Source organism: Gopherus flavomarginatus, chromosome 3, assembly GCF_025201925.1.
Source record: "Gopherus flavomarginatus isolate rGopFla2 chromosome 3, rGopFla2.mat.asm, whole genome shotgun sequence".
NCBI lineage: Eukaryota > Metazoa > Chordata > Testudines > Testudinidae > Gopherus > Gopherus flavomarginatus.
In genome coordinates this window covers 186,053,581-186,475,128 of record NC_066619.1, presented here as the reverse complement: position 1 = coordinate 186,475,128, position 421,548 = coordinate 186,053,581, and the positions used below count along the sequence as shown (strand labels likewise).

General features: G+C 39.9%; 1 long non-coding RNA gene across 1 annotated transcript; it reads left to right on the top strand.

Annotated features, from left to right (window-relative positions):
• The first annotated feature begins 27,110 nt into the window (after window positions 1–27,110).
• On the top strand, window positions 27,111–366,229 carry LOC127047881 (uncharacterized). The gene is made up of 3 exons (XR_007773509.1): window positions 27,111–27,277; window positions 246,391–246,454; window positions 366,170–366,229. It is a non-coding gene; the product is annotated as an uncharacterized LOC127047881 (long non-coding RNA).
• Window positions 366,230–421,548: the final 55,319 nt, after the last annotated feature.

Sequence of the window (421,548 nt, the reverse complement as noted above, 5' to 3'; positions counted from 1 at the left end):
CAGTGTAGACCAGCCCTTAGGGTATGTCTACTCTTGAGCTGGAGGTCTGATTTCCAGCTTGGTTAGACATACATTCATTACCTTTGATGGAGCTAGCACATTACAAATTTCAGTGCAGCTGCAGGACCAAGGACATTGGGACAGACTAACCATCCTAAATACAATCCTGTCTGAAACTCTAGATATGTATAATCCTGTCTGAAAGTCCTTCCCATCACCTGCATCCCTCAGGTTACACTGCTATTTTTAACATGCTAGCTCAATCAAAACTAGCACAGGTATGTCTAAACAAGCTGGAAATTACATTTGCAGCTGCGGTGCAGACATACCACATGGTATTTCATTTTGTTGCAAATGGAAATAATGTCCTATAAAAGGTAATTGCAAAATACAGTTGGAAAGTGAGGCTTCATATTTGATTTGTGTGTATTCTGACATTAAAGCAACTTCAGCTACTAGTCTCTAGTTTGAGCTTGTTTGGGGCTTTCAATGACATGGAGGGGCTCTGATGCAATAGCAGGTCCCAGAGACACTGTATGGTAGAATAGCCACTAATACACTCTTACAGAGTGTTCAGCATGAACTCCCTCTTCTGTTGGCTGGTGCAAAAGGGAGCAGAGTCATAGGCCATGGCCTTGCTGTGTTTGAGGAGTCTGCTGGAGGCCCGGTGACTCTTGCATTCTGGGAGCACAGAAGATGTGATTGTGTTCTCTCTTTGCACAGCAGAATGGACCAAGGCGACTTGTGGCTCTCAGCACCCCCTCTGTACAAATTGTTCCAGCACCTGTGCTACCCATATCTATCTATAAGGGGGGACAGCCAGAATCTGTCCTTTAGTTTGGTGTTTTACGGACTATTGTTTACAATGCTCTCTTAGAAGTCTGAAAAGATCCCTTATATATTTTTGTCATTGCTTTTTAGTAAACACACATTTCTTCCCTTTTCTCCTAATGGAAATTACCTACTATGCCCTGTTTAAAACATTCTTTGTTTTTTGTTTTTTTTTAAATGGTGAAAAAAAATTAAATGGTGTTACAGTGCATTTGTTGGGTTGTGTATTTGTGTTTGTCTGACAGAAGGAATGTTCAAAAAACTGGAAATTAAAAATTAGAAACACACAGAACAGAAAAATGACAGCAAGTAGAGAATGATGAATATGTCCAAAGCAAGATAATTTAACAACTTACCATGATTTCTAAGGGAAAAGAGCAAGAGGCAGTGGCAGATATGGCAGCTGTACACATTCATCTTTCACTATGCAGCCTTTATTACTAGATGGAAAATACTGTTTTGGTTCTTAGCATTTTTTGAATCAGCCAAGATTTGGGGCTGGGAGGCTGCTGAGGAAAGGAATGGGCAAAGCAGAATATAAATACTTTTTTCCAGAATTCTAAATCATTAAATTTACATAAGCTGGTTTATTCTTGATTTTGTGAATGTTAAATTAGCTCTTTCCAACTACACTTACAAAAATAAATGGCAAATCAGAAACAAAATTTTGCTCTGTCTCTCAAAACCTTCCCCACAGAAACTTAACCAAAACATATACATCTCAGCAAAACATCTCAACTTTGACAAAACAGCATATTTCAACAAACATTTATTTAATCTAAACTGTTCCAACCAGTGTTATGTATTATTGACCCAAGAGGGTACCAAGTGTTCTTGCTCTCAAACTCATTCTCGCGCACGCATATAAAGACACAGTCCTTGACCCAGACGTGTTACAGTCTAGGGCCTTGATGGTTCTGGTCCTTTTCATTCCAGGATCAGGGCCCACGTGCAGAATGAAATAACAAGTGAGAAATGTCAACAGACAAAAGGAGAGGCGGGACAAGGGTTGCAATAATATCATATCTTAGTCTGTACATGTCTTGGTGGCTAAGTTATATTTGCTTTGGAGTTTTTGTTTGTTTGTTTGTTTGTTTTTGTTTTACCATCTCATTTTTTGTAGACAAGGCAACAGGCATGATTTCTAGGAAGAATTAGAAGGGGAGTGAAGGTGGCTTGGGAAATTAGGTTTAGGGAGGGCAACATTTGAGGCAACATGGAAGAATACTTCAGAAATATTAAGTAATTATGCTTACCATTGCTTTAGTTATATTTTTCCAATCTCATCCAACTTTTAAAGCATTTAGGGTTTCATATGATATCCTTGTGACCTAAAACTTCTGTTGCACTCCTTGGCAGTTTTGGGTGTGAAATGAATATGTGTTTGGGCTGGTATTAAGCAATCGAGAGCAGGATCAAGGGTGCTACAATGAGAAAGAGGCAAAGATATGATGCATTTTGAATGGCATTGTTTTATTTATGTCACATGTGACTTCTATTAACTCATCTTGTAGTGTTAAGCATCACATCAGTTTTTGATCCATATCTGCTGCAGCATGTGTACAAGCCCTCTTTGTGCTTCAATTGCTTCTTGCTACTAAACATTGCTTTCATTATGTTATCTGATCTGAATTAATTTGTACAAGTATTGGGTCTTGATCACACGATAAAAGTGTTTTCCATTGAGAGAACTTCAGTTAAGCTTTTTAACAAGAGCTCATGCTGTAACCAGACATTCCCTCCTAGTTTGTTTGATTTGGACTAGAAATGTTCTAGACTGAGTGACATGCTTCATTCCAGTGCCTCAGTTGATGACTGAATTAAGATGTGTTGATAAATATTAATTTATTCTACAAAAAAGCTCTGACACTTAGACATTCTTGTTGTCTGCTTGTTCCATCAAATAATGGAAGATTCTGGTGGTTTCCTTCAAAGTGTGTATATTGGCACTTGGACCTGACAGGCATATTTCACACAGCATGTGGTAAAAACCCTTTTTGTTTTGTCATTTCTGGCCTGCAAAAAAGAGGCCTTAGCTATTTTGACTACACATTTTGATACAATAAACTCCTTTTGAGACTATCTTATTGCTTATTTGTAATAAGCTGATGTTACCTTATTAGTAGCTGCAGTTTTCTCCACTGAAGCATGACGTTTGTTGACACTTGTTTTACTGCTGACATTTCTTTCAGTGTTCAATAAACTGCTATGGAATTTCACTAGTGAAATGTTATGGCAGCTTGACTGAAAAGTCCTCCTGTCTTCATTTCCCTGCAGATTTCATGGGTTTACCTCAATAAGCTTTTGAAACTTGTCAGATAATGTAATTTCACAATGTTATTACTTTCATGTTTCAACAGGCACTTGACGTCACAAACTTTGGGGTTGCTTGCCTTTTTGGGACCATTTAGAAAATAGGTAAAAACTTTAACATAAACACAAGTTTATGGGAGGTAGAATTAAGTTATTTTTGCTAACTAATTTTGGACCAGAATTGCTTTGGCTAACAAGTATTTTTCCAGTCTCAGTTTACATTCTAGTGATTTACTTATGTGAAAAAATAGCATCTGATGAAAATGCTCGGTATCTATCCACTCTGCAGACAGATGCCCTATTCACAACATCTCTTATTAATGGTTTTTAAGTAAGTTAATCTTTTGCTGGCTAGTGTTCACTTGTTTTCTTCTCCCATTGGGCATTCTCCATGGAATGCTCGTCCAACCTGAGGGCCTTGCCTTATTTAAATAACATATGCAAAGTAATTCTTAATTGAAAATACCTTGTGAGGCCCAAAGCTTAACAATATTGTATTTCCATCCTTTGATGTAAGCTGTGTTATTTAATTAAAATGTTCCCTATAAAAATGCATTCAAGGCTGTTTTATACTTTACCCCATTTTAATTATACTGTCTGAAATCAGAGAAAAATGATTCTGTATTCAGACTATTACCAAGTGATTTTTACGTAAATAGAGGACATAAGGGTTGATATACTGTGATAAAAAGGAAGCAAGATGTGGTTTGTATATAACATTACTGTATGAGAACTAATCTGAAAAAAATACTGGATGAAATAACAGAAATAGGACCAAAAAGTGAAAGCAACTGACTGATGGCATTACCTAATGAACCTGGAAAGAGTGGAGGCCATCTTAATTTACTAAAAGGTTACAAAGCCTGTGGATAGTAACAGTATGCAGTGACACAGAAGCAGCTCCTTCCAGACGAAGTGTGGTTTATTTTACCAAAAGGTATATAGTGCTTAGAGAAGTGGATTTAAAATAACAAAAAGAACAACAAGCATATTGTCATACCCACATTTGGCATTCCCCTTGAGCCCTTGGGTAGACCTGACTGAGCCTCCAATGCTTCTTCATTCTCTCAGGGCACCAAATTACCACTTGCTTGCTGCAGACCTCTCGCTCCCAGTCAATCTCTGTGTCAGCCTGCAGCTGCTTACAGTTTCCTTCTCCCCCTTTGTAGGGCAGATCCTTTAGCCAATTAGTGTCTTTTCATCTTCAGATTCTCAGCCTAGTCAAACAGCCTTGTCACCAGCGTTGTGGCTGAGTCATCCCACTTCACAGCTATAAACCTGGCTATTGTGTTTTGAGGAGATACTTCTTACCTAGGACATGATTGTACTTTTCCTGCCTGGTTTCTTTAACTACCTCCTTTCCATTAACTAGGCATTCAGGCAGGGTAATAACACAGATATGCCATGGGGCATATGATATTTAGAAAAATAATACAAATAATTCACAGTTTTCCACAAACATCTCACTACTGTGCCATCTGAAGCTGTATATATGCTGGCAAAAATGGACCTGTAATTCGCCATCAGTGTAACCCCACTTGTGGCAGCAATGGTGAAAGCTGTTGTGTAGATAAGGCTCGGGTGCTTTGTACCAAGTCAGCTAACCATTGGGCAGGGTTCTGCTACAGTTCTCACTGGTGTTGCTGTACCAGTGGTGAATTATGAGTCTAGTTTTCCATCTGGAAATTGTAGACAAGTCATATTGGCATCATGCAACTCAATGTTCCTGTGGCCACTGAACACAACGTATTTAGGTGAAATGTGCCTGTGAGGAGCTGAATTATCCTCATGCAGCATCAGGGTCCTTATTAGAAGAAAAAGATGGGAGGTAAACATTCTTTTATTATTTGGAAGGCTTCATACTTTCCAGCTTTGTTTAAAAAAGAAAAAGGAAATTCTCTTCTTCCTGCTTATACTATTTCCAAGCATCCACAACAGCTGCCTTTTCACCTTTTGTTACTGTTCATTGCAGGGATGGCAGAATATTAGAAGGTTCTAGGCACTTAGGGAAAAAACTATTATTTTAAAAGTATATTGTTTTAATTGAATATTAATACAATGAAACCTATTTAGTCTGAATTATTTATACTTTAAAATATGAATCTTTCTTAAAGAAGCTCATATTTGCCTATTACAGTAGGGTCTCAATGTGATTGCTCCTCTAGGCACTACTATAATACAAATAATAATAATACATCCATGGCATCAGCTTGGGGCTTAAAGTTGAATCCCCAAGATGACCTTTGGTCATGGCAGTTTTATTTCACTTTTTAACACTTTTTTTTTTTACTTCCAGCTCTCTCGGTATGTTGATAGTGCAGACTTTCATTCAAATCTGATAAAGTATGATATGTATCTGCCTCTGTTCTGCTAGTATGTAAGCCCTTTTCCCTAGGCTTTCTTCCCTCTAGGTCCACTTTTCTGTTTCTTTGAGCATTCTCATCAAGGCAATATCCTCTCAGTTGTCTTCTCTCTATTCCTGTATAATCTTATATTTTAATTTGGGCCCTTTCTCCACAATTTAACCTATTTTTTTCCTTCAGGTTCTCTCATTTCTCTTGAGCCCATTCCCCTGTTTACTTATTCTCCCTTTCAGGACATCCCTTACTTCTTTCCTTCCTCTCTTTTTCCTTTTTCTCTGTCTCTTACTTCCTTCTGCCTCTTTAAGTGTTTCTTCTTCCCCCTTCAGCTCCCAGTTTCTGCTCAGAGACCACTCGCTACCATTCTAAACTTGTTCTTTTGCTTAACTTACCCCTTTGTATGGTGCATTTCTGCATCAAATTCAACCTTCACTCAACAGAAGATACTTCCTGGAAACTTTGGAATGATGCTCATGTTACTTCTTATGTATTTGAGAAGGCTTGAAATTTGCTTTTCAAATGCTACCCGCCATTTCAAATTCATTGTTCAGAACTGTCATGTGCACATTTTGTCGAGCATGCCAACTCTTTCATTGCGTTCTTCCATGGTAACTGTTGTGCTACTGATGTTCCACTGGGATTGTCCTTTTACATTATTAATATGTTTGGATATGTAGGCCCAAATTTGCAAACCTGTTTGCTGAAAGTTAGACACCTAAATACATAATTAGGCACCCTAATAAAACTTGCCTGATTTTCAGAGGTGCTAGGCACCCATATTTCCCCCAAAGTTAACGGGAGCTGCTAAGTACCTTAAAAAAACTAGGTCACTTATTTAGATGACTAAATATCAGGAGACATGCCTAACATTTAGAATATTTGACCCATATTTGAATATTTGACCATAGCACATGCAGCACACTGGATGTATTTCACTACAACCATAGATGATAAGGTCAGAAGTAACTACAATTATCATCCAGCCTGACCCTCCTGTAAAACACAGGCCACAGAATGTCCCTGACTTAGTTCTTGTTTGATCTAGAACATATCTTTTAGAAAAAAAAATCTAATTTTGATTTAAAAATTTCCAGGGCTGGAGAATCCATGGCAGCCCTTGGGTAATTACCTTTACTGTTAAGAATTTGCACCTTATTTCCAATCTGATTTTGTGTAACTTCAACTACCAGCCACTGGATCTTGTTAGACCTTTGCTTCTAGAATGAAGATCCCATTATAGACTTATAGACTCTAGGACTGGAAGGGACCTCGAGAGGTCATCGAGTCCAGTCCTCTGCCATCATGGCAGGACCAAATACTGTCTAGACCATCCCTAACTGACATTTATCTAACCTACTCTTAAATATCTCTAGAGATGGAGATTCCACAACTTCCCTAGGCAATATATTCCAGTGTTTAACTACCCTGACAGTTAGGAACTTTTTCCTAATGTCCAACCTAAATCTCCCTTGCTGCAGTTTAAGCCCATTGCTTCTTGTTCTATCATTGGAGGCTAAGGTGAACAAGTTTTCTCCCTCCTCCTGATGACACCCTTTTAGATACCTGAAAACTGCTATCATGTCCCCTCTCAGTCTTCTCTTTTCCAAACTAAACAAACCCAATTCCTTCAGCCTTCCTTCATAGGTCATGTTCTCAAGACCTTTAATCATTCTCGTTGCTCTTCTCTGGACCCTCTCCAGTTTCTCCACATCTTTCTTGAAATGCGGTGCCCAGAACTGGACACAATACTCCAGTTGAGGCCTAACCAGCACAGAGTAAAGCGGAAGAATGACTTCTCGTGTCTTGTTTACAACACACCTGTTAATGCATCCCAGAATCACATTTGCTTTTTTTGCAACAGTATCACACTGTTGACTCATATTAAGCTTGTGGTCCACTATGACCCCTAGATCTCTTTCTGCCATACTCCTTCCTAGACAGTCTCTTCCCATTCTGTATGTGTGAAACTGATTGTTCCTTCCTAAGTGGAGCACTTTGCATTTATCTTTATTGAACTTCATCCTGTTTACCTCAGACCATTTCTCCAATTTGTCCAGATCGTTTTGAATTTTGACCCTGTCCTCCAAAGCAGTTGCAATCCCTCCCAGTTTGGTATCGTCCGCAAACTTAATAAGCGTACTTTCTATGCCAACATCTAAATCGTTGATGAAGATATTGAACAGAGCCAGTCCCAAAACAGACCCCTGCAGAACCCCACTTGTTATACCTTTCCAGCAGGATTGGGAGCCATTAATAACTACTCTCTGAGTACGGTTATCCAGCCAGTTATGCACCCACCTTATAGTAGCCCCATCTAAATTGTACTTTCCTAGTTTATCTATAAGAATATCATGTGAGACAGTATCAAATGCCTTACTAAAGTCTAGGTATATCACATCCACCGCTTCTCCCTTATCTACAAGGCTCGTTATCCTATCAAAGAATGCTATCAGATTAGTTTGACACGATTTGTTCTTTACAAATCCATGCTGGCTATTCCCTATCACCTTACCACCTTCCAAGTGTTTGCAGATGATTTCTTTAATTATCTGCTCCATTATCTTCCCTGGCACAGAAGTTAAACTAACTGGTCTGTAGTTTCCTGGGTAGTTTTTATTTCCCTTTTTATAGATGGGCACTATATTTGCCCCCTTCCAGTCTTCTGGAATCTCCCCCGTCTCCCATGATTTCCCAAAGATAATAGCTAGAGGCTCAGATACCTCCTCTATTAACTCCTTGAGTATTCTAGGATGCATTTCATCAGGCCCTGGTGACTTGCAGGCATCTAACTTTTCTATGTGATTTTTTACTTGCTCTTTTTTTATTTTATCTTCTAAACCTACCCTCTTCCCGTAAGCATTCACTATATTTGACATTCCTTCAGACTTCTCAGTGAAGACCGAAACTAAGAAGTCATTAAGCATCTCTGCCATTTCCAAGTCTCCTGTTACTGTTTCCCCCTCCTCACTGAGCAGTGGGCCTACCCTGTCCTTGGTCTTCCTCTTGCTTCTAATGTATTGATAAAAAGTCTTCTTGTTTCCCTTTATTCCCGTAGCTAGTTTGAGCTCATGTTGTGCCTTTGCCTTTCTAATCTTGCCTCTGCATTCCTGTGTTATTTGCCTATATTCGTCCTTTGTAATCTGACCTAGTTTCCATTTTTTATATGACGCCTTTTTATTATCAAACTTTTGTTCCCATGTAGATACTTATAAAATGTGATCAAGTCCTGCCTTAACGTTCTCTTTGTTAATCTGAAAAGACTGAACTCTTTGAGTCTATCAGTATGGGGCATGTTTTCCAATTCTCCTGGCTCTTCTCTAAACCTTTTCCAGTTTACCAACATGCTGCCTGAACTGTGAACAGACAATTCCAGTATCAGTCACACCAGTGCCAAATACATACCTCCCTACTCTTACTTGAGATTCCCTTGTTTATACATAAAAGGATCACATTAGCCCTTTTGGCCACAGTGTTGCACTGGTTCAGTTGATTATTTACTATGATCCCCGAACTATTTTCAGCATCACTGCTTCCCAAGATAAAGTATGGCCTTCATTCTTTGTTCCTAGAAGTATAACTTTGCATTTGGCTGTATTAAAATACATATTTGTTTGGTTGTGCCCAGCTTGCAAATCTGTCCAGATCATTCTGTATCATTCCCCCAATCTTTGTGTCATCTGTAAACTTACCAGTGACGATTTTGTTTTCTTCCAGGTCATTCATAGATGTTAAATAGCCTAGTATGAAGAACTAGAAACAACGAATCCACATTTACAATTATATTTTGAGACCCTGTCAGTTAGCCGGTTTTTAATCAACTTAATGGGTATCAAGTTAATTTTATATTAGTCTAGTACTTAATGAAAATATGTGGTAGCAAGTCAAATGCCTTACAGAAGTCTTAGTATATTACATCTGCACTATTACTTTTATCAGCCAAACTTATCTCATCAAAAAATATATCAAGTTAGTTGGACAAGATCCAATTCTTTATTATCATGTCGCATTCAGCTGCTCCATTATCTTGCCCAGGACTGATGTCAGACTGACAGGCCTATAACTATCTGAGTCATCCTCTTTACCCTTTTTAAATGTTGTCAGAACATTAGCTTTCTTCCCGTCCTCTGAAATTTCCCCAGTATTCCAAGATTGATTGAAAATCAACCTCAGCGGTCTTGTGAGTTCTTTGGCTAGCTGTTTTAAAACTCTTAGATGCAAATTATCTGGACCTGCTGATTTAAAAAAATGTCTAATTTTAGTAGCTGCTATTTAACATCCTCCTAAGTTAGTATAAGAATGGAAAGTGTTTCATCATCATATGATATGATTACAGCATCTGGCTTTTCCAGAACAGAAATATTTATTGAACTACTGCCTTTTATTATGGACAAATCCACCATTTCTAGCTGCCAGTGGATTAATACCATTGTTATCTTTCTCTTTGCTTCTAATATATGCAAAAATATTCTTATTTTTCTTAATTCTACTGCCATAGATTTCTTCGAGACCTTTTCTTTTCCTTGTAAAATTTCTATAATTCATAGCTTCTCATTTATATTCATTATTATAAATGTCTCCTCTCTTCAACTTGTTCTATATTATTTTTATAGCAGTCTTCACTTCCTTCTAAGCCATGTTGATTTTTTTAACCAGCACAAATTTCTTTCTCAAACATGGGATTGTGACTATTTGGCCATCCAGTAAAATGTTCTTAAACAATTCCCAATAATCTTTCACATTTTTCTGTTTAAATTCTTTCTGCCAATCAATCTGAGTCATAATTGTTTTCAGCTTTGTGAAATTGGGCCTTTTAAAGCACATAACAAGTGTGATAAAGTTACAATCACTGGTACCTAAGCCACCACTAATTTTTAGGTCTGTGATCAATTCCTCTTTAAATGTCAAGATGAGGTCTAATATAAAATTCTCCATGTCAGATGCGATAATTTTTGAGTTGGGAAATTATCCTCTATAGCATTTTGAAATTCCGAGGATGTTTTAGAACTGGCAGCATGAGACCTCCAGCATATGCCATTCAGATTGAAGTTCCCCATGATCACACAGCTTTTTTTCCTACACATTTTATATACAGGATTCAGGATCGAGTCATCCTGCTCTCTTGTGTGATTTGGTAGTACCCAACTAGTACTCCATCATTTGCTTTATCTGTTAAGACATTGATCCATATGCATTCAAGATCATTTTCTTATGAATTATTAGTGACTTGGAACAGGTAATGCCATTTTTGACATAAAGTGCCACTACCCTCCTCCCCCACCTCTTTTGCCCACCTCAGTCCTTCCTAAGTAAGCTATAGCCATTGATTTTAACAGTCCAATCATGAAAGTCAGCCCTCCAGGTTTCAGCAATACCAAATATATTGAATTTATGCTCATAAATGAACAGTTCTGTTTCTTGTTCTTTGTTACCCTAGCTAATGTTTGTTTGTAGGAATTTCTTCTTTTCACATCCTTTAGTTTCTTGATACATTTTGGTTTTAACATTTCAATTTTGTGCTAAATGAATGCTTGTTTGTTCCCTCTTTTTACCCTCCCTTTTTATTAGTTTGATGCCTTCCTGACTGCTCTAGCCAGTCTGTCTCTGAGAAGATTAGTTCCCCTTCTGCTGAAATGGAGGCTATATAAATTATGCAAACCCTTTGCCCCATAGAAAGGTCTCCAATGTTTCACAAAACCAAAGCCCTTTATGTTATCCCACACACGTAGGTAGCAGTACACTTCCAGAGTCTTCTGCCTTCTGTCTGTCTTCAATTGTGGGACAGGAAGAATCTCTGAGAAGATCACTCGGACCCACCTGGATCACTTCAGCACCCTTCCAGGTTCCCTGAAGTCATATATCATCTGTGAGATGTTCCCTGTACGTATAGCATAAGTCAGAGACTTAATGATGATGGTTAGTGAAATGATATTCAAGATGTGGACATTTTCAGATGACCAACAGCGCATAAGAATAGCTATTGTTTTGCCAATTTTTTCATGATCTACCCTTTGTGAACTTATTTGATATAGTAGTTTTGTAACATTATCCCTAACGTATGCTATAATCTTGAGATTTTTTTTTAATAAATGCTTTCTGACATTGCATAATGTGCTTGTATTTTTCATGGTTCTAACGAGTCCTCAGAGCTAAGTTAGCTTACCTCAAAATACCTAACTGTCCAAGTATTTGAACATGCTTATGTTTCTGATTTTCTCTTCTACTGATTTGTGCCTCAAGCTTTAAACAAATCTTTATCCTAATATTCACAGTTTTCTTATGATTTTGATTGATTGAAGCTTGTCAGCATCATCTGCTGTATTACAATATTTTTGCAGACCTGTACTAATAGAGTTCTTGATAATACATGTTTGTGGTTTCTTCTTAGTGTCACACTTAGCACTTTAGTAAGAGAAAAGATATGAGGTCTAATGTGACTTCAATTTGTTATGCAATCTACTAGATTAGCATTATGCTTGTTCATAAAATGATATGCCAGTTTTAAGATGGCAGAAGCACAACTAAATAAAAAATGTTAAAGTATAGTTTGCAGAATGTCAAATGTGACAGAAGGGGGGGGACTCTGTTACTCTGAACCAATCACTTTACAGAGAGGCAGCAACCATCTTGGCTGCCTTCAATCCAAGTTTTCTACCAGAGGATAAGCCAGAACTAAATGTAGGTTAACTGTACTGTTTGTCTGACCAACCTCCATCTTAAACCAACCCATAAGTAGTGATTGAAGGTAAACAAGGCATCCTTAGAACCTAGCCCCACCCCATATCACTATTTTGTATGTTACATTTCAGAAGTTAGTTGTTTGGGTTGAAACGGAATTTTCAGTTAGTGCCTGATTCAAAGCTCACTGACTTGGAAAGACTCTTGACCCCAATGGGCTTTGGATCAACGTTTTTACGATCAAGCTGAACACTTAGAGGGCCAGAATTATATCAACAGAACACTGTTAACTTCAGTGAGCAGAGTCCCATTGACTTTAGTGCTCTGGCAGGGCCAAAATACTCAGGCTAAGAACAACAAAGCATGCTTTAGCTTTTTTCTTCATATTTAAAGAGAAAAACTATGAGCATCAAGAGCTTTATGGGGCTTACATACATGAGAGATTGCTGGTAAGGATCTCTTGGTGTTGGTGGGGTGGAGCAGGAGAAACTAGTGCCTCTAATCAATTCTCGCACTTTGTTTTAACAAAAACTGGTGTTGCATTACTGTAGATGAAGGCAAAAATTGGCCCAGCATATGAATCCTTGATCATTTATCTTATAAGATTATATAGAAGGGTAATTCCTTGAATTGTGGTACAGTTTAGCTATGAATATCAGATTCAGCCTTGTCTCCGAAGGATATCTTGATGCAGAGGGAGTGAGGCTATGCTGCTGATGCCTGACAATGCTCAGTTTCAAACTTTCCTGTAATCTGTGATTGCAGGATGCTTTGACATTAGAAAACAAGGGCATAACTATGGACTGTAGTTTAGACAAAGGATTCAGAGTTCTTTACCTGATGCATGGTACTGTACAGGATGTTGTGCTAGCAGTAACTGGAGAATTTTTGTTGCTAAATGAGTCACTGGAGACTTTTGAGATCTACAACCATATTAATAGTATTAGACCTTGCTAAACATTGATATTTTAGTGATGTTTATCTGTATAGAATGCTTATGACCAAAAACTCAGTCATCATTGCATTGGTGTACCCATACAAATACATATATGTGTGTGGACTGTTTCAATAAGCAAAGAAAAACGTCTATATATAAAATGTCCAAATCTCTTAAAGGCATCATTTCCTGGAGTGATATAAAAGTGTGGCGGCCCTAGTATTCATCTTGCTCACAGCTAACTCATTTGTTAAACATTTACATGAAGGTGGTCCTGGTGGTTAATATGGATCTTACCACTTGTCCGAGGAAGAAAAAAAGTTATATTCATAAATCAAGAATGGACACTCTGCTCCCTTTGTGCATCTGACGAAGTGGGTATTCACCCATGAAAGCTTATGCTCCAAAATGTCTGTTAGTCTATAAGGTGCCACAGGATTCTTTGCTGCTTTTACCGATCCAGACTAACACGGCTACCCCTCTGATCCTCTTCTCCCTTTGTGAAATAGCTTTGTTCCATACACACCACAGGCCTGGTATATCCTTTCTTATAAATGACTGGTCATTCCTGAGGATGTGATCCTGGTTCAGATCATCCTCTTCTGTAGTAAAACCCTTGGGATCCCCATCAGTATCCCCTTGCCTTCACAGTCATCACTGCATTCTGCACAGATCCCTGGACTTTGAAGAGAGGCCTCCAAGTAAGATTCTTCCATGTGCAGATTGGGGGCATTATCTGTGCACCTGCTAGGCAGTAAGCTTCCTGAGCATCCTGAAATATCTTAGAAACCCAGACCCAGAGTTTGTAAACCCTACCAGAAGCCAAGGAATAAAACTCTAGGATAATGCTTCTAAGCTTTTACCTCTGTAGACACCTCAAGGTCAAAGGTTGAAAAACTACTACTATAAGGGAGTCACTGTTTTATTATTTTGACTAATACACTACAAACTACATACAAAAATAGAAATTGTGAAATATCTGCCAATGTTTCTTGTTAACATGACTCCCCTTTAAAGAAAATGTTTGGTTGACTATAAAAAACATTACCTGATTAGGTAGCAATTTGGTGAAAAACATCTGGAAAGTACATGAGAATCTTTGAGATCGATATCAGTTTGCAAGAAGTGTGGATGCCATCAATTTTACTGAATGGTGGGAGTCTTAGAACCTCAAAGAGGAAGAAAGATTAAGTATATGGGAAATAAACCAGCTCAGGAAAAATCATAAAAGTGTCGTGAGTTAGGTCTGATCAAAAACACGCTGATGAGAATATTGGCAAAAGAAAAGAAAGAGCAAGATTTATAGTGTCTATCGAGCAACTGAGTTTGTTCTGTATCATTTAGCTTTCCATGAGTTGAGAATTATCGGAATAAAACATTTACTTGCTATGCAGAAACAGAAGGAGGCTTACAGTCATTATGCTGATTTTGAATTGTACATAGTCAAGAGAAGAGAAACATCAAATGTTTTGAGGGAAAGCATAGCTTATTGGAATGGACTACATAATTGATTGCTTTTATCACTGAGCATTGGCAATGTTGGATATATGAAATAAACTTTTGTTATGGAACACCAATCATGACATCAGTTGGTTTCAGATCCAAAGAGTCACTATGTGTCTGAAAGGTATAGCCAACATAAACCCTGAGAAACTTGTCTCTCAATGAAGAGTCTAGGCACTAGTCTGATTATTATCATACCAAGACAGGAAAAACATTTATAAGTAACCAGTTTCACTGAAAAAGGCTGGAACTATAATGACTAAACAGTAGACCAGGTAGGCCTTTTACATACACAGGCTGCACCTGGAAGGAGAGCCAGAGAGCAGGAACTGATTGCAAGCGGGTTCTGCTGGGCAGGAATAGGTGAGGCCAAGAAACTGGCAACAGACCAGGGCTGCTGCTAGGAATGGGTAGTCATTCCTTGGGAAGATGAAGTAGTGTTTGGAAGCTTCAGAGGCATCCAGGCTGCAGTCACTCACTGGAAAGAGGAAATGGAGTTTGGATCTGGTATACTCAGAGAGGAGGAGAACTAGAGTGGTAGGAAGCAGTGTGATGATATGCAAACCATGGAATGGGGTATCACACTTGAGAGCTAATTCCTGGAGTGAACATGAGGAGGCACCAGACAAGCAATGAGTGGTGCATGCTGTGACATTCATTGCTGATTATTTGTAAAGAAACATCTATCTTATGCACTTTATCCAGTGTGGTAGGGTTTATTTGTCATTCACAAGAATAAAACTGCAAATTTTATAGATACAAATAATGTAATATGCTATCCACTATTTTCCCTTAAATATTTTACTCCAAGAGTGAAAGGAAGTGAGAAGACTGAAGAGTTGGAAGATCTCCAAGAGAATGGGGAGTAATGGAAAAATCTCCATGCAATATAAAATCATAGGACATGTTTTGAGATACCTTTTTATTTAGAGCAACAGGGGGCATCATCAAGTACTTTAGGTCTAAAAATGATTATTATAATTGTTTAACGTTTTTAAATCTATCACTTTGTTACCAAAATGTATTTTTATAAAAACCAGTGGAACTGTTTATATGTAAACAACCTTACAATATTTTTGCTAGTGTGCTCTAAAGACAATCAGTCATCAGAGGAACCATAAAATAAGCCTGATTTTAAGAATTGTAATAATATCACTGATGGAGTCATCAAGGTTTCTGCTGATAAGGAAGCAAAAGTGCATGGGTTGGTTGGTGTGATATAAAGAGACAAAAGGAAAAGGAAAAACAGTTAAGAAAGAAATATTATTGTCAAATATTTGAATGCATAATAGAAAATAATGTATAAGAAAAGTTTACAAAAATAAGATTATTGAAATATTTAGGGCCTGATCCATTGTTGACTTCAGTGATCTTTGGATCAGGCTCTTAGTCTGAATCAATAAAAATGTTTTAATTTTTTTTAAGTTAAAGATTATTTTGAAAAATGCATTTTTTTTAAGCGAACAGAGCCATTTGTGGGTTTTGGATTTGTGGTTCACAGTGATAAGAACATAGAATACTTCTTGTTTTCTGAGATTTTGCTGCTTATTGTGAATTTTGAGATTCTCAAACTTAAACAAATCTCTTATTGATCCCTTCAAGTGGTGCTTGTTCACTTTACTACCACTTAAAAGGCTGGAGGTGGGTGGGAGGGGGCACTCCAAAAGCATATGTACAAGTAAGAAGGACACCAGCTTCAACATTGCTAAGGCACATAAAACAGTGTGCAGAAAATATAGCATCAGCACTGCAAAAACATTACACATGTACAATATTAAAAAACAAACCAAAATCCAGATGCTATTCATGTTGCCTTATGCACAAATGGAAGGTTTTCAGATCGAGAAAACTCTGAATGTTCAAGTTTAGTTTTGATTATCATCCAATCACTCCCACTTTTTTTTAAAGATATCTAAGATATTGAATAAGCCCTATAGATACAATCCCCACACAATCATCCTACCCAAGCCAGCTCTACTACTAAGTCATAGAGGCTAAAATAAGGTAGCAGCCGTGGTGAAAAGATGCTAGAGAATATAATAAAAACAATCTGTTGTGATCTAAATTTAGTATTATCGGAATCTGGGGAAAATTATGACTGAGAAGCTATTAGGGCAAGAACAAAGTCTGGTGCTACAGAGAAAATAACTGATGCCAAGCTAAAAGCATATTTATCTACAGATGATTCAAATCTGAATAATAGTTCAGAAAATGACTTTCTAAAAATGGAAACCATTACAATATTAAAAATCACATGGAAGTTAGAAAACTGTAGGTTCCCGCAGAGATCTGTTCTTGGCATTATGCTATTAACATTTTTATCAATGAGCTAGAAGAAAATATGAAATCATCACGGATAAAGTTTGCAGATGACACAAATTAGGGGAAGGTGGTAAATAATCAGGAGGCTAAGTCACTGACACAGAGCGATCTGGACTGCTTGGTAAGTTGGGTGCAAGCAAACAATATGTGCTTTAATATGGCTAAATGTATGCATCTAGGAACAAAGAATGTAGGCCAGACTTACAGAATGGGGGATTCTATGCTGGGAAGCAGTGACTCTGGAGGGGAGAAAAAAAAAGATTTGGAGGTGGTAGTGGATAATTAGCTGAACAAGAGCTCCCAGAGTGATGCTGTGGCCAAAAAATATAATGTGAGCCTGGGATACATAACCAAGGGAATCTCCAGTAGGAGTAGAGAAGTTATTTTTTCTTGTATTTGGCATTGATGCACCCATTACTAGAATAGCTTATCCATTTCTTGTGTCCACAGTTCAGTCAAGAAGGTTGTTGGTATATTGGAGGGCATTGAGAGAATGATTAAAAGTTACAGAACATGCCTTATAGGGTATGTCTACACTGTAATTTGAAAACCTGCAGCTGGCCTGTGTCAGCTGACCTGGGCTTGCGGGACTTGAGCAAAATGGCTGTTTAACTGTAATTTAGCCATTTGGACTTGGGCTGGAGCCCAGACTCTTAAGACCCTGTGTGGTGGGAGTGTCCCAGAGCTCTGGCTGCAACCCAAGCCTGAGTGTTTACAGCACAGTTAAACAAACCCTTAGCCTGAGCCCCATAAACCCGAGTTAGCTAGTACAGGCCAGTCAGGATGTATAATTGCAGTGTGGATGTATACATAGAGAGAGAGCTCACTTTATATGGTCTAACAAAGAGAAAGTTAAGGTGTGACTTGATTGTAGTCTATAAGTACCTACATAGGAAATGAATATTTGGGCTATTCAATGTATCAGAGAAAGGTATAACACAATCCAATGGCTGGAAGTTGAAAGCTAGATACATTCAGACTGGAAATAAAACATACATTTTTAACCATAATTAACCATTGGCACAATTTGGTGGTGGTACAGATGATGGATTCTCCACCCCTGGCATTTTTTATATCAAAATTGGATGTTTTTCTAAAAGATATGTTCTAGGAACAATTTTGGAGAAGTTCTATGGCCTGTGCTATGCAGGAGGTCAGACTAGATGATCACAGTGGTCCCTTCTGGCCTTGGAGCAGCAAACCATCTCCATACTGCAAAACAAATCCATGTGGATTAGGCTGTATGGTGAAACCATTAAAAAAAGAAATCCACCAGAAAAGAATTGGGGAGGAGGGAACCATAGAGAGACAATTAAAAGGGGAAAAACAAAATCACAAAATATAACAATAGATGCATATGATTTAAACAATAAAATATAATTTTAAAATAATAATGGAAAACTCCCATGATTTCAGGAAGAGTTAAAATTTTTAACACAAAATAGCTTTTTATTACAGATTATTGAAGTTAAATGATGTGTGGCTGAACAAAAGCCCCAAAACTCATGAATACTGAGAAGGTTTGGGATTTGAACCTGGATCTGGAGCCAAATTTTACATCTAGCCTTGCTCACTATAATGGATCAAACCAAAAGCCCAGCTTCACATACCCTCAAGATTAGTATTGTTCAAAATCTTATTCTGAATTTCACTTCTCAGGCCCATTTGTAATGTACAAGAACACATCTGTCACTTCGACCTTGCTGCATCAAAGTGAGTAATTAAGCTTTTTTTTTAAAATCAAATGCAGCTTTTCAGTGTTTCATAAATTTCCAGCAATAAATCATTTTAAAAATATTGAATTATCCTGCATATATTCAGTACACTGGGATTTTTCTTCAAGTCACATTTGTTTAAAATAATTACAATAAAATAACATGAAAAATTATGAAAATACAAATAGCAGAAATATCCTGAAAAACTGGTTTTTTTAATCATCAAATTAGGTTTATAAAACTTCATAACTTGTCTGACTCTACGGTATTTAAGACAACAAATGACTAATACAGCTGAATCTTTACTCCTCTAAAACTTCAGTAGGTTTCAATAAGTGTTTTCTCCCTGTGATTATAGGACTGGGTTTTACAGAAATTAGAGCTATAGCCATTATCATCATCATAATTGCACTATATTTTGAGAATGTTTGAGTGATTGCAGTTTTCTTTGGATTTTTCCCCATTAGGAGTTAATTCTGGCATGAATGCACCACCAGGGAACTAACTTGAATTCCTTGCATGCTCAGAATTCTCTTTCACCAGAAACCATGGGCCAAATTCAGATATGGTGTAAGAGGGCACAACCCTTTCAAAGTCACTTGACTTACTTTTGGTTACATTAAGGCTATATGTGTCTCCCTAATGCTTATTAATGTTAGGGAGTTACACAGAATCATAGAATGCCAGGGTTAGAAGGGACCTCAGAAGGTCATCTAGTCCAACCCCCTGCTCAAAGCAGGACCAATCTCCAGACAGATTTTTGCCCCAGATCTCTAAATGGCCCCCTCAAGGATTGAATTCACAACTTTGGGTTTAGCAGGCCAATGCTTAAACCATTGAGCTATCCCTCCCCCTGTACACAACATGTACATGTACACAATTATAGGCAATGAAGAGATTCCCTCATTAAGAATAAAGCCCAAGATTATTCCTATAAAGGTGATTAGAAACTATGAATCGCTCAAAGTCCAGTGAAGTGAAACTTGCTTAGGGAAAAACCTCATCTTGAATTTTCATGTCTCATCTTTTTGTGGTTTCTCCTCTATGTGCAGTTTAATGGATGTTGTAGTCAAAATATGCGTTTTCCTTGTTACCCTACATATTTCCCTAAGTTTAGAAATGTTAGTTGTTTTTCTGTTTAATATTTCCTATTTATGGTTCACATGCAAAACAATCATTGGGGATTTGGAACGTTTCCTATTATCTGGCTGTTGTCTGTGATGTATGAAAACAGAAAACATCTTGAATTTTAAAACTAAGGTAATTGTGTAGGACTGATGATAAAATCTTATTTTGATTAGTAATGGTATGGCATGAAATTGATCAGGATATTATCATATAATCAGGATTACTCTATCTTTTCTGGGAAGGAATATTTTTTCATCTAAGAACTGTATTCTACAATTCTTTTCCCCACAGGATCTGTTTTGTCACAAATAGACAAGCCTTTTCCCATTTCTAAGTAGCTTATTTCTGAATTTAGGTCCCTAAACAAAGTTCAAGTTTCCAGTTAGTTTGAAGATCTTTCTGCATAGGAAAAACTAATAACCATGAGCTGAATTTCCTTTCTTTTTCTTTCAAGAAATATGTATTACATTAAAGTCTAATAGTATGGTTACTGAGTGTCCCTTGATCCAGTAATTCTCCTCTCATTCCCTTCATTTGGTAGACTTTTAATTGTGTTTGTAATCTCTGAAAGTTAAGACCTCTTGAGGCAGTTAAGACTTGAAGATCTGAGAAGTAGATGAAGGGAGTGGTCTTTCTAGCTCTCACTTGGAGACTTAAATAGTTCACTTTCCTGGAAGTTCTTAGTCTGAATACCTATGCACTTTAGTACCATGATATCAGCCATCAGTACTATCCCAATAATTCTGTTATGGCAGAAGTCACTAGATGGTGCTGTTACACACAGTCTTGAAAGTTATTTTCCTTAATATGAAAGCAAGTTTTTAGTTGTTGAAGAAATGCTGTATTGTTAGTTTTGTTATGCAATGGTCTTTTGAAAGAAGCTGTGTCAGATAGCAGAGGCAGAGAGTTTGCTCTTTGTTTAGTCTCAACATTTGGAGGCATTTCTCTGGCAGTATAGCTTCCTGGGAACTATGACTGGTGCGTGGGCTGAGATTTCTGGAAGAAGAGCCTGCCTGTATGCTGTTTGTCAGTGCCTATGCTCCAGGAGTAATATATATGTGTAAATAAAGCAATTACACTCAGACTCCTATTCACTGATTTTTTTCTTTACTGGGAAGCTGACCTATAAGGTGACAAAATTCTGTGTCTGCTTAGCAGAGTGTGACACTGGTATCTGAAGAAGGGGAAAAATACCATAATTTTAGATACAGCCTATCATAATATTTTTTCCCAGATCTGGACCTTAGCGTCCAAAATATGGGTGTTAGCATGAAAACCTCCAAGCTTAGTTACCAGCTTGGACCTGATAACACTGCCACCAGCCAGGGATTTATACAGTGCCTACCTCACTGTGGTCTCCCCAAAACCTTCCCTGGGGGACCCCAAGACTCAGATTCCTTGAGTCTCACAACAAAGGGGAATAAACCATTTCCCTTCCCCCTCCTCCCCTCCAGGTGTTCCCTCCCTGGGTTCCTGGAGAGATATACAGAAGCAAGCTCCGTGAATCTAAACAGAGGGACTCCACCCTCCCTGTTTCCAGTCCTGGAAAACACAAGTATCGAGAGGGCTAATCTCTCTTCCCCCCTCTTCACCCAGAGGGTATGCAAAGTCAGGCCAGTAAATCTAACACAAAGAGATTTTCCCCCTTACTTCTTCCTCCCACCAATTCCCTGGTGAGCTGCAGACTCAATTCCCTGGAGTCCCCACTAAAGAAAAACTCCAACGGGTCTTAAAAAGAAAACTTTATATAAAAAGAAAGAAAAGGACATAAAAATGGTCTCTCTGTATTAAGGTGACAAATACAGGGTCATTTGCTTAAAAGAAAAAAATGAATAAACAGCCTTATCCAAAAAGAATACAATTTAACACATTCCAGCAACTACACACATGTAAATACAAAAGAAAACAATATAAACCTATGGTCTTACTATCTTTGTACTTACAACTTGGGAAACAGAAGATTAGAAAGCCAGGAGATAGAAAAATCACTCTCATAGCTGAGAGGGCACAGACACAAGACAAAGAACAAAGAACTCACACCCAAAACTTCCCTCCACCCAGATTTGAAAAAGTCTTGTTTCCTGATTGGTCCTCTGGTCAGGTGTTTCAGGTTACTCCTTTCCAGGTGAAAGAGACATTAACCCTTAGCTATCTGTTTATGACACAGCCTTTTAAAAAATTGATCAGTAAAAATCAGCTTTCATATTTTTGTTTGTCAAAAATAGTCAAGCTAACCTGATATCTGAAGATATTACCTTTTTAGTTTGCATTTTGGAGAGGCTAGGGTATCTTTGTATTTTTTGTTCAGTTTCTTTGTGCTGATTTTGCTATTTTATTTGTTTCTGAGGCCTTGTTAGCTTTTAATTTTTTTTGGTTTTTGTACAGAGCTCAGAGTCCACAAGTTTATATCTTAAATCACTTTTATAAATAAAAAATATACATTTTTATTAATTTAGATGCCAAGTTTCAGGCTGGAATAACTTTTTTCAAATGAATTATACTTTATTTAAAAAGTTTGAAATATAGTAATACATTGACACTAGGCACCCTGTATTAAACATATACAAGTCATTAAAGGAATAGTATTTTTTTTTTTACTTGAAGTGAATAATGCTACACTACTTTTCTACTATTGGACCATCACCTATGCTTTACTATACCAGTGGTCAGGGCTGAGTGCCCCTTGCACTTCAAATTCAAATGTCCTTTCAGTAAAGAAGGACTTATTTTCAATTTTCAGACAGTCTTAAACTGGATACAGGTACTTGAAACTTGTTTTTTCACCTGTAGAGCTAGATAAAATTTATATCCCCAACTCTGTGTGCCTGAGAGTCGGGGGGCGGGGAGGGGGGAGATCTGATGAGGTGGCAGCAGCGAAACCTTGTAAGAAATGTAACCTTTGAAGCAAAACATTGTAAAGGGAAGCTAAAGTATTTATTTCCTTCTATACATTTAAAATGTAGCTAAAATGTGTATTTCTGAGAAACGTGGGAACAACAGGCAAAATAGTCACTGAAAACAGTTGACTGAAATTCAAGTCTTAAATAAGTCCACAGCAGGTGACATTGAATTAGATTTTATAGAACTAGAACAGACTTCCTGACACTTCACACCTTAGTCCTGGGCAGCTTTGTGAAGATATCTTCCTGCTGCAGGACTACTGTTATGTCCCAAATCTAATCAATTGATCTTGCCTTTTAATTTAACTACAATGACTTTAAGGGGATGAGATCAGAGAGGAAGGATGGTCCAGTGGTTTGGATTCTTTCCTAGCAGTCAGGAGACTTGGGAGACCTGTCATAGATTCCTGCTGTGACCTTGGGCTCATCATTTAGTGCCTCAGTTCCTCATCTGTAAAATGGGGAAAATAGTACTTTCCTATCTTTCAGGGGTTTGTCAGGATAGGCTCTTTAAAGATTGTGAGATGCTCAGACGCAAGGGGAATAGGATCCATGTAAGTACCATAAACAGATAAAAAGATAATCTATTATTGAGAGGAGGGACTCTTGAAGTCACTGTGACTGACTTCCCACCAATGTGCCTCAACCTTTATTTGAAGGATTGAGGGAATAGTTTAATCTCCATGCCCATTCAGTCATTAGCTTTCTTGTGGAGACAGCCATCAAGGGTACAAGCTAGTGGCAATTGTACTGATGGGATGTTTTGTTATATGTGGACACAGGCCTCTTAAATTGGACTGAGACTATACTATCAAGTTCACTTCACATAGACTATCAAACATCAGCAACTGGTAAAAAAATAAACCAAATAAACCGAAGAGCTTTCAGTCATTATCAGATGGGGCAGAGACTTGAACTTGGATCACACCTGACCAGGATTTAACTGGCTTGACCAGGTTTTTTATAGATTTGCCAGTTGCCAGAAAAATAATTTAATCTGCCATTTTTTTCCACGTGAATCTGAAGATTTGCATTATTATCACAGTACAAAGGGATATCTAATGTTAAATGTTTCTGTGTCCAGCTAAAGATGCTACAGTATTCCCACTTCTGCAGTTTAAGTAAGAAAATAATATTATCAGTCTTATCGATATGTGTTCCCTCTCTGGATATTTTTGAAGTTAATTGTGTTGCTGAACTTTCACCATGTTTGAATAAAATGGTTGGTTCCCTGAACAAGTGAACTGCTTCCTTACTACATCTATACATTTCCAAATGTTTCAATTAACTCCCAGTGAGTGATTCTTTTCTGTCATTTTTGTCAGAATTATGGTTGAGTTCTGTAGTTGATTTTGACACAAATGGAATATTTATCTTTCTCTTTTAATTCTTGTAACACAGGAATTTGTTAAACTGATTTTGTGTGTGTGTGCGTTTCAGTTTAGCAGTACCCTTTAGTTCAATTATCCAGTGCATAAACTAATTTAAAACTGTTCTGCCTAATCCATAAGTGCATTGTGAGTAATAGCTTAGAGATACAAGTTTTAAAATTTTTAAAAATCATGTTCCTAACACCCCTCCAAACACATGACCTATGGTAAGTTGATACCAAAGCAATACAAAATATTTGAGAGAAAACAGAAAACTACTTTAGATTTAAGTTTTCTCATTTTATTGTGGGCTAAAAAACTTGAAATGATGTAAGGTGGGGGGATTTTTTTGGTGGGGGAAAAAGAGCCAATGTTACTACTGAAAATGAGAGTGCATGAACCAAAGCAAGGCACTATATTCTTGATTTTACAATTTTAGAGGCATTCTAATGACATCTGTACCACAAGGCCATAAATTCACTGTCATCAGTGGCAGCAGATATCCTTGACAGTAATGAATTATACATTTACATCATGTTTGTCTCTTTGTGGAATTAAGGGAGAGCATCTGAATTGGCACAATATGAACTTTGTATGATTGCCTACACTAGTGTTTCTCAACTGGTGGGTCACGATACCCTCAGGAGTATGGAAAGGCCATTGAGGGGTTGTGAGGCATTGACAATTATATTTCAATCTAAGGCTATGTCTACACTACAGGATTATTCCGATTTTACAGAAACCAGTTTTTTAAAACAGATTGTATAAAGTCGAGTGCACGCTGCCACAGTAATTCTGCGGTGTGCGTCCATGTACCGACGCTAGTGTCGATTTCCGGAGCTTTGCACTATGGATAGCTATCCCATAGCTATCCCATAGTTCCGGCAGTCTCCCCCGGCCCTTGGAATTCTGGGTTGACAGCCCAGTGCCTGATGGGGCAAAAAACATTGTCGCGGGTGGTTCTGGGTACAGCCTCACCCCTCCCTCCGTGAAAGCAGCAGACAACCGTTTTGCGCCTTTTTTCCTGGGTGAACTGTGCAAACGCCATAGCACAGCAAGCATGGACGCTGCTCAGATCAAGATCGCAATCGTGGACGTTGTAAACACCTTGCGCATTCTCGGGCAGTCTATGCTGAACCAGGACCTGCAAAACCAGGCAAGGAGGAGGCAGCTACGGCAGCGCGGCAATGAGAGTGATGAGGACATGGACACAGAATTCTCTCAAACCGTGGGCCCCTGAGCTTTGGAGATCCTGCTGATTACGGGGCAGGTTCTAGCCGTTGAACGCCAATTTTGGGCCCGGGAAACAAACACAGACTGGTGGGACCGCATAGTTTTGCAGGTTTGGGATGATTTCCAGTGACTGTGAAACTTTCATAGAACTTTGTGACTTGCTTTACCCTGCCCTGAAATGCCAGAATACCAAGATGAGAGCAGCCCTCACAGTTGAGAAGCGAGTGGCAATAGCCCTCTGGAAGCTTGCAACGCCAGACACCTACCGGTCAGTCGGGAATCAATTTGGAGTGGGAAAATCTACTGTGGGGGCTGCTGTGATCCAAGTAGCCAACACAATTAAAGAGCTACTTATATCAAGGTAGTGACTCTGGGAAATGTGCAGGTCATAGTGGATGGCTTTGCTGCAATGGGATTAGGGAATAGTGGGAATAACCTAACTGTGGTGGGGCGATAGATGGAACCCATATCCCTATCTTGGCACCAGAGCACCAGGGCACTCAGTACATAAACTGCAAAGGGTACTTTTCAATGATGCTGCAAGCACTGGCGGATCACAAGGGATGTTTCACCAACATCCACATGGGATGGCCGGGAAGGGTTCATGATGCTCGCGTCTTCAGGAACACTACTCTGTTTAAACGGCTCCAGCAAGGGAATTACTTCCCAGACCAGAAAATAACAGTTGGGGATGTTGAAATGCCTGTAGTTATCCTGGGTGACCCAGCCTACCCCTTGATGCCATGGCTCATGAAGCCATACACAGGCAGCCTGGACAGTAGTCAGGAGTTGTTCAACTACAGGCTGAGCAAGTGCAGAATGGTGGTAGAATGTGCATTTGGTATTTTAAAGGCGCGCTGGCGCACATTACTAACTTGCTCTGACCTCAGCCAAATCAATGTCCCTATTGTTATTGCTGCTTGCTGTGTGCTCCACAATCTCTGTGAGAGTAAGGGGGAGACCTTTATGGCGGGTTGGGAAGCTGAGGCAAATCACCTGGCCGCTGATTATGCGCAGCCAGATACAAGGGTGATTAGAAGAGCACATGAGGAAGTGGTGCGCATCAGAGAAGCTTTGAAAACGAGTTTCATCACAGATCAGGGTCAGTGTGACTGCTGTGTTTATTTCCCCTTGATGACCCTCCCCCCCCTTGATTGCCTCATTCCCTGTAAGCAACCCACCTTCCCGCTTCGATTACAGCTTGCTTTCTAAGGAAATAAAGTCACTATCGTTTAAAAATCATGTATTCTTTATTAATTCATTATAAAAAGGGGGAGAGAACTGACAAGGTAGTCTGGGTGCGGTTTGGGAGGAGGATAGGAGGGAAGGAAAAGGCCACTAAAAATATTTCAAAGTAATGACAGCCTTTTGGTTGGGCTATCCACGGGGGTGGAGTGGGCGGGTGCCCGAAGCCTTCCCCCACACGTTCTTACACGTCTGGGTGAGGAAGACATGGAACATAGTGAGGGGTGAGGGTGGTTACACAGGGGCTGCAGTGGCACTCTGTGACCCTGCTGCTGTTCCTGAAGCTCCACCAGACGTCGTAGGATGTCAGTTTGATCACGCAGCAGCTCCAGTGTTGTATCCCGCCACCGCTGATCTTCCTGCCTACACCTCTGATCTTCCTGCCGCCACCTCTCATCTCAAGCGTCCCTCCTGTCCTCACGTTGGTCCCTCCTGTCCTCACATTCCCTGGCATCTTTCCTGTAATTTGATACCACGTCCTTCCACTCATTCAGATGAGCTCTTTCATTGTGGGTCACTTCCATGATTTCCGAGAACATTTCGTCTCGAGTCTTTTTTTTCCACTGCATTATCTGAGATAGCCTTCGGGATGGAGTAAGGAGGCTTGAAAAATTTGCAGCTGCATGAGGGAGGGAAAAAAGGGAGAGAAGTATTTAAAAAGATACATTTTACAGAACAATGCTTATACTCTTTCACGGTGAACAACACTATTCACCTTACATAGCACATGTGATTTCACTGCAAGGTCGCATTTTGCATCTTAATATTGAGTGCCTGCGGCTCTGGTATTAGAGATCTCACAGATGCAGGTCTGGACAGCAGAATTCAGCTTGCATGCATGCATGGTAAGCCATTGTCTTTCAGCTTCTGCATCCTTCATATACACAGTGCCCTCCTTTCCCAAATACCAAGCAAATCCCATTCAGTGCTGCTTCTTTCCTGTTAACATGCAGCAGCAGAAACCACCCCCCCCATCCAATTCTCTGGAGTGATCGCTTTACCCCTCCCCCACACGTGGCTGGTATCATGGAAGATCACTGCTAGCCAAATGCAAAAAAGCTCAGCACCAATCCCCCACACTTTCCACTGCTTGGCTACCTGCAAGGAAGGATTTCTTTTAAGCAACAGGCAAACAGCTCAGTAGGAATGGCCATCTCTGTCCCCTTAATTAAATTCCTGAATTTCAATTAGGTTATAATGAACGATATCACTCTCCTGAGGATAAGACAGCGAGATAAAGAACAGATGTTGCTTGAATGCTAGCAATCACTGGGACCATACGTAGCTAGGCTTTGTCATGCAATGATACCAGATTACTTGCTACATGCTTGGAGTGGTCAAGTGTCCTACCATGGAGGACGGAATAAGGCTGCCCTGCCCAGAAACCTTCTGCAAAGGCTTTTGGAGTACCTCTAGGATAGCTTCATGGAGATGTCCCTGGAGGATTTCCGCTCCATACCCAGACATGTTAACAGACTTTTCCAATAACTGTACTGGCCGTGAATGCATCCAAAGTCCTCAGGGAAAATTAATAATTAAAAAACGCTTGCTTTTAAACCATGTTTTATATTTACAAAGGTACACTCACCAGAGGTAGCTTCCATGGCTTCATTGTCTGGGCTAGTGTCTTGGTAGGGCTGGGAGTGTAATTCCGTCTGGGTGAGAAAAAGCTCCTGGCTGTTGGGGAGACTGGAGTGCTGTGTGCTCTCTGCAAGCTCGTCCTCTTCTTCCTCCTCCTCATCTTCCCAGTCCACAGAATCGTGAGGCATGGCTGAGATTACCAACCCCACCTCGGAATCCACGGACAGGGGTGGGGAACTGATGGCGGACCCCCCTAGAATTGCATGCAGCTCAGCATAGAAGCGGCATGTTTTCGGCCCTGCCCCGGACCTTCCGTTTGCTTCTTTGGTTTTCTGGTAGGTTTGTCCGAGCTCCTTAACTTTCACACGGCACTGTACTAAGTCCCTGCTGTGGCCTCTCTGCATCATGGCCATGGAAATTTTTTCAAATGTTTTTTCATTTCATCTTTTCTTTTCATCAAGATTCATCTTCTGTTAGCACGGAATCCTCTCCACATATAATGATCAGATCCAGTACCTCCTGTGCGGTCCATGCTGGAGCTCTTTTTTGATTCCTAGGAGACTGCATTGTTACCTGTGCTAATGAGCTCTGCATGGTCACTTGTACTGGTGAGTTCTCCACGCTGGCCAAACAGGAAATGCAATTCAAAAGTTCGTGGGGCTTTTCCTGTCTACCTGGCCAGTGCATCCAAGTTCAGATGGCTTTCCAGAGCGGTCACAATGGTGCACTGTGGGATACTGCCTGGAGGCCGATACCGTTGATTTGCGGCCACACTAACCCTCATCCGATATGGCAATACTGATTTCAGCGCTACTCCTCTCATCGGGGAGAAGTACAGAAACCGGTTTAAAGAGCCCTTTATATAGATATAAAGGGCCTCGTTGTGTGGATGGGTGCAGGCTTAAATTGGTTTAAAGCTGCTAAATTCGGTATAAATGCATAGTATAGACCAGGCTTAAAGCAAAGGAAATCTCACTCGTTACTACCATACCCTTCAAAGGCAAGTATTCCCTGTCAACTCTCAAAACATGCACACAAATTGAGCTACCTCACTCTGAATATATGAAGATCTTTTAGTTCTGATTTGTGCAATATCCCTGTACCTGAGAACAAATAAGCAAGCCCTGAAAATTCTCTGATTCAGAAAGTGGCAGCTCAGCTGCTAAAATAGGAGACAGAATTACGTCACTCTGTTACTTTGATGTCTATGATGGCTCTCCTTTGAAGAGCTTCAGCCCCATGAAGTTTGCATTAATGGTAGTAATCTTCAAGCTCTCAGTGTGTTGGATCTGAGCTATCTAGGAGCACTTGCCTCCCTTTTGACAACCAGGATCTTCCACATCCGCTGTGTTTCCCAGGAAGACTGGTGTGATTCATGACAAGATTCAGACCTATGAAAGCTAAGGACTAATGCTTTTGGCAGTTGGAATACAGCAATGGGATTCTCTTCCTCAAGAGATCAGAATGACTTCAAATCTCACTATCATCAGGTCTACCCACAAGCCCATTTCTTTGGCTCAGCTCTCTGTAAGAGGAAGGATTATAATTTTTTTAATCAGTGGTTCAAGTGATCACAACATTTCCTTCTCATTTTCCACATTCCATTCCAGTGACTACAAAGCATTCATCCTCGTCTAATTTCTCCTCTCAGGAGCAGTGTAACTGAGAAGATAATTTGTCAGTTTGTGTTTGGAGTGACATAGATGGAACCCATTTCAAGCATTCTCAGAAAAATCCAGTTTGGCACCTTTCTGTTGTTGTTGGTAAAAAGTTAATGAAGTCTACACTGGGCACTCATACTGTGATGGTGGGCTTGGGATGAATGACAGAGAGGTAAAACTAATGCTAGGCAGGTACTGGAGGGCAATTACAAGAAGTCTTAAATGTTTTTGCATTAGTCCTTGCCAAAAGTATGCTAGAGGCTTTAGCTAAATCATATCTCTTTGTCTTTCATCTGTTTAAAATGAATGTGCAACCTGCAAAATACACTCAGTAAGTCTCTTATAAGTAAGTTTATTTCTAATTGAAAATTAATTTGTTGGCTCAGATGGTCCATTATAATTTAGAGCTAGCTTGTAGTTTACAGGCAGCCCCGCGAAAGGGTGTGTGTGTAGCTGCACTGCCCTTGGAGCACACCCGGGAACAAATTGTGATGTAGAGAATCATAGTTCAGTCTCTGGTTCCCCTCTTGCTCCAGACTGAGTCCCCTTCCATGCTCAGCTCACTGTGGAATAGAGCCAAGGCTCTGCCCCCATGCTTCCTCTCTGCCCCATGCATTGAGGGGGACATACACTCCTCTCCTCCTCCTGTGCTGTGAACACATTTAAAGGTAGCCCACACAAGACAGTAAGGGTACATCTTAATCCTTTACTTGGGCAGTGTAGGACAAGCCATGATCTTACCCTTATTTCTATAACCATTAAGAACTCTAGGACATGCTATGGAGCCAATATTAATAATCTCAAATGAATATGTATATTCTCTCTCTCTGTTGCAAGATTTACAAGGCATGAATCACAAAGTAACATTGAACAGAATTAGTAAAAGCACTTCAACAGTATGTTTTTCATAAAACAATTACACTCCTGAAATATTTGCATCCTTTTGCTCAAAATTCTTTCACTGCTGCTAAAACATACACTGTTTTGCTTTAACACTTGACACTGCCTTTCATGCACTCCTTATGTTCCCACTAGGGATGAAAAACAGCTTTTTGTCCAAGAATTTTGCTTACTCCTCATTTCCATGTTCAAATTTAATTAGGCCCAAAGAGCCTGAGACTTCAAAAAGAAGCCTGAGACTTCAAAAAGAAAACATCAACTTGTTTTCAGAAAAAGTAGAATATGTGCCCCCTCCTTATCTTTTCCTACATCCAGTTCTCCTCTGCCACATTATCTCAGCTGATGCTGGTTCCTTGGCCTATTAGTAGTAGATGGTTCTAGCTACATATGGACCCAAACGCACAGCCCGTGCTCAATCGCTTTGAATTTGCCTGCAGCTAGCACTGACAATCCTGTCCTGGGGGGCCATTTTATCTAGCATGTCTATATGCAGACATACTGCACTCAGTTGGCTGTAGCATTTTAGCATTGACTTGCAAAGCTATTTCAAACCTTCCTTTTTCAACCACCTGTTTGTTAGATGTTTGAATTTAAAATAAAAAAGGACAAAAATCAAAGGGCTGGTCTGCTTTGTGCTACTTCAAACTTGGAAGCAAACTTAAACCTGCTTTAAGCATTCCCTTGGTGTGGGGCTGCTATAGCAGGTGCCAGTGTAGCGGCCATGGGCTAAAGGGGATGTGGTTGGAATGCCCCTGCCCATGTGGAATCTCTGCCTGGCAGAAAAGTTCCTGCAGGCATGTGAAGTAATGTAGAATAGCCACAAGGCTGCTGTACTTTGCCCTGGGGACTATAGCCAGCATAGAATGTCCCTGAGATCACTGAGCCAGAAAAGCACATTAAAATCACTTTATCACCCCTAAACACAACAAGGAGTCCTTGTGTCACCTTAGAGACTAATAGATTTATTTGGGCATAAGCTTTCGTGGTCTATAATGCACTTTATCAGATGCATGGAGTGAAAAATACACTAGGCAGGTATAAATATACAGCACATGAAAAGATGGGAATTGCCTTACCAAGTGGGGGGGGTCAGTGCTAAGGAGGCCAATCCAATCAGGGCGGATTTGGCCCATTCCCAACAGTTTACATCTCCCAGTAATGGCCCCTTTATTCTCTTAGCTGCTTTGAAGGTGTGTACCCATCAAGCTATTTGATCACTTAGTCCTTCTTTTGTTTCCTGCTTAGGCCAATCCTCAAGGCCATTTTGACTTAACTCTTTGAGTTCAAATAGGCAGCAATGCAAAATGGAATAGGGAAACCCAGTCACACAAAATATTCATACAAATAATAGATATCTCCCAGTTCACAATACTTAACTCTTCACATACATGAAAGTTCTCCAGTTGCTTATAGTTTTCCAGGAGAAATGTGATACAAACTGCTTTTAAACAAAACTCAATAAAACTATTCTGGCCTTTTCATTTATAATAAGGAGCAAAATAGGCTACACACATTTCAGACATACAGTAGTGTAATCTTTAAATCCTTATCTTCTAGGTTCAATAGCTGCTAACACATCTGTTCTTTGGGATCTTAATCTCTTATTTATTTCTCAGAGGAAGGTAATTGCTCAGTATGAGCACAAGGTGATTGGTATATTTTAATTAGTGACTATATAATGTGTTATATAGTAAACCACAAGAAAACCCAGAGAGGTAAAATCAAGCTTAAGTAAGACCTCAGGGGAAACAGAGGTAGGGCTGGCCCCTTATGGTCATGATACTGAGGATTCAATATATATGGTCTTGGTAGCATATAGCTACTAGCGGACAACCAGGCTTTGATGTCTGGATAAGGATTTCTTGGGCAGCTAGGGCTTAGCTCTAGGTAACCAAGATACATAGATTCTATGGTGGGAGGCTACCAATTTTCATTACCAAGGTCAGGAACCTGAATGCTGGAAGATCGCTCACCTAAGGACTCATTTTATAGAATGTATAAGTTGCAGGCTGGTGGGAGGAACTTTTATGAATGCAGAATTTGATCCAGTAGTTTAACGCTGGCCATGTTTGTGTGAGTTAATTTTTCCATCCCAAGTGTTTTATCTGGCACCAACTAGGAGCTTATTGAAAGTCAAAATAATGCCACAGATGTACAATATACAGAACTACCATCAGAGAAGAAGTACGGACACTGGGGGTGTGCTTGTAAGGGAAAGGGAAAATAATGCTGACAGAGCCAACTGGCTTGCCTGGTAAAAAAAAACAGTAGTATGACAAGGAGCTCTGGTCTTTCTCTACAAACTAAGGCTTTTTTTCCTTAAAGGCCCAAGGCAGGAGCCCATGGGATGCCTGGATATGGCTCAAACCAGCTGCCTACTATTTTCAGTTTCACTGGTGTTCAGTAACTTCTCTCATCCCAACAATACAGTACCTCACACAGCTCCAACTTTGGCCTTACTTGGCTCCATGCACTGAGAGCTGTGCTTATTTTTCAGAGGGTGAAGAGCTGGAAATGAGAAAACACAGAAGGATGAGGACAGCCACTTACTGTGTAATTTTGGTTAAAAGAAAGCTTTGCTTTTTCCACAGTTTTTTTTTTAAAAGAATAGCATGAAACACAAAGATGAGTATCAACTGAATAAATGTGAGGCTGTTTGAACCTTCTGCAACAAAAAGTAACCAAAATGTCCTCTCTAATTTAAATATCACCTTGGTATAAAGAAAAATTTTCCAGGGCATTTTAGCAGGTAGCACAACTGCAAAGCTGCTCTAGCAGCCACACTTCCCCAGAGAGTGAGAAGGAATGGCTTTTGGAACCAGGCACCCCTTGATAAATTACATGTGAACCTCATCAGTGATTTTTACTGCCAGCGGAAAGATTTTAAGTATCCACTGATTGAAACTCTACGACAATAAAGAGTGCCATATGTATCAGATTTGGGTTTCAAAAGTGCTGATATCCACATTTAACCCAAACAGCTTAATCCAATCTTGAAAAATTAATATAGTGCACAAATTTTTCTTGTGATGTAATGTCTTTTCAGAGGTTATTTTTTACATGCAGATCATCATATACTAATGCATCCTGCCGCAATAGCAGAATGAATGTCTATGCCCTAAAGAAATATGGTCTGTGCCAGGTACAGTATGATATCTGTCCTGTGTGTTTTACTTTTTTGGGGAGGTGGGGTGGGAAGGTGCAAGTTATTCCTCTCCCTTTCCAGACATGGGAAATGAATGAGCGGAAAAGAAGAGGTGGTGCTTAGTAAGCATAGAAGATTCTGGTCTATGGCATTTGTAGCCAAAGTAAACAAAGTAGAATAATTGCCACCACAGGCATCTAACAGATCTGCCTCTTATTGATGTTGTTATTAAACTGCTATAAATGTTTTAGACTGCTGCTGGATATGAACCTCCCCACCCTAAGCTCCTCAGCTGCTGTCTGTCACTAACGGCTATTAAGTTTATCATTGAGCAAAATCAGACAGTGCAGGAAGCAGGCTGAACACTAATGTCAACCTCTAATATAGGTCTTAAATAGCTATTAAAAATATAGACTGCAGTGAGACAGGAAAGCTAGTTTACCTTAAATAAAATAATGACGACATGTTGACTTAATTTACTTAACTGTAGCTATTATGTGCTCTTCAGGGAGGAAGTCGGTGCACCAAAGTTTATGCCAGCAGGGAAAATGTAATTTACCTTTCCTGGTACAAATGGTGTAAAACTTCTCGCTTCATTTAGGAAGCAAACCTCTAGGTGCTTTACTTTGTCATAGGTGTTAATGTAAATGACACTATGGCTACTAGTTATGCAGATTACTTCTAGAATGACAATAGAACTATATAAAAAAAGCAATCCCAAGCATATTATATCTCTGAGTTGTTTGCTTCCGCATTTATATTTGGTGTATTTTTAAAATGGAGGCAAAAGAAATGTGAGGATAATGAAAATAGATCTCCCATCTTGGAAATTTCCCATATTGCTTGGGTTTACTCGAGGTTTTACAGGGCACTATATGAAGAAACATGCATTGCCCATTCGTGCTTCTATGAGCTTACTTCATGTTTCTCTACAAATTTCTCCCAGCACACTCTTCATGGCAGATTTCATGGTGGATCTAGCTACTGAAGCTTATTTTTTTTTAAAAAAGGTATAGTGTTTACCCAATGTGGAGGGGTCTTATAGAAAGTGGGTTCTATAAAGGGATGCAAGAAAGTCAGGAAAAGGTCAGGTGACCAGATGTCCAGATTTTATAGGGACAGTCCCGATTTTTGGGTCTTTTTCTTATATAGGCTCCTATTACCTCTCACCACCTCTCCCGATTTTTTACACTTGCTGTCTGGTCACCCTAGGAAAAGGTCAGGGGAGTGTATTGAAAGTACTGAATCATTCAAAGTGCTGAAGGAGGGCCTGTTTCAGTTTATTATGGCTGGCCCATACAGTGTAGCAAAGTATGTTGATTTGAAGACACAGATATATAAAACACTGATGTGAATTGAATGTTTATGAAAATTGCTGGAATGATAACTGTGGAGACTCGATTTCTCTGCTTAATCATTAAAAAGGGCTGTTGAGCAAAAACAGTGCAAACTCCCTGTGGTGCCCCATTGTCATGTCTGAATTCTGAACTTGGAGGCCCCTGTGGGATTTGTGAGGATAGATCACTGGTTTGGCTCCTCTGATGAGACTGCCAGAAAGGGAGCTAATTGGGGGGCAATTTTTTGGTGTACATTTTTCCACTGGGAACTGGACTGAAGCCACATAGTTCATTCATTGAATAGACATTAGATGGTAACTACTTTCAGTCACGAACCTGGACTAGATTTGATCTTGTGAGCTAGAGATTAAAGGCTTTACAGTATGCATCTGATTACCAAGTGCCTCAAGCTATGCCCTATTTAGATAGCTTTAATAGCTTTTAAGCATTCAAAGGGCTTCATTTTCTGTGATTGCATTTTTACCTGCAAAGTTTGTCTGCATTGTATGGGCACAAAAATTTTCCTCTTTAAGTTTTGCACCTTCTGAAAACCAAAGGCTACTTTGAGGGAGCTGGTCAGGCTTTTAGACTGACTGGCTGATAACCACACAAGTCATCAAAGTTTCTGAACTCACATTGATTATTGAAAGAAATATAACTCATTATCACATTTATAAATGTTATTAACTCATTAAACAAACAAAAATAAAATCAAGAAAACGTCACCAAAGGACGTTTTAACAATACCAAATTAAGAATAGAGTATTACAACTATCAAATTGATATCAAATCAAGGTCAAATCAATATGATAGTCTCAACACTAGATTAGAATTAAATAATAACATGAGTTAAATCATCAAATAAATACTAAAAATAACCAATTCTTATAGATTCTAAAGAAGATTCTATTTACTCCTTCACATAGTACAAGAACCAGGGGCCACCCAATGAAATTAGTAGACAGCAGGTTTAGAATAAATAAAAGGAAGTACTTTACACAAAACACAACCAACCTGTGGAACTTATTGCCAAGGGATGTTGTGAAGGCCAAAACTATAATGGGGTTCAAAAAAGAATTAGGTAGGTTCATGGAGGATAAGTCTATCAAATGGCTATTAGCCAAGATACTCAGGGATACAGCCCCATGATCTCGGTGTTCTAGGTTCCGACTGCTAGAAGCTGGGAGCGGACATCAGGATATAGATCACCTGATTGCATGTTCTGATTTTTTTCCTCGGAAGCACCTGGCACTGGTCACTGTTGAAAGACGGGATACTGGGCAAGATGAACCATAGTCTCACCTAGTATATCCATTCTTATGTTCTTAAGGTAGCTGTCCATTTGGTTATAAATCCCAACTAAAGAATGTTACCAAAGTCAACCAGATCTATAACTAAAACCAAATTATCATCTCAGGACTGAACTCAGAGCTAGTTATAAAGCTTCCCTTTAAGAATGCTATACTTGAGTTGTGGGTAAACCTTTTCTTCCCCTCCTCAACAGAGATATTCTAATATAGACTTACAGGAGACTTTTTAAATGTTCTTGATAAGCAGAATTTTGTACATTTTGCTTATCAGAAATTATAAGTGATAATTTCAAGTCTTTTGGGACTTTTAAGCATAGATTACAAAACTCATTCAAATTAATAGTTTTATGGAACAATATTTAGACTGAGTGAACTTTCTTTCTGGTGCTTTTCCCAGGTGGGCTTTATGGGTGCTCATACACACATTCAAGCACACAATCACACTTTCACATCCCAAAATTAGAAAATAATAAAGAACTTCACTTATTTCAGCTTGGAATACTTCAGTGCAAGGTCTTTGGACAAATCAGGCGTGAGGTCTACCTTGGAACCATGCAGCTTAGTCCAATCGGGTTCAAATGAGGTCATCCTTAACTAGGGTCAGTTTGGGGGGAAAAAACATTTAAATCAGCACTTAAAAAAATATTCAGTGTTTTTCATACCACAGAGACTTTAAGACTGTGGGCCCCCAAAATATAAAAAATCTGACTACATGAGAAAACTTTTGAAGATGCCGGCATGATCTTCTCTAGTTGAATAAGTCTTGAGATGACATAGTGTCACTTGTTTATGAAAAGTTAGACAAAAAAACTCATAAAAGTAGTTGATTGTCATGATTCTTTTTCAACAACCAGGCAATCAACATTCATCTATTTGGAAAATTAAAAATACATAGGAGCATCTTATGACCAATATCATCATTCCTCTTCAAATAAGACAATTTACAGTAACCTTTCTATTTTGGAACTGAGCTATTAGTCAAAGAGCTTATCTTCTGGCTTCTTTGTCTTGATAGAGCAAAGTTTCTTAAAAAACCATAAAGATGAAACTCACTGAAAACATATTTTTTAAAGTTTATGTAAGGTCTATATTTCAATATATGCTATTTCTTTCAGAACCTGCAAAAAAATCATAGACAAAGATTTTACAGTTGGAGTCCCATGTAAATCAAGTTGTTGTCCAGCAAAGAGGTAACATTTGCACCACAGTTAGTTGACAGGCTCAAAAAATGTGGTACCAAATACACCAACAAAAGAGAAGTGATTTGAAGTCCAGCTGAAAATATACCACTAAAGTTGATTATATTCATCTGTACCTACAAAAGGCTAGAAATAGGGGGTGGGAAAGGGGAAGAGGGATTTTGAAAGTGAATGGGATTTGTACTCCTAGATCTTAGGCACTTTTGAAAAATTCCCCATAAGAAGCTATGAGATGGCACAAAAAAGATTAATAAGAAACAGTCTTTTAATATTACTGAGACTTTGCTGGCTGCAAATAGCAAATGCAGATGGTACGTTTATTGGCAGTGACAAGAGCCACAGAAAGTTCAGTTCATTTAAAAACAGCCCTCCAAAGAACTCCATTAAAGCCAACAGAGATGTAAAGCCAGTAAAACTGAGATCACACCAAACTCTGCTCTCACTTATACTCATGCAAACTGAATGGTTTTTCACTGGTGTAGCTCACCAGTGAAAGTTTGGTACTTGGTGTGACAGAGTGCTGAGAGACGGAGCTTTAGTCAGCACTTTGGTCACTATTAGCACCAATTAACTTCCCCTGAGACAACCTAGTTGATCAGGGGTATGACTGATTACGAAGTCAGACTGAGGTTAGGAAGTTAAAAAGCCAATTAGCCCTTTACCAGGAAAGTACACAGGAAGGAAGTACTTAAGGAGGAAGGGAGGAGAGAGAAAGACAAATCAAGGAGAGCCTAAGAAAGGGAGTTCCCAGAGCAGAGACACCTCTACCCCACCCTCTGCTCCCCATTACCTCCACCTCTACTCCCAGCTCCGTGATGGGAGAAGAGACTTGAAAGCTGGAAAACAGTGGAAAGGTTTAGATGCACTGATATGTGTTGGCGTAGGGGTTGAGACACTGTAACTAAAGTACACACTGGTGTTTACAAGCAAAAAAGTCTTAGAGTGGTCTCTGTTTGTGGAAGAGGTGGGGGGTCTGGTAGCTGAATCCCCTTCACACTTGACTTAAACTAAGGATGATTGGGGTGATGGGCATGAGAGAGAGAGAGAGAATGTGGCTCAAGGTCTTTAAGTAAAAGTTGTCTATATTTAAAAACAACAACAACAAGAACAACAAAACCCTATTTCATTTCACAAAAACGAAAATGTCACTAAGTTATTGACACAAATTACTGCTAAAACTTGGGAAGTTTCTGGAGTTATAACAATTCCAAAAAAAAGTTTATTGTGAGTAAAAATATTATGAAATAAACTCCAAGCAATTTAAATAATTCAGCTTTCGATGATATCTCTATATCCAGTTGCTGGATATTTACAGCACTCTATAGAAATTGATCTACCATGACATACTGTAAAAGTACTATAATTATTAGATATTTTTATTAAATGTACCATGTGGCTTAAATATTTCATAAAATATCAGATGTCTAGTACAGTCCTACTTGACACAGGTTTATTTGTTAAGTCAAATGATTATCAAAAAGCAGCATTTATCTTTTTGGTGACTTTCAAAAAATGTTTTTAGGCAGTGCTAATTGTTATCAAGTTCCTATGAGGGTTGAGATTTTTCCACTGTTTTCTTTGGCAGTTATTCAAGCATCCTGAAAATTATCTGTTTTGGAAAGGCAAGGAGAGAAAGAGATTTTTCATAGATATTTTAGGGGAGGATGATGAAATAGAGTAGAACTACATCTTTTGAATGACTTCTGAAGTTTGTGAAATCTACAGTCACAAGGGGACTTAGTTGACTTTGGGCCATTTAGGTACTAAGTCCAACCATTTAGGCACCACAGGCCTTCACAAAACCACTACTTAGCTATTGCCTAACCTTGTAGGTACTTGAAGTGCCTATGGCCCGGTCTTCACTACAAAATTAGGTTGACATAAGCACCTTGCACTGACCTAGTTGTGCATGTGTCTACCTTTAAATGTTTATTAGAGCCCCGAACTAACAAAACAGTTAAACAAATGCTGAACTTAAAGCATGTGAGTGTTTGCTTTCAATAAAATTAACTATTCATGTGCTTAAAGTTATATGCACACTTAAGTATTTTGTTGGATTGGGGACTGAAAGGAACCTGTGAAAAGCAAAACTTCACTAGTTCCATATCAACATTAAATACGAAAGTTTTTTACCCAATACAAAATTCTGAAAACACATATGACACTTCAAATGTTCCACATTTAAATTCAGTGTCAGGTCTTTCAGCAGCACACATAATCTAAACATTCTTTGAAAAAAAAAAGGCAGCATAAAATTCGATTAGGTACACATCTATTTCGCAAGAATCACTTCAGCACAGTCCTCTTCCTGGAGTCCATTTTCAGACTGAAGTAAGTTAAAGGTCAATCAAGATCCTCTGTGGATCCTTTAGGTCACATTATTTATTTCAGAGGCCAAGCTTTTACTGACAGTGGATGGAGAAAGCCAGGATTATAATTCTCTATGTTGCTATTTCTGCATTCATGGCTGATCAATTCACATTAGTGTCTTTGATACACAACTCATTCACTCAAACACAAATGGTAAAATAGAAAACCCAGAAAAAAATCAACCTATTTCTTTCACAAGCTGTGAAGGAAGAAAAAGAAAGAAATTATTTTTGTTTTTAAATACATACTACAGCAATTTAGTAGAGGGGGACATACAAATATCTAGATAGATTGTGATCTGACAGAAATTATTCTATAGTTAAGGTTGCAACAACCTTTACAGTCTAACCCCAAATTTGGTCCCTTCTAAAATCTATTAAAAGTGTCATATTGTTTCAGTTTTGGTAGGTTAGATTTGAGACCAAGGTACAATTTGTCCATAAAATGTGAAGTGAATTGGACAAGAGGTTCATGGTTGAGTGAGTGATTCATGACACCTTAAATAGAGAGCTGTTTATCAGAGTTAAGAGCTCTATTGGTGTGTGTGTGTGTTTTAATTTGTAGCAACATGAGAATCAGGAAGAATCAGAGTAGAAAAATATTTGTTGTTTAACTCCTCTGGCTGAGGTCTAGTGCACAAAGCATAAAAGTTTATTTGACTAAATTTTAATTTCAAAAGTTGCTAACTTTTGAATGTAGAATAAAGCTACCATCTACAACAATCAGTGTAATATAGCATATGAGAGAAATGTTGGATCAGGCATCCTTTCTTGTGGACCTCCTCTAGTTTGTAGGAACAGTACTGCTTTCTAGCATGCTATTTTAAAAAAAAGCAATGCTGCGGTAATCCCCTTCCCCCCCCACAAATATTGCTAAGGTGAAATTAGGGCTGGTGACACCTGTAGGGCATACTATCCTTCAAGAACTTTAAAGTTTAAAATTTAAAAAATCTAAACAAATATTAAGAACATAGGTAATGCAGAGTTAACTTTGACTTCTTAAGCAAGGTACTCAAACTAACTTCACTTTGCCCTATACCTATGCCCTGAGAAAATTAAAAACTCAGACTAGTTTCTTTACCCATTACAGTTTTATTTGATCAGTGACCACAAAAACTGGAATCCCTGTCCTAATCATTCAGGATCCACTCTGTTTTCTACATAGAGGCCAGTTCACTCCCATTATTGTCACTGCTTGTTTATCTCTAGCTTTGTAAAGAATTTATTTTGGGTCAGGATATCCCATTCCCTCTCTCTCTGTGTTAATATTGCCAGCTTTTCCTTCTAAGAAACAGTTAATAATGGACTAGCATCTTTTGTTGTTAACCTGGAACTGTACAATGGGTTGCCCCGCTTCAAGGTGCCACTTGATGTACTGAGATACCACTGAGCCTTCCTGTTCTGCCAGCCTGGGTCCCCTTTAACTGTCTTGCTGAGCCAGGCTTTTAAGCCTACTCTAGTACACACACAGGCAGGGCCACACCCGGCTGCAGCAAGACAGATATACTGATCAGCTCTGGCGGGGCTCAGCTTAAGGGACTTGCCCCAGCACTCAGGTACCCACCTCCCCTGGAGTGCTGTATAGAAAAATTGGTACTGCACAAGCTCATAGAAATTCACCCTTTCCCTTAATGTGAACAGAGAGATGCACAACTACTTGCCCCCCGATAGAAATTGCAAAAACGGGATTTAATAATAAACAGAACAAATTTATTAACTATAAAAGGCAGATCTGAAGTGAATATAAGGGATAGCAAACAGAACAAAGCACATTACTGAGCAAATAAAACAAAACACACAGACTAAACTAAATATATTAAAGAAATTGGCTAAAAATAGTAATTTCTCACCCTAAAATTTGTTTCAGGCAGATTGTAAGGATTCTTGAAAGCCAGCTGCACTGGCTTGCACCTTGAAACTTCAGGTATTATTACTCACAGGCTAGACGTCCTTCCAACTTGGACTCAGCTCTTCTCCCACAGTTCAGTTCTTGTTTCCAGGTGTTTCCTTGGACGGGGAGGCAGAGGAGAGCCACGCTGATGTCATTCCCCTGCCTTATATAGCATTTGTGTATGGTGGGAACCCTTTGTCTTCCAGTGGAAAAATACTGGCATTCCAAGGTGGAGTCCAGTACCAGGTAACTCAGTCACATGTCTCTGCAGGGTCGTAGCAGCCGTTACTCCCAGGCTGTCTCTAGCATTCACAGGAAGACTAAGCTCTTTCACAGTCCATTGTTCTTGCTGATGGGCCATCAGCCCTGTCTGACTCTTTCATTGTTGTAACTGAAGGGCTAGTAATGGGTGTCACCCAAAGTAGCACATTTGAAATACAGATACATGGTCAATATTCCTAGCTTCATATACAAAAATTATACATTCGTACAAATTGGATAAACACATTCAATAGATCATAATCTTTCCAATGATACCCCACATAACCCCCTTGCATAAAACATATCTTAGTTATGCCATAGTCATATCATAACAATATTTCTATGAAAAATATGGGGTATAATGTCACAGTGACTACTTCTGGATCTTCTGCAGGGTTCTAAAAAGGCATAAAAGATCTGTTCTCATCAGTGCAGTTTTTGGAAAAATCTATAATGAAGTATAATAAAGGGAAGGAGGATATACAGATTTCAAGCCTCTTTTCACTTTTGTCGTCACTTTTGTTGCTGAAATGTTTCAATGATTTTCCTAACAGGATTTGATGGGTGCCCTTTCATGAAAGATACACATAGCTGACAGAATGAACAATTTCTATCACTCATAAGTCTGCTAAATGCTGAGCAGGGCCATCCTTAGGATTTATGGGGCCCTACGCAGTATTATTAAACTGGTGCCCCTATGCCGGATGGCAGCCCAAGCTCACAGCCTGGTGGGGGAGGGGGAGGAGGGACTTGACAGCAAAGGATAATGAGATGCCCGGCCTGCCTCATGGTGGCGGAGAGTCACAGTTCCCCGCAGAGACTTCCATGCCCTCTCCCTCATGCAGAATGGACATGAAGAAAGTACCTAATTAAAAGCACTAAAATTTGGGAATAAAAAATGTCAGTCACAGGTTTTTTGATATGCCCTGAAGTTTGTCAGAGATTTATTTGCAAAAACTTCATAGTAAGGGTGAGTCAGCTGTCCTGCTGAATACAACATTACATATAATGGAATACATGATGCAGCTCTTCTCTGTTTTACATTTTCTTAATCAGTATTTCTAAACTGAATTTATATTTTAAATGTACTCAAATCTTAAGCCAGCATTCCAGATTACTACATATTTAACTCACTGAATCAAAGACATTCTTTTAAATTAATCAGAGAGGTTTAGTGTGTTCATAACAATGTTCATTGCTTTTAGAAAAAGGGAACAGTAATTTACTTTGTGTGATCTCCATAACAAGAGACACGGTTATGAAATTTCACCAACTTTAAAAAAATATGTTTCCAAAGATTTTAGGTATAACAAGGATTTTGTCTTACTAAGGTACTGATTTTGCTGGAGGGTTCTTTTAAAACTAGTTTGTCGGATAGTCAGAAGTAAAGAAAGGGAAACTCTTTGTCCAGCTGTCTGGAAGGGAAGGACTGTTGTCCCTTTAAGGGCTCTCTTCAGTGGGGAGTCGGGGGAGAGGTGGTGAAGGGATGGACAGAAAGGACACAGGAAGACTTGGAAGCACTTTTTTTTTTTAACTGTAGTAATTAAAATGTGTATTTTAGATAAGGGAGGTCTTTTGAAGGATTTATTTAAAAAACTGTATGTCTGAAGATCCACACATTTAAGGCTAAAGATGATTGTGCATCTAAAACTCTATGCAAGCATTTTTTAGAAATGTGATTTTATAATCTTCACCAGCTCACTAATGAAATATTTTTAAAGCAAATTTTAAACTAAGGTCCTGTAGACTGACATGTTCTGTGTAAATATTACATTAATGCACAACTGTTTTTGTCAGTAAAGTCAGAAACTGACAGTATAAAAATTTATTTGGGCATAAGCTTTCGTGGACATCTGATGAAATGGGTTCTAGTCCACAAAAGCTTATGCCCAAATAATTTGTTAGTCTTTGAGGTGACACAAGGACTCGTCCTTGTTTTTGCTGATACAGACTAACAGGACTACCACTCTGAAACCTGTCAGTATATAGCTTGGGGTTGGCAAATGCCTGTTAAATGGCCTTATTACCCCTTGAATGCCTCTTTAACAGTTTCAATGTTGTGCTAATAGGTCTGGCAGACTGGAGGTTTTTTCACTTTTAACTACTAGATTCCCTCCCAAGGAAGACTTACCAGGCTAGAGCAGCCATCTGTGGGAGCCTGCAGGAAGGGTCAGAACAGGGATAGGAAAACAAGAGGGTGGACACTAAGACCCAGTGGTGCCCCAAATTTTCAGGTGCCCTATGCAGCTGTCTATGTTGCCTATGCCTAAGGACGGCCCTGATGCTGAGGGTTCTAAGTGTCCTTCACTGTCAAAACAGTTTTAATCTATATGATCTATAGTCTTTTATGAAAGGGAACTATAGATAGTATTCATTAAAATAGTTCCATTTCATCAAAGAACATTATCCCCCAAATAGCTGTTGATAGCAGGTGTCCATCATTAGTGAAACAACAACAACAATAATCATATTTAATAATATCTTTTTCATTGTTTATTAAGGACTGGTGAGTGCATAATTTTCCTTGTGCTATACAAGCTAAACATATAAACAAACTAAAAGCATGTTTTCTCAGGTTTGTATTTACATTTCAGACAAAGCTGCATTGCTTACATGTATTTTACCCCCCAATCTATTTGCTATATCTAATATATAATTAATGTCTTTGTAAATTCTAAGAACATGCACTTTTAAGTAATCCATGAATGGTTTATGGGAAAAACCATATAAGTATTTATGTTTTATATCCTTGAAAGGTAAATTGCAAAGAGAAAAACAATAATAGCGTTAATCCCAGAAATATGTATTGTGTTCCTATTAATCAGGTTAGGAAAGATATTCATGTTCATCTTAAATTACCTTTCTAAAATGATTTTGCCCCTCTAAAATCTTCTGGCACTTGATACAATAGAGGCATCCTAGATACTAATAATACCAGTTTTACAGTGGGATGCATGGGTTACTGAATCTCTATATGTTAATGGGGTCAAAATTCTGTTGGCAGATATGCACATGTCCTGCCAACACGAAGCTGCCAGTCAGAGAGGAGAGCTTGAATCTTTCCTCCAGCCTCCCTGAAAGAGCCCCATTTTTTATGTGTAGGCTGAAGGATCCTAAATTTGGATTCTGCAAATCTGTCAGATGTAGTGGTCAATTCAAACTTCTTCAAATTGACAGATTATGGAAAGGCTATCCATAGACTGATAGACTCTAAGGTCAGAAAGGATCATCATGATCATCTAGTCTGCACATTGCATGCCACAGAACCTCACCCACCCACTCCTATAATCGACCCATAACCCCTGGCTGAGTTACAGAAGTCCTCAAATCATGATTAAAGTCTTCAGGTTACAGAGAATCTGCCAGTTAGAGTTTAAACTACTCCTATAAATCCTTCCACAGGCTAGATTTCTCTTTTCTCTTTTTGAATATTGTTGTGGAATCCTGAGGAGAAACTGGTGGGTAGTTGACATCCTTGAACCTACCTGGCTGCAAAAACCACCAGAGTCCTTTTTACAATTTCCCCAAAAGTAAATAACTCTTACTCACCTACATTACAAGAGTGTTGTGAGGATTAACGGTTAATGTCTATGCAGTGTTTTGAACATTTAAAGGACCATATAAATAACTATTCTTATTAAGTTGTTATGCAGATCATCTAGTCGTTTAACCTGATCTTACTCTTTATCTAGCTATTCTTTAACTTGAATAATAAGAATAAGAACATAAGAATGGCCATACTGGGTCAGACCAAAGGTCCATCCAGCCCAGTATCCTGTCTGCCAACAGTGGCCAATGCCAGGTGCCCCAGAGGGAGTGAACCTACAGGTAATGGTCAAGCGATCTGTCTCCTGCCATCCATCTCCACCTTCTGACAAACAGAGGCTAGGGACGCCATTCCTTACCCATCCTGGCTAATAGCCATTAATGGACTTAACCTCCATGAATTTATTTAGTTCTCCTTTAAACCCTGTTATAGTCCTAGCCTTCACAATCTCCTGAGGCAAGGAGTTCCACAGGTTGACTGTGCGCTGTGTGAAGAACTTCCTTTTATTTGTTTTAAACCTGCTGCCCATTAATTTCATTTGATGGCCTCCAGTTCTTATGTTATAGGAACAAGTAAATAATTTTTCCATATTCACTTTCTCCACACCACTCATGATTTTATATACCTCTATCATATGCCCCCTTGGTCTCCTCTTTTCCAAGCTGAAAAGTCCTAGTCTCTTTAATCTCTCCTCATATGGAACCCGTTCCAAACCCCTGATCATTTTAGTTGCCGTTCTCTGAACCTTTTCTAATGCCAGTATATCTTTTTTGAGCTGAGGAGATCACTTCTGCACGCAGTATTTAAGATGTGGGCGTACCATGGATTTATATAAGATCAATAAGATATTTTCCATCTTATTCTCTAACCTCCTTTAATGATTCCTAACATCCTGTTTGCTTTTTTGACTGTGACTGCACACTGTGTGGACGTCTTCAGAGAACTATCCCATGATGACTCCAAGATCTCTTTCCTGATTCATTGTAGCTAAATTAGCCCCCATCATATTGTATGTATAGTTGGGGTTATTTTTTCCAATATGCATTACATTTATCCATATTAAATTTCATTTGCCATTTTGTTGCCCAATCACTTAGTTTTGTGAGAACTTTTTGAAAATTTTCACAGTCTGCTTTGGTCTTGAAGGGTTAAAATCCATGTGCATTTTATATAACAACCTGGTATATGGATTGTGCCAGTTCTTTCTTAGATTCAAAGTCCAGAGTTTGGTCAAGAGACCAGAGGCCTAGCAAATAGTGATTAGTTAAGAGAAAGCTGGGGTAAACAAATAATCTTGTTTTGCTAAAATAGGCCTGGTCAGCAAATTGCCAGATGTTGGATCTAAGAAGTAAATAATTGTGTCTTATTCAGAGTTGCAAATTGAACAAAGGATCCCTGTTCCTATTGTGTCAGTCTCTTCTGTAGGAAACGTTCTTCCCACAGATCCAACCTTGAGTTTATGAAAAGTTGGCACATGTCAGTATAAGATACGAGATCCTTCTACCTCCTTCCCAGGGACCAGTGCCTGCCTTAAGACATAAAAGGGACAATCTTTATTGCCATATACTTTCACTGTTTCTTTGCTTTAACCTCTAGGAATGTACCTGTTGGACAATCAAAGGAGTTGCTATGGACCCCAAATCAGAATTCAACATATATATTTTATACTAATAACATTTTATCAAAGTATTAATTAAACGTTAACTTGCGAACTTGAGCCCATGGGTGGAGACATTATGTAACCGTTTAACCACTGGGTAATGTGCTATCTTGTCTTGCTGCAAAACCTATCCTGGGGTGTGGAACTGCCTACCCCATCAGTTTCCCCCGCTCATGGAAAAATCTATATATTCTATTGTAATCAATTGATTGACAGTGTCTCTGAGCCTAATAAGCCAGGTGACACTCCGTCAGCACTGCATGTAATAAACTCCTATGCTTGGCCTCTACACACTGTGGATTTATGTCCTTCAGTCTTAACTATCTTGAGCAGTTTAGTATCATTTGCAAACTTTGCCACCTCACTGTTTACCCCTTTCTCCAGATCATTTATAAATAAGTGGAATAGGATTGGTCCTAGGACTGACCTTTGGGGAACACCACTAGTTACCCCTCTCCATTCTGAAAATTTCCCATTTATTCCTACACTTTGTTCCCTGTCTTTTAACCAGTTCTCAGTCCATGAAAGGATCTTCCCTGTTATCCCATGACAACTTATTTTATGTAAGAGCCTTTGGTGAGGGACCTTGTCAAAGGCTTTCTGGAAAACTAAGTGCATATATCCACTGGACCCCTCTTGTACACATGTTTGTTGACCCCTTCAAATAGATTAGTAAGACATGATTTCCCTTTACAGAAACCATATTGATTTTTGCCCCAAAATGTATGTTCTTCTGTGTGTCTGACAATTTAATTCTTTACAATTGTTTCAACTAATTTGCCTGGTACTGACATTAGACTTACTGGTCTGTAATTGCCGGGATCACCTCTAGAGCCCTTTTTAAATATTGGCATTACATTAGCTACCTTCCAGTCATTGGATACAGAAGCTGATTTAAAGGACAGGTTACAAATCATAGTTAATAGAGTCAGAGAAAATGTATCTTTCTTTCACATATAATCTGTAAAGCAATGGACACTGGAATTGCACAAGTATCAGGTTGTTTCACTGGTGAGGTTCTGTATATCACTAGCCCGTAAACCTAAAAATTATGATGCCTGGAAGTGGCAGTTTATTCCATTCCAGTTACACATAACTTTGTAACTTAATATCTCCAAAGGACCGCTGTCCCTCCCCCCCCCCCCCAAAAAAAAAAAAAAGGCTGTTAAAGGCAGATTTACTGAAGAATAGCAAATAAGAAGTTGTGAAAGGTGCCTGAAACTTGAGATTCTGGCTAGACACTAGAAAAGATGCTGGAACTTTGTTTGGTAAATTTCCAGCCACTCTGAGAAAGGAAGCTCATTTAGACATTAGGGTTGTTATGGTTGTACAAATAAAAACATGGAAGTTAGTGATGGGAAAAACAGTTTTGTATAATTAATTAACTAAATGCTAGGGCTGTTAAAACCAAGAAATATTTATGAAAAGAGGGACTGTTATTTTCTGTTACCTCATATACTCTGCCTGTATTTGTTAAAATGGTCATTAAATCTGGATGTGTTGCTCCAATATTCTCGCCAGATATAAGAGCACTGTAAGCCTTTCTCCAGATCAGAACAACTGAAGCCAAAAGTTCGATTTAGTGTAAAAAGGCTTCTTCCTTTGGGCAACATGGTGTCAGAACTTAATTCAGTGCATACCAGCAAAAATGCAATACTGAAGTGCTATCTTTTTTCAGTGTGTGTAGATATGCAAATGAGTGACCAAAATTCTCTTTCATTCAAACTAATATAGAAAGATCTAGCATTTGCCAAAAAAGCAGTTTACTAATTTATGACTAGTTGGCTGAAAATGAGAATTTTCATCTCATGGGATATTCTGCTATTTCAACATTTGTTTTTGTCCTGAAGTGGAATCAGAAGTCAAAATATTGATATTTTTTCTTGGAACAAAGAGTTCTGACATTTCAATGTTCCCAAATCAAAACATTTCATTGTGGCTCAGTTTGATGTTGACCTATTATCATAGTGTCTTGTGGGATTTGTATTTTTGTTACCTAATGCTCTCATTCTCCTATATGTGCTGGGCTCCCCAGCTGCACTACCTTACCGATGATGGACCACAAGCCATGGGACTTATATGGTACATCATGGTGATTCAGACAGAGGGCAGACAGCCATGCATCATGGATTGATGTAGTGCAGTCACGGAGCCTGCACTTAGGGCAGGAGGGGGACAGAAGGTGTCTGAACTACAATTCCCATATGGCACTGTGGCATCTCAAACCGTTCTTCACCTTGCAATGAGAAGTTGTCAAAAATCAGTGGCCCCAAGTTTTTACAAGTACACAGGTGTAAGCATGTATTTGTGGTAGGGCTACACTAACTTTTTCTTTCTTTCTTTCTTTCTTTCTTTCTTTCTTTCTTTCTTTCTTTCTTTCTTTCTTTCTTTCTTTCTTTCTTTCTTTCTTTCTTTCTTTCTTTCTTTCTTTCTTTCTTTCTTTCTTTCTTTCGACTGTATTCTAAAATTAGCCTCTGGATTTGGAGCTCTGTGATCTCTAGCCAAAAAATATGTTTTGCAGTCTGGATAAGATAATCCAAACCTGAAATGTCATATAGAAATAGTGCACGTGCCTTTCCTATGCTATCTGTTGAATCAAATTTTGGCTTACTTAGCACTTTTAAAATGAATTTGGTTTTATTCACACTTCTCACATAATCTAACATGATTATAGATTGCTGCTCAAAGAAAACCTTGCAATGGAAGAGGACTGAATGACTTGCACTACTAGATCTGCAAGGGGACCACTCTTCTGGTTCCAGAACTATTAGTTTTTAATGAGTATTGAAGTCAATGGATATGTGCCAATTTATACCAGCTGAAGATCTTCCCTGTAGATTTTTTAATTTGCTTAGAAAGGAAGCAGATATACTGGGGTTCATAGGTTCTGGAAATAGGGTGCTTGGGGGAGGGAGGGCTGCTGCACCCCCTGCTTGAAGTGATTTCCATCATATATAGGGTTTACAGTTTGGCTTAATGGCTCTCAGCACCCCCACTATACAAATTGTTCCAGCTCCCCTGTTGGGGATGGGAGAACTTGTTTTGTTATATTTAGTATCTACTAAAAAATGTGGGTTTTGGATTTGAAATAATTGGCTTATACTGGCAATGCAGTAATTATAGCTCAGCATAAGCCTGTATTGGTTTGCATCAAAAACATTTACTGAAAATATTTAGGATGTACAAGAATGCAGGATCAGGCCTACTATATCTTCAGCAGTTTGAAGATCAGTCTTTTGCAATATGAGGGACTAATTAGGATATCTGTTGAGACCATGGATGGCTTGTGACTCCTCCATTTGGCCTCGCCCCTGCTCGGCCTCCTCCACTGAAGCCCTGCCCACACTCCACAGCCCAGTTTGACCCCCTCTGCTGAGGTTCCCCCTCCCTGCCACCTTTGTGTCTCTTTTTCCAAGGCATTCCCTGTGCACCTCTCATGCTCTTCCCCTGAGGCGCCCACCTGCCTGCCACTCATGCCTCTTCACCCTCTCCCCCAAAACCTCCCCTTCCCTCCCCACCCACCCACCTGGTTGGCCACTCACATGCATGTCTTCACCCCCCCCCACAAAGCCCCCATGCAGGCAGAGTGGGGATGGTGGTCTCAGGGGGAAGAGGACTAGCAGGACTGGGACTTTGGGGCAGAGCATGGGCAGGGCCGCAGCCCAGGCACCTTTCAGCAGTGATGCACTCCAAAGATGGTGTGCTGGCTTTTTGGGGAGGCTTAGCCATTCCTGGCCTCTTATACCCACCACTCATGGTTGAGACATAAATTTTATATATACACATACATATGTGTGTTTATATAGACGTGTGTTTTATATATAGATACATTTATGTATGTGATACAAAATATATATAACTTACACACAGAAATTAATGCTGAGGTGCAGAAGTGACATAACAGTATTTTTACCAGAGGCAGCTTTATCACATCACTGTACATCAGATTTCAAAAACAAGTGTTAATGTTGAAACTGGCTATTAACCAAAGCTGTCAAATTAAGTGTTCCCATCTGAGGTGATAAATGGAGAGTACATAACTGTAAATCATGGCTTATGAAAAATAATTCATTGACATCTGGTAATAACATCTGGCTTTGTATTTGATGCTCCAAAGCAAATGGAGTTTGTACTTTTTTTAAAAAAAATCATTTTCAAGATCATTTATTTCTGAATCATGTAACTAATTCATATAATACAGGTATAGCAACTTAGACCAAAATATTTAATTTCATTGTGATCATCTAAGGTGCATTAATGTCAATGGTTTACTCCTGCATATTAGACAGTGATAAATGAGTTCCAGCCAGAATCACTGGGATGGTTTATATTATTGCTTGTCCTGTTTTCACCAGAACAGTACAGTATTCTCACTTGGTGCTGAGTTCTGTATGGGGAAGAGAATGTTAAGCCTCGTATTTTTATCACCTTCATTGCTACTTCAGTTCTGTACAATAAGTTAATCAAGTAATCAGGATTGTTTGCTTTGGGAGATTTCTCAGATCAGAGGTACTGGAACAATTTTTATAGTGGAGGTGCTGATGATAGAAACCATGGATACCACATATTTGGTCTTTGTTATTACTATTTCACATCAGGGGGTGAGACAGCACCCCCAGCACACGTAGTTCCAGCAACACTGTCTCAGATAACAATACTCTTCAGGACTCTTTATTTTTCTGCTCTCTACTGTCAAGCAACTTTGAATTACAAGTGGGGAAAAAGCAGTTTCACTTCTAATTAATGTTAGCAATGTTTCATGGGTGAAAATTTCTCTCTTCCCATTTATGGAAATTTGCTGTTTACTGATTTCACTTAAGATTCAGAAATTGGGCCCTGATTCTGCAAAAACCTGCATATATAGACTAACAGATGTGCCACAGGACTCTTAGCTGATTTCACATAGAAATGTTTTTTCATGTGCATAAGTGTTTGCAATTATTCAAAGTGGTTTACAAATACTACCTAGTCTATGCAGACTACCTGTGACACTGGTAAATTTATTCATATCCATTTTAAAGATGGAGAAACTGAGACCCAGAGAGTTGCTAATATTAGTTTTCACAGAATATGATTATTGGTATTACAATAATGCTCAAAGGCGCCATTCAGGATCTGTACCCTAAAGTGCTGGGTATTGTACAAATTCATAGTGAGAGAGAGTCTCTACCCTGAGGAGCTTACCAACTAATAAAACAAGAAACAGCAAAGGCAGCGGGAAGGGGGAAGATAAAATACACAAGCAAAGTGCTTAGGATGATGAAAGGCACATGTGTTTTCAGTTCCATTTCCTTCCCCCCCCGGATCATCAGCAAGTAAAGGGGTGCATGGAAGAATCAAAATGTAAGCAATGCCAATATATATCAGTTAGCTATACAATTTAAAAACAGAACAAAACTACAAATCAAGTATACACAATATCCCTTTAATCTAACCATTCGTAGTTGTCTGCTTTCTTGTAGGTGTCTGATAAGAAGAGGGTCTTAGAAATTTAAAGGAGGAGAGAAAGGTAGCTTTATGTCAATTCAGGGAGGGTGTTCGAATAAGGGGTAGTACAGATGAAAGAAAGAGAACGAAATAGCGCTTTAAAAACATTTCTTTCCACATGATCTTAAATTCTTTGATTCTTGTTCTACAAAATACTCCTACTTTAAAAGAGGGGGAAGTGAGGGAGGGAAATAGTGGAGTGCTGCTAAAATGTAGATTAAAAGAGTGGAATTAATGTGGTCTGCTACAGAGAAGAAGTCTGTGAAAGGAGGTCTCTCTACCGCTGTGCTTAGGATGCAGAACAATGCTTGAATCTCATAGCCATGGGAATTGGTTTGCGGGTGGAAGTAGGATAGGGGCAGGAGAGGATATGGCCAGTGATTCAATGCCTAAACAGATGCACAGGCTAAAACTTCCCAGACTTCAATGGGATTATTCACAGTAGTAAATACTATACTTGGCAATAAGTGGTTGCAAAGAGTACAAAGATTTTAGTGGTGAGAGTATATGGGCTCCATGAAAATCCTGTGTTCAGTACTGTTCCCCTCTTGTAACCTTTAAACATTTTTCTAAGTTTCTTTCTTTGAATATGCTCCATATATCTAGCATGTTCCAATATCTACCAATAGAAGACCATATATTGGTAGTTGGTGCCACTTTGATAAGTAAATGAGTTGACTGTTGCATTGAGTGGGAAAGTGTTGTGAATTATGGATGAAGCATGTTTATTTAGGATATTTTTTCCATATAGTTCCCTCGATGTTTGGGTATATATTTGATAATATAAATAGATTGTGATATGAACAGGGTCTTGGGTGGTAGGGAAGTTTATATTACAGATCAATTTAGCAAGTCCTTTTGATCTCTTGTTACTAGCCTTGTGGATGAATGCAGAGAAGAAATTCTGAGAAAAATCTAAAAGCTAAGAAAAAAAGGGGATTTGTATCTAAGTCTTAGTTCAGTTAGATTGGTTAGTGCCTGGTTTAAAAAAAAAGTCCAAATCTGACAGGTTAGCAATATTTCCACTCAACGTTACACTTCTGCTAAGAATGATTTATGTCTTTATAGTTTTCCAGTGATTATGTTCCCCTCTTGTTTACTTTTATATTTTTGGCTTCTTCAGTGCACCCAAATGCAGGACTGGAAAAAAAAGGGATGGTTTCATGGGGTTTAACAAGACAAATGCTCTGTTGTGCTGCCAGCAGCCCTGAATAGCAGATATTCTGTTTCCCAGCTGTATGAAATATATACATTTTATTTTACAGTACACAAGGAGAAATTTTTCATAGCTCTGCAGACAGACCAATTAAAACACAGTTTAGACTTACAGGGTCAAGGACAGAGGTTACATGTTACTGTCAAAGACTTACTTGGACTGACAAAGACACTTCCTGAAGTTTCATTTCTATTTACAAAGTAAAACCTTCCCTCCTCCACAAGTTTAAATTGTTTTTTTTCCCATTTACCATGCTAATTACTTAAGATGAATTTTTTTAAATATCTCAGAACATAGGAATTGACATATTATGCCAGGCAAGTGGATGGTCTAGTCCAGTGTCCTGTCTTAAATGGGATAGATGCTTCGGAAAAAAAGTGCAGGAAATCTCTTAATGGAATAAGCTGCCATACAGAGATATTTCTTAATCCCCTTCAATCAGAGGTTAGTTTATGCCTTGTGACAGGTGAGTTTATTGCCCTTCCAGTTTAAAAAGAAATTTATCTAATGTAGCTGGATGTTCTCATTTTTAGTTCGTTTTGAAAGATCAACTCTGCTCGGTAAAGGAGAATCTCAAAGCAAGCATATGGTTAAATTGTTCTGCTTCCCTGAAATATATCTTTATTTCCGCTAGAGATCAACTCCTTTCCAGGAAATTCTTGAAGAGGTACAAGTATATCTGTGGTTGTCAATGTTACTTCTGTTTTCAGTGGAGTGTTTTTACCTTCAAGCCTAGAAATACAATATAGCAACTGATCAGTAGCTACTTTCTCTTCTTCCCATCTTGCGAGGAAAAATCTATTCCACCTAACCAAAGACAAAATCCATCTTGATTGATATCAACCATTTAGAAATGCCATACTTTGTTTTAGTGCTGGTTACAAGAATAGCCTGGATTTGAAATCCTGACTTACATCTGAAGTATAGAACTGATGCCACTAGACAAATTGTTTTCTACGAGAGGAATTATATTTCAGATACACGTCAGGAACTTCCTAAAACTCCCTCCATCTCAATTTTTGGTCAGATTTTCATTCCCTATTTACCCCAACCATCCCTTCTTCACACTTTCTTCTTTAATCCTAAAGTATAATTGGCAATAAAACCCTAGCAACCTTATTTGTTACTAAACCAATGTACAGCCGATACAAATGGAAATAAATTATTTTCAGTAGTAATCTATCCTTCCCCTCCTCCTCATTTAATCCAATAGACCATATGTTATAGTTCTCTTTTAAGCCAGTCCAAGTATATTTCAGAATAAAAGAAAAGGAGGTTGTAATATACAGGATCATGATTTTATTTTCAAATTGGAATAGTACAAAAATAATGATAACCATGATTTATTTAATCTGTCTTCAGAGGAATTTATGCTGGAGGAATAAAAGATTGGAATGAGTTTTGGTGGGCTTTTTAGATTTTATTTTAAAACTCTTGTGGAGATGTGCATAGTTGGAATATATTGGAATATAGTGGATGTGCGTAGTGGATATATTGAAATAAGTACTATTCAGGTTTTCGAAGGGGTAAGGTATTACAATCCATTTATTGTTTTCATTAAATGTTGCATATTTGTTTTATTGTCATAATGATTGCCTTTAATGAAAGTCTGTGAGAATCTTAATTATTTCTAGAGTTGTGTGTGGGAGGGGAACCATTGCAGTTGTTTATAGCCACAGATTGACCTGATAGCTGTTGAGTCCCAGTCCAGTGACTTAAATGTAACACTCATCCTTCATAAAATAGGGGAGGGTTTAGTCATGTATCTCAGTAATTCAGATGCTCATGTTGTTTAAAGGGTCGGGGAGGAGGAAAGCATTATGGCATGTATATGCCTCCAGACTGTGATGTATTCCACATATGCTAGTTGGAATAATCAACATAAGCTATTTTAGCTGAAAAATTACACTCTGACCAAGTGTGATTTTTACATAGCAAATAAATAGATCCAGAAAGTCATGCAAAATCCAGATCTCATTGTTTTAGAGAAGTAAAAGTAATTAATAATGGGGATATAAGGTTAAGTTTCAAAGTACAATTATGAGAGTGACTATGCTAGTTATAGGACTTAGTGTCTGGTATGGAAATAACATGGTAATGCTGTACTTGTGGAAAGCCTCTGAGCAAGCTAATGTGAACTGGATTTTTCCAAAAACCTGACCAGATTCTGACTGAGCTGAACATGATTGTACAATATGAAAGGTGCCATACTTTCTCTCCAGTCAGCCTGGCACCTTAGTACCTGTTAAGCATTACAGAAACTTCCTCAAAATTAGGGTATGTGGCATCAATTGTTCTTCAAATCTATTTCTATATTTTTAAACACAATATCAAGACTCAGGCTGACATTTTCTGTGCTGTATGTCAAAAATAGGGAATCCAGATGTTAATGGGACAGGGCAGGTTCTCAGCACCTCTGAAAATGCAGTCACTTTCATGGAGGTGCCACTTTGGAAAATGGTGGCCATGTTATCTTTTTCAGTGTTAAATATTAGGCTTCAAAGGCACTTCTAAATATATTCAATATCTTTTTAAATGGCTAAAAAAATGGCAGTTAAGGTATCAACATTTATTATTAGCTCAGCGATTATCTGAGTGCACATCAAACTCATTGGTCCTGAAGGGAACTAACAGTATTTTGATGTGAGTGAAAATAATATAATACATTCATTATATGATATGTGCGATTTGTATAGGATACTAATTTTAATTGAGAGGCTGTTAGGTAGCGTTTTCCATTAGACAGTAAATTTTTCATTGTTAGGACTATGTCTTCCTTTGTGTTTCAAAGGCACCTAACACAATGGGGCTCTAGTTCTAACTGAGGACATTAGACATGCCCACAATGACAAAACAAACAAACCTCTCCGTGTATTTTACTTTATTTTTTTACTTTAGGTTTAATGTGTTTATTTCAGTCATCTTTTATACCACCCATCTTATTTACATCTCTATCCTATTCTAAATATTCTGGGCCAGATTTTCTCTTTTGCCAAGATACACTCAGCAGTGGAGAGAAGAGAGAGCTGTCAGGGAGAGAGTTCCATTCCTAATGCTCAAACTGTGCAAGCTCTGGCAGCAACATAAGTTAGAGCAGCCTAGCGCCTACTTTAAATTACCACAGCTGGCTATGGCCACAAAGGGTCAATATACGAGCTGAGAATTAGTGGCTGTATCTCTACCCCATTCCCACCACTCCCAGAGTTTGGCATGCTCCCTATACCAGAAGAGTAGGAAACTGGCATACCTGGTGTTGATAAAGCTGGCTGTAAATTTTTCAAAAAATATTTTTTTAATCAGAAAATGCCAGTTCTTCTGTACAGAAACTGTTTGCAGAAAAGTGTCGGTATGGACAAATTTCCCATTTTGATTTTTTTTTTTGAAAAAAAGATTTAAAATTATTGAAATGTCCTGTTTATACATTTTGAAATGAAAAAAACCACCTTTTTTTTGTTTGGGTCAAAATGACTAGATTTTGAAATTTAAGCTAATGTATAGTTTAAAAAATATAAAATTTTGAAATATGTTTTAAAATTATTAGAACAAAACATTTCAATTGATCCTAACAAAATTTCTTCTCTTATTTTCTGTTTGCAAACATTTTTGAGATTTTGACTTTTTGTTCCAATTTAGGATGGGACAAATTTTCAAAATCTCAAAAATTCTTGTGAGACAAAACCTTTCCCCCATCCTGCTCTATTTGGGATTTTGGCTTTATGCCAATGAAACCGGATTCCCTGTTCTACCACTTGTGCAGAGCAAAAGGGATCGAACTACGGCTAAGAGTCTGGGATGTGCTATTCGAAAATCCATCTTACATGCTGATTGTTTTCTGTTTTTCACCTGGCTGTGGGTACCTCACCTCCTAATCCTTAACATTTGAAATATAGAGTGTTTATATTAATAATTCTCCCTGGAACATACAGTCATGTGTGTTGAAAAGTGAATCTGCTTAAGTGCTGCAAAAAACAAACAAACACAAACTCAGAACACCTCCTGAAAAAAACAAAAAAACAAATCTTGAAAATTTCCCTTTAGCAATTGGAAAGTTGCAGTTTTCACTCTAACTAAAAATACTCTGTAAGGAAGAATCCTGTACCTTCAGGGGTAGACAATATGCTTTAATGTAGGTCTTTTCCCTCCCCAGCTTCCACTGTTCTATGCTTCCAGTTTGTTTGGTAAAAATGTAAGGCTGAAAAGACCTAACAAGAGAGGACATATTTATGAAAATAATAAATTATTATAAAAAGCATAAATTTCAGTGAGACTGTGTCCCTTATCCTTTGTTGTAGAAAGTTATTATTATTATTTCTATTGCTCCAGCCTCAAATCTCTAACTGAGATTGTGTCCCCATTGTGCTAGACATTGTACAAATACTTAGTAAGAGATGGTCCCTGCCCAGAAGAACTTACAATCAAAATAGACCAGGTAAAGGCTGTGTGGGGAAACAGAGGCACAAAGTGATGAAATGACTTGCTCAATGTCACCCCCAGGATAGTGGCAGAACCAGGAATAGTAACCTGATCTCATGACTCCCAGTCCAGTGCTATAACCTCTAGGTCAGTGGTTCTCAAACTTTCGTACTGGTGACCCTTTACATATAGCAAGCCTCTGAGGGTGACCCCCCTAATAAATTAAAAATACATTTTTATATATTTAACACCATTATAAATGCTGGAGGCAAAGCAGGATTTGGGGTGGAGGCTGACGGCTCACAAACCCCCTCAGGTAATAACCTCGCGACCCCCTGAGGGGTCCCAACCCCTGCTCTAGGCTATGCTGCCTTTCTGTATTCAACATGTTGTGGAAATGTGCCATGAATGCTTAAGAATATAGGCCAGTAACTTTGACTTTTCAATCAGCAACAGAGTACAGAGAGCAAGATGTGCGCATACTCAAAGCGGGCTGAGTAGGAGTTAATTGCTGAGTGTGCAAACTGAAATAATAGAGGTTAGCTGTGGACAGAATGTATAATCTTAGAACATCCAAAAAATTATCCTAATAGTGAATGGGTGACTGCAGACAGGGATGCTCTCAGAACAGCAGAGGGCTCAAAAGAAGAAGCAACAACTGCTCTAAAGTATGGTTACTGAAAGATCCAACGTAATCAGAATTACACCATATAGGTTGCAAAGAGTCTTGTGGCACCTTATAGACTAACAGACGTATTGGAGCATGAGCTTTCCTGGGTGAATACCCACTTCATCAGATGCATGTACTCACCCATGAAAGCTCATGCTCCAATACATCTGTTAGTCTATAAGGTGCCACAGGACTCTATGTTGCTTTTACAGATCCAGACTAACACGGCTACTCCTCTGATACTTGACACCATATAAGTTAATATATATGATAGGAGCATGTTGATTTCTGTGTCAGAAGAAAGGGTGAAGGTTTTGGTTTTGCATGGCAGCTGAAATCACTGCAAGAAGGTACAGGAAGCTGTGGCTTATGGAGCTTTAAGTAGTGTGGTGACTCTGTGGGATTATTGGGCTTCTACCATCTGGAATATTCAGTTAGAAACAAAACCTAAAATGACACGGAATTGGATATAGCTTGGAAATAGAGATGGTTGAAAACCTAAAAATAAATTTCACAACACTTTTTGGAACTTCTAAAACCGTTTTCATTTTGAAGTTTTCAAAAATTACCAAGCTCTAAAATTGAGAACTTTTTACCAAAAATGCTTAAGGTAGCTTTGTTCCTAAATTTCAACTCTTTGTTGCCTCTTTTCCTCATTTTTCCATATTACCACACTGAAAAGGGGGAAAAAAACCTAAAAATGATTCCTTCCCCCTCTCCAGTTTTTGTAAAAACACACAAAGAATCCATGCTGGAAATTTTCCAAACCAATTCTTTTCTTTGAGAATTTTTTGAAAACAGGCCATTTTTTGATTGAAAAAATATCATTTGAAGAATTTTGAGCAGCTCTGCCTTTCAGTAATGATTCACACCATGTGCAACTTGATTCATTCTTTCTGGCTGTTGTTTGTTTGTTTACTTGTTGTTTTCAGCCACTTGATGTAGTTATTTCTAAATACAAGACTGGCTAATTTGGATCTAGAGACATAACATAATTCCAGCTGCATAGGACTTAACTTCAGGTGAGACTATGGGCTAGATATGGAAAATTGAAGGAAAATGGAGATTAGGATACGCACTATGGAACCATTTCATCTTTATAGCAACAATAACTGTGCTACCTTCAAGAAGACAGAGGAGGAAAAGATTAAGACGAACCCAAAGCAGGTTAATAGCCCAGCTAACAATCATGAACTGAGCATTTACAGAAAGGAACCAGAAAGAAAAGAGTGCAATTAATCCTGGATCTCTTTGTAGTGAGAAACTAGCAGATAGATGTCAGGGTCCCTGCAGATATTGTGCCTTTGAAAGGCTTAGTTATCTTCAGAAGCTAGACCTAGCATGCATCCCAGTGCGAAAGGATGTGGGGCTTTGGCCTTTCTTCACCCAACGCAGAAACATATCACTGGCTGCCAACCTGACATTGATCACTACTAAAATCCATATTATACAGGAGATTTTCAAAAGCACGAGTAGGAGCTAGTCACCTAACATTGACTTCCAATGGGAGTTGGGCACCCAATGGTCATTTGTGCCTTTGAAAATCTGTCCCAATTTCTGGGCTCTTGAATATGTGTACCTGTGGAGAAAGGTTCCCTATGCTTTTTGCTACAAAGTATATCTACAAAGGGGGAAACATAATATAGCCCTAGTTAATTCTGTTAAAGATAAAAATCAATATCACAGAAGTCAATAAATCTATTATTTTTAATATTCTACAACACACAATATTGTCAAAGAGTTAGGCTGTGGTTTTGCCTTTGGAATTCTCTCATTACAATTAAGAAAATAAATAGAAGGGGAAAATGTTCAAAGCAGTGTTGGAGATATAGCTGCTTGAATCTCTGATGCAAATGGAAGCAACATAGCTAACTACATTCTGGCATGCACTTTTAAAAACGTAAGAGTAAGAATCTAGTAACCCTCTGCCTAGAATGTACAGGAATGGCTGCTGGAAAACAAACTAGCCTCATTAGTGCACACAATTCCTTTTTGGACTCATTTGGAATTGTAATTTTCCTTTGTTGAATCAAAGGGGCACCGTGCTATTCAGTCATCGGCACTCTGCTTCTCATAGGAAATGCTAGAAACAATGCTCATATGGTGTTTCAAAGTCAGACAATGACCATGCAACTTCTTTTTTCCACTTAAGGTGCCTAAAATAATATAGCAAACACCAAATGTAACCCTCAGGCTGGCTCTGCTTTAATTCACTCCCATTCTAACATTCCTGTTTATCAGCCTGATATCACTTGCGTATACACAATTTGAAATGAAAGCTTAAATTAAAATGTTGACTTTCTACACAGACATACTTTCCTTTTAATCTTTCTCAAATCAGAAATCTGATAGATATTTTAAATTAATCTCAAAGAGAAGAATTTGTACAAGCTTGAGGAATAATGATCCATCTGGAAGATTTCTCAAGCTGAATTCAGTTTAATAAACCTTTATCTTTTCCTCAATCCTATTTGAGTAGTGAAACATTCATGTGTGAATTAAAAATTCTGAAATAAAAATAGATAGCCACGCACACACACAAAACCAAAACAAAAAACAACCAGAAGAAAATACAGCTCAAAGGACTACTTAAATACAGTGGGTTTATATATAGGTGTTTCCTCAGAAAAATATAATCCTAGTACTATGTGCATATGTGACAAAACCTCTGAGTTACATAAAATAAAGAACATGGTAATTATACATGATTTGGTTTGGATTTCAGTGTTACTTATGTAGTAGTGGGAGTGCTTTCTAGTGGTTAGAGTAAAGGACTTCTGGTTTCCACTCCTAGTTAAGCAAATGTGTACAGAGGGGTAGTCTTTTAATTTGTGTCTGTTAATCCAGATACCCATTGGTAAAATGGATAAAATACTCAAATAATTTACAGCGACATTTTTGTTCAGAGGCAAAATAATTGTTGCTAAATATGTTGAGATTCTTGGAACTAAGGTGCTAAATAACTACTGAGATTCATTTAAAAATTAGATGTTTTAGTGTTCTCATTTTAGATTCATTTCTTACCTTCTCCATGGAAAAATGTATATTGTTGGTAGCACATTCTGCCCTTCACAAGAGATTATCATAATAATAATAGGAGATATACCAACCTCCTAGAACTGGAAGGGACTGTGAAAGGTCATTGAGTCCAGCCCCCTGCCTTTGCTAGCAGGACCAAGTACTGATTTTTACCCCAGATCCCTAAGTGGCCCCCTCAACGATTGAACTCACAACTGTGGGTTTAGCAGGCCAATGCTCAAACCACTGAGCTATCCCTCCTCCCCAATGAGCCACAATGTGAATCCTTGAGCCTTTAATTAAAGCCTGTAGATAAAAATGACATTTTAAAAAGTGTACTGGATTTTTATTTGAAGATCCAGTTTACATTGGTACAGAACCGACAAAACTAGAAAAACAAAATGGTTGTGAAGCATCCACCTCAAATCTCAAGACTATTTGCATTTATGTGGTAAGCTAAAGTGAGGACAGCTACATTCTGTATGTATAATGAAAAGTCCCTGTTTTGTGCCATAGTTGTCGTGGTGCAGTGCAATGATTAACCAAAGAAAATTCTAATGCCATGACTGAAAAAAACAAAGTATTTAGGAAATAGGCTCTATAAAAACATGAAATTGAGGTTGATGTTTTCACTCTTTAAAGTGAACACTGGATTGCCCACTGGCTTTTTTGTTGATATTTTAATTTAAAAAAAATAGATGGTTTTCAAAGTAATGAAATATTTGTGTTTTTGTATAAAAGGGTTCATGGTCAGAGACAGCCTAAAGAGCACAGTGGAAGACTCCTTTCTTCAACATTTCCCCTCCCCCCCAAGAATAAAACTAAATTTCTACAAACAAAATTGAATTAATTTGACGTTAGTGTTCTGAAGCTCTAATCATGATTGTGTATTTTACAGCATTATTCATAAGGATTATACAGCATACAATTAACACTAATAATAATTTGTTCTTTATAATGTCTTTAAAAGGGTTTTATATCCTTTTAAAAAATAATACATTAAGATCCACACTACCTTCATGAGGTTGGAGTATTGTAATCCCACTTTACAGCCAAGAGAGGCCTTTGTGCATTTTTGAAAGTACATAAGAACACAAGAATGGCCATACCAAGTCACTTGCCCCATAACCTCAGCCGGGCTGAACACAATGCCATCAACAGCCTCAGGAACAATTCTGACATCATAATCAAAAAGACTGACAAAGGAGGTGTTGTCATCATCATGAATAAGTTGGAATATGAACAAGAGGCCGCTAGGCAGCTCTCTAACTCCACATTTTAGAGGTCATTATTATTGCCTGTATCATTATCCTCTGATTCCACTGAGGGTTACCAAAAGAAACTACACCATCTGCTCAAGAAACTCCCTGAAAAAGCACAGGAACAGATCCGTACAGACACATGCTTAGAACCCTGACCAGGGATATTCTATTTGCTATTCAAGATCCATAAACCTGGAAATCCTGGACACCCCATCATCTCAGGCACTGGCACCCTAAAAGCAGGACTGTCTGGCTACTTGGACCCTCTCCTCAGGCCCCACGCTACCAGCACTCCAGCTATCTTCGAGACACCACTGACTTCCTGAGGAAACTACAATCCTCCGTTGATCTTCCAGAAAACATCATCCTGGCCACTATGGGTGTAGAAGCCCTCTACACCAACATTCTACACAAAGATGGACTACAAGCCATCAGGAACAGTATCGCCAATAATGTCACGGCTAACATGGTGGCTGAACTTTGCGACTTTGTCCTCACCCAGAACTATTTCACATTTGGGGACAATATATACCTTCAAGTCAGTGGCACTGCTATGGGTACCTGCATGGCCCCACAGTATGCCAACATTTTCATGGCTGACTTAGAACAATGCTTCCTTAGCTCTCGTCCCCTAATGTCCCTACTCTGTTTGCGCTACATTGATGACATCTTCATCATCTGGATTCATGGAAAAGAAGACCTTGAGGAATTCCACCATGATTTCAACAATTTCCATCCCACCATCAACCTCAGCTTAGACCAATCCACAGAAGCGGTCCATTTCTTTGATACTACTGTGCTAATAAGCAATGGTCTCATAAACACCACCCTATACCAGAAACCTACTGACCGCTATACTTACCTGCATGCCTCCAGCTTCCATCCAGGACACACCACATAATCCATTGTCTACAGCCAAGCTCTAAGATACGACCACATTTGCTCCAATCCCTCAGAGAGAGACAAACACCTACAAGATCTCTATCAAGCATTCTTAAAACTACAATACCCACCTGCTAAAGTGAAAAAACAGATTGACAGAGCCAGAAGAGTACCTAGAAGTCACCTACTACAAGACAGGACCAACTAAGAAAATAACAGAATGCCACTAGCTGTTACCTTCAGCCTCCAGCTAAAACCTCTCCAGCACATCATCAAAGATCTACAACCTATCCTGAAAGATGATCCCTCACTCTCCCAGATCTTGGGAGGCAGACCTGTCCTCGGTTACAGACAGCCCCCACAACCTAAAGCAAATGCTCACCAGTAACCGCACACCACAGAACAAAAACACTAACTCAGGAACCTATCCTTGCAACAAAGCCCGATGCCAACTCTGTCCACATATCTATTCAAGTGACACCATCATAGGACCTAATCACATCAGCCATACCATCAGTGGCTCATTTACCTGCACATCTACCAATGTGATATATGCCATCATGTGCCAGTAATGCCCCTCTGCCATGCACATTGGCCAGATTGGACAGACTCTATGCAAAAGAATAAATGGATACAAATCTGACATCAGGAATCATAACATTCAAAAACCAAGTAGGAGAACACTTCAACCTCTCTGGCCATTCAGTAACAAATTTAAAGATGGCAATTTTGCAACAGAAAAGCTTCAAAAACAGACTCCAGCGAGAAACTGCTGAACTTGAATTGATATGCAAACTAGATACTATCAGTTTAGGCTTAAATAGAGACTGGGAATGGCTGAGCCATTATACACATTGAATCTATTTCCCCCATGTTAAGTATCCTCACGGCTTCTTGTCAAACTGTATTAAATCGGCTATCTTATCACTACAAAAGTTTTTTTTTCTCTTGCTGACAACAGTTCATCTTAATTAATTAGCATCTTAGAGTTGGTTGGGCAACTCCCACCTTTTCATGTTCTCTGTATGTGTATATATCTCCTCACTATATGTTCCATTCTATGCGTTCGATGAAGTGGGCTGTAGCCAATGAAAGCTTATTCTCAAATAAATGTGTTAGTCTCTAAGGTGCCACAAGTACTCCTGTTCTTTTTGCTGATACAGACTAATATGGCTGCTACTCTGAAACCATACTGGTCAGACCATCTCTGTCCATCCTGGCTAATAGCCATTGATGGATCTATCCTATCTTAACTCATCTAGTTGTTTTTGTTTAACCTGATTATAGTCTTGGCCTTCACAACATTCTCTGGTAAAGAGTTCAACAGGTTGACTGTGCATGGCATGAAGAAATACTTCTTTTGGTTTGTTTTAAACCTGCTGCCTATTAATTTCATTTGGTGACCCCTAGTTCTTGTGTTCCTTGTTTACTTTCTTCATACCAGTTATGATTCTATAGAACCCTATCATATCTCCCCTTAGTCAGCTCTTTTCCAAGCTGAAAAGTCACAATCTTATTTATCTCTCCTCATATGGAAGCTGTTCCATACCCTTAATCATTTTTGTTGCTCTTTTCTGTACCTTTTCCAATTCAAATATACCTTTTTTGAGATGGGGTGACCACATCTGCATGCAGTGTTCAAGATGTGGGCGTACCTTGGATTTATATAGAGGAAATATATTTTCTGTCTTATTATCTATCCCTTTCTTAATGATTCCGAATGTTCTGTTAATTTTTTGGACTGTCGCTGCACATTAAGTGGATGTTTTCATAGAACTATCCACAATGACTCCAAGATCTCTTTCTAAAGTGATAACAGCTAATTTAGACCTGATATTTTCTATATATAATTGGGATTATGTTTTCCAAAGTGCATTACTTTCTATTTATCAATATTGAATTTCATCTGCCATTTTGTTGCCCAGTCACCCTGTTTTGTGAGACCTCACTGTAACTCTTCTCAGTCTTCTTTGAACTTAACTATCTTGAGTAGTTATGTATTATCTGCAAATGTTGCCACTTTACTATTTATCTCTTTTTCCAGATAATTTAGGAATATGTTGAACAGTACTAGTCCCAGTACAGATACCTCTTTTTACCTCTCTCCATTCTGAAAATTGAAATTTATTCCTTTCTTTGTTTCCTATCTTTTAACCAGTTACTGATCTGTAAGGATAAGACCTTTGTCTGCAGCCATATTAAGAGAGCAGCAGCCATTAGCTAAGAAGCACGAAGTCACATCCTCACATTCCATCTAAATTTCATCAAAACAAAGTAATATCAGGTTGTTAAGAAGGAGATCCTGTCCTAATAGCACTCACTATCACCAGATAAATAAACAGACCTTAAGATGGTTAAAGAAAACTTAGTTCGATAGCATTCTATCTGGTAAGAAACCACTTATCAATAGCTGTGGTTGTGAAATCCTCATTTCTTTATTGTTTTATCTTTATGGTCCCCACTTCCCTATGGTTTCTCTGTATGATCTCTGTCTGGTTCTTTGATTGTTTCTGTCTGTTACATAATTAACTTCGCTAGGTGTAAATTAATCAAGGTGGTGGGGTATGATTGGTTAGAGAATTTTGTTACTATATGTTAGGATTGGTTAGTAAAATTTTGGTAAAATGATTGGTTAAGAAATAGCTAAGCAGGACTCACGTTTCACTATATAAACTGGGGTCCAAAAGAAAGTTCTTTGGAAACCAATTCTAGTACACAGCCCCAAGAACAGAGCTGCCAGACCTCAACATTCTGCCAATGACATTGTGCAGAAACTAGAATCCCCCAGATGACCTGATCCTGCTGGTCATCAAGAAAAGTTCATCTGTCTAATTGGGAGTGGTGAGTATTGTATGCGTACTGTGTGCATTCTGCTTTGGTGATTGTTAATAAATTAATATTACTGTGTAAGGCTCTTTCACTGGTAAAAGACCCCAGAAACTCACAAAGGTTTAAGCCCATCTAGATGGAATAAGTGTTTACCTGGAGCCCAGAGGAGCAGAGGGATAAAGTTAGGGTTATGTCTAGAGCCCTAAGAACTAGGTAGAGGTGGGTGACCTGGAGTGTGCAAGCGACAGAGAATTTTGTAAAGGTAGCAGATCTATGAGAGGACCTTATCTCTTATCCCATGAGAGCTTACTTTGATTGGTGATGGACCTTGTCGAAGGCTTTCTGAAAATCTAAGTACACTATATCCCCTGGATCACCTTTGCCCACATGCTTGTTGATCCCCTCAAAGAATTCTAGTAGATTTGTAGGGCATGATTTCCCTTTACAAAACATATGTTGCCTCTTTCCCGACAAATCATATTCACGTATGTGTCTGATAATTCTGTTCTTTACTATAGTTTCAATCACTTTGCCTTGTACTGAAGTTAGGTTTATCAGCCTGTAATTGCCAGGATTACCTCTGGAGCCATTTAAAAAAATTGCTATCCTCCAGTCATCTGGCACAGAAGCTGACTTAAATGGTAGGTTACATACCAGAGTTAGTAGTTCTGAAATTTCACATTTAAGTTCTTTCAGAACTCTTTGGTGAATACCATCTAGTCCTGGTCACCTCTAATTTTCAATGTCTCCATTTTTGGATGCCCATTTGAAACAAAGGGAGCCTGATTTTCAGTGATGCTAAGGCACCGCTGGGCAAACTATGGCCCACATCCTCTTTTCTGCATGCTGCCCTCACCCCAAGTGCCACAGCTCCCTTTGGCTGGAAACTGTGGCCAATGGGAGCTCAAGAGGCAGTGCCTGTGGGTGGGACAGTGCGCAGCAGAGCTGTTTGGCCACACCTCTGATTAGAAGCTGGGGAGGGGGACATGCCACTGCTTCTGGGAGCTGCTTGAGGTAAGCGCCGTCTGGAACCTGCACCCCTGAACCACCCTCCCATCCCCTGTGCCTCAACTCCTTGCCCTAGACCTGATCCCCCTCTCACCCTCTGAAGCCCTCGGTCCCAGCCCGAAGCACCCTTCTGCACCCCACACCCCAGAGCCTGCTCTCCCAGGGAGAGCCCTCACCCCACCCTGCATCCCATCCCTGCTGCCCCAGCCCAGAGTCCCCTCCCACACCCTAAATCCTCATTTCTGGCCCCATCCTAGAGCCTGCATCCCCAGCCAGAACCCTTGCCCCCTCCTGCACCCCAACCCCAATTTTGTGAGCATTCATGGCCCACTATACAATTTGTATACCCAGATGTGGCCCTCGGGCCAAAAAGTTTGCCCACCCCTGCGCTAAGGACTGTCAGCCAATAGGAGCTCGGGGTGCTCACCTGTTCAGAAAGAAGTCTCTAGGGGACAGGTTTTAAAAGGTGTTCAGCTCTCATTTAGGCACCTTAAGTATATGGCCAAGTTTCCAAAAGAGCTCAGCACAATGATTTCAGTGAGAACTTCCAGATTCTGAGAGTGACTGAAAATCTGACCTAAATTTAGGTGTCTAAGTGCTTGACTCTTTTGTATATCTGGATCCATATATCTAAATGTTGGCATCCAAAGTTAGAGGTTGTATTTAAAAATTTGTCCCTATGTGACTCATTCAAGGTCACTATGCATTAGTTGAAAACTGAAAATAGAAGACAGAGCTCTGATCCCATGCACTAACCATGATATCACACTTTCCCTTGGAAGCCAACTAAAGCTCAGAAAGATCCAAAAATATTCAGCAAATGTAGATTTTTAAATGGTGGTTTAAAGATTTTCAAATGATGGCTCAAAGTAAAAGGAGGGAAGTTCCCTGAATTAAATTCTTTGAGAAATGATAATGAAATAGAAATAAAATGAGGGTATAATAATGTCTAATCCCACAAAGAAACGGCATGTCCAGAATTTGCTCCAATTTTCTCTCTAGAAGTTCCAGCTAGTTGATATCCTTTCCCCACCATTCATGCTTTTCTAATATTGCATTTCCATCATTTGTTGTATGATGTAGTACTCAATTTCCAGCCCTTTTCCCCCTAAAAAACTCCAACTATCTGTCACGAGGGTAGAGGCTAGTGTAGGGAAAGTAAATTTTATTGCAGACTTCTACTCTTCCCTCTTTTTTTGGTGTTTACACCTTTCAGTCATCTTCACCCACTAGTCATCATTTACCTACATTCTGCATTTTTGGTTTGAAAAAATCTTTCTTCATAAATTAGTCTCTTCAGCACCAAAATTATTATGGTTGATCTTCTCTGATTTCTCTCTCTTTCTGCTACTGAGGGTCCCAGGAAACAAACATGGCATTCCTGATGCCATTGAACTAAAGCTGAATAAAAAGGGAGTATGACCTTCCTATTGACCAACCTACTGATGTAACTGGTTTGGGGTCCCATTGTGCTAGGTGATGTACAACCATATAGAAAAATGTCAGCCTCTGCCTTTATCCAGAGGTCGTTTTAAACACTACTGATTTTTGTGTGCCCCCTTTTGGGTTAATTTACCACCACTATATTTACTTGCATTTGTCTAGAGTGAATACATTTTATTATATCCTGCCCTTATTTTTAGCTTCTTCAAACCCATTCTGACTTTTGCCTCACCCAAGGTCTACATTATATTCAGGGAAAATAATGTGACATCACTTGCACAATACAATTTACAAATAATACAATATTTGTAAATTTCCAAAGACTGTTGGCTCAAAATATGAATGGTAACAGCTACAAGGTGCTGCTTTAATTTGCAAATATAATAAATTCACATTCTTTAAAGGTTATACTTAAATAATTTCTTATTTTTAAGAAGGAAAATAATAATGCTGATCCAAAACCATTCACACATAAAAATGCGCAGTCAGGAGAGAAAATATCATTGCTATAAAGATGTTTTTATATTTGAAAAAAATCTTAGAAAAGGTTGGCCATTTAAATGAAATAATTCACATTAAGTTAGCTGTTTAGAGCTAATTTGTCACATCCCTCTAGGATTTGTAACCTCAGATGTGATAACTTTCAACTAGTGAGCAAGAACTAAGACAACTCTAATTGGGTCTAATTTAAATTGACTGCTTAAATGGTTAACCCTTTTCTAATGTGAATGTTTTTATAGTTATCACTTCTTTCAAACACTTGGCTTTCTGTACAGTAGGCATACTCAGAATATTCCATTTGCTAGAGATATTAACAATTCTAGCAGTATTCCCCATTCTAAATATAGGGAATGACACAGGAAGTGGAATGACTTTTAAAATGTGCCCATTATAAATATTTTAATTAATTAGATAGCCCTCTACAAGTGCTGAACTGTTCATCTCTTAACTTGTTGACAGTTTACATGGTCATGTTGGTCCTAGTATATTAAAGAGACAAGGTGGGTGAGATAATATCTTTTATTGGACCAACTTCTGTTGGTGAAAGAAACAAGCTTTTGAGCTACACAGAGCTCTTGAAGAGCTCAAGAGCTTGTCTCTTTCACCAACAGAAGTTGGTCCAATAAAAGATTACCTCACCGACTATGTTTCTTAGTTTATTTTACCAATTAATATATGTGAGGTGCTCAGATATTGCAGATTGGAGGCCAGTTAAACAGACCAATGGGACGCTTCTGGTTTTGAATTTTTTGCTTAGCAGTGCTCCATTATGGGGTGTCAAGGTTTTTCCCCCACTTTGAACTTTAGGGTACAAAAAGTAGGGACCTGCATGAACACTTTTAAGCTTAATTACTAGCTTAAATCTGGTACGCTGCCACCAGCCAGAATTTAGTGTCTGGCACACTTTCTGTTCCCCCAAAACCTTCCCTGGGGAACCCAGACTCAAACCCTTTGGGTCTTAAAACAAGGAGAAATTAACCATCCCCCTCCTTTTCCCCCCAGACTTTCTCCTCCCTGGGTTGCCTTGAGAGGCTTTACACCAATCCAAACTCCTTGGATCTTAAAACAAGGAGGAATTAACCATCCCCCCCTTTTTTCCCCCCACCAATCCCTGGTAAATTCAGACTCAATCCCTTGGATTTTAAAACAAGGAAAATCAATCAAGTTCTTAAAAAGAAAGCTTTTAATTAAAGAAAGAAAAAAAGTAAAAATTATCTCTGTAAAATCAAGATGGAAAATGCTTTACAGGGTACTCAGATTCATATAGACTAGAGAGACGCCCCTCCCCCAGCCTTAGATTCAAAGTTACAGCAAACAGAGGTAAAAATCCTTCCAGAAAAAAGACATATTCATAAGTTAAGAAAACAAACATAAGACTAATCCTCTTTGCCTGGCTATTACTTTCAATTTTGAAACATGAAAGACTGATTCAGAAAGATTGGGAAAGCCTGGGTGTACGTCTGGTCCTTCTAACCCCCAAGAGCCAACAAAGAACAAAACAAAAAGCACAAACAAAGGCTTTCCTCCACCAATATTTGAAAGTATCTTGTCCCCCTATTGGTTCTCTGGTCAGGTGTTAGCCAGGTTCACTGAGCTTCTTAATCCTTTACAGGTAAAAGAGACTTTAACCCTTAACTATATGTTTGTGACAACAGTGTTTACATGGTCATGTTGGTCCTAGTATATTAAAGAGAAAAGGTGGGTGAGATAATATCTTTTATTGGACCAACTTCTGTTGGTGAAAGAAACAAGCTTTTGAGCTACACAGAGCTCTTGAAGAGCTCAAGAACTTGTCTCTCTCACCAACAGAAGTTGGTCCAATAAAAGATTACCTCACCGACCATATCTCTTAGTTTGTTATTTTACCAATTAATATATATGAGGTGCTCAGATATTGCAGATTGGAGGCCAGTTAAACAGACCAATGGGACGCTTCTGGTTTTGAATTTTTTGCTTAGCAGTGCTCCATTATGGGGCTTAGGAGACATTTACTAAATTCAAATTCAAAAGCAACTTTTGTACCTCTCCAGTGGAGTCAATATGATAATGTTGGCCTCATTGTGTTAGCAATATCTGAAAAACAAAAACAACTTCTTCAAAATTGTTCATATATTGTCAGATTGTGCTCAGGACAGGTCACACAACTCAACTCACAGTGAGGGATTCACTTCCGTTTACTCCCAGATGTAATTTCTGTCTACATACATCATTGTTTTTACTTTTAATATTGTAAATAGTTTACATCACAAGTACTATATCAAGAAACTTGAGGTTATACACTGTATCATGTGTACTGAAGTCATTAACCTATTGATTTTTTTAGATGCCTCTGCAACTATTTGTCTGTGTCACTTATGTAGGGTCCTAATCCAGCATTTGTCCTTGTCAGGTTCAGAGATATGGGGAAAGGCAGCATGGAAAATTGTTTCACTTTTGTGCCCTAAAAGATAGTTTTGGTGAGCTCATTTGTGGAGTGTTGTGAAGGAACTCCTTTGTGCTGGTAGTGGTTGCACTTTGTGTTATCTGGCATTAGCTTTTGTTAGTATAAATACTGTACCCCATGGACATTAATATCCTTGTACGGACATGGTAAATGAGCCATAGAGAATGGTGAAACAATCAGATCAAGTGAAATAATCTCAGTGGCTGCTGTGAACTCCAAACAGGGATGTATACAAAAAATAGTTTGAATGAGCTCTCATGTGGAGGTGTAAATGTCTTATCTCTATATGCTGGCTATGACTGAGGTTCTTGATGTTTAAGCTGAAACAGTTCCCTGTTGGTTTGCTTTGTCATGGAACTGAGATCATTTTATTATTTCATCTTATTTCTGTTTTTTTTTAAAGGAAATGTTTAGAAATACTCATTTCACTTCATGTAGGGGAGCTTTAACCACTCTTCAAAGTTTATAATGTTCTGAGACACAAGCTTAGCTCCTGGTTGAGAGGCCTGAGGTATTTTCATTGTCATGGAGATGGAAAGAGTACAAGGGGTTATACTGAAAGCTATCAAATAATCTGTGAATTTTTCAGCCCTCCAACTGTTCTCTGTCCCCTCCCTTTGCCTCCCCCAGTGATGCCACAACAATTGTATCAGTCTTTTTTGTTTATAATAAAAATAGTGAAAATAAACCCTTGATCTCTGCATTCCAAGGGTGTCAGTGTAACTTCCTGAGGTTACTTCTCATTCCTCACAAATATTTTTCTAGGAGATTTTTTGAGTCCTTAATTTATAGTATTTCTCCATAACCTGAGGAGAGCATGACTGTACTGTGCATGGAAACACATAAAACCTTCATTTTGTTAAACTGGAAAAAATAAAGCTAATGTAAACAAGCTTATTTTTAATTATTGCCATTATTTTGGTGTGTCATGCATGTGTATTTGTGTGTATGTGTGTGAATATATATGTATATACAGTTCTGTGAAATGCATAGAATAGATTAAAAACCATCTTTTATTTTCCACAAGCCTCAGCATGTTAAATAAAGTGAGATAGTATTTGGCAAGAAGAAAGCATTTTTTCATGCCCTGGTTATTTAAAAATTTGCATGATCCCTTTGGCAGATGACGATATCCTGTGGTTAGTGGTTTAAAACATGATATAATTTTTTCACAATTTTTCCAGTGTCCCAAACATAGATTTGCCTTCTGCAGTCACCTGCCAAGAGGAAGTTTACCCCTCCCTGCTCTGATTTCAATGGTTGGATTAAAGGGAAGTAGTGAAAAATGAAGCTGAATTTTAATTGATCCAGGAGACCATTCAGACCACTAATATATTTATCAGCTGCACACTCTGTTGCATGAGTTTTGAAAAGAAAGTTTTATTCATATACCCTACTTCAATAGGTGTTCTTAGGTGTGGGCAGTCTTCAACAGGAGTTTCACCTGACAGCTAAATTTAACAGAAACAAGGTGGGTGAATTATCTTTTATTAGATGAATTTCTGTTGTCTCTCTAATATCCTGGGCCTAATTCAGCTACAACAACACTACATACAACAGCTAAATTTAAGAGTGAGGCAAAACCTTCTTCAATATCCCTGTACTTTACTCTTAGCAGGGAGTACTTGGACTAGCAGACCATGTGTTCATCGTGTGGGTGGGGAGAACATGGTCCTCATACTGGTCCCCATGGTAGAGGTGAGACAAAATACATCTGCAATGACTATAAAGGGAAATTTTTGATTGAGGCTTGTGATAGAGTGTTCATCCCACACCAGCTCTGTCAGGATTAAGGAAGCTGAGAAAGGGCCAGTTTACCAGTTTAGGCTGGAGAAGTCCTCACTGAAGGATGAGTCTCAGCTGAGCCAGGCATGGGCTGGGCTAGTATAAAGCCAAGAAGCTGGCAACAGAAATGGCTGCAGTGAGGAAGTCTGTAGCCACCCTCTGTGCATTAGAAAGGGAAGGAGGAAACCCAGGGGAAGAGTAGTAACCTGAGAGCCTGGCACTGAGGGAAGGACATATTCAGAGAGAGAAGGGTGGAGAAGAAAGCCTGTGTGAAATGAGTAGGGAGCAGCCCAGGGAGAGAGCAGCCAGGTTGGAGACAGAGCAGACCTTGGCTGTGTGTTGTATGGTCTCTGGGCTGGAACTGGAGAAGCGGCTAGGCCTTTGTGCTCCTACCAGTCACCGATGGAGTGGCAGTGCCTGGACAGTGGGTCCAGTGGGACTCTATACGCTGGAGGAGAAACCACCTACTGATTCAGCCCTCCAGTTGAGAAGAAACTGCAGCTCCTGGAGTAAGAGAGGACAATGGGTTGGGAGACTGTGAGGGGTGTCTTTGGACCTGGAAGAAAGCTAATCCCCAGAACAGCCAGGAGGAGGCACCACCTGAGGTGAGTGAGTACCCTGTGACAAGGCTGCTGCTGGTTACAGAATCCCTGAAGTTCTCCTTGGCTCTCTACCTTTCAGGTTAATTAACCATAGTGTACCAGTTCCTCAGATGGTGTATGTTGGTGTAGGTAGCTCCACTGAAGTTGATGGAGCTTTGCTGGTTTACATCAGCTGAGGATCTGACCCAGCATGTTGTGCTGACTGATTACACTACAGACAGTTGAATAAAGATGGTTAAGCCTCTGAATGGGGGTCTGTCTGAAAACAACCATATATACAGTATGAATCGTATAGAGAACTGGAATCTAGCTGGGGCAGAAAAGAGCATACTGAATTGCATGTGACATAATATAAATGATTTGTTATGGATCATGTGAGTTGTTCATTAATTTTGAGTCTCTGGAGAGTGACTTGCTATAGCTCTCTCTCGCTCTCTTTTTTTTCTTTCAATTCCTTTCCAGTCTTTCCCAGCCCAGAGATGAATTTTTACATCCCCACCTATGTGCATCACTTGCTCTCTCTATTGCTTGTTTTCTCTGGATCCAAATCCTGCTTCACACTGGGACTTCTCTAAGATGCTTACATGAGGATATTCATAAACAGGCACTCTACTTCTTGAAGATTTTTCCATTTTTAGAAGAGTGGTCTTGCCCATTCATGCTACACTACTTTAAATTTAAAAACAAACCTTCTCTTTTACCACATAAGATTTATTTCTTTTCACTTCCACTGGACTAAAATTTTCCCTTCTCTACATTTCAGAGTCTGCTTTTCCATGGAGGAAGTTAATACTATTTCACTTTATCAAATAAAGATGGGCTACATAGATCTGTTATAATATGGATATGTCCATTCAAGTGAAGCCATTCTTAATTTGGCATGTACGACAGATCAAATGGGATAGGTAAAATGTTAATTATAAGAGAGAATGAAAACTTGGAATAAAAACTTGGAATGAGTTTGAACTTCCCCTGTCAGCTACAAAAATAATGGAGGATTATTCCACATTAAAGTGGGAGAAGTGTTATTTTAAAAATCTGAACTGGAGCCTGCCTCTCACGTGGATCATTTCTTACTGAAAGGAAGTAGCAGCAGCAGCTTTGTAAAAAAGAAAGTAGTCACTAAAGCCAATTACCCTCTGCACAGTTTTGGGATGAAGAAAAATAAGGCTTTCAAAAATAATGGGTGCTAATGAAGATTAGTGTTAAAAAGGAATGGTAGACATTCTATCGTTCCAGAGCTCAGTAGCAGCGGAACCCAGCACTGGAATAGGTTTCCATATCATTATTCTTATTTTTAGAGCATGGAAAAGTGTGTTAGGTGTTTAGCCCAACAAATATACAGACATAGGGAAAACTCCCGGTCCTGTTGAAGTCAATGGGCATTTTGCCACTACTTCAATGGGACTATTTCACCCATAGTCCTTGCCACAAAGATTTTACAATGTTATTTTAGATACAACTTCATAACTGAAAGAATGAAATAAAAAAACTGGGAGTAGGGTAACAAGATGTCACAGCTATTCAGTGTAGACATATGCACATTTCGATTACACCGTTAAATTATATGACCAGAATGAGTATATCCCTTAATCATGCTGGGGAGCAGTTACATGTAGGAATAGGAAGAATAGTCCTGTTGGCTTAATAGAAAGAGAGTATCAAGAAAGGTGAAGTTCAAATCTGAGATGGGCCAAGCAGTTTATGCTTGGTTTTTCTGTCACAGAAATGTCTAAATTTTAGACTCCTACTAAACTCTTTGTTTCAGTAATACTGTTGCAGCAGGTTAACTATATTGTTATATCCTTGGGGGCAGCCAGTTTAGGAAGAAATCACTTGAGGCCAGACAGCAGACAGCTAACAAAACTACCATTTATTTACAGACACAGAGCTCGCCTAACCGGCTGAAGCTGGCTGGGCTATCCCCTAATAATCTAACTCAGTTGCAATAGGAACAAAAACCATGAAAACCAAATACACAACATATTCCTCCCCTCCTAATAAGAACATCCCCTAAATAAAACACACACTAGACTAGAGAAGGAGGGTAGACTGCCTCCATTCCCGGCTAAACCCTGGGGATTATTTTGCCCCATAACCGTGGGTTCGCCCTAGCTAAAGATCCAGCTGATGAGGAGGCCTTCTGTCTCTAGGTGGATTACAGCGAACTTCTGGTGTTGTTGCACCCGAAAGTACCATGGACTCAGGGTCCGCAGCACAAACAGGTGAGGAGGTGGTATCAGCTCATGCTGGACAAAGGGGTATCTCAGCAGCCGGCAGTAATGGAGAAGAACAGTCAGGAACAGGTGATTCGGTGTCTCACCGGAAGAGGTGAAGTCAGACCACTCAACTGCAGATGTGTCCTGAGGACTGGCATGACCTGGCAACAGCTGATCTATATGTCGCCGCCAGGTAAGATTCTCTGCAGTCCGGACTGTGTAGGAAACAGGTCCTGTTTGAGTGATGATCGTGGTAGGGACCCATTTAGCTCCGGAAGTATAATTCCGAGCCAAAACTGGCTGTCCTGGGCTAAAGGTTCGGTCTTTTGCTCTGGGTGCCCATCTGATTACTTGATATTGCTGCTGCTATTGCACAATTTGTCAGGGTTCAGAAGGTTTCAGCAGATCAAAGTAAGTACGCAGCTGTCGTTCCATCATTAGAAAGGCTGGGGATGCCTGAGTCGTAGCATGAGGTGTGTTTCTGTAGGAAAGTAAGAAGGTATCCAGACGCTTTTGAATGGAGTGTTGTCCCTTTCCTGATTTCAAAGCGTGTTTCACTGTCTGCACAAATCTTTCAGCTAATCCGTTGGTGGATGGATGATATGGTGCTGACGTGATGTCGTGTATCCCATTTGCCTTCATAAAATTTTGAAACTCCTGAGAGATAAACTGTGGTGCGTTGTCGCTCACAAGTTCTGGCAGACCGAAACAACTAAAGAGTCCCCGTAGTTTTTGGATAGTACTCTCTGCGGTAGTGGACTGCATTATAGAGACTTCTGGCCATTTAGAATGGGCATCTACTGCCACCAAGAACATGCTTCCTTCAAGAGGGCCAGTGAAGTCAATGTGAATACATTGCCACGGGTTTTCAGGCCAGTCTCATGGGTATAAGGGTGCCCACTGGGGTGCATTCCTCACGCCCTGACATGACATACAAGCTTTTGCCTTCTCTTCAATAGCACTGTCCATCCAGGCCACCAAAAATAGCTTCGTGCAATTTCCTTCATGCGCACTATTCCACAGTGACCGGAATGTAGCTATTCTAACATCTGTGATCTCAGTGGTGGTGGAATAATGACACGTCTCCTTCACAACAAACAACCAGAATGGACCGATAACTCCGTCCTCCTGGATATGCAGGTAACAAGGCTGGGTGAGACTGGAGAGGTTTGTCAAGATTTTCCATGCATCACCAGGGCCATAACTTGGGACAATACTGGGTCAACGCAGTTGCTTTCTTTATCTGAGTGGCAGTGATGGGTGTATTCTCTACCTGTTCAAAGTAGAAGATTTCCTTTTGGGCACTATCTTGATGTTTGACCGGCAAAGGCAACCTTGAGAGGCCATCTGCATTGCCGTGCAGAGTGGATTTCCAATATTTGATTTCATATGTGTGTGCTGAAAGTAACAATGCCCAGCGCTGCATACAACTAGCAGCTAATGAGGGAATGCCTGTGTAGGGTCCAAAAATTGACATCAGAGGTCGATGGTCTGTGAGAAGAGTAACCTTTCGCCCAAACAGGTACTGATGAAACTTCTGAATTCCAAAAACAATTCCTAATGCCTCACGTTCGATTTGGGCGTAGTTAGTTTCTGCTTTGCTTAGAGTGCGTGAAGCAAAAGCAATAGGTCTCTCTTCTCCCAAAGGTATAATGTGTGACACGACTCTCCCACTCCATAAAGGGAGGCATCACAGGCCAACTGTAGGGGTAAGGATGGATCAAAGTGCGTTAGAGCTTCAGAATTTAGCAGTGCATCCTTAGCTTTCTTAAATGCAACATCACAGGCTTCAGTCCACTTCCAGGCCTTGTTCTGCCCAAGGAGCTCATGAAATGGTTTTAGCAGTGTGGCTAACTGTGAGATGAACTTTCCATAATAGTTCAGTAGTCCTAGAAATGAGCGCAGCTGGCTTACATTTCGAGGTGGGGGAGCCTCCACAATAGCTTTAACTTTTGCAGGGGCCTTATGAAGACCTGCAGAATCAATGATGTGTCCCAAATATTCAACAGAGGGCTTGAAGAATTCACACTTGTCTTTGCGAACTCGTAGGCCATACTCTTCCAGTCTTTGTAGGGTAGCCTCTAAATTCTTTAAGTGATCCTCTTCATTCCTTCCAGTGACCAGGATATCATCCAGATAGCACTGAACTCCTGACAAGCCACACAAGATCTGGTCCGTAGCCCTCTGGAACAGGGTGGGAGCAGACCTTATTCCGAAGGGTAGATGACAGTATCAATAAAGCCCCTTATGAAAGTGATCATGAAATCATAGAGTTTGCCATTCTAAGGAGGGGTAGAAGGGAGTACAGCAAAATAGAGACAATGGATTTCAGGAAGGCGGATTTTGGTAAGCTCAGAGAGCTGATAGGTAAGGTCCCATGGAAATCAAGACTGAGGAGAAAAACAACTGAGGAGAGTTGGCAGCTTTTCAAAGGGACACTATTAAGGGCCCAAAAGCAAGCTATTCCGCTGGGTAGGAAAGATAGAAAATGTGGCAAAAGACCACCTTGGCTTAACCACGAGATCTTGCATGACCTACAAAATAAAAAGGAGTCATATAAAAAATGGAAACTAGGTCAGATTACAAAGGATGAATATAGGCAAACAACACAGGAATGCAGGGGCAAGATTAGAAAGGCAAAGGCACAAAATGAGCTCAAACTAGCTATGGGAATAAAGGGAAACAAGAAGACTTTTTATCAATACATTAGAAGCAAGAGGAAGACCAAGGACAGGGTAGGCCCACTGCTCAGTGAGGAGGGAGAAACAGTAACAGGAAACTTGGAAATGGCAGAGATGCTTAACGACTTCTTTTTTTCGGTCTTCACTGAGAAGTCTGAAGGAATGTCTAACATAGTGAATGCTTATGGGAAGGGGGTAGGTTTAGAAGATAAAATAAAAAAAAAGCAAGTTAAAAATCACATAGAAAAGTTAGATGCCTGCAAGTCACCAGGGCTTGATGAAATGCATCCTAGAATACTCAAGGAGTTAATAGAGGAGGTATCTGAGCCTCTAGCTATTATCTTTGGAAAGTCATGGGAGACGGGACAGATTCCAGAAGACTGGAAAAGGGCAAATATAGTGCCCATCTATAAAAAGGGAAATAAAAACAACCCAGGAAACTACAGACCAGTTAGTTTAACTTCTGTGCCAGGGAAGATAATGGAGCAAGTAATTAAAGAAATCATCTGCAAACACTTGGAAGGTGGTAAGGTAATAGGGAATAGCCAGCATGGAATTGTAAAGAACAAATCGTGTCAAACCAATCTGATAGCTTTCTTTGATAGGATAACGAGTCTTGTGGATAAGGGAGAAGCGGTGGATGTGGTATACCTAGACTTTAGTAAGGCATTTGATACGGTCTTGCATGATATCCTTATCGATAAACTAGGCAAATACAGTTTAGATGGGGCTACCATAAGGTGGGTGCATAACTGGCTGGATAACCGTACTCAGAGAGTAGTTATTAATGGCTCCCAATCCTGCTGGAAAGGTATAACAAGTGGGGTTCTGCAGGGGTCTGTTTTGGGACCGGTTCTGTTCAATATCTTCATCAATGACTTAGATGTTGGCATAGAAAGTATGCTTATTAAGTTTGCGGACGATGCCAAACTGGGAGGGATTACAACTGCTTTGGAGGACAGGGTCAAAATTCAAAATGATCTGGACAAATTGGAGAAATGGTCTGAGGTAAACCAGATGAAGTTCAATAAAGACAAATGCAAAGTGCTCCACTTAGGAAGGAACAATCAGTTTCACACATACAAAATGGGAAGAGACTGTCTAGGAAGGAGTATGGCAGAAAGAGATCTAGGGGTCATAGTGGACCACAAGCTAAATATGAGTCAACAGTGTGATACTGTTGCAAAAAAAGCAAACGTGATTCTGGGATGCATTAACAGGTGTGTTGTAAACAAGACATGAGAAGTCATTCTTCCGCTCTACTCTGCACTGGTTAGGCCTCAACTGGAGTATTGTGTCCAGTTCTGAGCACCGCATTTCAAGAAAGATGTCAAGAAATTGGAGAGAGTCCAGAGAAGAGCAACAAGAATGATTAAAGGTCTTGAGAACATGACCTATGAAGGAAGGTTGAAAGAATTGGGTTTATTTAGTTTGGAAAAGAGAAGACTGAGAGGGGACGTGATAGCAATTTTCAGGTATCTAAAAGGTGTCATCAGGAGGAGGAAGAAAACTTGTTCACCTTAGCCTCTAATGAAAGAACAAGAAGCAATGGGCTTAAACTGCAGCAAGGGAGATTTAGGTTGGACATTAGGAAAAAGTTCCTAACTGTTAGGGTAGTTAAACACTGGAATAAATTGCCTAGGGAGGTTGTGGAATCTCCATCTCTGGAGATATTTAAGAGTAGGTTAGATAAATGTCTATCAGGGATAGTCTAGAAAGTATTTGGTCCTGCCATGAGGGCAGGGGACTGGACTCGATGATCTCTTGAGGTCCCTTCCAGTCCTAGAGTCTATGAATCTGAGTCACAATAGTCAACAGCTCTTGGGACTTTTCATCGACGTGCATCTGTAAATATGCTTAACTCAGATCAATCTTACTGAACTTTTGTCCCCCAGCCAGGCCTGCGAAGAGGTCATCGATGCGGGGAAGTGGGTATTGCTCTGCACACAACACTGGGTTGACAGTGACTTTAAAATCACCGCAAATCTGGAGAAAGCCATCTTTCTTCACTATTGGAACGATAGGAGTGGCCCATGAGCTATGGGTAATTGGTATTAGGACTCCATTGGTGACCAGGTGCTCCAGGTGTGCTTCAACTTTTGGCCTGATGGCATATAGCACAGTTCAGGCTTTCAGATATTTTGGTGGACTGTCAGGTTTAATGTTCAATGTCACAGTGATTCCCTTCATACTTCCCAAATCATCTCCAAAAACAGCAGCATGTTTCCTTAGTATAGGGGTTAGACTGGTTTCTTCTTTAGTCATCTGGTGCACTTCAGCCCAGTTCAGCTGAATCTTCCCAAGCCAAGACCTACCCATTAAGGCTGGATAGTTACCTCTCACCACAAGCAGTGGCAATTTAGCAGCCTGTCCATGGAGCTCCACCTTAACATCAATAGTGCCCAACATGGGCACAGCTTCTCCTGTATACATCTTCAGAACAGTTTTTGTTGCCTTAAGCAGAAGATGCTGTAGCTTTTCTTTATACACAGTCTTGGAGACCAGCGAGACGGCTGCACCGGTGTCCAGTTCCATGCCTATAGGTTTGCCATCCAACAACGGGGTTACCCAGTATAAATGTGAGCCCACTGCCAAAGACAAAACATGCAGGGGCACTTCCTCTTGTGATGAGGTGTCACCTTGATCATCCTGGGTCTGCTCTAGGGTATGCAGGGTTCCTCTTTTTGTCGGCCAGACCACAGGCCTCTTTTTCTTTTGTTTACAGGCACACTCAATGTGTCCCTTTTTGCCACAGTGTTGACACACCAGGTCCTTACACCAGCATTCTGATGCCTGGTGACCTGGCTTACCACAGCGGTAACATTCCTGACTCTGTACAGTTTTGTGGGTAGGTTCTTGTGACACTTTTGGCACCCTAGGGGATGCACCAATGTATTGCGCCTCCCTTGTAGCCAGTTCCATGGAGACAGCAATATCAACAGCCTTCTGTAATGTAAGCTGAGCCTCTGTCAGTAGGCGCTTCCGTATAGCTTCACTGTACAGGCCACACACTAACCTGTCACACAGGGCATCATTTAACATCTCCTTAAATTCACAGTGTTCTGCTAGCTTTTTTAAAATTGCTACAAATTGTACAACTGTTTCATCTTCTCTTTGGTCTGTTTTGTGGAACCGATGTCTTTCAGCAATTACCAGTGGTTTTGGGGAAAAATGGGACCCCAGGATTTCCACAATGTCACTGTAAGATTTAGTCTCAGGCTTAACAGGGTGTAGTAAGCTGCGTAGCAGAGAGTAGGTTTTAGCCCCTACAACACTTAAGAATATTGGCACCTTCTTCTCTTCTGTAATGTAAGTTGCAATAACAAAAAACTCAAAAAGCTCAGTATACACATGCCACTGCACTATATTCTCATCAAAAGGTTCCAGTGGCCCAGTCAGAGTAGCCATGATTTTTAGTTTCACTTTCATAGTCAGTGCAAACAAGCAGTTTTTTTGTTTGTTTGTTCTTTACCTTGACTTCTACTTCCTTCTGTTACTGGAGCAGCACCGGAATCCCACCCTCATCTCCAACTGTTATATCCTTGGGGGCATCTGGTTTAGGAAGAAATCACTTGAGACCAGACAGCAGACAGCTAACAAAACTACCATTTATTTATAGACACAGAGCTCACCTAACCGGCCGAAGCTGGCTGGGCTATCCCCTAATAATCTAACTCAGTTGCCATAGGAACAAAAACCGTGACAACCAAATACACAACATATATATTATGTAACATAAAGAGTGTTTTGTTTTAACAATGTTAAATGAACACATTAGTTGCCTTTCAATTTCATTGAATGTCCCCCTGTTCTCTAGTGTGTATGTATATATGGTTGCCTCCTCAGTCCATTCATTATTTTATACACCACTTTTAGCCATCATGTAGCTAGTGAGGCTCATAGATTACTTTCCTTACCAGAGCAAGGGGGAAACAGACCAGACTGTGTCTCTGAAGAAGTCCCATGCCCTGCTTCTGCCTTTACACCTGCATGAAAGGGAAAGTAGTGGCTTATGGAATCACAGTCTGGTTATTGGTTTGTCCCGCCTGCTCAGGGCTTCTGGAAAAGTCACCATTAGGCCCATAATTAGAGGACTGAAGGTGTTGATTAAAAAGAACTAAGTATCTATAAATGACATAATGACAAATGTATAGAACAGAACAGTTTACAGCTATCTGAAGACTCTAAACGCCACTGAGTGAGATGACATTATTTAAGGTGTTATGGGGGTAAGTTGAAGAATAGGAAAATGTGGCTGGCATATGATGAAGATAACATTAAGAGTTGGCCCTAGCAGCTCAGGAGTAATCTCCCATAGGAAGGGGCAGCATCCCCATCACTATACAAAGCTACATTGAACTTAACACCAAAATGCATGTAACAATCAATCTGTTGTAGGGAATAATCTTACATTAGCAGAGATGGACTGTGCAACTTAATGGCTCTTCTCCATTTCTTTTTTCTATAAATTTCACTGAAGGAGTGAAAGCTGTATCAGTGCTTTTTAAGCAATGTTCATGCCTGAGGGTTCTTCCTTTACTGAGATGTTTGCAAAATATAAATACATTATGAGGGCAGAATTTCACCTTGTACTAACATCCTGGATCTGCTTAGTCAAAACCATTGAACAATGACAAGAATGACCAACATTTGTCTTGGCAGCTGAGATGCCTTGCTACATCTGTCATTCATCTCCCAGAAACCCACAAACTACAAAATTGAGACAATGTGTAAAAAAAGTGATGTGCGCAAACCTACTGTCCTTGCAGTATTTTATTAGTAAAACAACATTATTAATGACTTTTCACCTGGCTCTAAGTCTGTGTGGGAAAAGAAAGTCACTTGTTTCAGCTGGGATCACTTTTCCTCCCAAAAGCCTATAGTCAGGGAAGCTCAGAAGTCTATCTGGGAAGTAGTCCTGAAGGCAGGGACTAAATTGATTCCTTGCCTTGGAAACTCATTGTTGAAGCAGAGAACATGAGGCTAGGTAGCTGCTTGTTTCTTGGGAAGTTTGCACTGCAAATAGATACCTGTGGCTGGCCTGTGCCAGCTGACTTGGTCTTGGGCTCAGAGGCTATTCAATGCTGTGTATATGCTTAGGTTGGAGCCCAACCTCTTGGACCCTCCCTCCACACAGGGCCTTAGAAACCAGGCTCCAGCCTAAGTCTGAATGTCTACATTGCCCTGTGAGCCTGAGCCCCATGAGCCTGAGTCGTTGGTTTTTAATTGCATTGCAGACATACTCATAGTTTCCTCTTGGAAGTACTCCCAAGGTAGGGATTTGTATGGTGGTTGGTAAACTAAATGCAGATTGGCCCACTTAATGGCCAATATGATTGCCAGAGTTGGCTTGTTAAATACTGTATGGCAGATATTTGAGCTATTTTACCAAATTTTGTATTTGGCTAATCCATCCCTAGAACATGATCTTACAGTGGATGATGGTACTAAAAATGCCAGAGACTAGTGTTGGTCGAGTGTCTGCTTGCTGTGCTAACAGCTATTAAGAGTTAAGTGAAAGACAGTTAAAGGTGGCCAACCTTTCAGAAACAGCAATTATGAGTGGTGTGTTAAGACATTTGTTCATGTAGGGCCAGTCTTGATCCCACTAAAGTCAATGGTCCATGGACTTGAAACTGATCAGGTTCATTTCTTTACATTGATGTCTAGGCCAATTGCTTAATAAAAGCTTAACTTTGAAGGCATGTTAAACATCTCTATAAAGGCACAATTAGATGCCATCCACGTCCAGGAACTGGAATGCCCTGTGATTTGTTTAATCATGAATTCCTTGAGAATGGATGGAGTACTCCAAAAAAGAAAATAAGCTGAAGTAGCTCCCACTGCATTTTGCACAATAGTACTCTGTCACAGCACAGTTTTTGATAACATATGAGGGAGGTTTTGGGACCCTCAATGTACGTACTAAGAACTTTCTCCACTGGTAATATAAGACCCTAGCCAGTAATAACAGTCCTTAGCACTTTACTTACAAAGACCTGTACAAACAATGATTAACTGATCCTCACAACACCCCTGAATTGCAGGCTTGGGGGAGTATTAACTCAATTTTAAAATTAGGAAACTGAGGCAGTGAGAAATTATGTGAATCATAATTAGTAATGTGAATTAGTAAATCTACAGAGGGAACCAATTCCAGAAATAGTATAAATTCAGGAATTTCAGGCTCCCAGTCCCCTGCCAATCCAGAGAATATGTGCTGACAGGAGTTTTAGAGCTGATGTTTCTTCTATTCTTTTCTCTCTCAGCTTTGGGGAGTGCATTGAATATGAGACTGAATAACACGACCTTTAATCTACAATTGGTTCAAGGCAGACACAGTGAAAATTTCCTTCAAATAGCTCTTACAGTGCACCTCAACTACAATGTGTATTCTCTAGAGTATATTTTTATTTTCCCTTACTACAAACAAATGTCAGAGTTTCCTCTTGAGCTTTATTTTCTCCCAAGAATAGTCAGATGAAAACAATGCTACCAACTAACTTAGCCAGAGTTTTACTGATTCTGTCTTGCTTGTCTACTCTAGCTCCTTCTCAAATCTTTTTTAAGTATAACAGTTAACTAACTAATCCAGCCATTAGGTTGCCATGCTCTGATTTAACATCGGACATATGAATGATAGCAGTATTCTCACTGGCACATAACAATGCCACTCCCTGCCCAAGCCATACATTTCAAATTTGACCTGTGATCAAAACTACAAATAAAGCTTTTGAAACATAGGTGGGGAGAAAATAGAGACTAAGACACAAAGTAAATCAGTGCACGTGGCTCATATGAGGGTGATCTTCCATACCAGGTTTGAAATTGGTTTAGAAGGTGCTTAAGTGGAGGAGGGGCAGTATTGCCTAAGGATAATTGCTAAATTTCCTGCAGCTTTTTCTTCTGGTGCCACACACTGTATGGGAGCTACGGTCATGAAACAGAACCTTTCAGAGGTTTGGTTTAGTGATTCTTGAGGCCTGCACTCCATTAAGCTCAGGGCCTAGCTGAATCAAACAGTCTGCACAGCCCCTGGCCCTAGTTTTGAAAGCGTTGGCCACCACTAATGAAAATAACATAAAAGACAGCAGAGCTAACCTTTTATTTTTCTACACTGGACTGAGTTCTATTTAGCAATGACAAGAGATTTCTATCAGGTCCCCTCCATACGGTCCTTTCAGGGCTCCATAAAGGAATGAATACAAGAGGAGAGCCTTTACCCATTCAGTTTTCAGCTCTGTTAGCTTTCAATACCAGAAATGTATTAGGTATTGGATAAGGGTTGTTAACTCTAATATAACACTGTCACTCATCCTGATCCAAAAGAATAAAACTATATATGTGATAGAATTTGCAATTCAAATGAAACCATTTTGTTTCTTGAAAATAGGCTGCTGTGGAGAGAAAAAACAGATTGTATAAAGGATCACATTTACCTACAGCAATAATATTATAGCAGCACTGTTCATGACACTATAGTTTAGAATGTGCAAGCCGTCTCATTTATAATGCTTTCCTCTCCTCTCCTCCCCTCCCTTCACCCACAGGGTTTACAGTTTTCTGGTTATTTCGGCCTTAAAATTTCACTCAAGTTAAAACTTGGAGGACTGTATAAGATCTGAGACACAAAGCACATTTGTTGTAAGGTGAAAATCTGCAGACCTCTACTTCACTGTCTGCGTCACTGCAAACAGTTGTTTTTGGAAAACATGGACAGGACTACATTAATTTTCCTTAGGGAAGAGGCTGTTGCATATGCATGCTTACAGTCCTATAGTTCTGACTAACTTAATTTTATAAGGGTGTCCATTTTGCAAACTAATTCCAATTCAGCAGTCTCTCATTGGAGTCTGGTTTTGAAGTTTTTTTGTTGTAATATTGCGACTTTTAGATCACTCCCTAGTCACTCGATTACAGACCTAAAAGTAGCAATATTACAACAAAAAACCTTCAAAAACAGACTCCAACGAGAGACTGCTGAATTGGAATTAATTTGCAAAGTGGACACCCTTAAATTAGGCTTGAATAAAGACTGGGAGTGGATGGGCCACTACATAAAGTAAAACTATTTCCCCATGTTTATATCGTCCCCCCCCCCCCGCAACACACACACTGTTCCTCACACCTTCTTGTCAACTGCTGCAAATGGACCATTTTGATTACCACTACAAAAAGGTTTTTTCTCTCCTGCTGGTAATAGCTCACCTTAACTGATAACTCTCGTTAGAGTGTGTATGGTAACATCCATTGTTTCATGTTGTGTGTGTGTGTGTGTGTGTGTATACACACATATATATTCCTACTGTATTTTCCACTGCGTGCATCTGATGGAGTGGGCTGTAGCCCACGAAAGCTTATGCTCAAATAAATTTGTTAGTCTCTAAGGTGCCACAAGTATTCCTGTTCTTTTTGCAGATACAGACTAACACGGGTGCTACTCGGAAACCTAACATAATATAAGGGATCTGAAGGTGGGAGTGCAAAGTATTAGAAAATCTGTCAGCATATATTTACATATTGTGCTAATTACATTAGTCCCAAAGAAATTGTCACCGTCTACTTTGTCAAGTTAATGATAGAGGACCTGGTCCCCATTTTGTGAAGGTAATTGCTGGAACAATTCTGCTGTTATCTGTGAGTGAAACTAATAATTACTAAAGGGAAACTTTTCAAAGAAACAGCTAGGAGTTAACTGCCCTCTATGGTTTTGCAGAATTTCCCCCTATTGAGATAGAACTCAAAAGGCCCAGTCACTTGGTAATCTTAAATTCCTGGTTTGTAAGTAGGTAGTGTATACACATTTGATAAAATATCCCCTGTAAATAACGGTGAGTTCAAAATTGTTCTGACAAATCCATCTGCAGAGTATGGAGGTCCAGTTAAAAAATGAAGCCCAAAGTGTCAATTCTAACATTAAAGGTCAGTTTCAAATAGTGACATCCCTGCAAATCAGTTATAAAAATTGTAATAACAAACATCAGTCAAGAACTAAGTGCTCTTGGGAACTGAATGAGACAAGACTGTTCCCTGAACCAGCCCTTCTCAACTCTCCAACAAAGGGATGTTTCATTTGAAAAGAGGGTCATAACAAGATAAATTCAGAGTTTCATCTGCTGAATTACATAATTTTGTAGGGGAAGAAGATCTGCAGTCTTTCCAAAATGTCTTTTCCCTGTAGTGAAAGTTTTAGCAAAACTTTGTGTCTTCTTCCCCATACCTCCATGTCATGGATCTATTTTAAAGACCCATGGATGGCATTTTCCTAAACAGTGATTGCTGCATTCAAGGGAAGGAGGAGTCTCTTTTAGTATTGGTTAGGACCTCCAGTCAGGGAGTGATCTGGGAGATAGATGAGAAATCTAAGATATTTGATCTAATGACATACTTTTTACTGATGACAATCACAGGAAAACCCCAGAGTAGTAATGTTTCTATACAAAAAGATTCTCAGTGAATAGCTGAAAACATCAGCTTCAAAGCATCTGTCTCCTTGTGTGAATTTCAGTAGGAATTGTGGGCGTATAAGGAGAGGGGAATAGGCCTCACGAGCTTAGATGAGAGGGACTGGATTCTAAAACTAGCCATTCCCTTGAAGGTAGAGGACCTGTTTCAGTGTCTTTATTTCTGCAGACCAAAATACAGCATGTGACAAAGAAAATAGAATGAAAATATTATCCAATTTTAACCTGTTAATTATCTGGATATTCTTCATATATGTAAATTTAGAGATGGGGAATATATTTTAGACTAGACATATACACAAACCTATTTACTAATGAACACCAACTAAAGAGGACAAAACAAAAACTAGGGCTTGAATGTTCTGCATGCTTGCCATCCATATGTAGGGTGAGTAGACAGCAAATGTGAAAAATAAGGACAGCGGAGTGGGTAGGGAATAGGAACCTATATAAGAAAAAGACCCCAAAATTGGGGCTGTCTCTATAAAATCAGGACATCCGGTCACCCTAGCCATATCTGAATATATGATATAATTCTGGAAAGACCTTATATTCCACTTCACGGTTAAAGAGCTTTCTGTAAAAATCTACAAGAAATTAGAATAGATCTCATCATTATAGCTACGTCAGCAGGGGAAGATACTGACACAAAGTACCACAGGAAGGGAAAATGATACAAATATTTATTTTTACTTTATTGCTCATAAAGGGCCACTCTTGAATAACGTTTGCACCTAAAGCTCTGATGACATCTGTGGGAGTTTGACGGGCACAAGGATTGCGGGATCAAGCCCTAATGATGCTTTTTGCTATAAACTTCCCCCCTTCGTTTTAATCTTTAAAAAATATACTTTAGGGCCCTTTCTATACTTGCATTGCCAAGAATACTTCAGGCTGCTTTTATGAAAATAAATAGTGAATTTAGTGTATAATGTAATACTGTATGTATATTTTATGTTATAATACTGTCTGGTCTATATAACAGAATACACACACACAACTTTGTACCCTATATTAAATATAGGAGAAAACCTTTAAGGTAGCCTCAGTCTGTTAGGGACTCTGAGTGATTAACTAATGATTCCTCTTTTTTCAGTCTATTTTACTACTGTGACTGAAGTCACTGTTTATATGACCCCATTAATGTCCCCTTATAATTGCAGATGAAGGAAATCATATGCTGTGGTTTGAATCCCACCTTCTGATATCTGGATTGCATAAATAGACTTAGCAACCCATGCTTTACAAAAAACACAAGCTTTATGTAGGACTGGTAAATGTAAATTTCCTGTTAAGAACACACAATTTTTTTTATTTGAACTTCAATTTCCTTATTAGACTTTTTCCTTTTTCGAAGATAATAAAAAAAAAATCTTTTTCTAAGTTTTTCTTTTAAATTACTGTACCTGCGACTTTTACAGCATATAGAGCCATTCACTTAGGCCCCACTTCTGCCAACTCACTTTTCATAGTACCTTACTCCATAGAGCCTTTGGTACTTGGTAGTCTCTATTTTTCTTTTAAAATAGAGAAACAAAAGGGAAGTAGTCAAAAAGAGCATTTGAATAAGGAGTTGTCCCTCAACATCATCAATCTCCCCAACTGAAAGGCAAGATTTAAATATCTTAGTGTAAGGGGAGGGATAACTAAGTGGTCTGAGCATTGGCCTGCTAAACCCAGCGTTGTGAGTTCAATCCTTAAGAGGGCTAGTTGGGGATTGGTCCTGCATTAAGCAGGGGGTTGGACTAGATGACCTCCTGAGGTCCCTTCCAACCCTGATATTCTATGAGTCTATAAGTTATATGTACTACGATAGCATCTGGCATTTCCAACCTAGAGTGGGGCTTCTCTGTGCTAGGTGCTGTACAAACACAGAGTAAGAGATAGATGCTGCTCCAAAGAGGCTGCAATCTAAATACATGAGACTAACAACAGATGGAGTATCATCATTTTACTGGGGAGAATAGCGGCACAGAGGATTATGCACCTTACCCGAGATCACAGACAGTTTGGGGTAGAACGCAAAATGCCTGCAGCCTAGGCCAGTGTGTTAACCACAAGATCAGACTTTTTTTGGCCATGTTTCCTTCAGTATCTGATGAGGACAGAGGTTCCTTTGTAAGAGACATGCACAAAAGTACCTCCCCGTTTGTGTTTTCTTATGTCACCTCATTTGCTGATGCAACTAGATAAATGCACACACAAATGAATACTTCAGGAGCTGTTTGTACATGCAGTTGTAGTAAATGTGTGCAAATGGAGACCTTAGCAAGGATTACCAAAAAAATCCCAACTTTTATATGTTAATGATGCTATCAACCGTTGTACAAGAAACAGGGAGTCCTGAATTCAGAACTTAAAAAATATAATACAGAAATGCCTAGCTAAGGAGCTGCCATGTATGTAGGACATAGTGCTTACTTGTTTCCAATCCAAGCCACTAGAATAAAGGTAACATACCATGTTCAGCAGTAGTGTAGATCTACAGTTTATGGCAGCACAGCTAAAATGGCTGAAACCTTCAGTCAGGGGATCCTTTATTAGCATGCTGTTTGTGCCCCAGGCACATTAGCAAAAGGTTTTCTCACTTAGAAATACTTGTCGGCTTCACTTCCTACATTCCAAGTGTTTACACAAGGGCTTAATGGAGTTTCATTAATCCACATCAAATTCATACCTTTAGTTATTTTGGATTCATTTTCTTGGATGTCCCCATATATAAGCCCTAAGGTAAAGCAAAACAAACTGTGCCTTAAAATGATACTGGACAATCTTGACTGACAATGTGTGTCTGTTTTAAAAGATATTGATTGGCTTGCTCTACCAACTGTTCTCAGGCTATGGCTATGCTTCCTTACAGCTGGTTTTTGCCCTATGCTTTAGAATAGCGAATTCCTGCCTTTCAACACATCCTGACTAGAGGCATGTCTACACTTGCCATTTAAAGTGGAAAAAGTCCGTTTTTTGTGCAAAAATCATGGGAGTGTCTACACTTGCCAATGACTTTTTGAGGTGAAACTCAGAAGTTTCACCGGAAAAAGAAAACCATCTGCATGAGAGGCATACAGCTCTTACCGGTGATGCTTTTGCGGTGATGTGCAAGCAGGAGTGGCGCCAGGGTTTTTGGCTCCCTAGGTGGGGGTCCTTCTGCGCTCCCGGCAATTCTGCGGTGGGGGGAGGGTCCTTCCGCGCTCCAGGTCTTTGAGGCACTTCAGCGGTGGGTCCTGGAGCGAGTGAAGGACCCGCCGCAGAATTGCCACCGCCGACCCAGAGCGCGGAAGGACCTCCCGCCGCCGAATTGCTGCTGAGGGCAGCAAAATGCCACCCTCCCAAATCCTGGTGCCCTAGGTGACCACCTAGGTCGCCTAAATGGAAGCGCCGGCCCTGTGTGCAAGTGAAGACACATTCTTCCTGGTTACAGCTTTTAGCCTCCGCAAGATATCCCACAGTGCCTAGGTGACCACTCTGGCCAGCAGCTCTGCTGCTCTGATGCCAGGTAAACGGACATCCATCCCTCTCCCTGTAAAACCCGGGAAACTTTGAAACTCCCCTTACTGTTTTCTTGGCAGTGCTCACTTATCTGGCCAGGTGACAGTGCCTACTCCACGGAGCAAAGGATTCCCTTGCCTGGAGCAATGCTGAGCTGCTGGAGCTTATCAGTGTTTGGGGAAAGGAGGCTGCACAGGGACCCAGGATGCCCTGCAATCACACCTCCCCCCCCATTCCCACAAGATCCATAATCAAACTGGAGAGAGCTGCACTATGGGATAGCTGCCCTAGAGTGCTGCTCTCATTGGTGATGGAAGTGCTGTAAATGTAAACACACTCTGATGCCTGTGGAAGTAAGTGAGCACACAAACCAGCGCTTTACTTTCACCAGTTCACTATCACTGGTGAAACTTACAGTTCTAAAACTCTGCAAGTGTAGACAAAGCCTAGAAGTGCTTAAGAGTGTGACACATATTATCTTATGAAGCATCTTGGCTGCTGAACACCTAATTTAAATGGATGGAAATCACACACAAGTGGTGGGCTGCTTGCCCTTCTTGAATTCTATCCTGAATTCTGAGCAGAAATGAGTTAGAGCAGGCTGGGCTCAATATGTCAGAAGTATACCCCCGACTACACTTTGGACAGCTTCTGAGCCTCCACTATGTGTTGCTGAGCAATGGTGATCAGCAATTCTAAACCTCTCCTCCCATTGCTCACTACCTTGCAAGGTCAAGTTCATGATGAATAAGTTCTACAAGAGGTCTGGATTCCATCTAAAAGTACAAAACTTGCACATACCCTTAAAGAGATGAGAGATCCCACATGGCTCAGAGGATGTTGCCTCAATCACTATTCCGACAGGGCCAGACATCTTTTATCTATAAATATCTATTCAGTGTAGTAAATCAGTTGTAAATATAAACATGATTTACCATTTTGAATAAATCTTGGATTTTGTAAGAAACTCTATTGAAATAGTGTCTAAGAACTCTACTCTACTGTAGGAAAATACCTCTATCTAGCATATGACCCTGCAGCTGTTTTTAGGAGTTCCCTTGAGGCTGGGGTGCTTTCATCCTTTAAAATTTACTTTAAATGGTAACACAGACTGGCCATCATATTGCAAATGTCAGTATAATCTTTCAACATTTTGCTTATGGCATATGCTTGCAAAACTACAAATTCTTAAAACTGGCAAAATACCAACCATTGCTTATTTCTTTATAAAAGGTGATTTTAGGTTTAATTTTAATGTAAACAAATAGAGTACTTTTCTGTATATATTGACTGAAACACTGAATGTTTCAGAAGAGTTGGACATGGGCCATTCATCTCTCGGCGACTGGTTTAAATCCAGCTGAAGTTAACAGTGGCCAAAACTATTTGATCATTTGTCAGTCTTTTGATGATCTCTAGAATACTGTCAACCTACTAGCAATTCTGATCTTACTTACACAAGTATAATTCAGAAATAACTACAGAAATCAATGGAGATACATTGGTTTCAGGCTACCACATCACAGATAATGAGGAATACTTGTGGCACCTTAGAGACTAACAAATGTATTTGGGCATGAGTTTTCATGGGCTAAAATGGATGCATGCAGTGGAAAATACAGTAGGAAGATATACATATATACACACAGAGAACATGAAAAAAGATGTGTTGCCATACCAACTATAACGAGTTTGCAAATTAATTCCAATTCTGCAGTTTCCCATTGGAATCTGTTTTTCAAGTTTTTTTGTTGGAGAATTGAGACTTTTAGGTCTCTAATTGAGTGACCAGGAAGGCTGAAGTGTTCTCCGATGGGTTTTTGAATGTAATAATTCTTGACGTCTGATTTGTGTCCATTTATTCTTTTGCCTAGAGACTGTCTGGTTTGGCCAATGTACATGGCAGAGGGGTGTTGCTGGCACATGATGGCATATATCACATTGGTAGATGTACAAGTGAACGAGCCTCTGATGGTGTGGCTGATGTGATTAGGTCCTATGATGGTGTCCCCTTGAATAGAGATGTGGATAGAGTTGGCAATGAGCTTTGTTGCAAGGATAGGTTCCTGGGTTAGTGTTTTTGTTGTGTGGTGCATGGTTGCTGATGAGTATTTGCTTCAGGTTGAGGGGCTGTCTGTAAGTGAGGACTGGCTTGTGTCACAAGATCTGTGAGAGTGAGGGGTCTTCCTTCAGGATAGGTTGTAGATCCTTGATGATGCGCTGGAGAGGTTTTAGTTAGGGGCTGAAGGTGATGGCTAGTGGTGTTCCGTTACTATCTTTGTTGGACCTCTCCTGGGTATGCTTCTGGCTCTGTCAATCTGTTTCTTCACTTCAGCAGGTGGGTATTGTAGTTTTAAGAATGCTTGATAGAGACCTTTAGGTGTCTGTCTCTGTTTGAGGGATTGGAGAAAATGCAGTTGTATCTTAGAGCTTGGCTGTAGACAATGGTTTGTGTGATGTGGTCTGGATGAAAGCTGGAGGCCTGTATGTAAGTATAGCAGTCAGTAGGTTTCTGGTATAAGGTGGTGTTTATGTGATCATTGCTTATTAGCGCTGTTGTGTCCAGGAAGTGGATATCTTACATGGACTGGTCCAGGCTGAGGTTGATGGTGGGATGGAAATTGTTGAAATCATGGTGGAATTCCTCAAGGTCTTCTTTTCCATGGGTTCAGATGATGAAGATGTCATCAATGTAGCACAAGTAGAATATGGGTGTTAGGGGAGGAGAGCTGAGGAAGAGTTGTTCTAAGTCAGCCATAAAAATGTTGGCATACTGTGAGGCCATGCTGGTACCCACAGCAGTGCCGCTCACTTGAAGGAATACATCAGGGGTCAGCAACCTTTCCGAAGTGGTGTGCCAAGTCTTCATTTATTCCCTCTGATTTAAGGTTTCGCGTGCCAATAATACATTTTAACCTTTTTAGAAGATCTCTTTCTATAAGTCTATAATATATAACTAAACTATTGTTGTATGTAAAATAAATAAGATATTTAAAATGTTTAAGAAGCTTCATTTAAAATTAAATTAAAATACAGAGCACCCCAGACTGGTGGCCAGGAGCTGGGCAGTGTGAGTGCCACTGAAGATCAGCTCACGTGCTGCCTTTGGCACGCGTGCCATAGATTGCCTACCCCTGGAATACATTGTCCCCAAATGTGAAATCGTTGTGGGTGAGGACAAAGTAACAAAGTTCAGCCATCAGATTTGCTGTGACATTATCGGGGATATTGTTCCTAATGGCTTGTAGTCCACCTTTGTATGGAATGTTGGTGTAGAAGGCTTCTACATCCATGGTGGCCAGGATGGTGTTTTCTGGAAGATCACCAGAGGATTGTAGTTTCCTCAGGAAGTCAGTGGTGTCTTGAACATAGCTAGGAGTGCTGATAGCGTAGGACCTGAGGACAGAGTCTATGTAGCCAGATAATCCTCCTGTCAGGGTGCCAATGCCTGAGATGATGAGGCATCCAGGATTTCCAGGTTTATGGATGTTGGGTAGCAGATACAATACCCCTGGGTGGGTTACTAGGGGTGTATCTGTGTAGATTTGTTCCTGTGCTTTTTCAGGGAGTTTCATGAGCAAATGGTGTAGTTTCTTTTGGTAATCTTCAGTGGGATCAGAGGGTAACGGTCTGAAGAATGTGGTGTTAGAGAGCTGCCTAGCAGCTTCTCATTCATATTCTGACCTATTCATGATGACAACAGCACCTCCTTTGTCAGCCTTTTTTAGTATGATGTCAGAGTTGTTCCTGAGGCTGTGGATGGTGTTGTGTTCTGCACGTCTGAGGTTGTGGGGCAACTGATGCTGCTTTTCCACAATTTCAGCCCGTGCACATAGGCAGAAGCACTCTATGTAGAAGTCCAGATGTCATAAACAGATGGTTAAGGGTTAATGTCTCTTTTACCTGTAAAGGGTTAAGAAGCTCAGTAAACCTGGCTGACACCTGACCAGAGGACCAATAGGAGGACAAGATACTTTCAAATCTTGGTGGAGGGAAGTCTTTGTTTGTGCTTTTTGTGTTGTTCGTTGTTCGCTCTTGGGGCTAAGAGGGACCAGACGTACACCTAGGCTTTCCCAATCTTTCTGAATCAGTCTTTCATGTTTCAAAATTGAAAGTAATAGCCAGGCAAGACAGATTAGTCTTATGTTTGTTTTCTTAACTTGTAAATATGTCTTTTTGCTGGAAAGATTTTTACCTCTGTTTGCTGTAACTTTGAATCTAAGGCTGGGTGGGGAGTCCTTCTGGTCTATATGAATCTGAATACCCTGTAAAGCATTTTCCATCCTGATTTTACAGAGATAATTTTTACCTTTTCTTTTTTTTAATTAAAAGCTTTCTTTTTAAGAACCTGATTGATTTTTCCTTGTTTTAAAAACCAAGGGATTGAGTCTAAATTTACCAGGGATTGGTGAGGGGAAAGAAGGGGGGCGATGGTTAATTCCTCCTTGTTTTAAGATCCAAGGAGTTTGGATCGGTGTGAAGCCTCTCAAGGCAACCCAGGGAGGGGAAAGTCTGGGGGGAAAAGGAGGGGGATGGTTAATTTCTCCTTGTTTTAAGATCCAAGGGGGTTGGATCTGTGTTCCCCAGGGAAGGTTTTGGGGGAACAGAAAGTGTGCCAGACACTAAATTCTGGCTGGTGGCAGCGTACCAGATTTAAGCTAGTAATTAAGCTCAAAAGTGTTCATGCAGGTCCCCACTTCTTGTACCCTAAAGTTCAAAGTGGGGGAAAAACCTTGACACCAGACTGTTGTTTTGACTTTCAGGAGGAGTCCATGCAGAGTCCTTCTTTTTGTAGTGTTGGTAGGAAGGTTTCTGTTGATTAGTGTGCTGTTCAGAGGTGTGTTGGAAATATTCCTTGAGTCGGAGATGTCGAAAGTAGGATTTCAGGTCACCACAGAATTATATCACATTTGTAGAGGTGGCGGGGCACAAGGAGAGGTCCCGAGAAAGGACAGACTCTTCTGCTGGACAGATTAACAATATTGTTGGGTGAGTTAAGGGAACCACTGTTGTGGCTCTTTGTGGCATGTAGTAGTTTAGATAGTTTAGTGTCCTTTTCCCTTTGTAGAGAAGCAAAGTGTGTGTTATAAATGACTTGTCCAGTTTTTGTGAAGTCTGGCCACAAGGAAATTTGTGTGGAAGGTTGGCTTTTTATGACAGTATCCAGTTTTAATACTTAATCTTTCCCTGTTTGCTGTATAGGATGTTGATCAGGTGGTTCCACAGTTCTTTGAGAGTGCGTGTTACAATCTGTCAGCATAGTCTATGTGCTATGAATAAAGACTGGGAATGGATGATTGATTAGTCTCGTTATAGTTGGGATGGCAACATCCATTTTTTCATGTTCTTTGTGTGTGTGTGTGTATATATATATATATATATATATATATATATATATATATATATATATATATATATATATCTTCCTACTGTATTTTCCACTGCATGCATCTGATGAAGTGGGTTTTAGCCCACAAAAACTTATGCCCAAATAAATTTGTTAGTCTCTAAGGTGCCACAAGTACTCCTTATTCTTTTTGCTGATACAGACTAACACGGCTACCGCTCTGAAACACATCGCAGATGTGGACGGTTTCAACCAAAAGGCTAGGAAATAAAAGGATGTGGAGATTGAATTTCTCTTACCCTGGAAGATTTCAAATGCACTTCAGTTGTCATATCTGTTCAGTAGATAGTTATATGACTTCAATTTCCATTCATGTGACTCTGGGACCTTTTTCCTAAAAATAATAGAATATGTGTACTTACCATATTTTAATTGTGAAGCTATCTTGTTACTTTAAAAATATATAAAGAAAGCACAATTAATATACCTTTTCCCACTAATCAAACAGGAAAGTAAAATTAAGAAAAATGTCTCTTCTTCTTTCTTACATTTTTGACAGGTTAAACATGTGAAAATAAGTAATAATAATTTGCCTGCATAATTCCATTTAATCTGCTGATTACAATAATGTAAAACTTGCAAAAGAAAGACAAACTGATATAAATGAAGCCTGACAGCTGCTGAAAGGGTATGGCAGGCAGAGGACACAATTCTGCTAACACATATGAGTAACTTTATGCATGTGAGTAGTCCTACTAAACTTGATGGAACTACTTGTGCATAAAGTTATTCATATTTTCATCTTATTTAATGCACTCTTTCTGGTATTCATCCCGTGATATTCTCTGTTCATCGCAAGGAGGCTTATCGTGATGAGGGTCAGACAGTCCAGCTGGTATGACTAATTCTAAGCAAATCAGCTCCTTGGCTTTGGAATGCTGTCCCACTTGACATTAAAAGAGAGAGTGGTGATTGGTGGTGTTTAGGTATGAATGTTCTCTCAGAAAGGAATAGTAAGCTTTAAATTGGGGAAAACCCGATGGTAATTCCCTCCTGCGAAGCTCATTGTAACAATGAACTCACTGCAGACAAGCAGGCCTAAACCATGTTTTTGTTCCCAGAGCTAAGATGACTTTAATAGAACAGTTGTATTTTGGAACAGCATTTTGGGAATAGATGTGCAAATGAGAACAATCATCCTATTTTTCTTCAGGGCTCTATTTCTGTTCATTATTACAAGCAGTAAAAAGGAACAGATTTTACTAATGCAAGGTGTGCCACCATGGAGAGACCTGGCTTCCTTGGTTAGGGCTCAGCAGACAAAGTAGGACACTGAGGGTTAAAAATTAATGAAAGAGTAAAATGTGGTCAAAGTCAGAAGACATTATCTGAGCTAGTATGAATTTTTTTGACAACACATGAGACAGTTACTTGATGTTCCTCTATTGACCATGCAAATTGAATTAATTTTCAAAAATTAGCTTACACAAAGGCTAAATGAGAAAAAAGGTGATAGGGGAAGATTTCAATATCTGTTTGTTTAAAACCCCCCAAAAAACAAATAGCGTTTTGTGCTGATGGTTATTTTCTTTTCTGAACCTATCGCATGTGCCAAAGCAAGTTTCTATGCTAGATCACCTTGATACTTGTTTTCTTTCTCTCTCATAGGGCACTTTGCATGTGCACTGCCCAGCAGGTTATTTCAGCTGAAGAATTGATATAGTATAGGGCTATTTCGTTTGAAGGTTTATATAATAAGTTTGCCATCCATGCAGTTTTGTTATTATCTGGAAGGAAAGTTTTGACAGATGAAATTGTCCATCTACCACTGAAAAATTCAAACATGCCTTATAACTATATGGAGAAACCTGATGGGCTCAGCTGCAAAACCGATGATCCAAAGCAAATAATGGAGACTTGGCTATATACCATGCTCTCCAACCTCAACCAAGACATTAGCAGAAAGAAGGGTTTATTATTCCTTTACATACCCTTATGGAATGGTGCTATAGTATTTAGCACAAAATTATAACCCTTCTGCATGATTTTTGAACCATCCTATAAAATTCAATAAAGAATTGTCTGCCTGTTCTAGAATTCTAAAAGATGATTTTAAAAACATATAGAAAAGTTGTTGGTTGTGATGATTCTATAGATTTTCACAGTAATTACTTTATATCTCTGATAAGTGTTTAACAAGATCAGAGTCTAATGGTTTTTCCATAAGGGTTTAAAGGCCATAGGTGAAATCCTGGCTCTAGTGAAGTCAATGGCAAAACTTCATTGGCTTCAATGGAGTTAGAATTTCACCCCAACCTTCTTTATTTGCCTGTGTATGATTCTTAGGTTTCCTGTACTGAAGACTACATAACCCATTCATTGTGAAGGACCTGTGTCAGTGGGCGTGTAGCAGGGTGGTTACCCCGCTCCTGCCCCGAAGGGCTTAAAACAGTCCTGGGGGAAAGTTGTGGCTGGGAGCTGCTAAGCTGGGCTGACTGGGAAGTGGCTGCATCTGGGCCATGCCCCAATCAGGCCACAGCTGGCCTGTATAAAAAGTCTGTAGAGAAGGGCCTGGCTGCAGGGAGCTAGAGACAGGGCACCTGAGTGGAGCAGGGCTGGGGAAAGGCAGAGGAGCTGGGGAGTGCCAGCCTGGAAAGCCCCAGGATGCGGCCTCTTCAGGGCCAAAATTCTGATCTCTGTTACATCAGTGCAACTGCAACATAGGGTTATTCCAATATACTGAGGGCAGATGTTGGTCCTTATCATTAGTTTATGGCTGATTAGGTATTGGCCCCTTGTAGCATAGAAAGGGGTATACACAAAGCTTTGTGTGCTGATGTGATATCAGATTTATGTAGGTATTGATATAATGCATAGCTCCATGGCATTTGAGCACCTGATACTTTTTTTGCTAAATGCTACAACTAAGGAGTAGAGTATGAACATTTTTCTGATTTTGTCCAAATTTGGTTTGATACAAATATTCTGGTCAGCTTTACTGATGATCATGATATATCATTACTATTTATTGGTCTCAATTACATATCATTACTATTTATTAGCCTCTTTATCATACATATGAGTGATTTCAAACTTTACAAACTATATAAACTGTTCTAGCTTTTAGAGCTAGGACTTGTGCGTGTGTGTTTGTGTGTGTACTCTGAAGGGGTATACAAACTCCATACTGGAGAATAAGGGGTTAAAGAACTGCTCTGAGGTCAGCCAGTCCCATCCCAGCACACTGCCAGGCATGCATAGGCTGGAGGATGAGTTTAAAAGGGAGACAGAACAGCTTACTTGTTGGAAGACCAGAGAAGAGAACAGACCTTTAGATCCTGGGAAAAGTGTTGACTGAAGGAAGGAGCTTACCAGATGACTGCTGTCTGAAGGCCACTTCCTCAAAGAAGAGAGGCCAGAGTCTGACACACCCTGATAGGGAATCATTCCCCTCTATTTCCTGTGAATTTAGGTTTTTTTGTGTTGATCCCCTTGCTTTTTGTTCATGGACTTCCCAAGAAGGAAAGGGACTTTAAAGTGATTTCGTCAGAGAGCTAAGTTTCAGGAACGGGCAGGCAACAGCAGAGTTGGAGTGGCCATTGGTAGGGGACATCCAGTGGGGAGAGATCTACCATGCCATGCCCAGCCACAAGGAGGTGCCAGTGGTGCATATAGTGATTCTCTGACACAAAAGCAATCACTCTAGACATTCTGGTTGATTTTTTTGTTGTATGATTGAGTTCTCTGTAACTAGAAGCAATAGCCTGTAAATTGTTTTTCCTTAATCCAACACTGGCATAGCTGCATGTACTACTGTAACTAAGGAGACTAATGTAGGTAAGGAAGATGTACACATTTGCTGATGAGTTGTGGGTACATTTCTTAAGTATTAAAATACTGCTGAATAAGGGCAACATGTCCCAAGTTTGTAAACTAAATTAGCACTTATTTGGTTCCCAATCCCCCCACTGTTTTTAATAGTATGTCTCAAACAGCCTACCATGTGGTGGGAGAGAGAGGCTTCATTACGTGGGTTAGCACAACTATAGTATGAGTTTATATCCTCTTGGGTTATTTTAGCTTAGATCTGAAACATTGTTGCAAACTGAACTTTGGGGGAAAATACTCCACAAAAAATCAGATTCTTGCTGTGGTTCACAGATCACTGCCCAAGGACAAACAGCTGGCTCTCTGCATATCCCTAGGAGAGCTCTGCAACAGTCAGGCATCATCCGCACAGACAGGCCACTGAGCTTTGGTCTTGTCGTACAGTTTCCCCATCAGACTCCCCAGAGCAGCAGAGCTTCCAAAGAGGATGTTCTCACTGTTCTAATCTCTGACAAGTGGCAAACGGTTCTTTTGCAGCTCTACTCAGGACAGAAGAATGCTAAAGCACAATATACACACCAAACAGCTTACAATGAAAAATGTCAGAACTCATCTCTTCACTAGACTTCACTAGGCAGTGACTCCATACTCCCTTGCTGCAGTTTAAGCCCATTGCTTCTTGTTCTTTCATTAGAGGCTAAGGTGAACAAGTTTTCTCCCTCTTCCTGATGACACCTTTTAGATACCTGAAAATTGCTATCACGTCCCCTCTCAGTCTTCTCTTTTCCAAACTAAATAAACCCAATTCTTTCAGCCTTCCTTCATAGGTCATGTTCTCAAGACCTTTAATCATTCTTGTTGCTCTTCTCTGGACTCTCTCCAATTTCTCGACATCTTTCCAGTGCTGCTCTATACAGAAATGAATTTGGAACTTCACTGCAGGAACAGGAAACCTTTTCGTTATGGCTACTACTACTCACTCTGTCAGTCTGTTCCTATCCACACTTGAGCTGCCTCAAGCTACTCTATAGAGACTCTTCTCTGGCAAGCCAGCAAAGTTGTACCAAAGCTGTAAGCATTAACTTTAAAACTTTTTTTTTACACTTGCAATGAAGCACAAGGATGAAATTTGTGCAAAATATGATGCCAAATTGTCATTAACTTATTCTAAACATAATTCTACACATCCATGGTCCCCTCTTTTTTTTTAAAGTCAAGCATGAGAGTTGCAGCTTGTGGGTCTGAAAGAAGTTAACATGCTGAGTGAACCTCAGAAGAGCTTTCATAAAAGTTCAAGAGACAGAAAACCAGGGTTTATACTGGCATAACTGAGAGCTGAATATGTCTTATCTACCTCAAACAACTTCTTGGAAATTGGATGCTACTCTTTCCATTGGGCGGCTGGGTGTTCTGGTTAGGAGCCAGTGGTAGGAAAGGGAAAATCAGGTTTGGAGGTGTTGGGTATGGTTCCCTGTTAAATTATATGCCGCCCCTGTATTTTAAAGCATTTTTCTGTCTCACTGTATCCTCCACTAAGAAATAGAAAAGAAAGTATCAGTTCCTTACTTGCCAAATAAAGCACCTTTTTATTGTATGTTGTACTTCTTTAATAAATTGTTTAACTTCTGTGCACTTAGTTGTCATCTATGTGTAGGATTGATCAGTTCCATCTTCCCAAGGTTAAATACCAAGTGGCCTACTTTGTCAAAAGAACAGATTTGGAGAGTGATTGTAACTCTTTTGGGAAATAATTAGCCTTGGGTGGCAGCAAAAATTAGGCAAGATGAGAGTTGAATTCAGTCACAGCTTAGTTATAGTAGCTCTCTCTGGCACCAATCAGGGAGCATGAAACACTTGCATGAGATAGAACTAATACAAAAAATAAATCAGTAAGTCAACTTATCATTCAGATCCTTTAATTCCTTGTTGATATAAGTTTTCCATTTGACATGTGCATAGGTATACCTCAGCCCAGCAAGTTACTCCATGCAGCAGGACCCCACTGATGTGAATGGGACTCTGTGTGGGCATAGGTGCCTTCCCATGGGGAGTAACTTGCAGGAACCAGGCCCTATATAAAGTCTTTTAGCTTCTGCAAATGAATGATCCTGCTTGTACAAGCTACAACCTTAATTTCTCTCTCACTCTAGCAGCCCTTTATACTGGCTCTGTGAGATAGATACCTGTGCAGCACTGTGTTCATAGTGCCAATTGAAATACCTCCTATCACATCTTTCCACAACTTGCGGACAGCAGCCAGGAAAGGAAGAGTGGAAACTGAACTGAAATGTATAAAACAGTTGTTTTTTTAAAAACAACCTTCAGAGTCTTCTGAGCTGCTCTTGTAGTGTTGGTATTTTTGGCTGTACTGAATACTGTGTGTCTACGTATACTGCAAAACACAATGCAGCCATGAGCAAATAGCACTGTCTATGCTCTCTGCATGCTGGGCAATGAATTATTTCAACATTTAAATTCATTATTTTGTTTGCTCTTGTTGTTTTGGGAAAGCAGATTGAACTAAAATAGATCTGTGTTTTGGATGCTGTGTATTCTGACTGATTCTCCACACAGCATCAATGATGGTGTAGTTGTTAGAAAAAGACTTGGAGCCCTGAGACCTACACTGTATACTTGACTCTAGCATTGATATGTTGTGTGACGTTGTGGAAGTTACTTTACATATCTCCATACTTAAGTTTCCCCAGCTGTAACATCCATGAGGTCTAATAAATGTTTGAAAATTTGAGATGCTCAAAATGTTCTACAGAAATGCTAAGTATTATATTTATTGGTCTAGCCTGTTAAGTTCTTATTTTCTAAGCACATTGTACTAAGATTTCATTTCACTACACGACAAGCTACGAAAGCAACTTTGTCATTGTAATTTTTATTTTCTCCCATGTTCCATATTGTGGCAAAGGCTCCTCCTTCCTGCCTGCTCTCATGACTCTCTAGTAATGATAATGTAGTGGGGGAACTCAAACACTTGCCAGAACACCAGAGAGAGTTAGGCTATAGTTCACAGCTTCTATGGGTACATTTATACTGAAACAAAAGAACCTCAGCATGGCCGTGGCTGGCCCATATCAGCTAACTCACATTTGCGGAATCTGGGGTGTGGGGCTATAAATTTGCAGTATAGACATTTGACCTAGGCTGGGGCCCATTCTCTAAGACCCCTCAACAGGGGATGGCCCTAAGCTCCAGCCTGGGCCCAAATGTCTACAGTGCTTTTTATTTTTTTGCCCCGCAAGCGCAAGTCAGCTGACCTGGGCTCTGAGACTTGGTGCCATGGGTTTTGCTATCACAGTGTAGACATACCCCATGAGTTTTGAAAGGGCAACTCAACCTTATGAGTGTGAGGGACTCATCTGGCTCTGGATGTGGTCATGTGGGAACTCAACGAGGTTCGCTGGGTCCAATAAACTCTCATTCACCACTATCTTCCTTGATTGGAAAGAAGAGCCAGAAGATCATCAGTTAAGCCTTGTACCAAAAGCAGCAAAGTGCCTGCTCAATATGTTCAAAACCCACAGCGGTAGCAGACTTGCCTTCTATACCCTTTCTTACTCCAACCCACTCCTTTTCCAACTTCGGCCCTAGTCTGTACCTTCCTCTGAACCTTCTGTCTCTGGCTGCTGGCTAGTCTCCTGACTATGACTCCGGTTCTGTTCTGATTCTTGGCTGTGACCATTGATTTTTTTCCTGATCGCAACCCTGGTTCTGCTGCCTGGTGCTGCTCCAGCCATTAGAACTAACTCTTGTGCCAACCACTGGGTCATACCACCTACACCTGGTAAGTGGCAATGAGTGACATGATGTTGGTAATAAGTTCTTTGACAGCTCCTGCTTTTTGTGAACAATCCCCTCCCAACTCCCTTCAGATGTAAACTGAAACACGAATTGCCAGACCTGTGCAGCTGTTTAGATGTTTATATGTTCTGCCACTTGTGGAACATGCCACGTCACTTGACTTTAACAGAACTATGGTGGTAAGAATGTGGTATAAATAAAATGCCAGAGTTCTTCTTAGTTGTCATTGTTTTCCTTTTATGTGCCCTGCTTATGGCTCCATTTCTTTATTCCTCCTCTTGCTATGACAATGTTGCTGAATACTGATGAAACAATACTTTGCCAATCCATAGGGATTCTATTTTTAGGGTAAGCTGTTCAGGTTTAAACCCCACTAAGCCATACATTTTGGTAGAAGTGATGAGTGAGATTTCTCATTTTCCTGTGGGAATGCTAGTGGTGCCCTTGTGTAGCTTAACAGGTTGGCGATTTCTGTCCAATTCACTTCTAATTAAAACATAGAGCTGTAGCCCTGCTTTCTGTTTTAGTCCTGCCTTCCAATCTTTTACTACCTGAAGCTGGAGAATAGGCTGTAAAACATTAAATATGGGAAAGCTGGGAAATGTAACACATTATAAATATATGAAGGTAGGAGCTCAAATATGTGTGGACATAAAGATTTTATTTCTTTACATAAGGTTTAAATGAAGACTCTGCAGTATAAATCTCTGCTTTCATAGTGAACTACCGCTTTTCAGAGGGAAGAAGGGCAAAACTGATTATGAGTTATAACATTACACCTTAAGGAAACATCATGGAAACCCTAATAAAGTCATGCATGCAAATAAGTGCACAAAACAAAAAAATGATTGGAAAAAATTAAAACTAAAATACATTCTGTGACTTTAAATTTTGTATCTGAAGTTAACTTAAAGGAGTCATATAGTTCCATGAAATTTTTATGGGAACAAGTTGTGCAAGAGTTGTCATTATGCAATCAGACTGCCAAGTGACATCTAGGAGGTCTTCATTTAAAGTTCATTATGTCCCATCTTTGAAATCTTTATCTGGCTCCTAATGGGCTTTGTGGGGGTAATGGTGGCCTGGGCAAAACAAGAAGTGGTAGTTCATTGTAAAATGCTACAGTGGGTTGAATGCATGTAGCTACTCTATGCTGATGCATTTAAATATTCAGTGTTACTTTCAATTTAACATGTTTGAATCTAAACAATATAGGAAAACTTTGAGTAACATTTAAGAATTGCAATAATAAAAAAAGATTAGATTAAAAAACCAGAAAATTGTTGTCTCTGGGCCAATTCATGCTTAACTTACTCAAACAAATAGTCTAAGTGGGACAGATTATGCTATCAATTTTAAATAGAAATCTCTGCTAATATTTATGGAACTAGAGTCAGGGCAATATATCTCTCAAAGATATTTCACTAACTCAGATTTGCTTAGTCAGTTATCTGAAATGAATAACTACAGTGGGAGGTGTTTCTTCCCAGTATTGATTATCTGAATCGTTGCTGCTGAGGGTGAATCTAGAAGATCCTAATGGTATCAATAGAAACTTCTACTTACTGGCTAATAGTATGAAACAGCCCTTTTACTTTCATGGGCCTACTCCAATGACTTAAGGTGAGAAAGATTTGGACTTGTGTATTTCAGTAATGACCTCCTTTTTTCTAATGTATACTCAAAACAATATTATCAGGAGTTAAGTGGACTTGCAGTGAAAGTGCATTAACTGAAGAAAGTAGGTATACTATGATAACCATGAATACTCTGTTGCCAGTCCCTTAGTTTTGTGGGGCAGGTTTTTGTGTCTTGAGTAGAAAACATCTATTTCAAGGATGGGAATCAAATTAACATTAGGTATAAGATATATTGTTATGTTTTCAATATGCAACTAATTTATCTAAAGTCCACTTGCCTTCTCCTGAGCAAGATTATCAGAACGCTGTAAGTGTCCACATCATGCAGACTAATATATATCACTGCCATACTGAAGACTGCAACAACAGGCAAAGGAAGCAACCAGTGTTAAACTGAACTTAGTTAATATTCAGAGGAAATGTGACTTACTTCATTTGAAATTCTCTTGTAGGGGAGGGCAGCCTTTTCCTGCCTCCCTGCAAGTCCTAAAGCTATTTTTGGCCTGAGGTGGAGACAGAAGGTTAAGTATCTCCCAGAGACATTTGCTAACTCAGTATTGCTTAGCCAGATGTCTGAATGGTTGACTATGGTGAGGTGGGTTATTCCCCAATATTGATGCACTGAATTGCTGCCGCTGGAGTGGATCTTGAATATGGGCCTGCAAGCTATTAAAGATCCCATTCACAGAATTTTAATAAATGACCTCTGCATCTAGCTGTTTTTTAAATTCAGGGGTATATTAAAATTATTGCTTAAAAAAAACCCCATTATATATATTTGACTTCTATGACCTACTCTGCAATGTGTGGAGTAACTTTTTTCAATATACCTTTATGAGGTTCTCTGGGATGAACACTTATATAGGTTTACTTGATTTTTGGCCTTCACCAAGAGGCTTGTAAATTACCTTCAGCTATATACTGGACTGTGAAATACCTCCCAGAAGCCCAGAGCATAAAAGAAATGAAGATAGAAATTGGCGTTTTGGTTGTGGTTATTTCTTTTACTAATCATGCTCTATTAAACACATTACAAGATTAGAAAGAGCTCTGTACACTAATATACCTTTATCAGCTCGATAAGATAAAACAAAAATACCAGATCCTGATTCTCTAGTTCTGTGGTTCCACAGCCAAGCTCTGAAGAGTACATCCACTAGATGGCAATAACATATAGGAAAGCCCCTCCTGGTGGTTAGGTCCTTGGCGTATCTTGAAAAACTCAACAGTTCTAAATTGTAAAAATGGATCTGTGCTTGTGTTTAAAATGATAGACTTTAAATTGAAACCACTGTAGGGTTTTCATTAATAGTTTTGAGTAAAGTGAGGACACACTTTTACTGGAAAGCGCATCATCCAGCAGTGGTTACCAGCTTAAAGTGGTTTTATTTGAAAATCTTTAGACAGAATAAATCAAAGAACATTTCACTGTTGTCTACATGTTCTCTGATTAACTAAAATGTTTGCTGCTGCCTCTGCCATGAGTCTTGTGATCCCAAGGCTGCAATTACAGGGCACAGAAAGAAACCATGAAATCTGTGGATGGATTTTAATATGTATCATAGCCCTCTGAGAGAAATGCTGCGGTGAAGCCCTTACAGGGTGCTCTAGGCATCCCTCCATAATACACTGTGGTTTGAATAAATATTTCTTTCTGTCTCTCAATTATTTTGTGAAGAACATATCCATAATCATTTGATTTTTGACCATATATACTTACCTCAGTTTAGATTTATTGTAACAGACAAAGCACAGAGATTTCCTTACCCATGAATTCCTGTGCAATTAGTTGATTGGTGTTATGTTTTCCATACAGAAAGAGCACCCATATACTTCCTTAATTTAAAATAAGTCTCTTTAGCATCAAGAAAGAATAAAAGTAAAGTTTCCATTTGAGATGACAGTGCGGATGTCTCTTATGAATAAGCTGCAACAATTTGATCTCTCAAAATAGGTGTTTGCAGACAGCAGGGTTCTTAAAAGATTACTGCAGATTTCTCAGAAGTTTAAAGGTATGGTGTACATAAGGCATAACAATTTCATAGCTCAATACATCAGTTTCTTGCAGAAATAATCATTTATTTATAGAGCACTTTTATTCAATGTATGTAATGCCTGTCATCCTGCTGTTCATTGGCAGTCCACATTTTGTGGAAAAGCAGAGGACGGTGTCATATCTACTATTATGTACAGTCCACACTTTTTGCACAGACAAGACATCATTTTGAAGGGATAATGTACAAGATGCATATTCATAGTAAACAGCACAATTCTCAGTTTATCTAGATTAGTACTATGAAAGACTGTGGTAACCCTGCTCTGATCTGAATCTGTGGTTCATGGAAGCATAAGTATTTTGAACCAGATACCTAGGTATCTATGGGTCTGAAGCAAAGTCCACTGAAGACAGTGGGAGTCCTTCCATTTACTCTAATAGACTTTGGATCAGGCCCTAAGTCAGATACTAATTTTCTCCCTGATTTAACTGCTCTTTCACAATGTTTTTGGTTTGCCACTCATGCTTTCAGATGTAGCTTGAGCTATATTTTGTTTTAAACCCAATGTAAGTGACAAGTAGGAAAAGCGTTCATATTAACATAGTCCTTTTCAAACAGCATTACATTAATGGAAAGTAGGAACCTTTTAGTTTAGACTTGCAGCATCCACACGGGGGAGTTGCAATGTAGCACTTTGGTGCACACTATTATTCACACTCTGTAGTCTGAACTGCATGGCAGGGTGGACATGCCTTTAGACTGCAATATCATTAATTTGATGATGACACTCAGCTCTAAATCTTTTCATCAGTCCCAGATGCTGCAGTTTCATTTTCCCAGGGTAGGGTGACCAGAAAGCAAGTGTGAAAAATCGGGACAGGGGATGTGGGTAATAAGAGCCTATATAAGAAAAAGACCCCAAAATCAGGACTGTCCCTATAAAATAAGGACATCTGGTCACCCTATCCCAGGGTCAAATTCTGATCTAGTACTATACTGAATTGTACCCACCTATACTAGGGCAGAATTTTGTTTTTGGTGTCTAACAAACAAAAGGATTTAGGTGAGAGTGAGGTGTCTGACTCAGCATGGATAAGAAAGCAATGATGCTTGTTGGCAAGGGGAAAGCAGTTGGAAGAATAGATAGAGTTGGGAGTTCATTCATACCTGTTGCAACTAGAACCTGCCTTAGCAGCTTGGAGGACATGTGACTGATTTAAATTCTAAACACAAAAATTATACCTAGATTAGCTTTTACTGAGTTTAAGACTAGATAATTTGTGAATTCTATTTCTTTTAGCTAATATGATTTTCTCTGTATAGTCATAGTAATTTTTTTAATTACATCTGAAGTGCATCTGGACTGTGGTTTGGGAATGTCACAGTCAGTCTATCCCATAGTAATGAAACAACCTATGAACTCTAAGAACTAATAATGAAGAGGAAGTGTGGCTGAAACCTACACCATTCAGGATCTTTGGCCAAAAGAAGCACATCCTTTCTCATAAGATATGACCCTTAAAGAAGCACAGTTTTCAGGGATCCTGGGAAACTCCCAGTTACTTTGGACAAGAAATGAATTAAGTGCTTATGGCGACATTGCCAAAAATATATTAGCATAAGCGAGTGCATGCTAACCTCTGGAGTTCTAAGCTTTCTTATGCTGTGAGCACATTGCTGCAAAACTTTGTGGTGAAAAATTAGTTTTCTTTTCAATCAATCCCTTCTCTTGGAATTTCAAGACGCAGCGGTTAGTAATAGTGTCTTTCACCTACAGCTACTCAGGAAGCTGTGATCATGCCTTCATAATGCAGAGTTTCTGATTGGCCATCCCCGCTTGTCATGTCCAGGCTACACTTTGATTAAAGCTGATCTACTTCGAAGGTAGCTATTGCAGAACAATCTACCTCTTCTGTGAGCAGATAAAGCCTGTGCTCTAGGCTCTGCACTGGTTTCCTGTTCATATCCAGGTGCAATTCAAGCTGTTGATGATTATCTTTAAATTGTAGTGTCTGGGATGTGTTACCTAAGGTACAACTTCTTACCCCATACTCAAATAAGCAATCTGCTCCTGAAGTAAAGCCTCCAGGGTAGAGTGCAGAGTTTTCACATTTGAAGGCCTCCCATCACAGGAATTTGCTCCTCTTGGCAGTCCACCAGCATCCAGGTCTAATGAGCTTCAGACATTTTCACTGAGATTAGCTTTTTGTCTCCTTTTTTATTTTTCTGTTTTAGCTTATGCCTTTTTCATTCCCTGACAATGAGAAGAAAATAACTAGTAAATGCTTTGGGCTTTTATGGCAGCTTCCCTGTGAGTACCTCAAAGTGCTTGTTCTTTAATATTCTCCATCGCAGGCAGTTTGTATAGTGGATCCTTTCCTTCCCTGAATCCCCAGTTTTGTAAATAATCATCTAGCTGCTACAGCCACTGGTGCTGAATAGCTCCATTAATCAGTAAAAAAGTAAGTCAAATTTATATTGGAATACAATTTTTAGAAGGACTTAATAAATCAATAATGGTTTAATGGTTTAATCAATTGCTATAGAGTGTAATAGTTTACTGGGTTGCTTGTTAATCATGGCATATAACCATCTACCACACCTTCTACTTATGTTTATAGCTATTTGCAATACATACTACTCAATCTGCTCCATACTTGTAACATCTATTAATCATTAACCCTTCGTAACTAATTATTAAATATATCCTTAATACAAAGTGTGACTGAAATGGCATACAGGTTAGAGTACCTGTACACTAAGGAAATAGATGAAATATTTGAGGAAAATATAACCTCCCTAACACTTGCATAAAAAACAGACCCTAAACTGAATTTTACAGTTTTGTTGTGGGTGGTGTTTGGTAAAATCTGGATAAATGGCTCCTTCTGCTTAGAGTGGCAGATGATAAGATCTCAAAACAGCTTCTATACCTTGCTTCCCTCACAAACTTTTTATCTGTGGACAGATCTTCTGAGAAAGGCCAAGTATTGTGGTAGGTTCTCCAGTACTGGATATTCTCATAGGGCCCATTTAAGAAGCTTGCATCTTCCTTTCTTTTTTCTCTTATGGTGGGTAGCTGGCCAGTCCTCCTTTCCAACTTGTTCTTTAGGGGTTGTCTTCAATACCGGCCCTGAATCATACTGAAGGTTTGAGTTAACTAACACAGAGCTGGTCTTCATCCTAACAGGCTTTAATCACAGTGTGCAGGCCTAATGCTGGACACAACTTGTCTTGGTATACCCTGATCACAAAATAGTGATCATCATCATGCTACGTCAGTCAGTTCTCTAGGATCATGAGCAGTCACAATAGAAATTTGTAGTGAAGACTGGCCCTGAGGAATGGGAGTCAGTATCCCTCCATTTTTTTGTAGCCAGACTCAGAAACAGAAATGCCTGCTGTATCTTGCTGCTTTCTGTGTCCCGCTCCCTTAGAACTTTCACGTATGCTGGATTTGAGTGCAATGGGCCCTGTTTTCTAAGGCCTGGTCTACACTAAGCTTTTAAACTGATTTTAGCAGCGTTAAATCGATTTAACACTGCACCCGTCCACACTACGAGGCCCTTTATATCAATATAAAGAGCTCTTTAAATCGGTTTCTGTATTCCTCCCCAAAGAGAGGAGTAGCGTTTGAAAACAATCTCCAAGCTACACAGTGCTGCATGACAAGCGTAACGGAAAGCCAAAGAATGGACGCTCATGGAGGGAGGGAGGGGGTACTGAGGACTCCAGCTATCCCACAGTCCAAAGCAGTCTCCGATAAGTATTTGCATTCTTGGCTGAGCTCCCAATGCCTGTAGGTTCAAACACATTGTCCAGCATGGTTCAGGGTATAGCTCATCAAATTACTCCCTCCCCCGCCACGTGAAAGAAAAGGGGGAAAAAATCTTTTCTTGACTTTTTTTAATGTCACCCTATGTGTACTGAATGCTGCTGGTAGACGCGATGCCGCGGCAGTAAAGAGCAGTATCTGCTCCTCTTCCCTCCCTGGTGGCAGACGGTACAATATGCTTGATAGCTGCTAAGTACTCCTGGCTGGTCTCAAGTAAGGCTGGCTGGGGGCGCCTGGGTAAAAATAGGAATGATTCCTGGTCATTCCCAGTAGATGGGACAGAATGGCTGGTAACCATCTTCATCATAGCCCCCTCCATCAGCCCCCTCCCTTTCTGGTGTAAAGAAAAGATTCTGTACTGCCTGGACTATCATAGCAGCGGGATGCTGGGCTTCTCTCCCCCACACTGCTTAATGTCCTGCCTTGACTATCATAGCAGCTGGAGGCTGCCTCCCCTTCATTTTATCTCACTAACAAGTCACTGTTTCTTATTCCTGCATTCTTTATAACTTCATGACACAAATGGGGGGGACACTGCCACGGTAGCCCAGGAAGGTTGGGGGAGGAGGGAAGCAACGGGTGGGGTTGTTGCAGGGGCACCCCCCGTGAATGGAATGCAGCTCATCATTTCTGCGGGATCTGACACCGAGCAGCTGTGCTCTCTGGTTCTCTGATACACTGGTTCTCTAGTACACTTGCCCCATATTCTAGGCAGGACTGACATTATTTTTAGGTACCATAAAGGAGGGATTGACTCAGGGAGTCATTCCCAGTTTTGCCTTTGCGCACCCGGCCGACCTCAGTCAGGGGCACCCATAATAGCAGCAGACGGTACAGAACGACAGATAACGGTCATCTCATTGTCAATTTACAAGGCAGCAGATGGTACAGAACGACTGATAACCATCTCTGCTATCTTGCAAAAGCAAATGAATGCTGCTGTGTAGCGCTGGAGTATTGCCTCTGTCAGCGGCATCCAGTACACATACGGTCACAGTGACAAAAGGCAAAACAGGCTCCATGGTTGCCATGCTATGGCTTCTGCCAGGGCAATCCAAGGAAAAAAGGCGCGAAATGATTGTCTGCCGTTGCTTTCCCGGAGGAAGGAATGACTGACGACATTTACCTAGAACCACCCGCGACAATGATTTTTGCCCCATCAGGCACTGGGATCTCAACCCAGAATTCCAAGGGGCAGGGGAGACTGCGGGAACTATGGGATAGCTACAGAATAGCTACCCACAATGCAATGCTCCGGAAATCGACGCTAGCCTCGGTACATGGACGCACACCACCGAATTAATGCTTAGTGCTTAGTGTGGCTGCATGCACTTGACATTATACAATCTGTTTTACAAAACTGGTTTATGTAAAATCGGAATAATCTCGTAGTGTAGATGTACCCTAAAGGTAGTGAGGGAGCGCAACACACAAGCCCCATCTCATCCTAAATCTAAAACTTGAATGGATGCAGAATGGATCATCCAGGGAGTTTAGAAATTTTTTTAATATTCCTTCCACACCAATATTTTTCATTTTTATGTCTCTACGCTTCTGGGGTCCAGCCAGGATTAGAAGCAGAACTGCCAAAATGTGACAAGACAGACTTAAACCCCAATTTTATAGGCTCAGGGGGTTCAGATCTGTATCCTGATTTCTTAAGACATATCCAAACTGGAAGGAATCCCCAGTCAACAAGGTTAGCATGTTTCTGAATACAGAATAGATTGCTGTAAAGGGGAAGAGTCTTACTGAAGCTATCTACCAGAAAACCCAAAATGTCCACATATAGAATTTATCACTATAGAAACTGTGAATCTGTTTAAAACAAACAAAAAAACCCCCAACCAACCAAAAAAAACCACCTCTCAGTATTTGGAGAGTTTTTATCTGTGGGGCAAACAGTGCCCATTCCTTGCAGGCATGGAAGGTGCTAAACACAGTTAAAGAATGGTGGCTTCTATGCTGCAGGAATTCTATAGTTAGTTTCTCTCTGCCCATAATGTGGGGAGAGGCAGGGGTTTTGGTAAGGCAAGAATGGGTTGGGGAGGGGAGAGGGCCATACCCGGTGGATATATGACTATGCAGACCCATTAGCCAAATCAGGTTAGGGAGTGGGAGGAGTGGGGATATACAGAAAAAATTGAAGAGCCTAATACAGCCCTGAGACAGGGTATACTGGGGCTGCTTCTGTCAACCACTGCAGAAGCCCACAGGCCCTCCATGCCCATTTACTCAGGCTTGGTGGTGCAGTAATAATAAGTAATTAGTGTTTGCATAAGGCATTTACCCTACAATGGAGAATTAAGTGTGACAATCCTGTTGATGTTTGGAGTAAAGTCTGAGGATGATTGAACCATCTCTCATCTGTTGAGTTCTACTGAGAATTACATGTTTAAATAAGGGACTTGTTGCTGATTTACCCTGAAACATCATCCTTCCTCAGTTAAGCAGAGCTTAATGAAAATTGAATATATCAAATTTGCGAGCAACATCACCCTTTCTTACTGTTATGCTCATAGAAATAAAGAAAAATAGTAGAACTAGTCATAGATTTTTAAAGATATTGTGGGTCTTGAAGTCTGTCCCTGCAGGAAGGGATGTAGCAGCTTCTAGGAAAGCTCCACTGCCTCTCCTGCTGCAGTTTTGAAGCTCAGGCTATGCCTACACTTGGAGTTAGGGATGTCATTTCTAGCTTTAATAGACCTACTCGTGCTAGCTCCAATTGTGCTAGTACCCTAAAAATAATAGTGTAGCCATTGTTGTGGCACACGCTAGCCATCCTGTATAGATATCCATGGGTCTAGGCAGCTTTGTATTCAAGGGAGACTGGCCTGTGCCACCCCTCGCAGCTGCCAGTGTTACCACAGCTACTACTTTTAGAAAGCTAGCATGATTGGAGCCAGCATGAGTCTCCATGTGAGCTGGAAATCTCATCCCCAGCTCCACGTGTAGATGATACTTAAGCATGTTTTAAAATGAGAAATTGCATTCTCCTCTTTAATAATTATTTCATAGTAGAATTGAATTAATGCACGTGAAGATACAATCTCTGTCCTGAAGAGCATATTGTTACAGTAAAAATACTTTTTTTACCCTCTAAAATGCAGGAATACTATTGCATCCTTCAAGTATTCTTCTTAGATTACAAATGCTTTGGGACATGGATTGTTTCTGCATCTGTGTTTGAACAGTACCTGCCACAATGGGGCTTTGTTTCTGATTAGGGCCTTAAGGTGCTATTGCAATATAAATATTGAATAATATTTAATTGTAGTCCTTCGTGTGTTTGAAAGCACATAGCCTCTGGCCTCATTCCCTTGGCCACGTGAAGATTCTTTTTATTTCCATGACTACACAACTTGTGGGTTGTTTTTTTTAATTAACATGTATAATGAGAAAGAGAGATTGAATCTCCATTATGACCATGGGAATAAGAAAGGGCTTGTGCAATCAAACACCTGAAGTGAGATCCTTCTTATATGCTAACTGCCCTGTGGAGAAAATGTTCCTATTTCACAAATACAGTCTCCAGAAAGTTATAGTTGATTACCTGATGATACTATGGGAACTGGCCCTTTTAACCAATTGGATTCCGTTAAGTGCACAAATGAACTCAGGCCAAGTATATGTACTTCTCTGAGTTACATCGGGCACAATCTGACCACCCAAAACACTGCAAAAGGGTGGCGCAAAGGCTGACATAGAACCATGGACATTTTATGTTTTTGATTAACTCCTACTTGGAAATCTCTAATCTATCCTCCATTTTCATGCTGTTTGAAAGCAAATTGATGGACTAGGTAGATCAGCTCTTAGTTATACCAAGACAATCCACAGTAACTCTATTGACCTCAGGGAAATTACTGTGGAGTTACGTGGGTGTAACTGGGAGCAAAATTTGACCTTACATTTGAGTTATGTCACCAATGTTATTCAAAATTAAGGAAAAAAATTCTGTAGAACCCTGATTATTGAAAAATCATGAGAAACCCCAGAAACCCCAGGATAATCAGATGTTCAGATAATCAGGGAAGCTGGCCAACATTCTTTGAAGTCTGGGCTCAGGGTCTAGGGATCTTGAGCCCAGACTTCAAAGGCTACTAACTGACTCCCAAGATTATTGTCAGTCAGCTGGGATCCCCAAGGACAGCTGGGTCAACAGGAGGTGGCAGCAGCTGCACTCCAGGGCTTTTGCGCTAAAGCACATAAGTCTTTAGGCACTGGTCAGACTTCAACACATAAGCTTTCAAACTGATTTTCAGCATTCACACATCTGACTTTGACCATCAGCAGCTGTGGGAAGATCTAGAAAATGACAAGTGATTTTTTTCTAACCTGACATATTATTAACTGAGAATGTACCTCAGCCCAGACTCTTCTCAGAATGCAGCTGCAACAAATGATCCTGTAACTGGGAAACTACAAATATGTCAAAACCAAAGATAAATATCCATGAGTTTCTATAGCAGCAACAGCAACAGCACTGCAAGAAAGACCTACTAACATTCAGAACTACTTAAAGTAGAAACTTAAAGAGAGGAGTCAATAGCACTATATTTTTTCTAAGCCCTGTACTTGCCAGAGTTTGACTGAATTCTACTGCAGCCTTGTAGTTGCTGATCCAGAAAGCATTCCCATACTCACAGCAGGTAGTTACTGTCTTAAAGCTACAAGTGAGTCAAATATGACTAACTCTAATACAAAATTGGATCAAATTCGATGCTGGTCACATGCCACCTGAGGCATGTTGTGCATATGCTAAGAAGGTGATCAGTGCTCTATTCTGCAAAGCCTTATATATACAAACTTCACATATAGGGCCAGATTTGTTCCCAAGAAGTCCTCTTATATTATTTGTGGTTCCGATGCAAGGCCAGAAACAGACCAGAGGATGCAGATTGCTTGAAGGGGAAACTGGAAGGGAGGGGTAACAGTTGAAGTATCTGGGTGAGCAAGGATGGTTATACAGTTTTCACTTTTTCCCTGCATGGAAGGGCTTGTGTCTTAGCTAAACAAGTACAGTTCCTTCAAGAGCTTCTCTGGGGCAGGGTGGCTGCATCTTGCCTCCAACTTTGAGCTGTAGATAGAATTTAATATCAAGAAATATATACTCAGCTTGTAAATTGCTTGCAGTTTTTAGTGTTTTTTATGGTGCATTATGAAGACCAGTGAGCTAAGCATGGGGCTGGAGGCTCAGAACTCTTCACTTCTGATGCAAGCTCTGGAAAAGGCTCCCTTTATGTTGCATTAGGCAAGTCAGTTAGCTTCTCTCGGCATCAGTTTTCCACATCTATAAAACAGGAATAAATAGCATTTGCTCAATTTTATAGATGGGGGACTACGGCACAGACAGTAAATGACCTGCTCAACTTCACATAGGAAGTCTGAGGCAGAGCCAGGAACTGAAACCAGGTCTTCCAACTCCCAGTCTAGTGCCCTAACCATACGGCAACCCCTTGTCTTGAAATGGTTTACAAATAATAATGAATAACAACACACTGGTGGTGCAGGTAAATATTTAATAGATGAGAGAGTTGAGGAACAGAGATGTTATGTGACTTGTCCAAGGATTCACAGCAAGTCAGTAGAAGAGAATCCCAGATGCGCTTGACTATGTCCTGTCTACTGTCATTTGAATTTCTGTGCAGCTCTGAGTCTAGAAGCATATGAATACAGCAGTACAGAGAAAAGATGAGAATTACACTAGTGTCATACTGCATCCTGAAAGCAGAAACCAGGCTCTCCAAGCCATGTGTATTTATAGAGAGTGAAGGCAACTATCAGTATTATAGTGATATCTACATTTGGAGATTTTGTAAATTATAGCCAGTTTATGATATTATTTGCCTTTAAGGGAAAGGAGTCTCTCTTCTTTTTCTCCCTGTATTTGTATTATCCTTTATTCTGCATGCTACAATTTAAACTAAATATAGAAGTTGCTGTTGGTTTTGGTCTGCTCTGGACAGCCCAGCTGGAGAACTGATTTTGCCTGGATGAATAGGTGCCAGAATCAAATAATAATTAAAGCCTATTTTGTTATCATCCGAGTGGATTTTAATAACATTTGTGCTCTAAGGAGGGACCATAAACTATACTTATCACCATTTTACAGGTAGGGTACTTGAGGCAGATGGCTTAATGACTTGCAAAAGTCACACAGCAGGATAGTGACACATCTCATAATAGAAGCTACCTCAAGCTGTGTTGAATTTTCCATCACTTGAAGTCTTTAAATCAAGGCTGGATAACTTTCCAAAAGATATGATATAGCTAAAATAGAAGTTAAAGGGTTGATGCAAAAATTACAGGGTGAGGTTCTACGGTCTATGTGATGCAAGAGGTGAAAGTAGATGATCATAATGGTCCCATCTGCTTCTGGCCTATAAGTCTATGAATCTTCTGACTCCTACATCTAGTAACCACTAGGCAATTTTTCCTTTCTAAAATATATGTTCAGGGAGTTTTATGAAGCAATAAAGGAGTTGAGGTTTTGGCTAAAATAAACTATTCTGGACAGAAACGGGCAGACATGGATGGATTTTTCAGTCTGCTCCTTCAGTTCTGAATCTCCCATAGCACACAGTGAACATTAGCAGAGACTTGCAGGAAATAGTGTAAGCATTTGCAGAAACTTATGAAAACTAACAAAAATCTGCAAAAATATTTCAGAGATTCCAAGCTACTTTTTCAGCAAACAAAACCACAAGTTGATATCCTAGTGCAAATGTAGTCCTAATAAGGAAGATTCTTGGACCACACAAACCATAGTCTCTTCTGAATACAATTTGGCTAAATAATAATCCTTGCTATAGTTCTGAATGTGAAGAGGACAGTGAAATGGATACATTAGAATGTGGGAATAGGTATCTGAAAGAGGAAACTGAAAGAAAGAAGTGCTTAATGTATACTTAAGAGGCCAGATCTTCAGCTGGTGTAAATTAGCATAGCTCCTTTATAATAGTCATTGTTTTTTCCAGTGGCTGTATAGATTTACACCAGTCAGCATCTGGACCAAAAATGATAAACAAAACCCAAAGTGAAATCTATGACCTTGATATCTAAGATATATTTCCATAATAACCCAATAAGAGCCCATTCAACAGCTGTGTGACTCAGACTTTAAGAAAAACAAGACCAGGTCAGATAAACAAACCTATCACTCTCATTTAACTTGGCATTTCATGATGGTTCTCTCCTATGCTCACAAAAGCCACTGTGCAAGAACAAGAAATGGGAAACAGAGAGGAAAACGTACAACTGAAAACACTGAAATAACAGGCGAATGCCTCACCAATTACAGGACAAAAGGAAACATTTAATTAAAAAATGAATTGCCCACAACATTCCACTGACAATACATCATGCAAATGAATGGCCACAAAAGTTTGGGCTTGAGGGCTTACTTGAATAAAATGCTAAGTGAATTAAAAAGTAAAACAGCAGAAATAAATCTTGCATACTGAACTCCATAACAAACTAGCAATGATTTTCAAACTAGGAATACTACAGATATATAGTGATACTAAAGAAATACCTTTGTTAAATAAACACATCAAACTGACTAGAAACAGAGTAAACATTCCCATGAACTGTGTCTCACATTACAAGTTGTATAGGGCAATTTCTTCCTTGCTTTTAAAGGAGATTCTCCAAGGATGCATTTGACCCATAAAGCAATTTATCATATCCTTTCTGTGAACAAACTGACCAAATAAAGATTGCAGTTAGACTGCAGTTCACAGGGCAACATTTTAAAATTCAGACTCCCAAATTATGTCTATGATTTCAATAGCTCGGTTTTTGCTTGCACAAATCAGATCATTAGATATCTAACTTTGCCTGATTGCATGTGCATATGTGAGTTTGCACATGCTAAACTGTAGTTGCAAATTCAGAGACTGCCTGAAACTTAGTCCTATAGAAATTAGAGATGGGAGCTGGTTACCCCATCTCATTTCACTTTGGATATGCCACAGATAGCCCAAACCACACTACTCTCCAGAACAGAAACCAGCTTACAATTTATGTACTACTTAAATCTTCTGTATTTGTCTGCCTTGGCTCCTTCACTCATCATTTTAGGTCCTTGCTGATATTTTGAACGTTGAATAATGGCCTCTTCCCATGCTGGAGCTTGATAGGATTTAGGTGCTACACTACCTCGCCCTCTTTCAATACTATCTGTGCCATACCCAGGTCTGAAACTTGAATAAAAAAGGTCAAAGGAATGTGAAAACTACAGCAGATACAAGAATTGTCCACCCCAACCTTCTCAGGAAAAAGTAAATTGGAGAAAGGGCAGTTAGCAAAAAGGTCAACTTCAGAGATGGCTTCTTGAAAAGGTACCTAGGAAACCCTTGCTTTTCTGTAGAAAGATATTGAAAACCTCATAAAGAAAGCACAATTGAAGAGACTAAATCTAATTCTTAGCTTGTGGAACGAAGCACCCTTAGAAAATGAAACCATCTGAAACACGTCTTGAGAAGATGACACTGATCTGCTACCAAGGAGGCAGTCTCTCTGGTCCACAGCTAAGGAAACAAACTTCTTGAGTCTAATGCCAAGAGCAGTAGTTCTGAGGCAATAAAATGGGAGCAGGCCTGATAACTGCCTCATCAGTAATCAAAGGGAATTTACAAGACAAAGATGCTTATTCTGTTATCCTTCTACTGGAAGCAATGGGAAGGTGACTGTGAAAAGTAGTAAATCCAGAAGTGGAAATGATAATAAAAGAGGAAGCAGACAGCAACATTCTGTCTATGTCACCACCTGCTATGAAACCTTCAGTACCTTAAACACTCTGCTGCTGTGGCTCATCACCTGAACACCAACTGGCAAGCATAAAGTAACTTGAGTATTTTGTGCTGTTGGTTCAGTTCTTCTGACCCCAGCAGCCTCTCACAACAGCTCACTCTGGTTTCCACCAGCTTTGGTTACGCCTAACAAGATGACCCAACCAGTGCCAAATTTTCCCAAAACTATCTGCCCTGAAGCATTCAGCCCATTCCTGGACTACAAAAAAAAATGTTTGTTTGCTCCTGAAAGAGACTATATCACCTGATTTGGTGACTGGAGGTTCATCCACTGGGCCCGGCTCAACTGCATCCCACTGAATGGAACTGTCCAATCGGGACAAGCGATGCAGGAAGTATGGCTACACCATCGAGACTCTACCCCATGTCCTGTGTAGCTGCAAGCCCCATTTGAGAGCTTGGCAGCTGCAACGCAATGCCATCCAAGATTACCTGGCCAGAGCCATCTCGCTACCTTTGGGGAAGGTTGCTGTAAACTCCACCATCCCCGGAACTTACAGCCAGCTGTAACTGGACATCATCATCACCAACGAGGACTGGAAGAAGATCATCATGGTGGACATCACAGCGCCGTTCGAGAACAGAACCCCAGCCTTCCACTATGCCTGAGCTCGAAAGGTAGAGAAATATCCCCCTCTGGCCAAAACCTTGAGAGCTAAGAGTTACCAGGTCCAGATGCACATGCGCTGATCATCAGAACCTGAGGTGCATGGGAGCCCAGTAATGAGCTAGTGCTGAGAGAATGCAGAATCGATCCACACTACGCTCGGCTGATGAAGCAACTCATGGTGTTGGATGCCATGAGGGGGTCAAGGGACAGCTACGTAGAACACATCACCGAACATCGGCAATACTAGGAGGGATGAGCTGGAATGCCGATCAGAAGCGCAGTCAGGAAAGTAACAAATATTTTCATCATGGATTGTATTTTCCAAATAGACAACCATCCTAATTCTCAATTACTGAGGGACAATATTCACTCACTGATATTTTGCTTTCCACAACAAAATCTCCATACAGCTTTTCATGAGTGATGTACCTGAGTATTTGGATTCTAATATCTAAACATTATTGTTAAATCTATTCACCTAAATTTGGGTTATTGCTGATTATGTAGTCTATGTATGATATGACTTTTAAAAAATGACTTTATATTTTTTGATAATCTAAGCACTACACCCAGATGTGCAGACACTCTTTGCCCAACTTATGTATTATACCATTTTTTTAACATTAGCTTTAATAAAAAAATTAATCTATTATTGAGCAAACTTCTGTTGCTGAGAGAAGCTTTTCAGCTTTCACAGAGCTCTTCAGAGATTGCATTAGTAAGTCTCCTAGAGGAGGTAGATAGGTACAATAGCATACATAAAATTGCATTTTTAATACAACCTACCCCAAAAGTATTAACCCTAATTCAATAAGGTTAAACTTTATTGAATTAAGTTAATCCTAAACTATAACTAGCACCTCAAATCCAGGACAAACCTAGTTTTTGTTTTGTTAAGAATCTATTCCTTACCTTTTTATAGGTTTTATAATTTTTATAGGGCTATAAGGAAACTGACACTTAATAGTACAAGAATGGAAGACAGAGCCATTCAGGTTTTCTGGATCTCCATTCTATTTTACTCTTGCTGAATTTTAGTGAGCTGCTTGTCTATGACTCTACCTATGACATTTTGGGGACCACCGAGACCAGTAAGAGGCTGCTTGCCTTGTAATCCTGGGTGCCTTTATGTCATGCAATGGAACTATGGTTCAATTTGTTGACACCAGTGGCCTGTCAACAAGCACAAGGGGTCACCCGGGCTTTCCTCAGCCTAGATGGTCTTTGCAGGCATCATCAACACCACTTCCAGTCTCAAGTCTCCCCAAATATGGACAGGAGAAGCTCTTCACTGAAGTGTTATAGCAACAGTGCAGCTGCACCACTGTATATGAGCCCTACATTTCACCCCTGCCCTTTCTTTTTTGGACAGGTTGTTGGAGACTTCATTCTACAACTCCTCGCTAAATCTGAAATGACTTCCCTAAGCCCATCGATTAAGGGGCACCTTTCCCCCTCTTTGACATCTACATTCCCTCCCCTCCCACTCCTCATGGTTGCTTCATACTCCTCTGGCTTTTCCCTAACCTTTGCAGGATAACATGAATTTGTCAGCACTTTTACCCTCCAGAGTCTCTCTCATTCCAGGAGAGCTCTGATGCACATCATAGTATGGCTCTGATGCACATCATAGTATGGGTGTTACTTGATCCTCTTTTTCTGTTTGAGCTGCCAGTGTTTGTTATGGTCCGCAAGCTTCTGTTGCTTCAGCTCTGCCTGCTCAGTGTAGTGCCTGACCACCAGCTCCATCCATCTCACCTACACAGGCAGCCTATTCCACTCCATAGCTCTGGATCTCTTGCCATTGCCACTACCTCTGTTTGATCACCTAGAGAACCATCTGCATGGTCTCCTGGTTTGGAGCAGGTGCCCCATCCTGCCTCCCAACATATGAGTGTAGCATGGCCACTAGCTCTGATTTCTTCTGATCAGCAGCTGTGCACAGCCCTTTTAAGTGCTTCTTGGTGACTTAGCATATACTTCTTTTGCTCAATCTGCCTTGCTACAGAATATTTTATTCTGCCAGGATGGGGGAAAAGGAGAAGGGACAATGACACAGACCACCATGTGTGAACATGTTGGAACAAACAAGCTCCTTTTAGTACTCAGTATGTCTGTACTCTTATGGAGTACTTCTATTTTTATGGCTGTATCCTGAAGCATACCCAGAGTGAGTCAAATGTTTTGTGTTTGTATGAATGGAAAATTTATTTTTTCCCCGTCGTCCACTTTTCATTCTGACTTCTAAAGCCTCATACATTCTGGCCAAATAGAGTTGGACTGGCTGCTTATCAGTGTAGAATTTGCCCTTCCATTTTTTAACCTCCTTGTTTATAGAAGTCTATTACTGAAAAATGTTCTAATGTACTTGAAAGCACAATTTGTCCAAATGAGATTCTTTAATGGTAGAATGTTATGTGGTTGTCTCCCGCCTAGTTCCCCCTTACTCTGCAAATAGATGGTGGCAATAAGTTGAATGCTACTGAAAAGTGTGGCTTGGATTTCTCTCCACTAAACTACAGGCCAGGTGAACCTGTGATAGGCAATACACTTTCCCACACTGTTCTGCCAGTACAGTTCATTCTTTTTCCATGTGTGTTTCCCTAGACAGGCTTTATGAAGTCTGCTCATTGTAGCATAGTAGAAAATGTTTTAGTCTAGACAGTTTCATTTCTTCATAAGAGAGCATATAATAAGATTTATTTTTATTTTCTTCAGTCAGTTTCTGGAAGTATCTATTTAGAGAGAACCAAAGATAACCATTTCTTCTCTCATTTAATATTTTGTTACATGATACAGCAGAGGATTTATTAAATTGAATTCTTTCATTGCATTTTTATGAGAAGTTTATTGTAGTAGATAAGATCACAAAGCACTTGCTTAGAAATTTTTTGAATTATCTCTTTAGTTTTCAGTGCAGCTCCTTCTGTCTCCTCCAATGATACCATCTCAGTCATTGCTAACCTGCCTAATAATGATCAGACCACTTGGACACCTATTGCTCTCACGGATCTCTCCTATACATTGACCTTTGGCTGTTGCAGCTCTCTTGTGGGATCTTCCTATGTTTCATAGATTATAAGGCCAGAAAATACTATTATGATGATCCAGTCTGACCTTCTGCATAACAAAAGCCATACATTTCAATTCTAACCGTGAGAATTTTCACATCACCTGTGACATCTTGAGATTTGATATACCTGAATATGTTTCACGTAAAAAACAAAGACCCAGCCACTATTCATTGCACTGCCCCTAGTTGACCAAACTCCTTCTGTGGAGAGGACAGAATTAAATTTTGGTCTCTTGGCTGGGACTACAAAATGACCCTGATCCATAGTGGCTCATCCACTGATTACAAAGTGAAATTGGCTCAAAGAATGTGATTCTTATCTGATTGCATATTGTAGAAATAAAGCAGGTGGTGTAAGATAGTGGAGTTATGCCAATTTACAGCAGCTGAGAATCTGCCTTAGTTAATAAAGTGACTATTGCTTTCAGACTCATTCAGTGGGTGGGGGAGGGATGGAAAAGCTGCAGAGCACATTTAAGTTCACCACTATTTTGTCCCTTATTCATTTGTCAGTTTGCATGTGTGATTACCTAATTTATGTGCACAAGTGTGTCTCTAAATTATGAACATCTGGCCACTAAAATGTTGTCATTAGTTATCAACTCCGTGTCAATGTCAATGGAATATTCATATTTAATAGAGCACTTTGCAGTTTTCATAGGCCATGTCTATGTCAGGGTTTTTTGGACGAGTAGTTCTTAATGAGTGGTAGCCCTGGTGCAAGCTGTAGTTTAGACAGACCTCAGGGATTTTATCATTGTCATCTAATCCTGCTCAGAGCACAGTGGATGCCTTGGTTTAAACTAGTTTTCACTGCTACTATCGCTGCCATCGCTCTATCCATTGGGTGAAAGATCCACTCTACATAAAGCCTTATAGCTGCAAATTCTGTGTGTCTAAAAGAGCAAAATTTCATGTTTTGAAGGGTTTTCTTCATGACCGTAGAAACTTAATATTTTGTGATGGAGTTGGAAAAATCTGACTAACCCTTTTCCCCAAATAATGTGCATTCATTGGGTCAGAACTGGCTCATGGCTGGGTATTGGACATCTCTGATCTAGAAATACCTAGAAAACTAGAGTTCACTCCCCTTGTGTTTGGGTCTATATGTCTTTGTAAGCTCTCCAAAGGTTTTTCCACCTACATATCAACTGTGGACACTAACCTGCCAAATCATTACACTTGCTTCTTGCGTGTCCTTCAGAAGAGGAAGCTGTGGCGATATTCACTTCTCACAGACTGGTGGTGGACTTGCAGATCACCAACAATAACAATTAAAGAATAGAACTGCTGAAAAAAGTGGAATATTACTTATTATTTTGGTTTTAATGATTTTTAAAGTTATTTATCACAAAAGAGAAGATGTAAATAGTTCTGTGAAGTTATAGCTAATTCCTCTTGTTCATATGGTTTAAAATAAATTAATCATACCAGGGATGGTAATTAAATAATTGGACAGAAAACTTGCTAATGGTATTATAACAGAGATCAGCCTCAAGGGGATTGGGTTGGACAAAGGGTCAAGACCAAATCAGAATCCAAATCAGGTTCTGAATAACTCTGAAATGTAGGGGACACTGTGAAATCCAGATCTGAATACTGGAATAATGTAGTTTGGTAACAAGTTTGGTCCTCTGTTTTGCCCAGGAAATGATTGGGATCTTTATGAATAAGTTTATTATTTGTAATTGTTTGATGTAGTATTTTGCTCTTTTAGTATTTGTGTAAAGAATAAATTAGCAATCTGTGTAATCGATTATCTAAGTCACATGGTATAGTTTACATTTCCTGATTGGATACCTTTATAAAAAAAGCAATACTTCAAGAAGAAACTCATGTTGTAAAAATTATTTTGGGGCATAAGTAGACAGCATAGATAGAGGAGAAAAATAGGGCCTAGGAAATTTTGGGACATATAAACTCTTTTCCTGTCTCTTGTGAAATAAATAGCTTTTATACTTGGCTACATACCTGGATGCCAGATTTTAAAAATAGCTGGATTCCCTTCTGACTGAAGAAGAGAAGAAGATACAAGACAGACATGTTGGCTGTCCTGCAGACTTAACATTTAATTCAATCTTGTCGAATTTGTACTGGCCATTACTGTACATATAGGGAGGCTGTGACAGGGTGCCGGGTAAGGATTGTTTAACTAACCCCCTGCCATGCCAACCCAATTAAGGGGAGTAGATTGGAGCTCGCTGAATAGGCCTGTGCCTGCCTGGCAACTAGCAACATCTGCCTGCCTAATTAGCCAGGAGCTATAAAAGGGCTGGGAGGAAAGAAGATGGAGATGGGAAAGAAAGGGAGAGGGCGGGTGAGTGGGCGGGCGGGCTGGTGCACTCTTCTCTGCCGATTGTAAAGCCGGGATGTGAAACAAACCTGCACATAGATAGTAAGGTTGTGGTGGGAAATAGTTACAAATAAAGCGCACTGGTGATTGCATCAATCCGAGGCATCCCTAATGGGTTTGTGAGGGCAGCAGGGGCAGAAGTAAGAGGGGTGCAGCAGCACCTCCCTACAGTGGCCAAGCAAGAACTTTTAGTGTGAATATGTAAATTCACTATTTGTACACAAATCAGGGCCAGCTCCAGGTTTTTTGCCGCTCCAAGCCGCGAAGTGAAAACTAACTAATTAAATAAATAAAGCTGCTATCAGTGGCATTTCGGCAGCAGCTCAACTGCGCTGCTTCATCCTTCGGCAGCAATTTGGCTGCCAGTCCTTCCCTCTGAGAGGGAGTGAGGGACCCGCTGCCGAATTGCTGCTGAAGACCCGGACGTGCCACCCCTTTCCATTGGCCTTCGCTGGTGCCTGGAGCTGGCCCTGACGCAAATGCTTGTTTGTGTACCAATAAGGTATTCATAGCAATAAACACTCATTCCCAGTCACTTATGTGCACTGAAAAAGATTGCACAAATGTTTGTGGAAAAGCAAACAAAAAGAGATTCTTGATAAACATTACAGGTGGGATTTTTAGAAGTGCTTAGTATTGACCTGACTCTGATTCACTTGAAGTCAATGGAAGTTTTATCATGGGCTTCAGTGAGAACAGAGCAGAACAATGCTGCACACTCTGTAAAATTAGCATTACCATAGAGGTTGGTAATCCAGTCACTTTTTTTCAATCATTTTGTCTTCACCTTTTACTAATTATTTTTTAGGGGAAAGGGTAATCTTATTTCCTCTTTCCAAACAGCCCAACTTCATTTTGATTAAACTGTATAAATGAACTAACACATCTGAAATTGAGGGAAATCTTCCATCCGGAGGGGTTAAAAAAAGATGCTCAAGAACCCAATCCCCCTCCTAACTCAATGGTGCTTCATGGTGCTTGCTCCTTTACAGCTGATAAGGATTTATTCATCACTGTTTGAACTATGATCTTTTAGGAGCAAAGCTCCTTTTGAAATAATAGGTTTTGTGCCTTATGTCATTTTTGACATCCTGTCATGTGGCTTCCTTTTGCATTGCACTATGGCCTCAGACAGACAGACTCTGAGACAGTCACTCAAAACCACATTATAATAGGAAAATACATTTGTTTGAACAGAAGCATGAAGTTTCAAAGTGGAGTTGACATGTATTAATTTGTTGGAATCAGTATTTTTGAGCTAAATAAGGGGACAATAGTTCATCCTTAGGGTTGCCAACTCTGAAGCTATTCTGGGTGATTTGTTTTCCCCTACATGATGTAATGTCATTTTTCTTAAAATATCCTATTAACATCTCCTGGATTGTTTTCAATAGTCGCTGGAAGATCAGTGTTGATTCCGCGAGACTCCAGGCCATTCCTAAGAAAGGTTTCCTGAAAAGTAACTTTGACTAACTAAGACTAAACTGGGCTGTGTTTGGTATTTAAGATACTTGTATTCAGCAAGAGCTGTATATCGTAAATAAAACAGATCAGAATAATTTTCTGTTACTTTTACTTCTCCTAAAGTAAAAAATGTGTTTTTTAAATACTTGATTATATTATCCGCTATAATCTTTGACTCTGTGATCTTTGTCACTATCTAAATAGTGGTGATGGACATTAACTGAAGTTTTTGTAAAGTATTATAAAAGTGCGTGCACACTAATAATTGATGCTGACTGATAATGATGACTAACATCTGAATAATTGCTGACAAATGTAGATATTTCATCCAAGTATCCCAAAGCACATAATGAACTTTATGCAATCACTTTGTTTTCTGGGTGGAATTTTCCAAAGCACATACACGATTAAGGAGCAGAAATACCATTGGCTTCTTCTATGAAAGTCAAATGATTGTTCTCCAAGTGTCTTTGAAATATTTTCCCTCTTTATGCCACTGTCACTCAAATAATAGTCATCTCTGGTGTGAAGGACAACAGCACAGGACAGACCTACACTATACAGCATTGCTGGAAAGATGGTGAAAAATAGACAACACAACTGTAGGGGCTATTAGTTGCATAGTCCTATAATGTGACTTGAGTTACTACTGATAACTAGGCAGTTAACTCCTGTCACATTTATGCCTTAAGGCTTCAGCCCCTGCATTGGTTCCTAACTTTCCATACATGGAGCAGTATGAAATTCTGTGGCAGCTCAGCAGTTTTGTTGCATGATTTTCAATTGGCTAGTCTTCATGAACAAAACAGATGAATTTCTGGGAGTGTGTGAGCGTGCAGAGGTGTTTCCCACAGAGTATGAAGTGCATTTCTGCAGCTCTATTAGAGGTCGATTTTGATGTGGTAAGCAGAACGCTGTTTGTTTGTGTGTGTCTTTAAGCAGTTGTAAGATATTATACAGAACTGGGAGCAGTTAACTTGCAGTGAGCTAAAAGTGAGTGTGTCTGGAAGACTCTGATTGGTTCTCAAGCAGTTTGTTCCATGGAGAATAAGATTTATAATCTGAGAAAAGTGGTAAAATGAGGCCATTGACTAAACTTCCCAGTATTTAATGGACTGTCAAAGGAGGAAGGATCTACAATAGAAGTAGCAGGAGAAAAGATGCATTAAAATTGGTAGTGGTTAGCAGAGAGTAGTAGCAGTCTGGTAACGACAACACTGGCAGAGGAGGCTTTAGAAGAGCGAACTCCTACTTTTGAAGATGAATTTTCCCCAAAGACCTTGTTACACTTTTTGGGGCTATAAGTAGGAGCAAATTTGTGTGACTTCAGAACAGGTCCCTTTTTTACCTGACTCCAACTACTTTGTGCTCTGGACATCTCTGAGGTACGTAGTAAGACTAAGGAATTTGCAATCAGTGTTGAATATTTGTTTGGTTTTGCTGTAGAATTCAATCTTGTACTGGTCTGAGGGCTTTCTTTTACAGATAAGTGATTGAGACAATGCTGCTACTGCATGTTTATTTAAGTGCTCAAATCATTCCAAATTTTACTCAATGAATGACAGCGCTCTGTCAGACATTTTAAAAATTGCAGTTACATAAATTAAAATTGGCGATGAGATGACGCTTACAGTGCAAAAGAAGTTTCAGATACAAACCAGGTTAGCGACCAAGTTGTCAGAACTATAGCTTTCTGCTGCTGATTTAGGTGTTTCCGAGAATGAAACCAAATTATGACTGGAAGCCTTAAGACACAGTGTTATTAAGTCAAGGATATAAAGACATGGATCTATGAGGATCAAGGATGTGGGCAAACTAGGGGTTATTTGCTCTGTACCTTCCTTAGAGCTATTGTTAAAACATACACTCCAGTCAAAAGAGCTTAGGCGAAAGGTTTTTATGCTGCAGTTAAAGTATGTCTGTAACAAGGTTCAGTTATTGTACTAACTGTGTACTAAAGAACTGCAAAAATACCTCTGGATTTGCAGGAGAGAAATAAAATCAATGAAATCTGCTTCACACAATTGCCTGCAGTCAATAATAAAATGTCTATAATGGGGATAACTTCTTCCCATATGGAAAAAAAAAGTTTTCTGTATAGTTGTTATGTTTGCTTAAAATTTATTGCACATACATGTAAGCTATAGATATCCCTGTATAAGATATTATATATTAAAATGGTACAACATTGGCCAATTTCCATAATATAATAAAATATGTGGTACAATAAAATATTTTCTGAGTATCATTAAAAATTGAGCAGTTGTGGCACATTTTAAAAGTATTTATATATTGTCCAAAATATTTTAAAAAAACATATGTTCAATATGCTTTTGAGACACACATGCAAAAAAAAATATGGGTTTTTTCTACCCAGCTGTGGAAGCGCTGACTCAATTTGGTCCATGCTTAGCCAAATTGCTATGCTTTGCATAGAATCATTGTCTATGGGTCAACTTCTCCTTCTTGTGTTGCTGTGGTGATGCAAAGTAGCTGTATATGTAGTTTAGCCAAAATAACATGAGTTTATGGCTATTTTGCCAGATCAGTGCAAAGCAGCCAGAACTTACAGGTGAATATGGATTTATTTCTTCTTTGCACTCAAACAGATCTCATTTTATTTTTTACATAGAGCGAGTTGCTCTGAGTAACACTAAACTAGAATTCTACACAAATCAGGCTTCTTTCCTGAGATATCAAGCCAACAATGGTCAGAACTGACAACTGTTTTATGTCTGGTATAGGGCAAAATTCTCGCTGTGGAGGTAGACACTCAAGACTCATGGAAGTGAAAGAGAGCAATCCACATGCTTTGATGGAGGAATTTGATCCTTGCATTTTTGTTCATAAATAACTTCTGAGCACCAAGTCTGGCTTTCTAAAAATGTTTCTTATTCACAAAACTCACCTTCATACAAATAGGAAAAAATATAGAGGACACAGAAAATTGCTGTGTTAGAGCAGGGAATTGGGAGTTGGGAACAGAACTCAGATTTCCCAACTCTGCTACTGAATCACTGTGTGACTTTGGGTAAATCAAGGAGTGCTCTGTGCCTCAGTGTCCTCATGTCTGAAATGTGGTAATAATACTATTTAACTCATGAGAATATTGTAAAGCTGAATTCATTAATATAAGTAAAATGCTTAGCTTTTCTTCAGATGAAAGGTACAATAAATTTACAGTATATACAGTATCAACAGAATAGAAACATTTAGAGCTGGACGTAGGTTTCATTTTAGAGAAATATAAGCTGTATTTATCTGTATTGCGACCTGTGTCTTCAGATAATCTTAGAAAGGAAATCAAGAGGTCATCAAATCTACCTGCATTGAGGCAGGATTAATGAATGATGATTTGCCCTTCCTGGCCATCTATCCTCTGCAAATCTCAAAGCATTAGACACAAGCTAATGAAGTGTCATGACACCTCTGTGAAGTATGGAAGAACTATTATCCCCATTCCACAGGCACAGAGAATTTAAGTGATTTGTGTGAAGTTTGTAGGAAACTTCTGACAGAGCAGCAAATAGAACCTAGGTGTTTTGGCTCCTAGTTCTATAGCCTAACCACAAGACTAACCTTTCTGGTTTAACAAGTGAATATGGTGGATATTTGTGGTTTTATTGTTGAACTTTTTTGTGATTGAAGCATTTTGAAAGGTTATGTCACTCTTTCCCTTTTTGATTTCCCTCTGTCCCCCGAGGTAACACCCTTAAAAGGCTTTATAGGTGGGATTGTAGCAATGTCTTTTCATTTAGTTTAGTTTAAAATAAACAATTAACCACTGAGGCAGGTGGAGGAAATGAGGCTCTTGTTACTGACATGAGATTGGGGCTTCATTTCTCCACCTTGCTCTGTAGTCAAGGTAGCTCACTCTTCAACTCCCCTGCCCCTGATTATTATGAAGCTTCTTCAGCCCAGTGCCCACCCCCAATACAAGCATATTTTCCTCAAAAAGATGTATCTGTGAGATATCAAGCAGAAATTATTCTTTTTCAGCAACTGAGCCTCTTTAAGGATTTTCTGCTGGAGCAGAACTAGTTCTCAGTTGCTTACCCTGATATTATCCCCCAGAGTCTGACTGTGATTCTGTGGGACGGAGTCCTAGACTACTCCTGGGGAAAGGGAGAGACCTGAGTGACCATGTCCTGGAGGCCTTTTGGAGCTAATTCAGAAAGGCGGTTTCTGCTCAGGACACATAACAGTCTCTGTGGCTTTACAACTGTGGAGTTTCTGCGGGCTCTTGTGGCCAAGGACAGGCCTAGCTTTATTCTCTTCCTACAGATCTAATTACTGAGAGAACACTGGATCATGAAAATACTTTGAAATAGTTTCTTTGAATTTTAAATGTCCTTTCCATTAAAGTCTTTAAAAAAATCAGCCACAGAAACTCATAATCTGCTGTGACAAATACATGAAGTCCAATATTCAAAGTATGAAAGCACCTGAAGAACTCTATGAACTAAGAGGGGCAGGGATAGCTCAATGGTTTGAGCATTGGTCTGCTAAACTCAGGGTTGTGAGTTCAATCCTTGAGGGGGCCACTTAGGGAACTGGGGCAAAAATCTGTGTGGGGATTGGTCCTGCTTTGAGCAGGGGGGTTGGACTAGATGATCTCCTGAGGTCCCTTCCAACCCTGATAATCTATGATAATATAGACAAATGCATATTATATGAAAAAAAACACCTTAGTACTGTGTGAGCCACAATGTTGTCAATCAGATATCAAGGGATTCAAAATGTAAACCAGACTGCAAATATGAAACAATATTGATTTTCAACTGAGTTCCATTAGAGTGGTTTACTTTTAAGAGAGAAAAATGTGCACTTCTCTTCACTCTTTGGTTTTGGTGAGGACCAGACATTGATATCCAGCAACACTGAGGCCTTTTCTATCCATCATAATCCAAGAACGTCTAGAAGTAGCAGAGTAGGACTATTTCTCACAAGAATATTAGTTCAATTACTAGTTCAAAATGCTTCAAGATAAATTGCAGGCCAAAAGGAACCTCCAAAGGATTACATGTTCATAAAAACTTATAAGTATTTCTCATGCTTCTTCTAGGTGTCCTGGGTGACAGCTGAATTTGTCCTCTGGTCAATATTGTTTGTGACTGCCTGAGGTGGTATGCTACAATATGTCTCTGCTGATATAATACAACTACAGAATGCTGCAGTCTCCTGCAGGATGACAGTGTTATACAGAAACCTTAAATGAAATATTTTAAATCAGATTGTGACTATTCCAAGAGATGTTACAAGTTCAGACTCCAAACCTATTGTTAAAATTCATTATAGCTGGCTGAACTGAGGCATGCAGTTTTGTCTCCATATAGTTTGAGTTTTGCAACAGACAAGAAGAAACTTGAATTAAATGCTTAAGAGAAATTATTACATCTCAAATGGGCAGAGAGTTGCTATAAAACCTGTCACAACTCTACCTTTTATTTTTCTAAACTAAATATAGATTAGGCATAGTCATGTCCTATAGTAACTACTGTCTTTCTCTCATGTAAGCATCAACTAGTTTAACAGAGCTTCCTAAGAGCATGATGTATCCAAAACACACAAGTCCCCATCCAGCTTCCTGTCTGTAGGTAATGCTGCAGTCATTTTGGATTAGCGATAAACGGTCATGAAATTGGAAACAGGTTCTCCCAGCTTTACACAAGAATCTGCAAAAACATGAATACTTGTACCCAGAAAGTGTGATTCCAACTCAAACATCATAAAATAATATACAGTGCATGCTTAACTGCATGCAGGGCCTTAAGACCATATTAAATGACATTGCCAGATGCCAAAGTCAAATATGCTTTCAGCATTCAAATGCATAGAAATTTGGAGGCTGTCTTAACTTAAACTACTGACAGTGCTTTATTTTTGTAAAATTACTTTTTACTCTGGTAATTTTTTGCTCTCCACTTCCGTTAACATTTGGCAGGTACAAGTGGAGTGGTTTGCCACATTATCATCTTGTGGCTGGAAAAGTCCTGATAAGGATAGGACACTAGACCATTCTGTTTGAGTGCCTTTCACCATTTCCCTGGAGCCTGCAAGCCTTCCTTTCCCCTCCCGGAAGGGATGTTGGGGAAGCTGCCATCAGATTGAATGCAGCATGTTTTTTTTTTAACAGGCTATGCAAGGGCATTACCACCCAGAAGCACTCTGCTGAATGTTTTTGATCACTTTTGCATTGGAGATGTGTATTGTGGAGGAGGGTATACAATAGTCTTTAGTCTTTCATAGAGCTACTGTAGTTTCTATCTGGTACTACTGGGATCATAAAATTACAAACACTGAACCCCAATGCAGTACAGCTCACAAGAAAAATACAGGTATGGTAAGTGACTCATGCTATTCATTACTGTAAAGATTTGCTACATTAAATTATATTCAGATTCAAAATCTTAACTAAAGACATATGACATAATTATTTCCTTTGCTGCTTACATCATTTAATCTCAGAAATCACTTATTCTCGGTATCTCATCAGAAGCTAGGAGGTGTGAGGGGTCATTTACCAGCACATAAATCTATAACTGGAACATATTTGAATAGCCCAACTGAAAAACTGAGATCTTTTGCCCATGTTTTAGAGAGAGGTTCAGGCTGTTAAAGTTCAGTGCTAGCAAACAAGGCCTTTGCAGTCTTATAAAATAATAATGGAAGAAGTCCAGATGAAATGACAAAACTAGCTCAACAGCTGTTTTGCAATATAAATTTTCCTTGGGTTTGAAATGAATTAAGAGTTCAAAAACTCTTAATGATTTCAATAAGCTCTGGATCTGGCCCTCAATGGGGAAAATTTATTAATACCTATTGTGATGGTGGTTGTTGAGATGATTGCAAAATCCATCCCAACAGGAAATGAATTGAGACTCTTACCCCAACAACATAGGTTGTGCAATGACCTTCAGATTTAAACAAACAGCCATTGTGAATGTGGGTTGGATTGGAACTAGAGACCTAGAAATGACAGCTTCTGTATCAGCAACACTGACATTGCTGATTCTGTCTGGGAGTCTTGGCAGGATACACCCAGAAGAAGTCATTGAAGCATATCACAGTGTTCTGTGCAGATCTGCTCAAAATTCGGAAATTCTGACACTTCAACTTAAGTCTGAGTCAAAATTTTCTGCAAAATGAAATGATAAAAGTTAATTTCAGGTCAATTGAAATATGTACTTTTTAGATAAAGCAAGTGTGTTGTTTTGATTGTATTTTAAAATTGTTTTAATTTTTAAACTTTTTCAAAACGTCATAATTTACATGCTCCTGTGGATTTTCGTATCTTGATGTATCAGGATTTGATGAACCAGGAAAATTTTCATCCAGTTCTAGTTCCACATTATCTGTGGAGGTGGGCATTTGAAAAGATTACGCACCGATGCCACAGAAAACAAAAAGGAAATAACTAATTGTGACAGTTTACCAGGCCAGAAGTCATCCAGGAGATCATTTTTGCTTCTAAAATGTTGTATAATATGTTTGTTGCTTATGGGTTAACTGAACAAATTGTTTCTGATAGTAGCCCTGTTCCCTATGGCATAGAGTTGGCTATGCTGCCTTTATGCCAGGGAACTCTGCAGCTGTCCTTTAGGGCATCTTGGAGGTCACTTTGACACTCTGGATGCATAAAGTGACCTTTCTGTAGGGAAGGATCTGGCCCAAAATGAAGTGGGCCAGTCCATTTGCATATCCAGAATTCCAAACTAATGCAAATTAGATTGCTTTGGTACTTACCTCATTCCAGCTAACTTACTCCCAATGTACTACTTATGCCATCATAAACATTCCTGAAGAATTTAACCCTCTGCTTTTCAATATGAGAAACTCATTGCTTTTGCATTTGGCCAACCTCAAAAAAATTCCTTTTGAAATATGGAAGAACATCACCCTCCAAAAATATTTTTAATAAGATCATGTTGAGTAACATCTATTTTAGTTCACTCCATCTGTCATTGTTTGTTTAAGCTTGTTTCTCCTCTTGCTCACACTTCAGTATATAGCATGGCCCACTGAGAAGAAGGAAACAGGGTTAGTTTATACATGTAGGGCAACTATTATTTAAAAAAAAAATTGGCTTTATTTTGCCCTAAAACACAGAACTACCTTGCCTCCTTTTATTTTGATGGCAATCTCAGAACTATAAAACCAAGGAGTGAAAGTATTTCCCGAACCTTCTGGACAACTTCCAGGTAGTTGTGTTGGAAGCTTTGAAGTTGCTTCTTAGTTTATCATATGCTGATAGAGTCCAGACCATTTCCTTCAGCTTTATCTTTGATACTGGGGAATATATAAATGTAAAATGGCTCAAATCCCATATCATAACTTTATTCTTTGATTGAAGGGTATTAATGTCAAAATAACAAAGTTTCAACTGGTTGCATAAACTGTATATTTGTCACAGACATTGGTTTTTAGGTCATCCACAACCTGATATGCCAGTTACTTGTCTACTAAGGGACTAATTTTAATTTTGGTCACTACAAAGGACTATATCTGTGTGATGCTATCTGATTGAAATATGACCATGTAGATCATTGTTGCTGCCACTGTTATATAATTGCAACAAATCTTGGACAAAGTATGTCAAGTAAGGTGTCTATGGAAAGGTTATGACTTGCTGAATATGATTGCTATCTGTGTGTGCATGTATCATTTTTTATTTGAAGTTATGAGTATTGGCTCTATACCTCTATTTCAAATATGTTTGTTCCTGTGGTAATGCCCTTAAGGTATTTAGCCTGCACATCCTGAAGGGACTTGTGATAAATGAAGTGTGTGTGTGTGTGTGTGTGGTGGGGCGATAACTCCCTTTGATGGACACCCAGCCAGCTAGTTAGCTGTAAAATCCCTCTTGGTAGCTGTTCTTTGCTTGCTTTACCTGTAAAAGGTTAAAAGTCCCCCAGGTAAAGAAAAGAAAGTGGGCACCTGACCAAAAGAGCCAATGGGAAGGCTAGAACTTTTTAAAATTGGGAAAGAAACTTTCCCTTTGTTGGTCGGTTGTTCTCTCTGGGCTGCAGGGACCCGGGGCAGCAATGCTATAAGAAGGAATGCTGTGTAAAGTTTGAACCAGCTATGAAAATCATCAGATTATATCTAGAACTACTTTTAACAATCCAAATACGTAAGTAAATTAGAAATGTTTAGGAAGATGCGATTAGGTTTATTTCTGCTTATTTTTTAAGGCTTGTAGACTCCTTTATGCTAATCCCAGATGCTTTTGTTTGCTTGTAACCTTTAAGCTAACCTCCAAGAAAGCCATTTTGGGTGCTTAATTTTTGAAATTGCTCTTTTAAAATCTGAAAACCTAAGTTCCAGATGTATTTTCTTCCTTTTTGTTTTTAATATAGAACAGGATTGGATTTTTGGTGTCCTAAGAGGTTTGTGAATGTTTGATTAGCTAGTAGCTACAGCTAATTTCCTTTGTTTTCTTTCTCAGCTCTCCCCTGGGGCTGAGAGGTGAAAGGTCTTGAGGGTACCCCACAGGAAGGAATTCCCAAGTGCTCCTTCCTGAGTCCAAGGCAGTTTTTTGCATTTGGAGGTGGCAACGTTTACCAAGCCAAGATCAGAGAAAAACTGTAAGCTTTGGAGTTTAATAGAAGCCTGGAGTAGCAAGTATTAATTTTTAAAATCCTTGCAGGCCACCACCTTCTGTATTCAGACTGACAGACTGGGGATTCAGCCTTGACAGGACTATTCAAGTTAAATGGCTCATCAAGGAACATTTAATTCACAATGGCCCATGAAAGACGCCTGTCTATGCTTAATGTTATGGCCTTTCCTATTACTAAGCAAAATCATGCATGGACATGTGACTTGCTCATGTGACTCCAAACACCATCTTGTTACTTGTTATTTTCCACAGTGAGAACAATGGCAGAAGCTATAAAAGGCCCTGGAAACATCTCCATTTTGGCTCTTTCCTGCTCAAACTTCTGGACTATGAACTTAAACTAATGGAAACATTCTAACCAATGGACTGAGGACCTTCCAAAAATTTGGAAGCAACCAGAGACTTAACAAGCCAGCAGTTTTTAGTTTATTCCATCACTGCTGCAAGCAGGGCCTGCTTTAGGAAGTGCGGGGCCCAATTCGAACATTTTCGGCAGGGCCCTGGCAGGGATGACTTAAAAAAAAAAAGTGGAAAAAAAAAGCCTTTCATTTCTTTCATGTATTATTTACTTTCCGTAACTATATAAATAATAAAATTATATATTATATACATTGCATCATATATGCTGTTGATTGGTTATTAATGACTGCCGTTTCACATGTGTGGGTCCCAGCTGCTCTCTGCCCCCCTCATTGAAGCAGGTGTGCAGGGTTACTGCCCTGGGAACTGCAGGGCACAAGTGGACATGGGGCGGGCTGAAGGCAGGGCTGGGGCTGACTGGAGGTAGGGTCTGGCTGCTGGCAGGGCAAGGGGTGGGGGGCTGGTTGGAGATAGGGGGTGTGTGGGGCGGGCTGGCTTCAGCCAGGGCCGCGGGGGGATAAAGCAGGGGTTGGCAGGGCTGGAGACAGAGGAGTGTGAGACTGGCTGGCTTCAAGCAGGAGGGTGCAGTAGGGGTTGGCTGGAGACAGGGCAGGGTGTGCAGGGCTGGTGCGGGCAGCAGTGTGTGTGGGGCTGGCTGGCTTTGGGCAGGGCCACAGGTGTGTGGCAGGGGTTGACTGGAGACATGGCAGGGGGTTTGATAGGGACTGGCTATGGGCACAGGGTGCAGAGCTGCAGGCAGGTGGAGCGAGACTGGTGTGGGCAGGGCAGGAGGTGCAGCAGAGGCAGCTTTAGCCCCAGTCCTTTAAATAGCCCCCAAGCTCCCTGCTATCCCAGGGTTTTGGGGGCTATTTAAAGGGCCCAGGGCTCCCCAGCTTCTACCCCGCCCTGGACCTTTTAAATAGCCGTGGGAGCCCAGGGCAATGCATGGGTGTGGTGGGGCTCTGGCGGCTATTTAAAGGACTGGGGTGGCAGAGGCAGCTGAAGCCCTGACCCTTTAAATAGCCCCCAGAGCCCCTCACTACCCCAGGGCTCTGGAGGCTATTTAAAGGCCCGGAGCTCCAGCTGGGAGAGCAGGGCCATGGGGCTTGCCACGCTCCGGCCAGAGCTCCAGCTGGGGCCGCAGGGCTTGCCGCACTCCGGCCTGGGCTCCAGCCGGGGCCGCGGGGCTTGCCGCGCTCCCGCCTGTGCTTCGCTCAAGGAAGCGGGACCACGGAAGACCCCTGAGCAGATCTCAGCCACGGACCCGGGGTAAGTTTGTTAGGCGCAGGGCCTGATTCCTGGGAATCGGGCGAATCGGCCTAAAGCTGGCCCTGGCTGCAAGGTTGATCCAAACTTTGCAATTATTGTATGTTTTTTATTCTTTTAGTCAATTTTTACTCTTCCCTTTCTTTCTTTTTATAAAAAACACCTTTAGATTTTAGATACCAAAGGATTGGCAACAGCATAATTACTGGGTGAGATCTGAGTTATATATTGAGCTGGCTATGTGGCTGGTCCTCTGGGATCAGAAGAACCCTTTTGTTTGATTAAATTGGTTTTAAATAATCACTCCTCATTAAGTCTAGTGCTTTTGGTGGTGTTTCAAACACTAGAATACCTAAGGAGACTGCTTTTCTGACTTCTTGTTAGCCAGTGTGGTGAAACAGAAGTTTATTTTTGTTGCTGGTTTAGTACATCTTATGGGAGAATGACCACCTGTTTTGGGGTGTATCTGCCCTATTTTCTCAGCAGTTTGTCCTAAATTTGGTATTCTCAGTTGTGACCCACGGAGTCACGATGACAATCTGAGATCAGAATCAAATTATAAAAGCCAAAATTCTGTTGGACTTAACCAAGCCTCTGTTTATGCATCACAATCCTGAATACAGGATGCATCTGAGGAAGTGGGTATTCACCCATGAAAGCTCATGCTCCAAAACGTCTGTTAGTCTATAAGGTGCCACAGGATTCTTTGCTGCCAATCCTGAATACAAAGAATTATGGATATGAAATTGCACCCACAAAATTTTGTTCTCTCAGATAGAACCACTTGGATCTCAGATACCTAGAAATCCAAGATCTACCCTTTGTGCATACAAAATTGTGCCCACAAATCATAGTTTCTTTCAATTCATAATTTCAGGCCCAGACGAGATTTTTTTTCTGTGCAGTATGAATAGACCAATTTATTTCTGAGTCTCCAATTTCATAAGAACAAATGGTATGAGAATGATGTGGAAAGTTTATGGGTCAAATGGCAAATCCCCATGTTCAAAACATAGTTAGGTACTTCTGACACCCAACACCTTAGTATCTGAGAGCCTTAGGAGTTTCTAGACTGATCATCACAACATGTCTGTTAAATGGGGAAGTATTATTATCTTTATTTTACGGTACAGAATTGAGGCAAAGAGCCTAACAGACTTGCCTAAGGACCCTATTCCTTGCCTTAATCATTAATCCATTCTTCCTTGTACAGCAGCAGTGGCAGAAGTCCACAATGCTATTTTCAGTCATAGTTCAAAGTAGAAACACAAATAATATCTCCTACCTAAATTACTTTCGGATTCTCTTTCTGTAGAAGCAGGAAAATCTGGATTATTTCCAATGTGACTTCCTCCCAGCATCAACCTAATTCCAGGTTTTTTCTTCCAAAACAGTGGATTCAAACAGGTTGGAGATATATATATCTGTTTACCTGCCTTTCATTCTGTCTACTAGTAAAGCAATTTATCTTTTCAAGGATAATAAGAAATTCTCTTAACAGTTAGATCTCTAGATTTCGCTACCATTCAAACTCCCTTCCAAAACATCAGTTTCAATAGGTAGGTGACTTGTTTTAATGACATTTACATGTTAATTGTAATTGAAGGAATAATTTAATCTGCATCATCTTTATTACCAGTGAAATTGCATTAGAATCTGTTTTTTATTTTTTTACTGCTATCTTAGATATCAGGTTGAATTTGCAGAACTGGCACTAAAAACAATGTAAACTAAGCAAATTGATGTGGATTCAATGAGATGAAGCAGTTATGGAACCCCACAAAGCCTTTCATAAAGAGCCACTTTTTGGAGTAGAACAGCATACAGTTGACTCAACAATTACTTGGGAAATTACTTTAGCCAAAATTCTGCCCTGGCTTTGATTCCTTGCAATCCCTGTGACATTATGTAGTGCATGGTATAAGCTGCTTCATGTAGAGTAAGTCAGAGTAGAATTAAGTCCTTTGGGCCAGTCTAGTTTTCTTTACATTAGTGAAAATATGCACTTCAATGGACTTAGAACCAAATTCAGAAGTGATGCATAAGGAGGGATAGCTCAAATTCCTTGCACTCCCATCCTTTTACACTCCATTATACTTGTTCAGGTACACCAAGATATATTCACTCATTGTTCTGAGGCGTAATGGAGTCTCAATTAATGTAAGTTAATGTAGAGTGGGGCCAGAGCTATGATAGGCTACACCAGGCTCTTCAGTGTGTAAATTGCTCTAATTTAAGCTACATTACATGAAGTAGAGCAGGCATAACTAAGACTAAATTACTGTGGTCCTTATTTTGAATTTACATCAGTGTATTTGAGAGCAGATTTTGGCCCTCTGTCTTTAATGTGGAATCATTAGAGACAGTGATATGAGAGAGAGAGAGAAATCTCAAATGAATCTCTCTGCTTTGTTTGCTTACTGAAAAGGCAAGCATGGAACGCCTTTCCAGAACAGAGAAATATCAGGATCCCCAAACGCACAGGAGTGACATGGTTAAATGTATTGGGAATACTGGAGCAGAAGGGGTGCAGGATTTAATGTTTGTTAGCATCTCTCTGGAGAAGAATGTTATTCCTTAATAACACAAATTCAAACTGACTGCAGGAGTAAGAATTATTTTTGAGATCTGAACTGAGAAGAGTTTACCCTTACAGTGATTATTCTCTCAAGTCTACCTGTTACCCTGAGACTTGGCAGGAGGTCAGGGTACATCCTAGAGCATTTAAGACTCAGTTTTATACTTCTAGGCTTAACTGGATTTAACTTTATGTTTGTGAGGTCCAGATACTCAATGCTGCTTCCCAGCAGAAGCTGGTGAATGAAAGAAGACAATAAAATATTTGACTGCATGATCAGTCTAAACAAATAATAGAGAGGTTTCTTGTTTGTGCAACTTGCTGTAATTTTGTGATTCCTATAAACCAAAGTTGATTTCCTTTTTTCTGGATTATGTAATTGCTCAAGAGATTTAATCTGTGGAATTTTAACCCTCCTTTTTCTGACAACCTTTAAACTAACCTCAAACTTTCCCAAAGGGAAAAAAATAGTTTTTCCTAAACCTCTTTGGAAGAGGTTAGCTATGGGTTACTGGAAATGACCTGTTATTACTGTGCCAGTGAATAAAATGTCAAAAGTAATTCTGGCAGAGCTAAAGAGAAAATTAATTGAAGGGCCAATCAGTAGACGTTAGAAAAGCTTCATCTGTTTCTAATATGGTATATATTCTCCAATTCACATATTGTATTTCACATATAAAGATATATACTCTGAATCATATACATCTCTTTCTAGTATTACATGTGGCACTACCCTTTTATGGGCCTGCATCATACATTTTGATGAAAGCTATCAAGCTTTGCATTTAATTGGAAATTGCACTGACAATTCATGTCTGGAAGGAGCTGGGTTATTCTTAAAAAGGGTTGTATGAAGAGCTAGTAAAGAAAAATATTACAAATGCGGTTTTGCAACTGGCAATGTGTGAAGGTGTATTTATGAATCCCGAAGTGGCACACTGCATGGAGCTTCAGCAGCAACAGCATTCCCAACCCTCCGAAATGGCCATTCATAACATAAGAATGTGTAAATATGGAACACTGCCTGTATGCAGGCTGCTCTGGAAGCCAAAAAGTCTACATGATAACAATAAATTCTTGTTACTGTTATTGTATATGCTGGGTTTTAATAGAATCAAAGAGCCAAAGCACAACTGCCTTATGGCAGAAACAGCCTTACTACAATAGAGAAAAGTTGCACAGGCTGCCCTATGTCTGTAAATTGTTTACTGGCAAATGACATCATCTGCTATTTATACACCCCTCATCCTATTTTCTCTATAAAATGCCAGTGGTCTCTGACCTTTTTATTTATGTATTTATTTTTTATGATCCTCTGAAGTGACATTTCTGGCTAAGGTAGAAAGGCAGACTTTCCCGTGAAGGAAAGTTCTCACCAGTTTATTTTCATGATATGCAGAAAAAGAATAAAAAGGTATAAAGCTGCTACCTCTATCAGGAAATTCATTTTTTTTAAAGGAATCAAATATCAAGATAGAGTCTTCTCATGGTTACATCCAGCAGCAACCCCACTAGCTTTAGAAAGGCTGCATGATGTAACTGAGAAGAATTTGACCCATGCCATGTATGGGTATAATATGGAGGAAAGGAAGAATGAGCAAAGGGAAATTTTAGTCTGAATGTCAGGCATCATTTCTTAACAATGTGATCTTTTAAAATATAGAAGAATCTCTCGAGGAAAGTGGTGGGAGCTCCGATGCTTGAGTCATTAAACAGCACTGAACAAACCTCAAGAAATGCAACATGGAAAAATCTAGTGTTGGCAAAGATATGAACTACATGACCTAATGGGGCTCCTTCATCCCTAATTTCTATGAAAGACAGATGGATCAGTTGATAACTTTATGAGGCAGTATTAGTAGTGTGTTGCTAATATAGCACTTACAATTGCCAGGACAGATTTTCAAAAGAGCACAGCTCCCATTTAGATACCTAATTGTGAAGTGGCCAGTAACTTACCCCTCACTATGCCAACAAAACTTCTTGAGAAATCCAGGGCAGAATCCTTCCTGCAGAAAAGTCAGCCTGCCCTCTCTGGTTTTTGTATTTGAGGAGGCCATCTTTAACTCCTAACAGGACTCCATAGGAACAACACTGATCGGAGAGTCTCCAGTGAGTATTAGTGGACTCTTCAGTCACACTGACTGTGCTCCCTGTCCAGAAAGCACCATCCACTTTTGGTTGCCTTACCTACTCAGACCCCTCAGGACTGTGCTGAACTACAGCAGCTTGTAATATCTCCTTAGGCATTCTTAAGTCAGTCACCAGTTGCTGGTATCCTCTTCTGCTCTTAGCACACCAAAACACTTCCCTCACAAGGTTACATGATGGGAGGCATAGAGATGAACGGATGAATTGGACATGGGTCTCTGCTTTGTCGAAAAAAAATCTAAGCAAATACACAAATGAAAAAAGAGCAAACAAAAAAAGAACATTAATTGTAGTGAACTGCAGGTGAAAGGAAGAGAGAGGAGAGTTTTTGACACTATAAAGCTTCATTAGAGTTTTGAATCCTGCTGCATCTTAACCTAAATATAAAATATTCAAACTATCTTACGATATCATGGATAGAAGAGACTCACATTGCAGACTTTAGTTCACATAATGTCATAATGCCTCTTGAAATTATCTGCTGCCCTAGTGAGGCTGTCGTCTCCCCAAACAGGAGATGAGTACTGCTGTTTGAGTTTGTAGCCTGTCCTAGTGGCTATTTCAAAGATATACTCAGCTCTTTTACCAATAGTCTATTGTCACCAGAGACTTTGCTCCCCTGGGCTAAGTTTCACCACTTATGGGGTCTAACTTCTACCTTATGTCTTTCTTAACTGGTCAATCATAACCCCCCCACAAATAATGCCAACCTAGACACACTTAACCAGGCTTGACTTCATACACTTAATGTAGATGGTGGAGGAGGATGTCCTAATTTTCGGTCATATTCCTATTTAACTGTATTGGAATTATGGGCCAAAAATCCAAGCCTAAATATGAATGTCTAAACACAGTTCTAATTTCTTGTATCTTTTCATGGTGAAAATCATGTATAGATAACAGAACTGTGACTTTAGACTGTTCTATCCATAAAAGTTTTGATGGTTTGTTTGAGGGGAAGGGGAATAGAGGAAAAAGATGCAATGATCCTTTGTGCTTACATTTAGAATTTTTAAGCCACTTATGCCATAGTAATATGCACAATATTAATACAGTTGAGGGAATTTGAGGGGAGGGGTAAGAGCGGAGGTGAGAGTGCCTCATTCTATTTATAGAACTGTGACTTCTTTGTTTTAAGATGGGTTTTGTAACCATTACTGAGTTTCCGATCCTCCTGTTTTCTTTAAAGGAACCAGAATTTCCATTCTCACTCACTCTCACCAGTTAAAGGCTTCTAAGTTGACAATTTTAAGTACTATATAAACAATATGTTCTATCAGAAAAATTCCAAGTATGTCAGGTCTTCCTATTTGTTTTGTTCATTCCTGCTTTTGATAGAGAAATCATCATTGCTGTTATCCTAGCTAATGAACCCCAACCCAATGAAATGCAGCCAATGAAAGTGGGGTAGAATGTTTGTCTCCTTTGGAATACAGACTGCTCATTTTTTAGATACAAGAAAAAATATTCCTCCTTTGTTACATAGCCCCTCTGCTGTTTGCTTAAAATAACCAACTGAAATCCTGCCTCCTTCCAAAGATTTGTGTTACACCCTTCATCCCGAAGGATCTTTTTAGGTCCTCAGTATACATTGTAGCAATAATGTATCTATAATGTAGCCGCTGCTAAACCCATTTCCTTATGGTCATTAATGCTGATGTAAGGCATATTTGAGTTGTGTCAAATGTGCTAGAAATCAGAATAGTGTTATATTTATAAGGATGAAGGGAAGAAAAATATAGTAATCACTAGATGTTTTACTCAAGGTAACTATTTCAAAAGTAAGTAATTAGCTATCCCTGGAGGTAACTTCACATAACTTTAGTATAACTATTTATTAGAGGACTGAAAACCACCAGGTCCAGCAAGGCAGAAATGACGATGATTTCATTTCTCTTCATACCCTGTACTGTATGTGGAGCTTTGATTAGTAGCTGATGTCATTCTCATCAGAGATTTTTCAACCATAGCTGATCTGAAATCAGATATACTACTTGGAAGAGGTGGTAATCCCTTGTAAAGCCCCAAACTGTTTTAGTATCTAAACTGTCTTTGGCATTAGCAGTGAAGAAACTATAAACTGTTTAGTGAAACAATGTGCCAGATTCATTCTTAATGGCAAATTAATTGAAGCTGAAAGGGCTTAAGTGAAAAGTGGGAAAAAGGGAATAAAGAGATGAGGATTTTCCCAAGATATGTAGGATCAGATTTAAAAGGATGTGGTCTTTAAATTCAGATTTATTTTTCTATAGTGTAACTGGTACTCATAGTATTTGAAATGAAAATAAAAAAAAAAACAAAATAAATTTGGAAACAGCATGAAAGAAGAGACATTATTTACTATCTTTGTTTGAGAGCAGCAAGAAGCACCCAAGATTTGTCATAGGAACAATGGAAAGTTATAATTTATTATTAGCATAGAGTCAATGTAATCTAGATTTTTCTGAGAGTTACGTTTGAGATCCAAGTAAAATTCTCCCTGGATCTGCACTATTCTGTTTCACACTGAATTGAACTACAGTGAAATCTTTGTCATGCAACTACTTAAGGGACCAACACAAATTGGTCTTTTTAAAGATGGTGGCCTTTTAATAAAGGTGGTCAAGAAATTTGTTTGGATAACTGACTGGAATCTCATACAAGATGAAATTATATTGACTAGATAAAATTGTTTGTTTGTAGAACATTTATTATAAAACATTTCAATTTCAAATACTTCATATTAAGTGTCCTTCTTTTATTAACAAGATAGAAGGCCATTTGTAGATGAAACACTGATCTGACTTACAGTTATCCTAGGCACAGGTGACATACATAAGTAAAGTGTATTATATTTAACTGCTGTCTGGTATTTCATTATAAAAACATAGAGCAGGTCTCTGTAAAGTGAAGTGTCTTCAATACAAAAAAAAACAGTCTGGGTACAGTCTATATCATATATGCCTTATGACTATTTAAGTAGTTCAGCTGTTTCTTCTGGGACCAGTTGTAAATGGTTTCTGATTGCTTTGGATGGATAAAACAGATAGTGTCAGTTTAAAATGCTTGATGCTGTTATGGAATGGCTGCTTGGGGCAAGGTGCTACTTAATAAAGGATTTTTAACACAGATTTCTCTGTGCTTGAACAGTACTAAGTAATATTTATTGTTGTTGTTTATATTGTACTATGAGTCAAACAGGCTTGGGGAAAACACGGTACAAACCCACAGGATCCCTGCCTTGAAAAACTTACAACGAGTGAGTGTAACAGCCAATAGAAGGGAAGGAAGACAAGCATTTAGGTAAGCTCAGGTATATAGATTAGCCACTTGCATGACTTCAGAGTTCTGGGTTATTTACAAGTTTTTTGCAATATTCCCTGCATAAATCAGTAGTAGTCATCAGTTGGCTAATTTCTTGCAGGTGTAGGTATCACAATAAATGAGAATTTGAGACCTCCTCCAATTTGAAGGAGGAGAGCATGTGTTGGCCTTATCAGTTTCTTCAAGAAGGATGTTATATGCTTAAGGGTCTGCAGGATAGAAAACTTGGAGATGTTTGTAGGAGAAACTGATGTTTCTGGGAGAAGTTGGAAGGTGGATGTTCAAGGGTAGCATCGCTGGCAGAGCAGAGGGTGTGTGAAAGTTGTGATAAATGAAAAACAAAGGCCCCTATCATGCAAAGATTTATGCACATGCTTAACTTTACATACCGTAAGTTGTCCCCCAACTTCATTGAGACTTTCAGCAAGTAAAGTTAAGCACAATCAAAAGCTATTGCAAGATCAGAACCATAAGGTAGAACAAGGGAAGGCTTACCAGACACTGTATTAGCTCAGACTTACCCCCTATGCATTCTCTCATCTTTATTTTATTCAATTAAAAATAGCAAATTTAATGTTCTAGGGAAAGGGGAAAAACAACTCCGGAAGAGTAAGAAAAGATCTCACCAGCCATTTCATGTGAAATAATTATTCTAAATCCAAACAAATAGCAAATAATAATCATGAATAAATCTGAGATGGTATAAATTGTGCTGGGAAATCACCATGCCTGGTATGCCTTGTTAGGTAATCTGCCAAAATCTTATGATATTCCAATATGTCAAGTATCTTATTGCACTTATTTAAGGACCATGTGCAAATATTAAGGAAAAAAAACCTAGAACAAATGATTCATTAATTTTTATCCAGGAAAGTACTACTTCCAAAGTATTTGGATTTTAGAAAGGGATGGGGACAGTGGAGGTTTGGGTAACTCCAGGAATCCATTGGATTCATGGCCATAATGCTAGCTAGGAACAAGTCTGTCATTATCAGTACTGTCATAATCCTAGAGTAGGAAACTTCTGTTGGGGCAGGGTGTCTCCACATCTGGGTACTCACAGCTAAACCAATTTCCCTGAAAAGGGGGATGGAAAAGGCTAGTATATTTAAATAGGGCTGCCTCACTCTAGTCCCTGTTAACATTTTTTTCCCTAGAGCAATTGTGGTCCCAAAGCTACAGTCAATGCAATGTTGGGATGCACAAGTAGCTACCATTGTGGTTGTTATCAGGCATAAAAATCTTCAGTATATCCATGTGATATATGAGTGGGAGCAATCATGAAGTTCCCTGTCCCAACCCCAAAGATTTTATTTTTCTCTAGGAACTGAAGAAGCAGGGGATATTGTGTCCGGTAACCTGTGGCAGCCAAACAAATTATTCCTAACTCATTTTATGAGTCAGCTCTATAAAATATTACCACTCTGCTCTAAGGATGTAACATCTGAGAAATAGTAGTACTATTTGGAATTATGTCTCTCCGTGATATGGGACCGGTGTCATCCTAGAGAGGCAAAAAAGAAATCCCAGTCCTACAGCCTGGATCATCTTACTCTTTCCATTAGAGAAGTGAGTTTCCAATCAATCAGACTCAGACTAAGAATTGTGGGCCATCTTTACAATTGAATCTGGAGATTGTGAAAGCCTACTCTTGGAAGTTCAGCCTGTCTTTTTCCTTAGACAATAGGGCCTCCATTTGAGGATTAGTGTGAAAATAAATGTAGGAGTTGTCACTTACCCCTTCACAGGTGGTATTTAGGATCTGTTAGAAGACCAATAGAGAAGCACCACAAGTCAAAATTCTGCTCTTGGGCTCAGTAGACTAAACTTCATTGACTCCAGGAAAATAAATCACTAAACATATTATATAAAAATAGAGTAGGAATGATAAATAAGCATAGTGTAAATTGGATTGTTAAAGGAAATAAGGGGCCAGATTGTGATCTTAGTTATGTAAATGAAAATCCAGAATAATTTCCAGAAGTCAGATGAGCTATTCTGAATTTACTAAACAGTGTTCAGGAGATGAAAATTGTTAGTTTAGGGCTAATTTGGCAGAGCAGACTGAGCATACCAGGTGGAATATGCTGCACTTTCTGAAAGAATGTAGTGGCAAATGGCAGAATTCTTTTGGAGCTCCGAGTGAGGTAATGTGGCTCAATACCAATGTCAGGGGATGCCTGGATGGCATGAGGTAGGTTCTAATAACTGAGGGGAGTGAGGAAGCAAAGCTTAGCTTAGCAAGGTTCAGTAGTAAGGGGAGCAGCCAAGGTGCTTGGAGACCTGCATTCAAGTCCTTATTTTGTTACAGGCTTTCTGTATGATGAAGGGCAATTCACTTAGTCTTTTTGCTCCTGATCTGTAAATGGGGGATAATATCTCTTTCCTTGCCTCTTGATATGTTATGAGGATAAGTACATTAAAGATTGTGAAGCATTCAGATGGTACAGTAATAGGTACCATATAAATATCTAAGATGTTTAACTATGAAAAAAGGGGGAGTCTTTGGTTTAGCTTTTAGTGTTTAAACAGACTATTGGTTAAGGAAGGAGTAGCTTTTATTACAAACACGAGGATAAACAAACATCAGCTAGAGCAACATTTCTCAGTGGCTGCTCCATGGATCAGTGCTGGTCCCTGAGATCTCCTTGACAGTTTAGGAAGGCAGCAAGATAGGCACTGGTTGAGAAATGCTGATCTAGAAAGTTTAACTATCTCAATCTATGGGATGGGTAAAGAATTTGTTGTCTTTTAGCTGGCCAAAGTGGCCTTTTTCGAAAGTGTATATTTATGGCACGGGAGAAACAATTTATTACATTTTTCTTGTCCAGTATTTTATCTACAGCTGTCTGACCGATTGGGAACTGTTGTGTACTGAATGGGGAAGGGGCGGTGGGGGGGGAAATGATACTGCTGAAAAGAAATGTTGTAGTGAAGAGCAATGCTCTCAGCTGGAGAGCCATGCAGAGAATGACAGACCACGGAATCCTCCAGAGTCTTCAGTCAATGATATCATTACATTCCAGTGCTATAGCCCCAGCAGATATGACTACTGTATAATACAGAAAAAAAGCTAATGAACATATTACAGTTTTAAAAGTACATACACTTTTTAAAAGAGAACTACTGTATAGTCAAGCTGCACATTTAGAAATATAGTAGTGGCACAAACATTTTCATTAACGTTTTCTGGCAGGATCTCCCCTTGCTCATTACTGTTATCTTAGGGTTATGCCTCTTTCTTGTTGTCATAGGGATTGCTCTTGAGAACTAGAGATGCTATGGTGTTTTGGAGAAATAAAAGTAATTTACAGTATCATCATGCAATAATCAATTACTAAGATCCCATTCTAACTGTTTTTCAGGTGGGAAACTGAGGCACAGAGCTGAAGACATTTCCTACGCTCAAGCAATAAGATGGTTAGAGCTGGTAGGAGAACACAGGTCTCCTGGCTCTAGTTTTGTACTCATCCACGGGACCAGGGCAAATCCTTTATCACGCTCTTTCTTGACATCTTGACTGTACCACGTCACCTTCCTGCCTGTCTACAGTGAGGACTTCTACATTTTTAATGTTATGGGCTATATTACCAAAAGGGCCCAGTTTTCAAAACTAACTAATTTTCTAGTGTACAAGTTTGGAAGCTTGCAGTTATGGTCACTTGTGTTTTTGGGTGCTTCAGGACCGAGTTGAATAGAAAAACAACTGTGCATGTAAATTGAGTAGTTGGACACTTAGCTATCTTATGTGAATGTCCAAAGACTTTTTATGGGTTCAAATTCATTATATAAGGGCATCTAAGATAGCTGAAATTTATGCCTGGGTCATGGGAAAACTTAAATGCATAATTACTAGGACTGTTCACAGGTTTAAGTTTTTGAAGGACTAGGATGCTATGTGGCAAGTTCAATTCACTTTGAGAAGTTCTCGCTGAATGGAGAAGTTGTGTCTTGTCTCTGATTCAGCTGTGTTGCAGGAGAGTCAGAGGGAGGCAGGAGAAGATTCCAGTAAGAAGGACCTCAAGATGGAACTATTAACTGAGTGACATTTTTGGAACATCTGTGAAGGTAGGTTTTCAGTGTCTCACTGAAACTCAGTCCAGAATCCTTCCTATCATTCTTAGAGACATAATTTAAAATGCACAAGTCTCACTCCAAATAGGTAAATAAACAGAACATCTGCACATCATATCTTTTATGTACCAGTTTGCGGGGAGCTCTTTTAATCAATACTAGATATTGAGAAATGGCATTCAACACTGCTACCATGTCTGCCCTCCAGGGGAAATTGTAACTAGGCTACTCAAAGACTTGTCCGAACTTGCACTAGAATGAGTGTGAAATCTGGGAATGTTTCTTTGGCAGCTGTTCCAAGTCCTCTTTAAAAATCTAGATAGAATCCTCTGGGAACATTACATAGACATACCTAGATACACATCTCCAAAGCTCAGAGAGCAAGTGGTCCTGAAACCGTTACCAGGATAGGTCTCTCGGGAATGTCTCATGACATCCTGCTTCCCAACAAGATAACTAAATTGGGAGCGCCTCCCCTCTATTTTTTAAATATAAACTTACGGGCACAATATATTTGAATATGATTCAACAATGTGATGCAGTTGTGGAAAAGGCTAATATTCTCAAGTGTATTAACAGGAATATTGTATGACGGATACTCATGGTAATTGTCCCACTCTAATTGGCACCAGTGAGGCCTCAGCTGAAGTATTGTGTCTAGTGCTGGGCTCCACACTTCAAGAAAGATGTGGAGAAACTGGAGAGAGAACAAAGGAGAGCAGCATAAAGGATGACATGTTTAGTTTTGAGAAAACAAGATTGAGGGGACCTGATAAATCTTCAAATATGTAAAGGACTGTTATAAAGAGGAGGATGATCAGTTGTTCTCCATGTCCACTGATGGTAGAACAAGTTTTAATTGGTTGAACTGTGGCAAGGGAGACTCCAGGTTTGATATTAGGAAAAACTTTCTAACTATAAGGATAGTTAAGCACTGGCAGTTAAGAACTTGGAAGGGAGATTAAAAAAAATCTCCAGTAATGGAGATTGTATAAGAAGAGGCCAGACAAATACCTGTCAGGGATGGGCTAGGTATATATGGTCCTGCCTATTGCAGGGGGAGCGGAAGTTGAGCTAGATGACCTCTTCAGGTCCCTTCCAGCCTACATTTCTTTGATTTCATGACAGAAAGGTGAGCTAGAGATGAGTATGAACTTAAGACATAGTGCTGAGGAGATAGATGAGGGGTCAGCCTTGACAAAATGATAGAGGGGTGAAGAAGTTAAGACTGCATATGTGGTTAGGTGGTACATAGGAAAACCAAGCCAGGAAGGACTGATTTTTGAACAAAGATCAAATGCGTGTTAGAGTTCAGTACATGTAGTATCATTATTTGTTTTGACTGAAATAGCAATTCTTAGCCCCATTTGATAAGTCATTTATCTTGATTCAAATGATAATACATGGAACAAAATTAAAACAGAAGTTATGTACATTTTTATCTGCCAGCAAGACATACACTAAGATGTCTTCAGAAAATCCTATGCTGTGGTTAAGTGGGAGGGCACTAATATTTTTTTTTCTGAAGTAGTTCAGTGAACAGAAGTAGAATAGCTTCAACTTGTGCCATGATAGTGACAAGGATATCAGCAATATTTAAGAATTACCTAATATTAATAATAATAAATAAATAATCACCATGAAAATGTCAACATTTATCAGATTTACACAGTGGTACCTGATGAACAGCAACTGTTCATTATATGAGGCGTAAGTGGAGACTGTGGCAACTCCGGTATGACTTTGTGATAACTGTTGGCAAATAATGAGCTCATAATAATAATCCGTTTTTACATAGCACATATCTTCAGTAGATCTCAAAGTGCTTAACAAAGGAGCTCAGTATCCTTATTAGAGATGGGGAAACTGAAGTGCAGAGAGGTGAAGTGACTTGCCCCAAGTTAGCCTTCAAGCTAGTAGGACAATCAGGAATACAAGCCAGGTCTTCTGAGTCCCAGTCCAGTGCTCTAACCTTCAGGCAAGATTGCCTTTCATTGAAAGCAATTAAATCAATGGGAGCTGGTTCATATTTGCTTTTGAAAATCCAACTATGTGCCTATCTGCATTGTTAGGGCCAGATTCTTAATTATGCAACTAACTGCCTAAGTCCCTTTAGAAAATGGGACTTAGGATCTCAAGTCACTTGGAACCTTTTGAAAATGTTACCCCTGCTATAGTTTAACCAAATGTTATTGGGTTTGATGCAGAAATTATTGGATGAACCTTAAAGCCTAGCAATACTGATATTTCTTGGAAAACTTTTTCAGTCTCCAAAGCTTCCTCTTCACTTTGGACTACCATAGACTTTTTTTCTTCTTTCTCTTCTGTAGCTGTGCAGCACTACTGAATTACTTTTGAGAAAGCAAACACAAATCCACTTTGGGACTGCAGAAAAGAATGGAAGGAGGTGTGTTAATAATGACTTCTGCAGAGAGTAAGGGGAGAAGAATGACATCTATTAAGTATCTTTAACACGAAACAATGTAGCAACTAGGTCGGAAGCGAGGCTATTGGAAACCCTCTCTGGGCTTTTAACTCATATTTATAGAATGAATCAATGTCAGCATTTGACATTTGAGTTTGTAGGTTTCAATTAAACTCCTGGTTTAATGACATTATCTACTCAATTATTTAAAACAGGGTCATTAATTTCACTGGCTAAGTGAATTAAACTAGGTAATAATTAACTAGATAAATAATTTCATATGTCAACCCACATTTTTCTCATTCCTCCAAGATCTCTCTTTTCCTTCTGTCTCAGCCATGGAGATAATTTTCCATTTACAGTACTTTCAAGCAACTCCAGCTAGTACGATATATCTTGGTAATAGATTTTTTTTCCCCAGTAGCTCTAATTTAAACTGCATTTGAGCTACTAGTTGCATTTTATGTTTGATAATAAATGATCACAGTTCATAAAATTTTCTTAGAAAATGAAGAGCCTGATTCTCTTCTCAGTTAGGTGCTCACACACCATGGTAATGAGCATGGAATAAATAATGATTCGTGCTTATTACTTCTGTGGAAAAATAAATAAGCTTCTGAGCATGATTCTGCTCTCGCTTAAACTGGTGTAAATCAGAAGTTACTCCATAAAGTCAAAGGAGTTACACTATTGCAAAAGTAGTATAAGTCAGATCAAATTGAGGCCAATTTTATCACTTGTCAGAAATCTCAAATACAGTGAAGAATGGATCAAAAGTGGGTCACTAGTTGTGATGAATTATATTCAAGTTTTCACTTTTATTGTGAAAATCATTGCAAGAAAATCCAGGTGTTTCCTCTCCAAATCTTTCTAAAATGAAACATATTTGCTTCCTTTTTTTACTCAACTGCAAGATGCAGTGGTTTGGCAGAAAAAATGCAGATGAAATGGTGTAAATTCCAATTTCAATTGAAGTCAGTGGGTGTCTTTCCATTAGCTTCCTGGGAAGTTTGATTGAGCTGTTAGCCATGTGAAGGAAAAAGAATATATAAAGACTGAGTGCAACTGATCCTTGGTTTGAAATTTAACCTTTCCGAATAGATGTGGGGGGGAAAGGATAGGGAGATCACTCTCACTCCTAAGAGGTAATTCCAGGAAGACAGGTAGCTTGTAAAAGAGTGACAGGAAAAGAGAAAGGAGCAGATTATTAGTATTTTGACAATAATAGTTAGATAGAAATATGTACATTAGTATTGTACAATACTAATTACAGTATAAAAGGTTCATTCTACCCATTGTTAATTATGTATTTTATTTATTAATATTGTGGATAGCTTTAGGAAGACTATGGTATCAAATAGTGATGAAAGTATTTTATCCATACACAGATCCATTGAAAGGACGGGGATTTTGAGAAGCAACATGAATTAATGTATTAAGTATGTGTCTAGTAGTTGGAAATGCATGGTTAATTTTGGATCTTCTCCTGACATTCTGTGTGGTGGTAGAGGAGTCATTTAACTTGCCCATGTCTTTCACCATCTATAAAATGGAGGGAAAATAACCCACTTCACAAAAGCATGATGAGGTTAATTAAATACTGTTTGAAAATAGCAAGTGCTACATAAATGTCACTGCTTTGTTACTTTTAGGCTAGCTTCTGGCACCCCTTTGAGCATGTAATTCCCAGTTAAGTCAATTGGAGGTTTGCCTGCACAGGGACTTCAGAAGTGGGTTAATCACAACTTACTCACAATGACAGTTTGATGTTCCCAGTTGACATTCAACTAAGAATCAGCAATAGAAGGTGGCTTTTTCAGGAAATGGTATTACAGGTAAGATCATGTGAAGTCTGATAGTTTTCTTCGATTCATAGATTACAGGCAGAAGGGACTATTTTACGATCATGTAACCTGACAGGTATAACACAGACAATAGAGTGTCACACAGTAATTTGTCTCATGTCTTTATTTTGTGATTGAGTTGCAGAATATCTTTTAGAAAGCAATCCAAATTTAATTTAAACACTTCAAGACCATATCCCTTGGTAAATTCTTCTACCACTTAATTACCCTCTCTTTTGTGCCTTATTTCTAACCTAAATTTTTGAAGCTTCCGCTTCCAGCATTGGATCAGAGTATGCCTTTGCCTATCAGGCTAAAGAGCCCTTTACTATCAGAAAATTTCTCTCCTTACAAGTACTTATATATCATGACCAAGTCATCTCTACTATCTCTTGGATAGGCTAAATAGAGATGTTTAAGTTTCACTGTAAGGAAGTTAGCCAAACCTTGAGTCATTTTTATTGCTGCTTTCCAAGTTGTCCACATCTTTTTAAAAGTGTGGACATCCTAACTGGACATGATAGACCATTAATGGTCTGACTAATACTGTATACAAAGGTAATATCATCTCCCTGTTCCAACTGGATATTTGCCTACTTTTATGTCCAACAGTTGCATTAGCCCTCTTAGCCAGATCATTGCCCTAGAAGCGCATGTTCAATTGGTAAGTCACACTGACCCAAGTTCTTACCAGAGTTTTTGCTTTCCAAAGTAGAGTCCCTGCTCCTGTAAGTGTGACCTATATTTTTATTTCTATATGTATGACCTTGTATTTCACAATATTAAAATTTCATTGCTCAGATGTGCCCAGCTTACCAAACTGTAGCATCCTGTACGGAACGTAGAGGGAGGAGCAGAGGTTGCAGATGGGAAGAATTTAAAGACGTCACCAGTAAGCCACTTTGTGTGTACATGGCTTGAATGCTAGCTAAAGTTGCAGCATCTCTTAATAAAAAGCTCAGTTATAGGAATATGGAGCCCTCTTGTGTTATTACCCAGGATGTTGTACATGAAACACAAATGATCTAGATTGTTCTGAAGAATTAACCTGACTTTATAATTGTTAACCAGTTCACCAAGTTTTGTGTCAACTGTAAACTTTATCAGCAAAAGACCAGATTGAAATGAATTGAGTGAAAAAACTTCTCACAGAAAAATGTGTTCCAAATTTCAATTTCAACAAAAATGTAGGCTTTTCTAATCGGGAGCACTAGGGGGAAAATCATATTGACGTGTTGAATAGTACACTTTTGATTGAAAATATTGAAATTTTCCATTTTAATATTTTTGATTTGAAACTTTTCAGAAATTACCTGTTTTTGGACCAAAAATGTTATTTTGAGTAAGATTATTGAAAGTGCATCAAGGGGCAGATTTTTAAAGGCATTGCAATGTAAGTTAGATGCGTAGCTGCCTAGTGGAATTTTGCAAAGCATTTATCTACATCTATAAGTGCATGCATACCTTTGAAAATCTGGCTGTAAGTGACTTAGTAATGAAAGTTCCATTTTTAAAACTTATTTGGGAGCTTTGGTTCCTAAAGCTCATTGACTCATGCCTAAGCACCTTTTCTGAAAATGAGACTTAACCTGCTAAGTCAGTTAGGCACTCTTGAAAATGATATCCTTCAATTTATTGATCTGATTTGGAATGGGAAATTAATTTTGCACTGTTTTAATTTCCTGCTAAAGGAATATTCTGTTTTTATATGATTTCAACAGAAAACTATAAACTCCTCATTTTATATTTCACTGCAACTGTTTCCCTAGCTCTCATTAGCATGTGTAATGACAATAGGGATCTACTTTTAGCTTCTTCTTCCTGACCTCTGAATTTGCATGTTACACAAATTTAGAATACCTTGGATTTCCTTCCACTTACTTTATTTGACTCACACCCACTTATTAACATGCACTTTATAACCCCCTATGTACACATTCCTGGCCCCATTTAAGTTAATGAGAATGTTGCCATTCACCTCAGTGGAACCAAGATTTCACCTATTATATCTAAATTTGGTCCACTGAGGAAATAAATTGGATTAAACAGGTATGACTGAGGGCAAAATTTGGCTTGGAAAGACTGAGCATAAGGAAGGCCAAGGGGCCAGAAGAGAAAGGCATATCAAGAAAAAGCAATTTATATCAGTAAAATTAATTAAATGATCACTGAATAGGCATTGTAGAAGGCAGAGACATTTTTGTTTAGTAACTTATGGTGGTATTATCTCCATTTCAGTCATCCACAGGCACAATATTGGAACCCATTGCAAGTGGTGCCTCCTTAGCTGAGGTCTGGCAGTTCTTAGTGAACTGATGAAAAGTCTACCTAAGTTTTAATAGTAATGCTGAAGTCCCTTTGCCTGCCTCTGCCCCACCCATCCCAATAATTGTTGGCAGGCAAGACTACTTTTAGATGAAAGAAGAAAAAGGATTAATTTCTATCAGTGCATCACCTGGACTTGAGTCAGATCCTCAGCTGATGTTAATCTTCATAATACCATTGAAGGCAACTGCACCATTTCCCCTTGCCATTCTAACATGCCTTCTATGTTGGAGCTGCAATCCACCACTGGAGTGCAGTCAGAAGTCCAATCTTCCACAATGGTTCAGAAGCCTTAACATTATTTAGAATGCTAGTTTGCTATTTATAGAACAGGACAATGACTTTTTCAAAGGAAAATTATATTCACTTGTTTTAATCAGAACTTTCTGGAAGAACCTGCTTAGCCAAAGATTGTTACTTGCTGAAGTTAGGTTTTAGTCTCTAGAAAGTGTGTTTGTAACCTTTCAATGTCTCTCTTACTCTTACTTGAAATCACTCAAACCTATGTTCCTTGTTAAACTTATTAGTTTTGTAATAAAAAATATCTCAGTGCTGTTATACTGAAGTGAAGTGTAAGTCTTCAGCTAACCTAATAGACCATTGTCTGCTCTGTCTCTTTGGAGGCAGTGAACTTAATAACTTCTGTGAGTGTCCAGTGAGAGGGACTGGATACTACAGGAAGACATCTCTGGGGAACTTGGGAAATAAAGTTCTCTGTTACCTGCAAGGCAAACTTTGGACTGGCATAGTCCTGAAGAATTAGCTGGCAAGGCAGACAAGCTGGCATGTCAGGGCACTGACAAATAGTTTAGCAGCAGCACAGTTCTCTCATGCTGAGGCATAGTGGTAACACACTGGTTCACAGTTTTGGGTGACCTGAGCAAGACATCACAAATGGGACTCAGAGTTAAAAACAAAGACATCAAAATATCACAAGAACTCACTCAACTGCATGTAACTCTGGGCTCTATAGAGATGAAAAATGCGACCTTATTGCTGCCTGTAATCAAATACAAAACCTTGGGTCCCTAAGCCACAGTGTAGTTAAATGCTTCTCAGGATACTGTTATCTTCTTGGAGGTAAAAGTAAATCCATGTATTAATTTTAGTAATTCTTCCATATGTTTGATTACTAGATATACCCATTTCCATTTGGCTCATGAATGTTCTTTATTATTTTTCCCACTCATGGGTTTCTTTTAATGTTTTACAGGTATCTGATAAATAATCAAAGGTTTGGAGGCTCTGTGTTCCCTTAGGCAATCACCTAACCTTGAGCCTACAGGTATCATATATATTCAGTGCCTTTGGAATTTTTTTTCCAGGCATATTCATCTTGTATCCTCAATCTGGAAACAATTACTGTGTTTTGTTTCATCTCAGGGAACATCTGGAATAGTTGTACACATTTAGTCTTCTTTGTTGAAAGGATCTTTTTGATTTGCTCTCATGCCATTTTTCTTACTTCACATACCTTACTTTGCTACCTATTTTCCCTTAAACATATCAGCTTGGGAATTCGTAGAGTGGATCCTTGGCCTGCTATCAAATCATGTTTCCTTGAACAATTGCTATTTAAACTGCCTTTCATCTGTAAGTCTTCCTTAATATCCAAGAGATGTTTGACACTTCAATTCTACATCAGTAAATAAACTAAACATCCCTAATCTTTCCTCACTGTGTTGACCAGAATCTAAACATTGGGCCAAATCTGAACATTCTGCCATAGGGCTAACAAATCACATGCACTAAAAAACATAAAGCAAGCTGCTGAAAAACTGATTGGATACCATGCACTCTTTTGTTGAGATAAGGGACTTAGTCTCACTGTTACATGACTAGATTCTAGACAAGATATTCAGGGAAACAAAGGATACATTTTTCTCACTTCTTATGATCGTGTCAGCTCACTGGCTTTTCATTATTAAGAATGTAGACTTTGAAGGTTGTTTGGCCTTTTGTAATTTGACTGAGATGACATATTTCTCTTAGAACAAGATACAGATTTGCTGTTCACTAACACTTTATACGTATGTCTCTGGTATATGACTAGTAGAAGATTTCATAATTTTGGACACTTATGGAAGCAGAAAACTTACATTTTCTATCACTTTTGTCTAATTGTTTAAATATATTTTCTTTTGACCCTAATATTAAAATGTGTTCATCTGTACCAATGGCTGGATGTATTTCTGGATGGGGATTCCACTTCCCTCTAAAGCACTACTTTGGTCATTGCAGAAATGTTCTGTTACTATATGACAATTCCTCTATAAAATAGGAGTCTTAATTTGAACTGCACATCTGCAGTGAGAACAGCGGTTGGAAATCTGAGCATGCACTACCTTTAGAGGGCCAATTCTATGAAGTGTTGATCATCTCCTGTAACATGCTGTCTGCTCTCAACTCCCATTGCAGTTAACAGAAGATAAGGTCTCTTAGTGCCTGGCAGGATGAGCTGTGCTTTTTGGAAGAGTTTGCCTGTATATTCAGCTGGCTAGATGATGTGTGTAGTCAGAAAACTTCATGTATTATGTTATTGTACCACCCAGATATTTCTGCTGAAGGTAAAACAATGTCTGCATTGTCTGGACTGAAACTCTGAAAGTAGCTTACCAAAAGAAAGCTTAATGAACTGTAAATGGATTTCTCATCTTTCTTTCTAAATTAACTTTGATTTTCAAAATCCCATCCTTTTACGCACAAAACTACTTTCAAAATATTGACCTATTTTTCCCTTTTTTGTACTCTAGTAATTTTATTGCTGTAGCAATGCAATATGTAAAGGAAAAGAGACGAGTTATACAGCAGGCTTCAATCTTTGACTAGTAGCCAAATGGCAGTGCAGCATGTAGGTGACCTCCAGCTCCCTCAGATGGTAGAGACAGTGGATATATCCTTAGGGTCCAAAAGCCACCTCCAAATAGGAACAGTGAAACCTTAAGACTAGCAATGGAAAATGCAGCTGAACCAATAAGGGGGAGAGGAAAAAACCCACCTGGAACTACTGCTCTTCATGGGTTTTTAGGTTCTTTTTTTTAAAAAAAAATTGATATATGTTGAATTTAGAGTTGAAACAAAACCTCACCTTTGAACACCTTCAAGTATGTGGAAGGTAGCAAGGAATCAACAAATTTCACAGCTGTTTCCTGTCTGTATAATGGGTCAAACCGACCCCTTGGGTCAACATCCCATTCCCCTGAATTTGGATGGTTTTGACAGGTAGTTTATACTGAATATAGTAGCTCAGTCCATCTCCGAATATATGTGCTTGTACGGAAGCTTTGTCACTGAATTTCATTTAATCCCCCTCCCCATAACACTCAGATTTAATCCACAAATTTAATCCACAAAAACATACAGGTCAGTATACTGTTTGATTATTTATTAACAGAAGAGTTGAGTATATGGATTTAAAACAGCATATGGTCTTTAAAGGATAAAACATGAAGATTCATTGCCAACCCAAGTTAAAATAATTTGCAAAACTCTCACTAAATTCACATGATCTTTAACAGATTTAATTAATTATACCTAACTGCAATAACTAAAACCTTTCCAGTATTAAATCTTACAAAACCAATAGCTTCAGTTGTAGCAGTGTGCATGTGTGAGAGAAAGTTCTGATATGGAAGCAAATAGCCTATCCCTAGATCCTTCATTTCAACAGTACAGGATAAATTTTCAGAAAGATGTCAGCCATATCAAAGGCTTAGTTGGCATTTTTGCATCCACAATTTGATTACAGGAAGAAATCAGATTGTTAATGATAGAGCTACTCAGATTTGCAAACAAACAAAAACACAACAAAAATATGGACACCATAGGAGAGTAAGAGAGCAGACTTGCAGTGGAAGCGGTGGTTGGATGACAACAGGTAGCAGTCCTACTGCACTGTCAGCTGAAAGCAGTATGGCGTCTGCACGGAAAAAAGGCGCGAAATGATTGTCTGCCTTTGCTTTCATGGAGGGAGGGGTGACTGATGACGTATACCCAAAACCACCCGCAACAATGTTTTTCCCCCATCAGGAATTGGGAGCTCAACCCAGAATTCCAATGGGCAGTGGATACTGCGGGAACTGTGGGATAGCTACCACAGTGCAGCGCTCCGAAAGTCGACGCTAGCCATGGTACTGTGGACACACTCCACCTATTTCATGTGCTAAGTGGGGACACAGACAATTGACTGTATAAAATCGCTTCCTAAAAATCAACTTCTATAAATTAAACCTTAAGCATGCTGGTTGCTAAAATTGTTTCAGAACCTTTTCAGTGAGCCATCCATTTGTTAGGAATCATAGACTGGCCTACAAAAATGCTTTGAATTACCAAGCGTCCACAAGAATGCCAGAACTTGGTTTAATGTGATACCCATGGAAGAGTGAAGAGGATCCTGATGTGCTGCCAGTAGAAATGGGATGAGGCAGAAGCAATAACAAGGTTATTACAGGAAAACGTTGATCAAAAATAATCTTATTTGTTAAACTTTTTTAGAGACATTAATACCTTTAAGAACAATAGGGTCTATTCTAAATGTATATTCATTAGTCATATGCACTATAGCCTTGACAGCTGGACTGAAAAGCAGCATTCTTACAGCCTTATGTTTTCATTCTACCCAATAGAAATCTCTACAGCCAATGGAAAAAAAAATTCCAATATAATATCTGTGATCAGCTGGCCATCTGTCCATACAGTTGCAGAACCAACTTGTATAATCTTTCATTTTTTAAAATGACCAAGAAAGTCTCATTTCCCTTGTCATTTTTACCATAGAAAGACACTCTTTGCATAATAAATACAATTCTAGCATTTGTAAAGCAAAACTCGTGCTTGGGTGTTCTAAGGCCTGTTAGGGTAGCTAATTGTTTGATGATGACAAAGGTTTTGCCAATTGTACTATGTGGTATCCTAGCAGCTCCAGAAACTCTCAGAATCCTAACCACTTTCAACAGAGTAAAGATGGTGACCTTAGTATGCATATCCCACCTCTGGCATGTTCTGATTATTCATGTTATTTCCCTCCCTTCTAGCTTTATTGTGGAATGGGATAAGTTTGAATGAGAATTCAATCAAAAATGACATGATCTAGAATTGTGAGCTCTACTTTTAACTCAGCAAGTTCACAGCTAAGTTATGGCAAATTTAAATGTAATCAAATATGCTGTAAGTTACTATTCTATTATAGGTACAGTAGAGTGAAATTTTTCCATCGAGTAGTAGATTCACTGAAAAAGGGAGTTTTGGGGCCAAAACTAGAATTTGGGTCAAATTCAGGATAGTTTTGGCCAAATAAAAAATGATGGAAAAAAGGAGAAATGAGCCATTTTAACACTTATTTTTTGTTGCTTTGTAGCTAGGGCTAGTATATACTAGAAGCACTACAGCAGTACAGCTGCACTGCATAAGTTATGCCGCTATAACCTGTAGTGTAGACAAGTGCTGTTTCATTTCAAGCTGTTGTTTCTATTCAATGATACATTTCGTTTGACCCAAAATTTTTCCAGTTTTTCATTTTGACGAGAAAAACTGAAAACAATCTTTTGTGGTTCAAAATAAACCAGGGTTGGTTTTTGTTTTTGTTTTTTTGGTGGTGTTTTTATTTTGGCCATTGAATCAAAAACAAGTATTTGCTCATCTTTAATTACAGACATATTTTCTTGCTATTAACTTCATTTTTTTGATGAAAAATAATGTTTTAAATTAGACCTCTGCTATGGATAGTATCACAATCACTCAGAGTCACATTCTGCCTCTTGGTTTCCCTGGTGAGCCTTGGTTAGGATAGTGAGAAGCTCTGTTCTTTTCTGCCTACTTGTATGTATTGGGGTGTGATGGGGGTATCCAAACTCCACACCAGACAACATGGGATTAATGAGCTAATGTGAGCTCAGGTGGTTGTGAAAAATGTCAAGGGCGAAATCCTGAAGTACCAGAGTTGGAGGTAGAAGCTTTAGTGGGAGAGCCCCAGCTCAAATGATGGCAGACCGGGGAGAAGAGCAGAGGAGGCAGTCAGCACTCAGCTCCTTAAGATGGGGCAGACTGAAGAGCAGAACTCCTCAGCTGCCCTGGGGAAAGGGAGAGCCATATGCTGATGCACCCTGTGAAGGAGCCATTTCCTTCTGTTACCTGTGAACTCAAAAACAAGGGCAATTAATGCAAATAAATTGTATGTTGACTATCCTGATAGGGGAGAGATTTTTAAAGTGACTTGGCTGGTACTCTAAGTTACAGAAAGGCGCAGACCACGCAGGCCTGGAGCAACCATCAGCAGGAGGTACTTGATGGGAAGAGTGCTGTTGTGCCACACCTGGCCACAAGGCAGTGCTAGATGATGATGACGATTATTAAATATTATTATTATTATCATTATTATTATTATAGAGAAGAGTTAAATCCTTCACATGGGGACATAGCCCTATAGAGGGTGCTCCTCATCCCACCCTCTTGTTCATCTACCTTTGGTATAGGTAGCCCTCACTGAAGAAGTGGCTCATTCTACCATCTTGTTCCCCAATGAAGACACACAGAATGATCCACAAACTGACCTCAAGTTATGGGGCTTTTGCGAGATTAATATAATAATTACAACACAGCTCAAAGTGTGAGTATTGAAATTCACACTAAGACCCAGAAAAAATGTTTCAAAATATTTCTCAACTAAATTCAAATAGCAAATGCATTTGATATGCTCAAAGATATTATCATGAGCAGAAATAAGAGGTTAAATACAAATCATTCTGAATTAATTGCTCAGCTGTACACTCTACCTTGCATGCCAAAGAACAAGCTTTTGAAAGCTTCCCTATGCTCTGATTTTTTCGAAGCAGGCATAACTAAAGGCAGTTATGAAGGAACTCCCTTTCAGAAATTTTGCATGCTTTATTTATTTAAAAAATTGTTCTAGTAGCTTTATGGAAAAAACATCTTGTAAAAAGCTAATCTTGCCCTTTTTTCTTAAGGGGCATATTTGAAAATCTACATGAAAACAGGTCTCAGCAATGCATAGGTTTTTTTTTTCCAAGCAGGGGAAGTGTTTCTGCTTTTAAATAATTTTAACAGCTGTGTGGAAAGCCACACAGTGACTATGTCATCTTTGATCATTCAGTGAAATCATTTTTCATTGTTAATAAAATTTGATATCTTGGATAGAATGTTTTGGAGGTGGTTGTGAGGAAACTCTAATTTTAGATGTGTAATCAAGAGTCAATAATTTTTTGTGTTTAATAGAATCATTTAGCATACACAATTTACTCCAATACAGAGGGCTGAATGCTCACTGAATATCTTGCTACTGCTTCTATTGATGTCAATGGTAAAAATCCCATTGACTTTAATTATTCAAAATTAGTTCCTTTAAGTATTGGCCAAATCCTGGAGTACCAGATGTATCAATATGAAAAGGTTGTATTGGCTATACAAGTAGGCAAAAGAAGTAGCTCCCATATTCTGAGGGAGTATGAATCTCCTGAGTATTGTAAAGGAGATATCTGTCTGTAGGAGGAGTGTGGGTGGTTGTTACCAATCAATCTGTGAACACTATCCATAAAAGGAACTGTGCTCAGCTCTGATATATGTTGAATAAAATCACCCATCCCCACACATCTTCAGCGGTATCTAACAATACTTTAGAGAATAAGTCCTTCTCTTGTAAGAACTGGTGATCCTATATGTTATTTACTTGCTAACTTCCCTACTTAAGTGCTTTAAGTACTGAAGGGTAGATTGTGACATAAATTCATATTTCACTCCAGTTCATATTGGTGGTACAAAGCAGAGGCTGCTAATCCAATAGTCCCCTCTATAAGCTAAACGACATTCTCTAAATCATGACTCACTCTCTAGTTTGTTCCTGGGGCAGTGTAACTATGTAGAGCCCCTTAGTCTGGACAAATTGTAAAATTACAATCTAGCCCTGAATAGTTCAGCCTAAAAGGTGGTGAGATGGCAGCTGTGGTTCACCCCACACTTACCCTTAAGGAGTTAATAGGCTTAAAAAGGGGGCCAGTTAACTAGACAGGCCACAGCTATGGGGAATCAGGTGGCTTAAGTAATCTCCTGAATAATGAAGGATCCCAGTTGGGGAGGAACTGGCTGGGTTGGGTTCATAAAGGCAGGAAGCTGATAGCAGAGAGGGCTATAGGGAAGTGGTCTACAGTCACTCTCTGGAGAAGGGAGGTTGTCTTTAAGGCTATAGAGGTAAGTAGCTTACAATCCTCCCCTAGGAGGAAGAAGTTGTAAGGCTGGCAACAGGAGGATAGAACAGAGGGGAATATGGGGCCATGCTGCACCTTTTAAAGTGGGAGGGCTATGCCCTTTCACTTTTTACTAGCTTTAAGAATGAGCAATGGAGATGGGGCCCCCACTTTTAGGGTGCTACTGCTGCTCCTGGCTGGCAATCCTGGGGGGTAAGTGCCAGATGGTGAGGAAAGGGCTCAGATAAAGGCAGTAAAGTTCAGGAGAGAACAGACCTTGCTTGCTGATTAGAGGGTTCTGAGCTGAAACCTGGAGTAGAGGGAAGGCCTCAGTTATCCTGGCCAGCCACTGAGGGAGTAGTACCATGAGGAAGAGAATGGGAAGACTGCTTGAATCTGCAAGGGAGAAAAGACTTTGCATATGTCCCTGTTCTGGGCTGTCACAGTGACTTGACCTGAGGTTCAAATCAGGAACAAGGAACATGTGTGGTTGCTGACTTAGAGAGAGAGTGGCAGTAGGATGTGCAGCAAGCAGCAGAAGGGGGCCCCTGACCTAGAAGGAGCTAATTGTCATAGTAGGTAGGAAGAGGTTATTAGTGGATCCTGTGAGAGGAACATCTTAAATATGCCCCAGCATAGTGTTGCTAATATTTGGTAATATTTCATAGTGTTGCATTATTCTTAAAATGCCAACTCCTGGAGTCAGGAGAATCTCAGCTTTCATTTAAATAGGAAAATACGTTTTTACCTTATTGTTGCAGAGGAGACCTAAAAAATGAGGTCCATGTATAACATTTAGGGCCAAAAAACAGGAGGCAAATGAAAAGAATCCCAAGTTTTATTTTTAAAATCTCATAATGCTTAAAGTTTTATTCATGATCTTTAAATGTGTGGGTTTGGTAAAACTTCTGTTACTATTTATGTTCCTACTTTCAGCATGTTTGCTATGGAAAGTGGTTCTTTCCATATATATAGTGGATAAGAACAAGTAGGAAATTGAAGTAAGGTCCTATTGTCTCTTTGCCAAGTGGTAGCAGATTTCAGGGGCCTTATGTCTTTTTCCCATTGGAGGAGTAATAGGTGACACAAAGTCAATGTATATTCTAATCTTATTTGTTTATTAATAAAATGCACAGAAGTCATTTGAAAAGAAGTAATGACTATCTGGATCCAGCTATGCAGCTTTTTCCTATGGAGAGTTTCATCCTGAGTGCTTATACCTAAATGGTTTATAATACGCAGGACAGTACTTAAATTTGTAGATGATAAAATACTGGGTATCAGGTGACTCTACAAGGCAGATTATAAATAGAAAGACTGGACTAGGCTTGGGGTTTAATTGTACTATGCACTATACAAACTTAGAGGTACATGTGATGCTACCCTAAATAGCTTACAATATAATGGCCTGATTGTGTGACTACTTAAGTGAATGAGACATTTCTCTCACTAGAATAGTCTCATGATGTAATCATGGGAGTATGCATGCAGGTAAAATTACTCGCGCTTAAATCTTTTCAGGACCGGCCTTAAAGAACTGTAAGAATTCAGACAGACAAAGAAGGAGCTGAAGCACAGACAGCTTGCTTAAGCAATTCACTGCAAGGTACTGATGGCCAAAATTGTCTATTAAATGGTGCTCATAAGTATAATTGATGGGGTGGAAGATGATGGATGTAGTTTTGAAACTTCTCACACAGGGCTTGGCAGTGGTAAGAAAGAAAACAAATTTGTAATTTGTAAATGTGTCAAAGGAAATTACAGCAACATTATAGGAGAAAGTGAAGCCATATTGGGATTATCATGTGTACAGTTCTATGCACCTTATTGTAAAAAAAAATCAAGAAATTGAGACAGTACAAAGGAGACGAGTACCAGGGAGCTGCAAATAGTTATTGTAGATGTTAAATAAACTGGATCTGCAACTTTTCAGGGGAAGACAAAGAGGGAGGTCCCCAGCTGACATAGAACCAATACTCCAACTGAAGTATAGAGAAGGCTCCAGAGGGGCAACAGAAGATGTTTGTGCTTTTGAGGAAACTGATTTTGACTAAGAAGAAATTTTCAAAATAAGCCAATAACTTCCTTATCTTAAATATTTTCTGTTCTATAACCAAATGGTTAAGACTAGTCTGACCATAATGGGACACATCCTCTGCTCTGGTAATGTAAAGGGGCTATATAATGCTGGCTTAAATAGCAGCTGAAGTTTCACTTGGTTGTACTGAATCTATGCCACATCCACATCTTTTACAATCTGGTCATGGCTAGAAGTGTGGTGGTGAGCTTTAGCAATGTCTGACTGTCACTTAAGAGCCCACGAAGGCCATTTCAGGCAGACCTTACTAAAAGTTGTACTGGGGATTGAACAAATCCCGTGGTTAGCTAGAGCTGTGTGTGTGTGTGCATGTTTCTTGACCTCCTTCCCTCCCCCTGAAAATCATTTTAGAAAACTTGAAATTTCATTTAAAATTTTGTAATTTTTATGCCTCTACACTATTTCACCACATACCAGTAGTAATATCACATAGTATATTGCACTTTTTTATTGGATTTTATTTTTAAAATAAAGGGCAGCTGCTTCTTAGCACTAATTGAAACAGTTACCTTCTTTTTTAGATCAATATACTCCAGAGACACTTTGATCTAGAAAACAAGATAAACTGTTCCAATTGGTGCTAAGTAGCAGCTGCTGTTAAATACTCTAAAATCTAAAATAAAAATTCAGCTATGGTGTGACAAATAGAATATAAAATTAAACTCAATTCTGAAATTGGAATTTCTGAAATTCCATTTCACAGAATTTCTAAACCTTTTTATTCAAATTTGGAAATAAACCATTTTTTTTACCAGCTTTAGTGCTAGCCACTGATTGGAGGAGTGCTATGGTCAAAGGCACAAACTCTGTGTGCTCTGGGACTCAAGTACTCATGGAAAAAACTGGGGGTGCTCAGCACCAATGAGCCTCCTGTAGGTGGCAGACACACGTACATGGCGCACAGTGAAATCAGAAAGCACTCACTAGCAAAAACAGAAGTCAGTGCCTGTGGCTATGATAACCTCTACCCACCACATTTGCACCTCCTTACCAACCTTTGTCCCATGCTGAGCTTGGCCATACTTAAAGATTGGGGCCCATGTGCAGTTATTGAGGATCAGGGCCCAAACACTTCAGCTCTAACATTTGATAAAGCTTTAAATCAACATAAAACACCTTCTTTCTCCTCATGTACAGTATATAGTATAACCCTGCTTTCTGTCACTCACTTCCTTGACTCTTTTTACTTTTGTGTCGGTTCTTTCTTTCTAAAGAGGTCTCCATGGGTTTCCTCATCCTTTCTATTTTCATTTTAAACATTTTTATCATGAACTGAAGATAAACTTTTTACTCATCCACAATTAAACTCTTAGCAACAAACATTTCCTAATATTTCCAACATTTGGAAAAGTAGAAAGGCGATTAAAAGCCGACTTGTCCTAGTGGGGTGTGTGTGTGCGTGTGTGTGTGTGATCTTATCAGACTGGTCTTTCCTTTCCAGATGTCATGGTTTTATGTGGTGTAAATGATATTCTTGTTGCCAGATGGTATAAGAAGCAGTTTCAGGGAGGTATATGCTATTTAATTCTGCACATCCAGTGTCTACTGTAAAAAAATGGCTTTTTAATTTGGTCAGTCAAGTGTCTGGATTTTGCAATGTACACTTGGCAATGGAAGCTGTGAACTGACTAAGTACATGCTAACCAGATATGGCCCCTTTGTTATAGACAACAAATCAGACCACCAATAAAATCTTTCAAAATAATGCTCAGAGTGATGATCATACTGCGGCTATTCTCATCACAAGGCTAACTGTACTAAAACACAAAGGGTCAGATTGGGTTCTCAATCTGAGCATAGTCAGAGAAACAGTGTTGAAGGCAGAGGATTTATTCTGGATTTTCAGAGGTTCAGCTGACAGAAGACTTGGTTTTAACCTTCTCTGCACAGCAAGTACTTATGGGGAAGAACAAAGGAAATTCTGCACATGTTAAATAACCTTTAATTGGACGCTAAGGGATTAATTTTGCTTTCAGATAATGGTTTGCACTTCTCACTGAAATCAAAGGGAGTTACAGGCACATATCTGAAAACAGAATTGAACTCCAAGTATTGCCTACCTCCTAACAGCAGTCCTTGGAAATGGTCACTGAGTCAGCAAATATGGAGTAATTAAGCAAATAATTATTTCAAATTACTTAATTTTTGCAAATCCTCTGCTTTCCATAGAAATGGAAACATCAAGGCACACTACTTAGCATGGTTAACAGGGCCAAATTCAAAACTAGTATAAGTAGGTATGATTTCATTGAAATCAGGAAGTTGCATCCCCTTAAACCAGGCTTGAAGCTGATTTTCCAAATTTAGTAGGCTCCTATTCTTCAGAGCACTCTGGCTGTGTTGTGCAGCTCCATTGGTCCAAAGCTTCTTTAAAACCAGCAAATCATGCTGGGGGAAACCCATATGGTCAAGTGACTCTCCAAACCAGGGGAGTCTCCAGCAGGCCTGACAAGCAGAGCAGTTTCCTACACTTCACCTCCCAGAGCTGTCAGTGCTGTGGGGTGAGTTTGGAGTAAGGAAGAATGGGGAAAGCTATCACCAGTTAACATTTGATCCTTCAAGAACCATAACACTAGCTCAGGAGTGACAGAAGGTCCCTAAAAGTGGGAGGCCCCTATATTGCCCCTTCCCTTGAGGTCCTGCTCCCACGCCTTCTCCTTCTCCCCCAAGAAGAGAGGAGAAGGCGTGGGAGCAGGACCTTCTCCCCTGTCATTCCACCTTATGATTGTAAAAAGTGGTACTCTCATTCTGGTACCCTTGCATGTGGGGCAAGTTAAAACATCCTCTAGGCAGTCCTTACCTGTGCTGGGGATGGGGAAATATATCAAGGAGTGGTCACTGGCTCACTGAAAGACTTTCCCCGCCCCTTCTGCCTCTGCTGTACCCAGTATAAGTACTTCATTGTTAATTCCAGAATTAATATGCTCATTGCCCTCTGGTAAGAGCAGGAACCAGGGTTACGGATGTAGTGAATAATTTTAAGAATATATTCATTATGTGGAAAAATTAACTGATACAAAATCTATTGTGGAATCCACGTTAAAATACAGAAACTCACTTTTCTAAGATGACTCATGAAATGTAATTGTACAGTATTTGCACCTTTATCTTTTGGTAGAATTTGTATTTTTGATTTTCCCTATAAATCCTGCTTTTCTCAACATACACTATTAATAAAAAAACAAAAAAAACACACAATCATTTTTATTCTTACATAGTGTGAGTCAGTACTCAGGGTTAATGGCACAAAATTCTCAAATGCTTCCATGCTTTTGTTTTTCTACTAATCTGTTTCCTAACCCACTGACCTCTCTAATGTTTAGTGATGTTTCTCCTCTGGTATTTTTTCTGTTCACCATCTGAGCTTTTATTGTGGAAATGTGAGAGATGTTGGCAAGGAAGGAGCAACAGATACAAAGTTAAGCTTAATTTAAGATGCAAATAAGAGGTTGTTTTTTTTTTTCTTTTACTGATTCCTTCCAGTGAAGGAGACAAGCTGAGGTGCTTGTCTGTCACAACCCAATGGCCCCCTCCCTCAGAGGGTCTCCTGGAGAGGCAGATCAGCATTGTACGTTGCTAATGCTGTTGAAGGTATTGCAAGGTATTTTGGGAAGGGTAAAAGGTGTAAGTGTGGAGTGAAAGGTTCCCTTGCAGGTTGCAAGAGGCCGAAAAGGGAGGGAAAGAGAAGGGAATGGGTTAACTCAATGCTCCAGCTAGGTCTGAAGATAAGAGGCTGACTTCAGCCCAAGGCCACTGCACACAACCGACTCTGGGCTACCTGCCAAAAAAGATGAAAAGCCTAGATTCCAACCCCAATCAGCCATAAGAAAGGAAAACTAAGCTAAGCAGGACTGCAGAGGCTGCAAAAACTAGTGAGACGTCAAAGGCCAGTGAGGGGGAAAACAAAGTCTCGCATCCCTGAAGCCGGTGTGTTCTGGGAAACAGTGGAAGCTGCAGGAAGCTGGTTTAAATTGGGACAAAGAGCACAGGGGACAAAAGTCCCTGAACAAAATGCCCCCAAAAGAATCCAGAACTTAAAAACCTTCCTGAGAGCCAAAGCAAGTTGAAGATCAACAGTGGACCCTGTACGGCCTGTTCACAGGACAGAACTCTCATCCACCCTTCCCCCTCTTCTTCTTATGTTACACCCAGGCTTGGCCAGCCTCGGGTTGCGTGTGTGTGAGTATGAAAGGTGGGTTAGGGCTGGGGCACTAACATTTTCCTTCTTCCTCCCAGTGATGTGGGAGCATTCCCAGCATTCACCACTGTTATTTTATTAATAAAGCTTAAAAATTTAGTCACTTGATGTGCTCCTTCATCTGCTCCCCTAATGATCCTATGGCCTTAGCCTGATCACCTGATGTCTCAGGCAGATTGGTAACATAAATTTGTCATGTCTATACTCAGAGTGCTGCAGCAGCACATATATAGCACTTAGTGAAGATGCTACCTACACTGACAGGAGAGCTTCTCTGACCAGTGTAGGTATCAGCCCAAGAGGCAATACCAGTGTTGATGGGAAAAGCCCTCCCATTGTTATAGTGCTGTCTACACCAAGGCTAGGTCAGTGTAACTACATTGCACTGGGAAGATGAGGCTGTATCAACATAAGTTCCTAATGTAGACCAAGTCTAGATGACAGATACAGATTGCTAATCTAGAAAGGAATAGTTGATATAACAACCTATCTGATTGAGGACTTTACACTGATTTTAATGGGTGCTAGGTAAAGACTTCTACTGATTCTAGTAGGAGTTGGATCCAACTCTGAATTAGCAAGAGACTCTGAAGGCAGCAATTGTGCAAAATGTGGGCCAGGCAGGAAGATGAATGGACAGAAGACAGTCCATTTAATCAGCTGATCTGATGCAAAGATGCATACAAATGAGAGAGGGGGGCTGAGAGTCTTGCTACGGTGTTCTCAAAAGGATGCAGGGGAATCAGTCTACCTTCAGAAGGAAAAGATAATGTGCACTGATCTGATCTCTACACTGACAGTCAAAACTGTTGAGAGGGAAAATATGTAGGTATAGGTTTAGGCAGCTGTAATTAGTGTACTTTGGAGTTATTGAAATGCCATGGAGTAGCTACAATAAATTTAGAGTACTGAAAGCAATTACTATGGTAAAGAGACTGTTTGATCTGAAGGTTGGTAATTTTGAAGAAATACATTAATCAGACACAGAAGAAAAATGTTCCTCACTTCAGCATTGTTGTGGACTTTCATAAAAGCTGCATCCAGACATAGATGCATCTATAATATAATACAATAGTGAGCCAGGAAGGGCAAATTCTAAATCTTATTTGAAGAGTAAATATTTAGTGTGAGCAATTTATAATGTTGCTACATTTCCACAGATGTCATCTTCACCTTATTTTTGATACTCCCCATTCACCAGGTGTAACATTTATTTATGCGTTTTTTTTACATGACTAGTGTGTAGTGATCAAGTTCCCACTACCTATTGTAGAAATCTACAGAATGATATACCAAATGCTACCTTTCCTAAGAATGCACAGCTACCTTCCTCTGCTGCCTGGCTCCTGAGCTAAATGGAACTTGGCTGGCTCCAAGGGTTGTGAGCAGCAATATGTTTACACAGATACTTGATCTACTTTTAGGCTGCCTGTCAAAGACAATCAAATTTCAGTTTGGACCGAATGCAAAGATTATCTCACCTAATGGGTGGGGCCAGCCGGTGACAACAAAGTCCTCCACTGTTTTTTGGCTTCCTGTTCACTTCTGGGTCCAACACAGCATAGTCTTAAAATTAAGGCCTTCTGCAATCTGGGGTTATGCTACCTTAGACTACCTTCCAAATGTCATCTATGAAGGCAACTGCACTCATCAAGGAGGTTGCCATTTTTCCAATATATGGGAAAAATCAGGTATTGGCTAATCAAATACTAGCCTATCTCAATAACATCTTCTTAACTTTCTATGATAAAGAAATTTGGTTGTGGTGGTGGTTTATTGGATTTGCTATGTTGTGCATCACTGTAATATCTCTGTTCCTCACAAACAATTTTATCCTTGGAAGTGAAATTGGGTAACTTTTTATTAACCTCATTTTACAGTTTGTAAACATGGGTACAGGAAGAAGTGTGAGAGATCATAGATTCCAATGCGAAAAGGGACCACTGTGACCATCTAGTTTGATCTCCTGTATAATGCAGGCCATGGAACTTCTACAAAATAATTCCTAGAGCGCATATATTAGAACAATCCAATCTCAAATTTTAAAATAATCAGTGATGGACAATCTACAATGAGCCCTAACTATATTATGTCAACATCACTTCTATCTACCAAACTTGTAATCTTGTCAAAGAAAGAGATCCTGTCAAAATAAACTGATCTGTTTTCCATAGACCCATGTTGATTTGCATTCATAACATTACCCACCTTTAATTCTTTGAGTCCATATAAGCCACTCCATTATCTTGCCCAGGATTGAGGTCAGGCTGACAGCCCTATAATTACCTATGTCATCTCATTTTCCATTTTTAGAAATTTTGCTCAGCATTATCTTTCTTCCAGTTTTCTGGAACTTCCCCAGTGTTCCAATAATTATTAAAAATCAACATTAATTATCCAGGATGTTCCTCAGCCAGCTGTTTTTAAAAGTCTAGCATGTGAGTTATCTGGATCTACTGATTTTAAAAATGTCTATCTTTAGGATGTAAAACAGAAGCTGCTACAGAGATACTAGTGAAATGGAAAGTGTTATCATACATAGATGCTGTATCATTTTTTCTTCATAAAAAACAGAACATAAACAATTCTGCCTCTTCCACATTATTGATTTATTGGTCCATTATTACCTCACGTGTTTGGAATAATAAATTGCTAATCCTGAGCACAAAGATGTGTTTGTTAGGGTTGTGTTGTTAGTACCCTCTATAATTGTGAAAGCTGGGTTACATATTCTAAGCCAGGGCAGAGATTGAACAGTTTCCACCTCTGCTGTCTAGAAAAATCCTTGGAGTTACTTGGACCAATGGATCACCAGTAACAGGAAACGACCTACAGTTTAAGCAGTGTATGATGGATGTTCACAGGCTTCACTGCCTGGGACATGTGGAGCACGTGCCTCAGAGCATAGCCTTTGGGAGATGATTTTGTGGCCAACTTAGAACCATCTACGATGCAGAGGAAGACCAAAACTCTGATACAGCAGCAAGGCCTCAAGAAATTCAGCATTCCCACTGACAACTGGGAAAATTCCTGCCCATAATTGTTCAGTTTGGAGAAGCCAGGTTAAGATTGAGTCATTTTGAAGAGCCATCCAAGAGCCCAGGCTGAGGCTTGTAGGTGAGCCAGGAAGTGGAGTATGCTTCAACTTCCATCTGGCAAGTGGACCTATAGGTACTGTGGGCAGTTTTGCTCAAGCATTGAGATCTTTTCTCATACCATTACTAAGCACCAGTGACTACTGACTTTGTCACATTTCCTTTCATTTGTCAAAGTGTTGGATGGCCACAGTTTATTGACAAGATTATTGTTGTTGCTAATATATTTTTTAAAAAAATCCTCCTTGTGCTTAACCCTGCTGGCCATAGATTTTGCCTTGTGTCCCTTTGCTTCCCTTATCAATGTTCTGCAATTCCTAGCTTCTGATTTATATTCATTAATATTCATTACTATCAAATTTCCCCTTTCTTCCATTTTTTGTATATATATTTTTATTAGCTGCCTTCACTGACCTTCTAAACCAGGTAACTTTTTTTATCAAGCACAGCTATCTTCTTTTTTGGGCACCTAATAAGGTTCTTTAATAATTCACAATTAATCACTTTTTTAATTAAATTCTTCTTCAGCTGATTTTGCTCATAAAGCTGAAAATTATGAAACTATCCACATTAAAGCACCACATGTGTGTGCATATATATATATATATTACTGAGCTGAACTTTATTCTGCTTGCATATTATAGATGTGATCAAATCATGATCACTTGTACCCAAGCTATCACTAATTTTTAGGTCTATGATCCATTCCTCTAGCTGTTAGGACAAGGTCTAATAAAGAATCACCCAGTGTTAGTTGCAATGGTATTTGACATGGGAAATTATAGATGACAATGTTTAGCAAGTCCAAGGGTGTTTTAAGTACTAGCAGTATATCACTCAGATTAAAGTCTCCCATGGTCAGTTTTTTTTTTTTCCTACACATGCTGGATACAGAAGGAGAGGGTCATATTGTTCCGTATTGTGATCTGATTGTCTGTAGCAGACACCAAGTAATCTGGCATCTTATCTGTTAGGACATCCATCCCTAAGTATTTCAAGATAACTTTGAAGAACAGTATCAGTACAAATCTGTGAACGGGCTTTGACTAGAATGCTGCCTGGAAAGAGGGTTTGAATTAAACAGCACAACAGTTTCTTTGTGTACAATTCCTACTGTGTTCAGGGAAACAGGACTTTGTGCACACTCTTTGTAAATAAACAAGACTGTGTCAATGAAATAGCTCACTCCATCAATTTCTTCCCCAACAGAAAAACCCCTTAAGTCCCAGCATACTGGCTAACTGCTCCAGTCAAATGGGGTAGCTATTGTTTTAAGTTTATTAAAATGATAATACCAGTAGGGGAATTACTATTACCAAGTACTTAAAATATGTTGTGTACTTTTACTGAGCTGAGATTAATTGAAGCTCATTTCCACTCTTCCCCATTATGAATTCCAACCTATAAAATATCACTTTTCATGTTGCAATACTAATAGCCCCTTTCCTCTAAGCAATGATTTTATATTCCCTTGCCTCCTCTTCAAGTATGGTGAATGTAGTAGGCTCCTTTCCTGTGCTGCTTTGCACTTCAGAACTTATAATTATTTTAAATCACTTTATTTTTCCAGCGATAAATATATTGCAGCACATTAAATGCATAGTATAGAAAAAATGAACCCTGCAGCTGGAACTGATATGCAGTACATTCATTAGATCTTTCCTCTGATCTTATGAAAAGACAACTGAACCATTAACAAAGGAGCATTATAACTAAATAGATCTCCTTTATTAGCTCAAGGGGTGAGATTCTTGGAACACCTATTTTCAATTCTAATCCCTAATATAGTAAACTAGACAAAAAATTTAGTGTGGATATATGAAGATGCTACTGCTTATGATACTTTCTGGAGTACCTATCATGAACGTGTGGGAGGATACTGTAAAATATTAAAGTAGTACTAGCCTCTCTGGACCAAAAGATGCAGTTACTCAAACCCTAGGGGGAAGAGAAGTAATGCTTAAAAAAAAAGGCAAGCGAATGAAACACAGGGAAACAAGAGGTGAAAGATGGACCGCCTCAGCCAAAATGTTCCACAAAAGGGGGTGTGAACGAAGAGGGACCAACTCTAGTACGGAGTGTCAGGAGAGAGATGAATGTTCAAGCAAGACCAATTATGATGGTAGAAGGCAACTCAGGATCAGGCCCAGATTATAAAGGGCATTATATACCATCAGTTGCATCTGTGGGTTACAGGCAGCAAATTGTAAATTTGGAACACAGGCTGCAATGTGTCTCATCCCTATGTAAAGAATAAAAAGGCAATTGTGTTCTACAATTGCTTCTGTCCAGATAAGCATAAGATACTAAGTTAAAGGTGAAACAAGGCAAAAATGATAGATGAACACTTAGCAATTTCTGATAATCCTAATAACTGCTCTCCAAAAATATAGAAAAATAAACACACAATCTGTCTACTTAATCCTTGTGCTACACATATATAGACATCACACTGATCAGAAGAGATTACATCCATAACCCTTGGTTTATAAACTGTAGTTTGTGAACAACTGAACTAGAGAAAAACATCTTAGTTCTCAGTGGTTGTAGGACTATTTGTGGTGTAACTAGCAGATGATGAAATAATCAAACATAGAATTAGTACCTGATCCCTTGAAGTAAAAGACTTTTGCCATTGACTTAAATTAATACTTTACAGCTTGTGACACCATAGGACAGAAGCCCCCTGCACCGCGTTATATGTGCTGAGACATTCTCAAACCCAGTTTAAAAAAACAACCCACCATTACTTATTCCATACACCATAATTCTCTAGTAATGACTGCCAAATTGCATTAGGGCAACTTGATATACTACATACAGATGTAGTAAGCTTATGCATCTTTCCTTTGGACCAGATGTACCTCAACCACAGGACAGTTGTAGGACTTAGAGGGCATTGATCCATATCTGTACGGTAATTTAATAGATCATCGGTAGCAGGAGCTCTGGACACGTCCTAGGCACAAAGAGTGAATAAACAGTTTTTAATATCTGTGTGAAACAGAGTCTCTGCCAGTCCCATTGTTTGCTGCAGCTTTTAAAATCCAATATGATGGAACCAAATCTTTCTGCCACCTCTGTGGATGGAAAAGTCACTACCTGCACCACAGTGGGTGCTCACCAAGAGGTTGGGTCACTTTTAGAGTCAGACCAGGGGTTTTGCACTTGCTGGTCTTGGGATACATCTGGCTCCCTATGCAGTGTACTTTGGAGTAGGGAGAAAGGCAAGCAGAGGTAGGCAGGGAGAAAAGAGCAGGCCAGAGACTATGGATCTGTCATTATGCACATCCACTAACAAATGGCTTCTGTAGACTGGGTCCTCAGGAGCATCTGGAGCTTCAGGGCTGTACTAGCATTGATACTGTGTAGTGGAACACCTCCCTTTGCAGAACCCTGACATGGCAAGTCTGGCTACTCGGTCTTGGCATGAGGGGGAAAGAGTAGACCCTAGTTCCAAGAATGCTAATTCTGCACAACCAAAGGAAGGGCAGTGCAGTGGCAGAATCCGCAAAGACTGTATATCACATTTTCAAGGCAATAAAAGAGGATTTAGCCATACAATGAACGTCAATGAGAGTCACTTGATTTAAACCCCTCACAAGCTCTTTATAAAGGCTGAGATATGAATATGGCACCTACCATTGCCAAATGCTTAATCACACAAACCCAAACACTCTTGCTCTGCCCTCTGCCCTGCCCTTCCCCAAGGCCATGCCCCTCTCCTGCCCCTTCTCCAAGGCCCCCCCCGCTCATTCCATCCCCCCTCCCTTACTCTCCCCCACCCTAACTCACTTTCACCAGGCTCAGGCAGGTGGTTGGGGTGTGGGAGTGGGTGCGGGCTCTGGGAGGGAGTTTGGGTGCAGGCTCTGGGCTGGGGCAGGCAGTTGGGGTGCAGGAGGGAGCAAGGGGGTGGTGCTTACCTCTGGCAGCACCCAAAAGTGACCGGCATATCCCTCTGGCAGTGGCTCCTGGGGCGGGGGAGACAGGTCATCTCTGTGTGCTGCTGTCCCTGCTCACAGGCATTGCCCCCTCAGCTCCCATTGGTCACAGTTTCTGGCCAATGGGAGCTGCGGAGTCGGCACTTGGGGTGGGGGCAGCACATGGAGACCTCCTGTCCCCCACCCTGCCCAGGAGCCAGAGGGATGTGCTGTCCACTTTGCGGACTCAAGGCAGATAGGAAGCCTGCCTTAGCCTCGCTGTGCTGTCAGTGCCTAAAATTTCCCGGTTTGGCGGCAATAGCCTCAGGAAGATAGAGTATGATTCCAGTAGAATCCTGGCGAAACCGGGTGGATTGGCAACCCTAATGGTACCACTGTATATACTTGGAAGATACTGAAATGAGACTTGTAGAAACTTCAAAGAGGGAAAGTCCTTATTATGGCTGAAGTAGGGAAAACAGGATGAAGCTAATTCTGATCAAGCAATTGGAGAAGGAAAGAATGCAGAGCTCTGTGTTATTTATGTTAGTTCCCTTGAGATGACCATCTTATTCCCTTTCAAGTATTTGCAAAAATCGCCAAATGATATCTTTCTTATATGGGAAAAGGTGAAAAAACTTCAGCATCTACTGAGTCAAGGTTCGACATCTGACTGAAATCACTTGCCCTATATGGGGTTCTATGGCCTCTTATGCAGGAAGTCAGATTATCTAATCAAAATGGTCCCTTCTGGCCTTAAAATCTATTAATCTGTCCAATGAACATTTAAAAAAAAAGTTTGATGAGGCAAGTATTGGTTGCGTGGATTTCACTGATAACGGGGAAGCAATCCTAGTTGTGTTTTACATCAAAGCCAGAAAACAACAAATAAAATTCTTCACTTGAATTAAATCCTGTGATCTTGTTTATGGTATCTGACCCTGAACCAGAAGTTTAGTGTGTGTGGACAAATATATCACAAGTGGATAAAGGTACTAAGTAGGCTTGTTAAATATTTTTTTCCAGCATTTATCTTAAGTGCAATAATATATATAACTTTTAGGAGTCATGTACATCCTCAAAACCCATTTGACCTGAGCTACTTTATTGCGCCTAAACTAAACTTAAAACATACTATGCAGAGAAAATGTCATACAATATTTAATTTTTAAAATATACATATTAGGTAACTACATATGGCATATTATTTCAGCTCTGATTAAGATTCCTATGGCTAAGACCTGGAATATTCATACACATGCTTCACTTGTGAGTTGTCACTGGAATCTACACATCCAGATATTCTTAGCCAGGAATGAATGCCTGTGTTGTCTGGGGAAGTGCTACTGCTGTAGTACTAAAAAATGATATTGTTCCCTGTAAAGTTTTTTTGGTTTATGTTTTTTTGGGGTGAGAGGGGGGTAAATCTAGCATCTACATATATACTAAGTGTGTGCATGACACAAAGCTGGGGAAATGCCCCAGCTCTGTATTTCCAAACTTCTGTCTTTTAATCTAGAATTCAGATGCTGAGTTTAATGAAGGTTTTGATTTTGTTGCTGTTGAAAGATTAGCCATCTAAGTTTAAACTCTGCTGTGTGGTATCCATGGAGTAGTGTTTCCAGTCAGGTGGTTTACAGTTTTTAATTTTTTGCAGAGCTTCCAGAAATGCTTACAGGGCTCAAGCTGTCCTTGGCTGTTAAGGGTGAAGTTTATTTTTATAGTAAAATAAAAGTTTACTCTCACTAGGCAAACAGTATACTAAATAAAATGGTTAAGAAAATACACTTCTTTGTGGCCCTAGACTTTCTAACATTTCCGGGTTCTAAAAATTCAATCAGCTTTGGCAATCAACTAAAATAGCACTTTATGGGTATAGGCTTGATATTTTGTGTGTTATACAAAACATTTCTATGCTGCCAAAGCTCCTATGAAGACTAGTTCAAGCATCTTCAGACTAGACTATTTTCTGTCATAAAAGTGATTGTTTCAGGTCTCATAGCTGGCAAAACAATCTCTGTATTTAATAAAAAGGAATCACAATATATAAGGACTTCAAGTATGCATTACCTACTGTATGACATAGTCAAATGGCTGGGTACCATCAACTCTCTTTTGGCTTGCTTCTGTGAAAATCCTCTAACTAATGTAATCAAGGATAATTATTGTACCATTTGCTTGTGTTTATGCCATATGAGAGAGCTCTGGGTTTATTAAGCATTGCAAGTCATCCTGATTGCTACCAAGTAATTCTTTGCAGACTTGTAAATCAAAACTGTGGCTAAATTTCAGCAGCATGATTGTCATGTTTTTTGAAGTTTTCTAATTAAAACTTTATGAGCATGCAATTAAAGAGAGAACAGTTTTCCTGCTCTGGAAATTAAGTAAACTGTGGAGCCTCGGCAAAAATGAGACTCTTTTGTATTTGCTTTTCTTTAAAAAAGAAACTATAGTGGGTTGTTTTGGGCTTTTCAAACTGTTTACTACATTTGTCTGTGAAACCCCATCATGGTTGACTTAACAGCATCAGCTTTATGAGCAATGCTATTTGGATAGACCTTCTAAACCAGGCTGCAATTGTAGGTACATGGGTGGATGTCGCTGTTTTACACTTGGCTAAAATAAATGTTTTTAAAAAGAAAATTATATAAAGTGCTCTGTGCTACAAGTTATTGTTAAAAAAAGCCCCAAAACCCATCAATCAAGAATTTTATTTGTGAAATAAACCTTTCCAAGCTGTATAAAAGAAGTGGAGAAATTAAAGTTACATACAACTAAAGGAACAGGAAAACAAACTTAGATTACTTAAATTAGATCTCCTAAAGTGTTTCTGTAAAGGAGTTGAGACAAATATTATATAGTTCCTACTGGAGCTGCCACATTGAGGATATCTTTTGGGTCACTTGGTAAACCCTATAGACTATGATGAACCTGATTTAAATTTAAACTCTGATCACTTGCAAACACACATTAGTCCATTCACAAGTTGAGTAAATATCTGCCAATTAGTAAAGTTCACTTTCATGTTGGGCTGCTATTTAGCAGACACAGACATCTCAAAACAAAAAATAAATCATTTCAAAGTGCTCCATCAGATCTCAAAATAGCCTCCAGAGTAATAAAGAAAGGAAGAAATGCACGATATATGGCAGGGGTGGCCAAACTTACTAACCTACCAAGCCGCATTAGGAGATCTTCAAGTGTTTAAAAGCTGGGATGCACCTACCAGGGCTTGGGTCTTCAGCCCTGTGGGAAGAGGGGTCTTGGGGTTTCAGCCCCAAAGGAGGAACCTGCCCTGGCTCAGGGCTTCAGCCCTACACTTGCTGAAGCCCTGAGCCTCGGCAGGCACACCTTGCATGGCTGAAGCCCCAAGGTTCCCTTCCCAGTTGGGTAGAAAGCCCAGAAGTGGCACATGGGGGTCAAATGCTCCGATTTTTGCCAGGGTTTGCTTGACTCATTTGGTTGCATGATGGCGCCAGGCTCCCTCCCTGTATGTCAACTGCTGGAACTGGCAAACTGGGAGCTGTGGCCATGGGTAGAGGCAGCAGCAAACAGCTGGGAGCTACAGAAAGAACCTGCTTATGCTGCTTCCTCTCCACATGGAACTAACACCTGGGAGTTGCAGGGAAGGGTGGCTGAGGGTAAGAGGGAGGTGTGTGCTTTGGGGGGGGATATGCCTCAATTTAAAGGTTTGTGTCCCTCAACTCTCAGCAGGCACCAGTTGTCTCTGGCAGAAGCCCCAAGCCCCACCACTCAGCTGCAGGGCAGAAGCCCCAAGTTTCCCCCGAACCCTCATGTCTGATAGCTAGAGAACGGGCAGGGATGTGGGGGGGACTCCGCGAGCCTCACTTTAATTGTAAAAGAGCCGCATGCAGCTCGCAAGCCGAAGTTTGACCATCGCTGATATATGGGATAGCTTCCCTGCTTTCTCCTGCTGAAAGGACAATCTGAACTAGTAGATTGCTAAAGGTAAAATTCAGAGTCACAGAAAGTAGAGATGGTAAAGACTATTGTGTTTACCTCCTTGACAATGAAGGATGTCACATGACCATTTCTTTTGTGTGCAGCGGTTGGAACTCAGACAAGAGAAATTGATTTCTTAATTGCAAGCTTGATGGAAATACAAAGGAATGTGTGTGTGCGGGGAGGGGGTTACAATGAATATACAAGAGTTTGTTCACCAGGGTTCATATCATGGATGAATTAGCTTCATGCAACTCTAAATATAGCATGTGTTAACACATCAAAATAAAATTTGTTCTTAAAATAAACAAAAATCAGACCACTCATCCCTCTCTTCCCCTGCTTTGCCTCCAGCAATAATGTTGTTGCCTTTGGGTAAAATCCTGCTGTTCTCATTCATTACTCAAAAACTTCACTGATAGCATTGGCAGAATAAACATGGAGCAAGGACAACAGGATACGGCTCGGAAAAGCAGTCTCCAGTGCCTGTGTGACTGGACACAAGATCTGCAAGCTTTTCCCAGTTCTGCCATTGACTTACTCTATGATCTTGGGCAAATCAATTCCCCTTCTGTGCCTCCCACCTTTTTTTTCTATTTAGATTGTAAGCTCTTTGGGGCTCTTCTTATTCATGATTTTCACTATGCTAGCGTCTAGGAGCCCAGGTCATGATCTAGGGCCCCATTGTGATAGGCTCTGTGTACACACAACAGAAAGACTTCCTTTCCACAAAGGCACTGTGTAAACACATAGTAAGAGCCTATCGCACTGAGATCCTGATCTCAGGTGAAGCCCCTGTGTGCTACTGTATTACAGCTAATAATATTTGGCATGGAAAATTCCAGCCCACATGGCTTAATTTTGGCAGAATTGTAAACAAATGAAAACAGGTTCTAGGTGTCACTACCTGCACTGCATATAATATTCTATTTACAATATGTGGAAGGGAAAAAAGTTGAATAATTAGTGCAGGCAATTGGCACTGAGTTACGCTGAAATTGAAAAGGCATTATAAAAAAAACAACCTTCCTTTGCACTGTTAAGTACACTGTGTTCATAAGGGCAATGCAAAAAGGAATGTGATGTTTCCTTCATTTATTAATCATCTAGATCAAGTTTCAAGCCATCATTTGCAAATAGTAAAAAGAGACATCAGGAAACAATCAGATCAGGATTATCAGGAACATTTTGTAATGTCAAATTGTACAATTTTTTTTTGTATTTTTCAGAGTTTTTATAGTATATATATGTATCTTGTGATGAATAACTTGTGATCTGGTCCTTTCATTCCTTCTAGAGACGTTTGCTCATTCCTGTGTCCAGGGGTAATGAAATTGAATGAAGGTCTTTCTGATGACAGTCTGTGTAAAGCATCAAAGTTTTCCATCATACGTAAATGGCGCTGTATTATTCATAAACTGATCTGACAAATGTAATTGACTGAAAAGCACTTGATCCCAATTAAGTGCCTCTACGAGAAAGAGAATAATAGTTTGTTTGCTGATTACTTGGTCCTCTTTTTCCTGCTGCAAAAAGTCAGTGAAGAAAAGTTATGGTTCTAATTGTATTGAAAGAAATAAACTTTAAACGTGTCTACGTCATAAATATGAAATAGCTGGTTCACAGTGGTAAGTCCTGGTTTGAACCTGAATCAGAGAATATACTTGAGAAAAGAGTGTGCTTTATAGCTTTTAGATCACTTTCTGAAGTCATACTCTAAGGAATAATAAACCAGGCTATACAGATATGTCAGACTTAGGATCTTGGTAAAACTCAATTGTTCTCATGAGCTCACTAGAAAGAGGATCAAATGCACCAGGATGATTAGTGTTGCAAAATATTAGTTCAGAGATTAGTGAAAATGTTAGTGGCTTAAATTGTTGAAATATAAAAACAATGGTAATGAAAACATCTAAAGTTGGTGTAATGATCACAGAAGTTTCTAGTGTGAAGGTAAATATTTTATATTATACAACCATTTCCTTTTTTAAAAATAAAAGGTTTAACCTAAAAGGCATATATAAAAGTGCAGACTAAGTATAGCAGACAATACATTTTATCTTTAAGAGATTCAAGAGGAGATAATCAGCGGGATTTGCAGGCTGCTCTCTCCTGCTGTTGAATATTGGCAACTGGGAGATCAAGATACAAAGGTCACTTTTTAAAAACTTCCTGTTCTGCCTCATGTTGGGCTTGGGCCTGATCCCCCATGCCCACTGAAGTCATTGAAATTCTTTCAATGGGCTTTGGCTCAGACCTTTAATTAGCAACCTGTGTACCTGATAAAGTGCTAGCGTTCAGTAAAGCTCAGTCCAGAGGCATTGCACTGAGGGATACTTAGCTTGAAGAAAATGAATCTACTGGCTGATCTTTCAATACCAGCATATAATCTGAATAAGAAGTGCTGCAAAAATGAATTAGGGAATTCTTATAAAAGTTCAGTGTGAAAATTATCCTGCTGAACTTTCATGTGGAGGGGGCTGCATGGGTGTGGGTGTGTAAGGGGATAATGATGGAATTGGTTGACATATTCTCTGGTCTAATGGAAAAAAAAAGACAAGGTCTTAACAAATGTGATATTATATGCACATCTGAATAGAAGACATACACTAGATTTTTAATGTCAAGAACATGGGAGAACATATTTTTATAGACATTTTGAACAAAATTGTCAAATTTCTACAACATTTGTCCTACTGGTCTGTACAGTATGACACATTCTGCACCTGTTACACGTATGGAGCTTCCATTGACATTGGTGGGAATTCTACTTATGATATGAGGGTGCCCAGTAAAGAGGAATTGGAGCATGAATTAGAGGATAGGAGAATTGTGCCCTACAGTTATGGAAGACAAGAGATTGCTCTTGTTGTTTCAAGCACTGTGGGACACCGCAGTGGTTTCCCATACATTACATTAGTTTAATCATGTTTTATTGTATTGTTCCCATCCTGTGTTCATCTGTAGAGAGAACATGATTTACAGAATATTTATTTTTTGCTCATTTTATTGCTTTAATAATGCAGATTTGGATTGTAATTAAGATTTTTTTAAATTTAATTTTAATAGCTTGCAGATTGGGTCAGAACATAATGTGATATTGTAAAACTGTTTCAATAGATGAATTTATTTGTGCATTTTCCTTATTAAAAAGCAGATGTGGTTCATTCTTTATGAAGTTTTCTTTACGTGTAAATTATGGGTGTGGGATTAAAAAAAATCTATGCAGGCGCATGCCAGATTTGGGCCTTGATTTATTATTATTATTGTGAAACAAGGAACAAAAAAACAGAACAAAAATTAGAGATGTATGCCATTAAAATTAAAGCATTCAAATAGATAGCCAACTTGCATGTTTCATATTTAACCATAGCTGGGACTCAGAGCTGGATTGTATTCCTGGCTTTGCCGCTGGCCTACTGGCTGACCCTGGGCAAGTTTCTGTGCCTCAGTTTCCCCATCTGTAAAATGGGGATAATGATACTGACCTCTTATAAAGTTTCACTTTGGAACTCTATGACTGAAAAGTGCTAATAAGAGCTAGGCAGTTTTATGGTTGTCTTTATAATATACTGCCAACCATATTGTGTTTGTATGGAATTATGGATTCCATGTATAATACTTCTCCAACAATTCCATAGTAAAGAAATCAATATCCTTCTCACTAAAAATATGTCATTTTCCTGTTTCATTGTGTTTTTTTTCCTTTCTCCATTGGCCGAGAACTGGCATTCTCTGTCTTTGGCAAAGTCTATTACTCTCCATTGAAACAGTTGGGATAAAGGAATGCTTTTGCTTCCCTTCCATTAATTTCTTGCATACGGTGCATATTTTCTGACAATTTGCTTATTTTGGCTAGATCATCCACTGCAGAGAGATTATTTTCACTTACTGTTCCTTCACTTTACTTCTATTATAACATATGGATTTTGCACAGGGCCCGGCACTGCAGGGTGCTGAGCACTCCCTGCTAGGTGTTGAGTGCTTGCAATTCCCATTGACTTCCAATAGAGTTGAGCAGTGGAAATACATTTTTTGGGAATTCCATTGCTGGCACTGTGACACTTAAATAGCACTCCCTACTAGAAAATGACTTCAGTGTTATGATCACAGAGGAAGGGGAATCAGAGAATCATGTGATTGGTGGTCTGTTTGTTTATTTTTTTCTCATTAGTAGGGGTCTCGTGTGTGCTCTTTCCAATCCTTAGACACAGAGTTCACCTCTCTTACACTGAACTACCTTTGAAAACATTATTGGTAAGAAACCAAAGCTATGTTAGTTCCCATCACTTCAAATACACTGGTGATTTAGGCAATGGCTACACTACGCAGCTTTTGACATGGCTGTGCCGCTACAGCCATGTTGCTAGAAGGCGCACATTGTAGCTGCTGTTTGTTTGCAGGAGAGAGCTCTCCTGCTGACAAAGTGCTGTTCACACTGGCGCTTTTTGTTGGTAAAATTTACATCATTCGGGGTATGTATTTTTTAACACCCCTGAATGAAGTTTTGCTGATGAAGTTCCAGTGTAGACAAAGCCTTAGATACTGTGAACCAGATATACATCCGTATTTTCAGGATGGACCCTAGTTATGTTAGGGGCCAAACTCAAACAACCTCAGACTTCTGGGTATATGACATCAGAATCCATATCTTAAATCTTAAACTCAAAGTCCTTACTGCTTTTACCTGTGGGAGATGCTGTTCTCTACTTTTCTCTTCTACATTACTGAAAAGACCCCTTTTATAATACTTAATTTTTATGTTATAGCAGTGTGATGGGGTGTGCACCCCACAAAAGGCAGAGCCGGTTGTTAGACCAATTAACCTAATAAGCATCATCTGGGGGAGAGCCAGAGACTGAAACACTAATTGATGATAAAGTGTAGTTGGGCATGAGGAGGCTGAGATTGTATAAAGCCAGCAAGGTAAGACCAGAAGGGGGCTGCAGGGGAATTAGTCTGCAGTTGTTCCTGTGGAGAAAGGAGATGTTGGGGTGACTAAGTCTGGCAAAGAGAGAAGGAGCAGTCTGCAGGTACTACCTGAGAGGAGGGGGCTTGACCTTGTAAACTCAGGGAAGGTCCAGAAGGAGCCCAGGGAAGTAGCAACAGGACCTGGCAGCTAGTAGACAATAGCTGCCTGATAATAGGGTCCCTGGACTGGAACCCAGAGGAGTGGCAGGACCTCTGTTCCTCACCAGCCACTGGGAATGAAGCACTGGAGCTGGCATTGGACTGGAAAACTGAGTGGAACAGCAAGTGGGCTGCTGATCCAGAGAGACTTTGATACACTGGAAAGATAGGACTATAGTGACTTGGCTAGAGAGCTGAGTCAAGAGGAAGGAGTCTGAGTCCAAGAGAAAGAGAGACCATTGAATGAGAAACCAAAAGAAAGGGGTGTTGGACCTGAATGTAGCTAATCCACAGATGTGGCCACAAGGAGATGCCTCAGGTGTGACTGTGCCCTGTGACAAGCAGAAGGGTATGGAAACCTTACATGGAGAGTTCTGCAGACTAGACCTGATCCTTTGAGTGCATTTAAACAGGTCTGCTCTGTGTGTGTTTGTTCACTGTCAGAAGGTTTAAACAAATCAAAATTGTTTGCACAGTAATCCATGAGTCTGAGACATTTCACTCTCCTCTTCCTTTGGAAATGCCCTCGGTGCTAACTGGAAATCCTTCTACTAAATAAACAAGTTACCCATATGCAAACATGTTTGTAAAATTTTAGATTATTCTTAGGGAAAACTGGTTAGTATATTATATTTGTTTCCCAGCACACATAAGGTGACAGAGAATAAAACTTTCAGAAGTGTTGAAGTCCTATTTTCAAAAGTGAAATAGGAATGTAGAAGCCTAGAAGTCAACAGGAGTTAGGCTCTTAAATGCTGAGGTTACTTTTGAAAATGGAATGTAAATTTCTAAAACACTTGGGTGATCCTGAAATTTTACCCAAAAGCCTTTAAAGGCTAGATTGAAGAGTACTTGATAAGAATGGAATGAGTCGTTGAACAAACTAATGTTCAATATGAATACAGATATCAGAAGCTGGGTTGGAATTTTCAAAAGAGTTTGAGTTGAAATTCAATGAGAAACTTGAGTTGGCTGCTTTGAAAATCTTACTTTAGTGTTTAACTACCTTCTGTCTTGAAATCCCATAGATTCTTTCCTTTTTAAAAATACCTTCAAAATTTTCATTCAAAATCAAACAAATTTCTTAACACCAAACATATACCGCTTGTAGGGAATTTCCAGTTATGCGAGTCATTACCTCTATATTGGTATACATTTGTCCTTTTATAAAATCAAGAAGTGAAGCTGTCTAAGGACATTAAAGGAAACAAATTATTAACCAAACTTTAAAAAAAAGTTCAGGGTTTGGGTTTGATTTCAGCATAAAGCAAAGGTTTAGCTTTTATTTTAACCTAAGCTGTTCACACCGTCATAGTCAAATCATATTTAGAGATACACCTAAGTGATAAATTTAATATCTCAATATAGAACTAAAGCCAAATGTCCCTGGTTTGTGGGGTGGTTTGGACCTAAGGTTCTGGTTGGGCCTTAATTCTCATCTTATTCAATTTACAAGTCAAAATTCCTATTTAAATAAGTGGCTCACAACTCTGAATGTGCAGATTTTATGTTGCATTTTCTTAGGGGTGATGGGAAAGGAAGGGGGAGAAGGCCATTAATGCAGGTGAAGAGTAGAGTGACAAAGCAGCTAGAGCACTTGCGTACATCCCAAAGATTGTGTTATCACCTTGCAGGAGATACAGTACTAGCACACAATAAGGCCCCAGTTCAGGAAAGTACTTAAGCACATTTGAAGTGGTGTAGTGCTGAGTAAACTCAGTTTAGCCACCTCTCCAGATTCAAAGTGTTGGACTCAGGGAGAAAGAGAAGAGGATTACAGGATGCATCCAATCAGCAAACAATGGAGACCCAGAATTAGTTGGAGGGTAGTTAATGGTGTTTCGGAGTGGGAACGCACCACAGAATTTTAGCATAACCTGAACCATGACCCTGGAGAGTCTGCAAACTTCTTGGAAGAAAATGAAGAAGAAAATGCTATGGAGCCAACAGTCCTCAATTCTTATGCTACCTCCATTGTCCCAACCCAGGTTTGGCTCTCATTTATTTTGCTGAACATTTAGATCATCTTTGAAGCCTGAAAGGGAGTGAGAATGCATCTTGGAAATCACAGTCAAGGGCTGCTGGATGGGTTGGAGAGTAAATGGTCTGAATTGGGGCCCTCAGTTTTAAGGGAAGAGGGTTATGACTGGAGAAATCTTTCCCAAAGTCTCAGGGTGTTGCATTCTGGGCTTTTGGTTTGGGCCCATGTCTAGTCCAAATGTTGTCATCTCTAATGTATTCCCCATCTTCAGTTGTGTCACGATATAATTTAGACCTTCATGTTTTTGCAGGGTAGAGGGAAAAGAGCAAGTTTCAGTCACTGGCTATCAACTAGAATTGGTTACTGCACTAGGGAAAATTTGGAAAGCAGCAACAAATTTGAATGCTTGATGAAAATAGGAATTCTTCTGAACTATGTACAAGATATATAAAAAAGTCAATGTTGCTTTGTAGGCTTTTAGCTACAGCAGTATTCATTTGATCTTTTTATGCTTGTTTTCTAACTGTTAAGTTTTAAAGTTCCAAATATGAATTTATCCCCTTTTTTGGTTGGTTGTAGGAGAACTATGTTGTCTTTAAATTCAAGAAATAGTTTTGCCTGTTTTTCTAATAAACCATCACTTCTGGAATAACTGGCAGGATTATTTTAAGCTATTCCTTGCATTTTTTTTAAGTCTGCCAAGTGAAAAAGAATGTGAGTGCTAAAACAAAAGAACTGACCAATTACGCTGGTCTACAATTTTTGAGAAGTCGTCTGCTTCAGAGATAAAATGTGATATTTATTGTGTAATTTGATGTGCTGAATTCAAATATGACAATTAAAACAACTGATTGGCTACTGTTTCTAAGATATTTAAGTTTTTACATTTTATGTCTATGTATATTGTGTAGATAGTAGAGTTTTAATCATAAATTGTAAGCCTAGGTCTTTTCATGTGTTTATGGTTGCTTTACATGATAATATTTCACCTGTCCTGTTTATGTAACACTTTAAAAATCAGCAAAAGGGTTATATCAATAAAATTTATTATGAAACAAAAGGCAAAAAATGATTATGTACATAGTTTAGTCCTATTCAGTGTCTACCCGGCGCTTCTTGGCTTGTCTCTTGTATTCATTAAATGGAGCATCTCTTGTCACTGTCCAGCAATAGTCTGCAAGCATGGATGAGCTCCATTTGCCTGATAGCCTGCCAGGAGATTCCACTGCTGTAGTCTGGAGCCCAACAGCTCTGCCTTACTCTTAGGTAGTTCCAAATCCCTGACAAGGTCATTCAGTTCACCTTGTGTTAGGAGGTGTGGTTCAGAGGAAGAGGATGGGAGAAAATGTGGGTCCTGTGACATTGATGGTTCAGGACCAGAAGTTTCATCCTCTTCCTCTTCCTCGTCTGACTCAAGTGAGAATGATTCTGGTGCATCAGGAACCGGCAGTCCTTCTCCGTGGGGTACTGGGCGTATAGCTGATGGAATGTTTGGATAATGCACAGTCCACTTTTTCTTCTTTGACACACCTTTCCCAACTGGAGGCACCATGCAGAAGTAACAATTGCTGGTATGATCTCTTGGCTCTCTCCAAATCATTGGCACTGCAAAAGGCATAGATCTCCTTTTCCTGTTCAACCACTGGTGAAGATGTGTTGCACAAATGTTGCAGCATATGTGTGGGGCCCACCTCTTGTCCTGATCTCCAATTTTGCAGCCAAAAGAAAGGTGATAGGCTTTCTTAACCATAGTGGTTATACTGTGCTTTTGTGATGCAAAAGTCACTTCGCCACAAACATAGCAGAAGTTATCTGCACTGTTCACACAAGTACGAGGCATCTCTGCTCATTTTGGCTAAACAGAAATGTATCCCTTTGCAAAATCAAACACTAACAAATAAGAAAGCACAACAATGAATGATTTCTCGAGCTGATATAGGGCAATTTGTTCAGCAGAGTGATGTAAGCTTCTTTATATTTGCATCATCCATGACTTCTAGGAATAACATGATGCAATTCATATCATGTATGACGCAATACCAGCTTCAGATTGCATCATTCATTGTTTTGCCTAAAAAGCAAGTACTGTCCAAACCCAGTCATAGATTTATTCATAAATCCAGTCAAAGATGTATTTTAGTCATTTCTGGTTTAAATTGAGATCCCTTCCCTTTATAACTCACTTATCCTCCGCCATTCCCAAGTCAAGGGTCGTATATACTGACCCAATATCATATCTTGAAAACTAGAGCCAATCAACAATTTTAAGCATCATTTTCGTTCTCAGTGACCAGGAATTAGTCAAGTTGGACTACATTTATTTCAGAAGCATTTTGGCTATAGAGCAGTGTTATAGGGTTGTTTTTTTTAAATAAAATTAGCAAAGCTCCATGTACTTCAATGGAACTATACCAGTTTACCCAAGCTGAAAATTTGGCCCAGTAACTTTAAAAATACCTCATCTGAAAATCCTTGACTTTTCCATTGACATTACCAACATGGGTCCCAGTTAGCACTAAGTAGGGTCGTGGTTTTTGTGATGCAAACATAAAATACAGGAAGATGAATACCAATTCTGCTTAATTATGATACATTGAACAGATAATACAGCAATGTAAGGCTTTGGATCTGATTGCAAATCCACTGAGCAATCTACTCCGCTTGAGTGGAGCATTGTTAAAACAAAACACAGATCTTTAACATTCAATACCTATTTCATGAAGACCTCCCCCTAGAAACCTTAGAAAGCCCAGGTTCACATTTTCTTTTTACCTCCTTCATTGTTAGCTTAAGTTTGGTAAATATGATAGTTGAGAGAAGGAATTGTTCCCAAGTTTATAAGGTTTCATTATGGATTGCCATGAATTAGATTTATGACAGCATTAATATTTTCTGACTTGCAGAACAGACTATTCACCGCACATATAGTGTTATTTGATCACAAATAGCTGTACAGTGTTGTTGGTTTCATAAGACTGAATTCTTTCTGTTCTGGCGCCCCAAGAAATTTACCTATAGTTTCTTTCACAGCAACTTTGTTCTAGGGATAAAAGCTGAACATTAAGGAGCACAATTAAAGACCATTAACTTAAACTACATCTTATTATTGTTTTAATAGTGGAATGACTGCTCCCCCTGTGTGGCCTACAGTACATAGGTATAACACTGTAATAGCAGCTGTGAAAACAGTCTGCCTTCCCCATGTTTAGATACCTATATGTGACTAGGGGAAATCAGAGCTCCAAGAATGTAATTAGGGTAGAAAATGTACAGTAGGTGCATTTCTTCCAAATTCTGTTAAGAAAAGTTAGTTGAAGACTTTTGTTCTGCAAAGTTTATCAACCCAAACTTTCTCAGACAGATTATCTACACTCAAACTTTTTGTTTCTGGTACAGGCCTTTCCAGTGCTATAACCTTGTAATTTAAGGGTCTGATCCTGCTCCCTCTAAAATTAATGAGATTGGACCCCAATAAATAATTGGATAGCAACATCAGACATGAAGAACAAGCCCCCTCAGCACCCCAATGAGAATTTTCTGTTCTAAAGTCCATTTGTGAAGTCACTTTTGAATAGGAATCAGTTGGAAGAAATATGGCCTTATGTTTAAATCAAGAGAGAGGTTGATGTCTCAAACTAACTGGAGGCTTCCAATGGATTTAGTAGAAGGTTGTCCAGACTTGAAGAGATAAAGATAGCCATAAGTAGACTTTTGTCTGAGAAGAGGGGATGTAGTTTTCTAAATAAATATGGGAGAAAACTACATTTTAATTTTATTGCATGTGATGGTTGTTTGGCTTTCTATGTCAGCTGATGACTCTAATAGAATTCCAAGGTTGTCACAACTAGAGGACATATGTTTTTTAAAGATCAGTCATGACTTTTGCCAGTTCTTCAATGCTCTATTTATATCAGGGACTGGACTAGCTGGGTAATGTTGTTATTCACTCTTGGAGAAATCAAGACACAGGACTTGATGTCATTGTGAAAAGCCATCAATATGCCAGTTTCCCCAAGCAGTGAAATAGAAGATATCCATAACATTATGGAGCTTTTCAGCTGCCTCTGTGACTATCTGAGAAGAATGAACAGACAAACTTGCTGGGGATCTAGTCCCTGTGGTCTTTTGGGACTTACACAACACATCTGCTTTCTGGCTTCCAGCCAGTTGAAAAAAAATGCTGTTATTCCCTAATTCTCCATCATGCCTATAATGTGTTCATTGCCAGAAGGATTTATGCATTCTCTTTGATCTTAGTTTGTTAGATTTACAATGTTAGAAACAGCAGTAGTGCAGATAAAAATAATTAATTGTTAGAAAAAGGTGTTGAGCTGTGCGTAGAATCAGGATATAACACATGTAAAGGTCCCAAGCAAAAATTAAATAAAAAATCAAATAACCTGCCCCCCCCAAAGCGCTCTGCTCTATTATCTTCACTAATCCAAAATTACCACAGAACCATTGCCACTTCCCCTCCTGGGTGGCTGTCCTGGCTTCACTCCTCTCACACTCAGGTAACTTTCCTCTGCTTTCCTTCTAGCTGGCTGTACCCTAGTCATTTCCTTCCTCACTCCATCCTCTTACTTGTATTACAGTAGCACCTAGAGGCCCCAGCTAAGAGTAGGGCCCCGTTGTGCTAGACATTATGCCAATGCACTGTAAGGGTACGTCTACACTACGGAATAATTCCGATTTTACATAAACTGGTTTTATAAAACAGATTGTATAAAGTCGAGTGCACGCGGCCACACTAAGCACATTAATTCGGCGGTGTGCGTCCATGGTCCGAGGCTAGCGTCGATTTCCGGAGCGTTGCACTGTGGGTAGCTATTCTGTAGCTATCCCATAGTTTCCGCAGTCTCCCCCACCCCTTGGAATTCTGGGTTGAGAGCCCAGTGGCTGATGGGGCAAAAATCATTGTCGTGGGTGGTTCTGGGTAAATGTCGTCAGTCATTCCTTCCTCCGGGAAAGCAACGGCAGACAATCATTTCGCGCCCTTTTTCCCTGGATTGTCCTGGCAGACGCCATAGCATGGCAACCATGGAGCCCGTTCAGCTTTTTTTTTTTTACAGTCACCGTATATGTACTGGATGCTGCTGACAGAGGCGATACTCCAGCGCTGCACAGCAGCATTCATTTGCTTTTGCATGATAGCAGAGACAGTTACCAGTCGTTTTGTACCGTCTGCTGCCAGTGTAATATGGCAATGAGATGACGGTTATCTGTCCTTTTGTGCTGTCTGCTGCTATCATGGGTGCCCCTGGCTGAGGTCGGCCGGGGGTGCAAAAGCAAAACTGCGAATGACTCCCTGAGTCAATCCCTCCTTTATGGTTTCTAAAAATAGAGTCAGTCCTGCCTAGAATTTGGGGCAAGTGTACTAGAGAAGCAGTGTTTAAGAAAGCACAGCTGCTCCGTGTCAGATCCTGCAGAAATGATGAGCTACTTGCCATTCACTGGGGGTGCCCCTGCAACAACCCCACCTGTTGCTTCCCTCCTCCCCCAACCTTCCTGGGCTACCATGGCAGTGTCCCCCCATTTGTGTCATGACGTTATAAAGAATGCAGGAATAAGAAACAGTGACTTGTTAGTGAGATAAAATGAGGGGGAGGCAACCTCTGTGTTCTATGACAGTCCAGGCAGGACATTAAGTGGTGCGGGGGAGAGGAGCCCAGCATCCTGCTGCTATGATAGTCCAGGCAGTACAGAATCTTTTTTTTACACCAGAAAGGGAGGGGGCTGATGGAGCTCAGCCTCCAGTGGCTATGATGAAGACGGTTACCGGCCGTTCTGTCTCATCTACTGGGAATGACCAGGAATCATTCCTATTTTTACCCAGGCGCCCCTGAGGCCAGCCAGGGGTATTCAGCAGTTATCAAGCACGTACCGTCTGCCACCAGGGAGGGGAGAGGAGCGGATACTGCTCTTCACTGCTGCAGCATCACGTCTACCAGCAGCATTCAGTAGACATAGGGTGACATTGAAAGAAGTCAAGAAACGATTTCTTTCCCTTTTCTTTCACGTGGGGGGGTGGGAGTAAATTGACGAGCTATTCCCTGAACCACGCTGGACAATATGTTTGAACCTACAGGCACTGGGAGCTCAGCCAAGAATGCAAATACTTTTCGGAGACTGCTTTGGACTGTGGGATAGCTGGAGTCCTCAGTACCCCCTCCCTCCCTCCATGAGCGTCCATTTGAGTCTCTGGCTTCCCGTTACGCTTGTCACGCAGCACTGTGTAGCCTGCAGATTTTTTTTCAAACTCTTTGGCATTTCGTCTTCTGTAATGGAGCTCTGATAGAACAGATTTGTTTCCCCATACAGCGATCAGATCCAGTATCTCCCGTATGGTCCAGGCTGGAGCTCTTTTTGGATTTGGGACTGTATTGCCACCCGTGCTGATCAGAGCTCCATGCTGGGCAAACAGGAAATGAAATTCAAAAGTTTGCGGGGCTTTTCCTGTTTACTTGGCCACTGCATCCGTGTTGAGATTGCTTTCCAGAGCGGTCACAGTGGTGCACTGTGGGATACCGCTCAGAGGCCAATACCATCGATTTGCGGCCACACTAACCCTAATCCGATACGGTAATACCGATTTTAGTGCTACTCCTCTCTTTGGGGAGGAGTACAGAAACCGATTTAAAGAGCCTTGTAGTGTGGATGGGTACAGTCTTTTGACTCCCAGTCAACTACTCTATCCACTAGACTGCATTGCCTCTTGCTCCTTTTTTTTCCCCACCTTTTCTCCTTGTTAATATTGTGTTGCGTCAACATTCAGAGTAGTTTTATTGTAATACATTTTATAAGTATCAACTCACTGAATACCCTCTAGCATTTGACATTGCTTTTATATATATGTAGAGTTTTCAATGTAAACTATATGTCAATATACATTGTTTTAAAGAGAGTCCTAGTCTTGCTACGTTATGGCTGTGTTGTCAAATCACCTGCCTCGTCCATAACATTCCTCAAGAACTAGACCAGAAAGAATCCAAAATTGCATTTAGAGAGGTAAGCCCACCATTATCTCAGTTACAGAGTGGAAAATTGAGTGTCCTCCTGGATAGGCCCTAACATTTTATTAATCCATATGCAGAGTCTGGATACTATAGTGAAAGTGGCTTACAAATACTGATATGCTGAGACTGATTTGCTTTATAGGTGGATGGATACCTAGTATGTAAATAGGCTGATGTTTGCTTCATGTGGGGAGGATTTAAACATGCCTATATCACCAAGAACACTCAATGAGCTAATCAAAGCATCATTTGGACAATTAAAGCCTACTCTGAGCAGGTGTGCATTAGGGGAAAAGGGAGCTACTTCCTGTTACACAGACGGAAGGATCTCTTCACAATGCTGAAGGAAATGCAAGCAGGTGGGTCTGGCTAATGTGCCACCATAGCCCAGGGTGCAAAGTCTAAAATTGGTGGCATGTCTAGTCTTCAGCTGGTGACCTTATAGATTAGTTAGAAACATTGCAACATTTCAGAGCAGCAGGACAGAAAAGGAAACTCCACAATATGTCTTTATTCTGCTATAGGAATCTTACTTGCAGATAGAATCTATCAGCAGCACCTCTGCTCCTATGCTAGTCAAGGCACAGTTTGTCCAAATCCATGTTATCATAAACAGGAATCATTAAACTGAAGCATTCAGGTTTTTTAAACAGAGGAGCTGATTTCAGAGGTGGTATGCTCACAACTCCAGTATAAGTCAATGGGAACTGCAAGTACTCAGCTCTTCTGGGAATCTGGCCCACAGCTCTTGCGTTTTGAGTGTCCAGGAGTATCTAAATTATGAAATCTTTTGCATTTTGGATATGGAAAACTGGCAGAACCAAATTTCTTCATACTTGGCAAAAACAGAACTGCTCTCAATGGAGACCAAGCATGGAAAGTTCCAGTCTGAGAAAATTATTTTTGTCAAAGTTATGAAAGGTTTGAATATAGTTTTATATAGAAATCCCTTCTTGGATTGCTGTCTATAGTGACATTATAATGCAAATAGATATTTAAATAAAATGTGGAGAAGTTAGATTTATATTCATTTACAATTACTAGTAAGGGTAAAAAACAAACAAACAAAAAAACCCCTCAGAACAATATAGTGACATTTTGTCACACAAACAATTTTGATTTGGCCCAAATACACACACACACACATTTGGACTTTGTGTAACAAGTTGCCAAACATTTGTTTTCATTTAGATCTGTGTTTGAGTATGTGCACATCGACACAGGGAATTTTGAGTCCATAGGAACTGAAGAAATGTTTCAATTCCCAATGAAATTCTTTCCATTACCTTCACTGAGAGTTGGATCAGTTCCTCAGTAAGGACTTCAGAGTGATATCCAGCATTAAACTTACTGAAATAACTAATTTTTCATTCATTTGAATGCATTTTGGATCAGGCCCTGATACACCATATTCGTATATTGTGCCATACGGACGCTACTTTAAGTACACTGAACATACAAAGGCATTGAAGGAGTTTAGAGAAAAGGCTACAATCAAAGCCAATTTTTGGCAAGAAAACAGAAAAATTACTTAGATTTGAAAGAACATCATAAATCACAAGTTTTAGTTTAATTACTGATTCCTTTAAAACACTTTGAAGATTCTAAACAGATTTTTGACTATGTCTGTATTCTTATTGGACTCTGATTCAGGAAAACATTCCTATTCAGGACAGCACTGAAGCACATTCTTACTTTCAAGTGAAATCTGTAAGTCTCAAGTGCATGTTTAAATGTAATCACATGCTTAAACCTTGTCTTGCATAGGGATAGAATTAAAAATATGTTCAAAGTGATTTCCCAACATGGGGCTTTTACTTGCTTTTTGTGAGCACTATTGTTTTTTCATGCATATTCATGTAAAGCAAATTTTGAGTCTATATCCAAGATTTGAGTAATCTAATCAAGGGAGAGAATGTTATTTAGGTGATGAGCTACAAACTTTGCGAGCAATTGTCAATCACCTGCTAAAAGAAAACAATCATCTGTTCATGGATAATTCCTGAACAGAATAGAGATTAATTCATTGAATGTATTGTTGTTCACCTATGTCTATTGAGAGGGACAATGTCTACTGGAGGTAGGGTAAGAAGAACTTTCTAGTCAAAATTAGAGACAACCCTGAAAGAAGTTTGAAATATATGATATTCCCATAAAACAGAATAGAAAAAAAAAATTAAGAGAAGAAAGAGGCTTCTTTAGTTGTATTCGTTGAAACTTTTGCTTTAAAAATGAATGTGCATCATGGGTCAGATTACACTTTGGGCCACACTTTCACAAGGTAGTGCTTAAGATACACGAGAAAAAAACTACAGCATTCACAATAGAACATCTATGTACCTATTTGCATGCACTATTACTATTTTTATTTGCATGTGCATGTACAAATAGAATTTCCATAAAGCAATGAGTATTTGTACAAATTTGATGGCAACAATTTATGAGCAATTTAAAAAAAAAATCCCATATCTGCTACTTAAAAGAACATTAACCAAAGATTTTTGGGTATGAGAATTCTTCCTTCAACTTGGGTACCAAGATATTTCTGATCTGGTTCAAAGTCTTGTGGTCTGTCTTGGGTCAGATAAACTCAAGTATTTCTTGGGTTTCCTAGCATAGCTAGTCTTCATCAATAGTAAATGAGGTCACAGCCAGGCATTCCAGCATATAAAATGGAGCTAGATTAAAACATAGACACTATAGAAATAGCTGAGGGGTGAATTGCCCCATGCATCTCAATCTGGTGTTAAGGGGGCCACCTCTAAGACCCACCAACACCATCCCAACAGAGGACTGTGGCAGCTTCAGTATCTCAATCTCACTCCAAAGTGGTAAACCACTTAATCAATCCTGAATGTCTATACCCTGCATCAAAACTGAACATCAAGTGCTCCAGTGAACTATCATCCCATTTCACTGAAAAGCTCTCACATATTCACGCAGCCTTCTCAAACAATTTGTTCTGCTTATGCCCACCAACCAAAAGCTCAGTTGCATTCCCAGAGGTCAGGACAGTCAGATATCAAGAAGTTCTTGAAACCATAGAAAAACCTTGATCCAAGAATCCAGCTCATGTCCTTTCTGGCTTGTAAAAGAGTCATGGACAACAAGTGCCATTCTGACGAAAGAGCAAATGCCTCATTCAGAGAAGTAATTTCACCTTCCCTTTTCAAATATGCAATAGTCTGACCATCACTGAAGAAACCCACCGTGGCTTCATCAGTTCTAGTCAACTGCCAGCCAGTATCAAACCTCCCATTCTTGAGCAAGTTCATAGAGAAGCTAGCAAAAGGCCAACATTAAGCTCATCTAACTGAAGTTAATAACTTAAACACAGCACAGTCTGGATTTAGGCGAGGACATGGAACTAAAACTACTTTGGATGATCTCTTGTTGATATCTGCACTGTATCTATTGATTCTCATCCTTCTGATATCATCCATCCTATCTCCAGCATTCTACACTGTTGATCATGAGATACTACTGTCTCACCTGAGAGAGGTGGTAGGGATCCAGGATAATGCACTAAAATGGTCTGAATCCTCCCTAGAAGGGAGCACCCAATGAATAGACTTTTAGGTGACTTCAGGTGACTTGGTCAATTGATATGGACTCAAGTGCCAGAAATATGTAATTGATACACTGCTCCACCTATCGTTCACCACCTGTGACCACACCATAACACTAACACCAAGATGGGCCAGTGCCTGGACAGCTTCAACTCATGGATGAAGAGTAGCTGGCTGAATATAAACCAGAGAAAGAGAAATGGTGATGGTGATCAGAAGAAAGTATTTGGAAGAACTCTCACCTTTGGTGCAGTGTCTTTTGGTTAAATATGCACACCCAAACTGGTCAATTTAGTCCATAGTTTAGGAGTATTCTTGGATTTCTCACTGAAACTAAGCTCTCACATAGCAGCATCCATCATCTCTGATTGCTTGGCTAGGAGACTCCATCCCATCCTTGTGGTTGATAATCAGGCCTCAGTTATTCACTCACTCTTCAGCTCTGAGTTCAAGTACAGCAATGTCTGGGCATGAAGCCTTCAGCACTTAGGAAGTGCCAACTAGTACAGAATGTGGCAACACATCTCCTAAGTAATACAGGCTACAATGAATACATGAGACCAATTCTCCTCTGGCTTTTCCTGGATTTTCAAATCAAATTCAAGGTTTTGATCCTTCAAAGTGCTCCATGGTCTGGGCCTAGAGAATCTAAAAGACCATCTAAAGCTCTGGGATTAAGACCATGGTTGATAACTCTTCTCCTGCAGCACAATGGAATGCTCTACAATAAGATAAAAGCTCATGAGTATTGAAGCCATAACTTTCTCAAGTGCTGGTCTGAGACACTGAAATTTACTCCAACATGAACTAAGGACTGTCACAAACTTCATGAGCTTCCAGTCCAACTGCAAAAGGTGTTTCTTTGACATTCCCTTCTCTAAGATAAATACATAAACATGCATATTTAAAACAACAAAAGGTTTATCAAAACAAGATGCTCCACTGCAGATGCTTCACCTAAGGGGATGAGAGGTGACAAGTGACAAATGTTAGTACAGTTGCTTAATGCAATACAGGAAGACACTCAGATACTACATTGATGAATCTGGTATAAGGATCTATTTAGAACAGACTGCAACAGACCTAGTACAACCCCATAAATAGGTACATTCCACCTTCTTTCACTTCTGGGGAAATAAAACAGAATATGTCTCACCTTCAGATATGTTAGGGAAGGATAAGGTCACAGCTTGAGGTTGGAAATACAGGAGAATGAGAGGTGTGCTGTGATGTATTTAAAGTCCTCAGTTGCCTTAATTTCACTCTATTTAAAGATCCAAGGCAGTGTTCTCCTGCAAACTGAATCGCTAAAACTGGATCTTTATCAAATAGGATTAAATCACTCTGGTCCAGATGGGGTGTGAATCAACATTTGATCCACACAAGCATTTTCATTAAAGGCAGAAATGAAAACTCATCACAGAAAATTGAGTTTCATAGGAAGTTACTTGTTCACTTTTCAAGTTAGCTAAAGATGCAATGACATCACTATCAGTATGTATTATTTGCATTTCTCAAAAGGAAGAGTGACTAATCACTCAATCACACAATTCAGTTCAAAAATTTGATTCCAAATGGTCTTGGGTATAATTCCAGGTTCTGTTGTTGCCTCAAACTTGAGCGAACTTAAACTTCTGACTGCTAAATATCACGGCACAACTTCAGGATGTTGTGATGACAAAGACATGATACAGTTATCTAAAGTATTTACATAACTGATATATTATGGGTTCAGTTTACATAATGGTTTTGATTTCTCCCTGTCTGATTTGTTCAGCCCCTTAAGGATTTTGGACCAAATTCTCAAAAAACAGGCAGATATGTTGCCCTTCTATGCTTGGACACAGAGGTTCATGTGCTCCGCTGATGTAAATCACATGCTGAATTGTACCATCCGAGGATCTGGTCCTGAGTGTGTCCAATACAAATTTATGAGAATATTAATGGATAATTTGTTTGCAAGTACAATGACCCCTTTATGTTCCATTAGCTATTTTGTGCTCACAATTGTATATTTTATGAGCACAATTGTCTCTCTAGTCTGCCTCCACACTTTTTTAAAATCATAGTCCTTAATGTCTTATTTTTGGCTAGATTCAATATGCTGAGTTCAGCATGTTTTGTGCAGAATGGAATTCTTTTCCTTGGAGCATGAAGTGAGCACTATAAATGACCTCTGTCATTTACACATTCGTGAAATAAAACAAAGGAAAAACATGCTCTTTTTTCATTACTATGGGGAACTGAACCTTTTGTTTTTACTCACTTCTTTCAATCTGAGAATTTAACTTCATTTTTTTGTTTATGCTTCCAAGTTGTGTTAATGAAGTACTATCAACAAAATAGTGTATGGAATGCTTATGTAACAGAATTTTACTGTAGGGTTTACTTCATTATTTGGCTGGGTAAATAAAACAGTTGGCAGATGGATGGAAGAAAATAGAAAAAAAAAATCCAGTGAAAAACACTGCCATTCCAGCAGTATTTATAACTTGATACTTAAAAGCATGGTGAAAGAAAGAAATTATGAAGCTTCAAGAATCAAAGTACCTTAGGAATTCTATGCATTTTAAAGTAACGTTAGAGGCCTGACTTGCTCAAACCCCATTTGAGTAAGGAAACTCAAAGGTCCAGCTGAAATTCCACCTTCATCCCACTTGGTTAACTTTTGTAGTGGTTTTTAATTCTTATGCATCTTTGCTGTTAAGGGTTCTTGCCAAGACTGGAAATGGTAAATGTAAAATATTACAAATACTTCTAGACCTATTTGAATTCTGGGGGGCTTATCTGTTATGTACCTACTTACTTTTTAACGTTCTTCTGTCACTAGTTGAACCTGATATCTGCTTTAAGTAGCTGATGGACCTGATTTGAAACCTACGATCCAAACACCCCACATTTTGTGGGTGTTCAGACAAATCCAAATATTGCTAGTAGGCAGAATCTTAGTAAATGGGATGAGCTAAACCCCATATCCAAACGACCTGGAGTGTTTGGGTATTTTAAATCCAGAAACCAATTCTGCAGCTTGAGCCCCCCTCTGTATGAACATACTTAGCCCAGTAGCTGTTGAACGATGCTAGTATTGAAGTTAATACAAAAAAATACATTGCTTTTATTTAAATAAATGCAACTAGAAAACTAAGAAAATCATGAATGCAGAATACAATGTGTAAAGTTCATGTGACTTTTTCAAATTACAGATCATCATGAGCCACAGCAAATACATATGTATGTAACTGGATATTGAAGCTGACATAAAGAACTAATGCGGATATGGTGATGAAAGTAAGAGAGACCACTAACAAGTCAAGATGCAGTATAACTGTAACAAATTTTGTGTTATGCTTTGCACACACCCGCTATCCCCACAAAGAGAAGCTGATTTAACTTGTGAAGCAGAAGCTGGCATCCTTGCTAATGGCTAGCCTACCCAGGTTCATTATTAAACTGACCAAAGCATTGTCTGGGTTTGATGGTCTGCTGACAACACAAGCACACGTGGCTTCTGCAAAGCATCACTGGAGCATTATCCAGTTTCTGCAGTGCTCGCTCGCTCTCTCTCTGACTGCCAGGAACACTTTTATCCAATTATTTGTGATTATCAGTTAGTGTTGTTTTCTTGATTATGCACCAAAAACAAAATGGAACTCTGTCAAGTATTACATACTCTAGTGTATTCCTTAAGATACACTCTTTACCAATAAAATAAAACATCCATCAGAATAAGCTTTCCAAAGTATTGCCCATAATGAACCTTTGTGCTGCAAGATATCTTTTGCCTTGAACTGTTACTCTCTCTTTTTTTCTTTGAGGCGTCATAGAGGCTCTCTGTCATTTCCTTGAGGTGTGGTGTGCAGTATCTGTTTATTGCCATATTGTCATTTGAACACAGTTTGGACAGGTACCCTTGTACAGGCTTGGGAATGAGAGGCTCACAGCATTACGTGTATTTCCCCGAAACACACTAGAGTCTGCTAAAAGCAGCAGACTGAGGATAGATTAATCAAACTACAAAGCAACTCTGTGACTTGCAGTGAGAAAGGCCAGCTTCCTTTCTTAGGCTGCTGGTGTGATGTGATATAATTGGCAGTGAGGCAATTCTGGAGAAAACTGCTGAAATGGTGTTAAAAACCTGGCATTTTTTCCACTTTTCCCCCTCCTCAGAAAGCATGCATTGTATTTCTAAAGGCAAAACGCAGTCTGTTAACCACAATAACAGTTATTTAATCCTAACCTTGTTATGTAGGTCTGTTCCATCTTCCACTGCAGGTCCATTTGTAAAAGCAATTAAGAAAAAAGCTAGAGGTGGGCCAAGCCAGAGACTAGGAAGAGAGAATGCTGGCAAGCAAGTAAGCATCTGAATCCTGAGCTATGTTCTTTTCCATGTTAGGTTAATAACACATTTTTTTCACTTCATTTTTTGAGATATGAGAACACAAAGTATAAGGAAAAACTATAAGAAAAATAAAAACCTAAAAGGACCGTTTTCTCTGCTCTTCACTTGAAGCCTGACTGCCATTGACTTCAAAGGGCTTTTATTCAGGCTCATGATGAAGTTTAATTGAGTGGAAATAACACTATGAGGAAGTAAACTCATTAGTCAATACATCTTTTCCTCAACTGGGAGAATGGCACTGTAAAAATGTGTGCTTTGTATTGTGGTCTATTGCAATTGATTTCATTGGTAGTAAGGATGTCTTTGGAAGAGCCATGTAGGGAACTTTGAAGATGCAGAAGCATCAGTAAATAGACACAGCTTTCCTTACATTCTAATTTTAATGCTTGCTGGGGACACTCCTGTGTAAAGCAAAAACTTTATCTCAGCTCACCAAAGGTATGTTTTGTTTGTAATCTTAGGAGTTTAAAAGACCAAACAGCCAAGCTTGATACTTTACAAAAATATTCCTTTCAGACTGAGACTCTATGCCTCAACTTTCAGTCTAGAATGGATTTTTATGAGCAATTTATAATCCAAATCAAAATAAGGACTTATAAAGGAAGTGCTGACACAAACTTAGAATGGGATCCAATAAAAATGCCATCTGGCTTCTGCAGTGCTGAAACCTGTGCAAGGCCACAACGTTCTTTCTTTCCTGTCCCCCCAGCCTCCTACCTGCGGCCCATAAAAAATATTTTCTTGGGCCTTACATACATTTCTATGGTGCCAAACCTAACCAAAAAATATAGTAATAAAATTAAGCTTTTATTGACAATGTTACAAATTGTGCTACTCCATGTGTTGTGCAACCTTTAATTGTATAATATGCAACATCATATAATATTCCAAAGGGCAGGGAACAGCTTTCTGACACAGAAGGATAGGGAGAAAAATAAGATTTTATGAGTTTGGTGTCAATGAGTGACAGATGGGACGAGAGAAACAGATTTATTTAAATGCTATCTGCGCTTTAAAAAAATATCAAAACTGGGACCGATCTCCCTGCTTGTTCTCCAAGCAAACATTAGCTGTAGTGCAATGGAAATGTATGGGCAGGTGTCATAAACAGATAGCTAAGGGTTAATGTTCTTTTACCTGAAAAGGAGTAACCTGAAACACCTGACCAGAGGACCAATCAGGAAACAAGACTTTTTCAAATCTGGGTGGAGGGAAGTTTGTGTCTGAGTTCTTTGTTCTGGTCTTGTGCCGGTCTCTCTCTCGGCTATGAGAGGATTTCTGTCTCTGCTTTTCTAATCTTCTGTTTCCCAGTTGTAAGTACAAAAGATAAAATAGTGATTTATAGGGTTTTTATTTTGTATTTACATGTGTGTAGTTGCTGGAGTGTTTTGAATTGTATTCTTTTTGAATAAGGCTGTTTATTCAATATTCTTTTAAGCAATTGACCCTGTATTTGTCACTTTAATACAGAGAGACCATTTTTATGTTTTTTTCTTTCTTTTTATATAAAGCTTTCTTTTTAAGACCTGTTGGAGTTTTTCTTTAGTGGGGAACTCCAGGGAATTGAGTCTGTGCTCACCAGAGAATTGGTGGGAGGAAGAAGTCAGGGGGAAATCTGTATGTGTTAGATTTACAAGCCTGACTTTGCATTCCCTCTGGGTGAAGGCGGGGGGTGGAAGAGAGATTAGCTATCTCGGTGCTTGTGGTTTCCAGGACTGGAGACAGGGAGAGTGGATTCTCTCTGTTTAGATTCACGGAGCTTGCTTCTGTGTATCTCTCCAGGAACCCAGGGAGGGCACACCTGGAAGGAGGAGGGGGAAGGGAAATGGTTTATTCCCCTTTGTTGTGAGACTCAAGGAATTTGGGTCTTGGGGTCCCCAGGGAAGGTTTTTGGGGGGACCAGAGTGCCCCAAAACACTCTAATTTTTTGGGTGGTGGCAGCTTTACCAGGTCCAAGCTGGTAACTAAGCTTGGAGGTTTTCATGCTAACACTCATATTTTGGACACTAAGGTCCAAATCTGGGAATAGGTTATGACATGGTGTGCAGTGGTGGGATAGATAGATAGAATCCAGAAGCCAGTAGGAATATTATTTTCTTTTTCTCTGCTAGGGCTTTTAAGCAGAGAGAAACAGTTTGGTTTTAAAAGGAACCAGAGAGAATTTTTTTTTCTCTGCTCTCTCTCGCAGTTGTGGCTTGCATATTAAGCAAGGAACCATTAAGGAATTATTAAGGGTCTTTTGTGACAATAGCACTCCCATTGAGAGTCAGTATCCAGCAATACACATGCAAATGAAGTGGTTAGACTTGCCTACAGCTGAACTGCCTGTCCAGTACAAAGGCTGGTCAGGAATGCGGACTTTTGCAGTCTATGACAATTATCCTATCCCCATGCTACTGGGGGAAGACTTGGCCAACCAGGTGAAGCGGGCCAAGAGAGTGGGAATGGTTACATGTAGCCAAACCAGGCAAGCTTCCAGACCCATTCCTGTTCCTGAGCCATCCACAGGCGCCCCGTCTGTGTTATCAGAGACCCAGACAGAGGTAGTGGACCCGGATACCATGCCAACCACTGAAACAGCCACAGCACCTCCAGTCCCAGGCCCGGAACTGGAACAGCAACCATCACCAGCAAGTGCAACCACATCTTCAAACTCAATGCTAGAGGGCTCCAGCAAGCCAGAACTGGCAGAAGCAGCAGACAGCCATACCCAAAAGGCTCAGCCAGAGCCTGAAATACCCTCAGGTGCACCAGCGGAGAGCGGTTCACCAGCAACGGAAACAACCCCATCACCTACATCGCTTCCAGAGGGACCAAGCCCAAGTCCCCAGTCTGAGGAAGAACTGGTGTCCCCAGCCTCAAGGGAACAGTCCAGACTGAGCAGGAAGCAGATGACAGTCTTCAGAAAGCTTGGGCGGCAGCACGGAGCACCCCACCACCTCTCAGCTCTTCTAATCGATCCCGGTTTGTTATAGACCAAGGACTTTTATACAAGGAGATTCTTTCTGGTGGACACTGGGAAGAATGGCAGCCGCAAAAACAGTTGGTGGTTCCAACTAAGTACCGAGAGAAGCTCTTAAGCTTAGCCCATGATCATCCCGGTGGCCATGCTGGGGTGAACAGAACCAAGGACCGGTTGGGGAAGTCCTTCCACTGGGAGGGGATGGGCAAGGACGTTGCCAAGTATGTCCGGTCTTGTGAGGTATGCCAAAAAGTGGGAAAACCCCAAGACCAGGTCAAGGCCCCTCTCCAGCCACTCCCCATAATTGAGGTTCCATTTCAGCGAGTAGCTGTGGATATTCTGGGTCCTTTCCCAAAAAAGACGCCCAGAGGAAAGCAGTACGTACTGACTTTTGTGGACTTTGCTACCCGATGGCTGGAAGCAGTAGCTCTAGGCAACACCAGGGCTAACGCTGTGTGTCACGCCCTAACAGACATTTTTGCCAGGGTAGGTTGGCCTTCCGACATCCTTACAGATTCAGGATCTAACTTCCTGGCAGGGACCATGCAAAAACTGTGGGAAACTCATGGGATGAACCACTTGGTTGCCACCCCGTACTGCCATCAAACCAATGGCCTGGTGGAAAGGTTTAATGGAACTTTGGGGGCCATGATACGTAAGTTTGTCAACGAACACTCCAATAATTGGGATCTAGTGTTGCAGCAGTTACTGTTTGCCTACAGGGCTGTACCACATCCCAGTTTAGGGTTTTCACCGTTTGAACTTGTGTATGGTCACGAGGTTAAGGGGCCATTACAGTTGGTGAAGCAGCAATGGGAGGGGTTTACGCCTTCTCCAGGGACAAACATTCTGGATTTTGTAAGCAACCTACAAAGCACCCTCCGACACTCTTTAGCCCTTGCTAGAGAAAACCTAAAGGATGCTCAGGAAGAGCAAAAGGCCTGGTATGACAGACATACCAGAGAACGTTCCTTCAAAGTAGGAGACCAGGTTATGGTCTTGAAGGCGCAACAGGCCCATAAGATAGAAGCATCATGAGAAGGGCCATTCACGGTCCAAGAGCGCCTGGGAACTGTGAACTACCTCATAGCATTTCCCAATTCCTCACTAAAGCCTAGAGTGTACCATGTTAATTCTCTCAAGCCTTTCTATTCCAGAGACTTACAGGTTTGTCAGTTTACAGTCCAGGGAGATGATGCTGAGTGGCCTGACGGTGTCTACTACGAAGGGAAAAAAGACGATGGCGTGGAAGAGGTGAACCTCTCAATCACCCTGGAACATCTGCAGCGGCGACAAATCAAGGAGCTGTGCACTAGCTTCACCCCATTGTTCTCAGCCACCCCAGGACGGACTGAACGGGCATACCACTCCATTGACACAGGTAATGCTCACCCAATTAGAACCCCACCCTACCGGGTGTCTCCTCATGCCCAAGCTGCTATAGAACGGGAGATCCAGAACATGCTACAGATGGGTATAATCCGCTCATCTACCAGTGCATGGGCATCTCCAGTGGTTCAGGTACCCAAACCAGATGGGGAAATACGCTTTTGCGTGGACTACCGTAAGCTCAATGCGGTAACTCGTCCTGGACAACTATTCAATGCCACGCACCGATGAGCTATTGGAGAAGTTGGGACGTGCCCAGTTCATTTCTACAATAGACTTAACCAAGGGGTACTGGCAAGTACCGCTAGATGAACCTGCCAAGGAAAGGTCAGCATTCGTCACCCATGCGGGGGTGTATGAATTTAATGTCCTTCCTTTCAGGCTGCAAAATGCACCCGCCACCTTCCAGAGGCTGGTAGATGGTCTACTAGCAGGACTGGGAGAATATGCAGTTGCCTACCTCGATGATGTGGCCATTTTTTCAGACTCCTGGCCCGAACACCTACTACACTTGGAAAAGGTCTTTGAGTTCATCAGGCAGGCTGGACTAACTGTTAAGGCCAAAAAGTGTCAAATAGGCCAAAACAGAGTGACTTACCTGGGGCACCAGGTGGCTCGAAGAACCATAAACCCCCTACAGGCCAAGGTGGATGCTATCCAAAAGTGGCCTGTCCCAAAGTCAAAGAAACAAGTTCAATCCTTCTTAGGCTTGGCCGGGTACTACAGGCGATTTGTACCACACTACAGCCAAATCGCTGCCCCACTGACTGACCTGACCAAAAAGACCCAGCCAAATGCAGTTAAGTGGACTGATGAGTGTCAAAAGGCCTTTACCCAACTTAAGGCAATGCTCATGTCTGACCCTGTGCTCAGGGCCCTGGACTTTGACAAGCCATTCCTAGTAACCACAAATGCATCTGAGTGTGGTATAGGAGCAGTTCTCATGCAGGAAGCAACGGATCACAACTTCCATTCTGTCGTGTTTCTCAGCAAGAAACTGTCTGAGAGGGAAAGCCACTGGTCAGTCAGTGAAAAGGAATGCTATGCCATTGTGTACGCCCTGGAAAAGCTACGCCCATATGTTTGGGGACGGCGGTTCCAGCTACAAACTGACCATGCTGCACTAAAATGGCTTCATACTGCCAAGGGGAACAACAAGAAACTTCTTCGTTGGAGTTTAGCTCTCCAAGATTTTGATTTTGAAATTCAGCACATCTCAGGAGCTTCTAACAAAGTAGCTGATGCACTCTCCCGTGAGAGTTTCCCAGAATCCAGTAGTTAAAAAGTGTTCTTAAAATGTAAAAGTCTGTTAGTTATATACTTAGTGGTATATGTAAAGGTGCATGTATTGTATTAATCTGTTTATTGTAAAGTTCTAGGAGGAAATCGCCGCCAGTGAGCTTCCCCACTGTCTGCAATCTGGGGGGCGTGTCATAAACAGATAGCTAAGCGTTAATGTTCTTTTACCTGGAAAGGAGTAACCTGAAACACCTGACCAGAGGACCAATCAGGAAACAAGACTTTTTCAAATCTGGGTGGAGGGAAGTTTGTGTCTGAGTTCTTTGTTCTGGTCTTGTGCCGGTCTCTCTCTCGGCTATGAGAGGATTTCTGTCTCTGCTTTTCTAATCTTCTGTTTCCCAGTTGTAAGTACAAAAGATAAAATAGTGATTTATAGGGTTTTTATTTTGTATTTACATGTGTGTAGTTGCTGGAGTGTTTTGAATTGTATTCTTTTTGAATAAGGCTGTTTATTCAATATTCTTTTAAGCAATTGACCCTGTATTTGTCACCTTAATACAGAGAGACCATTTTTATGTATTTTTCTTTCTTTTTATATAAAGCTTTCTTTTTAAGACCTGTTGGAGTTTTCTTTAGTGGGGGCTCCAGGGAATTGGGTCTGCAACTCACCAGGGAATTGGTGGGAGGAAGAAGTCAGGGGGAAATCTGTGTGTGTTAGATTTACTAGCCTGACTTTGCATTCCCTCTGGGTGAAGGGCGGGGGGTGGAAGAGAGATTAGCTATCTCGGTGCTTGTGGTTTCCAGGACTGGAGACAGGGAGGGTGGAATCTCTCTGTTTAGATTCACGGAGCTTGCGTCTGTGTATCTCTCCAGGAACCCAGGGAGGGAATACCTGGAAGGAGGAGGGGAAAGGGAAATGGTTTATTCCCCTTTGTTGTGAGACTCAAGGAATTTGGATCTTGGGGTCCCCAGGGAAGGTTTTTGGGGGGACCAGAGTGCCCCAAAACACTCTAATTTTTTGGGTGGTGGCAGCTTTACCAGGTCCAAGCTGGTAACTAAGCTTGGAGGTTTTCATGCTAACACCCATATTTTGGACGCTAAGGTCCAAATCTGGGAATAGGTTATGACAGCAGGGACGTGTCTTTACTAATGATTTGGTCAAGGATACTAAAAAAAAGTCTTCTCTCATTAGCATCCAAAAATGAAATCTGCCAAATATCCCTAATTTGGGATATTCACTCTCTCAATTATTTTACTATTTGCCAAGAAGAGCTTTTGAAATATTTGGCAGGGTTTTCCATCAGGAGACAAGAAAAGGAAACAGAATGAAGCGGAAAACAAACCCCTCCCCCCATCAAAAAAACCCTTGAAAATAGCTGTTCAGGTTATTTGATCCATTTATGAAAAGTTGCTAACTCTCTAACTCAAGGCTGAGTGCTGCAATTGGGAGGAGGAGGTGAGAAATAAGGATAAATAAAGCAATATGCACATTAAACTAACCAGCACCTAACTTTAAACATGTTTCTTGCTAGAGGATCTGCTTAAATACCATAGCACACATGAGGAATAATGCTATTATACAGTGAATAAATTGCTAGAAGGACACTTTTGCAATCAGTTGCATAGTTGGCCAAGTATAATCCACTAAAGAATATACTTGAGAAATATGATCAACTCAGCCACGTTTAAATGACATTATCTAGAACTGGTTTAAAATGGTATTTTAAATGAGTTCATAGGCCAGTATGGAGAAAGCCCTAGACTTCTAAGAATTAATGACACATAGAACATTTTATTTTGGTATGTACTTACTTGAGAATAATGAGACAAAGAACTGGGTTCTATTTACAGTTTTATTACTGATTTCCTTTGTGACATTGGGCAAGACACAGTTCTGTACCTCAGTTTCCCCATCTATCCAATGGGAATAGCACATCTCTTGGGTACAAGAACCTGAAAAGTATGCCTGACAAGGGTGGTGGGATGAGAAATGTATTCAGGGTTGGTGTTTTGGTATTCTTAGATGGCAAGTGCTATAGAAGTGCAAATTAAGTGCTTTGCAATATTTGTCAGGTAGTGAATCTGAATCTAACAATGTACGTACTGAGATTTGATTAATCTTTGATTTCATTCTTCATTTGCTCTTCTCAAACAATTTATAAAGGAAATTACATGGGATGTGACTTAAATATAAAATTGGCATAAAGGAAGTCAAGAGAAACACAAAACTAGAGTCTCTCTTGTGCCAAACAAAACTGACAGGAAGCATTGGGTTTGCAACTGGCATAGTGTTTCCTAATGGACCCTAAACCACTGTAGGATTGTCATGGTGGAATTCCAGGGAGGCCTCTTTCTTCTTCTGACATGCATTCTCTTTCCCCCACCACACCACTGTATGTCAAAGAGGAGGTGGGAGGGGTAGCACATCTCTGTATCCAACACATCTGTGCTGGCAGAGAACTTCCCTTGCAACAGAATTATTTGCTGGCCAGTTTCCACTGACTTGCACCTCCTGAGTGGTGTAAGAGGGTGAGAAACTGATTAGTGAATCCAGCTCATGAATTCTTGAACTCAGACCTTGGCAGGGAAAATGGAAGAGGAACTGATTTTTAAGATGTGTTTTTAGAATGCATTTATTCATAGTTTTAAAAACTTCAGAGATACTGTGTTATTGAGTTGGGATTTTTAAACATATGGTTGGATTTTTAAAAAAAGAAATTGTAGTTCGCCTAAATAAAAAAAAATGTTCTCAAGACCTGACTGAATCAGACCTTTGATTTGACACATCGTGTTAGAATTCTGAAATGGAAGAAAAATGTCTTTCTAATTAGGCTAGAAAGCTAATATGCTCCATCCTTTGCTGGGGAGCTTGCAAAGGGGAAGGTAGAAGAAGGGCCTAGAATAAGGGTTATCAAACTTTTCCGTAACATGATCACAACTTACAAGAAAGATTGCATCATTGATCAGCTTCCCATTTACTTCATTCTTGCTTGGACTACCTCTCTTCCCACTTACAATCATATAACTTCCCTATTGAGGTTACCACAATAATTGCTTACGTTTGGAGGGAAGATGTTATGGAGAGGATGCAGAGTCTTTTAAAATGTCTATAAATATGATTAATAGTAAACATCTGTCTGCCATTTGGCATTATTTGCCAGATGCAGAAAAGAAACCTGTAGTGAAATACAAAAATAGAATTGTCCTCTTCTCCAGTATGGTGTTTAATTCTCTAGTGACCAGTCTTTAAATCTGATTGGTGCGCTTCAGCTAGAGATGGGTGTCAGCCACAACCCCATATCCCAACATCAGAAAATAGGAGATCCAGAGCTGAATCTTTCAGCTTGATCCCATCTGTAATATAAGCAGAGAACACATTCACTTTTTAAATGGTCCAGTGCATGTTTCTTCATTTGCCAGTGATGTGCTATAGGGAGCACTCTGTAGCTTCTGGGAGCCCCTTGTTAAATTTTTGCCTACAGGATGTTGATAAACTTCCCTGCCAGAATATTGCTATTGGTGTAGTGGCTAGCCCTGGGTTAGGGTGACTAGATGTCCCGATTTTTGGGTCTTTTTCTTGTATAGGCTCTACACCCTACCCTGGGTTGATTATATCATTTTATTTATGATTTTATATAGCTACATAGATGTTCACAATACTTTAGAAAACATAGAATAAGACAAGCTCCTTGCTCTAAAAAACTTGCAATCAAAGGCTCTGAACTTGTAGTGGGATCAGTTAGCACAGATGCCATTATCTGATACAGAATCCATTGAGCTCAGTGGGACTCTCCACAAGCAAAGGAATCTGCACTAGCAGACTGATACAGAATCAGGGCCTAATATTCTAATAATTTAACATAGATTAAGAGGTTTTTGGCAAGCTTAGCAGTATAAACCCTAAATCCTGGCCTATGACACAGTTATAACCACTGTCACTCATGGTATGGAATAACAAATCTGCTTTGTGGCATCTGGAAGGCTGTAAATCTTTCTAAAAAGAAAATAGAGCATGCAGTTATATATCTGCGCAAACAAGGCTGGTCTCATTTTGCTGGGCTTCAACATCCTGAGCTGAGTAATGAGAAAACATGTAGGACTTCAACTAAAAGGGTTTGAGAAAACGGATTTTTTTTTACACAAAATATTTTCTAATTTTCTCCTCATTCTGGCACCAATATAAATGTGTAAATGTGTCCAAGAAAAATATGAAATATCCAAATGTTAGTTAACATAAGACATGTAGGTCCCAAATTCCCAACCAGATATATCATATGCCATAGTTTGCATTTGCTGTCCATGCAATGGAAAATAGTAAGGGTTGCAAATCCTAGATTATTCTTAGTAAGGATTATTCAAGTTTTTTCAGACCTCCATCTCCACTGGGATTTGTGGATTCTCAGCACTTCTGAAAATCGGGTCACTTTTTTTTAGCAGCATAAATATGGATTTACGAGCCTGACTTCAGGTGCCCAACTCTGGAAATTTTAGCAAGTCTAAAATTTGCAATTTATAATTTTGGATGGAGTTGAGATTTCTTTTGTCCATATTCTGATGTTATAACATTTTAAAAATCATTATTCCTACTCACTTGGCAATTGTTGGCCTGAGGGCATGAATTAATGGAGTTTATAGGTAGAAAAACAATTGTAGCTGTAAAATTCAAATGAGTCAAGCGTCAATAATGGGCTACATCTGAGTTGTGTTTTAAGCCATCTTAATGCCTCTTTGATTCTGGGAATAGATGGTAATCAGTCAGAACCCCAGCTAAAGTTAGAGCAGTCACTGACTCTTTGTCTGCCTGTGGTCCCAGTAAGGAGATCTGGAAGGCTAAGGTAGCTGAAGATAGAGACTCTTGGCTGTGGTCTTTTCCCATTCCATGCCTACTCCTCCCATAGAAGGCAATTGGCATAAAACACACTACAGGAGCCCTACATCATGCATGGATTCCTGTACACAGGGGGAGTCCTTCACCAATTACACTTAAAGCTGGTATTGAGATAGCTTTGTGCCACTAGCATCACAGACACTGTCTGCCAGCTCTGAAGAGTCTGACATGGAGGGAAGTGTAGGAATCAGCTACTGGTGTGGCTACTAGATCCATATAAACCCCTGCAAAAGGGGCATAGAAGTGCAGCAACTACTGCTGTAGACCATGCTCTGGAAGAGTAGCCATAGACAGGCTGCATTGAAGCTTCATAGTTTTCCTCTTTGTGGAGGGGATGGATTTTGTCCCCTCCACCTGCTCAAATTCCTGCTTACGACACAATCCTACAAAGTCTTAGCATGTGCTTAACTTTTCCAAGTGGGAACAGTCCCATTGACTTCAGTAAAACTACTCTTTTCAGGACTGGGTCTTAGTTTCCTGCACTAAGCCTATTAGCTCAGGGTTTGTTCTGTTCTCCCTACACAAGAGTGAAAGAAATTACTTTAAATAAAAAGAGAGGTTTTTTTACTGATACATTTCTGGGGAATTATGTGCCTTTATATGCAGTCATGAATGCAGGTGTCATCCTTCAGGGTTCAAGCCAATCTCTAAAATTAGACATTTGGGGGGTTGATTAGCCTACGGATGCCTAGCCTAAGGTTATTTACATCATCTTTTGAAGCTTCTTGTGCTGGCCACTGTCAGAGACAGGGTTACTGAACTAGATGGACCACTAGTCTGATCCAGTGCAGCTGTTCCTAAAGCAGTCAATACATTTCACTTGAAAGCAATTGCTGAGAGCTTGAAAGATTTATCTGGGCTGATTTCTAACTGCCTTACCTTCTCTTTCTTGTTCTGTTTCAAGCTCCTCATAGTAGTGAACATCTAAACTTTAAAGCAATGGTGCTGAAACTTTTCCTATTGTGTTCCCTCCCCCTTCCCAGTACTGGAATCTGTCCATGCTCCTCCTCTATTACCATATAGTTGGCTCAGCAAAGGAGCTTGGGCTGAAGGTTGAACTGGGGATGGGGGTGGAGCTGGGTTGGGGTTGAAGAGGGAATGAGTGCAGAGCTGGGCTGGAGTGCAGCTCTGACTGGGGCAGAGCGGGGCTGGGTTGTACTCACTCCCTGACCCCTTGGCATGGTTGGCCCAGGCCCCTCCGCATGTCCCCCGAACCTTCCTCCACATGCCCCTAGCAGGGAATGCCCTACATTTGGTGACCATTGCTTTAAATTGTGGGCCTGATCCTGCAGTTGTTTTGCATGTGAAACATCCTTTGGTTTCAACAGGAGTTTGGTTTGGATGTGGGATTCAACCCTATTCTTGTCAGAACTAATGGTTTGGGTATGGGGTTAACCTTGAGGTTATAAAGGGAACAGGAACATAGAGTCAGGGAGGAGAGAGTGAGGCAGAGGGCAGGACAACATTGTGTTATACTGTAGTAAAAATAATTTATTTCAACTGCATATTTATTAAAATAATATTTTTAATATTGCTCCTAAATCTTAATAGAGAGATCCTCAGCTGCCATAAATCTCTATGTTAACCCATCTGAGGCTATAACCCTAAATTTTAATAGCTATGGAAACTGATTTCCAAAGAAATTGAACCACTGTTGCGCCTACTGATTTTAATGGGATTTGCAGTTGTTCAACACTTATGAAAATGATGATATACTATTGATTGTGCCATGACCAGGTTTTCTGAATTCATTTGCTTTAATTACAGTCAGGGTCCTGTTTTTAGGGAGTTTCCCTAGAGTAAGAAATTATGGCATATGTGACTGCCTGTAGCGGCTAATCTTCCCAGACAGAGTATCGGGGATATGCATTGTGAAGTTTTCTTACGCACAACTGGTTGAAATGGACACACAATAAAGAAGATTTCTTGCAAGTTTCGTAAACACAGACTGACCATAGAGAGCAGGAGTAAAAAGGATTAAGAAAATAACCCTAATGGAAGAATGGACCTGTTAAGGGGTCTCATATATGATCATCTTTTTCATAAAAAGGGTAAGTAGAACTCACTTGGGCATTTGCTAGAGTATATGTCAATGTACTATACAGTGCAATTTCTATTGCACTATATAGTTCATCATCATGTTCTGTAACTCCCGGATCTTCTCTGATTCTAGGCAAAACCTCAAAACTGTATACGTGTTTGTTGTCAGTAGGTAGTGGTGTGGTGCTCTGCTCTTGTTCAATGATGATAACAGTCGGCTGTGTGCACGTACCCTCTGTGTGCTGCCTCAGTTCTGTGCAGATAGCTGACACAGCAAACCCCGAGAGACCCCCCCCCCCAAAGATCATAGACTCTATAAGTTATGAAGGAACCCGAGCCAGGTTTATTGTCAAACAAAGCACAGTAATAGTTTCCCGTAGACTCCACAAGCCATATTATGAATTTGTGCCCCCTGGCAATGGACCGGCTCAGTCAACGGCGGGACTTTCCACTGCTCCTAGGCTAGACAAAGATATGCACTCTGGGATCTACTTTTATACAGTTACAGGACAGATTACTCATCCCTACTGACATATTGAAGTACAACCCGCTGGCTCTTTAGGGTACCGTCTCCTCTTTTGATCATGTTGTTTCAAACAGATCATGCTGTCCTTTTGACCCTGTCTTTAAGATGCACCTGCCTGTTCCTCGTTATCTCTGTGGAGTGTTCTGATGCCATCTTGGCACAAGTTCCTCTGATTAGCACTTATGTATGGATGCACCTGCTTCTAGCAATCCTCTTCTCGCCAGCTTCTGTGAGTGGGGCCTGCCTCTGGCTCACAGCCCAGCTTTTGCTTAGCAATGCCTGGAAGTACTTTGGTTCCTCAGGCCTCAGACTGGGCCTCTGACACAAGAGTTTATGTTTCAGGGTCTCATCTTACTTCTGTGTTCAGTCATGTGACAATCAGACTGGTACATCTTAGAAATGCAAACCATATTTCAAAGGAAAATGAAAGATGAGAAGACAGTATGGAGCTAAATCCAAGTCTGTATTTGAGACTTGCCCATTTTTTTTTCCTTGTTTGTTTTGTTTTTTTGGCAACCCCATTTTTTTTCCTCTTTGCTCCTTGGTTTTCTAGGTGAAGGTCTCCACATCTAGATTTCCAGCTGTGTGTGTGGTGATGTGGTCCGACAAGAATGCTTCTTTCCTTGCTTGCCTGTCTCTGGCATTGCTCTTATAGGACATCATTTTATATAGTGCAAATGCAGGAGTATAGACAGAGTTTATCCCTTTCTCTCTCTCCTGGCTGCAAGGAAGGTGCTGAATTTGTGACTGTTCAATACGGGTGAAGACTGGATTTATAATTACAACATAATGGCTGAGAATGAGAAGCATATGAAAGGTATTCAAGAGCAGTTGACATCACATGGAAAACTTCTAAAGCCATTCTGTATAGAAACAATCCTGCCTGTCATGCATCATCCATTTTTTCTCTCTCTCTACTTTTCCCCCTTCCTCTCCTTATTTTATTATCACAGACATATACAAAGGACATTTACAGGAAAACAAGATCTATCTCTCTTAAGCCTTCATGAGCTCCTGCTGCTAATGCATTTTAAGGATTATCACGCACAGTGGTGGAAAAACAGCAGGAAATTATGAACTTTTAATAAATAAATATCCTGTTTTCATGCAAATATTCTTAGTAACTCAAAACCAAACAGAAAAAGAAATCCAGCCAATATGTTATACAAGCCGAAATGTCATGAAACATGATGGATTTCAAATTTTTCCCTGACATCTAAGAAAGCTTCAAGTGTCTCCAGACTTTTCAAAGTCACTGCTTTGGATGGTTTAAGGCCCTTAGCCAGGATACAGGGCCAGATCATCCCCTCTTTTGGATATGATAGTTGGAGAAGAGTCTGGAAACTTTGCAAGATTCTTGGCAATTAGTTTGCTCCATGCTCTCTCTTTAAGAAGGAATTCTGACTGTATGGAGGTGACAAGTGATGTGGTTTGGGATCATTTAGAAGCCCTTGAATTCATGCTGTGACTAGGTATCCTTCCACAATCCTACTGTGCCTGTGTCCTACTACCCTAGAAGGGCCAAGTAGGTGCAGAGAGGGAGCCAGTGATTCTTCTAGCAATATTATTATTCAAGCAGAATTGCATGTGCTCCCCAGGAAAACATCCTATGAAAAGATGCTGCTCCGTAGCTCAGCCCGTTTCTTGCCCTCCTGACTTACTGAGCCACAGTGTGCACCCACCTGCATCCTGCAGTTCAGTTGCATCAGAAGATTCACCTCTGGGGGAGAGTAATTTCAGTACTGTGCACAGTTTGGCACATGTGTTTTACAGTCCAAGCTGTGAGAATGTTTGGCCCAGATTCAGATTTGAACTTAATGGCTGGTCTATATCTCGATAATGAGTAAAACAAAAACCTAGCTCAGGAAACAGCTTGAACTATAGGAACATTGAGATTCAGATCCAAAATTGAAGCTGGCTTCTCGTGTGGTACTTAACAAAAACCTGGCTCTGACTATCCTCATTTGGGGGGGGGGGGGTGAAGTTTGGATCTGAACTTTGTAGGTTAGAAACCGCTGTTTTCTGGTGGCTGCCCTCATGGGACATGCACCTTGCACAGAGCTTGTACCGATGCCGAAAACTGACTTTCGCAGGGAAATATTTATATCTGCTGAAGTGGTAAGCTATTAGGTTATTCTGGAACGCTAGCACTTCCCCATTAAAATTCTAAGGGATAGATTGAATTCATTAGTGATGTATCCCCATTACTCTGTGTAAATTAGAACATATGTTTATTGAAGTTCATTAAATTGACAGGAAGTTTTTCAAAAATATCCGTTCATTGGTAGGATAGAAACATACAAGTCAATTCCACTCCCTTGAGATGATCTCATGATGAGCATGTCACATATGATATCACCAAATGCGAGGAGGCATCCATGGCATCTCTGTGTTATGTTCTTCATTATGCAGTAATGTAGCTCTGGTGGTTTGTATTGTAATAGAAGATAGGAAAATCAGTTATAAATAAAATAGGAAATTGCCTGCTAGCACTTGAAACCTTCAACCATTTCTAGTATTAAACTCAAAGCAAATCTTTATAAGGTTTTGGATTTTTGGGTAGTCACTTTTCAATTTTTAGTCTAGTTCCTGTGAAAATGTGACCTAAATGCATACTGCCACTTGCCTCTTGAAAAGCTACAAGTGCACTGGGATAATCTCCTAGCTCTAGAAAAATGAGTTAATATTATTACTGTGAAGATACTTCTATGAAATGACCCTCATTCAGTCCCTTGGCTTCTAGCTTTCATCCTGCTGAGGGGAAGCCCACATTTGTTCAAATTCCTACAAATCAGTCTCTCTCTCTCTGACATGTTAATGCTAAGATTGACATTTTAAAAAGGTTTCTCAGTGTTATCCCATCTGGTAGGGTATAGTCATTTTAAAAAGCGCTTGGAAGCATTTCCTTAGCCATTTTATATCTATAAAAACATACTGATCTCTAAAGTTTCAAGACAAAATAACTTGGGACAAAGGACCCCTTTTACAATGTACATTTTCTTTTACAGCTTTTTACTTGACATTTGGATATTTTATTTAACAATTCTGATGCTGGCAGACCTTTCTCTCACTTTTTTAAAAGCTATAAAATTCAAATATTCTCCTGTAGCATTTATTTTTAAGTAGTTTGTTTAAATTCTGCAGTATAGTTTCCCACTTAGCATAAGGAGACAGCAGATTCTGATTGCTGAACACATACAGTATCTTCAGTAGAAGATGCTGACATGCAGCACACAATTTTGTTGTCTACCTCATTTGTTTGGAAAATGTTTTTTAAAGATTTTTTCTTACAGCATGCCAGTACAACAGAGTTACTGCATCTTTCAAATTTCAAATAAAACACATAACTTCAAGTTAGCTTAAATATTAGTCAAATAAACATTTAATTAGGAATGAGTAAAACATTATACTGGTGTGAAAATAAATATAAAGCATGTGTTGCATAATTCATGTACAAGAGCTACATTATATATAATTTCTGGTTTTATATATAGAGAGAAAGTTTTATGTGAAATTGAATGGTATGATTTAAAGGGACAGGATGCTCTAAAAAATAAATAGAATTTTTTGCCACTAGATATCTCCCCAGACATCATTGCATAAGCAGATCCCGCATTGTAATGCTATGGTGCCACAGGTATTTTTTTCCACCTCAGTGTGCTTCCCTGATCCATCTTAGTACTTGGTTTTCTTATGGAGAAAGAAACAACTTCCTCTGTTGCTGTTTATGTTCTTAGATAATCTCTCAGCTGAGAGTAGTCACATAATAGTATACATCACAGTAGATGGCACCTACTTCTTCCCACTCAGAGTCCAAATGTGCTACTCACATGGTCCCTAAGTCTCCACTCTGCTGATTCAATTGCAACCATTGAAGCTAGATATCTAAAGAGAGATTTTCAAAGGCACAGTTCAGAGTTAGATGCCCCTCTTTCATAGAGTTTCAACTGGAGATGGGTGTTTAATTGTCATTTGGGCTTTTGAAAATTATCCCCCTAAATTCTAGTCTTTTCACTGACAATTAATTACTGGTGAAAAATGTTATATCTTCCCCCTACCACCAGTTTTAAAACTTGGGCCCAACAATCTTCACAAATCACGAATTTGTCATGAACTTTATCACAAATGGTTATTTTCCCAAATATTTGTACTGGATGGGATTTATTAGCTATTGTTTGCTATCATTTATTATTTGTCTTCTGGTAACTGGAAAAAATATTTCTAATATCCTTCCATTTAGAGAGCAAAATGCCTTTCTGACAGCTTGGAAATTAAGACTATGGATGCTTTGGTATAAGAATCTGGAAAGAATTTGTTTGTTCTCCACTCTTACTCTGCTTGTAATACATAGATTCTTTTGAGTTCCAATTTAATTTGCATCTGCCAGCTTCTGTCTTTAGGGATAATGGTCCTGATCTTTATATTTGGGACTGACACTGATCCCACTGTCAATGGTAGAAATCAGGAATAACTCCGCTGAAGTCAAATGGATTTAGTGAGACCAGAATTAAGCTCTTGGGGAAGAGCTACCTGCTTTTGGTATTGTTTTTCACAATTGTGAGGTCTTCTACTAGCATTTAATTTCTGCTTAGAGAGCTATAACAAATTAACTTGCAGTTTTGCTTGATCTGCTCTCTAATAGTTGTTACACTGGCTTCCTAGAGCCCATTCAAGTTTTTTTAAGCACTATTGGTTCATGATTTGGGTTGTTAATATGACAGTCCTGTCTGTTTGCATGGTCTGGCAGGGATGATGTTCAGGAATGCAGAGTGGTTTGGGCAGGTTTGATTCAGGTCATCTAATATCTGCCTCTTTCTCGCTCCTGTTTTCTGAGTATCTGGGAAAGTTCCCCATTATTTGCAATCACACTGTAAGATAGGGCTTAGGTGTTCGATGCAGAGAGTGGCAGTCGCAGTGTCACCATAGCGTGTCCAACTCCAGATCTTTATTCAACACCCAGACTTCTGACTCTTGAAAATGTTAAGCCAGAACAAAAAATAAAAATTGCAGATATTTTTGAAAGAAAGGATTCTCAGAAAAATTTTATTTTGGGAGAAACAAAATGGAATTTTCATGGGTAAAAAACCTCACTTGGAGTGAGGTTTTTACCCAGGAAAGCTTATGCCCAAATAAATCTGCTAGTCTTTAAGGTGCCACCAGACTCCTTGTTTTTTTGTGCATCCAGACTAACACAGCTACCCCCTGAAAAATGGAATTTTGTTGCTTGCTTTGAAGGCTCTTTATAATTTTTCTAATTGTAGGCCAAAAAAAAAAAAAATTGACAAGAACCTTCCAGGCAGGCAGTTAGGAAGCCATCATTTTGATTTTTCTGACAGAAATTTGTGGGGATTTTTTCTGAAAAATTGAAATTTTCCTCAGGGGACATTCTTGCAAAAAGGACATTTTCTGTTGGAAAATTATTCTGACAGAAAATTCCCAACCAGTTCTGCTTTTGACCCTGCACGCAAAATGGAAACAAAAATTTAACAGTCATAAGGATTCATGTACTTGCAGCTGTTAGTTAATATCATTATCTATTTTGCTTCAGGTGATACATTAAAATTGTACAATTAATAAATAGTAAATTCTACCCTAATAAATGACATACATATGGCAGCCATAGGAAGATTGTGGCAGGACTTTCTTTCTTTTGCATTTCATCTTGTTACAGGTGAAGAGTCTGGATTTCTAACTGAACTTTCTGATCTTCTTTGGTCTGCAAAATTGGGCTGTAAACTTCTTGAGAACAGGGAGGTTTACGTGAGATTTCCAAGATTTCCTAATGACTTTCAAGGGTGGGGGACAGTAAGAAGAGAGAGAACGATCGGGGGGTGGGGAGGGGAAGAAATGTTGCATCCAGCGGTCTTCCCAAATGTTTTGTTCTGTCAGTTTTTTTATCCCAATTTTAAATGGAGAAAATAGTTTAGAAAATTCAACTGAGCTCTTTCAAACTTGAATAAAGCTTTGGTTTGGATTTTGATCAAAGGCTTACTTTGAGAACAAGGTTTGTATACATTTAAATAGCCCAGTTACTCACAAGAATAGAATAAACATACAGGCCAATTTTTTTTTTTTTTAATAAAAAGCTGCAAACCCTAGGCTCCTAAATCTACATTTAGGTACTAAAATAACTGGTGGGGATTTTCAAAAGTACTATAAGATCACATTGCTTTCAGTAGGAGCTGTTGAATAGCCACAGAAAACTGCCTAATGATAACGTAGATGAAATTCATTTACATTTCGTGTTCATTTACTGATAAATGCATAAACAAAACCCCACCTCACTAATTTCTGCAACTTCTTTTATTGTTACTCTTGTCTTCCCTTAGCCTCTCCATTGTGTTCTACATCAAAAGATACATTTAAAATTTCAATTTGCATTTGATATCAATGGGAATTTATCCAGTTCTATAATCATATGTAACACATGTTTTCATTCTGGAATGAGAGTACTTTTCACATATGATAAAGAACCTGATGGCTAACATCATTGAACAAGGTAAAAGTTAGAAGTTGGCACTATTGAACTTGAGGTCTGAGAAATATCTGGAGGAAAACCAATGTTCTTATATCCCATTAAATTACAGTCAGTATGCACAGCCTCCTGGTCTTTTTCATCATGTTCTGCTTTGCAAAAACCTGGCTTATACTTGCAGACATGCAGAAACAATAGATTGAAATGGATGTACTGTATGTTGTAAAAACTATTTCTTGGATGCCTTGAAAGTATATGTTTCCTTGGGCTTATCATTAGAAATTCCTGTTTTTTTGGTTGCATTGTCAAGCAATCGCAGAAGTTATGGATGGAAAGTTCTTTCAAGTCATATCATCCTTCTGCCACTACGGGTGCAGAATTTTTCCATACAGCATATTTGTCATGCTTTAAGTAGTTTAGTTTTAAATATCTCAGTGGATGAAGTTTCTTTCATTTCTCTTGATTTGGTTAACAATTAACAAAGACCATAACAATTTAGTGCTAAGTGAATTTTTTTCACCTCCTCTCACCAAAAAAAAATAAAATAAAAAAAATGCAGATTTGGGTTGACCGAAACATTACACAAATCATAATGAATTTGCTGAATTGTTTCAGATGGAGAAAACTAACACAATTTTTAAATATATACACATTTCATTCAACATTTTCTGTACTAAACATTTTGTTGTTTTCAAGTTGAAATGACTTATCATTTTGAATTTTACTTTTTCTTTTTTTAAAAAAAACCCTCAAATGAAATAAACATGTTCTTCAATCCAGAACAATTAAAAAAATATTCAGTTCAGCCACTAAACCAAGACATCAGTTATTTGTACAGCTCTAATTTCAAGATTAGAGCTTTTAATTTTTCGTTCATGGTGTCCCAAGTTGTAAGAAAGTGCCCTAACTCTCATGGCCTCTACACGGAGCATCTCTTTGTCAGATGTTTTCTCAAGGGACCAAAGGAGTGTGTATCCAAAAGGATACAATATAATCATAAAGGAGACATACATATTGTTAGACCCCCAAGTTTGGCCCCAGGGCCATACAACAAGTGCTTCGGCCTCCACCCCCCAACGGAATTTTCCCCCAGCCCCCAGAACTGCCACTGATCACATAGCTGCTCAGAAAGCAGAACTTGTAACAGGAAACAGCACCTTGCGGTCGGCCGACCTGAGGAGGGGAAGTTTCCCCCAGACGGTTGCTTCCTGAGTAGAGATGCTGGGGGCCGATTGCCTCCCTTGTATGGGCATGAGCCACTCGCGACCCTGCAATTGGCTTATTGTAAATTATGACGAAAAATTCGTTATATATTGTTGGCCCCCCCCCCGGGGACGGGCAGAGAGAAATCGAATTCCCGTCGAACCGTATCCAGGATTGATCACCCTGCAGTCTCTCTCTCCTGGCTCACGCGTTCCCCAGAGCCTGACTGCTTGCCGGCCGTAATGAAACTTTTGTGGTTTGTATGTGTAAGTATAATTAGTTGTTAAGGATATCTGTACATCTGTGTTGTTAGATAAGAGGCAGAGACTGGTTCCAGCCGCCCCAAGGCTCCTGCTAGGGGAAACCCGTTGACCAGGAAACCTTGAACGCAAGGGGGACCAGTTGAGCCTCGCAATTTGTGTTTAATAAGATTAGTTGCTGCATTTATGATTACTAATAGCACCAATATCACTTTTACTAACCCCTGGGACGACCTGAATAATTACTGGGACTTAGAAAAATACCAGGGCCAGCTTTTATTTGTAATTGTAGTGTTTGTGTTATTTGCTCTAGTATTATATTGTAAGCCCAAGCTGTAACTAATTGTGTTATCCCTTATCCTTATCTGTGACTCATTTAATAAATCCTTAATCTTTAACACTACGACTGATTGCTTGCGTTCTCCCCGTCACTACCCTTGGGCACTTGTCACCCCCCCCAGGGCATCCAGTGATCGAACCTCCGCCCTATTCCAACGCTCATTACCCGGTAGATAACGGGCACCTGGTGGCCATATCGGTGGAGCGAGGGGCGAGAGCAATCTGTAATCAACATGGCGTCACGAACAGGATGCCTTCGGGAGGGTCAGTGCCCGTGGTGTAGTGGGGACCGTGAACAATCTGAGCTCGAGCAATTTCAACACCTGCAATTTCACCAAGTGGCCAGCAGACAGTCTGCTAAGCCCACCCTAGATTGGATTTGTATTATAGAATCAGGGTCAGGGTCAAAAAGCTATACAACCTCATTAACCCTGCCTGCCGTAGGATGTCTCCTCCATTGCCATCCTACCTTTAAATGTCAGCCGGCCGATAGTTCCCTGCAACCCCAGTGCACGGGGGTTGCGGAGACTAGTCGGACCGAGACACCGTCTGGCATTTGGAACGAGTGTAGCCGTATCATAAAAAGATCCGGGGCCACCGTTCCCAAACTCATACTCCCGCCCTGGGTACAGCCGGGTGATCCAGCCCACGGGTTGTTAGTCCACTTAATGAAGGAATTGGAACAGACCAGGCGGACAAGGAAACTTAGACCAGACGAGTATAAGTTGGAAGACGTGTCCACGGTCTTGTTCAGCGCATTAAACAAAACGCTGGACCTTTGTGCGGTCCTTCATGGAAGCACTATGTTTGCTGCTAAACAAGCCGCTGCTAACGACACCGACAGCGCAGAGTGTGAGATAAGTGGCAAAGAGCAGGAGGATGGGAGACCACCCCCTTATGAAGCCCCCCCTTGCCCTTTAATTTATCCCGCACTCCCCTCAGCCCCACCTGCGCCTGAGAAGAAGGGGCAGATGGAGGCCATGCCTGTTGCTATCACCAAAAGTAAGGTGGATTATTATACAGGTCAGACAGTTACGACTACCGAGTACCGAACTCGCACCAAGGCGGAGATGAAGGAATTCTTAGCAGACACAAGGCGCAGGGAGGGCGAGGCACCCCTAGTGTGGCTGGGTCGTCTGGCCCTGGATCACGGGGCAGAGATGGTGGATAGGGAGGAAGCCGCTGTTCTGGCCAAAACGTCCAATTGGGCGTCGGGGTTCCCGGGTCATCATCTCTTGGGAAATGAGGTATGGCCGCTCACCACCCCGTCCGCGGCCGTCTTGGCCATGAAAGGCAGTTTTAAGGGACTGTATGTACCTCCCGGCAGCGTAAATACACCCCATGAGATCATCTGGGCTATTGCCGGAGCGTCCATCATAGTGTGGAACCCACAAGTGGTACCGTTAAATTTAGACCAGCAACAGGTTCAGTCAGGTGTCCCCTTTATTTATGTCACAGATCCCACTCAAATTCCGGTCCAACGGGACGCGGTGGACTTGGCCGTAGATGGCGCCCCACCGATTGACACAGGGGGACTCCTGCTGTTGCATGGTTGGGTTGGGCAACCCCTTATTACCTTATATGAGGCCGTGTCCCGGCTCCGAATGCCACCAGCCCCGAAGAACCCCATTTCAGCCCTTCCAGCTGAGAGCCCTGTTAACAAGGGTCAGCATAAACACCCTGAACGAACCAAGGCTGAAAAAGCACTTTTTGGGTTCCTGTTACATAAGGGGATCCCCAAGGAAGCACTGCGGAAGATGTCCGCTTCCCAGCAGCAAGATTTGGGGAAACAGTTAGGATGGAAGGACTGGGATGACTATTTGAGAACAAAAAACGAGTAGAGGCCGGGTGCGCCCCGGCCTCCACAGACACTTGGGATGATCGACCATATCACACCCTATTGGTAGCCGGTCCCAAACCCCCTTACACCCCTGTATCTTTTTTGTTGGACACCGGAGCTCAAATCTCTGTTATAAAATCCGATGTGCCCCATGTACCCACAAGTTCTACTATGTTTATTCAGGGTCTTAACAGTATTGAAGAAAAGCCTGTAGTCAGCTTTACTTTGATTCACAAGGGGTATAAGCGAAAAGTTAAGGCTTTGTTGGGAGGAACAAATTTGCTGGGGGTTGGGGATATAAAACGACTGCGATTACAAAAACAAGTCTGTCAGGCTCTGCCTGTCACCCTGTCGCCCGAAGCCCCCCCCCCTTATTGCCCCGAGCTTGTTAATAACAGTTCATGGAAATTCTCTCCCATTCCCACGAAGCCTGAAGGCATCCCCCTGATTAAGCAACTCCTCGACCAATTATTAAAAGAGGGACGGATAGCACAGGCGACCGCGTCAAATTATCTATCTCCCGGCTGGGGTATCCCCAAGCCCGGCAACCCCTCTGAATTTCGACTGGTCATTGACTATAGGCAGGCAAATAGCCGAGTCCGACACCTCCCATTCGCAGGCCCAGCCACCATTCCAGAAATACGGCAACAGCTAAGCGATGCCAGTGGGAGGTGGGCCTGCACCCTAGATTTAAAGGATATGTTCTATCAAATCCCGTTGGAGGACAAACCCCAAATCCTAAATTTTGCTTTCCAGGGCGCACAGTATCAGTGGAAGGTGTGCCCTCAAGGGTTCTGTAATTCCCCCGCCTTGGCCACGGCCGCTCTTGCAAAAACCTTAAAGGGGGTAGAAGCCACTGGGGGCACCACCATTCTAGCCTATGTGGACGATATAATTATAATTGGGCCCAACGAACACATAGTCCAACACGTAACTAACACCGTGGTAGCCGAACTAAGGGCCAATGGGTGGCGAATTAATGAGAGAAAAAGCCACCTCGTGCCCTCTCAAAGCTTTTCCTTCTTAGGCCAACATTATGACCCCTACAACTGTGGCCAACCCACCTCGGGGATTTTAGACCCTTGGGTTAAAGACCCACCCGAGAATAAAAAGCAACTGCAGAGACTTTTGGGCCTGATTAATTATCACCGACACTTCATTCCAGATAAACACCTTGTAGACCTGGAAACGATCCAGGAACCCCTCTCGTCCAAACGGAAACGGGAAATATGGAGTCCTGAGGCCCAAAAGAGCTTGGAACGAATAGCCACCTGGTTTGCCTCTAACCCACGGCTAGCGCGATATAAAAGGGATTCACCTTTTATCATTACCCTGTTCCTTACACAACATCACTATGGGTACTCGGTATCACAAGACGGGCAACCGGTCTATAACTGGGCCCGACGGCTCAAGGGTCCTCAGTATCGATATGGACCCATAGGACTTATGTTACTAGCCGCAGGCGAGGCACGCATTTGGGCCCCGCTATCTAGTAAAGGGACCCTGATCGGCCCCGAGGTACACCTCATTCCATGGCTCACGCGGCTGCCCCCTCCCAGTTTTCACGGGACCAGCCTAACTTGGCAACAGCTGTGTTATTTGGGGGAAATCACGTGGCGGGAATGGACGCTTAAATCGCTGCCAAACGATGTCCGATTCCCAGGAGTTTCGGAGCCCTTGTGTATAGAAACAAAATATGACCCCTGGATTGTGTCCGACGGGGGCACTTCCCCGACCCCCCGGGCAGGAGTTCTCTGTGCTAAATGCGACCACTTTCAGGTTGATCTCCTTCCCCCGGGTTCATCGGCCCAGCATAGCGAAGTCCATGGGGTCCTTCTCGCTGCCCAGCACGTTACCCAGGCCCATTCCGTTTCTGCTCAGGTCGTATTGGGTATAGACTCACAATTTTGTCTCAGCATCCTCACGGGAGAGGCTAATCCCACAGCGTTCATGCCACTGTGGGAGACTATTTTTGACCTCGTACGTAAGTTCTCCCGGCCCTGGTTTATAACCCATTGTCCGTCACATCGTCCTGACTCTAATCCCCTCCACTCCGAATTGGATCACAGAATGAGGGAAATTCAAGCCCCCCAAGTGTGCCTGGGGCAGCAGCCCCAGCTAAACACCGACCCATTCCTCCAATGGCTTCATGAGGATTGGGGGCATTTGCCTAGCGGCCGCCTATACAATCAGTTAGCCCTAGGTGCTCAGGGAAAACCTGAGGTACGGCGACAGGACTGTGAAAGAATCGTGCAGTCCTGCCTTAAGTGTGCACAAATCAAGTCCCAAAACCGCCCACGTTATGAGCGGTGGGCGTACGCTGCGGAGTATTTCCCTCCTGGCGCGGTGTGGCAAATAGATTTAATGGGACCCCTACCTGGAGCCCGTCGCCACCCAAAGGCTCTGGTAGTGGTAGATTTGGGCTCCCGTCAAACTCACTGCATCCCTCTGAACACCACCACGGCTGCGGCTGTGGCTGGGGCACTGCAACAGGTAGCCGCAGCATGGGGTGTGCCCTCCGAAGTTCAAGCAGATGGAGGACCCCCGTTTACCAGCAAACGTTTTGAAGCATTAGTGCTGGGATGGGGGGCTTCCCTCCATATTCACTTAAAGTATCACCCCGAAAGTAATGGTGTTGTAGAGCGGAAAATCGGGGTTCTGAAAACCATGATACGTTCAGTTAATCCCAACGCTGACTATAAGGGTTGGAGTGCACTATTACCGCAGGTTCTAATCTCTCTCAATGCAAACTATTCTCGTTGGCCTGAAATCAGCCCCAGACCTAGAGGCCCCTGGACTCCCGTATATCAGCCTGACCAACTAGTCTGGGTGGCTGAGCCACAGGCCTCAGGTCACCGAGAACCCTACGCTGCCCAAATTGTAAGTGCAGGTAAATATCCTAACACCTACACGATTGTGGATGCCCGGGGCACCCACACCTTGGTCCATCATAACTGGATAAGCAAGCGTTCCGAATCAGGAACGAACTAACGGGGGCCAATAAGGCCGCCTTCTGTTCTGTCTTACAGTTCGCCATAGCGGCGGGAGGCCAGAACAACGATCAGAGGGACCCACCTCTGCTGAACCCGAGACGGTATCGTGTGGGCGAAAATATCCATCAGCTTCTGTTCGCAGCCTATTGGATCCAGGAAGCCCTGGGAGGAAACATCGACTTATCTTCGCTGACCTCTGATAACTGTCTTGCATGTTCCAACAGGCTGTCTGTAAATAGGCCTTTGTTTGATTTATTGCCATTAGTGTTTAACTTTAGTAGTATTAATAATCCCCTCAATTGTTCTTCCCCCTTTGCTCAGTGGCTCCCCACCGTACAATGGACAGGTTGCACAAATGATCTTTTTGACCCCATTTCCCCCCTTGTTTTTCCTATTTTTAATGAAATTAGGGTACGTCGTATGGGCCCACTCCCCTTGTCACCTGGGGAAAGGCCCATGGCATCCCACTGTTGGGCCTTTTTGGGACATAATCGAACAGAAACTAGTTGGGTTGGGGCTTACCCCAATTGTTCCCAGTGGCAGCTGGTAGATGGAAATGAGACGGCCAGCAGCCCTATTTTCAATCGTACGTCCCCACCCCCCGTTTTATGCAGTAACCGCGGCCGGAAAATTGGGTCCGGCGGCAACACTTATAACGGCAAAAACTTCTATCAGCCCCTTAAACACACATATCTATCCCACAGCCACATTAAGAAGTTAGTTTTTAAGGGAGGCTCGGCCTGTCAGGACTCAACCTTTTCCCCTTGGTTCCTCAGACCCGGGCACTTTTGGCTGTGTGGCAAGGCAGCCTATGCGGTGCTTCCTCCCAATCCTAGAGGTGTATGTACCATTGGTTCTATTTTAATAAAAGGAGGTGGCATTTACGTTAAGACCTGGCAGCCCAGTTCAGTCGGGCGGGTTCGACGTTCTTGGGGATGGTGGGAGAGGGCAAAGGGTGCGTTGTCCTCTGTAGTATCTTCAGTGGTCTCATTTAACCCCGTAGGATATATGTTATTGCGTGAGCAAGTATTATTCCAATCGTTAGCTATAGAAACGTTAGCCAACACCACTGCAAAGGGCTTTAGCTTAGTTAATCAGCGATTAGGTGAATTAGCAGATTATTCTTTTCAGAATCGCTTAATGATACAATTTTTGTTGCAATCACGGGATTTTTGTGAAACCCTCATATCTATGTATCCACAGTTTAAAGATAAGTGCTGTATCTCTCTGTCTTCTATTTCTGGAAACTTAACTGAAGTGATTAATGACCTTCAGGCCTTGGGAACTGCTGTGCGTGAGTCCAGAGAGACCTTCCGCTTCTGGTCATGGCTGGAGTGGCTGGGCCTTGGAGCCTATAAGTCTTATTTTCAGGCCCTTTTTGTGTCGCTTGTGGTGGGCCTCTGCCTCCTCTGCCTCGGGTGTGCTTTTGTTAAGGCCTGTGTTCGGCGGATGGTGGGAAGTGCCCTTATTGCCTCGGCCACTGAGACGCGTCCGCTCGTAGGAGCGGACGCTGACTCGGACACTGAGGTTTAGGTATGTTGGGCGTTGTCGGCCGGAGCATGGGGGCATGTTAGACCCCCAAGTTTGGCCCCAGGGCCATACAACAAGTGCTTCGGCCTCCACCCCCCAACGGAATTTTCCCCCAGCCCCCAGAACTGCCACTGATCACATAGCTGCTCAGAAAGCAGAACTTGTAACAGGAAACAGCACCTTGCGGTCGGCCGACCTGAGGAGGGGAAGTTTCCCCCAGACGGTTGCTTCCTGAGTAGAGATGCTGGGGGCCGATTGCCTCCCTTGTATGGGCATGAGCCACTCGCGACCCTGCAATTGGCTTATTGTAAATTATGACGAAAAATTCGTTATATATTGTTGGCCCCCCCCCCGGGGACGGGCAGAGAGAAATCGAATTCCCGTCGAACCGTATCCAGGATTGATCACCCTGCAGTCTCTCTCTCCTGGCTCACGCGTTCCCCAGAGCCTGACTGCTTGCCGGCCGTAATGAAACTTTTGTGGTTTGTATGTGTAAGTATAATTAGTTGTTAAGGATATCTGTACATCTGTGTTGTTAGATAAGAGGCAGAGACTGGTTCCAGCCGCCCCAAGGCTCCTGCTAGGGGAAACCCGTTGACCAGGAAACCTTGAACGCAAGGGGGACCAGTTGAGCCTCGCAATTTGTGTTTAATAAGATTAGTTGCTGCATTTATGATTACTAATAGCACCAATATCACTTTTACTAACCCCTGGGACGACCTGAATAATTACTGGGACTTAGAAAAATACCAGGGCCAGCTTTTATTTGTAATTGTAGTGTTTGTGTTATTTGCTCTAGTATTATATTGTAAGCCCAAGCTGTAACTAATTGTGTTATCCCTTATCCTTATCTGTGACTCATTTAATAAATCCTTAATCTTTAACACTACGACTGATTGCTTGCGTTCTCCCCGTCACTACCCTTGGGCACTTGTCACCCCCCCCAGGGCATCCAGTGATCGAACCTCCGCCCTATTCCAACGCTCATTACCCGGTAGATAACGGGCACCTGGTGGCCATATCGGTGGAGCGAGGGGCGAGAGCAATCTGTAATCAACACATATTTGTTAGGATCTGGTAGAAGATCACGGGTTTGTCATCAATTGTATTAATTGTGCCCAGCATCATAACACCTAACTTCTTTTGTGTATCCAACTCTAAATAACTAAAATAAATAATTCTACTGTGTAATCTTCCATGAAAAATGGGATTTATAAATGCTAAGTAGTAGCCTCAAAAAACCCTTTGATGTATCGATGCTGCCAGCTTTGCTTTAGAGAAATATAATAGTATATGCAGTAACCCTTATGCTTCCCAATATTAATTAATGATAGGGATACTTTAATATCACAAATTCTCTTGGACTGTTACTTAGTTTTATACAGCATTATTAAAGCCACTTGCTCATTTGGGGTAAATATCCAAATTTTACAAGGAATACCTAGGAACCTCCCCCACATCCTATCCATATGTAAGTGGCATAGGATGCTTCATTAGACAAGAAGCTACAGTAGTCCTTGCAGAGGGCATCTACCTCAACTCTATATCCCTGGGGGCGGGGAGGGAGGATTCTTTCCCTCCAACATTTAGCCCAGCTATGTGGGCTGGGAACTGGATTCAAGACCTACCTTTTTCTCTAGCAGTTCTCTTCTTATCAGCATCTGCCTGGAGGAGGAGAAAAGAGAGAACATTAACAAAGCTATTAATACTATTGCTTCTACCTTTTGACTCTCTTTTGATCTTGACAAAAGGTACTGCAAAATGTGTTTTCAATTAGTACCACCCAGTCAATGTGGATTTTGGTTCAGATCCATCAGGTGTAGCCTACAGAAGAGAGGTTAAAAAGCAGACATCCTGACCTTGAAGCCCCAAACAGCTGATGTCTTTCCAGATCAGCCAGGCAAACATTTCTATTCATCAATAGAACAGAGTCATCCATATGCATGTACACTTACAGTGGATTACAGGCTCCATTCTCATACAGCAAGTGTTGGTGGCAAACTGGCAACAGAAAACTTCCACCTTCCTGATATTTGCTGTCTGTCTTCATCTTCTGACACTTAACAGAAGCATTTTCTTCACATTTTCAGGATCCAGTTCAAAGTGTTCCTACTTCTTTACCAACCACCATCACTCCAATTTCATGAAAATTCCACTGACAGCTGCAAACATTAAAGCAAAATTCAGTGGCATGAGAATGTGGAAAAAATGAAAAATAATATTTACAACAACTCTGAGGAGAAAACAAAATGGACATAAAGAAAGAGAAGCATGGATGCATACTTGTAGCTGTCTCTGAATCAATGGAATTTGTGCATATGAGCTTTATTGTTTATGAGCTTTATTGTGCTGTCAAGTTTGTATCTTTACAAAGCCATTCTGTACTGTGGAGTGCTTCCTTTCATCCATTCCCTTCAACAATGTGGCATAATTTTGTTGGTCCTTAAGATCAGTGAATTTGAAATTAGAGAGAATCTTACATGAGCTTTTTTTTCAGAAAATTAACTCACTACATTAAAACCTTCTTCTGACTTGTGTTCAGTAAGTAAAGCAATTTCTATTTGATTATTATTAGTGAAACAGTAAAACATAATGCATCATTCTGCATGTAAAATAAAGACTGCTTACAGCATTTCACTCCAAATTAACCAACTATACAATATTTCATAAGTTTCTGCAGAAGTAGATTTTTTGTAAACTATTCAATATGCCTAAAAAGAATAAATTAATAAATATAAAGATCTTTGTTCAATAGAAATTAAGTAATCTCCTTTCTATAGTTAAATACTGGAAGTTTGGAGGCAGGTTTCAGCAAAGTCATTGTTCATATCTTAATTCTCAAATGAACTAAAGCTTCAGCCAAGCAATTTTGTTCAGCTACTTGAAAATATGAGAGAACAGATGAGCTAGTGGTTAGGGCACTAACGCAGAACTGGGAGACCTGCGTTCAACTTCCTGCTCTTCCATGGAAGTAGTCACTTAGTCTATCTGAGTCTCTGATCTCCATTTGTAAAATGGGATAACATCGTTTTCCTTCTTCGTGGGGTGATGCGAGGATAAATACATTGAAGATTATGAGGTGCTCAGATACTATGTTAATGGAGGCCATATAAGTACTTTATATAGATGTGTTTTAGTCCCCAGTATTGGAGTTTGTAAATCTTTCCTGCTACCAGAGAGGATTGTGCAATAGATGGAGCTGGGTGCTTAGTTGGACTTCTGGGCTCCTCTTTTTCTGAGTTTAAGGCCAGAAGTACCACACAGAAGTCATACACTAAACCCAACAACCAAAATTAGACCATGGCTTTACAATCCATAAGATATTAGAGTCCAGAGTTATGAACACCAGAGTTATGAACTGACCAGTTAACCACACACCCCATTTGGAACGGAAGTACACAATTAAGCAGCAGTAGAGGCCAAAAAAAAAAAAAAAGCAAATACAATACATTGCTGTGTGAAATATAAATTACTCAAAAATAAAGGGAAAGCAGTATTTTCCTTCTACACAGTAAAGTTCCAAAGCTGTATAAGTTCATATTCAGTTGCAATCTTTTGAAAGAACCATCATAATATTTTGTTGAGAGTTATGAATATTCCCAATGTGCTCGTAACACTGAAATTCTACTGTATTAGGCAGAGAATAGAAGGGACTGAAGGTTCACCAATGGCCAAGGCCCCTGCAATGACAAGAAGTGAGTGAGATATACAGAGGGCTGGTCTCCACTATGGGAAGATCCACGCTGCTGCAATCAATGCAGCAGGAGTCAATTTAGCAGGTCTAGTGAAGACCTGCTAAATTGACAGCAGAGAGCTCTTCAGTTGACTCCAGTACTCCGCCTCTCTGAGAAGAGTAAAGTAAGTCACCCAGAAAGCGTCTCCCATCAACACAGTGCAGTGAAGACACTGGAGTAAGTTGACCTAAGCTATGTAGGTATTTATGTAGCTGGAGTATCATAACTTAGGTCGACTTACCCTAGTAATGAAGACATAAACTAGAAAGAATGCCCAGGGATGCAAAACACTGCTTCCCGTCAACACAAGTAACCGTGTCATACAATACTATTCATACTTTTGCTCAGCTATCTTGTTAAATTAATTGTTTTCTTCTGTAACTCCTATTGGAAAGCTATTACAAAACCTCACTCCCCTGATGGTTAAAAACTACCTCATTTCCATCCATTCCTCCTCTCATAAAAGAGGCCATCCATTCATTCTAGTAGCTCTTCTCTGAACCTTTTCCAGTTTGAATTTCTCTTTCTTGAACATGGGTGACTGGAACTATAAACACTATTCCAGATGAAGTCATTGGTAGGATTAGCTTCAGGTCTAGTCAGAGATGTCGTTTCTACTTGCCTTATTTTTGGATGCGATCATCTGAAAACTTTCCTTTTTGGGGACTCATTTTCTATAATCCTTCAAGTCAGGGATGGCACTCCTGAACCTTTTAGCAATTCACAGTCTCTCTTCCTAAAATTGTTAACTACTCTCAGACTTAGCTGCCTCTGATAGCCCACTTGCAGACAACTTTAGAGTTTCTTTCTTCAGGATCTAACTTGTAAAGGGAAATATTGGCCACTTTAAAATTGATGCTGACTATTTTTTTTACTTCAGGTTTTACCTCTGTGACTTTGTGCCTATGGATATAAACTGAATCACTCTGCAAACAGCCCTGGAAGGCTTTATACCAGAGACCCTTCTCCACTTTTCCCTTAGCCTTGAGGCTAGTAATCTGCAGCAGAACATAATGTTTACATCCATTCCCCACTATACTGGTTCAGCTGGAAGAGATGTGCAAGGGTAAAAAAAGAGAGAGATGGCAAATAAGCCTCAATTCCCTATACCTCTAACAGTGAAAACTGATTACATCTGAGTTTGGGTTTTCTGTGGGTGGTATCACTTTCATCTTAGGGTTCTCTCTCTCTGGGTATGATTTTTCAAGAGCTCAGAAGACCTATTTTCAAACTGACTTTGGCACAAAGTGTCTGGTCTTACATCAGTGAAGTCAATGAGAGCTTTGCCATCTTGTTTTATTCTTCCAAAATTCTGACTGTACGAAGGCTTTAGAAAGACATTATATATTCTATCTTGAAGGTGGTAAGATCTGGTCTTTTTATATTGTTTTATAGAAGCACACTTATCATTGACAAGAAGGTGCCTTTTAATTAGCTGTATCTGAGAAGTTAGTGGATATGAGTGCAATACAAAATTTGACTTGTTTAATGAACTCCCAGTTTTAAAATAGACTGTTTGTTCCTACCAAATACCATTTAATAGCTAGAAAATAAATAAAAAATATTTAAACACATTAATATGCTAGCAAGGAGTTTAATAAAATGCTTTAAAATTGTATCCAGGACATATTGTAACTGATTTTTTAAAAGGTGGAGGGAGAATTGGTTACAGTGACATAAATTTGCTCAGTTCGACCGCCAGAGATAAAGGAAAAATACAATGGGGTCTTATTTCTGTCCTGATCGACTTTGAAAAGGAAAAAGACATAATGCAAAAATAAACTAAGGAAAGAGCTGCTAGAGTAGAAATCTGTGAGTTTATTCACAATCAGAAAAAAATAAGATCATAACAATCAAGAAATATGATATATCCAGCTCTCTTATGATAAAGTGAGCAGACTTGTTAATGAAGGGAGTTACTCTATTGTCTGCCATTGAAACTCCTCATCAGTATCCTTCCACGTGTCATAGGTACCTACATTAATCACAGTGGAATCATTACTAGGTAAAAATTGTAACCATGGCTCCAGATGCTACACAACAGCTCTCAGTTCTGCACTTCACAGAAAATCTCAGAAAGGGCAGCTGCTTATACATGTCATCACAGCGTTCATGCCTTGATTCGTGAACTGGCTGATTAAACGTTGCTGAACATCTTCCCTCCAGTCTCTCCCTTGCTTGCTTTTTTTTCCTCTGAAGACTGGGACCTCTGTTCTTTGCATCTCCTGCCATGGCTAGAAATTCTGCTTCTTGGTTCTCTCAAGCTGCCACGTCCAATAATCACACACAGAAAATGCTTATGCAAGCCAGTTGGCTTGGTTTTCTGTCTTAAGGGAAGAGTGCATCTGTTTTTTGGATTAAATAATTCTTATAAAGTCATGCCTATTTAGTTGACAGAAAAAAATGCATAATTTAAAGCTTTCATTTGTTCTTGTGTTAAAGGATTTTAGAGCTTTAATTCACCCTGACTTTACCCTTGTCGAGAAATAAAAATTTAAAGTTCATTATGGTGATCCAATCTCTCTCCTTTTGTCTTGGTTAGATAGACAATAAGCTTTTAGACAGAGATGTTGAGTTCTCTGAACAAGACTCCAAAAGCTTGCAAGCCATCTGTTGTTTGCCCAGCAGGCTTGTTCTTCTGCATGAGACTAATAAGGTTAGATTAGCACCCATCAAATGCGCAGTGAAGACAGGCCAAAAAAAGATATACACAATGATGCCAAAAGTTCACACCTTTCTAAGGGCTGGAGCCAAGAAAGTTGCTAAGTAAGGTAGCATTCTAGAAGAGATCACAGTATCATTTCAAATGCAATTGTATTTTGGGGCAGGATTATACAGTAGGTGCGGCACATGAGTTCATGATAGAGAGACTGAGAAGAAGAGTCCATGGAATGAATAACAAAATAACTTTTTAAATTGTATTTTTAAGGGTCTTGGGCTGAAATCCTCAAAAGTATTTAGACTCCTAACTTCCATGTATTTCAATGGGCCTAAGAGATTAGTAAAGAGCTAGAGGAGAAGCCTGAACAAGGTTGAGTGGCCTAATAGACTTGAAGAGGCATCATTAACTAGTCTTAGAGCATGGGACCTGGAAGCAGAAACTCCTAGATGACGACTACCATGAGCTGTAACACCTTGAATAAGTCATTTCTACCTCTGCATTTTAATATATTCAGTTCTGAAATAGTAACTGTCATAAACATACAGCTAAGGGTAGCATAATATCCCTTTATACCCTGTAAGGGGTTAATTCTTCTTTTACCTGTAAGGGGTTAAGAAGCTCAGGTAACCTAGATGACACTTGACCAAATGGACCAATAAGGGGACAAGATAATTTCAAATCTGGAGAGGTAAGGGGAGATTGGTCTATCTGTTCTGTGTGCTTGCCGGAGACAGATCAAGAAAGCAAGCAATCCAATTCCATTAGTATTAGTAAGTACTAAAGAAGGAATGAATTAACTTACTTTTATTTTGGCTTGTGATTTCCTTTATAGGAGGAGGGAGTTTATCCCAGGTTTTGCACTTTAAGATTTTGCCTAGAGGGGAGATCCTCTGTGTTCTTGAGTCTTTTGTTATTCTGTAAAGTACTTACCATCCTGATTTTACAGAGGTGATCCTCTACCTTTTCTTTAAGTAAAATTCTTCTTTTAAGAACTTGATTGATTTTTCATTGTTTTAAGATCCAAGGGTTTGAGTCTGTGTTCACCTGTACCAATTGGTGAAGAGATTATTCTCAAACCTGCCCAGGAAAATGGGTGTTGGTGTTTGGAGGGATGTCTGGGAAGGTAGGGCTCCAAGTGGCCTTCCCTAAATGTTTGTTTAAATCACTTGGTGGTGGTAACGTTACTTAATCCAAAGTATCAGAAAGAATGTGTGCTTTGGGGAGTTTTTAACCTAAGCTGGTAAAAATAAGCTTAAGGGTTTTCATGAGGGTCCCCACATCTGTACTCTAAAGTTCAGAGTGGGGAGGGAACCCTGACAGTCACTCATAGTTACCATTACTCATAGATATTACTCATGGTAATAGCTCATAGTGGTACTATGAAGCTTAGTGACTAGGTATATAAAAATATGCTGAGACCTATAAATGATAGGATTTATATAATATTAGTAAGAGCTAGTTTTTATTCATATTAAATAATTAATATGACGATTGCAGAGAGTTTATTTTCAAAAAAGCGGCTAAGAAGAACCACTAAAACTAATTCATTGTAATTAACTTTTAATTTGCAAAATCCCATAGTGATAAATCTCATTCTTTTTTGGAGTATATAAGACTATGATAGTGCTCTCTCTGTCTGGTGGCTTGATCACTGTCTACTGGTTGGATTTCAGGGACTGTATGTATAACTATTCTCTCAGTTGTAGAGAGATTATGTTGGATGTAATGTCTCTTCAGAATTTCAGTCTTTTTTTTTCCTGAAGCAATCAATGTAATGATCCAGTGGGTGGTTTTATCCATTGCAGAATGTCCAGTCAGATGATTCTTTTTTCTGTTGGTTTGGGATGTTATAGTTCTGGAAGGTGTCATCTTTGTGGGAAAAGAAGTCCTTGAGGTGGTGTTGATGGAAGAATTCTTCTAGTTCTCCATATGTCCTGATGGCATCAGGTTCTGTGACAGGGCAGAAGTTCAGTCCCTTGGAGAGTTCAGATACTTTAGTTCTGATTAGTGGTAAACTTGATATGTTGATAATGTTGGGGTGTTGTGTACTGTCCATGTGGTGGGTCATGGTGTCTTGGTTTCTCCTGGAGGTGGTGTTCTATTGGTTGTGGAGTTGTAATTGATTCACTTTTTGTTTTTTACTGTGAACGGCTATCATCAGAGATTTTTTAAACAGCTGTTTTAGATTTCTTGGATGATCTCCAGGTAGGTTTCCTGTTTTTTTTTTTTCCTCTGTGTGTGGGAGATCATGGCAATTTTTGTTTGTTTGAAGTGTATGTACGTTGTAGGGGATGGTTCCTTGAACGCAGACATATCTCCACTACTATGATGATGAATTTCAAGATTCATGGGGCATACACCTGCCTGTCACATTACAGTATTCAAGCAACAAATACCCCAGTAACAACTATGTGGATGAAACTAGACGATCAATATGCTCTCGGATGAACTCTCACCAAAAAAAATAAAAGACAAAAACACCATATCACCCCAAGTGAACACTTTTTCACAAAGTGCTCACTTCATATCTGATCTTTCAATATTTGCCCTCAGAAGAAATCATTAGAAGACAAGTCTGGGAACTTAAATTCATAACTATGTTTGGGTTCGTCTACACTACGGGATTATTCCGATTTTACATAAACCGGTTTTGTAAAACAGATTGTATAAAGTTGAGTGCATGTGGCCACACTAAGCACATTAATTCGATGGTGTGCATCCATGTACCGAGGCTAGCGTCGATTTCTGGAGCGTTGCACTGTGGGTAGCGGTCCCTTAGCTATCCCATAGTTCCCGCAGTCTCCCCCACCCCTTGGAATTCTGGGTTGACAGCCCAGTGCCTGATGGGGCAAAAACAGTGTCGCGGGTGGTTCTGGGTACAGCCTCACCCCTCCTTCCGTGAAAGCAGCAGACAACCATTTCCTGCCTTTTTTCCTGGGTGAACTGTGCAAACGCCATAGCACAGCAAGCATGGACCCTGCTCAGATCAAGACCACAATCGTAGACATTGTAAACACCTCGCGCATTCTCATGCAGTCTATGCTGAACCGGGACCTGCAAAGACAGGCGAGGAGGAGGCGGCGGCTACGGCAGAGGGGCAACGAGAGTGATGAGGACATGGACGTAGAATTCTCTCAAACCACGGGCCCCTGCGCTTTGGAGATCCTTCTGGTAATGGGGCAGGTTCTAGCCATTGAACGCCGATTTTGGGCCCGGGAAACATGCACAGACTGGTGGGACCGCATAGTTTTGCAGGTGTGGGATGATTCTCAGTGGCTGCGAAACTTTAGCATGCGTAAGGGCACTTTCATGGAACTTTGTGACTTGCTTTCCCCTGCCCTGAAACACCATAATACCATGATGAGAGCATTCCTCACAGTGGAGAAGCGAGTGGCAATAGCCCTCTGGAAGCTTGCAATGCCAGATAGCTACCGGTCAGTTGGGAATCAATTTGGAGTGGGCAAATCTACTGTGGGGGCTGCTGTGATGCAAGTAGCCAAAGCAATCCTTAAGCTGCTGCTACGAAAGGTTGTGACTCTGGGAAACATGCAGGTCATAGTGGATAGCTTTGCTCCAATGGGATTCCCTAACTGTGGTGGGGCGATAGATGGAACCCATATCCCTATCTTGGCACCGGAGCACCAGGGCATCCAGTACATAAACCGCAAGGGGTACTTTTCAATGGTGCTGCAAGCACTGGTGGATCACAAGGGACGTTTCACCAACATCCACGTGGGATGGCCAGGAAGGGTTCATGATGCTCGCGTCTTCAGAAGCACTGCTCTGTTTAAACGGCTGCAGCAAGGGAATTACTTCCCAGACCAGAAAATAATAATTGGGGATGTTGAAATGCCTGTAGTTATCCTGGGTAACCCAGCCTACCTCTTGATGCCATGGCTCATAAAGCCATACACAGGCAGCCTGGACAGTGGTCAGGAGCTGTTCAACTACAGGCTGAGCAAGTGCAGGATGGTGGTAGAATGTACATTTGGCCATTTAAAGGCGCGCTGGCGCACATTACCGACTCGCTCAGACCTCAGCCAAACCAATGTCCTCTTTGTTATTGCTGCTTGCTGTGTGCTCCACAATCTCTGTAAGAGTAAGGGGGAGACCTTTATGGCGGGGTGGGAGGCTGAGGCAAATCAGCTGGCCGCTGATTACGCGCAGAAAGACACTAGGGCAATTAGAAGAGCACACCACGAAGCGGAGCGCATCAGAGAAGCTTTGAAAACGAGTTTCATCACGGGCCAGGGTACGGTGTGACAGCTGTGTTTGTTTCCCCTTCATAACCCCCCCCCTTTACTGACTCCTTCCCTGTAAGCAACCCACTCTCCCCATTTGATTACAGCTTGCTTAAGGAAATAAAGTCACTATCGTTTAAAAATCATGTATTCTTTATTAAAAGTCATTCCCTGTAAGCAACCCACCCTTCCCCTTCCATTACAGCTTGCTTAAGGAAATAAAGTCACTATCGTTTAAAAATCATATATTCATTATTAAAAAGTAATTATAAAAAGAGGCAGAGAACTGACAAGGTATCCTAGGTGTGGTTTGGGAGGAGGATAGGAGGGAAGGAAAAGGCCATTAAACACATTTCAATGTAATGACAGCCTTTTGGTTGGACTGTCTACTGGGGTGGAGTGGGCGGGTGCACGAAGCCTTCCCCCATGCGTTCTTACACGTCTGGGTGAGGAAGATATGGAACATGGTGAGTGGTGAGGGTGGTTACACAGGGGCTGCAGCGGTACTCTGTGACCCCGCTGCTCTTCCTGAAGATCCACCAGACATCGGAGGATATCAGTTTGATCACGCAGCAATTCCAGCGTTGCATCCTGCCACCGCTGATCTTCCTGCCTACACCTCAGATCTTCCTGCCGCCACCTCTCATCTCAAGTGTCCTTCCTGTCCTCATGTTTACTGGCATCTTTCCTGTAATTTGATACCACATCCTTCCACTCATTCAGATGAGCTCTTTCATTGTGGGTTACTTCCATGATTTCCAAGAACATTTCGTCTCTCGTCTTCTTTTTGCTCCGCCTTATCTGAGATAGCCTTCGGGATGGAGTAGGGAGGCTTGAAAAATTTGCAGCTGCTGAGGGAGGGAAAATAGGGAGAGAAGTATTTAAAAAGATACATTTTACAGAACAATGGTTATACTCTTTCACAGTGAACAACACTATTCACCTTACATAGCACATGTGATTTCACTACAAGGTCGCATTTTGCATCTTAATATTGAGTGCCTGCGGCTCTGGTGTTAGAGATCTCACAGATGCAGGTCCGGGCATCAGAATTCAGCTTGCATGCGACCATGATAAGCCATTGTCTTTCGGCTTCTCCAGCCTTCAGATACACAGTGCCTTCTGATGCTTTTTTCCTGTTAACATGCAGCAGCAGAAGCCAACCCCCCCATCCAATTCTCTAGGATGATTGCTTTACCCCTCTCCTCACCGCATGGCTGGTATCACGTAAGATCACTGCTAATCACCCCTTTTCCCCCCCACCCCGTAGCCGGTAGCTGGGAAGATTCCTGCTAGCCAAATGCAAAAAAGCTCAGTGCTATCCTTCCTCCCCTCCCCCCAATTGGCTACCTGCAAGGAAGGATTTCTTTTAAGCAACAGCCCAGGAGGAAAATGGCCAGCTCTGTCCTCTTAATTAAATTCCTGAATTTCAACCAGGTTACCATGAACGATATCACTCTGCTGAGGATAACAGAGCGAGATAAAGAACGGCTGTTTCTTGAATGCCAGCAATCACCGGGACCATACGCAGCTAGGCTTTGTCATGCAATGATACCCGATTACTTGCTACATGCATGGCGTGGTCAAGTGTCCTACCATGGTGGACGGAATAAGGCTGCCTTGCCCAGAAACCTTCTGCAAAGGCTTTTGGAGTACCTCCAGGAGCGCTTCATGGAGATGTCCCTGGAGGATTTCTGCTCCATCCGCAGACATGTTAACAAACTTTTCCAATAACTGTACTGGCCACAAATGCATCTCAAGTCCTCAGGGCAAATCAATCATTAAAAAACACTTGCTTTTAAACCATGTTTTATATTTACAAAGGTACACTCACCAGAGGTCGCTTCCATGGCTTCATTGTCTGGGCTAGTGGCTTAGGAGGGTTGGGAGGGTAATTCCGTCTGGGTTACAAAAAGCTCCTGGCTGTTGGGGCTAATGGAGTGCTGTGTGCTCGCTGCAAGGTCGTCCTCCTCTTCCTCCTCCTCCTCATCTTCCCCCTCCGCAGAATCCTTAGCCATGGTTGAGATTACAACCCCCACCTCGGAATCCATGGACAGGGGTGGGGTAGTGGTGGCGGACCCCCCCTAGAATTGCATGCAGCTCAGCGTAGAAGTGGCATGTTTTTGGACCTGACCCAGACTTTCCATTTATTGCTTTGGTTTTCTGGTAGGCTTGTCTGAGCTCCTTAACTTTCACTCTGCACTGCACTGAGTCCCTGGTGTGGACTTTTTCCATCATAGCCTTGGAAATTTTTTCAAATATTTTTTCATTTTGTCTTTTCGAACGGAGTTCTGTTAGCACTGAATCCTCTTCCCATACAGCGATCAGATCCAGTACCTCCCATGCGGTCCATGCTGGAGCTCTTTTTCTATTCTCAGAAGACTTCATTGCTACCTGGGCTGATGAGCTCTGCGTGGTCACTTGTGCTGATCAGAGCTCCACGCTGGCCAAACAGGAAATGAAATTCAAAAGTTCGCAGGGCTTTTCCTGTCTACCTGGCCAATGCATCCGAGTTTGGATTGCTGTCCAGAGCGGTCACAGTGGTGCACTGTGGGATACCGCCCAGAGGCCAATACTGTCGATTTGCGGCCACACTAACCCTAATCCGATATGGTAATATCGATTTCAGCACCACTCCTCTCATTGGGGAGGAGTACAGAAACCGATTTAAAGAGCCCTTTATATCGATATAAAGGGCCACATAGTGTGGACGGGTACAGCGTTAAATCAGTTTAATGCTGCTAAAATCGGTTTAAACGCGTAATGTAGACCAGGCCCTAGACTCTGGGACACTGGTTTAATGGCTCATTACAAACATCTGTACCACACACCTGCCTGCTAAACCTTAATGGCCCACTTCAATCCCTTCTGCATAGCAATCTAACCCTAATTGCCCGCTCCATTTCAAGTGACCACTTATAGCTTATTAACCCTTATGCTAAGCTATCTATCCCAACCTGTGTCTAGTTCGGACACACTTTCTTTCCCGAGACCTGAAGTAGAGCTCTGTGTAACTCGAATGCTTGTACCTTCCACTACCAGAAGAGAAGTTTATTACCTTACATACCTTGTCTCTCTCACATATCTTGGGACCAACAGCTAACACAACCCTACAAACAAAAAACTTCAACTCAAGTTGAAACATTTTGGTCAATTCAAAACAATTTTTTAAAATTTCAATTTAAAAAAAAAAATTAAAATCTATTTTAATTTCAATCAAACCAGAATTTCTTTCAGAAAAATCCATTACTAATTTTGTTCCATACATGAGTTTGGCCCTGAATTGCTGGGTAGCATCAGGGCTGTGGCAGCTCAGTGCATGCCCACCTGACAAAATTTAGGCACCTCAGGGACTTTATCAGTGGAAACTTAGGCACCTACAGGATTATGTGGCAGATGAGCAATGGTTTTGTGAATGCCTGTGGTTACCTAAATGTTGGACTTATTTGCTGAAAGTGGCAGGTGGCTAAGTCACTCTTGTGAGTCTATCCCACAGTGTTGTGCAAAGAATACACAAGATATAAGGTAAAGTCCATACATTTTAAACTGTTGATTGGGTTAGTAACCCTCAGACACTTTTCATGGGCTCTGAAAGTCCATTAGTAGTGAGAATAACAAGTAAAAATGTTCAGAACAGGAAAACTATTATGATTGCACCATATTTTGTATAATTGTCTAATTTTGCAACTAGGAAGAAGTTTTATATTTTCAAAATTAATTAATGTGAAGACAGGAACTGCTTTTATAAATTTCATTCCTCTCAAAACTATGTGCTATAGGAATGTATTCCTCTGTCAATTATATTTCATTATTCTTGAATATAAAAATGTATTGTTCCATTACATGGAAAATTGCCATTGAAGAATTTCTCAGCTTTAAGAAAGATTACTGTACATGGTCAAATTATGGAAAGACTTTTCATGGTTCAGTAAATGGAAATAATTTATATTTGAAATCTAGTCAGAAAATATATAAGCAGGAAGATAAGTGGATTGAACACTGTAGGGGAAAAATCAGCAGACAATTTAGATAAAGGCAGGGAGGGAAAGAACTTAAGATACACTGCCTGGAAAATAAACTCCCTTCCATAAAGGGAAAAAAGAACAAAATACCTTGCTTCACTCTGACTAGTTTAGGGTCAGTTTACAGGAGTTTTCTCATGATTTGTAGGCAATTTTCTTTAACCTGTGTGTGAGTCAGACTGTGACTTTGATTGTTTCCTGTTCAGGAGAGTTAGGACCCGCTTTGAACCCTTACATGGGTACTCATAGTATGCAGGAAAACAAGTGAGGCTAGGTGCCTGCTTACTCCAATACCAGAGTAGGAGAATGGAGACTGGGACAGGAAAGAGTGGAGACAGAGTGGAGCTTTGACTGCACGCACTGTCCTACTCTACCTTCTGGTTAGCAGAGTTCAGCCATAGTTATTTAGGCCCAAAACTTCAATGGTACTTAGACAGTGCTTCTCTCAGCATTGCAATGCCTAACCCCTAAGCAGCCTGTCACCTAGAGGTATCATTGGCCCAGAGCTATGCACCTCGGGTCCCCATACAATGCATGGGGAGAGTTTGGCACTTAAGAAAGGGATCCTCAGAAAACACAAGCTGAGTGGGGAGTCACCTAAGCTATCTAGGAATGAAATACAGAGGAGTGGGTTGGGACAGGTGAGGTGCTTAATGGCTAAATGGCTGATCTGGTGCACTTGCTGACAGGCTAGAGATAAGCTCCTTCCTCAGCTTGAGATCTTCAGCCATGAACCCTCTTCTAGAATTAGGCACCAAAATCAGTAACTGAAACCATCTCTCTTGGCCTCCTGAAGTATTTTGTCTTGAAAATGTCAAAATTAAACTTCACATTAGCTTTAGAATTTTATCTCTTAGTTTTCTTTTATTTTTTAACCACAGCAATTTGGCAAAATGGACATGAATTTGTAAAATGTTTCGATATTGCTAAATCTGCATTTTTCACTGAAAAAAAAAGTTCTATGCAAAATTTTTTACTCAGTTCTATTTTCCAGTACTTAAAAATTCTTGGCCTTGTGGCTCAAATTATTCTCTCCTTCTGAAATCAACAATAAAACAAATGTATTACTTCTCTCTCTCTCTCTCATATATCATGTTAAAAGATTAGGCACTGGAATGACATAATCACTCATTCCATCTGTCTGGAAGTTTTGCATATAACCATGTCATATTTCTGCATTGTTTCACAGGACATGGCTTTCATAGGAACCCTTTGGTTAATTCAGTCCTATTAATACTCCCGCCCTTATTACTTTCCATCATATAAAACCTGACAGTTCATTTGCTGGTATTGTATACCTGGGCTGGTTCCCTCATGCTCAATGATGCACAACTCCTTCCTGCCATGACCTTCCTTTTACATGTTCTTCTTGGATAACCACTGACTCTGGAGCATCCAAAACAATCAAAACTTTTCAGAACAGCAGCAAAGGGGAACTTAATTTTAACAATTTTTTTTATTTATGTTGGCAAATTGGCAACTTGTCATGGTCCTGCTCACAGAAGGCGTTTGAATGCGAGATAAGCCTCATAAATTGCATTTGATACTTCATTTACCAATAATGCTTCAAGCTGGGTTTTATAAAATGCATATAATTTAAAAATTGCTACTTTTGCTGCTGTTGTTTGAATGTGGCAATTTCTCAAATTATAACAAATGTGTTCAAAATTCTTCAGCAGCTGGGGGAAAATGGACCCCAAAGAAATGAATCAATTTCCAAAAAACAGAAGGAAAAAGATAAAGTCTAACATTCCACTCTGAAAGACAAATAAAACCCTCAGAAACAATGGCTATGCTTTAACTATATCTTCTTAAAAATATTAATACAACAAACTCTTAAAGGATAACAAATATATTTCAGGAAAAAAAATAGAGATCATGCTTGATTAGGAGAATCTACCATATGCATTAAATGCAAGAAACTGATCAGTATGAAAAAAAAATTGTGATCAACACCTCAGCAAACTATCATTATGTTTCCATCCTCCCTTTTCTAAGCAAGCCAAACAAGAAGTTAGCAAACCAGTCTCCTAACTCCATCTGTCAATTGCCAGTACCCTGGACTTCTCCGAGCTTGGTTTCAGGTAAGAAACAGCAGGTTCTGGTGAGTGATCATTTACTCTCATAGGTAAAGGGGAACACATCAATATGAGTAGATCTTTCTGTGGCTTTTGATACTGCTGATCACTATCCGGATGTCCCACCTTCATCATCTTCAGAGATGAATGGAAAAACTCTGAAATAGCTGACATTATTCCTCTTATCCAGATATAGTCATTATCAGCAAAGTCTTTGCCCGCAGAGTCCGACAATGCTGCTACTTTTCTCCCACATAATTTGATATCTATAAGAAGTTGTGGCGACACCTGGTGAAACAACATGAGTAGAAACACCAGTAGTATTCAGTCACCCAGTTCTGAATCCCTTTTTGGTAAATGTAAATTGTACCATCTCAAAACCCTGCCAAAATGAGCATCTGAATGAAACATGGAAGATATAGCTGAACCCCAAGCAAAACAGATGATGTTAATGAGAAGAAGAAATAGCTGTTTCCTCTGCAACATCCCTTCCCCATCCCTTCACACTTACAAGCTCATCTGCTTTCAGACTATAGTCTCGGGAAACTTTTGATTCCTATTACCCAAAATAACCATGCCACAAAAATTGCCCACTTCTATCTTGTGAATGAACTGAATATTGCACCACATCCAGTTAGCCAAAGACCTGGTTATGGCTCTCCACATATTTTGTGCTCTTCTGTCATGATTATTGCAATAGTTGATAGGTAGGAATGAAGCTACACTCTGAAAATCTTTAGCTGGCACAAAATGCAGCAGCCCATCTGCTCAGCAAGACTGGTTGAAATGAATACATCAGCTGGTGCTATGGTCTCTGTGCTGGCTCTCCATTGAATGCAGACCAGTTCAAGGTTGCTGTTCTGGTAAAGTCCTCTTAAACCATTCCCTGGTCCAGCCACATTCTACAAGCATACAGTTGTGCAGCCATTTAGGACTCCCTGTGTCAGAAGTACTTGTGAAACCTGCTCTTGAGCCGCTGAAATGGTGTTTGTCATCAAATTTATATATGAATTATTACAGGACATTAATCTGTAATAATTTTTATGACACGTTTGATGCAATAAAGCTTCCCCATCCAGATGTTACTTGTAATAAAGAAATATTGTTTTAAACTTAAATTTCTATTCTAAATTTTTTGTTTAATAGTTTGTGAGTGGTGTCAGGTGTAGTTGGTACCCTTTCAACTTACTCTATTTAAGATAAAGCAAACATGCATACGAATTTTAGCCAACATGAGTAGGCCGGTTTAGGTCAATGAGACTACTCACACGTGTGATGAGAAACATGCACATAAGAATTTGCAGGTTTAAATTTCCTTGAGTGAAACTTGAGAGATGGCGTAGTGGGTTACTATGCTATAATTTTCCTCTGTATCCTCCTGTAACTGGAGAAGAGGAAGGGCTGAAGGACAGACAAAACACCCTCATGTGCTAGCACTGCACTTTATATAAAGCAAAACACATAATAAACCAACAAGAAGACATTTCCCAAGTTGTTTGTTCAGGCTTCATTGGAATAGGGATGCTGTTGTTTCACAAGATATAGGTCTCAGGAGAACCCAGCTTTGGCCCATAGGAAAGCATGCACAGTAACTTCCAGGGGAAAAAAAGTTCTCAATTTCTTTTTTCTTGGCAGCAAGTATTTTGTCTGATTTTTCAGAACACAGCTAGAATTTTAACATATTTGTTTTCACCCAACACAAAGGGGCCACAGAAGGCCTGGTCTGCTACATGTGTGTTATAGTCACAAGATGCAGAGCCGGAAAACTCCATACTTTACCCAAGTAAGGTTTACATTAGGGGAGCACAGCTAACTTCACAGGTGGTGTAGATTGCACCCACCCTCACCTTTAATATGGATCTTGAACATAAGGAGAACCCAATCACAATATGTGATCCAGGGTATTATCCAAGTTGGCTCTTTTCAAGGCTTCTTGAATGAAGGAGCATCACATTTTGAAGATGTAAAATCTCTGTGGTGCAGATGCACATGTTGCATTAAAAGATGTTCAAAAGGTATGTCACTCCCATGAGCTACACTTATGCCAGCCATGCTGAAAAATTGCATCGTCACATATCAATGGTATCACTACATGTGACAATAGCCCTTTCTTATTTGCTTGAATTCTGACCTCGTCTACACTGGCAAAAATGAAACCAGTAATTCACCTCCAGGTCAGCTACTCCAGTAGTAGGTGATGAAAAAAGAGGGATAGACAAGGCTCTGGTGTTTGGGTTAGATCACATAGTGTTATAAATGTCTCCCAATTGCTAGCATCAGGTAATTACAGGCTTCATTTTTTTGTCAATGTAGGCACAAACTGATGACAGCTTTTATGATAGCTTTGTTTGGTGCCTTTGTAGTTGTCTGTTTGTCTCTTTCGCTCTCTCTCCACTTCTGAATATCACTGTATAAATTGTTTTAAATCTGTAATTTGCACATAAGAACTAAGACTGAAATCAGAGACCAAGGACATAAAAACAGCAACTTACGCACATGGGATTCTGTACACCAGTTTTATTTATTAAATCTCCCAGCTCAGAAAGCTAAGTGCTTGAAAATATTCTCATTCATCAGAACTATAATATGTCTCTGAACTGAGACTAATCTAGCAAGTGTGTAAATTTCTGATAGGGTTTAGGATCCCTCCTGGCACTCTAACAGGGAAAAAAAAATCCAACTTAACTACATTATGCTTTAGAGATAAAGCAATTTATATGCTGGATTCCATTTGAGAATCAATACCGGTACATGAACTTTTCCCTTTTATTTTCTATCAAGTCACTGTGTGATATTTGTTTACTATTCTTAACAGTACTAGTCAATGAAGTAGAATGGGTTTAGGAAACCATTAACTCATCAGTGCCAATTCCTGCCTTAGTATGTGTTATGCAGTAGGCAAACAAAATAGGATCATAGTCTTTTGTGATATTCTGCATTTTATGGCAATAATTTCAAATGATTACATATTCCTTTTAGAGAAAAAGTCCTACAGAATTTATTAGAAAATTATCATCTATGTACAATTAGTATGTGTTACATACATCTAAAAGAGGTTGGAAAAAGAGATTAAAGGGGAGGATCCATCCTGAATAATAATTGGCTCAGTGACAGATAATGCAAAGTGTATCTTTAGTTCCATAACGTGTGAGCATGCAATAGAATAAACAGCAGCTTTTCAGGTACTACAAGTGAGAGCATCAAAATAAATGGATTACACTGGGGCAACTTCTTCTCATAAAACTATCTAATGACTGAAAATGTTATTCTGGATAAAGAACAATAGTGGTACAATAATGGTGGTGTTCAGATCCTTGGAGAAATCCTGGCCCTACTGAAGTCAATGGCAAAACTCTCAGATGTACCTATTAACTTCTCTGCTTCTATAAAGTCAAATTATTAGAAAGGTAAGCCTGGATATCAACTGTATGCATAAACAATCCAATCGTTCACACACACATACAAATCTAATGTAACACCAATTTTGAATATCTTAGTAACTATTAAGAAAAATAATACTGCTGTAAAGTTTTTTAAATCTACATATGGAAAAATCCATCCAAATTTATAGCCACCCTTATCTCCCAATGTATTTCTAATTGCATACATTATATAAAGAAATATTATGACCTCCTTTTATTTTCCTGGCTACAAAAACTGCAGTATTAACTGCCAGATTATTCACACTGCTGTAGAATTACTCACATAAAAATATCTCCTTTTTCTGGGCAGAAGAACACAATAACCCCCTATTTAGAAAATGGTACAGGCAAATGCTGAGCTATTTCATATACATAGAATAAGGTTTCTGTGCTCAAGAAGATTCTAGTTACTGAGGTTAAATTATGACTAACCAACAACCTTGATGAATTTGTCTTTTGAGTCAGACCTACTATTTCAGTTTTATAGCATCCATATTTAGTCTGAGCTGTATGTGTCTTTGGTAAAATTTGATAACCCGTTGTTTTCTGTATTTATGGAATTAAAACACCAGCAGTATTTGATGGATGGGGTGAAGAGTGGGAATAGTATTGCATTCTAAAACCACAAAGGATTATATAGTTACTTTCATGTTCCTTATGGCTACTGACCATTTTAGCCAACAATAGATCTCATGAATAGTAAATTATTAAAAGATGAAATTTATTTCAGTTTTTACAAATATGCAAATGTTTAAAGGATATTTCCTCTCCTCCCACAACATTATGCTCTTATGGGACCCTGGCTTCTGTCTTCTGGCTCTCAATGGACCATATATGTTTCCAAACTTTGACATACTAATTGGAATCTAAAGCTGTGGCAGCCTGTCTGTTAGGCCTTAGACCACTGCACTTTCATTTCTCACATTCTGGGATTTCCCCAGTGCTTTCACACTTTCAGAAATCATTCCAGGGAAGGACAGACAAGACTGAATACAACAGCATCTAGGGTCCAGTAGAGAGATTGCTAGTCTTGCTGGATCCCACTGCAAGAGCCCCAAAAGTAGAAGAGCCTTTGGAAAGCAGCAGGGGATATGGGGAGTGAAAAGTCCAGCATCTGTGAAAAATCAAAGGGAAAGAAGGGAATCAACAGAGGAATAGTGAAGAGTGTTTTTTTTAAGTGAACAGATCTGAATGCTAAAATACTTCAGAGATTTGCCTGGTTGAGACAGAGACTCCAGAGTAGGCTCTTATTTTATAAAACTGATTCACTTAGCCCTACTGAGGCTTTCTGTGGGCTTCCGAAGCTTTTCTAGCCAGGTTCCATTTATTATCAGAACATTTTGAGGTTTCAAATAATACTGTACAGGTCTTATTTCACACTTTATATTAACAGTCTCTAAAAAGTTATGAGCTTTCTCATTCTCAGTGCTGCGAAATTTCCAACAGATGTCTTGCCAGTAGCAATGATGATTAAAGGTTTCTAAAGAACTAGTGCTGCTAAAAATAAGAGGTCCCACTGCCATACCAAAAATCTTTGGGTCCCTTCTTATTGGAAGTGAGTAAAGCCCATTTCTAGAGGAAATCTTGTCACAAAAGATCTGCCCTGTCATAACTTTACTTAGTTTTGCCTGAGATTTTTTTTTAGAACAGAAAATACAATATATTAGGTAAATATAAGTATTCTAGCTGCTACAATCTGATTTAATAAAAATTATAGTAGGATTTGGCCTTATGTCCTCAATATTTTTGTTCATTCTAACTCTCTTGGCGTGGGGGGAGCACTATGGTACTAGGGCCTCATCCAAAGTCTACTGAAGTCAGTGACTTAACTGGTGCTTAAAACATTCCCCTAAAAACATAGAACTGGGAGAGTAATGAGAAATGTTTCCAAAATATTTGAATTATATGTTGTATTCTCTGTGTCTACATTCTCTGCCCCATGCATGAATGTTTGTAAAAAGTAAATGTAAGGAAATATTCAGGTGGCAGGAAGTATTTATGAATATTCAAGATTTTTCTCAGTAGTGTTTGTGCAGCCACATTAGTTCTTTGTGGATTTAAAGCACCAGTGTTCACATTAGCAAGAGTAGCCTTTCATATAGGCAAGTGTCTTTTTTGCCATCATCCTCCACTGCTGTTCCTTGTGTGTGCTCTTGAACAATAAAGACAATCACAAATAGGGGTGGCACTTGTTAAATTTAAATTAACATATTAAAGAGATAAAGTTGTTGTAAATATTTCTCAAATTGCTGGCTACAGCTTTGGCATGAGATTATTTTTGAAATCTGAATATTTTTTCACAATTTAGAACCCACCGACACAATTACTGAGTCAATTACTTTGGCGATGAGGAGAAAAAAAATACAGAGAATATTGCTGGTATTGTTTATGGATGTAAGATACTCCTGAATAATACAGTGGATGACATACTTCTCTCAGCTGTTGGTAAGAACCTTGGTATGATGTCTATTACTGGGTCCTGACCATGCCCCTGACATTGTAGGCATTGAAATACATTATAATTAATTATAAGATTGGGTTTGAGTAACACAGAAGAGTAGTCGTCTTACCAAACTTCCCATCTAGAGGCTCTAAACTGAGGCTGTTCTTGGATCTGACAAAGGCCTTCACAGCTACAGTAGAACAAAGCATGTACATAATAGACAGTTACTTTGCATGAATAGGAAAAAAATATCACTCAAAGCCTTGATTTTGTTGTCACTTCTAGTAGTGTTACAGCAGCTCCATTTATTTCATTTGTGTTACTTCTTATTTACATCATTGTAAGTAAGAGGAAAAATCAGGCTGAACCCAGCCAACAAATCTTACAGTAGCCTAATTTTTGCAGGAAAGATTGCTTTTGGCAAAGGTGCAGTAGGCAAGAAAGGAAAAAATGTTTTAAAATAGTCCAGAATTCCCAAAAGCTGCATTTTTTTCTGCTACCTCTCCCTAAAGTGCTCTCATCCTCTCCCTAAAATAATTAAATTCCGCATCACACCCTGGCAACCCCCAGCCCCCAGGTTTATAACAGTTACAGTCATCAAATTAAGGAACAGAACGACTATCACGCAACTCAAAAACTGTATTCCAAATATCAAAAACTTGCAACAGTTTTCAAGGGCTAAGCAACCATCCATAAGCAGCAGTATGTTTGCATAAAACAGCATTCAAACAAATGCATATACCACCAACATTTGGGGAAAAAATAGTGAACTACTCAGACATTCCAGGAACAGAAACAATGCTAGTGACTCCATTATTTTTAGTGAATAATTAATCAGACTCTTTTTGTGCAGAAGGTTGATGTTATTTTTGTAATTATGATAACATTTAACTCTTATATAAACGTATTCATCTAGACATTTCAAAGTGCTATACAAGTAACGTTGTCCTCATTTTACAGAGGGAGACTAAGGCTTTATTGCATTATTTAACTGACATGCCAGTAGTTGTAGTTGTATATAAAGTTGTGTATTTTTAAAATCATTAAGGGCAGTTGTTACTCTTTATTGATTGAAAATCTTACCATCTTTTCTAGACAGAAATATCACAACACACAAAGGAGTCACAAAGTAGGCAGCAGTTCCCTTAATGATTTTAACAATAAACAATAAAATAATAGAATATTTAAACTATTTTAGTATGACATCAGTAGCATTAATGCATATTTTACTTTACTACTGCTGACATATGATAGAATATAAAAATAAAAAAAAATAAAAATGAAAACCCCATAAAATAAAATTCTAAACCAGATTTTGAAATTGCAAAATAAAATTTTGAGTTTTTTTTCCAAATGAAAACTTTCCAAAAAGGAAAAAAAAATCCCTATGGGAGTTTTTGTCAAAATAGGCACTTTTTTAAATGTTCCAATTTTAATGAAACTGTAGTTTTTATGAAACAATGTTTCAGTTACACATTTTCCATTAGCTCTACTCCCCAATGCGTTGATGGGTTGTGCCTCCACAGGTCTGAGGATCAGGTCTGCAAGAGCTGGAACACAGAAAATGGGGGAGTATAGGAGATTGACCCGCAATTCACAAAATGAAATGTTTAAAGGCTCAGAGCACTACAGTTTACACCCAAGTTTTGCAGACTTTTACAAAATGCGTCCAAATTAAGATTGTGTGAGCCTGTGGTGGAAATCACAATTAAAATGGTAAAAACCTAATCCAGTCACACAATAGTACAAGTTATACTATAGTTGCTGTCTTGTAGTCCTTTATTAATGCTGAAATTAAAAGAAATGTTAAAAATGGATTTTGATATTCTTATTTAAAATAAAAAGTTAACAGGCACAGGAAAATGGTAGTGAATCCTTAAGGTTCATACTCTGCCCTGACTTCATGCCCTCCCCCCCCAATTTTTTTTTTTATAAGATTGCTGAGTACTTGCTAAGAGTGCTTACTCAGGCCTGGTGTACACTACGCGTTTATACCGATTTTAGCAGCGTTAGACCAATTTAACGCTTCACCCGCCCATACAATGAGGCCCTTTATATCAATATAAAGGGCTCTTTAAATCAGTTTCTGTACTCCTCCCCAAAGAGAGGAGTAGCGCTGAAATCGGTATTACCATATCGGATTAGGGTTAGTGTGGCCGCAAATCAACGGTATTGGCCTCCAGGCGGTATCCCACAGTGCACCACTGTGATCGCTCTGGACAGCAATCTGAACTTGGATGCACTGGCCAGGTAGACAAGAAAAGCCCCGCAAACTTTTGAATTGCATTTCCTGTTTGGCCAGCGTGGAGAGCTCACCAGCACAGGTGAACACGCAGAGCTCATCAGCACAGGTAACAATGCAGTCTCCTGAGAATCGAAAAAGAGCTCCAGCATGGACCGCATGGGAGGTACTGGATCTGATCGCTATATGGGGAGAGGATTCTGTGTTAACAGAACTCCATTCGAAAAGATGAAATGAAAAAACATTTGAAAAAATTTTCAAGGCCATGATGGAGAAAGGCAACACTAGGGACTCAGTGCAGTGCAGAGTGAAAGTTAAGGAGTTCAGACAAAAACATGCTGCTTCTACGCTGAGCTGCATGCAATTCTAGGGGGGGTCCGCCACCACTACCCCACCCCTGTCCGTGGATTCCGAGGTGGGGGTTGTAATCTCAACCATGGCTGAGGATTCTGTGGAGGGGGAAGATGAGGAGGAGGAGGAAGAGGAGGACGACCTTGCAGCGAGCACACAGCACTCCATTCTCCCCAACAGCCAGGAGCTTTTTCTCACCAGACGGAATTACCTTCCCAGCTCTCCCAAGCCACTGGCCCAGACAATGAAGCCATGGAAGCGACCTCTGGTGAGTACCTTTGTAAATATAAAACATGGTTTAAAAGCAAGTGTTTTTTAATGTTTGACTTGCCCTGAGGACTTGAGATGCATTTGCGGCCAGTACAGTTATTGGAAAAGTTTGTTAACATGTCTGGGGATGGAGCGGAAATCCTTCAGGGACATCTCCATGAAGCTATCCTAGAGGTACTCCAAAAGCCTTTGCAGAAGGTTTCTGGGCAAGGCAGCCTTATTCCGTCCACCATAGTAGGACACTTGACCACGCCATGCATGTAGCAAGTAGTCTGGTATCATTGCATGACAAAGCTTAGCTGCGTATGATCCCGGTGATTGCTGGCATTCAAGCAACATCCTTTCTTTATCTTGCTGTGTTATCTTCAGCAGAGTGATATCGTTCATGGTAACCTGGTTGAAATTCAGGAATTTTATTAAGGGGACAGAGATGGCCATTCCTACTGGCCTGTTTGCCTATTGCTTAAAAGAAATCCTTCCTTGCAGGTAGCCAAGCGGGGGGAGGGGAGTGGAGAGGAATGGTGCTGAGCTTTTTTGCGTTTGTTTAGCAGGGATCTTCCCTGCTACCAGCCACGCAGTGACGGGGGAGAGGGGAGTGATTAGCAGTGATCTTCCATGATACCAGCCACACGGTGGGGGGAGGGGTAAAGCGATCATTTCAGAGAATTGGATGGGGGGGTGGTTTCTGCTGCTGCATGTTAACAGGAAAGAAGCAGCACTGAACGGGATTTGCTTGGTATTTGGGAAAGGAGGGCACTGTGTATATGAAGGCAGCAGAAGCCGAAAGACAATGGCTTACCATGGCCGCATGCAAGCTGAATTCTGATGCCCGGACCTGCGTCTGTAAGATCTCTAACACCAGAGCTGCAGGCACTCAATATTAAGATGCAAAATGCAATCTTGAAGTGAAATCACATGTTCTATGTAAGATGAATAGTGTTGTTCACCGTGAAAGAGTATAAGAATTGTCCTGTAAAATTTAACTTTTAAAATATTTCTCTCCCTTTTCTCCCTCCCTCATGCAGCTGCAAATTTTTCAAGCCTCCCTACTCCATCCCGAAGGCTATCTCACATAAGGTGGAGGAAAAAAAAGACGCGAGAAGAAATGTTCTCGGAAATCATGGAAGTGACCCGCAATGAAAGAGCTCATCTGAATGAGTGGAAGGACGTGGTATCAAATTACAGGAAAGATGCCAGTGAACGTGAGGACAGGAGGGACCAACGTGAGGATAAGAGGGATGAACGTGAGGAGAGGAGGGATGGTCGAGATGAGAGGTGGTGGCAGGAAGATCAGTGGTGGCGGGATGCAACTCTGGGGCTGCTGCGTGATCAAACTGACATCCTCCGACGTCTGGTGGAGCTTCAGGAACAGCAGCAGGATCACAGAGTGCCGCTGAAGCCCCTATGTAACCACCTTCACCCCTCACCATGTTCCATATCTTCCTCACCCAGACGTGTAAGAACACGTAGGGGAAGGCTTTGTGTACCCGCCCACTCCACCTGCATGGACAGCCCAACCAAAAGGCTGTCATTATTTTGAAATATTTTTAGTGGCCTTTTCCTTCCCTCCTATCCTCCTCCCAAACTACACCCGGGCTACCTTGTCAGTTCTCTCCCTCTTTTTATAATGACTTTTTAATAAAGAATACATGATTTTTAAATGATAGTGACTTTATTTCCTTAAGCAAGCTGTAATCGAAGGGAGAGGGTGGGTTGCTTACAGGGAATGAGTCAATCAAGGGCAGACGGGGGTTCATCAAGGGGAAACAAACACAACAGTCACACCATCCCCTGGCCCGTGATGAAACTCGCTTTCAAAGCTTCTCTGATGTGCACCACTTCGTGGTGTGCTCTTCTAGTCGCCCTGGTGTCTAGCTGCATGTAATCAGCGGCCAGCTGATTTGCCTCAGCCTCCCAACCCGCCATAAAGGTCTCGCTCTTACTCTCACAGAGATTGTGGAGCACACAGCAAGTAGCAATAACAATGGGGACATTGGTTTGGCTGAGGTCTGAGCGAGTCGGTAATGTGCGCCAGCGTGCCTTTAAACAGCCAAATGCACATTCTACCACCATTCTGCACTTGCTCAGCCTGTAGTTGAACTGATCCTGACTACTGTCCAGGCTGCCTGTGTATGGCTTCATGAGCCATGGCATCAAGGGGTAGGCTGGGTCACCCAGGATAACTAGAGGCATTTCAACATCCCCAACTGTTATTTTCTGGTCTGGGAAGTAATTCCCTTGCTGCAGCCATTTAAACCGAGTAGTGTTTAGACATGAGCTTCATGAACCCTTCCTGGCCATCCCACGTGGATGTTGGTGAAACGTCCCTTGTGATCCACCAGTGCTTGCAGCACCATTGAAAAGTACCCCTTGTGATTTACATACTGGGAGCCCTGGTGCTCCGGTGCCAAGATAGGGATATGGGTTCCATCTATTGCCCCACCACAGCTAGGGAATCCCATTGCAGCAAAGCCATCCACCATGACATGCACATTTCCCTGAGTCACAACCTTTCGTAGCAGTAGTTTAAGTATTGCTTTGGCTACTTGGATCACAGAAGCCCCCACAGTAGATTTTCCCACTCCAAATTGATTCCCAACTGACTGGTAGCTGTCTGGCATTGCAAGTTTCCAGAGGGCTATTGCCACTCGCTTCTCCACTGTGAGGAATGCTCTCATCTTGGTATTATGGCGTTTCAGGGCAGGGGAAAGCAAGTCACAAAGTTCCATGAAAGTGCCCTTACGCATGCGAAAGTTTCGCAGCCACTGAGAATCGTCACAAAACTATGCGGTCCCACCAGTCTGTGCTTGTTTCCGGGGCCCAAAATCGGCGTTCAATGGCTAGTACCTGCCCCATTACCAGCAGGATCTCCAACGCGCAGGGGCCCTTGATTTGAGAGAATTCTGTGTCCATATCCTCATCACTCTCATCACCGCACTGCCGTAGCCGCCTCCTCCTCGCCTGTCTTTGCAGGTCCCAGTTCATCATAGACTGCACGAGAATGCGCGAGGTGTTTACAACATCCATGATTGTGGTCTTGATCTGAGCAGGATCCATGCTTGCTGTGCTGTGGCGTTTGTACAGTTCACCCAGGAAAAAAGGCACGAAACGGTTGTCTGCTGCTTTCACGGAGGGAGGAGTGAGGCTGTATCCAGAACCACCTGCGACAATGTTTTTTGCCCCATCAGGCACTGGGATCTCAACCCAGAATTCCAAGGGGCAGGGGAGATTGCAGGAACTATGGCATAGCTACAGGATAGCTATCCACAATGCAACGCTCTGGAAATCGACGCTAGCCTCAGTACATGGACGCACACCGCCGAATTAATGTGCTTAGTGTGGCTGCGTGCATTCGACTTTATACAATCTGTTTTACAAAACCGGTTTATGTAAAATCGGAATAATCCCTTAGTGTAGACATACCCTCACTCTTTAATTCAGTCAGAACTGTGTGGGCACTTAGCAGTTCACAGGACTTGGCCCTTATTGTGTCTGTCCACAGACTGGTGATCCCTGCAAAGCAAAGACAAAGCAGGATTCCTTAAGGATGATGTTCTAGCCTCACGACCCATTCAGTCTTCAACTCTAATCATTGGCAAAACTCCCATTGACTTGAATGGGAGGAAGATTGGGCTCTTACGTCTGTATTTTCTAGTTTCTATGGTTTTTTTAAAGAAAAATTTCAGGGTAATTTTAATATTTAATTTTCACTTGCATGTGTTGCCTGATTTATTTTCTGGCTTTTCTCCATGTAGTGAGAATTCTCAGGCATTGAACAAAAAGAGAAGAAAATGTCAACTCCTGCCTTCATTCTACAAATTTTGCTAGTCTTCATTACGCAGTTAACATTCTTTTGAACAGGCATCTTTAAATTTTCTTTCATGTCATTCCCTATGTATGGGAGGGGACTCAGACATATCCACAAAATCACCTCATTATTCTCCTTCAAATCCCTTCTTACAACTCTTCTTTGCTGTGTGGCTGACAACAACAAATTAAAAATTGTTAGGCAGCTGCTGTGCTTTGACCAGTTTTGTTGCATTGTTTCCTTGTGCTCTCCCTACTTGTTTGCTGTATCCACCTTATGCCTATAGTCTTCTACTGGGATTGTAAACTCTTCAGGGCAGGGACCATCTTTGTCAGCTTTTGAGGTGACCTCACAGACCTCAGACAGACCTCACATTATGGCAAGCAGAAAGGGGTTAATAGATGTGACTGTTATTTCGCCAGCTGAGATAAAAGGCTGCAGCCCAGGCAGAGAGAAGGATGCTTGCCAGAGAGGGTAGGAACCATGCCGAGAAAGTTCCTCAGCAGCAAATTGAGAGTCACTGTATGGAGAGGTGAAAGTCCAGGGAGAGAGGACTGGAAAATTCAGTTGTGTGGAAGACAGATGCAAACAGGTGAAGTCAGGAAGCCAGCTAGGGATTGTAAGAAACAGGTCCTTATAGCAAGGGCCCTGGGCTGGAACTTGGGAATATGGGTGGGTCTTAACTCCCCTACCACTAGGGTTGCCAACCCTCCAGGATTGTACTGGAGTCTCCTGGAATCAAAGATTAATCTTGAATTAAAGATTATGTCATATGATGAAATCTCCAGGAATTTGGCAACCCTACCTACCACCCCTCCCTCCATACAGCAGATGAGATGTAAGTCTTGAGAGTAAAAGGGGAAGGAGTGAGAATGAAGAACTGGCATAGAGTCATTGGATTTTAGGTTTTTATTTAGACTTTCCTGTTACCCTGGAAGAGGTGAGGCTCCAAGTGACCTGGCCAGAGGGCCCAGTTGCAAGAAATAGCAGACTATTGAGTGGCTCAAGCTGTGCCTGACAGGGGGTGAAAGAGACAATATCCAGCTATAAGGGAGCACAACAATGGTGAACCTTTGACATAAGTGTTTGCAAAGTGCCTAGACTCTAGCAAAACTGGGCTTTGAATGCTAGGCACCATCATAATACAAATAATAAACAGTAACAATAAATGACTGATGGGGTAGTTGCAGTATTATCAAAATATGATCCTTCTTGGTTAGTGTGAAAACCATCAGTACAATGACTTACACCGTAACAAAAAAGGATCCCAGAGGCTGGCAATATTCTAGACTTCCTTGCAGGAGACTGAAATCATAGGAGAGCTGGGGGGGGGGGTGGGGCTGACAAAAAATTATACATGATCCCTAAAAAATAAATCAGTAACACACACACACACACACAAAAACTCCCCACAAAAACATGCCCAACACATCAAACTCTAAGGGTCACATTTTGCAAAAACTTATGCCCAGCAGTAGCTCTAATCACTCAGGTTGTTTCTTTGACTTTAATGGAAATACTTGTGTAAGTTTATTGGTTTAAAACTTTATTATGCTAGATGATATAAAATAAGAAAGAAACAGACTCTTTGGCTTTCTCTTTAATGTTCAGAGCCCGTTCTGCCAGGTACTGAGCATTTGTAACTTTCATTATGTTAAATGTTCAGCAACTGCTCAGTCCCTCTGAGGGTCTAAGGATATTTAGCATCTGGTAGCATATTACCCTAGGAAAGTTTTGGGATTATTTCTGGGGTTTTCATTTACCAGTATTATAAATAATAGAATTTTTTGTTGAAAAAACTTTTCTTCAGTGGAAAAACATTTATAAATATGTACAGTACTGAAAACTTAAGAGAGTTGAATCCCTACATTTCACCAGGTATCAAATACGTCACAATGTCAGTGTGAAAGTAAATATGAAAATAAATAATCTACAATTTTTGCGGTGAGTGGAAAAATCTTTTGTGTTCAAAACTGATATCTGCTTAGACTCATACGATACTGCTGAAAGCAATGAAAAAAGAATGTTAGGCAGACAATGAGGCCCATGAGTAATCAAAAGACAGTTTAGGAGTGGGAAATGTTGAGAGTGCTTATATGTATTGTACTTACATTTTATCACTGTGGTAATGATAGTACTTTAATTAAATATTGCTACAGAATGTAGTAATGTATCTCTAGCCATCTTACGAGGCTCCAGTCACCAGGCCAAGCTCTTGGATAATATTGCCATCTCTTCCTCTTAGAATAATACTTGTTCAAGGAAAATATTTCAGATATAACACTTCTGTGGATCTGTGCTACATGATTCCTTAGGGCTGGATTATGCCTTTAAGGAACAGCTCTGAGTAAGAAGCAGTTCAGACTACAGATAGAACGTGCCTCAAGAACAGTGCCATGCATTCCCCTTGATGCAGTGGGCCTCCTATTGAGTTGATGTGAATGGGATAGGGCCACAGCTCTGCTTTCTCCAGAGGCACTTTGTTGTGAGGCGCACACCTCAATGGCACGCACAGGGAGCAAGTGCAGAAATTGCTCTCATGACAAGCCCTTGCACAAGGCATGCAAGGCTGTGGAGAAGCCTCCTTATACCCTGCCCACACAAACAAGAGCCAGTCACAGCCTGGCTTGAAATTTGGGTTGCCAATTTTGGTTGGAAATGTTCCTGAAGTTTTCATCACATGACATCATCTTTAATTCCTGGAGATTCCAGAACAATCCTGGTGGATTGGCAACCCTACAAATGTTTTAATGCTTAAAGCTGGGTGATATTACGCCAACAGTGTAACCCCAGCCTCAGCTGCACCACAGTTCCTAACAGAAATGACAAAATATTATAGGTTACTTTAAAAAGGCATTTCCAATTAAATACCACATGTGATCCATCAAAAGCTGAAGGCTAACTTTGTTCCTATAAATTAGAAGGATGGAGTTTACTGTTTAATTTCAGAATTTTGTACTTGGCAAATGCTATTTGATCAGTTCCACACATATTGTAAGTGCCATGTTGAGTGCTATAATGTAAATATATATATATTTACAATTAGGACTTCATTGCTATTTATTCATTATTGTTTTATATTAAGGTTCTGAGCATGCCCTTGGCTCAGTCTGCAATACAGAAGCAGATTCAGACCCTGCCTTTTGGGTCTTGCAGTCTGAACAGAGAGAGTCAGTAGAATTTCACATCCTACTGTTCTCTCAGTTGTCTGCCTCTCTGACAATTCTGCCTTCCTTTTTTGAAAATGGTGTCTGTGGGAGGGAGGGGGGTGCTTGCACATGTGAAAGTAACATACCGTTTGGGTTACATTTAGATCACTTGTTTGGTTTCAGCTGATTTAACTCCTTTTTTAGCTGCACACTATCTTTGTGCATGCTGCAGAGTTAGAGAGCTGGAGACAGTGACATAGAAATCTATGTGAAAGGCCAAATCAAAGGACTTACCTGTTTTTGTGTGCACTCCATACTTTTAAGAGACAATTGAGTGGAAATTGTTGTGTAACCTCACTAATGACTTGGGCTCATAGCTTCTTAAATTTGTGCTTGCATTCTTCAAGATAATTTAAAGTAATCATATAAATTGTTACTCTCTGAATGCATCCCTAAAGGATACTGTAAATGCATTAACAGATTTTGAGCCCACAGATGTCTTTAAAAAAAAGAAAAGGACTTAAACTATGAAGTGATAATATGAAGTAGACTAGCCAATGTATTGATGTTTCCTCTAGGGGACTCTAGAAACTGTTTCTGGCTCTTTTGGTTGGTAAAGCATTAGCCTTGATCTCTGTGTTTTTGGTTATAGCAATAAAATATCCCAGTTTTATTCCTCCCACGTTGCCCTGCTGTACTTTTCCAGTAATTAGCAGTGTTCAATGGAAGGTCAGCTCTGCTGTTCTGCATCTGACATCTAAATCAGACAATGGAGATATGTTGGATTGGCTTTCTAGAACATATGTAGACCAGAGGGAAGAAAAAAAATATGGAAAACAAACTATTTAAGTAGAATGAATCTCTCCCCATGCTTTTCTCTTTTACATCTGAATGCAATCTTCGGGGGAGAAGGGAGGTGGGACTGTCTCCTCAGCCCATTGTTTGTATGCACACGCCCAAGAATCTCTGGTCAATATCTGCTTCTTTTCTCACTGTCTCACCAATAACCAGATTTGGATGCATCTACCTACATTATATTTTTTCATACTATTTCTCTTCTGAATATTAATAAAAGCTGTTATTCTTTTAACAGTAGATGTACACTTCAAGATAGCCACAATATTTATACCTACAGATCAGAGAAGAATTAGGATAGGCTTTCCATTGACTTCAATAATGTTTGGATCAGACTCAAATGATATATTGATAAATGGGTGTAAGTGGACTTCAGGGAGTAGATCTTCTAACATATATGAAGGGGGGCTGTAAGAAGTGATTACAAATGGATAATTATTTGTTTTGGCAACCAAAAACAACAAAAGGATTTTGGCCAAAATCTTCAGTTTTCAGCTTTTAGTTTGTTTGCTTTTAAACCCCCAAAAGTTGTCAAACCCATTCCATGGAAATTTCTATTTTGATTGAATGTACATATTTGTCCAAGAATGTTTTAAACAAAAAATGTTGACCAGTTTTAATAAATCCAGAGATGGTTACAAAATAATAAAAAAATATTTCTCAAAAATATGGCTCCAATTCACTGAAGCACTTAAGCGCTTCATTAATTTTAAGCATGTGACTAATCCTATCCTTATACAGGAAAGCACTTAAACATATGCTAAAATTTAAGTACATGCTTTAGTCCCATTAACTTCAGTAGGACTTAAGCACATACTCAAGTATTTGCAAGGTTCCGTGACCTGCAATGTGCAAGAGGTCAGACTAGATGATCATAGTCTTTAAGATTTTCTGGCCTTAAAGTCTATGAGTCTAATTCACAAGCTGAAAGTCTCATAAGGTGCTGAAAATAGTCCAACAACACTCACTGATCACGATACTGAATAATTCCATTAGAGCTAGCCAGATAATGACTTAGTTTAATAGGACACTGAATTACAATAAGTAAACTATAACAGAACCTGTTGACTGAAGACTCTGGCCTTGGTCCAAACCTTAAGAAAAACAGAAATTTCTCATATAGCAGGTAATCAGTAAGATGGGAGAGCAGCGACATTGAGAAGGCCTTTCTAAAAATCTGTATTAAAAATATGAAGATGTGCTAACTGCAAAATCTGTACTGATGATTTTTCAGTAATATGGTAATAGCAACTCTTTTTTTCATAAGCCTGAAATCCTGTGAGCTTTCATTAGTTCCTAAGTCATTGATTATAAGACTGCATGGTAAAAGAAGCCAAGCTGGTTATATATGAAAAAAGCAGGTCATTAGGTATGTGGTTATCTTTCTGCACATGTTAAAAATAGAAGGCCCATAGGTGGAGTGTAGGTGGACAGAAGATGAATCATCCCTCATTATTCAAAAAGTAACTTTAAAAAAATGACTTGCCTTAAATATGTACTAGTTCCATTTGCTTTCTTCCTCCCTTCCTTTCTATGGCTGCTTATTAGAGACTGCTGTAACCCTTAGACTGAAAAACCCTTTATAGAGAAAAAAGGGCCATTTGAGAGTGCCTGGGCAACTTTAATTCTAGCATTTCCTAACTTTTGAGTTTTTGACCTTGCAACTTTAATGTTTAATGTAGTTTTTTGTATGTAATGTCATGGATTTTTAAAACCAGAAAATTGGTTGTGTAGTAAAGTGATCTAATTCTCAGAAATGACTAAGCCACTTTCACTGAAATTCTCCGAAAAATTTCTGAGGGAGAGTGGGCATGGAAAATTTCAGTCCAGACAGTTAAATCCTGGTAAAATTTATAGAAAACTGAAAGCAGGCATCTAAAGGGAAAGTATTAAGCATTGTTAACCTTAACAACAGCTATTAGTTCAATCTTAACCCCACAGGGTGAATCTTTTCAAAACTGTATGTATTATTATCACTGAGTTTACCATATCTTCATGTGCTCTCATTTGTCCTCTTATCAATGGAATGTGCAATCAATATGAATGTAAATACATTAATCTTCAAGATACTGTGCATATAGAATTTGTATACAGTACTTTCCTGCAAGATCAAAAAAACACTTTCTATACAACTACCATATGGCCTCCCAGATGGCTTTTAAATGGCTAAGAAGTATAAGGTCAAAGTCCAGATCCTAAAAATCTGTACTTACAAACATTTTAGCACTTAGTGAGCAACAGTTTTGTCTCTATTATGTTTGTGATTAACACTCTATTATACAGAAAGTAATAATCCATGAGTAATTTTCCACTAATATAATTAATGTTTAATTGGGTTTCATGCATAACAATTACTTCTCAAGAATATTTTTTGGGAAACTTAGTTTTTCCAGGCAACTTTTTATTTACAGTAACTCCTCACTTAACATTGTAGTTATGTTCCTGAAGAATGCGACTTTAAGCAAAATGATGTTAAGCGGATCCAATTTCCCCATAAGAATTAATGTAAACGTGAGGGGGTTAGGATCCAGGGAAAACATTTTCACCAGACAAAAATATATATACACACACACACACACAGAGTATAAGTTTTAAATAAACAATTGAATACTGTACACAGCAATGATGATTGTGAAACTTGGTTGAGGTGGTGAAGTTAGAGGGTAGAAGAGGGTGGGCAGTGGTGGAATCTCCTTCCTTAGAGGTTTTTAAGGTCAGGCTTGATAAAGCCCTGGCTAGGATAATTTAGTGGGGGATTGGTCCTGCTTTGAGCAGGGGGTTGGACTAGATAACCTCCTGAGGTCTCTTCCAACCCTGATATTCTATGATTCTATGATGATATTTTCAAGGGAATGTCTTACTGCTAAATGATGAACTAGCATTCGGCTGAGCCCTAAAGGGTTAATACGTTGTTAATGTAGCAACACACTCTACAAGGCAGCATGAATGGAAGGAAGAGAGACAGCGTGGCAGATAGAGACAAAGACATACACCCTGCGTGTGGAAGAGAGAGAGATGCGCATTGCCCCTTTAAGTATGCTGACCCGACTCTAAGTACATTGTCTTTAAAAACATCAGGAAGCTGAGACAGCAGCTGCTGCCAGCAAGCTCTCTCCGTCCTGAGCCCTGTCCTGTCCCCATCCTGCTCTATATGGAGAAGGAGTAAGCAGGGGACAGGAGTAGCGGGGAGGGGGTTACCCTGACATTAGCCCCCCACTTCCTTCCTCCCCTGCACAGCAAGCAGGAGGCTCCCAGGAGCAGATCCAAGGCAGAGGGCAGGAGCAGCACATGGCAGTGACGGGAGGGACAGCTGAACTGCCGGCAATTGGTAGCCTGCTGGGCAGCTTCTGCACAGGGAACTTAGAGGAGTGGGGAGCTGATAGGGCGGCTGCTGGTCCACCCTGGTTCCAACCCCCCACCCCAGCTAGCTGCAATGGGCTGCTCTTCCTGCAAGCAGTGGACAAAGCAGACGGCTGCCAAATAACGTTATAAGGAAGCATTGCATAACTTTAAACTAACATGTTCCCTAATTGATCAGCAATGTAACAACGTTAACCAGGATGACTTTAAGTGAGGAGGTACTGTACTTACTTATTTATTGTCACTCATGAGAATATTTTATTGCTTAAAAGCACAGTTTTAATAAATCATCTGAGATTAGCAGTGTATGACCAAAGAAATTCTGAGAACTAAACACCTCACTATGTCAAATCTCCAGAGCTATGCTTCAGTACTGCCTCTAATTTACAATGAAATTACTGTTGGTAGAAAAATATTTATTGTACAGAAGGAAGCTAAAACATTGCAGTACATGACTGTGTAATGAAAAATCCTTCAGTTCTCACTTTTAAAAAAGGTAAAGTTTCATTAAATTTGGTACCATAATACATGGTATGTTGACTGAAGAAAAACATTTTTTATAACCAAGGCTCGTAGAGTGCGCTGAAAGAAAATAATTAAATTGATATCATTTGTTTTTTGATAGGTTCTCCCTTGGGACAGAATACTAGTTTAGTTAGACCAGATAATGTTTCTGTGTCTATGCAAAGAACTATTAAGTTAAATTAAAACCTTTGTTTCTCAAACAGCCAAAATTAATAAACACAACTATAACATTAGATATAGTCGGCTACTAGACAATCACTTCCCATATCAAATAATTATTTATTTATAATTCAATTTAGGCAGAGCATCTGCTCGTCAAGGAGTACTGAAACACAGTATCCACACAAGAACTCTTAAAGGTTTGGACACAGGGATCAAATTGCTTTGCAGACAGTGTGGTTGGAAAAAACCTATGCTAGAACAACAACAATAACCCCTTAAAGAGTTTTCAGATCTGGATTATTGAATGGAATGTCTGAAATTATTCGTAACAACTGCTGGTAATTGGAAGGCATTAATGCAGCCACAAGAAGGCAGGAATTAAAAAAGACTGCAAACCCTATTTCTTTGTTGAGTTTTCATGTATTCATTTTGACACAAATCAGAAGACTAACACTATTTTTGGCAATTCTGATTTTAGGCTGCATTAGAAACTTGATACAGCCTTGAGTATTTTACTTTGCTTACTGTAAGCCAGATTTTCTAATCGTCTATTTATGAAGAAATACCACAAATAGAGAAAGTCATACATACAAGACTCTTGGAAGTGCAAGGCACAATTCAATAGTCAAGCAACAGTTAATGGAAATATATGAAAAAACAATGCAAAGATCTTATTTGCAGCAATTGAAAAACATAAGATAAATTACTGTAATAATAAGCTGCGCTGAATAGCTGAAAAGAATTCCTCTAGAAGGCTACCAGCCAACCTAGTAACACCCAAATATGATATACCCATGCACAGGCAAAAAAACGAAAAGAAAAACTGATTAACAGCTGCCAGTTCCACTAATGACCCGTGGTATTCAGCAAAAGTAATTTTTTTTTTCATGTATGCACAGAATTTTATTAAAATAATTAGGGAAAATGCTGAATATTGTTCAAAACATGCTTTCCTCTGTTTTACTTATTTTATTTGGTATAAGCATTCCTGGCCTCTGAAACCATTAGGGCTCTGATCCTGCAAACTCTTAGGCACGTATATAATTTTGCTCACATGATTAGTCCCATTGAAGTCTATGGGACTACTCGCAAAAGTGAAATCACACACACATTTGTTTGCAAGAATCAAGTCCTAAGTACTTGGAACAAATAAATCTACCATAGTCTGTGTGAACCCCACTCTTTCCCCCTCCAAGATCCTTCTTATTTAAGTAATAATTGACTGCTGGTGAATTTCTAGGGAACTGTTGTATGAAGCTAGTTCATTGTGAGCAGGACCGTCCTTAGGATTTATGGGGCCCTAGGCAGTATTATTAAACTGGTGCCCCTATGCCGGATGGCAGCCCAAGCTCGCAGCCTGGTGGGGCAGGGGGAGGAGGGACTTGACAGCAAAGGATAATGAGATGCCCAGCCTACCTCATGGTGGCGGAGAGTCACAGTTCCCCGCAGAGACTTCCATGCACTCTCCCTCATGCAGAATGGACATGAAGAAAGTACCTAATTAAAAGCACTAAAATTTGGGAATAAAAAATGTCAGTCACAGATTTTTTCATATTCCCTGAAGTTTGTCAGAGATTTATTTGCAAAAACTTCATAGTAAGGGTGAGTCAGCTGTCCTGCAGAATACAACATTACATATAATGGAATACATGATGCAGCTCTTCTCTGTTTTACATTTTCTTCATCAGTATTTCTGAGTTGAATTTATATTTTAAATGTACTCAAATCTTAAGCCAGCATTCCAGATTACTACATATTTAACTCACTGAAACAAAGACATTCTTTTAAATTAATCAGAGAGATTTAGTGTGTTCATAACAATGTTCATTGCTTTTAGAAAAAGGGAACAGTAATTTACTTTGTGTGATCTCCATAACAAGAGACATGGTTATGAAATTTCACCAACTTTAAAAAAATATGTTTCCAAAGATTTTAGGTATAACAAGGATTTTGTCTTACTAAGGTACTGATTTTGCTGGAGGGTTCTTTTAAAACTAGTTTGTCGGATAGTCAGAAGTAAAGAAAGGGAACTCTTTGTCCAGCTATCTGGAAAGGAAGGACTGTTGTCCCTTTAAGGGCTCTCTTCAGTGGGGAGTGGGGGGAGAGGTGAAGGGATGGACAGGTGGGATGGACAGAAAGGACAGAAAGACTTGGAAGCACTTTTTTTTTAACTATAGTAATTAAAATGTGTATTTTAGATAAAGGAGGTCTTTTGAAGGATTTTTTTAAAAAACCATGTGTGAAGATCCACACATTTAAGGCTATAGATGATTGTGCATCTAAAACTCTATGCAAGCATTTTTTAGAAATGTGATTTTATAATCTTCACCAGCTCACTAATGAAATATTTTTAAAGCATATTTTAAACTAAGGTCCTGTAGACTGACATGTTCTGTGTAAATATTACATTAATGCACAACTGTTTTTGTCAGTAAAATCAGAAACTGACAGTATAAAAATTTATTTGGGCATAAGCTTTCATGGACATTGATGAAATGGGTTCTAGTCCACAAAAGCTTATGCCCAAATAATTTGTTAGTCTTTGAGGTGACACAAGGACTCGTTCTTGTTTTTGGTGATACAGACTAACAGGACTACCACTCTGAAACCTGTCAGTATATACCTTGGGGTTGGCAAATGCCTGTTAAATGGCTTTATTACCCCTTGAATGTCTCTTTAACAGTTTCAATGTTGTGCTAATAGGTCTGGCAGGCTGGAGGTTTTTTCACTTTTAACTACTAGATTCTCTCCCAAGGAAGACTCACCAGGTTAGAGCAGCCATCTGTGGGAGCCTGCAGGAAGGGTCAAAACAGGGATAGGAAAACAAGAGGGTGGACACTAAGACCCAGTGGTGCCCCAAATTTTCAGGTGCCCTACGCAGCTGCCTATGTTTCCTATGCCTAAGGACGGCCCTGATTGTGAGGCAGAAGGGCCAAAGACTAAGTGACTTCAACCACCAGAGGAGCATGTGATTCCTTAGAAATGTACTACTTGGAGCGTCTAATTGCTATTATGAAATAGATGGAAATTGACAGGAATAAACTTCAAATTTTCTGGGAATCACTCACATGGTATGACATCTTTGGTAATCAGTTGGGTATCTCCATTTTGATCCATCAACTTCTATTCCCATTTTTAAAAAATTATTCTTCTCCATGAATCAGGACTGTATACACAACAGGCTGGAGTAATGAATCCTTGGAACATGTAAAAATTATATTTAGTACAAAACAGCCCAGGCATTTTTATATAATTTATAAAACAAAATATGAATCTATCTTCGTAGTCTTATCATTGAGCAGACACTCATACTTATCTAGTAACACCAGTTCTGTCACGTTACCTCTTCTTAAGTTTCCATAAAATTTAAGGTATTATGATTGCTTGATGTAAAATATTTCATGTGTTAAAAATGGCCAAATCAAATTATAAACAGCTATTAGAAGAGGGTTAGCAGATTAAATGATTAAGCCCAATCTTTTATTTTTTTAGATAAGTAAGAACTAAAAAGGCTGGAGATACCCTAAACATCACTTACAATACAATTAAATCTCAGCAACATTAAAATAATCAATTTACTAGGAACAGAGGCAGGCAGACACATACAGAACCTCCTTTCTGCCATTCACTGTTGTTGAAAGCCAGCTCTCCTCCTTTTCCAAACACCTTATCAAACAGATGCCTTATGCAGTGTATCTGGAAGAGCATCAAATTCAGAATATCTTGGACAAATGGGAGGAAGGGAAGCAAGTTTCAGAGTCCTAGGCCTGGTCTATACTACAAACAAAGGTCAACATAAGCCACTTTGCATTCACCTAGCTGTGTGTGTCTACACTTAAATTTATCTCCCACCTACATCAGTGTCACCATCTCCCTGAGTGGCATTGAGACATGGTTGATGTACTGAGATTGATGCAGCATGAGTGAATACACTCCATTACCTATGTTGACCCTAGTAGTCCTCCAGCACATGTTTCATAATACTGACACTCTCCGCTATCATCTCCCAGGGTCATGGATACCAGAAGCGCCCTCCCCACCCTTTTAAAGCCCTGTAAATTTTTGAAATGCCTTTTTCTGATTGCTCATCTTGGAAAGCACACTTAACAGCCCTCCGATGTTGTGCACAACTGCCCAGACCACGGTGCTCCAGCCATGCTCTGACTTAGAGCAGACATGAGATATTAGACCTCCTGGGCCTGTGAAGAGAGGAGGTGCTGTGAATGGCGCCATGCACAAGGACTCTGAAGCAGATGTATCAATAAATATGTCTTATTTAAGTCTCTAGGGGACCAAAAGAAAGGAGTTTAGGATCTTGAGTTTCTCTTTGCATTATGACTAAACAGACAATGGTACCTTTGCATGTTTTAGCATGATCTTGTGGGGTTCCCCTTCCACACCGATGGAATGCCTGAGCTAGATACGGAGGAAAATGAGAAGGACTCAGAATGAAATGTTCAATGATATTGTACAAGCTCAGATTGCGAGCACAGAGCCTGGAGGATGAACATTGCAGACAGCCTGGAGAAGGAAAGAGGAGGCAGGAGAAAGGCCTAGGATTCACAGCAGGAAAAGGCGACGGAGATGCACTAAATTTTAATGGGGTTTCTCTGGTAATAAACACAGATGTTGCAGACTCTTGTGGGCCTACAAGTTCAACAAACTTGGGGATTGCCTCCCTTTGCAGTCCATAGAGAATGTTATTGCAGCAGCCCCCTACCTCTCCACTCTCCAATGTTCCATGTGGCAGCAGAGGCTGCATCCTTAACACTCTACCTCGGGATACACTAGGGACAATCACAGCTTCACATACTGACCTGATAAAAGCCACGGTAACTGTATGTGTACCTAAAATGGTCATGAACGTTCTTTCCTCTTGATAAGTTCTGTTCTATTAATTTATTAAGTTTTTAATGTCTTTGATTTTAAATTGCTCAGATTTTTCTTTTCACTGATTTTGTTACTAAATAAAATTCTATTTGGAACATAATTCATGCTTATTAGTTCACAATGCAAACTGCAGAGTGCCTAGCAGCTCTGAAAGCACCAACATACTTGTTACTGTATAGTGTGACAAAACTCATAGGATCAGAGACAAGCACATAGAGTGTAATAATCATACATGTACAGCAAATGGCACAAAATTAATAGGTTCATTGACAGTGTCATAGTCATACCTGTACAACAAGCATCACACAATTCCCAAGAGGTCCCAATGTAGCAGGGCCAGGTACATTGCAGTAAACCACAACCTATTACTCTGCCTCACTGTAAAAGTGCTTCTTTAAAGTCTCCCTGAGCCATATAGTTCTGTACTAAGTTTTTCTAATAGCCCTTGTGTCTGGCTGTTCAAACTGAGCAGACAGCAACTCGACCTCTGCCCTCTACTCCAGCAGCGACTTTTTCCCCTTTGCGTCACAGATATTATGCAGAACAGCAGAAGTGAGACAGAGTCTAAACTGGATAAATTTTGGACATTGAACAAGCTATAGAAGTGGCTCAATGACCAGCCTTGACTACAGAAAACAATGTATAGCCTGTGCATGGTAAACAAACAAGGATGAGCAGAGTAAGTCTCAAGAGATAAGATTTAATATACTTGCTGACGGTAAATATTCATGTGGATACTCAGTCTGCTCAGCAGGTGGAAAGGGAAGTTATAAATGTAGCAAGAAAAATGCCTGTCACTGAACAGTGCTATCACTTAGGTTTGGATTTGGTCCAAAGATAGAAAAGAGAAAATCCATCCAAAAGAAAGAGACACACGGCTAAGGTGGGAGAATCACATGCTGGTTGAGGAGTGGCTACTGCCTAAAATACTGAACAGAAGAAAGATGAGCAGAGCTACATGATTAGAGGAGAGCTAACAGCCTGTTAGAACTGCAGTGCCCTGAGAGCAGAAATGGAAGAGATGTGCTTTCTCAAAGTATCACACCAGTATTATCTTGAATAGGCTTCTGCAAAGAAGAATGTACAAAAATTATGTCATGAGAGGTTTAAACTAGTGTAAATGGTTGATTCTCTATAACCTGAAGTCTTTAAATCAGTGGTGGGTAACCTGCAGCCAACAGGCCGCACACAGCCTTTCAGGGTAATCTGCTGGTAGGCCGCGAGACAGTTTGTTTACGTTGACCATCCACAGGCACGGCCGCCCGCAGCTTCCAGTGGCCGCCGTTTGCCATTCCTGGCCAACAGGAGCTGTGGGAAGTGGCACAGATAAGAATGGTAAGCAGTTAAAGATTGACAAAGTGCTTGAAAAATAAAGATTTAAAGAGGGCCCAGGAACAAAATGATGTATTTATAAATATGTTAAACCGTTCAAAAAGTCAGAGTGCAAATCAGGATCCAGTGGCAAACAAAGGAAAATAAAACTACTTTTGAAGGAACTTTGGCTGAGTACTGACTGTGTAACTGAGAAAAAACAGAACCAGGAGGTCTAAATACATCCTGCCTTCCATTCTGGGTCATTCAAACTCACCAGAAAAAAACAAACTGCTTTGTGGTTTTGCATGAACTTTTCTCCCATAAAAGATCAAAGATAACTGATGGTAAAATACCCCCAAATTACAGCTATTGTCTAGAAAACTTTAAAATGCAGATTTACTTTCTTACCCCCATTTCAGGTAAGCTAACCACAGTAAGAAGAAGGAGACCAGTGGAAATGGTCTGCAGGATTGTTAGTGACATTTTTATCTTGCCCTTATTAAAAAACACTGACTTTGGGCAACATCCTCAAGTGGTATTAATGAGTGTAGCTCTATTCAAGCCCTCTGGCCTTTTGTCTTTCTTATCCAATTAAGAGATGCAGAGTGAAAAGCTGAATCCCTTTCACACACAAGCACACACACAGATGCCTATATAGAAACTAATTTCTATTTCATAATCATATGTTATTTCATAGATGGATAAATATTATACATTATAATATTTCCTTTCTTAGATAACTGTTGTCCATTAATCTCTCTGCATTATATCTATCTGCTAAATAAATTCAGATAGAACAATGCCAAGGCTGGCAAGCTGCAAATACAGCCTTTTTCTGCACATTAGCTCAGTCTATTAATTCACAGATTTCTGCAAGCTGAATGACAAGTAAAGATTTTGGGCAAAATCCTTCACAATGACACACACTGCAACATTGCATATGTTGAAATAAACTGTTCTGTCAGAATTGAGCAACACCATTAACTTTAATTATTTCTTGGTTGTAACTGACAGTATAATTTGGCCTTCCAGGGTACAGAATATACAATTAAAGATCCACAGTGTAGATCAGACACAAGAATTTTGCCCTTCAGTTTAAGTTGTCAAATAAATTATAGGTTATTTCATTTCTTCTCTCAAGGCTTAGAAAATTCAACTAGTAAAGTAGCTGCATTATTTCCATTCCTGAGGAGCTTGGTAGTGAAGGTACTGTTTATGCCTCATTACTTTCTATACTGCATATGAAATTAACATGGACAATTTAAGCTCCTGGACTCTATGACCTTTGCACAGGAAATAAGAAAGTAAAAGCTGAATAAACAAAATGGGGACATGGAGGTCCTGTGATGGGATGTACTAGTTCAGAGGCCCCCTACTGGATGCTTCGAGGTCTTGCCCCGAACCTCTGTCCCAAAACAGGAGCAGTGGAGGTGAGTCCTCCAGGCTGACTAGTGTGGCTGTGCGTGAAACAGCCAATCAGACTCCAGTAGGCTCATATAAAAGGAGCTACTGGACAGAGCATAGTTAGTTGCTGGCTGGTTCCAGTACCTGCACAGAGCAGTTACTGGCAGGGACCAAGGGTGCAAGAAATACTCGAAGGGTAAAGGTAAAACAAAGGGACTGTGTGGAAGTAGCCCAAGGAACAGAAGCATAGAGTTAAAGGAAAGCAGCCAATGGCTGCTACTTATAGGGTCCCTGGATTGGGACCTGGAGTAGTGGGCAGGCCTGGGTCCCCCTATAACTGTGCCTCAGAGAGTCAAAACTGAGGATGCCAAATTCATGACAAACTGCTGAGAAATAGGGCAGATAACCACAAGTCTTGGGGTGTAATCCCCCACAGGATATACCAAACCAGCAACAAAGGTAAACTTCTGTTTCACCACACTGGCTAACAAGAAGTCATAAAGGCAGTTTCCTTAGGCATTCCAGTCCTTGTATTACCACCGAAAACACTAGACTTAGCTTAATCATAATCAGCAAATCATAACCTTTTCATAGACATCTTACATGCCACAGTTTGTACAAGATTTGTTATAAATATATAATGGTGGTTGCAACAATGATCTATATGGTCATATTTTAATCAGATAACATCACACACACTACCCGCCACAGGCAGAGTGGCCAAGGCCCTGAAGAAGCAAAGATTAAACAACCTCAGGGAAGGGGCTGAAGACTCCCAAAAAGGGTCAGCATTTGTGAGACTTATGATACAATCCCTGGAAGGGGACTGAATTAAAGAGTGACTCAGCTGGGGCAACAGGCAAAGAGTCTGGGGGCACTGCTCCATACCAGAGCAGGGATAATTTGAAAGAGAGCCCAAAAAAGGCTGAAAGACAGTTTGAAGTATGGTACTGTGATAGGCCCAGATGGACTGATTGAGAACCTGAGCCCACTGAGGGCTGCAGGTGAAAACACTGCCAATGAGGGTTCTGGAATAGACCATTAGAAAGACTGAAAATCAATCCCAGGGACAGGGCTACAGATAAAGAGACCTAGCTAAGAGTACTGAGATATGCCCTTGGTGAACTTGTATCTCAGAAGGGGTTTGTGTTGTTCATCTACAGACTGTGCATGACTTGTCCAGAGGACTGAGTCAGTGAAAACCTACTCAGAAAGTTAACTGTCAGCAGAGGTCATCACAAGCAGCACAGTTAGAGAACCAGTGCTGGATGGTAGAGGCACTCACAGGAGGCCAGTAAACGCTGTTACAGGCCCAGACAGAGAATGCAAGAAGTAGTAGTGACTTTTTTTTGCTTGTTTAACATAATACCATGGCAACAATCTGTTAGGTTACTGAATATAATTAAAACAAAGAGCTTTAGGAAGATTACTGTGATGTTGCACTCCATATGCTTTATGAAAATATGCTTATGCATGTAAATATGATGTAACTGGAATGTGCTTTATGCAAAAGGTCTCTTGTAAGTTACCATTACAACTCTTATACTCTACTGAGTGTGTTCATCCTATTTGTTTGCATGTATTATTTCTATATCTGGAGTTAGGAGGATAAGATATAAACTTGTATTACTGATGTAATCATATGAAGTGGAAGCCATTAAGGGTGCTTCAGATTCAGTGAACTGTAAATGGCTGTGTTTACTTGCAAACCTTCCTGTTTACGTATGGGCCAGCCCAGGAAGAATGGAGCCTGGTGTCTCACAGGACATGTGACCATGTCACATGATGCTGGAATTCACCTTAAATCTGGAACTTTTCCATTTAGAAGAAGGGGTGGAGACCCAGAGAAACAAAAGTTTGCTGCCTTGTGCCAAAGCTATAAAAGGGGGTGGAGCAGGACAAAGGCTGCCAGTCATGAGAAGACCTCTAGTTACCACCTGAGGTGTCTGCTGGAACTAACAAAGACTGTACCAGGGGAAAGGACTGGTCCCAGGCTAAGAAGGAGTCTAGTCTGTGAAAGAAGCTTATTGGAACTTCTCTGAGGGTGAGATATTACCTGCAATCAGTTTCTTAATGTATTAGGCTTAGCCTTGTGTTTTTGCTTTATTTTCCTTGGTGACTTACTTTGTTCTGTTTGTTATTACTTGAAATCACTTAAATCCTACTTTTTATACTTAAAGAAAATCACTTTTGTTTATTAATGAACCCAGAGTAAGTGATTAATATCTGAGGGAGCAAACCACTGTGTATATCTCTCTATCAGTATTATAGAGGGCAGACAATGTATAAGCTTTATACAGAGTAAAATGTATTTATTTGGGGTTTGGATCCCATTGGTAAATGAGTATCTGGGTGCTGGAGATAGGAAACCTGTTGAGCTGTTTTTTATTAAAGTCTGCAGCTTTGGGGGCATGGCCCAGACCCTGAGTCTGTGTTGCATCAGGCTAGCATGTCTGGCTCAACAAGGTAGGGTTCTGGAGTCCTAAGCTGGCAGGAAAACGGGCTCAGAGGTAATTTCAACATATCAGGTGACAGTCCCAAGGGGATCTCTGTGACCAAACCCGTCACAATTACATTGATCAGAGTGAACTAATTTTTCATCCCAAATGATGTTCCAGAAAGCAAACAATTGGCAATGTCTTTAAGTTTTACTGGCAGTACATTCAAACTACTTTAAAAAATCTCACAAGCCCTCACATATCTGAGAAATTATGCCTAGACAGTGGCAGTATTAAGATAGCATTTCTTTCCTAAACTGCTTGTTACAATGGAGAGTTGGACCCAACCTGGAAAGTTCCACTGTGCACATGGACTTGGATACAAACTATCTCAAAGTTCAGGGGCATATTCTTGTTTGACTTTTGTTCATCATCTTATAATGTGCAGGGCCCAACAATGATATTTGGGAGTGTGAATATCCTTGGGAGAGGGAGGGTTTCAGTGTTCAAAAAAATAGTTATGAACCAACTACAAGAGGCTTGGAGGTTCATTTATAGATTCTTCATTAGCAGGGTGATATGGACATATTGTAGGAAGTCCAGGAAGGGCTGGTTCAGACAAGCCAGGGCCTTAGACACACTACAACATGGATACCCGTGGCTCTGCCACTGTGCCACAGCCATTCCTTTACTATAGAGTTAGGGACAGTAGCATGGAGCTCCCTTGTGTCTCCAGGAATGGAAGTAGCTGTTTCATGAGCAAAAAGAGGCAAGAGTTACCCTGATTTAGTGCAGCATCTGATGTGTTTCTGTTAGGGTGAGAGGCTTGGTCCATCTGCACTCTTCTCTTCCTGCCACGTATATGGTCCTTTCTTGGAACAATTTTTGCAGGCCCTCCCCAATGCCATTACTTCTGTGTTTAGTTAATACCCCATTGAAATAAATGGGCAATTCCCCCCTCTGAGTGGTTCTTTTAAGCACTAGTGTGCATCGTCTATATACAGAACATTTTTTCAAGTTTTTCTTTACAACCATATGGACTAGGAACAATTTTTTAATCTGGCCCTGAGGAGAAGTCCTAAAAATGCTGTGGAAGCTGAAGAGACCAGTTTATGAGAAATGGTTAAAAATATATATATATATATATATATATATATATATATATAGCAACAACTAGGGACTAAGCAACAACTAGGGACAAATATCTGAGTGATGTTAGAAGGAAAGAGAGAGTGAAAGGACTTATTTAGGATAGAACTGCCAGCTGCTAGCAGGAGTAATGAGATGGAATTTACAAAGGGAGCACTGAAATTGAAGATAAGGTAAACCTTGCTGTGATCTAAGAAGATATGGAATAGTCTCTCAACAGAAATGGTAGAAACCCCATTGCTTAGTATATCTAATGAAGCTAGTTGGAAAAAATCTGATGGAAAAAGGCTGATTTATCAAAAATGAAACATTTCATGGAGATGGCTAGATTTTTGACAACGTTTCTATGGAACCTAGGTAGGGTTCTGACTGGTCAAGACCCTGTCTGGTTTATCGCCAGCTCACCTGCCTGGATTCTTGGCAGCCTGCCTGCTGGACTGCCTTGGATTTGAGGACCCCAGGGTTTCCAGGGTCAATACTCCAGGGCAGCCCACCAGGCAGACTGCCTCAGAACCTGGGCTGTATTCCCTTTTGCAGAGATTTTTAAAATGCTGGGTTTTGTTCCAATTTGGAACAAAACCAAATTTTGAAATATCTAAATTCTCCATGAAATAGAAATACTTTTCTCTGCCTAGCTCTAATATTTGACATTAGACTAAACAAAGCACTAGATGATATTTGCAAGGAATATCCTACACTGGCAGAGAAAGAGTGAGAGGCAGGGTTGCGTTTTACATCTATGATTCTACAATGCATTTAACCAGGGACTATGGTCAAGATTTTCAAAAGAGCCCAGCACCCATTTAGGCCCCTAAACAGGGGCCACAGCTTCACAAGAACTCAGAATTTAATAAAATGACCTCTTTTGAATGTTAGATATAGAATAACAGAAAAGTACAGGTGGAAAAGACTCCCTGCTCGTGCAATATTGATCTTACCCATCGTCATTATAACACCTTCACCTTCCTCTGTAAGATTGTTCTCTATCAAATATTTGGCCTAGTTCAGATTTAAATTAATGTAAGTATAACATATATGGAAACAAATCTGCATGTTCCTAAATTATTGTACTGCTGTTGCCGTAGTGAAAGTCATAAATGTGTCTTCAATTCACTTTTCTCTCTGTTTGTTTAAAAAAAAATCAATTCCGTTTTAGAAGCAAATACTTGAATTTCACTTGAGTCCTGGTCTTTTTGTCATTCAAGTCAATAGTAAATTCCCATTCATTTCAAGGAGTGGCAGTTGACCTAATAACAGCTTGGATACAGCGGGTAAAAAACAGGGAGAAATTTCTGAGAATATCCTCCAATTATATATAGCTGCACTCATTATAATGACAGTTTTAATTCTTCCCTTCAAGATAAAGTCAATACTATTGGGGATGTATAGTCTTTTCTATTAAATGGTCTCTAATTATGCATTCCTCTGATTTCTTTGGAAATTTATACATATTCTAGCCTAAAAAACATATCTACTGCTAAGGCCATTACATCATCATCCCTAATGTTATGTCTGACCACCCCAAATTGATATGGAAGATAATAATTACTACTACTACTACTACTACTACTACTACTAATTAAAATTAGCATTTATATAGCACTCTGTGAACCTGATTCTCCTTTGTCTTTCACTAACTCCAGTCATATACCTGTACAAAGTAGCTGCAAAATACTGCTAAGTTAGAAAGATGGTATTTTACACTCTGCACAGGTGTAAATGATTGCACAGTATGACAAGCAGTGGAGAATCAGGCCCCAAAGCATGCTACAGCTATTAACAACTGTGGCTGTTAGTGCTTGGGTGCAGAAGGTTGGAGCAGGGGTGAAAAGTACCCTTTCCTCATCTCTTCCATCCGTGCACAGGAGGCTGACATAATTCGGCCAGAGTGAGCAAATACCAAGCCCAGCTTGCACTGGAGATTGTACTAGCTGAAATCTGAGGCGACAGGAACAGGAAGTGTAAAGGTAAGCTCTATATTGTTTTAAAGTTGTTGTTTTCTAGACTCAAAGAAGAAAATAAAAAAAGATCAGGCATAACATTTCTATGAAGGGGAAAGCAGAGCAGGCTCCTTATTGCAGCTGAGGCTCCATCTTGAGTTGCTATACAGCGCTACCCAGCAGAGACATAGACAAACTTCTTCCATTTAAAGGTGCAGTATCCAGAAAATGGAATCAAAACTATGTACATCACCAGTTAAACTCTGTTTTGCAAGAAAAACAAAAAAAGAATTGCTTTTGCTCCTTTCAGTTTTAAGCGAATTCCTCCCCCAGAGAATTTCTTTTCTAAAAATACTCAAACTATATGTAAATTGTAACATGTTCATATGCATTCACTCATACACAATTATTTCTCTTGTTTATTTTTTTTAGATTACTTTATATGCATATTTATTTACACCATAACTTTTTCCAAGTTAATAATATCCTTGTTTTACAATGGTGTATATATACCGCAACATAGATGGGGAATCAGCCAATTATTTAAATGAAAGAACTATTGAATTAGGAGGATAAACTAAAAACAGATTATCATAATATATAAATTACACAACCACATCAGAGTGCATGAGGTTGACCGCTGTTTAAATTTGTTGTTGTGTTCTGAGACTCTCCGTAAAATGCTGATTTCTGCTTGGCTGCTTACCACAATACTTGTATAAAGAACAGAGAGAAGAATAATGTGTACCTTCGTGTTCAGAACCCCACAGTTACAATTTTGTGATCTCTGTTTGGATGTGACACCTGGAGTAGTTCAGATTATGTTACCAGCTAATGAACAGCACAGCAACATGCAGTGATTTGTTGGCTTCTCTCCTGAAACCTAACAAGTGTATATATACAGACCAGAACAGGGGTTTAACCAGCTCTTTGCCATACAACATGGACCACATGTCATGAGGAAAGGAAAATTACATAGAAGAAAAAGAAAGTGCTAGTACATGGAGACTGAGGACATATCAGGCCATGTTTGCAATCTGAAAACATGCACTTTAAATTAAATGGAAGTTTCATGCCTATTTAAGTATTTACTTAAGCATATTGGGTGGTTAGTTACTGATATTATTTACACTGGTGTGAATCCGGAGCACCACCCATTTCCTTCACTGAACTTATTCTAGATTTGTACAAGTGTAACTAAGTGTGGTATGTGTGTATTTATTGATTTATTTATTTTTAAAAACAGGCTGTCTAGAGTGTTATATAGTTCTCCTCTGGTTCTAGCCAGGGATTCAACTGGCACATGCTTGACCAATGAGAATAGATACAATCATGATGTGACACATTTCTTTATGGAAAAAAATTGTGGCAACACTGTAAAAGTGGACTGGACTTCCTCCAAATCAAGAAGTGTTAAGAATATGGCAAGAACAATGAAGTAAGTTTAAGAACAGACCACAGATGTAGTGTTTTCAGGAATACTTCTGATGCCACAAGCAAAGTTAGGTTGCATAGGTTTGTGATAGATTAAAATCTGAAAGTGTATGTATGCGTGTTTCAGCCTTCAGGAGTAAATTAATGAAGTCTTTATTTAGCAAGATAATATGTTGGATGGGATACAGTATTGAAAGAAGAGACATCAATGCACAGATTGGTTCAAGGAATAGATAGAGCTTTAGTGGAAAAAAAGTTAAGCTAATGGACAGGGATTTTAAAGTGATCTTCACAGAAGCCAGAAGAGAGGAAGAGAGAATGTGCACCTATCTGCTTGTTTTAGTTCTGAGAATTTGATGTGATTGGAGGAAATAATGTTCAGCAGTAAAACCAGAAACATAGGTCTAAAAGGGGAGCGGAGGAAAAGGGAAGAATGTTAAAAGAAAACATTCATGAAATAGGATTAAAAACCCAGAATGTAATAGAGAGGTCAGGGGATGTTATAAGTGTTTTAAGTATCTTGCCTGTGTACAAATGCAAGATGCATAACAAAGAAAACAGGGAGACTAGACATGCACCATATGAGCACAAAGAATGTTGGCATCGTTGATTTAACTGGAACATAGTAAAGAAGCAAAAATCTGTTATGGATAAATAATGTAAGATAATATATATCAAGGAGAACAGATGGGAGGAACTAACTTTAACTAGAGGAAGATTTGGGAGTAAATAGGATACAAGATTATGGAAAACCTGTGGGTGTGGTGGAACAGCTGTTGTTGGAAACTGAAGACAATACAAATGGAATAGCCCCTCTTTGGAGTTTCCAATCTCCCTATCGGGGGCAGTAAAAACAAATACCCTATCAGAAATTTTTAGAGTAAAATTTGGACTGGATTTCTATACGTATGTTCCTGTTTGTGGAAGACAAGAGCACCTAGAAACACTTCTGAACTTTAAAGTCCCCATCAGCAGTGACAGTCACACTCACTGGTTTTTCAATTGCTGATCAGGGTCTAGTATATCTGAAATATAAGTAAGTAGAACTCGTCAGAAAACATTTTCTGTGAAAAATCAAAATCAAAATATTTAGGCTGAAATCCAGTTGTGAAATGCCATCAATTTTGATATGCTTTATTCTTCCATTCTCCTCTATAGGTTGAGTTCCCTTGATCAGACTACATCTCCCATGAGGCACCACAGTCTCTTGGCGAGGGGAAGCAGTATGTCATGGGAGTCTTCTGGCCACAGGGCATCATGGGGATGAAATCTAGCTGGGGAACCTGGCTTATAAAGAGAATGTGGGTAAGATGTAACCAGACTGAAACTCCCATGAGACATCACCTCACCGGCATTTTGGAATTACAATATTTCCATTTTCAGGAATTCTATTTTTTGACAAAAAAATTGAAATTGTCATCTGAAAACAATGACTTTTCACAGAAAGAATTCATTTAGTAAACCAACTTTCCATCAAAAAAAAGTTTTGACACCTATGTGTACGCACACACACAAAATGGCCAGCCCAAAGTGTAAGTGATCTCTTTCTTATCTGAAAATAACTATTTCAGTTATTCAATGTAGCCTGATCCTGGACCACTGAAGTCATGGGACTTTTGCCACTGACTTTAATACAAGTATCATCGATCTGTTTTTTCTGAACAGTGATTTTAGTTATGATTTTTTAAGATTTGTTTGCTAAGCATTAGTATGAACCTCTGGATCAGAAGAAGCAACATGGTATAAGCAGAGACCTTAGAAATGGCTGTGAAGATACAGGAATTGAGGTTTAGGGAGATGATTATAATAGCATGTGTGACATAAACCTACTAATAAGGGCAATGAGGGCTTAAAGAGAAACCTGAAAAACAGGAAACCTGAAAAGAACCTATACAGAGTGATAAAGGAAAGCAGAGAGGTGATAGTTGCTTTACAGCAGGGGTAGGCAACCTATGGCACGCGTGCCGAAGGCGGCACACGAGCTGATTTTCAGTAGCACTCACACTGCCCAGGTCCTGGCCACCAGTCCAGGGGGCTCTGCATTTTAATTTAATTTTTAATGAAGCTTCTTAAACATTTTAAAAACCTTATTTACTTTATATACAACAATAGTTTAGTTATATATTATATAATTATAGAAAGAGACCTTCTACAAACATTAAAATGTATTGCTTGCACTTGAAACTTTAAATTAGAGTGAATAAATGAAGACTCGGCACACCACTTCTGAAAGGTTGCTGACCCCTGCTTTACAGTATATATGGCTTTGGTGACTGACATTCTGCTAAGGGAAGTTTGAAATAATTGTGCATAAGTTAGCTGACTAATAGGGAAACAGTTACTTCATACAAGTATTTTCAGACTATAAATAACAAGCAACAATTATTATTTCATTTGGTCAAACCTGGTTTAGCTAGAGTTAACCAAACTGAGAAAAGAAACAATTAAGATCATTTTTTCTGATATTTACTCTATGTTCAGATCACTTATGCTATGGTGTGGTTTTCCTTAAGAAGTGGTGGCAGCCCCATTGTGAGAGACACTTACAGAGACAGCTCTAGGTATTTTGCCACCCCAAGCACTGCAGGCACGCTGCCCTCGGTGGCTTGCCTGCAGGAAGTCCCTGGTCCTGCGGTTTCGGCGGCACGCCTGTGGGAGGTCTGCCGAAGCTGCGGGACCAGCAGATGGTCCGCAGGCATGCCGCTGAAGGCAACCTGCCTGCCGCCCTCGCGACGACCAGCAGACTGCCCCCCACAGCTTGCCGCCCCAAGCACGCGCTTGGCGTGCTGGTGCCTGGAGCCACCCCTGGACACTTAAGACAGGACTGGATGAAGAACTAGGATTTTATTATGAGAGATGCAGAGCACAGCCATTGATGAGTTGCAGGTGTTCAGAATCCCTGGTGCTTTGGCCCGTAGAAAATAAACTCTAAGAACAGTCTTGCGGTGGCAGAGAGTGGACTAGATAACCCGAATAGGGCTTTTCATCTTATCTTCTATGTTTCTCTGGCCCTACAGAGATGGTATGGCCTCATCCTGTTCCTTCAGTTTCTAATGTTCCTACCAGTTTAGAGTTTAAGATAATGCATGGTATTTTGTGAAATTTCTCCCATCATACAAATCTCTTATAAAAATCGAAAGTTTTTATACAATGCCAAGGCTTCAGTGCTTATTGGAGTGCTGACCACTTTTATTTTTATTCTTGAAATATGCATAATTGTGGTAGATAATATGTCCTCCTGCCAAAACAAATGACACACACTGTTCTCATCTTTTTTTTTTCATGAATCCATATTTAGCAAAGCACTTAAGCACTAAAATTCAGGGTTTTCCCTTTTATGGATTTTTAGCTAGTCTGGTTAGACGTAATATCTTCTAAAGCATTTCAGCTGCTAGAGTGTTTTCCAAACTTTGAAGATAACAAAACAAAGAAAATGATTTCTATATCTTGAGAATACTGAAACCTTCTAGCAGTCTGCTGCACCTCATATTTTCAGGTAACTGGCAGGAACAGTAATCATCTACAGCTTAGTTCACTATTAAATATGAGTAATAAACATATTGATCATAATGGGTCTCTGAGCTGATAAGGCATTTCTTGTGGATGAAACACACATGGCTTTAATGTACTTAATATAGTCCTCTAAATAACCACCGTAAGTTATATTTTAAAATGATGCAGGACAGCAATAGAACTCCAGTCTACTCTTCCAAACTGTCTGTAACACACTATCACTGAAGGTAAGAAATTGATTAGGCACAAGACAAAATATATAAATAATTAACAGGAAAACTACCTATGTAGTAAGGTTTGACACTCTGAATTACACTAATTTTAACTTTATTGTCCTATGATAAAATGTGAGTAATGCTTTTAGCTAATTTAAACTGATACTGAGAATGAAATGCACCATTTCTCAAGCAGTGTAACTAATATAATGCAATATAGCTTCCATAAAGAGAATGAGATCCAACATCTTATTAGAATTTTAAACATATATTTTAAATGGAAACTTTCTTTTGAATATGAAAGCAGTTTACTACCTAATTCTGGCAGACAGTGGTGTAATAAATTGCCAGATTTAAAATTAGCGCAAAGTTAAATGCACATTATAGTTTGCCAAGTTTATATTATAACATTTTTTTCCTCAGATATTTATTTGTCAACAAGTTAAATTATTACATCAAATCAATCTCAACCCTTAACTAAAAGTAACCCTACTCTAAGAGAAAGTATTTAGTAGATAATTCGTCTAACAGCAATATAGTTGGTTCAGATTTACCTAAATTGGCAGAAAACATGAGGATCTTCTTAAATCTAATCCTGTAGGAAATAGTTTAGAGGCCTAAGCAACAGGTTTGGAATACTTATATTCTGTTGAACCATAGGATCAATTCCTGGCAGCACTAATTTTGCCCTTCATCCTTCCAAGTTATGATGGCTGAGTACCACACAGAACTTAAAAACAAAGGTCACCTTTGCTTTGCCTAGAGATTGAATATTCCATGGCATTCTTCTAGAATTAGGAGTTGCCATTCTATTCTTGGCCAAAAATTCCCCTCCTTTTGCAGTGTGTTTGCAGGACTGGGTTCATAGTTTTTTGGACTCCTGGGAAGAAAGGTTGTATAGAAATAGAAATATAATTATATGTAAAATGATGCCATGTAGCATTAGATTTCTAGTTTTACATAGGAATTGAAGTCTTTAGAATCCAGTTTACCTCCAACATTCTGTTCATTAATCATATTAAATTTAAAGTCTAAAGTTTACTGAATTACATATAGTCTTCTCAATTATGATGTTCATCCATTAGGCACTATTTCTTTGAATATATTGTCCATGTCTTACTCCCAAGAAATGTATAGTATTTATGAATGAGTGTGCTAAGCATTATGTGTTTTTAAGCATTTTGGGGCCCTATTTGACTTTTAAATACTTCTCTAATGTAAATGAATAGTGTCCATAATCATTTGAAAACAATTTAAATAATTTTTAGACACTATCTGAAATAAGTATGGAAAAAAGACATATTTATGAAAAATGAATGTTTTGGCAACATCATCTCTCTCTCTCTCTCTCTCTCTCATCAGTTTTCCATCAGAGATTATGTCTTACTGGCACATTTAGCGTCAGGAGTTTTATCAGTCTATGTAGCTGCTATGTCTCCTCCTTGTAACTCCAAACACTTAAGCAAAATATGAGTGCTGATTCTTCTCCCCCAATAGTGAATTGATTCATTCACTTTTCTTTGTAGTCAAGAGATTAGTTCAAATGGCATTTGAAGAGATGTGAGTGATACTTCCAGCTGTAGGACTTTAAGGGCCGTTTCTCAACAATGCCCTCCTTTTGCATTTATTAAACTTCATACAGGCCATCACTTGCATGAGCACTTTGCAATACCTGCACACCTATATTTTAAAATGTAATATCTGAGCATGCAAGCTATAAAATGTACTCTCGTGAACTTGCTGGTACCGCATGGAGGCTGAGGCCACATTGGAAATTTGTCTTTTTGTCTTGTTTGTCATTCATTTTATAGTTGTTTTTGATGTGTTTATTCAGGAGGAATAGAGATTGGACCATTGCTCATATCACTGACATCACGCTCCCCCTCCCCCCCGCCCCCGCTCTCCAAGATGCCAGTCTGTGGAATATTGTAATAGAGGTCTTGGATGCTTTTTGTTCCATCCACCAGAGTAAATTCTAGATTTACACTGGTGCAATAGAGAGTAGAAATAGAGGGTGTGTAAATAACTTTTTCCAATCCTCACTCATACCACCTCTCCCCATCACACACCTTTTATCCCCTAACATGCTGTAAAACAAGCATACTTCTCTTTCCTGGCTTTTATTCATGGCAGTTGTTTAAATATTAGATAATGTTTTGGACATGCACGTGTGCTGGGTGGTGGAATTACATTAAAATCTAGAAACACAATGCTAAAAATAAATTACCCTCATTCCACATATGGTCACAATCAGTGTTCTTAAGCTTTGCCCTCTCTAATGTTATTGTACTTGTAGCATGGAACTTAAAGTGAGGTTATTGTATATAAATGTCATGCATTTGATGCTAGTTTTCTATAATCTGTGCTAGTTAACCTGGTGGATAGTTTACTATAGCTCCCTCTAGATATATCAAACAGATTGTGGAAGGTTTGAAACAGTCATAACTTGCTTGGCAACCCTCTGAAAAATTACAAGATTTACTAGTTTAATGGTGTACAGACATCTGTCTCCCTACAAAAAAAAAACAATATTTTACAACATCCAGAATCCATGAGATCACACATTTTTCTGAATGGTGATGAATTACAGGCTACCTTTTTAGGTAGGAGACAGAAAGTAAATGGAGGAATTGGAATAAAATGGTGTAAAAGGTGTTGTCAGATGCTACTGGTGTGGTGCTCTGCTCTTTTCTATGTTGATATCTCTCGGCTGCGTGCGTGTGTTCCCTCTGTGTGCTGCCCCAGCAGATCCTGAGAAAACCCCCAATGACCACAGAGTCTAGTAAGGTACGAAGGTACTTCGGCCAGGTTTATTGTCCAACGAAGCACAATGATAGTTCCCTCTAGATTTTACTCTACAGGACATACTTTGAGTATGTGCCCCCTGGCAATGGACTCAGCTCAGTCAGTGGCGGGACTTTCCACTGCCCCCTCAGCTGGACAAAGACACTGCCCCAGGGATGCATTCTAATACACAGGTACACATCACTCCTGATGTATGAGGTGCAACCCTTCTACGTAGCAATGTACAACCCCTCTACGTAGTAAGGTGCCGCCTCTCACCTTGTACATGTTGGTTCGAACAAAACAACTCTATCCATCATATTCCCTTTTGCCCCTGTCATTGGGATGAGTTAGCCTGTTCCTTGTTATCTGTGTGGAGTGTACAAGTATGCCAATGTTCTGATATCTGGTGTCCAGTACCTTTTAGGTATGTCTCTTTATGCAGTATCAGCCCTTTCCTTGCCAGCTTCTGTGAGCAGGGCCTGCCTCTGGCTCACAGCTTAACTTTGCTTTATGTTAGCAAAGTCTTGACCATTACTTTAGTTCAGGCCCTAGGCCTCATACCAGGCCTCTGATACCAAGGTTTATATCTCAGGGCCTCCTCTTACTAGAAACGGTAAGAAGTAGAAAATATTGGTGCTTATTACTTGTAGACAGACATAGCAGTGAAGTGGGGTCACATGGAAACTCTGAGATCATTTAAAATAAAATTTGAGGGACTTGGTCAGTAGATGTTAGGATTTAGGGGTCAGTTTCAGAGAAGCAGAAAAGAAACCCCTAAAATATTAATTTGAGCCATTTTGGTTGAAAGTCTACTGCAGCTACATATTCATTCACTGGCCCTGGGAAAGTATATGGCTAATTCCTCAGAGATGTCATTCTCAATGCCCCATTCATCTCTTCCATCTACTCCCATCACTGTTCCCTTCTCAATCTGCCCCCTCTGATATCAGAATATCAGTTCTCAAAGATACCCTCTCCTCATTCAAATTACTCATAAAAACTTGCTTATTTCATAGAGCCTACAAGTTATAAACCCATGTGACAATTATGAAACATCAAACCTAAATTCCCTTTGAACTATCTAAGAAAGAATAAAATAAATTAATAAACATAAAACATAAGAGACTAATAATAAATCATTCTAAATGCTTATGTTTTGATGTAAAACATTCAAAATACACTCTCCCTCTCCCCTTTTCATCTAGATGTGCAGATCATATGTCTCTTTTTTCACCTTGCATGCTATTTGATTCCTCTGGTCTTCGGGAACAGAATTCACTAATCTAATTAGAACTGCTGGAAAAAGACTTTTACATTTTGCAACAAGAATATGGAATGTGCTTTCCTTTTTAACTCCCATACCAAGGGAATCAATTACCTGCAGTTTTCAGAACAATGTGAAAAGCTTATCTGCTTTTCTTAGCGTTAAGACCCTGCTGCAAGATTTTTAAAGAGTTTTGATATTTTCTTGTCATCTTTTTCTTTGTTTTCTTTGTACATCTTTTATAGGCTTATGTCAGTGGATATTCTCATTGCTATTATGGCATAAACAACAAAAACATTGTACTGAACGAAGTCATGAGTATAAAAACACATTTAAAATATCTATAAACGTCTATTAACTGTATACAAAGTAGTGCAAGCTTTGAAAGACCCAGTTATTTGTATAGTAGTTATTCTCTGCTATTTACAAATAGGCTAAAAAGATAAGGTAATTTGTCCAAAACTGTACTTTTCATCACATTATATATCAAATTCAGATAGTAATATTAATACTCATATTTACCACTAGAGTTTTGCAGACTGTAGACTATCAAGACTCAGAACAAGGAAAGAACCAGATCTATTTGCTTAGGATGTTGTCTCTGGTGACTCTTCTCAAAGTGAGAAAAGAGTAGAGCTATCAGGTCAAAAAAAGAACCACCATGTGTCTTTCAAAAAATAAACCAATACACACACATGCACACACAATATGCAATGATCATTTTGTCTACAATGGAAATGAAATCACTTGTTGAACGAAATTCATTACTAGTACTACTATATATGCATTTTTTTAGAAAATGTGAAAGAAAATGTCATATCCACTTGATGCGTGCAATGTAATTGTAGCCATGTAGTTATAGCTGATAAAAGACAATGTGAGGCATTAGTTCAAAAGTATTTCAGAAAATGCTTAGGTAGCACCAGCAATAGGTTGCCTTTGGACGTTCATCTATTTAAATTCAGACTCGTTGCAGCCCTGCTTGGCTTGTGAGATCTGACAAGATCATAACGTGAGGTAGCTGCAAGCCACTGTAGTTTTTTGTTCACCATCTATGTGGATTCAGTTTCCATCAGCGAAATGTATGTTATGTACTTGATTATGGTTTATCAAACTCCTTATAGATACATCATTCAACTTAGAAGACATTGCTTTACTAATATTAGCTCATTTCCTATTTTTTTTCTGAAAACTCAAAAACAATAGTGTTCTTTTCTGAATGCTTAAGAAATTCAGAGGGCCAGATTGCCCATAGGAAAGGTGTCCTGTGCAAGCCCACCACCAGCATCCCCACATGCAGATGAGATTGTGTCTCCTAAGGTGCTCCCTGAACTTGCCCTAGGGTGGCGTTGCATGGGTAAATGCCCATGGCATCCAGCAAATTTAGCAGACAAATCAGGGAACACACAAAATTGTTATTTATGCCTATTAAGTTCATGCTTGTGTATGCTGCTTGAAATAAATATTTTGCCTAACAAAATAGTTGGTCCATCGATAATACAGTTGAAGAGGGTATATAAGTACTACAAGAGACTACAAAAATGTGCCCTTAGTTGCATGCATATGCATACACACAGATAGATGCACATACAAATTGAGTTAAATGCACACAACTTCCAATGTGAAAGGCAACTCAGATTGTTTTGAACAAGTGGAAACGGGTGCACGCCATGCCTTCAAAGACCATAAACATTCAGCTAAGAAACACAAGAAAGACAAATGACTTTCTTTTCCAAGCTCCATTTGAGCCAAATTCATACAGTGGTGTAAGGTTCATTTTGAAAACAGGAAGGAGATGTGGTAGTTTATAGGTCATGGCATTTTCTGTTAGGTAGAGTAGCTAATGGCAACTGAAATCAAATTTATCTTATGGATGTTGGTTTGCTTTATTTATTTGGGTCCCTGAACTTCTCCCTCATGTTCAGCTCTGCTTTATAGTACAAAAGTGCTAACATAGTAGATTAATATCTTCATCTTTGGCTCAGTTTATATATTTAATTTCAGTTTTTCAAATGTTTTGGGATGGGGTAGGGTTGATGTTTCTGTCTAAGAAAGTTGAGTTCTTCCAGGAAATAAGTGGAAATGTTTACTGTTTCAGTTTAAGAAAAGCTGTTTAAAAAGTCTTTCCTCAGCCTGCAATGGATGTAGCAGGAAAATGGGATGGCAACAATCTCTATGAGCAAGGAGTTTATAGTACAAGGACATACTCACATCTCTTATGTTATTTCTAGTGGGTTTGTTTGTTTTTTGTTGTGGGTTTGGGTGGATTTTTATTTCCCCCCCTCCATGAGATTGTTCACAAGCCTGCTTAAAATCCATGGTGACATTAATGATGAATTGTATTGCCCATTGTGCTGTATTTTGAACACTAATCAGCCTTTGTGTTTCCTTATATCATGTACTGTATATATACTGTGACTTGGCTGTGATGAGAAAATGTACCTGGCAACACTTACTCTGATTGTTCTTCTAATGATCAAACAGTAACACAGTTTGACAGAAGTTTTATAAACCATAATGTTGTAAAACAAAACCAGCATAAACTGGATTGAGTGAGGAAGGTGTGTAGGGTTTTTTTTTTAAGTTAATTAAAAGCACATGAAACTGCCCATCTGTTTAGTTGTACTTTTCAGAGTATGAAGGCAAATCAATATTTTGAACATTTGTAGAGTCAATCTGAAGGGCATTAAGTGAAGCTTATCTGAAGGTTAAGAAGCAAAACATATCAACCATCCATAAATTCACACTGAGAATAAAGTTATGTATAAATTCCACTGGTCTGTTGTTCTATTAGGTGGAGAAAAAATTGTCAGCCAAAGTTTACTTTACTATTTCTCCTGTAATATCTATAAGACATCATCACTTAAATGTCTGCAACATTTGGTTTATATTTAACATATTATATGTCAACAGGCATGAATTACAACACTATGAGAAAGTTTAGGAGCTACAGCACCAGATGGAGAAATAGGTTAAGAGGAAAATGATGCACTTGAAGAAAAGCTGACTTCAAATATGGATTTGCTCAAGATGAGAAATGAACATGAGGATTCCTCAGCCTGGTCCCCAGTAAGTATTTGTCCACATCTCAAAACCACCACAAAGCCAGATATCTGTTAAATGAGAGACAATAATGATATGTATTTGCACATCTACTTTTGTGCACATAATTGTCATTTGCAAATGAGTATTTAGTTACCTTGTTAAATGCATACAGTAAAAACACGTTGAGTTGTAATCCATCTGACAGTGCCTGATATATAGTACAGGTGCTGGTTCTTGCACATAGTCACAATCAGTATCATTGTGGGTAACCAACACATGAAATATCTTAACTGTATGAGCAATAACAACCAAACAAAATTGCTAATCACAATGTCATAAATTGTAATATCATGAAAGTCAAATAAAAGTGCAGGAGGTCAGCTTTGAAAACAGAAATTATACTGAAATTACACTTTAAAATGTGTAGAAAATTGATTTTTCAATACATTCACTGTGGGTAGTCAGTTCCTGATAGAGCACGAGGTCTCCCTTTTAAAGGTAAGAGCTTGATAGCTACAGCATCTGATCAGAATAATTCACAGATTATGATGTTCAGAAATAGAGGCCCAAAGTCCAAACACATTTGTTGCATGTGCACTTAGGTGCCTACTTTCACATACTCTTACAACAGTTGTACAAGCCGTGTTTAGGTATATTTGAATACTTCAGATCCGATTCTCCTCCTGCATTAATTTAACACTTGAATCTTTCTGTTGGTTTCAGCAAAAATGCTCCTTATTTATACTGGTGTGTGTGAAGTCAGAATCAGGCCTTCAATTTCTATATTTCGTCTCTATTTATCCTTTTCTCATGCCCCCAAAATGGATGGGGAACACCAATTATTTGATATCAGCATCTTTGGATGTCTTAGAATTGTTTTTGTACTGTATTTTACTGCTAGATGACTTATGATGTCTCATATTATAATAATTTTTACTATAGTTGAAATACATTGGCCATCTCAGTGACTTGATAGTAGGATATTGTGCTGCCATATAGAAGGCCAAAGGTTAGAAGCAACCTCAGGGCTACAGATGAATAGACCAAAAATGTTCTGAACATTTTATCTAAGCTCCAAAAGTTTTAGATTCTCCACATCTATTTTAATATTTTGTTTATTTGTATTTCTTGCTTAGCCATTTCTCTGACTACAGATGGAAATCCCCTGCATCCTAAACCAGCTGCTCCAAGCCTCCCACCCAGCTTCACTTGCTATCCTGACTTCTTATGCTACTTTATTCCTGCTGCAGCAGGGCTCAGCTACTCTTCCTCCTTTATTTTGTCAACATCTGCTGAGCATGATCATTTTTTAATCTCTCTTCTGCATTGCCTTCCTGATGCCCACAAACCAGTATGGCACCTCTGTCAAGGTCTCTAAAGAGAGGAATGTTATGGCATGGAAACTTGCAAGAAGCCCTCATATCAAGAGTAGCATAATAGATGTGTATCTATAATATTGTTCTGAGGAGCAGTGGCTTTAAAGATGAGAGAAAAAGATTATGGAGGTAAGGACTCCTTGGAACATAGGGAGTTGTCTCTTGGGGAAGGGGAGAACAGCAGAGAGAAGAAGGAAGAGGCTCTTCAGGAGCAAGGAACACTCTTTCATTAAATGTGTTCATCTGAAAATCAACATATTGTAGCTTGCAGACTAAAACTTACCTGAATATTGTTGCCTTTCCTGAATTGCTGTGCAGACACCAGAAGTAGGAGCTTTTGACATAATTTTGACATAATTTTACCTCAATACACTAATTTACAATTGCACAACTTGAAAGATACTCATGTACAAACCAATATCAATGTTAAGACTCTTGTTTGTTGCCAGCAAACAGCACACACTGTAAAAAACGATACATGAAAAGTATACAAGAAATGCTAAAGTTCAGATGAACTTTGGGGAGAAACCTCAGTGTTGCCAACTCTTATGATTTTGTCATGAGTCTCATGATGATTATTATTTTTTTAAAGCTCCAGCTCCTGGAGTCAATTGGATATGTGATGATTGCAGCCCTCATTCTTAAAGAAAAAGTAAGTTACTAGGCTATGGAGAAAGCTTCAAACTGTGTCCCCAGTGCACCCTAAAGGCCCCTAAAGCAGAAAACAAATAAAAATAACATCAGATCTATTATTTTTACATAATCTCATGATTTTAAAACCTGTATCGTGATTTTTGGGGAGCCTGACTCATGATTTTTGAATATTTGAGGTTGGCAATACTGCAAACTCAATCTGAACCCAAATATTTGTTTGCCTTGCCTCAAAGACATAAAATGACCTATTGGGAGTAGATTTCCCTGCTGGGAGAGGCAAATTTTATCTGCCAGTTATTTGAGGCAGACGTAGATTTAGATGGCCTGGCTTAGGTATGATGCAAGGGAAAGACTTTTCAGATTTTTATGGCTGGAATTCTGCTGAGTGCAGATGTTCCATATTATTAACTCAAAAATCTCATTCATCCAAAAAAAAAAAAAAAAAAAAAGGCAGGAGCTTCTTTTTTATGCAAAAGTGGCCTTCAGGACTATTTTCTTTGCCGGTATTTGAAAGTTGTGGTGGTAGATAGGCTATACTAAAAATAATAAAACCAAAATCAAATTGAAAGGTAATTGTAAAAAAGAAGACAAAGAAAGTGGGGGAAGGAACAGAAGAGAGAGAGAGATCAAGTGGGAAATGACTGATGTGCTAAACCAGTACCCTAAGGTTTGCATTAGTAGGGAGCCAGGACCATTAAACTGAAGCCTGTCTCACAGAAGCAGAATGTAGGAAGTTAAGGAGGGATCTTTTTTCAGAGCAACCACTGCAAGTGGCCTTCCCACCTTTGTTTGTAAAGAGGTGGATCAGTTTGATTGTTAATGATTTTATAATTAATTGTTATTCTCTGCATTTCTATACATAGGGGAAGGTGTGTTGTGATGAGGGAGTTCTGCAAGGGCAGCATACTCCGTCTTTCTGGATCCTGTTTGTGCTCCTCAAAGAGGCTCTGATTGGTTTGCAAAAAACTATGTTACAAAAACAGTAAGGTTGCAAAGTGAAGCACTCAAAAGATAGGAAATGACAGAATTATGGCCAATAGCCTGTTTAACTGGCCTCCTGAAGATCCCCTCCCCCTGCCCCCCAATAGCATATAACTACTTTAGAACTCCTTATGCTAACCCATGTCCCAATACTAGTGCAATAACTATGGATGGAAGAAAGATGGGATGGCTAAGATATCCCTACAGTACAGCATTTCACAACTACTGGGAGTAACTGAGCATCTGTGCTGTCATTTACTATATTCAGCCCTTCTTAACAAGTTTGTTCTCTCTGTTTCCCATGTCCCCTTCCTCTTGCATTACAGCACAGTATTATGCTTTAACTTTTGAAGAAACCTCAGCCATGTTCTTCTGATCATGGAAAAGTTCCAAAACAGCAGTGCTGAGATATTCTTGGATGTTTCCCCACCACACCTGAAATTCTAAGAAAGCAAATAACTTATATTTGGCATAAGATTTGAAGTATAAGGTCATTTTACTGAGTATTAGGTTCTGATAATAAAGGATGATAATGATGTTGGTAGAAATAGATCAGAGGTCACATGCTTCAATGGGAAGCATGCAAGATGCATTATAGATTATTTCATTTGGAATGTAAAGATTCTTTCCTCACAAACAACACAAATACACCTTTTTAATATAGGAAACTAAGCAATATTTCAAAGAAAACTTTGGTCACTGTCTGATTTATTTTCAGACAAAGCAAGGATTCAGTCCTGATTCAGTCTTTAATTTAAATCATTTGATGTAATCTGTCCACGAGTACAGCCAATAGAGAAGTATGGGGACACAAGGCAACAGAACTGTACCTCTCTGGGGGCACCACAGTAGTTCCAAATCAAAACACTTCAGGTTTGGGATTCAGTTTTTCATTGAAAAAATCAAAATTTTCTATAGAAAATAGATACTTTTAGGAAACAATTTAATGTAGTTGAAATTTCAATTTTCTGTCAAGAAACAGTTTCAATCAAAAGCATTTTTATCCAGTCCTAAGTGTTACCCTCAGCTGAGTAGTAGCCAAAGTCAGGGCCTTGCAGGCCAGCTTCATATTAGAAGAGAAACCAGTGATATGGAGTCTGAGTGTATTCTTAGTCCAACTTGTTTTATTTACTCGTATACTCCAGTCCTAGAAGATAGGTGGTCACAGTTAAAGTTATTTAGAGTTGTGTGCTTACCTCTCATTTGTGCCTTTGACAAACTCGACTTTAGCCTCTTTCAGTCTTAATTTTCCTCATCTATGAAATGGGAAGAATAATATTTATCTGCCTTCCAGGATTGTTGTGAGGCATAACTAATGTGTATAAAGTGATATGTAAAGATAAAATCAGAGAGATGGGAAGAGAGCACAGGAGGAGTTCCAGTTCCACAGGCCAACGCTCAATCCAAAAGGCACTGTCGACTTTAGGGGCCATACGCACACGCTGGCTCAGAGCTATCTCTGTACACCACCTTTGTTATTCAGGAAGCACATTCATACAAAGCAATGAGGCATTTTCCATTAAATGAATTTTCAATATCAGCAGAAACTCTGAAGAGGGAGGGGTGGGGAGGAGGATATGGTACTTCAGTGTGGAGCCCAGGGTGTGGCTAATATCTTTGTTATCCCCCTCATAAAATAATGTGAGCCCGGTCTACTTAGTTCATCCTTGACTGAATGATCTTGAGAGAAATGCAGCCCTAAGGAGTATCTATCTTTATAAAGCTATGCTGGCACTAGGTAGGTAAGAAGAGTCAAGTAGATGGACAGTGGCACTGAGCTTTTGCACAGCCTGAGACATCATAATTGGAAGGAAAGTCCATGAGTTAAAATGCATGGAGTTCCTTGCTCCCTACATGGGAAAGCTCACACAGGAGAGAATCTGACCCTCAGGCTAATACTGCAATCAAACCCCACAGCACATGTCTCAGAACCAAAGTCAGCTGACTTAGGCTCAAGGGGCTCCATCTGAGGGGCTATAAAATTTCAGTGTAGACCTTTGGGCTTGGGCTGGAGTCCAGGGCTCCCCCATTACAGGGTCTCAGAGCCTGGCTCCAGCCCAAGACTGGAAGTGTACACTGGAATTTTACAACCCCACAGCTTGGGCCCCTGAGCCCAAGTCTACTGACCCAGGCAGGCCCAGGCTAGGCTGTGGCTCTCTTATTGCAGTGTAGTCATACCCTGAGTCAGCCATAAAGAATAGGGTGAATTTATGTGTAGTTTGCTTTTAAATTTATTTATTGCAATTAAGAGACTACAGTTGTAGAAAAGATATTGAGGTAAGGACTGGAGCTCAAATCCTCAAAGGTATTTAGGTGCCTAATTTCCCTGTGAATACATAGTCTCATCACCTGAGACACTATGTAAAAGCAGTTCTAATTAAAAATATATTCTATATTTAATCTGTTTTAGAGTTGTGATCATCACATACTGTGACATTCAGATCAATTATTCTGCTAACATTTTTGAACTTAGTCAAGAAGACACTTGAAAATATGGGAACTAATGGGACTGGAATGATAGCAACTCTGTTCATTGAATTGAAATGGTGTTTTATAGCCTTCTAAACATGTACCTCTTAAGTGCCTCAGACAGAGAACACCTGGTGGACACTCAGATTAGTGTATTTTTTGAACACTTCAGATCAGAAGAGTCCTTCAGTGCTAATTAACACAATTTGACAATTATATGTATAAGCACTTTCATAAGCACTTGCTAACAGCGTCAAAAAAGTGTTACACTCCATCACTTCTTATTGCACATGCCAAAATATTAGCATAACACTTGAACAGCCCTGCAATCTGCTTGGACAAACTATTAAAATACAAAAGAAATAACCTGAGGGAGATTTCATAAAAGCACATGGAATGACTGGTGTTCCCTTGTGTTTATTTGGTTTACTTTTAATAACACAGCATATAAATAATTCAGAATATTAACCCAGCTGCTCGGATTTCATATCCAGCTATAGTAGCAATTCAGTTTTTTCTCTTTTTGTTAAGCAAATATTGTAAGTATACATTCTGAGTTTATATTTCTTCTCTTTCAGTGATTCTTCATTAATGCTTCAAATTATAAATACAAATTAGGCTGCTATCACTACTTAGTATGCACAGTCATGATTTAAAGTCTTTGTTTTACTCTCAGAAGCGGCTGTAAAAACATGGGGGGCTCTGGGCGTATTCAGCTCATATAATCTTTGCTCATGTTTAGAAGTAAAAAGATATTTTTTTCTGCCAGCCTTTTGAAGTGCCACTTGGGATCTGATGATGAAGCGGTGTTCTTTCCTAATCATGCATCAGTATCAATAAACTTGACTCAGCTAAGAGTTGTTATAGGTGTAGTTATGGTGAAGCTGAGATATAACCCAAGTTAAACTTTTGCTGCACCTTAATTACCCTTATTATATGTAAAAGCAGCATCCAACGAAGTGGGTATTCACCCACGAAAGCTCATGCTCCAATACGTCTGTTAGTCTATAAGATACCACAGGACTCTTTGTTGCTTTTTACAGATCCAGACTAACACGGCTACCTCTCTGATACTTATTATATGTGTCAGTTGAATCAGGCTTATTGAGATGATACATTAGCAAGAAAGAAGACAGCTTCCAGGTTGAGTTTGACAGACTGTTGAGGTAAAGAAAAGTTTTGTGTTGTTTTAAATTGAGAAGTTGAATATGGTAGCATAGAAAGCAACATGTGAAAAGCTATATTGCCATTTTGTAGTCACTTCCAGAATTAAACCACACTTTGAGCAAAAGATAATTCACTTATCCTGTGCAGCATATGTACTTGCTCTCTATGCTTACATAGTTGGGTTCATGTTTCTTTTTACTACTATATGTTGTGAATATGCATATTAAGGGAATTCTGTAGGTGTGAACATGAGTCCTGGTAAGATGCTAAGATGGAGGTACAAATCAAACCTGAATCAAGTGTGTACTTCACATTTTCAAATTATACACACCAAGCAACCTTTCTCTAAAAGCCTTTGCCACCTCAGAGCAAAATCCCTCTATTTTGGAAAAGACCCTTTGAATCCATGCTGTCAATTATGACATTGAAAATCTTAAAATCTATTCCCTGATTAGACAACAGTAGTGCTACAAAGAGATGTGTGTCACCATGACGGAAAAAAAAACCCTTCGTTCTAATATGCTGCCTGCACTGAGTGGCCAGAGAACAAGGTGCTGAGTCAAAACATCAATCTGGTATCTCCTATGTGGTAGCACTTGACAAGTTTAGCTTTCTTTGGGAGTATGTTGTCATGATTTTGAACTTTTAAATGGAAGAAGTTAACCTACCTGGATTTGCTAGCAGACAGGTTTGTTGAGGAATTCAAGATAAAACCTTTTACAGGGTAACAGAAATGTTCTGTTTTCTCTCTCATGGAGAATTACATTTGTTCTTTCTTTTCTTTTAAACTAAAACTAATTTAGATTGAAACTACATGTTTTGCTCTGTATGAACAGAAAACAAAGATTGTGTTAAATTTTCATCTGGATGAAGTTTTCTTTCACAAGAGACCCCAAAACGTGTAATAAAATCTTAGAAAAGTAGGGCTGGAAGGGACCTTGAGAGGTCATCTAGTCCAACATCATGATTGAGGCAGAACCAATTATACCTTGAACATCCCTGACTGGTGGTTGTCGAACTTCTTAAAAGCCTCCATTGACAGGAATTTCACAGTCTCCCCTGGAAGCCTATTCTGGTGCTTAGTTATCCTTTATAGTTAGATGGTTTTCCCTAATATCTGTCTTAAATCTCCATTGCTGCAGATTAAACTGGTTATTTCTTCTTCTACCTTCAGTGGACATAGAGAACAGTTGATCACACTCCTCTTTATAATAGTCCTTAACATATTTAGAAACTCTTATCAGGTCTTTTATCTATATATAGATATATATAGATATATCCTTTGCTCAAAGGTCAGGTTTTAAAAACCTTTCATAATTGTTGTTATGCTCCTCTGGACTTTTTTCAGTGTGTCCACATCTTTCTTAAAATGTGATGCCTAGAACTGGACCCAGTACTCCAGATGAGGCGTCACCAGTGCTTAGTAGAGCAGGACAATTACCTCCTGTGTCTTACATGCAACACTTCTGTTAATACACCCCAGAATATTTGCCTTTTTTGCAACTGCATTACATTGCTCACTCATTATTCAATTTGTGATCTACTACAACCCCCAGTTCCTTTTTTGCAGTACTACTGCCTATCCAGTTATTCCCCATTTTGTAGCTGAGCGAAGTATTGTACTTTGCGCTTGTCTTCAATTAATTGTATCTAATTGATTTCAGATCAATTCTCCAATTTGTCAAGAACATTTTTCCTTCTAATCCTGCCCTCCAAAGTGCTCGCAACCCTCCCAGCTTGGTGTCATCTGCATGTTTTATAAGCATGCTCTCCATTCCATTATCTGAGTAATTAATTAAAGTATTGAACAGTATCAAACCCAAGAAAAGAGATGTGGATGCTGTTTTGAGCTCCAGCTGTCTTTCTGATTCCCCTCATTTATTCACTCTCTCTCTCTCTCTCTCTCTCTCTCTGGAACTTGCAGATGACCGGGGTCAGCACTACAGACTGAAAACTAATTAAAGCCCCAGAGTAAGCAATAAGATATTCTCATTCCTCACTTGTTTAAGCCTTAGCTGACTGATAAACTAGTTGTAACTCACAGTGGATTAGTGCCGTGCAAACTGGCACAGGACACCACTTCTACAGGATCCTTAAACTTTGTTAGAGTTCTGTCCAGTCCCATATTATTAGACAGATAGAAGTTTGGGGCTGAGCTGCAGTCAAAACTAGGGCTAAGCACTGAAGACACTCAATTAATCCGTTAAGTGATTATAACAATATGGGATAGATGTTTTTAATTCTGAAGAGTTTTTCAGGATGTTGTTTTCTCTTTCTATCCCTTGTTAGACTAGATTAGAGTTTTTTGCTCACTCTAGAAAAGGGGAAAATATATTGCCCATGAATCTCAGTACTGTTTTTACTAGGCAAGGCTATCTATTCTCTGCTTGGCCCAATTTTCAAATGTAGAGGTCTTCGTTGCACTGTCAATATTTGTGAATGTACACAGTAACCATGCATCAAGTGTGCACTGGTGTGCACTGAATGGATACCTGCAAGTGCAGTTTCTGCCCCCAGATATTAATGAACAGTCTGCCCACCAGCGGTGAGTGGGGGGTCCAGTGTCTGATGATGGGTGTGGGTGTGCAAGGCTGGTGGCTGGGTAAAGCTGCAGCATGCAGGGCTGACCGCTCCCCTTGCCTGGTCCATCAGTGCAGCCCATGCTGCAGGCCAGCTCTTGGTCAGCAGGGCCCTGTCCCCTGTCCCATTTCTGGTCAGCACTGGCTGCACACTGCGATGTGCAGTGGCTGGTGAGTGTGGGCAGGAACCAGACAGCGGCCGGTTATGTGTTGCCTCTGGCATCCACCCATCGGCCCTTTGCATGTTCTCCCTCTCACTGTCCTCTCCCTGCTTTGCCCCTTCAACTCCCGCCCCACACTGCTGCTCCTCGATATTCCCCGCCCCCCCCCCAGTGGGGCACGGCCCACTCCCAGTGCTGTGTGGATAATCAGCCCCTGGTCGAAGCGCTCAGCTCACCAGCAGGCTGGCTGGCAGGCTCCTTCCTTCCCTCACTGCCTCTGACTGGGCTGGCACCCCGGGAAAGCCCAAGACCCTCCCACCCAGGGCGCTGACCAGGAGGAACCGAACCCTGCATGTGCCAAAGTCCCACACAGCTATGGCACGGGGAAGCCTCTCCACCCCTTAGCTAAGTTCTGGAGTGGCGGGGAGATGGAAGGATGTGATTTCCAGCCTTTTCACACACTAACTTTGAAGGTTCTACAGCGGCCCCTTGGACAGGGCCTTAGCACCCACTAAGGTCTCCTATGCAGTCTCTGCTGAGCCACCTCTCTGGCTGGGTTTGCTGAAGCCCCTGCAGTCAGGTTCCCTGCGTCCTAGTGCACAGTTCATCCTTAGGGCTTAACTCCTTCCTGCCCGTGCTGTAGCCGGGCAGACAGGAGACAGCTGGTTAGGTTGGTGGCCGGCAGCAACCTGGAGATGTTAGCTGCCTTTCGACACTGTGTGGGCAGGAAGGGACAAGCTGCTTCCAGCCACAGGGGAGAGGTGTGGAGGGGTGGGAAGAGATGAGCTCTGCAAAGACTAAGGCCAGGTCATCCCTCCCCTCCTCCCCACCCCTGCGGCTGGAAGTGGCTCCTGTCCCTTCCCTCCCACATAGTGCCAAAAGGCTGCTGCTGGCCACATTCTGGTGTGAACCCTGACAGAAATCTGGGGAGGAGGCCATGTGACCCTGCATGCCCTCTCCCACCATGAGTTGCCTTGGGAAGATGTGGCTCCAGCAGAAGCAGGTCTGTCCCAAGGGGCCCAGCCAGACATGGAGGGCAGAGAGCACATTGCAGGGAGAGTCAGGTTAGTCAGTTACCTACCCTGTGTGAGAGAAGTGTATGGAAGTGTGTGTGTGTGTGTGTGTTACCTTTCCCCAGGGCCAGTTTTAGGGACCAGCGCTGCAAGCTTGTGCTTGGGGCAGCACTTTCCAAGGGGTGGCACTCTGGCTCCTTTTCTTTTTTTTGCTTGGGGTGCAAAAGCCGGGAGCTGGCCCTGAGCGAAGGTGAACAGTAGTAGGGGGCGCAGGGAGGGCCACAGGAAGTAACCCTGGTGGGGGGGCAGAGGAACCATTTCTCCCCAGCTCACCTCTGCTCCACTGCCACCTGCTCCCCCGAGCGCGCCGCTGATCCGCTTCTCCCTCCTCCCTCTCAGGCTTACCTGGGAGGGAGGGGTAGGAGGGGAAATGTGGTGCACCCGGGAGAGGAGGTGGGTCCGAGGATTTGGGGAAGGAGTTGGAATGGGGTGGGGAAGGGGCAGAGTTGGAGTGGGGCCGAGGGGAGAGTGGGAACTTTTTTTTGCTTGGGGCAGCAAAAAATTGGAGCCAGCCCTGCCTCTCGCCCATGTGAACCTTAAAGATAAGACAGTAAATAAAAAGAATCCAACTATGCAATATTTCTTTTTAACAAAGTCTCAATCAACTTGATGTTAATTTGAACGTTTGTTCTGCGTAGTTCTGATTGATTGAACTCGCTTGAATACAAGTAATTTTACCAGGTGTCCCATATAGGGAAATGTGGTCACCCTAATCAAGGGGGTCCTATATGCCAACAGTTGCATCATCTTGACCATCTATGTCTATTCTTGCTGGATGTAAAATCCTTGATAAGTGGGGGAAGACAGAATAACACCATCCAACCAAGGCCAAAATACACACACCTATGGTAAATAGATAAGATGGTAACAATCTCTACCTCTTTACCCTCCTTGCTCCCCACAAAAAAAATCCTCAGTCTTAAAAGCAGATGGAGATAAAATAAAGATACCTTTTGCTGACAAAAGCAATTACTTCAAGATGGACCACATTGGTTAATAAAAGAGATGTACTGGATATATACTATGAATTATGTTCCTCACTAACCCAGAACCTTAGAGCATTATGTTGTAATCACCAGCCAGTTCTGTGAAAAATATTGGAAACCTGCTTCTGCTAAAGAAGTAGACAAAACATTGTAAGCTAACATTACCAAACCCCTAATGTAACCTTTCGGAATTGGTGGCCCTATAGGCCCAGGACTCAAGCCACAAGAGTAGACTAGTTTTATACAAATGTAACTCCAACTGATGCATTTACACTGGGGCAAAATTGGCATAGTGGAGTGAGAAAAATATGAAGCATACTGGCGCACTCTGCACTTTGGCTAGTGGTCTGAAAAATACTGCAATTCTAAGGGTTAATATTTTGTAAGCTACTTTTAATTGGAAATAAAAGTTGTGTAAAAGAGATTTTTTTATGACATTTATCTGTAGATTAATGTTTCCTGTGTTTTAATGACATATTCCCCAGCAGCAGATGAGTGGTATAAAAATGTTTAATTAAAGTCACTCATAGCCTGTTGGCAAGCAATGCCCTTATCTTCAACTCAGAATACTGGATAAAGAACTTTCAATGTTTTCTTTATTTATTTTTAACAGAAGTTATAGGCAACATTTGAAAAGGCATCAAACATTTTTAATGTATCCTGCTGACTGTTGACAAGTAATGATACAATAGTGCTTGTTTTTATTATGCAAATAACTTTGTTTCTTTGCTAGAATGTACCAAATGGAAAATAGAAGACATAAGGTTCTGCAGATTTCCTGATGCAACTTCCATTTGGTTAACTCTTCTTAAAAACAGTGTGTTAGTTAGTTTAGGAAAATTTTAATGTAATTGCTTCACTAAAACAAGACCCATAGCCACCACTAACTATTTCCTGTGGCATTTATTATCTTAGGCACTTATTCCATGAATTATGCAGGGGATATGGCATGTTTGAACATATCATCTTGATGCTTGTGTGATTTCATGTATCTCTATGGTACCCTGGAAGTTCCTCCCCGACACCATTAACAATGTACTGTACCTGCATTCTCCTGTTTCCTATGAAAAATTTCCTCTCATTCCTCTCTCACACACAAGAAAGAAAGAAGGAAAACCTATGCAGCATTAAATGTTGATGCACTTAAACAAGAGGGTGGGCTAGCTGCACCAAGGGCCGGCTGCAACTCTGAAAAGTACTTGTGTGTGTGTTTATCTATCTATCTATCTAGGTTATATCTGGGACATGCAATTATTTTTCTTCTGGTTCTATTTAAGCTTTTAAAATGGAGTCCACTCTCTTACTACTGCCAAAGTAAAATAAACCAAGAGTTTCTTTCAGTACATCTTTCAATCTTTATCAGCTCAATAAATGTACATGAGAAAACCAACGAGTAACTATTGGTGTTCTTTAGCTGAGAGAATGAAACAGAACCAGACATTTTTTAGGTTTATGAGAACATGTAAAATTCTCATTTCCTGTAAAAGTTCCTAGCAGTAACTGAAAGATCAAAATGTCCTATTTAGGATACAGGGTTAGTCACAAAATATGATACATACAGTGCATTTTGGAACTATCATCTGCTTAGTATTACTGTTGCCAGGTTGGAAAGAATGGCACATACCGTGCAACCTCATTGAATGTAGCAATAATAATGAAAAAATGGAGGGGGGAGGGGAAAGGTAGGGACTGCTGTAGCCAATCTCCTGACTAGAGGCACCCTGTGGTCTGAATGATAATCTCCAGCCACCCTGAAACTGAATTGGCTTTGCCACCTACCAAGATCTGGCTCACTGGCTAAGAGCATACATAACACAACACTGCCTTTATAAAGGAGACGAATAAAATCAGAGCAACCCCTGGCAGCATCTACTATTGGTTTGCACTGTCCTGACATATCAAAATCCCTAAATTTCCAGTTACCAGACTGAGAGATGAGACCTAGTAAGATTTGTTTAATTGCCAATTGGCTTGAAATGTATCTCTGTAAGAAATATCCTGTAGACACTCAAAGTTGCAGTTGAAGATTTCAATAAATAGAACTTACTGAGCTGCAATATCAACTCCTCAGTACACAAAAACATACTAAATATAGTCATAATCACTAAGGCTTTTTGAAAGCTGTTTTTGATGTAAAATTGGATGTTTTGTGTGTGAAAACTATCTGCTTTCCATGGAAAGGTTGACTTTACATCAGAAAAACCAAAAAATTAAAAAAAAAAATTGAAAATGTCTCCTTAGTGCCTCCCGGGAGTTGTCATTCAGTTCTCTCTTGCCCCCATTCTCCCCTATGGGACAGGTTTCCAGCCACACTGTATCTTCCATGATGCAGCTTGGCACCAAGAGGAGCGACAGTGATTCACCATGGGAGATGTAGTTTAGCCATGGAACTTGGCCCATAGAGGAGGAAAATGACCGCACCACACCTTTAAGCGTTGGAGGAAGGGCCGAGGGGAGGGGAGAATTTGGCGGAATTCGGAATGAAGGAAACAGTGCTTTATGGCTGAGTGTGAGATCAGGGGAGAGGAAAACTACTGCAAAAGGGGACAAGGGTCCAGCCTGACAATGCTGACTCATCCCCTGGGAATTGGATCAGCAGAAGGGTTTAAAAAGTGCAGCCCTGTGAGTGAAGCCCCCTTTTACATGGAGCAGGCTGAGGCATCACCCACCCTCCCTCCCCTTTAGGTGATCAAGACCTGCTGTGGGTATTGCACTAGCTACTCCTTTTAGAGGGGTTGGAATGAATTTTTCCCACACCACCAGATTGGCCTAGATGAAGTTAAGGTGTTTTCGCCTTCCCCACAGGAGGTTCAGGAAAGGCTCTGTTCATGCATGGCATAAAGGGCAGTAGGCTGTATTTGAAACTCATTATTTAAGCGTAGGGAGGATGTCCAATGCAGGTACTCCATAGGAAAGGTACTGATACAGAGTGACCAGATAAATGGATTGGAAACAGACTTAAAAAGGTGTTCACTAAGGAACAGAATGGAGGTGGGGGGCTACTATGATTGGTATGGCAGGGAGCCAGCCCCCACCTCATTCTTATAGCCCACCTTTACCCTTCTATGGGGTGGGGGATGCTAAGGTCCCAGAAATGGATTGGCCAGGGGGGACTGGATGGAAAAAGAGAGGGAGCTGGCAGAATCTCCCTGGGTAATTTTGGAATAAACATGGAGTTACCTGCACTGAACACTTCTATCTGCCAGGTAGTCCCAGACAACTAATAATAAAGTTGCAGCCTTATTAAATCCATATCTGATGTCTCCTTTTGGTATGGTCGTCCTTTTGGTATAGCCGGACAAGGAGGTCATGAAGCACCTGAACTCCCACGTAGTAGCTCAGTAGTATTTCAGAATCAAAATTGTATCTGAAAATTTTCAGGTTTAGAATTTATAATGAAGTGGAAATTTTAGATGGAAAACTTAGATTAAATAATTTGTTTTCAGTTTTCTTTAAAATTTCCCATGGGAATTGTAAACCATTTTCCGACCACCTCTAGCAATCACCAGTACAGAGGAGCTTAATTAACATGCATAGTGCTGCAGTGCATGTGAGGGTGTGTGGAAGCCATGCTGGGAGGAAAAGGAACACAGGAATTTGATTGGATGCAGGGCCCATCTAATCCAGTATCCTATTTCTGAGAGTGTCCTATATCAGGTATGCTACAGAGTAAGATTTAAAAACTCCACCCTAAGCAGATTTGAGCTAATCTATCCCTCACATTAGGTTTCTTATTAGTCTCTAATAATTAGAGACCATAAACTCTGAAGCATGAAATTTAATATCCCTTCCAAAATTTTGTTATAATTAATTATAGCACTGGAAACTTTTGATACTCATGTAAATTCCCAATCACTCTTTTAAATCATACTAAGTTGTTGGCTTCAACAATTTCCTGTGTCAATGAGTTCCACAGTCTACTCATTGTGTAAAAAAGTATTTCCTTACATTAGTTTTGAAACCCTGACCCTTTCAATTTAATTGAATCTCCCTTTGATCGTGTGTTCTGAGACTGGGAGAACACAAGCCCCTAATTTACCATCTTCATGCATGTATTAGTATTCACCATCCAAGCTAGCGGAGTGTCTGCAGAGCCACTCAAAGGCTACTTCAGCTCCATCAGTGAAATACTCATTTATGCTTGTTACAGTCCCCCTCATTCGTATCCTTTCTAAGCTAAACAATCCTACTCTTTTATATTGTTTTTTCAAATAAGTATTCTTCCAGGCCCTGGATCATTCTCTAATCCCCCCTCTACTTTTAAACCCCTTTTAAGAAGAAGGTGAGGGATTGCCAAACCTTGTCACAAAATTCTGGATCCCGTCAGGACCCAAAGAGTAATGAATCAGATGGTCCCACACAAAACTGTGTTCTGATTGGCTGGCCAGGGCCCTTCCAGTGTTCCCCAGGCAGCCCTAGCAAGAACACCCTTTGGGACTCAGGGTGGGTCATTGAACTAACACATGTTCATTTCTGAGCACCCAGTATATTAGGATACAATAATATGTAATGAAATGTAATATAATGTAATGAAATCTTACAAAATTATGTTATGTTATCATGCAGACATTTTGAATGCATGGTTTTCCATAAGCGGATCTTTCTGTCACCATTGTTGGAGGGTAACAGGGACTTCTGCAGTTTGCCTCACAACAATATTTTGTTTCACTATGACCTTTAATATAGCCAACTTCACCTATCTAATGTTCAGAAAAGGCATCCCATTCAAGAGGGCCTTGGGGGCTACGGTCAGCTTAAGTTGACCCTTACCACCATTTTGCCTCTATCTCAGTTATAATGTATAAAACATGTTAGGCATACAGAGCACTGAGAAAATTTACTTGTTATCATCACTCACAATGCAAAGTGCAGTGTTACTTAGGTGCATGTATCTCACTTTCATTACTCCTGTTGAGGACCTCAGATTTTTCACTTTCATGGCTCGATACCATGAATTCAACTGGAATGCTCATGAATATTGTCTTCCTATTATCAGCATGCTTTGAAAAAGATCAGACTTCCATGTACTGTAAGGTTCCTGGCATATGTGTAACTCTTGTTTCAAATGCTGAAGACAAAAATTATTTGATCCACCATCCAAACTAGTAGAGGACTGCAGAAGCACTACAGGGGTACTTCAGGTCCATCAGAGAAATATTCATTTATGCTTGTTACATACCCTCTACCCCGGGGAGAGGATGGGAGGAGCTACATAACTGTAGATCCTGTTTTCCCACCCTTCTCCAGAGTCTCTCTCTTACCTCCACATGTAACAGGGCTGAATTCTGCACATAACGTGCATTGTTTGCATGGACCCTTCGCATTCAGCCTTTTGCAGAGCAGCGTTTCACTGAGTACAGCACCAGGGGACACTCTGCAGCCACCAAGCATGGGGCTGGATGTGCCTCTATGGTATTTATGTACAAAGTCTGGTAATTTTATATATACAGGAGATTGGTTATCTGCCCACTCCATAAATTGCACTCTCTCCACCTCTCAGTATTGTGGACTTTGTAGTGAGATCTCTTACTACCTGTAGTAAGAATCCCACTGAATATATACTAGTCTATGTGATGGTATATACAAACACTACACTGGGCAATGCTGGGTTAATAAGCTAATATAGGACTCAGGCAGCCTTGCCTGACCACAGCTGTGAGAGATGTCAGACCTTCAGGGAGGATTTTAAAAGGGTAAAACCCAGGTTATTTGGTGGTAGGTTATAGAGAAGGGTAGATATGTAGTTCTCAGCTCTTGGAAGGAAGGTAAGCTGAAGCTAGGAGCACTTTGTTTAGTGGCTGCCTTGTAGCTCCTTCCTGCAGGAAGTGAGCAGGCAGGCTGGCTGGCCTGGTGCTGACTCACCTTTAGAGGAGAGTATTCCTTTATATTTTCCTGTGACTTTAGCTGGGGACACAGCTCAGCAAGCTCTTCACTGAAGGAAGAGAGCCTCACCACAGTTGAGCGATAATTTATTTGTGTTAATTCCCCTTTTCAGTTCATTGACCATTGTAGAAGGGGTGGACTATCTGAGGCTCAGCCAGAGCACTGAGTCTTTTATGTGGACTGATGTGGTGGAACGCATGGACAAAGCAGAACAGAGGCCTGGTGAATTCTGGGGCCCAATTTAGGGGATGAGAGTATATAATTGGCTGTTATAAATAATTAAAACTTAACTGTGTTTCTTAATTGTAAACAGGGGTGGCTCCAGGCACCAGCGGACCTCCTGCAGGCATGCTGCCAAATCCGCTTTACCTCCCGCAGGCATGCCGAAAGCCGCCTGACTGCCGTGCTTGGGGTGGCGAAATATATAGAGCCGCCCCGATTGTAAATGTTCTAAATAAAATGGATTTCTGTTGTTATACTTGAGGTTTGTTTATCTAAGCTCTAGCTGTAAAATTCAAATCTGGATCTAAGTTCATATTTTGATACCCCAAAGTTCTGTAATACATTGCAAGGTTTGTTTCTGGTTTTGTGTCTGGTATCTCTGTTTCTTTTAAAATTATCTCTGCTTGCAAACTATTTGCTAAGATTCAATAATTCACTATCTAGTCATTAATTCAAAGTAGTGAAGTGAATTATTGATATGGTAATATATTGATAAAATTTGATCTATGTATTTAGTGATTTTTTTGGTAGTGCATATATATATATATATATATATATATATATATATATATATATATATATATATATATATATATATATATATATTTTTTTTTTTTACAACAAAACATTCTGAAGGTTGAAAATTTTTAAATTGTTTACTAATTTTTTCCCAGGTGGAAATACACTGGTTTCATAGAAAAATACCCTTGAACAGAATAAGAAGTGATGATGTGAGGGTAAATGGTTTTAACAATTTGAAAAACAGCAAACATAATGTGAACTGTTGCTTTCTGCTAGCAGTGAGAAATGTATTGATGTAGGTCTACCTCTAACTCATGCAGTTAAAACTTAGTTTATCATATCTTTTTGCTAGGGTGTGGACTGTTTGAGGACCAAATATTAACTTTGCTAAGGAAGTTACAGTTATTTACAAATTCACTATGGCCCACTCTAATAGACATTGAAGTCAATGGTCATCTCTCACAGACTGCTATATATCTGATGTAGAACTCCTACATTAACTTTCTCTAAAAATAAACTAGTTTTCTGAATATTCAATTCCTTGATAGTTTTCAATACCTGAAATTATTTATAAACATAGATTATACTAGAAATTATTTATGAATGGTTTTGTAGCCAACAGTATATTAGTAGTATTTTAAAAAAATAGCTCTTGAATTTTATGCTGTTGTTTCTCAGTTTGTTTATTAAACTATTTGCTTGGTAGCCTCTGAAAAGGGCTTATTTACAATGGTAAATAAAGCTTTGTTATGTGTCTATAAGGTGAATAACAGCATATGTCCCAGGCCTCTAGGTACTATCAAAATGCAAATATTTATTTTCCCATTTTTAACCTTACACTGTTGTTATATGACAAGGTCTTCCCCTCTTGACAAGATTACGGAGCTATTTCCAATGGATATTTATGCCATCATAATATTAAAAAGGTACTAAAACTACTGGTATCTGCCATTATTATCTACACGCTTGCTCTGAGAAGAGGACATTTTCAGCTTGTTTTTCTTCAGGATAACTGTTGGCTTCCTGTAAAGTAAATGAAAACTGTGCAATGTTGCTTTTTTATTAGTATGTTATGACTAGGTCCAGGGAACCTCATCTGAAATGACAGGAGTGTTGAAATTGCAAGTAGTGTTTACATTAGAGCTTTCTTCATTAGAGTTCTGGAGCCTGAAGAGGCAGGCTTATGCACTGAAAACTGAGCTTCATCAAAACTATTAAAATTTCTCTACAATCAGCCAAATGAATTAAAATTCCCATGATTTCCTCCCCCATCCCACAATCTCCCTCTCTCTTTCTGGGACATCAGAAATTGTTCTGTCATCAACACAGCCAGGCATATCTGCACATTAAGCAATTTGGTTTCATAACAAAATACAACTTGGCTGAGGCTTTCTCCCTGGTAAACTGTTTTCTTGCACTGTTTCTCTTTAGCTGCTCATCTGACACTGAATGTCTGACCTCTGCTATCATAATAGCTGTTAATGGAAACTTCACCTCATGCAAAGATAAGATGAATTTTTGGCAGCTGTGAGAGATTATGAAGAGTAAAAATAATCTTAGCTGGAATCAGAAGAAAAGAAGGCATCTATACCTTGAGAACTACTCAGCTGGCTTTCATTACACACCAGGCCTATATTTATTACAAAAAGGCTAGCCAAGAGATGGAAATTGATAGACCTCTACACTGGGAGCAAGGAAGCCAATATTGGCTTGACAAATTCTTTTTTTTCAGATTTGTGGGCACAAGTGACTAGAGCTGTGCAAAGTTGGTATGATCTGTCGGCAGCTAGACCATACACAAGGAGAGCTTTGTATTATCTACTGCTGCCCATGTTGCTCCTTCTTCTCTAGTTCTCACTCCTTCTACCCCAAGCTAAGCAAAGAATATAAATTGATTAACTTGATGCTTGTGGCAGCAATCTTTCCGTTTCAAATTTTAGAGCTTCTTTTCCTAAATGTAAGGTCATAACAGTAATACACAGCCTGTAACACCAGAATAGGACAGCTAAAGATCTATTCAAGGATCTAAATTACACTGTTTGGAGTGAAATGTTGAGCTTGTTGGAAACTTTCTGTTGAAAAGAGCTGTCATTGAAAAACGATAAATGTTTGAACCTTTTTCTTTCTGTTTTCTGTCCAAGTCTAGAAAACACAGGATACTGAGCTGTCACTAAGGTTTTGGAAGTAAATCGCTACCAATCATGAACCATTTTTTTCTTTTTTCTGGCTGCTCTAACTTGGTGATGTGATGGGCATGGTTGCCAACCGTCCAGGATTGTCCTGGAGTCTCCAGGAATTAATTATTAATTTTTAAAGTTTGTCATGTGACAAAACCTCCAGGAATACATCCAAACAAAATTGTCAATCTAGTGATAAAAGGCAATGTAAAAGGAGTGAAATTAAGTTAATAAACAAAACACTGGGCCAAATCCTGTGATCAGGTACACCAGCATAAAAAATGGAATTACGTTGGTGTAAAGGAATGCAGTTTGTAATGAAAACTAAAAGACAATTGAGTCGGTACTTCACAATACTTGTTACAAGCTCTAGTTCAATATAGGAGAATGGTGGGAGACAATTATTTGTCATTTTCCCCTTTATGGACCAGTTTATGTGCAAACGTTGGAGGGGAGGGGGCAGGGGAGGGGAGACAGTGAATATGCCAGAAGCCTTCCTTGTGCTTGCATGGCATGCATAGGGGTTTGTCAAAATTGTTCTTGGGAGCACCTGCCACCTCAAAGAAGGAGAGGTGTGAGAGAAGTATCCTAGCTCTGCACCTCCTATGCACTAGCCTGCAGAGTGAGCTTGCCGCACAGCAGCAAGCAATCTACCCTGGCCTAAAATATAGCAGAGGTTGTGTACTCCCCGTGTAAGGTCAGTCAGGAGGCACTAGTCTCTCTGAGGAGGAAATATCCTTACTGAAACCAGTCAGGATTCACAAAGGTCACTTCATTGCCACACATACACAAGCACAGAACAGACCTATTTTGTTAGTTCTTAACCTTTATTCTTCTTGCCTATTGTGATATAAAATTCTTAGTGAGTAAACTTTTGGCTTTTTTAAATGTGGAGCTGGAATTTAGTTCAGCTTGGAAACCTGCTTTTATGCTCCTGGGAGTGCTAGAGAGCCCTCTTACACAACCACTTCAATAGTTCAAAAGGGCCGACTAGAAACTAGCCTCTGGGATCTTAATCTGACAATGATGAAAAATTGAGTGACTTTAGCTAGCCAATTTACAAGTAGTGCAGGAGACAATAATGGATGTAAAATTGAGTCCACTGGAGGCAAATTCTGCCCATTCCTCTGGTGTGGATTCTTTGACCACTGTTGGTTTGCTTAAAATGTGTTGAGAATTAATTCATGTCTAGAAGTGAGGATTTGTTTCCTCATCTTTCTTGTATCTGTCTGTTACATCTGCTCTGTACAGCTACACAAGATGGGTGCAGGGGATGAGGATTTGGAATGTGAGCCTATACAAGAATCTAAATCTGAAAAATAAGGTCAGACACATGGTGTGATGCTTTTAGCATAGCACCAAATGACTACAAATGGCTTAGTAGAAGAGCAGGATAATTCCTGCTCCAAAAGATTCACAGGTTACGTAAAACAGTCTGAGATCAACCCTTATTTACTCCTCTGTCCCTAAAGATGCAGTTTTCCTCTAAGTCTTTCCTTCATTGCTTACTTTTGAAAGTCTTCACCAAAGAAGGGACTTCCATGAATGTGGGATATGGTCCTTAAAATTTCTTCAGAAACCAGCTCATCAGAGTGCTCAGTCAGAAAAGTGTGGGGGAACTTCCTCCTAGTCTAGCTACAGATACTTAGCGCACGTCCAGACTACCCCGCGGCATCGGCGGGTTAAAATCGATTGCTCGGGGATCGATATATCGCGTCTAGTCTGGACGCGATGTATCGATCCCCTAGCGCGCTTACATCGATTCTGGAACTCCATCAACCCGAACGGAGTTCCGGAATCGACACGGAGAGCCGCGGACATCGATGCCGCGCCGTCCAGACGGGTGAGTACTTCGATTTTAGAAATTCGACTTCAGCTACGTTATTCCCGTAGCTGAAGTTGCGTATCTAAAATCGATTTTAATTCCTAGTCTGGACGTGGCCTTAGTGAAGGTACAATAGACATTCCTAGCTCTCTTGTCCAGATGGATGACTGAAGGATTTCCTCCTTTTCACCAAAGATTAACTCCTAATGGGACATGATTTTGCTCTCCTGCACACTTCTAAACTGTGTCTGGAATTTGAAGGGAGTACTTTAGTTATCTGGTCTATGGACACAGCCATTTTATTTTCAGAATACAAGGTTAAAAAGCTTTACTAGAGAACTTAAAGAATTATGTTCTGCTGGATCAGATGCAGACCGACAATGCTGCCTTGCTATTGGACTCATGCATTTATACCTATGTTCAGGAGGTAAAGGGAACTCTTCCCTAACATTAGTCCCTATTTTGTTACTGTATATCCCTAGTTACTTCTATAAATCTTAGCGCATACACAGCAAATGTTGTCTAACAACTATTTATGTAGCTGTATTGTGGAAAAACTGGCATAAATGAAAGTATATTGGGGAGAACCTTCTCCCTGTGCAGAGGGCCAGCAAAAGGTAAATGTAGCACTTAAGTCCATTTGCAACCTTAAAATAAAATCTCACTTAAGATAAAATTTTGAAAGCTTAAGTAGTACATAGGCCTTGTGCTGTCTGCATGGGGATCATTTTTTACTCTAGCTCAGAATGGAAGTCTACTCTTAGCTACCCAAATTACCTCACATTCAGGGGAAATGTCCTTTTATGCTTTGTCCCATTGTACTAGCATAGCACGTGCATGGTTGCAAAGGATCCATAAGGACTCTTTAAGGAATATCCCAGTGCAACAGGTTTTGTGTGTAAGCTACTCTCTATGTTCCTCCTACCCCTACAAGAGTACTTGGTATAGGGAGTATTTCAGGCCAGGCAGGAGAAGTGGCTTATGCCCCTGCAATAGTCCACTGGGCTATCCTACTGTGCACCAAGGACTGCCCTCCCTTGCCTCCTGCATTAGCACAGGAATGAATCTGGGCCACTGTCTTCCTTCAAGGGCTTATTTGAACGAGTATGTTGAGGCCATCTTCAGGGTTAAAACCCTTGGCAGACTAAACTTTGGAAGAAGAGAAGCAGCTGCATGAATTGTACTTGGGCAGTGGGTAACAGCCACTTCTTTACTTAACGAGTTAATTTTGAAGGATAGATTCTTCTTAAGACTGATAACTGATGGTGTCTCTTTGCTAATGTTGGATCTTTCTTCACTGTTAGTAGGAATATTTCTACTTGGAATTCTTTATTGGCTTGTAAATCAATACTACTCTTCCCAGACTTTTCTCCTACTTGACTAAGCCCTAATTTGGGTGCTTTTTAAGAATATTCCATTTATATTTTATCTGTTTTGAGTTAGACATTTTTTAACCCTTATATGGTTTTGATCTACTCTATTAAGATATTCAGTTTTGCATTTATGATTTGGCTGTGATGTTCTTTCTAACGTGTTGAATGGTGGCCAGTCTGCCAGATCTGAAATTTTTTACTTTCTGTATCTGAATGTATGGTTTTTAGTTTTGAATTAAGCCACTGAAATGGTCTGTCCAAACAGACCTCATGTCTCTTATTATATCTATATCCTTTCTACTTGATACCTCTTGTCTTTTTAATACATGGTTTCCTGTTATCTTGGGAACACATCTTGGAGGAATTGCCCTATTAACATGTCAACATGGGCCAATCTCGAAGATATTATCTAAACATCCTTGAGGAGACCACTGTGAGTGGAAAGAGAATACTTAAAAAAAAATTATGGCCAAATATTCAGGCATGCTTGAGACAGATGAAATGTTGCTTAGACAAAGCTGTTTTCAAAAAGAAATGTCTCTCGTAGCTTTGGCTATATCTCTTTGCTTGGTGTATGCTGCTTTTTTGTTGTTGTTGTTGTTTAATGCCTTCTTACCCTAGGTTTGAGTTAGTCTCATGGAATGTAGAGGCCCCCACAGCACTGTAAAACAAGTTGGTCTCTTACAGGCACTCAAATTGGTGTAGGTGTAAATGTTTTTTGCTGACTACTGAAGATAAAACCAGAGCTTCTTAAAGCATTAGCTTCTACAGCTAAATATCCCCTATTTGGGGATATATCTTCTGTGGATCAGGCACAGAGGAGGATAAATAAACTGAACAATGGGTTAGAAAAGTAGGTGTAACTCCATGAGTGCCAATGGTCTTTCATCAGGTGTAAATTTACCTCATAAAAGATCATTAATGGACTTGCTACATATTTGTAGCAAGTTGCAACTTGGCCTGAAGACTGAGTATTTTTCTCAGAGGCTTCCCCTTTCTCTCTGACAAGAACAAGAGAAAGGACAAATTAACTCTAATATAGAACAGGGCAAAGTAAATGGGCCAATATAATTGTAATTAAATTTAATTACAATTATTTATCTGTAGCATTGTCTAGCCAAATTTATTTCCTATCTTAAAAAAATAAATCTGTAGAATTGCCAGTAAATGATCTTACTTATGACTACACAAGTTCATCTCTGATTAGCACAGAGGTAGCCCCATTGAACTTAATGAGACTATTCACATGGGCAGCCTCACTGAACACTTATGCATACGTTTTCACTGGATTGGGCCTAAAACAACAAATATCAAGCAAATACTGCATCATATTTGAGGGGAGCAAATATATATATCCATGAATGTTCAAACCAGAAAAGTGATTTAAAAGTGGCACTCATAAAATAGGAATAGGTCATGTGAGCTATTCCAATGTCCAATCAAGTAGCTTGAATTTAAAATATTTTAATGCATGCAATGACATGCCCCGTCAAAGAGCTATAGCCTGACTCTTAATTGCAGAAAAATATATCAAATAATGACTAAACGCGAGAGTCCCACAGTTCCTGCACAGAAAAGAGAAGATATTCATTGTGAATTATTCAGCCAGTTCTAGTTTTTAAATTATTGCTGGGACAGTGATTGAGTGGTGCTTTGAAGATAGAAACTGAGCTTAGAATTTGAGGAAGGCAGAGCTGGACAGTGATGGTGTTAGTGTAAGGTCTCTGGCACAGAGGAGGTTGTGATTCCCACTCCAAATAGTGGGAGGATAGGTTCAAAGGAGACTAACATGAAAAAAGTGCCAGGTCCAGTTACAAACACAAATAAAAATGAAGGGCGGGGGCACAGGGGACAGCTTCACTTCAGAGAAAGAGCTGATATTTTTGGCTGGATCTAATTCTTAAACTGACTTATTCTAATTTTCTCCTGCCAAAAGGAGTGGAAAATCATCCCACAACAAAGGATGTCAGGGAGGAAGGTTCACAGGAGGGGGCCATCGGAGGGGTTTAGAGAGTTTAGATAAGCATCAGAACATTTGGATGCTCATCCAAATCTCTAACAACTTGAGGTCAGCCCATTACTAATTACAATAGGATCTTTCTTTACATGATCCTGCAATACTGAGCGACGTGATATACTGTGTGGCAAGTATTACAGTATAATGTAAAACAAAGGCACTTCTACTTGGCAGAGGCAGAAACATTTTATATTGTGCACATAGTGAGATCATGCAATTAAATCACGTCATGCCATAAGGTATACGTAGACCAAGATATCACACATACAAACACACACACACACAGACAAGGAGGCAGAGGTAAGACACTTAAGCTTATGGCAACCTTGAATGAACTCTTTCTGAGTTGCTAGTATTTACATTTGCAATTACTGTAGCAATGACAAGGCAGTCTTATGCCACTTAAAGAGTTCTTAGTAAAACCTCCCAGGAAGTTTTAGGAGAGCTTGACTTATGCCTTATATTTCCTTCAGTAGGGGCTGAGTGTTGTCATTTTTCAAGGAAGCCAATAGGAACTGGAGGGACTCGGCACCTTGTAGGTATTAGCATCTCACCAGTTAAGTGTAGAATCTGGCCAAATGCTTTGGGGAGAATATCCATTCACAGCTGCAGCGAAGCTTTATCTTGGAGCTACACTCAGCCATTCCATTATAGAACTTCAATGTAGGAAGAGTTGAGCACATTGGGAAAGCTGGGGGCGGGCAAGTATTTGACTGACTTCTGTGCAGTTGGGGAGGGCAAGCTTGGTCATCCATATAAAACTGTTGTGACCATCTTCTATCTTATGCTTCAATGTTGTTACCCTCCCCAGTTGACTTGAGAAGGTTCAGGCAAGAAACCCCGGCCAGCGCCACACTCACTCACTCACTCATGCCCGTCACCCCAATCGGGGGATGGGCCGCCAACCACAGATCTCCAGAGTCCTCTATCCTGGGCAATTCGCTCTAGCTAGTTCCAGGTATAGCCCATTTTTTTTGCTATCAGCCTGAAGGTCGCGTCGCCAGGTGTTTCTTGGACGGCCTCTTTTCCGCTTGCCTTGAGGGTTCCACCGCAGTGCCTGTCTGGTGATGTTAGTTGGCGGCTTACGTAGTGTATGTCCTATCCAACCCCATCTTCTCCTTCTGATTTCTTCCTCTGCTGGGAGTTGACAGGTCCTCTCCAAGAGGTGGATGTTACTGACATCAGACTCCAAACTAGCTAGAAGAGCTATACCTGTGCTAGAGGGAAAAAAGTACACTGCAGCTGGACTAAGAGTAGTATAGCAGACACAATAATCCTCTGCTCCTATAGGTCTCAAGGAGGATAGTTTATAAATAAAATGATTATCAATGCGTGGCAGAGGAGGAATCAGAATGAAGTAAATGCGGTTTTACATGGAGGGCTAGTTGAGTGTAAATCAGAGTAGATGGTGCAGTACTTGGATTTATGGAGAGTTGAAATGGCCTTCAAGGGAGATATTTGTGGCATATGGCTAGAGGACAAAACCCCTTTCCCCAAATGTACATCCCCCAAGGGATGGGTGGGGGAAAGGAGACAAGGAACTATTGCTATAAGAGTAGTTCTATATCACAGAAGGAACCTTCTTGAACTTAAAGAATTCCCATTTAACCTCTGAGGCCAGTTTTTGCTCTGTTTTGCACTAGAGATGTGCAAAGCAACCGCAGTGAGGGCCAGGGTCTGACCCTTTATTTTTGGACTGAAGGTAAAAATTTGTCTCATGACGTGACAATTCAAATGTTCCAAGTACAGGCCAGGAACAAGAAGAAACATTCCTGTACTGCATTTGGTTCATCTTTTACATAAAGTTGTGGGGGTTTGTCCCAGCTCTGATATGGTGAGACCTAAAGACACTAAGCTAATAACAAAAATACTTTCCAAGCAACAGAAGCAGTGTTATACAAATGAGACTTTCCACTAAATGAAAGCAGGAGTTTTTAAAAATCAGACTTTCCATTTACCAAGACCAATGTAACTGTAGACATGATTTAAAAAAAAAATCCACTAAGTAGCTTTGGAAAAGACCGTAAACATCTTTTGAAAGAGGGGTTTTCCATTTGGCAGACAATCCTATTAATAGAGTTTCCACTAGACTGTATAAATGCTCCTGCCCTCTTCCCTTCCCCTTTCATTACAACCTGTGCTTAGGCAATAGAATTTGTACCAAAAATGCCATTTTAAATTAAGGCTCTCATTTTAAAATATCTGGGAGTGTGTGTGCAAGAGAGCACTATCCCCAGCAATTCATTAAGCACAAGAAATTATCTTAGGACACGTCAAGGCTAGTTAATGTCCTTTGGCACAGCCCCCGTAAGCACTGTGCCACATAATTACCCCTGTGAGGTACTAATTCTCTAAAAGTCTTCTCTTTTGCTCTGGGCATAACTTACTATGTTATTTTATAGGGTGCAACATATTTTGTGTTGAGTATCCACCCAGCTCCGCTAGCTGGCATATGGGAGTGCAATCCAGAGCCACAGCTCTGCTCACTTCTTACTCCTCCTTAACTACTTGTTTCTTTAGGGACGTATCTAAGGGTATGTCTACATCTACAATTTTGCAGCGCTGGTTGTTACAGCTGTATTAGTACAGCTGTATAGGGCCAGCGCTGCAGAGTGGCCACACTTACAGCAACCAGCGCTGCAAGTGGTGTTAGATGTGGCCACACTGCAGCGCTGTTGGGCGGCTTCAAGGGGGGTTCGGGGAACGCGAGAGCAAACCGCGGGGAAGCAGGGGGTTCCCCGAACCCCCAAGCAAGCAGGTCTCCTTCCCCGCGGTTTGCTCTCGCGTTCCCCGAACCCCCCTGCAAACCGTGGGGAAGGAGACCTGCTTGCACGGGGGTTCGGGGAATGCGAGAGCAAACCGGGGAAGGAGACCTGCTTGCACGGGGGTTCGGGGAATGCGAGAGCAAACCGGGGAAGGAGACCTGCTTCCCCGCGGTTTGCTCTCGCGTTCCCCGAACCCCCCTGCAAACCGCGGGGAAGGAGACCTGCTTGCTCGGGGGTTCGGGGAATGCGAGAGCAAACCGGGGAAGGAGACCTGCTTGCTCGGGGGTTCGGGGAACACTGGAGCAAACCGGGGAAGGAGACCTGCTTCCCCGCGGTTTGCTCTCGCGTTCCCCGAACCCCCCTGCAAACCGCAGGGAAGGAGACCTGCTTGCTCGGGGGTTTGGAGAACACCGGAGCAAACCGCGGGGAAGGAGACCTGCTTGATTACCAGAGAGGCTTCCTCAGGTATGCTGGGATACCTGCTTATTCCACGGAGGTCAAGAAAAGCGCTGGTAAGTGTCTACACTTGATTACCAGCGCTGGATCACCAGCGCTGGATCCTCTACACCCGAGACAAAACGGGAGTATGGCCAGCGCTGCAAACAGGGAGTTGCAGCGCTGGTGATGCCCTGCAGATGTGTACACCTCCTAAGTTGCAGCGCTGTAACCCCCTCACCAGCGCTGCAACTTTGTGATGTAGACAAGCCCTCAGATTCAGCCTCTGTTCTCCCGTAAGCGCCAGAAGCTGTGAAGGGGTAGCCCTACTACTTACTTAAAACTGTCATAAGCCAGGAGTGTCTTTTACTGGTGTGTAACTCCATTAACATCAGTGAAGTGAGATCAGAATCAGGTCCAGTGTATTTAATGGGCATGTTAAATTTGCTAAAGTGATATAGTCAAGAAAAATAATGAACTGCAGTTGTCAGCTAATACTGCAACTAAGGATGCAGCATCAGAGAATTACACTTCTGCGGCACAGTAGCTGAAAATACTGGCATCAATTGTTCTGTTATCTGCAGTGGAATAATTTTGTTTCTTATTTTATTACTGACATTGTGGGCTAAGAAATTTCTAAATATTTGCACCAATGCAGACATTTTACCTGGAAGAAGCTATAGTAAATTCTTGTAACAATAGTCTAAATCTTAAGTTCTTTGAATGTACAGGACATAGTTTACTAAAAACTTTAGGAGTTAGTTTTGCAAGCAGAATATTATTTCTATGTGAGAATGCTTTAAAAATAAGAGCTTTATGTATTCTCAAGATTCCTGGTGAGTCAAATGAGTTCTCTTTGTATTGATATTTTAAATCCACAAATTTGATGCAAGTTAAATTCATTACGTAAGGCTACATAATATAAATCTTCATTCACTTTGGAAACAAGTTTGTTTTAAATCAGCTGTTAATCAATAAAATAAGTGTTAGCTGAGTTTATGAAGTGGTAAACTTGTTGCTAATACTTGTGGTAGGGTGGGGGGGGGAGGGCAGTAGAGTTATTGGTTGAAGAACTGATCACCAACCGACATGAGCCCTATAGGTCAGGCATCAGAAGGGTGTTAAAAACCCTTTTGTTTTAAGAGGGCATCAGAGAGAGAGTAACTACATCTAAAATTAAAACAAAATAAATCTAGATTAGACTATTATCTCTCCAAATGAAAAAAATGGGAAGAATAATGAAGAGATTTTAGTAACAAATGTTAGAAAGCAACACAGCATGAATTAGTGACGCAGAGTCTGTTCATAGATAATAAATATCTAATTTAGGAAATAAATAAATACCCACGGGATTATGGTATATAATCCTTTTTTAACCATCTGCCAAAGTGTCCTTCTGGGAGGACTTTCTAAAGGAAAAACAGTAAATGAGTCACAAAGCTTGAATACAACTATGTAAAGTGAAAGTTTGTTATCTTTTTACGAGCCTTGAAATGCTTCGACGATGGGGCTGGAGGAAAGAAGTGGAGCAATACAGAAAGCCAATCTTCAGCTGACCTAAATCCTCATAGCTCTGCTGAACTCAGTGGAACCACATCAGTGTATACTAGCTGAGAATCTATCTGGCCTTGAGAACTTTTTAGAACTTTCTTTCTGTTCTTCAATAATCTTAGACAGAAAATTGGTTTGTAAAGTATTTTGAGATTTTAATAAAACTTTGACTGTCCCAAACTGGGACACAGCTGCCTATATGCACTGGGTCAGGTTCTCATCTTATTTACATTGTCATAAATCTATTTACATCAGTGTAAATGATTAAGAATTGGATATAAATGTTGTCTATAATAGACTCTAAATTTATAGAGGTATGCAAATAGTGCCCATCTGCTGGGAAGTGGATTTCTCATCACTATTGGTTTCTTTCTGCTTTTCATCACGATAAAAAGATTAAGGAAGTCTCTTTATTAGAATAACTAGTTCCTCTTTAGAAAGATAAATGGCTTGACTGTGATCTCTCTTGTATCAATGAAAATTCAGGATGACTGTCCTAAAATCAGTTGTTACCTGAGTTTAAGTAACATCAGAATCAAGTACCTGCAACACATTTTGAGTATTCAAAAAGAAATGTAAATGGTTCTTTCAAACTAGTGGCAGCCTAAAAGCCAATCTGAATAACCAAGAACACCAATGATGTTCATGATATATATAAGAATGAAATAAGTCACTGCTGGAAATAGTAAAGTGCATGTGTGTGTATGTCAGGAAAATAACCACTTAGATGCAATCCAGTAAGATGGGTCTGTAGAGGTCTTCCTTTCTCCTATAAAGGGGAGTTCATCTCTCTTGCTTGTCAATTCAAAACTAAGTTGATTAGGTATATATGCTCAGTGGTGCGAATGGGAACTCATAACAGCCCGCACACATACATATATTTCTTTGAAAAGAATTAAGTGTGAGGAAATGTTCCATCTCCTTAAACCAGTGGTTTTCAACCTGTGGTCCACGGACTCCTGAGGGTCTGCAGACTATGTCGGGGTCTGTACTTCTTCCATTTGAAATTTAGGGGTCCGCAGATGAAAAAAGTCTGAAAACCCACTGCCTTAAACTAGAGTACAGAAATTGGGGTCTTAACAGGAGTGAAGGGCTGTGCCCGTATAGAGTTTCAGTGAAGCCAGCAGAGGCTCACGTGGGCACAGCCGTCTATCTTCATCAAACAAGTTGCAGGGTTGAGGCCTAACTGTTCTTTAAGAGGTAACCTAGTTTTAATTGGGTAATAGTGCTGCACTGGTTTCCTCCCTCCACCTTCACCCCCTGTGTAAAATACATAGCTGTCGGAATGTACCCATGCAAATCTGAGGACCTCTGATAGTGTGTAATGAAAGTTTTGTGTCCTGACCAATGAACTGCAGGAAAAACATATGGTGATGTCATAACTGGTAAGTACAGAGTTATTCAACTGCGGAAGTTAAATTCTCCTCACACCTTCTATGGGTCATCTCAATTATCACTTAAAAGGTTTTTTTCTCCTGCTGACGATAGCTCATATCAATTGATTGGACTCTTACAGTTGGTATGCATACTTCCACCTTTTCATGTTCTCTGTATGTATAAATATCTCCTGTCTATGTGTTCCATTCTACGCATCCAAAGAAGTGAGCTGTAGCCCACAAAAGCTTATGCCACAACAACTCCTATTCTTTTTGCGGATATAGACTAACATGGCTGCTACTCTGAAATCTAGGAAGCTCTTGTGAGGGTAAAAGGCTGGAGATAATTGAACTTCAGGTTTAGTTCAAAACTTCTTCAGAGGTCACACTGCTCTAGTATTACATTTAACATTAGAAAAATCAAACTGAAATTAAGAATAAATGATAACTAGCATGATTATAAGGAGTCTACTTTAAACAATTACTAATTATTTCAATCTTTCCATTCTCTGCAAAGAACATATCGCATACTACAATGTCCATTTTGCTATTAATAGCATAGAAGTGTGGAAACAATACAAATTTGTGCTTAAAAAAGTAGAGAAAAGATCAAAAGGAAATAACTTTTTTGTAGTAGATTTTAATTTCCACGCATTCTAATATACATTGTGGAATTTTTCCTGTGAAATATGATGCTTTTACTACAAGTTTGATTTATCTCAGTATTCACATTAAAACCACAGCTAAATTACCTAAAATAAAACCTCCCATGAACTGTCTTTGACCATTTCATAGCTTTTGATGATTAACTCCAACATGTTTGGCACACTTTTCTATGCTTTGTTTCATCAAAGTACAAATCATATTTAAGTTAGGCAAGTGTTAATGAAAAATAAATAGGATTTGATATTAAAAAGCTGATATGGATTTAGTTCACCAATTTCCTGAATAGTAACTATATGTACAAGAATATTTGCTTTGATAATGAAGTATCGAACTGGCTACAGACCTGGCCAATTTCAATAATTATGTTGCTAGAACACCTACTCTCTACTGTAATTTGCAGATTAGAGGGTCAATACAAACCCTATCCAGAAATCAGAGTTATGGAAAAACAGCACTGAAAATAAACTACCCAATATTTTAAACTCTTTTTTCATCTGGGGTTATGAAAAGATGACCATTTATGGAAAGTTACCAGAGAACAGTGGCTTACTTTCTCTTTAATATATTTCTGAAAGTTACGAAAACTAAGGAGCTTCAATAAGCTTAGAGAAAAGCAAATATAGCCCTGATCTACAAAAAAGGTATCAGGATCAGCTCTTTTCTACTGCTTCATATATCTAGTACCTATCACTGGTAAAATAATAGAACAAAAACTAAATGGAGGAGGGGGAAAGCACTCAATCTCTAAGGCCCAATCCTGCACTAGGATTAGTTCATTAATCACTGAAATACAGGTGAAACCAGGAAACTATTTAAAACTGGTCAAAATACTAAAATAAATCAATTGTGTTCATTCTCAAGTTTTTGAAAATAACTGATTTTGAATAATCTTGCAATATTTTCAGTTTTTTCCTTTTCCTTTTTTCACAACTTTTAACTCTTTTTTTCATACTGGAAAAGGGAAAATGAAGATCAAAAATTCCAGCAAAATAAAATATGTAGAGAAAAATCCTCAGATTGGAGAAAAATAATCCCCACTCTCCCCCGTTTTGATAACAGGCCATTTACCTGTTTAAACAAAATAATCTAGAGTTGCTGTTTAACATTATGCTGTAACTATATACAGTATCATGGAACTGGAAGTGAAGGATGCATGTGCAGGTGATAGAATGTAATTGCAATATTTTTGGCTTAACATACTCTTTGTCAGATAAGGGGATGTTGATAATTTTAGTTACCACAAATGGAGAGAACTAGAATCTAACAAATGCCCCTACCCCCCCACCACAAAAATCAGTTTAGTTCTAACTGAAACTGAATTTTTTTTTCTCACTGAAATGGCAATGTTTTGTTCAACACAAATTGACTTTTTTTTTCATATTTGTTTCAGGTCTTTTTTTGTTTTTCAATCTAGCCAAATTTTGAAATAGGACACTCTTTTGAAAAGAAAAATCAAGAAGTTTCATTTCAGAATGATTGAAACAATATTTTGAAATGAAAAGTCAAAAGAAAATGTTTCAAAATGGCTAAAATGAGCCTTTTTGACTTTTATGGAATATTTTTCTGCAGAAAAAATTTGCCTAATTCAACCTGAATTTGAAAATAGTTTCAGTGTGTTGGAAAATGAATTTTAAAGTGACTTTGCTATACTCCAAAAAGAAAAAAAAATTCCCAGGTCTAATCTGGACCCCTTTTCTCATCTAAAGATATCACCTCAAACAACACCCTTCTCCCTTGCACTATTCTGCAGCAGTGGCTCAGTACAGAGTGAGAAGGGAAAAATTGCCCTATTAAGTAACCATTGCCACTTTCTCTGGGTGTTTCTTAAATGTCACCCAAATACTTACCCATCCTGATGGTGCTTATCTTATGAGATAATTAAGACAGAATCACAGCCAAAGGTGAGCTTATTATATTAATGTTAGGTCAGCTTCTCAGGAATATAACCCTAAGCCTGTTTTTTTTGCATGATCATAACAGTATTATTAACAACAAACTAAGGAGCTAAAACCAACACTGATTACTTTGTATGTCAAAGTTTAGCCAGATAACATTGTCTGAAGACAGTTAAATTAATCTTCAGTAGCCATGCACATTAATCTATTTTATCTCGGGTTTTAACTCTTCGTATCAGTGCCCAACTGTAAGACTTAACAGTTAATATCGTCTCCTAACTTCCTGCTTCTATATAAAGTCTGATACAAAATCTTTTCCAGTACAAAATGGTATGAGCCCAAATGTCACACCCATGAGTAATTGAGTAGTTGCTCACTCTCTGAGCAGATTCATTGAAACCAGAGGAAATCAGCAGGCACCCTGCAGAGGAAACTAGTGCTCAGACTGTGCCCAATTCAGGAAAGCATCCGTATTCAGGAAAGCACTTTAGCATGCACTTTAGTTTATGTACATGCTGATGTCCCATTGATTTCAATGGGCCAGATACACTCTTGTGCTTTGCTTTGCTCAACACAGGGGCGGAAGCTGCATCAAAGAGCTGATGGTTCCACTTTAGAATAAGAATATAGGAAGAGAGATGTAGAAACATAATTTGTGCGTGCTGAAAAGTAATTTGTTGGAATACTCATTTCTTTTATAATTGACTGTCAAAACACTGCAGAAATAATGTGTGCTACATAAAAATTAAAGCTGGTCAGAATTTGTTAAAGTCAAAATGTTTCATAATGGTTCTTTGATTTTTGACTAAGTTCCAAAACAAGCCAGTCAGGGAACGAACAAAATTTGCTGGGCAGGTTTCAAAATCTTCCTGGCTTCCCGCCAGTTTGCCCACCCAGATCATCAGCACTTGCTGGACTGCCCCAGACAAGTGGGCTGTCCTGGAATCAGAGACCCGGCTCCTTTGCCTTTTACGGATCACTTCAAAATATCAAAATCCTCTGTGAAATAGCCTTTGTCCCCACAGCTCTAATAAAAATCTAAATCTTAACAAAAAGATAGTCCACCATTGAATCTCAAATTATATTTTACTGGGTTTTCTTTAGGAAGATGCTCCGCATCTCACAGACATTATTATAGCAATACTCTTCACTCTACTGTAGTTAAAGCACTGTCAGCATTTTCATTGTAGGCCTATAAAATTTTCAAGGATATTTAACTTAACTCGTCCATGATGACTTTCTCTAGGGCAACATTAAAACTACATAGCCAATACATATACTTCAATATAAGTTAACCCCTTCTTTCCCCTCTTAATGTATATCATTTGTGCAGAAAAATAGATCTGTGTCAGATATATGCTGCACGTTTGAACACTTTTGTATAGTCTGCACTGCACAGAATGACTATTATGGCTCAGGCCTTGATCATACAACACGATTAATGATATCTGGGAAGGAAAAATAGGGGAACTCAGGCCCAGCCTATGCTTAAAAGTTAGATCACAGAGTTGTATCTGTCAGGGTTTTGAAAAAAACACACTAATGAGTGCTGTAGTTATGTGGACCTAACTCCCAATGTAGAGGCAGCTATGTCAGTTTGCTCAAGGATGTGGTGGTGTTCCTGCATTGATTCAAACCCCTCTTCTGTTAGCATAGGTTTCATCTACACTGTGTGGTTATTCCAGTATAGCTAGAATGGGCCTCGCTATGCTGGCACAGTCTCCATAGTGTAGATGTACCCTCAGTGATTCTGCGGTATTTTTCTATAGAGATCAAAAACTGAATTTCGTTTTTGGAGATAGGCAGTACAATTCTAGATGAAAATGGAGTACAATTAATATGGTATATCCTAGGGCCTCAATTAATCAGAATACAGTCTCTAGCAATCTCATTACTGTTTAACAAAGCACTTTAGAGTTGTGTTTAAGACATACTTGTCATAGGCATAGGTACTTTGCTGAATAGGGATGGACTAAAGAATGTGCTTAAAGTTAAGCATGTGCTTAAGTGCTTTGCTGAATTGAGGTCTAGGGAAAAGAATGAAGTTGAAAAAATAAGTGGTGTTAAAGCTTCCTGGGAAAGACACCTCTGTGTTTTGGCTAATATTCAATATTGGTGCTTAACAAAGAAATAATAAGCAGCATGGTAATAAATAGTGCTTACGGGTGGAGTACCCTAAGGTAGTTAGGCACCCAAATACCTTTGAAATTCAGTGGAATTTGAGCATCTCCTTCCTTAGGACTATTTTGAAGATTCTAGTGTCCAGGGATTTTATTTTTTAAGAGTTGTGGAGTTTTCATTCTCCTGCTGCAGGATTCAGTACAGTAGCACGTCACTGAAATGAATGTCATTTTACCACCAAATTCCTTAAATCCTGGCTATAATCCTCTGTCACTGCATTTGTTTTAAAAAATCAATTTAAACACATTGTAGTTTCTGGAAGGAGTAAAACTTATTATCACTAATGCAGTGTTTCTTTCACAAGTATGAAAAGATCTACATATATGGAATACTGATTTATATAGTTTGAAGTCAGAGTCCATTATATCATTTAGTCTTACCTCCTGCATATCACAGGCCATTAAATTTCACCCAGTTACCCCTGTTCTGAGCACAGTAACGTGTGTTTGGCTAACATAGGTCTTCCAGAAATGCGTCTAATCTTGATTTGAACACATTAAGAGATGGGGAACCGCTTCCCTTGAGAATTTGTTCCACTGTTTAAAAGATTGTGCTTAACTTCTAATTTGAATTTGTTTTGGTTTTTTGGTTCCTGTTATGCCATTCTCTTACAGATTTAAAAAAAACACTTTAGTACCTCATATTTTCTCCCTGTGAAGATACTTATTCACTGTAATCAAGTCACCTTTCAATCATATTAAAAGAAGAGGGAGGTTGAGCTCTCTAAGTGTCTCAGTTGTAAGTTATTTTCTCTAGCCCTTCGGTCATTTTTGTGGCTCTTCCCTACACCTTCTCCAATTTATCAACATACTTTTTTAAAATATAGACTACAGAACTGTATGCACTATTGGTTTCACCAATGTTGTGCATATAGAAGTAAAATTACCTTTTTTATTAGAGTTGGACAATTTTTTGACAGAAAAAAAGTGCAGATTTGGTGACACCACCTAAACATTTGGTAAATTTGTGTCTGCATCATCAAATGCTCTTGGTCAGAAAATTGAAGGGAGGGATTGAGAATTTTTTGTTTCAAAATTTCTTTACATCTTATTTTGAAAAATCATTTTCTAAAAAAACCTCAAATCAAAACAAAATATTTCAATGTTGTCAGAATAAAACACTTCATTTGATCCGAAATGAACATTTTTGTCAACTCTCGATTCACCAATAATTTTGAACACTTTTAGTTTGAACCAAGCTACTTTTTTTTTCTGGTTGTTTTGAATTGCTTGGAATCTTTTTCTGATTGTTTGGAATCTTCACATAACTCTATGTCCTAATCCCCTTTTTATACATCTGATGATTGTATTAGCCCTGTCTCTCCCAGAATCACAGTGGGGCACTCGTGTTCAGCTGCTTGTTCACTATGATCCCTGACTCCTTTTCAGAGTCTCTGCTCTCCAAGGTACAGTCCCCCATTCTGTAAGTATAGCCTGCATTTCTTGTTCCTAGATGAATAATTTTGTTTTATTATTATTATATTCGAAAACATTTTGTTTGAATAGTCCCAGTATACCAAGAAATCCAGATTAATGTGTATGGACCACTCAGCTAATCTTTGTCATCCACAAATTTTATCAGCAGTTATATTTACCTGAATCATCTTGCTTACCCTTTCTGGAATACTGGCACAATAAGCATTTTCCCCATTTTCTGCATTTTCCTCAGTATTTCAAGATTTTAAAAAAAAAATTAACATCAGTGGGCCAGAAATCTCCTCAGCCACATTTTTAGATCTCTTTGGTGCACATTATGAGTTGTCCTATTTAAAAAGATTGATTTTTGGTAGATGTCATTTAACATCCTCCATAGTTATTAAAGGACTGCAAGGTACTGCATCATCCTTATGTTATACAAATATATCATCTTGCTTCTTTCCAAATATAAAACAGAAAAAAGTAACTAAACTTTTCTGCATCATTAACAATTAGCAGTGGGGCAATATCATAGCTAGGATTTAATTTTGTTCCTAATATACTTTGAAAAATATTTAGCCTTAGTCCTGCCAGCCACTATCATTAGTTACCCTTATCAATTTTTACATTTTTGTAAATTCTTATTTATATTGCATTGGAATTTATTTCCCACTTTTCTCATTTTGTTATATGTTGCTTTTTCATTTCTAATTGGTACCTTCACTTCACCAGGATGGGATATTTGCCTAGTCCAAGGCCTCTTTCTTATTTCTGGCATTTTAGCCATCTAATAAACTCTTCTTAAAGATATCACAATTTTATTTCACATTTTACAGTCTAAATTTTTCCTCCCAGTCAATTTCATTCATTTTTGGAAAATTAGTCCCTTTGAAGTGCCAAGTATGCATATTACTGGCTGAGACTGTCCTCTTTGCCCATATTGAATGTAAGGTCATGATTCCCTATCCTTGGCCAACTACCAACTTCTGATTTATTAATCTTACTTGGCCATAAAGAGCTCCAGAATTGGTAGCATAGGAGACTAGATAATCATAATGGTGTCTTCTGGCCTTCAAATCTGTTGAGTGGCGATACTTTGTGTGGTTATAAAATTATTATCTACAACTTTAGAAACTCTAGTGATGTTTTACTATTGACTTAATGAGACCTCCAACATATGATGAGTTTCAGCATGCTCAAATTGCAGAATTACGCTTTTTTCGTTCTATTTTTTTGGTTGGTTTAAACTCACTTTTGGCTTGAACACTGACAGGTCAATTTACACTAATTTTATACATTATGAAAAATAAATCTTAACTTAAATTTATTGATGTGTTGTTCACTTCATTTGTCAAACAGCAGCATTAGCAGATCTTGAAACAATAATATAACTGAAAGCAAGAAGCATTACTTTCTTCTCAAGGAAAAGATTCTCTAATTCTTTTAAAATAACTGGTAGGAGAATGAGCTTTTAATAGAGCTGTATCTACACACACCAAGAGATGTAAATGTAAACATTTCATACCAAAATCTTGTTCTCATTTACCCTTTGTGCAATCCTAGGCCGAAATTTTCAAGAGTTTCCTCTAGTTTTGGATGCCTATGTCTTCTAGTGCCCAATTTAAGAAACCTGGAGCCTGATTTTCAGAGGCTTTAGAACTTCATTTGGAGTTGGGAGTACTCAGCACTTCTGATGAGCAGGCCCAACGTGCCTCAAGATGGACACCCAAAAAGTGAGGCATCCAAAATCAAAAATGGTCATTAGGAATTTTGGTCTGGTAACTTCAGTAGTGGTAGCCAGTGTGCATGAGTATGGAAATTTTCCCCCTGTCTATATGCTATAATATCATCCAATATACCTAGCTTCTTCCAAAGTTTGCTCCTTTTTACCTTGTACAGCTGCACAGAGGTTGATGATCAGCTAGTTTATTTCTTATATTCTTTATGAATTTCATCTGTTGCCTGGTAGCCAAATAAGAGGGATTTTTTTTCTCATCTCTTAAGAACTCTGCCTATGTTCTGCTTTAAAACAATGTGGTTTTACTTTGTTTTCTTTAAAAAAAAAACCCAAGTAAAACACTCCTCATTTATGATGGGTGGGGGTAGAGAGAGAAAGAAAGGTGGCAAAAAAACAGGGAAGGGGCACAAGGTCTGGAAATCAAGTGACTGTAACAAACAAGTCAGCCAGCTCTTGCAATGGAGAGGGGAAAGAAACGTGCTAACAAAATGTTTCCCATGTTTTACCAAAGTTAAACTAGCAACAGGGTTGGCAGCAGGTACCAGAGAAGATCAGTCAGCTGAGATTCTCTTTAGTTTTATTGTGCTCATATTTCTCTGCTAAACAGAATTAGCACCTTCACTTTCATGGAATCTTTTAAGTCAAGAGAGTTTTCTTTATGCTGTCACGATAAAATAGCCTATGAAAAACAGTAAAATTAAAGGGATGCTCATAAATATATCTTATGTATAAAGATGTACTGTGACATGGGCTTTATTGGTGCAAATTTGGTATGGCTGCATTAGATAGTTATTCTGGTTAATTTCAATTTGTGCCAATAACACCTTAATACTATACTTTGCCATGATTTCTTATCGCTAGCCACACTAAAATATTTCCCTTTTCTCTTGAACACTACATAAGGCATTATTAGTACGAACAACTATCCACTTTACTTTATTGTTTATTATTGTAGTAGCACCTAGGAGCTCCAGTTATAGATCAGGAACCTATTGTGCTAAGTTCAAAACACAGAACAAAAAGACCCAAAAGCTTACAATCTTAAGGCAGGTGACAAAGATAGATGTAGCCAAACCAATGGGGGAGTGTAAGAAAACAGAGCAAGCACAACAGGCAGTGGTTTTAAAACACCAGCTGCCTAACCACTGTCAAATTTTGGGGTTTTTTTGTAGGCATTATGGCAAAGTCATGAGGTGGGATCTGAAGGTGGTATGACACACTCCATATGCTTTATGAAAATATGCTTATAAATGTGAATATGTAGTAACTGGAATATGCTTTATGCAAAAGGTCTCTTGTAAGGCATCAATCATTACAAAGCTTATAATCTACTGAGTGTGTTCATCCAATTTTTTTCATGTATTATTTCTGTGTCTGGAGATGGGAGAATAAGATAAAAACTTGTATTACTGATGTAATCATATGAAGTGGAAGCCATTAAGCGTGTTTCAGAATCAATGAACACTAAATGGCTCTGTTTTCTTGCAAACCTTCTGGTTTGTGTGTTGGGTCAACCCAGGAAGAATGGAGACTAGGGGTTTTATGGAGAATGGAGAATGGAGACTAGGGACCATGCCACCTGATAATAAAATCCATCTCAAATCTGGTATTTTCCCATTTAGAAGGAGGGATGGGGACCCAGAGAAACAAAAGGTTCCTGCCTTGTGCCAAAGCTGTAAAAGCGGGTGAAGCAGAACAAAAGAGGCATCTGGTCATGAGAAAGCCCCTGCTTACCACCTGAGATGTCTGCTAAAACTAACAAAGACTGTACCAGGGGAAAGGATTGGACCAGACTAGGAAGGAGTCTAGTCTGCGAAAGAAGCATACTGGAACATTTCTGAGGGTGAGATATTACCTATAATCAAGTTTCTTAATGTATTATGCTTAGACTTGTGTGTTTTTGCTTTATTTTCCTTGGTGACTTACTTTGTTCTGTTATGACTTGAAATCATTTAAATCCTACTTTTTATATTTAATAAAATCACTTCTGTTTATTAATAAACCCAAAGTAAGTGATTAATACCGGGGGACCAAACAGCTGTGCATATCTCCCTATCAGTTTAGAGGGCAAACAATTTATGAGTTTACCCTGTATAAGTTTTATACAGAGTAAAACGGATTTATTTGAGGTTTGGATCCCATTGGGAACTGGGTGTCTGGGTGCTGCAGAGGTAACCTGCTGAGCTGTTTTTGGTTAGTTTGCAGCTTTGGGGGTGTGACCCACACCCTGAGTCTGTGTTGCAGCTGGCTAGGGTGTCTGGCTCAACAAGGCAGTCCTGGAGTCCCAAGATGGCAGGGTAAACGAGCTCAAAGGTAATTTCAGCACATCAGGAGACAGTCCCAAGGGGGTCTCTGTGACTGAACCTGTCACAGGTGGATAATGAGGTAGCTTTGTGAATGCTTACCAGGACACTCCTCCCAAAGCATGAGGGTCAGCAAAGGAGAAAACATGATGCTGCTAGTTTGAAAATTTAACGAGTGGGCGATGGAAGCTGGCATCATGGATCAATCAGAGGTGGGAGTTATCGTGTCAATAATCAATGAGAGCTGAGTGGTAGAGTGGAGATGGTCCTTAGTCTTTGAAAATGAAGACTAGTAGCTTATGTTTGATGCAATAGAAAAGGGGAAGCCAGTGGGAGGTTGCAAAGAGATGGGTGACATGGCTAAAACAATGGGCTAGGAAAACAATCTTTGGAGCAGCATTCTGAATAGATATGAATGAGACAAGACTGCATTTTGTCAATGGCACAGAAAAGGCTGTTTTGATAAAGGCTGTTGAAGTATCATGTCTTGATTATGTAAGCCTGGATAAGAGATTTAGCTCTGTGCATGAATAGGAAAGGGCATATCTTAGAGATATTATGAAGAAAGAATCTGCAAGATTTAAAAATAGTTGATCCTCTCTCTAGGTCTTCAAGAGAAAAAGATACCCAGGTTATGGGGATGCATGACAGGCAGGATGGTGGTGGTTTTTGCTTTTGTTTTTGTTTTTTTAAAGTACAGTATTGGGAATCCTTGTAAGAGGACTATTTTATAAAAGTATAAGGATGTTTTGACAAAAGATTTTTTTTTATTGTTCCATTTGTAAATTCAGGCTTTCTTACTGTGAGCTCCAAGTGAGGAAGTGTGAGGGGGAGGGAGAAATTATAAATTGCATTTAACTTTTTCAGCTATAGTAACATCAAGTTCCTACTCTTGAGGTTTTGGATCTTAACAAGGGCCAAAATGTTCAGACACTGGATGCTTTAAATTAGCTCCCAAATGTTATCCATATTTAGATACCTAAATAAAAGTGGCCTGATTTTCAGAGGTGCTAAGCCATGGGAGCTGTGGGTCCACAGCACCTCTGAAACCTAGGCAACTTTTATTTAGATGCTTATATATGTAGACAGATGTCTAATAGTAGGCAGCTCAATGTGAACTCTTTGGCCAGAATGCATATATCATTAAAAAGGGGAAATTACTACTGCCTTTTCTAATAGTTTTGCAACTATTGGGGTTAATTCTGATCTGTTACTCCAGTGTTAAAAGAGCTAGTCCACTGACTTCAATGGAGATATTCCAGGTTTATGTGAGTGTAACTGAGATAAGAATCTGGACGCTCTTTTGAACTGATCGGCTGCAAGATATTTGACCTTATGCAATTTACTGGGTGAGGGCAGAATAGTGACCGCATTTCATCTTTGACTAGTGTAATAAGAATAGGCTGCAAGATCTGCCCACAGATCTGGGGGATCTGTATAATAGTCTATGCCTTTACTTTGTCTCTGGTTCCTAAAAAAGCTGCTGCTGCCTCCCAAACTTGCCCTGAACTCAACTGCAAGTGTCAGGTTTGAATTGCATCAGAGAAATAACCTCACCCTCTTGGGCATGGGTTGGTTTGGGTGGGCTCAGATCACTTCCTCCTACTCGTGTGTACCATGCAATCACTGCTGTGTGCCCTATTCCTGCCAGTCACCATGTTGCTACACTGTGTGTGCTGTAGAATGAATGTGTTGACAAATCTCAGGACCTCTCACTCCACACAGCACAGTGAGGAGGTAGTGAACAGCAAAGGGCATGTAGCTGGCCCCATAGGCAGGAAGTAGCCAGAGATGGATTGTAGGCAAGAGGTGGGGGTGGGTGGGGGAAGCAGGAAGACCCTACCAAGTGAAGCCCCAAAGGAGAGGTGGTGGTGCTGAAACAAATTTAAGGAGAAAAGTCAGGTTGGGTCAATTCTAAAATTAATTGACCCTCTTGGGATTGGGTTTGCGTTTGGCTCCACTTGTGCTCACACTGGATTCCACTCACCTTTTAATATTAGGCTCGGCCAGACCTCTAATCCAGAGCCATGATGCTTTTTTATAGATATCCCCGTGACTGCCTCAGGACACCCAAAAGGTGGGTGGGATATCTCCTGAGTTGGCTCTAAATCATGCCTATTGAGATAAAGGGCATAAAGATGGCTTTGAGCAATGTTTTCAGTTGTACCAAGCAGAGGTAGTTACTGCTGAGCATCTACTCCTGTATCTATCAGTTTCAGAAAGATGATACTTTTTTCTTTCCCAATTTCATATTAGTGGTCTACTGTACAATTAATGTAAAAGTCTAAATATAGTTTCTTGATTACTTTTGATGAAACACACAAAAATAATTTAGCTCATTTATAGATCAAAATGTTACTTTTAAAAGGTGTAACAAAACAGATTTAGTCTAGCACTCTAGTTTATGTGGAAAGATATTGTCACTTTTGTCAATCCTATAGACAACCAGGGGGATTTAATTCTCAAAGCCACAGACTGGGGACATTATTGCCATCCAGAGGTCACATTTTTCAGTCCAAAGGACAATAGTTTCCACAGAGATTGGAGTTTTCAGTCTGTTTTTCATTATAATTTTTTAATAGCTCTTTTTGTTTTAAACATGTTTCACAACATTTTGCACAGCAAGAGATTTTTATTTTCTAGCCAGCTCCAATGATATTTTAGTTGGTGTAATACTGGCAGAACTGACTCCTGAGCCAACTGCCCTCACACCACCACAACCTGACATGTTGGGGAATGTTGGAGGTGAGAAGAGGTTGAGACACAGCACCAGCCCTTGGAGACTATACCCAAATAAAGTAAGTCAAGCTTCCCCATGGCTGTTGTAACTCTTGCTGGGTAGTGACAAACTGACCTGTGACTGAAACTAGTATAATACTACATACTTTTTAGTTGTCCTGTTGGACTTTTGGTTCTTTATTTTTCTTTACTGATTCTTCCCAATTAATTTTTTTTATCTTGAACTTGTCTTCTAATCACAAACATTCTGGACTGTCTTTACCTATCTTTTTTCTCCTAGATCGTCATTTTCAAGACACGCTGCGTTGTTTGTCAATATTTTTAGGCACAACTACAAGAATTTAAAACCCACCCATCAAATTTTCCTCTTAAGTCACTTATTCAATTACTGCAAGTTTGGAAGAATGGAAAACAGTGGCCTTGAAGCCCTCATGCACATCTTTCTGGCTAGAAATATAGAACAGGGAACCCAAGTGAGGCTATAGATGCTTTTGCAGCTGCACTTGGTTTCAGGTCTTTCCTGGACTGTGAAACTTACACTATCCTTTGTGAAGATATTTGTTCATGATGACTAAGGATGTGCAGAACAGTCATATGCATGGTTCTTTACATTAAGCTTTTTGCAGCTTGTATTGTGGGCAGACTAGGCATTCTCATTCCTCTAAAACCAACATACCAAAGCAGTGAGATCTCACAGCAGCCGACTACAACCTGAGTAGACAGAATTCAAAGGGGACTGGATGCCTTAGGAATAAGTAATGTCTCCTAGTTCATGTCAGTAGTTCACATCTAATTGTTCTTGTTGGCTTTATGTGAATGAGTTGATAGTCTCAGTCTAATTTCAAATGCATAGATTCCCCCAACAACAAAATCCACCATTAAGAATTAAATGGTACTGGAAAGTTTACTGACATCTTACTTCTATCTTAGACCCATTCAGAACAGACACTGTGAGTGACTAATTAAAAAAGAGTTAATCAATAACTTTATTCTTGTAAGGCATGAGTCTGTAGATATCTTTCCTCTAGGAACTGAACTGTGAAATTTCATGTAAACATAGAATGACCTTCAGATGGGAATAGCTTTAATTCACTCTATATTAGATTTGAATCAGTGATGGAGAGGTAAAAATTCAAAATACCTCACTGAACCACAGATTCGCCCAGTCTCAATGGATTTGATGCATTTTGTGCTACAATGTGTAATAATTTCTTTGCTCAGATCTATCCAATCTATTCAAGCAAATATAAGGTATATTGTTTAAGGAATAAATCAACCTACATAGTCATAGGGTTGGATTTTTACAGGAGCCTAAGGGACTTAGACACCTATTTCCCATTGAAATCACCAGTCTAAAATTCCCAGACATAACCAATAAACTAATGTGAACATATGAGTTTTAGTCATTCCAGAGGCAGCTGGATTAAAAGAAACTTTTGATATATGTAAGATGTTTTGGGCTTCCTGTAGGTGATTTTTTACATAAGGATGTGTTGTGACTCCCGTTTTTACTATGAGGCTGTTTTTAAACTTTTCTTGTGCTCCCACTCACAATTCTGTATGGTATGCCAAACTCTTTTTCTCTGACATTCCATCTATGGTTTTTATCTTTTGTTGACTTCAGAATTTAAAATTGCAGTTGAAAGCTCCATTTTTCACTATTTGTTCTGCACACAAACATAAGAATTGTAATTATCCCCCCAACAATCCTAAAGGACATTCACCAGGCTGAACTAAGAAATAAAACTACTTTTAGAGTATTAATGATCAAATCACGGCTTACTGCTGATAATTGTTTAATAACTATACTAACATCCCAATAAGCATCTTTGTGCATTCTCTCATGTCATATACATGGGAAGAGCTCCTGGTAAACATACAAAACCACCTCATTGTCCTTCTTCAAACCTCTTCTGAAAACTCTTCTGCCATGACCTACCAAGAACATGACAATGGCTAGGCAGCATGTATACTTTAGCCACCATTTATCAGGCTGTTCATAATCATCTCATGCTTTGGGTCAGGGAATCTTTTTATTATGTTTGTATAGTTCCTAACACAGTGATCCCTGACTGACTGAAGCCCTGACATTCACTCCAATACCAGCAATAGTAATTCATGCTCTATTTGCTGTTAGCTATTGTTAGAAACAAAAAGTTATCTAACCAAAGCACCTATGGAAAATAAGGCTCACAAATTATTCAAATCAGTTATTATACTAGGTATTTTAAATTCAGCTAGGCCTCAAGCAAGAAAAACAATATGCTTAACTTTTTAGTTATGTTGAAGTCAATGGGACTACTTGCACACTTTAAGTTAAGCAGCTGCTTAAGTGCTTTGCTGGATCAAAGGCTCTAGTTAATGGACTGTTTGATTGTTAGGATATAGATATTCAGACCTGTCTGCAAAGGCCTATACTTTAAGACTTTAGGTATATTCTTATCACTTAGCTAGTTATAGAGGTACAAAAGAAAGAATCAAAAATCCCTGTCTGTGTAGTGGCCTTCTCTTACTGTGACAATCTGATGCCTGGTTCTTTAGCAGCCATAAACTGGGAATATATGGTCACGTCCTCACATTCCAAACTAGTCATATTAAAATAAGGCAATCTGGGGCTGTTAGGAAGGTGATTCAATCTATCACCTCCAGAGAAAGGAAAGAGACTAGAAGATATAAAAGGAAACTTAGTTTGATCGCATCCTGTCTGGCAAGAACTCACTTATCAATAGACACAGCTGGAGAACCCTTATGTCTGTATAGATGTAGTTGTAAAATCCTCACTTCTGTATTGTTTTGTATGTTTATTTGCATGGTCTCTGTCTGGTTCTGTGATTGTTTCTGTCTGCTGTATAATTAATTTTGCTAGGTGCAAACTAATTAAGGTGGTGGGATATAATTGGTTAGCTAATCATGTTACAACATGTTAGGATTGGTTAGGTAAATTTTAGTAAAATGATTGGTTAAGGCATAGCTGAAAATATTACTATATAAATTAGGGGCAAACAGGAAGTAAGTTGAAATTCGAAAAATAAGGAAAAGGAACTTGAATTTAAGCTTGCTGGAAGTTCACCCCAATAAACATCGAATTGTTTGCACCTTTGGACTTCGGGTATTGTTGCTCTCTGTTCATGCGAGAAGGACCAGGGAAGGGTGAGAGTGAAGGAATAAGCTCTCTAACATTGATTAGAAGCATTTTATCTCCTTTGTTCAACACTGAGTAGAAAACTGTTTTCTTGCATATTTAATATTTTGATGTTGCAAACTTTTCAAGTATTACAAAAGTAATTCAAAATACTCTTGGTTTGTTTATTTTCTTGGCCCGAGGGTGGGAGTACTGACCAGTTTTACAATTTTTGCTGCTAACTTCTTTTAAATTTAGTGGTCAAAAGCCATCAATCTCCAGGCTGATTTTATTAAAGAATCCTGCTTCATTCAAGCAGGATGTAAGAAATCAATTAATTAAAACACTTCAGTTTCTGGTGGACAAAAAAATACCCTATATGAGCATGTCATAGATCCAAGTAGCACTTTCTGAACTAGCCTATGGGCAGTGATCTAACCAGCAGTGCCTGTCAACTCTTTAATTATAAAGCAGCAATGAGTATTTTAGGGTTGAATATTTCATGGGGAACAACTCTTGAGTTCCCACAACTACAGGCACCATCAAATTTTTTTTTAAATAGTGTAGATTTCCACCCCCTGCCCTCCCAGCAAACTGCAAAAGCAAAAGTAATATGACATATGGTGGCCCTTTCTGACTGACACATGCACGCAGAGAGAAAAAAGCTTGGGAATAGAGGCTTACTTTAGCATATTTCTCAGCTCTGTTTCACATAACATTCTTTTTAAAAAAATCATTGGATTATGCAAATATTAGCAAGGCCAAATTGGCTAAGTGTAAATTATGTGTCATCTCTTTTCAGTGTTGATACTCTCCAACATAAAATAGCAGTAATCTCCCAAAGGCAATCATTAGGTCCAATTAATACAACCATCACATTTCTCTACCAACGTGTATAATAGTGTAACATACAAAGAATAGATACTGTATTACAGGAAGTGTCATAAGTAATCAAGAATTCTAGAATCATTAAACTTTAAAGGTTCAAAAACAGAGTGGCTGCCCACAGGGGGAGTGGAACAAAGTACAAATGAAAGGCGAAGGCAAACTCAAAAGGATCACTCTACTAGTTGCAATTGCCCACTGCTGAGCAGTCAGTGTCCTTTCTTTGCTAATCAGCAACTACTGCTCTATCCAGTCTGCAATATGCTTCCTTTCCATGTAACGGAAAGCTTAGCGCAATGTTGGGCTTCATTGGTTCGTATTTTCATTGCAGAGAAGGTTGAGGTTGGCTAATGTAACAGCATGTAGAAAAGAGCGGACAAATGGTCTATTTTTAAACCAGGTGCTCCTACCCACATGGCACGAGTCTAAAGATGACAATTATGGGGTTCCATAGTCATGAGCTCTGACATTCAGTTTAAGGTCCCTATGCTGCAATGACATCTGCCTTCACAATGTCGTTGCAAGATTGGGTCCTAAATGGGCTTACTTTACAAGTTAGAGTTTTGTGTGGGCAGGGGGGTTCTAACTGTCATCCCTACAAACTCAAGCTGATGTGAATATCTGGCTTCATTCTCTCTGGTTTATGTATCATTAAGAGTAATAAAAATCCAGTAAATGGAACTTTATTAACAATTCTGCAAGGGGAGTTTGAATGACCGTGGTATGCATCACTTGCTTCCCAACTTTACAGAATTTGTGTGTCCAGGAGGAGGTTTGGACACCATTCCACAGAGACAGGGAAGTATATGTATGTGTGCACCCATAATTATATTTTTGCATTTGAACTTGATCATAACAAGTACTAAAATGGTGAGGGGAGGAGGAATCCTGAACATATAGTCTTTAAAAGACTTAGTACTGATAACTCTCTCAAATGTTTCAAGGGTTATAACTTGTGTGTGAAAAGGAGATAGAGATTTCCTAAAACTTTTTTTGTTTACAGATATTGTGACTCTCCAATCAGAGCCTTAACTCCATATAATATTATATCCAAACCCCCAAAAGGCTAAATTGTGGTCTCTACCACAGCAGAAAAGAGCTGAGGAACAAAAAAAGGTTTAGTTTTCTTTCCCAGTGTTAGCATATTGGTCTCCCCAAAACTGGGGGGTGAGGGAGTGAGGGGTGTGTGTGAGAGAGAGAATTGAAACTGAACCTCTAAACCATGATTCTGAGTACAGCAGTAAAATACAAAGATCTATGTATTTTATTCCTTTACTTTCATTTGAGGTTGTTGTCTGCTATAGGCACTTCCTTTGGGATAAACTCCCAAAATGTTCTATAGCAGAGGCAAATTAAACTGAAATAAGCAAAGTTTGCAGATAACTAGTGGTTTCTCTAGAGAGACACTCCAATGATAAAGTAAATCTACAGAATGCTGCAGTGAGAAAAGAAGGAAACCGGTTATGTAGTGAGTGTGATTTGAAATTCTAAATAGAAGTAATTGGACTCTTTTTTGTGTTAGAAAAAGAGGCTAGGAGTTAGGGAGTTCTGTTTAGGCTTGAATAGAGAAGGCTGGGCATTCCTGGGTGAACCAAGAAATACAATACAAATCTTTACCCAATATTTAAAACTTATCCAAAATGGACTTTTTTTAAATTATATGTTAAAAAACATTTTCCATTTTCACACGTCTGTACCTCCTGGATGGGAAAAGATTCAGAAATGTAAGTGCTAATGTACTACCAGAAGGGACTGTCTTTTAGACACATTTCCAACACAAGTGAAAGCAGGATACATTGGAAACCTTAAGAGGAAGCTATTGTGGCTTTAGCCTAGTTTTGCGTAGTCAAGAGGCTTACAAATTTTGGACAAGGTTAAGATAAGCATGCAATCATTTGGGTACATATTCAGTCTGAACCATTTGTGGTTTATTCATCAGTGGATGTGATCTTTTGGATGCTTCCAAGCCCATAAATTAGAGACAGACATTTTGGTTTTTTGCACAGCACTTGATATAATGAGATATAATCCCCATCTGAGCACTTGTGAAGAGTAATTGCATATTTGCAAGATATTATGAGATTTATAATAGAATCGCATCATTATCTCTCTCAATAAGGAGAACTCCATCTTACTCAGAGAGGTAAATTGGCACAACATGGTGAGTTTTTGTGAAAGATATCATGTGATTGCCCATGAAAACTGAAATTATTGCGTGTCACTTTTGCATATTAATTAGATTATTCTGCAATACTGTATTTCAAGTATTATGAACATGAACAAGCCCAGACTAAACAGGATATAGTTAGAGATGAAAAATGATGTTGTGCTGTGATCTCTGCAATGAGACCTCAGCAATTTTTAAGAGAAGAACATTGAATTATAGGAAGAACTGAGCAGTCAAAAGTAGACATGGTAATATAAACTAAATCTCAGGAGGAAAAATGGTTGTATTGAAAATAATAATCTGGAGTGTGAAAATTATGCTTCTTTCTGTAGAAGTCAAAAGAATATTTCCCTCTCTGCCTGCACTCATACCCTTGCCTGATATTTGTGACTCTGTGTAACCCACCACCATCAGACCTGTCCACAGGTTGTCTCTCACCCATATCACTCTTACCAAGTACTTCTCCAAAGGTTCTGTTGTGATCTGTGGCCAACACATGTTCCATTATATATTACAGACAGCACCCTAGACCCACCAGCCTCAGATCAATTCATCATCTTCCCCTTGCCCCCTGTGGCTTTCAATCCTTCACATAACATCATGTAAATTAACAATGAAAGATTATCAAGGGAAAAAAGTGTGGGAAACTGTAGTGGCTTTTATTCAAGTTTTATGAAGCATCAGTGAACAAATGAGAACAAAACCAACAAAACAACCAAAATCTTTGCAGACTACCACAACAGAGATCATTGCACCATGGGAATCCAACAGTCTTTGACTGACACAAGACAGAAAGAAATTACTCACATTTATGAGGACAGTAGTATATTTTTCAATTATCCACATAATCAGTGGAAAACTGTAGCTAAAATGATAATAGAAGATACATTTACAGTAATTTTATCTATTGGGTTGTGAGTGTACTACTTTTTTTTAACACTAGCAAAATAATACTTTAATTAATCTGTTAGGTCCTGATCTTGCAGTTGCTTAACTTTATTCATATGAGCAATTCTATTGGTTTCAGTTGGGACTATTCAATGAGCAATGTTAAGAATGTGTTTGTAAAAATCAAGAGTCTATTCTCTAATAAATTCTTTCTGTACAGTAGTGAGATGTCTTATTAGAAGGATGAATGAGTTTGAACATAAGGTAATGTAAGTGTTCACAAGCGTTCCTCAGATGGGTGTTTTTTCTGCAACTGTAGCAAACAGATTGGTGGAGGCTGGGGCTGGATTTGCCCCACACTTCAGAGGCCTCTTTGGCAGGAGAAGCAGTCCAGTTGCATTACACAAAGAGGGTGCCAGGTAGAAGTCAATCACCTCCTACACAGTTGAGCCCAGCTTATTGCAGACAATGTGGAAGTGGCAGGGCATGAGAAGCCAGAGCAGGGATTAAAGGTTCTTCTGCTGCTTCAACCCATCCTGTCCTCCTCCCCTCTACAGGGACACACACAAGGGGCCACTGATTCTACTTCAGCCATTTCTTCCACTCTGTGTCCTATACATTTATCTAGTCTTCCACTTAGAATCTTGAACCAGGCACTGTTTGACCATCCCTTTTGTATGGGGATGAAGTAGTTGTCCTTTGTTTTGTAAGACCTGCTAGCTAACTTATACTATGTTCCTGAGGGGAAAGAAATCATCTGCTAGTAGGAAAGAAACGCGCATAAAGGAAAGCTCTCTATGGCATAACTATACTTAAAATGAAATCAAAGCCTGTAGCTTGGGATGAACATGCCAACTTTGGGGAGAAGATGGAATTTTTCAAGGCAAACTTATCACTGGTTTCCTAAATGACCTAAGATAAACAGAAAAAAAACCCTTTTATGTGGTTGCTGTGATTTAAGCAAGGTCTGCAAGTTGGCAGCCTATCATCAGAGGTTTCAAAGTGAAAGAAAAAAGCCAGCTTCCATTTGCAGAGAATCCTCCTGCTATTTGTACATAGTCTATCTTGGTAGCTGACATATGCTGGAGTACATGCTGTCTGTGGGCTTGAAAATCTCACGGCAGTAATCAGAAGTGTACTGGTCCTGATGGCAGGCATCAAATTGGTTACTGCTAGATCTTTGAACTACAAAAATAAACAGAGAATGGAAATGTATTGTATTGGCCAAGCCTGAGGCCTAGTCATCTGTCTTGGAGCATGCTCTGGTGAAAGTGTTTGACTTGGATTTCTTCCATCACATGTGGTAGCTGCAAGAGTGAAGAAAAAAGAATAATGTTAGAGGTATATTTAATAGTGTGTTGGCTTAACAATCCTCAGGATACGTTTACTTCCATGTTCTCATAGGAGTCAGAGCTTACCTTCTTTGTTGTGCCTCAGGATGAGTGCACATTATATATATATATATATATAATCATGCATATATTTGTAATTTCTGAAAGGCTATACACAGTTAAACACACATATATCTATTACACATGGTTATAGCTAGGACAGGATTTGAGATTGGAGTTGTGTGTGCGTATCTCTGGCAATTTTGACATCTTTGACTTACAAAGTTCTTTCAGTGAAAAGCTCTAAACCACAGGATTTGGAATGTACCATAACTGGATGTTTGGTGATTTTGACTGAAATACAGTGAAACCCCGCTATAACACGATGATTGGGGTCCAAAAAATTGGATTGTGCTAAATGTGGGGTCGTGCTATAGCGGGGTTTACCATTTGAAACTGATCAGTTTAAGCCGGTCGATTTCTCTTGGGCAGAAAACTACTTTCATTTGTGAACTGCCCATAACAGTAACTGAAAGGGTGCAGCTCCAGCAGCGGCAGCTCTCAGCCATGCAGTGAGAGAGGGAAACACTTGGGGAGAGCAGGAGAGATGTGCAAGGGGCAGAGGAAGAGCGAGGAGCAGCTGGGGACGAGAATGGCTCTTTTCACCAAAAGGGTAATCAAGGGTAGGAGGAAAGAGGTAGTGGGGAAGGCACAGTCCATTTTTTGGTTTTTTTTCTTCCCGGCCACTCCAGCCTCTTTTTTTTCTTTTTGCACTTTGGCAGCTCGCCGGCCTTTTTTGTCTGTTTGTTTGTTTTGCCCTTCGGTGGCGCTCTGGGGTTTTTTTTCTTTCTTTCTTGTGCTTCCATTGTGGTCCAGCTGCTTTTTTTTTTTTTGGCCTCGGGCGGCCAGAGCCACCTTACAATCGCATTATAGCTGAATTTGCATTATTGCGAGGTGCATTATAGTGGGGTTTCCCTGTGTATTATTCTTCTCTTCCCTTTTGTGGCCAGCGTATAGAACAATATAGGATCCCCTTTTTCTTTACTTGGCTACATTTTTTTTAATAAGAGCCTACTCCTAGTCCTTCCTTATTCATAATACCCATGTGATTACGAAAATTATGCATTTGTCAAGAGGGTTCCCTGTGCAAAGATATCATATTCTTACATGTTCTGCATTAGGGAATACTATGCATGTTTTCACAGCTGAATTAGCTTGTATTATGGAGTATCAGGAGAAGCTTTTTAAGAATTAAGTGAAATTTTATAATCTTGAAACAAAGCAAAATAACTATTTTCTATACTTCTATCCCAGTTTTTCCAATAACTGCTTCTGGTGCGCAAAGTATTTGGTAGAACACTAATGAAGAGAAAGAAGGTGAGAAAACATAAAGGGCCTGATTCCTTGATACAATCTCACCGTTTTGTACCATGTTGGCAATGCAAAGCGACTATTATCCTGGCTGAACTAGGTTCATAGCTGTTTTGTCATTTGACTACCACAAAAGCAACTGGAATGTACTGAAGAACATGGTTCAAAATAACTATACTAGCATTTCATTTATGAATGATAAATGCTGCTTTTATTTTTATAGCCACCAGACTACACTTAAGGTTAATGTACACACAGTGGAAGTTCAGCGCTGTTCTCAAAGAAAAGCTAACAAAAAAGTACTAAAAATATTTTTTTGTTTTTTACAAACAATGACTTTTTAACATAAATCTTACATTTTAAAGAATATGTAGGCTGTTATGTTGTCAGGAAATGATGCAGAAAAAGTCTGAAAAAAATTCATTCTGCACTCCAGGGTGACAGTCACCAACTGCAAGGTATAGAGCTCTAATCCTTGTGTGACAATGCAGAAGTGGCTGGGGACTGGCCCAAGAGAGAGGTGGAGCTAGACAATCTTGCTGCTGCACACATCCTCCTGCCCTGTGTGGAGGGTGCACATAAAAAGAGATTGAATAAGGGATTGCCTATCCTGGAAAGCTAAAATGGATTAATGTAAGGTGTGAATGCAAAGCTTAATATCTATTCTGGAATAACTTCACATGTGGAGAAGCCCTTGGTTACTTCCAATTTGAACTTTCATACGAACACATTTTCATATATGTATTATGAGACTATTAATGTCCATGAACTTTATTTCCAATAAAAAGCAGCATGCCCATGTTTTCAGAAAACAAAAAAGGATGCTAAAGTGAATATCCATGTTTATTCAAACAAATATTTGGGAATACTTTCTTGCCCAGTTCTACATGTGACAACTCTGAACAATAAGAATAAACAACCCACAGCATTGTTTAAAAGAAACCAAAAACCTGCAAAACTTAGTAAAGCAAATTTTTATAGTTCATGTTTAACATGGTCTGCACAGTTTATGCACTTTCCACAAAGTCATAAATTGTCAGAGAATTCTAAATAGCAAAGGTAACCACCCCTTTACTGAGCTATATTAAAACATGCAGGGATGATTTTATTCTGACAAGGATATTTTTTGTTCTCATCTGGAAGAATAGGTAATTGGACTGAACTTTCAAATTTAAATTAAGATGCATTAACCAATTCCAATAAAAGTACAACCAACCTAAACCTTTGCCCCAAACTTAAACTAAAATCATACATATTTTTACTGACTCAAGGATGTTGGAGTGTTGTTTTGTTTCTCCCCCCGCCCCATTGTCATAGGCTTTATCACTTGTAGATATCTGACCAATGTTGAAACCAGGAAATACCGAAAATATCACGAGCATATAGGTTCTAGAGAGATTTCAGCTCTGATTCCTAGATTTGATTAAACATTCAAACTTTTCAAAGCTCATCTGCATTCAGCCTTTGAACCATCAGATATTTACCTATCACTAATATAAATGGAAAGTCTACACAGGTTAATTAGTATAACAAGAGGTGGCATGCTAGTTCTTTGAACTCCCATTACTGAGAGGGTTCATTTCTTAACATTCCCTTTTCTTTTATTTTTTAATTCTGATGCCGATAAGAATACATTTTCAGTCTCCACTTCTGGACACATGAGATGAATTAGTGCTTCTGTACGGGGAGACTGGCAAACCAGTAAAGTGCCTAAAACTACTATGGCTTATTGTTAAAGGCAGCCTAGTCAGCAAGCTGTAAATTGGCCATTCAGCAATCTCAGCTTGACCAAGGCAGGAGGGGAGAGAGTTTTGGGTGCCACAGCAAGGGCAGCTTGACCCTGCGTCCTTCCTGATAAGAATTGTGTTGAAGTTGCTGATACATGCATTTTAAAAGACCAGGATGTACCCTCAGGTCCATGAACTTTCTTTCCAATAAAAAGCAACATGCCCATGTTTTCAGAAAACAAAAAAGGATGCTAAAGTGAATATGCATGTTTATTCAAACAAATATTTGGGAATACTTTCTTGCGCAGTTCTACATGTGATGACATTGAACAATAAGAATAAACAACCCACAGGCTATTGGGGTCTCAAGACTGCAGACTCTGGAAAAACCCACACCTGGTTAATCAGCAGGGGCGGCTCTAGGCATTTTGCCACCCTAAGCACGGCAGGCAGGCTGCCTTCGGCAGCTTGCCTGTGGAGGGTCCACTGGTCCCGTGGCTTTCGGGAGAGTCATAAACAGATAGCTAAGGGTTAATGTTCTTACACCTGGAAAGAAGTTCCTGAAACACCTGACCAGAGGACCAGTCAGGAAACCAGACTTTTTTCAGATCTGGGTGGAGGGAAGTTTTGGGTGTGAGTCCTTTGTCTTGAATCTATCTCTCTCGGCTATGGGAGGATTTCTGTTTCCTGCTTTCTAATCTTCTGTTTCCAAGTTTTGAGTACAAAAATAGTAAGACAGTAAGGTTTCTATTGTTTTCTTTGTATTTACATGGATATAGTTGCTGGAGTGCTTTGAATTGTATTTTTTTCGAATAAGGCTGTTTATTCAATATTCTTTTAAGCAAATGACCCTGTATTTGTCACCTTAATACAGAGAGACCATTTTTATGTATTTTTCTTTCTTTTTAAGACCTGTTGGAGTTTTTCTTTAGTGAGGAACTCCAGGGAATTGAGTCTGCAGCTCACCAGGGAATTGGTGGGAGGAAGAAGTCAAGGGGAGATCCGTGTGTGTTAGATTTACTAGCCTGACTTTGCATTCCCTCTGGGTGAAGAGGGAAGTGCTTTTGTTTCCAGGACTGGAATTAGAGAGGGTGGATCCCTCTGCTTAGATTCACGGAGGTTGCTTCTGTGTATCTCTCCAGGAGCACCTGGAGGGGGGGAAGGGAAAAGGTTTATTTCCCTTTGTTGTGAGACTCAAGGGATTTTGGGTTTTGGGGTCCCCAGGGAAGGTTTTTGGAGGGACCAGAGTGCCCCAAAACACTCTAATTTTTTGGGTGGTGGCAGCAGTACCAGGTCCAAGCTGGTAACTAAGCTTGGAGGTTTTCATGCTAACCCCCATATTTTGGACGCTAAGGTCCAAATCTGGGACTAGGTTATTGACAGGGAGGTCCATCGAAGCCGTGGGACCAGTGGACCCTCCACAGGCAAGCCGCTGAAGGCAGCCTGCCTGACGCCCTTGCGGTGCCGGCAGAGCGCCCCCCCGTGGCTTGCCACCCCAAGCACGTGCTTGGCGTGCTGGGGCCTGGAGCCGCCCCTGTTAATCAGTAATCGGAAGGAGCCTCTTGCTTGATCATTGAAATTGCTTACTTAACAAGGTTTCTTTAAGGGACATGTCATTCTATTACTAATGTATAAATGAGGGGGAAAAGCTTGAAATAGTTGGACTCATTTGGGGACTCTTTTGGACTCTCTTTAGACTCTCCCTCTGGATACATCTTGTGGTCCTCGCTGGGAGACGGAAGATTTGGCCACCGGCAGCCTGCCGCTGTGTCACTTGAGAGCCACACTCAGCTTTGGTAATTATCAAGGGTTGGAGGTGTTTTACTGTGGATGTGTGTAAGTGCTTGAGACTAGTAAAGTTTAGCTTTAAGTGAAAGCACTCTTGTGTTGTTCTGTTTGTGCCAGCCATCTATTGAATGGACGGCCGTGTCTCCCCTGATTTATTTCCTGACACCTCCTCGCACAGAGTAAAAGTTACCAAGAGGTTTGTGTTGAAAGAACGCTGGGTAACACTTCATATGAACCTTCAAAATCATGCATCCTGCAAACACAATTGTAGAAATGACAGAGGAGCCTAAGGAGCTCTTCCTGAAGGAATTAAAGACCTTTGGCAGAATTGAGGCTGATATAAAATGATTGTCCTTGTAATTTTCAACTGGCTGTCCCTCTGGTTCTGTGGTTTTACCAGATTATAAATCCTTAGGTTATGTTACCTTGCTACTCCTTACTTAGCCTAGAAACCACTCTGTAACTGTTCAAAAAATTTCCATTGAAACTTTTTTGATTTAAAAAAATGGCCTTTTTTTAAAACAAAAAATTTCAGAAAAAGTTTTTCATTTGAATTTTCCAGTTTTGGTTGTGGTTCCCCCCTGCCCCAATAATCAGAAACCAGATTGTTTTTTTCCCAGAAAATACGTATGATTTAATTCAAGCAATTCTACTCCATCCCATCTACAAGGCAGAATCTTCAAAGACAAGATAGGAAAGGATTGTTTATACCCCTCCACTATGTTGATTCAGATAATATTTTTAAATTTCTTCAACATGGGAACATTATCACTGATCTATTTTGTTGCCATGCACAGTGCTCTGTACATAACATTTAAGGTTTTCCTCCACTTCTTTGTTCACTTTCTGATCAATCCTAATCCACAGATTTCTTCTAACCTTTTAAAAAAAATTTACTACTCTGATTAGTTAACTGTGCTCTTCTTCCTGAGAGTAGTTTCCTCAGAGAAACACCACTACCTGCATGTGTTCAGTTTCAGGAAGTCAAGAATCTTCTGCTTTTTTGGTTCTGATGTCTGTAACTATTTGGGGTTACATTTTTAATGGAAGGCTGAGGTATTTACCGGTGAGTGCCCCATATTTGCATACTCAGTTACAATAAATTAACGTGTAAAGTGGTCTACATGCTTCACTCACTTATGGGAGGTGCTAAACTCACTTTTTAGACATAATTATACAACTTACACATATGCTTACAGTAATTGCATTCATAAATGGGGTGTAATGCAAGAGTGAGGTATTTCTGTGCATGTGAATGCACCACAATGCTTTGAAAATTTAGTGTTTAATGTAAGTCCACTGTGGTAGATGAAGTTAAATACTCCATTCTAGAAATCAGGGCATAGTGTAACAACACTTAGCACAATCTAATTAGTCCAATGTTTTATATTTTTAACAACAACCCCCAAATAGAAAATAAGTAAAGGAAAAAAGCCAAATTCAGCTGAAATTGCCAACTTTGGTTTGACTTCAGGGTGAAAACATAAATCCTTCCATGGCTTTGCCTAAACTTAGTCCATATTTGCCAGAGTTTTCTGGCATGAGAAAGGGCAATCAGGAATACCTAGAAGGGTGAATGTTTTTTGTAGTAAACAATCTAATTAAAAATAAAGCCATCACTAATTTTGGCTATATATTTCTTAGTATTTATGGATCCTGTAGTCCAACAGTCTTGGTAAAGACAGATTAGGATTTAGATGGGATTTTTTAATATGAGACTCTATTGTGGTGTTAGCATACAAGCTTCATTGGTTCATGTTCTTTCATTTGAAGACATAAAACATAATATGGAAAAATAAATTAGGTTACGAATAAAGCTACATACCATTTTCACTTTTCCTGATTTTAATTCCCCGATTACTAATTTTGCAGCTCAAGGAATCTCCTGAAACTACTCTGATTTCAATAATTTAATTGTGGCATGTAGAAAGGAGAACTAATAGGATACAGGTTTAAAAATTATTTAAGGTACATTTAAATTATATTTTCTTTTTCCAAATTACATTTTAATAATCTAGCAAAAATATCTCTCAGTTTAAAAAAGAATGTTTATTCTGCCTATTACATGCTGTTTTTCTTTGCTTGAAGGAAGAGATTTGCCATTCTTAATCTGTGGTAATTAGTCAATTTGGCTGAGAGGGTCATTTCTTTTTTCTTCTACTCTTTGTCAGATATGTTTTATGGGCATTGTGAACAGAACAGGTGACGTATCTGTCATATGTGTTCCTAAAGAAACACATTTAAAACAAATGCTTTCCCACTTTAATTCAAATAATAGCTTCCATGGATATGGCCATAAAGATTTCTTTACACCAAAAATGGGAGAGGTAGGGGTGTGTTTGTGTGTATGAGAGACAGAGAGAGAGAGAGAGAGAGAGAAATGGCTGTATGCTAGCACAGAGAATGTCAAATAACTGAAGCATTTGTGAAATTCCTATTGTGCTTTAGGGATTTGCATATTTGACGCATGAAAGGTTGAAAACTGCATGTATGAGCCTTAATTTTTTTAATTTTTTGAACATTTAATGTAATGTGTTGAGGCTTAAACTTACCAAGTCACTTCTGTAAGAAACATAAGTCTGACTGGCAGCATACAAGTATTTCCACATATGTGCAAGCAGGAGTAAGGGAAAGGCCTCCTAGCCCTTCCCACTTGGACCCAACAGCAGATACTTCAGGGGTTCCCATCTGAGCTACCCACATAGCCAGGACTAGCGTAGACCTTCAAACTCAGCCAGTAGAACTGGATGCAGTGGCTTCAGCATCCTGTCTGTACAGCAGACAGCCACAGTGGGAGTCTTCTGGACTTTCTGTTCCAGACACAATACCAAAGCCTCTTGACTTTCCCCACCATTCTCATCTCCCTTTTTAATCTCACTCCCCATGTAAGCGAGACTCGCCAGGGCTCAACCCTCCCAGATGAGGAGGGGAGCCACACTGGCCTCGACTCGTCGTCTGCGGGTCTTGGTCCTCAGAACTGTCGCCCACCGCCCGGGTAGCTCGGCCCCTGTGGATAGGACTGGGCAGTGGCAAAGTCAATGGGGGCCTGGCCCTTGGTTCGGGCGGGCACCAACACAGAGTTAATTAGGAGCTCAGGCCTTCTGCTGCAAGGCTGAGCAACAATATACAGTCAGTTGGGAGCTCAGGCCCTCTGTCTCAGGGCGGAGCAGCAATATACAGTCAATTCAGGGCTCAGGCCCTCTGCTGCAGGGCTGAGGTACAATACACAGTTATCTCAGCTCCGGCCCTCTTGGTTCACGGACGGGCTGGCAAGGGTGCAGGTCGTGCGGGCCCTTTGGGACAGGACCGAGCAGTGGCACAGTCAAAGGGGGCCCAGCCCTTGGTTTGGGCAGGGCACCGACACACAGTTATCTCAGGCCGGCCCTCTTGGTTCAGGGGCGGACTGGCAAGGGTGCGGGTCGCTCGGGCCCTTTGGGACAGGACCGAGCAGTGGCACAGTCAAAGGGGGCCCAGCCCTTGGTTCAGGTGGGGCACCAACACACAGTTATCTCAGTTTAGCTGGCCTCTTCAGGCTGGGGGAGGGGGATTCTGCCACCCGTGGACGGGTGGCAGGGGGAACGCAGGCCCACCCACTCCACTGTGTTCCAGCCCAGGGCCCTAGTAGCGGTGATCACTGCTGCAGGTGGTCAGTGGGGATCCTGACCGCAACACACTGCCATGGGTATCGGGAAATCTGCAGCCTGACTCGGGTCAGCTGCCCCCGGGCTACTTCCAATATCCCCCTCCGAGCCTACCTGGTTCGTGGTATCAGCTTCGGGGATGTCCCACCACGTAGGCTCCTCACGGCCAGGGCTGGGCGGCAGATCCGGCAGCTCCTCCGGGAAGTCCGGCCAGGCCTGTTCCGGGGTGTCCTCGGGGCCACAGCAGGGACGGGGCAGCTCTGGCTGCTCCTCGTTATAGCGAGCACAGGGGAGCTCTGGCAACTCCTCGGTATAGCGAGTGCAGGGAAGCTCCGGCCAGTCCGGACACCGGCCTGCGGCCTCAGCAGCTTCCCAGTCAGGAGCTCCCGCAGACAGGTCTGCTCCTGACGGTGGCTGGGCTCCAACTGAGGGCTGAGGGCCGGCTTTTATCCTTCCGGGTTGCCGCTTGACCCTCTGAGGGGTGGGACTTCCGCTTAGAGGCCCCACCCCTATGGATGAGTGACGGAGCTCGACCCTCCTGGATGAGGAGGGGAGCCACACCGCATCGTTACACACCATCTTCCTCTATCAGAAAAAAAGCTACATGCCCATAATCACAATAATTCTCATATATTGTTTGCCTTTTCTGACCAGCTCTAAAAAGGCAAAATCAAACCAAGCAAAGAGCAATCGTTCACTGAAACTGAATTTCAGGATAAAATTGATATCTTTCAATAATAATCCCCACCCCTACATACAATCTATTTTAATGAATTCTATAACTGACTGGAAACTGAAAGTAAAGGTTATGGAGAGCAAAATATATACAGTTCACTCAGCATTTAACTGTATCAAAATGGGGTGGGGGGACTGTTTAAAAAGGAAAGAGGGTGATGCAAGTTGTTAGAGCACAAAGCAAACTAGCAGCAAGAAAGAGTGAAATCCCTTGAAAAGTAATTAGATGATAAAGCAGAAGGCTGGAATGTCACAAGCACCTATCTTTATTTCTAAGTACTGTAAAGAAATGAAAGCTGCTTAATCAAGTCTCAAAAGAGAGATCCTAATTCTCCCGTTGAAGTCAATACAAAACTTTTTTTGACATCAACAGAGGCAGGAGAAGACTCTGTATCATAATAGAAATTAGAATTGACACTGTCCTGAGACTTTCAAAGCCAGCTAGCAGATTCAGAAGCCCAATTGCCATTAATATCCAAATTTATTAGGCACACAGCTTTGAAAAATCTCATCCTGAACTTTTAATTTGTCACAATCTTTATTTAATTTTTTAGGGGAATTTGGTGGCCTTCCCTTGCAGACTAAGCAATTTTTCTTTCCAATATATGATTCTACAAGAGACCCTTTAATGTAGAGTTTTTCATATTGTGATGCAGTGACTATTGGTGGTGGTGGGAATATTTGATGGTGATCCATAGAGAACCTTTGTTCATGGAGTGTTGCTTTGTCTTATTTCAAGCTGCTAAATCACATTGAAAACAGCTAAAAGACATTAAATATTTTCCTATTACTTAATTTTACTTCCCCCTACAGTAGGAATACTATGCAATCGCAAATGGAAGGGGATGCTGTCTATGTTGTGAGAGCAGATGGGGAACATGTACAAACTGCACAGCATTCTGCACCATTGCCAATGGAAGGAAGTGTGATCCAGGAGGCACTTTTTCTAAGATGAAAGTACCTGTGAATCCACCTCCTTAATTAATGCAGGGATGAATGAATCAAGTTCAGTTAGAATAAAGATCCCTCCAACCCTTCATCTGTTTTACAGACTCAACATTTGTGCATAACATTATTATTTTTCAATTTGGCTTGCTGCTATATTTCTTGGTCCTGTCTAGGAGTGGAAAGTTTTTTGCCATCTTTCTGGAATGGAGACCAGGTAGCAGTAGTGATAATGGCCCAATCCTGCCATCTTTTACTTCAGCAAAACTCCCTGTTACCTCAGTATGAAATTTCCAGAGGAATTTTGCTGGAGCAAGCGCTACAGGATCAGGCCCTACTTTTCAGACCTATGTGGGTTCTACTAGTTCATCCAAAAGTTCCTCTAATTTATATCTCAGATCTAACCTTTTGCTTTTCACTCATCTTTTCTTTACCTTAATATAAGATTGTACAGTATATGCTGAACAGTAGATGACAATTTAATTGAAAATATTTTGCTCATACATTTAAAAATTTTACATTATTTTGCAAATTGAAAATTGTTCTCTTTAGTGATGTTTTCAAAATTAAATAGGAATGTTTTTCCAAATGACATTATTTTCAAAGTAAAACATATGAAACATCACTGTCTATTTTGTTTAAAATATGACCTCAAACACTAATGAATTTATCTTCATAAAAACTTCTGCCAGGTGGAGATATATTGTAATCCCCTTTCCACAGATGAGGAAGTGAGGCACAGAGAAGTTAAGGGCCTGATCATGCTTTCTTTGAAATAAATAACAAACCTTCATTTGATGTCAGTGTTGCAGGATTGGGCCCCTCAGTGATTTACTTGGCCAGCATTGCACAGGAATTGAATTCTCTAGTTCTCTTTTTTCTGAAGCTAAATTATCTTTTTCCAGGGTCATCACTGCAACATTCTTAGCATACCGGTCATTCTAGTACTTCCAGGAATGGTGCCCCTGCTCTAACCTTGTATGCACCGTTTATGCAACGTCATGCTAAACAGAGGATGCCATTTTGAAAAGCATACTACCCCTCCTTTGCAGACATGACCTTGCATGCACCATGTGTGCAAGGTCATGCCAGCCGGGGGGAGCATCTCCTAAATGGCCTCCCCCATCCACGATACCAGACAAAGCCCAACTTTAGGAAACCATTTCTGAAAACCTTAGTTTAAGTTTTTTTAGCTTCTCTTCAATAAGACAGGCTGGAAACTGATACTAAGCCTGGCCTTAAGGCATCACCTCAACTCTCACTTCTTCTCCTGTTAATCTAATTCAAATGGAGTAGATTTTAAAAAATGGTGCCGAAGTAGAATTTATAACTATGCTAATAAGGTATGTGACCTGAATAGTGTATCTCAGACTCTGCTCTTCTCATTTCCCTTAATTCTCTGCCAATGTTCATTTTGATTGCTTGAATGCCGTGCAACATTAGGTCTAGTTCTTTTTTATCTGTGTATCACCTGCAGGCAACTTAATCTCAGTCCCTAAACCCTCCTGACAACTATTTCTAAACTTCTGTAAAGAACCAAAAAGGCGAAGAGAGAACTTGAGAGAGTGGGCTGGAAGAAGATCATAGCTGAATGTCCAGTTTATTACTACATTTTTCACTTATGATTGTATTTGAGTTTTTGGTTCTTTTCCTCGTCTATGCTCCTTATACAGTAATAAGGACCTTTGGATCAGACCACCATGCTAGATTTTCAATTTGAGCTCATCGACTCCAATAACTCTTCAGAGTTCGATAATCTCACTTTAGCTGAAGTCATATTCTTTATTTTATTATATCCAACTGCACACACTGTGCCATTGTATTTTTTTTAACCTGAACTCAACATGAACTCAGAGGTGATATCCTGCTTTTCATGATGAATTCTGTTTGAACCAGTGAAATTTGAGTAAACTGGAATTATTCACCATTCTAGGACTTTAAGGACTAAATTCCAGTTTCTAAAGCTTTTCTCTTCTCTTCAATTCTTAATAAAAGAATATTTTTACTATTAAAATCTGATTTATTATGGCACTAGACCATTGAGTGTTTTCGGCTGTACTACCTACCATCTCTGCCACTGATCAGTAGTTCAAAGACTCTGTTTCTACTAGAATAACCTGGAAGCAATATAATCACAGAAGTGTTCGTAATCATCTTGAATTCAAATACAGGCAGTTTTGAATTAATAATTTTTAGTCACTGTTGAAGTTCAAAATAAAATTCCTTGGGGGACTCAACCTGAACAGTGCTAAAACTGAGTCCTTACTAGCATTCTTTGGTCTAAAATGCAATAGCAGAGCTGAATCCACAAATTTTGAGGAAACTCAGGTCTAGCTCCAGAATAAGATCCAGATTTCATTATTGACTCTATCCAGCTGGAATGCAGATACAAATGATCTCCTAAAAATTACTCCTGTTTAAGTGCTTGAAATCCTGTAAGCACTTAAACAGGAGTAATTTTACAAACATGAGTAGTCCTACTGGCTTCAATAAACTCCATTAAAGTTATTCATGTGTAAGTGTTTGCAGAATCAAGGGCCATATGATTCAGGCCCACTTGCAATCCCTGGACCTATGTATTCACTTAGATATTGTTTTACCAAACATATAAGATTTTTGGGTTTTTGTCAAAATGTTGCCCCCTTCACTGTCTCAAAGTGTGTGTGTGGGGGGGTGGGGGGCAGCGGAAGGGGATGCCTGATCAGACCAGCAGGAAAGAGACAACTCCTGAAGTCCCAAGAGCAAGGGAGAAGGAAGAAGCAGAGCTGGTTACTCTGGGGCCTTCTCCTCTCCCCACACACCAGGTGCATTTAAATTTTAATGAGAGTTAGTGCCGTAAGAAGATTAGGTGCCTTCTGAGAACCCATTAGGTACCTCTTTATGTAAGTCTCACTAACTTTCAAAAAGATTTAGGTGACTAAGGGTACGTCTACACTACAAGATTATTCCGATTTTACATAAACCGGTTTTGTAAAACAGATTGTATAAAGTCAAGTGCACGCGGCCACACAAAGCACATTAATTCGGTGGTGTGCGTCCATGTACTGAGGCTAGCGTCGATTTCCGGAGCGTTGCACTGTGGGTAGCTATCCCATAGTTATCCCATAGTTCCCGCAGTCTCCCCCGTCCCTTGGAATTCTAGGTTGAGATCCCAGTGCCTGATGGGGCAAAAAACATTGTCACGGGTGGTTCTGTGTACAGCCTCACCCCTCCCTCCGTGAAAGCAGCAGACAACTGTTTCGCGCCTTTTTTTCTGAGTGAACTGTGCAAACGCCACAGCACAGCAAGCATGGACCCTGCTCAGATCAAGACTGCAATCATGGACATTGTAAACACCTCGTGTATTCTCATGCAGTCTATGCTGAACCGGAATCTGCAAAGCCAGGCGAGGAGGAGGTGGCTACGGCAGAGTGGCGACAAGAGTGATGAGGACATGGACACAGAATTCTCTCAAACCGCGGGCCCTTGCGCTTTGGAGATCCTGCTGGTAATGTGGCAGGTTCTACCCATTGAACGCCGATTTTGGGCCCCAGAAATGAGCACAGACTGGTGGGACTGCATAATTTTGCAGATTTAGGATGATTCGCAGTGGCTGCGAAACTTTCACATGCGTAAGGGCACTTTCATGGAACTTTGTGACTTGCTTTCCTCTGCCCTGAAACGCCATAATACGAAGATGAGAGCAGCCCTCACAGTTCAGAAGCGAGTGGCGATAGCCCTCTGGAAGCTTGCAATGCCAGACAGCTACCAGTCAGTCAGGAATCAATTTGGAGTCGGAAAATCTACTGTGGGGTGCTGCTGTGATGCAAGTAGCCAAAGCAATCCTTAAGCTGCTGCTAAGAAAGATTGTGACTCTGGGAAACGTGCAGGTCATAGTGGATGGCTTTGCTGCAATGGGATTCCCTAATTGTGGGGGGGCGATAGATGGAACCCATATCCCTATCTTGGCACCGGAACACCAGGGCACCCAGTACATAAACCGCAAGGGGTACTTTTCAATGGTGCTGCAAGCACTGGTGGATCACAAGGGACATTTCACCAACATCCACGTGGGATGGCCAGGCAGGGTTCATGATGCTTGCGTCTTCAGGAACACTACTCGGTTTAAACGGCTGCAGCAAGGAAATTACTTCCCAGACCAGAAAATAACAGTTGGGGATGTTGAAATGCCTGTAGTTATCCTGGGTGACCCAGCCTACCCCTTGATGCCATGGCTTATGAAGCCATACACAAGCAGCCTGGACAGTAGTCAGGAGCAGTTCAACTACAGGCTGAGCAAGTGCAGAATGGTGGTAGAATGTGCATTTGGCCGTTTAAAGGCACGCTGGCGCACATTACTGACTCGCTCAGACCTCAGCCAAACCAATGCCCCCATTGTTATTGCTGCTTGCTGTGTGCTCCACAATCTCTGTGAGAGTAAGGGGGGAGACCTTTATGGCGGGTTGGGAGGCTGAGGCGAATCAACTGGCCGCTGATTACGTGCAGCCAGACACCAGGGTGATTAGAAGAGCACACCACGAAGAGGTGAGCATCAGAGAAGCTTTGAAAACGATTTCATCACGGGCCAGGGTACGGTGTGACTGTTGTGTTTGTTTCCCCTTGATGAAACACCCCCCCCCTTGATTGACTCATTCCCTGTAAGCAACCCACCCTCCCCCTTCGATTACAGCTTGCTTAAGGAAATAAAGTCACTATCTTTTAAAAATCATGTATTCTTTATTAAAAAGTCATTATAAAAACAGGAAGAGAACTGTCAAGGTAGCCCGGGTGTAGTTTGGGAGGAGGATAGGATGGAAGTTAAAGGCCACTAAAAATATTTCAAAGTAATGACAGCCTTTTGGTTGGACTGTCCACTGGGGTGGAGTGGGCGGGTGCACGAAGCTTTCCCCCACACGTTCTTACACGTCTGGGTGAGGAAGATATGGAACATGGTGAGTGGTGAGGGTGGTTACACAGGGGCTGCAGAGGCACTCTGTGACCCTGTTGCTGTTCCTGAAGCTCCACCAGACGTCGGAGGATGTCAGTTTGATCACGCAGCAGCCCCAGCACTGCATCCCACCACTGCTGATCTTCCTGCATACACCTCTGATCTTCCTGCCGCCACCTCTCATCTCAAATGTCTCTCCTCTCCTCACGTTCGTCCCTCCTATCCACACGTTGGTCCCTCTTGTCCTCACATTCACTGGCATCTTTCCTGTAATTTGAAACCACGTCCTTCCACTCATTCAGGTGAGTAATTTCATTGCGGGTTACTTCCATGATTTCCTAGAACATTTCATCTCGCGTCTTTTTTTAACTCCGCCTTATCTGAGATAGCCTTCGGGATGGCGTAGGAAGGCTTGAAAAATTTGCAGCTGCATGAGGGAGGGAAAAAAGGGAGAGAAGTATTTTAAAAGATACATTTTACAGAACAATGGTTATAGTCTTTCACAGTGAACAACACTATTCACCTTACATAGCACATGTGATTTCACTACAAGGTCGCATTTTGCCTCTTAATATTGAGTGCCTGCGGCTCTGGTGTTAGAGATCTCACAGACTCAGGTCCGGGCAGCAGAATTCAGCTTGCATGCGGCCATGGTAAGCCATTGTCTTTCGGCTTCTGCACTTATTCATAGTGCCTTCCTTTCCCAAATACCAAGTAAATCCCGTCCAGTGCTGCTTCTTTCCTGTTAACATGCAGCAGCAGAAACCACCCCCCCATCCAATTCTCTGGGATGATCGCTTTACCCGTCCCCCTACCGTGTGGCTGGTATCATGGAAGATCACTGCTAATCACCCCACTTCTCTCCCCCACCGCGTGGCTGGTAGCAGGGAAGATCCCTGCTAGTCAAACACGAAAAAGCTCAGCACCATTCCCCCCTCTTCCCTCCCCCCGCTTGGCTACCTGCAAGGTAGGATTTCTTTTAAGCAACAGGCAAACAGACCAGTAGGAATGGCCATCTCCGTCCCCTTAATTAAATTCCTGAATTTCAACCAGGTTACCAGGAACGATATCACTCTCCTGAGGATAACACAGCAAGATAAAGAACGATTGTTGCTTGAATGCCAGCAATCACCGGGACCATACGCAGCTAAGCTTTGTCATGCAATGATACCAGATTACTTGCTACATGCATGGTGTGGTCAAGTGTCCTACCATGGTGGACGGAATAAGGCTGCCTTGCCCAGAAACCTTCTGCAAAGGCTTTTGGAGTACCTCCAGGAGAGCTTCTTGGAGATATCCCTGGAGGATTTCCGCTCCATTCCCAGACATGTTAACAAACTTTTCCAATAACTGTACTGGTTGGGAATGCATCCTAAGTCCTCAGGGCAAACCAATCATTAAAAAACGCTTATTTTAAACCACGTTTTATATTTACAAAAGTACACTCACCAGAGGTCGCTTCCATGGCTTCATTGTCTGGGCTAGTAGCTTGGGAGAGCTAGTGGCCTATGGGAGAGCTTGGGAGGGTAACTCTGTCTGAGTGAGAAAAAGCTCCTGTCTGTTGGGGAGAACGGAGTGCTGTGTGCTCTCTGAAAGCTCGTCCTCCTCTTCCTCCCCCTCGTCTTCCCCGTCCACAGAATCCTCAGCCATGGCTGAGATTACCACCCCCTCCTCGGAATCCACCTACGGAGTGGGGTAGTGGTGGTGGACCCTCCTAGAACTGCATGCAGCTCAGCGTAGAAGCAGCATGTTTTCGGCCCTGCCCCGGACCTTCCGTTTGCTTCTTGGTTTTCTGGTAGGCTTGTCTTAGCTCTTTAACTTTCACTCTGCACTGCACTGAGTCTCTGGTGTGGCCTTTCTCCATCATGGCCTTGGAAATTTTTTCAAATGTTTTTTCATTTCGTCTTTTAGAACAGAGTTCTGTTAGCACAGAATCCTCTCCCCATATAGCGATCAAATCCAATACCTCCTATGCCGTCCATGCTGGAGCTCTTTTTTGATTCTCAGGAGACTGCATTGTTACTTGTGCTGATGATCTCTGCGTTGTCACCTGTGCTGGTGAGCTCTCCACGCTGGCCAAACAGGAAATGAAATTCAAAAGTTCGCGGGGCTTTTCCTTTCTACCTGGCTAGTGCATCCAAGTTCAGATTGCTGTCCAGAGCGGTCACAGTAGTGCACTATGAGATACCGCCCGGAGGCCAATACTGTCGATTTGCGGCCACAGTAACCCTAATCCGATACGGTAATACCGATTTCAGCGCTACTCCTCTCGTCGGGGAGGAGTACAGAAACCGGTTTAAAGAGCCCTTTATATCGATATAAAGGGCCTCGTTGTGTGGACGGGTGCAGCGTTAAATCAGTTTAACTCTGCTAAAATCAGTATAAACGTGTAGTGTAGACCAGGCCTTAATCACTTTTGAAAAGTGTGCCCATAGTCACTTTTAATCACGTTACTTTACTATAAATATAGTACTTTATGGGATTTTCTATTTTATAATAAAACATGATTTTTAAAACCTTTTCAGAGTCATACTAGTTAATCAGTTTAACTATTCTGAGCATAGAGTAAAATTACTAGCTAAACTTGCCTTAAACTTGCCGATTATTTTTATATGCATACTATGAGGGATCTCCTGCTTGTCTGTTTCTTTTATGAGAAAGCACTTTTTATCTTGTGCTGCTGAACACAACAAAAATAGAATCTGATAATACTGGTGGCATTTCATTCAGCAGTCACTGCAGGGAACAGAAGGGAGGTCTAAAAGAACAATTTTGTCTTCTGTAATGAAAAACTGAATTTTACTTTAAAATAAGATACTAATTTATGGTTTAATGCTTTTTGAACTATATTTGTAAAGATTTCCCTTTCTCGTCTCTTTCTTGTGTTTGTTGTTTGGACCATTCCAAGAATTGCTGATGACCTGATATTCATGTTGTGTGGTATTATTTTGTTTTTAAGGATACTTATCAATGGAAGTAGCTTATACTAATGCATATTGTAAGGCTTTGAGCATGCCCTGTGCAAACAAGATGTTTCCAGAAGCCAAAGCAAATTCATACTGAGAGGAGTATTTGTATGGTTAATAAAAGTGCTTTCTGAATTCTATATGGAGTACTTACTTGAGCAGAAGAGTTTTCATAAGTGGGTCACTAGCTATTTCAAAGAATGATTGAAAATGATCTACAGAGATTTTCTTTCATCTAAGAGTCAATAGCCAGAAATTTTGTCTAGGTTGTTGGAAACTGCAAATCAGCGCTCTTCAGTAGTTTGACATAAATTAGTTGTCTTAGTTCAGATCTTAGTTCAAATCTCAATTCACAGGAGTAAATCTGGAGTAATGGAGATCAGAATCTGCTCCAACTGGCCTCATCAGAAATATTATCAATACCATTGGCATTATTCAGCAATTTTGCTAGTAATTGCAGCCTGAACTACTTTCATAAACCTCAAGATGGACTTGGTTGGTCAGATCTGAGACAAACTGATAAGGCAGCGTGGTGGAGCTTTCATTGCCAACCCTCACACCTTTTCATTGTACTGTTTTCCTGGATAAATAGAGCACTTGAATTTCCACTGCAGTCTTTCTATTCTTAAGCAAGAATAAATTCTACATTGTATGCCAAATTCTGCTCTCTGTTGAAATGAATGGAGTTATGCTACAGTAGCTGTGAACAGGGTTTATCCACGTGACTCATTTGTGTGTATCCCAGTCACTATAGGTCTGACACTTTTGCTACCCTGTCCAGTTTTTATGAAGGTTTTATCCATTTTACAGATAGAGGTTCTAGTAGATCACAAATTTAATGAGTTAACAGTGATGTTGCTGCAAAAAAGGCAAATAATTTTGGGATGTATTAACAGGAGTGTCACATGTAAGACACTCTACTAAACACTGGTGAAGTCTCTACTGGAATGTTGTGTAGAGTTTTGGGCACCACATTTTAACAAAGATGAAAAGTTTCCAGCGGCAAGCAACAAAACAAAAACATGTCCTATTGGAAAGGTTGAAAGAATTCTTCATGTTTAATCTAGAGAAGAGAAGGCTGAGGGGAGACATGATAACAGTCTTCAGATATCTGAAAGGCAGTTTATAAAGAGGACAGTGAGCAGTTGTTCTCCATGTGCACTGAGGCTAGGACAAGAAGTTATCCACTTTGTCTGTGGCAACGGAGGTCAAAGTTAGCTAATAGGACAACTGTTTTCACTTAGCTCCTAGTTTAGACATACCCTATGGGTGAGATTCCCAGTTCACAGAGATGTACTCATGCTAGCTTTCATTTGGATTAGTGCACCAAATAGAAGTATAGTGGGGGCAGCAAGATCTACTCATGCCGAGTACCGATTCAGAAGAATTTCAGAAGGCTAGTCCATGCCCCGTCCCCCTTCAATGCTGCCCATACTACCAACTACATTACTCTTTTTCTAGTATCTACATGAGCTAGGAATCACATCCCAAGCTCCAAGTGTAGGATAGTTAAGCACTAGAGCTGGTTACCTGGGGAAGTTGTAGGTTTTTAGGAACAAGTTAGAGAAACACCTGTCAGGGATGGTCTAGGTATATTTAATGGTGCCTCAGCATGGAGGATGGTTGGGGGAAGATGGTTTAAATGGCATTTTGAGGACTCTTCCAATCCTCTATTTCTATGATAATCTCAACATCAGGAACACTGACCCTCCATTTCTGGAGTCATGGTACAGCTCTAAAAGCAGCAAAGAATCCTGTGGCACCTTACAGACTAACAGACGTTTTGGAGCATGAGCTTTAGTGGGTGAATACCTACTTCATCAGATGCATGTAGAGGAAATTTCCACAGGCAGATATATATTTGCAAGCAAGCTAGAGATGACGAGGTTAGTTCAATCAGGGAGGATGAGGCCTTGTTCTAACAGATGAGGTGTGAAAACCAAGGGAGGAGAAACTGGTTTTGTAGTTGGCAAGGCATTCACAGTCTTTGTTTAATCCTGAGCTGATGGTGTCAAATTTGCAGTTGAACTGAAGCTCAGCAGTTTCTCTTTGAAGTCTGGTCCTGAAGTTTTTTTGCTGCAGGATGGCCACCTTAAGGTCTGCTATAGTGTGGCCAGGGAGGCTGAAGTATTCTCCTACAGGTTTTTGTATATTGCCATTCCTAATATCTGATTTGTGTCCATTTATCCTTTTCCGTAGAGACTGTCCAGTTTGGCTGATGTACATAGCAGAGGGGCATTGCTGGCATATGATGGCATATATTACATTGGTGGACATGCAGGTGAATGAACCAGTGATGGGCTGGCTGATCTGGTTAGGTCCTATGATGGTGTCGCTGGTGTAGATATGTGGGCAGAGTTGGCATCGAGCTTTGCTGCATGGATTGGTTCCTGAGCTAGAGTTACTATGGTGTGGTGTGCAGTTACTGGTGAGAATATGTTTCAGGTTGGCAGGTTGTCTGTGGGTGAGGACTGGCCTGCCACCCAAGGTCTGTGAAAGTGTGGGATCATTGTCCAGGATGGGTTGTAGATCCCTGATGATGCGTTGGAGGGGTTTTAGCTGGGCACTGTATGTGATGGCCAGTGGAGTCCTGTTGGTTTCTTTCTTGGGTTTATCTTGCAGTAGGAGGCTTCTGGGTACACGTCTGGCTCTGTTGATCTGTTTCCTTATTTCCTCATGCGGGTATTGTAGTTCTGAGAATGCTTGATGGAGATTTTGTAGGTGTTGATCTAGATTTTCGGTGTAGGGTGGTGTTAATGTGACCATCACTTATTTGCACCGTGGTATCTAGGAAGTGGACCTCTCGTGTAGATTGGTCCAGGCTGAGGTTGATGGTGGAGTGGAAGCTGTTGAAGCTGCCCATAGCGGTGCCACTGATCTGGACGCCCCATCATCTTGGGCATTGGCACTCTCACTGAAGGATTGTCTAGATATGTGGACTCTCTACTCAGACCCTATGCCACCAGCACTCCCAGCTATCTACGTGACACCACTGATTTCCTGAGGAAACTACAAAACATTGGTAACCTTCCAGAAAACACCATACTAGCCACCATGGATGTAGAGGCTCTCTACGCAAACATCCCATGCACAGATGGAATACAAGCTGTCAGGAACAGTATCCCTGATGATGCCACAGCACAACTGGCTGCTGAGCTCTGTGCCTTTATCCTCACACACAACTATTTCAAATTTGATGACAATATATATCTCCCTATCAGTGGCACCCCTATGGGCACCCGCATGGCCCCACAATATGCCAATATTTTTATGGCCAACCTGGAACAATGCTTCCTCAGCTCTTGTCCACTTACGCCCCTTCTCTACCTATGCTACATTGATAACATCTTCATCATCTGGACCCATGGGAAGGAGACTCTGGAAAAATTCCACCACAATTTCATACCGACCGCTATGCCTACCTTCATGCCTCCAGCTTCCACCCCAGGCACATCACACGATCCATTGTCTACAGCCAAGCACTGAGGTACAACCGCATCTACTCTAACCCCTCAGACAGAGACCAACACCTACAAAATCTCCACCAAGCATTCTCAAAACTACAATACCCGCATGAGGAAATAAGGAAACAGATCAACAGAACCAGACGTGTACCCAGAAGCCTCCTACTGCAAGATAAACCCAAGAAAGAAACCAACAGGACTCCACTGGCCATCACATACAGTGCCCAGCTAAAATCCCTCCAACGCATCATCAGGGATCTACAACCCATCCTGGACAATGATCCCACACTTTCACAGGCCTTGGGTAGCAGCCCAGTCCTCACTCACAGACAACCTGCCAACCTGAAACATATTCTCACCAGTAACTGCACATCACACCATAGTAACTCTAGCTCAGGAACCAATCCATACAACAAACCTCAATGACAACTCTGCCCACATATCTACACCAATGACAACATTACAGGACCTAACCAGATCAGCCACACCATCACCAGTTCATTCACCTGCACATCCACCAATGTAATATACGCCATCATATGCCAGCAATGCCCCTCTGCTATGTACATCGGCCAAACTGGACAGTCTCTACTGAAAAGGATAAATGGACACAAATCAGATATTAGCAATGGCAATATACAAAAACCTGTAGGAGAACACTTTAACCTCTCTGGCCACACTATAGCAGACCTTAAGGTGGCCATCCTGCAGCAAAAAAACTTTTGGACCAGACTTCAAAGAGAAACTGCTGAGCTTCAGTTCAACTGCAAATTTGACACCATCAGCTCAGGATTAAACAAAGACTGTGAATGCCTTGCCAACTACAAAACCAGTTTCTCCTCCCTTGGTTTTCACACTTCTTCTGCTAGAACAAGGCCTTATCCTCCCTGATTGAACTAACCGTGTTATCTCTAGCCTGCTCCTTGCTTGCATATATATATACCTGCCCCTGGAAATTTCCACTACATGCATCTGACGAAGTGGGTATTCACCCATGAAAGCTCATGCTCCAAAACATCTGTTAGTCTATAAGGTGCCACAGGATTCTTTGCTGCTTTTACAGATCCAGACTCACACGGCTACCCCTCTGATACATGGTACAGCTGTAGTTTGTTTTTTATTTTCTTTTTCTGTTAATATTTTCACAAAACACAAGTTACTGTTTTAATATAAATTATTTTGTAACATGAACATTGACATTTATTAAAATGAAACCAAAGTGGGCCACATGTTAAGCAAAAGCCTTTTTTAATAAATTAACAGCTAACAATATGCAGTATACATAGATGGGACAGTATTAATGTGGTTATGCAAACAATATCCAACAGCTATATGTCTGGATATATGATCACAAGCAGTAGATTGTTTGCTTATTGTCAAAGGTCTGAATGGCTAATAAATGCTGGCAATAGCTTGAATTCACTGGAATGCTACATAGCTGCAGCATTAGTAAGACTTTCCCTTTTCTGAATTCTATAATCCCTTTAATATTGTGTTAGCTATGTTTTCAATATTTATCTGGCTAAAAATATGCTGAATGTTGCAACTGTTCAATTATGACATTTGTCACACAGGAAATCTGTGTAAGGCAGAAGGTAACAACATCTTTATTGTTAAAACCCAGTGAAATTTTTCTCTTGTATGGCTCATTCATATGCTTGTGTTCGGGATATTTACAGCATTCTGTAAAGCTTTGTTATCAGTCAGAAGTAAGGGCATGTTAGAGTTACTGAAGCCAATTGTGAAGCCTTACTGCTTGGCTGAACTGACCCATTGCCAACAGTGAGAATCTGAGTCCCTATATATCTCTACATGTCAGAATGCTGTGGAGTAAAAAATAATAAATGGCTTTTGGATTTGTTATACTCTTCAGTCCAAATCCTTGGCAAGCCAGAAATAGAAATGGTTTAAGTGTTATTTTTTTTTAAATGAGCTTTCCTAAATGATCAGCCAATCTATTGTTCACTGATCTATTGTTTTTCCTCAACTCCCAAAAATGTCATTTGAACAATGAGGCAGTTTATTTAGATAATGGTGATTACAATTAATGATGGGATGGAGGACAATATTCTCCTCTTACGTTGTGGGGTCAATTTAGACAAGGAATCAAAACATACGAGATTAAAGTTAACCACATGGTCTAGCGCAGTTCTAATGAAGCCAATTTTCACCATGTCTATACATTTCTACCAACAATTATTTCTCCAGCTGCTGCTCAAAACAGAGGACAGCAAGTTGAAAGAACTGTAAATGGAAACCATGAATGATCCCTTGGTGCTTATGATGAACATTCTAGCTATGGGATGACCTGAGAACATGGAGGATGTTGGAATTAGTAAATAAAGCTGGTCAACTTTTTTGAATTTTGAAAGTCCAGTGACATTAATTTCAGTTACATTTTGGTGACCTTTTTATGCATTTGTCACCCAGCTGCATTAGTAATAGTTTGGCTGGAATCTGGCTGTGGCCTTCAGAGTCTGTCAGCTCTAAATCACTCATTGAAACAGATTAATAATAGATGACTGTCATATTAACGGAAGGATGAATTGATAATCTCCATTACCTGTTCAGTCCTTGGTGCCTTAGACTGCCAACAAGTACATAAATTAGTCTTGCTCTTTTTTAGGCTTCACATCACTATTTAAACTAAGTTCTGGATTCACCCCTAAATGTGTTCCCTCAAGAAAAGGTGAGACAGCGTGAATGGAAGCTGCATCTGTTCTGTGAAAATGTAGAGCTTCAGTAACCAGTGCTGTTAAGTTGACACCTTTCCTAAATTTGTGGAGGAGGAGGGGGTGTTTGTTTTTTAAATCTGACTGAGCTATGAGGAACATACTTAGTATGTCTTCTGGTCTTTAAAGTGGAAGTTACTATACAATAGTCCAGAACACAAACTTTTTTATATGTTATCTCTCTTTGCTCATTTATTTTCATCTAGTCTCCTGACAGAGACTCACTGGCAGAATGATTGCAGTTAAACTGAGGTAAATGTAAGAAAGAATGAACAAGGAATGTACTCAGCTGAGCTCTATTCAACTAGCTTGAAATACTGTACACTATAAAAGCTAATTTCTACCCTGAACTCTTTTGGGGATAGACGAAGACTAAATGAGGCTCAAATCTACCAACAATTGGGATGTACAAAAATATTCACTTCCTGATTCTTCCTTATAAACTACTCCACCCACCTTGGAGTGCACCTTTGTCTTCCACATCTAACCCCCATTCTCCCAAACAGTCTCTTTGTTTGCCAGTGACTTGCCATTAACATCAGTAGGACTAGACATAGGCTTAAATTTAAGCACGTGTGTAAATACTTGCAAGGTTGGCCCCGCTATGTCAGAATCTGTTTCACTGAGCCGAAACTAAGGATATTGTTTACATCAGTTTTGAACAAGATTACCTGAGCAGTTTCATAAATCATAATGCAACTGATTCTTCTCTCATGCCACTGCAAATTGGGAGGTGCACAGCATACAACTGGAAGGGAGAAAATAGGGCCAAATAGTTTGGAAGTATTTGACGCACAAAATATCATGCCTGCTCCTATTGTGGTTACTGTCCACACACCAAAGATACAGCAGTGTAGCTATGGAAGATCAGTGAACAATCTTCTACTTTCAGTAGTAACAAAAAATGTTTTGCTTCCAGCCCCAAAAGTTTAGAGCTATGATAAAAATGCCTTTATATTACTTTCTAGTGTGCTAGTATGCACTGCTTATCCAGTTTTATGATGATCAGGCAGGCCCTCAAGCAAGCTAAAGGATGGGAATGTATTTATAATAATTAGATAGTAGATAGTCTACTACACAGACCTGTTGAAATATGTATCATAGACTCTGTTCCTACTGAAGTTAAGAACCTTTCTAGTTTATCTCAGGTGGTAGGATCCATTGCTTTGTGAAGGGGAAGGAGCCTTTTGCTTGCACAGGCAAGGGCTGAGAGAACTGGCTAATTGTGATACCAGCTAGGGAGGCTAGTATCACTGATCATTGACTGCATATGTGTGGGAATTTTGTCATCTGATTATATTAATTAAAGATATAGTTTTGCTCCTCTCTGAACGTCATAGCATAGGGGTATCCAGAACTTCATTTACTATTTCAGGTATAATATCACGGAGCTGTATGGGGAGAAATAATTGAGAGACTATATTACTTCACTATTTCCTGGTGCAATGCCTATTTGTAAGTGTCTAAAATCATATGATCCTTGCTTGTTGCCATATCACATGATATAGTTAACTAATTTGTTTTCCACTGTCACTGCATGGTGTCATGGTATTTTTTGTTTCAACATTTTTTCCTCTCAGTGAATGTGTTTTGAATTACTTTTCCCCAGATGCACAAGTTTTCAGTGTTCTGTTACTTTATTATTTTCTACTCTTGTTTAGACATGGTCTAGGTCTGTTTGTATTTCTTTTCTTGCTTCCAAATTTAGTAACCATTTCTAATTCAATATCTCCAGCAAACTTCATTCAGATGCTTCCACTTGCAAATCACTAATGAAACAAGGTTGGATCTAATATTGAGCCTTATGATATCCCTTCAAACAATCCTATATGTGGATAACAGATAGGGCTAAATTCAGCACTAAATTTCTTATGCAAGGGGAATTTTAATTAAACAGAAGTAGAATTTGGCTGAGGGACTGGATTAAACACCCTTTTTGTTAGAAAAGGGCCATGAGATCTTTATTATTATTAGGGCCTTTGTTTTTATGGTTCACTCAAAAGTTGACTAAATGGATCAACTGCAAAAACTCCATGTTCAAATTGAAATATTGACATTTATTAGTATAATTAGTTTAGAGTCAGGGTTTTGCCTAAAATAGGACTCTGAATCTACCTAATGTTGTACTCTTGTTTCAAAGAGCAAATGGTTTTGTTGTGATTGTTGTTTTTAAATCTATGCAACTATGTTTTATGGTTCTGTCAATTATGATATGTTTAAGGACAATTTGTGCCTGGCCTTTATATTGGTGCACAGTAGGGGGAATGGTGGACAGGACCTTCTCTCTCTCTGAATTGAACAGTCTGTGTAATCGCCTAGGACAATCACTGAAAACCCCTCTATTGTGTTTAGTCTGGTCTGTGAGTTGTTATAAGCAGCTTGTTACTATAATGATGCCCTGCTACACAGCTGTACTCCTACCTGCAAGAACTGTATTTGAAATCTAGTGAACAAAGAGGTCAAACTGGTCTGATAACAGTGCCTTAATCTTAGATTATGTAAAGAGATTACCACAAATATTCATCAAATATCTAGTTCAGGAGGAAAATATTATAAATGTGAAATCCATACTATTAGTAAATGATGAGGAGTGCGCCAGTGCACCTTGAATTTGTGACCAGAGACTTCTGCTCACAAACAAGTACACAACTAAAAACAATACTGCAGGCCTAATATACTCATATTCAATGTGCTTGTACATGTATAAGCAAGGGAAGTATTTGTTTGCCTTTTAATATGGAATAATCATATCTACATAACTAAAACCAAGGTTTCAAGCCAGGAATTATTTTTGTTATCTGTACCTTATGTTCCTTTTTGCAAACTAAAGCAATTTCTTTATGTCCAGAAGTCTCTACTATCAAAATTTTAAATACACATTTTGGGGAAAACTGTTTGAGCCTTTTAACCATTCAAAGTATTTAAATCCAGCCCCTACTACTGCCACACAAACCTCAGAACAATCTCTTCCATCCCAGACTTGAGAACTAAATCCTGGTTTCCTGCTGACAGGCTTGGGCAGACCTTTCTAGTAAGAAAGCTGAGTTTACTTAGGAAAATAACATCATGTGGCAGGGCTATGGCAACAATAATATCTCTGCTGCCAGAAAACACTTACGCTAGGTGGCTCAGATGGACCCAAACACTTAAGAGCATTTTTCTCGTACTGTAAATTCCCTGTGGCACATTAATTTCTACTGAGAGCTAATAACTATGCTCTCTCTCTAAAGCAACTGGTCTTAAGTTTATTAGCTTGCAAGACAGAAGAAAAACAGACACATATCACTTACATTTAACTAAGCTATCTTTCATGTTTTTCTTTATTTTTTCATATGCTCCACACATTTCTCTTGAGTTGGAAAAACACATTTTGAACCATGTTCTGAGTAACTTCCCAGGAAGCGAAACAGATTTTCCAAAAAGTCCTAAATATTTTACCAAATACTGAGATCCTTTTCAGAAAGTTGTAAAAGGGTTTCAAAAATCCGATGGGGAACCTTCCCCACCAAAACCTTTCACAGCCTTACTGTTGTGATATATCTTCTTCCCCAGCATCAAGAAAACAAACCCATTCCTGCAATGACATGGGGATTATTAGACTCTGCTTCCAGTTGCATTTCTTTCAGTAGTGCAAAAAGCTACTGTGTACTGTCAGTCAACAGGAAATGGTATGTAAAATAGCAAGTCATATATAAGCTTGTTTGCAATGGTAATGAAAATCAACAGCATAAGGCGAGCCGGCAAAGGCTTCAACTGGACTCAAATTTTAATCTTTCACATAAAGTCTATGTAAACCAATATTTTTGTTGTCATCAGAATAATCTAAATTATATATTGCCAATAAAAATAGATTCCTATATTCTCACTGGTAATCTTGGTGCTACTATAGTCTAGTTCTGATGTCTGGTAGAGAGTCATTGCAGAAACTGGCATGTCGATCTATAAAACAAATTCCATAATGTTAGTGTTTAAATATAACAGCTTTCCATTAAATGGGTAGGCACTTTGTGGGTAGAGGACATCCAACTCTATGATGAAACAGGATCCCCATCAAAGCTGAAAGTTTGTTGTTCTTGAAAATGCCCATTTTCATATATTTGTAGCCATAGAATATCTAAAGATTCAGAGCCAAAAAACTAGCCCTTGCGTTAATTTAATTGGCTGCCTGCGGATTTGCCCAGTATGACAGAATCCTCAAGTAGTGTAGGGCTTGCATAGAAACTGCTGCACGTTCTCTGTTCTAGGCCCCCAGTGTAAAATGACTAGTCAGAAAAAGGATCCATGCTTGGGGAGGTACTAAATCTAACCAGTTCCAAGCTTCTGTTGCCCTCGCAGGATTAGCTCTGGAGCAGTGAGGCATAATGATGATGAGTAAAGGACCTTCATGCTTCATCCTTTCTGACTACACTAAGTGTTGAAAGAGCAGTCCCAAGGAAATAACCCTCAAATTATAATATGGACATTATTTAGATGATATTAATCAGGTGTAATTCTCTTGAAGTCACCATCAGTCAGGTAACTTTGCTTTTCTGTGTGGGAGACTTGGGCCCAGAGGCACATTTAGCACACCCTTATCTGGCTGGAAGACCTTGAAAATATAAGAAAAGAAAGAAAGAAATTTGATCACTTTAGGGGCAGGTAAGTGGGTGGCCAGCCTAGTCAGATACAGAGCACATTATTGTTGGCTAGTTCTCACAGCAACCACATTTGTATTGGCTACAAAAAAAAGTCACACACACTTTCCAAGTTTACAGTAAAGTATCATGTTAGAGGCTTCTGGAGGAGAAGAAAATCCTGAAGTGAGGATCAAATGGAAAAAGGTAAAATCCTAAATAAAATTCTATCAATTTTAAACTCGCTTAAACTTGCCCTTGCGCTTTTTTGGGGTGATCTGAGTTGTGTAAGAGGGTTCCTCCCAAATTACTGAACATTGGCATTTAATGATATGAAACTCCAAGAACTAAAACAGAACACTTTGGAAGTACTTCTCTAGGACCCAGTACTTTCACTACTGCAATCAATGGCAAAACTTCCATTGACTTTCTGGAACAGGAATGAGCCTGAGATGATTTTAAACTCTATGAAGACAGCCAACAACCTTGACTAGTAATAACAGGGATTTCAAGAACAAAAAAGTTTTTTTCTTTTCCTCCTGGAATTTTAATTTCAATGACATTTGGTAGCATCTCCAAACTGTCAATATTAAAAGTAGAGGGGTTCCTTTTTTTTTTCTCCTCCTCTCTCTCACACACAAACTGCTAAGAAGTCTGCTTGGGTGGCATTTAACAGGACAAGGAGGTGGAATAAATTTTTTTACGAGTCCATGAGCCAGCTTTTGTCTCAGGAGGAAGGATTACATCTAATCCTAATGGAGAAGGACAGTAATATTTTACAGATTAACATTTTCTTTTAATTTATACAAGACGTGTGTTTTGTCTGTAAAAACTAATTTGTTTAAAGACGCACAAAGAGTTATCCAAAGGGGGAATCTTCATTACCTAACTGCTAATGCCAAGTAGTTCAATAGTAATCTATACTGAAATGGGGGTCTATACATGATATACAAAGAGAGTAGATACTCAGCAGATTTCAGAAGATTGACCCAGCAAAATGTTTACTTTTGGGGGTGGGGTGAATGCCTGTTGCTAATTTAATTAATTAATTTGCTAGAATATGAACAGAAAAAAAACAAAGACTAGGAAATGCTTGCAAAATGTGGATAGTACATCCCTGGGTTTTATTTGGACAATTTCGAAGGCAGCTCAAAAACTGAAGTAATGTTTTTATGTTTAATCTTAAATAAAATGGGTTTGTTATAAGTATTGCAAAGTAGCACATAAGAGTCTAGCTTTTAGGGTTGCAAAGAACTTGCTTTTCTCTTTGAATCTGACCAACCTAGGATTTACTGAACATTCAAACAAGAAATAAAGATAAGGGACTATATTTAAGATTAACAAATTAAAGGATGGCCATGCATTTCCACATCCTTAATAATGTATTAAATACACATACTTTAATTGCTGTTAGATGATGACAGAACATTAAACTGGGTCCAGTAGTCCACCTCTCCCTCACTTCAGATTATTTTATTGCTCTTCTAGATTCAGAGTTTACAGGACACTGATTCCCTACATTCTCTATTTTATTTAAAGTCTGCATAAGTAACAAGGATGTTAGTCCCTTCTTGTCCTGTTTCCACAGTCTTGCTGTGTATACAACTTTATCACATGAATGAAATCCTTAGATTTGAAAACTTTATGTCTAGGCAGAGACAGGCAAACAACAGTTTTATGAAGACAAAACCATAAATGGGAAATGCTAAAAAAAATTCTTTGGAGGAGAACTAAATAAACTAGAACTAAATAAAGATGATGGCCCTAGTACAAGGTTGAGGCTCATTACCAGAAGGTGGCTTGCATTGTGCTGCCCTTTCTCTACCAGCTTTTTCAATCAACAGAAATTTTCATTCTTCAGGTCTACACTCTTTGCGTCCATCCCATCCATGGCTTCTTTATTAAGCTGATTAAAAAGGAGGAATAGGTCTTATTTACTTGTCTTGCTATGCTTTTGTCTTCCTTTTTCTCCCTCTCAAATATTTTTTATTAATTTGCCTCATTTTAAAAACTAACTTTAAGTATTAATTCTTCCTTTAATCATAGAATATCAGGGTTGGAAGGGATCTCAGGGGGTCATCTAGTCCAACCCCCCCTCAAAGCAAGACCAATCCCCCTCAAGGATTGAACTCATAACTCTGGGTTGAGCAGGCCAATGCTGAAGCCACTGAGCGATCCCTCACTGGTGATAAAATACCACTGCTATCTGCTATAGACTTGGGGCCTGATTTTCCTCTGTCTTGCCCCTTCTACAGTTATTTAAATATGTATAAAATGGGCCTAGTCATAGCCTAGCTGAGCTAAGCAAAGGACCAGAGGTTGAGGGTACAGGTGGCTTTATATCCCAAAGGGTCAGTCTAAGAGCTGGGGTTAGCTGGAGTGCAGAGGCACCATGGCCATACTTCTCCACACAGGAAAAATCCTTATGCCTACAGTGTTGAAACACCAATCCCAACATGGGCAAAGGGGGAGACTAGAACCCTTCTGCCAGCTCAATACCCAAAGATTCCTCTCCCAAACCGTCTTCAGGTAGCTATTTAAGTTCCCAGAGTGTGGCCCAATAAGTGCCAAATTTGTATTAGTCTACAAATACAAGCACTGTAGACCCATTTTGTGCTCACTTTGCACAGGTGTAAATGGCTACCTAAATGAACCTCTGCATATCATGGTCTGATACTGATATTAAAGTTGGATTTTTTTTCCAAGTAGTCAACATTGGCAAAACTCTGCATCTATTAAAGTGAATGATTAAACTCCATCTACAGCAAGGAGAACAAAGAGGAGCCAACAATGAATGCTTTTGAAAACCCTACCCATAAAGTCAACCATTATTCCTACCTCCAGTAGGTTTCATAGAATGCATTAAGTGCAATGGGTTTAAATTAGTGGTGAGTACAATTGAAAGGTGGCCTTTATTGGATAAAGATATTTATGTTATTGCTTTAAACCCAATTACCTTGGTGTTCAAGGATATATATTTTTTATAGTCTTTCTGATGTTTGTGGCAAAATATTACAACCTAAACAAGGGAATGTTAAGACTAGAAGCGGTTAACTTTTTTGTGTTTTTTTTTTTTTGCCACAGAAGGGGGGAAAAACACCTTAGTTTAAGCTTTGGGCTAATGTTCATTACTTCATCTATACATACTCCTCACCCATGATTAATATATGCTTCTAGCCTATATTAATCATGGATTTTCAGTCCTCCACGTGTGGTTGACTTTGGCTTTACTTTGACGACTTCAGCTCTTAGGCCAATAAAAAACTGAACTTAATTCCACCAATAAATGCTTTCAAATATGATAGTTTATTGTAACTGTTAGAGAATGCAGTTTATAAATCAAAACTGTTGTGCAAATTCTAGCCATTAATTTGTTGAATGGCTTTTCACGTATCCTTTGAGGGGGGAAAAATACAATTTTGAGATGTTTCTTAATGACTTCACCAAATACAACGTGCAGAATGATTTTAATGTTCCAAACATTTAGAGGCTCCCCTGAGCAAAGGCTGCTAATGTTGTTGTTTATTCCCTTCTCTGCGACTCACATATGACAGAGTTCATCCCTGAGGACTAGCATAAGGTCTATGCTCCTCACAAAAAAGCTTAAGTGGGATTTCAGTGGTCCATAGGTCTAGTGCTGGCCTTCTGCACATGGGTGAATTTCAACCATTAAACATTGTTGCAATAATGCACTCTGGGTAAAATTTACCCAAAGTCAGAGGGTTGGTACAGGACACTAAAGGTCATCCATCCCACTTAAACCCCATTTGGCTGAATCATCATTCAGGGTTGCCTGTGTAATCCCTACATGCCCCAGAAAAGATCTTCATATCTTAGGGGTGGGCAGGATTGGCCAGGAGAGGAGCAGCTTTAAGTATTTTTTATTATTTTACTCAATATCAAAGTAAAAAAAAAGATTATGCATACAGTTATGAAAGTGTCTACTTGTGATGAATTTACTTTTAACCATATACAAGCCAAACAGTATGCTAGATACTGTAATAATACAGTGATTGTCTTATGAGAATAGATCTGTGCATCTAGTCTTGTGTCTTGTCTTTGGCAATGCTGATTCTACAGTCTGATTCTTTGATACAAAGGAAGTTGCCTTCAGGTGCACCTTAGAAACATCCTGTCATGGATAGAATGTACTTTAATGCTCAGGCTCACTCAATTATACCATTGGAAGAGAAGGAAATAATCTTATACCCTGACACATGAATATTTCTTCAACATCCAAAAGAATACTTTTGTTTGGTATAATCTAATGTTTTTGATGCATCCTGATGGTCCAGTAAAAGGTAAGATTATTCTAAACTTCTGAGAAAAATATACTGTATATATGCATATGCACATCCCAACAGCTGTGAAGGGCTTTAATTAAAAATATATGGTACAGTTGTTATATACTCAGATTCCATATATAGTGAAACTTCATTTACAGTAAAGTTCTGTGGGGAAAACTGAGTTCCCTCTAAGCTGCGCGGCCGCCCAGCAGGCTATCAAGTGCCGCACACTTCAGGTCACCATACATGGAGGAGTCTATAAATGGAGTACTTAATACATGGCCAGAGTGAGTCAAGAGGGATACGTTTCTTATGGAATGTTAATATTTTACTTTAATTCATAAGTGACAGAACAAAACTAATTATGGTTAAAAATTATGAAGTAGACATTACAAACTGCCCATTAATGTTTATATGTGTATTATGAACCAAGTATAAAATAAATTATCAAAAGCAAATTTAAGTTGTTTTTTTTTCACAAATGTAAGGGTTTTTTTTCAGCAAAAGTAAAAATAGCATTTAATGAGAGAAGTATTATTGACAATGTGATTAATTACCTATGAATAAACAGGAGCTTGAACCTACTACCATAGCAATATCAAGTGCTCATTTTATTTCAAGGAGGACATGAAGAGTCCTTAACTATCATAAAATCCAAATAAAGATGAAGGATTTTCTTTTGGGTTGGAGTTCCACTACAATGGCTGAACTCCCACCCGTCATAAACAATTTAAAAACTGGACATTTACCACTGGAGCTGATGGAATGTTGTTGTTTTTCAATTCCACAATAATTCTGATATTTCAACATTTGTTTTCATCCTGAATCAGGACAAGAAGTCTAAATATTGAAACTTTTCACAAAATAAATAGTTAAAACAAATTATCCAGCAATGGTTTTTTTGATATTTAATTCAAAACTAATCACTCCAACAGCCCCAAATATAAATCTTTCATTTTGGGTCAGTTACCCACAGGGAGAAATCATGATGCATAATGGGACGTGTAGTCTGGCTGGAAAGCTAGGCTCGGAGAACAGGAGCATAAGGGGCCCAGAATAACAATACCTTAAAGGCGCCTCAGTGGTTCAGGCAGCCAGAGATTGTAATGTTGACCTAAAACAATGTTGTTGCTGTTTTTTAATTTATTTTTCTGGAGGGAAAATTTGACCAAAATTCATCTTTTCCAGTGGAAAAAACTTGCTTTCAACTAATCTCCTTTGTCTGACAGGAAAATGTTTTGTTAGAATATTTTTTCACCAAACACAAGTTACATTCACTGCAACATTTTGCATTCAAAACAGAGGGAATACTGTGAGATCTTCAGTCCAATCTAGAGGGCCAACACAAGGCACTCTGCACTACTGAAGTCTCACTCAGATTCTGATGGATTAACAGATGAGTATTTGGTTAAGAATCAGTTAGTAGATATAGTAAAAGCTACAATTTCAGATCAGACACACAGAAATAATCTTAATAGAAAGCAAAAAGGAAAAAAAAGACAACACCCATTTTATCCAGTAGAAAAGAACATGTCTCCTTAGAAGAGAATGGCAAATGAGAGGATATTTCACTCTGGCTGTGTCTGTGATCCTCTCTTCCTCCCTATCCCGTCATGAACTCAGATAAAATAGAAATATATCTGAATCTTTGTTCAAGACTTGATCCAAAATGACTGGTTCAAAAAGAGCTTGGGGAACAGTTTTCCTCATTATTTCAGTCTTATATGCCTCTAGGTTCCTTCACAGGTTGGAGTCCCCAAAACTTGAAAGGAAATTTTCTCAGAAGATATCCAGTTCAGTTTTGCAGACTTGAAGGACAGAATCAGGCCCATTGGGATAAAGTTTGCATGAGTGATTAATTATAATTTCTGGATGCTGATCACTTACTATTTGCCCATTACTAACCTTCCTTTTTTCTGCCTTACCTGTTGGAAGTCACACATATGACAGCAGATACAAAATTGTAAGGAAGATAAAAAAAACTTCATTTGTTTAATGTTAGGATATTACAATACTACTGGTAAATTTCTGACATTTTACTTTGAGATGAGGGGGTTAGTTAAACAGAAATTAAAAGGTATGGTGACTAAAGTGAAATCCCTGCAAGCTGCATGGACACTTTTCAAAGACACCGTAATAGAGGCCCAACTTAAATGTATACCCCAAATTAAAAAAACACAGTAAAAGAACTAAAAAAGAGCCACTGTGGCTTAACAACCATGTAAAAGAAGCAGTGAAAGATAAAAAGGCATCTTTTAAAAAGTGGAAGTTAAATCCTAGTGAGGTAAATAGAAAGGAACATCAACACTGCCTAATTAAGTATAAAAATGTAATAAGAAAAGCCAAAGAGGAGTTTGAAGAACGGCTAGCCAAAAACACAAACGGTCATAACAAAATGTTTTTTTAAGTACATCAGAAGCAGGAAGCCTGCTAAACAACCAGTGGGGCCCCTGGACAATCAAGATACAAAAGGAGCACTTAAAGATGATAAAGTCATTGCGGAGAAACTAAATGGATTCTTTGCTTCAGTCTTCACAGTTAAGGATGTTAGAGAGATTCTCAAACCTGAGCCAGCTTTTGTAGGTGACAAATCGGAGGAATTGTCACAGATTGAGGTGTCACTAGAGGAGATTTTGGAATTCATTTATAAATTTAACAGTAACAAATCACCGGGACCAGATGGCATTCACCCAAGAGTTCTGAAAGAACTCAAATGTGAAATTGGGGAACTATGTAACTTTGTAACCTGTCCTTTCTGTACCCAATGACTGGAAGATAGCTAACATAATGCCAATGTTTAAAAGGGCTCTAGAGGTGATCCCGGCAATTACAGACCAGTAAGTCTAATGTCAGTACTGGGCAAATTAGTTGAAACAATAGTAAAGAATAAAATTGTCAGACACATAGAAAAACATACATTGTCTGGCAAAAGTCAATATGGTTTTTGTAAAGGGAAATCATGTCTTACTAATCTATTAGAGTTCTTTGAAGGGGTCAACAAACATGTGGACAAGGGGAATCCAGTGGACACAGTGTACTTAGATTTCCAGAAAGCCTTTGACAAGGTCCCTCACCAAAGGCTCTTATGTAAATTAAGTTGTTATGGGATAAGAGGGAAGGTCCTTTCATGAATTGACAACTGGTTAAAAGACAGGGAACAAAGGGTAGGAATAAATGGTAAATTCTCAGAATGGAGAGGGGTAACGAGTGGTGTCCCCTAAGGGTCAGTCCTAGGACCAATCCTATTCAACTTATTTATAAACGATCTGATGAAAGGGATTAAAAGTGAGGTGGCAAAGTTTGCAGATGATACTAAACTACTCAAGATAGTTAAGATCAAAGCAGACTGTGAAGACCTTCAAAAAGATCTCACAAAACTAAGTGATTGAGCAACAAAATGGCAAATGAAATTCAGTGTGGATAAATGTAAAGTAATGCACACTGGAAGAAATAACCCCAACTATACATACAATATAATGGGGGCTAATTTCGCTACAACAAATCAGGAAAAAGATCTCGGAGTCATTGTGGATAGTTCTCTGAAGACCTCCACACAGTGTGCAGCGGCGGTCAAAAAAGCAAGCCGGATGTTAGGCATCATTAAAAAGAGGATAGATTATAAGATGGAGAGTATATTATTGCCCTTGTATAAATCCATAGTACACCCACATCTTGAATACTGCATTCAGATGTGGTCTTCTCATCTCAAAAAAGATAAACTGGCATTAGAAAAAGTTCAGAGAAGGGCAACTAAAATGATTAGGGGTTTGGAACGGGTTCCACATGAGGAGAGATTAGAAAGACTAGGACTTTTTAGTTTGGAAAAGAGGAGACAAAGGGGAGATAGGATAGAGGTATATAAAATCATGAGTGATGTAGAGAAAGTAAATAAGGAAAAGTTATTTACTTGTTCCCATAATACAAGAACTAGGGGTCATCAAATGAAATTAATGGGCAGCAGGTTTAAAACAAATAAAAGGAAGTTCTTCACACAGTGGACAGTTAAGTTGTGGAACTCCTTGCCTGAGGAGGTTGTGAAGGCTAGGACTATAACAGGGTTTAAATGAGAACTGAATAAATTCATGGAAGTAAAGTCCATTAATGGATATTAGCCAGGATGGTTAAGGAAGAGTGTCCCTAGCATCTGTTTGTCAGAGGGTGGAGATGGATGGCAGGAGAGAGATGACTTGATCATTGCCTGTTGGGTTCACTCCCTCTGGGGCACCTGGAATTGCCCACTGTTGGTAGACAGGACACTGGGCTAGATGGAACTTTGGTCTGACCCAGTACAGCCATTCTTATGTTCCTATGAGAATTGGCTGCAGAGAATGAGGATAAGAGAACTAAGATTCACTCTCCATAATCTGTTTTTATCTAAATAAAGAAAAGGAAAGGGCCAGGGGGAAGAGGGGAGAGAGAAGTATGTTCACTAATATGACTGTGAAGCTACAGTGTATATTGGATCCAAGCCCCGTGCTGAAATCAAACAATTACTGTATATTTGTTGGCCGGCTTGCTGCAATCTTATTTTAAATGAGAAGAGTCTTTCTTCCCCATGGGAAGAATATAAGTGTAATCATTTTTTCATTATAAGGCTGCAGGTTTTATGTCCTCTGAATCCCAGTCTTAAGCATTTAGATTGCCAGGAACTGAGAGAACTCTTTGACTATGAAATATTATTGCTGAGACCTTGTGTTTTCTTGCACAAAACAATACAAGTAATTCCTGCTGCCAGTCTATTAAAGAAGCTGGTGATTCTAGCATATGTGGTATCTCAAAAGGAATACCAGTTTCTGACTCCTTGGCTCTCAATTCCCACATTTCAGTTAGTGCTGGAATTCTCAAATATTTTCACAGCCTTAATGGAAAGATTATATCAAAGGCCATCTTCCTTCCCATCCATAATTTTTGGAGTTTCCTTTCCTCCCTCTGGTGATCAAATAATAACTCCATGCAATTACAGCAAATGTTAATATGGACAAATAATGTTGAGAAAAGTTTCATGAATATTTTATTTTAATGTAATTTAGCAGCTAGAAACAGAACAAGTGAATTGTCCATGGAGCACCACCACTAAATGTTCTGTGGACCACTGATAATCCATAAAGTACAGTTTGGGAATCATTGAGTCATACAATATTGCTGTGTAATATTTCCATGAATGCTTCATTCACACTGTGAAATATGCTTCTAAAGGATTTTACGGTATTCATGCAAAAAGAAAAGGCGTGTGTCTTTTTACATTTTTATTTCATGTCATTTTACAATAAGAACTTGGTTCTACTCAAACATTTATCATATTGAAAGCATACTGTATTGATGGGAGAGTGGAATATTAGCTCTCAGATGTGATATTTTGGGATTCTTTTGTCAATTGAATAAACTAATTTACAGGATGTAAAGGATGTACATCTTTGAAATCAAGATGAACCTCTGTATATAAATTGGTTAGTATAACAGGTTTTATTTTTCATAGGCCAGTCAGCAGCAAATAGATACACTTTAAAAAAGATAACACATGGTCTTAAATCATAATTGTCTTTCCAGGTTCTTCACAAACAGTATGATAGAAATAACTCTGTTGACTGGAATCTACCAGCCCTTCCTCAATTTTCTGAATACAGACTACCATATATAGTCCTGTAAGTAATTATGATAATACCAGAATATGTCTATTACAATTTATATTGTTTTAAGATCTCTCTCCATTATGTTATCATGCAAGTTATAGATTCCTCTGTCTTGTATCACAAGGCACAAGCTCTCCTGGTGCTGTTTGGCATACATGCTCTATCGGTTCCATGCCGTGAGCCATTAAGGAGGAGGGGCATTAAGAGATGTATACAAAATGGTTCAGTGCTCCTCGTTCTAGTAAAGACCTTCTGGTTCCTATGCTGAATGAGACAATCAGTCTTTTCTTTAGAAAAATTATTGGCAATTTGTTGGTCACACTGAAGCTTGTGATAGTTTGGTAGTTCTCAAGAAACCATCACTCAATACAGTGATCTTGGCAACTGCTGCTCTGTCTCCAATGTCCTGTTCCTGGCAAAAAGCACTGAGAAACCTCCTCTTTGCCACTAGTATAGATCCTTCAAATCAGGACCAGATTAGAATACATACAGAGCTGGCTCTAGTGGCTGTTGCAGATGAATTCATTATGGCCATTGTCAATAGACAGGCTGCCACTGTTGGAACTATCACAAATTGATCCATATACAAGTGCTAGCAGGAAAAGATGGTCCATTTGGTATGATGTACATCCATTTGCATTTGGAAAGGAAGATGATATCTGTCTGTATTTGTGCAAGTTTCTTCATGAGGTTGATGGATTTCCAATCCATACGGCTAAATGCAGTGCCTTGCACGGTGTCAAGTATCAGAGGGGTAGCCGTGTTAGTCTGGATCTGTAAAAGCAGCAAAGAGTCCCATGGGAAGGAGACTCTGGAAAAATTCCACCATGATTTCAACAGCTTCCACCCCACCATCAACCTCAGCCTGGACCAACCTACACGGGAGGTCCACTTCCTAGACACCACGTTGCAAATAAGTGATGGTCACATTAATGCCACCCTATACCGAAAACCTACCAACAGCTATGCCTACCTTCATGCCTCCAGCTTCCATCCCGGGCACATCACACGATCCATTGTCTACAGCCAAGCACTGAGGTACAACAGCATCTACTCTAACCCCTCAGACAGAGACCAACACCTACAAAATCTCCACCAAGCATTCTCAAAACTACAATACCCACACGAGGAAATAAGGAAACAGATCAACAGAGCCAGACGTGTACCTAGAAGCCTCCTACTGCAAGATAAACCCAAGAAAGAAACCAACAGGACTCCACAGGCCATCACATACAGTCCCCAGCTAAAACCCCTCCAACGCATCATCAGGGATCTACAACCCATCCTGGACAATGACCCAACACTTTCACAGACCTTGGGTGGCAGACCAGTCCTTGCCCACAGACAACCTGCCAATCTGAAACATATCCTCACTAGTAACTGCATACCACACCATAGTAACTCTAGCTCAGGAACCAATCCATGCAACAAACCTCGATGCCGACTCTGCCCACATATCTACACCTACGACACCATCACAGGACCTAACTGGATCAGCCACCCCATCACCGGTTCATTCACCTGCTTGTCCATCAATGTAATATACGCCATCATATGCCAGCAATGCCCCTCTGCTATGTACATCGGCCAAACTGGACAGTCTCTACGGAAAAGGATAAATGGACACAAATCAGATATTAGGAATGGCAATATACAAAAACCTGTAGAAGAACACTTCAACCTCCCTGGCCACACTATAGCAGACCTTAAGGTGGTCATCCTGTAGCAAAAAAACTTCTGGACCAGACTTCAAAGAGAAACTGCTGAGCTTCAGTTCATCTGCAAATTTGACACCATCAGCTCAGGATTAAACAAAGACTGTGAATGACTTGCCAACTACAGAACCAGTTTCTCCTCCCTTGGTTTTCACACCTGAATTGCTAGGACAGGGCCTCATCCTCCCTGATTGAACTAATCTCATTATCTCTAGCTTGCTTGCATATATATACCTGCCCCTGGAAATTTCCACTACATGCATCTGACGAAGTGGGTATTCACCCACGAAAGCTCATGCTTCAAAACGTCTGTTAGTCTATAAGGTGCCACAGGATTCTTTGCTGCTTTTACAGATCCAGACTAACACGGCTACCCCTCTGATACTTAAAACCAACAAAAATACTTCTTTTAATCAAAATAATGCACCAAAATTGACCCAAATTTCTTTGGTCCAACTGAATCTACATTTTTGGCCAAAAATCCATTTACACAAAATTTTTCACACAGCTCTACACAAGATATTTAGCTTACACTTTAGAGTGTCTTTATTTATTGCTTAGCACTATGTAAGGTGGGTACCTTTAAAAAGTTCCACCTGTTTGAGGGAGAAGGAGTCCTATCTGAATTCACTGTTTGAAAAGTGAGAAATGTCTGGAATTGGAAAAAACTGTCAAATTGGTTGAAGTTTTTGTGTATGCCCACTTACCAAAAGCAAAAGTTAAGCCACAAAGATTCCAATGATATTTTTTAGTAAGGCGTGTCTCCTGTTGCACACTTAAGTCTTATTCAAATAGCTTGGCAGCAGTTTTAGTACAGATGAATCTATTTAAATCAATATCCATTAAAGAAACAGACCTATTAAATAACCAGCTTTACAATAAACTGAAGCAAGTGTGCCCAGAAAACATAGCAAGGCCTTTTTATACAGGCACCTGACCAAAGAATGAACTTTTAATTCAGGAAAGGTAAAATATAGCAGAAAGGGGATCCAATGACTTGTGAAAAGATAATGTTTAATAAGCACCAAAGCAAAACACCTTTTAGAGCAAATGAACATTGTAAATGAAATAGGATCCCGTTCAAAGAATAATGTATGTACAATGAGATGAATAGTGTGACTCCATATTACCCATTTGTTTGTGTCTGTGTGTGTGTGTGTGTGTGTGTGTGTGTGTGTGTGTGTGTGTGTGATCTCCACATTCCTGTTTAGTACAATCCCCAAACATATTCAGTTTACACTTTTGGAAAGTCATTGAGAGACCATGCTTCTCTTATTCTCTGTAAAGGGGCATGCTAAGGTATGATGCATCTAAAGTAGGCCAACATAAAACATGAACATAAATAAATGAAGGGGTAGGAAATAAAGAGCCAAATCTCCAGCTGGTGGGAATGAGTAGCTCCAATGAAGCCTATGCAATTATACCAATTACGAGCTGAGCAACTAGTTAATTTTTTTTACTGTATTTTACCCATTCCTTGACTTCACTGGAGCTATGTCAATTTACACCAGCTGAAAATCTGGCTCAATGTGAATACTATAGAGCAAGTGGGTACTTGCAGATTCTGGGATTACAGACTAAAATGGGGCAATGGAAGAGGAATGGATTGCACAGATGTGAACATGAGTGATGGGAAGCAAGGTTGAATGAGTAGTTCTTGAAGGATTTGAAGAAGAATGAGGTACTTAGTGCACATTACAAGGAATAGGAAGCAGTATGAATAAAGATCTGAATGAAAGGAGGAAGGAACAGTAAGACAAGAATGTGGTTTCACAGGATGTAAGTCAGTGCAGAATTTGGTCTAGCTTTTCTAATGGATAGCAAATATTAACATTGAATGATAAGAATACAAATAAATATTAAACAGCTCCCTGTTTCCTTGAGCACCATCCAACCTCTTCACTGAATGAGGCAGTTTTCTTGTGAAAAACGCACATTATCGTAGTCCCTGCTTTATTTACTGCAAATCATTCAAACCTCGCTTTTAATAAGGAATTATTCATTTCCTCATGGCCTTTGCTAGGATACTTATCACTGTAGCATCTGAGTGCCTGATTAGTATTTATCTCCATACATCCCGGTCAGATAAGAAATTATTCTTCTTCCCATTTTACAGTGGGGGAAACAGACAGATCAGTTACAGTTGGGAGTGCACCACACTTGTAAAAATCAGGACCAGATACATAGGGCTGAGCACTCAGAAAATGATGAGCATGCAGTTGTTGGTCACCTGCCAAAATTGATTGCAGTGACTTGCTTAGCATCATGTAAGAAGTCTGTGGTGAAGGCAGGGATAGACCAGAGTATTCACCAGCCTTAACCACCAAAAGAGCATCCTTCTTTTTCTTTGGTTCTCTGCCTCATTCTTTATAAGTGTGCCAACTCTGTAACAAAAGAGGCAGGGATCCCACAGACAGGCTCATTCACTACCCAGTCTGTCGCTCCTGTAAACTGAATGAGCAGGATCCTGTGGAAAAATAGCATATGATCATGCAATTAAAGAATCTATTATAATGCATACTAAAAGGAGCCAAATGAAGACACCACAGGCAGTCTAAATTCTAGGACAGGGGTAGACAACCTATGGCACGCGTGCCAAAGGCAGCAAGCGAACTGATTTTCAGTGACACTCACGCTGCCTGGGTCCTGGCCAGCTGTCCATTTTAATTTAATTTTAAATTAAGCTTCTTAAACACTTTATAAACCTTATTTACTTTGCATACAACAATAGTTTAGTTATATATTATAGACTTCTAGAAAGAGACCTTCTAAAAACGTTAAAATGTATAACTGGCACACTAAACCTTAAATTAGAGTGAATAAATGAAGACTCAGCACAACACTTCTGAAAGGTTACGATCCCTGTTCTAGGATTTCCTACTTTCTGTTTTTCATTACAGCCTAAATAATGTTCTTTTAACATAGAAAATTGCATACAAATAAACTAGCTGGTTTTTTTAAGAAAAAAATATGTCCAAATGTCACATACCCACTGTGCATCATCATCAAGGTTTAAGACATGAAGCTTCACCATTGCAGCACAGGCTGCGACTACTTGAGCTGCAAAACTAACTACATTTGCTAAGCGGCCCTGGGGAAAGAGAAATAGCCCACTGGGGGCTATTTGCTGGTTCTATGTGGAATTGTTGGGATGACCCTGGCACTCATCCCTTCCTCACCACTCTGGCTGGCTACTTCTTGGGTTTTGAATGCAGCTGCTCCTTTGGTGGTGGTGTGGGCCCAAACTTCGTTAAAAATGTTGATGTTCAGTTATTATTGTGGCACAGAGCCAATATTTTATTGGCAACACAAGTGAGAGAAAGTACATGGTGATTTTCAACAATTTATAACTAACCTAAATCTGAATGGAATTTCAAGGCATAAAGAAAGTGCACTTCTCTGCCCCTCGGGCTTTCTCTTTGATGACTACTGTCAGGCCTGTTGCAAACAATAGGGGTGTTAGAGCTCCTCAAGGAGTTGTGAGAATCTTGTATTATAGAAAGTTAGGCTACCCAGATATAAGGGTTCCTACAGCCCCTGCTATCAGGGCCGGCTCCAGGCCCCAGAACGCCAAGCACATGCTTGGGGCGGCAAGCTGCGGGGGGTACTCTGCCGGCGCCGAGAGGGTGGCAGGCCGGCTGCCTCCAGCAGCTTGCCTGCGGAGGATCCGCTGGTCCGGCGGCTTCGGCAGACCTCCCGCAGGCGTGTGCAGGAGGTCCGCCGAAGTCAAGAGACCAGCGGACCCTCCTCAGGCAAGCCACCGGAGGCAGCCAGCCTGCCATGCTTGGGGCGGCACAATCCCTAGAGCCGCCCCTGCCTGCTATAATTACAGAACAATATGGCATTATTGGAAATACAGCTTCAGTTTCATTAATATCTTTTCCATTGTACATGCATAATCTAATAGCTTTTATCTGATGTCAGAAATATAGTTCACACTGCATTACACCATCCACTGCTTAGGTGCTATAGAGCACTACAAAAACAGTATAAGAAATAAACTGACAGATAGAGCAAGGGAATTAATTACATGATTTACCTTTTGGGATTTTTTCATCTCTTCCCTTCATGATTATAAATATGATTTGTATGGACATTTGTTCCAGGCATCACATAAATATGAAGATCAAAACTGGATAATATTTATCCACTTGCACAATTAAGATACTATTGAATGAGCTCTACTCATATTCAAATATAAATGGTTAAAGTCTCTCAATGTTTTGTTCCCATAGCATTTTCTTCTAGTAGGTTGCTCCTGCTACTCATACCCAGTGGTTTCTGAAGAGATGAGATTTGAAAGTGATATCAGTTGTACATAACATATAAATGTTTTATTACTAAAATCAGATTGGTTACATTAAAGATATAGATAGAATTATAAACTAGTGGTATGATTCTCTCTGTGCAACAAATACCACTATGTAATTTATATACAGTTTTGTTTTATTAAGTGACTCTCCTGCAGAAAATACTGACTTGATTACACATCTGGTAATTGATTTAATTTTATATAATGACAAATAACAGGCCTCACTCATGATGATTATCTGGATAGCCTATCAACAGTTACAAAAAAAAAGGTGTTTAATTCATGAAAAATGTAAACAAGACCTTGAGTTTTATTTAAAACATATGGATCCCAGTCACATTAGAGTTTTCAGTGGTATAGAAAGCTAATTGTACCTGATGTGTGTTAACAAAAAGAAACATAAACATGGTCTGTAAAGCAGGTGAAGTTCTGCTTTCTACACATTTGACTTACAAGCCAAAGAGGCAAAGTGAACAAAACTGGGCCTCAAAGAAGAATGAAGTGAGAAGAGGAAAGGGCTGGGGGGAGTGAGGGCCTTTAGGAGACAGATCAGGAATGAAAAGTGAAAAGTATGATATGATTATTATTATTCTGCATGTCCTTTTATTTCAAGAACCCCTTGAAGTTGGCAATAATCTTTCAAAAAGTACTGATGACTGTGATTAGTGATTGTCTCCTGTTTCTGCAGATTTTCTCCGCTAGCAATACACTATGACAAAATAACAAATGTTTTTGGGGAGCTAACTGTCAGATAGAATAGTTGTCCATTTTCATTTAATGTGAAGATCTGGAACTTTTATTCCTCGCAGCCAAGTAGTGACTTTCCCTAATCGATAACATGCTTCAGTAGCTCTATATAGCTCGCCAAGAATGAAACTACCTGAGATTTAAAAGAGAGACAAAGAGCAGATGATTGAATGTATGAAGTAAATCCTTTGGAATTCTAACAAAACCAGGTGAAAACTAAAGATGAATGAATTTAAGAACCAATATGAAATCTCATCTAAAATTCAAACTGAACCTGAAAATGAATTTATATTCTAAAAGAGGATTGAGCAAAATGTGATTATGTGATTTCCTTTTTTATTATGTCTCAGCCCTGGTTTACACTACAACTATAGGTTGAATTTAGCAGTGTTAGATTGATTTAACCCTGCCCCTGTCCACACGGTGAAGCCATTTTTGTAAACTTAAAGGGCTCTTGAAATCAATTTCTATACTCCTCCCTGACGAAGGGATTAGTGCTGAAATCGATCTTGCTGGGTCAGTTTTGGGCTAGTGTGGATGCAATTTAACAGTATTGGCCTCTGGGAGCTATCCCAGAGTGCTCCATTGTGACCGCTCTGGACAGCACTCTCAACTCAGATGCACTGGCCAGGTAGACAGGAAAAACCCCGCAAACTTTTGAATTTCGTTTCCTGTTTGACCAGCGTGGCGAGCTCAGAGGTGACCATGCAGATCTCATCAGCACAGGTGACCATGGAGTCCCAGAATGGCAAAAGAGCTCCAGCATGGACCAAACGGGAGGTACTGGATCTGATCGCTGTATGGAGAGAGGAATCTGTGCTATCAGAACTCCGTTCCAAAAGATGAAATGCCAAAACATTTGAAAATATCTCCAAGGGCATGAAGGACAGAGGCTATAACAGGGACCCGCAGCAGTGCCGCGTGAAACTTAAGGAGCTCAGGCAAGCCTACCAAAGAACCAGAGAGGCTAACGGACACTCCGAGTCAGAGCCCCAGACATGCCGCTTCTATGATGAGCTGCATGCCATTCTAAGGGATGCCCCTACAACTACCCCAGCCCTGTGCATGGACTCTGTCAATGGATTCTCATACAACAGGAATGCAGATTTTGGGGATGAGGAAGATGATGATGAGGAGGAGGTTGAAGATAGCCTACAGAAAGCAAGCAGAGAAACCGTTTTCCCTGACAGCCAGGAACTGTTTTTCACCCTGGATCTAGTACCCTCCCAACCCACCATAGGCAGGCTCCTGGACCTAGAAGGTGAAGAAGGGACCTCTGGTGACTGTACTTTTGTAAATATAATACATGGTTTAAAAGCAAGCGTGTTTAATGATTAATTTGCCCTGAAGACTTGGGATGCATTCGCAGCCAGTACAGCTATTGGAAGTCTGTTAATGTGTATCAGGGATGGAGCAGAAATCCTCCAAGGACATTTCAATGAAGCTTTCCTGAATGTACTCCAAAGCCTGTTAGCCATGGGCAGGGGTGAAGCGATCATCTCAGAGAATTGTGTGTGTGTAGGGGGAGTTAGTTGAGTTTGTGCTGCATGTTAACCCAAAAACCGCAGCCCCTCCTTTTAAATGGCCAGCCCATTTTAAATGGCCAACCCAACGGATGCTTGGTATGTGAAATGAGGACGCTGCTGTTTGAAACCATTCCCACATGTTATGAAGGTTAAAGAAGCCAAAAGACTGTGGCTTCCATGGCTGCCTAAAAGCCGAATTCTGTTGCCTGCTGGCCCTGCGTGTGTGGTCTCTCACACCAAACCAGCAGGCCCTCAATATAAGAAGCAAAATGTGACCTTGTAAAGAAAGCACATGTGCTATGTAATGTTAACAGCTGGGTTCACAGTGAAAGAGTCTACCCGCTGTTCTCTAAAATGTGTCTTTTTAAAGACTATTCTCCCTTTTTTTCCCTCCTGCAGTTGCAAATGTTTCAAAGCTCCCCATCCCAGAGGCTAGTGAAGATTAGAAGGTGAAAAAATGCACTCGCAATGAAATGTTCTCTGAGCTCATGCAGTCCTCCCTCACTGAAGGAGCCCAGCTGAATGCATGGAGGCAGATACTGTCAGAGTGCAGGAAAGCACAAAATGAACGCGAGGACAGGAGGGAAGCGTCAGAGGAGAGATGGCAGGATCAACATGATATGTGGTGTCAACGTGATGAGAGGAGGCAGGAAGCAATGCTTAGGCTACTGGAAGATCAAACTGATATGCTCTGGCATATGGATGAGGTGTAGGAAAGGCAGCAGGAGCACAGACTGCAGCTGCAGCCCCTGTGTGACCAACTGCCCTCTTCCCTAAGTTCCACAGCCTCCTCACTCAGAAGAGCATGAATGTGGTGGGGGGGCCTCCAGGCACCCAACACTCCACCCCAGCGGACTGCCCAAGCAACAGAAAGCTGGCAGTCAATAAATAAGTTTTGAAGTGCAGTGTGGCTGTCATAAACAGATAGTTAAGGGTTAATGCCTCTTTTACCTGTAAAGGTTTAAGAAGTTCACCTATCCTAGCTGACCAGAGGAAACAATGGGGGAACAAGATGTTTCAAAAGGAAGGAGGGGAGTTTTCCTTAGTTTAGAGTTTCAGTTTCAGCCGGAATGAAAAAGATCAAGGAACCAGCCTTTTATCAGAGTAGTAAGTTTTAGAAAGGAATAAATAGGCTTATGTTTATTTTCTTTGTAACTTGTCTTGATACCATTAAGGGAATTATCAAATTTGGGTATTCTTGTGTGTATTACGATTTTTGCCCAAGGAAAGATCCTCTGTGTTTTGAATCTGTTGTCTGTGAGAGTAGCTGGTATGCTAATCTCTCCCAGAGGGTTTTCTTTTACCTTTCTTTTCTTTAATTAAAAGCCTTCTTTTTAAATACCTGATTGATTTTTTCCTTGTTTTTAGATCCAAGGGGGTTGGATCTGGATCCACCAGGAGTTGGTGGGAGAAAGGAGGGGAGATGGTTAATTTCTCCTTGTTTTAAGATCCAAGGAGTTTGGATCTGTGTTCATCAGAAAATTGGTGAAGTCTCTCAAGACTACCCAGGGAAGAAAAGTAGTGCTTGTGAGTGGTGGCAGCGATACCAGATCTAAGCTGGTAATTAAGCTTAGAAGTGTCCATGCAGGCCCCAGATCTGTACCCTAAAGTTCAGAGTGGGGAAGGAACTTGGACATGGCCTTGTCCTGCCCTCCTCCACCATCCTGCCTGGGGCTTCCCTCCTCTCCCACCCCTCCCGGGCTACCTTTGCAGTTATCCCTCTATTTGTATGACGAATTAATAAAGAATGCATGAATATGAAACAACAATGACTTTATTGCCTCTGCAAGTGGTGATCAAAGGTGGGAGGGGAGGGCGGTTGGCTTACAGGAACGTAGAGTGAACCAAGGGGGTGGGTTTTCATCAAGAAGAAACAAACAGAACTTTCACACCGTCTCCTGACCAGTCATGAAACTGGTTTTCAAAGCTTCTCTGATGTGCAGCATGCCCTGCTGTGCTCTTCTAACTGCCCTGGTGTCTGGCTGCACGTAATCAGCAGCCAGGCAATTTGCCTCAACTTCCCACCTTGCCATAAACGTTTGTCCCTTATTCTCACAGATATTGTGGAGCACACATAGGGTGACCAGACGTCCTGATTTTCTAGGGAGAGTCTCAATTTTGGAGGCATTTTCTTACATAGGCACTAATTACCCCTCACCCCCTGCCCTGATTTTTTAAACTTGCTATCTGATCACCCTAAGCACACAGCAAGCAGTACAGAATATTGATTTCGCTGAAGTCTAACCGAGTCAGCAAAATGCACCAGCGAGCTTTTAAATGTCCAACTGCACATTCTACCACAATTCTGCACTTGCTCAGCCTATAGTTGAACAACTCCTGACTACTGTCCAGGCTGCCTGTGTATGGCTTCATGAGCCATGGCATTAAGGGGTAGGCTGGGTCCCCAAGGATAACTATAGGCAATTCAACATCTCCAATGGTTATTTTCTGGTCTGGAAAGTAAGTCCCTTTCTCCAGCTGTACAGACAGACCAGAGTTCCTGAAGATGAGAGCATCATGTACCTTTCCTGGGCCATCCCACTTTGATGTTGGTGAAACGTCCCTTGTGATCCACCAGTGATTGCAGCACCATTGAAAATTACTCACTGGCTTGGTGGCCCAGTTCCAATATAGGGATATGAGTTCCATCTATCGCCCCACCACAATTAGGGAACCCCACTGCAGCAAAGCCATCCACCATGACCTGCACATTTCCCAGAGTCACTACTCTTGACAACAGCAGTTCAGTGATCGCGTTGGCTACTTCGATCACAGCAGCACCCAGGGTTGATTTGCCCTCTCCAAATTGATTCCTGACTATCTGGTAGCTGTCTGGCATTGCAAGCTTCCACAGGGCTATTGCCACTTGCTTGTGAACCGTGAGGGCTGCTCTCATCTTGGTATTCTTGCGATTCAGGGCAGGGGAAAACAAGTCACAAAGTTCCATGAAAGTGTCCTTACCATGCAAAGTTTCGCTGCCACTGGGAATTATCCCAGACCTGCAACACTATGTGGTCCCATCAGTCTGTGCTTGTTTCCCCGGCCCAGAATTGGCATTCAACGGCATGAACCTACCCCATTACCACCATGATGTCCAAATTGCCAGGGCCCGTGCTTTGAGATAAATCTGTGTCCATGACCTCATCCCTCTCATCACTACGCTGCTGTAGCCTTCTCGCCTACTTTTTAAGTTTCTGGTGCTGCATATTCTGCAGGATAATGCGTGTGGTATTTACAGTGCTCATAACTGCTGTGGTGATCTGAGCAGGCTTCATGCTTGCCTTGGTATGGCATCTGCACAGAAAAAGGTGTGAAATGATTGTCTGCAGTTGCTGTCATGAAGGGACCAGGAGACAGCAGCAGATGGTGCAATACGGCTGCTCACCGTCTTTGCTAACTTGCAAAGGCAAGGAACTGCTGCTGTGTAGCAATGCAGGACCACATCTGTTAGCAACACTCAGGAGATGTACAGTGAAAGTGGGCTGAGCGGGCTCCATGCTAGCTGTGGTATGTCGTCTGCACGGGTAACCCATGAAAAAAGGTGAGAAATGATTTTTTGCCATTCCTTTCATGGAGGGAGGGGGGCCTGATGACATGTACCCAGAACAATCCTCAATAATGTTTTTGCCTCATCAGGCATTGGGAGCTGAACCCAGAATTCCAATGGGCAGTGGAGACTGTAGGATAGCTAACACAGTTCAACTCTCCAAAAATCAACACTAGTCACTGTACTGTGGACTCACTCCACCAACTTAATGTTCTTAGTGGGGACACACACAATCGACTGTATCATATCAATTTCTAAAAAAATCAACTTCTATTAAATCTATTTCATAGTGTAGAAATACCCTCAGTGATTTTCTGATCAAATTTACAAGTAACTGCCAACCTCCTAAACTCAAACTGGGAATTGAGAGAATCAAGCTGGGTTCTTTGTGTTCTGCATATTATACCTAGCAATAAAGATTCTGGAGATTGAACTTGTTTAAAAATTCTGGTGGTGATAATGGACCAAAATAAAATCAAGTTCACTATCCGGTCCAGTATCTTTTTTTTTTTTTTTTAACAGCAGCAATAAACATTCTACAGGAAATTTGAAGAAAATAGAGCAGATAATTATGGAATAATATATGGAATGCTTATTGGGGAAGTTTATTCTTTATCACCCTTGATTAAAGATTGGCTTATGCTCTGATATTTGAAGGTTTCTTTTTCTCTATTTTATAAATGTCTGAACCCCTTTTTGAATCCTACTAAGCTCTAGGCGTCAATGGTATCTTGTGGCCAGGAGCCCTACAGGTTACTTGTGAAATGCTTAAAAAATGTTTCCTTTTATTTCTTAGTGACCACTTTTTTTCATCCCTCAAATTTCAAGTGTCCTTTTCAAATTATGGACCAAATCATCTTCTCCAAAGAAAAAACATGTAAATGGATGAAGGAATAGGCAGGAAATTCCACACAGTGAAACAAGCTTAGTTTTAAAACATATCAACTGCTGTGTTTTTTTTGTCTTAGGCCTTCAGACCACACAGACAAAGAAATTCCATGGGTTTGTCAGTGAACATTATAAGACAATTGAGCTTCTGATTCCACTTTCCATAGTTGGCCACTTCCTCCCTAAACCCACAGGGTCCCACCTCTTCAGTGTTTGTGCAGTAACTTCCATAGGTACAAAGGAAGAAAACAATATTGCATTGGCTTTGCTTCCCTCCTTCTAGGTTTTGGGAAACATTTGAGTTTAAATTTCTGCTATTTTGATCTCCTCTCTGCTGCTCAATGAGACAGGGATCAGTTCATCCCTCCCTACAACTGAAGTATAGCCCTGTATTGCAGAAGTTGTTTCAGATGTTAAAAAAAGGTCATCTTATGCACTGAAAATGGCATAACAATATAGGCCCCAAACCTCAAAAGGTCTTTAGGCAGCTAACTCCCATTGATTTCCTCTGAGGATCCAGGCCATATTGCCTAATTTATGGAATAGAATATTTGTAATTTTTTCCTTAGTGATTGATTATTGATGGATTTAGCCATTTGTTTTAAGGAAGGGCACACTCAGCACATTCTACCGTAGTTAATACTAAGTACAATATTAGCTGAAAAAATGACAGGGAAGGTAGTGGCAAAAACTCATTTTTGTGCATAACTTTATAAATTGCTCTTTGTTTATAGCTGATATTTGTAATGGAATCTATTCCAATTCTCACTGATGTTAAAGGGAGTGATAAATGTATATCAGTGGCTAAAATGGATTTTAATTTAATTAAAGGGGGATTTATATGTTTTAGTTAAATTAATATGAGTGGGAATTATGCATGCAACTCCCACTGCATTAATAAGAGAACATTATAATCACTGCAATTTTTTTGTATAGGGGAAATGAAAGTAGCAGAAAAAGTTATATATAATTACTGAAGTGGCCTGGTTGCCAGAGACAACTTTTGCATTTTGATGGCATGAGTTTATCATTATTATCACAGCTCCCAGGCAGCCTAATGCCGATTGGGAATCTATTTTGCTAAGCACTGTACAAAAGCACACAAAATCGAGGCCCTTGTTGATCTAATAATTTAAAGATCACAACTCACCCTATGCCTCCTGAAGCATAGGCAATCATGATTCAAGAATAGCAGCTCCAAATAAAGTATATTAAAATGTAGTATGGTTGCTAAAGCTTATAATTATGTTCAGCCTCCAATCCTAGAGCTTAAAACATAAAGAAGCAGAATGTATTAGTATTTTAAGGAAGCTTGATCTTTCCTGTCTGTTGCAGTTGAAGAATATTGATACCTACTTTAATTTGTTCTGGGGTAAAGTTTCACTTGTGATTTCTGTCTGCCTAATGTAAACACAATTATCTAATAGGTTAATTATATATGGTCCAGTCTGTTTATAAAACTACTGTTGTATCCCTATTTACTGGTCTTAAACCACTCTCTATGTGGGTGGGCAAAATGATATTACAGAGTTACCACCATGCCAGCTGGCCACCTAAATGTCTCACTGTGTGTGTTCGACTTTGTTCAGTTGCCATCTGACATGAAACAGGACTGTGACCCCTGTGATACTCATACTTGTAAATGTAAGCTAGACTATAAAAATTGCTGTGATTCCATCAACATTAGGTCCTCTAGTGATACATTCTGTGCTCTGTTATTTACTGTACACGGTCAATGGAAATAAGCTTTTTCAGATCATAAGATTGAAATAAATTACCAATAGGGCTGAAAGTTGCCACAGTTAGCCACAAATGTAAAGATTATTTTTAAACAAAGTGTCTTGTTTATAAGTAAATCTGTCTTGCAAAAAGAAGCAAAGAGTAGCTAAAACCTCAAAATTTAGATTTGGATTTCAAACATCTCAAGAGTCAGGAAAGTTTGGACCTACATTTTGGACAAATGAAACCTTGACCAATATAGGGGATGTACAAGGTTATGTCTAAATATATGCATGTTTCAAAGAACGAATGTTATTAAGTGTAATCTTCTGTCTCTATCTGAATGTTTAGCGGTCACCCTTAAAAACGTTTTATTGCTTTAGATATGAAAACAATTTGTACTTAGTATAGAGAATACTAGAATATTAGAAAATATAGCATATCCTGTGGCAACATTATCTAGTTATCTAAGGTGAAAACAATGTTTTTGGTTAAAAACTTTATCTAGTTCTACTGTCAATAAGAATTACATGATTGTAGGAAGAGGAGAGCAGCTTATTAAGGGTACTTTAAACTGAAAATGTAGGTTGCTCCCCACACATAACAAGGGTAACAAACTGTATAATATGTTCTTCCCTTTATTTTTTCACATCTGTATTTTAGTTCTGTCTGAAAAGGCAAGGTTAATATTTATCTCTGCTTGCTGAGCATTAACTGACAGTAAACAGTGAGGAGGATTTTTTTTTAAACGGCTCTGTTATGGCCTAATTCTACTCCCATTGAAGTCATAAGAAAAGTTAGACTAACACTAAGTGCTTTTGAAAATCGCATGCTGACTTCTTAATTCTGACAACTATATATCTGAGAAAAACATAGGCCCAGATCCTCAAAACTATTTAGGCACAGAATCATAACTAGGACAAACCTCGCTCTGGATATCTAAGTCTGAGCCAAGGTATCAAGCAGATGCAATAGAGCTAATCCATTTTGCTCAAAAAAGCACTCCAATACCACACACACACCAACAGCAGGGAAAAAAAAAACATTACAAACACCACAAGAGAGAGATCAAGCATGCAAAAATTCAGCCTGAAAGAGTATTTTTGGAAAGTTACACAATAGTCTTGTAATAGTCAAAAACTCAACTCAGAATTTGACTGTTTTGCAATGTTAACTGCAGCAGCTCCTGTTGTAGCACCCAAATGCTATTTTCTTTAGTTTTCTCTCTTTCAGGGAGTGTTTTGGAATATTTAAGTGGAATGAAGATCATTACTACCTTGGTTGCAAAAAAAACCCCAACAACTACATTTTAAAAAAGAGTTGAGGGAATTTAATTCCAATGCAATCAGTTCTGCATTGAATGACCTTGGACATACACCCCAAATTCCCTTAAGGATAAATAACAATCCACATGATATTTCAGATTTTTAATATTTGCATTTGATTCTGACTTTACTTACAAGTCTACCTCCCAATTATAGACATATACAGAACTTCCTATTAAGTCTGAGTCACAGTCCTGAAGATGTTCAAATGTATGTTGTTCCAGCTAAGGTTGGACTAATTTATGTTCAATAAAGTGATGCCAGATCCACCCTGGGGAAAATATGGTTTCTTCTAATTACACTCAATTTTGCCCAAACTGCTCACAACCTTTCACATAGCACAAGGTTATGGGTGCTTCTGACTTAAGATAGGAAAAATTTAATGACAAAATTAATTAGATAATATAACTTCTTCACCCACTCCCAAGCAAAAGTACCTATTGCTTGAACAAAAGGACTCTACCTTACACTCCAGCTTTGTTTCCTCCTGGAGCTTACAAAGAAATCATAATTCTGAATTTGTTTCTAAGGACTAAGGCAAGTACAATGGGCTCCATAATAAGCTTTTCCAAGAAAGAATGTGGGTAAGAGGCCTCAAACACTGTTCCAATGTCATATGCAAATAGTTTATGGAAAACATTTTGCTCCCATATTAAAAGAATATTGGACTGAGGATATTCAGATCTGTCAGGGCTTTTTTTTTCTGATATTTAGATCATTAACGTTGTATTTCTTGCAGGATCTGTGTTTTTGCTCAGCTTTACTACGTGGAAGCCTATGAAAAGACAAACAGTTGCTAAGCATTTCTATTACCACAGCTATCTCCTGTGCTAAATATAGGGGGAAACTATGGTAATCTTAATACAACATTATGGTAAAATTGAGAAGTACTAGGGTATGACAGGCTGTTTTAAATGTCATGGACTGATTTTGCTACTGTGTTGTTCTAGTTTTAAGCTGCTGTATACACCATTGACATCACTGGGTTTACACCAGCAACCCCTATTCTTTGGTCTCAGGGCTATTCGGCTGCATCCTTTCCATTCTCAGCTGCCTTACACACACTGTGCTGTTTGCCAGTAATATAGACTTATTAGAACCAATCTCAACCCCCCTTGTCTCAGCAATACTTAGCGATACCATCCCTGACTGGTAGCTGCCTGGAAGAACGATGGGATCCCCTAAGCCTGAGTTAGGTGCTTAGACTCCCTCTTCAATGAAGAGGGAGAGATAGGCACCTAAGACTGGGATACATAAAAGCCAGCATGCTAGGCAGGGAGCCACTTAAGTTAGCCACTGGGAGTTGCTGCCAAGGGTGTGAGGGACACACTAAGCCCTGCTTTTCACAGAGTTTGCTACCATCTCTGATTGTGAGCCACAACCAGGAACCCCACTGCTAGAGTTAGGTGAATTAGGTGCCTAAACCATTTCTTGAAAGAACTTCAAGTAGCTGCCGTATACAGCACAAAACAGGGAAGGCACAATTCCCGCCTGTGCTTGATAAGAAGGCACGTGAACATGGTTCTAACCTTTTTCACATGAGCACCCTAACCACTAACCTGAGAGATACTCCCATGTGGATTGTGGTTCTTCATCTATTATTGATACAATTTAATTTTAATTAAATGTTAAGGGGCCCCAGAGAGTATAAAAATCACTCTACAATCTGCTATTTGGGGTACTCACCTTACTATGGGAGAGTCTGGCTCACTCACCCTTATCTTTGATGTGATGAGCGTTAAGCAATGTCCTCCTACATCTCAAATGAATGTCTTAATTGCTAGAGGTATTCTGAGGTGGGTCTCCCTCAGTCTTTCCTATTGAAGCAGTTCCACTTTAATTAACTATTGATTTGGCCAAAGCAAGCTTTGGTGCAGTGGTTAGAGTGTGCACCTGTGATGTTAAACACCCGGGTTTGATTTCCTCCCCTGTGCAGGGGAAGGGTTTTGAACAAGGATCTGTCACTTCAAGTTCCCTTTTAATTAAATATTAAAATGCAAATTACTCTTTTATTCCCTGTGGTTAGGCTACTCACCCAGGCTGTGGGACACCCCCGTTCCAATCCCTCCCTCTGTGACGGGATTGGAACAGTGATCATCCACCTCCCAGGACCCTGGCCCCCAAGCACCACCCACTACCTAGTGCCAGCATCACAATGATCACCAGCTATGTGCTGGACATGGTAACTGTGACACTGCACCCCATATTCTTCATAATTGTATGATTAGAACACAATGATGATGCATGTGGTACAAGATACGGCTTGTCAGGTGTCACTGGAAAAGTTAGAATAATCATATTCAGCAAATCATATTTGTGTGCACGTATCATTTTTGTATCTGAAATTAGGAATAGTGACAATGTATCTGTATTTGTAATGTGGTTACACCACAGTAACACCCACTAGGCAAAAGGTTTCCAGTCTAGCCAGCTGGTTGTAAAGAGCCTATTCCAGGTAATGGGCCATTAGGGAAAACAATAGGCCTTAAGAGAAGCTTATCCCACATCTGGTGAGCCTTCCTGAGAATGCTCCAGACAGCCTATGGATAATGGCTGCTATGACTCAGCAAGGTATGCAAGGAACATGTGACCAGACCACATGACACTGAACTCCATTTCTGTACCTGTATTTTTCCACAAACGGATCAAGGAACTGAATTTGGAACAAAGGATTCCTGCTATATGGAAAAGTAATATAAGGAAGGGAGTGACATCATCTTCTGGCCTCATGTTCCCCCCCGCCCCTCCCCGGAGAACTCTTGGAAACATCTGAGGAACAAAGACTGAACTGGGGGTCCCAGGTTAAAGGGATTTCTAGCCTGCATGTGGACTGCTTGTATCAAACTTGCTGATTCAAATCCTATCCATCTGGTAGAAAATATTTTGCATATTAGATTAGTTTGTGTTTTTGTTTATTTGATAGATAAGCTGCTTTGATCTGTTTGCAATCACTTCAAATCTATCCTTTTGTAGTTAATAAAATTGTTTTATGTAGGGTTACCAGATAGCAACTGTGAAAAAAAACAGGACAGGAAGTGGGGGCTAATAGGCGCCTATATAAGAAAAGGTCCCAAAAAATGGGACTGTCCCTTTAAAAATGGGACATCTGGTCACCCTACTTTTATCTAAACCAATGTGCCTTTAAGTGAAGTGGCTGGAGAAAATCTCAGCTCTGTGAGCAAAGACTGTTGTATATCTTTCCCACATTGAGGGGAAGGCAAACTTTATTAATAAGCTTACCTTGTACCCTGTGCAGTGCAAGATGGTACAATTTGGGGTTTCTACTCCAGCAAGGGGTGCAAGCCTCGGGGGGCTGCGTAATTGGCAGTCTGTCTTTGAGTGCTTTACCTAAGCCACTCAAGGTAGCTTAGTTGGGTGTGTGGCAGCACCTGCTGTCATGCTGGGTGATAACAGGGCCTGGAGAGTCTGGCTTTGTGTCACCAGCAAAGTAGTATGAGAAAAGGGCCAGCCCACCTGGGTGAATAGTGGGGCATAGCAGTTCCCCTGGCTCCCAGACTGCACCCAGGTGTGACAACCCTTCACAGTAACAATGAAATTTTTCTAGTTGATGGATTACTCCATAGTGCCCAAAATGGGCCTGGCCACCACACTCAGCCTGTGCACGAAGAGTAATCACATGCTTCTCTCCTAACTTAGGAGTGAGCATTTGGTTTCTTTTTTCCCTTTGAGATCAGAGCCCAGGGCCAACAATTCAACACACAAAAGGGGTGTGGGCTTCACTGAGCCTGGTCTGTGTTAGGAAGCTGCAAATAAATGGCATGATGCTTGTCAATGTGCTGCCTTTAAACCACAGTGTTTGTTTCTGGGTTGCTGTACCAGAGGGAGTCTGTGTCAGCCAATGGGGCAGGGTTCAGAAAGTAAATGGGTAATTTTATCAGCACTAATAACTCTTGGAGCTATACATGTAAAGAGAAGTGTAATCTAATGATTAGATCAGGGGATTACATGTTAGGAGACCTGGGTCTGCCACTTTTCACTATGTGACCCTGGGTAGGTCGCTTAACCTGTCTGTGAGCCTGTATCCCTATTTTAAAGTTGGAGAAGCAAATTTTTATCCACCTTTATAAATAATTTGGAGGCCTCCTAGATAGAAGGTACACACTGACTCATTTCACCTCTGATGCACATTGCACAATTGGCCTAATGTACTATAGGGTTTAGGAGAGGGTATCGTACAGGCTGGACCAGTGTTCAGCAAATCTTCTATTCCTGAATTACTGATCATCTGTTGCTCATTTGCCAACTAATAAAACCAATGTAACTTATAAATCACTTGTCAGTTTACTGATCCATGAAGCGTTTTATTGAATTGCTCCCCAAATTATACATTTCTTAGGCATACTTTCCCTGCCCCTACCATCCAAGGAAAACATGAGACTTGCCATGACAAAATAATTTATAACAGCACTCTGTGTCATCCATTTCTCTGTGTTGCTGTTCTTAATTTGCTTTAAATCATGAAGATCTGATTCTGTTCTGTACCTGACACAGACTTGATTTGGTTTATGCTGCCTGGATGTCAGTTTTAGGTAAAATAAACCAGGTGATGTTAAAAGACATGTGTGTTGACTTTCTAATAGTCAATTTATACTTGCATTCTAATAATGTTTTATCTGCTTCTCTTTTAATCTATCTTCAAAGTTTTAGTCCACTTTCTGAGCAACTGTGATAATTCTGAATAGTAGATGCTGACTTCCAATTACTGTGGCACTTTAACATGGTTGAAGGACATTTGTGAAAGCCTGGACCTTATGAGACTGATAATCACATGTTTAAACTTGTATTTGACATCAGAATGTATAGCACCGGGGATAAGATGAGTAGAAAATTGGTTAAAAAAAAGCATCTCTCTCTGCATTGTTTTCCAGAGCAAAGAGTCAAAAATAAATTAAACTTAAAATTTCAGTATTGTTATAGCCTAAGCTCACTGGACCAAAGTGAGACCTGATGTAAGCAGAAGCATGGCTATTTAAATAAACCACATTTGAATTTGTTATAGTAAATTGATCTTATATATATTTGGGATAAAATTCCTGTCTCATTGATGTCAATGGCAAAACTTCCAATGACTTTAATAGAATCAGGATTTCACTCTTGATGGTCATGCTGCTTCCTTTGGGTAAACTATCTTTATTTTTAAGGTCACTGACCAAGTATTATTGAGTACTCACTGGCACATATCCTTCCTCTGCCCTGGATATGACCCAAAGTCTGCCCTTTCCAAGAATCTATCTCATACCCTTTCCTTTGGTAAGTTACTTATCTCCCAGTATACAGCCAACTACAGAGAAATCACAACCATTTAACCTACTCTATTATTCACGATGTTACCACTGTTCAGCTACCTATTTCAATATTCTATCACCACTTGTCAAGGTTTTTCCCCCACTTGAACTTTAGGGTACAAAAAGTGGGGACCTGCATGAACACTTTTAAGCTTAATTACTAGCTTAAATCTGGTACACTGCCACCAGCCAGAATTTAGTGTCTGGCACACTTTCTGTTACCTCAAAACCTTCCCTGGGGAATCCAGACCCAAACCCCTTGGGTCTTAAAACAAGAAGAAATTAACCATCCCCCTCCTTTTCCCCTCCAGACTTTCCCCTCCCTGGGTTGCCCTGAGAGGCTTCACATAAATCCAAACTCCTTGGATCTTAAAACAAAGAGGAATTAACCATCCCCTTTCTTTCCACCCCCCCCCCCACCAATCCCTGGTGAGTTCAAACTCAATCCCTTGGATTTTAAAATAAGGAAAAACCAATCAGGTTCTTAAAAAGAAAGCTTTTAATTAAAGAAAGAAAAAAAAATAAAAGTTATCTCTGTAAAATCAGGATGGAAAATGCTTTACAGGGTACTCAGATTCATATAGACTAGAGGGACCCCCCCACCCCTAGCCTTAAATTCAAAGTTACAGCAAACAGAGGTAAAAATCCTTCTAGTGAAAAAGACACATTTACAAGTTGAGAAAACAAACATAAGACTAATCCGCCTTGCCTGGCTACTACTTACAATTTTGAAACATGAAAGACTGATTCAGAAAGATTTGGAGAAACTGGAATGATGTCCCGTCCCTCTCAGTCCCTAGAGCGAACAACGAACCAAACAAAAAGCACAAACAAGTACTTCCCTCCACCAAGATTTGAAAGTATCTTGTCCCCTATTGGTCCTCTGGTCAGGTGTCAGCCAGGTTTACTGAGCTTCTTAACCCTTTACAGGTAAAAGAGACATTAACCGTTAACCATCTGTTTATGACACCACTACTGAGCCCATACATTGCAATCTGATTGGCTAGCTAGACTGGAGGGAAAGCAAAGATCTTCCACTTCCTGCCTTGTTTTGATTTATCCTTAGAGACGACTGCATTTTGGCAGCAGGTAAAATGATTCCTGTGTATGTAAAGTTACTATTGTCCTTGTTCTTTTTTAGACAAATTCCTGAGGTTCTTATTCAAACACTCTCATTAAAGTCAACAGCTGTTTTTTTAAAAATAGTAGTTTAATTAATTTTCATAAAGAAACAATACAAAAAAGATGAGTGGCTTACATGTTTCACAGAATATCCAATAAAATTATACAATTACACAACTTGTCAAAAGTGCAAGACCAGACAATACAGAAAAGGACATTAGAGACATATGTTAGGGAGGGGATAAACAGTTAAAAAAAGAAACAGTAATAGACAAAAAGGGAAAGAAGGACTGAGAGATAGGGAGAGAGAGAGGGAAAAGTGGAAAGCTGAAGTGGTATGAAAGTTTACCATTATTTAAACTCACAGTGTCATTTATGCAAGTGTATCAAGAAACAATGCCCAAATTTCTCTGAGTTCATACAATTGCCCTCTACATCATCAATAAAATACTCTCTCTTTTGCTACTAACTCAGATACCACTGCTCTATTCTGGGCATAGAAGTCTACTCCTCCATTTTTGTAAAATCATGCACTTGGTAATCACTATACTAATGTCACCATGCCACCAGAGCACTAAGTACATAACCTAGGATATAGTTTTCCACTGATGTTTGATTGCTGAAGCCTTGCACTATTTTCACTCTTGTGTTCACCTGAAGCATTTTTAACATCCCTGATTTTTGTCTATATTGCTATATGTGATATACCCAGGGTACAATTTAAACTAATGAGTCGCTGTGTCATCCGTACCCTCTAACCTAGAGTGCCCTTTGCACAGCTTTGCTGGTGTAACCTCCATTCAGGACTGCTCACAAATAGCTTCCAGTCACTCTCAGCTATGTCTGTTTGTGTGCTGCCAGCCACACTTTAGCTCTTACCAGCCTTGGTTATATTGCAGGGTGAACTCAACACACCTCGAGTCCTAGATTTTCCCCCCATAAATGTATGTCCTGCACTGTACAGCCCTCTCCCAGACAATACAAGCTTATATAAAGTCCATTATTACATTAATAGAAGTTATCTACGCACATCTTTTTAAACCAAATGGAGTTTCCCAGACATTGATTTAAATACAACTGGTGCCTAATTTAAACTATATTAAATTCAAAGCAAGGTTCTATCACCACATGCCTTCAGTAGTCTCACTGAACAAACTTCTTAGGTCAGGATGTCTTCTCAAGTTCAATGGCTGCTTCCTTTGTTCCTTCTGGTGCCATGAATTGATGGGCATTGTGGGAGGTGAAGGGTGCCTTGGGATGTTTGTTCCCGATTTTTGTAGTGTCAGTTCATCTCTTGGAAAATATTTCCAGCTGAGATTCAGGAGACAGTTTCTAGGAAAAGGATGTTCCCTGATGTTTTTCCTCACCTGTTTGAGGTTTCTTTCTCTACCCTTCCTGCCTTATGACTCTCTCTGTTTACTACTTAAATGAGAACTAAGCAAAGGGCACATTCCTTTGTTTGAGACAGACCTATTTGCCAACCTCCATTTGGAACATATGTTAAGAACACCATACAGTAGAATCTTTTAACTTCACATACAATGTTGGCACACACATTTTATCAGGACAATAATGACCAGCACATTATGTGTTTTTAAATGATACTTTGCACTAATGTCCACACCATTGTAATAATCTTTCTACAGTCTGTCACAGTAGGATGCTTAAAAATGCAAAATTAGAGTCAAAACCAATATGCAGGTAGTACACAATAATGTAGAACAAGCAAGTAATTTGTGCAAGGACCAATTTAAGCATTCATTTCCTACAAAAAGCAGAACTGGGAAGAATGGTTGGCTCTCTATTTAGGCATTCAAAATGAAATGTATATGGGGAGGGCTGAATTTCACTAATGATTGTGGAAGTTCAGATGAATTAAAGAGAGTCAACCTCCATAATTATTGATAATGTATATAGAAGAAATGATAATGAAGAGAGTGTTGAATCTAGTCTGTCTTCTTAGAACTCTAAACACACTGGTGTGGTGTTAGACTGGGAGAAGGAGTTTCATTAGGAGATTAAGGAAGTATACATTCTTCAGTGGGATGTATAGAATCAGGCCTTTTTTTGGGACCTCACAAGTTTTGCAAAGATACAGATTTAACAAACAAACCATTTTACATCTCTGAGAAACTTAGAGGGGATTTGGAAAGTCAAACACACAGGACCTTTGCTTTGACTTTGGTGGTAAAAGTAACATCTGCCTCAGACATTTTAGCAGACTGTTCAAATCACTCTTTTTAACTATAATAGAAGACTTGACAGACGTAAGCCATCCCCCTTCTAGTTGCTGCACTTATATACCATGGCTGAACTGAATCTCACATCAAAGCAATCATACTAAAGAAATCTAGATTTTAATTTTAGCTTTATAATTCTTATTTCTTTATAACAACCTTTGAAGTTACCAATCAGAACAATATTACAGAAATAAAAGAAAAACATTTGCAGATTGTAAAATCCATCAGATGAACATCCAAGGAAGCTCCACTTTTTATTCAGAAAGAAGATTCCAACTGAGAGCATGACAATACATTAGTCAGGGTCTGATACTGCCTCCCTCTCTCCCTCCCTCCCACTTCCTAGTACCAGCTTCAGGATCCAGCTATAAAACCCTTACTTATACTAGTACTCATCAGGCAGATAGTCATACTGATATCAGAGGGATGAGTTAGTCCCCACCAGTGGGAGTAGGGATTCCACAACTGGGCTTTCACCAAGCACTCCCATTTTGTTAACGCTAATTACCAGCTAAGATACTCCTCAATATTAGTAAGGCAGCAGGATTCAAGTCTTAGTTAGAGCAAGCCATCTTTCATTTAAAGGATTTACTACAGTTACAAATTAATTTTCAGTCAGAGACACATGTATACAAGAGAAGAACTTCCCTTTTCCCCAAAAAAACCTCAAAACCAAGGAGTAGTTAAATGAATTTGATCACTGTTCTTCAGTCAGACACCTTCCTTCTCCATTGCTCTTTCTTCTTCTTTTCCTCCTGGGCATGCATATATGCAGCAGCAATCTCAAGTATTGACAAGCCACCCAAGTCCTGTTAACTCTTCTGGTTCACTGACATCTCTTCTTTCTTCATCCGCAGTGCCAGGCATTTCTTAAGGATTGTAAAATTCTTTCTGTTCAAAACACATTACAGGACCATTAGCTGAAGTACAGGCATTCAGTTTAAATTACATATGGACACCTGGCCAAATGTTTCAAGACTATGGCTGCAAGAATTGTGTGAAGTCTCTAGGGCACAAGATTTATTTCTCCAGAGGAAAGTTTGAAAGTGGGTCTCAAGGAAAGCGCTTAGAAAACAAAGCCAGACCAGGAAAAAACAGAAGCAGCTTAAGGAACATTACAAACTTTGTTTTGGTACAGGGAGATAGTAAACAATAATCCTCAGGGTCACGCCGTGAATATATTGTCTGGATTTCAATACATGGATCTTGTAAAAGAATTAAAACTAATTTTATTAAAACAAAAAAGGCCTTTCCCAACATCTTGTCTGAACATGTTTTTCACATGGCAGGCCTGGCCCTTTCATCACAACAGTGGCATTTGTGGATGGAATTTGCAAAGACACCCATAGGAGATAGGCACCCAAGAAACTACATGGGAACAAAAGTTTAATAGTGGCATAATAAGATCTAATGACTATAAGTTGAACCTAGATACATTCACATTGTAACTTGGGCATACATTTTTTAACAATGAATGCAATTAACCCTTGGGACAATTTTACCAATTTTTTTTAATTGATAGAGCATTTCTTTAAAAAAAAAACTAATTCAGGGTTTCTCAAACTTCATTGCATAATGCCCCCCCCTTCTGACAACAAAAATTACTACAAGACCCCGGAAGGGGGACCGAAGCCTGAGCCCCCCCACCTCTCCCACTCTGGGGGTGCCAAAGCTTGAAGGCTTCAGCACTGGGTGGTGGGGCTTGGGGTCAGCCCCTGGCCCCAGCAAGCTTAACAACAACCCTGGCGACCCCATTAAAAGAGGGTCATGACCCACTTTGGGGTCCCAACCCACAGTTTGATAACCACTGCTCTAGTTCCAAAAAAATTATTTGGGGTAAATTCTATGGACTGTATTATACAGGAGGTCAGATTAGATTATCACAATGATCCATTCTGGCCTTGCCATCTAGGAGATGGGCACCTATCTCCTATAATCTGCTTTGAAAATCCCTCCATGTGAGTCTATTTCTCAGTAAATCTTACCATATGAAAAAATAATTTGCTAATAATAAAGACGGATATTGTAACTAATAAGTCTTTTCTATAAAGAGTCTCACCATCAGGAATAGTTCCCATGAGGATAATACCTCTGACCCTATTGTTTACAACAGAGGTTGGATGACTACCTCTTCTGTTACTCCAGGTCTTGCAAAAGTTTAGCTGGAGCCCTTGTTTAGAAATCATGAATCCTTTTTGATCCAAAGGTGCATAGGTAAATTAAAACAATTATGATTTCCCCTATCATTGTCCTGTTTTATTAAGAAGACAGTTCATTCACATCAAAGGGTATTTTGAGTTGTTTCTTTGAACAAAATATATGTTAGGTGGCAGCCACCCAGGGTTGGTGGACTGGTTCCCAAATCCCAGATCACATGTATCAAATTAAGCATCAGCCTCCTTTTTTGGAGGGCACATGCACAGGATTAATCCCTAGGAACAAACAGTGTCCTTAACCCTGGAACAATACTTTTATCAGCCTAGCAGCAAGCACCCAGGAGTGATCTCAGAAGGATACTCCTAAAGGAAGTTACATGTATGCCTTCCCTGAAAATAGGGCAATGTCCTCAATCCTCAACACCTAAATATGCAGGTTAATCAATCAATCAACAGTCCAAAGAGCCCAAATCCCAGTATCTCAGCCCTGGACAAGGTACCTTCTAACCTCTTTCTTTGGAGTTCTCTCTGATGTTCTCTGGAGTGCAATGTGAGCTCACAGGATGAGTCCTTGTTCCTGCTGCATAAGCTGATTCTAGTTCCTTTACTCCTGAGTTGGTCTCTACTTTCCAACTACATCTTGCTGTTCTGAGTTGTATGACTCAGCAGTGCTGATCTCTGATCTCCTGTTCCTCTTCCCTTCAAATCCAGGCTCCAAGTGAAAGTCTAGGAAGTTGCAGTCACTTCTACCCTTTGCCCGCAAAAAAAAAAATAAAATAAAAGATCTGGTCCAGCTGACTGGTCAAGAGGCAACCAGATGTCCTATATCCAATTCCCTCTTTCTTTGTTTTGGAATAATAGCACTCCCAGCCAATGCAACTCAGTTCACCTGCAATCAACAGCATGTCTTTATTCCAGAATGACACTCCTCTCCCACCCCCTGAAAGTGAGGCTGTCTGTTAGCAAATTTTTTGTCTCCACTTCATCCTCAAAATGGGAGGTGGAAGCATACAGAACTGTAAAAGGTGGTGCCTGTCCCACCCCTTTCTGCTTGGAGTTTTTGAGGGAATGACTGTATATAGTTCTGCCTATATAACCAATTACTAAACTAACATCTTCAGAAGAATAGATAAAATAATTTGCAAACTTCCTTGAAAAATGCCTGTAAAGCCTCTGTTACCCACAAAATGTGTGATACGGAGTATACCAATAGGTAAAGAGATAAGTTAATGTAATTAACTTTACTTAGGGGAAATAATTAATTGTAATTTGAAATATTACTGTCTTTGAAAGTCAGTTCAGATGAAATATCTGCAATTACAGTAATGACATGCACAGTTTCACTGCTTTTTTCCCGACTTACCCTCTTCATCTCTTCCTCCTCTTTTATCGCCTGCTCAGTGTCCTCTTCATTATACTTACTCCCTGCTACTCACATGTACTCTGTGTTTCTTTAATACATCATTTCTTCATCCCCACCTCCTAATCCTCTCTGCCCCTCCCCAAACAAATTCCACTTATCTGTATTCACTCATCAGCTAGTTCAATGGTTTTTGTATTTACCTCAGCAATAAAGCAGAGGTAGGAGAGAGAGAACAATAGGAGGTAGGCCTGCTTGTTGCACTTCTACAGACATTTCTGGAGAACTCAAAGACTCATCCAATTCTTCCTGATTATTCCTCTTGACTTCTCATAGGTGGTTCATCTTACTTCTTATCCACAAGACAGTAGCCTCAGGGATATTTTTGTCTCCTGGGGGGACTGTCAGATTCATTCAAGGAAAGATGGAACAAGATAGACTAAGACATTCTTTTTTGAAGGGGAAGTGGGACTACAACAGATGTTTTTTCATGTTCTGCAGCAAGAGTGTAGAAGGAGAAGAGGGGGTTTAACCTGGTGTCTACCATTATCTGTTGGAAAATTTGTTAGATGGAACATGGAATTTGTGCCTGCTGCTCTCGGACTACAGATCACAAAGTTCTGCCCACTGTTAGCAAAAAAGGTATTCTTTCAGATGAGACACATTGCAGGAAAAACATACGTTTCAAATAAAGGAAAAATTGTTCAAAACCCTGCAAAGCCAATTTTTAAAAGAAGTTTCATATATCTTCAACTTTGCATTGTTTGCCCCTTGGAAGCAGCCAGATAATACCGTAGTTTATTTATGTCAGAATTTTAAATGATCCAATAATATTAGGAATATTCAGTATCCATATATGATACCAAGTCTTTACCCCAATTCAACATCTTTTACTGTGTTCTAAATGATAATGAAAAATAAAATTTTTATCTCCTTCCATGTAACTTTGGACTTTGGATTCTTTTCCAAAGGATGCCAGCTTCACAGCATCGATTTTGTGTCTTTGTCCAACATGCACAGATGTGCTAGCATACACAAAAAATGACCTTAAACAAAAGTGATATGCCTAAAAGTAGGCTTCTAAGTCTACACAAAGACACCTAAATAAAAGTGGCCTGATTATCACAGCTGCTAAGCACATGTAGCTCCCATTGACTTTGGCGGATTACTCTCTTCTTACCAGCATGGTCTCAGTCTAGATTTAGACTCATTAACAAAATCACAACTGAACTGGAAAGTTCCCTCCCTTGTGAAATGTCCAGATACTGCATGTCTGTCCTCAAGCAGTGATTCTTCTCTACCTGTCTTGTTCAGGGACACCAATAGGCCTGATTCAAAGCCACTGTAGTCGATAGGAATCTTTCCATTGTCCTCAGTAAGATTTCTTGATCAGGTCCTATAAGACACAGGTGATTTTCCTTCAACTGTGTTAGCAGTAGTGAACTACAGAGCTGGATCTATTGACCAGCTCACATAATCACATGACTCCTCAGTTTTTCTTCAGGTTCTCATGAAGGAAAGCTTGTGAGAGAAATCCAATCTCAATCTTCTGGACTCATTCACTGTATCTTTCTGTGTCTCGCTTTCCCATTACTTCAAAAGCTGCTGTCCAAAGTGATGAAAGGCAAGTCAGCAGGATGCCTGCTGATCCATCTGTGCTGGCCATCCAGACTGTGGTTTTACTTGACGCAGCAATTCTTCATAGATAGCCTCAGAGTCTGGGGGAAACTGGACAAAGTGACTCACATTTAAATGGAGAAGAAGATCAACTGAGAGAAGGGAAGAGATGGTTCATCTCTAAGGATTGCTGACATTATATATTATGGTACATCCCATGTTCTTGGGAAATGTCAAACTCAAGTCTTAATTTCATACTTTGACTCTTTTTTTCCCCAGGTCCAACAATGCTGGACCTGGCAGACCATTTATATGCTGTAAGATGTTTACATGCTAACTGTATTTACTCTTACTGATGTTATTCCCTGTAGAGATTTAAAAAAATATCCAAGAGTCCTAGTCTTTTTCTTGACTTCTGGTTAAAAATCAATTATGAGTGGGCACGGAGGTTTGTTCATAGCAGATTCTGATAAGATTTTATGGTGCAAGGATCTTTTCTGCTTCACTTGATGTCATCTTTAAAATAATGTGTCTTCATTGCCTTCAAATAAACAGAATTATCAGTTCTCATAATCAAAATTAATCTTTCCCCTCCAGCACCCCCAACAACTGGCACTGAATTTTAAAATGGTTATAAATCCCATTTTCAGATTGTATTGGCAAAAGTCCAAGAGTTCTATTTGCAAAAATCATATGGATACATTCCATATCCAATAACAGTTCATACTATATTGCAGGTGTACAAAAATAAAAAAAAAATCTTCATAGCGTTCAGGGTTTCAGCTTTTGTCTTTGTTTTCCATGGCTTCCAAATATTGGCATATAATCAGCTGTATGGACTGAAATATTAAGCGTTAGATTATCCCATTCACTTGCCCACATTCTGTGCTCCACAGCTCAGAAGGGTTACAACATTTTGTGCATGTCAGTGCTGCAATATCATTCCCCTTACACTTTCCACAAATGCCCATCAGTGGTGGGATTGGGCTCCATGGCTCAGAAAGCATCCCTCTCAAAACTTGTGAAGGATTTTCTACATATGAAGTTATTACTAACTGACTCAATACCATAGTTTCTTGATTGGTGACATGCAGCTGACTTTTAACTTGGAAACAATGAAACATATTTCTTTTTATCTGTTCTTAAAGGGACACTGTCAACTTGAAAAATTACATTTGCTTGATCATTTTGTAATATGTAGGATAACTATAGCTGAAATAAATTAGTGAAAAAGGAGCTTCTCTCTTTGTCTGATGTTTTCTTTGTGAATTTGACTATATTAGTTTCACTGTTCCTCTCTATAGCCAGATTCTTCCTTGCTGAGAAAACCCACCCTTATAATCAAGGGAGCACAAAATTCCTTTTAATTTTGTTACATGAACTTTTTAATTATAATTCAGAATATACTTTTACCAGAATACTTAGTCAGAGACAATTTTTTAAATTAGTCAGCATATTTGAAAAATAAAATTGACAGTATCCTTTGAATTAATGTTTGATTAAGGCCCAGATGCTCAAAGGTATTTGGGTACCTAACTCATTGAAATCAATGGGATTTACGCACCTAATATCTTTGAGCATGTGGACAAGAGTACATGAAAATAGGAATAAAACAACTTGTATATTTGAAGGAAATCCATAGCCAACAGTAAAGTTAAATACAGAATTAATGCCGAAAACATTCTCTATTTTGCCTCCTCAAAATTATTGCTTTCTTAAGTCTTCATTTATTATTTCATTAATGTGATTCATTTGCTAATAAATAATTTAGTACAAGAGTTCTACAGTAACAACTTTACAGATATCTGTAGAGTTTTCCTTTTAATGTATTTTTAGTTATTCTATTTTATTTTTAAGTAATGCAAGTGTGTGTGGGGGGGGAGGGGATGTTGTTACTTTTTCTGAAGAAGTGACACACCGGTACATATTACATAGAACTGATTCAGTATCAAAGTCAAGCAAAATACATGCAATAAAATAGTTAGAATTCTGTGCAAAGTGTATCTTAATTACCATTTAACAAGGAATTAATATAAAATATTGCTAGTGAAACCCAGATGTAAGGATAGTGGCAGCAGCAGCTCCCGGCACCAGGTCTCCAAACACATGCCTGGGGCAGCAAGCTGTGGGGGCGCCCTGCCGGTCCCTGCGAGGGCGGCAGTCAGGGACCAGGAGAAGTAGAGGAGAGAATTCTCTGCTTCTCCCTGCTGCCATTGGCAAGGCTGTGGGAGGGTGGTGAGGGAGAGTGAGGGAGCAGAGTTGGTTTGTGTCTCACATCCATGTGGCTCCTCCTCCTTTTATATGAAGCCTTCAGGGCCTGCAACAACTTTTCTGCTGTGGCTTCCTCAACCTGCTCCCTGCCCTATTATGGAGATATAGGCCTTGGCTACACTTGCACTTTATATCGCAATAAAGCCACCAAGAGCGCTCTACCTCACTCCCTGTTCACACTGGCAAGGCAAGTGGAGAGCTCTGATTCTGCAACTGGAGCACTCCTGGTACTCCACCTCCTCAAGAAGAAAAACATTTGTTGCACTCTCGCTAGAGTGCTGCGGCGCCTGTATGGACACCTAATGTGCTCTTATTGGCTCTGATTGACCTCCAGAAGTGTCCCACAATGCCTGTTCTAGACATTCTGGTCATCACTTTTGAACTCTGCTGCCCTGTGCTCAGGTTACCAAGCATCAGACCCACCCTTTAAAGTCCCTTGGAATTTTGAAAATCC